Genomic DNA, 562,611 nt, shown 5'->3' with positions numbered 1-562,611 from the left:
AGGACAGATTTTACAGTCGATGTTTTAGCCTACATTTTCCTAAGTGCAGTGACTTGCATGCGTTCACTACGACGCTCGCACACCCGTGCTATTAAATTAGGAAGCTCTGCTATTTTCAGATTAATAACCTACTTAAAACACTCTGCAACCTGTACACTGCCGAACTCTTAATAACAGTGAAAAACTGAAGTTGTAAGTTAAATAAAATTACTCTTTAAGTCTAATTAATGTGTAATATTTGACATCAACATGATGCTATAAATTCGTGTACACTGCTCCACTGTCCAGGTCACGCTCGCTTCTTTTAAAATCGACATTTGACCAACTTTAGTCCATAATGCCCTCCTATTAATTTCATACTGTGAACTACTTTGATATAGCGGGCTACGAGCTTCAACAGAGGCCTAGAATAAATGTAGGCTATATTTGAGGCTATTAGGCTACTTATCAAACGCTGTCTTTGCAGCATACAGGCCTCCAAGGATGGACTCCATACCTGCGGGGCGAGACTCCAGCTCCTCGCCAAGCTCCAAACAAGAACTTTCCTACACCAGCACAAACCTCAAGCCCAACCAGGTCGGTGAGACGGTGCTGTACGGAATACCCATCGTGTCACTGGTGATAGATGGCCAGGAGAGACTTTGTCTTGCACAGATTTCCAATACCCTGTTGAAGAATTACAGCTATAACGAAATACACAACCGGCGCGTGGCACTTGGGATCACCTGCGTCCAGTGCACCCCTGTCCAGCTGGAGATCCTGCGGCGAGCCGGGGCAATGCCAATTTCCTCAAGGCGCTGTGGGATGATAACTAAACGTGAGGCCGAGAGACTTTGCAAATCATTTCTTGGAGCTCACTCGCCTCCAAAACTTCCAGAAAATTTCGCATTCGATGTGTCCCACGAATGCGCCTGGGGGAGTCGAGGTAACTTCATTCCGGCTAGATACAACAGCTCCAGGGCCAAGTGCATCAAGTGCTCCTATTGTAACATGTATTTTTCTCCAAATAAATTTATATTTCATTCGCATCGCACGCCGGAGTCGAAGTACACACAGCCAGACGCAGCTAATTTTAATTCTTGGAGGCGGCATCTCAAATTATCAGATAAAAACTCACCGGATGAGATAGCACACGCATGGGAAGATGTGAAGGCCATGTTCAATGGTGGCAGTCGCAAGAGGACGTTGCCCTCGAGTGGGTCAGAGTCCACCTCTTCGTTAAAATCACAGGGGCCCAACCTTCCCCGAGAATCACCAGAGATCCCTGCAAAAATCCTGCGCTGCGAGGATAACCGGGGAGGCATGAACATAACGAGCACACGTAGCTACCCTGTCATCCCCGTGCCTAGCAAGGGCTTTGGGATGCTTCAAAAGATCCCACCGCCGCTCTTCCCGCATCCATACGGTTTCCCAGCCTTTGGCCTGTGCCAGAAGAAAGAAGACGGCATGATGGGAGAGCAGAGCAAGCCCGGCCTGTCAGGTGTCCTCTGGCCAGGTACCAAGGACAGCGCCTATCACTCCTTCCCTATGTTTTGGCCCACAGCAGGCGGCCTGCCCATGCCCCCGTACTCCCAGTCTCAGCATAAAGCCCCTTCGGAGCTCCTGTGCCCATCTAGACAAAACGACATGGACCTATCTGAGCACAGTGACAGGAGCACTAACACCTCAAAAGACAGCTTGGTTGACAATGAGCGATGCTCCAGCACCCAGTCCACGCGTAACGATGAGGAAAAGTCAGGGGATGAAGCGAGGCCGATGGAGGGGATGAGCCTCACACCCCGGAAAATCAGCTACGTGTCTGCATTTAGACCTGTCATTAAAGACGCTGACTGTATTGCCAAGCTGTACGGCAACAGAGGCGCTTATAACGGATGTCGCACCGGCTACTTATCACCCGATTTTCTAAGTGAGAGCTCCAGCTACAGATCCATGTCTCCTTGTGTGGACAGCGAGGGCGAACCAGACGTGGATGTGGAGACAAACAAGACCCCAGAGGACGAGGACTCACGCCCTCTGTCCTCGGCATGTCCTCGGACTCCTCCGGGCCTGGCACACAGTGTTTCACCCAGTGATGCAGACTCCAAGACTATGCAGGCCAGTCTTGCTGATTCCCAGAAGATGAGCTTACATGTGGCCCAGCCTTCAGAAAGAGAACTACAAAGCAAGCAGCTATCAGAGGCCCATATGGCCGCATCTTTCACTGAAGTGAGTGGCTTACACGAGACTGTATGCACATTTGACCCCAGTCATAACAGTGATACAATGATATTACAAAAATGTTTAATTTCAACAAAAGTTTTCTGCAAGTGAAATGTATTATCCGTGCGGGAAATTTTGTTTTCGATGTAAAAACAATGCATGAAAACAACTAGGCCTATAAATAATATAAACAAATAATTTTGGATTAAAAAAAAAACTAAAGAGATCAAATTAAAATGAAAAGGAAAACAACTAGTCAGTCGAATAAAAACACACAACATGCACACATACTTATTGTTTATTTTATTTTATTAATGTTTTTTAATCAAATGTGTTGTAATTACAAGAGCTCAACGAATTAAAAATTTCATTCCTTTAGGTGTATACACCGGAGAGGGGTGAGCTGCAACAAAGGAGCACTTCGTATCAGTTCAGACCGGCAAATTACCAGAGTGGACTGCTTACATCAAATGGTTAGAGGTTTTGCTGCTCTTTTTTTAAAAAAAATTCTTTATCAATAACAATTCGAAAAGGGAAGATTACATCGATTTATTTTCTCTTAAGATGAAAGTGCAAGTAAAGAGGAGCCGTCTTCCACTGTGGAAGAGATTGAAACGAAATCTTTTATTGAGCAAGGCAACGAGGATAACCAGCGAGAGCCGGATGAGGGTAAGTCACACCGAGGTCAGCCAACAGGCCTACATTTCAAAATTAAACTCCCGATTCACTGTTTTACTAAATAGTTTCCTTTATCAGATAATGGAATATATAATGTGTTTTGTGTGTATTCAGGCGAGGAGGCGACAGCCAGGACTCCACCAGTACAAAAAGACATAGAAACCCTGGCAAAAGGTGAGACGCAAAACAGAAAATATCAACAAGCAACACCCGAGTGTAGCTTATTTTTGTTATTGTTATTGTTATTATTAGGCTGTTAATATTGACATTGTTGTATTATTTCCATTAATAAAAGCTTTTATTTTTGATTTTATTCATTCATATACTAGAATGTAAAATATTATGTATTCACACAATTTATTTACAGTTGACCTATTTTACTGAGCTACAATAACACCACGTTTTAAAAGTAAAGGCAATAGCTCTGTTTTTATCAATGCCGTTAGCATACTGAAAAGTAATCTGCTATTCTAATCCAATCTAAATTTACGTACCGAGCCAATTGAATTTTAATGAGGCCTAAATCAGGAAAGTCCAAATTCTCAACTCCGTGGATTTTTTAGGCCTTTGGGTCCAAACCCGCAACCCCACTCACTTCTTGTGAAATACACTGCGCTATTTCTTGTGTGCGTTTAGGTAGCCTGTAGTAAGGCCTAAGAAAGATTAAAGTTGTTAGTGCCACTTGGAAAAGGTGAGGCCATGCAGCCTAACAAAGATACTGAAACTTGAAGAAGACATGCAGGAGGCCATCCCCCTGTTTTCATAATCCCGATTTGAGGCAGATGGGTAATCTCTGGGATTAAGACCATTAGAGAAAAAAAAGATGACTGTAGATCAATAGGCCCAGATCAGTCTACTGATTGCTATGATACATATATTAAAAAGACATTGTCCTGCTGGTATAAGAAATTAGCTGCTATTTTAAGTGAAATTTGCCTAATAATTTTCACCTCAAATCTTCTCTGTCATTTGTCTGCTTTACAGAGGAACTGCAGAAACAGCTGTTGGAGCAAGTTGAACTGAGGAAAAAGTTGGAACGTGAGTTTCAAAATTTAAAAGGTGAGCTATTTTTGTAACATTGCTCATAATTTGGCTATCATCACTATGAGCATTTTCATTAAATTGACAAGAACACAGAAGTCTTCTCAGTGCATGAGGAGACTTTTTCTTATGTCATATGTGTCATATCAGAGCCTTATCATGACATCACCAAATCCACCTCACCGGGCCTGCAGATATTCTCGCGGGGACAGGGACAAAAAATTTGGAGAAGGGCAGCATTCCAAGTGGCTCTGGGACATGCTCCCTTGGGAAGAGGTGTTTTCAAAAACTCATTTCAAAATTACATTGAGGTGATTATTTTAGAGGATTATGATTTTTATCACTCTGTTCAAATAAAATTCTCAATATATAAGGGTTTTCTCCATCAGAAATGGACTACAGACATTTCCATCTCAATTTAAGAATGTAACAGCTAATTCATATTTTTAAATTTATTTGGGAATTGATTTTTATAGATATTGAAATGCTGAAATTTCAAAAAGGTGAATCTGAAAGAATAATTTTTAAAAGGTTCAAAATTTTATATAACAGAGGAGAATTGCAGTTTCATTAAATGGATCTGTCAGTATTGGATTTAGGTTGAGTCATTTTAACATAATGAGAGACTTCAAAAATATTTGTTAAGGTTTTGCATTCGTTTAGCATTTCTGGGTATACACGTAGCCAATATGACATCACTGAGAAAAGGCCAGGTTGGTGTTTTTGACAATGAAATTGTGTACATGCCCAAAGAGGCACAGCCGGCGATATCCAGTCAAGAGCAGGGCAAAAATCTTAAGGGGCTACTGTGCACCCAATTAAAAAATAAATAAACAAATTACTTTAAACCTCAACTTTTGCATGTGCAATTGTGCTAAAGTTTTTATCTGCATTACATGCATTAGGCTGTATGAGGGCAGGACAGGTGCTCAGTGTCAGCATGTACTTCATGAACAATAAGCCCCATTAAAAATCTCTTCCTGGTACTACCCACAGTTTAAAAACCGAGCTCTTGAAACAAGGGGGAAACATCGAGCCACTCTGTCTGCTGCTGCAGAAGTAATTAAAAGTGTTTATTAAAGTGGCTACATCATTAAATACACAACCAGCGCATATGGACCAGATCACCATCAGCCTCAGGATACTAATGGACATCGGCACCTTAAACACACCCATGCCTTTGTGTGATTGGGTTATAGGGCACATCTTCTTTAAAGGATGCCTCAGGTTTTACTTTTTGGATCATCAGAAAGAAATCTCTAGTAAAACCCATTTTTAATGTATTTATTTTGTCTCACTTATATGCAAAGTTCTCTGTTCAGTTGAAGTGAAAATGACACCCTACAAACACCTTAGAGACACCTTAGACTCTGTATTAAAAAGAATAAAACCAGAGAAATAGAGTTTGTAAAAGTGCTCACTTTTTTGTTCTTTTTGGCAAAACAAACACATGACCAAAAATTTTTCTTTAATGATGAATGTGCTCAGTGTTGTTCTAGATTAACCCATTTGTTCCAATCACTCATTTCGTTTTTATAAGACTTGAAAGTGTATGAACCGGCTGATTCAGAAGACTTGATCTGAGCATTCTTTCACTTTATTTTATGCATGTATGGATAGTATTTGAATCAAGTTATTTCTGAGGAAAACAGGTGTTTTCTCATCATAACAAAGGATGAAAATTGATAACCCCAGACAGTGGAATCCATTCCACCTTTTCCATCCTTTGTTTTGGTTATTCTGATAGATAATTAATCACATTCTAAAATGTCATTGAAATGAGATGAATGGACATGGTCTCAGCTTTGCCAGCAAACAAGACATTTAAACAAGATGCTGTTCAAAATGAACAATAAAAATGCAGGAGCATGTCTACCAGATGAAATGCAGAGATTTAGCCACTGAGGCAGTTTAGTTCAAATTTAAAAAAAAAAAAAAAAAAAAAAAGGATTTATAATATATTTTTTTTTAATATAATTTGAAACTATTTATTTCATATTTAGAGATTCAACTCCCTGACCCATGATTGATGCTGTCCTCTGTCAGTCAGCAATGAAAGTAGGTTTTGAATTTAAATCATTTCTGCCCTAAATTTTCTTTTTAAATTTAGTATCTCACACACACACACACACACATATATATATATATATATATATATATATATATATATATATATATATATATATATATTATTATTATTTTTTTTTTTTTACATGTATTTATTTTGTTCATAATTTAAAACAACACGACAAAGCACCATCAGGATCCTTGGAATTTGAGACAGCTGATGGCTGCTTTGTCGCTCTAGTTGTGAAACAGCGCCTCCTAGAGTCTCTTCAAAGCAGAGAGTAAACTCCCATAAGACAAACATCAGCGTGGGTCAACATTCATTCATTCATTCATTCATTCATTCATTCATTCATTTCCTAACCCATTTATGGACTAAATGCAGTGGAAATTAAATACATCTGTCCACTTTTTCTTTGCAGAATGGAATTTGCCCTTATATTAGACTGACATAAACACGTACCAGGCTATAGCCTATCATGGAAAATAGTGTCAAGCTGGTGTGGTCCTAAGTTCAGAAAGTGTAACATCACTGACTAAAACGCATGCTTGCCATTTGTTCTCTAGATAATTTTCAAGATCAAATGAAAAGGGAACTTTCCTACAGGGAGGAAATGGTTCAGCAGCTTCATATCGTCAGAGGTGAGAAAAATAAAGCAGAGGGAGCGGAGAGAGCAGAGCTGTAATATGCACCATGTCCTCCAATTTCTAACAACATGGACACGGAGTTGCAGCGGCATATTTGCCGACTTGATTGATGACAGCATGTGCTCAAAATTGTCCATGCTGATACCATGGATTTGTTTGGTTTATCTGCATTGTTTTGTCTTTGGTGTGGGAAACACCTCAAACTGAAACCGATTTTTCAACATTTATGGAAGTGATCAAGTACATGCTGCACATTAGTACAGACACAGGGTTAGACTGCGTCATTTAGCCTTGAGGAAACAAAAAAAGAAACACAAACTGATTTGAAAGCTCCATCGTATACTCATTTGGGTTTTTTCCGCCTGAATTGAATAGAATATCAGTGTTCAATCTGCATTTTAAACGCATCTTTATGTCTTGGATGTCCTCTCTCTCTTGCATAGACTTCATGCACCGAGTTGGACCTAGAAAGAACAATCGTCATGTAATTCAGTAGAAATAAAAAATTAATTAATTCGAAAAAAAAATGCAGGGTAACCCAGTTCTTAGTGAAACGGAGTGACGACAGGCTGTGTAGACTGAAATGAAAGACCACTCACTTGCTCGATTCTCACAACCAAATCCACAATGTAAGACGCAAAGACAGTTTTTGAGCATTGCTATGAAAACTATCTCTAATTACACACACACACACACACACACACACACACACACACACACACACACACACACACACACACACACACAGGCACACTATTCACTGTTTTGTCTCTTTCTCCCTAGAAGCTCACGACGCATTACATCATTTCTCCTGTAAGATGTTAACTCCGCGCCACTGCGCTGGGACCTGCTCCTTCAAATCTCCCCTGCTACCACCGTAAAATAAATAAAGTGTATATAAAGAAAAAAATAATAAACTACATAATTATTTATAAAGGATGAACAAAGGACAGAACGACGGAGCCCCTCGGATGGCCGAAAAAATAGAGACAGTTTGAACCAAGCTTAAGCGCTCTGATGTTGTCACGGGCCCTCTTGTAATTAATTGTAATATATTGAAATGTGTATCTTCATTTTCAGTGTATCATTTATATAACCATCTTGCATATGGTGAAATTTGTTTTACTGAAATGATACCATTGATATTTATTTGGTGGCAAAGTGCAATGACAATGTATGTATCTTGTAATAGTTGGAGGTTGTTATTTCATATTCTGTTGTCGGTAGCAGCAGCAATTAGCCAATTCCTTGCTCTTTAGTCCTCTCAGTATTGTGAATTAGCCTACTACTTTTGCTGTGTTCATCTTTGTAGGCCGATAGCTTACATATTTTTTTTTTTGATGTTATGCACTTTAAACGAATGATGGAACTTACCATATAGCCTGTGCATTGAAATATAATATGTTTATACGATGCAACAAACTATTTGTTTCGGAAACTTTGCAAACACAGAAGTTAGTAGGCTAAATTACACCCGTTAAGTTGTAAGTAGACATATCCTAATAAGAGTAGACTATTTGTTCATGTAATATTTGTTTTGAACGCTAATGAATAAAACATTTTATTTAAAGAAATTCAAGTGCGTGACTCGATGAATATAGTGTCATATCTTCACTTCATGCATTACTCTTGTCCTCTGTAGCCTGATGAACAAACCAGACGTTTTGTTATTACACCATATAGTATGATGTAGCTAAACTGAGCCAGTAGTCGGGTTATTAGCATTATTAGAGCATTATTCCACAAACTAATTAGATATGAATAAGATGCCTGTGTTAACAGTGATGATAACAGGTCCGAAGGCCTGTATGATACCCCGGCCTGGGCAGCCTGTACGCCTGCAAATCTAATCTAGCAGCTTTCGCATCCTGCTCCTGTTTTGCACTGCAACAGCGCCATCTAGTGTAAGACACGAGGCGGCAGCACGCAGACGGGTCTCCTCGCTGTCCCTTGGGGATAGCTATTGCGCCTGCGCAGCCAGAGTAACAAGATGGCGGAGAGTGCGGAACTGAAGGTAAAGCGAATCCCAACGTTACATTTGACAAATAAACGTCTCACGCCCAGGGGTTTGAATTACGAATAGAAGAAACACGTCCATTTGACGACGGTGACTTGAGAGGTGTTATCCTGAAGTAACTGTGACATGGCCAGAAAACACCAAGGCACTGGAGACCGGATCAACTGTTAGCCAGCTGGCTAGCTCGCTAGCATTAGCTTTGTTATTGTTGCCGATGTCCCGTTAGTCGGTGTTTAGGCTGTGTTGCTCATCTACAAATAAGGCCAGCTCTTGCTTGTAGGAAAACAAAACTCACACTCATGTAGGTCTGTCGGTCGCCACACCAGTGTAAAGTTATCCTGCTGACTTTATTGATAGTTTGCTAGCCGTACCACCATGTATCCTAAAATTGGGCTCTGTCTATTCCCTGGAATTGAAACGCAGTTTAGCTAACGTTATCGTCTCTTGCTGGGTACACAGTCAACGTTATGTAGTCACTACATGCACCGCCTGCTCATCATGTAGCCCAGAGAGGTGGTGATTGTGGAATCTCAAGGGATAAAATGAACGATGTGTCTTGGTATTGTTTGAATTTGAACACAGCAGCATCTTGCAGCCCAGTGAGAGGGCACTGTGGGCTAGCTAGCTAATTCATTCAGTCTTGCTCCTCCTCTCTGTCATTTTACAGCTGGTTGTCAGATGTTTCGACCGGAGTCATTTTTAAATATTGAACAGGGCTTGTCGTTGTAAAACGTTTTCATGATGATCTTATTAACCTGTTCAGCTCTTAGACTGACCTCTGCCCCTTTGAACGTCACTGCAGCCCACCTACCGAGCTGTAGCACAGGACCACTTGACACGTGATCTGCAGAGTTCACTCCAGATTCATGTTCACATTAACTCCATCAGTGGCAACACATTAAACCGATCCATTGCTGTCTCGATGACAAACCTCATCACGTTTTTGCAACAGGTCAGATGTGCCATGAGAGTGTTCGCTACTGAACAAATTCACTTGTCGCAGATCAGTGTCTGTGACAAATGTGCCACGCACTTGACAGAGATGAGCTTGAGCATTAATCAAAGTGACCAAGCATTATCTTATGGATTTGTTGATTGCACTTTTTTTGTTTTTATGCCAACATCACATCACCTCAGAGGTGTCCACCGTCATGGTTAGGGCTGAGCAATATAGACAAAATCTAATAGAGCTATTTCTTTAATCAAATACTAATTAATATTAGTTTAATGGTGATATCGTAGGGATGATTGTTTGTGCTTTCAGAAGATATTTACGCACAGGAAGTTTTTGACACCAGTCTTTAGTAACGGTGGTATGATAACCAAGCAGGTAGAGGCAGATAATAGACCAGCTACATCATTCTAATAAGCTCAAAGTTTTGCATCCTTTTATTGTAATGCAGCCTCAAGACAACACCTAAGCTATATTGCAATATTACGATATTCAAAATTTCACATATATCTAGTCTTGTGTGAAGATATTATCAGTCAGCCCTAGTTGTAGTGTGGCTTGGTTGCCGCATGGTCCGTGTAGTCATACAATGAGCAACCTGGCCATAAATTTTGCTGTATGAATTACAGTTTTGAAAAAGTTGACAGAGAATCTCTTAATAAAGCAATTGTGCAGTCTTTACCTCTTTTACAGTTTTTGGTTCTACCCTTTGTATTATCTTATGTTGTATTACATTATGTTTGTTCTGTAATGTCACTGTATAATCAAGCTGTCATTGTCAGTTTCTTCATCATGATACTATTATTGCAAGAAAAAATAGAAAATAAGGTTTTCAAATACTCTAAAACAAAAAAAAATGATAATAATTTTATGGGAAACGCATGGGAAGTGAATAGGTACCTAAATATGTCTTTTCAAGACAATGAATGATTTCTAAAAGAAAGACATCAACTAAATATTTAGGACTAATACTGTAAATCCTAATGTCAAAATGGGAGAAGTTAAAAACACGTTCTTTTACATAATCTAATGAAACAGTGCTTTCCAAGGTGTTGTACAGTAAGCCACTTTTCTCCCTCTTCATTTTTTTTTTTTTTTATCAGCAAATGGTAATGAGCCTTCGAGTTTCGGAGCTCCAGGTGTTGTTGGGGTATGCAGGGCGGAATAAGCACGGGCGGAAACACGAACTCTTGACCAAAGCTCTCCACCTCCTGAAAGCTGGTTGCAGCCCTGCAGTGCAGATGAAGATCAAAGAGCTCTATAGACGACGTTTCCCCACCAAAATGGTGTCGCCAGTGGACCTAGCCTTGCCCAGCGTCCATTCCGCCTCTAGCCTGCCTGCTGGCCTTGCCCAGCTGGGATTTGACAGCCATGGTTCCCCCTCGCCCCTGCTGCCTGTTTCTTTACTTGGACCTAAGCATGAGCTGAGTCTGCCTCACCTCCCCTCCGCCCTGCACCCTGTACACCCTGATGTCAAGCTACAGAGATTGCCGTTCTACGATATGCTGGATGAACTCATCAAGCCAACCAGCCTGGGTGAGTCCAGCGCTTCCTGCTCAGCTGTCTGTGTAGTGACACTGGACTCATGTAGCCTGCGACAGAGCACATAGATGTCTGGTCTATGTCTTGACAAAACCATGCTTGGTCCTGTTCAGTGCTAATGATTAAGCTTTGAAACAACACAAAACACAGTTCAGACGAAGGTTACAGTTCACAGAGCCGCCTGCTTGATGTAGATGTAGTCTCTTTAAAGACCTGTGATCTGTTCCATACAAGTTTGATATGAGCTGATATAGATCTGGCAGTAACACCTTTGAAGTTTCTCCTGAAATTTCCAGCTTCTCACTGTCCTTCTCTTTTTTTCTGTTTTATGTGTCTTTGTATCATTGCACATAGCTTCAGACAACAGTCAGCGGTTCCAAGAAACATGTTATGCCTTTGCATTAACACCGCAACAAGTTCAACAGATCAGCAGTTCCATGTAAGTGAGGAGACTCTACCTCGCACGTTGTCTTGTTGAGCACACGAGAAAGAAGGAAATATTACAAAAGGATTGTAATTTGTTAACTGTAGCTTATTAAGTGATGACATTAAGTGAAAAACTGAATTGTTTCTGTCACAATAACATGCATGATTACTCAGAGTTGCACTAAGTAAAGTGTTACGCTGCTCATGCACGCCAACACAACATGACCAGTTTCACCTGACATCTGTTTTCATTTGCTAGGGACATATCTGGGAACAAGTGTGACTTCGCTGTTCAAGTCCAGTTAAGGTATGTTCAGCATACTCTCCTAATATAATAGAGTAATATACATTCTCCTAATATCTGAGCGAAGAGTTGTTTTTTTTGTCTTGTTTTGTTTTAACTTTGCTTAAAGCCACTCAGTGTTATTAAACAACACCATAGAATTAAATTCAACATAAATCACTCTTGTTTTTTGGTTCAATATAGAGTTCATTAGAAAATGGTGAGGAAAAAAGAATATCAAACATATATATATTTTTTTTTTCTGTTTTCAAAGAAGGATAATAATGGTTTGAGACTGCTTTGACACTTGTCTGGAAGAACATCTGAACATAAGATACCAAGTATTTGTTGACATTTTTTGGTTGCAGAATTATAAATTCACAGTATGGATGAAAATGCCTGCAAACTTAAGCCATCCATTAAGAAGTGCCTGTCCAAATATTTTTGGTGACATCCTATATCACAGATGGAGATGGCTTTATTTGAGACATCTGAAATGGTAAAATAAGCAAGCAAACCAACCTTGTTGTGAGAGTGTCAACTTACTATGAGAAAAAATTGCGTTTGACATCCGTGGCTCAGTATTTGAATGTATCTCCAATGTAATGACTTTTGTGCTTTTCCAGATTTTGTCTATCAGAGACAAGCTGTCCCCAGGAGGATCATTTCCCCCCTAATCTGTGTGTGAAGGTGAATGGCAAGCCCTGTAATCTCCCGGTGAGTCTTGATAGTGTACTGTTAGTCTTTCTGTCTTGCAATATTTACAGTGTATTGCACCACCAGTTACTGGGAATCAGAGGCACTGATGTATGATGTGTTTCCCCCCCACAGGGATATCTTCCTCCAACCAAAAATGGAGTTGAACCAAAAAGGCCCAGTCGCCCCATCAACATAACCTCCCTCGTTCGATTATCCACCACAGTCCCCAACACAATTGTGGTGTCATGGACCTCAGAAATTGGGAGGGTAAAGAGATCCAGATCAGAGTATTTGCAAAGCCTTTATGTCATAAGTGTCATAGCAAGTCCAGGCTGAATCTGGCATGACGCTGTTTACTCATTACCGTTTTGTCTTTTGTCAGAGTTTTTCCATGGCTGTGTATTTGGTAAGACAACAGTCCTCTACAGTGTTGTTGCAAAGACTACGGGCCAAAGGAATTCGAAATCCTGACCACTCCAGAGCTCTGAGTAAGTGGCTGATTCATATTTTTTAAAATATAAACATGAAGCAAATGTTGTGTCCTTAACTGCGTACATGGTGGAGAAGAATAGCACATTCAACAGGGTTTCTATTAGGTTTTTGCCAGTAGATGATGCCATTGTCCACAGGGATGGAAACAAATGTGTCTGGGATGAACAAACATCTCCTGCAACACATTTCCAGGACAAAAGGGGATTTAGGGATTTTATTAACCTTATTTTTATTTTCCCATCACTTTGAAAATGACATATTCAGTTGATTGCGTATCTATAGCGACTACAACCAGTGTTTTCACAACATGGGGTGACTACAACTGACCATCTCTTTTCTTGTTGTCACTGTTAGTAATCAACGGCTGTCCCTAGCTTTTGTTGACTAAGGTGCAGCACTGCGAAAAAATGACTTGCAAATGTTCCTACTGTAGCAATTATTTCCCGAGTCACACCAGTGGTAATAGCCTCGCTAACATGACGGTGCATCTCACCCGAGTCAGCCTCGAAGTCAGGACAGAACAAGGATGAGGATCATAACCGGCTCCGAGTTGAAACAGGGTCACAGTTTCCTGAGACCCAGGTTTCACTGAGCTGCAACTTTATCCGCACCGCTGTTGGCTCATGGTCATTAGGTTGTATCGAGTTACATTATGAGGCATTCAAGCTCCATTAAATAAAAATGAGCTTTGGGTGAAGGTAAATCCTTATTTTATCGTGATATGGTCATGTGTTCTTGTTAAATGTAGTTTCAGTAGTTTATAATATAAAATGAAAACTTCTAATTTAAATATAAGATTTAAATAAAATCCAGTTATTTATTTCCTAATCATTTGAATAGTGTGTTTTTATGAAAATAAGCATTGTAGATGACAAGAACAAAAATACAACATTTATAATTTTGGATGGGTGACATTGATACAGCAGTTTTATGTACAGTTTTAAGTGTTTTTTTCACCACTCATGCACACATTTGCAGGACAACAAACATAGATACATCGCAAAAGTTTTCCTCCGCTGTGTATATCACTGTGCTATTTATTCTGTATGGATTAATCTCATTATTGTGTTTTTCTTGTAGATGCGTTATTTTGTCTGATGTTAGGATTTTTAGATGAAAATTTGCAGATTGCTAATTCGGGGGGAGTAAGAGTAATGAATCCATTTCTCCTGCTAAATAGCAAGCACTCATTGGACCCACTGAACAGAGACAGTTCTTGTAGTTAATGTTTACTTTTTGCTTATTTCCCTTGTCGCAGTCAAAGAGAAATTAACTGCTGATCCGGAGAGTGAGATTGCCACTACCAGTCTACGAGTCTCTCTCCTATGTCCTGTAAGTATCTTCATTTAGAACGAAAGCAATGTTGTTACAGTCATAGCCTTTACAAGCACACTTAATAGCTTATAGAATGCCTGTAAACAAACAAACAAACACACAAAGAAAAGATACACTGTTTTTGTTAAAGGGTGTTATTTACAGAACAGTTTAACCCGGGATCAGTGTTAGTTGCATTGCCACAAAAGATATATTATAGACGTTGACAGATAAATCAGAACAATGTTTTTATCTGCACAGGCGGTTCTTTTTTCTCCCAAAGAGGTCACAAGGTTGCAGGGGGTCAGTGCCTCTGTTGACCCAGGAAGAACACAGTGGCATTGTCCTATCAAATTATTGCAAAAGTTGATGTTTCAAAAGGGATGGTATTTCATGCAGTACTGAGAAATTATATTTATTTGATTGTGTTTTTTTTCCCCAGCTTGGGAAGATGAGGTTAACGATCCCATGTCGAGCACTGACATGCTCGCACCTTCAGTGCTTCGATGCCACACTTTACATCCAAATGAATGAGAAGAAGCCAACCTGGGTGTGTCCAGTCTGTGACAAGAAGGCACCTTACGAGCACCTTATTATTGACGGGTAAGTGCCCCACTGTGCCAGCTGGTGCTGGGAGAATCGTACGTTCTCCAATAAATTGTTTCATGAACAATATGAAAAAAAAAATGTTAATATGGAGAATATATTCAGTGTATTTTTCTAGGGGAACATAATCCACTAAATGTTTCTCTGTGTCTCTGTTGCTTCCCCTTTAAGGGCGGCCTCACTGATCCATAAGACAATGGACAGAATTATTGATTTCTGTCTGTTGTGCTGCATATTAACATGATGGGCTTGGCAATGTTGCAGTAAAGAGAAAACATGGCAAGAAGGCTTTACTCATAGCGTTGCCACTTAATAGAAAAAAAAAAACAGATTATAAAGTACACATAATAATCCTGTTATACAAGGCTTTCTTTGTTCATATTTTCTAATTCTTTGATGGTGGGTTCTACAACAATATGATGGTTTACGCTGCACTGACTTAGTGTTGGCTACTATTTTTCCTAAAACAAGCGTAGGAAACCTCTAATTGGCTAAATGGATGTTAATGAAAACATCTGTCAGGGTTCAACTTTGTTTGTCAAAACGGATTGAAATCTGGTGGAGGTAGACGCGTCATCGCTGCTGTCCAAACCACGGGACAGGTCTCATGAGAAATTAATTCAAGTAACAGATACAAGAGATCGTTGCTGCCCTGCCCACTTATTGCCAGACCATAACTTAGGTGTTTATGTGTGTGAGAGTGTGTGCGAGTGTGTGTAATGGACCCAGATGAGAAGCAGAATCAGGATTTATTGGCCAAGCATTATTCTACACATTTAACTCTGGTTTACAATAACTCTTATGTTTACTTAAGAAGTGACAGCATCAAATAGTAGTGCTAAACATGTATAATAGAAATATAGAATTATATGAGGTGCACATGAAGAGTTCTTTAAAAAAAAAAAAAAAATCTCTAATTATGCTAATGTCAATCAGAAAAATCATGCCGGAAGGCCTATGCATAATGCTGCATATGTGTTTGCTTTTTTAAAAAAAAAAAAAAAAAAATCAGGAATACGATTTATGTGCCTTTGCAAATTAACTCTTCATATGTACAATTACTGTACATTAAACATAAATTGTATATGTATGACTGCAGAAAAAGAGCTTGAATGATTTTAATTGCAGATGAGGATTTAGTCGCCATGAAATGTTTTATGGCCTTTGTTGTACAGACATGTTTTAGGTTCAAAGTGTCTACAGTTATTAGTCATGTTTGCCTGAGAGAAGTGGCAAAACTACAAACCTTTTGCACCGCCCCAAAATTATCTTCATTTAGTATGAAGTGTACCAGAATCCCACATGGCAGCATGCACGTTCCCTAAGAAAAGCAATGTCTTGGGAAACAAATCACTTTTGCTATATTTGGAGCTGTAGTAAGTGGAGAGACATCACAGATATTTTGAGTTTTAAAGCCCCATCACCCTGCTGTAGTTTCAGCAGAGATGTAATGTGTATGCTAAAGTATTCATATTTCTGATGTTCCCCATTTCATAATTGCAATATGTTGCTGTCCTCACAGGTTGTTCATGGAAATTTTGAATAGCTGTTCTGACTGTGATGAAATCCAATTCAAAGAAGATGGAAACTGGTCTCCCATGAGGTCAAAGAAAGAGGTGCAGGAAGTGTCTGCTTCATATAACGGGGTTGACTCTGGTATGTAGCAAACATCTCTCAAATTCTGAATGTGTGTGTGTGTGATTGTGATTTACAAACTTTGCAAACTGAGTTTCTTAACTGTTTCTCTGTAGATTCATGTAGGACAGAAACGTCTGAGCAGAAGCACAGCTCATCGAATGACAGCAGCAAGAAAGTGGATGTGATCGACCTGACACTGGAAAGCTCCTCAGAAGATGAGCTAGATGACGAGCCGCCTCCTAAAAGGGCCTGTCCCTCACTGTCTCCTGTCTCTCCGCCTGTAAATAAGGGGTAAGTCTTCAGACCACAGACTAAATAAGAATCAAGTTTCCTTTTTTGAGAGCTATAAGTTTATATTCTGTACTTTTTCCCCTCCCTCCTGTCACTGTGCCTATGTGATGTCGACTCTACTCAGAGTATTGAACCTGCACAGCCAGGCTTCACCCGTGACCAGAGCTCCCAGCATGCCTCCTGTGGAGACGAGTTACATTCCCCCTCCTCCACCTCTTATCCAGGACTACCGCCATTATTACCACACACCTAATGACCTGCCAGGTAAGGCAGCTACTTAAACACAAATGTTACTTGCATTGTAATTGATGTTTAAATGTGGCAAGTATCTTCCCAAAAATAAAGGATATGTTTTTAAAAGTAAATGGACTGAACCTTTTTTCATTTCTGTACAGATCTTAATTTCTTCTCCTTCCTCCAAGGCGACAATCAGGTATGTTTTGTCACACACAGTCAAACCTGAATACGGTGCCAATAGGCAGCATCATACTGCCATGTGTTCATTTTCTGCTGTTGTGTAATCTTCACTCTTTGTTTCCCATCAGCATTACAACATGGTGATGGCCGCCGCCGCAGCTGCATCTGCCTCAGCCTCAGCCCCAGAGGACCACGACCTGCTCCTAAACCGTTTCCTGCCCTACAGCTCCTCTCAGATGTTCCTGGAGCAGCCGGGCACCCCTGGGAGCAGCACGCTGGCAGCCACCAACGGAGGCAGCAACAGTGGCAGCACCAGTAGCTTGGTGTCTTCCAGCAGTCTGCGGGACCGTGACAAGGACAGAGAACGGGACAGAGACAGGGACAGCCACTCCATCTCAGGGTTGTCGAGGTCCTCAGCAGAAGCAGCGGCAGCGGCGGCCATTTATGGCTCCATATCTGACGTTATCTCTCTTGACTAGATCCACACAAAACTGCACAGATGCAACTCAAGGGAGAACTCGAGAAAAGGAGTTATTTGTAAATAAAGAAGAGGAAGATGAAAGAATACAGTGCTATGTACAGAGAGGAAAATCTATTTTCAATTTTACTTATCATATGTATATAAACTTAGGACGCTTCTTGTCCAGTGAGTTACTTCAGTTGATATTTTTCTGTGAATACTGAAGACTTTTTCACACCTCTTCATGTGGTCCTTTGATTATATTGTACCTTTTGTACTTGGTTTTTACAGTTTTGTTTCAATATTCCATGTCAATGGCATTATTTCTATATAATGTAAGTGCACAGAACCCTATGAGGTGACACCTTATGGATCATTATATTTAGAATATAAAGAAAATGGGCATTGATATAAGTGTGGAAGTGGCAAGCAACAGGAGAATGTTTAACACTTTCTTTATTTTCTAAATGGCATAATTCCTGTCAAAAATGTTTTGACAGCAGAACGATCTGGCCATTTTTTGCCATCACTGTAGATTTTTTTTTCTTTCAGACATTCATTCTGTGGTCATTTTATTATTTTTAAGGAATTATTTATGATGTAAGTTATGTTGGATGTATGCTGTTTAAAAAGTATTCCCTGTTCCCCTAGGAGCTGTTGCCACTAGAAATGCGAAAAGCGAATGCTAGATCCTTCTGTTGTCATAACTGCACTCTTTTCCAGCTGAATTCATCCTTGCCTCTTTCAGTCAAGTCAAATATCAAGTCTATTTCACAGTTCAGAGTGTACTTAATATACATATAAATGGGAAATTAGTCAGCATTGTAGGAACATGCTTTTTCAATGTGGGAATGATTGGCATTGGTCTAGCAAACAGCCTTCTGTCATCAAATTACGTATTTGGACCATTATGCAAATGTAGGATTGAGAAATATGAAAGTTATTTTTCTCACGTACAGCTGTTGTATATTGTGTATTACACTGTAGGATATTACAGTATCAGTTGGTGAATCTCAGACTTAATTCCAAAATGTCCACTCCAAACAAGACAAGGCTAGTTTCTGGTCCACTTACAGTAAACCTTTATTTGAACAGCACTAGATTTGGTCTGAGTGCAAGTTGATAAATGACATTTCACAGTGTCTTTGTTTGATTTTAGCACTTGCATTTTTTTTTTTTTTTTTTTTTTTTTAAAAGGCTCTTTTGACCAGTTAAGGGTTCACAGATCTAGTTAACACTTAAGGCATAATGTTCAGCTTTGCATGCCTGCTGTTGCGGCTTCTGCTAATCACCTGAAAGCTCACTCGTTTGACTCCACTATGCTGTTCCTTTGTGAGGCCATAGGAGGCATAGCCGACTTTGTTGTTCAGTGTCTTTGCAACAGCCTCAAAATACCTATAAGATAACTGTGATAGCTTAGGTATTGAGTGTATCACAATGCATTTTGGCCCAAATATGTTGTTTTAGCCCCACCCCCCATCCTTCCTTTTTTTTTTTCTTTTCATTGACTTGTGCTTACAATTAGGATTATTTATTATCATATATATTTTCTGCATTTGTTTGATTCGTGGATATGCATTGCTGTCATTGTATGTGATATTTCTTTTGTAATTATATAATTAATGCTATTTAAAGATGTCATTGTTGCTTGACATGCATTGTAACATTTTCCGTTCTGTTTTCTGTCTGTTTTGCTATCAAATGATGTCAATAACACAATAGAGGCTTTGATCATTTTGACCCGTTACAAGGTCTACTGTGCTGTTTGATATTTGTATGAATTAAACAGATACAAGAAAGTGTATCTTTGTAGTTGGTCTAAGAATAGTCCCAGTCAGCTACTTATGTCTTCCTCTTTTACAGAATGTAGTGAAATTTGTTTTGAATTTACAGAAGAAAATCCTGAACTTTACGCTGTGTTGTAAACAATTTAAACATAGCACTCATAGCCACTCATGACCTGAAATTCTGAACATTACTGCATATTTATTTTGGTACTGTTAAATTGTGAGAATACTTAAGGGTCCTCAGGTTAAATGTGCTGGATGCAGCCCAAGAGAGACAGATAATTATAAATCATTGACACTAAAATATCAACTGTTAATGCAAACAGTGCCAGCATGTCAGGCTTTACCTACTTACTTTCTTTTTTTCTGTGCCACAGGTTTCAAACAGCTTGTGGCCACCAGATAAAAAAAAAAGTGGCTGCTGAACAGGTGTGGGATGCTCTGTTTCAGGATTAATGGAGGATCTGTGTCCTTAACTACAATCCCAGTAGAGACATCTCGACCGGCCTATTGCCATCTGGCTGGTGTCCCCTAAACGGTGATTTGGGCCGAGGGTCCTGGTGTAAAGAACAATCAGCAGCTTTTTTTTTTTTTGGTTAAGCCTCAGGGAACCTCTGGTCAGGTTGCACTGGTAAGGTCCGTAGAGGACAGAATACAAATCAGAGGGAGGATCTTGAGTTCCTTAATTATTTTTTTATTTGTTATTTATTTATTTTTGACACTGTTTCACTGCTGACCTGTTACTGCTTTCTCCACTGGGCCTTAACAGCTTAACAATTAAGATACACACAGTTACTGAGCGCTGCAGGAGAATTATGAGCCTGTCTGTGGACCTTCCAGATGTGAACTGTCTCCAGATGAACACAGAAAAATACATAAACTTTTGACCAGATGAACCAGACTTTCGCAGGTCGCTGCATTCCTACCTCCTTAACAGTCTACGCTAGTGCCAAAGGTCAGAGCCTTTGTAAACAGTTCTTAGTATTCGATTTTATCAGCCAGCATGGAGCATTAAATTGGCAGCGTTCGGGACATAGAAGTCCAAAATGAAAAACAGAAACCTTGACAGATCAAAGCACTTGAACGCCAGTTGAAGTTACTTAAATGTGACTGATAACTTACCTGATACCAGCTGTGCTACTGTAATAAATTCCATAAACCTCATACTCTACGCAGTTTACAACATAAGCTAAGAATCATGGAGAATTACCGTGAGCCATGTTTGGTGCGTGTATAAGGACTTTTTCCTTAATTAGTTAAACAGAGTGGGATAGACATGGCATAGCAGCGTTTGGTAGCAATGATACTGGCACGTATGAGCTTTGGCAATGGGGAGACTGATTAAAACCTCAGGTGGAACACCTTTGGGTGCGACACTACTGTCTATGAGATACACAAAAACAAAGAGTCATACCGGCATGGATGTCACCTGGATTAACAAGGTCTGCAGATGTTAGAGAACCAGGAGAGTCTGATGATAAGGGAGCTACTGGCAGGGGCGCCACCAGGGATTTTGGGCCCCATGAAAAGAAATCTTATTGGGCCCTTGTATAGCCGGCCAATAGGCAAACCTTTTTATTTCAGGCCTTTCGAGGGCCCCCTGCCCCATTGTGGCCCTGGATAATCAGTCCTGCTTTTCCCCCCACTACGACGCCCCTGGCTACTGGAGTGAAACGTTCACAGACAAAACAGATACCCAGAGTTCAAACATAGTCAAGGAGAAACTGTTACCACAAATTAAGATGGATGTATTACAAACAACACATCAGTATGATGCCCAGGAGATGTTGGAAGTACAACCTGGAATGTGAGATGCTGAAACTCCCCAAATTATACCAAGCAGATGTAGTAACATTGCGCGCAATCCCCACTATCACCAAAACTGAAGAAGATCTAACGGAAGAAATACGGCGGGACGTCCACGAGTGAGGCCCTGGAGACCATTAAACAAAAGCTTATGGTTTTGGCAGTGAGACTAAAGAAGCAGAGGCCAAAAGGATAAACTCTCTGCTCTCTAGAGAACCATCCAAAGCGTCCTCCCAGCTGTAGAGCACTAACCCACCCACAGCAGGCCCACAGACCCAGCAAAATCTGAAACTGAACAGAGGTGGAGTCGCTAATATGGGAGAGAGAAACATCACAGAACATCAAAGCTCAGTGTCGAAAAGGACTGAAAGCCACTACAACAAAGACTTAATGCCACATTATGACTACTTGAATGCCTTGCACTATAAAAGGTCAAGAAAACAGTGAGTGAGAGCCTTCATCAAGAACTCAGTTCAACTCAAGCAAAGTGCTACCATCGTCTGTTTCCTCGATATGGATGACACCAACCTGTACACCAAACTGGACACTCAGGGCACTGCTAAGACTGCAAACGTATTAAGCATAAAACATTTTATGAGGTGTTTCATACCCTTCACAGTTGGTTCTTCATACAGCGGAAAAAGAAACAAAAGGCAACACATAAGCTGCATGGGCTGTGACCAGTCCCAGCTTATCGGAAAGAGACACAAGTGGGAGACACTGACTCACTGGTCCACCTCACCAGGATCCACAGCTGGTCTTTTGGACTGGAGACCTGCAGGCGTACCGTGAGCAGAGGAAAGAGGCTGTCTGAACTACCAGTAGGAAACACAACAGACTCCACAGGGGTGAGGAGCAACGTCCAAATGCATTTATAGACTAAGACATGTCCTCAATGGAAAGAACAAGCTCTAAGCCATGAGCACGTGCACCCTACTGGTCATTAGGTACCCAGCTGGTGTAGTGAACTGGCCAAGAGACACAAAACAGGTGGTCAGTGTAGTGATCTCCAACGACAGCAACATTAAAAACAACGAACGAGCAACTGGAGAAGCATCAGGGAATGGAAAATGAAAGCGAGGATGGAAAGAGGAATATGGAAAGTGAAGGTAGAAGTAGTCCCTTTTGGTGGTGGAGTCAGAGCCGTGACCCCCAGACCGTGAGAACGGCTCCAACAGATTCTAGACACAACAGATGAAATTTTTGGATACGCCGCAGAGCTAGGCTGGGTGTCTGGTAGGAGACTCAAAATGAAGGGAGATTCTGTGACGCTGTCAACCATTAAAGTATAAGGTGGAGCACTACAGAGGCTCTATTAGTGAGTAGCCTAAAATCTTGTGAGATTTTGCTGAGATAAATATGATTTTGTCATTACAGCTCATCATTTTGCAGAACTGGTCTTTATTGCGATGCTGTCCTCTGGAAACCACTTGAGGCCAACACACAAAAACAAACAAACAAACAAACAAAAACAACAAACTGGAGCATGGGATAATATTTATATGGTCTGTTGAGTTTTATTTCAAATTTTGTCTTGAAACATTGCTGCACGTTGCATGCAGGAGGGGTGGGAACTTACCTTCAGCCCACCTTTGACACCTAGCCTCGCCCTCCCCAATGGCATGTTTTTCCTAGGATGGCAAAGTCATGTAATTGGTCATTTTGATTGTTAGGGTTAGGTGAAAGCTAGAGTTCGGGTTACGTTAAGGTTAGGGGTTAGCCATATGGGTTATGGCTACGACTGAAGAAAGGCTGTAGAGAATGAATATAAGTCACTTAGGTGATGACTTCACCATCCCAGGGAAAAATATCACCTGGCTTGACAATAATGGGTGGAGTTTGACATGGAACTCATCCAGATACAACCAAGGACCCTCAGGCTTTCTTTAACACTCAAGACTGTGGGCAAAAAAAAAAAAAATGTGATTCCTCAAATGAGTGATAAAAAATAAAAGATATGTCTGCTCCCACTTATTTTAATCTTGTAAAAGTAGGCTACATACGGGCAAGGTAAGGTGTTAATAATTTCATAGCTGACACTGCTGTCTCAGATTTCACAGTTTTCTATAGAAACATTATATTTGGTTGCTCTGTTTATCGTAACACAGATGATCATGTGTTTTTCCTTATTAATAAAATGTTATCTCCTGCCAAATTCCACTTTCACAAATGCAAATGTACAAAAAAACTTTTTTTTTTTTTTTTTTTTTTGCATTCATGAAGGAAAGGGAACGTGTTTCTCCCTCACAAAACTAGTTTTAATGTCTTTATTTTTATTGTTGTCATTATTTTATCTTTTTTTTGTTAGTTGTGTTTTGTTTTTGCTGTATTTCTCTATTTTAACCCACATTTCTCTCAATGACTTGTAAGTAAAGTTATCTTCTTTGTTTATTGAAATAAAGATTTTCAAATGTATATGTATATATATATATATATATATATATATATATATATATATATATATATATATATATATATATATATATATATATATATATATATATTATTATTATTATTATTATTATTATTAGGTGATGCTTAACCATTTACTAAAGGTGCATTTTGAACACACACACTAGTCGCACCATTAATGCGTCAGCGGGGGACGTGACGTAAGAGTACGGCGCCGTTTCTGACTGGAATGGGAGCTGGCGATGCCTGGATTTGATTTTTCAGATATTTTGATCGTTTAATCTGTGAATGGCGCCTAAACAGGACCCTAAACCTAAATTTCAAGAAGGTAAAAAAGGAAGCTGTTTGATGCTTGATATTGTATCTGGCGGAGCCCCATGCTAGAGCCAGCGGCCAGTCATGAAGGGTAGCTAGCAGGGTCGATGCACACACACACACACACACACACACACACACACACACACACTCCCGCCCGACAGTAGCTAGCTAACGTTAGCTTTCGGTGAATTTGCTGCGAATAAAAAAGGGTCCAGTTTCAGTCAGTAAACTCACACATTGTTGCTGCGACACGTCGACACGTCGCAGCAGCGTCACACCGGCAAATTAACGCCGAGTACTTTGACTTTTCACTGCTGTGTGTGGCAGTAGGTGAACATGTTAGCTAACTTGTGGTTAAACTGTATAATTCAGCGTTAGCTCCTCGGTGATCACAGTGTCCGTGTTTAGCCGACAGCTAGCCCACGATCTCCGAGCCAGCTGGGCTCAGTGAACGCATCTTTGCTCAGTGTGTTAGGCCAGGTGTGTTTTCCTGCATGTCCCAATGTGCAAGCAGCAGGCACAGGCCCTATGTGTTGTTGCTAATACACAAGTGTACATGATATAGATGTATAGATGTAGATATGAAAGAGTAGTGAGTGTTAGGCTCCTCCAGCCATGTATGGGGACACCTAGGCATGAGCTTATCCATGTGCAAGTTCTCAACTTGGCTGCATAGCTTTTTTTTTTTCCTCTGCACTCAGACTGCTCTCATGCTGACCTTTTTGATCGACTGACTGATTAAATTTAATTCACTGACACTCTGTTCAGGTGAAAGAGTGCTGTGTTTTCATGGGCCATTACTCTACGAAGCTAAGGTAGGCCACTAGGATGTCTAGTTTAGTGTCTGTCTCTCCTGATCATGTGCTCCTCACCTGTGAATCTGTTTTGACAATTAACCGTGCTTCTCTTCACAGTGTGTAAAAATAAACATCAAGGACAAGCAAATCAAATACTTCATTCATTACAGTGGGTGGAATAAGAAGTAAGTTTTCAGTAATACAGAAAAATCAAGTAGTTTATATTTGTGTGGTTAAAAATTACACAAGTGCTTGATTCCTGTCTTGGTCTTTTGCGCTTTACAGTTGGGACGAATGGGTTCCTGAAAGCCGAGTGCTTAAGTATGTGGACAGTAACCTGCAGAAACAGAAAGAGCTTCAGAGGGCTAATCAGTAAGTCCTTTCCTTCTGTTGTGATGTTACATTTTTGCTGTGAGATTAAAGAAACCAGGCATGAAGAAGCCTCTCCTTTGTCACACTGGCACTGTTTATAGTCACCTCCAGATATTTGCTTTCTGACTGGAAACACACACACACACACACACACACACACACACACACACCCGTTTAAAGCACCATCATACACCCAGAAATTGTCTCCAGTGTCTTGCAAATGTTTCTTTGTATAATCTGACATCACATCCTTCAGGAAACAATGGCAACTTTTGCCACCCTGTCTCTAAAACCCCCCAAAATAATCCTTGAGAACAGACTGATGGTTTTGCCTTGTATAAATGTCATATTTTAAAATTATTTTCAAGGGTATAGAACTTATTTTATTGTGGTTTATGTTTTAAGAGACCATTATGTGGAAGGAAGAATGAGGGGAGTTGCACCGAATAAGAAGATCCCTGCTGCATCGCAGAAAAATGATGTGTGAGTGGAAGTCAGTCGTTTTCGTCATCCAAAAGCTCTGCAGTACACCTGCCATTTGCTGTGACAACTCACGCCATGTTGTTTTACATTACTAATATTTTTGCTTTTGTTTTGTGGAATTTAAACACATCTAAGTAATTTCCTCTCTTGTAGGAAAACCAAAAAGAACAAACAGAAGAGTAAGTATCATTGAAATTCTGTCTTTTCACATGTTGACGGTGCTTAAATGCAGGGACATTTAGGCTCCACTCTGTCAAGTGTAATCCAGTTATAGATACCATGGGAATTGTAATTGATTATTATCTGCAATTGGCAAAAAATACTGACACCACGATCATTGTGACGATTTGTATTCCTTTTATGATTATGATGATCGATTGTGTGTCTTCCTCCTGTCCTTCTGTGCCTCCAGCTCCAGGAGCAGGAGAAGGGACAAGCTCTGGGGGAGACCCTGCCCACCCTCCACGAAAGAAGAGGGCACGTGTCGACCCAACTGTTGAAAGTGTATGTTAATAAATCTGCTTCATATTTTTACTCGTGATTTTTTTTTTGTGATATGTGGCTCTGTGATTGGCCAAATAAAGGCAGTTAATGCTGAGCTGCACAGAAAGTACTTGAGTAAATTGTTCAAACGGTTAAGAATATACTCCTGTGTGTCTAGGAGGAGACCTACATAAATCGAGTGGAGGTTAAAGTAAAAATCCCTGAAGAGTTGAAACCATGGCTTGTGGACGACTGGGACCTGATCACACGGCAAAAGCAGGCTAGTGACCAATTAATCACTTTTTTGTGAATGTTTTCATGCTATAATGTTTCTAAAGTGTGTTTTTGTTTGCTTGTTTTTTGTTTTTTTTTAAACACCAGCTTTTCCACCTGCCTGCCAAAAAGAACGTTGATTCAGTTCTTGAAGATTATGCAAGCTACAAGAAATCAAGAGGAAACTCTGACAGCAAGTAAACAGCCTCTCGTTCCTTGAAAATAGCGTCTGTCTGTTTGCTGTTTTGTTTTTTTGTAAAGTCTCATCTGTGATGTATTCCATCAAAGTATCTTTCATGGAAATTAAACTTGTTTGTCTCCTCTGCCCAGGGAATTTGCTGTGAACGAGGTGGTTGCTGGCATCCGGGAATATTTCAACGTCATGCTGGGGACACAACTTCTCTACAAATTTGAGAGGCCACAGTATGCAGACATCCTGGCCAACCACCCGGACACATCCATGTCTCAAATCTACGGGGCTCCTCACCTGCTCAGACTCTTCGGTACAAACACCAGTGCAGCAGCACATTGCTGTATTATTCATTATAGGCTCGTGCAGCTTCAACAGAGCATGGCTAGAAACATCAGTGGTTACTGAGAGGAGGCAAATGTTTTTTTGTCTGAGACCCATGTGAAGTAATTATATGACATGACGTGCAAAATGAAATTGTGCAAAAAAAAAAAAAAAAAAAAAAAAAAACAAGAATCTGGTTTGAGAGCTCAACATCTTTGTCACAAACTTTTTGTTTTAGAAAATGACATACACCTGATACATAACTCCCCATCTTTCAGGAAAAAACAAACAAACAGGAAACTTATCCTTTTAGGAAACATTTTACTAACATTGTATGAACAGTGACATGACATGTTTCAGACTGTTACTGTAAAACATTTAATTTGCAACTAGACTTCTGGATTTTTAGACATGCAAAAAATTGCTTTTCCAGATGAAAACCCTCAAGCTCCATGGATATTTTTTTAAATTCATTGCAATTTCAGTGAGTAAAATTGTACAGTTTACTTAACAAATCAAATGTAATTTACATGGTGAAGTCATCTTAGTAGCAGTTCAGTCCTCACAACACCTTCCTAGCCTGATGGTATGTGGGCCTGCATTGAACACTGAAGGTGATGGAAGAGAGCTAAATTGGTGCAAATGAAATATCCGGACGTCATCTATCCAAAAACAACAGATAAACATATGTTTGAGGCTTGTTCCTAGGATTATAGGTGAAGTTGGTTTTTAGCCACAGCACCCTGAACAACATAAATCAGTCCAGGGAACATATTTAAAAGAGTATGGCGTTGGTCTAATCTGTATTTGAAGTGTTTGTAGAGCTATCAACAGCAATGCAGAAGAGGTAGTGTGTTTTATTCTATCTTGTCTTTGGTTTTGACAGTGAGAATTGGAGCCATGCTGGCATACACTCCGCTGGATGAGAAGAGCCTGGCCCTGCTGCTCAGCTATCTCCAAGACTTCCTCAAGTGAGTGGCCAAGACTTCACAAATCTGTGACTTGATTCATGTGTAACAGCATGAAATTAATTATGTTTTCTCTGCTCTAGGTACCTTGTAAAGAACTCTGCATCACTCTTCAATGCAAGTGACTATGAAGTTGCCCCTCCAGAGTACCACCGCAAGGCAGTTTAAGGTTTATTATAGTAGGAATTGAGGTTTTTTTCTGAAGTTTGGAGATGACGTTCTCGCCTATTTGGAAGGATGCAATTTTACAAAAAGCCTTTGGAGAACAGCTCATGGGAGGTCTCTGTCGATTATTAAGGATTTATAAGAATCAGTCCAAGATGTCACACTAATCCCTGGACAAAATATTTACTTTCATGTGGAAAGCTGCTGAGAACGCTGTTCCTGTATTGGTATGTTCTTGAGTACCACTTTTTAGTTTCTATGATACTGGTTTTGTCTGGTGTTTACCAAGATCTTTTGAAAAGGAATTCCATGTTTTTGTTTTTTTTTTCCTGTATGGTTCAAATGCTGGCTGAAATGGTCTCGTTGGCTGTTGTCATTTTCTAATAAAAGTTTTTCATTCTGTATCTGATATATATATTTATATATGTATGTATATTTTTTTTGTACCGACAAATGAGTTCTAGTGATCAAGTTACAGTACGCTGTTCAAGGCAAAGTATATCAGACTTTTGCTTAGTTTAATACTCTATTTCCTTTTGGTGAAAGTGCTTCATGGAAAATGCAGTTAGAGTGAACTTACAGTACTCTGGTTTCACTGATATACAGTAGGTAGACTTGAAACACTAGTGAGTAAAGAAAGACTATGGGCATAAACACTCCCTGACAGAAGTTCTTGAGGTTTACATTCTGTGTGAAAAGCAAGAAATTTCATAGCGGGCCTATGTTGGTTAGTATCTTGAGAAACTATTACGTTTATTAAGAATAGGTGGTTGATACAGTTGCACTTTTGTGATTCAAATGTGGGTTTTGAGATATTACTTGCACATGGACATGTGGTCCTAATTTAAACACTTGAAAGGGTTGTGGGCCTTGTGCAGTAGTTCTACGTCAAAGCCTTTATTCATGCTGCTAATAAAAAATTAGTTCAAGCAAAGTCGGGGATGTGGCCAAGCCCTGGAATTATATAGACACCTGTGAGCTTTTTCCTCTTACATTTATGCTGGCCGGGATGATTTTCTCTGTTGTCTTGGTGGTTTGAGCAGCATAGAGTCACCGAACAAGAGTCTCCTGCTGGTAGTGGTGGAATGTCACATCCCAGTGATGGAAATCATGTGGTGCACCCGGGGTGTTTTGTAGAGGAAAGAAACTTAATACACTATTGAAACCGTGCCAAAACCTCTCACCTCTCTGCAGTTAAATTTGCTCAATCGAAAAAACTGCTATACTTTCTTTTTTCCCATTATTGTGACGTGCTTGACATAAAAACGAGAGGCTAAATATTAGTTTCAGACTCAGTGATTTGTGGTTTCGTCAGTGTCAACTGTTCCCAGTAGTTATGGCAAGTACAATTCAGTGTGTTTCGAGAAGAATTTCCTTTAATCCTATTTCCCGGGCCGTAACCAGGACCATATGCCTGTTCACTTGCTTGCCTCAGATTACTTTGAGTATGCTTCAAGACCACAGCACCATGATGGCATTTAACAGCCCACCAGAGAGATTGACATCCAACAGCCAGAGGTCTTCTCTGGAGATTCGTTCAGGGAGATACCTAAGAGTCTGCTGCTTCCTTGGCTCCATTCACTGCTGTGATTAACACGTTACGCACAGCATTAGTGGCCATGGGTCAGCAAGAGGTCTTCCTTTGGTGTGTTTTTCAGTGGGAAGTCTTTTATATGGCCTTGGTGACACAGAGTCTTAGTGCTGTCATTGGTCCAGGGCTGGGAGACACATATGCCATGATACAACCATGGATAATGAGGTGGTTCAGGTCTGAGTGATTGCTTCAGCAGGCCCCCCACCCCCCCAATCTAAAGACACACTTGAGGCAGATCTAGAGTCGCCACTTGGAAAAGTGATCAGAAATGCCCCTCACTGTTAAGAGTTCACAGTTATTTGGGGACAGAGTTTAACAGAGAACATTCTGGATATGTTGTCTAGCCTCTCTGTACATTCAGACAATGGATGCTTTTCTTCACATACAGAGAATATAACCCAGATTTTCTATTTTATACAATAAATGAGCAAATTTGTAGTTTTATTTAATGCAGTGTGGCAGGATAGCCACCAGATGGCAGGATTTTTCACATGCCATATGCATACAATAACTTGTATTGCTATGAAGTCTCACAAAACTGGTTTGCAGTGTATGGTGTTTGAGCTGTTTTGGATGACTGATTTCTCAAGATTGCCACTGACACTGCAGGCTCCTCCGATTTTTAAGAGTCATTTTTTTCACAGCGGCAGTTTACGGACAATCACTCCAGGGAAGGATTAGGTTACTGTGGAGAGGTAATGCCAATAAAGCGACTGTCATCCAATCCTTGTCGGGCTTCCAGGTTCTTTCAGTCTAGATTGACCGTAACTGAAGACAAACCCCTGCACCAGAGAGGCCTCCTCTGATTAGACAGCAAATGTTATCAGTTTAACTGACTGATGAAAGCCATTTGTACTTTCTATATGATCCCTCCAGAGCATATCCATCTGCTTTGGGCTCTGTGAGGTGAAAAACCGTCATTGTTTAATGTGGTTGTGAATGTTTCCCCAGACTAGGAGTTTGTGGTAGACTAATTACACAGTGGGCACAGAGCCTTAGTAGCACGCTGTTGCCAGAGCGGTGTGTGACTGTATGTCATTAGTATTGGAAAATGCATTTGCCACAAAAGACTGCGGTCACTCTGAGCCATTAAAACATGAAAGAACATACCCCACTCTTCTGGAGGAGGAATTTGCAAGACATAAACAGCCTGTAAAATGGAAAACTACATCTGTGTCCATTTGTTTTCCTGAAAGGCGGCCAGATTCGGTAATTCTTACTGAAATTCTTTCCAATAACTGAAAGCAGTCCAAATAAAAGGAAAGGGCTGTTTCATCCATCTGTTTTCAGTGTGGTGCAGTAGTGGTTTTTGTGCCCTGGATCTTACGCAGTAGGAGAGTGAGAAATTGTGGAGGCTTCAGAGCATGTTGATGCCTTTACTCAATTACACATTGCGTTTTTCATCTGTGTGACATTCCTTTTTTTTCTCTGGCTGAAACAAGATCCCCTCCTGAGTGTCGGCATTTTGTTCTGATCTGAGCGTAATAGAGGAGAGTCTGGCCTGAACTGCATGAGGTCTCCTGTGCGCCGCTGTTTCATCCACACCACCTCCTCTGTCTCCTCCTCCACCCCTTTGTTTCTTATAATCTATTACACATACTGCAAACAAGCAGTGAATTAGCAGACCATGACGTTGTCTATTGTTAGAGTCAGCAACCTCCCTAGTGATCATTAAATGATATGGCACTGATAGGTTAAGGAAAGTCCACAGTTAGTTCAGTTCCAAGCTGCTGGGATACAAGTTAATTTTTTATTGGAGGCACAGTGCATATCAATGAGTGCTACGATGCTGAGACCCCACTTTAGCTAATTGGTGCCAAAGTGAGGCTGTCAATGAAATGGTAATATATTAATTAAATCTACTGAGACCACACTATAAATAGACACCTTGCTAGAAAATTGTGAGTTCTTTCTTTTGATGTGAAGGAGAGGATGTAAAAGGCTGTGAATGGGCAGCTCTGAATATCTAATAAGATAACCCCCTAAAGTGTCTCTCCCTCATTAGGCTACTGAGCTAAAACACCTTTTCATGTCACCTTAGTAAACAGCGTAATCTGTTCCTCTTTCATGTGCAATTCCCCTGTGTTTCATTACAGCTTTGATCCGCGCCTGAGTGTCTGGGTATGATTTCACCTTTGTGCTGTAGGTTTGTCTCTATGTTAATTGGGATTTCCTGATAAGCCACTTTGGTGGCCTCTTAGCAAAATAAATGCAGGGCAGAGATGTCATTTAACCTTGGACACCTTTCAAGAGTGATTGACACTTTGACCAGTAGGTTACTTCCTGGCTGAAAAACATCTGCCAACTCAGACAGCGTCATGCTTAATCACAGGTCTTTTCAAGAGTGGGTGCAATGCAAACTAAAAATGGCCATTATCCAAATAAAATGGCTTTCATGCCACATGGATGCTCCTGACTCACAATTTCTTTGTTTGTTTGAGCCTGCAGAGGGCAGACTTGTCTGAAAAATCAGCAGCTGTTTGACTGAATCTGAACTGAGAGCAGTGAGGTATTGTGCAGGAGGTGAACCCTGATGTGTTTATATTTATGTACCACCAACATTTGCTATTAATTTGCTATTCCCTACACTCTGGTTTCTTATTATGAATTCCAACTGAAAGCATCACTAGCAATGAAGAAACTAATTTTGATTATTTGCTATCACTGGGAGGATTATAAAACTTTTACATTAACCTGCCATTTCTTAATGAAGTTAATTTCCAACATGGCAGGTAGTTGCATATTTCATATGTATACTGTTGTAGTAGGAGTATCTCATTAGGAGGCCCAAACCATGGCTGTTACAACTCCTCCAACAATGCTGTTGGACAGCTCTGGGTTGAGTGACTCCTCGTGACCTTGGTGCACCACAGTTTTGCCCTCAATGTTCGAGCCATCCTTGTTGCTTGTTGACAGCAACTCCCTTCTGGGGCTGCTGGAGATTGGCCTGATGCTGACCTCCTGCCAGTCCACTGGAGGAGAGGAGAGTGGTTTGGACTCAGGGAAGATGGCTGAGGAAGAGAGAATAGAGTTGGGGAGGGGAGAGCAGTTTCTTGACAGCTTTTGCTTCAGCCTGCACACTCACACTTGGCAGAGCTAATCTGAGGTTTTGTAGGTTTTTCTCCCACGCATTTTCACGGTGCAAGTCAAAGGGCATAGAGAGTGTTCTTTAATTAAAATACTATTCTCATTTTATTTGCATTTACTTAAGATGGTAGATGGTAATTGTAGATGTCAGGTATGTAATGACAGCAGCATTATGATGCTATTCAAAACCAGTCCTCTCTTTTACTTTAAATAATAATGTGTACCTCAGCTGATATAATGGAATATAATCTCACTTTATGTGCAACATGTTTTGTTGACTACAGGAATGGAGAACAGGATATTATTGTAAATTTTGGAGGTAACTACATTAATACATAGTGTATCAACACCAAGCAGGACTGCGGAGCTAAATTAGCCCAGAATGTTGTGCTCTAGATCAAACAAAAATGGTGGAGAAGCAATTAATGATTAATATGCCATCTGTTGGTGGTGGTGTTTTGAATATCAATATGACTCCCCCAGGATGTTTAATCACTTGATACCGTTGTGTTGGAACAGAGCTATCCTGAGGAAGTGCCTCAGTGTCATTGAGCTCAAATGTTTTGATCCACCTCCAAGGATGCTCATAAGATATTCACCGCTCCGGTGGGGTAAAATGTCTACGGGGTCCCAGTGAAGTGCGCAGATATCTGCTCTGCGTCTTGGGCTGCAGAGGAGATCCCACCCTCAGCAAGGCTCCGTTCATGCTGTAGTATGGAGGATATTATGGATACTGCCTTGACAGCCTGCTCTAACCCTGGGGCCTGCAGAGGGACAGGAAACAGTTGGCCCTTAGTAGAGTGAAGTGGTGCCTGGGACTTTCCCACACGCCTTAGGATCCTCCTCATTCAGCCCGGTCTGTGGTTGGAGCGTGTGTCTGCACCACTTCACACCAGGGAGAGGGAGGGAGGGGGGCACACAGGCTTACCGTAGAAGTTGGAGCAAACTTTTCAGAGGGGATTCATTGCCCCTTAGCTGAAAGAACAGCATAAATTATTTGCGCTGGCAGATGTTCACAGACCCAAATATGCATGAATTTGTAGAGCTGGCAGGCTTCCCTCAGCCAAACGTACTGGTTTTCACGATGCGTGCAGGAGCAGTTGTTATTCTGGCTGTTTTACAGAGAGCATTAATCTGAGCTGTCAGCACCACCAACCACTTTGGTGGAAATTATTTCACTCCTTAATAAGGGAACTCTGGTGCTGTATTACATATGGCGGTAAGGGCAACATTCTTGGTGGGTCTGTCATCATGTAGCTGTTCTCCAACAGTGTGCCTTCTGTATTTGGCCTGTAGCGCACTATAACCCAGAGATGAAAAGAATATGTTAACTAGATGTTAAATGGAACCACTACCCCTAACATCCATTTTGCTGTTGGAGGAAAGTAGGCTACCTCCAGCTAGGAAGTGGAGAAATCCAGTATATTGACACTTGTCTCTGAACATGATGCCAGTTGTTTCACTTCGGCTACAAGTATTATTTTGAGAACAGACTTTGTGTCTTTCCCCATAGATCTTTTCACCTAAAGCTGGGTGGTTACCTCATGTGACAACCTGGTCAGATTATAGCTCTCTATAAAAAGGCAAACTAGAGTTGTGATAAAAATACTGCATGATTGCAGTGGAAAATAGATTATGAAAAGGCTTGAGTTAATCCTCTCTATAGTCAGTTAATCTGGCTACCGTAAGCAGTGATCATTATATGGGCTGTGACTTGCAACAAGCAGCAATTTGCAATGCATCAGCCAATGTTTGTGAAACATCATAGCTTACTAATTTTGCAGTGTAGCTATAGGTGTGCAATGATGAACTCAACTTATGTTGCACACCTGTGTGTGAAGCTCATAACATTAGACATTGTATAATAAAGCTATCATCAGTGCTCTAAGATGCAATTATAATAATAGTAGAGTCAGACAACCTGTAAGTGTCACGCTCTATCTAACTGCAGAGGGAGAAGTGACTTAGAGCCTTTCCTACAGGAGGGCTTTGGCAGACTGCCACTGAGTGTGGTCCCCCTGAGGGCTCTTACTCATGAATCAGAGAAAATGGGAATTACACATATTAAAGAGGGTAAACGTCAGTAATCACAGCACTGGGAGGATGCTGAAGGACTCATCAGGCCCGCTGCTGCTTTTAGAGACACTTGTTTCAAGAAGCCACCTTGTTTAGCAGCTGACGGCACAACTGTGATGGGCAAAATGACAATTTTCAGGCATCAACCTATGGGATTCACCTCTCTGCACACCTGTATTTATTCAGTGTCTTTCCAAACGTGTCACATCCGCACGCTAACTGACTCAGTATGTGCACTGCAAGGGCTGCGATAACTCTGCGTGACCTCCTGAACCATCAGTCATGTGGCTACCGGGCCGGGTTATAGCCTGTCATGTCCCTTATTGTCTTCTGCCAATTGATATTTCCACCGTGTTTGTCCTACACTGACTGCTTTGTGTTTCCTGACAGAGAGGGCTGGATAATTTTGACATGGAAAAGTTTGTTTGTTTGTCTGTCTGGTCAGCAGAGGTCACCCAGCGGTTTGTTTGTTTGCCGGGTCAATTGAGTCCACTCACAGAGGTGGCTAGAGAGGAGAGGTGACGGAGGAAGAAACACTCATTAGCTGCCCTTCCTCCCTGTGTGTTCCTCTTCTGTTGGGGATGGCCAGACCACCAGGCCTTTTACCCTGACTCCCAGATAAGAGGTCTGGAGTCGCTCCACATGAGTTAGTGCTGTTGGTACTTTGACAGAAAACAGCCCTCAAGGGAAACTCAGGCACCCATAAATATTTAGGCACCAAAGAGCTTTATGGAGTTTGTTGTAAAAGGATTTATAGCAGACGGGGAGGCTATAGAGCAGTGTCAGAGGGCTTGAAGCAGCCAGTGTTTAGAACATAGCGTATGAATCGTCCCACAACTGCGGGCCAAGCATGGAGGACTGAACCAAATAAGCACTTCAGTGCTAGGAATGCAAACATTACATCTTTTCCAAACAGGTTTCAAAAAACAGGTGTGAGCTAAGCTTCTAGCTGAAAAACTAAAACTGCCTGCACAAACAAAACAAGTCAAAGGCCTTATATGGACTGATTTTGAAATCTTGGTTTTATGCCTCATAGGTATTTGATACAATTATATGCTCTATACAACTGAAACTAACAACTTGCAAGGAAGCTGACAAGCTTGTAATAGATATATCCTGAGTTAGGGGGAGTGTACTGATTTACCATGAAAGAGAATCTGACAGTATATCCTTTAGAGTGTTGTTAAAGTGCACATCAGCATTTAAATGTCAGCTCAGCCTGTAACATGTTGATCTTTTATGCATAATTAATCAATTTACTGATATGTGCTCACACAGCAGTTCATATAAACAGATGTAAACAGCATTTTTCCCGGAGAGCTGATGAAATTGTTATGGCGTCTCCTATTGTTGCGCTGCTACATCTGGACCTCTTGTATCCCCTCAAAACAAATCACTTGTAACAGCAGGTCGTCTAGGCAGCGTCTCTACCACTACACCTCCCTTACCAAAGGTCTCCTCATCAATGTTGCATGAGGTGTTATCTGCATCCCTCTCATCTCTGCCTTCTACCCCAGGTTTTATCCATTCCTCCTCTTTCATCCCTGTCCTCTGGGGCAGCCGAACATCTCCCACCATCTCCATCACCCTGCCCCTGTCCTCTGCTATCTGTCCATCTTTCCTTTGCTACCCTACCTCTTCCCAGCACAGGGTCACAGCGCTGCTTTGTCCAAGATTGCTTGAGGATCAGGATTCCTCATTATCCTGTTAACTGTACATTTATCTGACAAGGCAGAGGAGACAGAGCGACCCCCAGCATCATTAAGCTTTAATGGACAGCCCAGAAATGAGGGAGAAGCCATAAAAGCAGGAGCCGAACCAGAGTCTCTCTTTAATGTCTCTGATCGCCCTGACAGGATTATTAATCAGGAACTAAAGGAATTTCAAACCTTTGCTCTCGGCTTCCTCACTTAGAGTCTTTAGCTTGCACCATTACATTGCAACCCAGGTCAGGAGGTCTGCGGCTAATTGGTTCTACAGGGTTTTGAATAACAATGAGCTGAGCCCAATTACTGAACTACAGAGAGGCGGAGATGAGAGGAGAGAGAGGGGGACCCAGTGGAACAGGCACATGGAGGATGGAGGGAGGAGGAGGGGGAGGCTGTTTCACGGCTGCTGTCTCTCTCCTCCTCAGAGTAGGGATATTAATGAGATCAGTAAATGAGTGCTGGCAGAGACGTGGATGTGCTGTAGAAAAACAGCCGCCCTGCCCCTGCAGGACAGCAGCAGCGCCTCATTCGCTATTCCATTTGACTCCCAGATTCGCACGAAATGTGTGCGCCTTATTCTTTTTGTCCCAGATTTTCCTTTTCTTTGTATCTCGTGTTCATTTATTAGTGATGTGTTTTTCTTTTTTCGCCCCCAACACGGGGATCTGTTTCTGGGGTTCTTTGATAGCAACACTGTTTTCCAGTCTGTCTCGTAGCGTCTTTAATGCTGTCTTCAGGCGTTCTTATTCAGTGGTGGCTAATACAGTTACTCCCAGCAGTCTAGAAGCAACTCAGCTATAAATCTGCACACACTCTGAGCCATTGTTACTTGATCGTTCCTTGTTTTGGTGACCCCTGGTGCTTTGGTGGACATCAAAGCTTGTTTTTCATCCCTTTGCTTATCCATCAGTACATTCTGGTGCCACATATACAGTGGATTAGGCGACACAGGATCTACACAATGTCTCTGCACTCCAGTGTGCCACACAGTGTCCCTTTGCCCTAATATTGCTGATGAAGCTGCTTTGGATGGAGGCATTATCAGATTTAGAGAGCTAATTTCCAGCAGCAAAGGGCTTTTCACTCTGTTGAAGGGATGTCTTTTTTCACTTGTTCTCGCTCAGTATTTTTTTGCCCTTGAAGCATTGCATCAATGTTGAGCTGTAGGACTTTTAAATTGATCTCTGCTTAAATAATCTCCTTCAAATTCATGAATTCACACTGAGCAATCCCTCTTCTGAGTATTCATCACTTTCAATAAACCACAGAGAAGCTGTCATTACGCCTCAACCTACTCATCCTGTTCTAAACTGCTGTTCAAGGGCTGCAAATTGGAAATGTGATTTAAATATTGCTTGAAATGGATAGTTCATATTCACCTAAGCCCCGTGCCAGGCTCTGTCAGGCGATGAAAGCCGAGGATGTTGGCTGATGATCACTGTACTTCTAGCACCATGACTAGAAGACATTAATTGCTGCTAGCAAAAGGTTTAGCTCTGACCTTTCCAGATCACGAAGCAAACAAAATTCTCTGTAGGCCCTGTGCACCGTATGCTTTTGTCACTTGTTCTTCATGGATGGATTTCTCAGAGATGAAGAGGATTCTCTTTGCTTACACTTTTAATCGGCTATAGAGCAGTGAAATACTCCAGCTGGAATGAGAAGGAGATAAATGCCTTCTTAACTCTAGACTGCAAATGGACTACAAATCCTTGAGCTGGATTGCTGTTCATTCTTCAATTATATAAGCCCCCATCTGTTTTTTTTCCCTCTCAGAATGTCAATTATGTGTATATACAAGTATCTTTTCCCGACAGGCAAGTCAGGAAGATATTATTTGCAATTTTCAAATTCCACCTTGAATCAAAATATGGGCTCATTTTTGCATAGTGTTTCTAAGTAATAAGGAAACCAGAAAAGCAGCAGCAAGTGAAGCAGTAAGTAAACCATTTACACTTAAACAGAGAATGATCTGGTGATGATCTCCTGGTAATCAATGCGGGCTTAGACTATATATCACCACTGATTGATTGGTGTTGTATGAATTTATGAAAGGCTCTCATGTAAATACACTTTTAAAATTCCTTCTCAGCAGTACACTTGGATCTGGATTACATTTTGAATCTCATCATTTTAAAATGGATGCCAGTGTCATTCATTCCAAACAATCCTTTGAGCCAATAATGTATTCTGAACTCTTGAATCTGCATATTTGCATACTGTAACAGAGTTGCAGCTGTGGTCTCAGAAGAGTTTATCATTATTTCACATTTATTTTGTCTCCCTAATTACCTAATTAATTCTGTTGTTTTGATTGTGGTGTTTACCGTTTGCTTTGTGGAGGCGTAATCCTGTTCTATTTGTCTGTTTGAAGAAGGAGCAGTCTCACTGAATTATTCATGCTGCGCTCCAGCGACAGCACGGCCGTTTAAATGATGAAGGCATTCGTGAAATCCTCTCTCTCTCTCTCTCTCTCTCTCTCTCACACACACACACACGCACACACACACATACACTCTTTCTCTCTTTCTCTCTCTCTTTCTCACTCACTTCTCTTTCTCTGTGAGTGCCTGAGGCAGTGGAAGTGGGATGTTAGGAGGGGAGAGGATTTCACGAGGCTCACAAGCGCACCTCAAATGAGGCGATGGGAAAACATGTCCCTCTAATGTGTCTGACGGAGCTCTGAGAGGGCCAGACTCAAAGCCATGTCTAATCTGACACTATAATGTGACCTTTCATCTCCACTTCTCACAGGAAACAGTGCTCCACCCTGCACATTGTGCATGCTTGCGCGCACGCGTGTGTGTGTATGTGTGTGTGTGTTCCTGCCTGGGCTCAGGGCCCACTGAGAAGGAATGTGGACACTTGAGTCGACACAGGCCCTCTGGAGTGCTGCTGATGTGTCAAAACTTTGTTCACTGATTGGATATCACTGTGTCATGTGGTAGCTGGGTGTCCACTTCACACCTTCAGCTGTGACTTTTTCCAGAGTATAGGATGTTGAGGATACTCGATAGAACACTAGTCAGCAGAACCAGTGGCTCTGTTCAAGTTGCTGGCATCTGGTTTGATTTCAAAAATGCTGCGCCTCCGCCCACAGTGTGATCTTAATGATGTTCCCTTTCCTCTCCAAAGAGCAGTTTCTCAGAGAGAGGGAGGAGCAAGAGAAGGAGGGAGGTGATGGGCCTCTCTGGGGATTGTCTGTTTGTAGTGTTTACTGCCGAACCCTTAAGGACTTACAGGCACTTTCATCAGCGCTCAGTAGTACATAGTACACACTTCCTTGTCTTTGTTCCTCTGCTTTTAATGTGCTCTTCTCCTCTCTTTGCACAGTTCTGTGCATTTTTGTTGTTTTGCATTACTATGTATGATGAGCGTGCATCTCAGGCTTCACTAACCATCACTTGTGTGGTTACAAGGACCGCTTGCCGTCTCCTAGCGGCAACTTGCCTCTATTATACACTCATTTACATGAAGAGAATCCTAGACCGACCATGTGACATCATTTGCTCACAGCTTCTTTCATGGTTTCCCCTCAGGACAGCATTGTCCTTAAACCACCCAAATCAAAACCACTCGCTTGTGTTCTCATGATGTCTGTTTCTTCTCATGATAGTGGGCTTGATGGACGTTATCAGCATCCACGACTGCGGGCTGAGACAAAGCCGCAAGCATATGTATGGTTTTATTTAAAATCTTTTTTAATGTGTTGTTGTCTCTGTAGGCTTGTGGATTCTGCATTCTATTTGATCTGCCCTAAACATACATGTTTAATCTTTGCTGCAGGCTGTGTGAGAGGGAATGTGTCACTGCCTCTCCACTGAGGCAGAAGGCTGCAGGCCTGGCTTCCACAGCACTGCACGCCCTTTGGGGGGCCTGCAGAGGGCAGCATACCAAGCCGAGCATCGCCTGCTAGCTTCTTCCACCTGCATCAACACCACTACCACCACAGCTATCTTTATTAACACACATCTTCATTAACTCACAAGAGGAAGAAGGGGAAAAAAAACAACAGGCTGAGAATGAAACCATCATGGGCCCGTGGGGTGTTCTACTGTTTGTACTGACACAGAGGACGAGTTATGCTAATTGAGAGTTCTTTGCATAATTAGGGAGAAAAAAACTTTATCATTATTATTAGTGGAGAATAGCCAGACAGAGGGTAATTTCAAGTTTCCCAGCAGGGTGCTGCCAGAGAATAGAAGAGAAAGGACACCCTCTCAGTGTTATTCCTGCTGTCGTTTGATGCAGGGAGCATAATTCATCTAAGATACTTAGCCTGAGTATGCTTTAATGATGATGACTTTTCCCAATGTGATTTTTCAAAGAGTTTTAATGTATTGTCCTCATAGTGGATGTGTTTGCTGTGGTAAATTCGAGGACTGCATATTAAGTTGTCCACCTAAATGAGTTTTTCTTTCATGTTTAATGAACCTTCACTTTTTGCCACTGTAGACATCCTCATACTGTTTTATGTGCTTTGTGATTGTGGCTCTCGTAAGGCTGGGTGTAGGAACTAGGGAGTATTGCTGTTTTGCATATGTGTGTATGTGTGTGTGTGTGTGTGTGTGTGTGTGTGTGGTGAGATCATGTATAATACCACTGAGAGATGTCTGAGAGGTGATGTGGCTGGCTGTGTTTTCTCCAGCCCCTCAGCCACACAGATCTGCGAGTAAGTGGGCCATGGCTATAACGGGCACACAAGGCAGTCACAACAGAGTGCTGAATCCATTAGTCCCTCAGCAGGGTTTCAGCAGGTCATTAAGGTTCAATAAGATCGTGTGATATCCTGTTATACACTTTTCCTCTTCAGCTAAATCTGCTGATGCTAACTCTGCTGGATGCTGTGTGCAGGAAGTTGTCTATCCCTCAGAGCAGAGAGCCAGTGCTTTAAGACTGTGAACGATAGTTTATGCCACAGTAAGTATTCCTTTCAAAGGCTTTACAAGGCACTGGGGATTAAGAGACTGTACCACACTCATCTCATTTGTGTCAGGGCTGGGAAAAGGGAGCACTCTAAATACACGCTGCACCAATAAGCCGTATGGGGTAGAGTGGAGACAAGGGCTCTCAGATGTGAGGGGAAACACGTTGCACCTGCCCCAGTTGTTCTCCACCAACATAGCCGTCTGTACTGCCTGCTTCAAGAATGCAGGGAACATTCCCTTGCTTCAAAGGTTCCCCTGCTTTTTTCATCTTTGTGCACCAGCCCACGGCCAGAACCAAGGATTAATATTTCAAAACATGTTTCTTGCTCGCCCCCCACCACCTCCCCTCCCTTCGCCTCTCCTCCTCTCTCTATATCTCCCTCCCTTTTTGCCCCCATGAATCTCCTCCCCCAACCACCATCTCTCACACAGCCCATTCCCTGTTCACCACTTATTCTCCTCTCAACCCCCCCACCACCCCTCCCACCCCTCCCCGCGCGCCTGCTTGCTCGCCGAGATGTGCGATATTTTTCCATATCTCATGTTTTGCTGCTCCACTGCTCCTTCAATCCAATCACCAGTGCAGTATGTTTTATGGATTAATAAGAAATGATCCTGGAAGGTCCAGTCAGGCAGTTGAGGAGCCAAAAGCAGCAGGATGAAGCGAGGAAACGAAGGGGGAGCGGGGCAGGGTGCCGTCTGCAGTCGAATTTTAATGAGTACCAAGGGGAATATCCTATTTTTTTTCTTGGGGTATCCTTCTGGTGCATTGCTCTAAATCACTGTCACACAAACAAGGTATTTCCCATCATGCCTCTGGTTTGGCTGGTAACTGTGTCATCCTGTGGCACAGGCGCCTCACCGGCACACCTGCTCTGCTGTCCTAATTGAACAGATGATCTGCCAATTTGTCATGTTTATCTTCAGAGGCGTTCTGGCGTCAATGCCCTGCTCTGCTCAGCCCCTCAGAACACAGTGCAGATGTTAGCTGGGATTTCTTTTTATGACAGATCTTGTAGTCATTACTGAATAATTCATTGCTGCATTAATGTCTTTAGATAGCATCTCTAGCATCTCGCTCCGCTTTTTGGCTCCCTCTCTTTTCTTCCTTCTCCATCTCCACACAAGGGAAAACTTTATTATTCTCTTCACTGACAGCAAAGTATATGGATAAAAGATAATTGCCCTGCTTGACTCAGCCATTGATATGAAAATAGGATTGAAATTATTCACTGTGGTTTAAAGGTTAGTTGAAGGTTATTACTTGGGGACAGGCGTGGAGGAGAGGAGCCTTGGCGTACTGCTTGGTGGCAGGCCTGACAAGACCATTCTGAAAGGTTAATTTGCTCCGCGCGTTGCAAAGGCCTTTCATGAATAAACTGAAAGGCTCTCCTGAGATCTTAACATGGAAGAAGTCAATTATTTATAAACACATTATGTCTGGTTTATTTTGTGCATGCACACAATACGCTGTAAATAGATGAGCACTTGATTTTCACTGAACTCAGGTTTCTTATATTTAAATGATTTTTGTTTGTCTTTTTATTCAGCCTTCCATGCATGGTGGAATGTAAAATGAGCACTATGATAAAGACAGAGAGGGCTTTCTCAACCAGTTCAGTGCATTCAAGCCATTGCATGCTTATAGGCTTGTTATAGTTCAGATGGACTTTGAACATGGGCTCAATAAATCACCTCCACTAGTAGTCATCTGATGTCTCTGGTTAAGAGCTGCTCTGATGTCTGTGGTTGGCCCATCACTTCTTACGCCAGACTCTATTACCATGGCAACTGGAGGGACGTATGCAGGTAGTGTGCTCCAAGCTGGGAGAAGTCATGGTGTGCTGTTTGATAGCAGCCATGCAGCGGTAGACAGCTCGCTCTATATGTCTGTCTATGTGCGGACTGCCCTCAGCACATCTGCTTCTGCACCAAAATGTCGAAGCCACACAGCAAACACTTCCTCAAAATTATTTGCATATTTCACCAAAGTGATTTACAGCCTTCATTTGTTTCCTTCTGTTGCCATACAATCACATTTTAATAAAACATGCTAGATTGTTTTGACTTAGTTTAATGGCAAAATCAATAAGATGGAACTAGTATTTTTTTTTTTTTTTTTTGCTAATTTCTCTCTATAACAAACCATTTCTATTTACAATGTAGTACAAATTGTAATGTGAAACTTCCCCTAGAATAGATTGCATGTTTATGTAATTATGATAAATCTATTTTATTTAGAATGTCAATTTATGGATTATATCTTGCTGGTGTAGCCATTTACCAAGCTGATTAAACCATTTTGCTGATTTTAAAACAGACGGGCCCTAGTATTTCACAGTAGTTTTCAGACATTTTGAATGTTCATTCGGAGATAGTGAAACTGAGCTGGTGATATTTTTGTGTGAATACATCAAAGCGAAGTAAGATGAGAGGCAGAAATAATCACACTCTGGGGAGGCAGCTATAGTTCACACCTCGTCTTCACCTGCTCCGCCACTCTCTTTCACTTCTGCTTTCTCTCCATTGAGGTTCACTGTCTTCATTCTCAGATGCAGGTGTGATCATTAACTCCTTCGTTGTGAGCTGGAACCATGTCTCCTGTTGCCAAAATAGACATCCGCTGTCATTTTCCATCAACAAAAACACCTAACACTACTTTACTCATTGTTAAAATAAATAAATAAATAAACTTGTCATCTCATCTTTCTTTTGCTTGGTTCAAAAGATCCATTTATATTTATCTTTTTAATAGAAATGTATATAATGCTGTGCTCACATTCACAGAGGATTCTCTCTTACTTTTTGGAAAGAGAGACCCAGATTTCCAAGAATGCAAGATTTCATTTTCCACTCGGGTTTTATTTTACCAGTAGTCTGCACCTTTCCCCTCTCTGCTCCTGTAGATGCTGCTGTAAAGTGTAAACTATACAGCCTCACAGCAGGAACAATACCCTCAGACACATCATGACACCAGGTGCCATTCATAGTCGTAACTGACTGGACCAAACCTCTGAATATCAGCGGTTTGTGAGAGGTAGCAGAAGGCTGGACGGGGTCATGTGCTGAAGGGTTCAGTGCTGATGGGATCCCACACAAGTGTTGCCAGTGGGTCATACAGGGCCAGAGCTTGGCTCCCAGAGCTGATGATAGACAGTGTGCTGTCAATATCTGTCTGCTCTTTTTCAGAGTAGTAGTAAAAATCACTGTTACCATCTCTCTCGCTCTCCTCCTCTCCCCTATTCTCTCTCACCCTCTTTTCCTCAGTCTTTGCAAAGAAATTGGATGCTGTCCTCAAAGCTAAACACTTCAGGATGAAGTTTTTCTGAAGCTCAAACTGCTTGTGTGATTACAGACAGATCGATACCTTGTGGTGTCCCCAGCCAGCTCACCCTGCTGGCACAGGAAATGATGCGATCCATGCGGCTCTGACATTGACAGGCCCCAGAGAGGCGACAGCTTCACTTACCAGAAAAATGCTCTCTATTAGCTCGGCTGGACGGCTCTGCCCTGTCATTGTTATGCCAGTAAAGCCCTGACATTTGTATTATCTGGATGGCAAATGCCTCGCTAATCATCTGTCTGCCATATGATCTGAATTTTCATCAACTTTGATGGACAGTTAAGAATTATCATGAAGAAAATCAGACCCCGCCTGACCCTAAATGCCACAGCTCCTACCTCTCACTAATGGTATCCCACTGTGCCTGTGCCAAAGGCTAAGCCCTCACACACCCTCTCCCCCTGTGCTGCTGCCCTCCACTATTGTGCTGCTGTCCAAAGGTTAAACCTCCTCGTCTCTTTCAGTTGTGGAGAGGCCGCGTCCTTTCTCGACCCTCACCGGCACTGAGAGCCTTTGCCCTTCCCTCAGCCCAGGAAGTGGTGCTTATATCCATGTCAGAGAACAGGACCACTTTAGGGCACAATGTTTTTACGGTTGAGCCAGCATCTCTAAACCCAAGCACTTGTATTGACCCCTTCTCTCTCTTTCTCTCCCTCTCTTTCTCATCCCCCACTGTTTCCTTGTTTGAAACAATATAGCCTGCCTGTTGTTATTGATTCCAGAAGATTGGGCCCTGGTAAGTGCTCCTTCGAGCCTGGTGTTATATTAAGCAATTGTTCCAGCAGCAGATGACAGGGCTGGGAAGGTTTTGGCTGACTCTAATAGGCCTGGTATTGCCTGTGTGTTAATTGATTGGGCAACAGGAGGGAGGAAGGGGCTGTGCTGAGAATTAAAGGCTAGAGAACTGAAATAAACACTCAGCTCAGTATCCGTCAGTACATTTACTTACATAATATGATAAACAAGCCCTGTTCCAAATAGCTGAATACAATAGCCTCATAGTACCAATAAGCCTGATTGCTTTATAATCATTAGCTTACAAATGAAAGCAGTAGATAACGACAAGTGTGTGACTGAGAACAATTTTGTTAAGCAATTGAGATATGAAAGTTGTGCTTTTGAATTCACATAGTTGCACACTCATAGTCTTGGGGGCAATCCATACTCTGATTTTTGTTGGCATAAAGTGTAGCCAAGCTTAATCCAATAGGCCATGCTGAGTGTATTTGTTCAGGGTTCTGGGGAGTGTCTGGGCTGCACAGTCAGTAGCCAGACATTGTCAGCAGTATGGGGGCAGTATTGCATGGAGGGCTGTTTTATGGAAGCCACCCGTAGTAAATGCTCCATTCATCCTGTCTGTCTGCACTGGCCTCCATTTCCTCCTCTGTCACACGCATGATTAAGACCAGCTTGAAGCATTTATCACAAGGCCAGAACATGAGGGGTGGGGGTGGTTGGTGTGAAAGCAAAGGGAAAGAGCCCACCTTGCTTTTTTATTTTTCTAACATCCAAACATCTCTCACTTCTCGGTAAATGTCAACACCAAATGTCCTAGTCAGCCACCTTGCGTCTTGTCATACCCTGCACAATGAGGTATCAACCCACCCAGTGTCTGTGGCACTGAAGACATTATTTTGACAGTCAGAATGCATAATGCATCTAATCCCATTAGCAGTGAGTGGTCATCACTTGTTTTCAATGAATTCAGGGTGGATTTTTTATTTTTATTTTGGTCAAGTAAATCCGATTAGATTCCATTTCCAATAACAGTATGTTTTGCAGCAGTTGCATTTCTGTGGAGAGGTAATTTGCTAATGGCATGGCCCTTATTAGAAAGCAATTATTATTAATTACCAGTGGGTGATACAGGAGCTGATTTAGTTCTCAGAGCTGACTGTTTTCTGTCAGTGTGTGTGTGTGTGTGTGTGTGTGTGTGTGTGTGTGTGTGTGTGTGTGCGTGCGTGTGCGTGTCCATGCTGTCTTTCTCAGAGATGATTGCCAGTCCCCCACCATCGTCCTCACCTCCCACTGGCCTGCTGCCAAGCAGCGACATTGTCATTATCAGTGTGCCAGAGGGCTGGGTAAATGTCATTATTGTAGCCGGTGGATTCCTCCAGGGAATCAGCAGCTACTCGTTTAATTTCTCTAACAGCCCGGGAAATATTTGTTGCATCACCAACCCAGTTCATGGCAAACATCTATCGCTGCTATGCAATTAACGACATAGATCATTTACATAGTCACAGAGCTAATTTTCATAATGTTCCCTTTATTATCAGAGGAAGAAATTAACCCAGGAATTTATTTACACACCCACTGCAAATGGTAACAGTGTGCTAATTGGCTGTTAGATGATTAATAAGCTTATAGCACATGCTAATGAATGGTGCACTCACTGTTTCAGAGGTGCTCCAGCACTGTGCTTGTGTTTTGGCAGCTTAATTAGACAGATAATTATGTACTTGTTGCTTTTGCTTTCAAGCAAATACCATCAAACATTTAAAAAGATTAAACTGGCTTGCATTGCCATGAGCTTGTGGTGGCTCTCTAAGTTCTCTTTTGTTGTAAATGGGCATGTTACATCAAGGCTATGACTTGTTAGCACCCAACTGTGTGCTGCAGAGTGTCTAAAAAGGTTGGGTATCCTGTGTGGGACTTTGAGCCATGTCTTATTGTATCAGTCAGAAAACAGGACCACTTTAGCACATTGATCAGCAGTGAATAATGGAGTTATAATGCAGTATAATCAGCAGGTGATTCATTTTTTTTTTTTTTTTTTAACAGGAGGGCTGGCCTTCTGGGAGCAATCCCTGCTCCTACACCACCAACTAACACACACACCCATGTACACCTCCCAGAGGACATTGTTGCAGGACGCCTTAATCATATATTAGGACTGCAGGATTATCATATAGGCCTGGCCTAATCTTTGATAGTACATTTTAATTTAGATTTAACAGAACTGTTACTAGACTAAATACACATTTTTTATGTAGGCCTATTCTTTTACTGGATTTGGACATGAGGCACTTTAATTATATTCTGAAGTAAATGTCACCTCATATTATGTGACGGTAGCAGCCAACATGGTGTGGTAAGGTTAATTTCCTCAGTCACATTCCACTCCCAGGTTACACCAAACAACTATATTTATAGTATATAGTTTAGAAAATATTATAGCTCTAAGACAAAACTGAAGAGGGCTGGGGCTGAGAAAAAAAAAGATGCAATTACAAATCTGGCAGCTACTTATGCACCTCGCCCTGTGCCATGGATTTATCAGTACACAGCACAGTTAGGCTGGTGATATTTCAGAGCCATGGCCGGGGCCATAGATTTTAGCTTGCACAAACCTCAGTCACATAATGAATGAGGCAGACTAGACTAACATATTCAAATAAATAACCTCTCTGCCCCTGCATTGTCTCTGCTACTCGAGGATGGGTGGGTGAGGGGTTGGACGTTAACAAGGGTGATGCATTTTGATGATTTTGCTAACAAGGGGGGAGGCATCTCCTCTCATCCCCCCTCAAATCGCCTATTGAATATATCAATAAATGGAACAGGTGTTCCTCTCATTATTGTAACATTTTTATGTGCAACTGCAAAATCATTTCACCCCCTAATAATCTCATATACCCTCACAAATTTGCTCGTAGCACATGGAGGGCTAAAAGGAGTAATTCTGGGGTCCGCCGGTGGCTCGCCATATAGAGTGCATACCTTGAAATAGTGTAGCTGAGCCACAGTGTTCTAGGTTTGAATCTGGCCCAGACCCTTTGTTGCATGTCATCCCGTCTCTCTGCCCTGTCTTTCCTGTCTCTCTCCACTGTGACTGTCTAATAAAGCAGAAATGCCCTAAAAATAATCTTAAAAATACTACTACTAATAATAATAAATTAAAAAAAAAGAGAAATCTACTGCTCTAACTCCTGTAACTTTGTTATTATTCCAGTCTGGTAATACAGTGATCATATTTTATTCATTGTGCTGTTGTCCACTCTTAAGTTATGCCTCTGTTCTTTAAAGGGAGGCATAAAGCAGAAACCAAACACTTTCTGATGACAAGGCAATACTGTGCTGAGTTTGTCTTAGGAGATTGCTTTCATTGACTTATGGGGCAATGTATAATGCTGTTGTGTAACAATGTTTAACATGTTGCTAGCTAGCCATTCTAACATGGGTTACATGGGGAGGAGGGCCAAAACACACAATTTTCATCTTCGTTTAAAGACATGTTTTCACGAAACATAAAACAGCACTTTGCAGATAACTACTGCAGTTTGCAACAAGACCCAATTTGGAACAGCTCTGTCTTTATGGAGAATTCACTTGATGGTTTTGTTTTCCATCTGCTCTGTAGAGTATAAAACTCAGTGGTTGTCTGTGGTGGCGAATCCTCTGAGAGAGATGGCTATGAATATTTGATGTAAATCCTCCTTTTTATCACTGACACGGCTCAGAGCAGGAATCCTCGTTGATCTGGTGTTATAATCACAGATTAAAGGAACTCTCCCCAAACAATTCCCTGATTAAAGCTCTGTATACGCTTCGTTCATGACCAACTGAGATTCAGACAGGCCTTGAAGCAAGACCCTGTAGGATGAACAGAGCTGCAAACACACACTATCTTTAATGTGGCTCCCACTGGCTATTGTGAACACCAAGTCTCTGGATCTGTTTCAACTCATTAGTTCCCAAACTTGGCCTGAATCTAACATGTCATGCTCATGAATCAAATCCCCAAAGAGATGGAAAAAAGAAAAAGAAAAAAGATAGAAACATTTTCCAGGATATTCAACTGATTTATTCCTTGTGAATCTACATGTTTTACAATTCAACTCATTCTTTTCCACATAGTATGCATACTGTGTATAGCCTAATGTTGCAGAGCATCACATGATTCCCAATGTTTTCTGTAAATGAGCTTATCTTTGATATGTTCAGTGCAGCACCGCAATCCTTATCTGACGGATTTGAATATGCACAGTTGCATAAAAACAATGTCATCTCATGACATCTATGGATCATGCCTCTGCTTTCAAATTAAATTATTGCACATTTTCGGCTTTTTCCCCTGATATTTTAGCATGTGACATTTACTCCAAGGTTTACTGGAATCTAAATCCTGGATGCTGATTAAGAAACTTTTAAATACTGGCTCTTCAGTTCAGCAGAGACAGATAAATACCTAAACTGCAAGCCAATGGTATTTCAATGGGCTCTTGGCCTCATGTCAAACCTCCATTTGTGAGTTTAAATGATTGGTGAATTTCATCTTAATTACAACAAAGACGGGCCAAGCCCAGAGTTCATTCTCATCTTGTTCGGTCTGCCAATTATGGATGTGGCTGGCAGTGCAGTGGCTTCCACCTCTCATTTCTCTACCCATATTGTCCCTGGAGCAGAGGAGATTGGTACGTGCCCAGCGTCCCACTGCTGTGCTCAAAATGAAGCAGATGAGATTACTCTGCGCATGAGGATGGTTTCACCGAATATCAAGTATGAGGCTGTCCTGTGCATACCAATCATACGGATATGACTAGCTCTCACCTTCATTAGAGTCTAAAATGAAACATGCTTTTTAGGAGATTGATATTCCCTAAAAGTTTACCAAGTGAGAGACAGCAGAGAGTGTTAACTGCAACAAAGCTAGACTGTGCTTTCGAGCTATCTTTTCCACTCAGGTCATTCAGTAATAATGACTAAGCTTGGTATGGAGAGCATTAATACATGAGAAATCAGGACAAAGGCTGGTATTTTTGCTTGAATTTGGTGCTGTTCGAGAGACAGTTAATTCATGTTTTCCCATATCAGATTAAATTTGCTTTCTTCATGCATGTCCCAAAGATAATCTGTTCCAGTAGTCAGAGTTATGATTATCCTGGTGGCAAGGAGAGAGAGATAGAGAGGCTATAGCAGCCTCAAGTAATTAAATTAGCCCTGAATGGCTAATTGGATCAATTTGGAAGGCAGACACTGTCAAGGATAAGAGTAATCATCTATGCAGTAGCAATCTTTTATTGCTCAGACATGTCTTGTTAAAAGACAAGGTGTGATCCAGAAGGTTAATGTAATTACTGTCCAATTCTCTCACTCACTTTGCACAATAACGCTAATTAATCTAAGATCTCTTGACTATAATGGAGCGCGACAAGCCAGGTAATGCTGAATTATAGTATTTAGGACATGACTGGATATTCTCTATGTTATTTCCTCATCCCAGGGTAGGTGACGATGCTGCTATTACTCATTTCACACAGTTTTACAAGACCATTGGCTTTTAAAGCAGATGGATATGTGATCTACTGCAAAGTGAGTATATTTCGCTCTCACCTGCACAGTGTTTTAGTATGATAGTCATGCATTTTGCCCCAATAAAGCAGTGATTTACATTTCATCCAAGGCGAGCTCTCTGGGCTCAGCGAGGTGTAAAGCAATGTAATGAGAGAGAGACTTGGCTTATGAACAGAGCATTCATATTCATTAGCAGCAGGCATTAACATATGATGCCCGTGACAGATCTGTGATGCATGTTTTATGAATGCAGTTAATGGCACGCTGACGGCACGGCAGGCCATAAAGGACCAGAGCAATCCACCAAATGAAAGCCACAGAGTAGTGGGACGATTATTGATTCTCCCCTGTGTCCTATTGATCTCTGACGTTTTCATCTGGCACAGAGCTGCTAATCTGCTGTGTATCTGAGAGACACCCACAGTGCAGCCCATTGACTCTGCTATCAATAGCCACAAAGCTGGATATCATTAAATCCTCATCACTTTGTTTCCCTCCGGCCAGCCACCACAGACGACTGAGCACTCTGCATGACCTCTGAATAACTACTGTCCACTGGCTTGTTTATGGCCCTAGCTTTTGGTGCTGACATTTACTGGCTCTTTTATAATGGGCCAATGTAACAACTATGCTGTACATAGAGCTGATATTGAACACAGCCTTAAAGTGTGTGTCTGGACACGGTTTTATCCCATCAAGTTGATCCACTGAGCACATATGGTAGGTCACCACCGTAAACGGAAAATCCACTCAAGCTTTGTCAGCAAACATTGGCGGTATCATCCTCTAAGTCATCAAGGCAAATGTTAAAAAGAGATTACAAGCTCATTTGAGGACTATTCCGCAAGAACTACATTTTTTGGGATGAATAAAACGAAGGTGGTGAGTAACTTTTTGAGATACGCGAAATGCAGTGACCCCACAACGCTTTTTCCATGGTTTCATTATTGTTAATAGACTATGATGGAGTATGAGTATGATAGAGGCCAGTGTGTGATGATGTGCTCATCATTGTTTCCAAAGGGCAGTTCCCAGGGAGGCAGCAGCTTTTAAAAGGACAGAGGAGAGAATCATCAGCAGGGCGGCACCAATGAGGAACATATTTCAGCCCTCACAGGACAGGAGGAGCCACCCTCCCCCAGAGAGTAGGGCACCAGCGGGACAAGGACGGTGACGTGGGGATCGATGGTGCTTAAGGTGTGGGGGTGACAAGGACAGGTGCGGGGGAGCGCCATACCATGGTCCATTACAGACGGAGGCTCCCTGCTGAGAGCAGACAGCATGATAAACAGCTTCAGCTCTGATAATAGTCTGGCTGATCAATAGCCTGTCCGCCTACTGCCCTTAAGGGACAAGCAGGAGCATCAGCCACGGCTGCTGACCCTCAGGTCGTGTGTGTGTGTGCGCTCATGTGTATGTGTGTCTTTGTGTGTGTATGTGTGCGGGGGTGGGCTGTGGGAGCAGTAGGGGACAACTCTCACTGAATTAGATGGAGCATCACATTGCCCTCCTGACCTTTCACCCTAACCCTATCTTCATAGTTTAATAGAATCAACCAAGCATATCCAATTAGTATCTGCATGTCCTTCACTTAAGCACTGATGGTTTATTCATAGTGGTACATGTGAGACTTTTCACATCCTCCCCTGTTGTTCTCATACACAGCACTACCCCCCCTTTTCTTGAAGTTGTCACAGTCTCTCACACCTCTTCCCTTTGAGAATTCATCACAGTGAGGCCAACTTGTCCATTTTTTTCATAGATGAGTGATTATTACTCTTACTTATCAGTGTTACTGCATGAATCTGTAAAATATAGAATTTATTAGAGTATAATGATAGTTTATCCTCTCCGTGCAGTTACGGTAAGCACTGATGACAATAAAATTAACTGTAGAGGCACTGCTGAATTATTTTCACAAATAAATGTGCACCATCCTGTAAACTATCTCTTGTGCAGTAGATATTTGTTTGATTCCAGCAGGTACAGGTCTTTGAGAATCCCTCATGCTGTGACTGTGAAGGAATCCAAGGGATTAGACCCACAGTGCTGTGATGGGGGATTACAGAGAAAATATCAGAGACTGGAAGCTGAGCAGTGGAAACAGACTGAGTGACTGACAACCTTTGGCCTCTTGAGGTTGAAATACAGCCACTCTAATCATTGAAACAGTGATTTGAGCAAAGATTTTGAAACCGTATTGAATTTCAGTTTAGCCCAGTGAAAAGTTCCCTGTCTGGTACATACAAATACAAATAAATGGCCCTTTTCTTATTCAGAATTCACTATGTTTATCTGAGTACAAATAAATCAGTATAGCTATTTTTGTAAGGACCATCTAATTAATGCATTTGTCAGAAGGTGGAGGAGTATAAAAAATGTGTTTCCGTACAAGAGGCTGGCAAGCAAATAAGTCATAAGAATAGCACATGTATTTTGAAATGAAAGAGCAAGCACCTATTTGAAAGCGGAATGAGGAGGAAGCAATGTTACTTCAGCAAGTGCTTGCAGTACAGTTCTGCATCAGTAGGCGGATGTGGAAAAACAACACAAACTGAGTATGCACACACAAACACACACACACACACACACACACACACCCAGTGGTGTTGTCACTCACTGAGTCAAGACCACATGTCTGCTCTGAAGTCCTTTCTTCTCAACGTGCCAGCGTTATCTCACCGCTACAGTTGTGGCTTCAATGGCGGTGAGACATCCTGACTTGGAAAGTGAGACTCCATATCTTGAGCAACCCCACAAGCCATAAACCACAGGCAGCAGCTTCTGCAGCCCAGCTTGCTGTGACTTCAAACACTAACAAGCTGGAATAACATTTTGCTTGGGGTGGCTTCCCTTGACGGCTCCCAGCTGCTGGCAAGCTGATGGAAGGAAGACAAGATTTATTACAGGCCTTGTTGCATTTGGATAAAACCTAACCACATCGTATAGAAACTGTGGGATCACGGAATGTGTGATTACAGCTTCTTTCTCTGTGGATCAACGCAGGATCCAGAGTGCAATCAATCCATTGGAAAATCAATTTCCATGTCTCAGCTTGCGCCCTGCTTTTCAGTGGTTCTTGAAAGCTGTGTGTGGAATTAAATTGACGTTTGAGGTTGATCGTGAATTGCTTTAAACTCACTTCTATTTGCATGATACAATATGGCCTGAATGAAACACTTCTGTGACAGCATAAAGAGTTGAAAAATGAGCCAAGGTTCAATCTTCACACCTTGAGATAAGCTTCCTTCCCACATAGCTTCCGCTCTCATGATTTGCTAAGATCTGTTTTATGCTGTGTCTGTGTTGGGTGTCATGCTATTTCATAACAGGAAATGTGAGGTGATGATGAACCAACGGACTGATCCAAAAACACCCTCTCTGTGGGACTGCGCAGTACAGATGGGATGACAAAGTGCATCTTTGCACCAAACAAAGCAAATAACAGTCAGACATGACTACCTGCCCATGGGAGTCTGGAGTTGATAAATTTACACAACACTGCATTGAAGACGACAGTGAATTCTCTCCACTGAATCACCCTCTTAGGAATGAATGATGAATACACAAAAGGCTATTTAGCTTTACTCAACAAGTCTGAGCAGAAAGGTTTGACACAGGTCGGACAGGTTACAGCTGACTAAACTGTGTCTCTTCATACCTGTGAGACAAAGAACTGAAAACGAGAATGTGCAGCGCAGTTTCACCACAACACAAAACAAAACAGGAAGTGGGCGGACGGTATATGAGGAGATTTTCAGTTGCAAGATGGGTTTTGCGAGCTGTCACCGCCATTGTGGAAAGGTCATGCGTGAGTGTGCGCATGTACTGTATGTGTACGTGTGCATTTTCATGTGTGTGCATAGTGTGTCTGCATATGGTAAGACATCCGTTCTCTTCAGCTGCAAACACTCCAGCGGAGCAAATCTATCACAGATGCACAAACAGACAACCTGCTCAGGGCTGGAAAATGATATGACGCTGTAACCCCAGCTCCATCATGCCATATTGTTTGCTAGAAGTAATCAGTTTTACCTTCTCTCACCTTGAGTTCAATGTGTAATTCAATACAGCAGAGAATCAAATTACATTAGAGGCTATCGCCGTGTATTTCTAGTTTAAATAGCCCTGTGACTTGGCTCTACTTTAATCGGTTTATAATTGAGCAATTTATGTAAAACACCACAACAGAAATTGATCGCTTTAAGATAGATGCTGTCTATCCTAAAATGTATATGAGAAGAAGTTGATGAGACCACCCACCTCGAGTTGAATGTTAGGCAGGCAGACTGCGGCCGTAAAGCAATGAACCCTCTAACCAGATAAATCTTTGCTTTCATGAACCACATAAGAAAAGACTACATCTGCAGAACATTTCAGACTACATTTGGACTTAGCGCAACTTACAATTTAAACATCAGAGAGCTCTGAAGAGGTGGAAATTAGGCATTTGACTACACATGATGGAAAAGTCATGTGGTTAAGAAAACAGGATGAGTGAAGGACAGTTATTCATCTGGGGTGGTTGGATTAAATAGAGCACCTGCCTGCATCAGCACCCGGTTCTGCATCTGTCTGTCTACCTGTCTGTCTGTGTCTCTGTACTCTGGAACATTCAGAGTGAAATTTCAGTGTGTGATTTTGGAGTTGACTGAAAGCTTGTCTTTGTCACCAGTAAGAAGGCCACAGCTCTCTCATCTACGCCTTGAGTTTGTGGTCTGTGTGTGTGTGTGTGTGTGTGTGTGTGTGTGTGTGTGTGTTTGTGTGTTTGTGTGTGCATGTGTGTGTGTGTGCGGTGAGGGTGAATCATCATCCGTATGTCTACTGGACAAGCTAAATGAAGTAAAGAAATGGGGGTTGATGTTAGTGCTTTTTTTCCTTCTTTTTTCTTTTCACATTACTTTGATTTATAACTGCAAGCCAGGCAGCATTGCACTAAAAATAACAAAGGAGCAGAAGCAGCACTCGTGGTACTGTGATTGTATTGATTTTGATAGCTGGCCCCAGTGTTTGTGTGGCTCGGGGCGTATTTTATCGAGAGCAGTAAAATAACAAAGGAGATGGGCTGGAAGTTCTCTATGTATACCAATCAGAATTTATAAATTGCTCCATTACCTTTATTTCCCTTGGTTACTCTGGGAACATTAGCAATTATTCTCTCATGGGCTTGGCTCATAAAACTAATAATCTGGTGATTTAGTGCCTCGTGGCATGGTGCACCTAGTCTAGCCTGCTCTAATCCATTCATCTTGCCACCTATTAGTTTTATTTTGGAGGGACAAATTGCTTTCCAAGAGAAAATGGGTCAATAGGTGTCCTCTATTAGAAATTGCTAACAATGTAACTGTTTTTTTCTGTGCGTCTGTGTTTGGTACAGAATAGCGCAGGCTGATTATCATTCTATTTGCATACTGGGAGGTTGCCTCAATTATCTTTCTTGCGCTGCGTGACAAATTGCAAATAGCCAAGGTTATATATGCAAGACTTGATTTATTCTGTATTTGTTTCTGTAGGTGTGTGTGCATGTTTGTCTATATGTGAGAGTGCGCAGACGTGCACACAAATGCGCGCACATATAAATATGTGCACGTGTGTGTGTGTGTGTGTGTGTGTGTGCGCGCTGCCAAATGGAGTCAACATTGTTCTATTGCTTCTTTGCTGTATGATCATGGAGATGGATGTCAGGGCCGGTGAGTGGAGAGGACTTCTATTGCATGGTGGCTCCATCCCGCTGTCCCATTAGCAGCTCCCAGGGGAGAGAAAGGCTTGGAATCTGGGCAGACAGCTCCAGATTAGCTCATAAATCACTGCCCCAGGGACCAACGCAAAACAGTGACATCATCACTGTGAGACCTTCTGTCCTGCGATCTGGCTGACTGTGCGGTCCAGCAACAGTCCCTTTCAGCTGACATGAACTGGCACCAGACTATGGTACAAATAAGTCCATCCTTTCTCCAGAGCTGCCAGGATTATTTGCTGTTATACCACATTGCTTAATAACAAAAATTAGTTGTTTCAGTGGCTTAATCGTTTCATCTGTCTATGAAGCTGTGTATTTTCAATTTAATGAAGCATGCACTGAAAGCATTACAATGCCATTTCATATCTTTGTGGTTGCTTTTGACTGATTGCTTCACAATAGCACACATTCTCATGCTGCTCTGCCATATTATAACGGTACAAATCCTGCAGTGTTGTCACTGGGACTCAGTGGCTGCTGTTAGCTGTGAAGTAGCTGTTTGTGAGGCCCAGTGTGTTGTTGGGTCTGTAATAAGGCCTGTGGATCACTCCCTCCCTCCCACATACACACACTCAGAGGTCTGTGGTCACACAGCTGGCCCAGTCTGGCCAACCGCTCCAACCTCACCACTTCCCCTCCCTGGGTGGGATGACAGGGAGAGGGAGCAAGGGGGGAAGAGGGAGGAGGGAGGGCCTTCCACTGGTCACTCCCCAGATGTGGCCTGTCTGTCTGTCTGGATGGAATGTGCTGTACATACAGTAGAAGGCTGTGTTTATGTATCCTAAAATGAACCTTTCACAGTCATGCAGTATCTATGTGGCCCCTGGACCAAAGAGGGCCTGCCCCACGTCAGCTAACTGGTTCCTTCTCCTGTCAGGACTGCAGTGGTCACCACACACCTCCACACTGCTACAACAGAGACTTTGATCCAGACATTCTGTCCACTACTATCAGTATCGCTGCACATAGCGTGCAAGTGACAATGAAAACAAATGCTGTGGGGTGAACATTTTGGTCTAAATGGAAGTTGACAGTTTTAATTTCGGTTTCTTTAGGGACTCGCTTTAAATGGCTGAGAGGAGCCATCTTCCGTGGTAGACCCAGGTCCTGCTTTGTTAGCGCATGAAGGGTGGAGGAGATGTATTTGTCACATGAGGGGAGTCATCATGGTCCCCAGGCGGCTGGCCTCTGTCCCCAGCAGGCTCTGCTGATGTAATCTGCCAGACTAAACCCTGCATTTACACAGGATCCACAGATGAGATAAGAGGCCCCAAGGCTGGCTTATCTGCTGCTATCAGAGGAGAGGAGCAGAGCCAACTTCCCTTCTCCTTCTCCCCCTGTGTCCTAGAGCCCTGTTGCTCTGTCAGACTGGAGCAGATTTGTGTAATGACATCAGAGGGAGACTGAGGCCTGGCGACAGTGGCCCAAAGGCGCCCGAATTGTAAACCTAATTGGTGGCTGTCGCAAGTTAACTACGTAGCAAATTTCCACATTCTCCCTGTGCTGCTTTATGTTTTGAATGGCTGTGAAAAGGGAATAGCCATATTAAACAACTTGTATCATTGTAAGGAGTCATAGGAGCTTCTATAAGGGAGGATGACATTCTGTGGATGGGTATTTATGCAGATTTGAGTACTTCAGCATGAGATGTTGCTATACTTTTATTTCGCCATTGTCAGTCAATGATGCAATTCATAGCTTTTGCTCAGCATGTTGCATGGTTAACTGTGCCTTGTAGTGGGGTTTGGGGAACAGGAGCATAGGTAACTAGGACATAATGAGGGAAATGATGTGCACATTTATAAAGGATCTTTGGCTTCTTTGCCTGAGGAGCCATTATAATGATGTTTAAGCTGCCTTGGTTACACAGCCATAGTCATTGCACGCAACCACAGTGCCTCTGCCGGAGGCAGCCCTTACGCCACCACATTCAAAAATACTGCATTTGGCCCAACCAATTGGCTGGCTCTATAGCCCAGGGTTAAGCGGCTTCCCGACCTCAAAGCAAGGGGTCAGCGTGGAGGAAAAACATCACACAAGAGCCACAATTGCAGCCCTCAAACATGAAAAGTCTCTTTTTATTTTTGACAGGCTTCCCACTTTTAATGGCTGGGTCTACGTGCTGCATAAACAAACAGTGAGGCTTGGTCTGTGCAGGCAGCCAGCAGCGGTGGCTTTGGTGGTGAGCTGGATTACAGGCTGTGATGGAGCTGTGGTTAAGATGGCACACACTGAGCTCCACTCAGACTCTGTGACAGTCAATTGAGCTCTCTCCCACTTTCTAACAGCTCAATGGTGACTGCAACATTTCCAGATGTCAGAGTTGTGGCTTTTAGAGCAGCTATTGCACACTGTAGGCTCAGTTAGGTGAAAGATACAGCTACTGTTTAATTCCCGTTGACTAGTTTTCATTGTGCACGTTATATGCTTTATACCATACAGCCTACATTCTCATTATAGTTCATATCATTGTTTTTACTGTAGTAGCAGATATATGAAGTATTGTTTTTCCAATAAAGCAACATTTGTTTTTGAATACAGCAGCCTTTCAAGGAGGATTAGTACCAAAGTATGAAACTGAAATGCAAGCTCAGGTATTCTGTTTATATCAAAAAACAATCCCTCACTTCACATTCAACTAGTGTGTGTGTGTGTGTGTGTGCGCGCGCGCATGCACGCACATGCACTTGAGTACATAACTGCTACTCTGTTGTATTTGCCTCTGTATCTTTGCTCCTCCCACTCTGGTTGCAGCCCCTCCCCTTTCCAGCACTGCTAATGACAGGAGCTTTAATTAGTGCCAACAGATTCTCCCACTAACTGTAACTTCATTAACTGCTGTCAACAGGCCAGCCAACACTGCACATAAACATAGCTCATTACAATTCTCTTCCTTTTTTCACCACCCTGCCGCAGAATCCCCCACTATCCATCTCATATGTACAGTGTGGTATATACTGTGTATCTGTGTATCTGTGTATCTGTATATGGGAAGGCCTGAGGTCATTTTTCATTCTTTGCAGAAACTGTGACACAGAGAGCTTATAACAAAAAAATATATAAACCCCCGTCTTTTGTTACACTCGCATTTTATACAGTGGAAAAGAGTGAATGATCTGTATTTCATAAAGAGAACCCAGCATATGTTGGTCATTATCCGAATAGTAATGTGATGGTTCATATCAAGTGAGTCTAAATCATGAGACGATACATTGTAATCAATCACGCAACTGAAAATGGGGCGGAACCCATGTGAAATCCAACACATATTGATTTATTTTCTGACCCATAAATCTGAAGCATATCACAATTAACTTTACAGCTCACATGAAAATGCATTGATTGACCCTAGCGCAATCTTTAGCAACAAGATCAATTTTCCCTAATAAGGATCCCTGATGGTCTACTCTTATGCATCTGTCCTGGTGGATCTGGCAGTGTACGAGTAACACTGTGCCAGTAAATCCAATCTTGGCTCACAGAAGAGTGATTTATGAGATTGCAGAGGGTAAGCTTTCATGACATTACTTTCCCTTCTAGGGAGCTGTGTATATCACATGTAAATGTGATCATTTGCCTGGTCAATTATCCTCCATCCTAACTCTATTTGGCTGGCATTGTGCAGCATATCACCACTGTTTGGCTGATGATAGAGAGATAACCCCAAGCCTTGTTAGATTCCTGACAGGCGCGGCTTGTCAATCTGTGGTTCTGAAACCTCCCTAATCGAAAAATCTCTTGGAGCGAGCCAGTGGATTCTGCAGGGGTAAACGTCATCAGAGCCTTTCATGTTCCCTGGCTGAAGGAAGAGGGAGAGGGAGAAAGCTTTAGCAGGTACACTGTGCTCTTTGTTTACCCTTTCTCTTACCAATCTGGTGCACAGATGGCCAACAATTATTTCTCTGTGTGCGCATTGCCGCTGGCGAGTCACCAGCTTTTCAGAGATTGGTGTAATCCTTTATTATTTATGATTGTCTGGGATTTTTGGATCAAGATTGAACACAATCTGTTGAATAACTGAGTGGAGCGGGAGGCAGTGGAGTGGAATGAAATGCAAACAAAGAGGGTGGAAATGGAGAAGTCAGGGCATCCATAATGAAGATGTGATGCTCACTGTTGGTAGAACTGCTCCTGAATCCAGCACACTTTAATCCCATTAACACAGACTAAATATACCATTTGTTTTAAGCTTGCCAGTGGTGGTGTTTATGCTAATAGCCTGGTTGCTCTAGGCGGTTTTAGAAGACTTTTGGAGGGCACCGGCTAATAATTAGATTTAATAAGGAAGTCAATTTCTATCCTCATTTGAAATAAAAATAAGAGGCTTAGCCTCTCATAGGAGAGGCATTAATTTGTTGATTTGGTCTCGCTTTCTCTCTCAGGGGTTCTTTCTCCATAATTCTTTAACCCTTTATGTCCTTGTTTAGGGAACAATTCAGGGGAAGGAATACATTTAGGCCCATATTTTGGAAAACATATAACTAGAAAAAATTTCTTGAGTTGAAATATGAATAGGCTGCTCATTCTGTATATACATTGTGGTGCAAACTCTTTTGAATATCTAGGCACAGGCAATGCACTGTCTGGGTGGATGTGTATAGGTAGTGCTATTCTGACCTGTCCTGTCCAGCAGAGCTCATCATCCCAGTCGGCTGTGCTGGGCTCTGCTCTGCCGGGCTCATGAGCAGGGGTTTCAGCTGGAAGAGCTCTCTGATCTCCTGTCAGACGGCAAGCTTACTCTCCCCAGCCCTGATAACTTCCTCTGCTCTCTATTATTCTTCTATACCCAGTCAAGCTCTTTCACATCCCCTCGCTCTGTCTCTCTTTTTCAACTTAATAATGGAATCAAGTACCCCTCCAGAGCAAGCAGCAATGCTGGCTGCTGGTGAAGGAATCATTTTCAGCGAGCATGTGTCAGTCAGCAGGTATAGGAGCACTTGTGGAGTCAATTTGGCATGGAGTAGAGCTATATTACTGTGTGCCAGGGAATATGAAATGCTCCTCAGTGAGGCAGAAGTGGTGAAATGCAGTATATGAGGAAAGAAACCTGTGGTCTCATAAGGAGAAATCTGAGATACTAGACAGCTCACATCATAATTCTGCAACTAGAATATCAGGCCAAGTCTAAAGGTGTGTGTTTACTGACTGTTCTTTATTACAAATTCAGACCAACATATAATTACACAATGCTGCTTCATCACATTGCTTATTGTGAGTTTTTACCCAGCTGTAAATCATAACATATAATGATGTTGGTGAATATAATTTACACTCATAGTCTAACAATTCAGTCATTTTGCCCTCAGTAGCAGTTGTACTTTTAGTCTGTCGGCTGTTACCTTGACAACATATTTTCCACCAGACAGTCATGTGAAGTCATTCCCATATCATGTGAATGTAATCATGAACCATAACTGAATTTAGTCCCAAAGAACTTTAATCACATTAACCATTTAGCAAACTGGATTAGAGTAACAAAATCTTTGTTGAGCAAAGATTTTGATCTCAATCAACTGGTACTGCTTGACCCTCTGATCAGTTGAATGTTGATTATTTTCATGCTATTTGTGTCCTGTATTATGGGATGCATCCGAGAAGGGACAGTTGTCCAGGAGTATTCAATATGTGGCCCAGCTGTGAGCCTCTTTAACCTGTAACCAGCTGTAATCGGTTTGTTGGCATGACACAGTTGATACAGGAATGATGCAGCTACGCAATTGCTGTGCTGAGGATCTCTCAAACAAGCTCGTACTATAGCAATTCTGATTTCTGATTATGCTGCGTAAAAGGTGTGAGTCAAAAAAGAAGTATAGGAAGGGCTACTGTGTGCCATCACAACCTCTCTAGAAGCAGGTTGGTCAAATTAAGGGGATAAGAACAGGACTGGCAGCCCTCCAGCTCTGCTGTGCATGGTGGACCTAGAACAATCACCTAGCAAGATAGCAACTTTGTGTACAAGGATGAGGCTGTGGAGGAGGAAGTGTTCATGTATCAGCTGTAAGAGCCCTGCTGCTTCAGCACTGCGACTTGTCACAGACTGAACACAGAGCAGAAATTTTGGGCTTTTTGTGTTCTAGGTGCACAGCGTATCAGCATATTTGTACTGGTACAGGCCTAGCTTGCAAACATCCACAGTATGAACTTTGTGCTGAATATAAATAAATAGATTTATATGATGAATGATTCATTGAAAGATGAGGGCCTTGTGGTTGCTGGTTATGTGCATACATCAACAGACACAGCCAATAAAGGCTCGAGACAGTTTTATAGTTACTCTGAGCCATTTTTAATTGCCATGTGGACTTGCTTGATGTTACTAACCATGTGCTGTTGATTTAATCAACTAGCTTCCTGACAATGATGTTATCACAGATGCATACACACATTTGGTTTTGGCTTCATTTAGCAATGAAAGGTTTTCCGTACATCAGACCAATGATGCTTCCTTTGAATAAATTTAAATGTGTCTGACTTTACAGAAAAACACTAAGCTAACATCATACATACTGTCACAAAAGAGAATTGTCTTTGTAAATATAAACAACAAAAACTCTTGGCAAATGAACTAAGAATACATATATAATAACCATCAGGTGAACTCATTTTAGTGCATTATAACCATTAATGTTTGCACAGGTTTGCAACTGAAAATCACTAAAGGAATATCTCTTGAAAGGGAGAAAAATCTCTATTTGGAATATTTACATATAACACACATATTTATATATATATATATATATATATATATATATATGTGTGTGTGTGTGTGTGTGTGTGTGTATTCCAAGTTTAGTGTTCTCACTTATCTTTTACCTTTACATATCATCTCAATATCCAGTAACCTGAGTAACCTGCAGCATGCCCAGTTTTGTGTAGTGCTATTAATGCCTGCACTTAAAGTTATCAGTGAGTGGCTGTTGATTGCAGAGAATATGAATTTCAGAGTAGCAATTGGCTCTGTGTCCTCTTGTGTATAAGTCTGAATACAGCTCAGGATTCCTGCCAAAGGCCTCATCTTTTTGTTTTGAGACACTGTTCATGTCTGCATTTTCCCCTTTTGATAAGGGCTTTCATCCTGTTTGCATTGATTACAGTCTGATGAGTCACCCTGATACAGTGCAGGCAATTCATCTCGCCACCACACACTAGGCCCTTTGTTGCATGGAATGTGTGTGTGTGTGTGTGTGTGTGTGTGTGTGTGTGTGTGTGTGTGTGTGTGTGTGTGTGTGCGCGCGTCCCTACATAAAAACCTTACCAATACCCTGAAGTGTGAGCCACTGCAATACAAACCTGGGCTCTGCAGAAATGGGGCCCTCATTTTCTGCTTCATGAACAGGAAACTAAGCCTGAATGTGAGAGAAAAATAGCCAAGTCATTTATTAACTGCAAGTCACATTAATGAGCCAATACTGTGTAATCTGCAAATACATCCAATATAGGTCCATGATAAATAGTTGCACTGTATCATTGATCTTTGCCTTGTTTTCTGCTGCAAAACCATGTTTTCAAACAGCATGCATCACAGAAGGCCTAACGCTATTTATTCTACAGAAATACATGCAAAGTGTGATAGCTATCGCTGCCTTTGGTTAGCATAACTAACAGGGTAATATGACCCCAAAGTCATTGTTCTCGAAAAGAAGCAAAATATTTGTTCACTCGTTGTATCAAAGCTATGTGAAAAGTGAGTTGCTACTCGGTTCAAAGTGGCAGGAGTGAGAAGGACAATCCCTGTTCTGTAAAGAATTAGAGCCACCTCTGCAAATAGGCCAGTGTGTAATGCCTGAGGGTGGGAGTTTCACTGAGGCTGGGGTTTCCGTGTAAATAAACAGTGTGGGGGTCTCAGTGGGCGGAGGCCCCCTCTCCCTGGGGTTGGGCCCAGCCTTTTGTTGCCTTTAATCCAAGCACTCTCTATTGAAAAGCATGAGGGGGTGCCTGGGTGAGATTAGCCCGCCAGCTCTTGTGTGTGCTTGAGTTTCTCACAGACTGCCTCTATGCTTTTGGAAATAACACAGTTATCCAACATCCTCAAGGTGGCTGACAAGAATGACAAGTAAGAAGACTGCTGGGCAATCTCACACCTTAACCTGGCAAAATGACCTCAACGTTCCAAAAAGATACTTTATAAAACATAATCAGATTACAGCATAGTGGGTTGTTTTTGCACTTTGAGAAGTCACCTAGAGCCATGGAGAAAATCATTGGACCAAGTGCAGCAACCCTCTATTTTTATGTCATTACATGTTGTACAATGGTAAGGCTCCACATGTCAGCATTCATCTTGCTAGTCTGTACATTTTGGAATTACATTACATATTGCAATGGGCTGGGAGCTCCACAGTATCAGTTCATGAAGCTACCACTTTTATGCGTATGGTCACTTTTATTTTCTTCACACACTTGTCCTTACAGCCATGAAATGATAACATACAGTTAATTTAAATAACTTGTTTCATATCTATTATAAAAACAAATCATTTCAAACAGATGCAGATATTTTCTCTTGGTCTGTGAATGTGATAGCAATACAGCCACGCAACATCACAATCATTTCTGTTCTCATCCATGTTTAATGTTAGAATGGGGTCGATTGCCTTTTTAATAAAGGCAAACAAGATTCTTTTGTCTGCGTTATATAGGTCCATATGTAAAGGAAAACTACAGGTTGTAATGTTACAACTGTTTGCATGCTTCCTTTCTTCCTTTGTTTAATGTAGGCTCTCATTACCACGTGGTGGTAACAGATTGTTTGAACTGGAGAGAAAAGCCATTCGAAGCTAATTAAGCAGCCATTCCAGGCACTATTCACAGGCAGAGGACCGAGGAGCACAGGCATTTGTCAGCGCTTGACCCCGCGTGGTATTGATTGACAACAGAGCTCCCTGAATGACAGGCTTGACATAACCTGACCAATAGGAGAACAGCGGGTAAGTGTACCGCGCAGCTATTGGTAGAGAAGCCTTAAAGTCACAGAGAAGTCCCACGTGGGGCAGAGTGAACCTTCAAAACAAGCGATAGGCTGTGCTCGCTCCCCGCTCTCGTGCTCAGACATGGCTGATGTTCATATCAGACAAAAGCAATCATCTCACTCCCCGCAGTTCAGCTATCACCCCGATGTTGATAGGTAGTCACATGGATGTGTTTTGTAAGACTCACGAGAAACTTAAGCAAACAATTTATGTCGCGTAGGCCCCGGAATGTGGTGGATATCGTCGATCGATTGGACATTATTGTGCCCTTCACGGTGTGTGTGCGCGCGTGCGTACGTGCGTGCGTGTCTGTGTATGTGTGTGTGTGTTGGGGGAGGAGGGTGTACACGAATATTTCTGATATTTCTGGGCGTTCCATGGGGTATTTAACAGGAATATTATTTGATATTTAATGGCAGTGTAGCACATACAAGCTACCTGCTCTGCCGTCTCCTTGTATGGGGATAATATTCAAGAATGCTTGTTGCACACTCCCATGCCATCGCATTAGTCTCACACATATTCACTGTGCACAAGCAAATGCCCCTAATGAAGTGCGAATGCAAAATTTTTGTTGGCTCTCTCTGATTTGAAAATCATCGTCGGCACATCAGTGCTGTTGTTGTACATGGGACGGATGATGCCTTGTAAATCCATGGGATGATGTCATGTATCACTGAACCCCACGTGGGGCCATCCTTCTCCGATAGGCAGATGTAGCCGTACTCCTTCGGAGTAATCCGATTGGACAGATAGGCGCTTTCACGGCAGTTCAGCCCTACTGCCTGTGTGTGGCAACGGGGGTAAGCTGGACAACGGGGGAAATGTGAGATTGTGGAGAGTACCATGTTACGCTTTTAAAGAATCTCGAACCTCTTCGAATCGGAAGGAAGATTTTGGAAACATATTTTTGGGGGATTACCCGGCCACAAAAGGCGCACATTCCTCGGAGGTCCGTGGCGGAGAATAAAGTAGTTTAATCGAGTCCGACCGCACCAAATTTCTCCCAACTGCCGAGTGAGCTGTGTAGTCATCAAGCCGAGGCTAGCTGGGTGCGCTCCGGAGAGAGGATGCTTGTCGAGGTCTGCGTTCACCATCCGTAACGTTGCATTAGCGAGGATTAAACGCATGAATTATACTCTGTTTTTCTTCGGAAAAGTCGTCCCGACGGCCAGGACACACGCACGGGTACGTATTTATCAGCGGTATTGATTTCTTTCTCAGTTTATGCGGACGCTCAACAGCGTACCGTCTCCATCTCTTTCTACGGACCGCGAGTCAAACAGTAGGTGAAAGCCAGGGACCCGCTGCTGTAAGGGCTGGCTCAAGAGGATTTCTTCTCTTTTCTTTTTGTCATGTGCCGAACGTTAGAGAAAATTAGCAGAAAAACAGGCGAATTTGGTGCAAAGATTTTAATCAACTGCAAAATATATATTTTTGTGTATTTTGTGTTTACACCAGTTTGGAGGATTTTGTTTTGAATCGACTGTGTATAATATGAATCGCTGAGCTCTGACCGAATAAGATCATCAAAAGACCGAAGCAACTGACTAGTGCTGCTTTTTGAACTGACTGTGAAATGTGTTGCTAGTTAACTGCATGACAGCGATCACTTCACCACCAACGTGTGCCACAGCTCTATTGTTTTTGTTGTAGATAAAACCGCGTCATTTTTCATGAGAGGATTTTGACGAGACCCCCACCTCCACCCCCACCCGGCCCGGTGATCTTGTCTGCTTGTTGAGAGACTGGAGTCCCCGTGAACAAATTTCAACCATTTCGCCAAAGGACCTGTTTATTGGCTAGATAAACACAGGATACATTTCAAGATGTATCCACAAGGCCGACATCCGGTAAGACGCGCTTCCTCTATAGTTACAATAGCTTACGTATTTTTTTTTTTTTTTTTCTGACAACACTGAGGTGGCGACTTCACTGTGTCCAATCCCTAAGAACCTGCTCTTTAAAGAGTTAATGTAACTTTTGTAATCATATTTTCCAATTTTGTCATATTACCATTAATTTAGTGTACAACTAAATATAATGCATTTAGTGGAACAAGGGTGCAACTGTCTGGAGGTGTTTAACATTCTCAAACCCATACCACCACCACTAAGAATAGGTGGTATTCATTTATTTGGTTTCATTTTCTGTATGAGAGCCTATTCATGTTGTAGAATAAGCATTGCTGTTCCTGTTACTGTTACTGTAAAGTAGAGCCACCTTTGTGCATTGGTTAAAATCTCTCTCCCTGCAGTGGAGATGTCACCTCAAAAGTAGTCTTCTGTGTGAACTATTGAGCTCCTCTTAACAGCATGGCACACAATGCAGGAAGTTGAAAAAAAAAAAAAAAAAAAAAAAAACGTGCTGTCCATGGACTGATCTGGTTTTACAATGCTCTTTTCAGGCTCCACATCAGCCTGGACAGCCTGGCTTCAAATTCACTGTAGCAGAGTCTTGTGACAGGATTAAAGATGAATTTCAGTTCCTGCAAGCCCAGTATCACAGGTAATGATTACAAACTGTGTCTCCAGGGAATATTAATGTCAACATTTACGTTCTTTTGAATCCTCTTAGTATAGGTTAAGGCTAATATTTGGTTGTTGACTTCTGTGGGGGAAAAAAAAACAGAGACTCCAGTTTTTATCCCCAGCACACTGTACTCAAGTGGTTAAGAGTGAGTGATTTATTGAAGGGATAGAGACGCCTGAAAATTGACACCTTGTCTTCTATTTTAGTCTTAAGGTGGAGTATGACAAACTGGCCAATGAGAAGACAGAGATGCAGCGCCACTATGTCATGGTAAGATTATGTTACAATAGGGAGCAATTATGCTTCCAAATTGTGAGGCTTGTCGAAGACCTAGTTGGGGTGGAGTGACACAGGCTATTGTGTTTACCTGTGCGGTGGTTAGGGTGGGTGAGTGTCAGGTACAGGCCTGTGAAAGCCCCCAGGGGCTTGGTGTAGTTGGTTGTTGCAGAGGAACCTTCTCTGACAGGCAGGCAGCAGTGGGCTGAGGCTCCATTATAGTGCGCCCCTGATCTCCAAGGGTCAATGACTGCAGTGTTGCCCTCTGTGTGCGCTGATCTGATTATTCTCCTAGGAGACACCGCGCTCAGACATATGCATGGCTATAAATTAGGTGTGAGCTGATGGAGGAGGGCCAGAGCAATGTGTGGGAAAATGCACCACTGCAAACAAAATGGAGGATGTGGAACGTGCTGCCATCTAGTTTGTACTAAATCGGCCTTTGCCTCAGTGTGAGCCTAAATTGTTAGCCTGTAATTTAGCAACCTTTTTAGCAAAACATAGGTGTGCCTATGACACAGGAATTTTGCTCAGACATGATGCAATCAAAAGGTTCCTCTGTGGCAGTGTATTCTGTTATCCTAGGTAAACACACAGGGGATGACTTAAACCAATACATTGAGGCTTAAGTTAAACATTCTTTTCACAGGAAAAAAACATGTCAGCCTGACAGGGAGGAGGTTAGGTAAACATGTAGGGAAGTATCCCACAGCCAGCACAAGGTGTCAGGTTACGCCATGGCTGTGGGGCTCTGATCTCAGACAGAATGGCTCTCTTGTTTGAGAGTAATTTTCGAAGAAGCTAATGGACTGAATAATGCATTGGCCTCATCAAATAGACGCTGACTGGAAAGCCATTTCTGCCCTGGCTGCCACTTGTGGGCTCCATGGATTACATTTCAGCCAGACAGACTGACCTGGCTTGAAATATCAAGAGTGTTGAGCAATGGCGTTAAGCTAAGTAAACAGACATCCCGGAGATCTGAGGGTTTAAGATGTTGATCAATAAATCTAACCCTTTCTTCCCGGTGCCCACACTACAGAAAACAAGATATCGACTCAGAGTGGCTATTCACTGTCAACTACTCCTTTTGTCACAGCCTATCATGTTTACCTGCTGAAGCTGGAATGCATTTATACTTAAATCAAATTTCTCAAAAAACTATGACAATGACGTGATTAGTGTGGTGATCAGCTATCAGAAGTCAAGTATTGGTGTGTAACTATCATTAGTATGTACGCTGAACTGAAATGATTGCAAATGCATAGCTGTAAGTATGAGCCCCGCTGAACTGTATGAGCATCTGATTGATTTAAAGTAAAAAAATAATTAACATTGAAATCCTTGTCTGTCGTTTCAGTATTATGAGATGTCCTATGGGCTGAACATAGAGATGCACAAACAGGTAGGTACTATCGTGTTCCTGATTGATTCATCTCAGTGCTTTTCCACAGTGTCAGGGGATGTCAGACCCAGGAGGAGCCACTCAAAAGCTGAGAACTGAATTGAACATTGGTAATAACCTGTAAACAGAAGGGGTTACCACACACTAACTAGGCACTACACAGGCGTACTCACACCAGTGCCTACAGTACACAACTGCTGTCACCTTCTCTTTGGAATTTGTTAAGTGGTGTAAAGCCGAGATTTTTTGTGGTGTTGTGATAAGATTAAAGGCAGACTTTGGCAAGCCTGGCCTTTGGCTTAATGATTAAAAGGTGTTGATTGCTGACTGATCAGTGTTTTTTCTTTTCTTTTCTTTTCTTTTTTTAGGGCAAGCATTAATTACAGGAGGGGTTAAAAGTCCTTCCCTCCGCTATTTGTGCTTTTATTACCATTAAAAGATCCTATCTCCATTGATACAGTTTCAAGGATCAATTGCATTGATGCTTAAAGAGATAAAGAATGTATGAATGGGTATTCCTCAGATTCCCATGCTTGCTGCTTTTAAAACCTACGCGGCTTTCCCTTGTCCAGCAGCAGCCCAGCTTGGTTAATGACAGCATTGGGGGCAAGGCGGATTGGAGTGGTAGGGTGATCCATCAGTGTCTCGGCTGTGTGTCACACTGCCACATGTCTGTCAGGGCTCAGGCTGCTCTGATAGCTTCTGTCAGGCACTTATCGCCAACCAGAGGAGAGAGGAGGGGGATGGGAGCAGGAGGATGGAGGCGAGTTGGAGAATAGAGTTGGGGGAGGGGCAACAGGCTGGCTCTGTGTAAACAGGTTAATCGACTGATCCATTTTAGCGCCTGACTTTTATCAGGAACCTCAACAGAGCTGATGGAAGCGCTTGAATAATTCATCAGCGGGGCCCTAACCTGCTGAACGGCGTATTTGTGAGCAAACAGTGTGGGCCTCATCCGTGCAGCTCCCCCACACTCCCCCAGCTTAAGGCTGAGGCGGGGGGAGGAGGAGAAGAATATGGGGAGTGGTTAACAGGCAGGGTAGGAACGGATTATTGGATGCACATAGGCATATTATTTTCCTGCCAGGAGATTTATTTTGTAGTGAGGAAATCCATTCCTCTAACTGTGCGTTTTTCATTACTGTGTGGAGACATAATGCGGATTTCAGAATGCACACCAGCCCTGCTCCGATGGACTGATGTGGCGGTGTAGTCTGATCCTCTCTATCAGGCATAACAGTATGTAGAAACATACTGCTAATTTCTGCCGCATGATGTCAGCCAGCAATTACAGTCCTCTAGTGCTTGTTTCTGCGAGCTGCTCAGGTGTTGCTGAAGCACAACCAGTTTTGGCTGTTACCTGTTGTTTTAACAGACTTTGAACCCATGGCCAACGAATCATTTGCTAAGGAGCAAACTATCTGCCGCACTCAGGGCCAAAACAAACTTAGTCAGCCAGTGGACTAAGTCTGCAGTGTTCATACAAAACAGGTGTGCCGTGAAAAGTGGAGGGGGAAATGTTGGTCCTCCCAGTCTTCATTGCTCCCATATCCCCTATCAGTCATTCGGGCTTGCTTGCAGAGTGCTGCAGTGTGATTATTTCAAAGTGGAGGGTGTCAAGTGCACACATCTAGACAGAACAGTAATCATATTTCAAGACTTGAATTATTAGTCAAAGAAGTTTATCCTTTCATGTTTTTTGTTAGACTTTTTTTTTGTTTGTGTCAAGGTTGCAGCCTTTGCTTCAGAGACTTGCCTGACTGCTGCTGATGAGGTTAAATTATAGTAATGATGCATGCAGCCATTTAGTCAGACTCTTGGCCTTAATCAGTTCAGATCGATGTAGGTAAATTCAGATGTCAGTTTACAATTTGGTGCGGACTTGCTGCACGCTAACAGAGATTGTGAAGCATTGTGCAGCATCTCAGTTTAGTGGAAACATTCATCAGCTTCTGGTTTAGATGAGACTGTGGTGAAGTACAGCCCTCGTTTTCCTGTTACTGGTGAAAACTGCAGATAGAATGCTGCCATCTTGGACAAATTGGAGGCCCTTTAAATCTGACTAGTCAAGTATTGTTTACAGATGGACCATGTGACCAGAGCCACCGGTTGTTTTTCGTGTGTATTTAATGCTCATCAGTGTCTGACTCCATTTTCCCATTGCTGATAGCAACAGACAAATAGCTTTGTGCACGCCGTTGACAGGCCAGCCTGAGAGTGCTCTTAAAGTGGTGCTACACAGGTCCGAGTACCTGTAATTGTGTAGCAGCAGCACAAAGCTGGCCTCTCAAGGGCCAGGCTGTCATCTGCTTAAAGCGACAACAGCCCCATTTTTATCTGCCAGCAGAATGAAAAATCCTCCCAGCCCTGCACTGTATCTATTTTGACAGCAGTGGCCAGCTGAGATGATGCCTGTTTCCATGTATTTGCATGTTCTGTTGTGAGTGTGTGGAGGCAGCCAGTTGTTTAGGGCACATTGGATCAGCCAACCTCCTGACCTCTCTTAGCCAGCTGTCACCATGACACTAAGCTACAGAGGAATAGACTATGCGCTTGAGACCTTTTCACAAATCCTGTCAAATGTTCGACTTCTATTGACATGGCTTATCTCAACAAACATAGATTATACAAGCTCTGTAGCTTTTCAACCATTTCTGAGGACCTTCTTGAGCTCTTGCTGGAGCACTTACCACATAACATTAATACTAATGCCTGTAAAACCTTTATCCAACCTCCTCATTGCTGCATTGGTTGTAGGTCATGCTTTTTATTTCACTGGAAACTAGAACTCTGCATATTTCTTGACTGCAGAAAGGAACAAACAGTTTTATTCAGATGACTACTGTATCTTCTGTATCACATGCTACCATATATGTGTTTCTGATCATTGCGGTCCAGGGCTTTGGTTTGTTTCATTTGATATTTAAACTTCAGCTAGTTGTTTGTCCCACTGGCCTGCTCAGCAGAGTGGCTATCACTGTTGCCGTTTGGGTCAGCAGGGCTTGTTCTGTTCAACATTATTCTCCAATCTCCCTGGCTCTGTTCAGAGGTAATACGTCTGGCTGCCAAAACTGCCTGGCATTTCTGCCATGTGTAATAAATAAGCTGGCTGTCTGCAAAGTACATTGTGTGTGCTGCTCCAAATGAAAAATCAGAGAAAATCCCTGTGATGTGTTTGTGTTCCGCAGTGGCCCTGGGTTGAACTGCAGCTCATAAATTCCATAGATGATGTAGCTTTGGCGCTGTTATTTTTCTGCTCCCAATGCAGAGCTTGAACCTGAGAGGCTGCTGTTGTCTCATCTTCCATCCCTGGATGAGGAAGGCAGGACAAGCTGGCTGTGCAATGTTTTTACAGTCAAGAGAGAGTTGGGGAGGGGGGTCCTGCACATCTCCTCCCACTGCTCTTTTTAAACACCATTCATTTGCTATGTTCGTCTGATCGACAGGCTGAAAATTCAATTTAATGACCTGCCTCCAAGCACGTAATATGATTTTAAAGCCTGTTACGGTCAAGCAGAGGTGCCATTTGCATAATGATCCCAGCAAGATAGGGCTGCAGCCGTTGCCATGGCAGTGGGTAGACAGGCAGAAGAATGAAGGCAGGGCTGTGTGGATGGATGGGAGGCTAGCAGGGTGTTGGGGGTGCGCTTGACTGCAATGAGAAATTGCCCATACTTAAGTCTTGGAAAGACCAGGCCCTAGAAGGCCACACTCTAACATTTAGAGGCTGATAGTTGTCCTCTAATGGTATTGATCATAGATTTGAGGTGTGTTGCCTTAGGGGTCATTATGAGCTGAACGCTCTTCATTTTTCAGCAATACCCTATACAGTAATTAGACTAGAGTGCCTTATGTAAATAAACAGGGAAGTCTGGTTAGTGGGGCTTGCTTCCCGGGTGTGTCTGTGTGGTTTAACTGAGGTTAACTGCAGGACAGTTGAGTCGCAGATGAGGGGAAGGAGGGCAGAGTGAGAGAGGATCCTCTCAACACAGCAGCACTCTGTCTACTCATATCCGTTTAGTGTGGAGTGCACTCTCAGCACAGCTGTGCTCCATCCCCCTGGGCTCTCCTAATGTTTTAAATATTTCAAATGTCAATATCACGCTGTTTAGAGGATGTTGAGTCAAGCAGTTCTGATTGCCGCAGTAATTGACTTAATCGGTGTAAACATTAAAGGGGGGTTATATGAAGTCACTGTCTGTTTCATACTTTACCATCTCATTTTACTCCCCTTTTGTTTTCCAGACGGAGATTGCCAAACGGCTCAACGCAATTTTAGCTCAAATTATGCCTTTCCTGTCACAAGAGGTGAGTTTTAAATGCACCCACTGTACAGTGTCACATTTTAGTACCAAAGAACAGTCAGTTGTTGTTATCATGCTTATTTAGTAAAAGAGGCCTGTATTCTAAAGATGCTCTTTTAAAATTTTAAAGTTTAGGCAATGTTTAATGATTGTCTGTAGCTATTTTTTTTTAAAAACTGCAGTAATGTTGTGAATATTAAGTGCAAAATTTACAGTTAAATGTTAGCTGTGGGGGGTTGATAGATGCTGGCATGTCCCATTAAGTATCTTTTTTTTTTCTAAATGTCTCCCTACAGCACCAACAGCAGGTTGCTCAGGCAGTCGAGCGGGCTAAGCAGGTGACTATGACTGAGCTGAATGCCATCATCGGGGTACGTGGACTTCCCAATCTGCCTCTCACCGTGTGTATACCCCCTTTTATTCCTTTATTTGACCTTGGCTAGGGGCAAACCTGCACATAAGATGATCACTATCTAAAAAGGGTTGGATGAACTGTTTAGTGACTATAATATGATACAACCCCAACTAAAATCAAAGTGCAGATTTGCCTCTCCCATTGATTATTTTATCAATTTTCTTAATACCATTTTGTTCCAGTCTAATGCTTTATTTTTGAGCAATGAGTGCTGACTGTATACACACTGAGTACAGTGCTCCAGAACTGATCTGTTGTTCCAGCTTTGGTCTCAGTGGTATCTTCACTGCCTTGTTGTGTGTTTATAAATGCGAGCCTGGGAGCTCTTGAGATCCCCTTCGCAGCCTGTATTGCTTTAATTGGCTAAGGTTTTAACGAGGAGCCTCATCCCTCACTGCTGACCTGGATAGCTGTGGGAATTAAAAGGCAGAGGGTGAGCAGAAGCACAGCCAGTGCTGTTAGCTAGCTGAGGCAGTGTACACAGCAGACAGTCGTCACAGCTCAGGTCTGCAGTCTGCTTTGCACAGCGCAGCATAGGGCAGTAATGTATGGTCTTCATCACAGCTTCAACATGCCATCTGCTCCTCATTGATCAGTTGCATCCACCCTGTCCTCCTACTAGAGAACTGATTAGTTTCAGCCCAATACAAACCTCATGCTACCAGTGATCTTATTACTAGAGCTGAATCTTTCCAGGGTCTTTAGCATGCACAAGAGGCTGGCCTGAATGGCTGACTTGATGACTGGAGTCACATATTGGAATTCAATTAATGCTCCCCTGGTGACCTTTCATTCCAGGATAATTGCTCCCTGGAATTCTTGAGGTGATGGAGAGCTATGTGTTTTTTATCTGCTGGACAGAAGCAGATATGCTATTATACTTTAGCCAAAACAGAATAGACCTGCAGCTGATTTCAAAAAAAGCAATTGGAGTTGTGGCTCCTGAGGATATGATGTTGATATTTGGAAGCATAATACTGGAATGTTGCTATACTTGTGGGATTGATACAGCTGGGATCAGTTCTCTTTTGCTATCTATTTGTCTTTGTCTACCTTTTAAGAGGGAGTAGGGAGAAAAATCCTTTTGTGTTGGAGTAGCTCATTCATAATTTGCATGTTTGGTCTAATCTGGCACTTTGCCTGTTTTTATGAAACAGTCATGCCTCCTCTCATAACCCAAGTCATCCTGGTTGCACATGTCAGTGAAGGTGGAAAGGTAGCTATGTTTTACGAATACCTTACCATTAGTTATTCATTGAGGAGAAGCTCTGTAGGCATGCCAAAGTCCTCATGCATATTGTAAAGCAAGGTGGGGTGAAAGAGCGTGCCAGGCAAGCAGGCAGACAGGCAGCATCTAGGAGCCAGCTGCATGCCTTATTGATGGGGCTGAGGGCCATTAATAGGATGCAACTAGGGCAGCTGCTAGTATTGAGATGATACTGCTGACTGGTGGTGGTACCGGTTTGATTAGGAAACACACACATAATATCGAAGTCAGCCAAGAAGTAGTTCAGCTAAGCCTGCTTTTGCCCTAGTGAGTGTACTGTACACCAGGATACAACTTTCATATGCAGGCTGTTGATAGCAATCAGATGTTAAGCAATGAGAAAAGAGAAATTTGTTTTATTCTTTTTATAATGCCATTGATTACACTATATTGTCAATTAGCATGTGGGGTGCAGGGTCATCTAGAGCAGCAGTAGTCCTGACCAGTCTCTGTCCTCCCCAGCAGCAGCAAGCTGCCTACCCAGCTTTCATGGTCAGTGGCATCCAGAGATATCTGTATGTGCTGTGCTGGAGTTAATGAATTTGGTGTGTGCACACAGAGAAAGGGCTTGAAGGGCTTGTGCATGTTGCATGACGTTAGTCCTGCCTGAGTGCTTTGTGTTACACTATAGTTAGTTTAGTTAGTTCACTAGAGACTGTGGTAGATTTGCTCAATTTTGCTTGTGTTTTTTTCTGTAGCCATACTCACTCTGAGGGAAAAAAGAGGCAAAATAGTAGGTCTTTATCTTGGAATATTAAATTAGAGGGAATAGGCCAGCCTCCCTTCTATATTTATTATTGTCTTCATTTATGGCCCTCTAATGAGGGCTCTGGCTGATCAGCCATGCATATTACCCATCAGTGCCTCATTAAACACAATGAGCAAGGATGGCTCTCCCCTGCCAATGAACTAGCTCCTTAATTTCCCTCATGGACATAATATTATAACTCTCTCTCTCCCTCTCTTTTGCTCTCCCTCTGTCTGTCTTGCTCTCTGTCTTTCTCTTGGTCCGTCCTTGTCTTTCTGCTCCGCTTTTAAGCATATTTTATAATTGGATTGACAACTGCCCTATGGAGTGGGGGCAAAGTTGCAAGTTCAAATCCCCAGTGATACACTACTGCATCATTCTCCAATCTGGTCCGCTTCACCTGCTGGGCAGATTGTGTAGAAGGCAAGGCGCAATTAAAATGCCCCTCCAGATAGGACATTATGGATATATTGTGATAGTATGGTACTTGCTGAGTATCTATATTGTATGCTGTCAGTGTGACTTTAGAGGCAGTTCCTACTGAATTAATGTATTTTTAACCGTTCTCCATGTGTTAGACATATGTGCCACAAAGTATTGTGTGCTGTGCCACCTCCCCAGCTGTTACAAAGTACCTGATATTCTGGAAATAACCATAAATGGTCACTGATTGAAGTCAGTCTTGTAAAAGAGAGGAGGTGCATGCCATAACAGCCACTGAATTATTCAGCTGGCTCGTAGACGGGTAATAAATTGCTGATGTTTTTATTGGTGTCTCAGCTAAGTATTATTTAACCTTGCTTTAAACTGCTTACTTCCATGCTGAGTGCCTTTTAACTCCCATCCATTTCCCTGTGCCTTTCAAATATTGATGGTGAATATTGGAGGGTTGACTGAGTGCCAGCATGGGACCCCTGGTCCAGGCTCCTGGAGCAGCCTTTCCAGATACACACACACACAAACACGCACATACACACACATACAGAGAAAGCGAGCCAGCTTCTGGTACTTGCTGTTCCCTTGGTCTTTCAAAAGTTTGGGTGTGCAAATGATTTGTGTTCTGTTAATCCAGTAATGTGAATATGAGAGGAGTAAATAGTGGCAGGTTGTGTTTTTGAAGTGTTTAAAAAAGCAGGTAGTTGTTTAGCCCACAGGCTGACAGATTCCTAGATCAGCTTTGGGACTCTCTTCCTCTCCCTTAAGAGGATTGCCCAACTCACTGATGGCTTAGGAGTGTTGTGATGCTGCAGTATGAAATGTGCTACTTTACGCTATGTCAAATGATTTTTTTTCCTGTATTAAGCTGCATGGAGGGATCAAACAGTGCTTTGTTGTTTGCCATTAATATAGTATGATAAATATTCCTATTGTTAAGTGTGAACTAACTCTGCTGTGATTGACTGTCTGGATCCCCGTGTCTCATGCATTAGACGTGTTGAGCAGTTGATCGTTAGTCATAACTTCTGCTTTCCTCAGCACAGATCTGGGGCTTATGCCACCCTGGCCTGGTATGGAAATAGCACCGGGAGGGATTGCTCTCTGATCCTGACAGTAATAGATGTGTGAATGTGCTAATATGTGGGGTTTAACTGATCAGGCTTGTGTTTAGTGTGTGGTGTCTTTGCCTTTTCCCTCCAACCCACTTGGTCTCTGTCTGTCTGTCTCCCTATCTACCTACAGCAGCAGCAGCTCCAGGCACAGCACCTCTCCCATGCTGCTCACGGGCCTCCTGTCCAGCTGCCCCCACACCCCTCAGGCGTGCAGCCACCTGGCATCCCCCCTGTGACGGGCTCTGGCTCAGGCCTGCTGGCACTTGGCGCCCTGGGCAGCCAGGCCCACCTCCCAGTCAAGGATGAGAAAAACCACCATGATCTTGAGCACAGAGGTGAGGGCTTTGGTGACCAAACAGGCATCAGCCACTTAACCGGTTGATTTGGAGGAACTTGATGTGTACAATCTTAATTTTAGCTCGAGTGAATAGATGTAAAACAGGGAAATGCTAATTTAGTGCCAAGTGATTCTGACTCTTTAGAGCACAGTCCTCAGGCCCTTAGGTGAGGAGCACATCCTGTCTGCTCACATTCTGTCTGGGTAATGAGCTGGTACATTCCCAGCCCATGACTACATAAGCTATTCAACAGCTCCGACACATGGTGATAAGAGGGGCCTTGTGCCCTCCAGTTGAATCTCTCACTCTCAGCCAGCAGCATCTGTTATGATAAGCTAACTGACTTGTTTTTCTCTTTGCTCCACTTGGTTTATCATCATCATCGTCTTGGCCACCCATTGTGATTCCTGCGATACAGAGAACACGGTGAGTGTCTCAACCCTCGGATGTTTTTGTCAAATGAGAGATGGCACCTTTTTTTTTTTTTTTGGTTTCATAATCCCTCATATCTCCGTCTCTGCTGCAAATTTCAAGTAAAAATTCTTGCTAACCACATGCTAAAGCTGCATTCATGCACTGCTGTAATCTGCTTTCAATAAAATGATAATGGGAAATGAGGTTTGTAATATAAGCCCTGTGCATTTAATCCAAAAGGGAAATGACTCGTATCACGCGGGAGAGATTAGAAGCCTTGTAATTTCATCACAATTAAAGAAAGACTTGGACTTCCCCTTCTTAAAGGATTTATTTGATCCCTTCTACTGTCTCCCTTGTTTACCAGCTCGGTCTTTCTCCTCCTTTTGCTTGTGATGAATATTTATGAACACAAATGCCGAATTGTTTTGTTTTCTTTTTCTCCACCCTGTCTGGCTGGACCTGCTAAAGCATTTTATTTGAATGGCTGCGATCTCTGATGGCTCGTGATGGGCCTGTGAGATTGTGTTTCTGTAGGCTGGGCCAGCTGAATGGGTGCAGTCATGTCTGAAGAAATGGAACTCCTGCGGCGATTAGCAGGCCTGTTTTGTTGCTGCGCTCTTGTCCCAGGTCATCTGATAGCAGAGTGGTGACTTTGGTTAATGAGTCACGCTAAGCATCTCTTTAAAGGTCAGCCATTATGCAGACAGTGGCCCTTTGCCCAGACTGCTAGTCCATCGGCCATTGTTCACTTCTCTGGGCCGCCGTCGACTTTGTCCATGTTGTTGCTCTGGTCCTCCGAGGAGGGGACAGAGGGAATCAGGAAAACTTGGCAGTTTACAGGCAAATGGCAAAACTCCTGTGAAAATCTGCTGGACACCTGCCTAGTTCCTCCCATTCTGCTGGCGTTTGGAGTGAGCTGTCCCAGCCTGTGTGGGCAGGCTCCGTGAAGAAGCACCAGTCAGTTCCACGCTGCTGTGCCCACTGGCAGGATATAGATTCCTCTTTCTTTATCTCAGCGCTCAAAGCCTGAACTGACATGGTGCCCAAGCGCGCCGCAGCAATCAGTGCCCACAACACTCACATACACACACAGTCTCTCTCTCTCTCTCTCTCTCTCTCACTCTCTCTCTCTCTCTCACTCTCACTCTCTCTCTCTCTCACTCTCTCTCTCCCTCTCTCACGCTTAGCCTGACTGACTCCAGAGAAAAGGGCCTCTGTTCAGCCACAACACACTGCTCATGTCCCTGTGAGGTTGTTTGTGTCCAGTTATGAGGAGGAGGGAGCCCAGCTTAGAAAACAAGCCCTCCCCCTTTCAGCGCAGATAACGGCCCATTCTGTTGTGTGGCCAGGGACAGGCTTGTGTGTGAGATGGGGCTTGGCTGGTGTCAGGGTACTGTTTGGAGCTGGCCCACAGCTGCATTTTAAGAGTCTGTCGCATCCATAGTTGTATGAATGAGGCATTTTTAGTGTGTTTTGATTGGCACAGTGCGCTCTCTGTGAATTTGCAATGGATGAATGATTCAATCTTCTGTTTTACTATGAATAAAGAAATGGTAATAAAGACTGTGTTTGTTTTTTTGCTTTGCAGAATAACTCTATATCGCCATCAGAAAGTTTACGCACAGCCAGTGAGAAACACCGCAGCTCCTCTGACTACAGTTTGGACTCTAAGAAACGCAAAGTGGAAGAGAAGGACAGCATGAGCAGATATGTGAGTCACTGTGCCCTCCCGTTATCACAGACTTTGGCATAGGTCATGGTTCATTAATACAGTAAGTGATCTATTAAGTTGACTGATTTGTCAATTATCTGTACAGGACAGTGACGGAGAAAAAAGTGACGACCTGGTTGTAGATGTGTCTAATGAGGTGAGTGCGGCCAGCATGTAGATCTAAATGGCATATTGACACTTCCTGTGATGAAGTTACATTACATAAATGCACTTCTGAATATCTATTACCGTGCTTCTCCAGGACCCTGCCACCCCTCGGGCGAGCCCGGCTCACTCACCCCCTGAAAATGGCATTGACAAGGCCCGCCCCCCAAAGAAGGACACGCCCAACAGCCCTGCATCGGTGGCGTCTTCTGGAAGCACCCCATCTTCCAAGGCCAAGGAGCTCAGTCATGTAAGACACCAAGAGAGTTATGAACAAACTGGGCCAGGAATGAGTTTAAATGAGAATTGCAGAGAGAGGAAAGGGATATGTGCAAATAAATCTAGGACATTTCTGCAATGGATTAGGAATGGCTGTCAGTGCTTTAAGTGCATGACTAAACGTTAGGGATAATGTTGTCCTGCATCAGGATCAGTCAGGTCTTCTCTGTTAATAGCTCAATGTATTTAACTATTCCAGGATTTTTTTCCCTCTGCCTCACTAAAAGATTAAAGCCAAAGCAGTAAGGGGATAAAAACGGCTCCATCTCCATTGTGGCTGTAATAGGTTTTGGAATAAATAGCAGTTTATAGCTCTGTAGGACTATGGGGGTTGTCAGAATTAGATTGGATTAAGTTCAGTTTGCTCTCAAATTGTCAGTCTGCACAGTGCCTGGTTTTGGAATTGTGAATGTGCTTACTCTCTTTCCCTCGACAGAATGACAAATCCTCCACGCCTGGCCTCAAGTCCAATACCCCCACCCCTCGCAATGATGCCCCCACCCCTGGCACCAGCTCCACCCCTGGGCTCAGGCCTATCCTGGGTAAACCACCCGGCATGGAGGCTCTTCGTTAGTACCGCTCTTTCTATCCATTTTTAGAAACCAAGATTCTGTTTTTCATATTCCCCATCTAGTTCTTGATTACATTCTGATAATTTTTCTCTCTTTCTCTCTGTCTGTAGCAGCCCCAGCTTTGCGTACCCCTCTGTCCATTGCAGGCTCCTACCCTACCCCTTTTGCCATGATGGGCCATCATGAAATGAATGGAGGCCTGACTAGTCCTGGTGTGTATGCTGGTCTGCACATCTCCCCTCAGATGAGTGCTGCAGCAGCTGCAGCCTATGGACGCTCCCCCATGGTAATGCCCCCACCCTGTAACTGTAACTGACATCACATATAGGTAATGTACATGTGTACAAATGTATTGGCCAATAAAAGTCTGTGACTCAAATGTTTCCATCTTGTCATGTTTCAGGGTTTTGATCCTCACACCCACATGAGAGCTCCTGGCCTTCCAGCCAGCCTTACATCAATCTCTGGAGGAAAACCGTAAGTATCTCACCGAACACAGAAGACTCAGCATGTTGTAATCTAAAATCAGTAGTTTTCTCAAACGCTAACTTGCGTGTGTCCTTTGTTTCAGTGCTTACTCTTTCCACGTCAGTGCAGACGGCCAGATGCAGCCTGTGCCCTTTCCGCCAGATGCCCTGATTGGTCCCGGTATTCCACGCCATGCCCGCCAAATCAACACACTGAGCCACGGTGAGGTTGTGTGTGCCGTCACCATCAGCAACCCCACACGCCACGTCTATACTGGTGGCAAAGGTTGTGTCAAAATCTGGGACATCAGTCAACCCGGCAGCAAGAGCCCCGTGTCCCAGCTGGACTGTTTGGTAAGCACTGACGATTCACACATCATCATATCAGGGTATTTTTTACTTCTAGAGTGTTTTTTCCTCTTTGCTTTGTTGATTTGGGAACATTGCAGTGGCCCTCAGACTCAAGCCAGTTTGCAGCCTTTTGGCCTCTTGGTCTTTTGATTTTGCTGGGAACACACCCAAATGTGAGAATCATTGTGCATTACTGGCTAAACAATGGAGTCTAAAATAACAGAGAAGTGAAAATGGAAAACCTTCACAGTTTAACTTGAAGCAGTGTGAGCATTTTTACAAACTGAATTGTAAAAGTGCGAAATTAAGTAAAAGATATACAGAAGTTCATTTTGTAAACAGTGGGACAATCCTTTGTTATGCATGAGGACCCCAACAAGCAGACCTCCTACAGAGAGCTTGACAGCAAATACGGCAATCCACAAATACAGCTGATGCTGTAACTCCATGTTTGTTTACACCTGAAGAAAATACTTTTAGCACCAAACTCCCAGCTAGTGAGGGAATGATTCCCACACAATATTTGTCAACGAACTGATGATTAGCTTGACTTTTTTTCCCATTTGATGCATACCTGAACTGGTATGTAAATCCAACATGCTAATACCTTGTTCCCCCATTTCAAAGCTTAACAAAGACTAAAAGTATAAAAACAGCCTTATATTGCTTTATTATGCTGGCACGATTTCCCTCCACTTTCCCTCTAGTGTGTTTTTAAATCCCTCTGCAGCTCCTTTGGCCTGAACATGTGAGTATTGATTCACTCTCTCCTCTGTGCAACAGAACAGGGATAACTACATCCGCTCCTGTAAGCTGCTGCCTGACGGCCGCACATTGATTGTTGGAGGCGAGGCCAGCACGTTGACCATCTGGGACCTGGCTTCCCAGACACCCCGCATCAAGGCTGAGCTCACCTCCTCAGCCCCGGCATGCTACGCCTTGGCCATCAGCCCCGATGCTAAAGTCTGCTTCTCCTGCTGCAGTGATGGAAACATTGCAGTCTGGGATCTCCACAACCAGACTCTGGTCAGGTGGGCAAAAACACATCTCAACAGTGTTTGCCCAGGAACAGGAATACTATTCCAATTATTTTATTAAAAGAATATTTGTTGGTAAATATACATCCCTGCTTTCTGTCATTTTCATTGCAGGCAGTTCCAAGGTCACACGGATGGTGCTAGCTGCATTGATATCTCTCATGACGGCACTAAGCTGTGGACAGGTGGTCTGGACAACACTGTCCGCTCATGGGATCTGAGGGAGGGCCGACAACTCCAGCAGCATGACTTCACCTCACAGGTACAACCCTGTAACTTACTATGGGTTGATGGATGAATTAAAAAAAACAGACACACACCGCAGTTTGAATTGGGCCAACATTTAATAATAACTGTCCTGTTTCCAGATCTTTTCTCTGGGCTACTGTCCGACCGGGGAGTGGCTGGCTGTGGGCATGGAGAGCAGCAATGTGGAGGTGCTCCACCACACAAAGCCGGACAAGTATCAGCTCCACCTGCACGAGAGCTGCGTCCTCTCCCTCAAGTTCGCCTACTGTGGTATGAACACACACACACACACAAAGAGAAAATGATGACTTTACTTGATAGCAGGATACCTTCACCCTTTATATTTTATTTGTTAGTAAAGCTGCAGTGCCATTTATAGGGTGGGGTGATATGGACAGAATCAAATATCACTGTATCTTTAATATACCTTGATATCAATGTTGTGGGGATGACTATTGGTGATGCCCAAAATACACTAACAGTTATCAGTAATGTGGATGTGATGACCAAGCAGGTAGAGGCAAATAACAGCTAGAAATGTCTAAGAAGCTCCCTTTGGGATCTTTAAGTTCCCTGTGATGCAACCTTTAAAACTGAGAGACAACACTTATCACTATCCATAGCACTATATTATAGTACCCCAAATCATAGACAATATGTAGTCTCATGTCACAACACTGATATAACATTGATCTGTCTCCCAACTTAGTCCTTTATTTGATATAAATAGCTGTTTGGTGTTCTTAAAGTACCAAAAATGGGTGTTATTTGAAGGTCTTCTTTTTCCATCACATCTTTGTCTGACTTCACGGTCCTTTTCTTTGTAGGTAAATGGTTCGTAAGCACTGGGAAGGACAATCTGTTGAATGCTTGGAGGACTCCTTATGGCGCCAGCATATTCCAGGTACGCAGATCAATACACTTTGTCTGCAGCCAGTCCAAAAGTATGCACAGTTAGTCTCTGGGAGGAAGGGCACAGCGACCGCTGTCTGACAGGACTCTCCTATCAGTGAAAACTGAACCTGAAATATTGACCTGACAAAGAAGTCTTTTTGAGAGGCATCAGGCCAGAACTTGATGTCACTGGAATCTAATCTTGCCCTGTAGTCAGCTGTTCTCCTCCACTTAACTTCAAATGTAGTTAAGTTTGTTAACTGCCTCCAAGACTAAAATGTTTGTTTTTTCATCTGAATCTTTGTGTCTCAACAGTCCAAGGAATCCTCATCTGTCCTGAGCTGTGACATCTCAGCAGACGACAAGTATATTGTGACAGGCTCTGGCGACAAGAAGGCCACTGTATATGAAGTGATCTACTAGAACGGACTGCTTTGGATCAGAGCATGTAGATGCTCAGGAGCAGTGGACTCTTCCTCCATCTACCCTCCCTCACACAGACAGCATGGATGTTGCCTGCAGCCCCTGGGTGGATGGGCAGGAGGCTGGACTGGGCAGTGCCTCTCTGTAAAGGACTTGGTGCTGTTGTGGCTCTGGGTGCTGCGTCCTTCGGCTCTGCCCTCTCTCTCTCTCTCTCTCATACAACTAACACTTGTACAGCGAGTGCAGCTCCCAAGGCACTAGAGAAGAAAATAATGTCTTGCTGTTTTTCTGTTTGTTGGATATTTCTTTTTTTATTCGTCTTTTTTAATGTGGAGATAAGGTTCCGTGACACAACTAGAAGCGGCGCTTCGCTCTGGAGATTCTCCCTGGAGGTCCTGTGAAAAGTGTACATAATGGAGTAATAAAAGGCCTTTTATAGATTTATATTTTGGTGTCCAGTTACGCTTGTGATGGTTCTTTCTTGTTCTCTCCTTGATTTTCTGTCCCCTCTGGGGATGGAAATTAGATTAGGACTTTGTAAGAGGATATTCTATTTCAGTTTTTTCCCTCTTCTGCCTTTTTTCATGTTCGTTGTCAAGGATGACCTTTGTGGAAATCTAATTTGGATTTTTTTTCTCTCTGACAACGGCCTTTTTTTCTTTGCTATTTGCTATAACACAGAACACGGACATTTGTCCCTTGGATTTTAGCAGCGGAGAATTCTGGGAATGTCCTTTTTTTTCAGAATGGGAGAAGGAGAGATTCATGGTTTCGAGTCACTTTTACCCTTTGGCCCTGGTTAACAAAAATTCAACTTTGAAAACGAGGACTTTTCCCAGAACATTGGTTCTTTCAATTACATTAAAATGGATAACTACCAGGTGGAGGACTGGCAGGCATTTTGGAGAAGCAGATGGGACTTCAGTTCAGTCTGTTGACTTGAGTATTGTATGAATCTTCGTGGCTTTACTCAACACAGTTTCACTTTTAGTTATCAGTCTGTAAGAGTTAATAATTGCCCTTCTCTTTTGACTCTCTGTGACTGATATGCAAGGCTTACACAATTACTCATAAAGGTGGCAGACAAAGCCATGACCACAGTTGACATTTTGGGTATGCTTTTTCCTTTCCTCAGTGCTTCATAATATCCCACTCCAATCTCCTCTTGTAGAGAGGAATGGTCTCCACCCAGACACACTTCAGACCATGTAGCAAACACTTGTCATCATCACTAAGGATTGTACAGTTGACAGTTGTTGATAAATCAATAAACTGTTTTTATATAAAAAATATATATATATCTTTGACTGAATTTCTAGCGTTGGTGCAGTGCTATATGATTGCATGCTTTAGAAGTACAGAAGTCAGCCCTGGATTTATAGATTCACATTAATATTTACTGTTTTGCAGTTCGTAGTGCAGTGGGGAGTGTGTGAACCAGCTAAAGCAGTGACCATTAGTGGTCGAGTTCACCTGTAACATGCAGGGTGTGTCCACAGAGCCAAATGCTTCTGCTGGGGTCTACTTTTCTCTTTTGGAAACAAGAAACTTGTCCTCTAACTCTTCAGTGCCCCCTGCGCCTCCTGGGAGCACTCTGCCCTTCATCTACATACAGACTTACTGCCTGGCACTCTTGACAGTAAATGGAAGTACATCAGTAAATGGCTGTAAATGCATCCAGATAGGAAGTGACAGCTGTCCCAAGAGAGGAAGACATTCTGGGTGCTGTTAGAGGATGCAGGGAACATCTAGCATCGGCTTTAACTCAGAAACGACTGAGCTTGCATTAATATTTGTGGGATGAACTTGATTCAGCTGTCAGTGTCACACTGTACCAGCTGACTGCAGTTACTGTTACCTACCACCTTTTTTATATGACTGTATCCATGTTAGCTGGTAGCACTGAAATTACACAATCCTTTTCTCAGAATGATACAATAAGGCTGAGTTTTTATGCAGTGCCACTTCAGAAATATGACGCAAACACAGCTCTCAAGTTCTCTTGAGTGGTCTTTTGCTAGTTGAGTACTTTCGGGCAGGATGAGGTGAATGGCCCAGTCCCTCCACTCCACAGCAAGGCTCTTAGGACTCTGTCCCTGAAGCTGTGAGCCCCTCATATGGCTGCCTCTTCAGAGATGTTGTTGTTAGATTATAAAAGCAAGGCCGGATGCTTTCAGCATGGAGCCAGCCGCCATGCTCTGCTCTCACGGGCTCATTTGTTACAGGCTATAGTCTTTCTTTTCCCACATCCCTGAAGTGTGTACTTCCTGTGTGAATTTGTAGCTCGAGCTCTTGCTCAAGGAGAATTTTCTTCCTCACTTAATCAAACAGTGGAATATATGGAGATGAAAGGTTCTACCTCTAAGGGTCTATTGCTGGACACTGAGGGGGTCATTGTCTTGCCTTCCGCTGATCTACCTCTCAATGGAGGGCTCTCAGCAGGTTCTCATGTGAAATACCATGCTGCCCTGCTCTATTTAGGGGAGAGCTACAGTGCAGAATAAGGAACTAGAGTGGTGTAAGTATTTTACAGCAGCTCTAAACATAAGAACATAGCCTATTCTGCAATTCAGTTTGGATTGTTAGAGCCTAGACTCAAATAGACTACAGAAAAACAAGGGGGGTCTGTAATTCCAATATGTGCAGTTTTTTTTTTTTTTTTTTTTTTTTTTTTTTTTTGGAGTTTTAGCTGCCAGGCATTGATCACAGTCCACCAGAATTCTGGCTTGATTCTTTTGGCTGGCTTACTGTTTTACACCCCCCCCCTATCCATCAAATGGAGAATCAGGGTTTTTCAACAGCAAGGAACTGGCACCGTGCTGAAATGCAGAATAATAATCCCCTAATCACCTGAGTATTGCCAGTCCTGGGTTTTATCTGCAATGGATGTGAAAGCCCCCAGTGCCTAGTGATTACAGCATTTGATCTGGGTAATAATGTCTTTACTGTTGCCCTGCCTAGGGCCTGAAGGCAGTGCAGCTCTAATCCACAGTGCATTCTAGTGGAATCGCATTACACAAAGACCACCGGGGTTCTCCTCTGGAGGGGAGGGGCGGGGGTTAAAGGAGGAGGTTGCCATGGAAACGAGCTTCTCTCTCTCTTTCTCTCCATCTCTCTCCTCCCTCTCTCTCTCTCTCTCTCTCTCTCACACACACACATACACACACATACACACACACACACTCTCCTGGGATAGATAAGCAGAGGACAGGTTCTATGTTTACTTTCCACAGGCCCTCCAATCCCTGAGCAGGCTGAGCCCTGATAACACGGGGCCTGTACAGCCACCGACCACTGACAGGAGATAAGCACCCCAGCAGAGCAGAGCAGTCATCACCCTCCAACCAGGATGAACAAACCTGGGAGACCCGGATTCATTTGGATTAGGCTGGATTGCTGCTGCTGCCTCCGCTGCTGGTTTTGCTGCAGCTGCTGTGCTCAGACTACTGATGTTCACAAGACCTTTTACATGAGAACTTGATGTTGCAGTTGGCCCCGTGGAGTCTCGGAGCTTAGTCAGAGGACACGGGCACAGTAATGGACTGGCTGCTATTTTAGATATTGAGGTCAAGGGATTGTCTACACTGGGCAGGTTTGTGTCACCACAAATGGCGGCCTATGAAGCTGACAAAGCTGCATTCCTCTGGATCTATCCCGAGGAGCAGGGGACCACACATTATCAGCATGTTTTTCACCACACTTCCCGTGTTTGCCCTTTTAGTAATGGCTGTTTTCCACAGAACACTCTGGAAAGGCGGACTGCTGTCAGGACATTTCTTTGTATTTGTTCCAAGTAACCACTAAAATCCAGTAATTCAATAGCAACACTAATTAGATTTGTGTGATACTTATGCCCTCAGATGGGACAGGCGTGCTCTTTGATGTTGAGATCAAGACAACTACAAGAACTCTTATTATATGCATTATGCTAACATGTTAATTATATTTCCACACACATTCTTTGATTAAGGCACAGCTGGAGGTGTATAAGCTACATGACTAATTACAGAAGGAAATGGTGGTATTGATCTAAAGTGGATGGAACCGACTCTTCCCTTGGCCCCTTCCTCTGCCCGTGTTTACCTCTAACGTTTCCTTTAATTTACGAAGCTGATTATGGAGCAAGATCTTGGATGCACATGTTCTGGTCTAAGAGTGCAGCAGATTGTCAAATGATTCCGAGAAAACATCACATTTTTACCCTTTAACCCTAGCAAGCTCGGTGTCTTCTGCTTAACACCATTTAAGGAAAAACGCAACCTTTTGCTTTCCTCCTAGTGAGTGCTCTCGATTTAATATTGTTCTAGTGCCCCACAGTCATCACTGTGCAGGTGCAGAGAGTAAGGCTGTATTCTGAAAGGTGCACACTTTGATCAAAAGATTGCCCTTTCTTGTCTCTTGGCTTGTTGGGGAGCTATTGAGCATGGAAGTGGTGGAGTGGGTGTATGATCTCTATCCTGGAGCACTCAGCCCTGTCCAAACACTCTGTTGTGAAACTCAAGTGTTATTCTCATCCACAATGTGAAATACTTTCTTTTTGGAACAGGTAGACCTATTGGGTCTCAAGGAAAAGACTTTTTGGATGAGTTTGAAGTCACTTGATAGGTCATTTGATATGAAGTCACTTGATAAGATCATTGTCATAAAATTCAGTGTTCATTAACATTTTAAAACAAAATTGCTTGTTTAAATACATATTTTTCTTCTCAAATCAGCAGTGGCACTAATCATGACCTACATGCGTCATATAGGTCCACTTTAATTAGCAAGAGGTCTGTTGGGTGCCTGTCAGGAAAAACAAATTTTAGATAACATAGGAAATGTTTGAGGCCACACTGACAAAATTCTTTGGATCAATCTAGAAACTGCACACAAAATAGGATTTTCTTTCTCCCACTTCCGGTCTCCAGTGTGATTGTTGTTGTTTTTTTTCCCTCCTTCTGGTAAAAAGCTGTATTTCTATTCCTGTTTGGTTCATTGAAGCATCTGTCATTCCCAGTGCTCCCGCTGTGCCTGACAAAAGCAGAGCCATGTTAGATTGAAAAGACAGAGGGGCAATCTTTCAAATGGATCTCTTTTCAAAAATATATTATGACATAATCATGTTTTCTCCCTAAAAGCCCAGGGGAGGCCTGTCTGTCAGATTGCAGTCCTCTCTTGGCTGCCTGGCCTGAACAGAAACAGCAGTTGTGTGTTAATAGAACCCACAGGCACTCTGAAACCTTAGCCATTCTGCTTTACGCTCTCAGCCAGGAGATTAAAGTCGGGGAAACATTACAGGAGGCTGGATAATTGCCCCTGTGTCTCCAGCAGACAAAAGGCAACGCTCCGGCAATTCCCTCGGTAAATCGTCAAGAGAGGCTCAAGGATCCTTCAAGGCTGCAGCAAATTGTACAGTGCTGTCTAACAAACTACCAATCTCTGGATATTATGAGGCTTCCATATATCCTCGGCCATAATGACAGCTTGCACTGCTATAATGGAGTGCAGGCACAAGATAGCTTTTGTGAGCACACTTCCAATAGAAAAATTACTGCCTTAGATCCCAGCCTGCGCCTTTCTTTCTTTTTTTCCCCCCCTTTTGTTCCCATTTGTATTTTGATTTATTCTGCTATCATTTTTTATTTTTGTTTTTATTCAGAGCTGAGTGCTGGCTGCTGCCACCAACAGATGATTGCAACCTTTACTCCTGAGGGCCACTTGATCCTCCGACTGGAGAAAAATCTGCAAGCAGTTAATGAGTTGCCATCCATGCCTAGTGTTAAGGGCGCCTACAAATTAACAGAGGCTTTTGTCAGGGCTCTCCCTCTCTCCCTCGCTCTTTCCTGCTCTTGCCACCACTTTCTCTGTCTTTCAGTGGCCCTCCCCCCAGCCCTCGCTCCCTCACGCTCTTCAATTTTCTCTCTCTACCTGCCTGCTTCACGCTCCAGTAGCTCTGTGGCAGGAGCAGTGGTGTCTGGCTTTGGCTCTGAGCAGCACTCATTGTCAGTGTGGTTCATGTTTTGAATTAGCCATTTAATGAGAACAAAAGAAATTAATTGGTGGTTTAAGCCTAATGAGACGTCTGTGAAATTAACGGGCCTCATCAATAGAAACAAATAAAATCCTTCAGCTTGTTGTTGAGGAGCATTACTCTGACAAAGCTTTTGACACAATGATGAATAGCAGGTCAGGAGAGACCATCTGTGCTTTTTTAAACCCCTGCAGGAGGGGGATGGAATGTGGGCTGGCTCGAAGAGATGGTGATAAAAGAGGGAGAGAGGAAAGGGGGAGGGATGGGAGAAAGAGAGGAGAGAGAGAGAGAGAGAGAGAGAGAGAGAGAGAGAGAGAGAGCGCAAAATAAGCTGAGAAAAACCCAAATTCACCCGCTTTATTCATCGCCCTTTAGCATGATACCGCTGTCTAACCATGGTTACAAAGGAAATAAAAAACAAGGGCATTAGCATGTGAAAAGCACTGGGACTCTGACTATGCGTCCAGAAAGCCAAAGAGCTCTGATTTCGAGGGATATTTAACCTCCATTCAGACAGCAACAAAGGCCTGGCTGTCGCGCTGAGAGCAGCGGTTCAGCCTGATTGGGGCTCGGGAGGGAGAGAGGGAGGGAGGGGGGAGGGGACAGGCAGGATCATAGACCTCATTTGTTCCCCCTCTTTACTTTAGCCTGTCTCTATTCCCACTGAAGAGCAGCATTTCCTCTCTATAACCCCCTCCTCTCTCAAAGTTGTAAATGTATGACCTGAGAAATAAATTGGATGGGGAGGAGGCAAGGAGGCAGCTCTGAGAGGAGTAATATGTCTCTATCATGTGCGGTGACCTTTATTTACTGTGTATCGAGCAATATCATCATCTATGTTGTGTGTATGCTTCACCCCCCACCACCACCTTTTTTTCCTAATGCCTCAATATGAAAGTTGTAGATGTGATGAAGGTGGTTATCTGCACGTCTTTAGCCCAGCCAGAGGCCCAACCCTGTCCCTGCTCTCTGGCCACCCAACAGGCCCGGCCCCAGCGCTGCCTGTTTGTGTATCATGGAGAAACTGTTTGCTTTCCTGTGCTGATCAAATAAACAGGCCATGTCTTTTGGGGGAGGGAGGTTGCAGGAGTGGTGTCTGTCTGTTGTTTAGCTCTCTGGGTGTAGATAAGGAATTGTTTGATGGGGTAGAGAGAAACGAGAGCGATTTAGGTCAGCTAATCTGATTTACACAGAGATGGTCTGGCCATTGCAGGGAGCAGTAATTACATAGAGGGATTAGAAGCCCCCCGAAGCTCCCACCCTACAGAGAGAGGAGAGAGGGGTGGAGGCTTAGGCCTGAGAACTGGTCGAGTGTATTGCTGCAACAACAACAGCTTGAGCAGTCCTGGGTGCAGATTATAAATGGCGGAAATTGTGGTAAAAAAAAAAAAAAAAAAAACAAGCAGGCATTTGGCTAAAGTAGAATTATTTAGCTTGTTTACATGCATTTACATCTGGTGCTTTGATCCAGCTATTCTCAGCATTTCCTTTCTATGGCCAAATATCACACCACAGTTGATAGCTGGCATGAATTGTGTCTTCCAGGGAATCCAACACACCAGCTGATGTCATCAGTTTAGTAGGGCTGGCCCATTAGATCAGTTTCCTCTTGGAACCCATTTACAAAGTACACATGCATACATTCACATTTTATGGTCTCCTCCCTCTGGCTCTCCCTCTGCCACTGCAGGAACAATTACATTATTCAAGTGTGTTTTATACGGTGTGGTATAAAATTTATGCAATGATCAATTTCAGCTTTGACAAACAACCTGTTCACGTTTAGCTGTTCTTCTGTGTTTTTGGTGGGCACACAGAACAGATATTTAACACTTCTCTCTTTGCCATTTGTGTTTAAAATGCACAGCTGAATAATTGCACTGCCAGAGCATCACTTCATCCACAGGAATGACTTGCATGCTTGGCTGCTGTTTCTAAAGTGTGCTTGGCTAATCCACTCATTGCTTTGTGCATTCAGTGCTGTGAACCATAGGGCACCCGCTTGGATGCCCGTGCATAAATTACTGCCATGGAACATAAAGTGCTGGGAGGATTTTCCTTAACGATCGCCAACGCTTTAAACGCTTCTGCTTCAACAGTCGATACTGCTCAGCCCATTCAATTATTCAGCGGCCCGTCCCTCATTAACAAAATCCTGACCTTGACATGTCTGCCCTATTTCTCTCCCCTGACAGACTCAGCTCTCCAAACGACTCTGTTTGCCCTGATATTGGCTAGGAAATCCATGCATATTGATAAGTTGTTTGCAGTGTAATTGAAAATGTCAGTTATGAGGCCCATGCAGACAAAGGTCGGCACCAAGAGTAAAAGCTGACAGGCTGCCATGTGTGGAGCATATATAATATAGGGGTAACGGGAGTAGGATCAGAATAAATAATGTCTTTATAGACTTCTCTACATCTCGCAATGTATACGTTCACCCTGTGCCACAAGGTAGGTAATTGCCCCAGGAGCACAACATAAGATGTTTTAGGCCTGAAGCAATTACATTACACAGCTCTTCACCGTCATATAGTTTTATGGATCGGTCGGTGGTCACTTAATTGAAATTCTAATCTGTTTCCAAAGGTCAAATTGTTCATCATTCATATCTCATGGTCTGGGTAAACAGCCATGCCTCAACCATTCGATAGGACTTATGAATATGCCCATCAAATTGGTAACCCATGACCTCTTGGGGGAAGTAGCAGGTGTCCTGTGGGTCCTGTCTTCTCTCAGGCCTCGGGAAGTGTTGCATAGCAGTGATGTGGTGTGTCAGTCAGAGCTTTCATGCTCTGCATCTCAGAGCACTACCCATTCACCAGCTGACTGTCTTAATCTGCTCCACAGGGGCGGGATCCGAGGTTAAAGTGCTCACCACTATTTCTACATAAACAAAGATTTGAACCTCAATCCCCAGGAGCCTCGGCTGGCCGACAGGCCCCCACCCCCGCCAGACCCTTCCTCCCCGCAGGCAGAGTGGTGACTGCCTGCTGGTTCTTTAATCGATTGCTAATGGGTTCAATTCCATCGTTGAGGAGCTGCTTGGAACCTGGCCCTGAGACTGAATGAAGTGGAAATACCATTTGCGGCTTTATGAGCCGTTATACTGCAGCGAGAGACCTCTATTCGGCATGCTTCATAGCGCTGCAGAGAGTTTGTGCACCACTGCTTGATGGCTTTTCTTATGCTGGGTCCCACTGCTTTCCTCTCTGTGCTTTCCATTTACACCGTGCCCTAAAGCATTTACATCTATTCAATCTACAGCAAAATAGCTTTGCTTTGCTGCATTTTTGAAAATTCTTGATGTGTAGGGTAATTACCATAGTATATCTCCATGTAGCATGCACCTATGGGTCTGTGTAACTCAGTGGCTTTTGGGATCAGTGTCTGATTACCCACATCAATGCCCTTGCAATTCAGAGTATGTGAAATATGTGAGCAGAGGAGAACAGCAGAGAAATTGCGGTCTTTACTGTAGTAACATGTTTCTACCTATGGTGGTCCACAGATGTTACAGTGAGGGAGATTGTGCCTAATATTCCAGTCTCCTTGGTTTACAGATCTGCCCAGATTTCTGCAGTCCTCTTATGAGCTTGCTCTGGCTGAAATGCAAAGCTAAGCAGCCAACACTGCTCTACATTTCACAGCCAGTCCCAGCAGACATGTACTCTTTGAAGCCTTTCTGGGCCAGGGATACAAGTCTTGTTTGTTCAGTACTTCTGCAGAAAAAAAGCAAAAAAATGTAAGCTATTTTTTTCTTTCACTACGGCGGAGAGTAACATTCTTTGACGTCTCAACAGAAAGCCTTGTATTACAGCACTCGCTGCCAGATGCCTTGATAGAATCACCCATGTCAAACAGGAAGAGAAATAAATGCTTCATTGAACTACAGCTTAGCTTAGTGCTGATAGGAGGGAGGAATGGCGCGAGGGAGAGAGGGAGGGGTAAGCGGGCTGGCATGCGGGTGTCTGTGGGTGTCAGCTCACTGAGGGTTATTCTCAACCCTCAGTATAAGCACTTTCTTAGATGTGGTGTGAATAATTAGTGTGCCTGGCCTAGATTGTCTCACCAATGGACATCTAATCTTCAAAAGAATGGGAAAAAGAAGGCTGTAATCAAGGAAACCGACAGTTTTGGTAGCCAATCCTGCACCAGTATTTGCAGCAGGGTACAAAGCAGATGTTTGTGTTTGTTCTTTCAGGCTCATCTTCCCAGCGCCAAGTAGAGTATGACAGGATTTACATGCAGGCTCCTAATCTCTGTAAGCGAACCTGTTTCGGGATGTAATTCACATGGTATGTCTTTTGATTCGGATTAGTCTGGGCAATCCTCTTACCCGTGGCTCAGTATAACTTATCACTGACAAGGCCGTCTCATGGAGCACTGCAAATCCTCATATCCTCCCCTCCCAGACTTCCAACTCTTAATTCTAATCTGTCCAAATCTGATCTGAGACTTTAACTTCCAAATACCTCTTGAAAGCCAGAGCTCAAACTGAAGTTCATACAAGGGCTTTGGATTACATAAATTGAGGTTAGGGATTTCCAGTATGGCCTTATGTTTGAGAATAAGGCACGGTTGGGATTTGCGTGTAGGTAGTGGTGGCACAATGTGCTGTATTTTATCTGTGTATCATGTTAACACTGAATAAATGGATCACAAGGCATGTTCTACTCAATATCATTTGGTAATTCATATAATTGTAATCACTATGTCAGTAGATCTAGAAATGACTAATATTTTGTGCACAGAAATATTCTCTGTATATTAGGTCTAAGCGCATCATTGCTCTCATGAAAACATGTCAACTCTTCAGGAAATTAAGAAAAACAGTCTTGTTTTCATCTTGATGATAATAACATTTTTGATGCTGTCCAATGGGATATGAAATGTTTCTTGTGACCAAGAGACTGGAGAAGTTTCGCAACCCGTAGAGGCTGAGTAAAAATGTGAAAATTGCCAAAATTACAGCTTTGACATCTTCACATGACAACAACAATAAATTCCCTTTTTAATGCAATTCGGCCAAATTTAGAATTAAATTGCTAGGTATGAAAAGTTTTATGAACAGTGCATACTTAACTTGATGCTTTGCTTTGACATGAAAATACCATAAAATATTTAAATATATGAGACACATTCCTGATCCTTTAAGGTTCTTTATAATTCAATAAACAGGATTTAAAGTAGAGCAGGCATGCTCCACTTTTTCTGTCTCAGCCGGAAGGCCACAAACGGGCTCTTATTAAACGTTGTAAGATTATGGCTTAATCTCACTGAACACATGTTGGATGGAATAAAAGCAATTTTATTTCTGAAACAGTACTCCACACAGCTCTCTCTATAATCTTATCCTAGCTTCTCCTGCAGAATGGAAGGTCCTGTTAGGGTGCCAAAGCTGGTGTGAGTTTTAAGGAGACTAGACGCAGGTCCTAAATGGAAGTTTTAACCCAGACTCTGACTAACCTACCTGTTTCCAGTTTAATCTGCACCCACAGCCCAAGGACACAAACTTGCTTTCCCGTCTGAGAGGATTTGAGTCCATGTTCTCTGGTCTTGGTGAGACAGTGGTGTGAAGATGACGATAAGCCAAAGCTCTAAATCCCAGACTCAGCTGTCTTATCTGGAGCTGCTGGGCCGTGTGGCATGCTTTAATGGAGGCGGCTCACTGTCTGGGCTTTAGCCACAATCACATTAAGATTCCCCTTCACCTCAGATGGGCTTGTTTGTTGTTTGTTTTTGATTGAATCTTGTGAATTAAAGTTTCATCTTGGATAAATGAATCCAAGTCACCCCAGTGTTTAACTCTTCTGGCCATTCTCTCGAGAATAATTCTAATTTAATCTGTAGCCATATGAGCAAAATGGCAATGACACACTAAAAAACAAAAAATTGGCAAAGGAAACAAAGTTGTAATTCTTTAATCTAGATTAAAACAAAAGAATTGCACCTTCATCGTGAATGACCTTGTAGCAATTCAGCAATCTGAATGTTGATCATTTTAATAAAGTTCTGTGTCTCATCTTTCAGGGTATGGATGCTTTCTGCAGCTTCAGCTGGCAGCCCCTGATAGCTATACAGTAGTATAGGGTCGAGACTGACCTTGTTGTGCAGTAATAGCCCTGGTCTGGCAGCACCTCTGGCATTGTTGTAGCTCTGCTATTATCTCCCTCCTATTCCCTCCACCCACCCTACATGCACACACGCACACACACACATGCACTCACATACACAGCACACCCATACCCCCAGTGAGTCCCAGTCTGTTTACTCAGGTGCCTGCTTGCTTGGTGCAGTGATGAACTCCTGTGCAGACTTTAACACTCCGCTGCCTCTCAGGCAAATGCCAAAACAAATCTTGTCATAATTAGCAGTAATCCTGCTCATTACCGTCTGCTTAATTATCCTATTAATAGCACTTCCTGGGAGAGCTTGTTTGCTACGCAGGCAAATGTTTGTTCCTAAATTAGCAGACAAGAAGACAGCTCCATTGTTCAAACAGCAGCTTTGACAAAGCAGAACAGGCAGGATTAACAGCAGACAGAGCGGGCCACAAGCTCATCTCTGCTTGGCGCTGACAGGCAGGGAGGAGGCAGCCTGGGCCAACAACAGCACTCGTATCGTGCAAGCTGCTGTATTATCACACAGTCAAGTACACACAATCAGCACAAGGAACATCATGTCATTAGATATTAGCGCTGCGGCATATTAAGACATAAGTATAGGGATGGCAAATAATGCATTAAACTACAAGTGCGCTGGGATGAAAAGTTGTTGTTTCTTTTTTGATATGACTTTATGTTTAGCCTGGCTTTTTTCTCCTGTGATGATGCCTCTGTGTTGTTCATAATAGGATCCAGTCAGATTCCTCTGACCTTGGAGCCAAGAGTATTACCAGTGCACCCCGCAGACAAGCCCCTGACTAACCTCATTACATTGCAGGTAACAAGACACTAATGTGGACTTACAAGGCTCTGTGACTTTCAAAGGGAGAGTTGTACCTACACCCAATCTTGTAAGGCGATAGGCTCGTCACAGTGAAAATGGGGAATTAGTGGATTGGATCTGTCTTACCCATCCAGCCCCCAAGTTTCCAAACAAGGCCCCAGAGGGAGGCTTTTAAAGTAAATAAAGCAAGTGCACAGAGCTGGGTGAAACCCTGCCATACACTGCGCTATGCACAGAACCTAAGCAGACCCAACACCTCACACTCCAGCAGGCCCATACATTATAAATGACCCCCTCTCCCCCCCATGCACCAGCCCCCTATACATGCACACCCTGCCATAGCTGGAGTAAGCAGAGCCTGGCCTGTGAAGCCTGCAGCACTGTCAACCCATTGATGTACAACACTCTGCCCTTTGTTCCTTGTACACAAACACTCTTTCCACATTAATATTTCACTGGAAATGTACTCCAAGCTTGTGATTTAAAGCCTTTTCTTGTTAACAATGCTGTTTCTCTATTCTGTTGCAATGAATTATGAGGGCAACTTGTCAAAAAGAAGACGTGCCCATTAGATTATAATACTACTGGAGATAAATGATTACTGGCAAGGAACATCTGACTTAATCCACCGTGCCTTACTGTGTTCTATTTCAGACATTTTCCCTGAGGTTGCACTTGCAGCTATTAGTTGAGAGCACACACTATATGTTTAATATGGTATGCATACAGTATGTGTGAGTGAACATTTATAACGTGTGTACTCATTATGCACATATACATATTATACATTGCCTTATTGTCTATTCATTTTCTCAGATCTATTTGTCGGGGTGTGAGAAAATGTACAGCCATGTGATGTCGCTTGTTTGTTCTTGTTGTCAGAGAAAAGGCAAGGATCAATGGATTTTCCTTGCAAGAGTGAAACATGACAGACATAACGAAAGCCTTTCATGAGAAATGAATGAATAATTCATAGCAGCTCTCTCGCTGTGCTTTGTTGTGTCTCATACAGATGGGATTACAGAAGGCTAGATCTTGGAAACATATGAAAGATTAATTTGTGATCTGGGACACTGCTTGCTTACAAAAGGACTAAATAATGATTTTACTGAGAGTGGCAGGGATCTGGGGATGGGTGTGATGTGCACAGGGGGCTGGCCACAAAGAGCCTGCAGAGAACAGAGTACACAGCATGCAGAATAATCTGACCTGACAGAAATTTGACAAACTTTGCACAAAAAGTGAACTCCGGTTTTCAAGGATTTTTTTTTTATTACTTAGATTGACTTATGTTATGATGCAAGACAATGAAAAAGCTGTGTTCAAAATGACAGGAAAAGGTAGGATATTGCTGGAACACTATTGTTATTAATTTTTGTGATACTAACTGTATTGATCCCTGAAAGGGAGAGTCTCTTTTTACTGCCCACTCCCCCTTCGTATTGCCCAGTTTTAATATAGTCGATACTATGTGCTGCTATATTGATAGTTGCTAAAAATGGTACGAAGGGATGCCTGAAAATAATATTACTCGGATATCACTCACATGTCTTTTCAAAAGAGCTCTCCAACAATTCCCCAGGGGAGACGGGAAGCTGTTGTCTGGTCTACCCCAGATGGCAGAGACTCTAGGGTGGCACTGCTTGTTGTTTGTGATGAGCTGTGCATATACAAAAGCAAAACATCTGGAGCCGCCATGTGGCCCCTCCATTTGGCCAGCCTCATACCTCCCTGAGCCAGATGCACCCAAACAACTGTGAGCTAAACAGCATGAATCATTCATAGAGGAGTGAGAGGCACAGCTCACACCAGGGACATGCCAGCCACTTTGATTGGAAATCTGAAAAAGCTATGAATATGCACGAGACATTAAGCCTGCTAGGGGGATGATTTGTCAAATGGTCTGTATTTCACCAATATGGAGAAGCCTCCTGTGGTTTTTCTGATTAGAAAATAAAGAAATTTAATGTCCAATTGCCATAAAATACCAGTTATTAAGGAATTCACATGGTTATCGAGGCTCTGTGGAAATGTGTTGGGGGCTTTGTGCTGAGTTGCTTCTCCTGTCAAAGATGAGCAGGCTGCATAGAAGGAGAGGGACTCACACCTGTTCCATGACTCAATTAGATCAAGCTTAATTAGAGTCCAGATTGCAGGCACTTTACATCTGATATCAAACCATTCATGCAGCAGTATATCTGTGGAAACAGAACATATAGCCACAAAGAACAGAAAGTTATGTTGAAAATACTGGCTCTTTTTTATTTTTTTATTTTTTTACTGCGGGTTTATCCTAGATAGTTGCTGGAATCTACAGGCAAGTGTACAATATATTCTGATTGTCTTATTAAAAGCGTGTGTTTTGCTCAAGTTTTCTAATTTCATGTATTTGGAACAGAAATAGTACGCTGGGGTGCGACATAATGTGGGGATCAGTTGCTCAAAACTGAGCAGGGATGCACTATATATCAAACACAGAAAGTGACTCAGAGCACCTGGATGCTAGCCCGTATTTGTAGAGGACCACTTGCCTCCTCTTCCTCCTCCTCCATCACCAAGTTATTGGACCAGGCAGTGGGCAAACTCACAGAGTGCAGAGAGTGGAGGTGAAAGAGGGAGAAGAGGCACGTGTTATCCTAGGTCATGCTTCTTTTGTCACTTTGAAAGTTGCAAAGTACCATATTTTATCTAAAAGGGGATTATTTATAACTTTATGATGATATTGTCGTTTGTAATTTGTATTTACTTTCTGCTACATGAAGCAATTTTCCAAAAAAAAAAAAAAAGGAAAAATAATAGGGTTTTGATATAAAAATACAAGAAAATAAAAATGTCAGACATCAGTCATGTTATTGTATAAATTAGGACAAACAAAATTATCTAACAAAGTCATATTTTTTCTTCACATTATTTATCTGTAATTGGCAATATGAACCTGTCCATTAATTTGGCTAAGTTGAAATTGTGTCACATGGATAGAGTTCCACATGTTTGAGCCATTCATATTCACACTTAGATTGTTAAATGCATGCACAAAGTATGTCAGGCATTCCTTTTCTTGTGAAAATGTTTGTTCAAAACCTGGGCTTCTTTGTTTTGTCCTTATAGTATGTTAGAAAATTGGGTTTCAGACTTTTCTCTATTTCATGTCTTTCTGCTTGGGCCTTTAAGTATCATGTGCCTTTACTGCACTTTTGCCTAAGATGATCTCATATGAGGACGAAATGAGAAACATGCTCAAATGACTTAAGAGGAATCATTCTGCAGTTTTCTTTCTGGCTTTTTCAAGCTGCAACATGGGCAGCAACCAAAAACTCGTACCATCAGGAGAAGAGACTGTGTTTTGTAGGAGCTCTCTGAAAGTGACACACAGAAAAGCCAAAGGACACATTTTGGGGTAGACGTGTTATGTTTTGGCCAATAATATAGCATTTTAACAGATAAACTGTAATTTGATATATAGCAATTCCTACAAAGTTTAGTCACTGTAGAAAGAAGAGGAAAGTTATTAATTCAGAACCTGTAGGCTATTTTCCAAATAATTTCCCTTCATTAAGTAAATCAGTGTAATTATATGTAAGTGTACTGCTCAGAGACATCAAAGGAAGATGCAGTTTATCAGACATACTTTTATTTAATACCAAATAAAATTGTACAATAGAGTCTGTGGTTGCGTGCAATGTATAGGTTAACTTTGTTTTTGGCCTTTTACATATTAAATAATTATCAACGTTAATTAAGGCAAAAGCAGCAGGCCAGTTAAGCTTTGAGATTAAAGTTACATATGATTTGTATTTAGGAGTCTATGACTTTGTGACTGTCAAACCAGCACTGGTCTCAAAGCCTATCTGTACTAAAAGCTCTGTTTTGATATTGTTATACTCTGTAACTGTAACAAAAAACAAAAAACAAAAAAACAAAACAAGCTGGGCAGTCAGGAGTGTGTATCTAAAGGAGTTGTGTGTTATTTGTACAGAAGTTGCACTTAGCACTCAAGCACTTCCTTCCATCTCTGAGAGGGAAGCATGTGCTCATTGAGTCAGACAGCACTGAAGGTTTCTCAAAATAACCAATCCGCCGGTTCTGCTCGGTCTCTTCAGGTGACACGAGGCCGGCCGACATGGGCAGCTCTCCCTCGCAGAGACAACTAGCTCTGTGGGTCAGGAAGTCCTGCCCTGCTTTTAGCTAGGGGGCCTTTTCTGTGCTTTTCCACCATTACTACTATATCTTACCAGCTGAGTTTATTTACTACACATGCAGAGAATTGTTTCCTATCATCTGGAATGAAGGGCCACTCTACCACGAGTGCCACTACCAGGACTTTGTGGGCAGCTTTTAGAGCGGTGCCCTCTGATGCTATATGTACTGTGGCCTCTTAGGCTTCTCCATACTCCTCATCTTTTGGATGCAGGGCTTTTACCAAGACCCTTTTCTTTGCTTCTGTGAAGCATGCACTGAGATTCCTTGAACCATGTTCATTCACAGTATGTGCACTTTTAACATTTAAACTATGAAGGAGAGCAAGCATTACAAATGAAACTGGTTCTATGAATGCTGGATGATCACCAAAGCTCTGTCACTTGCAATCTCATGAACTTGTAAGATTTTGTAAGGATGACAAGATCAGTAACTTGGCATCAGCCTACATAATTATGGGTCACAAGTGACTTTGTTGCTATAAATTCTCAACCTGTTTGTACATGAGATGTATGACATTCAGCATTATGCATTGCCTCTGGCTTTCAGAGTGCTGGCCAATTGCCAGCAGATCGCTGGGAGAGGCAGAGAGAAGTGTTGTTTTGGGCATGATTACAGTGTGATATTTCAGACTGGAGTTTGGCAGTAATGAGAATCAGAACAAAATAATTATGCTCAAGAACATTGGAGTTTACTTCATATCAGCTGACCTCCTCATCTGGGGTAGCAGGTGGTAAGACTTTGTTGGGGTGGCATTTGCCATCTTTCACCACTCTTGCTGTCCCACACTGACAGAAGATGGGCATTTACTGAAAAGAAATATAGATTTTGCTTCAAGTTCTGCACACACTTTCATGTGTTTTGATGAAAAAATACAATCTGCACAGATGAGCAGCTGTAACAAGTGTGTGTGTGTGAGGCAGACAGCCACAGAGAGAGAGAGAGAGAGAGAGAGAGAGAGAGAGAGAGAGAGAGAGAGAGAGAGAGAGAGGCCTAATAGCGTCTCAGTGATGATGAGCTGGTCACCTATAAACAGAGTAATAAACATGGAGAGCTGCTGCTGCAGCAGCTCTATAGAGGAATGTGTCATCAGAGCTCCGACGGCGTGTTGTAGAGTCAGCACTGCTGCCATTCACTGTCTAATGAGATGGGCTCTCACTGCTAATTAACCCATCCATAACTCCCTGCGCTCCATTCATCACCATACACAGCTAATTGAAAATAGATGATGGTGACAAAATTTTTTTAGACCAGATTAATGCCTCAGCAATGATTATGTGAGCATTTCCATTAAATTAGTTACAGCAAATCGAGGTGGGGTTGCAGGATGTTTACACTGTGTGGCTAATCACTGTGATGTTTATTTTAGTTAGAGTGACTTTTTGAAAGACATGTTGCCAGTTACTTTACCCTCAGTTTCCCTTCTACAGAGAAATCACAAATGTTTGCTTCTCCTGCTTCTCCTGCTCTTTTGTGTTTTTTTGTGGACAACAAATAGCTTTGCCTGTGTCAAGGATGTGGAATAGTGACTGGCCAAGCCTTGTGTTGACTCAGACTAATCTGTTTGGCAGCTTGGTGACATCCACACATAATCCAATTACAAATTAGTAAAACCCGTCAGCCCTCTGGAGCCATGACTGTTGCAAGAGTTTTATATGTCCTCAGTTAGGCACTCCTAGTGTTTTTGCCTGTCCTCTATTTCTTTCTCCTGATTATCGAGCTCAGTCACAGCCCCCCTGTTGCTACACAGAGACACCAGACTACCAAACCAGCATGACAACCATCACAGTGAGCAAACCTGCAGAAGTGCTTAGCATAGACAATAATCATGCAAGGTGCCCTCATATTAAAAGATGATGCAATGTCTCCTCAGGGCCAAACCAAGCTGTACAATAGTCTTTATCGAATGTACAAAGAAGCAGCATGGGGCAAAGAACTCAATAAAGCCAAGGGAGCCAATACAGTGATGTCACTCTCTGTGCCTTTTATGGGTTGTATCTATTGGCTGCTCACAATCTACTGAGTTTGGGAATTTGATAGTGCTGTAATGTGGAGAAGCTAGAATATATTTTTTTCAGCTTGTGAAAAAAAAATATTGCTTTGCTGTGAGGGACACAGACGAACAGCATTAATGCCCTTGTATAAGAATTAGATTCTGCCCTTCTGTGTGTATTAGATTCTGGTTTATTGCATTGATGGCAGCTTTCAATTTCCCCAGTTCCCTTTGGTTTAAGAACTAAGCTGCGTAAAAAAGGATTAAGATTACTGCTTTGAATGAGTCATCACTTTAAACTACAGATGGAGTTTACAGTTCAAAAGGGATTATAAATATTAAAGAGGGCATTTTTTTTTTCTTTTCAAATGATTGGGTTTTGCTCTAGTACATTGCTGAGTAACATGGCATACACAAATTCAAAGGATTAAACAAACACAAATCTTCAAGGTCTCTCCCATGAGTTGGACTGCATTTGAATTGCTTCTGAGAAATATCCAATTAAATAATGCATTGTTTTTTAAAACAAACGGGCATGTCACAGAGGGTGAGTGAGGGTGCAGGGGGCAGGCGCCTGCAGATGCTCTGTGCTTTGATTCGCAGTGGCCTCCAAAAACATTTGATCAGATGCCCCAGTAGTTGTTTGCTAAGTTTCGAAAAACAGTGTTATTGTCAAACCGCTCGTACTATCACATATTACACTCTCTAGGAATGATGCAAAAGCCTCTTTCAGATTGCCCATCTTTTATATTTTTACAATTACACAATGGGTTTTGAAAGACTTTCATCAACCATGGAGCTCACTCTAAACAATTTCTGCATGAAAATCAGTCAGAACCTGGGTGAGGCCGTTTTTACACCACGGCAGTGATAAGCGCGCTATGATTGTTTGATCTTCTCTCTGACTTTGATGTGAGATCATGACCTCAGACATGTTTCAGTTATATTGAATCTTCAGCAGCTCAGGCCTAGCTCCTCATGCAGAAAAAAAATACATAACAGACTCAGGGGGCCTACATGGAATAGAAACCTCATACCTCACATCTGTTTGGGAGCAAATTACTGGTCGGGTCGATGACCAGTAAGCACATGAATGGATCAATATCTTCACTCTGAGGGAACAATCTTCACTTATAATGACAATGTATTGACTTTTTAATAACCGCTCATGTTTCAGCAGCGCTAATCATTTTGCTTCCCCTGAAAATGGATCCTTAACTGTGCGTCCATTTATATGTGTGTGTAAGTGTTGGTGTGTGTGTACGTACGTGCCTGTGTGTGCATGTGTAGTTGAATGGGTGTCAGTGTATGCATGCCGTGTGTTTACATGTACGCATGTGTGTGCTTGTGTGCATGTGTATGTGTGCGTGTGTGTGTGTGTGTGTGTGTGAGGGTGGATGTGCACCTGCATGTGTCTGAGAGTGTTTGCAATCATAACTACCTCTGTGTGGTGTGTGTGCATTCTCCCCTGCATGAGGATTGTATCCATTTATGGGATTAAGCTGGACATGAGACAGCAAATTGCACCGGTCTTGCTTTCAGATATCCCACCGACTGCTAGAACTAAAACACTTTTCGCAGCTGTAACATGAAACGCTTCTGGTAATTGAGAGCCATCTGACAGGTCATTGTCATGATCCAGGTGATATAACCCTTTACACCATCTGCACCGCCCTGAGCTGGTACTGAGCTGCAGGTTTGGAGGTACAGTGGCCAACATGAGCCATCCTGTTCTGACTGACTGCCCCCTATGAATAAATTATGGGTTGTGTGTGCAGCAGTCAATGACTGGAATAGCAGAGCTGCTAACATACTACTGTATTCATCTCCAGTCTGCTCAAACAATCCCACTAAGATAAGGTAATTGGTGAGAAAATTGCATAACAATGTGAGCACTCAGTCTAGTAGTATTTATTTATAGTAGTCTGGTAATGCACATTTGTTAAGCAGGCAGGAGTGGAACTTAAGGATTTTGAATGTTAGCCCACTGGACTAGTAGTATAAAATATTTATACTTTTATAAAATATCCCCATTGTACACAGATGCTGAATATTCAATTTTAACCAGTCAGATCATATTCTAAAATGTATAAAAGTCAAAATGTGTTTTGTGTGTTTCATATTTTATTATTAGCTCAATGTAATGTTTGTAATTTTTGGATGAGCATTGTTCTTTCCTCCTCATTGTGGTTCTCATGTAACTCAGGGAACCCCGGTATACTTAAATAAATAAATACTTACATTAACAAACAAACAAATAAATTAGCAAGCCAATTTTTTTTCATTTTTTTTAAAAATAAAAGTTAGTCTATTATAATAATAATAATAATAATAAAACTTTATTTGTATAGCACCTTTCATACAAGAACTGCAGCTCAAAGTGCTTCACAATAAAAAGAAGAACATTTGAAAACACATTAAATAAAACATTAAAAAGAATAAAACACAGCACAGGGTGGAATTAAAAAGAAAAGGCTAAAAATTGAAATAAAATTTGAAATAAAAGAAAAGATGCAAATAAAACAATAAAAGACAACAGTGTGGAATAAAATAGGAGCTAGTTAAAGGCTAGAGCAAAAAGGTGGGTCTTTAATCTTCTTTTAAAGATGTCTAGTGAGCTGGCTTCCCTGATGTCTAAAGGTAGTGTGTTCCAAAGCTTGGGGGCGTAAGTAATAAAGGCGGCATCTCCAATTTTCTTTTGACTGTTGTAGGGAACCAATAAGCCAGCAGCAGACGATCGCAGTGTTCTTTGGGGTGCATAGCCGATAAGGGAGTTGGCAATGTAGCTCGGTCCCAGCCCATGAAGTGCTTTGTATACAAGTAGGAGAACCTTAAAGTCAACTCTAAATGTTACAGGGAGCCAGTGTAGGGCAGCTAAGACCGGACTAATATGCTCTCTCTTCCTGGTTCTGGTTAATAAGCGAGCAGCAGAGTTTTGGATGAGCTGAAGTCTGTCAGTAGTTTTCTTTGGGAGGCCGGTAAAAAGTACGTTACAGTAGTCAAGTCTGCTTGAGATGAAAGCATGTATTAGTTTTTCAGCATCTTTTTGATTTATAAATGGTCGCACTTTAGCGATGTTTCTAAGGTGGAAGAATGATGTCCTCGTCACCTTATTAATGTGAGACTTGAAACTAAGATCTGGATCCAATACAATGCCAAGACTTGTAACCTCAGATTTAATCCTGGCAGCCAGTTTCCCCAAGTTAATGGACAGCATCTCTCTTTTTGTTTTGGGGCCAACTAACAGGATCTCTGTTTTGTCTTCATTTAGCTTTAAGAAGTTATCGCTCATCCATTTGTTCACTGCCATGAGACAGGTAGTGATGGAATTTATCGCTGTAGCATCATTTGGTTCGGCAGAAATATACAGTTGTGTGTCGTCTGCATAACTATGAAAACATATATTGTGTTTTCTGATGATGTCACCGAGTGGCAGCATGTATAGTGAGAAAAGTAATGGACCAAGGCAGCTCCCTTGTGGAACTCCATAGCAGTTGTCCTGTTCCCCAGACACATGATCTCCCAGTCTGACATAAAACTTTCTCCCTTTGATGTAAGTTTTAAACCAGTGTAACACACAGTCAGAAAGACCAACCAGTTTTTCGAGGCGATTGATTAAGATGTCATGGTCAATCGTATCAAACGCAGCGCTAAGGTCTAAGAGGATAAGAATTGAGACCTTATTTTCATCATAGTTCAGTCTGAGGTCGCTGACGATTTTAGCAAGCGCCGTTTCAGTGCTATGATGTTTTCTAAAGCCTGATTGAAATTCCTCCAGGATGTTATTTTCTTTAAGAAAGGCATTTATTTGCACTGCAACTATTTTTTCAAGTATCTTACTAATAAATGGTATGTTTGATATTGGCCTATAGCTGCTTAGTGCATTACTATCTAGGTTGGGTTTCTTTAGTAAAGGTTTTACGACAGCTGTTTTGAACTCATCTGGGAAGATGCCAGTTTGAAGTGACATGTTTATAATTGCCAGGACGTGACTTGATATACTGTTGAACACCCGTTTAAAAAATGCTGTAGGTACTGGGTCAACACATGAGGTAGTGGAGTTGCATTCATTGACAGTCTTACAAAGCTCAGATAATGTTATGCTGGTGAATTTCCCCATGGTTGCATCGTTTTTACAGAATTTTCTGAGATCACCTGCGTTTGCATTGGTGTCTGGATTAACAGCAATAGTAGTTCTAATTGATGTTATTTTGTTATTGAAGAACAGTGCAAGCTCTTCACATCTAGATGCAGGGAACTGTTGTGAAGTGGGAGCAGTGTTGAGTAGCTGGTCAATAGTGGAGAACAATATTCTAGAGTTTCCTGAATTCTCTGTGATTATCTTGGAAAAATAGTTCGTTCTTGCCAGACGTATTTCCTTGTTATAGGTGTTCATGGCTTCTTTGTATATCTCACAGTGAACTGTGAGCTTGGTTTTCCTCCATTTTCTTTCAGCTGCCCGACATGTTCTCTTTGCTTTTTTAACACTGTTATTGTTTAACCATGGGGATATTCTGTCTGTAAACTTCTTTTTTACCTTTAGTGGGGCAACAGTATTTAAAGCAGCCGACAGGGTGTTGTTGAATTTCTTAACCATGTCATTTAGAGTGCAGTCACCACTGTGTGGCTCAAATGATCTCATGAGATTAGCAAAGTTGGCTTCGGCCTCATCATCAAGAAATCTCTTTTTAACCAGGTACTCCCTCTTAGTTTTCGTTAAGGTTAGGGTGGCATTGAAGAGCACACAGTGATGGTCAGAAATGGGCAGTTCGAGTACTGAAACATTCTCAATGTTTAGCCCTGTTGTTATTACCAGGTCTAGGGTGTTACCATGCTGGTGAGTGGCTTCAGTTACATGTTGAATGAGTGCAAAGCTGTCCAGTATGTTCATAAACTCAGTGGCATTGGAGTCATTCTTTTTGTTGATATGAATATTCAGGTCTCCATTCATTATTAACCTGTCATATCTAGTGATGGCAAATGAGACCAACTCTGTAAACTCCTGTAGGAATGCTGATGAGTATCCTGGTGGCCGATATAGTGTAACCATAAGTACTGCTTCTTCTGACTTGAGCTCAAAAGCAAGATATTCAAATGATGCATAATCACCGAGGTCAATGTCATTGCATACTAACTGTGTAGAAAAAATGGCTGCAATCCCTCCTCCTCTCCTGTTTTGTCTGACTGACTGATAGAACTGAAAATTTGGTGGACAGGCCTCTAACAGTGTTGCTGTACCAGTAACACTGTTTAGCCATGTCTCAACTAAAAATATGCAATCTAAATTCCTTTCAGTTATCAAATCCCTAATCAAGAAAGATTTATTGGCCAATGATCTGACATTAAAAAGAGCTAGTTTCAGCTGTAGGGATGATGTGACAGGAAAGGAGGATGACTGCTGTTGAACACTGACAGACTTCAGATTGTTAAGACATTTGCCATATGGTCTGTAAATACTACGATGTGTACCTATTATCACCGGGATTGAAAAGGCTATTTGACCTCCATAGGGCCCTGACTTTTCCTGGAGAACATTATTGATATCAGTATCACAGCCTGGATCCGGCACATATCAGTCGGATTCACAGTCGTGAAGGTTTATGGGGGGTGGAGGGGGCCGATGACTTTTGGTCGATAGGTGTTTCAGGCGTGGTGGAATGGGAGGGGCATGACGATGAGGGGGGTTTAGGGGAGAAAATATGGGGATTTGACGTGGCGTAAGTTGGACTCCAATGCTAACAAGGTCCTTCATCCTGTCAGTGAAATCCAGAAGTGGGGAGTCAGGACTGGAAGGAGCAAGTGGGGGGCTTGGTGGGGACTGGGGTGGTGAAGACTGGGAGTCTCCAGTTGGGGCTGGGGCAGACTCCTCTAGTTGGGGTGAGGGTGCTGATTTTGGAGCTGATTTTGGAGCTGACACCTCTCTCTGGGTCAGCTGTCCTCCATGGTCCGTTCTTATCTCAAGCACAAGCAGTTCCTCTCCACAGCGCCGACTTATCGGTTGTTTTGGGTTGTCTTGCTGCTTGTCCTTGGCAGGGGCTGCTGGTGTCTGACGCACAAAGTAGAAAATGTTGGAACCCAACAGTCGCACTCCTGACTTATTCAGGTAAAATCCATCTGGCTTAAACAGGTGCCTGCGTTCCCAAAAAATATGGAAATTGTCAATGTAGTTCACAGGTAGAGGAGCACATGTAGCTTTGAGCCATCTGCTGAGCATCATCAGCCTGCTGAATCTCTCATCCCCTCGTCGTACCATTGGTAGAGGTCCACTCAAATACACATCCATGTCTAGACTTTGAACCTTCTTCAGAAGATCAGTAAAGTCCTGTTTCAGTACCTCTGATTGTTGTTTCACAACATCAAGAGCTCCTGTGTGTATGATGAGAGTTTTAACTGTCGGATGCTCATCAGTGATCTTAAGGATTTTCTCTGAAATATCAGACACCATGCCGTTGGGAAAACACAGTACTTTGGTGTATTTCATGCTGCAAAAGCGTTTTAGGTCTTTCACAGCTCCGTCACCCACTATCAGTGTTTGGGGCCCAGTGGTCAGCTCTCTCTGCAGCCTTTTACTGATTGATTTAGTCACATACCTTTTTCCAGTGTCTGGGGAAGAGCTTTCTTTTGGGCAGTCATGGTCTTGAACAAGAGGTGTAAATCTATTTTCCAAGCAGATCTCAGAGTCCTGGTGTGGTTTGGTCTTATTTCTTTTTGTAGCCACTGTCCATGGCTGTTTTCTCATTGGCACAGGGGTTGAAGAGACACTCCTGTGTGAAGGCAATGCAGGCCAACCAGTTTCATCACTAATCTCCTGGTGCTGGGTTCTGCCTGTTAGCCGTCTTCGCATATCAGATGTGTCTTTACCTGAATTATGCTTTGGCTTTGCTCCAAGCAGGTTCCAGGGAGGACTACTGGTAGATTTACTGCCGCTTACATAGCTCTCCTTCTTGGTGGTGCTGCTAATTAGCTGTCCGTTAGCCTGCTCCTGTGTGCTGTTTTGGGTCATCGGTAGAGTTGTTTCATTCCCATATTGTACATTCACCTCCGCATTCATTTCGAGCCGTTGAATTTTAGTTTCCAGCACTGCAATCTTCTGGAGAAGTTTGAGATAGTCATCTGTGGAAAAGGGAGGCATCTTGCTGCTGATTAGCCTCAGTTAGCCGAGCTCCTCACACTCAGTTACTGTAGTGCAGGCTTGCGCCGCTGATAAGTTACACCGGCGAAATAAAACAGCTCTAAAAGTAGTGATAACCTTGAGTTTCAATAATGGCTTAAGCTCCGAGGGATGTATAGGTGTCCAGGACCCTTTTTCTAAGAAACGTGAAGTAAAAAAAAAAGAGATAAAAATGGAAAAAAAGAAAGCAAAGCAGAGAGCAAAAAGCGGAGCGTCTGCACTCAGTCAAAGCAGGAAGCACATGTCATTATCATGACATATATTATTAAATCTTTGGGCAATCAAGCCAATTCAGTTTTAGTAACTGAAAATAATAAGTATAGAAGCCTAACATCAGTATGTGTGTGTGTGTGTGTGTGTGTGTGTGTGTGTGTGTGTGTGTGTGTGTGTAGTCTGCCCAGACTCCCTTTTCTGGTGGTCTTTGCCACTCCCAAAATCTCTAGCCTTGGGCAACATGGCAAGCTTTAGTTTAGTTCAGACACTACACATGGGCATACAGGGCATTTAGGGCATGAACTAAATGCCCTGTATGCCTACAAGCTTTTTTTTAGGCCCTGTATGTCGGCATTAGAAAGGCACACAGCCTAAAGTAATACAGAAGGTGCAGATTATCTTATAAATGTGATCTGAATGACAGATGGTTTTTGTACACAGGTGAAAAGTAAATATAACCCAGACTGCAATTTTCTCTCAGCTACTTGTGTCTCTACCTCATCTAAGCATTCATAGAGAGAAGAGGAGAAGAGAAGAGAGGAGCGAGAGGCCCTGTGTTAAGTGTCTTATTAGTGGGAAATGACTGCAGTGTCAGAATAGCCTGAGCTGTCACAGTGCAGCCATCATTAGAATAAGCATGAGAAGCTCTTATCGTGGATGGAATCACATTTTAATCCCCACCACATTATCACGGTGGTGAAGAAGGTCAGCACTCAGGCACATTTAAGCAGGAATAAACCCCTTGAGAGCTTATGATAATGTCTTCCTTCAATGGGAAATATTGGTCATATTCTAGTTTCAAGCTTTTTGTAGAATACGGTACGGCTAATGAAGAGCCTAATGTAATGCAGCTGTGCGGGCCGCCATGGTAACCATGAATAATTCAGCCTACTTGTTCTTTGGTTTCCTGGTCTCAGGAGGGTTCTGCCTATATTGTCCATTATGACAGGCCATTATCCAGCCTTCAGCCTGCTAGCTCTCAGATGGTGCGCAGAGCCCATTTGTTACCCCTCTTGCCCCTGGTAACCTTCAACCAGCCGGAGAGAATGATTGAGACTATAGTGTTATATAAACATGAGAGCAAAAGGTGCAAGAGGCAAGAAAACGAAGAGACCCTTCCACACCAGGGAATTCAAGGAGGCCCTTCCATTTCATTACAAGTGCATATTACATCTGCCTCCAAAGCCATCAGTCACTCTTTGAATACAAATTGTGCAAACAGACCACTATGCTACATTACTTGAATCATGCATGTCCTTTTTTCAGCACCAGTTTTTTTTTCTCTTTTCTTTCTTTTTTTGGTAGCATTCTCAGCTAAATTTTATTCATGATAATTTAGTGACCCCCCAATGATCAAATCACATCTTACAGATAATAGCAATGCAGTCACAAGGAGCCGAGCATAAATTCAAGAGTCTAAAAGGGAATTAGTTCTATGATTGTATTTGGTCTGGAATGTAGTCAGTATTGGACCAGCCAGTTGAAGAGGTGTGATGCATTTGATCTAGTCATTAGGACAGGCAGGGTGCGCTGTGCCTGGTACCTCAGCCATTTCAAATCAATGCCTGTGGCGGGTCTTAAATCAATGAGCGTGTTGCATCTCAGAGACTCATCAGCTGACAGTCCCCAGAGAGCCAGGAGAGCAAGGAAAGAAAAAGAGGAAGAAAGGGAGGAGGAGGTGGAGGAGGGGGGGTGTTCACTCTTAGCTACTGACCTCCATAATTACCCTGTGCTACTGCCTGAATCCAAATGTGATCCGATTGAGATAATTGCCTATTGGAAACACCATTGAGCCTTACTCCAATCACAGGTGTCGGTGATCTCTGCCTGGACAATGCTGAACTGATGTAATGCTTTGGCCTATAGCTGCTCCTGTGTTTAGGCTTGATATTTAGCAAAAGAGAGAATTGAGACCGATGTTTGTGTTCTTGTGATCCCGGCACAGCCATTGTCCCAAGGGCAGGGCAGAGTAATCAGGGCCGTGATAACATCTCTAGGGTGGGGGAGGGGGATGCGGCGGGGAGGGGGGTGCAGCAGAGCCTGTGGGCTGATCCAGAGGGCAGATATATTTATCTAGGTAATGAGAGCCCAAACACTGTGGCTCTGTGGGGAGGACCAGGGACATGGCCTAGTGCGCTGAGAGACCCGCCGGTGCCATGGCAGCGCAGTCCCCGTGCTGCTCATTAAACTTCCATCAGCGTGTGGTCACCATGTTCCTGCCAGGCCTCCAAAGTGCCCGTTATTAATTCATGAAAGCACACCGCACATGTGATTGAGTCTGGTGAGCAGTGAAGCATTGAGGCACGAGAGATGGGGGAAATATTGTCTGTGTCTGAACACCCAACCCTCCACCAAACCCCTCCCACGCTTTCCCTCTGGCAGTGTGCCCTTGAAAAAAAACTGAGACAGAGACACAGATACAGTATGTTGTGAAACATTAATAGCCACTGCTGCAGTTTGCCTACAGCAGGAGAGAAAGTGCAATGCAGGTCATGTGAGTGCGTATGTATGTGTGCCTTTGTGGGGGTGTACGTGCATACGTGCACGTATATGAACCTATATGTATGCATGTTTACTTGTTGCCCGTTTAGGGTTTGTATTTTCAAAATGTGGAGGGGGTGGTGGTGTATTGTTGAGACATCCTGTGCGAATATATTACGCATGTGAATATATTATGCATATTACGCAAATGCTGTGTTGTTTTTGGACGGAATGCTTGTATATATGGTGAGCATGGTGTATGCTGCTTTTATCTCCACTCCACAGATGTGCTCTCTAAAGCTTGTGTTGGGAGGGCCGCCTTTAAAAAGGAGACAGTAAATTGGCCTGGATATGGATTGTTGCAATTGAATTTAAAACATTAGCTTCAGGATAATAAGGGCTGCTATAGAGAAAATCTAGGAAATGCATTTGGTCGTTAGAGCACGGAGGGATGGGACTAATGGCGTACGGTATGGGGGTGGGTTGGGGGTGGAGGCAAAAAAACGATGAAAACCATTTTTAGGATGAATGGGTTATTTCAGGGAGAGAGAGTGAGAGCTAGAGCAAAAGAGAGGGGGGAGAGGAGAGAGACAGCAAGAGAGAGGGGTGCTACATGATTTCAAATTAACCATTATTGTAGGCTGTGACATGTATTATGTCTCCTGAGGCTCAGAATCTTGAGCTCATTTTCACGGAGAAGAGGGGAATAAGAGTCCACTGTCACAGTTTGAACATGTACGGCTGGCTTGAGCTCCTCATCTTATGGCCAATTATAACTCCCCTTCTTCAAAATCCTTCCCCAACTCTCTAAGGCAAATCTCACCATGCATGGCTTATTGTTAGCCTCACTCGATGTCCAATTAACAGAATGTTCCTCTCACTTCCTCCCTCCCCCTGCTGTAGAAAATAAGACACTGACCAGTTAAACTGTGTTAAGTTACAGTATTCTCTAACAGCATGATGATAACATAGCAATGGGAATATTTAATTACATCAATGCAGCCTGGGCTGAAACATTGTAAATGTACAGTATAATCATTTCTTGATACTGTGTTGTTGCTATCACAAGAGGGAAATTATTAGCACTGTCCATGTTCTAGTTGCATCAACATTAAATCTAAAGACCAGAGACTATATTATATTTATGAAATTCCTTGTCACCTAAAGCAAGATGTGAATGAAACATTTCTAAAGCAATATCTTTATTATTGTGGGATCATTCGCTGCTTTTGTGACGTTGGAATCCGTATAGCAATAGAGGCGATGTCAACAGTATGCACCTCTATTTGTGTATTTACACAAGCTCATCTTGTAATTGGCATTGTGAGGCACTATGGATTAGACAGATGATGAAAATGAGTTAGTCCTAGCCTACGAGGAAGACAAAAACGCCTCTGTGCCCAGTCATGCAGGAAAGAGAACAGCAGCTGTTGAGAGAGAGGAAAGCACACTATGCTTGCTGGTGTTTACTCTCTTGTACTGTGATATGTAGTGCTATAATGTGCCACTGTAAAGCCCAGGAGCAAGTCTGTCTGATTGCATCAGTATGTAATTAATGTGACGGGCTAAAAATGCTGCTCTCTCATGTTAATAGGCACAGTAAGCTGCAGTGTTTATGATATCATTAGACCAGTATGTGGTGTCATTATCACATGGGTGGAAAATGTAGCAGTAAATTAATATGGCAAATTTTCTGTCTGGTGTGAAACAAGCCGTAATTATTGATATGAATTTTATTATAGACCTGACCGGCTAGTCTTAGCGGCTTTGGCTGTGATATTAAATGGTAAGGTGGGCTGCAGTGTGAATTTGTTCATGCTGCCCATTCACTCATGCATTTGTACATTTTATATTTTGTTTTGTCATATCAGCCTTATTAAATAGTTAACAGTTAAACAAGACGGAACAGACTGCGACACAATTCAAACTGTGAAGCTTTGCTATTCTGTCTGCTGTTTTAATTGTGTCTTGGTAAATGTGCACATGCCCCAAAGAGCTGGAAAATGTACACACAAGGCCAATCTGGTAGATACACACATTTCCCAGTTAATGTGAGTTGAAAATAGTTATGTGTACACTAATGTGCATATAGTTTATCTGCTAAATGTGCATAATTGTGCATTGTGTGCACTGTTCAAGTAAACACTGCACCTGTGGGCTGACAGGACTATGAACCTCACACTCTGGTGACTAGTATTCCTCTCACATTAAGCAGTAAATATATTTACCAGATTTTAAATTGAAAATGTGTACATTTACCCCTCAGTAAGTGTATACACCATTTTCTATCACATTACCATTTCCCCACATTTATATATTAACATATACTGTACATGTGTGCCCCTTTGGGAGCCTAGTCATGACAAGCAGGCAGTGTGGGGCTCCACTGCGTGTGGTGTTGTTTGGCCAAGTAAGGCCCAGAGCTGTCACTGCTGATACTACTGCTGCTTGCTGACGCCACAGCAAACAAACAATGGTTTGTTCCTTTGTGTAGGTAATAGGCCCAGAATGCACACTAATCACTAGGAAGCTGCAAACAGAGAAGTTTTGTGTTAGTCTCAGATTAGGCCTTGCTCTTTCTCAGTCAGCACACTGCTGTACTGCTGGTCTGACTATCCTAAAGGATATATAAATATACATGCATACATATAGATATATATAGATATATAGATATATAAAACAACACCTTCCCCTGTACACACACACACATGCACACACAACCTTCAGAGTGAAAGGCATATTAGCTGACATTTACTGCAGCTTGGAGAGGAGCGTGCTCTCTGCCAGTAGAGCAGAGATTTACCACAGCCAAGTGTGTGCCACCTGTCTGACTGAGCTGCCATCAGGGCTGCTGCCCAAGAGGAACCATTAGTGGGCCGCTCGTTCTGCCACTGTCTCAGCTCTCACTGAGCAAGTCAGTTAACATGTGCTGAGTCTCCAGCACAGTTGTAGTCAGAGAAACACACATTGTGTTCTTTATTGTGACTCGGGTAATGTTTTCCAGTATCGCGTAATCTCCCTATTTGGGCAAATATACTTTCTGCAATATTACAGTAATCAATTCTTGTAATGCTGCTGCGGAATTTTGATAGTGCACGAAAATGAGCTGACAGTGAAGCATTAGGATGCTATTTTAACATTCAAAGTCCTGGACGTAACACTCTGCTAAGTCTCCAGGACTTCCTGTACCAGAAGGACATCTGTGTTGCGTGTCAGAAATGTGTTAGTAATGTATTTGTATGGTCGCCAGGGGCGCTGTGGAGGAGCCGGTCCCATTGGGAGACAGATGGCAGTGGCCACAGAAGTACGAGGCCTGTGCTGGCTCTGCACATTCACTGTAGGGCCAGATCTCAACACCTCACCCCTTTCAATTAATCAAGGCTGCCTCAGTTATTTAAGGCCTCCAATTAATCATGCAGGATAACTGAGGTGATAGATTAAGGTTAAAGGAAAGTTTGGGGATTTGAATAGAAAAAGGTTTGTTCGAGGGGAGCGTGGCACTGTAGCCAGTGGTCATCTGGCCTACACCAAGGACTGTTATGGGTGTGATAGTTTCTTCACTCAATATTTAAGTGATGCCGTTTAAAAGCTAAGGGTCACTTAGACATGACTGAATCATTTTCCCCCAGTCATCACTGGTAATGTGATATTTTGACTTGGTCCTTACTTGAACCAATATGTCAAAGACCACAGAATAGAAATATGGTGTGGATTTATTGTCAAATTATAAACCAATAATAAAATATGCATCATCTATGCACTTCAGATCACTTTTCTACATGGGCAAAATCACAATTACAGGTGGTAATAAGGGTACCGGTCTTCTAGAATTCATTATAGACAAATTATTACAAATCTTCAGTAAATGAGCTTTTTTTCTTTCTTTCTTTCTTTCTTTAATCAGAGGTGGCATATGAGTGTTAATTCATTCTGAGGGGGGAGTAAGGGAGCAAGAGCTTGAGAGCACTGCTCTCCAGGGCTCTTCATTGGTAATTTAGCTGCTGTATGTGAGAGGATATGCATACATAAACACTCAACACCTCAATAGTCACCACTGGTAGTGATGGGGGAGGAGTGGCATCGGTGAGAGGTTTCTTCAGCTCTGCAGAACGCTGACATTAAATCTGCACAAGAAGCCATCAAAATAAGATTTCAATCCCTTACTGTGTGAAGGATTGATAATGGCAAAAGATTAGATAACCAGATTGCAATTACTCCTGTTTATAAAAATGTGTTTCATGCCTCAACTGTAATTTATTATCTGCCAATCAGAGCTTCCTTTGAGTAGACAGTCTACCAGAGTAATCAAAGCATTAGGAGGCACTGAATAAAGGACGTTTCGTTGAACAGCAGGCATTCCCTCTGTACTGTAACAACAAGTCCTTGGTTTGCTAATGAGTGTGCATAGTGAGACCGTCTGGTGTGCTGTTAAATGGCAGGGAGAGCCGTGAGGATCTTATTCTAACACTTAAAGTTGACTTGATCTCCTGTCTTTACTCCAGCCAGCTGCTCTTTGCTCTGACAGACATGAGCACATTTCTTGGAAAGAAGAATCTGGTTGAGCCATTTCCCTGCCAATCAAAGTAGATGGGGTCAACTCCCCTGGGGAAGCAAGCTCTCACACACATGGACTCAGATCTCTGTGCAGTGTGAGTCTCTGGATGAACCCTGCCGCTTGAGTGTTGATGTAAGATCATTTGAGCATGTCAGCATGTAGGCCGGCATGCGGCCAGTACACCATGTCTATAAGAGGCCACAGTTACGTTTACACTAATTAATGGGGCTGGGTTTTTCAAGGCAATGTATAGCTTTCCGAGCAACCCAATTCTATATTTAAATCCTGGATGCAGTGGGGTTATTTACAGCTGGGAACATTACCCAACACCTCATTTTGCTGAATCTAAATGAAAACTGCCACCTGAGTACAGAGAGAAGATTCGGAGAGGTTAGGTACTCTTGTAGCTGAAGTAAATATCCTAAAAGTTAATTTGTCCACAAACTATATGAATCCTGCATCTGAATTAGGGCTAGGTATTGACCTCATGATATAATACATATCACAATACGTATTGCAATATGATTTGTATCACAACACACTGCAACATTTTACAGAATTGACTGATAATGTGTAAAGAGAGCTTGAAACACATCTTTCTGCATAATAACTGGATAGATTAATAAAATACAAAGCATACTATATGAGAGGTTGGGTGATAAAATGGATCACAGCAATTTAATTCAAAATTCACATTTCAATTTATTAAAAAAAAAAAAAATCTGCACAGTGCGCTCACTTGACATTGTGCACTAAACTGTCGCTGTCATAACATCACATGAAAATTAAGCGCATAAATGATACACATTGATAAGATGAGATAGAAAATTGATACAGTATTGAGAAAAATATCATACTTAGCTGTTTCATCTGTCTATCTATCTATCTATCTATCTATCTATCTATATCCACACACACACACACACACACACACACACATATATATAGTGGATATACATAGGACATACATTTGGAAGGATACAGTGACATTTGACAATGGCAGTCTAATCTAAGCTAACACTCTTAAACAATGTAGCACCTGATTGTTGGCTTATCCAGGGGCCTGTGGTTACTAAGCCCTATCCTTCAGCTTGTGCCCAGCACTCCTGGGGCTTTAGTGAGGCGCTACAGCCAAGAAGGGGGAAGTGCACAGTGATAGGGGTGGAGTTCACAGGAATGTAGGGGTGCTGAAATTTGTACTCTCATAAGACTCTCTCCTCTCCCCTTCTCAGCGGGGCCCTGTTGCCACCTCCCTTTCAGCCTCTCTTCCCCTCCTGCTCCTCCCACATGACAGAAGAGCCGCCGGAGCAGCTGAGGTTAGGGATACTTGTCAGCAGGACGATCGTGTGTCCTCTGAGTCTGTCCCCTGCCTGTCCCAAAGCCACGTCGACTGACAGCCAGCATCAGCTGATTATCGCCAGTGTGGCAGTAAAAAGAACCCACTCTGGCAGGCTTATGACCTGCAAGACATGCTCATATTGAGTAACCAACACTTCATCCAAAGGCTCACGGTGTGCTACCTTAGCCTTGAGAACACACTACTGGGCAGATAGTCTGACACATTAGCAATCTGGTTAAGGTTAAAGGAGCAAACCGGAGCCACGGTCATAAATTGTATCTGTTACAAGATGTTTACGTATTTGTTCCCATTAATTGAAGTTTATTGCCTCTCTGATCCACAAGACAGAACACAGATATTGTGGCGGTGTAAAAGTGACTTTAATCATATTTGTAGATACATAGCCAATATATCATGAGGCCACAATGTTTGCTCATCATTAAAACGGTCCTTTGCAATGTTTAAATAAGTCATATTGCTGACTGAAGCCAAGTGTGGAAACGACGGCATATGAGCATGGCACACATAAAAGTTATTTTAATCCCCCTTGGCCAGTCGTGCTTGGTGTTTGTGTATTTTGAGAATCTCTGAGAGGTTAACACCCCCTGCGCTCAGAGGCCCAGACAGACTACTGGTGTCTGGTATCAAGCTGAATTAAAGCTATGTCAACACATTCAGCCAGCCAGGCTTACATTACAGAGCCCCCAGTCCTCTCTTATCTGTGGCACAGACATACACAGTCAGCTAGATTGCACACACACACACATAGACACACACACACAAACACACAAGCACAAAAAAATAATTCAGTGTTGCTTACGTCTCAAAATATATTTTTTTCTGTTGAAATATAAATGAGTTAGGAAAGTACAATCTTTTTTTATTGTCTGCCTTCAGAACATGTTTGCCTTGTTTTGTAATGCACAAATATTAGCAAGCACTAAATCATATTATTTATTAATAAATGGCATCAAATGAAAACCTCATAATTCTAACCAAAGCATCAGAATCAGACTGAATTATTCAAAATAACTCTGTAGGCTTGCATGCTGGCCAAAGCAGAGCGACTTCCAGAGCGGCATACATTGTAACTTTCCTTCCTAAGTGAGAGTGTTATTGTGTCACCAGCCTTGGGCCCATGCTGATACGTAACAGCCCTCGTGCTGCAGACTAACAGTAAGTGTAACTGACTTCCTCGGGCTTATGCTGTTATGTAAAGACGCCCGGTCCAATGGGAGAGGCAGTATACTGCTGCCTCCCTGCCTGGTGAAGTCAGCTTGAATGAGGTGTTGTTGATGTTGTTCTCAGACTCCTGTTGTTCTGTTGATTTGCCTTGTGTGCTGCTCGTTAGGCCGCTGAAAGCACCGTGTTTAGCCTCAGAGATGGTGGCTTCAAGGTGACATCTGTCTGGGAGGTAGAGGGGAGAGGAGAGGAGAGTGCTGCACCATGCTGCTATAAATACGCAGTGGCCGTGACAGCTCACAGAGGAAGCAGCTGAGCAGAGGAGCTTTGCTGTGCTGCATACCTCCTAGTGACCCTGTCACTTCGACAGAGGTCTTAATTATTCTGCGTTGGCAGCTCCCCTCTGCTTACTGCTAGGACTCTTGACACAGAGGGGCCTGACAGAGGAAAGGGCCGCACTGTTCTCTGTAACATACTGCACTAGCAGAACGTGTAAACAGCACTTTGATTCAGTGTATATACACAGCGCTCCCTATACAAATCTGTCATTTAAGTTTTAATTTAGTACGCACTTTCCTCCGCAGCCCGATGCCATTTATCCTCTGATTAGTACTTTGCACATACTCCCAAGACTACACAGTAAGACACAGAATTTGTCATCTCTCTGCTCACACTGACTTCAATGGTTTTATAATATTCCAGATTCACATTCTTTGTTTCCTGTCTGCATTCATGCCAAGCACACTGCATATGATTATACTTATTTTATTTAATCTCATGAGCCTTTTGTTTTACTGTGTTTTATCCTCCAGATCTCCTCACAGACGTCTCCACAGAAATGCTTCAGTTAGATGTGCAGTTTCTAATATTAACTGAGGAGGGTATGCTCACGGTTGCAGTCTATAAAACAAGCCATATTTTAACATGGTGTGAATGACCTCTATTACCTTGTGAATGACGCTAGTAGCTTTAGCGGATGGTGCTGGTATGGAGGTACATATTTATCACCTTTGCAGGCCTAATGGCAACTTATAAATGGGGCTAATGTTTCCACACTCAGGTTTCAGTATAGTCAAGGTCACAAAGTAGTTCCCTTCACACACACACACACACACACACACACACACACACACACACACACACGCACACACTACTACTACTGTGTGTGTACATGCTCTGTTCTTTAATTTTTACTGTTTCTAAACAAACACAATGTTATATTGACCAAGAGGTCAGGTTTTATGTGTTTGTAATCTGATTTGAGACATCTCATAATTACAAAGTACACAGCCCTTTGTGTCACAATATACCCGACAGCAGTTTTGCTGTATTTTCGATTTTTGCTGGCAAGATAAGTGCCCACTACTCACCTAGAAATAATTCCTCATGTTGTTCCTGCAGAGCCATAACCAGCACTCTGCCGTGACAGTGACTGATACTGTTGTGTTGCCTTTATCTAGGCCCAGTTGTGAGTGTGTGTGTGTGTGTGTGTGTGTGTGTGTGTGTGCGACACTAACTGGCACCAGTGGATAGATTACTTAATACAGTCCAAGCACGTTATTAGACCCCAGGGCGCTGGCTAAGTCACTCTGAGTTCTGTTTCTGGCCTTTTAATTATTCATCAAGGTATTGCCTGGGATGTAACCTCAATTACTGTGGGCTGCGGGGCCAGGTCACGTGTTGTTAACACTGCGCTGTGATCAGAGCCACCACAGGGAAGGCTGCCAACGGGAAGAACTGCTCTGTGGCTTGGCACTCCACCCACCACCACTGATTGGCTCACATTTAGCAGGATACTGGCTGTACTGCTCAGGTCGTGTGATTGAGCTGAGGGGAGGCGGGGATGGGGAACGAGGGGGGACCGTTCCTCAGATTCCCTGTAGCCACAACGGGGACAGGAGGACGGTGTAAATACAGTAAATCAGAGCTTGATTGGTGTGATCAGTGTGGTGTGAGCAGCCGTATGAGGCTGAGGGAGCGAGGGAGGGAAGGAGGGAGAGGAACAGCTGAAGGTTTTAATGAGCCAAGAGGAGGGTGAGATGTGAGCTCTCTCTTGGGCCCACCTGTAGTGGGCAGACAGGCTGTGCACCTGCAGGCCTGGAGCCCTCAGCAGACAGAGCAGTGGGGGAGAGGCGAGCTGGCAAACCAACAGCACTTGACAGAAGGACACAGGGACGAGAGGTCGGTCTGATTTGAATGGATGGAGGATGGCAAAACCGAGACCATTGTCCATTATACATCCCTTCCTTTTAGTCTTGTTGAAGTGAAAACAACTGAAAAATAAAATCAAAATGAGCCTTTCTGTCTCTCCTTTTACAAGATGAAAAGATGTCTGCATTTCCATTTGTAATACCCATAAAGCCGACGCCTACCGGAGAATTTCTCTACCTCCACCAGATTTGATGAAAGTGATCAGACATCCCATTTCTCGGCTGATTTGTGCCGATCATGTGTGGCTGTCCCCTGTGCCTGCCTCGCTCTGACAACCATGCCATGCATATCCAGGTAGTGATAATGAGAGCTGCTGTCATGGCGATCTATGACTAACAGCAGTTTCACGCTGTGTTAAATCAGGGCTGTTGCCTTGTTAGAGCCTTCTCCCTCAGGCCCCACCTATCCATCTCATCTGATCCTGAGGCCGCCATATCCCTTTCGAGACAAGTGAATTGGGATTTATAAAGAAGGTTATCACGAGGTTACAAATATACAGATATTTTACTCAATATTATCCACACTGCATGCTTACGCACATTCACAGAAGTAATCCACTGTCCCTGATGTGTAACCACAGTGGCCCAGTGAGAGCCTTTTAGAGGTAGTGCAGTATAGTGTAACAGCACCTGCCCATTCTGCCACTGTGCACTGGTTGAATATCTTGAATATCATATCCACATGTCTGGAGTGTGAGAGGAGACAAACTGTGGTGTCTGGGCTGAAACTGTTGTGCTGTGGGATTGTATTGCATTACACCCAGAGGAGAAGAGCAGATGTCCCAGAGAAGTGCTAGTAGCTCCAGGCAGCCTATCCTCAGGGGCCAGCAGACAGGAAGCAGCTCCAGATGGGACATCCTGTGTCATAAATATTGTGTGAATTGTACTCACTATAATGGCACATGGCTATTTCTGCTGTGCTTCCAAATAACCTTGACTGCGGATTTACAAGTAAGCACATAAATTGCCGTGAATGATTTAGAGATAACGGGAGTATTCCGTGAATCACGTGGACGATGTTAAGAATTATGCCCTGTGAATGGCATATTTTTTTTTCTCCTCCTTGTGGTGGCCGAGCTTTGCTACATAACTGTATAGAAATAGATATTAATAGATACTGCAGATGATCTTGCTTTATGACACACTGCAGCAGTTGCCAACAATTTCCCAGCAATTTTTTTTTCTTTCTGGTCTTATGATACAGAATGACCCTGTACTGACTACAGTTTTCATGATGAAACCTTGGGTCAAAAAATGCAAATATTATTTTACTTTCTATCCTATAGCTTTTATAATCCCTTCCTTATTAACTTTTTTTTTTCTGGTGGTTAATTAAGTCCTGTTTCTAAAGGTTTTGTTTAGATAATGTGCTAGGTGCTAATTAATCAGCTTGCTCTCCCATTTGTGGCTAAGGTCATGATATTGCTTTGTTCATGTTGATCCAGGGGCTAAATCATTGCTCTCTGCTTCCAGTGTTGTTTAAATCCAGAGAACACCGAAATAAACCTGCAGAATGAATTCTGGGGCCAGAAATGCAAAAGCGGTGCGGGCTGTGTGATCCAAGTGGATTATCTATAGCTGCAGTCCTGGTGCTGCTCTGAGATAGTGCCTTTTATTATGGATTGTTTTATTGCTGTCAGGAGTAAAGCTGACAGGGATGAGGCAGCTATAAAATGAAGCCTCCCATTCTTGGTATGCTGTCACCTCCTGTGAAAGCAATTCAGTCTTTATGCACATGTGTTAGTGTGTATGCGCATGCACTTTTATTAGATTGACGTGCACTTTGCATTGTGTATTTTATAAGCCATCAAGGGTAATTCTGGCCTTGGGTTGCTGTAAGCTATGTGGCCTTGATCTTGTCAGAATAGTATGAATTGTGCTGGATGTCAGTATACACTGCTGTATGGCAGCCTGTTGGACAGCGGGACACTATCCAGAGAAATATTCCGTGCGTGTTTGTGTGTGTGTGTGTGTGTGTGACCCATGTGCCTGCCATGCAGTGGGGAGCAGCAGGGATCAGTGGAAGCTGGGCGCTGACAGGTTGACCCATACCAAAGCCCTCTGTCATTACTGGGATCAAACTGTCCAAAGCCACAGACTTTCACTTTAATTCCTCTCACAGAAATATGCTGCACCCACCTAGGACATTTTTCACTTATACAGGTGCAGCTGCAGTACCACTTCAATAATGTCACCCAGAAAAGGATGAACCAGTCACATCTTTAGCACTGGTTGAAGATGTATATCTGGTGCAGGGATAGACGGAGTAAGTCACGCACGGATGTGTTTATGTTTTCTAATAGTACAGGGAAAGGGAAGGTGTCTGTGGTGAGAAAGCATGTTTTGTCTCCTCTCCCCTTCTCTGATTACTGCTGTTTTGGCAGCTGACGCCCAGTAATGGAGACCTGGCTGTCAGGGAAATTTGTAGCTGTCTGCTGTAGTGCAGCTCTTCATTCCAATCAGCAGCTGTCAGCCCAGCCTAGGCGGTTATTAATGATGGCCACTAACTGCCTCACAAATTCTCGGCACTATTTGAGAGCCAGCGTGAAATAAGGTTACGCTCTCCCAGTGTGCTGCTGTGGGTTAATGGAGAGGTCTCAAATATCAAACACTAGAAATTACTTCTAAGCCTCCTCTCGCTGCTGGAAGCTCACACATCGTACAAGAAAAAGCTTTATGTGATTATTCAGTGTAAACAATATTGACACAAGTAATAAAACTTTTGTCCTTGACAATAATTCCATGGATGCTGGGAAGGTATGCTCTTCAAACTGGTGGCATTACGCGGGTGCTTTTGTGTATTGCTAAAATAGTAGCATTGCTTGATTGACTGAGATAACTGCATCATAAAAAGTTCTTTATATCCTTGTATGGTAGAGGTTGCACTAATAGAATTGTGTGGGGCCATAACTGCAACCGTGACAGAAAAAGCATGTGTTTGTCAGCTGTTAAACATGGGGCGTGGGCACTCTGAACAGCACACTGGGGAACAGCTGCCTTATAAATCACTCACCTCTGAAATGCTGGGATGAGCTCTCCGCCCTTGCCGTCACTCTGTGGTTGAACAGAGGAGCAATTCAGGGTGGGAGGGACTGACAACGGGAACGTGACCCAGCCCCCCACCTGCCTGGCAGGCAAGGCGACACAGAATACCATTGGACACCTCCTGTCAGCCTCCCTCACCTCCAGCTGAATGAAGCCTGTCAAACCTCTGCTTCTCATCGCACTCCTGGTAAATCAGTACAGCATGGCCTCGCCCAGCACAACACAACAAAGAATTTTACCGTGAGCGATTGCTACTATATGTGGTTCTATTGACTCACACGGTTTCCCACTTATCTTTCATCTGTCAGATCACTTATCAACCCCTTTAGGTAGATGAGTTACACCACAATGAAGAATGATGCCCTTGGCTATTATGGACCTTGTAAATGAGGACAGATTCCTGTCCCATGACAGGTAGCAATTAAGTCATAAACAGATGTAACAAGGTCCTGAATTATCCTTGTCAGGGGGTGTATCAAAGAACAGCATGTCTGCCACTTGAGAATTGTGTGTTACTCTCAACGGTAAAAGTAGACGGGGTCAAGCTTTTTGGAGAACGACATTTTTCTGACCTCTGATTCACAGCCAGTCATTACCACAGGAATCTTGATGGGCAATTCCCTTGGTACAGACTCAAAGGTGTGGCTACGCCTTCGAAGATTCACAGGGCAACCATTACAGCCCTCTTTAGTCTGGAGAGAAGGGCTCACACCTGCAGCACCTCACCCAAACATAAGCTTGTTGTGAGAATTCAGCGTGCGAGCCTTCTGCTAGCACAAGCTGATCACTGCTGGGATAACAAGCTGTTGTTTTGGCAACAGGCAGACTATCTGAGAAATGATAGAGCAAAAGAAGGAATGATAATAATAATAATAATAATAGCGACTGGTATATGAGGTGCTGGCGCCCCAGAGTCCTCGGGCTGTTTGAGGTTCATTAAGACCTGTTCTCCTTCTGCCTTAATTAGTGTGGGCCACATTCCACACAGCGCGTTAACTTGTTTGTTACTGGCTGAGCTGCTGCAGCGGCGAGTGTAGAAAGAGATATCTGATGGAGTGGGTGAGTCACCACCTCTGCTGATTTACATCTGGGACAGAGGAAAGAGCTGCATGACGTACAACTAACAACTCAGCCACCAGTCAATCCACACACTATTACCGCCCTGCCCTTTAGACACGCTGCACCTAACGCTGATAAACTGATTACAGGTGAATGTGGATACTGTTTCCCTAAGAAGTGAAGTGAATAGTTCATCATTTGTTCTGCGGTATTTGACCTGCAGGTTGTCAGCTTTACGATTTAGGTACTGTTGCGTCAGATTGATGCTCCTCTGTAGAGAAATCTCCCCCCGGCTAGAGAGGGACAGGTTGGGGTCAGGAAGAGGACTCAGAGAGGGAGCCAGAATAATAAAGAGCAACTGTTGCATTTGCTTAAAAAAATAAATGATGAATACAAATACAAATATTTATATAATAATAATAATAATAATAATAATAATAAAAACATCTGGTTAACACTTCTCAGGGTTAGGGTTACCGTCACAGCAGTTATGGCAGAATAGTCACAGAAAGTTACAGGATCCCAAGGCACACCCGTCTGGTAGCAGGAAACATACATTAGTTCAGCTGGCTTATAAATGTTTTTTGTTGTCAAACTGACAGATGTGTGTGTGTGTGTGTGTGTGTGTGTGTGTGTGTGTAGCATTTAAATATTTACTGGAGAAATACGCTGTTTCTTTCTGCTTATTTGTAGCGATGTCACAGGCCTGTAACATGATCACAAGTCTGAGGAGATGAAAGGAGAGAGTGATGTGACAGAAGGTCATGGAGCCCGAGGCTGTGCCAGGCAGGAGCGGAGGGCTGACGTCAAGAAACTGTCGTGCATGTGATCCGCAATCCCAGACTCTCAGCCAGACCAGCACATGAGTTCCAGTAATGCGGTACAACATTTTCTTTTCTTTTCTGGTGTCTTCTTGACTTCTTGCCCCTCTCCTGTGTTCCAGCCAGCAGCTGTAAATTACATGTTGAAGCTTTAATTTGTGTAAAATATGTCTGGTTGTCTCTGGCAAAGAATAACCTGTTATGAATATATTGGGTTTAAATATGGGCAATGGAAAAGAGGAAAAGGATAGATAGATAGATAGATAGATAGATAGATAGATAGATAGATAGATAGATAGATAGATAGATAGATAGATAGATAGATAGATAGATAGATAGATAGATAATACATTTGAATACTTGTAGATATACTTGAGAAAAAAATTGGATCTAAAATGGAAACTAAGAGGCTGAAAAATTGCCCATAATTGTTCCTTTAGCCTCCAGTGTCAGTAAATAATAAGTTACATACAGTTTGTAAAAAGGAATAAACTAATAAACTCACTAGCTTTGTTAACTTTGTAAGCATCTGACATGGCTTTTGTGTTTCCTTCTGATGAGTTAATAGTGACTGACAAATTACCATTAGTGGTACTCCTTGTCCCGCTGATGGAATTGAATAATGTTAAGTTTTGATTTTTAGCCAGAATAATAATTTAATAAGTTATTCCACTGTTAGATAAAAAATATATATATATTAAAAAAATGTTTAATTGGCCTAATGTAGAAAGATTATGTGTTTCTTTAACTGACTCACTGAATCCTCATGAGCAAAAACAAGCACTGCTAGGATCTGGATAACCCATCAGCCTATGGGTGTGTAACCCCAGACTGTCAGAGGGAATGGTAAACCTCACTCCATACCTGTCAAACACAACATGATGAACAGCCATTAAGTCACACAGCATTAAAAGTTCATTTTCCCACATCCTGCTGCCAAAGAGCAGGGCATGGCTACAGAACCACAAGACCATAATTCATTTATGCTCTATAAACTAATCACTTCCTGGGTTTCCTCACTTTAGGACATCGCTGTGTCATCTGCATGGAGATGAATATTCCGGGCTTATGAAATTTACATTCAGCCATGTGTGAGTCTATTCTGGGACACTCAAGGCGGAATAGTGGAAAAGACTGAAAGAAGCGTTTCATAAGTGAGCAGTTAAATTCCCCCTGAGTCACTGTGCTTCTATGTATTTTCATGGCCCTATAGTTTCAAGGTTGGGCAAGACTTAGAAAGAGTTGTTTCACAAAATAGATCTGGGTCTTCGGAAAAGGTCAGGTTTTGGAAAATGTGGATACTTAGGATACTTACAAAACATGTGAATAATAACAAGAGGTCAATAAGAGGTCACTTCCTCCAAGAGACTAGATTGAGAAAGAAGAGGTGACACATCATTAACCAACTCGATTCTCAGTAGATTTCACACCCACACTTCCATATCGAAAAGGACATATTTTGAAATTCATAAGAGCTGTTGCAAGCGGGTTCTTTGGGCTGCAGATATAAAAGATTGACGTAGATGTGTCTGATGTTATCGGCCCCGTCCTTGAAACTCCAAAATGTGTCCATTTAGGGCTGCAGTAAAAGTGTGACAACAATTTTGTCAAATGTGTCACAGAGACACAGAGATGAACTGGCTCTCTTGTCGTTCTCTCACCGGGGGAGCGGTACATCATCGATTTATGGAGCAAACAGGCTGCAGCCCACGGAAGATCACACTCAGTCACACCTCTGCACAAGCTGAGATCGGAGGGCATCAAGTGGGTCATTTTGGTTTTATTAGATAATAGCTATTAAAATAAAAATGGGACTGTGCGATCCCCACAGGAGTAGTTCTCTTAGCCAAAACTGCTTTTCATTTAGAGCCGCTCAACTTTGGAAATAAACTACCGAGTGAAACAAGGAACATACCAACTACAAAACCGTCACAGAGAACCTCAAGACATGGGACTATTCATAACCCACGACACACCCTGACTGCAGCACATCACATGTCCTGTACCTGCTGCACATGCTTTTTTAAAAACACACTTTACTATATTTTTACATCTTGTTATTGCATTATTTATCTTGTTTATGTCTTTCTGCACCCAATTTGATTTTTGTATTCAGAGACTAAATTTCAGTCTAATTAACATGCAATTAATCAAAGCAGCACAGCCCTGAAGTCTGGCCACCTCAAGTTTTAAGCCTGGATCTCGACTTAGATGAGTATTTCCTGAGAATCACAGGCTACATTTGGGTTCATAAGGGGTCAAAAGGTCAGAGATGTAAGTTAGGGCTGGATCCTGTTTGAAAATTAATATGAAGCCAGAGGAAAGGAGCTTAAAAAAAAAAAAAAAAAAAAAAAAAGGGAGAAACACAGTTAAATCTCCCAGTCCTATAAAGTCTGGCTGTGATTAACCTTATTACAGCTAAGTCATTACATGGGATGTATCACATTATTACAAGCTATATTCTTTGAAATAGGTTACTAAAATTTATCCCAGTGTTAGACTTCACAGAGTACTATATACTACCTGCAGGCTTTCATTATAGCGTCCATGATGGAGTGTCATGCTGGTGCACGTTTTGAGAGGAAGTTCTCACAAATACATGGGGTGGGGTGGCGGGGCTTGTATCTGTTTCCTGGTGACAAGATTTGGAGTGAAGATAAAGCTAAGAAAAGGGACGAGCTGGTGTCCATCACACCAAGGCTGACTGCTGTGACTCTGTGATCCTGCAGCCTGACAGAAATGTTTCTCCATTTAATACTGCACACATTTACCAGCAAGAGAATACTCAAACAAGGAAGAGAAACCACGGAAATTCACAATTTTGTGGCTGAGCTATTAGTGGCTTTTTGGCTGGCAACGCTAAAGATGGATAGCTTATCTGACTTTAATAGCTGGCACAGCAGCATTAGTGCTGAGCTGGAGCGAGAAGAGGAACAATACGGCACATTAGAGGAGCAGCCAGCACACGCCAGAAACTGCTCCAGACTTCTAATTAGCATTCATTAACAGTAGGGGAAAGAGCGATTATGGTCTTTAAGTAGTGCATTAGCTAATGTTGCTTTTTCACATGTCAGCAGATTTGAATAGGAGGAGTGCGCTGCCACATCAGAGCCACTGTGTTGTGCTGACTGGGAGGTTGTGGTTGATGTTTGTGATGACCTTAAAATACAGTGCGCTGGTGTTTGTTTACACGAGTTACTACCTCTAGCAAGGCCACAGTCTCAGTCAGACATGGCTGACACTTTGCTACCATTGCAGCCGGTGCATCACTTTAGCTGAACAAGTGATAAGATTTACGCTACACTGTTTTTGTGTACTTGATATTCTATAAGATCTATGTGTTTCACAGCCCAATGAGAGAGATAAATTCATCTCCTTGCTAAGTTATTTTTGTCATATTACTGAGCATTGTAGATGCAGAAAATTGATATTTATGTTTGTTTCTTGAACATCCAATAGATTAAATTAGATTGATGCATGAATTTTTTTTAAAAAAAAAAAGAAAGAAAGAAAAAGAAACACGCCTTCAGCTGATGTGTTAATTATTTCCTCTTACTTCATAGGTGGAAACGAGCCAAAACTAAAACAATGCTCAGCTGCCCCCTGATTAAAGTTTAATTCCACTGCAATATTTTTTTTTAAGCCACACTATGAGTTATGTGGCAAATCAACAGTTACTGGCCTTACTGGGTTTCCTTTCCATTCTCTAAGCTTATCCATTCACACATCTTTCAGTGAATGGAAGAATTCGTGTTGTATTTGTACCTCTGATTGTGTGCACAGTGACAATATCATAATCAGTCTGTTGATATTGGCAGCTGCTGTGACGGGTCACTGACCTTGAACAGACTGAAACAAACTTTCTTTGAGGACTGAAACCTTCACCTGAGAACTTAAGCTGTTAGTCAGAACTGTCAACAAGTGCAGGCTAGACTTCGGTGCGCCATTGGCTCGGAGAGTGCGAAAGCAGAGAGGCCACTGAAAATGGAGGAACTTTGAGTGTAACAATAACACTCACATAAAAGACTAACGATAAAAGAAATGTCACTCTTGTCAAACACGGAAGCTCCCGAGGCAAAAGTAAGCAAGAGTTTGCTATCTCTTATCATCTTTATTATTATTGCTACACTGGGCGGTCAAGGTTCACCGGCAGAGCATACTGAGGCTCCCCTCACAGCGTCCAACCCCCCCAACCTACACACACTCACACACACACACAGACACACATAACTCTCTCTCTCTCCTACCACCAGCCCTGCTCTGTGTGCTCTGCTAATATTGACTCTCCTGACTAACACTGCCTCTATTGAGTCAAACACAGAACTGTTTGACTAGAATTAGAACATCATTGAGATAACAGCCATGGACCTGTCCAGGCTAGAGCTGAGGTGCTAATGTAAAGCAGAGCAGGAGCCTGCAGCTGATGATTGTCAGCTACAGAATGAGCTAAAGGTGCAGAGGTGCGGCCCATAATCTGTCCCTGCACAAATGTTTTCTCACTCTACCACTTTTATCACCAATGCACAATAACAGCCACTTGTGAAATGCCTTCTTGTGAAATTGCACGGCGTTGTTGCGTTTATTTGCGTGCAGTTTTCTGTCATTAAGCCAAATGAATCCTTGAGGCTGTTAAACTGGCTTGTCACTTCAGCAATGGGGCCATTGTTTCCTTTCTCCTTTGTATCTTAGTGACATAAATAAAGCACTGTAAAACTTGTTTGCAGCGCAAAATAAAAGCTTGTGTGCCAAAGCACCTTTTTTATCTGGATGCAGGTATTAAATTCTTATCTTGAGTTACACATTGCAGCTGTAATGTTAACAGCTCTACCCAACCATAAAACGCATGCAAAGAATCAACAGATAAGCAAACCAGCTCACCTACACACTGTATGCGTGCCTACTCACTCACTCTATCTCTCTTAATCTATTTCTACTTCACACACATTCACATTTCATGGGGTTGTGATTCTCGTGTGCGGCTAAATTACGTAATGGGCACTCGTAATGTTCCCCAAAACATGCTTCCATCAGTCATCATTCAACGTATTTAACTGTTATACCTTGTTGAGCCCAGCCATCTGGGTCAAGGACGGGCCATGTTTGTCAACCACATGAGAGGAAAAAGTGAATAAAAGACTCCTGCAGACGGCAGTGCAGCAGTCATTTCTGCTTATGTGGTTTCATTTTATCCCTACAGGCCCTCATGGTATTTTGAATTGCCCTAGGTTATGTATTCACTCAGTCGTGTAAGCTAAATGAACCATCCATAATGTAAATGAGAGAGAGAGAGAGAGAAAGAGAGATTGATAGAGAGCAAGGGAGAGAGCTGCAGAATCAGTAGTGCCCCTGGTGTTTGGGGGGGAATAGAATGAGATGTCAGCATTTTCCCACATTTCAATTTCAAATGAGCTACAGCTCACTGAAGAGTCAAACCTCCACACTGAATATGCCAAATTGTGCAATTACTTACCAAAAGATTCGACAACATGTGGATTTAAAAAGTCAAAACTATTTGGGATGTGTTTTCTGTAATTTACATGAAATAACTTTTTATTCTTGTCTTGGGTTTCTGTGAGAGAGAGAGAGAGAGAGAGATGACTCCACGGTCCCCGCTCCATCATTTACAAAGTTGCTGACTTACTCTGACTGGGGCATAGTTGGCAGAGCTACGTGCTGTTGCATTTATTTGGATGCCCCTCTCCCACGCACACACACACACACACACACACGCACACACACACACGTCTCCAGTACCCACTCAGCACACAGTGTCCCTAATGCACTGTTTTGCCATTTAGGAGATGGAAAGCACTTTTGTAAATAGTTAATAGCTTTCCAGGGACACGGGCCATGTTTTGGATGTGGAATAATCACTGTTGGAAATTTTTGTCGGTCCATTCAAGCAACAAGACAACACAGGGTAACCAAATGACAATAGTGACATTGCTGATCTTTACACTCCATCTCGTTTCAATCAATAATTACGCTGCATATTTGCACTTGGCACCGCGAACCACGGCGCACGTTATTCTGTGTCCTTGTTGAGAAATATTTCCTGGCACCGCTTCCAAAATGTTACAGCCAATTTAGTATTAGATAAATATTTGAGCTGGCATGTTATGAAGCATATGTCATATGAGCAAAGGCACTGGCACTACTGATGCATTTAGCTGCTCAAAGGGAGAAGAAAGACAAGGGAGAGGCCTTGTCTGTTCTCCATTAGAATCTACTCAGTTCCTCTACAAACAGTGAGGATGCAAGCCAAACAAGCTTATTCAAGGGGGTTCTGTGTGGACCGTGTTAGCTCAGCAAATCCAGCTCCACAAACATGCTTCAAAGAATCCTGCTATCTCCACAAAGCCTTTGATGTGGATATTGATCATGCAGAGGGCTGTGAGAAAGAGGGATGCAGTGTAGGTTTAGTATTCTGTTCTGGCCAAGATAGAATAGATAATAGCAAAAACATGCACTCCCACCATGCCACACTGTTCCACAGTTATGACAGCTGCACAACCATTTTATAAGTCTGAGGTAGAGGAGATTAAGGGTGAAAGAATAGGAAGAGAAAATTAGATCATTTGCCCCAGGGACAGATCACAGAGCATTATGTTTACCCGAGCCATGGTAACAAAGCAGGGAGGAGCCAGCCCAGAATCAGTATGGAGTCAAAACATACATACGGCTGACAGAGAGGAAGACCACACCCCCACCTGGGTGACAATATAATCGTTTACCTCTGAAGTCTGTCCACCTAATTCCAGAAGCATTTATAGATTCTCATTTTAAAAGGTCACCTTGCAACCAAGCGGAAACAACAGCAGAAACGCACTGTTTGATTAGGCTGTGCATGGTGTTGCAGTACAGTGGCTACATATAGCTACAGAAAAGCAAAGCAAACAAAAGCAAAGCGGGGCACTACTGGAATCACATAGCCATGTTGTATGCTATAGAAAGATAAACAAAGTCTGTTCTTCTTAGCATGGTAAAACAACCACCCACAGCCCTGCTCCTGTCTCACACTGAGACCATTAGTCACAATGATTTCTCTGCCAGCTGTCCTGGTGTTTGCTTAAGCTAGCCTTGCAGGCAGGTTGAGCCTCATTTGAATTCTCACTTCAGTTTATTAGGCATGCACTGGATCATTAGTACCCAGAAACACTGATGCAGATGTGGTCCTCAAGTAATGTTCAAATGCAGAACTGAATTGCCATTAATCATCAGAATAAACACACCGTGAACATAGCCCTAGTTTTAATGCTTCATGAATTAAATGAATGTACAGTCATCCAGTGATTTGGTTTTTGGAATGACCGTCCTGTTCACCTTGTCAACAGCAGTCACAGCCAGTGTGCTAATCTTATTTGTGCACACGGATATTGTAATCTCAGCCTTTATAGTCACACCTGGCCTTGTGTGATAAAAGTTGTAGCTTTATTAGAATGGATGAACTTTGCAACTCGGCCATACTCTATGAATTAAATAACAACTCCTTAATGCACTATTGTAAATAACCTACCATTTACAAAGTGCAGCGTGCAAGGTAGTGGATAAGAGCACAAGTGTTGCAGACTATTTTAAGATAAACAGTTGATGTGTGTGTTCAAAGGGGCCTTTTTGTTTGCTTGTGCGTGGGAGTTTGTGTGTAAGGACCTGACTGAGCTTTATGCAGATATGAAAATCATGCGGTGCTATTTCACCCTCTTCTAAATGCCACCTATGATTGTCCACAGATAAGATGATTCCAGCGTGAGTCATTTGCATGAAAGTATTGCCAGGACAAAGGTTTGAAATATCATTCTCTGTCTTTCTGTAGCAAATAAGGGCTTACGCATGTCTGTATAGCAGGTTAATAAGACATGTTTTTAACACCCATTTAATCAGTGTACGAGTAGAATATAAGTTAGGAAATTCAAGGAATGTGAGAAAGCAAGTCGGTCTATCCCCCATCCAAACAGCATTTAATCATCATACATCATGCTGCATCATGCAGTTGTCAGCACAATCATTTCTGGCATCTCCTTTCCCTTCATTTCATCAGCAAACTGCTTGGAGCCGAGCTTAAATAATCAGCCAACTGCACGCAAAGCCCAGTTATGCCACAACATTAACTAGATGAGATCAACCACTTGTAAAAAGGAGTTGGATTTTTCTGTGAGAGACACACTGTGGTTACAATGAAAGTGAGTCAACGGAAATCAGTCATGGCGTACTGTCACCACAGTAAGGACACAGCCAGTTAAAGTGCAGCCAAGCCACATACACTGGGCAAGGATAATACACTCAACTGACAGCTGCAAGCACTTAGGCCGCTGCCAAGAACAAAGACTAGGAGGAAAAAAAAACACCATTCAGCCCACTTTTTCTATAATGAGCTTACACAACAATGGCTTCCAATATTTTCAGCAAAAATCACTCATGGCTTGAATTGCCTTTGTCAGAGGTCAGCTCTGTCGATGTTGATGTGTAACCACAACAACAAGCATGAGACAAATGGATTCCTTGTTACAAATTTCACTCAAAATGACAACACACTGCGTCAGGCTGTAACACCAGATGCTGTCAGGAAATAAAATGGTCAGTGACAAACTTTTACATATTGCAGCCATTGTTTAAAATAGTTGTCATCTCCATAAACCTCGAATACAGACTTTTACTAGACGTTGTCATCGGGAGACTTAAAGACTTGTCTTAATGCAGCAGCTAAGACATGACAGCAGCCAGGACGGGACTGAAAGCAGAGCAGGAGGAGAGGGTGGAGAGGGAGGAGGCAGCAGCAGATGGGATGAGGTGTTCTGATCCACTAACCACATGCACTTAAGGGTCAGAGCAATTCACATCCAGTGTGGCTCTAAACAGCCGAAAACCAAACTTTACCTCAGGGAGCCCCTCTGTGTTTGTGACGCTGTGACCCATCTCTTCGCTGCAGACACACCAGCGGAACAGCGTTAAGGGGAACTCACCTGGCATTGAGATTCAACACAGGGCCCCGTGCTTTCACTATGCACGTTAGCATGCATTAAGGCAGAGGAGCATGAGGTGAGCAAGCAGTGAAGAGAAGCACCACAAAAAAAAAAAAAAAAAAAAAAAAAAAAAACAGACGAGTCCCGAGAGGCTGGGAGATGGGCTGAATGACAATTGACTGGCTGTCAACATTCATCTGCATTCCCATATCTTTCTGGCCTGACACATTTCGCTGGCAGGCAGTCATGGCCTTGACATATTGAGATGTAGTGAAAAGGACCCTGCTCTCCTTAGCAAAGCACTGATCTCATGCAGTATAAGTTTCCCACTAATTGGCTTTCATTGTCAGGCTGTGCTATCTTTGACGCTAAAAGAAGGCAGAAAACTTCTAATTGGTTATGGTTTATAGCAGCTGTGACTGTGATTGAAGTGCTTGCTACAACATGCCCTTCAAATCAGCAGCCATTCAGTTGTTATGATACAGCTTTGTAAGGAACTTAAACCGCCGTCATAGCTCAGATGCCCCACACAGCCAAGTATAGAATCGCACTGGATAGGATTACACTTTCATCACACCTATTTAAACTCATGCCCACTTTTCACAGCCTGACATGGGACAGTGTGTTAATGATATAAGCAGAGAGAGGTCATGAACTTGCTGCTCGAGTCAAATGTGCCACAACAAAATATCAAACATCTACTTTAAAGGATATAAAGGGTAAGTGATTCACTCAAGTAAAATGAAGTTGTGCGAGTAGAAAATGACAAACAGGTGGACCGGACAGAAAAGATCATATGGGTAACACACTGGACAGTGTCATTTTTAGCCACTGAATCATGAATGGCACTCATGCAGTACCATGGAGTTTTTGTTTGAAAATTGTTCCATCCTGCCTGTGCCAAAAGACAGCTGAAAAGACCTCTTTATCAGAGTCAGTCAACCAGAGAGTCAATAAAACACTGCAATTAGGCTTGCTCTTTTAAAAACCTAGATGGTCTAATTGACTGTGTATTCAGCTAGAACATCAGAATTCCCTCTAGCAAGTTTAATAACACTGATGAGCATTATGCATAATCAAAAGCTTAAAGTTCTCAAATGAAGAATGATCTGTTCTTAAAATACAGCTCAAAGGATGGCATTGTCTTTACGGCGTGTGCACAGATTTCCACTGGCCTTCGTATGCAACTTTAATTTATGGCTAATGAATTTATAACAATTTCCCTTCTCCATTCTTCATCAAATGTCGCCATGCAACAAGTAATTCTAATCAGTTGATGTACTGTTTTACAACATCGCCGTAATGCTCTTGCTACAAGCTTGTTGAGGGCTTGGTGTGAGGAGCAGGGGATAATAGTGTGGTGCAGCACATCAAACAGAGCCCAGTCAAAAAGCAAAGCACTCAATATCTCATAGGAGTGAATTTAATGGCCGCTGGCTGCTCTGGGCTCTTGACCCTCTCCAAGAGGCTCCATGTTAGTCACTCTCCAGTGCTTTCCAATTGAAACACAGCCAGACTGGTAGTAGATGAGATTTCAACTATCTACTCAGGCTTGGATGAATGTACCAGTAGCTACGGCTGTTCATTGGGCTGATGTCCAACTGACATGAGACAGTGAACTTAGGCACTGACACTGTAAGGTCTTGTTTTGCTGGTAAATGTTTCGAGAAAAAGGCTTTGAGAGGACTTTATTCTTCTTCCCCACTTCCGTCTGGTAGTGTTTTGAAATATAGGCCAAATCCACAAACAATTAATTAATCCCCGACTTAAATTTAATGGACTATTTGCCTATTTGCGATACTTAAAAGTAGCAATAACACAAATACCAACATTGTTCCTCCTCACTCCTTTGGCAGAGCAAAAAAGGCTGGAGAATCAACAAGCTGCCAAAGCGAGTTCACAGCAGAACCAGGACACAATTGGGCTTTTTAATGCCTGGAACCTAGCTGACTTGGCCTGAAGGCAGCCAGCCAAACTAATTTAATATGGATTTATATACAAAGTGTCTTGTTTAACATAATGAATATCTAATCAACCATGAACACAGGAAAGCAATTTCACCAAAGTAATTGAAAGCAGACTTTGTTTATATGACAAAGAATATTGCTGCACTCTTGGCACAGGATAGCCCAGAGCTCTAACTCAACATTAAATCTGTCAGTTCAAGAACCATTTGGAAATAAATGGGTAGTCTCTGCTGGGTGTGTCACCATTGTAGTTACTGCTAATTCTTATTAAGCTTTTATTTTGCTATAACACTGTCAACGTTGCATCAGATTGTGCCTGCCACCTCTAAAGGTGGTATAATTATATGGCTTTTCAGAAAATGTAAGAAATCCTGCAGAAATGCTCATTCAAAAGGTGGCATTGTTGTAACATACTGACACTCCACAAAAAGCAACACTGTTTAGTGTGAGGGGGGGCCACAAAAGTCACCTAATGCCTCTCAACCATTTTTGAGCACTGTACAACTGAATCGTTAGTTTACATTCATACTGAACTACAGTCCTTTGCCGCCATCTTGTGTTCAGGGAAGACCGCACCATCGGTCGGTGTAGTCTACCTTCTGCATTGTGTGAAAAAATTTTCAGAGGTGATATGCACAACAACAAAGGCATGCTTCAAAGGAATTTTATTCCTGAGTGAGTGTAGAGTGAAAGCAGAGGAGCTCCATTTTGTAAAGGCCAGAAGCAAATTTTATAGATTTAGAAGCAAAAAATGGCTGTTTTCCGCCCTCCCCAAAATCTGAAGATAAAGCTCAAAATTATGCAACCAACAGTATGTACTGAATAAAAACGATTATGGCATCTTATTGACAACTAAGGACTTCTTATGTGCTCATAAAATGTGACATTACATACATAATGTGCAAACAGACCATCTTCAGCAGCAGGGCCATAGTAACCAAGCATTTGCCCCATCTTTAACTGAATGTGGTTAATACTTGTTTTTGTAGTTACATCATTTGATATATTTCACAAAACAGCTTTGGTGAACAATGTGCATACACACATTTGCATATATAAAAGTACAGGAAATGTTTAAATATTAATACCAGAGCTAAATATAAAAAGTTCAGAGTATTCTCTATTGCACAACAGCCAGGTGAGAAGAAAGTGATGACTGAAGCAGCTGTCAGCATCTCCTTAGGGTTTCCTGCGCCTGTAAGACACAATGAAAGTCAGTAAACCCTGCAGTTATGTATTACCAGGAAAACAAAATGCTGTTCTCAGATGTAATCCAGGATGAAAAGGCAGCTTACTTGGGGTATCCATGATGTTCATAACCAGGGCCCATGTTTGATCCAGCCCTCATCTCCAGAGCCACGGAGCACTGGGGGAGAGGAGAGCAAGAGGGGGGTGGGGGTGTGTGAGGGTTGGTGAAATTGAGGAACAAACTGATTTTTTTTTTTAAGGGCTCTACTTATTGCTGCTGAATAAATAACTAACATGCTGAACCATGCCACACAACGGTTTAACAATGTAATAACGCAATAGGGTGGATTACCAAAATGTATTTATTTGATACACATCACAGAATTACTTGGAAAATATAAAACAAATGCATTAAATTGAAGTTGTTCCAGATGTTTTAGTTTACTCCATTTCCCAAAACAGACCACAGCAAGTCTCGTTTGAACAAGGCACACTGCATAGATCTTGATTGATGTTTTCCATTGTTTTGAACAGGATACCAGGCTGTTTTACTTCTATTAAAGAAGTACAGAGCTTCTGAACTTCTCACATTCATTTTAGTCAAAAACAAACAAAACCTTTGTAATTATGTCAATGCATGACACATAAACATAATCCTACATATATAATACGTTTTTCAGATATTTGCTTTATACAGAGAATTATTAGCTCCATGGTTTAGCCAATAGCCACTGAAGCAAAATGTCCTAAGGTGGTTGTTTCAACCAAAAATTCATATTTAAACATCAAAGGATTTCTGTTAAGTTGTGAAATCTTTGGTATGCCCATGATTTGCAAAATGGTTGGTAACAATTTAATATGTAGTATATGGGACAGCCATAAAAAAGGTGGCCAGCTTCCACATGCACATCATTTCAATAAAAATAAAATGACTATATATACACGAAATGATCTATATATATATATATATATATATATATATATATATACATACATACATACACACACACACACACACACATATAGATCTATCTATATATATACATAGCATACAAAAGTGATAGTAGGTATTGCTACAGATTAGTAAATATAATCAATGACCATGTTTTGTTTTGTTTTTTTCCCTTACCCTTGTTTCAACATCTGTCCAATCTCCATCTGTACGCTCTTTCCCCTGGTTGGGGCTGCCTTCTGAGGATCTCCTCTTTCGGCTTTACAGAAACAAAAGTGTATTGACATGATAAATAATCATCAACAACATCATGATTTCAGGCTCAGCAGCAACTAATTATATTGACTGAAGAAAGCTACCTTGGGCCAGTGGTGAGCTCCTGTTTTAGGGTCTCTACATCAGTGAACTGGACTGCTTGTCCTCCTCCTCTGGTTTTAATCACCTCACCCTGTAAAAAGACGCATCCACCACAAATTTCTTTTACTGATGTTTCCCAAAAATGTCATTTTCTAATCCTGACAAATGAAGACTGCAAAAATACATGACTTTTGGACCTATAGTGTAATCATTTGGTTTCAGAACATATGGATTATGCTCTTTGGAATAATTTTAGGGTCACTTTTGCCCTTTTAACAAGTCATAGAAAATGGCAGCCATTGAGCCCATTGTTTTAGAGAGGGCTGCTACAGCCCAGTTAAATACCGCTATGCTATGGTGCTATGTGCTGTACAGTGTGTTATGCTGACATACAAACTTCAGCAGTGTTTAAACTGACATGGGTGGGCACATTTTTATGTATTTCAGTTTATACTAGATGTCTTAACTGTATCAGTTTATTTACCTTGATAAGCTTGGTCTGGATCTCACCATCAGAGGCAACCTCCTGGTGTGTCAGCACATATTTGTCACACTTGGACAGGACCTTCTCACTGGGGACAGACACCTTGATGGCATTGGGGATGATGGGCTGCAAAACCGTATCCAGTTCCAGGCTGGAAGCAGGCTTGTGGTCTACCCATTTCTCTCCACCAGCAGAGCGGGAGCGTCGATGCAGTGGTCGTACTGGTGTTGCAGTCTACACAATCACGAGTGGATGCAAAATTAGTGAGGAGGATGAATTAGGAGTCTTTTTTTTGTCTGCAAGTATTAGGAGAGGGCCATGCCCTCCTACATCTACTCAATCACAAGGGTAGAGAGGAAACTGCACTTAAACTTTTACTGCACAGCTAGAAATCTTATTAGTGTTCTAAAATATACTGTATAGGTCCAATGATCACAGTAAAGCTCAAAAATACTATCTGTCCGGGCAATGGTTGTTAAATATACAACCAAATATGGGCAAAATAACAAAAAATCCATTATACTTAAATAAGAGCTATTTTAGTAGGAAATATCGAATGATATTTTAAACTTTGAAAGCAACTCCAGTTATTCCAAGTGATTTAAAAAAAGGCCGTTAGTAGAATACTTATGATGACACCGATAGGGGACAGCAGTTTTCTTTCTGCTCTACATCCTCATGATCTTGCTTAGAGCTGAAGCACTGACCATGTAGGTTTTCTCATCTAGGCCTGCATCAAAGGTAGAGGAGGGGGACGAGGCTTCTTCCTCCTCAACCCAACACACGTCTCTTGTCCTGACCAGTCTGGCTGGAGAGCCCAATTTAGGTGTTGTACTAGGGGAGTGATGAGCCTGCCTCCTGTCCTGGGCTGCGAGCTGCTCCCACACAGAGATGCAGGAGGCCACAGAGACAGAGCTACTGGTGCTAGGGGTGGGAGAGGAGGGCTTTCGCCTTGCCGTGCTCTCCACAACTCTAGGGGCATTTTCTGGTAGTGAGCCTGGTACTGCCCTGACAGGGAATGGATCAATAGAGCACTGGGGAATAGAGTGGAAAGACTGCACAGTTACATACTGTTAGTATGCAGACATGGTAACCATATTAAGATTAAATAAATGGAAGAATGAAGAGCATTTCCAAAGGAAGACTAAAGTAATGATCAGCCTAGTCTGGCCTGTGTTTACTTTATGCATAATACAATGTAGGTTAATACAATGGCATTTAATGTTATATTTCAAGGAATAAAAATATGTTTTAAAACAATCATTTTCATGCCACCTGGGGGTCTTTATGTCAACAGATGAAGTAAATAAATACGGATGAGATAGGAAACAGCTCTAGAGGCACATGTCACCATAACGCACAGGCGCCGGCGAGGGTGAGGCTGATCTCTTTGCAGGGACACGTTCCTCCCTTGAAGGTCGCTGAGGCTGCGTTTGACGCGGCGGAGGCTCAGGGCGACCTTGTGTCCTGCTCTCTGTTACAATGGCCTTGAGCTGCTTTAGCTTCTCATCTTTCACCCACAACTTGTTTTGCATCTCCAGCTGCTTTGCATTAACACGTCTCTCCTGCACAAATGAGAGGCATCATGTTAAAAGGATAACACCAGTGATTAAAAGGAGTTTTATGACAGTCATCAGTGGCTAGTAATTAGTTAATTAGCTAACCCTAACCCGGACAACTTTGGTTCAACCCATTGTTCAGTCAGAAACTTAACTGAAATTTCATCATAATTCCAAGTTCTGTTAAAAATACATCCCAGAGGTTTAACTTGATTGTTAACATGATTGTGACATCAGCCCTTCACACTTTGCAAACGTTAAACGCTAACCCTCAACATGTACACAACTGCCTCTATAAACCTGTGTGTGGTCGGGTTTTTTCAGTTATGAAAAAATACACACAAATGAGAGATTAGGCTATGATACACAAAGAAGCACATAACCCCTTTTCACCCCCATTTTATTTATATGAGAACTACTCACACATTCTTTCTCCCACTTGATTTGGGTGTCAGTGACCATGCCCTGCATGCGCTGCTCCATACGTCTCTTCTCACACAGCTCCCTCTGCAGCCTCTGCCCCCTGGTTTCCAGCTCCACTTGCAGCGAACGCTTATCTTCCTCATAGATATTGGTTGTTTTTTGTAGAATGTCAATCTGAGAAAGAAACAATATTCAAAATACAAAAACAGGAATCAGCAACACTAACTACAAAATCACAGATCACAGGAAGGCTGGACTCTTCAAATTCTCACCTTGTGTTCTTGCATCTTGATCTTCTTCTCCAAGCGATCAATCTCAGACTTGTAGTTGTGGATGACTTTTTCCTTCTCTCCCAGTTTACTGGTTTGTTCATGAATAAAATTGTCTTTGGAAATAAGGCTGCTGTCCAGTTCCTGAAGCATAGCCTTTACCATGTCGGCTGAAATAATATGAAGCAAAAAGAAACATGAGCTGAGATAATAAATTAAATAAATAATTAATAATAAATAAACTGACCTAGGATTGCACAAAGAGATGAAGGGAGAACTACCTGCTTTGTTGTACTCTTCAATCATCATCTGCCTAACCCTGTGTCTCTTCTCCAGAGCTTCAATCAGCCTGGGCAGGGTGACGTCATCGTGAGGGTTAGTCAGCTCACAGGGGGGCAGCGGTGGGAGGTGATTTATACCAGACGGCACATCTAGGGACCAGAACCAATTTACTATGATACATAAATATGCACTAAATGCTACATTTTTGTGAGCACTTCTAGGGACACAACATATTCCCTTCATAAAACATTTGCCCCTCTTCTGGTTGAGCAGCACAATTGATGACTCAGCCTGATCTGGTATTGTTTCCCTATTTACCTCTGTCTACTGGGCCGCCACGTTCCTCCAACTTGCGAGACAGTTCGTCTTTAAAAGCCTGGTTTCTCTGATATCGGCCGGCAGCGAAGCCACAGATGGGCCTGTCCGCTGGACGAGCCACTTCCACTTCTTGGGTCATCTCTGCAAAGCGCATTACCAGCTGTACAAACAGAGCACATTTTGCTACAGATTATTGCACAGGAGATGCCTGGTCTCTCAGATCAAAGGAACTTAGATTTCTACACAAATAAAAGTAAGAAATATAGCCTTTCTAAAAACTGACAGATGGACTTACCAAGCTTTCCTCGTAGTCCTCAGCCTTAGGATTGACACACACAACCATTCTAACTTTGCCTTCTCCGTCAAAGTAGTTTTTGAATAGATGGGTTATTTTAGAGTCTCTATAGGGGACCATCTATGAGAGAGAAATTTACATTAGTCATGTAGCTCATCAGCTATGTTCCAGTGTTCTTTACTTAAGGCTGATAAGAAAGACACACCTTGTTTGTGCCGCACATCTGGTTCTCTCGAAGTACCTCAATGCATGTTCGCAGGGTCATCAAGGACTGATTAATATTACCTGTAATGAGAAAGCATTTTAATCTCACATCAACCTCAGCAATACTTAAAACAGTACCTGATTGTTAAATAACACACCTGCTTCACGTAAACGGCTTCCCTCTGCCCTTGTCCTACTGGTGCGCTCACTTCCTGCCAAGTCCACCAGGCACAGCTGATTCACAGTCACCTGGCTCTTATCCTGAAACAAAAGTGCAAAATCACATCCACATAAAAACACACAGACATAGATGTAATTTTACAATCTGTGCTTATATGAAAATTTAACCAGCTGTAGAAATGCAACCAGCCACAGGAGCACAAATGGAATCACTCAGCTCCACACCCTCTATTTCAGCTGACCTGGAGAATGTTGTTTCCATCTGCATCCAGTGGAGCCTGAGCCAGTTTGATGATGAACACACTGTGGGAGCGGCTGGACTCTCTATTCAGCTGGGTGTTAGCAATCCTCCTCTTCTTCTGGCCTGGAGGAACATCACACCAGTTTCTTTTGAACCATGTTGACTGACATAAACCCAGTAGTGCCATACATACAATTTAAAATATAGACCATTTGAAACCTGCCCTGCTCAGAGAGAAGATTAACTGAAGTCATGTCCCGGTCAGAGCTGACCCGAAGGCCAGCAATACCAGGTCAGTTAAATTGTAGGTCATCATCACAGTGTTGTTTACATTTTACCCTATATTTGTCTTTTTTGTTTCCCATACTCTTAGCAACTGACCTCTCCAGAATACTTCAAAGGCCTCTTCAGTTGACTTGACTTCAACTTCTGTACATCCAGCCACATACATGTTGTGGTTTTGATCTTCTCTGAGAATTTTAGATTGAGGTGGTCTAGATTGAGAAAATACAAGAATCAGTCACTGAAGATATATCACACAGATTTTCGATGAGGAATAACAAACATTTATCTGGGGTAAGTTTGTTTTGCAGGATTTCAGCCATTAGAGGTGATCAGACAGATCCAATCACAAAGCAGCATACAAAGACACAGATAGCAGGTGTAAAGACATTCAGGGGATCGGCCACAGAAGGACACAAGCAGCACGGGGTAATGTAATGATTTCTGGACTACAGGAACACTCGTCATAACTTGAGACATCACCTGGAATTGCCTGCAATCACAAGTCCTAACAAACTGTCAAAATTCATTCTAGCATTTCACTCTGTTCCGTAACATGGATAGCAAAGCCTTTTAGCTGATCAGTACCAAGTAATTAGCAATATATCATACAGTGAAGAGCTACAAAGATCAAGAACTAGGAATGTCTCCAGCAGTGACGGTGTTTCATTTTTTCCAATTTACAATTAAGAATGCACACGCTTGGGCGCAGGCAGATGAATTTCGCTAAAACAGACTAGACTGATGCCAGGGGTAGGTTTGCACTGGTGACGTACATGGACTCAGTGTTCAGTCGCACTGGTGTGCCTCCACCATTCCACCTAACACACAAAAACAGAAACATTTATATCTGCCACCTATTCTTAAGGAGACAACTCTAAACATGACTACATTAACACAATCTTATCAATATCTGACTACTCTTAAACAGACTCAACAGCTTAATAAAATCATGATGCAGATTCATTATTTTGCACCACATCCATTTTTTTTATCAAAATACAGCATTCTTTTCTGTTCACCTTTCCTGAACTCACTTTGGTTTGATTGGGTCATACGGAGCTTCCTCCAGAAGATCATAGATGTAGTTGTTGTAGATTTCTATGTAGGAGACAAACACGCTGTAGCTGCTGTCCTCATCCACACCATCTGCCTTGCAAGCCTCCTCTGGCTTAATCATGTCACCAAATTCAGGCTCAGGCTTTTGTCTGCAAGTATTAAAATAGTAAATTACATGTGGTGGGATGAAGGCAGGCTGTATGATCTGACTATATCAAACATATTTCGTCAGATTACTGGCACTTTGAAGCATTTTAACTTACTTAGAGGAGGGAGTTTTGGGCACAGATGGTTGATTTTCCCGTCTTTGGCGCTCCAGCAAAGCATCAACTTCATTCTGTGTCTCCATTCCATTTTTATCGTCTGTTTTGAAAACCTAAACAAATCAGAGGAATGGCATAAAAAAGTATTGCAGATTCACAAAGCAGTGACTTACAATCATGCAACTCTGACACATTCTGAGGGATACAGAAGATGACAGTCATCAAAGCCACAGTGGCACTTTCTTACATATCGTTTGGCCTGGTAGGGGCCTACACTGTTGAAGATCATGTCGAGGGAGCGAGGCAGAAGTCCACCCTGACCTGGGCACCCAGTCATGGTAAAGGTCTTACCACTTCCTGTGACGCCATATGTAAAGAGCAGCCCTGCATCAAAGAAGCAATAATTACAAACAATGCAGAACTACAGAGAAACTGCACCACCAAAACAGCCCCAAAGCTTTTCAGAAACCTGGTGCCTTGTGGCCCTGCTTGAGACCGAATATAGTCAGAGAAGGCGGTATAAGACAATCGGGGATATGAGTATTGTTTAACAAAGCTGTTTGTTATTGAAACTCATATAAATCGGATTAATACTCTTACCATTTTTGCCATGGATGAGGTCAGCCACAAGAGGTCTGGCAACTTCTTCAAACAGCTCAATCTGAGATACTGCAACCCCAAAGACTTTTTTGAAAGAATACTGTGTCTGAAATGTAAATGAGATGGTTGTTCAGGTTTGTCACGTTAGATTAGATGAAACTAAATAGTCGTAAATTGGGTTAGATGTGCAAATAATGTCTCCACTCCATGTACGTTAGCTTTCAAATGATGTCACCTCTTTGAACTCTCCATTCCGGTTGGCTTTGAGGCCATCAGGTGCGTGCAGCTGGATGGTGCTGCCGCTGATCACTTCAATGCAGCTCTCCTTCTCATCCGCATCCAGAGGTCGCACACGGCAGTACACCTGAAGTAAAGTTACATTAGCTTCAACTTTAATGTGCCATCGGCAGAGGAGAATATATCGTTAGTTAACTTAGTTAGTTAACAGCGACTCGATCACTCGTAGCTGGAAAAATCTTCGGTGGCTAAAGCTAACTTGCCTTACTCCACAAAGAAACGTTGGTTATTTAAAATCCTGAAGTTAATGGAAACTTTACTCACCCCAACTGGGTCTTTCTGGTTGCTGGAGGGCTTCTTGGGAGGTCTCCGGGGGGTCTTACCCTTCCTGAAAAAACATTCACACCAGTAACATGAGCAAACGGACTTTGCTGGCTGCTAACGTTAGCTTTGCGTTACTCTTCATTGGGCTAATGCTTAGCCAGCTAATCAGCATACTGCTTGTTCAGGTTTTGTCGCCGGCACCGCCGTAACTAACGTTAAAAAACACTTGGCAATAGCAGAGAAATAATACATAAAAACTATTTATAACTATAACACAATACTCACGCCGGCCGTATCATTGTCGCTTGCTGCCTTTCGACTTTCTCTTGTTTTGTAGTTTCCGTTTTCAAATTCCAACCTTCAAACTTCCCTCCTGCTTCACCGACGCGAGGGATTTTTCAAAAACAGCTTCTAGCAACCAATAGAATTCAACAACACCCGAACACGTGTTTCCGCCATTACTTCCGGTACACTCGGAAAAAAAAAAAAATTATATTCTACTTCGAAAATGAGTCGTAGTTTAGATTTTTTCAGATAGGTTTTACTGTAAGATATCTGGATGTGGGTATTAAAATTCCCTAAATAAAATATGAATTAATTAGAAAATCACCAATTCTCACTGTACGAAAGATGATACTATAGTTTGGAATAGAAAAAAATGGGTCAGTCATACTTGGGTTAGAAAGTACGGCTCAGTGACAATGATACATTAAAAACAGAGTAGTCTTTTGCATATGTCATAGCTTTTTAAGGAATGATAGGAAGCATGAAATGCCAGCAAGCGCTTTATTTTTTTAAACATCCGTTTATTCGAGATTTTATCATTATTATTATTAGTACAATAATAATGCTAGAGCTTTGTTGTACTTGGGGAATTTAGTGTACGGCGTTATGAGCACCTATTTGCATTCAGGTCATGTGTACATTGAAATCTCGACTACACTGCCACCTACCGCCCACAAGTTGTAATACACATGCAAGTTACAAAACAACGGAAATTGCAGTCAGGGAAAATCTCACGTGTACGCGCGCATGCTGCAAAAATCCCGGCTCTTAGATAGTAAACAAAAACATTCTTCATTGAAAGACTGACGCATTCCGGTAAGCAATACGTCGTTATTCACTAAATTGTGCTTTTTAAAACACATGACATTGGCCAGACAGCTTTACAGGGCGTCGAGTTAAATGCCCCGTGTTTCCTTGCATAATCGCAATTGCAATCTAACTTACAGGCAGAAAAATGAAAAGTCGACCCGCACAGTCAGATGCCTCGGATTCAAAGGGCAAGGTGAAGAAAAGATCGGAGCAGAAATCCGGGCGAACTATCGCTAAAAAACTACGAGAAAAGATGGAGGGGGAGACGTCAAAATCAGGTCTGCTTTCTTAAAATTGGGCCACTGCAAAGACACTGTTGTTATACACATGTAGCGAATGAAGTTTCTGTATTTTCAGTGCCATCTCTCAAAATCAGCAAACCTTCGGGACTGCAGAAGAGAAGCGGCCAAGGAAGCATCGTGCACTACATTTACAAGAGCAGCCTAGGCCAGAGTCTGCACTCCCAGCTGAGGCAGGTAAAAGCTGGGCAATGCAATGCGTGGATCTCTAACCCGGAAGCCAGAGAATTTTAGACAGCAGGAGTCTTGTTGAAAGTGTCTTCATCATTGGGATATCATTGTGAAAGAGCAGAGACACTGGGATCAAAATATAGAAAATGCATGAGAAACAAAAAGCTGGACAAATTGTGTCTGATCATGTTCATTCCCTTTTTAAAGAATTCATGAAACTGCCCTTGTTGTCTGCACTGAGCATGTTTTTTATTATTATTATTATTATTGCATGTCTTGTGATTTACTGTAATTTTCAACCAACTTGTGAAGTCGAAGACAAATTTCCACATCGGTGGAAAATAAAGATGATCTTTTCACTGGTGAATGATTGGTGAAGGATGTGCACAATAACAAACTTTGCAATCCTGAGCATGTTCACATCTAACGCTTTTGACCCTGGCAGTGTCTCCAGGAGCCCTTCGTCCGCTCCCTGAACTCCTACCAGCTCCACCGCGCGACCAGCTCTTTTGATCGCAGGATCACCTGTCTGGAGTGGCACCCCACGCACCCGACCACACTGGCTGCTGGGTCCAAGGGCGGGGACATCATTCTGTGGGACTTTGACATACTCACCAACACAACTTTCATACAAGGGGTGAGAGAAGGAAAATGTTGGGTTGATATGTGATCTCATGTTTTACTCGACAGGTGATGCTCAACAAAGAGTATCATTTTAAAGTCTTTTCATAAATAACTCTGTAATTGCAACAGCACTGTGATGTCAGGGCCAAATTGAAGCCAAAGCCTGAATTTATTCTGAGACCATGTCATGGTGTCCTTTTATTTGTTCTCTACATAGATGGGGGCTGGAGACTCAGTTACAGGAATGAAGTTTAACCACTTAAATCCCACTCAGTTTTTCACCTCATCTATGGGGGGTACCACATCACTTCGAGATTTAAGTGGGACAACTTTAAGAGTGTTTGCCAACACAGACACACTGGAGTAAGATAAAAGTCCCTTTGTTTTCTACAAGACACAGTTAGTGTGGTTGTGGGTCAGGGAAAAAAAAAAGATGCTGTAGGTCCAGTATCAGTCCTCTTGTTGGGTGGCCCTTATCTAATTGACGCTGTCATCAGTGTGGTGGTGTCGTACCAGTAACTGCCCTGTGATAGGCCTGCATTTGTCTTTTTGTGCCCAGAAAGGAGCCGGAGACTTTATTGGAGGGATGAAGTTTAGCCCAACGGACCTTTCCAAAGTCTTTGTGGCCTCTGGTGACGGCACATTGACCATGCAGAGCTTTGAGGGCTGTACATCCACCATTCTGTCCACAACTCAAGACTGTGGCCATGATCACCACAATGTTTGGTGAGGAAACGGGGCTTCTAGTGCAAAGAAGACTGATGCTCAGTGGGGAAATGTTGTAGTGTTATTGTTTGCATGATGTTAAAGAAGAAAGGCATATTTCAGATTTATTCTCTATGGGGGGTAAAGTGATGTGTGGTCCTTTTTAAACTAAGTCATATGCATGTAATATCATATTTGAATCACTGGGATCACTAAGTTTTTTAATAAGCAGTAACTTTACTGTAAATTTCCACAACATTGGCTTTGTTTTTGGCTATGGGATGAATAACTTGATGAAAGATTTTAATCTGTTATATGTAGTAATAGTCACTTGTGCTTTTTTATACAGTCACTGGTACTGCTGTGTGGATGTGTCTGTGAGTCGACAGATGCTTGTGACAGGGGACAATGTGGGACAGCTGCTCCTCCTCAGTATGGATGGCCAAAAGGTATTCCACACTGGACTAAATATTTTGATGCACAGATATGACTTATTCTTTTAGTGAGAGAGTGAAGGTACTGAATTGTCTTTTAGGTACTAAAGAGAATTTGTATCTATCATATTAGGTAATCAGGCCCAAAGATATTTTAATAAACTGAAGAACAATGCTCCTTCAAACTGATAATAGCTTTGTTCTCTTTTACCTTTTAGATTTTCAGTGACAAGTTGCACAAGGCTAAAGTGACCCATGCAGAGTTCAACTCCCGTTGTGATTGGCTGTTGGCGACGGCCTCTGTCGACCACACCGTCAAGCTGTGGGACCTCAGGAACATTAAAGACAAGAAGAGCTACCTCCATGAATTGCCTCATGTCAAACCTGTCAACTCAGGTAACACTCACTTTTGCAAACGTATTTCTTTTCTTTTATCTTGTCTTTTCTATCGAAACAAACATTCTCAACCTTTTTCATGCAAAGTTCATGGAAACCTAAAACATAGAAATTGTGACAAAAGTGCAGAGAAATAAATCCTATAACAGTAAAATAAAACTTTTTCTGGGAGTCAACAGCTCATGTTTGAAAACCAGTATTTTACCAGTTCTTCTGCTTTATTTGATGTAAAATCTTTGAAATCCTGTATGATACAGTGGAGAATTATACCTTAATCACAGACCTGGGAGGACATAATAAAGCATATATCCTATAAGCATGTATACTTGATGTTTATCACAATTTATTTGCTAATAATAGGTGTACAGAAAATCTGACATTGTGGTCACAGTGTGACAGTGCTGTTATTGTCTTCTCTGTAAAGCCTATTTCAGTCCTGTGGACAGCTCCAAGCTGCTCACCACAGATCAGTATGACCAGATCCGGATCTACTCCTCCTCTGATTGGTCAAAACCTCAACACATCATCCAGCATCCACACAGGCAGTTTCAGCATCTCACACCCATTAAGGTTGGTTTCCTCTCTAGATGAGTATGTATCCTGTTGTTATAATGAAATGTCTCCTACTGGGTCATGACTGTATTATGTAGTGATGATGGTGATGATGATGATGATGATGATGATGATGATGATGATGATGATGATTTGTCTTATGCTGCCTGCCTGAAACTCTGTATGGACTTCTACCCACCAGTGACTGCAAAGTTATTTGTTTTGCTTGTCAGTCTTATTAGGGGTCCAAGTATTGCAGGAGCTGGAATTACGTTGTTCAGATTTTTCTGCTACTCCTCCTTTTTTTTACTGCCTTAAAGCAATCTTTATCTGAAAGACCTTGTGTCCCAGACCCACCAAGTTTTCTTAACTGCTTTGAAATATCCGCCACTACTCTGTCAAAAAAACGTTTACAACAATAAGCCAGATGGTGACGCTATAACAAACAAGTTTACCCTGTAGCCAATATGTTCTGAACATATGACATAGAATAAAACATACCTTAAGATAATTACATTGTACATAGCAGAGCGTATTCCAACAAAGATGACTAGAGCTGACTCTGTTTCTATCAATTTTTTTCTTAAAACATATCACAGCTGCCTACACCACAGCTACTGCAGAGAGTTTTTATATATGAAACCATTTTGCCAAGACACCCAAATGAAGTTGACAGTGAAGATACACTAAACTAAATGTTCAATGCTAGAGCAGTCAGACTTCACTTATCTGTTTGTGAAGGGGAATCAAAGTATGTCTTGTCAGTTTTGGTAGAGCATTTTAATGTTGCTGTGAGGACAAATTGCCAGTTTTGCAAACTGCAGTAACTCGGGCATGTGTGTGTTTGGGCCTAGATCCCATCAACAGCCACTTTTGGCGATTAATTTTACATAATGGCTGCTGTTGGTTCTTGCTGCCAAACCAATTTCTAAATGAGAAAAACAGGTTTGAACCACAACTTTGTACTTCAAATTTTCTCAATTTTGTTGCAGGCCACATGGCATCCTGTTTACGACCTTATAGTGGCTGGACGTTACCCCGACGACAGGGTTTGCACCGGTGATCACAGGACCATCGACATCTTTGACAGCAACACAGGAGAGCTTGTGTGTCAGCTGCGAGATCCCAATGCCCCGGGAATCATATCTGTGAGTTCATTTTAAGTACAGCTTTAAGACCTGTCATGTGGTGAAACTGCATTTTTTATAACGCTTGGATACTTTACTTTCAGGTCAACAAATTCAATCCGATGGGCGATATAATAGGATCTGGAATGGGTGAGTTTCTCAAAAATACAAGTCACTGAGAATTGTGGAAGTATTTCTAGTTTAAATAATCTCCATGAGAGAGGTGGAATTGCCCTGCTAAAGCTGTTTGACGTTCGATCACAGGGGTTAACATTCTAGTTTGGAAGCGGGAAGACTCACTGATCAGACACCAGAGCAAACGTCAGGAGGAAATGGGGTCAGACGTGGGCAGCTCGAGGGGCCGACGAGGGAGTCAGCAGCGCTCCAACAGGGACAGAAGAGCTCCTGCTCAGGATGCCAAGCTCAAGAAGAAGCTGGCTTCTCTGGAGGCATCAGAGATCAAAACCAAGACCAAGTCTAGGTGTACTGAAAACAGGCACGCACAAAAGGGGAAGAAGAAGTGACTTGTCTCATTTGCGGGTTTTTGACAAATGATAAATAACTGTACCATTAAGTCTATGTTGCATACTGTTCATTACATTTCTTCAGGGATCATTTGAATGTCGAAATAATGTGGTGAATGTTTGCAGAGGAAAAAAAAATATTTTGCAAATACTGTTTTATAGTTTAATCTGTAACTGGAACTTTTGTATTCATCACATTTTTATACTCTGTTGGAATAAAAAAAAAAAGTTCATTTTGCTTTAATGGAGCCAACTTTGCATGATTTTGTCCAAGTTTTACAGGACTTTGACAACATTCTGAATAACCACATGGATACACTTTTAATGATGCTCAAATCAGGTCATTTATTGTAAACTCATTTATCTCATACAGAAAGACAGTTAATATATTATGCATAAGCGATGAGATAATGTCCACGCAGATCACTGACTGTGACATTGGCCAATCGGAGGAGCACTCCACTCCAGGCCAGTTGCTCCGCTTTTCCTTCCTGCTGCTTGCTCTGATAGGCAGAGTAGACCATGCTCAGGGCAAGACTCTCAAACTCAGTTGGAGACAAGGGCGCCTTCTCCTGGCCCTCAAGCGTGTCCAGCATCTGCTCCATGGAACTCCGGGTTTTGGGAATATTGTCATTGATCTGAGACAGGAAAGCTCGCCCTTGCCTCATTGATGCCATCTCCTCATCAAGCAAGTCAACGATGTTGTCCTGGTCAATCTCCACCCCGCCCAGCAAGAACTGGGGACGGGTGGAAAAGAAATATCCATTACTTACAGTGTTGCAAGACATGTAATCAGATCTGATGTACCTGCTCCAAGATTTCTGTTAAATCCATAAGGAGGAATAGGCTGTACCTCAAACATCAGGTTTGCATCAGAGACCGAGTTGCTGATTCTGTAAGAAGCATGATTCCCGACTGCAGCCACATCTAAGCACAAAATACAGATGTTAATTTATTGAAATGAGTCATTTCAGAAGAACAAAGTGGCCTTTAAAGTGATACTCATGCTTGAGAACTTGGTATTTTACAGTGCAATTCATGCAGTATCATCATAGTAGGCATAATATTCAATGATACTCAAAATTTGAGTCCTTAATTAATGCAGCACTGTTTGCAGCCCCTGTTTCAACTCACCCTTCCACATTTGCCCAAACCAAAACCCCAAAATGATCTGGAGGCAGATCTGAAATTGCAGTTTTATGTCCATTCTTCTCTCGATAAATATCGACAGATACCACTGCATCCCTCTCACCTCTGCTCTGCCTCTGATTTTTTAGTGAATCCAGACAGGGACGACCCAGCCTGCATACCGCGCATTTTTCCAGCTTGGAAAAAGGGACCAATAGCCAACTGGCTGTGGCGTTTGCAGCAATATTTTAATTCCTGGTTCTGCATATTCGCAGCATGAAGACAATTGAGCTATAGCACAGTTTGATGAAGCTCACCTGGTTGAATTCTGTAGGTAAATATGATATATGCTGGAACAAAGACTGCACACTCTCACTTTTGTGTTTGTTAGATGCTCAGTACACTGACCTCTCGGGCCTTAAAGGACCCTGATATATTCACTGCGTTTATGCCATTTTGCCATTCTCAGTATTAGATAAAGCTTTAAAAACAATAGCCTACAAGTGCGTCTTATAAATATATATATATATATATATATATATATATATATATATATATATATATATATATATATATATATATATATATATATATATATATATATATATATATATATATATATATATATATGCCAGCTGTAGTAACACACCTCTGCCACATGGGGGCAGCAGTCGCAGGTTGTCTGACAGCAGCAGGCTGGTGAAAAAGTTTATTTACTTCCGGAGAAAAGTTCAGTTGAAGCGTCCGAATGATAAAGTAGTGAAGATAAAGGTAACCAGCCTGGTTTGCTAGTCATTTTGTAACACTATACACTTTTGTCTTCCCACTAAATAATCGTTTGCAGTTCCACCGCCACAATATCAGGATTCAGTTTACACTCCAAAAACAGTTAGCTGCAGCGAGCTAACGTTAGCCACGTATCGTTAGCCAAGTTAACAGTTAACCCTGCCTGTTACAACACAGCACAACACGTAGTATTGTCAGAAAATACTGTCATAATTTAAGTAATTTGGGTGAATGTAGAAAATGGGCGTCTTCAATTCACTGTGTATGTGTTATTATGCTACTCGGGTTTATAAACAGAGCGACGTAAAGTGAAAAGAGATGTTTGAGTCCACACAAGCATCCACCCTCATCTGCTAAAGCTAGCAGCGTTAACTCAAGGTGTTTGATCATCTGACGTTAATTTGGAGGTGGTTGTGAACTGTGACGACAAGGAGCGTTTCTTAGGAAGCTGTTGTTGTATGTTATCTAATTGAATGTTGTGTTCCTTGATGGCTGTCAGCCCAGCAGCAGAGATGGAGTCCAGTGAGGAGGGGAGCCTGAGTGTCGGGGGCTCAGTGGGAGAGGAAAACTACTTCCTGGGATACACCTTCACCGATCGCTCCCACTCCAGCCGGGTGGTGAAGAGCATCATGGACCTGTGCCTGGAGGATGGCCTGTTCGCCGATGTTACCATAACAGTGGATGGCAAGGAGTTCCACCTGCACCGCCTGGTGCTCTCAGCCCAGAGCAGCTTCTTCCGCTCCATGTTCACTTCCAACCTCAAGGAGTCCCACAACCGCATGATTGAGCTGAAGGATGTCAGTGCCCCTGTCTTTCAGCTGCTGATTGACTATATCTATCATGGTACTATTAAACTGAGAGTAGAGGACTTGCAGGATACGTATGAGATGGCTGACATGTACCAGTTGACCGCTCTGTTTGAGGAATGCTCTCGCTTCCTTTCAAGGACAGTGGAGGTCAAAAACTGCCTGCAGGTGATTTACTCTTTTGCACCCTACAAGCCTTGCAGTCTCTGTTCCTCAGGTTTAACATTTATATGCATCAGTGTGATGATAAACTCTTTTCATGTAGGTAATGTGGCTTGCAGACAGACACAGTGACCAGGAGTTATACACTGCTGCCAAACACTGTGCTAAAATCCACCTGGTTCAGCTGCATCAGACAGAAGAATTCCTCAATCTGCCTCTCTGCCTGCTCTTGGATATCATTAAAGGTACTACACTGGTATTAAATGTAAGGGCATCACACTGTTGCAGTTAGGGCTGAACAGTTTGCCTGAATATTATTGAAACTGCAATATGGCCAAGTACCATGTCTAAATTGGAGGAGCTGATTTATTTTATTTTAATAAAGAGAGCATGTGTGATAAAACCATAGAAAAGGAATGCAGTCAGTCAGATCTATTTCTATTGACAAAACACCATTTTAAATTAGGTATTGCTACGGAGATGCCCAGGCCTACAAATCCTGTTCTCCAGATGTAGGAGAGCATGTTTGTTTGGCAACAATCACATCGTCATCACTGTATTAGTTTTTTCAGTGAAAATGAAAATTATGATGCAAAAATGATCATTCCCACTAAATCACAAAACATATCTTATATAAAGTATAACTTAACCTACATCAGAATGACATTACCTGTCAGAATAACTGCAATATGATTATTATTATTATTTTTTTTTTTTAATGATGTCATTCAGCCCTAGTTGCAATTGTCTTCCCATGTACTGCAATGTATTATCCTTTGCCATGCGAAAATACATGTACTTTGCACTGCAGATGGTGTTCCAAGTTCCCAGAATCCTACAGTGGCCATCGAGTCGTGGATAAACCACAACAAGGTGGAGAGAGAAGAGTTTTCTTGCATTCTCCAGGAAAACCTTAAGGTGACTCTTACACAGAGTTGAAAGGCAATTTTGAGCGGACTGCTCTCATATAATATCATTGGTGATTACCTGTCTCTAATTCCAACTCTGTGCCTGCAGGAAATTGGCGAGAATGTCCACATTTACCTGATAGGGAAAGAGGAGACACGGACCCACTCCCTGGCTGTTTCACTACATTGTGACGAGGATGATGCCATCAGCGTGAGCGGCCAGAACAGTTTGTGCCACCAGATCACTGCGGCCTGTAAGCATGGAGGGGACCTGTATGTGGTGGGGGGCTCTATCCCCCGTCGTATGTGGAAGTGTAACATGCACACCATGGACTGGGAGCGCTGTGCTCCACTGCCCAGAGACCGCCTCCACCACACCATGGTCTCTGTCCCCACTGAAGACACCATTTACTCCCTAGGAGGTAAGACCTTGCAGGACACTCTGTCCAACGCTGTCATTTACTACACGGTGAAGGACAATATGTGGACAGAGACCAGCCAGCTGGACACAGCAGTGTCTGGGGCTGCGGGGGTTAACCTGGGAGGTACCATCTACCTGCTTGGAGGGGAGGAGAATGACATGGACTTCTTTACTAAGCCATCCCGTCTTATTCAGTGCTTTGACACAGCCTCTCAGAAGTGCCACATCAAACCTTACATGCTGCCATTTGCGGGGTGCATGCACGCCGCCGCCCACATGGACGTGATCTTCGTCGTGGCGGAGGGAGACTCCTTGGTGTGCTACAACCCTCTCTTGGAAAGCTTCACTCGTTTGCGCTTTCCTGAAGTGTGGAGCTGTGTTCCTTCACTGTGGAAGGTGGCCAGCTGCAACGGTTGCATATATGTCTTCAGGGACAAGTGCAAAAAAGGCGACGCAAACACATTAAAGTTTAACCCTGCTACATCTGTGGTGTCTGTGATCAGGGGGATAAAAATCCTCCTCACAAACTGGCAGTTTGTTTTGGCCTAAAGACACTGGTGGATGTTGACAGTGTGGCACACCAACACACCACTGGCAATCACAGAAGACTGTTGGAAAGCTGACTATTAATGAGCTATTCTGACACAGAGATTCACTCTCAGTGTATTGACTCAGCTGGTTTCTGTATTTTACACTCCATTCATATCCAACCTCAAAAGCTGTTTACTCTCATTGGCTTGTATTTAGGGCTGCAACTAATGATTTTTTTCATTGGTGATTACTCTATTGATTATGTTTTTGATGAACTGATTAATCATTGTCTGTAAGTTTTCAAAAATAATGCCATATTCATTTGAAGTTACCAAAGTGATGCCTTAAAATTGCCTCCTTTGTCTGACCAGTAGTCAAAATTCCCAGAAGTATTCATTTTTTTAACAATATAAACACAGAAAAGAAAAGTAAACAAATTGGAGCATCTTAGTGATCTTAGTGAAGCTGTAACCAGGAAATGTTTGGGATTTCTACAGCATGAAAAATTAGAATGATTAACCAGTTATCAAAATTATAATCAGTTAATTTTCTGTTGATTGAGTAATTGCTTCAGCACTATTTGTATTACAATGTGTCTTATTTTGGCTCTCTTAGGAAAGAGGCATGGTCCGTTTTTGGACCTCGCCTCTTGTATTTTGTGGTGATGTTGTAACCAACAATGAACTAATCATAAGTGTTTTCTGTGCACTGCTTGTTTACTGACACGCATGAACAGCTTCAATATGACAAAATACTCTGGACACAAAACATCCTCCTTTATATTGTAAGTGCATAAATGTATCATGATGTTGTAGACTAGAGATTGTCAGATGTCATTTACTGCGTCACTGTGCAGACACGTGATGATGAAGGGTGTTTTCTAACTTTTTAAATTGTTCAGTTTTTTTGTCCTATGATTGCATTTTTTTCTGTACAGTGTACATGTACATCAAGTTAAATTATTATCAGAAATATCAAATATATCACTGTAGCTACAAACTGTCAGCTTATGTTTTGATATTTGGGACCCTTGTCTAATGATGTAATCTGTTACTATGAATACTTTGTTTATTACAATGGATTTACCTAAGCTCTTTCATTATTGAAACTATATAGTGATGCATTTCTGGATGTAATAGTGCACTTTGTTTTACTGTGGGTATGTTGGCTATGCTACAACAAATATATGACTTCTAACCTCAGGGATATATTTTGGGATTGGTAACCCATCTTGTGAATCGCAAGGTGATAAAGGACCCTTTTGTGTCCTTGGAGGGTGAAAGGGGACTTGAGGGAGAGAAAGCTACTCCAGAGAGGCCAGAGCCCCATTGATGTGCTGCAGGAGGCTGTGCAGCTGAAACCCAAGCCCAGTAACATGTCAGACTTTGTGAACTATTCTAAGCATCAGTTGCTGACGCTGAGGTGAGGGGTGGGGGGACGTGGGGGCACATATGCGCGTCCATAAGGACCACCAATAGGAATTGCCGGGCACTTTGAGCACCATTTGCTGTGCAGTCGCTCAGTGTTGTGAAGCAACGCTGTTTATAGCCTCTGTCTCAAAGTTCACAGACTCACATGAGAGACTCCTGTCACATCCATTTCAGGATGTGGGTTTGTAATCGTTCAAAGGGGTGTGATGTGAACATTTTAAGTTGTGTTTGGTCAAGGAGTCGGGTTTTGTGTGAAGGTAGCTTGCTAGGAGCTATAGTGACCTTGGGACTTCTTACTGAGGGCAGAGCAGAATTCCTGAAGGGACACATGGTCTAGAGTGACAAGGCCATCTGCTGTAGCGCCAGCACTGGCAGGAAGGTGGAGGGGGTTGGACACTGGGGCGCTGAGAATTCCTTTCACTGGGGTGTGGAGGGAGTAGATATTCTGGGATATCACAGCTCGCTCTGCACTGGGAAACGTGTTTCTTTGGCGTTTTTCAAGCGGAAATCAGAGGGGAACTTATGAACACTTAATGGTGAGAGGGGATCATTGTGAGGTTAAATGGGGAAGATATTTTCCTGACCCTCTAACTCTCCACAAAAGTGATTGGTGATAATGGTCTCGGTGTGTTGCTCTTTTACTGCGGCGGCTCCAGTTTCCTCTCCATCTCAGCACAGCCGGAGCTGAGAGAGCTGGATCTGGCAGGCCTTCTGGCACCGGCCTCTCAGAGGATCATCTTCAGGGGGTCGTCTTTGGAGACGTATTGTGCATGGCAAGGATTTACTCTCTTGCTACCTCACCAGAGTTGCACCACCTAAACGAATGAATATTTTTATGAGGCACCTTGTACCAGAGATGGGCCAGGACCAAACCAAGCAGCAGATAGAGAAGGGTCTGAAGCTATATCAGTCCAATGAGACAGAGAAAGCCCTGCAGGTGTGGACAAAAGTGTTGGAGAAGACTTCAGATCCTGGAGGGAAGTTCCGGGTTTTGGGGTGCCTGATCACAGCTCACTCTGAAATGGGAAAATATAAAGAGATGCTCAAGGTAAGTCTCCCAAATGATAACTCAGATAATCAACATATATCACTACTCAGTGTCTTCAAGCGATTGGTGAAATTGTGCGTACCCAGCAATATACCTAACACCAATAACAATATTGCAAAATTGTCCTCTGATCACAGGGTTTTAGGGAATGTATATACAAATGTCTCTTATAATGTTCCCTGTTGTGTAATCGTTTCTTGTTAGTTGCAATCAGAATCGTGTCCAGCCATAAATAAGCTTTCACTTGGCATGTAAGTTATGCAACCAGCAGTGGAGTTGTGTACTTGGTTGCTATCTGATGAGTGAATGCTACTGAATATCCCATTAATTTTATATGTCACCAAGTCTGTGAGTGAGATACAGTTAATTCTGTAGCAGCATTTGAACAGTGTTTAAACAATTATGAAACAGGAGGAGACCTCTTGGTCTCCTGTAGTTTGATATTGAGAACATTGGGTTAATTTGTGGCTACACACATGGTGTTGGGTAAAATGAGTGCCCTGCAACCTGAGCATCAAAGAGGGATGTATTGTTGACATAATAATTCTTACTCACCCAGCACCCAATCTCTGTAAATCATAGTTCAATTAAATTTCAATTTTATTCATTTATATAGCCCAGAATCACAAATGACAAATTAGTCTCAAAGGGCTTTAGTAGTTTGATGTGAACTTCTTAAACAAGTTAGCCTCAGGTGGCGGCAATACCACTTTGAAATCCTTTGTAAGGGATTAACAGGTGTGGTAATCGATCTGTATATGATTAATGCATTGGATTATTCCCAAATTGTTGTTATGTTGTATGAATTTGAATTTCAATCTGATACCACAGATATTTTCAGTTTCTTTTCCTGCTCTCCATCTCACTCTCACCCTCTTTCTGCAGTATGCCCTAGCTCAAATTGACACAGCCAGAGAAATGGAGGACCCCGACTACCTGACAGAGGGCTACCTGAACTTGGCACGCAGCAACGAGAAACTGTGTGAATTCCATAAAACAATTTCCGACTGTAAGACCTGCCTAAACATGCAGGGTACCACGGTTAGCCTGCAACTCAATGGCCAGGTATGTCTTAGCATGGGCAACGCCTTCCTGGGCCTCAGTGTCTTCCAGAAAGCTTTGGAGAGCTATGAGAAGGCCCTCCGCTACGCACACAACAATGATGACAAGATGCTGGAGTGCAGAGTCTGCTGCAGTCTGGGAAACATCTATATCCAGCTTAAGGTACTGAGTCAAAGACCATTTGTTTTTGTTTTTGTTTTTTTTACCAGCTGTATGCTGTTGTTTATAGGAGAGATCTGATTGTTTTTAGTCCATAAGGCTCTATTTGATTGGGCTGCTAACACTCAGCATGTATTCGATATGTTCCCTAGATGCTGTGCCGAATCATGTGTAAAGACTGAATCCCCTCATCTTTAAGATTCTTTGATTGAAAAGGATCCTTGTGTGATGCATGGAGATAAGACTGATTTAGTGTCTTACATCTGATGAAAAAAGATCTGAAATACTTTACTGATTGTATACCTCTCAACTAACATCTTCAGACAAAGGATGTATTGGATTTCCAATGTGTTAGTTGATGGCACAATCAGTATTGGTGTTGCCAGGGTATTTGCACAGTATGATAACACTGCAGATTATTCAACCAAACATCATCAATGATTAGCACATGCAACACTATGTATTGCACAACAAAAGCAGAGTGAGTAGTCTGGCTGGCAAAGGCTTATGTAGTACCCTTGACATCAGAGATTTGTAAGAGTAATCCCCTGGCTTCCCAGGGAGGATTGGTTTCAATGGGATTGTGATGAAGTGGTGTTCAAAGAATGCACTCATATGTCACGTTACGTTATGAAAGAAAAAATAGAATATGCCTGTCAGTAATAGGCTTACACTCCAGCAAACACTCACTGGTTCTGATTCGGTCCGATTTGCAAGAACACAGTCTGGAGCTGGAATGCTTGTGGGAAGCTAATTACAAGTTAAGAATTTGATGCCAGTACCCTATCTAGTATCTAAATGGGACAGTGGCCCAGGGTAGTGATATTGTTATTTGCAGTAACAGCAGTTACTGCAAATAACAAGATCAGTAACAAGCAGTAACAAGACATCACAGGTCTCACTCATTAACAATGTCTACCTACAGGACTATGAGAAAGCCCTGTTCTTCCCCTGCAAAGCAGCTGAGCTGGTCAATGACTATGGTAAGAGCTGGAGCCTCAAGTACCGCGCCATGAGCCAGTACCACATGTCTGTGGCCTACAGGAAACTGGAGCGCCTGCCTGACGCCATGGAATGCTGTGAGGTATTGTTTCAGTTCCGTCCCACAGATGAAGCTAGACCTCAGAGACAAAATTCATGCCCAGAAGAATATTTCTCAGCTCATCTTACTACTGAAGAATGCACTTGTCGCAGTTTGGTTTCCTGCCCTGATGACTTTGACTGTTTTGATGTCAGAACTGAAGATAGACGGTGTGCTACTGACAGGTGCAGGTGCCAGTTGCTCTGTTGTACCAGGCCTTAGACCCTGACAAAAATATGCCCCCGGAGGTGCTGGTTTAAAGTGTTAATGAAGAGAGTGGCTTTAGTCCTAACTGTTCTGTTCTAAATACGTACCGAGGGAGAAAAATAACTTAATGTCACTGCCTTGGAGTGCAGTGAAGGTATTGGTATAGTAACAGGGCAGCAGGTTGCATTTCAGATTTATTACTTTTGCCAAACACATTTAGCCAAACAATTTACTCATCTTGTCATGCTTAGAATACCACAGTACATGCAGACCTCTAAAGGTGACACAGTGACCACAGTATACAGTACATGGGCTGTACAGTTTGTGAAGTCAGACACCGAAAACTCAAAATGACATTTCTGCATGAGATTTATAAACTGTAGCTTCACATACTAAAGCCTTTTAAGTATTTACATAAAAATCTGTTGTAAAGCTAAAAACCAAATAATCTTTGATGTCACTGCAATAGCTGTGATAAATAACATTTTATTGAGCGTATGATGTTTATCTAACCTTTTACACCTAAGTGAGTTCTACATTAGAGTAGTACTATTAGTTTTAGCCGTATAGGCCTAATGAAAACATATCTGTTATCATCCTGGACCATTTCAGGAACACATTTCCCATCATTTAAATTCATTGGAAATGATAGGATTATGAGCAGTGGTGGAGCACTGTCCTATCACAGACTGGGAGTGGGACAAACTCCCTAAATTTCTGTGTTGCAGCAATGGGAGCCCCTAGTCATTGTTACCTTACAAAGCCTGACCTGGCCTACAGCATAGGATAACCACTGAGTGATAGGATAAATTAAGACTGCAACAACCCAATTTAAGAGCTGTCCAACTAGGGTCATGGGTGAAAATTCAAATGAGGATTTTGTTGCTCAGGACTTTATGCCATTAAAAAAATACTACTTGTGTTTCCACCAGGAATCCATGAAAATTGCGCTGCAGCATGGCGACCGTCCTCTGCAGGCACTGTGCTTACTAAACTTTGCAGATATTCACCGCTGCAGGAACGACATTGAGGTAAGGTGTCATTTGTGCAAGTTTGTTGAGGTTGACCAAAGTGGCAAGTTCAGTGGCTTATATGTGTATTTGCATTCTTACATTTTGATTCTAATATTTAGGGCTTTTTTGTTGTTAAATTTAAATTTGATGTTTCTCTTCTTCCATCCAGAAAGCATTCCCTCGCTATGAGTCTGCAATGTGCATTATGACGGAGATTGGAAATCGTCTTGGACAGGCACAGATCTTCCTGGGAGTTGCAAAGTGCTGGCTTTTGCATAAAGATTATCCCAAGGTTACTGCAATTAAAATTTAAAAAACATCTTTCTTCATGCGACATAATTGGATATACAGTACTGCAAAATATTACTCCTAAAATTGAAACTTGTTTAACTGTTCCAATAAATACTAAACCATCCTTTATTTTGACTTTTCAGGCACTTGAATCTTTGCAACGAGCAGAGGAGTTGGCTGAGGGAATAGGAAACAAGGTATTTAAACTTCACTAATACAAACTTACTTGACAAAATGCTGCAGTTTTATTGGTGGCATGCAGAATAAGCACAAAGGGTTTGCACACCATGCTGACGTCTTTTTTCCTGCACACCTTATAGCTGTGCATGCTGAAGGTGCATTGTCTGAGTGAGGGGATTTTCCGAAGTCTGGGGCAGCAGGAGGAGCTTAGAGAGCAGGTGGTGAAGTTCCTGCAGTGTGTTGAGGAGCTGGAGCTCTACTGTGGCATGTGTGGAGAGTCCATCGGCGAGAAGGACCAACAGCTACAGGCCTTGCCCTGTTCACACATTTTCCACCTCAAGTGGGTGCTCTAATTCAACATATTCTTCTTACTTTTATATTTTTCTGTCGCATGCATATTTCATAAATAACAGAAACTGCTGGCAGTTTTTTTATGGTATTCATACACCCAGACTGATATTTACCTTATTCACACTGGTTGGTCAAGCATTGCCTTTCCGATATTGTTACAGAGAGATAAACAAACAGGGACAAACAGAGAGACAAACATGTATTTTGCAGTCTAATTAGTGAGAATCTAGCTTTAAATCTAGTGTGCACCTGATTTTAAAAATGTGAACAGGTTCACAGGTAAAGCCGTTTACACCCACCTGTTTAATCCTCTCAGGTGCCTGCAGACAAACGGGACAAAGGGTTGTCCCAAATGCTGTCGGTCCTCCATGAAGCCTGGATTTGTGTGATTATACGACTGCGTTCATGAGTTGGATCTGCAGAACACAGACACTCCAACCTCAGCTACATGGGCTCCTGACTGAACAAAGAGAAGCAGGTTGCCTTTGGGTGTGCTGACTCAACACGAGGAGTGCTAATTCCCTGCTCTGTGCAGAGGATGTTCAACACAGCCAAGTGGCCCAGGCTCTGAGGACAGAATCCAGACACCCATGTCTTTACTGGTGATCTACACATGTCCACCTGTAAGTGAGGCCGATCTGGCAGCATTGCATTTCGGTACAAGCTGAAGAGGAAATCCTACACTGATTCTGTTGAGTGGCCATTTATTTTAGAATACTCTTAAGAAGAAGTATGGAGCAGTCCAAAGAAAATGTATGACTTTGACTGTTTGCTCTAATATGCATTACAATTGTAGTGGAAGCGTGAAAGGGAAGTAATTTATAAAGAACTTATTGTTTAACCTTCAGTGACTCAGTGATATCTGAATATTCACAGGATTTGTTGTTGAAAGTTCATACTTGCTTTTGCCACATGTCCAATTATGACCAGATACATATTATGGATTTTCTAACACTGTACAATTTCTGAGGTTCGTTACCAAACAGTGCTCTCTGTTACTGTTTGACCACATTGTGTCATTTCATGGTAGAGAACATACATTATTACTGCTGCCATTAAGGAATTTAATTGATTTTAGACACGGTGTATTTATTATTATATTCATGTACATACTGTTTTAAAGTTAATTTGTTTAAGAGTGGCATATTTGACGTATTTTGTAAAAGCCTAAAACTAACTAAAACCTCTTAACAAATCCAAACTAGTATGTCTTTACTAAGCAGGTGTATGCAGCTCTTTTTCCTTATTCTTTGAGATTAAGGAACAGAATCAACACACATTGTGTTATTCATATTAATTCCTATTCTGTCCAGCGTTTGTTTCTGGAGATGTGTTCCTCTTAAGTTTAACATTAACAGAGGGTTTGCTGCAGTCTAAGTTGAAAGATTTCTGAGAAGGGAAACCTTGCATAATATTGGGGAAAAAACGTATTTGACCAATTATTTACATGTCAAATAATTAATTGGAAGAAAAACTCACTGCTATGTATAACTGTTTTATTTGAATATTTGTAGCATATGTAAATATGACTTGATTGGTAAAATCTCAATTGTCAAATTGAGATCTTTTTCTTTTGTGAAATGGTGGCATTGTAATTTCAATGTGACTTCAAGGGAAGTAGTAAGATTTAACAGAAAACAGTACTCAGCTACCATTTCAATTGTTTTTACATTTTTTATTTGCAAAGCTGAGCGGGTCAGCAGGATGAATACATCAATCTCTGTTGATGTTTCAAAATAACTATGAATATTTACTTATTTCAAAATAATTATGATATTTCTTAATATTCAGTGCCTTTTCCCCATTGAGATGTCCTTATTTTATTTTACTCTTGTTTTGATTGTGATCAACAAGCCTTATCAATCAAAATTAGAATTGGTAGTTGATTTGACCTTAGAAGGAGTTTGACAAATAGATTTTCCTCAAAAACTGTAGTTGCTTTTACTAAATTGCTTTTTAAGGAGCATGTGGTGTCCTTGTGTAGTATAGTGTTATACTTTAAAATGTTTCTTAGGTTGATGCGTTTTTGATGGTGAAAACAGGTTAAATGCTTGGTACTACAAGAACAAAAACATTTCAGCAGATACTGTCATGTAATTATTTCCCAGCTCAGAGAGGTGAAGTACTTATTTTATCACACACAACTGTAACACAAGTTCTTCAGGAGCATGAGGAGAGACACTGCTGCAAAATGTTTTCCTCTATCCATACATGACTATACTGAAAGGCTGACAGTATGAACAGAGAGACCAAGACATTTTTTACTGCACAAGCACTTACATTTTTCATCACTGAGTCACTTCACCTCTGAACAGCCCTTGAAAGCAAAACATTATGACTTAAATTCATGGTCTATTTACCCCCATTGTGTTCAGTGTAAAACTCACGTACTGATAACTCCTTAACTTTCATTTACGTTCTGATACAATTTACCACACCTTGCATCCTGATCTGTTTGCAGCTGCTGACAGAACCGCTCATTTGAATGGTTTAAACTACCTCTGATGTTTTTCCTCCAATCCATGCCCTCTTCAAACGATTAATGCAGCAAAAGTACAAAATTTAAGTATGCTTACTATTGCAATGTTTTTGTAGATATGTTCATTTAATTATTACTGATTTAGACGGACTGACTGAAATGCATTGTTAATATTACTTATGCATAAGTCAAGCCATTTTACCATGTGTTAAATATGAAATAATTTTGCCATATAATAAAGTGCACTGAAAGTGAGAACAAGTGGTTCTTTTTATATGTGCAGGCTTGAGACTATCTCCTGGATTATAGAGTATTCCTTTAATATTTTGGTCATACTTAAGGGCTTTATTTTGCAGACTTGTTAGGGTTAGGGTTAGGGTTAGGGTTTTTTTCTGCAATATCCTAGAAAAAGTCTGACTGCATGGATTACATAGGCTACCTTTCACATATGGTGTAAGCATGTAAGCCTGAATGCATATAGACAGTAAATAAATAAACAAACAAGTAAATAAGTAAGTAAACAAATAAATAAATAAAAGCATGCATCTATAAGGTAGGCTACTTTATTGCACTTATTTCTATTGTATTCCCATGCCACATATTGTCTTCTGACAGGGGAGGAGTCGCCTTTGGTATTGTTGCATTTTATTGTAATAATTTTTATGTTATAATTTCCGTACTGTATGCTATTTTTGGATTCTCTGGCTGCGGTTTCTCGGTATCGATGAGGCGATACATTTATGGGTAGGATGTTCTTAACCAGTTAAACTAGTCCGCCAACATTGACACAAGTTCAGCCCACAGACTCTTGGCCGCTTACTCTCAGCCTGAGGAGCACAGGTTTCCAGGAGCGCTCGGATCTGGTGGCAGCGATGGCTTCAGTCTCGGATGAGCACCTTCTTTGTCCCGTGTGCCGTGAGGTTTTCAGCCTCCCTGTGCTCCTAAAATGCGGCCACAACTCCTGCAAAGTTTGTTTACAGCAATTCTGGTTAGAGAAGGGATGTCGCGAATGCCCCGTGTGCTGTACGCCGTCCGCCTCCGACAGGCCGCCCATCAACCTGCAGCTGAAGATAGCCGCAGACTCCTTTCAGGAGCGAAGGACGTGCCAGAGTCCAGACTTCTGTACGCGGCACAATGAGAAGCTCAAGGTTTTCTGTCACAATGATGAGGAGCCCATCTGTGTCGTCTGCCAGACATCAAAGCTGCATAAAATTCACAATATCAGTCCGGTGGAGGAGGCAGCTCCAGAAAAAAAGGTAAGGTTAAGATAAAAACCGACTTTGGATAGGGGATGGGTTAAAAAAAAAAAAAAAAAACATCAGTGATGCTGCGCCAGCCATCAGAACCAGAGCTGTGCTGTTCTTAATGGCACATTCAGAGCCATTACCTAGTGGCAAAGTGGCATTTTGTTTAACCTGACATGAAATTAATGCAACCTGTCCAGTGTTTTTCACATTGTTTAACCTAAGGACTAAAGGTCATACAGTGTAATGGAAGCAGGGACACTGAAACCTGATGACATTATGGTAGGCTACTTACCTGAAACAGTAAAACAGGAAATGTTGCATGTCTAGTTTTGGTTGTGTTGTGTGTCGTCATGGAAACATCTCCCCTAATGAATCTCATAAAACATTACAGAAGGAAATTTCAATCAAGCTGGAGTCCTTACAAGATCATCTGAAAACACTGAACAAGACAATGGAGCAATGGGATGAAACCAAACATTTTATAAAGGTAAAAGCTATGATCATATTCAATAATTAATGAATAAATTGTTCACTAATTATTCATGTAATCTATTCTAGGCACCTCAACTTCCACTTTAGATAACAATAGTGAGGCCTATATGTTGTGGCTTTTTGCAAGCAGGAGAACCTCAGTGCGACTGATTTCAAATTCACCTTAAGCCCAGAAAATCAAACAGCATTCAGCACATCACATAGACAACCACTCTTTTACTTTTTCCATGTAAATATTCACTGTTCACGCATCAATTACAGACCCAAGCAAACTATAATGAGAAGGTGATTAAGGAGGAGTTTCAGAAGTTGCACCAGTTTCTTTGGGAGGAAGAAAAGACCAGACTGACAAAGCTCAAACACGAGGAGGAACTCAAGACCCAGGTGATGCAAACGAAGCTGAACTGCATCAAGGAGCAGATCAAAAAACTCTCCTCCATCATCAGTGACACTGAGGTGGCCATCAGAGCGAGGGATGTGCTGTTCTTAAAGGTCAGAGACATTTAGAGCCATTACCCACCATGTCATTTTGTTGAACTTGGCATGCAATTGATTTAATCTGTCTTCCACTCTTTTTTCCACATTCTTTCACTTAAGGACTACAAGCAGACAAAGTTCAGGTATGTATTAACTTCCTCCTGAATGCAGCGCTACTTATTTTAATGTTAAAATGTATTAATCCTGTCCTCATGTTCCAGGACCCAACACAACATCCCACAGCCAGAGTGTATCAGAGATATTCTGATAGATACTGCAAAACATCTGGGATCACTCAAGTATGACGTCTGGAAGAAGATGGTTGAACTTGTCAAGTGTGGTGAGAAACAACACTATGACTGTTAACAGTTCACAATGAACCATGGCTGTTTTCAACTCACTGAGCTTTGTTTATGCTTCCAGCTCCTGTCACCATGGATCCAAATACAGCCCAGTGCAATTTAAGGTTCTATGAGGAACTCACCCGCGTGCAGTACAGTAGTAAGCTGCTGCTTCCCGACAACCCTGAGCGCTGCAGCAGCCGCATTTCTGTTCTGGGAGCCACTGGTTTCACATCTGGAAAGCACAGCTGGACCGTGCACGTGGGCTATGGCTCTGACTGGTGCATCGGTGTGGCCCAGGAATCCATCAACAGGAAGAGCGTCATCTTCTTAAAACCGTCTGAGGGATTCTGGATCATTGGATTATGTAATGGAGACACATACTGGGCTCAGACGTACCCTCGCACCAAGCTAGTGGTGAAGAATAAACCCCACAGGATTACTGTAGAGCTGGACTATGACAAGGGAAAGGTGGTGTTCATCAACACCGCTGATTCAACACCAATGCACACTTTTAAAGATAAATTCACAGAGAGAGTATTCCCCTACTTCGCCCCTGGTATCAGTGAGAAAGGGAAAAGTTCCTGCCCACTGACTATCTGTCCAATGACGATAGCTATAGATGTGCAATAGGCTGACATGGACAAATAGCCGTGAAGCCGATGAAGACTTGTATTAGGCAGGTGTGCTATGTGTGTTACCACTTATGAAAATAATGAACAGCTTGTATGAGTGTTGTTCCACTGTGCATGTATGCAATTAAACCTGCTGTCATATCCAGCTGTATCCATGTTCATCAGGAAATACAACACTGTACATTCATGTGCCTTATATTTCATCACACAAATTTACAAACATGCCACTGTTGAAGAAATAGTGCACAGTTTGATCTAGCATCAAAAAATCAATTCAATTCTATTAAATTATACATGTTATTTTGACAGCTTTAATTGTCCTTGTCTTTGCTTTTTGTTTTCCTTTGAGATGCCATATCCTTCAGTTTGGAGTCCAGTTTCCTTTGTAGATAGGCCTTCTTATTGGGGTCCATAGATTTGTCTTTCTTCCCACTACCAGCATAGAGAACACCTTCCTTGCTTATCCTCATCCGTGCATGGGACTTGGCTTTATCCCCACAGCCGTGAACCTGAAAGCATTTACAAGACATACTGGATTTTGGAAGAACAAAAAAACCTCAAAACAATGTGCTTTGGAATGAAGGTCCCCACAGATCTGCATAGTATTTGCAAACAACTGGTACTATTTGCTTTAACTTGTCAATCGCCATCAAATCATTTTAAATTAACTTGTCAAAAACTTCCTTGTGACTGCTGAAACTTTTCAACATCTGCTGTCATATCTGGCACCTATGTAATTTAGTGCAAACCATAAAGTGTTTGTAAATACTACTGGGCTGAGGTCTGCTCATAATTTGCATTCCAACTTGTCTTACCTCAGGTATGTGGTGACTGAGACAATACTGCCTGTTGCAAAACAGGCAGAGCTGACCCAGGGTCAGCACAGAGGCTTTACACTTGACAAAACTACACACACTGTCAGCCTTCATCACAGCAGTAATAAGTGCATCAAAGTTGTCATCTGCACCAGCTGCAGCAGCAATGTCACAGGCACCAGCCTTGGTACAGTTCTTTCCTGTGAGAGAAACGATGAAGAGGTAAATTGTTGCAGACACACCACACAAGGTTTTCACACTCAAAAACTGTAGAAAAGAAGACAACAACATTTAAATACTTCTACCGACCTTTAGCTGACTTGGGTTTCTTTGAAGACTGACTTGGTGCTGTGCGAATGCTGTCCTGCTTTTTTTGAGCATTTTCTTCCCTTTTCTGCTGCTCCCTCTTCATTCGCTCCAGATGTAAACTTTTAAGGTCTAATGGAGGTTGACACAGAGGTTTTTCTTGGGGTTCTGGGACCGTTTCTTCTTCCTGGACAGCTTCTAATTGTGTCGGCTCCTCGACTGGTTTTGATTTGAGCGGTCTGGAGATGATGATACACCTGTCTTTGCCCTCCCCTTTGCTCTCATGGCTGAGGCCCAGCTCCTCAGAGATCTGGTGGACCAGCAGGCGGTCATGAGAGCTGAAGGATGATGGGAACTGTAGCTCACTCTGATTTTGGTCCTTCAGGAATCTCTCCACCTGCTCTCTGATCTCAGCACTTCTGTTTTTGGTTCGTTCCTCTTCTGTCAGTGCTGATGAGCAGGATTTTGTGTGCTTATCTGAGCGGGCAGCATCTTCCTTACCAGGTTTCTTCTGTCCTTGTTTTGCCTTGACCGGAGCCTGATTTTTCGCCTTCTGTTTGGTAGATGAGGAGCTGCTAGCTGAAGCACTGGCCTTGGTGTCTTTGTGGTCGCGAGTGTAGTTCTGCGGCACAATGTCCTGCAGATACTCAAACGCTGTTCTGACCTCTCCACACTCAGTCATATGATCGATCAGAGACTTGAGGAAGGCATGATTCTGAACAGTCTGTGTGTCGCACACTACAGCAAGGTGGCGTCTGGCACGAGTGACAGCCACATTTATCCTTCTGTCCTCAGCTAGAAATCCAACTTCACCTATAAAAAAAAACAAACAGATAAATACATATGGTCAGTACTCAAGTTGAGGGGGGATGAGGGGGGATGGCATCCCCCCTGCAATAAAATCGGTCAAAAATCATCCACCCTGTAAAACTGCCATCATGACTTTTCATCAAGTGAAAAAAATTGACCACCCCCCCTGAATTCTTTTTACAACTCAACTACTGCATATGGTATATATGTATGCCAGTGTATACATTAAGGAATGAGCAGCACTATGCAGTTCCAGGCAGGGCCTCACATCAAGAGATTACCTTTTCTGTTTGACCGAACTAACGACAACACCACGGCCTCTTTCTCTCGGCCCTGGAATCCATCCACCGACTTGATTTCTAGCTCCGGGTGCCTTGTGGAAAGTTTCTGACGCAGAAGTTCAACCTTCACAGTGATTCAAAAGAGGAACAAAGCATTGGTTTCAGAGCCCATGTTTTTTTTCTGTCAAGGCCATTTAACTTTGGAAAAACCCTCCTTGGCATAGTAGGGTAACATGAATATCTTACTTGTAAATTGTATGGGGCAATGACAGCTATGTCTCTAGCTTTTATTCCAGCTTCAGTCAATGCTTTTATGTGTAGTTCAACAATGTCGACTTCACCTGAGGATACAATAAACAGATTGTTAACATCTCACACCCCAAAAGAACCATAAAATATACTGTTTCACTGAACTGTAGGCTTTACAGTAAAAAAAAAAAAAAAAAAAAAAAAAAAGGCTAACCTTGATTGCCTTTTGACTGCTCATCAGTGACTTCCATTTCACTCAGGCCACAGCCTGCAGTGTCAATAAGAAGCAGGGGGGTGCTGGTCTCTTCAACACAGGAAACTCCCGGCAGATCTCTGTTTGGGCAGAACTCTTGATTATAAGAGTTTGACTTCTTATTTCATTGATAAATATGAGATATTTCTCATGACCAAGCTTATTCTCACTTCAACAAGTGTCTCTCCACAGAGCTATGAGCAGTCAGTCTTCCTTGGTACATCTCTTTGGAGGCCCACTCCATGATGGCACTGTTCATGCGGTACTGCACAGTGAGCATTCGCACCACAGAGTCCCCGTACTTCTGGATGAGTCTCTCCATGAGACTTACAGACAAGCCTTTTACTGCAGCCCTATGGGAGACATAAGAAAACAATCAGGTCCAAACTTTAACAAGCCTGTAATGAGTTCAAAAGTTGAGAAATATTTTATTTATATACAGAAGAACACACTAAACTGGGATATTAGTGGCAAAAGTAACAATGGAATGAATAATGACTTGTTTACAATGTTGGCTAATTTTCCTTGACATAATATACACCTACAATTTAAAAAAACAAACAAACAAAAAAAAAAAAAACTATTTCCATATCAAAATCCCAGTGCTTGTAGTTCCTGGAAGCTTTATTTAAGTAAAAATGCAAAACAATTAAACACCTGCTTTTTGCTCATCCTGTCAAATAAAACTGCTTTTCTCCCTCTAACTGATCCCTCATTGGTTGACACTTTTGAATGACACCTCCCTTGCATCATGTCCCACCCCAAGAACCTGTTTCAACAGGAAATAAGTCACATTAAAGAAGCAAAATGTTCTCAAACTGCTGTTTCACTAGAGCTGCGGGATATGGACAAAGGCAATCATCACAATATCTTTGACCTAATACTTTGATATCAATATTGTGACACAGTGAAGGGAGGAATATTAGTGTGTCAATACAAAATTAGTGATATTAGAGATACTTGATAAACAATCATTAGTAGTGTGGATATGATTGCCAAGCAGGTAAAGGAAAATAATAGAACAGCTACAACAGTCTCTTAAGTTTAGAAACTTTAAAAATCAGGAAAAGTCAACACTGATGCCATATCATGATATACAATACACAACATCCCAGACAGTATCTAGTCTCATCACAATACTGAGTTAATATCAATATATTAAAAAAAAAAAAACATGGTTCACTGCGATGTTAAATGTTCATCTGAATGCAAAAAAAAAAGAGAGAAAACCTGGTTTTACGTTTGTGATTTGATAGTGGGTGGTAGCTGCTTGTAATCTCCAGCCAAAATACATTTGCGTGCTCTCAGGAGGGCGATCCAGCAGCTGCTCTCCAGGGCCTGGGCGCATTCGTCTATCACCACCCAGTCAAAATGGTCTGCTGGCAGGTACTTCAGAGGCCCGTCATCACATGCGCCTGCGGAGACACAGACAAGCGGCCTCTAATTGCCTTTCGTCCCCGCCACAACTGAGCACCGTTTGCGTCAATGGAAACCATTACTGACCTGTGTTGGTTGCTAACACGACATCAGCACTTTTCAGGATCTGGGTGATGGCCGCTGCTTCCCTGGTTCTCAGCTCTTTTCTCAACTCCCCTACTTCCCTTTTGAAGTTGAACCGCTCCCCTTTGTCATGCACCTTCTTCATTCTCACCTTAAAGCAACAAAAAAAGAAAATATTACAAATTAAGGCTGGGCAATACGGACGATACCATGATATCTTCAATTGAATACCTACTATTGGCACTTTACAGACAAAAGATTTAATAAACAATCATTAGTCATGCAGATATGATTACCTAGCAGGTAACTTATTAGACAGCCACAACAGTGTAATAAGTTCAGATAACTGCATCCCTTTACTGTAATGCTGGCCTTAAAACCAGGGAAAAACAACACTTATACCATAATCACAATATTACAGTACCTAAAATCAATCCCAGATGATAGAGCTTCATGTCATGACATCAGTGCAATAATCAATATATTGCCAAGTCCTACTGCAAATCATTCAAAACAGAACACATCCTAGTAACAGCACACATCAAACTCACTTACAAAAGCTTTATCAATGTCTTTACGAATGTCAGCGATGATGTTTGTGTTGTCGCTGTGGGCGAGGACAGCATCCAGCGAATGTTTCTGTATTGACTCCAGCAGTCTGGCAGGATGACCCAGTCTCAGGACCTTAGCGTGGCACCTGGCTAGCCTCTCCACCAGGTTATCCACAGCCACATTAGAGGAGGCACAGCAGAGGATCTGCACAAACACAATCCAATTATCAAAACTGCAGCAACTGAACTGACATGCACTAATAACAAATAAAGCAACCAGTGACACTGACAGGACAGGATAAAAGCAGTATTCACAGGCCATCTTTCCCCTAAAAGGTCTGATAACATATGTCATATTCATATAAAAGTAAGTAACTGTGGATTTCAGACTGAACCTTTTGGCCTTGTTTGACTGCTTGGAGGATGATCTCCACCACTGTGGTAGTTTTGCCGGTGCCTGGTGGCCCATGGATCACAGCCACCTCTCTCTGAGACAGGGCAAAAGAAACAGCCTCTCTCTGGGAATCATCCAGGTCCGAGTTCAAGAATGCTACTTCAGCTGATTGAAAGTTACAGAAACAGCAAAATAAATCAATGTATTCAGAGTTTCGTAAGTCTACAAGATCATGAATAGTGTAAAAAGTACGCTGATCACTTGTCTGTCTATGAACTAGAACTGAAAGGAAACAGAAAGCAAAACCAGATGTCTGGTGTCTACCAAGAGTTGTTTTGTAAAGCGTTTCTTACCTGGCTGTGATTGAGAACCAGGTTGTGAGTATCCAAAGAGAACATTTATCAAATTGGCAGCTGGTCCATTGCTGTATCCATTCAGAGCATTCAAGGCACTATAAACAAAACACCACAGAGAACAATGTTAAGGCTACATAACTCACTTGAATCCGTTTTACATGCTCAGTGGTATGTAATATACTGCAGGTGCCACTCACTGTTTCATTCGTTTGTAGGTAACATCGTTTGCCAGCTTGAAGAGGTTGTAAAGAGAATCGCTGTCAACACCGAGGCCATCCTGAGAGTCCTCAAAGGCCACACTTATGGATGCTTGACTGACTCTTGTCACTATCCCTGTGCCAATCTGAGAGGCTGTACTGAATCCACCAGTCTCATACAAGCCAACGATGTCCCCTGTAACAAAACCCCGCAATCTCATGTTGGGTAAAGTGTGAAAATACAAGTCACATCAAACCACAGATCAGCCATTTTTATCAACTATCTTACCAGGTCCAAAGCTGTTACTTGGCAGCACTGAGATGCCGATGTGTTTTCTTGGCTCCAGGGTGACCACGGTGCGACCATACAGGCCTGTGGACTGACTTCCTATCTGTAACTTCAGCAGGCATACTCCTTTGCTTTGAAGATCCTTGAGCGCTATGTTTTCCTGCCATACCCTGAGGCATGAAATGAGAGGATAAACTGTCACTTTGTACTCAAATCAGGTAAAGAGGAAAAAAACTCTTTTTCAAGGGTCAGTGGTTATGTTTTTTTTTTTTTTGTTGTTGTTGTTGTTGTTCACTTAACTTTAACTTCCTAAGACATAGCTCCCAGCCTTTTTCCTAGTAAAAAGAGACACACCAAAGTCTGGATTCTAGTCCTTTCTAAAATAAAGAGGACAGGTCCAGTTTACATACCTGGTCTCCTCTATCTCAGCCTCTCTCTCCTCCTGCAGAAGCTCGAGTGTTTTGGACACAAACTGTTCAATTTCCATAGCTCACTGTAAACAGTACAATACAGTACAATGTGATTTCACAGATTTAACACAATTTCAGTCTCAAACGTTGTCTGTTCGCAGCTGTAGCCAACAGGGAAACAAGAACAGATCCCATTAACAAATGATAATAACATTTTCACACTCACATTCTTAATTGTGCACAATTTACCGACTTCTGTCTGTGAGGATAAAAAAAAAACAGGCTCCTGTACAGCTTTGTGTGGCTGTAAGATTTCACCACACAGCTATTCTGACTTCCACTGATGTTTACATGTTAGCATGCTAGCTTCACTTGCGTTGGCTGAAGGTCGGCACCAAACCTCCCAAAATATAATTATAATGACACTCACAGATTACCTGAGAGGAGAGCAAAGCGGCAGAGGGCAGGGCAGCAGGTGACCATGTGGTAAATATTATAAAGTGTAGTGACTAAACACCTGTGGTGGCTGTGACCATGTAAGTACTGTCTTCTTTGACAGGCTCACATGTTATTTGTAGTTTTGGAGACAGAAGAAACCGACACTGCCCCCTATAGGCTGGGATCACGTTCTTTTTCTTCTTCTTGATTTTTATGGCGGGTAGCAAACATTATTTTAGCGTATTAGCGCCACCAGCTGGAATGTAATGGAGACTGTTGAAGCGTTTGTCCGCGTCGCAACTTTTATTTTGTAAAAGAAAAAAACACACAAAGCGGAAATTGCTCTTCTTCGTTGATACTCCACAAAATAACACGTTGAGCTAACCTGTCAATCAAAAGCTGGCACTAGCTTCCTTGAATCAGTGGGGTAGGATTATCAGGCATCGTTGGGCGATCGCGTGGCTGCAGAAAAGGCTGCGTGCACTGTTTTGTCGCGTTATTCATGGAGCCGTCACTGGCCGGGTGATCGTGTGATTGTTGTGCAGCCACATCATGCCATTTCTTCTTACAAGTTAATCTGCCACATCCCAATCAGGAAGGGAGGACTTTGCCTGCACCGATCTGCACGCAGCCGTCTTATTTACCAGCTCACGGCTTCCTTTTTAACCCTCCTTTTGGGTAAAATGAGAGCGACGTTAATCCTGTTGTGCACCGTCTCATGCTGCTGGATGGTCAGTGCCACGCTTTCCAAAACTGATGCAAAGAAGGCGCAGAAAGTTGAGGCTGAGGTGAGTTAACTCATGACCCTCAGACAAGTGCTGTGTGCGCTGTGTTTGCTGGCATGTCATGCGGGTCCTCCCTGTCTTTCAAGTCTTGGGACTCACCTGCATTTGCCAGCAACAGGGAAGTGGCTGTCAGCAAGCACAGGCTGATTCAGCTAGGACGGTGGTGACATGGTGCAACACTTACAGATGAATGTGTCTCTGAAATGGGCTGATCTTTCTGCAGACATCACTGGCAGACTCGTCTGTTGTGGAGAGAGGCCTTGTGGTGTCAGACCCGCAGTGGAGAGACATAGTGAAGGAGGAAAAAAGATCCTGTGCTCATGTGAAACGCACCTTTCAAGGACCAGTGCTCGGATACATCACACCTGTAAGTCTGAAATCTTTCTGCATGCTGACTGCTTGGTGTCCAACATCCACTGTGCCTTAATCAGCTGACAGCAATGTTATTACCACAACATACAGGCAGGTGACAAATCAAAGGAACAAGCAACATGAACTGTCCAGGTGTTTGGCCACCATGAGAGTCGAGAACAGCTTCACTGCACCTTGGCATGGATTCTGCAAGTATCTGAAACTCTACCGGAGGGACTGGACGCTATAAAAACCATAGGCACTGGTGTACAGCGATATGAAAAAAAAAAATTATGTGGTCAGATGAGTCATCCTTCACCATATTCTGGACAAGTGGGCGAGTGGATGTGTGGCGTCCACCAAGAGAACACTACAAGCCTGAATAGACCCCTATAGGTTCATCGCAGGATTTGGCTCCACTTGTCCCCTTAGAGGAAAAGCTCACTGCAAATCAATACTGATGAGTGATCGCCTTCATCCTATGATACATCTCTATCCTGATGGGAGCGGTCTCTTCCAAGAAGACTGTGCCCCCATCCACATCCACCAAATGCGGGAATATCTTTTGGCAGAGTGGTGTTCATCCCTCCTGTAGAGATCCACAGACTTGCTGAATCTATGCTAATGTGCAGTGAAGTTGTTATGGCAGCTTTTGGTGGCCCAACATCGTAAAACACTTAATGTTGTCTTTTCCTCGAATATGTGACCTGTTTGTAAGTGTCCCATGTGGAGGTGTATTGACTTACATTTAGACATTATGACTGATTTTTCCTCCCTGTAGTGGAACTCCCATGGCTATGACATCGCCAAGATATTTGGCTCCAAACTGACTTCAGTGTCTCCAGTATGGCTTCAGCTTCGTCGACGAGGACCAGAAAGCTTTGACGTCACCGGCCTCCATGACCATGACCCAGGTAGAGGCTTCACATCATCACTAGCAGTCAAACACGACAGACTCTTTGTGTAAGTTTATCTTTGCCTCTTATTAAAGTGTCACAACAGTTTAATCATGTCAAGTAAACAAATCTTTGTTCCAGGCTGGGTCAAAGCTGTACGCAAGTCTAACAGAAAAATCAGGATGGGTGAGTGGATATCTTCATGGTTGCCACCATAAGCATTTAGGTGATTTTGGTCAGTTTTTATCAAGCATTCTATTCCTCCATCTCCTTACACTCCTAGTGCCTCGGCTGTTATTCGATGGCTGGTCTTACCAGGACTATGTGAGTGTGCTGGGTAGCGAAGATGAAATTGAAGAGCTGGGAAGTGAGCTGGTGGATGTTGCAAAGGTAATTAAATGCAGAGGCAACATGAGGTGCCAGAAGCAGCCACACTATTGTATCGCTTCCTCCCTAGCAACAGTGCTGTTTCTATCTGTTTGTGCTGTTTCTATCTAATTAAGCATTGGCCTTGCAGACAGAAGGCTTTGATGGTTTTACTTTGGAGCTTTGGAGCCAGCTGGGAGGTAACAAAAGGAAGTGAGTGTATAACTACATCCCTTGTTTGTTATTAGTCTTAATTGCTGCTACAGCATTTTCGCATTTCAGAGGATTCAAATACTTAAACACTATGGAATATTTCCGATGCAGGGAGCTGGTCCACTTGGTAAAGCACATTTGTGAGACTTTGAAGGCGAAAAAATTAGACTGCATCCTTGTCATCCCACCTGCTGTGACCAGGTGGGTGAAATCTGTTTAACTTTTAACAAGCGTAAATGCCAATAAATACCTGAAAACAATGCTCTTTTTTTTTTTTTTTTTTTTTGGTAATCCTCACAACATTTCTATATTTCTATGATCAGCACGGGGCAGCCGGGAATGTTTGGCAGGGAGGAGTTTGAGCAGTTGGCTCCAGCTGTCGATGCATTCAGCCTCATGACATACGACTACTCCAATGCTGGCAGGTGAGACTCCGACAAACATTTTGTCCATCTGGTCTGAAACAAAATCGCTGTAGGTGATAATGGCCTGAATGAATGAACCAGTGCAACTAGATTCCACACTTTGTCAGTGATGCAAAGCACTCACATACATTGTTGGTTGTTTTTGTTTGTTTGTTTGTTTGTTTTTTCAGACCAGGCCCAAGCTCACCCTTGCCCTGGATGAGAGACTGTGTTCTCCAGTTGTCACCGAACAGCCAGTGGAGGCAAAAGATCCTCCTTGGACTTAATTTGTATGGTCTTGATTTTGCAAGCCAAGGAACAGAGCCAGTCCTGGGCGGCAGGTGAGATAACACTGTAATAATTAATGTCCCATTGTAGTAATCAGTGATAGTTATGGTGTATTTACATGTGAGCAATTGTGCACTTTAATATATTTCACTCTTCACCTCTTTCTTTTATACCAATCTCTGCAGGTACATTGAAATTTTGCGAGAATTCAGGCCGAAACTTCTCTGGGATGAATATTCTGCAGAGCATTATTTTAGTTACAAAAGGTAGTGATTGAATGATGTTTTCTCATTTAAGTGAACAAACTGTGGCTGACATCCACTAGCATTGTCTAACATTTGTCTTTTCCCTTTCATTCTAGGAACAATGGAGTTAAGCATGTAGTGTACTACCCAACTCTAAAGGTAAAGCCCTCACATTTTTAAGGACCACTCCTGTCCTTTTTTGACTTTTTATCAACAGTCATGATCACAGCTGTCTGGTACATATGTATTGGTTGCAGAAATGTGTACAAAATATGTTATGGTGGCTAAGAAGTCAAGGCCACCTTAACCCGACTCACTCCTGTTCACGTTCAAAAGCTGCTCACTGACGTTTAGAAGTTGCTTTGCATAGATAATACCATCTTTTGAATACTTGGCTTGTGTGTGCTTACAGATACAATCACAACCATTGACAAAAATTCAAAATAGTTTGTCCTTCAGTTTAGTCTTGTAGAAGACCACAGCAGCAGCATTTTTTAATTTTCCTTAAAGACTAGTAGCCATTCACTAAAAATTTAAGTTTATTTGCTGTTTCATGGTGCGATAACCTTTTTTTTTTTTTTTTTCGGTCTAATTCTTTTGCAGTCACTCTACCTAAGGATCGCTTTGGCTACTGAACTGGGTACAGGAATTTCCATGTGGGAATTAGGACAAGGACTGGATTATTTCTATGATCTTCTATGAGAACAGGATTTGCTAGTGGATACTGTGGACCTTTTGCACATCAGCATATGGATTTCCAATCATGTTTTATTTTTTTCTAAATCCAAACATGGTATACCAAAAATACCAGTGTCACATGTGATGATTCTTTTTCTTTCTTTACTGAGTGAATCAAATGAACTCTGGAACCAGCCACTGATAGGGTTTAGTTAATACTCAACTTGGCTGCTGTTGGTTTGGGACTTGTCAGAGGGCCCTGAAAGTTTTTGAGACCTCCTACAGTCAGCATGGATGAAAAGGATTGGCAGCAAAATGTAGATTTTTTTTTTTTTTTTTAAATCTTGTTTTATCTTATGTCACATCATTGTGAAGAAACTATCAAGTAGTATATCAATGAGTAAGCAGCAATACATCTCCCTTTTACACAGAATTGGTACATGATCAAAATGCAGAAAGTTTAAATGAAGTGGTGCAGTGCTACTTCTGTAACCTCTCCTCACTGGTCCCGAATACTGAGCAACAAATCGATGTTAAGTCTTTTGGCAAGTTGCTCACACCTGCACACAAACTCTTCTGCTCTTGGATTGAGCTTTGCTTGCTGTGACCAATGCATCCTGGACTCATTTACTTTCTGTTGCATCGGATGCCATCGAGCTTCCATCTTGCATGTCTGTCTGAAGATCCTCAGACTGCATCTGCTTCTAACATCCAAAGCTTTTTTTTTTTTTTTTCTTTGGGAATCAAAATATTTATGTTTTAGTGTGTCAAATGGCTTTTTATTTGTTCTGTAATGGGACATTGACAAGTGACGAACTTGAATTTACAATGTTGCCAAACGTTTCTGACTCTGTCTTCCTTGATATTTGTGCTGGATGAATGTACATTTCATTGCATAAACATGAATTTGGAGCAAATGTGTTGTTGTGACTGGAGTGTGGCTACTACAAACATTTTATGTGGTGGTTTTACTTGCCACTACACAGCAGGATTAGATTATTCACAGCAACTGAAGTTGACTGAATATTCTGACCGGTTACTAAGTGTCTGTCTATGACTACATGCATGGCATCCTCTTGGCTTGCTGAAAAACAAAGAGATAAACACACAACAGTTTGAATTGTAAGTATGCAAATTAGGCAATGTCACAGTCTTTTTAGTATCTTATATTTTGCATTTTACATAAAGGTCAGCTCACCTGTGTATGATCCACCGCTATCTTTCACAAAGTCTTCCACTATCAACGGCAGGTTGGCAAAGTCAGGTCTCCGCACCAGCTCAAACACTGAAGGCTTTCACCAAAAATAAGTAGTTACCATACTGCGACTGGGTCAAATCAAATATCACAATATCTTTGACCAAATACCCTCAATGTCGATAGTGTGATGATGTTGTAGGGATGACTTATAGTGCTTTTGTAAGATGTTTACACACAAGACATTTTACCAAACAGTCATCAGTAATATGGATATGATAACCAAACAGGTAGACACAAACAATAAAACAGTCCAGTAAGCTCAGAAATATTACTTTCTTTTGTGTTGCAGCCTTTAAAACCAAGAAAAGTTATCACTTATGCTATATCACAATATCTGAAATCCCAGATGATACCTAGTTTCATACCATGATATTGACAAGATATTGATATATCACCCAGCCCTAACTGCAACACACACTGCACACAACTGCATAAATGTATTTGAACACACAGCTGAAAGGTCACACTAACCCCTGTTAGGCTGTAGCCGCTGAAGATCCACCTCTGTCCGTCAGTGGCGCAGCACAAACCCGACACTCCCTGGCCCACTGCACACACTGGCTCTGCTCGGAGAGAAAACACAGCTTGCACCTGTGACTGTGCACCAGGGGTGTGTGCATAATGCCTGTCCCCCAAATGAGCTGATGCAATAATTGAGGTAAACTGTCACCACGATTACAGAGTGACAGGAGCTGCACACTCACTTTGCTGGGAGATGAAGTGTGTGAGGATGCGGTGCAGAGAGCCGCTGTGTGCCAGGTCATTGAGCGCTCCGGGGCAGTCTGGGATGAGGAGCGCCTGGTACCGGGCACCTGGGATGGGTTGGTCATGGTGACATAACCTTGAGTTCAGCAGAAACCAAACAACACAGGGAGCAGCAGACAAGAAGCAGAGGAGGGCCGAGCAAACAGACATTTTAGGGAATCTCACCGTCAATAGACTCAAGTTTTGCTGGTGTTGCATAGGGTTTCACATTGAAGTCCTGCACCCATCGAGCAGTGCTTTCATCGACGTCGACAAAGTCTATAGGCTTGCCCTGAAAATCAAATAGCAATTACTGAGGCCCCATGGCAACAAATAGTATTTTGCAGCATTTTGGTACCAGAAATTGAATCTTACCCCAGGTGTCGCTGTCTGGAGGTTGAACACCGAGTTGCAGAGACTAAATGACTGGTGGAATGATTTTGCCGATACCCCTAAATTAACAAACACACCAGTGATATCAGTGTTTAGGTTACAAATGCGCGGTTGCAACAGCAGTATATTGCAGGATTTGACATGGGTCGACATGATGCAGGCGCACCGCTGATGGACGGAGGTTACCGGACCCACCTTGAGGGGAGGCGCTCGCCACGATCAGGCAAGTTGGCTTCGCCGACATTTCATCTATTTCTCTGTGCCCCTCCAGGTAAAATATATTTGTAGTAAACTGTAAATCAACAACGCTTTGCGTATGAACTGAAGGGGGAGAAAACGTGATGAGGAAGTCTTGTCAGCTGACAATAACATCCGGTGAAGGTTTTCAAAATACAAGTTCCCTCGAAGGCGTTATTATGGATCCTACTACTGTTCTGGACAAAAAGGTCCACAAGCAGTGACTGGTCATTTGTTGCCCGGTCGTTAAAACAGGCCTCTCAGTATCCGACCACAACCCTGCACCTAACCAAGTGGGCATGTAGCCCAGATCTGATAATGTTAAGTGATGCATCTGTTAAAATTATAAACACATAAATGACAACCAAACAACAGCTGTGCTTTAATAGTATTAATACAAACATACTTTTTTACATGTACTATTTAAAATTTCAAATTAGCACGTTAGTAAACATTTTTTTAAAATGTATTACACATAGGTTAATTCAACTAAATCAGCTACAAGACCAACATTTTTTGAACATGTATATTCTCTAACTAAAAAACAAAACAAAAACATGTATTTTTGCAGCTCTGTAAAATTGGTTACAGGTTCATCCACTCACCATTAGCTTTAAAATATAGAAAGCATGCACTGGAATATGCAAAACAGAGCAGTGCTGCCCAGCAGCATGACCACTTTGCCTATAAACTATGTGTCTTTTGAAAAATGTTATGTCACAGTTTTGTACTAATGACTTCATAGCACTCTTGTGTACATTAGGGATATAAAAAATATACAGTATAATCAAACATTTAGTGATGTCATGTGTGTCTCAGTATGCTTCATCTTTCAAATTTCGATAAAGGCAGCAAGTAAACATCATCCCCAAAACCTGAAAGAGAAAGAGAAGGAGCTTGTTAATCCAGCATTAACACACAAAACCACACAAAACCAACCACTGTACATGAAAACAGCTGCTGAGCTTTTGCATCACATCATGATAAATGTTGATTCAGATTCTTATGTCACTCGATGGTTCACAGGGTTTTACCTGGAGGAATGCAATCCCAATCGCCACTGCACTAAGGATATACAGCTGACTCAGGATGAACTCCTCTAATTTCATGATGCAGCCTCCCTGAGAGCACAAGAAAGGAGGAGAATTTAAAAGATGGCTATGACCCAGATGTTATCCACAGCCAAGTACACGACCATACGCACCTCCACCTTGTAGATATTAGAGGGATGGTCCCTAAGGCCACAGTTGTCAGATGGAGTTTTGCAGCAGCTGTCAGGAACCAGCCTTTTATTCCACGTCGCCTGGATCCACACACTACCTGCCCAGTCTGTGGAGCTGTTACTGCCACAACACTTAAACTGAGACACAGCATGGAGCAGAGAGAAAATAGCAAAAACATATGACAAATTGTAGTCATGACTGAACTTGATATGAATTCAGCACTGGTTATGTTCACACGCCACTTAGTGGGACTAATTTAATTGTATTCCAGATGGATCAGGTGTAAACACCTCAGCCAAACTGCAGTTATCCAACATTCTCCAGTCAAATTGAAATTTCAAAGTCATTGTGCTTTTTTTCAGACACAGAAGCAATAAAGTCAGTGTTTTATTCCCTATCTGTCAGGTTGGGTGGATAATCCAGCAGCTGCCTGTGTGTGATCTAAACCTATCCCCACCTCAGTACCTCCTGCTGAAGCCTGTCCACAGCCTGTGTGATGCTCCCCTCCCCTGGCTGCTGGTATTTCTGCTGCATGGTCTCCATCAGGTTCTGCCTGAGGTCGTTGTCCAGCTGTGAGACACAAGCACAACTTCAGTGACTGATTATGAGAAGAGTGCACTACTGATTGACATGAGTTTCCTTTGGGCACCCCCCTGTTTCGTAAATATAGCCCATGGTCAAGTTTCTTTCCTGCCCTGTAACATTCCTCAGTACCTGGCCTGTGCCCACATAACTCAGATTATATGAGAGCAAAGATCCTCTGACCCCTCTCCTGTCTGGCACGAGCATTCTTTCTAAACAGTTTTGTAAATGGAAAAGACAAGTAGTGTCGCCTGAGTGAAAAAGTGCACAGAGTGAAATCTATCCGTCTTATATCAACCAGTTAGAGAAACAGTTTGATATAAAATGGAAATGGGTGAAAGCAGATTACCTGGTAGCAGAAAGGGAAACACTGGAGCAAGAAAAAGGGGGGGAGAAAGAGAGGTGTGAGAGTGGAAAACAGACAAATGAAGAACATGCATGCAGAGAAAATTTCACAAATTTTACAGTAATTGTGCCATTCCACGTGTTTTAGGTAATAGAAAATAAACTGTAAATAGAGACAAGAACGGCAAGACATCAGTGGCAGGGCAAGAGAGGTGAGAGGTGATACAAACACATAGTTCACAATATTAGTACCAAATATAAGGAGGGAGAACCAAGTCAGATAAGTGTTTGTTGGGGTGAAATCAACAAATGGCTGTTCTTGAAAAGAACAAATAGAAGAAAAATATCTTAAGAGCAACAATAAAGAAGTCTGGTGCCATATGAGTGCAATGTCAATTTATTCAGAAACTTTACCTGTTGATAATTAATGTAGGACAGCAAACCAGCAATGACTTCCAGCAGGAAAATGCAGAACAATAAGACAAAATACTGTAGTGAAGACAGAAAAACAGAGATTACAACTAAGTGAACTAAAGGTGGACACATGAATCCCACAATATATCAGGTTATGGTGTTTCATAACATAACATACATAACATTCATAAAAAAAATCACTAATTCTGCACAGTTATGGTGATTTAATAGGCCTAAAGAAAGGTTATGCGCCAGGTAACACATGACTAAACCGTAAGAACGCTATTCATCACAAAGTTCATGTGGATTATGAAAATAGAAATTGCGAAGTGGTGCATATTATATTATCTCCCTCCGTCTGTCTGTCTCTCACACACTCTTAAGTCTTAGCAGCCGCCTGTGATGCCCCTCATTCCTCAGGGATGAGCCGCACTCTAAATCTAAACTCTTAAAGATACACTCTGCATTACTTTGTCTGTTATGACAGCCAGGCGCTCCTGACATAATGGACTGCCCTGTGTGTGCACATGCAGACAAGACAGAGGGTCACCCAGAATTAACTGTTAATACACCTAAACGCAAACAAGGCTGTGTGCATATAAACAGAAACTCTTATCAGGGATTTTAGATACTGTTATGACGCCTCTCCAAAGAAATGAGTTAATGCTTGGGTTTTATTTAGATGAAAATGATTTGTAGAGTCATTATATCAGGTGATAATGCTATTATTGTGACTTGTAATTAAATAAAATGGCCATAATAAATCACTGAATTATACTGTGACATGGCAGTGTTTGATTGGCCCCCCCTTACCACAATCAAGAGGCTCTTCATCTCCTTCAGAGTGGCACAGCATCCAATTATTCCCGTCACTATCACGATGGCCCCGGCGGCTATAAGGATATACACTGAGACTGAGAAGTAGCTGGAGTTGAGCAAACTGATGTAGTCGCTCTTCTCCACCAGAGTCCACACACCCACTACCAGCACAACTCCACCTGCCAGCTGACAGAACGCAGCGTTATCAGCCCAACTCAAACCAGATGATCAAAAATGTACCGCATAATTCAAACCAGTTCCATGTAGCTCCAAGCACCTCAAAAACACAGAGCGGTTATGCAAAAAAGCCTTGTTATTCCTTGCCTGCGAGCCTCAAGAGACCTGCAGCTAAATTAGTTTTTCATTGGGCTTGTCTGATACACACAAATTACACTTCCCCGTTTCTGAGCGCATATTGGAATTGATTCTGTTTACCATTAAGGCCCAAAGTTAACAGAAAAAATAAAAATTTCCCCTGGGCATGCAATATTTATTTCTCCACCTTAACTCCAGCATAGCCATTGTAAGACAGCCTTTTTATGTTCTGTGCTGTGCATACACTAAACTGTATTTACAGTCTGCAGAACCCATACAGAGGAGAGTAGTAAACAGTTTTTGGACATTAGCAATGACATATGGTAAAAAATAAAAGCAAGAGTGCACATTTGTCAACAGAGTGGTTATTTGCTGTCATAAATAAGAAATCACCATGGAAATATATGTACAGAATATAATGCTTCAGATAGATGTCAGTTATTAAAAGTTTTGAATAGAGCCCCATCAGTTCAATAGAAATCCAAACATATCCTTGTTAACTTACCCAGAAAAGAACATTAAAGATAAAAAGTAGATATTTCAGACAAATTGTTCCACATGTCTGTTTTTCACGCTGTTCCTCCATTCTGAAAAAGAGCAAATTGCATGTGTTTTTGCATGTTAGTGTACAGTTTTGCATGAACAAATGCCTCAGGAAAGTAGAGAAAGAGGGAGGAACCATAACTGAGCACAAAACTCTAAAAATCTGTGTCTGGAGGGCATTAAATTGCATAGAGGTTCAGCACTGAATCTCCCTCTAGAGAGTGAGAATATGATGCTGTCCCATCTGGCCATATCCCCTAACACTGCTCTCATGCTATAGCTGGGATCATGACTGCATGACTTCCTGCCTCAGGACTTGCGTGATAGTAAGTTCAGTCAGGTTAGTAAATAGGAATATCCTCTTTCATTGTAATATGTTCCAGTCTGGTTCCTCATGTTCTGTGAAAAGGTGATTCATGGGACCGAACTCCAACATACACCTACTATAGATAACATTAGATCAAAGCCAATATAAAAAAGTCGGGTAGGATTTCAAACATGGAAAGTGTTGGCGTAACAGAGTGATGAAGAGAGCCCACTGATGAAGTATGTTGTGGGGAAATATACTTAACAACTTGTCTCACATGTCAACTAGCAGACAGATATATATGTCTCTTATCCCGGTAACTCAACCTGGCCTTCTTACACCCTGTACTCAACAACATACAGCTGACTTTATCTTCTTATTTTATGATTTAGTCACGGTGTAATTGTTTTTCCTAACCCTTTGAACTTTTATCAACCTCTGTCCACAGAAAAAGTTATGACTGCCAGCATCGTTATAGATGATGGTGTTACATTTCAGGTACCAGTGAACATCTCTCTTTTCTCAACAAAGCAACAAAATAAGAGTATGAAGGGCAATAGAATCACATCAAAAATAAAATGCTTTTTCCCTGCTATTAGATAAGTACTTAAAGTGTCACTGCAATTGTTGAGAAAAACAAAATCTGCTCATGAACTCATATTCAGAGTTATTTTTAAATCACTGTGTCATGGAAAAATTCCTCTCCCTCTTCCCCGTGACTAAAATACTCCTACCTGATCTTAGACGGTGGGTCCTGAGGGATGTTGATTATTGGGGGTAACTCTTCCAGTCTCCCTCTAACTCCAGTGTCTGTGTGCTGCTCTGTGTGAAGGTTATGAGCAACAGGGAAAGTTCTCAGTTGACACTCAGACCCAAACCTACCACCCAAGCGTCTGAGCGTCTGTCCTCTTTTGGCAGAGCAGGTCAACTTGCAACGGCGTAAACCGTTTTAGGCGCATGGGTGCCACCAGCTGGTTTCTCTTGCTCATGACTACACTGCCAAAAACAATGCTGAGGGGGCTTTGCTGAGAGGGTTGAACAAATTTAAAGAAGACTGATGAAGACAGAACAGTTACCAAAAATATCCTTTATTGGATTAGTTGAAAACATAGAAAAAACAGCACAACATGAAACATAAAGTGCAGTGAACATATTCACAGAAAAATGCCCCCATTTGTGTTTGGAGATGAAAAAGGTGTAAGACCTCAATTTTTGAACAATGCCCTTGTCAGTGTAGAAATCTATATGGCACCCTTTCATCACTTCCCTGTAAATCCCTTCAGTGTCCAAACAAAGCAAATGTAAATCCACTGAACCATGACTGAAACACCAGGAATTTTTACTTTATTATTTTTTTAGGGACAGCCCTTTGTTGTTTATTTACAGCAGCCTCTTCCAGGCTGTGTGTCCTTAGTCAGTAAGAGCACATCTTCACACTGTTGATCGTGCTGGGCGGATAACATCCTGTAGATAATAAGATTTTATTTTTTACTGTTAAGTTGTGGCTGCTTTGCTTTTTTTTTCAGGTTTACATAAATGAACATCAGAAACAATGATGGCTACAGATAAAACCAGAGGAATCATAAAATCATAAAAAATCATAAAAAATGCCAACAGACATTTAAAAATATTCTGCAAGACACAGATGATATGAATGACATATTCTATAGAGTAAACAAGCATATATATGATGCCATACCTAGCCAGCTGAGTCATCAGCTCCTCCATGTTACATCCAGTTTTGGCACTGCACTCGTAGAACACAGCCTGGTGTTGCTATAGGAAACAGGAGATTCAAATAAATAAATAAATAAGGAGTTTTCATTTAAATGAAAAATGGTTCTTTCTTAGCAGTGATATAATGAGCAAATCACTTCAGAAAACAGTTTAAATATTCAAATGCCCCTTACCTGTGCCAGCCTCTGCCCCTCCCTTGTCGTCACTTCTCTCCTGTAACTGTCTGCCAGGTCCAGCTTGTTTCCCAGCAGCATTAGTACTGCTCCCTCACACTTCTTCTCCTGGGACAGATGTACGACAGGTTAGGGTACAATATTTTCAAAGTATTAGAACTACCAATCTGAATCTCCCCAAGTCCCCAACCTTTGTACTGTCTATAACAGCAGAAAACAAGATGCAAGAGTGGCCTAATTACTGTAAAACACTTATTCTTTCTAGTCAATTAAGCAACTAAAGTCAGCTCAGAACTACACAAATACTCCGGCCATTAAATTTTACTCAGATCCACAATAATACTGCCATTCCATCACTTCAACACTGACAGGAATGCGTCACTAGACCAATTTCAACTGCACTTATCTCAGTGCTGGCTTACAAAAACATCTATGGTGAGAGATCGATTTTTCCCACATACACTAAAATAATTCATTAGATCAATAACCTCTATTACACACTCCAAAGGACACACCTGTAACCACTGATTTCAGCTCACACACACAGTCTTGCTCACTCCCTCTTGGTCCTCTCCCCTGTAGTGTCTATTTGTTATGCTCTATTTTGTTTCTGAATTACTGTGTTCACAAGAATGCGCCTTCATGCATATACACATGCCACTGTGGTTCTAATGACATTAATTAAGGTTCTGGTCCATGCAGGTCTGAGCCAGGATCCTGCTGTTGTTCATGATGGCTCACTGGAAAGGCTCGGCTGCACATAAAAGGAATGGAGCCTTATTTAATGTCATGAGTAATACCTGTGTTTACCTGCCAATTCATGTCAGAATGCTTGCTGTGAAAAAGGGCTATTACAAACTTGTTGTTCGGATGTCATGATTACCTAACAGGATTTATATTGCGCTTTATAGTCTATTACCTGTGTGTGTATATTCAAAACTTGTTTTGCATGTCACCATTTGTGGCATCTCCGCCCACCCACCTGCACAGAGTCCATCCATCCTCTCACAGCGGTGAAGGAGGGGGAGTGAGTGATGTCGTACATGGTGAGGATACCGTCAGCCTTGCGATAGTACTGCTGGGTAATGCTGCGAAATCTGCAGAGGGAGTTAAGGGAGAACACAGCAGGATAAGAAAACAAAATAACACTAAAGCAAAATCAGGTTATGGGGTAACAGGAATGACTGGATACTCTTTGAAGACACACACCAGTTTTGATGACATCAAGGTGGCAGTATATGGTGTGTGTAAAGGCAGGTGGTTATTGAACATGGGAAGAAGTTGACATGTCCAACCTTTCCTGTCCTGCAGTGTCCCAGAGCTGGAGCGCAATTGTGGTGCAGCCCAGAGTCACAGTCTTCATTTGGTAATCTATACCTAGAAGCAACAAAGCCCTTTTTCTGATCTGCATGGAGAGGTATGATAACTGGTGTAGTCAAGGTTAACTGGACAAAACAAGAGAACAGCTTACCAACAGTGGCACTGGTTGTACTGGGGAAGTGTCTGGTGCAGTAGTGCTGGATGAAGGAGCTTTTACCCACTCCTGAGTTACCCAAAAATACCACTTTGAACACTCGCTGAGGACCGACAACTCTGGTCTAAAATTCAGGTGCAGGGATCAAACTTTAGATTTCAATTTAATGAAATACAACTTTTGCTTTTGAGGATTGTGGACAGAAAAAAAATTGGTCTGTGCTCGATCATGGTTGTAGACTACAAATGAACTCGCACTCTCTACCTGCAGCAAATGGTTATGAAATGAATCATCTTAATGAAGCCGTATATATTCATGTTTGCAGATTCAATATTTGCCCTACCTGAATTTGAGTCTGTTCAACACTTTCACACCTGACTTTACGTGACGGCTGGTGTCTCTTGGATGAATTTGATCTCTCTTCTGTATCCTGCTCCAACTTGCTGGATGAGTGCGGCTGTCTTCAGAATTAATGAATACACAATATTAGGTTTTTGTGTTTTCTTTTGGGCAACCCTCCACATAATTGTAAAGACCATATAATAAACACTGAACGTAACTGGTCATACAAACCTTTTCATTGGCTTGTCTTGCAGTAAGTAGTTACCTATGATTGACCCTTTCTTCTGCAAAGTCTTTCTGACATTCGGACTCTAAAATAAAGTTTTGTGGAGAGTGAGAAGAGATAAGTTGCATTAAGATTTTGGGGCTCATTATATGATCAGTTTCCAAGGAATATAAATTAAAATAATATAAACTGATATTTATACTAATGTAATCTGCTCTGTAATAACGGTTATTATTTCAAGCATGTTACAATGATTTGTTATGCATGTAAAAAAGCCAGAACTCAGTCCAGTGATGATATTTATTCTGCTGCCAAGTGGTTAAACATCAGGTTCATTAAACAGCGATACAGTGTGGAAAAATGTAATGCAAGAAAAAAGTACAAAAAATAAACATCAGGTGTTCGTTGTGCTATATATTTTCCTTGAATGAATATTGTGTGTTCTTTGTCAATTTTTTGTTCAGGAATGTGAAATATTTGTTCAAGAGAGGTTGATGTGAGTTTGAATCCAAAGAGCAAGAATGATATATAGCCACAGAATATAGCTTTCTTACAAAATAATATTTGGTATGTCTTGGTAAGTATGCCATATTTATCAATTTCCTCCAGGCAAGATGACGTTATTGTCATGGGTGATGGTGACAGACGTGCACCAGCACTCCTTCGTGAGAGGTGTGAGCAATAAAAAAACAGTGTGAAATTGTGAAAATACTGACACTAAAGTTAATCTACATAAATAACACCAAGTATAACTAACATATTACACTAACTTCCTTCAAAAATACATTAACAAAATACTATTCAACAAAATTGTTCAGTTCATTGACCTCATCTACTGCAAACAGAGTATATTTCACAGCAAAATCCACAACTGTGGCAAGGACATCATCAGCATTTCAAACAATAACCAAGCAGTGAGAGCTGCCCTCATAAATAATTGTCCAGGTGAAGCATGAAGCCAGCATGGTTAGCCTGGATAAAACTGCTGTGTCCACGGGGTACAAGGCTCTCCAGAGAGGTAATAAGTTAATGGGAGAGGAGAGAGGACAGAGCGTCTGTGACTAACCCTCTTCTGGGAGTGGTGGGCATCCTTCTCATCTCGCAGCCTTTTGTTCATATCCCTTTGATGAAAAGACAACATAGTTTAGAGCCACTGTCATACTGCCATAAATTAAGAAATATAGGGAAATCTGAATGCTGGAATTAACTTCATTGCTATTCAGGCACAAGGTTTTGACCCTGAAAGTCTTGAGAGGATACTTGTTTCATTTTAATGAATAAACCAATGGATCAGTTCAGCCAAAAAATAAATAAATATATATATATATATATATACATATATTTTTCCACTTGCCCTTAGTGCAATCTGTCCACCAAGAACTGAGGAAGCATAGGACAGTGTCAAACTACATCTAATCTGAAAACATATGTATTAGATGTGTATGTACTTTACCTCAAAAGCTCCAGCTGTCTCAAGAGACTATCCTTTTCTTTTTGCATGTTCCTGGACACCTTCATCACATTTCTAATGCAAGACAAACATAAGAATCCAAATTAATTCATAATTTCCATCGTACCACCAAGAGATTGCCTGCAGAAACACATTCCTGATGCATTATCCCCTCACCTCTGTCTGGCTATTTGTTCCTGAGCGGTGTTGATCTGAATGAGGCTGAGTTGGCCCAGAGCATCCTGCAGCTGCTCTCTGCTGCTCTCCAGCTGTTCCTGCAGCTGCATGTTGAGGCTCAGCAGCTGCTGGTTCTGCTTCTTCATGTCAGCCTGCTCACAGCTCAGCAGCTGGATTCTGCTCTCCAGCTTGGTATAAAAACGTGCCCCTTTGACTCATTCATTGAACTAAGGGACCATTCAAAAACAGTAAAAATAGCATAGTGATGCCTACCTCTCTTTGCTTGGTTAGGAAAGTCTCCAGCTCTTGTTCCCGCATTTTCAGCTCCTCCTGAAGTTGCTGCCCTCTGTCCCACTGTCTTATACTGTCCTTGATTTCACAATAATTCACAATAATGTAATGTTAATGATAATTATTCTAGTAGAAAGAGAGCAATTACGTATACATTGCAACAGGTGCAAGGCCACAAAAAACTGTGTCAGTAAATGAAAAAGAAACTCTGCTCCAAGCCACAAATTTTATTAGAGGCAACCTTTTGATCTGAACTGGATCTTCATCAGGTAAAAAATGAATGACAATGGGAACACACATAAATATTAGCATTCTAATAATAATGCAATAATACAAGAGTCATATTTCATACATCAAAATATCAAACAATGATAATTATGATAATTATTCTGAAATAGCATAAAACTGGGATTGTGTCTTCACCTGAGCGAGCCGTTTCTCTCTCTCCTCTCTGACTTGGTTTTCCATTTCTTCATACATGGATCGGACAACTTGCTCATGTTCACTCTCCCGTCTAAAACAAACAAAAAGTAAAATCGAATGAAACAGGACACGTTATGCGATCAGAGCGCTCAGAGTTGGACTTATATCAAGGAAGCTGTAGTAATGCACAACATATTGCACTCCACATGCAGAAAATGTGGTGAGGAAGGCAAGTTGGTATGAACCTGCGCAGCGCCTGCTCCAGGCTGTCTCTCTCTCTGAGGGTGTCCTGCAGCTGGGACACGGTGTGGGCCAGGATGTCCTCCAGGACACCCAGTAACTCTGGTCTCTCTCTCTGGAGTTCACACCACAGAGTGCAGAGCTCCCACTGACTGCAGCACAGCAACACAACAGATAAACTAACAGCACAACATTCATGTAACAGCTGAGAAAGGGAACCGTTCAATAAAACAACAAGCATCTTCACTTTCCTTAAGCTGCTCTTGTTTCTTCTCTTGCCCTGCTGATTTTATTATATGATATTGACTAAATACATCATGTGGCATTTACTGATTTTCATTACCTTTTCCTCTATAAATGCATTTATTTAACCTTGTTCTAACCTGTCTCACCTTCACTGTCCTTCAGCTACAACAGAATAGCATACTGCAAAATAAGTTGTGACATGTGGACACTTACATTTTCATCTCAATTGAAAATCATGAATAATAATATATAATAATAATAATGAATATCTGTGGATAACATTGCAAGTGGTTCTAGATAACAACATTAACTAAATGCATAAAATATAATCACTGATTTACAATACAAATACCACAAAAGTCTGGTACCTGAGATTTTTAAGAAAATATGTTCACCCTTCTGCCATGACCTAAATGTACAGCTGGTATAGTGAATTTGCTTTGTCAAATTCTACTGCAGAAGCCAACAAGGAAATTTCAGGACATGTTAAAGTGGTCTTACTCTCTGAAGAGTTTGTCGGTGCCAAGCTCCATCAGTATGTTTACAAATCTGATCGCACAGGGGTCCTGGGTCCAGTCTACCTGGTCCTTATCCTCCTCTGCCTCAGTGTGACTCTGCTCCGTGGTCTCCTCCAGCCCCAGCACCTCCCCTACGCCGCAGGCAGAGAGCAGCACAGAGACAGCAGCTATTTGTGAATCGCCACTACGGCTGTGTCCATGGAAATCTGTGTGCACAGTGGTCACGGTCCAAAACCGGTGCAGCATTGAATAAAATCAACACGGCCTACACTCACCAAGTCCTGTGTTAAACTCAACAGGGGTGAGGAATCCATTGCTCTCTCGGTCCAGACTCTCAAACACTTTCTCCAGCTGTTCAGGGGACAGAGGTAACTCCCCTTGTAGTCTCTAACAAAAACAAAAGAGGAGCAAAAACATGGAAAGTTAAAGACTTCCTTATCAGTCTAAATTACTGTTATTACACCATACTAGCTGCTCACCTGCATATCCCGCTTTGTGATGAATCCCTTCCCCTCTTTATCACACAGCACAAACAGCTCCCTGGCCTTGCCCATGGTCTCTGGCTGCGGGGATCCTGGCGCTGATTCCCTGGTGCTGGGTGACGCCAGCAGGCCACGTCTTCGCCCTGACCTGGGACTCCCGGCCGGGATGCCCCTCTGCCTGGGGCTAATTGCCACAGCCTCACCACTGCCCTGCCCCACCAGCACTTCACCATCATTCAGCCACTTAGACATCACTGTAAAAAGGCATTGGAGCAGAATCAGGGAACAAGCATATTTTATTATGTTCCTGTTATTTTACATCACACAGCTTACACTGATATTTCTTAAACCTTAAGAGATTCACTGCTCATTTAAAGTAATTTGAAATACAATTTGGATCTTTTCTCTTAGCACTGTGTAAGACATTCATGGGACACTAAGTCCACAGGTCCTCCCTTGTCAAACATGAGGAGGAACAAACTGACTTGTGACTGCACACATTATCTACAGCTGTTGTGATCAGGTGTTGAACACATCCAGACCCCCTGACATTTTATAACTTATTGGATGTTTGCTAACAGAGAAAATACTTGATTTGCTTATCTCCAATTCCATATATTTTGGAATGCCTTGGGTTAAAGGCATAATACAGCCTAGGGTGTGAATTATTGCCCTGTTGATTTAGACAGACAAAAGTCCAATCAATTGTTTTGCTGCTTGACACTGCACCAGGATGTATAGAGTAAAAAGAAACAGGATGAAGTCATGTGAGGAGAGTCACTGTGTACTGGGAGGGGAGGGGAGACAGTCAGCAGAGAGGAGATGCAAATAAAACATTTGCAATTGTTTGCACTGACAAAACTACTACAACTGCTAACGATTTTGCTCCAAGAACTATGGGACAAATTGGACACTGTGTCTCACTGGATGTCCATTTGTCCGCTGTCATACAGCGGCAAAAACACAATCCATCCTCCAAAGCAAGTGGTCTTTATATAGTGACACACAGGAATCACATGTCAGAAGTTACACACTATCAGATTAAAGGCTTCACTGCAATAAATCACATCAAATGTTTAAAAAAAAAAAAAAAGTGCAAATACTCAGAGTTTTCTGGTAAATAAAGTGCATGTCATTCACATATTGTATTGCTGTGGATCCAACTCAGCCTCATGAATTCTGTTGCATCAAATTCTCTCTCTCTCTCTCTCTCTATTCCTCTTACTTTCCACTGTGAACTATCTAGTGAAGCATTAAACCACTGGCTCAAAAAGTGTATTAAGATAATAAGTAAACAATGTCAATGGCTACAGCTCAGCAAGTTAATGGTGATTCTGGAATATTCAAACCTTGTAACACAGGAGACAGGCTAAGATCACAGATGAGGGAATTTTATAAACATTTGCAGGCTGTGTGTTAAGGGTTTTCTGTGTCAAGCCAGCTGCCAGAGTCCCAGATAGCCTACAGCCACACCAAAGGTCAAATAAACTTACACACCTAACACACCGCTTTACAGGCTCAGAGCGTGCTGCAAGGTGGAGCCGCTTTCACGGGAGGAAAAGTGGATTCTCGTAATATATCTACCACAGCACAGCACACAGAGCATTAGATTAAAAACTGAAGTAGCCATACAAGGTCGTCCTGACTTTCTGCGATACATTTCGAGACAATATAACGTCAGCTAATTTATATTAATGTATCCGACTTTACAGAGGTTAACAAATAACAGGCTTGAAAGCAGTATGTTAACTTTGTTGATACACCAGCAATTTTAACAAACAAGTTATGCTATAAAGATGAGATACAATATAGGCCTACGAAAGTAATAAAAGTTTGACTCAGATACAACCAGGGGAAATATAGAGAGGAAAGGAAACGACAGCCAACAGAATGAAGCGCTCCCTACTCTGTGGTACATGTGTTAGAAACAGAAGAGAGAACCATAATCCACAATTTACAGTCTACAAGTTATTAATTTGTCATTCATCAAGAGAGAAAGAGTAGGCTGACCCACGCCGTGTCGTAATTTCCAATATCTCGCATGACTCTCTCTAAGGTGGACTCACCGAAGTTGTAGAGACTTTGTGCGCTCCCCTGCAGTGGACTGGACACAGGTGGCCACTACCTTTGATCTGTTTAATTCAATCACATACTAGCTCTCTCCACTTGGTGGCAGTATGGAGTGTAATTTTTTAAGATCTACCGTAAATCCCAGTGTAGCCCACCACTGGAGACATTATCCACCTCGCCTTTTTTTTTTTTTTTTTTTTTTTTTTTTTGATTTTCACGAAGCAGCTACTCCCAGTTAGATTTAGAGACGGTTCGTATTTGAGTGACGATTAAATTTAAAATGTGACGTAGTTCTTAAACCTCGCAAAACGCTATCTTCGTTTAAGGAGGGTGATGCATTAGGAGTGGTCTGCTAGTAGAGGTTTTACGTCAAGAAGGCGCGTTGCCATGGAATTCACGGAAATGCAAAAGTTACCGCCAGCTATCCCTCACAGTGCCTTTGTTTACTGGTCAAATTGGGAATACATGCGACTTCGGGGGTACTGACACAGAAGATTTGTCTTTATTTGATTGGTCTTTTTGGCTCCAGGTAAGCTATTTTAGTATTACTGCTGTACGGTTTATTGTTCTCTTTACATTACCACCCTCGCGGTAAAAGGACGCTGGCTAAATGTTATTTTAGAAAGCTAATTTACACTACAGTTAGCATTGTCTGCGACTAGTCAATGTTGAGAATAACGCGACAAACGTGATTGGCCAGAGTGAATTCCTCGAAGTTGCAAACTGCGTCCGGCTGTGCCAAGCAACGTGATTTAACTGTGGGAGAGGATTGTCAATGTTCAATCAGAGAGGTTACGCTATCTGCCTCCAAGTACAGCTCACATCGCTAAATATCTCGCGTTAATTAGATGCTTGCAAAACAGCAACAAAAACAGTGGTGGTGGTGGTGTCTGCTTACGTGAAATTAATCTGTAATCCCCTCCTTGACCTTTCCATGCCTGCCTATGTAAGAGTCTCAGCCCAGTGACGTTACGCACTCACCCTTAACTTTATAACATTAGCTGGCTAGGTGGCTAACACACAACACACGCAAAGGTGCACATCAGTTTCTCAGGGGCAGATTCAGAGAGGAACTGACTTTGGAGGGATGGATAGTGAGTGCAGTGTAATGTATGGGCTGATACCAACACATGGCATGACCGCTGATGTGAGTACATCTCAGACACTAAAAGTAGCATCTTTTATCTTTCAAAAAAAAAAAAAAAAAAAAAACAGAATTAACGTCTTCTTCATCCTCACAGGACATACAGTAAACGAGGAGGAGGCATTACGGAGAGATGTCAGCATGGAGCATTTGGAAAGACCTGGCAAATCTCAGCTGAAATCTGGCGACTCTCAACTACAATTACCAAGATGCTGTTTCCCCGACAACAAACACAGCACATTTGACAGGCACCAACTAGAGTGAAGAACACCTCTGATGGACAGCAATGTATGCAAAGTTAGTCTCCAGCCTTTGAATTTGAGAAATGATGACTGACTAGTGTCTGTCTACAGCCTGCCACACAGTGTGGGTTCACACTGACATGTGTATGGGGTGAATCCCCACTACACAAGCTAGTGTTACCATCAAGTACCTGCACTGCAAAGAGTACAGAAGCAGCCAGAGGAGGAGAGACTGTGTTAGTTGTTTGCAGAGCTTAGTGGTTACAGGACCCACCTCTGAACATGCTGCAGACTGGCAACTACTCCCTAGTGCTGCTGATCCAGCTGACACTGTTGGCTTATGACCTCTTTGTCAACGCTTTCAGTGAACTCCTGAGGGGAGCGCCTGTCATCCAGCTTGTGCTTTTCATGTAAGTCACTCAACTCTGGGGATTTTTCAGTATTCTAGTTTATGCTGCACTATACATCTATCTGGGGCAAATTGTTTTTCATTTAAACTTGGTAGGTTCCCATGTGTTGGGTGTAAAGCAGCAAATCAAGGCAACTTATGTTTAATGTAGTAATACTTTAATTATGTAATTACATATTTGTCTTGTTAAACATTGAAAGTAGGGCAGGGCAATATGGACAAAATCTCATATTTTTGAGCAAATACTTTGATATTGATATTGATATAAGATAAGATGAACTAACAGGTAGAAGTAAATAATAGAACAGCTAGACCAGTCCATTAAGTTTTTTCCATGAAGTTTAAAAACTTCATCTTTTTACTGTAATGCAACAGTCAATATCAGGAAAAGACAACACTTATGCCATATCATGATATTAAGATATCCAAAATCCCAGACGATAGCTAGTCTTATTTATTTACAATAATGATATAGTACTGATATATTATCCAGCCCTAATTGAAAGTAGTTGCCAGAACCATATTTAATCAAGTCCTCAGGAGGATGTCTATTTTTAAAGTTAAATATTATCTTTGAAGTTGTAAATGGCAACTGACCTGCATTTTTACATTCTAAATAACTAAAAATGATCAAAACTGACTCATTTGCACCTTTCAGATTTGCTCATTTGTGGTGCCTGAGTCTCTCTAAAATGTAATTTTTGTTGTTTCATGGAAGTTCACTTCAATATTTTAAATCCCACTACTGTGTAAAATGTGCTGTGCATAGTATTGAGATAGTAGAGGGAAATTCATGAGCCTGAGGATTTCTTTTTCTCCCAACCAGAGAACAAATTCACTTTCATAAGTCCCCACTGGAGCACTTCTTTAGGACTCTCAAGTGTCTTTGTTGGAAAATGGTACCTAATATATGTTATCATCCACTCTCTGTCCATGTATTTATCTTTACACTTGAGTACTATAAAGTACACACAGCATACTCCTGACCTCTGGCTGATGTCATTCCCTTTCTTTCCCATCACACTTCATCACACTGGCCAAGAAAAGCAAGGTGTATTCCAAAATTAATCCATCCCAAATTGTGCTTCCAGCATCCAGGACATTGCCATCTTGTTCAATGTGATCATCATCCTGCTGATGATGTTCAACACCTACGTGTTCCAGGTCGGCCTGGTGTCCCTCCTGCTGGAGCGATTCAGGGCTCTGTTGATGTTCTCCGCACTCTACTTGACCCTCAGCATCTGCTTCCACTGCTGGGTCATGGTAATTCTCAGTCACACCATGCAAGATGGTTGCATTTAAAATCACACCTTTTTAGATAGATGTAAATTCAAAAGCACTACACACCAATAGATTCCTGGTGAAATCAATATCACAATGCACCTAAAAAAAAGTTATACAACAGAATAACAGTATATAATACTGGCCTTTATAAATAAACTATACCTGAAAAGTATTCATTTCTTTTTCTGTAGAACCTAAGATGGATGGAGTCGAACCGTTTTGTATGGACAGATGGCCTTCAAGCCCTCTTCGTTTTCCAGAGAACAGGTAAACTGCTTGATGAGATTACATTTACACATTCCACAATAGCATTTTTTTCTATATGGTGTCCTGTTGTGGTTGTTAAATGCCTGTTTTTGTTTGCACAGCGGCTGTTTTGTACTATTACTTCTACAAACGGACAGCAGAGTATCTGGGAGACCCCAGGCTCTATGAGGACTCTCTCTGGCTGCGGGACGCCTTTGCCAGAGCTCGTCAGTGAAGATGGGAAGGAGGATCATCATCTCTTCTTCCAAATTTGGACTCTGGAAAAATTATGCCTTTACTTCCATTTCCCCAGTCAAGTTGGACAGTGAGTCAAAGTGTCACACTGGTGAGCATGTGGAACAGCGTGAACTGGTGCTGATGCTCCCTGCTACAGGGAAGAAAGGCTGAGGAGAGGCTTTGACCACAGTTTGTGTCTACTGGCTCTGCCTGGGCTGGAGGCAGTCAGTTACATGATTTACAGTGGCAAGAGCCAGCTAAGGCATGTATAGTGTTATATTAATCAGGACTGAGTCTGTTAATCTATGTGGCCTTCGTAAATCCATTTAAGGGGAAGTTTGAATTGAACATGCTGACAGTGGGTCGAAAGTTCAAGGAAGACCTGTTGTTTAAGAGGCAGGCGTTGCCATACTTCCCCACATGTACTTGCCATGGAATGGTATATGTCTATTTTATTGTAATACACAGAATAAAATTGAGTTTTCATTTTTTCCTAAATGTTAGTGTTTGTTTGTTTTTTTTTTTTTTATCTTTTTGTTGAACCTCTTACAAGGATGAAATGTTTTACTTTGCCTTATGCAAGGCTGGGATGCACTGTTTACATGGTTAATGTTATTTTAATGGCCAGTTCCAATTTAATGTGCATCTAATTCTTTATCGTTCTGCTGGGATCTTTGAATTGTGTTCCCACTGCTTTTTATTAAATGAATAATCCTCCAGTAATCCTGATCTAATCCTTCATCTCTAGGGTATTCAGTATTAGCCTGAAGACAAGACTGTTCTATTTTTAACCGCAGGTATTAATCTGGGATTGAGGTTTAAGGCGCCACCAGTGAGATGCTCGCCCATAAATAGTTTCCAGTGTGTCTGAAATAACCTTTTGACCAGCTTACAGGATGAGTTGCTGTACACTTTAAGATCTGCTTTCTAGAAATCAAATTTCCATATAACCACTACAATCCATGACATCAGCAGTCACATAAATTAGGCTCAATCCCTTCAAGACACCACACCACAAGTTTTATAAATTCCTCTTTACTAGTGAAAAGAACCCAGTCCACATGATCCCAAAATATTGTCAGTGCAGTCCAATCAAATCCAAAATCCAGTTCCTGTCGCATGTGATGTGATCTGCTCCACTGGAATGTTTGTCTTCTTTCACATGGTCACTTGAAACTAGAAAAAACAGGAGTGGGAACAAAATTAAAATAAAATAAAATAAAATAAAATAAAAATGTTATAATAACAAATTTTTCAGTAAATGAAAATGACAGTTTTCCACTAAAGTCTGTAGACATACCTTCATACATAGATGCCAACCCAAAGCAGTAAGAATAGCACACCAAAACCCATGAAGAGTGAAGCCACAAGAGAGATCAGCAGCTCTTTGTACACGTCCCTGGTGTATTTTGTCGACGTCACCTCATAGCTGACAAAAAGTTAAGGACTTGTTCACTGTGAAGAACAAAGGTCAAATTTTCAACGATCATCATGCATCACTTCTGAGCAGGGTTGGAAATTAGTTCTATTTTTTTCCCAGAAGCAATTTTTTACCCCCTTCATCAGACTTTTGGGGTATTTTAATCCTTTTCAGCTGCAATTTCACTAAGGTATGACATTTGCATTGCATAAAGGCCAATAAACAGGGGGCAAGGGGAAATGTCACAAACCATTAGGCTCCTATTTATCATCTATGGTGGGACACAGAAGACACCAGTTGCATCCACAGGTGAATAAATGAGAAAACAAAGAAGAGTAAAATGGAGGGGGAAAGTTATTCCTAATTTTTGCAGCCTCATTTTCTAAATCTATGGCCATTTTTTGCCACAAGCCCTTGTTAATTTCTGCCCCTGCCTGAGTGTAACTTATTGTGTTTAAGTCTATTCTCATAGTGCTGGTGTATCACTAGCATCTGCCCTGCTAACGTTTCCTTGAGAAAGACACCAAATCCCTACTTATACTCCTCTTCCAGTTCCATGAGAATGCAATAAGTGGCAAAGTGGGTGTTTTTACACCGTCAACTTACAGTAAGAAGACACTGCATATGACTCTTGGCCCTGTGGTTTGCCTGGATTCCCTTAAACATCCTGAAGGAAGGTGAATCTGAAAGTCTAAACCATCCGTTGATGTGTTTCTTTGCCTTTCAACCGATGCATGCTGGGATAGAGTCCATCCCTCTGTGACCCCAAAACAGGCATAAGTAGATATGAAAAATAAGCGTGATTACATTTTACTTGAGATCTGTAAACCTGTTGCCAAAACCAAGCAAGTAATCAATCAATCATCCACTGGGTGACGTTCAGGGAGGCTGTTTTGCTCAGGTTACTTGCTCTCGTAGTTCTACAGACTGTTTCTAATGCAAATTATGGCCAGACCAGAAGGATACACAAAGAACCAGGCAGTGAAGAACATCCCAATGGCCAGCAGGACCACGGTGAGGTGAGGGAACACAGCCGGGTTCACCGGGCTGGTATACCTGGTCATGGCCTCGAGTTCCTGCAGCCAGAGGAGAGAGAGGAGGCAGGTGCAAGCCGGTTGCAAACACCATATTGTGACAAGAATCAATATGTTGGTGCCACATAAACAACATTTTTAAATGATACCAATACTAATGTTTTTAGTGTGTGCAGTATGAACAAAACTTGATACATTAGTCCATACATCATTGTTGTAAATCAAAATGTGACCATACCCATTGTATTGTTACAGCAAGATATTGCATACAGTTCCTCTAATATGAGATTAGTACTTTGCTGGGGTGTTTTGTTTCCTACCTGAAGGCTACAGGCTATAATGTTGCTCTTGTAACTCAGTGCTCTTATTCTAACGTCACCGATGTATTTATGCAATTGAAAGACATAACGGTACTTACTTGTCACTGTTTGCAGACAGTTTTTAACTAAATGAGTGTGTGGTGAACGGCATTTCTATTTTATTGCTGTGGTAATGAATGAAAAATCGTGGAATATCTAATGTAGCTAGCTAACTTAGCATAGTTTTGATAGATAAAAAACTATTTTGCACGGAACAAAAATAGTTTTCATTAAGATATTCTGAAAACGGATAAGCAAGTAAACGGCGTGTGGTGGTACATTGAATTTAAAGCCCGATAAACAACAAATAATTCAGTAACTGTACCATTTTTGTGATGAAGCGCTGCTCCTGCTCCTGTAGCTGCAAGAGGAAAAGGCCACGTACTGCCTACTGCTTCCTGGTTTAGCGGTGACGTTCTCGTGACGTCTTGACGTTGGCTGCCATCTAGCGGACGTAACGACCAGTTTGTTTTCACGTCTTTAGCACTTGCACCAGAGAATCTCTAATATGGTCGTAGACGGGCTCTGCTTGCACACAAACGCGTTCATAATTCAATCACAACTTTATTTACTGCATGCATTCATATTATTACAGCATATTCTTGACAAAAAAAAAATGACTTTGAAAATGTAATTATCACGTGGGCTAATTAAAAAACAGTCAAGCAAGGAAGACAATGGTGATGGAAGACACGAGTAAGTATAACTAGTGGGTAGTGATATTAAAATGTTCAGTGTGACTTTGTGTTTTGTCTGTCTTTATCACTTGACACATAGTAGTAAAATCAAAATGCTCAGAAAAGTGTGTGTGTGTGTGTGTGTGTGTGTGTGTGTGTGTGTGTGTGTGTGTGTGTGTGTGTGTGTGTGTGTGTGTGTGTGTGTGTGTGTATGTGTGTGTGTGTGGTGTGTGTTTCAATACAATGATACATTAATAATCTGATTGAAACTGAAATGGGCTCCATAACAAAACGTTAACATATTACTGACAATACAACAACAACAACAACAACAATAACAACAACAACAACAAAAACTGAACTGTAAAAACAATATGATAAAAACACATCAGATAAAAAGGAGTTACAAAATTAAGCTATACAGTTACATTTAATGCGGTTCTACCAGGGGGTTTGAAACCAGTTTCTAAGCACTGGACAGAGCAAAAGCAGTTCATATATACAGTGCAAAAAGTGCTACAGTGGTTTCATTATACTAGCTGGTGTATTATAAATAAGCTAAAACAGTACAAAGTACCCATTAAAGTCATAATAATCCTACTGAAAGCAATGTACAGTGTTTTCATATTTTGGTGAAGTCCATAAAATTTAGACTGAAGCCTATTTTTCCAATGTAATTCTGATTCGTGTTTGAGATTCACCATCATGGGTTTCCATTCTGAATGCAAACATCAACATCTATATGGAGCGGGAAAAAAGGACTCAACATGAAACATATTAAAATATCGCATGGTGTTTGGGTGCATGTGGAGAAGGCCAATAGCAATAAACAGCGAGACAAGACAATTGAAAAGAACAGGCTACTACACAGCTCAGGTATTGTTATATTAATCAATGTTGTTATCACTCCGCACACTCGTATTTGTGTAGGCACAGGTAAATAGTTTAAAAACACTCAAAGGAATATCAGAAACAGTCCAGTGTATTAAAATATCCATGATTCTCTTCAAAGTGTGCACAACTCTCAGCTTTGTGATCAGGTCAGTAAAAATCAAGCAATAGTTTGCGCCGCCTCTACTCTGAGATACATCACTTTAGAGAAATGATTGGGCATGCACCTGAAATGATGAGCCATTTTGCAGCGCCAGCATCTCATCCAGTTAGCAACATACAGTGTTAGCTATTCCAGTGTTCTTGAAATATTGTCAGTGTTGGACATAGTAGTTTCACTATCAGATGCTACGAGCGTTCAGTGTTTCAACAGTTTCTGTGCGTTGCTTCCAGTCATTTGATATCCAGTCTTATCTCAGGTCATCCAGTGAATCTGCTACTAAAATGATTACAAGATGCAGGGATCTTCAAAAGTACCTCTTTGTTTAGGAGTGATAGTGAGGGCTTTTGTAACTATTTTATGTCACAATTTGATTTACCGTTTGATGCAGCAGTTGCGGTACAAATCCTACACATTATTCTCTCCTCTGTACAGTGTGTAGTCAGATGCCTTATGAGGAGACAGTGAGTGATTCAGCCCAGCAGACTGCAGCGGCCTGGGACACAATGTACGACTGTGGAGCTCCAGGATTTGCCAGTGTGCACTACTGAGGTATATTCTGAATGCGGGGAGACGACCATTCACTGAGGCCTGCAGCAGAGGCCAATGATCTTCTCTCCAGTGTGTGAAACTATTGAAAAGTGTTTTCTTGTTTTCAGCTGATACTGGTTTCAGTGTGCACGCAAACTGGAAAGATAACAGAGCGAAATAAAGGCATGTGCAGCGTCATGTACACTGCAGTATCTTCCTGTCCCACACTTCTTTTGGAAACTTGAACTTCATTATTCTAAAAAGAATAAAAAGGTGATTATGTCTGGTGTTATGTAGGGAAGACATCGTGATAAGTAAGTGGGCTACAAAGTTATGGATGTTACTTGTTTTGCAATAGCGGTTAACATTTACACAATACGGTTGTCATCTATACAATGACTCTCAAACTGGCATCCTGCAAAGCGATATTCACTTACAGAGATACAAAATGAATAAAACTTAAACACAGTGTTTCATAGGCCAGTGACCACAGCAAATGGAGACATCTTAATTCATAAATGGAAAGGCATAAAGAGGGATCAGTGGTACATAGTTTGTACTGAGTCTCTTTAAAAATGAAGTTCAAGAGGGCAGGAAACACTATCCCATCACAACAGTGTACAAACTGGACCATAAAGGAGAAATATAGTGTGTTTTAAAGGCACTGGGCCACGTCGTCTTCCTTCTCACGCGCAGCTGCTTCGAATAAGAAAGTGGTAGTCAGAGTACGGCGTGGTCGGTTCAGTTGCTTCCTCAGCGGCACAGCTCACCTCGCTCTGTCAGTGGAAACGGGGAGATGATGTTAGTATTCATAAATCTTAATGTCGTAATTCAAAATGGGAGCTGAATATTATAATAAATGCTGAGTAAATTAAGTAAAACCATTTTACATGCTGAATGAATGCTTTAAGCAAGGCACCGTTCTTCCAAAACGTCTATTTTATCCCAGATTCTTTGATTCACTCGACATGTATTTTAATGTTGCCTAGTACTTGAAATGCGAGGTTTACTCACAGACAGGGAAACACGGAAGTGATAGGTGACATCCTGGAAAGATAGCACCGGCACTGACCACAGGTGATGAGTCCCCTTAGAGAAAAGTAGTCACAACAATAATAATGTGATAGGTGATATAATGGAGGAAAGGTATTGGAAAGAGCATTGGGAGAAATAATATTTTCTAAAATTACTTCAGTTGCACAATGAGAAATGTGTCTTGATGAGACAAATAACACTCTAATTGGCCTCAAATGAAAAAAAGTGTTTTATTAGTACCATGGTGTCCTGTCTGATATTATGATGAACATTATGTACCTTTGTTGATGTACTCTGTCCACCATAGAGCTCTGTCTCTGCGTGGTCAGGACACAAACGCCCCTTGGTGGCTCCACACTGTCGCACCCACACGCTGTTACTGGACCTACAAGGTATTAAATCCACTTTATTTCTCAGTGGGAAAAAAGCCGACCTTTTGATTGTTGTATGTAGATAGAGATGTTGAACTTTTGGTTTGTGGTTACAGGAGTTCAGTTACGTAGATAGCGCACTCTCTGTGTACTCACGTCATGTGCAAAGTGATTTGTGAGATGGAGGAGTTCCTGTTCCCATGGAGTGAGACTGTATAACTACAGTCAACATCGGGAAAACACAGTGTCAGCACACAAGCCCCCGACTTCAAACTCTCATCATATAAAATGGTGCACAATGTCACGTCAGGTCTTCGCACAGAGCAGTGTTCAAGAACACACATACCTGCAGCTCTCAGGTGTTTGACATCTTTGTGCTGTGATCTGTTGGTCCGTTTCCACAATATGTAGAGCAGTCAGAGAGGGGGCTAACAAAGCAAGAACAATAACAATAACCACAACATTCAGCCATGTGCAGACACACTGTAGTCAAAGAAATAGCTTTACTGTGTTTGCTGCATGTAAAGACAGTGCTGTGTACAGTGGTGTGTTTGTGGGTGTACCCTGTGTGTGTGTGCTGCGCTGTCTGCGTGGCAGTGACTGCTGCCCCCCAGGCAGACGGTTGGTGGCTCCAACCCCATCCTGGTCTGCAGGAGGCCGTTTGGATTTGGCAAAGTACAGGGGTGCTGAGGTGTGACTCAGGCGGTTTTTATTTCGTCCATCTTTGTCCATTGGTCTCGACTTGGCTTTCTTATTAATAGTGACAGGCGTGGGGACCAGGCTGCTTACATCTACAGAAGGAAGAGAGTTAACATGTATTGTACATGAAAACATAATAAGGTGAGATAAACATTTATGCTGGCTAAATATGCAAAGGGTGGCCGTCTTACCTCCTGTGGATTGGTTGTTATTCAGTGACACAACTATGGTTGATTGGTTGCTTGTAGCTGTGGTTGAACAGCAAGCTGCAAGATTAAAAAAAAAAAAAAAAAACATGGGACCAGATCTAGGTACATCACAACACAACACATATTTACTGTCCTTGCTTATTCTAGCTGGTCATGTCTGTTTTTGCTTTGGTGTTTTGTTACTAGTTTTCTTACTGTTCTACAGTCTTTGCCTTGTTATATTGCAAACTGCCTTGTTTTTACTATTGCTTGTATCTGTTTTTGCCCTTGTATGCATTTCTGATTTCACTGTAATTTACATACCTTTCACTACTGATGTCATTGTTTGAACATAGTTTAAATTGTTTCTTGGTTTTAGGTTGTGATTTTTACGCCTGGACAGGGACTTCAGATGAAAACTAGCCTTCTGGCTGATTCTGGCATATTTATAAAAGTGTTTATTAATGTGCACTGAGAGCCCCTGAGATATAAAACTAATGAAATAAAATGAAATAAAATAAAATAAGTGTTGCAAGTAAGCTGATCAACCACTGATATTTTCAAAACCACTGAACAGTAAAGATCTCCTCTCACCTGGTGCAGAGGTGGTGGACTGTGGAGTGTACGAACTTTTACGTGAGGATCCCAATGCAGCTCTGGACCTGTGCCATTCACATGACATAGTATAAAGAGGTGAATGGGGTACTACAATAAAAATAATGATGAATTTAAAACCTCTGACTCATGACCTCCTTTCAGGCAGAGTAAAAGAAACACCCAACTGAGCAATCAAAGATAAGATACAGACAGAGTGACTCAGAAAATCAAAGACAGAAACTAAAGCAAGAAAGACTGATCCTGAGGTCATACCATGGGCAGACGGGTGGACAGAAAGTGACAGTGGCAGTGAAGATGGGCATCCAAGAGATGTAGAGAACACAGGAGGAAACATAGCTACAAAAAGTGTGAACAGATGATGATAAATTGGATAGTAAAAGAGAGAAGTGGGAAATTGATTTGTTGTACTACTGAGGCTAGACATTTGTATTCCTGAAAAAGACATACCCATCTTTCTCAGTGACATCTCCTCTATGGTGAAGAGTCAGCACATAAAGAATGGACATGGAAATGACACTGGGGGGGAAAAATGAAGATCCATTACACATCTCGCTAATAAAAATATCATCATGTTATATGGTGCACAGAAGAAGCCTGTTTTTCCCCTCCCCTCTCCATCTGATAAATTTCCCCCAGTCTGACCTGAAGGCCATGACCACAACAAGTGCCAGGATCGTCCCCTGCATGAACCTCTGGCTGATGCATCCTTGATCTGGAGGCGAGCTCTGCAATATTACCACACACAGAGATTAAACAACAGCTACACTCATAGTTCATTATCAACTAGTAACACAGTTCTTCAGTACACCTGCATCGCCATATCACCTTGCTTCCAGGTTTGACTGCCTTCTTCTTGAGTGGGCCACTTCCTGTCCTGCTGAAATAACTCCCTGATTGGCTATAGGGGTGAGAACAATGCAATTCATTAATTCATTAATATTCTTCTATTCTAAATAATACTTGGAAACAAACAAAAAATAATAACAATAATAATAAAACAGGCCTCAAAAAGATACTACTACTACTACTACTACTGCGACTACTACTATTGCTACTACTTCTGCTACTACTAATAATAAATAATTGAATACCAATAAATAATAATAGTATTTTTATTTATTTAAAAAGGTGGGAAAGCTATTCACGCAAGGTTCTCCCTGTCAATGTGTAGTGTCCATACAGATGTGTTTGTTACTGTCCGTTCCTCTCACCTGACAGTGCCCCCGCTCACGGTGCTCTTCATGCTGTCAAGACGACGGAGCTTAGCCAGCTTGCGGCTCCAGCGCTCCAACTCGTCGATGCGAGTCTCCAGGTTGTCTGTGAGCTTGCACAGCTCTTTCACCGCTCCCACGTTCTCCATGAAGATACGGTCCTTAGAAAGGGAGTCAGAGCTGCCAGTGAGTCAGTGTGTATGGAACCAAAGGTGTCTGTGTGGGCGAGTGTGTTTGTGTGCACGTTACCTTGTTGACCACCAACAGGTTGGGAATGGTCTCTCCATTGGCACACACCACATCGCCTCCATCCTTCACTGCCTCAGGCAAGATCTGCTGAACCTCTTGTGCGATCACTCCTACACACGGAGGAGGGAATATATGAAGTGCTGAAGTGAAAAAAATCAACAAGAGGGCAAGCATACATACAGAAAACATTTACATAACAACAACAATGCACATGTGTAATGACATTTCAAATGAGGACATCAAGATGCTGATGTGATATATACTTTTTTTTTTATCATGGATGAATGAGATGATGGAAGCCAACACTTTATTCAAGAACAGTTATGCATGAAATTGTGCAATATGTTACCAGTCTCTGCGGTGTTCTCTATGCCCACAGTCGCAGCAAACTCTGGCTTGTAATGATAATGGACCAGCCTCATCTGAGAGATCCGTTTCAAATTGTCTGTGGTGTCCACCTACACACAGACAGAATGGCAGTGACACATGCAGATGTGGAAGATATGACTATGGGCACTCAGGTTACACATGTGGACAATGGATAAACTTAACTTTTGCTGCATAGTCAAGAAGTTATGCCTCTGGATGATTTATGAATCATGCTGACTGACACACATAACAACATACACACTGAGTCCCATTCTGACCTCCTGGACATTCTCCTTGGCCCTGATGTCAGACGGGTGCACTAGGGAGCCCATGACCTTGAGGTTGCCATGGACAACCAGGGCCTCATCAGGCCGGTCAGTATTGATGCCGACTCTCCCGTGGTGGTAGACTGAGTCTGGCAGTTGGCCGCGCTGCCACAGCACCTCACTGTCACTCTCAAACTGGCCCGGGTTTGACGCCTGTAACAGCAGGACAGGGGAGAAAGTGCACAGACACACACACACATATTCAGATATTAGATACGCTATGCTGCAAAAGATCCAAATCACTGCAATTTTTCAAGACCAGCTTAAACTATAAAGGGTTGGCTTTACATTATTAGACCTTATAGCTGGTAAGCAATTGTCTGAAATCACTGAATAAGCTATTATGCAATGGTTTGCATAGGCTTCCAGTAAGCTTTGTAGCTAATTACAAGGGAATGATTCCTTAGCTTTCCTAATACCTCTTAAGCTTACTGATTGTGCAATTAGCAATCATGTAAACAGGACTAATATAATTGTGGTGTGTACAATTCACTTTGTTTTAAGTACAAGCAGCGAGTTCACACATCAGCAACTTAAAGGTGCATTATCCAAAATTGCAAGGGTCAATTTCACTGAGGACACTGACTGACAGGATTGTGCCTGACCAATTTGGCGCCCTAGGCAACATATTTACTGACAATGCAAAAGACGACAGGTCTCACTCCCTGGTGCCCTCTGGCATGATGACACCTATAGCATTTGCCTAACCTGCCCTTTGGACCGCATGGCCCTGCTGACTGATGAAAAATGTAGAATAAGCAAGTCATTTATCAGTGAAGCAGGCCAACGATGAGAGCCATGCAGACACAAATTATACACGTTTTCCATATTTTTTGGCAGCTGAGTCTAAATGTCTCCTCTGCAATTTTACATAGTGCAATTTTAAGTTATACTTAAAACTTTTTTGGCGTATATGTGTTTGATGTTGGGGATCACAGCCAAAAAAAAAAATGTAATGTGATGTAAAAATGTATGTTAAAAATGTAATGTAATGGAAAGACAGAAAGTGATGAGGAGGGAGGGATGATGTAAAGAGGGTGGCTTTTAGCTGCCGGTGGCTCCAGGAAGCTGCACACAGTAGACCATGAGAAAGGTGTCACATTCACAAGGGGTATGACTGGTGGAGGAGGCAGACGGATACGGCCAGACTGACAGATGTTACCCTGACGATGATCCTCTCAGACACCTGAGCGGCCACAGTGTAGCTCTGACTGTGGGACTGAGCCTGCAGTGCCACCACCAGCATGAAATACCTGGGAGGACAAACAAGAGTGTGGGTGATGACTGGGGTTTGGGATGTGACCATACAGTGTTAAACATGTAGACATTGTTATACATGTGGACAGTATGCGGTTTACCTCTGGTCAGGGTTGGGTTTGCCCTTCTTCCTCATGTTATTTGCCGTGGTCTCGCTAAAGTGGAGCCGTCCCACTGTGACTTTGGTGACCTGCTCAGGGGGCAGGGTAACCCTGAGAAAAAAACATAACCGAAGATAATACATGACACTCCTGCTACAGATTTTATACAACATTTGGCTGAGCGGAAGAATGCAGACTCACAGAACTGGTTTGAAGGGTCTCTTGCTGCGGTCAGACTGGGATTGCTCCACATTGATGGACTGGTTCATGGCCTCCAGCTGGAAAGCAAAGCAAATGTAACATATTATTCATTCATTCATTCATTCATCTTCTAAACCGCTTATCCTCACTAGGGTCACGGGGGGGTGCTGGAGCCTATCCCAGCGCTCATAGGGCAAAATGTAACATATTATGTGCCATATAAATGCACTGTTTAAGATGAGGATAACAATAACAAGGTCACTCCCCTTCCTCACCTTTACTCCATTGAGTTTGAGATAGAAGCAGTCAATGGGCTGTAGGCCTTCACTCGTCTTGATGTACTTGGGATCGCCCAACATGCCAATGTACACTGTCACCTGGAAGTGGTTCTTCTTTTGACAGACAAATGCATCATCGGCTAAGGAGAAGTTGAAGCCTTTGTCAGCATCAACACGGTACGTGGGCATCGGCCTAAAGACAGGGAAAGACATTGTGGCATATCAATAACAACAAGAGGAAATGTTGCACTCTTACTGAAGCTTTCTAGCACCACATCACCTCCTATAAATCCCCACCCAAACCTCTTCTCCTCTTTCGCTCTCATATTCAGAGCCCCTTCTCTCCTGCCTTGTTTCTATCTTGTTTCTTCCTCTTTCTCTCTCCTTCCTCCTCTTCTTCCCACTTAGAGTCTGAAGGAGGGTCTACCCAGGCACTACAACGGATTCCCGACGGAAGCTTCCCCACGCGGAGTCAGTGAGCAGACGAACTACAGGGCATGTCCAAGCCCCACACAACCAATAATTATCTGACTAATAAATCGTTTACACTCCTCTTGTTTAGGGTGTGGGCATTGCTAGTGAATCCCCTGTAAATAAATGGAAAATGTAAATAAGCCACACTACTCTATAATGTGGAGATTTACTGTTTTTATCACAAGGGGGAGACTCTCACTCTACTACAGGGGCACCTAGACCTTTTCATATCAAGGCCGCGATACAGCCCCACATTGGCGCAGATTTTGCGTGATGGAAAGCATGTGTGAATATTCTGGTTGTTGTGTAAGATTTGCGACGTAACTGTATAATTTTAATAGATACTACTGGGGAGAGTGAAACCCACAATAAAAACAGACATTCCTGTATCATTCTTGTACACTGCTAACTTTAAATTAAATTATAATGCATCAAAACCTTTTGTTTGGACCCCCCTGTGGCCCACTCGTGGGGCAGTGACGGATCCCAGGCCCCACTTTGGGTACCGCTGCTTTACTACTCTTGCAGGATGAAGACCCAACAAATGGATGATGCAAATTTAAACGCAGTGAAACTGTTCTCCCCTATAAATAGCTGTGATGAGCAATAAACTGTGATGAAGAAACAGGTGGTGATGATAACATACTATTCAGATTTGTCTTATGAGTTCACTTCAGCTCTGCTTCTTATCTCTACTGCTTTCCACTTTGGCATCACATGAGCACAAGTAGGTGTTCACTAGCTTCTCCCTTTACCCCCTCCTCATGTTCCCCCTCTAAACTGAAACCATGCACTCCTTCACTCCCCCGCATAGCTCACCTCGGAGGAATTCGGAGACCTCTACAACCCTCTATTCCCTTAGCCACTCCCTCCGTATATTTTGCTGAATTATCCATTTACCCTATTATAGCTATCTCTGTTTTACTCTGTGAGGCCTTCTCTCCTTGGACAGTTTTCAATTCCTGTACTTATGCTCTTCCCCACAGTAAAAATCTCAAAATTTTACGCCAAAATTAAATTCCACCCACAGTTCTTTGCAGTTTGCGTCATACAGTGGTGTCCACTTATTCTGCTGGTGAGGCTGCCACTTAATACACTGGTAGTTAGGGTCCAAGTAGGTGTTGTCTGAGTCTTGCATCAAACCTGCAATAGTTTGAAAAATTTTACATTTAAGGTACAGTGTCATTTTAGGCTGAACTCACAAGAATGTCCATGACTACATTCCACAAAAGTTTTTGTCAAGTGAGTTTAAAGGAACAGTTCACCCAAAATACCAAACATGATGTTTTCTCACTTACCTCTAGTGCGCTCTATCCGCTCGCATAGTTTCTGTGCAGTTTGGCAACATTTGTCTGCAGCAATCTCCCCCGTCTCCCAGCACCCCAAAACAATGGGGCAGGATGAGCATTGTTATGTGCAACTTAAGCTATTAAATATTTACATGCGGCATAATCCACAGCCCTTAAAAGTGAAACCATAAAGCACTGGCAAAGTGTATCTATCTGCATCCAACCAGTAAAAATTAGAGGCGGATAGATACAGTTTGCTGGTGTTCTTTGTCAGGCAATGATTCCCCGTGAAACCCTTCACCACTAAGGACTATGGGTTATGTCAGATCTCCGTGTCATTGTATCTGGACAGAGCTGTTGCTGTTTTTGATGTGTAAATCTGTAATAGTTTGAGATCCATAAAAAAAATATCCATCAAGCTCCACTGTACTGGAGAGTGAGGAGACAGCAGAGATCACAGCAGACCGGAAACCTTGCCATATCACATAGAAAATATCTGAATAGATAAATTGCACAAGGGGTAAAATGGATTTTTTTTTTTTTTTTTTGTATTTTGGGTAAACTTCCTCTCCTTTAAGGGTAGGTGACAGAAGGTAAGAGTGAGGGAGAAGTGGTGAGGAAAGATGAGAAAAGAAAGATGCCTGCCTACCTGGTTCTTGTTTGATGATACCTGTGAGGATTTGGGAATTGAGGGTACTGTTGGGAGAGTCGGAGTGCTTCCTCTTCTTGGCCTGGTGAACAGGGATGCCGCTGTGTGAGGAAACAGAGACACAATCAACAGTTGAATACAATAGTTCATAACTCCCTCATTTCCCATATTTCCCTCTCTCTCCTATAAATCCCCATCCTTTGCTCCTCCCCTCCTCCCTCTATCCCTCCTGTATCTTGATCACTCACTCCTGGCCCTGAGGATGCTGCAGCAGCTGATGGAGCATCTGGGTCTGCTGCATGTCTCCACTTCCGCTCGTGGCTGGACCGATGGGATACTGCGATATCATGGGTTCAGGCTTCAGGTACATGTCCCGGTGCATGCTGGGATAGTGTCCGTGCGGCGGGAGGGGCGGCGGGGGAGTCATGTGACACATGTTCTCTGGTGTCATGGTCCTGATCATGTGAGGATCTAGAGGAAAAGATAAGGCAAATGCAGCAGTACTTCTACAAGCTCTGAATCATGCACAAATAATGATTAATATTCACTTTACTCACGAAAAAACATCTGGTCAGACACACAGAATTCACCTTTTACTCCTCCAGATCGATCTGCTGCTTGTCATCATGCCATATTGCAGTACATTCCACTTTCCTCCACCCTTGGCAAAAGCTGTTTTCCATTGTTTTGAGCTGGAGTAATGCCCATAAGATAACACTATTCCACACCTTTGCCACTAATGGGTAAGTCCAACACAGGTGTGTGAGCGCCAAGACCTACACAGTGACTTTGACTGCTGTTGTTGTTAAACTCGTGTAGGAATGTTGGAACAAGCAAAGACACACTGATCCGTCTACGGCGCAAGCATAGGAAAGGAAACTTATAAACCTCAGATTCAGTTTATTTGTTGACACCCGGTTTCCAAGACACATCAAGTAAACGGTAAATTAATGAATAATGGGCACACGCTGTAATAAATGTCTCAGAATATTGATTTGTTTACACATTAACTCCATTTTTTCCAGTGATGAGTAACAGATATTGATTTAAGCAGAGGAGAAGACAGAGCAGGTTGGAGGGATGAACAAATTGGAGGACACACTTACAGTACCTACCTGTGTGAGGACTCTCCATCTGTGAATCTTTCATCCAAGACATTTTCATCCGACTTTGTGCCTGTCCATGTGCTGTGACTCACATACAGCTCAGTGACTTTCTTTGACTCAGTGACTATATGAATGCCATGGAAGGCGCTGCCCCAAACCATTTACCTCTCACGCTCTCAGTTTGTTTCTCAAGGCAGAGCAAATCGATGTGTTACTCACCATTCACCTGCTGAGGGGAGTACGGCTCTGAGCTGGAGTCAGGGGGGGACTCAGGAAGTGTCCTAAGACAACAGAAAGCAATAAAAGCTGCATTCACAAAATAACAGCAAATTTTCACATTGTAGAATTTTTTCAATCAGCAGCACGCTGAAGTCGATAACCCCAACATACTGTAGTGCATTATTTTTGTTTCCTAAAGTGCCATTATATTCAAAAGAGAAAATATCCAACAGGATCAGAACTAAGTGTACAAGTTCTTTCAGAGAGATTGTGTGTGTTGGGATTTTTTTTTCTTTACAGGATGTAATTTGACTCTGTCTCTGTTACTCTGTTATCTGTCTCCCTCCCTCTCTTGACTAGCTCATGCTTTATTTGTACAAACAAAGTTTAATCAAGTGTTGATTGCATAATGGGCCTGTAGTAGGGTGTGTGCGGTGTTTCACTGCATGATTAAATTAAAAAAAAAAAAACATAACTGCTGCGTCATCCGCCAAGATTCTTGCCTCATTCCATGTTTGAAATGGACGTCACTTTACATGGAAATTGTCAGTGCTGATTTCCTTATCACACTGTCTCTAATATCTCTAAGTATCAAAATATATATTTCATTACAGTCCAAATGGAATGGCATTTCGAGAATATCCACCTTCTGTATGATGATGTATTTCAGAGTGAATCAGAATAGACAGGTGGGACGTAATGGATGATTTTGATTTGAACGTTGAAAAGTTTGAGTAAATCTTAGCTCTGTGCCACTAAAAGTAGAAGCTTGATTGACAGGTGGATGATATTATTGGATGAAATTTGTTGGTTCGTGCCTACATAAGCACGTGTCGTATTATTTTGTTTGACAGGAAGAAAACATGATTGTACTTTGATGTATGAATATAAGAAAATTGTTTTTTTTGTTGTTTGTTTGTTTTTTTTTTTTGGCATGTATCGTTAAATAAATGGGCAGCATGACGAGGGATGTGATGAAAAAAGGCCTCAAAATGGCATTTTTGATTTCACCTCGCCTTTAAGTTAAATCTTCCTCCTTGTGGAGATACAAGTGCAGAGAACCACGACAGTTTTTGGTCAGCATTATTAGAGTTGAAAATAGCTCTGAAACAAATCAGGTAAATTATTTAGACCAGGCCTAGATTTTTACATTAACCTTGATCTGAGCACACCCCTGCCCAAAATGTACCTGTCTCTAACCATGTAATAGGCATTGGTCTAAAACTGTCGGTCTAAAACTGTCAGTGGAGGCGGTCCTCTGCAGCTCGATGATATTGCTCATGTGCCGTGCTTTCCTAACCCTCCACGTCTGGGCTGCTCACCCTGGAGCGTAGTGGCCCCTGTGCTCAGGCTTGACGTGAGCCTGCTGCTGCTGCTGCTGCTGCTGTTGCTGCTGTCCCAGGCACGGGTAGTTGTGTCGGAGGAGGCCCAGCGACGGGCCTGGGGGGTAGGGGTTCTGACAGTTAGGAGGCCCAGGCGGAGGGGCTCCTTGGCGCAGCGGGATGGGGGGGCTTACACCACACACCAACCCCCCAGAGGAGGACACTCCTGCCTGGGGAGATGAGTAATTTGGTCCTGGGGTGCTGTGGACCTCTGAAAAACAGCTGGAAGAGAGAGGGGGTTAGCCTTATCAGAAAAATGAATTCCTTTGTAACGACATGATCTGATTTGGTTGCAGAATGCTGTTTTGATGTTATAATTTGGTTGGTGTGGTGTCCCTACTGACATGTCAGCGCTATCGTCCTCCTTGCTGATGTACTCCTCCAGGATACTGGTGTCGATGTTGGCTGGCTCCAGAGAACTGGTAATATCATGACCTGTGATAAAGGGAGGGCCGGGAAGATGGAGGAGAGATGGAGAGCTCTGGGAATTAGCAACAAGAATCTTTCACCAGCTATACACACTGCCACAACAGCTCCAGTTTCAACACAGGCTTATGTTGTAACACCAGAAGACGTATCTAAAAGCAGAGAGAGTGAGGACAGTTGTGTTTTTTGGATTATCCTTGTGCTTTTCTGCAAATTTCATGCTACTCACTTACTCGTACCAATATAAAGTATTATTTAGTGAACACATAAAGTAATGCATGAAGGAGAACTGTGATTCGCTTAGTGAGAATCTACAGATTGAAGTTACTGGAAACAGACTGGAGTTCTGGGGGTTTTGCCTTGAATTTCAACAGAAACCTTGACCAACAGTCTAAATATGTGTTAGTAGTCAACATTACAACATGGCCTAACAGCAATGATTCACTGCATCTTGGCACTGGAAGCTGTCCAGTTAACTCTCACTGTCATGTACCCAAGGGCGCCGCCAGGAATTTTGGGCCCCATGAAAAAAAAAAATGTATTTACTCGATGATGGTTTAATAATTTTATATTAGTTTTTACCTATTTTTTCGGGCCCTTGTCAGGCAAGGGCCCTTGGAATTCTCTTAACTTTTACCCCATATACGGCGCCCCTGCATGTACCTCTGCTTGTGTTGCCTCATTTAGAAATAAATAACATTTGTTATTGTATCATAATTACTAAACTACCAATGTATACGAATACCTACTGTATTCAATCTGTTTCACATCTTACATGAACACAAATTTTAAGGTTGTCCATCGTATTTTGGGACACATCTTTCACATTTTTATACATATAAAGATAGGCTACATTATATAATTTTTTTAACGATTTCTCCATTCTCTCCTGGCTCAACCTCCGGGCTATTTTCACCCCTCGACAGCCAAAGCTCCACAAATCCCAAACTCATGACCCCCCTAATCTCCAAAACCACCGACACATACAGCATGCACATATGCATATATTTCTAAAAGTGTAAATCGCTTTTTAAAATCATCCTTTCCTACTGACGGCAGAACAATCAACTTGAATGCCACATGAATGAAAGAGACATTTTTTTTTTTTTTAGATATTATCCATATTGCCCCAGATGGAAGCAGAGTGAGTGTGAGAGAAGAGGGGGGAGCAGGACAGAGGGGGTTATGCAGAGGGTCAGGAATCGGTATACAGCGGGTGGGCAGGCGACCCTTTCGCTCTCTCTCTCTCTCACACACACACACACACACACTTAGAGACACACATAGACACACTCACACTGATAGATTAAGCAGCTACTCACTTGGGAATGCAAAGAATTTCTGTGTTAGCATTGGGGAAAATTCACTTTTTCTCTCTCTTTGTCTTCCATTAACGCTGGCCTCTTCATCAAAAGCCCGGTTGAGATATCGGACTTCAATGTCTCTGGCATCACCCTCGCCACACACTGCTACAACACACCACAAACAATCTAACAGACCACTTCCTCACATGAATGAAATGTGTTTTGATCTCATTCTGTACCATTTAAATTTCATTTTAATCAACATGATTTTACTGTCAGCCTCCAAGTGGCAGTTTGAGAGCACATGGAAGAACATCAACCAGTGTCTAAAGACTGAGGAAAAAAAAAAAAAAAAAAAGCAACCAATTAAGTCAACAACCTGACCATCTCCATCAAAGGAATCCAAAAATCCCAATATATGTTTTTGAAAATGTAAAAATGTACCAAATGTATCCAATGAACACTGGCTTTGTTCATTGGATGCAAACAGATGTTTAATGTCTTTTAATGCGTGCCAAAGGGAAAAGAGTAGGATGGTTTCCTTTAAATAAGATCCAGATGTGCACCCCACCCAAAAAAGGGCAGTAAATTCAGGCTGGCAGGACTGATAACGAAAAATAGAGAGATGGAGGGAGAGGGGAGCGTAGATAGATGGGGGCAGGGGAGAAGGAGAAGAGGGGGCGAGGGGGGGGGCGAGAAAAAGAGCTAGTGTTGTGGAATAAGAAAATATAATTTTGATTCTCCGGATGAAATGACTGAGAATAAAGACTGAGAGTGAGAGTATGATTGTTTGTTTCTTCTCTTGTGGAGCTTGGAGCAACTTCATCACTTTTGCAACTTTCCGTTCTTTCTTGCGAAATAATCTGTTACCATTGAGGAAAGATAAAGTTTTGTTATGAAATGTTTTTGTTATGCTTTGTGGAGTCTGATAGACACAAAAACTAAGGAACTGTAACCTCTAAATCACTAAATCAAGTTGAGTTTAACTTGCTGTGGATTGGGATGTGTAAATTTCCCTGTCCTCTATGTTTTTCTCTGTCCAGCTGTGTTCGACAAGGAACAGTGCGATGATTGTCAGTCCAACTTCGATACAGACTGGCCTTTTGAGAGATTAGGGGCTGAGAGGGGAGTGTGTGTTTGTCTGTGTGCGTGCGTGTGTGTGTATATGTGTGTGAGTAAGCACGCGCGTGAGTGTATGGGTGTGTGCGCACACGCGTATATGCATGTGTATGCGTTTGATTGTGTGTGTGTGCGTGTGTGTGTGTGTGTGCGCGCGTGTGTGTGTGTTATGCCACCATTTCAATGCCTGAGTTGTCAGCGGGGTAATAATCTAAAATGAACACAAACAGAGGGAAGAGTGTGTGAGTACCCATTAAATGTGGTTTGACTTATATCATTCAATCGAATGCGCATCCTTTGCTTTTCTTTCCACTTGCCTGACAATCGCATAGAATCCCATTTTATTCGTTTGTTTAGGAAAAAATATTAAAGCTGCTGTGAGCAAGACCATGAAAACTAATAGATGAACATAAAGTTTGAACTGAAGTGAAGTTTTGACAACCAAACCAGCTTCCAGTTTATACTTATTTTTATGCTGCCTGCAGACAAACTTTTACATGCATGCACACGTGGGTATGTGTGTGTGTGTGTGTGTGTATGTGTGTGTGTGTGTGTGTGTGTGTGTGTGTGTGCGAAAGGATGTTAATAATTAATCACTCGCACAGCGCCATTCTATGCCACTTAGTGTGACAGAACAAAGTCCATTTGATTATCAAACACGATAACCCAGAATGCATTTGGCTGTGATAAATGCAGACACATACAAAAGCATGCATGCACACCCACAACACACATGCAGGCACACACATGTACACACGCACATGCACACACACACAAATACACTGTCTGTAGGGGTTTGCGGTCCACTTTACATACTCTATCAATAATATGAAAGTTTGACAGGACACATCAACACAGATATTCATATACATTTACATGTTATATAATAGACCAAAACGTCTGTGTCAGTAGCACATTTGTATATTAGGCATCAGTCTCTACTAACCCTGGATTTAACCAAATTCTTTTTTTTTTTTTAATCTGTTTTTTTCCAATACTACTGTATGTCACATTACCTTGGAAAGTCCTCACTTTACACAAAAGATGATTTTTTTTTTCTAATCATTTCAATATAATGCCAGTGTTGGCAGAGGTGCACAAGCAGGCAGTCTTTCAGCTGTTCTAGAAAATACTGCACAGCTGAGGGATTAGCACAGGGATTGTGGTAAATTGTGCACAAAAAGAAGCGCACATACAGACAGAAGCAGTAACCTACAAACACTTTGCCTGTATGCGTCAAGCCTACAATCAGTGAAACAGCTCTGACAGATCTACACTTTCTATTTGTTTTCAAGATCTGCTCCAATCAAGGCGGTTCAAACAAGCTGAGAGGAGTGAAGGTCCTCTGGATGATCAAGACAAAGAGCAAAGCTATGACACAGATATTAGAGCTGAATGCTAATAGAAAGCCACTTGTCAACTACAGACTAATAAATCACATCCAGACAGAAGCAGAGCAGACAACAGGGCAGAGTACCTGCGCGTAGCCAAAGCATGTTGATGTCCTTGAGATGAGAGCACCTGAAACGGAAGATGAAAAGCACAATATTCCTCTCTAATTTTCACATGTTTCTCTACTCTGGCTGAAAGGCTTTAACTCCGCAGACCTGAGAAAATGCAGATCAGGGTTACAAGTGTTTTGGTGTGTGCGTCTGCGCGTGCATGCCTATGTGCAAATTATAGGCTATTGTGTATGTGTGTGAGTGTGTGAGAAAGGCTGGGAGTGTGTTATAATGAGGATTATGCCCCAGTCATGAGAAAGGGCTGTACCAGGCTACCACACACAGCCCTTGTCGCACACAAGCACTGGTCGCACCGGCAGACCTGGCTCAGGAGATTATGAGAGTGACGAGGCTGGGGCCGAGACAGGAGAAACGAGGCTGGAAAACCGAAAGGCTGAGAGCGCGAGGTCGAGGGAGAGGCCGAACGAACGCAAGACTATTAAAGAGAGTGGCGAGCAAGAGAGAGAGAGAGAGAGAGTGAGAGATAGAGTAAGAGAGAGAGAGAGAGAGAGAGAGAGAGAGAGAGAGAAATTTGTACTGGTCACAATTTGGATTTGAGCACATGATGAAAATACTGTAAACAAAATAGAAATTGGAGGATCTCATTGTCAACAACTTAGAGGTGTACTATGTAAAGTTGCAAGAAGTGAGTTATGTGACTCAGCTGACAATAATATGGAATCAGCATGTAAATCATTCGTGAGTCAAACCATCAGATCGTCAAATTATGTCCTTTATTTCACGATTTTTGTCAGCTGAGTCTAAACAGCCCTCACTTATATCGACCCACTGCAATTTGCATAGTGCACCTTTAATTTTAAGCTGCTGTAGTACAAACACCAAATAACAATCCAACACTGCACATCAAATTTACTCTTTGTGTTTGCCACAAAAATAGCCTTGGAACACACATGGTAATTGGAGAAGTTTCATTTAGATGATTTACTACACTCTCTTTTTACGTTGCTATGTGCAAATGTGAACATAAACTGAAGAGTGGACCCTCAGCCCTTTGGAGTCCAGCTAAAACCACAAACAACAATTCAGCAGCCAAGGATTACTCTGTTGGCAGTGGGCACTGATGGGGTGAGGCATGATGATGAAAAATATAACCTAGTTGTAAGCATCGTAAGCCTGGCTGCTCAGAAACAATGCATTCCTGCAACAGCAATTCACAGTCAAAGCTGTAAATCAGAGGACACGGCCAGAACTTCGGTCTGCATCACTCCGGTTTTCCAAGATGGAAGACTGGCTTCCTATCTGTGATTCACAGCTGTGGGAGTACAGCGGGACATAATTTAAAATTTAAAACAATAACCTGATTATAGTAGCTATTAATCTTTTAAAGACAATTTGGAATAAAAATCCACCTGTGAACAATTAAGAAGTAAAGATCGAAAGATCAAAATCAAAATCTGTAAAGTACAGTTAACAGCCAGCTATATTTTCCATCTAAAAAAGTTTAGATACATTTTAATATTTTGGATCATATAAATCCAACGTCCTGTGGTTCAAGGCTTCACTCAAGCTGGATCCACAGTTATTAAAAGGGCAAAATTATTACTCAGAGCAATCGTCTTCAAGAAATCATACTTGAGAATTTCAAATTAATATTTTCAGGTGTTTGATCACAGTACATGGAGCAACTAAATGCAACAACAGCAATAAATGGCATTATCTTTGGTGTGTCCATGCATGAGCCTGTGTGTGTGTGTGTGTGTGTGTGTGTGTGTGTGTGTGTGTGTGTGTGTGTGTGAGGGAGAGAGAGAGATACCGTCTGTTTAAATGTGTTTAAGTGTGCCAGAGAGGAGGAGGTCAAGTTTTTGGGGGGGTGGAGAAGGGGAGCGCGGGGGGGTGGAGGGGTGGGGGTTTGCTGTGTTTCTCTCAGCAGGCCAGTCTCACCCCTCCCTGAGCCTGCACTATCTCACCTCCTCGCCCTGTCTGCTCTCTGTCATTCTAATGGAGTAAGAGAGAGAGAGCCCAGGGAAGAGAAATACCAAGGAGAAACACAGTCTCACCTCGTTGTGTCTTAACAGCCACCAGGGCTATGCCAGGAATGTACACTGTGCATTAGGGTGAACATATACATATTTCACTAATCCTATTAAAACACAGTTAACCAACACAGAAATCCATTACAGTGCTGTGTGTGTGTGTGTGTGTGTGTGTGTGTGTGTGTGTGGGTGTGGGTGGGTGGGTATCTCTTTTTGTGTGTCTGTGTATGTGCGTCTGTTTTCCAGGTAAAATGCAAGGTGAACATGGCAAGTGAATGGTTCTAATTACACAAAATATAAATGCCAGCTCTTTAGCAAGTTAATTGTTCCAGTTCAAGTTAATTATCTGAAGCACTTTATTCATATTCATATTCATGTTACCAAGTGTTTGATGACTGCGGTGTTGCTGATAACAGTTTAAAGGGAATAATAATAATAAAAAAAAAGAAGTTTGGTTGAATGACAGAATAAGCGACTTTGGCTGTGTGACATCAGTCATTTGGAGTTGCACTATTAACACTGACTCGAACCCCACAGCTCACCAGTGCAACACAACAGTGAAGTATCTAAGGGGCACCTCGTGTGTATACTCCTCATGGACAAGCTGACATCTTAGTCCAAGCAGAGTGGCTGAAATAAAGCCAAAGTAAGAACATCTCTCTCACTCCCAAACCAAGAATGTAAACACACTAAATTCCTGTCAGAGTGGCAGGGAACCTTTGACAGTCGTGGATTGCTGTGTATATTCAAGTCAACACTCGGTGAACGCCGCAATAGAGTGCTCTCAAGTCTCTTGAGTGATAATTTATTATACATAAACCACAGTTTATGTTTTTTTATGTGCACTTGACTTCTCCTCAACACTTGACATCAGGTTTCTCCAAAAACACCAAATAATAAGATGTGAATTTTATGGCACGCTGTAAATCACAGAGCACACTAAGCCTTTAAATAAATGTGACAAATCTATGTGAAACAAGCCAGAGTGTGGAATCACTTATGAGGTAATGAATAGTCTTCAATTCTGACTGATTAAACCTATAATGATGGAGCCTGCTCAGTCCAAATCTGCATCCAAGTCAACACAAACAACTGTAGTTCATTAAAAAAAAAAAAAAAGGTGATATGAACAGTCGACCAAAAGAAAAACTTAGTTCACCCACCTTCTTTTTTTAAAAAACATGTGGAATACAATTAAACCCTAAATCTTAAATAAGTCAGAGCATACAAATAAGTACCAAACTAGGAGAGGGTGAATGTGGATGGGGTCTTTACTTGGGGAGAAAAAAAAACATAAATTATGCTTTTCTGAAAATATACTTTTGTTATATTCCCTATGTAATTCATAGTTCACCAGCCTTTTAACACCACATCAGTGGTTGATATCAAATTGCCCATGTCTTTCTCTAGCACACATTGTGCCACAGCGATAGGACCCCTTACAAGACACACCATTTATCTTGACTTGAATTCCTATCTCCTCCCCCTCCACCTCGTTTTTACTCAGGATTCCCCGTTACTCGATCTGCTACCCATCACCATCACTTTTGCTCCCCGCACTCGGTAACCTTGCTGCCATCTCCCATTTTGGTTTTGAAGCCCGAAAGCAAAACGGAAACTGGTGGCCCTTAACTGCCACAACAGAGACTGTGCGCATCAATATTATTTATAAAGCAGTGCCATGAAATCATCCACACATTTAAATGAGTTAATGCTCCGATGTGACTGTTCGCACAGCCACCTGTCCTGTCCTGTCCTGTCCTGGTTGCACCACAGCAGTTTAACCCAGGCCTCCTGAGGCAAACATTTAACACCAACAAAAACATGTAACAAAACTGGAAGAATTGACAGAGAAATGATGTTAAAGCGAATTCTTTGGAGGACAGCTCCTACAGAGTAAAGCACCAGAAAATCACGCATTGCCCCGCACTGCTTTTAATTTGGTCTCCATACTGAGGTGTGAGGCGCACACAGCGGGCTTTGAAAACGAGCTTTTCCTAAACAAATAACACGATTACACTGCATATATTTCTTTAATGGTATGATTCATTTCGCGTTCTTACCTTCAAAAAATCTCTGTAACGCTTCAGTTTCATCTACCACGTCCATCCTAGCGGGTCCCACTTAAAAAATCCATGAACGTCTCCCCTTGTCCGAACGAAATAAATTCGGATCGGGGAAACTTTCACATATACATTACGAAATCCAGATAATAATTGATGTGCTTTCTGTTTTTAGCTTAATCAAATCCAACTCTTCAGGGAGCGCTTCTTTCTTCTTTTCGGCAACTTGGCAATACCCCGAATATAGCCTAATCTTAAAACTGGTCTTTTATATGTAGGCTATCCCAAAGTTTCTATTACTGTTATTAATATTATTAGAGAAGTTACCAATGTCCGTGTAAAAACTCGTTACAGAAGTAACCTTCAGGCGCACCTTGATTCACTTCACTTCCAAAAAGCAAAATGTTTTTCAAAAAAATATCTTTCAATTAGTCCCGCAAAACCAGTCCCTTCTGCAAAAAGCACAAAAATAATATAAAATAAAATAAAATAAAAACGTTTGAAAGGATGGAAAAAGAATTTAAAAACGCGTGCGTAAAAGTTGGTTAAACTTGACTCCCGAGCCCCTCAAGCTGATTCTCTTCCTCCTTCGCCTCTCCCTCCCAGACAGGATGTGAGCAGCGGAGAGTCGGAGGAGAGGAGCTGAGGCAGGACAGGTGAGAGATGTGCGCCCGTCTGCTGGGACAGTCCCGGACAAAAAGTCCCAGTAACAGCCCCATAAGGACTTGTAATGTGCCTGTGCGTCTTGATTCTCTGATGTTTACAGTTACTTTGTGGTATTTTGTACAAACATAGGATCAGTATGACCAGGCTGATTTCCTGTATAGTCTAATTAGTACATTAAAATACCGACCAGGCTAATAAGGCAGCATACCAGGCCCAGGAAGATTCTTTTAAAATAACACTACAATCCCTCCTTTTCTGTTAATGTAATTTCACCATGTCTTTAACTGATGGCGAATCCATTCATTGAAACTCTTCTGCCTGATGCATGCTGTTATGTAGCTATGTAAAAAGCTGTAAGAAAATTTTACGTCCCCTATGATTTACAGCAGTGGCTCTCAGGTGAGGTCCTGGGACCCCTATGAGCTCTCAAAGGTCTTCTAATGGGTCTTCTAATGGCAAAATTAGACAGAGTTTATGCTCACTGCAATAAAATTCACTAGAGATTATCCTTATTAGAGACCGTATCATATAACACTGACTATTCTAATGACTTCTTTAACTTGTAACACCATTATCTCGCTATGCACAGTAATCTGTGAACAGTATATCAAATCAACAGTAGCCTAGTAGTCTTTCTATATTGGGACAAAATATTGCCAAATGGGCTTCCACAGCCAAATGCATGCTGAGGGTCTGTATGTTTAAGCAATTTAAAAGACTTTTGTGTGGTCTTGATGAATCCCTCGGGTTTTAATACACATACAGTTATACGAGTGTTTTGTGTCAAGGCTTCCCTACAGGGAGGATTTGAGGGAATGATCCATTTCTCTCAACCTTATCAGCTGCATCCCAGCCCCCCCTTATAACAATGCCACTGTGTGCAGCCCCCGCAGCCTTGCCCCCTCACCTCCACCCCCTGCATGTGAGATGCTGTTGTGTTGTCTTGTCCCTCCACAGCTGGAGCATCTCTCTCTGCACACCCCCCTCCTTTTCCTCCATTCAACCCAAACAACGCCTCTGTTCTTCCAGCCACACTATGCAGATTGTTTCAGAGGACAAGCAAGAAAGAGAAAGAGATAGAGGCTGCAGGGGACAATGAAACAGCTGGCTATGTTAAAACAGTTCATTTTGGTATTTAGTGTTTTTTCATCTCATATAGGATTGGTACATTTAGCGGTGAGAAAGAGAGAGGGGGAGAGATGTGTTTTGGGGCTCTCTGGATATATTACCTCACTATAAAAAAAAATCTATAACCACGATAACTATAAATGCATTTAATAACTCAACAGAGTTACATTTGACAGCTTCAGACTTCTTACTCTGGGCTGCAAAGGAAATCTCAAGTCTCAAAGCAATATGTGCAAAGTCACATGGTTGTTATAAAACAAACAAACAAAAAAACATAAAGAAAACAAAAAACAAAAAAACACTTTTTATTTTACACTCATCAATGATCTTACTTAACTTTTTCTTGGCAGCATCCCTATACAAAGTTATTTGACTGGTGTACACGTTATAGTTCATACTCCAGCCAGTAGGTGGAGATATTTATTGATACTGTTGAGTGCTTGAGCAAAGGAAAACCAAAGAGGATATAGCTTAGAGCAAGAGGTGTAACTCGGCACAAAAGGAAGGATAGGCGATATTTTCAACAAGTTAACGTTAGTATTCATATAATTCACAGTATAAAACTTAAAATAGCCGAAATGGTAAATTCACATCACGCATTGTTATTGGCCTATGCCAAGAACACCCATGTCTTTCATACACAGTAGACAGTTTGCACCAAAACACCATCAAATCGAGCCAAGAAAGCACTGAAATCGCTTTCAACAATCTACAAAATGCCTATCCGAGTTATAAACATTATTGATCAGGCTATTTCAAATGTGTTATCCAGACAAATAAGCCTCATGTAGTTTTTTTTTTAGTAGATGGAATAACCGCAGTTCATTCAATTAAGTTCTGCTACCGAAGCGTCCGTCCCTTTCCCAGAAATGCCGACGGAAGTTTCCCGCGAGTGAACCGTCTTCCCTTTTTTCCCATCTCTGGAAAACCTGGAGCAAAACTCAAGATGGCGATGCCCAGACCAGGTTGGTAGACGCGTTGCTATAGACACGGATTTTCGTGGCTCCTCGTTGAAATTTGCGGTGTTGGCTTTAATATTCATTTCAAATCAATACGAGCAATTTATGAATTAATAATTTAAACAGACACTGAGTTATTTTCGTCTGTTGCGTCGTAGCTTTTGGAGCTTTGTGAGGGTGTCACAATCTAACACCTGTTTTCACTGTCTGTCTCTGTTTCCAGGAAGGTCTGCCAGTGTTGTATCCTTTAACTCACCTGTACAAGTGTTAACATGTTGCTCAATTGTTGCTGGCAAATTAAAGGTTTCCCATGAACAATTAAACGGTTGTTTCTTTTGGTTACTTGGCAGTGTTATAAGTGATGCCACCTTAACCCCACATCCAGCTGTCGTCTGTCCCCTTCCAGTTGCTGCTGCACTTGACAGCTTTCTACTTTGTCTTCTATTTCCTCTCCACTTTCAGCATGATCATCTACAAGAGTGAGTGCTGAGTGTCTTGCGTAGGCTAATCCCAGGATTACTCCCGTCTCCTTGGGATAAATTCCATTTGAATTAGTTATATTTGTCATAACTGAGACAAATCCTTTCCCACTGCTGTGCTGTCAGGCCGTGTGCTGAGCTACCCTGACAACAGGCTGGCCAGCGATGTGGGGCTGCTGCTCATCATGGCTGCTTTGGAGACACTGCGGCTGTTCTGTGGTGAGCCCAGCACTCATTTTTAGACTACAGTTTGACCTAGATATCGTACTGATATTGGTGTATATGTTGGCCCATATGTGAAAAGTACACATTGCAGTAAACGACACTTGATCCTTTAAAAACAGTGCTATCATTAAACAGTTTGTCCAACAGACTCCAGTTATTTACAGACCTTTGTACCGCATGTGAGTTTGTGTATCACTGCTGAGGAGATGGTGCTCAGATTGTGTTGAGAAGTTAACTGTTCAACCATAAAATGTTAATGTTAATGTTAAATATATCTTTATTGTATATAGATATATGCTTTATTATAGCTATTAGATTACCAAAGTTAGATTATCAAGTATCCTACCCCATCCTACCCCTGCAATCTAAACCTTTATGCCTCTGTTATCACCATTACAGTTAAGGCATGTGGATGGTGAAATGCTTACTTGCATAGAGATTCCCAATGTGTTGAAAGTTTGGATAGTGAGTAATCAATAAAATTGCATAATAAAAGCCATGTTCATAAGCCTGGCATAACAGTGTCATAACCATGACACTTGCCCCTCAAAATTTGTATTGGCATTGACTTGACTCACATTAAGTAGTCATGACAAACACACGTGCCAACTCTGCAGAGGACATAACAATGAATGACACTTAAAGATAACAGTCATAAATATTCATTAATGTTCATAACAGCTGTCATGCCACAGTGATATGTAAGTCTTGTCAACATTTAGTGTTTTAAAGACATCTTTTATTCTTGTACCATCAGCATAATTTCCAAAAACTAACCTGCGAGATCTGCCCTGTGGTATTCTATGTTCTGATGTTTTTATAGTATTTGCTTTTAATTATCTTGGTATTTTATAATCCTTTGTCTTTTATTAGCTGATGATGTTCTGTTGTTACTACTTGTGTTGCTCTGTGTTACGTTGATTTTATGTCTTGGTGAGTGAAAGCCAATTTTCCACTTAAACTTCAAATAATTTGTCCCCTGACCCACAAAAACTCACAAAACACCAGCAAATAGTGTATTCAAATCCACTGCCTTCCACCCGTGCCTCCATCTCTTGTGTGTGCAGGTATGAAGGGCAACCTAAAGGAGACGGAGGGCTACGTTGTGGCTAACCTCTTCCTGACTGGGGTAACGGTCCTGCTGTCGGTCTACTTCCTGACCTGGCAGTCCTACGTGCTGCGAGCGGACGTTATCATCAACAGCATCTTGCTGGTTGGCTACGGTTTGGGCGGAGTCATGGCTTTCATCACTGTGGCCCGTTTCACCAGGTTGGACTTCCACTCTCGCTAGATTGTATCACAACCAATGTTTGGTCAGCCTTGGACTAGTTGGACTGCACAGCATCTAGTGTCAAATATACAGGATATACTTCATCATAAAGAGACGGGCCTACATTCTAGGCTTATGTTTCTTTCATTTTGATTGACAAGATATTTCCATATAATTAGTAGCTCATACATGTGTTCTGAATGGCCTGACTGCGTGGAGCTTTGCTATTGTCTTCTCTTTTGTTCAGGAATGAAATAAGCCCTGGTTCTTCTGGACTTGTTTGAATTATTGATTTGGGTGTCATTCATCAAAGTGTTACTGTATACCTTGTACAATGTCGTCACGTCCTCCAATTTTCCTCCCAAGATAGCTCCAAGGAAAATATCAGATCTCTTATTCTGAAAAGATAAAATATTGTTTATGCAAGCAGCAGAGGGATGAATACATTCAGTCGACCTGAATGTAGGCATATGAATAAGAGAGACCTTATCCTTGGCAAAAGATGAATTGTGTGAATGAAAAACAGAGTTTGTGGAGGTAGGGCACTGTCATCATTTTTAATGTGACTGGTGTATTATCTGTCATCAGCCAAAGATCTTGTACAGGTTTGTTTGTCTCAACCCAGCCAAGTGATGGATGTATATTAGAACTGCAAAATGAATCAAAACGGTTGAATCTCAATATTTACTGCTGCAGTTTTCACATTGCAAGAGTGTTTTTTTTTTTTCCTTCAAGTGAAATGAGCAGCTGTGGATAAAACGTTTCACTCTGTTCAAACAACAACAACACGAAGCATGTCCACACCCCACATGCACTTTTTCTTTTTTTGCTATATTTTTTAAGCACTGGAAATAAATTAGGTCATAAAAGCTCTACATAAAATGTAAATCATTACATGCAATAAAGTGGCATTTCACAGATTTCAGCCACTGTATGTCACAGCTGAACTCTTCTGCACTTCTCCACTATATCATTTCTTAAAATAATTTAAAAGCACCATGTCATTTGTGAAAAAAGGATCTCTCAGGGAATTTATTATCATGCAGTGAGACTAAACAAATCAAATAAGGGCTACTGTATGTGTCATATTTTCCATTTAGATAATGTATTTGCGAGGTATAACGTATGTTGTTCAGCATTTTTTCTTACTTTGTTTTTTGTCTTGTTTTTTTTTTTTTTTTTTTTACACATATTAGGAATAAAACATTTTTATTTTTGTGCTACTAGTGATTTTTGTATTAAAGAAATTATGCTCCACTCTACTGAGTTCTGTGTGTTTGTCTAACTTAGAAAATCCTCTTCTCCAGTAGAGGGCAGAGGTGCTTTGGTTATGATCTCGATGACAGTGACACTGATTTTATTATGTGCAGCAGGCATTTTCCCTTTTCCCCTTTAAGTGTCTTTGAAATTAAAGCAATATATTTTTGAAGACTAAGTCCAACTCAGGCTTTTTATCCATCACACATCTCACAAGTTGTATTTAAATACACAAATATCTTTGTAATATTCTTGTTGATCTGTAAAGCGGCATCAATTATACCAAAAGCTTTTCAACAACGCCACAGATTATAAACTACCAGGCAGTGACTCAAACACCTGAAATCATTGTCATACCAATTCAAGAACCTATCTATGTCATAGTTTGGCTGTGACAACTTCAAACTGAATGTATTTCATGTCTCATCAGCAGAATTTTATCCATAACTTCATTTGGATTAGCAAATTGGGACTTTTTTCTTTTTTCAGATTTATCCACATATGATAGCATCCAGGCATTTCCTGCCCTACAGTATTCAAACAGGCCATTTTTCAGCAGTGAGAGCTGAGGTTAATGATCAAACCCAATTCCAGGGTTTCCAAAGTAACCAGCTTCAACACATCACATGTCTGTGTGTTCATGCTTGAGCAACAACTGAGCACACAGAGCAGATACATTATATTAACCACAGGTCAAGTCAGTGTGTGGACAAGCATTCATTTGTTTCCTGCTCAAAATGTTGCTTTCCACTGCTGGTATGTGTTGTCATCATTTAAAGGCTAAGATTAGACGCCCCTTCACCTTAAAAAAAAGTCATATTATTATTCATCATCATGACATAACTGAACTGTAATATGATCACAGGTTTCGGTTTAAAATATTAACCTGATCTTTTAAGCAGGAATAGAAAGGTGGTTGGACAAAGAGGGGTCAGTCTTACCTGCGGTGACACTGAAACCTGGGCAATGTTCCACACTGTTGCTCCCCTTTCACCCACCTTGTTGAATTTGCTCACTTTGCTCCAGACTCTTCTCTTGCCTTCTTGAAGAATGGCCTTCCTCTGTTTAAGTAACATTTGCTGCACTTTATCTGTCATTTTGTTACTATTGTATGTTCTGTTTGTGCTCCATACCATGGAATCATGGAGTAAATAAAGTAAAGATATATGTTTCTAGTTTTGAAAAACCTTCATGTATTATTAATGCACACATTGTTTTCTGCAGTAGTAAAACGTTCACTCAGACAGTCACCTTTGTAAAGAGTCATATGTATTGCTGATTATATTGCCTATTCTAGGACATCTTTCAAGAGGTGTTTTGGGCTCATCCATGCACGCTGATCTGATTTTAACACACAGTGGTTATTAGGTTTCAAAAGCATCAGTAACCAGCATGTGTGTTTGCATAGCAGGCTGCTTGAGTGTGGTTTCCTGCTTGCTGTCATTGCAGGATAATCGGGCATCATGACTCCGCTGAGTCATAGCTGTAACCCTAAGACAAGCTAGATTTGGAGTAAATTGAGAGTGAAAACCTCAGATCGACCCGCCTCCACTGTGAGTGTGTCTGCGCTCCTCCCCTTGCAGGTTGAGTTACCTGCACAGCCACCTGTCACTCAGCCGCTCCCGCTGCCTCCTGAGCGACTGTGTTCGTGGGAACCGGCAACAAACCCTGCTACTGAACGACAACTTTAGATTTGGCATCGTTTTCATTCGACAGTTTGCAACAGGTTTTTTCTTTTTTTTGCTTCGAAACAAAATCTCAAGTATTGCCTCTTTTTTCCCCCAGCGGAGTGTATTGATCGTGATCGGCTGCAGACGGTGATGGCTGGCTGATGCCTCAGGCGCTGTCTTGACCACGTTTGTCACCTTGAGCATCCAATCCGGAAGACAAAAACAAAACACTGTGAGTCCCTGCCCAGGGTTACAAAACAGCACTCTTTGTTTGTTTGTTTGTTTGTTTGTTTCTTTCTTTCTTTCTTTCTTTCTTTCTTTCTTTCTTTCTTTCTCTGATTGCCTGACAATGTGTAGCATTTTATAAAACAAAATTTAGAGAGTACAATTTTCAGCAGTAAAGAAAGTTACATCCAGGCCTATTTGGCAGTGATGAAACATGTAGCTATGTTTTATGTGGAAATATGAGTTTTTAGATTTTACTGTTGCCTACAATGCAGCTCTTATTTTTCTGTGGCCACTAACACAACAGTTATTGACTCAAATCGAAATCAAAACCTTAAGGCCCCTATTAGGTGATGTGCAGTAGATTCGTTCAGGTGATATCATGTGGTATTTGCTCCACATGTGCGGTTGTTTTCCTGGAGTCGAGATGGGGGTAGTGGCCTACAGCAAAAGCTTCACCAAACAACCACTAATTACAGTAGCTGATCGTGTGGGTTCAACAGCAGCTGGTTTGGGAATGGCTTTGTCACACGCTAAGTAAGAACATGTTTACAAAGCTGACCACCAAGCACTAATTTCAGAGTAACGTCTGATAAGGAAGTGCTTGGTCATCAATTGGATTTTGGGCCGACTTGAGCTTGTTGCTGTTTTCCCTGAGCTGGATGGGTTAAATGAACGCTCTGAGGACAAATTGGGACCCAGTGAAATCTGACCTGATTCCGTGCATTGCTTGTCAGGCCGCAACGCCCTGATTCCAGGAATGCACTCACACTTTCCACACTGCGCCATACACTCCAGAGAAACATGCAGCATCATCATCTGTCATGCTGATCTGATGGCACTGAAATGAATGAGTGAAATAGTCTTCACACGATGAGATAACAGGCATCAAAAATGCTTATTCAGGAAGCACAGGCCAAAGTGCAGAGAGCTCATATCAGAGCAAGCTCATCTTTTGTACTTAAACAATACAGATTACTCATAGTGTCATGCCAGTCAAGTGTGCAACGTCTTACCACTTAAGTATAGTATGGCACTGTTGAACGGCTTTTAAATACTGCCATGAGGCCGATTTGATATCATAAAGGGGTCTGTCTGCTAGAATGTGAGATTCTGAATAATCCAGTCAAATTTGAGGTTAAGTCACTATTTACTTATCTCATGTGGTTGACCATGTTTGAGAAAATAAGTTGTATTTGGGGCACAAAAACAAAAGGGTTCTGCTTCCATGGCTTGCAAAGTAGTTGCCATTCATAAACCAGAACTGACACACTGAGGTTTTGCTACCAGTAATGTTTCTCATGTTTCTTCCCATGAGTGTGCCTAGGGAGTGGCAAAAGTGTTATTGTAACGCATGTTTTTTTTTTTTTTTTTTTGATACTGTGGGAACTGTGCACAGGAAGATCTGAGGTATCTGTCTGACTGATGTATCACATGCACATTTATTTAAACATGTCCAGCCTATTACAGTGTATAGTTACACTGATTGTTGGGTCAAAGTTGGGGCATAAGGCTATCAGCAACTACATTATCAAGAAAGATCTTATCAAGGAAGATACATGTATCAGATACGCATGTCACTGTGATATACTGTCACTGATTAGTGTTCAGATTAGACTAAACCAGAGCCATTCAAGTTATGTATTATCCATAAATAGGCGGTTGACAGAACACTCACTAAGGAATCTTTTGTGTCTGGACCCACTTACTGAAGATTTCATGCTTTTAGCACATGTGTAATCCTGTTCTCCGTTACATCTATGTGAATTGAAGATGTTTATTTCTTAATTTGATCATCAAAAGTACAAAAGCTCTTTAAAAATGACTGATAGCACAACCTTAATCTATGACACTTTTTTAAAAACTAAAGATACTTTAAACAAGTATTTATATGGTAATGTGAAATTCCTGTTAGCAAAACATGAACTTTGGACAGTTTTGACATCTTGAAAGATGAACTTTAGGTGTTGCATAATTGAATGAGGATTCTGAAGTGTTCAGTGTTATTCTGCATGCACCACATGTTTTGTTGTGCCTGTCACAGATGGTAGTGTAAATACATTTGTTTAACCTCATTCTGTTCAAAATGACAATCAAAACATCCACATCTTTTCAAGATTTTTGAAAAAGGGCATGATACATCATCAAACACAGTTGGCTTTCATGAGTATAAGATAAGAAGAAGCTCAGTCTGCTCACTTATTTTCAGTAATTATTATAATATTACAAAGTAATTAACTCCTGGACCTGGTGCAGTTATCATTAAACAACATGCGCCTCAGGCTGAGGTGAGGAGGAGGTGTGCCGAGGGCCTCTTGCCATGAGGATGACACCACATGACACCCGGCCTGCATCACCTCCCCCCCTGAAACATGGCAGCCTGCCACAGCCAGGAACAATAGCAGGGAGAGAAGATGACCAGAGAGATAAGGATAGAAAGAGGAAGTCTACCTTTTGTGCAGAGTTGACTAACAGAATTAAATCCAGTTCACTTTGTGCTCCACTTCTCTTCTATTCTCATTTGTTTTTCCATTAACATGTTGTTGTGGGTTCAACTACACTGAGGAGCTTGGAGCTTGGAGCTTGAATCGCTGCAATTAGGTTGTGACGTCAAGTGACCAAACTTTGCCTGTGTTAATATATAGTGACATTAGATTTGCACCCTGCTGTGAGTGATGCCATCAGTCCTTTATTTGTATCAGAGGATCTGAGAGGATTATCCATGCAGGATGTCTATGTTTACGATCTGCTGCGAGATAAGCTTTACGGCCTGTGCATACAGCTGCTATACATAGTGTGTGTCTTGTGCATGTGTGGCGTTTTAATGCTCATTATGCAACGCCATTTTCACCCAGTGCTGCACAAAGGAAGTGAGGCGCTTCATAAGGAAATGGCTGTGTCATAAAGCTGTCATTTACCAGTGGTGGCAGTTTGGTTAGAAAATGATATTTAAATATTCCTAGCTATTGTGGGTAGCGTGGGCAGTGTCACAGAGTGTAAAGTGGTCGGTATTTTACAGGTTGGATTGTTCCCTCGGAAACACTTAATGTGCTTGCTAGTGACACAGGATCCCCAACTCACAACACCAATTAATAATACAAACTAACAGGTTGCTTAAAGAGATGTGTTCCTTGGGGTGTAAAAGTCACATAAGGTAAAAGGTGATTAGGATGGCCTGAGTTAAACAGAACGCACTTTAGCCACTTTCAAACACTTATCAGCACCTACATTTAATTTATTGATAAAATCCAGTAAATCCTAGTAAAGCAAATCAAACAGAGCCTATTGTATTGTGTAACAGCTTGTCAGGGTCCTCGAGACCTCAGGTAAAGATTGACATGCATGTGGCGTGTTTGCTGTGTGTGTTACATAACTTCGTCGGTGCATGCCTTGACAGACAAGCCTAACAGAGGCGTGAGAATTTTTTGTCCTTTCAATTCCTCCTCCTGTTAATCTCATTGATTTAGAAGGCAGTAGTCTGTTACACATCGGTCTGTTTCCTTGCTCCTTTGTGGCCACAGTAATTATCTAATAGTTAGCGTCGACACGATTAATTAAATGCAGCAGTGTAGATACAGTCATCAATAGAGTGGATCTAATTACACAGTGTATATCAGCCGGCTGTCTGCCATTGTCCTAGTCCCAGTCCCCCGACTCCCAGAAACCCAGGCCCAACACCTGGCTCTCCTCAGTGGACATGAGCGCTCTATACCTCACCTGCACATATCTGAGACCTTAATAAGGCCCCTATAAGTTCCTGGTTTTAGCCGATGAATGGTATCTGAGTGGCTACCAGAGTGGAACGGGAGAAAAGGAAATAAAGACACCCGATGCAACAGGTTCTTAAAAGGTCTTGTGAGTTGAATAATGTATGTTCGCTTTGGTGGAATCGCCTGTTTTTGTTCCACCATTCCCCTCTCTCCCTCTCTCTCCCTCTCTCTTTCTCTCTGTATCTGGCACATGCCCCCTTCTCATACTGCCCATCTCTCTTCCAGGTGGATGTCTTGAATCATGAGTGTCCTGGGACCTCAGTCGAGGCAGGCCAAGTGAGTGTCACACACATTCTCAGGCGTCCTTTTTAACCCGACCCTGTACATATTTACCTTCCTGTGTTTTACCTAATGGCCTCATCCCGAGTCACTGTCACACGGACCCAGAGCACGAGAGAGAATCACTAACCTAGTGTGTGAAAGGCGGTGTGGGTCAGGGACCTCGGGCACAACAGAGCAGCTCTGTTGAGGAATGTTTGCTTTGCCTGGGCTCCTGGCTCCAGTCACTCTCTATCCCCATGCCCCCCCCACGCCCCCTCTCTCCCTCTCCCCTCTCCACTCTCTCTCCCTGCCTGGTCCATATGCTCAGAATCTCAGGCTAATCTCATCTAGTCCTGGCCAGTCAGCTTGGAGGCTCGCTCTGAGTACCACCTTCTGCTTTGTGTGGTCTGTATTCATGAGAAGTGACAGTGCGGGGGTTGCAAAGGGTTTGTGGCAGTGAGATAAAGGGGTGCAGGAGAAGAGAAAATGAAGGGCAGGCAGCGTAACCCTGTTGCCTCTTCCTCTCATTGCAGTGGGGTGGCCAGATCGGACAGCAAGATCAGCGCCAAGGCCCTCTACGGTAAGCAGCCGCATGTGTGGAGTGTGGACAGGAGTTTGATTTGATTGTGTTTATTAGCAGAAGAATCTTTATCACTGTGTGGTTTCATGACTTTGCCTTGACATGCCCTTCACAGTATTATTCCTGTTGTGTTTCGTGAGTCACTCTAGACAATTTGCATAACATTTTACCAGGTAATGTAGTGTAATTATTAACATACTTGTCAAGGGCTGGGGTTTCAAAAAAATAATATTCATGTAATCATCTTGCTTATTGTATATTATGATTGTTGATTTTTAACCTTCACTACACTCACTTATTTTCTTTTTTAATTTCTGTTCAAACTGAGAATGGTCTACTGTATCAGCACTGTAATTGAGTCAAATCACAACAATAGTCAATTTGCTAGGCAAATGGCTGTGCCAGGAAATCCAGCACTCTCACTGTGAGGCATGTTGCTGTGGCCCGCAGCCCTGCTGGAACAGCAGAGCAGTCGTAATCCTCTCCCCGGGACACATTGATAAGAGGGGGCTAAGGTCCTAGCGAAGGGGCCCCGTCCTGCTCACACAGTTGGGCTGTGCTGTGCTCTCTGCTGACACCTCTGTTTCACACAGCGGGGCATACGAGGGAGGCTGGGCTCCTAAAGGGAACATGAGTTGGCATGTTGTGGCATGGCATGCTGTGTGTTGTTGTCAAAAATATAGTGCATCAGCTTTTTTAGTGTATATCTGCATCTTTGCATTTTTATATTTGCATCCCCTGTGTGCGCCCATGTGCACAACTGTTCTGACTTACAGTTTTGCATGCACATTGGGAATAGAAAGATGTGGTCATATTGTTGTAGGGCAGTGTTTACATCCACAGTGCCAGGCCGCATAGCATCACCACATTTTACTGATTGTTTATGATGAATCTCAGTAATGCAGTTACAGCCCAAAGACATTTGATTTTAGCTGCTACATACTTGTGCTAGGGTGTGTATTTGTGACTGGAATATGCTGTGTTACATTTAGCAGGGAGTTCAGGGTGTGCCTGTTTTTAATTTGTGGTTGAAACAGGGTGGAGATCCATGTGTTGCAGGTGAATAAAAGAAGCATTCAAAAGGGGAAAGCAAGGGGCGGGCTCTGCCTCTCCCTTGCCTCTGGTCGTCCCTGCGCTGCCTCAGACATTAGCTCACTTCCAACAGAGAGAATCATTGTACAGTGATGTCTTAGGCCCAAATATAAACCTGCACCGACGTATGACAGGACAACTCGCCTCGATGCCAGTCTGCATGGTTCCAAATTTAGAGTTGCTTGAAGTGACAGATGTTATTCTAGGGATGCACAATGTTCCGCCGCCGTCTGACTGCACACCTACAGCGCCCAAGTCGTGTGTGAAACATTTTTGTGGCGTAAGTCATCAAGAGTATCCACATGATGCACAGCGACTGAACCCACCGTTGTGATCTCTGTGAAGAATCCCGCTGCATGTGTGATGAAGTGATGCTATTTTTTTGTTGGCTTGTTCTGTGCTGTATGGCAGATGGTCATCGCTGTCTCCTCACCGCAGGATGGCTAGCCGGCAGTATGCCTAAACTGCAAAAAATCTCCATCTTGACAAGTCATTTAATCTCATATTCAGTCTTTAAAATATCTTATTTTTTCGGAAAACAACCACATTTTTTCATTCTTAGATTTCGTTTTTTACTTTTTTTTTTTGTTTTAAATGAGTGAAAAAAAATCTGCCAGTGGGATGAAATAATCCATCTTGTTTACAGTGTAGTTTCACTTGTGTCATCATTTTTCCTGGGACCAAGTAGAAATATGTCGAAATAGAGCTGAATAAGGCACATCATGTTCTTAATATCAAGAAAATGACACTTGATTAAAAAAAAATGTGTAAATAACTTGATTAGCAGTGGAAACCAATGGGATTTTCGCATCCCACTGGCATATTTTTTCATTTGCTTTAGGAAAACAAGATTCTAACGCTGAATATGAAACTAAATGACTTGTTAAAATGGTTATTATTTTTGCAGTGTACCCACCACCCCCCAACTAGAGAGACAGCAAAGTGTCTGATATTTTATATCCATGATATTTTATACCCCTATCACCCTATCATTGCTGGAGATGATGACAGAGATTGGGCTGCTGCTCGCTCTTTATTGAATAAACATGTAGAGGAACAACAGGAAAGGTCCTTGCTCAATCTCTCCTATGCAAAACTCCCATCATTCATGCAGTGTGATGGGGTCCTGTAGACAAGTGATGCAAATCCAGCTCAGGCCCTCCCACTTGTTATGTTATCAGCTGCATCAGAATGGAGAGGCAGGTAGGGAGAGGGGCCACATAAGACTCATCAGTCCTGGACTTCAGAAAAACCACCAGCTTTTTTTCGAGACTTGAAGACGGTTTCCAGTTGGGGAGCATGTCTCTGTCAGGTAAAATTTTCTTGGGCTGAGAGTTGATCTCATCATCAGGTGGAAATAGTCTGAGAAAGATCCCGACTTCTTTCTCTTCCTGCTATAATGCTCTGCTGTGATAAAACTGAGTGCTTCATGTTGGCTGCTTTTCTATTTTTTCAGTCAACTTTGTACTGTGTACTTTGTACTTAAAACAATGGGGAAAAATCTGCCAGTAGGATATTTGTTGCAAAGGCTGATCTGCTTTTCCAGAATGTTCTTCAGTCAAGCATCATTGTCTTAATGCTAATGGACTGATCTGCCTTGTTTGAACATCTCTATACTTGTATAACTGTATTGGAATCAAGGGGGATTATCTGGCAAATTTTGAAAAATATGATTTTTATTTCTTTTATTTTTAACTTGTTAAGTAGCATTTTTAGTCACTAGATTTTGTAGATTTTTGGTATGTGTTTGTTAAAATGAGCAAATGTGTGAAACCTGAATGGTAGTCTATCAATGTGAGAGCTCAGCGCTGTTCATATAGAAGCAAAATCAGCCTGTGAGATGAGTTGATGTGAGTTTTTTGGTGACATATGGACAAATCTGTGTTGACACAGCAGTGCACTTCCGTACCCAAAGGATTCCCTGCAGTTCTGTAGCTGATGTATGGACAGTGAGTCAGAAATGAAAAAAAGAGGCTTTGCTCCATAAAGCTACCAAAAGACAGACAGACATTCCTGCAAAGAAAAGCTATTCATATGATTGGACTCTTGATGTTATCAGTTTTATCATTCTTTATCTTGTTTATCGCCTTTATCTTGTTCATTGCCTTGCCTTGCCTTGTCTTACCCATCATTTGCTGTAAACTAGCTTGAACTAGTTTGGATTAACTGAAACAGCATGTTATTTGAAACTGAACGTGTGGACCGGTGACAAGGGAGCTGTGGTGCTGTTTGTGGTCTGATTGATCCGTGCTCTTTATTGCACTGATCGTCTGCCAGGCAGCCATGTTTATCACTGGTCATTGACTCTGGAGAGTCCTGAGGATCTGCCCATCTGCCTGCTAAGTGGCTCTCATTGCAAGCTGTCGCAACGCTGTGAATTGATTGGCATAAATGTCAGTCATTAATAAGACATGGGGCGAGCTCGACTTTCACAAAGGCACCTGCCGCTTGTGTTTCACCTGTGGGGTGCCAAGCAGGAAGGAATCAGCAGAAAGGAAATGGCGGAAAGAGGAAAGACACGTGTTTGCATCAGTTGGGAAGTAACAGTGGTTACACGGAAATAAAGTCATATATATACATGAAATGTAATTAGATATAAACTTTATTAAGTTTATATCTGCTGTATACTATATGTGGCTGAGCCTCTGTACTCCAACAAATGTAAAAGCATAGCGGCTCGGCCACATCTCAGTCACTGTTACACAAACGGCATAAAGCAGAGTCTGTAGAGAGAGTGAGAGCAGGAATCTGTGTGACATTAAAATGTTGACTCTATTGGGTGGGGGACAAAGAGAGACCTGATATGAGATCTGGCAGCAGAGTTGATAGGAACAAGCTCTCATTTTTCCGGAATTGTTACCTGCAGACTATTCGCCTGTAGAGCAGCTCAGTGAACGCACCGGCTCACTGATTTAACATTGGCCAGATTAAAATAACACCCCTAGCTAATGGCTCACTTGTGGATGATTGCATTTTGGAAAAGGAAGATGGTGAAAAGATGAAACAGAATGGATGTCTAAATATTTTCTTTATTTTTTAACCTCCATAACAGTTAGGTTTCCTCATGTAACAAGAGTGACTGTGTCTAGCATCTAGTCAAATTTATAGAAACCTAATATCACAACAAGCCACTTCTTGTTTCCAGTACTCTCCCCTGCCTGCGCTTCAGTTTTGTTTTCTTCAGTGTGTTTCACTCAGTCTTCATTTCCAGACTGAACAGCACTATCACTAACAAGCCTGACAACACAGTAACATTGATAAGGAAAGTAACATGCTGCTGCTGCTGCTGTGATCACTGATCTTTGCCCCTGTAGTAAATCTGTGCCTCTCCTCGGTGCCCAGGACACAGTGAACTGTGCTGCCAGCCTTGCCAAGGGGAAATAAAGTCACAAGCAAAGTCTATCCAAGTCAGGAAACGGAGACCCTTTCACTATAAAAATTTCACATTAAACATCTTCAATATTTACCTTTCCTTTTGACTGGAAACCACAAAACAGAGTGTGTGCCTGGATATGGACGTTGTTGTGTTAAACATAGGGAACAGCCCTTGTACTTGCAGTTTTATACTTGTTTTCTTCTTCATTTAAAATGTGTAAAATATATCTCAACACTTATCTTACTTAACGTCTAGTATAGCTGACTGTGTGAGATATACAGCGAAGCTCCCTGATGACTGTTCATTCATGCAGAAACATTACCGGTGCTTGTTACTTCCTTATTGCCCCAGCTGATCCTGTCAGCGCTCACATCGGCGTCTCCTGTTATTTTGCGGTTTTCTCTTCCACTACAGGCAACATGTGGGCTTTAGGTCAGTGGCACTGCGGAGTTTTTTAAACGGGGTGTGCACTCATCCCACCTTTACTGTACCTTTAAACATCTGTTTTCTCTTCTTACCGACAGAACAGCGGAAAAAATACTCCAACTCCAATATCATCATGCACGAGACGTCACAGTATCATGTCGAGGTAAGTGTTTCTGTTTCTCTGGCGAATGAATATTTCATTGAAGTTAAATGGTGACTTTGCCCCGGATGTCACTCAGATCTGTGTTCAGCATACAGCACAACAGGGCATGGGGTTCTAGTCGACAGATTGTTATAAATTGATTTTGCGTTGGAGCTGGACTGTGTGACCCATTTTGTCATTTGTTTGTTCACTCTGTCTGTTCGAGTCAGTGTGTGTTGTGTGTGTGCATTTCTGCCCTGTACGTCTTATATTTATGTGGAAAATGTATGAATTCTATGAGTCTTGGGCACATATGTTCTTTTCAATGTATATTTATTCTCATTGTTTTTTTTTTTTTTTGTTTTTTTTTGGATAAATAAATTTCATAATTAATTTAGCGGTTTCCAGGTTTTAAAAGTATAGAGAACAAAGCAAAACAAGTCAAAAATCATGTCTATCATGACTGTGGCGCTGTACTGAGGCAGTGGATCAGGCTTAATGACACTTTATTTATTTCATGAAACGCATCAGTTGAAATGTTTTTCGTTTCAGGGATTATCCAGGTACAGAATTATCTCTGTACTCACAAAAGTGAAATAAAATATGCAAACGGCATTTTACAAGTTTTTTTTTTTTTGAAAGAAATCTTCCTTACATATTATTTTACTGTATGATATAATAATTGTTTTAGTGTATTGTTCCTAATGTATGTGGCACTCCCTCATTTGCCTAGGGAATGGGGAGAGAAATTAGCCTCCACGTTTTAAATTCTATGTTGTCCCTTTCAGGGGAACTAGACCATGAAATTGACACCACATCATCAACTGTGTAAACTACAAATTGTCAAGATTAAGGTTTAGATTTTTTTTTAATTTGGGAAAGGTCAAGGAACCTCGTGTGGAGATGTGAACCGACAAAAGCAAAGCAGAGAAAGTAGGTCACACTGATGTCTGAACCCTAACCCTTGAGCTAAGAGACTAAAAGTGATAGAGCTTGATAGATACATACATAAACGTGAAAGAGCTTGTAATAAAACAATTAAGATAGTAAATTACAGCAGTTCGGAGCTAATGTCGGGAAGCCAGAATCAGTTTTCCAAGATCTGTCGTGCAGCGTTGGTGGTGAACTATGTCCTTTGTCATTTGTGGATAGGATTTCTCTAAACGCTTCCTCATTATCATGCATGGCCAGGTAATCACAGATAACATCCACGCTGGCAGCGTCCAGCCACAGAGCCACAAAGCTGGCAACAGTCCAGCTGTGATATCAGACAGAAAAAAGGATAGTAATTCACTCTTTGATACGCCTGTGTTAGTTGAATGAAGAAATGCTGCACCCTGATGCTTATTACTCTGCAAGAGAACAGGCTTAAAGCATCAATAATGAGTGAAACAGGCTATTGTCTCAGATGAAAGCACTTTTCATAATCATCCTTAGCGTCACTGTTCATCACCCTAACCCCCTGAAAACCACCTCCTCCCTCCCATCTTCTCTCCCTCAACAACACAGCATCTCTCCACCTTCATCATGGACAAGACAGAGTCCATTGCCACGGTGGACGATGCCATCAAGAAACTCGCCCTTTTGGATTCAAAAGACAAGATCTGGACTCAGGAGATGCTCCTGCAGGTCAGCGACAAGGCGGTCCGGCTGCTGGACTGTGACACACAGGTATGACCCCACACACAGACCATCTACTGAAGGTAAACACACAGTTACAGCCACTGGTGTTGTTTTTTGTTTGTTTGTTTGTTTGTTTTTTCTTTTGCAAATTGCCATCTGTATGGTGAAAAGCATTTGTTAACAGCAGGTTTGTGCACATATGATTTTTTTTTTTCACCACCATAAAAACACCATAGTCCTGTCGTCTGTGCCAGTTGCACCCTGATGCTGTGGTTAAACCAAAGCGAACATTCAGTCCAAATAAAATAATAAAGAGCTTTATTAATATGGCAGCATTTGAATGAGGTGTGCAGGAAATAAGAGTCGTACAAAAATGAAAAGGATATGAAAGTATATGAAAATGTAAGACATTAAAGGACCATGCCAGTGATTTTGTATGTTTATCACAATATCTACAGAATGTATATACTTAACATTTCTGCCACTCTTTTCCCAAAGCAAGCAGTTGCGGTGTAGAATTGCAATATCATTTTTTAATTTTTCCTACCATTCATCCCACCATTGGATTTCCATTCATTCCACTACAATATGAAAATGTTATTCCATCACCATAATAAAGTCCTTGACCATAGTTTTAGCTAAAAAAAAAAAGAAGCTTTGTTGTGTTTTGATCTCTTGAAATTGGGCAGAAACTGGGAAACACTTGCTCTACAAAGTGACTTATCAGTTCACTTATCGGTTTATTAATGGCAGCAACTTTGTAAGTCATAGAAGCAGAACGTTGTAAAGTGGGCGTTTCAACAAAAAAATCCAATTTGAAAGATCAAAGGATTTTGAATATATGTTGTGAAATCTTTAGTACCCCTACTTGATTTACAAAACGCTTTGGTGCAATGTAAAATTGGGAGTAAACTGTAGTAAATGGGCCAAACATTCAATATCATTAGTATGGCCCATTAAATATATACATAAAATTAAAAAAAAAAAATCAAATATTAATCATCCTCAGTGAAGATGTTTACAACCCAGTTTTTTTGGAGACATCAAAACCTTTCTTCTGCTATCTTGGATTACCGATTACAGAGGGCAGAAGCCATCTGAAATAGCACTGTCTCACTCTCGCTCTGCCGTTATCTCATTTCTTCAAACCACTCCTGTACTGTGCCTCCGTAGGAAGAGTTGGAGAACTTCCCTCTGGCTACGATCCACCTGTGTCAGACGGTGCTCAATCAGACACGCTATCCCTCCGTGCTGCTGCTCGTGTGTCAGGACAACGAGCAGCACAAGCCTGACATCCACTTCTTCCACTGTGACGAGGTGGAGGTGAGTCTACGTTTGGGTGATGCACTCAGCCACAGCTCTGGCTCACTGTCTTGTCATGTCATTTAATGGCAACATGATTTATGGCCATTGTGTTTCATCTCATACATAACATCTGAGGGTAATTTTGAAGTGCTAAATTATGTTGCAGTCATTGTGGCGGTGCTTTTGTGTGTAAACTGGCACTTTCTTGTCACACTGAGCACTCCCACAGGATTATTATAGGCATTGCCATAGGCTATAATAAACAGTTATAATAAAATCACTCGCTAAAAATCATTTCCCATGAACAGCAAAATATTTTGGATGCAGCCAGGTTAATCATCATCATCATTTTAACCGCGCTTGGTCTAATTTCTCATGATGTGTGCCACAAAATTAATGTCTGGTACAGTTTTTTTCCCCACAAAAATGGTGGTCCATTTATTAACAACTGCAAAACTAGAAGACCATGAACTGATTGTGAGTAGTGTGATATGTGCCATTTTCTTTCTTTCTGTTTTTCCTTCTTTTTTTCTTTCTTTCTTTCTTTCTTACTTTCTTTCTTTCTTTCTTTCTTTCTTTCTTTCTTTCTTTCTTCAAAATTTTGCAATCTGATGTGGGGAAATCAAAGGCAGAGATGTAAGAAGAGTCCTGCCATGGAGTGGATGAGTCTGTTACTCACTAAAACTCTGCTCACTCCCTCCAGGCTGAGATGGTTCATGCGGACATCGACAGCGCCCTTGGAGACAAGAAGCATGGAAAGAAAATGAGGCCTCAGACCTTGAAGTGAGAACAGCATCTCCACTGCAGAAGCAACCATGCACATAAACATACTTACACACAGGCAAAAATATTTGCATACAAAACACACACTCTCACTCACTGTCAGGATGCTGCAGGTTTTGATGTATCTTTCTCTTCCAGGGTGAACCAGGAGAAAATGAAGCGTCACAGAGAGACTATTATCCCTCCCTCTGCCCTTAAGGGCCCAGCCCCTGGTGGAAAGGGGCGAGTGGCTGCCACCAACATGCAGGGTGAGAACACAAACACACACATGGTGACAAATACACACACAGAAGCAGGCAGATTTGCATACCTTACACACAACTTTCTGCAGGATTACTTTTTCACATGTTGCATTGATGTCAGCAATGGATTTTCCAGTCCAAGAGCTTTTTTTGTGCCTTAGATGTGGAGAGACGCACCTCGGGACAGAGCGACACCGAGTCCCATGAAAAGCTGGCCCAGCGCATCGAGAAAGACGTGGTGAGTATTCAGTCCACACGTGTAGCACACATCGACAAATCCTGATATAAGCCTAAATCCGTCACGGCTTTACACAACTGCTTTCACTGTGGCGGACGCCTTGAAATTCACCCCCGTGCTAAACCTCAGGCTGTGTCTCCTTCAGCAAATCCTCAACTGTGCCCTAGACGACATAGAAATTTTTGTGGCGCAGCTGCAGAAGGCAGCAGAGGCCTTCTCCCAGCTCAACCAGCGCAACAAGAGTAAGAAGAATAAGAAGAAAGGACCAGCAGGTCTGTCTCCCTTTCTTCTGATGTGGTGGCAACAACTCAGCGGCAATATGTCCATATTGTCCACTCTGCCATGTTTGTGTCTCTGTGTATCCTTGCAAAGGATATATTACTGTTACAGTTATATTACTTTTCTTTTACAACCACAACATTGGCAATTTTATCGTACCATCAAAAAATGTGATGATTCAATCGCCTTGTCTCAATTATCATAGTTGCTAAATGGTCTTGATGTGCCATGTTCTTTTGCTCCAAAAATCAAAGGGGTGGAAATCTTTCTGGTGGAGAAAAAAATAAAGTTCTCTGCAACTGTCCATCGAGGCTTATGTGTGTTGCATAAACTGAAAGGGTGGCGACTAATTATGACAAAAATTAATCAGGGGATGGGGAAGAGATATGGTTTTTGCATAATTCAACTTCATTCTGGTATTTGGAGGAGTCGGCAAACAAAAACAAAAGCAGACTCTTTTTTTTTTTGGAAAGAGTTTTATTACCACAGAAATTGTAATAGTAATTGGTTACACTAATTATTACTGTGCAAAGTAATAATATTACTGTGACATGTTGTGATGTGTTGTGGATATCAACACAGCTCATTCCCCGTGTCTTGTGGAATATAGCTTTTTGGCCAAGTTTCCATGTAAATGTTCTTTATGGCTTCTCTCTCGCTGGAGAACTTGTTCATAACACTACCCTTATGTACTCTGCAAAACATCTCCATCTAAACAAGTCATTTAAGCTCTTATTCAGTCCTAAAATCTTGTTTTTTTTTTTTCTTGAAACAAGTGCCAGATCCCACTTGATTCCAGTACAGTGGAGAGTATTTCCTGAAACAAGTATAAATATGTTGAAACACAGGCAGAATAAGGCAGATCAGCCCATTACTGTCAAGAAAATGGCACTTGACTATAGAAAATTCTGTAAACAAGTTGATTAGCTTTGGAAACAAATGGGATTTTCTCATCCAACTTGCAAATTTTTTCACTGGTTTGAAGAAAAAGATTTTAGGACTTTTCCAGGACACAGCAGCTTTGTGATTTACCAACTTGGCCAAAAAGTGAAAACGTGCCAGTCATGTGATGTGGTGTTACTGAGCGCTGGTAACCCTGGAGGCCGTGTGTGGTCATTGTTGTCGGTCTGCTCTGGTTGTTCACAGAGGGCATGCTGACCCTGCGAGCCAAGCCCCCCTCTGAAGCAGAGTTCATTGATAGCCTGCAGAAACTGAAACTGGCCTTCAACCTCTTGGTGAGACAACAGCTCATAACTTCTCTCCCTGCCACCCACTCCCCACGACCTCCAGCTTCTCACTCTTTCTGTCGCTGCGCCCCCTGCAGGCCAAACTGAAGAAACACATACAGAATCCAAGTGCATCTGAGCTGGTTCATTTCCTCTTTGGACCTTTGGAGCTGGTAAGTAACAATCAGAGACATGGATCATGTTCGCAGTGTTTCTAATGTCACACAGTGCTAGAGGAATATGGGTCAAGACTCTCTAACAGGAGGTGCCGTCATCCTGGAACACGCAGTGATTTTCCTACGGTCCACAGTACTGTTCTTTGTGTGGCCAAACAATTTATCTGTGTTAGTGAATACCCATGATGTTGACCTAGTCCACAGCCATAATACATACTGCTATTATTACTATTGTCAATAAAGCACCATTGGTCATTCGGTTAGCCTTTTTAAATAGACAGAATGGGAACAGTTTAGGGTTTGTATTGCCGCCATCAGAAATGTTCCCTCTATTGTCTTGGCTGGCACCACACCCACTGGCAGCCTGTTGAACTCTCACCAGACTGGAGCAGCGTGGCGTTCAGCTCAAGCACAGGTGCAGCCACACTTGCATAATGTTGGGCACATTCTCCAAGCCACAGCATTCAGCCCCACCTTCGATACTGCTGGACAGAAAACACACTGCTGTGATTAGTCACTGAGGCAATATGGGGACACTTTGCCACTGTATGCTGTGGACACGCTGGGTTTGCATGATAAGGCTGAGATAAAGGAATTGTGATATTCAAAGCCTGGCGCAAGAGGCACTTGCTGTCCTGAAAACATGAGTTTGCATTAGCTTGCAGAAACAACATAAAGCCCATTTCCCCTACAGCTTGAGGTACATCTATATTCTGTTTACATTATATTATATTGTTATTATATTATATTATATTGTTATGTTAAGTTCACGTTCAGGTTTAGATAGCTGTAAGTCAAAGGGCTTTACAGGCCCACAAGCAAACAAACCCACTGACCCCTCACAGCAGGCAAGAAAAACTGACTTTATCCTCATTTAATTTCAATTGTTATTTCATCCAACATGCTCAAGGCATTTCTAGAAAATAGACTGAAAGTGAACTGATACATCAGTATGAGGTTATTTGGTTAATCCATGTTCTAATCTAAGTTCAGACATGTTTTCTGTAAACACACTGGAAGAAAACCGCCCAGCATATGTACATATTTGCAACTTCTGAGCGCATTGCAAAACTTTATGTGTGCATGTGTGTATGACCTGCAGGTGCTGCAGAGCTGCGGGAGTCCTGAACTGGTACGTTCAGTCATCTCCCCACACCTGTCCAAAGATGCCGTAGACTTCCTCAGGGGACATCTCACCCCTAAAGAGATGACTATCTTCGAGCTGCTGGGGGATGGATGGACCAAACCGAGGTACACGTGACTTGCCGTGAGCTCAGTTTGTCTGTTTGGGTGGATTTAAGATCACCTACTGACTGTCCCGCTGCTCCCCCTCCTGCAGAGCTGACTGGCCCAGGGACCAATGCGCTCCCCTTTACTACCCCAAGTTCCGTAACGGCTGGGAGCCTCCGGTCGACCTCTTCAGGCTGTCCCCGTGGGAGACAGAGGGACCATCAGGGCCGCCGATGTCCCCCACTAGCCCCAATTACAAGAAACACTCGGCTGAGGAGGTAAAGCTGTGCTGTCTAGCTCTAGTCAGTGAATGTGTCGACCGTTGACAATGAAATGACGAACTGATGTGTGTTTACATTTCCAGTTTTATGGAACTCATTCCTCAAACTCCTCAAATGGGTAAGAACTGAAATCCTTTACACAGTTTACCCTCTCTGTCAAGTGCTGTCTGCTGCTTTAATGCCGCATTTCAAACTGTATTGAGAGGAAAATATGAAACATGTTTTGACAGGTCTTATAATGGGGTGCCCTCCGCCCGCAAATATGCCAAGATTCGCTACCACTTTGTTGCCCGCAATGCCAATGAGCTGTCTGTGCTGCAGGATGAAGTGCTAGAGGTATCGACCAATGCCATTTTTTTATTGATGCCGGTAGAGAAATCTTTCCACTCACCCACATATCTTCAATGACATATATATCACATTTGGCTGAAAGGGAGGCAGGTCCCTCCAGTGTCATTACAATATATTCAGTTTGTTTACCTATTTTTATGATAATTATGACAGTGTTTCTAGATCTATCTGTGCAAAAAACAAAACTGCCTGCATAGTCAGATGTCCCCTGCTAGCAGCCCAAGAGTTCATTGCACAAGAGTGGAGGTGATTTGCAGTTTTCAGTGCTGTGGAGTGACATGTGAAATGTGTCTTGCAGGTGATAGAGGACAACAAACAGTGGTGGAAACTCCGGAATCGCAGCGGCCAGGCAGGCTACGTCCCATTCAACATCCTGGATGTGGTGAAGCTGGAGGAGCCAGATAGCACCTGCAGCCAGGTGACCCACTGCACCTTTCACATGACAACGTTACAGTCGTACTTATAAAACCACTTCTCCGGGGCTTATATTGTGTCTCAGTGGGAGAGCTTCGAGGAAAATCCACCCTTAAACATAAAACAGTCTTGCATTTCTGGGTTCATTTTGATATTTGGAAGTGTTCAAGATCAAGGTTATTTAAAGCCTTTAATTACCGTTCACAGTCTCAAAGGGTTTTGCAGACTCACAGTTTATAGAAAACCAAACCACCACCCCGACCTGAACCCTTATCACAGCCAAAAAAGAAACTCCCCCAAAAGACCCAGAGGGCAAAAATGAAAAAATGAAACTGCACATTATTGAGGAATTGGCCAGTTGCAGACAATATCAGGTTGAGATGTTTTCAAGACACTTACATTTGTTCATTACTTCTCCCTACGCCGCTGATTCAGCGTGGGCTGCATGGAACCAATCCCAGCATGCACTGGGCAGAGGGCAGTTAAGCACAACTTGCCAGTCCATCACAGGCCCTTCAAAACCAGGACCTTTTTGCTGTGTTACTGTTGTTGTCCAGTGCAGATATAACAGAGTGAAAGAGCAGCCAATTGGACTATTTGAAACATCAGTGATAAACACCAATATTCAACAGTCACACAGGGAGAAAAACACAGCTGAGAAACCAATTTTCCACCTATTCCACAGTCAACAATAGCCTCAATAAACTGTAATGCAATGCAGTCACAGGGCTTGTTGCATTTTGAGTAAAAGCTGACTGTAGTCTCATTGAGGCTTTAAGACGGGCATAGTAGAGCTCGGGCCGATATTCCTGCCTGATGCTGACCTCTAGTGTGGCGTTCGACATCATGCAGCAATTATCTTCACACCCTCACTGCAAGCATGCATTCCTGCGCGCGCACACACACACACACTCACACACAGTATGCCATCCAGACCTGCATGGTGCATGCAAGCTCACCAACGCCCTTCGTGCTGCATGCAGCTGCTTTACCAACGAAACTGTCGTGTCGTAAAATATTTTCACACTCATATTTAGGTTTTTGGCTCCTAAGCAAAAATGTGTCAGGCGGAGTGAGATGAAAGACAAACCTGTTTCAGAGTAACACTCACATTGTTTTCCCTCTCACTGTGTTTCTGTCTTTGTGTCTTTGTGTGTGTGTGTGTGTGTGTGTGTGTGTGTGTGTGTGTAGTCTGGGCAACCCTTCAGAGGGACGTCACCTTCCAGCCCTGTGGGCCACGGGGACTTCGGCATGGGTAGACAGAAAGATAAAAGTGAGTGTTGACAAAACACCCAGTTTTGTCAGGTTTGTTCAGAGCTTTAAGGATCTATAGTCTCATCATTTTGACAGCCTCAATAAATCAAGGAAGAGAAAGAGCGCTAGAAACTGTTAATCAAGTCAGAGTATTGTCACTTTTCTTATATTTTACCCAAGTAGAGGCTGAAGTACTGAAAAAATCTACTTTGTGAATGTAAAAAGTCACTGATATAAATATATTTACAGTAAAGTCCCTTGAACAGTAACATTGAATAATATCTAACTATAAATGGAGAAATCTATGCATGTAAGTCTGGCTTTCAATTTTCTCTGCAAACTTTCATCTGATTGACTGCAAACCTGGCAGGTGTATTGCTGAGGACCTAAGGGTGTGGAGTGTCAACTTTGCAGTCAGTAAGATAAACGGTTGTGAAACGGGAACTGCATCAGTCTGACTAAAATGGAAGGAATCTCCTTTGATTTTTCTCCAAAACCGTTGATCCATTCAACTTCACACTTGGTGGGTGTATCGCCGAGGGCCCAAGGACGAGCAGTGTTGAGCACGAAGTTGTTTGGATAAGCGGTTCTCCAGAGAACTGCAAGCGCAATACCGGAGGCCAAGCAGTTGGCTCATTGCAAATTGGCATATTTTGAACAGGCACCGTACTGGTCCACATAACACAGATTGAATACAAAGTTCAAACTAGATTATTTTAATTAGAAATTTGGAAATTAGAAAAAAATCCACCAACAAAGTAAGGGCAGAGTCCGCACGGTGAAAGGTGTCATGTTTGTCCAGTTTCTGATGTTGACAGAGAGCCTACAAAATTTGTACTCTTATCGATGTGATTTAAAATCTCACTCAGTACGATACTTAAGCAAAAAGGCAGTTAAATTACTGAGTACAAGTGCCCAAAACACCACTCAATTTCAGTTACGTGACTAAATGCTGCCGTCTTTATTTTGTAGTGCTGTTTCACCAGATGGATGAGGTCAACGATGAGCTTTTAAAGAGAATCACCACAAACAAGAGCCAGCCTCCTCCCAGGAACTACCGTGTGGAGCGCACAGCCGGCAGCCAAATACCACTCACCTTCGACTCCAACCCACAGCAAGTCACCACGTGGCTCAGCGCCAAGGGATTCTCAAAACCGTAAGTCACCAAAGACATTCCTCAACAAATCAAAACATCACAGCATACCTTAAAGCCGCGACTGATCAAAATGTCAGAAGATACTAACAGCTGATATTTGCCCGTGATAGAGATATCAGTATTGATGGTTGTTCTGCTGTTAAAGGAAAATACCAGCTTTGGGAAAAGATTAGCAGAAACTTGAAGTACATTTTTTAGATATTAGGCTGAACGTGCAAAATCACTGGCATGGTTGTTCAATCTGCTGATGATAGAAGTAAAACAGCTTCAGCTTTTTGATGTTATTTTCATTTTAGCTGTACCCCCACATCTTTTAGATAAGAACCAAACTCAGCATTATCTCTGTCTTTGAATCCTTGGTGACTGTTTGGTGTTGAGAGGTTATGATCAGTTATGTACAATCACAGCAATACCAGCAAATAAAGTGTTGCCAAATATATTGACTAATGTCTTCACCAGTTGTTGCCATCCATATTGGATGCAGACACATCTCTTTCGCCACACTGTAAAACATTGCAACAAGACTGCATTGGTCTTTTTTACTACTGGAATCAGTGAAAAATGAAGATTTAAGTGACTTATATTATTATGGGAATATGGAAGGAAATCTTCTATCTCTGTGCAGGACGGTAGATTGTCTGGGCATCCTGACCGGAGCCCAACTCTTTTCCCTCAACAAAGAAGAACTCAAGGCCGTGTGTGGAGACGAAGGCGCTCGCGTCTACAGTCAGATCACTGTGCAGAAAGCAGAGCTAGAGGTCAGTCACACTCCTCACGCCGTGCACGTAGACTGCCACAAAATATTGTTCTATTGCTGCAAATTTGTATAACTTTGGATTTAACAGTGCAATACAGTTGGGGCATTGATCTTCCATGAACTTACAATGTCACAGGTTCACTTCCAACTCGTGGCCTTTTTTTTTTTTTTTAACTATCTCTCTCGACTGTACACCTTCTCATAAAGGAGATTCCATAAAAATATATTCTCAATAAAAAATATATCTTCTTTGCATCACAGCACAACAGCGGGGTCTCAGAGCTCCAGGTGGTCATGAATCGGAGGCTAAAGAGTATCGACTCAAGCAGCAAGGACTGAACTCCAGCCACAGCCCTGCATGCCGACCTCCGCCTGGCCAGCACGACTTTTTCAAACAGTCTACTGCTAACTTTGGCATACAGTAGAAGATGCTGAAATGTCGTCGTATAAGTTTTTCAATTGTATATTTATTTTATATCCATGAATATGTATGTATTCAATTGTTTTCTCAGCTAATTATGTCACTTTTATCTTATTACTTTAACTGTCTTAAAGAAATGCTTGTTATGCGAACAGAGGAACATATGAATTTATGTACAGTTTTTTGTGTGTGTATGTATGTGTGCGAGTGTGTTTGCATGGCATGCATGTAACGTGTGTGTGTATATACAGTTCATATTCAGTTTCAATATTGCAGCTGTTTACTAAACGCCTTCGTAAATGACTAGACCTTTGCTTTACCTAAATGTCTGTGCCAGAATGTATGACACATTTTCTGATATGTAGCCAATTATTTTCCTATTATTCTGTTGACAGATCCTTCAATAAACATCATGGTCTCAAAATGTGCTACTCATAGCTAGTATTAGTGGAAGTCTCATTATATTTGGTAGACTGTGATCAGCCACATCAAATAATGAAGTAATTAGCTCTATCTTTTTATTAATAATCAGAATTTGCTCACTTCAGACATTCTGGCAAGCTCCCACCACAATGTAAAGAAAATAATTTTGCATGAACTCATTGTCAATAACAGTCTCACAATAATGCTGTGCTTTTAATAATGTGCTTTTTTGCAGCATGGAATCTTACAATGTAATCTGCACACAGGCATGAAGGTATACCAATACAATACCTTCTGTTCTTGGTCAGAATAAAAGTTGTGTATGTGTGTGTGTGCGTGTGTGTGTGTGTGTGTGTGTGTGTGTGTGTTATTCTAAAAGGTATGTTATTCTGAAAGATAAAGTCAGGGGTTGTAAATATTAATGGGCAAAGAGAAAATTCAAAAAGAACAACTTAATAAAAAAACATATTGTTGCTATTGTTATTTCTGTCATCAGATTAATAATATAGTCAGAGTGTCAGTCCACATGTTTTTTTTTTTTATTGTTTTTTAATGTATTAGAAGACAAGAGAGTTGGATTTAGAGGAAAAAAGAGAGTGTCTAACAGAAAATCACAACTACAATACAGTCAGACTTGAAGCTAGACAGAAAGCCCCATTTGTCAGCTTAAAAGTGATTGTCACACTTTATCCATCAAATTGATTCTCCTGATCAAACGGGCAAAAAACAATAGTAGTTTTAAATAAATCACAAGCAATTTTCACAATTCTATATAATGTACCATATTAGATCAAGGAGGGCTGGGCAATACGTAAATATCATATCCATATCACGATATGAGACTAGATATTGTCCGACATTTTGGATATAGCAGCACTGTGTTGTCCTTTCCTGGTTTTAAAGGCTGCTTTACAGTAAAGGAATGCAATTTTCTGAATAGCTGTTCTATTATCTGCCTCTACATGCTTATATCCACTTGACTAATGACTAATGTTTATCAAAAATCTCTTGGGTGTAAAAATCTTAGGAAAGCACCATTAGTCATCCTGACATTATTGTCACAATATCAGTATCGAGGTATTCGGTCAAAGATATCATGATATTTCGTTTTGTTCACATTACCCAGCGCTAGTTCAGGATACAGGCGATTTGGAAACATCCTGTCAACACTATAAAAATCCTGCATTGAATCTGAAAAGTAAACTAAGACTGGCTACAACATCAATGATGAAAGAAAATCAGTTCCCATACTACTTTATACTGAATCATAAATCCAAACATATAATTTATCAATGATAGTCATTCATGAGACTCTTTTTGGTACAGTATAGGCAACAGACTCAAGTTGTTCTCATTTATGGAGATATGCATCAAGCCACAGCTCCCCTGAGTTTTTCAGTGACCTGCAGAAAAGAGAGAGAAAACAAAAAACTGATAAATAATTATCATCAGTAGAAAATACACGTTATGAAACCCCAAAAGCTTAAGAATCATATGTTGCTAAATTTACAAAAAATGTCACTACACCATGTGTGAGCTCAATTTAAATGTGATTTTCAGAGCAGTGCACATGTACTGTAACTGACAATAGTAACTTTGGTGTCGAGGTTGTCCTACCTGGTGACTTTACATATGTTTTTCTTTGAGTTGCCAACTAATTTCTGTCAGATTGCTAACTAATTCGTCTCTGTAAAGCAAATTCTTACATCACACACTGCTACATTTAGTCCAGTTACTGTAACTGAGTGGCTTTTTCACGAATCGTTCTTAGCTACATTTTAACCAGTTGCACATGTAATTGATGTGATTAAAAGTTATGTGATGCATAATTTTGGATGATCAACTGTGGAGGCCTGTGCAGTGAACAGTCAGTCAGGAGAGGAAGACACAAACTGTCTGGTTTTCATTTGTTTTTGCACTTTATTTTATAATTTCAATTGTTTTCCCAATTAAAAGAATTTAGTTTTAACTCTGTACTCCCGTCCTTTTATAACTGCATGGAAAAGATCACATCCACTAATGTTTCATGCTGTAAAAAGTAACTCAGTAAGGTTTGCTGTGAGCAACGTGAGCAGTGGTACTTTTACTTCCGCTCAGGTAAAACATCAGCAAGGTAACACCACCTCCACCTGAGTAAGGACTGTTTTCCAGCCCTGCTCACCTGACGACATCAGTGAGACCTTGCCGCATCGTCTTCACCTGGTAAGGAATCCCATGTTTCTCGCACAGTGCACGCACGAGTGGGGCCACTAGGTGGTAGTTGTGGCGCGGCATGGTAGGAAACAGACTTTGCCAGGGAAAACAAAGAGAGGGCATGTGTCAGACATTAACATGTGTCATCCTGCATGTTTAAAACGAATATATCACCCCAAAATCAAAATTGAGCCATTATCTGTTGGATTTGTAAACAGATGACCACATCAGCTTCAGCAGCTTGGGAGAAGGTTGAGCTCCTGCAAACTTTACTTAAGTTTTGTGTAAATTATAGCTTCAATATGTCTTTCAAGAGACAAGTTACTTCATTATTGCACTTACTGGTGTTCGATTTGAAAGTTGAGGTGCCCACTGAACCAGTCGTTGAAGCATGACTGCTCAATATTACAGGTGGCGTTTAGCTGAAGATGTGGAAGGAGGAAGGAAGAAGGGTTGTCACACAATAAACAATAATAAATAATAATAATAAAAACAGCATCAATAGCGTTTTTTTAAGCATCAGGAGTATCAGCAGAACTTAATACATAATTTTTTTAAGTCAGTTTTCTTAAACGTAGCCTTAACCTGTATGTTTAACTTGAAACACTTCAGGTTGCAGTCATGCTCACTGGAGTGAAAATCAAAATTAAATTCAAAATGTATTTTTTACGAGATCTCGAGGACTAGAAGCTGGTACTATAATTCAATGATTTTATTTTATTGTAGCCTACAGTATGTGTTTAAACACTTTAAACATATAGATTTTATATACAAAACTTTTAACAGAGTATCTAAAGCCGAAATCCTCCATGAAGCCTGACCTCTGGTGGTGAAAAGTGAGGTGTCTGGTCTTTGGTGGCAGGTGACATCACCACCAGTTTTACTCCATGGTTGGTGACATCACCTGAAACCAAAGATCAAGCACCCTTCTTTTCACCATTAGAGAGAGTAGGAGATACAGAGACTTAGCTTTGGGGTTTAGTTACTCTCAAGTGTGTGTGCTGAATGAGGTCTCTGTTTTTGTTGTGGCATTGAATCTGGTTTTGACAATTGTGGAATTTCCCAGGTATTGGTGTCAACCTATTCTGGTACTCTGGTACCATGGCATCCCAATAAGCAGAGTTATATTCATCACATTTTTGGTGAGAGGTGAACTGAAAGTGTCCGTTTGCAACTAATGAATGTGAGTCGAACATCATGGAATTTGAAAAGGCTCATCAAGTTGAGGCATCTTACCAGTCTTGAGCAATATTTACAAGTGAGAGATGATCACAAGAAATCATTAACAAAGACTAAGAGCATGATAAGACCAATCTGTTTTGAGTTGGCCTGCTAGGTGACACATATATGACAATATAACCTGTGGTTCTATAGTAGTATACATTAGTTCATTTAGTCTGGAAAGTGGGCAGTGACCATTATTCGAGGCTAGTGATGAATGAGGAAGAAGAGGATCTACTGAAAAAGAATAGCTCAGAGCACAATGAATGTGAACAAGTTCATTTTTGGGGCTGTGAACTCAAAATTCAAAATTGTGAAATGTGTGAACTGAACTTTGAGCTAGTTCTTGTGAAGTGTGAACTCTTGGCTACAGAGTACCTGCATGGTCAGCCAGTCCTGGCGCTTCTCATGGTCTATGTCCATTGGCAGGTGGTTCATCTGAGTCACCCACACAAACCAGTGGCTCTCCAGAAACCTGCATTGTTCAGGACAAGAAAAAAGTAGCAACAGAACAGGTTGTTACACCATGTGCTGCAAACGAATGTTTTTGATTTAATTGAGATTGATTTTAATTAGACTGTCAACCTGACAAACGTGATGAGTGCCACTGAGCCGAAGAGGCCGTAGAAGGGGGCGTAACAGCAGAAGTAGCGAAGGTAGTAGGACATGGACCACGCCAGATCCTGCAGAAGACAAGATGCTTGATACGACTGATGGAGCTGCATTGTTTCTGAGAACATCATTTATTTAATCATAACTCACTGAAACAAATCTCTTTTTTTAATATTTATATCACAATGTCTGTTTTGTTTCGAGTAACTGTAACAGGATGCACTGTCCTAAACAGGAGCTGGCATCTTACCACCCAGTCCCGGCGGGAAAACATGGTGCGTAATATCTGGATGTGGAAGTACACAGGGATGAGCAGGGGCGGGCCAACTAAAAGAGAAAGAGATTCCAGTTATTCCTATGAAACTTTCACAGTCTAATTGATTTTTAAATGATTCTAAAATACATAAATGGAACATACTAAGAAAGAAGTACTGGTGTTGATGATGATAGGGCATGTGCTTTATCTTTTTGATGCCGTACTGCAACAGAAAGGGGCACAGAGTTAGACGAGCAGCTTATGAAAGATTTAGTGCTACAGAACATGTGTTGAGGCTGCGATAAGCCAACATTACTTACCAGTGCTGAAACAATTAGTCAGTGATTCCATTAGTCAATTGACAGAATACTAATCACTTATCATCCTGGTCACTGGTTAATTGTTTGAATAATTTATGAAGTAGATACACAAAACTGTTGTTGGTCACAGGTGGCAAAGCCTGGTTGCTTATAAAATTAATACTTTGGGTTTTTTGGCTAAGGCTATGTAAGCAATTTTAAAATACTGCTTTTCGCAATTGTGATGGGAATTTATCATTATTTGTAACATTTTATAGAGAAAATCATAATGGAAATAGCTGCTGGTTGCAAAACTTTTTGCACTTGCCTCCACTGGTTGCGAGTCTCCCACTACAAAGACATGCAACATGTTGACATCAGGGTCCTTGCTGAAGACATTTGGCTTAGCATGGTGTTGAAAGTGTCGATGATTCCACCAGTTGGCGGAGGCACCCTTAAAAAAAACAACATTGTTTTAAGCTCTATACAATACAAAGACATAGGCGATAATGCAAAATGTGATACAAGCACTAACAAAGGAAAGCATAAGCCCCACACCTTTAAATGACCGATGACAAACTTGTGCAAAATGTGATTCCAGCTAGACTTCCCGAAAACGGAGAGGTGGCCGAAGTCATGCTGCAACCACCCAGCCTGGGACTGGAAAAGAAGACAAGAGGAAGAGCATTTTTAGATTAACAATATCCCTGATCAGTGGGAGTTATAATGAGATGATACTGTTCCTGTCACCTGAGCAACAGCCAGGATGACAGCGCACAGCAGCGTCATGGTCCAGCTGGTCCCCCAAGCCCAGAGGATGAGCCAGGCCAGCGCCTCCAGCAGCAGGATGTGACCCAGGTGGAGGCAGAAGAACAGCGGCCGAGCTCGAAACAGACCCTTGCTCTGCACTTTTGCACGTAAAGTGTGGAAATCCTGAACAACTGAGGCCTGAGAGCAGAGAGGAAAGAAGAGGAGAGTGAACAGATACACTCCTGTAGCTGGAGAGGTGATGCACGTCTCTGCTCTGCCAGGGGTAAAGGTTGAAGATAGATGGATAGGCTACTGTCACTGTGCCATAGTAAATACAGAAGTTTTGGCACAATGAACAGGAAAAACAAACCACTAGGGCAGTTTGAGTTAGATAACAGGAATAGCAATATCGGGGCAGGGCAATAAAACAGGCCTTTTATGTGCATAACACTTATTAGGCCACTCTGTCATAGTGAAGCTAACAGTACGGATGCGACGCTTTATTTAAGAAAGATGAGATGGTCTTACATTTTTATTTCGGTCCTGGCTGGGTTCTGTTGCTGCCAGCTCACCGATCAGCAGGGGCTTCAGAAACTTTTGCACATATTTTAGATTGGGGTGAAACGCGGTGAAGGCCTCCTAGAACACAGAAATAATAACACCGTGATAATTTAACAGTGATGCTGCTGAGGGATACAGGATTGGAAATTATTAGGCTTTTGCCAATAATGTATTTTTAATAAAAACATGGGTGAATTTCTGATCACTCCTAGAATATCAACATAAAGTAAACAGCACTAGTGTTTTAAAATATCTATATATATCTATATATATCTCTATCTATCTATCTATCTCTATATATCTATATCTATATAGATAGATAGATAGATAGATAGATAGAGATATTATCTGTTATCTGCAACCTTTTAAAAAAATAATGAGTGAGAAAGCATAGTTACCGTGGCATCCTCTCCAGCATAGTGGCTGATGACCCGAAACCCACCTGGGTGCCTCTTTGCCCACTGGGTGACTTTGTAGACCTTCCGATCGATGACAAGCCACTGGTCGTTCCTATGGCAGTGTCTCTGAACCTCCTCCCAGGTGTAAACGCTGCCACCCTGCCTGCTGCCTGGCTCCTCCAGCTCTACCAACTGGCCTCCACCATTCATCTTCACACAGGAAGCCATCCTGTCTCTGGCCTGGATCCACCTGGACACTGAGGGCCAGTCAGCTGCAAGGGAGGTGCAAAGTGCTGAGGGTAAGTCAAACACCCAAGTGTCAAAAAATACCCTGCTCCTCTCCCTTCTCTAACAGTGAGAGAAAATCCCTGGAGTCCCAGATTTTCCAGACTCCATAGTGAGCAGCGCACGGTGCTTTCAGAGGCAGAGAGAGGCTAACCTGTTGCTCTCCATACTTTAACCACGCAGTTGATTGTAACAGGAGTGAAGTAACACAAAGAGCGTTGCAATGTCCTCACAAATAATTGATGTCTGAAAACCGAGAACCGCAACTGGTGGCTCCAATTGACTCCACATCATTTGTCTAATACAAACACTATCCATGAAGCTCAACGCCAAGTACAAATCCTCACGGCTGATATTATGGAATTAATCCATATATCGGCTGTATTACGCGTTTTAGGCAATTAATTTTCATCGCAACGCCTCCCATTAATCGTCATGTTATAATAGCAGATGCCGTTAATGTGAACAAATAACTCACAGTGGGCTGTAAGCATCACAGACCTAATCAAACCCCACACGGCACATTGAATAACGATTAACGCCGAAAAGCCTATAAATTAAATGTAATTATTAAGAACAACGGCTGGCAGGCTTGTGTCTAACGTTACAGGCCTACACAGATGAAGAAAAGCAGACTTACAGTAGGCTGCTGGAATCCATATTTTACTCTCCCTGCTTTTGAATCACATTACAGCACAACCGCACACTTTCACTCACGTTTCGCAACGATCCATTTCAAACAGTTAACATCAATTTGATCCTCTTCCCTGATGTGTTCACTGACTCATTATTTAGCCACTCATTCACTACAAATGCCGAGCCGATCATTCGAGGGTTTCTGGGCCAATCCGCGGATATCCTGGACTACTGGCATATTTGCAATTGGCTCATAGCAGCTCATCCGAATATTTTGTCGCCTGTGCGATCAGACAAGACTTGGTGCGAGTACGCTGGTGGAGCAGATTCTCAGTGAGACATTTCACGTATTATTCAAAATATGTTTAATTATATGCCAAAAAAAGATCCCCCACCCCCACAAAAAAAAGGCCAATACAGTATTTGTAGACTGTACAGTGATGATTTAATTCGCCATTTTTTCAGCCAAGCCTATGCACATATCCCACCGAAACAGGAACAAAACAAATTTCTGCTCTTTCTGAAATATATTTCATGTATATTCTTGGTCAGTTTTATCTTTCATCATTAAAAAATTAATCCATAGTAGCCTTTTGTCAGTTTGCCTTTATGATAAAACAGGCTGCATCTTATTAATCTGTCGATGTTCCTGGCTGCTGATATTTGACTCCAAATCAAATATTATTATAATGGTAAGTACACAGGCATCGTTTCACGTGTGTTTCCAGCAGGAACAGTAAGTACACTACTTCAGTACACCATTTCAATATGACAAGGTAATAACTTCTATTAATTGGTAGCACAGCTTTGTAATATGGAGTGTGACGAGCATTTGATTAAAAAGTCCGCCATTTGAAAGCGAGTCATTTGCATTGTGTCGTACACTTTTTGACAAAGTACTTTCAAACACCATTAGATGGTGCAAATGTGCTCCTTTAAACATACAGCTGCCTTATCCTCATTTGACCCCGAGGATGCTGTGCCTTCAGTGTACAGTAGATATCATTTTAATTTTGTGTTCAATTTGCCATGCCCTGCGGTGTGCTAATATTAGATAATCCAGAATTATTTAATAAATAAATGTATAAACTCAGCATCACCACAGTGGTGTATTTTATTCAGTCCCTGGTGCACAACTAATGACTGTCGATGCCAAGATTTGTTTTAGATTATTTGTTTTGGCCATATGTTTCCCATGTGGGATGGGATGGGCAGAGAGGGTGGCAATATTTCATCTGCACTCATTACATTCAGCTCAACAGTCACATTCATTTACCCCCTGAAGTCCACTGTCTGCTTGCTGCATCACAGTCCATTGTGCCATTCCAGGGTCATTTTGACGTGATGCAGAAATGTGCAAATCAGCTGTTTCGGTCCTCACCATATAAGACAGGATTATCCTCAAGCACAGTGTAGCCTGTCCCCCTGTTTGTCCTCTTCTTCTCGCACGGCTCATCAGTGTGACAGGGGTGTTGCAGATTTGACCCGGCTTTTCCTGGCTTTTCTTAAGTATCACAACCACCTAAGCACAATGTCAATCAGCTAAGTGTCTGCTGTATTGCCATATCTTGCCACCTCTTGGACATGCCTAAAGTTGTGCTCTTGCTCTTTGTATTGTGTGTATGACCCTTTTGTTTTACCTTCTCTCCTCTAATAACAACACTGGTCATTTTTGGAGAAACTGCTTTAGATTTATCCAAGTTTTGGCAAGTTTTATCTATTTGAAAATACAGTAGTTACATTATAGAAAAGACCTGATTTAACAGATACTTCTGTGCATACATAATTTTTCAAGGCATGCAAGCAACTGTTTGACCTTGTCTGTCATAATCATATTGCACAGATTTAGGCTTCATTCAGGCTTCCTTAAGATCTATCTATCTATGTATCTATCAAGGATTTAGGTTTATTACATTCTCTGTAGCACAGGGGTTTTAATCTTTTTGGTCTCTTCCTTGGGTTTGGGTTCAAGTTCAATAACACACACTAGTAGTCTTGTCATTTTGTGTACAACGCCACACATAACCCAGCAACCCACACACTCACACACTGCTGAGGGGTGGCAACAGTGCATATATTTTTGCTATTTTTGTGTCTGTTCTGTCAAAGTTCAAAGGCGAGCTGTCATCACAACTTTTTAATTGCCTGTTAAAAGCTTGTTAAAACTAATGTCTGAAGTGCCTGATACAACCCAGCGCTGGAACAGCCATCACTGGGGTTCCAGGGGACAATGCGTTATGACAAGTAAAAGACATGTTTTGCATTTGCCAGTCTCCTTGCTCGGAGGGGGACCGTGTTACAATGAAAATCAGAAAATCTGCCTAATGCCTTTGTCCAGCTCAGTGACCTGATCCTGCTCGGAAAAGTTAAACAATCTGTTAGTGGGTCATCAGAAAATGTTTGGCTCCCCTTGATAGCATATTTTGGAAAGCTCAGGTTTCCTCTCCATACAAGCAAGTGGACTTACCCCATTTGGATATCAGTAACTAACTAACTAGCCTCAGCTTGGTTGTCGTTGTTGTTGTGTGTCTTTTCTCTTTACACACATGGTCTGAGTGGAGGCTGGTATGCAAGCTATAAAAGCAAAACATTTAACTTTCAATTCATTTTATTTACTTTCATTTTCAAACTTGCAAGTAGGCCTATTTTCGAGAATAACATTTTTTTTTTTTTTTTTTTTTAAATTGTTTAAACCACAAGTTTTTGTCTCTCCTTTTCTCTTTTTCACTGTCTCTGGCTGGCACACACACACACACACACACACACACACACACACACACACACACACACACACACACACACACACACACACACACACACACCCATACTCACACATACTCACACAGACACACACGCACACACATACACACGCGCGCGCACTTGCACCATGTGATACGTCTAAATGCCCCCTATTCCGGTTGCGCGGCTACCGAGGGAGACAATGCAAAGCTGATGGAGAGAAGTGGGCAACAACAGCAGAGCGGAGCCAGTCAGCGTTGCAGTTTTCGAAATGTGCAATTTGGCAAGAACGGATTATAACATCGGGATATTTGGCCTATAACAGGCAGCGGCTGCATTAACTAGTGGACAGACTTCCATTAACTGTTTTTCTTTGCCGCCGGCCAGGTCACTGAGCTGCGCCGACACTGTGGGCTTATCCAGCGACACCGGCCAGGGAGAGGGACAATAAACTGACATCGACCTGACAGTTTAGTGTCCTAAATTGGCAGTTTCTTTTCTGTCCTGAATATCCGGGATAGGTTATCCAGATCAAGGTAACAGTTGACTTCAGAACTGCATTTCAACTTTCTCATGAAACTCTCAGACAATTCCAAGAGGAAAAGTAAGGAAAACAATTCTGAAAAGTTGCACAGGGTAAGGACTGCATAATTTTTGCCCAAAATTCACCTTCGCTTGATTGAGCTCATTAACCAGCATCACTATTACCATAATTATTACTATTATTATTACTACTATTATTACTATTACTACTACTACTATTACTACTACTATCATTACTATTACTCCGAATATTGCTAAATATTTCCCCTGGAGTTTGCTGGTCAAATGGTGCTGACTCGATGAAGAGAAGAAGAGACACCTGACAGTGGTTAGACTGCTGTTGGATGGCTGTGAAATAGTGCAGGGCAGCCAGGACCATGATGCTGTTTATAGCTGGTGGTACTGTCAGTGGATTCTACCATGAAACAACAGCGGTCAGGCTGAGGCTTAACCCGTCACAGACACTACCTCATCAAATGACTCTGCCCTGACTCATCCAGGAGTCAGGGACAGCAGGCCGCAGCATGGGCAACTCTTCCGGTAAGGGGGAGGAAGAAGAGGAGGAGATGGACGAGGATGGAGAGAAGGAAAAAATTGCAGAAAAGAAAAAGGAAGAGGAGGAGGAGGAGGAGGTAGAGCTTCCCCTGGGTGTGGAGGAGTTGCTGGAGAGTGGAGATCCGGTGTTGGACTTGAGCTACCGTAAATTCCGGCGGTTGCCATCCCGCGTTTGTGGACTGATGCACCTGGAGAAGCTCTATGTGTGCGGCAACAGCCTGCGCACTCTGCCAGACAGCATCTCCCAGCTGGAGGGTCTGCGCACACTTGCCGTGGACTTTAACAAGATGGAGGATGTTCCCTTGGCCATCTGCCAACTCAGTAACCTTACTCATCTGTACCTGGGCAGCAACCGCCTTATGAGCCTCCCGGATGAGCTGAGCAACCTCCAGAACCTACGCTGCCTGTGGATAGAGAGCAACTACTTTGAACGCTTCCCACGACTTCTGTACGACCTGCCCCACCTCCGGTCCCTCCAGTTTGGGGACAACCGGTTGAAAACACTCCCTGCTGACCTGTGGCGCATGGAGGCGTTGAGAGGGCTGTGGCTCTACGGGAACCGCTTTGAGAACTTCCCCAGAATTCTGCTGCGCATGGAGGGTTTGGAGATATTAGACCTAGACCGCAACAAGATCACCGAGTTCCCCAGCCTGAGACGCCTCCCTGCCCTGCGGCTGTTCTCCTACGACCACAACCCCGTTAAAGGCCCTCCCAAGGTGGGCGAGGAGGTGATCTTGGTTGGGGAAGGGGCCGTGGAATTCATGGAGGAGCGCGACAACAGGAAGGAGAGGCGGCGAAAGGCTGCGGAGAAAGAGGCGGAAGAGCTGGCATTGGCAGGGGAGGAGCCGGTGATTCACGGCATTCTGAAGAACAGCAGCTCCAACCCAAGCCAAGCGGCAAATGAGGCCTCAGTGAACATGGAAGAAGATGTTGCCAATGACATGGGGGAGGACGGCTCCCCGGTAAGGGACGAGGAGGGGGACCTGGAGAGGCCTGTCACAGAATACGATGGTGCTGAGCTGGAATATGATGAGGAAGGAGTCGAGTATGAGACAGAGGAGCTCATCTGTGAGGGAGAGGGGTTCGAGTACGATGGAGAGGAGCTGGAGTATGACAGGGCCCAGATGGACTATGAATATGAGGAGGGGGAGGAATTTGAGGGCATTGGAAGACGGGACTGAGAGGCCTGAAAATTCCTCACAGTTCCAGATAAATATTGTTTCGTGTATCATAGGCAAGTTGAGGCAGATGACTGATCATCCCGGCAGAGAGGAGGCTTTCTTCACGTTTGTAACGGGGCTGCGCTGCTAATTTATTAACTGTGAAAACTAATGAACTGGACATTATGAAATGATGGATTGACAGCATCTGTGACATCTCAATCAGCTGCAAATTGGCAAATCAGAGCAGGACTCAGGTTGTGTGTGTATGCGCATTTGCATACATATGTGTGTGCAGCTGTGCAGTGTGTGTGTGTTTTCTGATAGGACATACTTTATATGCATTAACTGTTGCAATGTGATACAGTTTTTTTCCAGTTCTATTCTGAGTGAGACCTACTCTTCCCTCATTAAATATTTATTTAGTTTATCAAGCCGGTGTCAATCATTTGCATAAAGATGTTTCTTGATTGGGAACCACATTAATCACCAACTACTGTTATAAAACACACACACACACACACACATACATACATAATTTACTTGACTGACACACACTGTTGTGTCACCACTGTTTCTCACACATCATGGTCAGTGTCTGTTTTATGTGCTTGCCAGAATACCTCAGCATAGACTTATTGCTATTTTTACACACCGAGACCATGTGTACATGTGTGTGTTGGAGCTTAGATTTACAAAATATTTATTACACACTAAACACAACCTCCAAACCCTTGTCAGTGTTGTGTAAGCAGTCTTGTGAGCGTCAGTGCCAAGAGAGGGAGCTGAGGCAGATTATTAAAGGGATGAATAGCTGGGGTACCTCACCATAAAAGGCAAGTCCATAGGGAGGCTTCACACATGAAATGGACTGTCAAAAGTCAAGGAGGAGATTATTACTGAAATAAAACTCTTGAGCCTCGGGTCAGGGAGCACCACATCAAGCATAGGCTGTGTCAGGCCCACGATGACCTTCGTATATTCCTTTTGTCGGTGCCTACCTTTTCTACCTCGGCGTCTAATGTAACGTAGACCCAACCCTTGTTCTCCTCTCATCTCTGTAGTCATTATTCATGTGGACCTGGTGTGAAATTCAATCCTCTTTCCCTCCACGTATCTCTTTTTTTTCCTCCTCATCTTGTTGAAAGAGTGAAATATTTATCTAACTGCTGAAATATTTATGTGTATACTCGTGTGGCAGTGTATTGAGATTCTGTTGTTTGTGTCTGCGCTTGGGAAACAACTACAAAACAGAATGACACAATGTTTTATGTCACAGGGGCTCTTCTATGTGACTGTCATGATTCCATATTTTACAATTTACAGTTTTACATGTTAAGAGTCTTTTTTCATATACATCACATTAAATGGCTGTGTATTCACAAGGGATGTCCCAATATCAAAATTTTGGACACAGATATCAATATCAATTCCCAAAACCTGACTACCCTGGCAAAACCGTAATTAAAAAAATTACACAGAAACTTTGTGTTTCATATATTTAGGAATATAGACTACACAAGATACAAGCACAGCATTGGCCTGCTGTACTAATTAATACAATGGTGTGATTATGTGCTCTCATTTTTTTTTTTTTTTTTACAGTGATGTGACAAATATTTAATTTCGTAAGAAGTGATGTAAACAAATATTTAAACACGTAGGCTAAGGCTATGTTAGAATAAGAACACTAAGTTAGAGACTTCAAGTTGTGTTGTTAAAAAAACATTTGTAGTAATATCATTTTCGAAATTTTGGTATTGACTTGGTACCTAAGTATCAATTCCTCTGACATCCCTAGTATTCATATTACATGTTAATTCTGAATGTCATATTTCCTTCTTCAAGTCTTCACCGTGAAAATGATTACCATAAAGTATTTTATTTCACTAGGCAAATGCTTTGCGGGTACAAAGTGTCTTTTCATGTATCTCAAGTTTCGACATAGTATGTTAATTTGAGTACTGCTGGTAATGTAAAGCCACGGCACATTTCGAGAGATAGCGGAGCCCACATTTGATGTATTATATGCAAGTATCTGACACACGATGTGACGCTGCTGGAATAAGATCCGCCTCAGGTTCAGCGTCCCGCTCCTCGTGCCACAGCAATGGGTGGCTAAACATTTTGACACACAGCAGAATCAGTGCTGTACTCATTTGGAGTGCAGTTATTTTGCCCATTAGTTTACACTCCTTTCATTCTCCGTGGGTCAGTGACAGTGGAGCTGTCGACTGCACAGCAAAAACAATACGTCATCTCGGTCATGACTACCTCACTTGCTCTTTTGGCTTTGGCAGCAGTTGCTTTGCACGACTGTCTGTTCTGTTAGGCTTTTCACATGTTTTATAACAAGAATATTCTATAATGTGTCCGTTCTAACTTTCAATATTATCTCTCCTATGCAAACCACTGACTTTTCTGAGAGCTAAATGCCATCATGAAGGATTCATTGAAGACATCAAAGTAGCACACACAATAATGACAATGATGAATCCAGCATTTTATTTCATTACTTTGTGTGTTGAGCAGTTACATAGCTCTTCGCCAGACATTTGGTTTGATACTGGCTCACATCACAGGTGTGGAGCTCTATGCACTGAAGTTTTGCCTGTGGAAAAACGTAATATGAGTCACAGGGAATGTATGCATGATGGAGAGCATGTGTGCATCCTCTGTTTACCTGTCCGTGGCTCGCCTAGTGAATCCGTTGCTCCTTTTATTATTGATGCCTGCCCAGGTCGAGCCAGATCTCAGCTTTTCGACTGCAGCACGATCACAAAACCTACAATAACACATCAGTTTTAAGAGGCTCCACTGGATGCTGGGATTTCTTAGGAGAAAATCTTGCAGTGTTTAAACTGGTTAGTTAGTTAGTTAGATAGTCAGCTTAAGAGTAAATACCAAAAAAAAACACTTACTTGCTCTGATAGTGTGTGAGAAAGTGCAAGCGATCAAAAGGTGTATTTGGGAAAGTTTGGTTGCCCGGTTCATTGAGAACAAACCCAGAGCTCTCCTGGGAACAAGTGAGCAGAATATAAACAAAAATAGTTTTAAGCACGGAGGGAATATATATAATAAAATGAATACGATGGATTTGTAGTCAGTGCTAACCTTTCGTCCAATAAACCTCTCAGTTGGTGCATTATTCTTTGTCTGGGATGATGGCAGCAGGGAGGCCTGACATAGAATAGGAAGGAATGATGAGGTTGTGATATTATATTTTTGATCTACTAATGGCTGAGAGGAGAGCAACTTACTGAACAGGCCAAGGGATCTGTGGTATTTCGAGTGAACCCTGTTTCTCGAGAGGTATGAGTTCCCACGTTTGGTAATGCCTCAGTGCCCTGATAAGCAGAGGGACACTATGAAACTTCACAGTTTATGCAAAATAAAAAGACTTCAGTATCAATTATTCAACATGAATGAGAAATACTGTCTGTCAACCTGAAGAAATGATAGTGGCAAGAAGTCACTTCTCATTACTGAGTCCTGTGTCTGACGAGGCTCACCCTGAGAAGTAACCAACATTAAAACAACAAAAGTAAACATTAAGGATTAGGTAGACTAAACAGCTGTACAGTCGCTGGTGTACTGTACAGTAATGTGCTTCATATTTTCCTACAATCCAGGGTGCTAGAATTCCTTTACAAGTCTGGTGATTATTATAGTAAAAAATACCAACCAAGCAGCTGTTTTTAGGGAGAAATGTGTTTGGCTCACAGGCTGTTTCTCTAATGAAACTACTCTCTCCCTTTCGACCCACAGTCACATGGTTCCTAGAAACTGGGAATTGAAACAGATTTGTCATCACCAACCACCATCATTTTTTTTTTTTTTTTTTTACACAATGATACTCTTGCATCAGTTCTGTTATTGTCTTTCTCATGTTATCTATTTGTATTACAGTATATATTTACATTGCACTTTCTTTTTGTTATGTATGTTGAGACCATGTGGTTTAATGCACTTTAATCTTCAATAAAAAATTTGGACCTTGAAACTCATCAGTTTGTTAGTGGAGTTTACCTGTTGGTGCTGGGCGATGAGGTACGAATGCTCCCTCATATTCTGTTTGAAGAAGCACACTCACTCTTTTAGGGACAGTCCCTAGCTGAAGGTAGCCGCTCTCTCTGGCCTTGTCACTGAGATTTGGGGAGGCCTCTGAACCATCAGACCTGGTGTAAGGCTGATAATCGCGTTTGGTTTGGGATATGAAGTTGTCTGATAACAAGAGCCTGTGGACGACAACACACTTCTGTGTGAGCCAACACACAATCATTTAATGTAACCATGATCAGGCTTGGCGTCTGCTCACTTCCCTTCAATTCATTTGGGCAGTCGATTACAAAAGATTACAAAAAATATAAACTGTTGTGGGTGAGTGAGTCGAGATGATAGGCTAGATAACCACTGGACAGCAGAACGGCATAAAGAGACGGAGTTTGCCATTCAGCCAAAAAGGATGCAGGTCCTAGCCTCTGTGTTGGCAAGCATGTACGCTCACCAGGTGTCCTGAATCTCCATTATGGCTGACCCTGATCTTTGGCCTTCCCATGGAGGGGGGGACTTATTTAAGCATGTTTTCTCATTTCTGGCATGGTGGCTCAGTGGCCGCCACTGTCACCTCACAGCAAGAAGGTTTTTGGTCCTTTCTGTGTTGAGTTTGCCCGTTTTCCCTGTGTTTATGTGGGTTTCCTCCCACAGTCTATGTCCCACAGTCCCACAGACATGCAGTGAATTGATTACTCTAAATTACCCATAGATGTGAATGTGTGTGTGTCTGTGTGCTAGCCCTGTGATAGACTGCCAGCCTGTCTGAAATGTTTCCCTGCCTCCTGCTTAGTGCATAGTAGGATAAACCCTCCACCCCCAACACACACACACACACACACACACACACTCCCAGACTTAACTTTCATTTTCAGAGTCAGTGCGTGCAAAGCATTAGCCCCTCTTTGCCCTAACACTCACCCCAGCCGAGGGTTGTCAGTGAGGTCCAGACTGGGTTTGTAATATATGGCTGGTCTGAGATTTGATGAGTAACCTGTTGCAGAGTGATGAGCCAAGCAAGGAGTGAAGTTCTCCCTGCCTGTGTGAAAGACAGCGGTACAAATACAGCTGGTCAGCGGAAAGCAATGTACTGGTGCCATTTGAGTCCTAATCCTTTTTGGAGATGCTCATGGTGATCAAAGCTTTTGCCTGTTTATGCTTTAACTCTTTGATTCCGTTCTCTCATGCAAAGTGTGATGCTTTCCACCTCACTGTACAATCTCACCATATGAAGCCTTATTATAGCCACTGCAGAGGCTGAGTGTGCTGCTGGTCAGTCGTCCCCTGATGCCTGTTGCTCCCACAGTCGGCGTGACTATCTTCCCCTGCTCAGCCATCTGTGACTGGTGTAATGGAAACCTTCACTGACATCGGTGATGGATGGCCAGTCCTTAGGGCATGCGGGCTGTGTTGTAACCACAAATGAAAAGCCAACAACAGTAAACAAGGTATAACTGCTTAGTTTTGGCATTATCCATCAAAGCTTTCTCAAAAGGGGATTATACAATCTATAGGGAATAATGCACAATGCCCTCCTTTTCTCAAATGCTGTTGCCACAACAATGTGTTAGTTTGCAGGAGAAAAGTTCCAGGTAAAAGTAATACCACTCTTGCTTTGTAGGTTAACCTATTTTTACTGCATATAAATACCAGAAAAAAATATCTCCCACAGTACAGTAAAGCTCAACTGAGACCCGAGGCATACCTGAATCTCCTGGTTGTCTGCTCACCTTTCTGTCTCGCAGTGTGGTTTTGTAGGACAACAAGTCTCTGTTGCTAGGAGATTCTGCACAAGGGCAGAACATTACAGCTGAAGAATGACTTCATAATTTAAGAGGTCACCTTCTTACATTCAGCACCAGCATTGTTTTTCTATTAAGCCCTATGTTTTGTTTCTTAAAGACTTTGTCCTTGCAGGTAATTTGACTGGGTCAAAGCAAGATTTAATTTTCTGTTTTACCTCCTGCTACACCGAGGTCTGTTGTGGGATTCATGATTTGTTGCCTGCAAATTGCACTTTAATCGGCTGTTCTCGGCACATTTTGTGATGGTGCTAATAACATCAATACTCTGTCTTTCAGCTGAGCAGACATTAAAGGCAAGTGCACATTTGCAGTAACAAATAGCCACACCGGCCTTCACATGACAGTTCTCAAAAATGACCACTGGATGGCAGTGTGACGCCATACAGGCAGTGACTATTTTCAGACTCCTCGCATCTCAGAATAGATGTAAGATAATGTGAGATGATGGATGACTTGAAATTGCACAAAGTTATCACCCAACGTTGTTTACCGGGGTAAATATCTCCCCACCAAATATATAATATCTACACATGCTTGATTTTTTTAATGAATATTAACTAGATGGACAGTGTGTTCTCATGCATCATTTCCCAGCTCCAGTAGGATTTCTCCACTTCAGACATAAACACACATTCACACTGGCTAGCACACCAGCAAGCAGGGATCCAGAATTAACTGGAGGGGGCAAACTATCATATAAAACTGTGTGATCTCCACGGAGTGGATGCAACACTCGCTGAGCTTTGGGCTACATCGGGGATTCCATATCCTCTTCAAACAGACAAGCATGTTTTTCTTCCTCATTTCACTGGCTGGGGATTCTGAATCACAGTATGACAGATAATCTATTCCTGTTAAGAAATGTAAGTGGGGGTTTTTCCATGACAGCCTGCTCACCCACTGGATCAGTTCATCGCCAGCACCAACAATGCATATTCACATCATGTCGACACTTTCGTTTAATTCTCACACCCCTTTCCTTCTCTTTTCATCTCATCCCCTTGGATTCACACTGCATCTCCACCTCTGTCACACCACTTTGTGTTGCCTTTCTTCTCTCCATCTGTCTGGCATTGGAAGCCGATGGTGCCTATCTTTACCAAGCTGCTGCTCGTATTGTAAATCCACAGTCTTTCTTGCCTGACAAGCTGTTGTGTAACTGTTCATTATCTTCTCCAAAACAGAAAAAAAAGAGTAACTACAGGGAAACTTCTGCATCACTGACACTGACAGTCCCATTTCCTGCTTCTTTGCTTGTAAACACAACATGCAGATTATTGGCATTTTCCAGTCATAGCTTCACAGTAATCTAATGGCCAGGAATAGCAACTATGTGTCATGGGAGGCTGAAAGTCTGTGGGTTTTCACTCCAAACCAAAAACTACACCTCCTGATGTCACTGATTAGAAAGCCTTCAATCACAAAAGCCAAGCTAATCACTGCAATAACCTAGTGTAATATTGCACACGGTTGCCTACGTCTGCCATACAGCTCACTGTGAATTATGCTTATGCTACATCTATATAATTCACATATCTGCTGTGGCCAAGCTGCAGCAGACATGAATACAAATGTTAAGGAAATTATATATATTTCCAGATAGTATCAAAAGGGCCTGCTTCTTGATAAAAAAAATCCAGAATAAATACACAGCTGAAAACAACAATTTCTGTGCCTTATGCAACAGATTGCACTCGTGATAACACCCAGAACACTGAGGAAGCTTAAGAGAAGAAAAAGGTGGGTGCAGCGGATCTAAAAATAGACCGAGGTGATGCAAGCGAGGGTCTCCCGTCGAGTGATGCGTTTGGCTTGCCTGCAGCCGTCTGTTGTAGTTCAGAGAAGGACAACACCTCAGCCCCTGTCTGCAGGAGCTTGGCTGACTGAGTGTCCGTCTGTGTGCCCGTCTGCTTTCTGCTCAACTCTGCTCTTCATACTCTACTGCTCCAGGGGGACAGGGGGAGACTCTCAATGGTTTCTCTGTCAGTTCAATAACCTGCCTCTGTGTCTACCATAGAATATCGTCAAATTAATATTTAGAGAGATATAAGAGACAGCTCAAGCTCTAAGGACCTTCTTTGTGTGGCAGGTCTCAGAGGTGCTCTCTCTGCTTCATCGCCTCACTGTTCCTAAGACTTATCTCTTCTCCTGCTTCCTTTTTGACTTCTGTACTTAATAGGCAAATCTGGCACAGACAGTTTGGAGTAAACTGCGCTGTCATCTTTTTCCATTTTGAGTTTCAGTCAGCTTTTGTGCATGTAATACTAAAGAGGCAGCGTATGATCAGCAGAATGGGATTCGGGCATAAACCAAGACATTTAAAGTCAAAGCAAATACATTTCCTGTCATGTACAAGACAAGCCATTCTGTAACTTGATGAGAAGCAGATTACATGGCAGAAAAACACCCAAGATCATCAGATTTCACTATTGTGTTGATGTCCTAAGAAGTGACATTTAATATTTATGTAATTGTATGTTTGATAGATTGAAACTGAGTAGGAGCACAACTGTTGAATTAATTGCAACGTGTCAAAAGCAAAACCAAACTGCAGAAGTTAATTAAGCTAGATAAGAAAATCTGTCACCATTCTTGGAAATACATAAAGGATTCCTTCAGAGTATAATATGTAACAGAGTGATTAATTTACCTGCATGCTGACTAATGTGTTAGTCAGAGCAGAGGCTTTCTGCCCCACAAAATTATTTGTACAAAATTGCTATCAGAAGATTAGAGCACTGAGCCTTGCAAATTGCTGTCTCTAACTATCAACAAATGGGCGTGCATGTTAAATTGAAATGGGTATCATTATGGATTGTAATGACTTATATTACAACTCATATACAGTGTGTGTGTGTGTGTGTGTGTGTGTTAGTGGTGTAACCACTCATTAATTGTCTCAATGCATTGCTTATATATTGTGCTGATGCAACTGCATTGATCTGATAAAAGATATAAATAGAAATGAACCCCTATGACATTGGCAGAAATCCATAAGAAAGGCTTTCAATGGATTCATCCATGAAACAAAAAACACCTAACATTGTGGTGATCTAATAGAATATTATAGTACTATAATATACTATGTATATACTATAATATATTGCAACTTCTTGTCAGTGTTTTTTTTTTTTTTTTTGTAAGTGTAATTGTTTTTTCACATTGTAATAGAAAATGAATAACAAGTGTTTATTAATGGATACAAATTTTGTGGCTAAAAGTACTCAATCAAATCCTTCAGTTGAATCGTGCTTTACAAACTTGAACTGAATGGAAATTGTTCCAAAAATGAAAATCTTTCTTAAATTGAATAAATTTGTGGATCATGAATCAATCTTAAGCCAAAGCTTCACACCCCTTGTGTTTATCTCTCAGACACATCTCCAGCTGAAACAGTGTAAAACATCTTAAGAGTCAGTGGTCAAATCTACAACATCACTCCCCAGTTTACCGTGCAAAACAAATTCCAAGAACAATGAATCTCTCAACACAGGTTTAGTAAAAATGATTCTTTAATATGGAACAAAATCAGAGCTCAGCTCCATAGCTCCGCCCACCCGACACACCCTGTAACACAGATGGGTGGAGGAGGACGAGAAAATCAACCAGTAAGATCACAGTCCGCTCGGCCAAAAAACAGGAGAGGCTAAAAAACATGGAACGCAAAACAAAAGTGCTACTGGGTTTGACCTCCAGACGCCCTCGTTGCTGTCCCTCCTGACCCAGGATGTGCCCACAGGGACGGCAGGCCTCTCTACCGCCTCCCCCAGGGCTCTCCCACCTCCAGCTCACCTCATTTATCTCACCCCACAGCCTCTCAGCAGGAGCCAGGAGGGGCCTGGTGATATACTGTACAGTGCACAGTGGCTCCTCAAGCCAGCCAGTGACTCAGTGACCTCTCAGAGCCAATGAGGTCAGCGTGGAGGCGGGTACGGAGGAGCAGAGAGGCACGCGTGAAGGTCCTTAAGTTGAGTGTGCTGTCAGCTGCGGGGAAGAGGCCCTCAGAGGGACATGAACACAGACAAGACGTCTTGGTTATTATCATGGCTCCAGGTGAAACGTCTGTGGTTCAGCTCTTCTGCGGGTTTTCGCCCAGCCGGTACGTGAAGTCTAATTTATCCTACATGTTGCTCACTTGGTTCGAATGGAATGTTTGAAGTTTTAAAGTTAGAGGAAATGGGAAGGTGCAGGAGGGAGAGGGGGTCTGTGGAGCCAGCCCAGTGAGAACCCATCACTATCCTAACACAGGGACATCAACAGAAGTACTACACAGATATGTACAGAGCAACCAAGCAACACATTGGAATACTGATTAATAAATTTGGCGTGGGAAAGGGAAGGTAATAATATTCCACTACAAATGTACATATCCCACTCTTATTACATTTTTACGCAGTTGGTCCAATCGTTAAGGCTATTCCCTTTAGTCTTGCTACAAATAGGCATCTGAAGGGTGGCGCAGACGACCACCAGCCACTGCGACATAGATTTGAGTCAAAAGCCTTTGCTCGGGCCTCTGTATATGGCTGCTTTGTGTTTCTGCGCGTTGTGCTGACAGCTGCCCTTCTCCTCTGCACTTGTGTTCAGGAGGAAAATGGAGCTTTGGGCTTGATCTGACACACCACCTCGAGCACATCTCATAGGTCAACCCATGAAGGCATAAACTGCTGGAGCATGACAAAGAGGGAAAGTCTGGGAACTTCCTTGTTGCACAGCTCCCTTCCCTTTCAAAGATGTTTGTGCTAATAAATCATTCTCTGGTCCACAGAGCTCTGTAGGAAATCTAAGGCCTCTCCTGCTGTACAGTAATGTACCGGGTGCATTTCCCCAGTGAGGGAGGAGGAGGGGTGAGAGCTGGAGCTGCTAATGGACAAAGAATCACAGATAGATGAGGAAGCATGGATTACTGAGGAATTAGTCGGACTCTCGCGGTGTATGCATTAACAGTTCAATGGGAGAATAAATGAACAATCGGGTCCGACGAAGTGGAAATCTATACTTGGTGGAGGATTAAAATGAGGGATTATAATGAAGGAGGCGAAGAGAGAGAGAGAGAGAGAGAAAGAGAGAGAGAGAGAGAGAGAGGGCATCTGTCAGCTTCAGCTAGCACGGTCATCCCACACCTTAACACACACTGCATTTACGTGACACAACTACACCAGCGAGAAGGGAAGAGGGGAGGCACTGCACAGAGAGCACTAGCACTACCATGGACGGACAGACACCTAACACACACTACTGCACAGGGTCCCATTCTGCGTTCCAATGCACTCTCCTGGCTGCCAGAACCTCGCTGTGTCTCATCAAGAAATAAACGACAAATAAACCGATTAACAAACAAACGGAGATGAAAAGAAGAACAACACACACTTTGGATCACTGGCTAATAAAAAAATAAACCGGAAACAAAACCTAGAATATAAAAAGAGCCAGTGGCACCAGATTTTACAGAAAGCATGTTCTCAATAACTGGCTTTTGAACAGCTCTACGCTTTTTCTTTTAGTCTACCAAGTATATACTATTAACCTTACCAGGCAGCTAAAATCTATACAGTACTGTCATTTTTCATATATTTATAGATATTTATACACTATACAAAGTTGGCAAAAATACATAAATAAATACATTAAATTAGATTGTACACATCACAATTGTGTATTTTAAGTTAGCGCACTCTTTGTTGAAGAGGTGGGCCATATGGTAAATTGAGGACGGGGGTGGAGAAAAAGGAGTGTTACCCTCTACATCCCTGATGCAAAGGAGTCACCATCAGACTAAGCCATAATGCTGCTAAGGTAAGTAATAGTTATATATTTCTGTGTTGTATGGCCTTAGATAAATTTATTGTATTGCTTATTACCTACCTGATTAAAATGTACAGGAGTTAGAGGCAGCTCTAACCGATTCGCAACTCATATTTACAACTGAACCAATTTACATTTTATTAACCAGTGTGGAGAGAAAAAATAAATATAGCCAGAGGGGTGTGCATTTAGGGAAAAGAGTCAAAATGAATTTTCAGCGCATCAGTGTGTGTGTGTGTGTGTGTGTGTGTGTGTGTGTGTTTGTGTGTGCTGTATTTGCCGGCCCTCAGAGGGATGGCATTACAAATGATGGCAGGGCTGTATCCACTGTCCTTCCTGCAGACTGCTGCTGGGAGTATCTGCTGTGCCATATCATGTCTGTGTCCTAGTCTGGTGGAGACAGAACTAAAAGTTATCTGAAACTGATAAGCTCTTTTTCCTGTACTGTACACAAGCTCAGCCAGATACATGAGGCGAAAGCATACAGAAAATATGGAAGTGGCTGCACAGGCACCTGCTGAAAAAAATGGTTGGACTAAAAAGCCCTGTGCATTCCTTTGGGTGCAGCACTGAGCTAAATATATGTCTGGCATGAAAGCATAGGGCATGTTGGAGGCAATATTGGGAACGATCAATCCTGCTCTTCTTAACTTTTTTTGGAATTACTAAAAACCCTTAAGCCCACCAAACTGCAGTTTATTTTTTTTTGGTTTTCATAATAATCCTGGTTTTGCAGACTGCACATGCTAGAGTTTAAGAAGTCTTATTACATACATCTGACTAAGCAAGAGACAAGCCTATTACTATACGGCAAGTTCAGGGGAGCAATTTTCGCTTAATCACTGGTCTGTCCAGACATGAGGGCCAAAATCGCAAGCGTGCAAGTTCTCATTACTGGGTGAAAGCGAGAGTGTGCATCCTTGCTCTGGAATCCACTCCCCTCCAAACATGCCCAGCCCCATGTTCAGCCTCGAACAGAGCAAATAATGAGTCCAAATTCAATGAGGAAGGCATCATCAGTGTCAGTACAGGGCCAATCCCCTCTAACACAATGGCATTACAGTAAATCCCCAAAGCTATAAGCAGAAAGGGGTGAGATGCAATGCCAAGCCACTAGGACAGAGCGAGTCCACAAGGAGGCAACGTGTTCTCTCCACACACAGTCTTCAGCTCCATACGCAAGGAGTGCTTTGTTGCTGACGTACATCATAAATGTAAAGAGGTTTTGCGACACAAATAACACAGGCTACAATAAATACTTGTCACAATTTTTGTCACTTAGCCTATTTCCTGGAGGAGTAGAGGTTAAAGGTCAGAATGTGGCAGTGTTGCTACAGAGGGCCCGGGATGTGTTGGGTATCACTCCTTCCCTTAGTTTCTCGTGCCCAGACCTCACTACACCTCCAACAAAAATACAGCGGACATCAAAAGCCCTTTTTCAAGAAGGGCAGGTATAATCAGCTTCAGCATCGTCAACATCACCATTGTTATCATGAATATTCTTGTTTTCTTCATCATTTCAAGTGACAAATGAAAACTCGGCATACAACAAATGTTAATTTTCACCAACAATATTTACATAAAGTTCTCAAAAACAGAATAAGGATTCTTCTTATCACATTTTTGTAAAGAAATAAACCCAACACAAGAACACCAAGCACACACATACATACACACTGACCAACAGTCAAATGTAAACAAAAAATATATTATTACTCATTAGTGTTTTTCATATTCGTTTTGTTACCATTCTAATTATTCTTACATGAACCCTGATTGTGAGAAGTCACATTGGTTTTCACCAGATGCTTAAAACAATTGAAAGGGTGAGCGAGGGGAGGCAAGGTCTGACTGGGCAGGGCTGAACTCACAAAGGTGACAAAGGAGACCCACACCGCTGAGCCGACTCAGCCTTCTTAATATGATTCTGCAGGGGGAAAAAAATACACACACACACTCCCAGCTACTGCAGTTGGTCCATGATGAGATTAATACAGGCCTACTTTAAACCATACACTCTTAGAATTTACCTCAAGACCAAAAAAGCACAGTGCATTCTTAATTCGATATGGCACAGACGACAGCAAGGCAGGCACCTCTCCAGCGCAGTGACTCATTGACACTCATCTTAAGAGGGGCATATCCATCAAAAGGGACCAGTGTCACAGAATAAGAGAGAAGCTGAAGAGGGATGAGCGCATGACAAGGACAAACAATATTGTCAGACTCAGAAGAATATGTTTCTAATCCCTTGGCAAACAGGTGTGACCCCTTCAGCCAATAAAGCTTCCGGTTATTTAGAAAGAGGTGCAGGGTGCAGCGTCAACCAGGGAGAGACGGAGGGAGAGAGGGAGGGAGGGAGGGATGGCTGCCCGTGACAATGATAAATTTGGGGGGACAAATCTATGAATAAACATCTCAGAGGAGATCTGTCCTTCTCTCTCCCTCTAAGCAGCTGTCCAAGCTAATAAAAAAACAGTTTGGCTGTGTTGAATGTTGAATAAAATCCTACAAGAAAACAGACAGCACACGAGGGGAAATGTGACACATGAAGGGTTTGAAATGGCCAGCAAAAACTAAACTTCCATTAAAATGTGGAAAACGTCCATTTGATGTAAGAGTAAAAAAGCCTGGATTCTGTGGTGAAATTGTGGCTGTCTTTGTGGATTAAATCTTAGCAATCGCAGACTAATTATCCACACCTGCACGTACCTCTTGGCTCCGACAAGGAATCAGGAGATGATGAATGATGGAGCCAAGACGGCACACAAGGAAAAGGAGTATATCGAGCTGGCTGAATATTTTGACTGGGAGCATCTGCGACACTGCCATGTTACACTCATGAGCGGCTTGGTCACTGCTCACTGTTTGGCTACCAACCTGCCATTATGATACAACTGGAATTTAGAAATGATCACCTTCTCCTTTACTTTGTTTAGCTCTAAGCCTCCCATCCATTTTCATAATCTTTCTGTTTGACTGCTGGCTGTGAACAAGCACAATGTTAGGGACTATCTGGTTATTTAATGGAGTGTGCAACATTCTGGACACTCTATGATGGATGAGTCTTATTACACTGAGTGGCCTAAAATAAATACTTTATACTCTTAAATTGCATCCTCTCAGAGTGCGGGTAATATTACTGTCAAATTTAAGTATAACTTTCTATGCTATTTGTAGTGCTAACAATTGACTTTGTGACTTTGAGTGTAAATAGCCATCTGGTGTAGATAAATCTTGATTGTTCTCCTTCCAGATTGCAAATGAAGGTGGCAAGGAGTTAGTCTCTCCTTTTTCTTGCTGCGCAAAATCTCTGCTTAAATTGCCCAGTCACAGTTCCTTATAATTTTGAGAGCGAGAGACAGGAAAGGCAGAGGAGAGAGAGGCGATGACATGCAGCAAAGAGCCAGGGACAGATTCAAACCCAGGCCACGGCGGTAAAGACCCAGCCTTAATATGTGGTAGGCACTCTACCAGGTGAGCCACCAGGATACCCAAGTTTCTTATCATTTTATGATAAGAAGTAAATGTTTCCTAGCACAGTGATTTTTTTTTTTTACATGAATGTCACTGACGCTGGACCAGACATTATAAAAACAAAACTCTAACAGCTAACAAAATAACTCTTCCCCAGTTACTTCAGTATTCTCCAGCCTATAGTCTTTACCATCTACAATCTAATTATACAGAAAAAAATGAACAAACAACAACAGCAAAAACTCTGTCTGCCTTTCACTCAGATGATAAATATAAAGAATGAACTTTTTAAACTGAGTATGCCTTGAATTCACACATGACTTTGAGCTGCTCTCAACTGGAGAGCACTCAGTGGTGCAACTTTTGAAAGCCAAGTCGCACTGCAGCCTCCTGTCTACCTTCCAGGATCAGTGGCGTCACACGCTGCCGCATGTTACTAAGAATAAAGCCATATCCCCCAATTTACACAGTCATTGATGACTAAGCTTTATAAACCCTTGCGGCATTGCAATTTATCACAGCAACATACAATTTTGGTGAAAGGAAATGGCATAAGTATTTTGTTGACTCACTACCTGCACACCTGCATAGTCAAATGTGTGAAATCACCGTTTCACAAGTGGCCTCCTACTGATTTACTTGCTTGTTTTGACTGATAATCATTCCTCCCAGTCAATGATATTCACAGTGTTGATAATGAGAGACCCCCCGTGGTTTATATTATTTTTTAGCTAGTATTACGTCCCCTAATTCTGTGACCCCACCCCACCCCCCACCCCCATCCCAAGGAAGCAGATATTGCTCCTCTCTGAACGCCTAATGGGAGTGTAATGTGCTGTGACACCCGAGGCAGTGGCTGTCAAAACAGTGGGCCCTGCTCCACGGCTGGCCAATTGTTCTGAAGGGTGCTGGACTGGATCAGCGCATCACAGCACCCAGCACCCAGTACCCAGTCTCACACGAGACATACTGCACTGAACACACTCCCGCATGTGCCACACACAGTACATCATGTACTGTCCACACTGCCATGTAGAAATACTACATGAAGACTGTCTGGCTACACATCAGGTGTTCTACAATTTACAAATCTTCCATCCGCCGCCGCTGCTGACCATGTTATCTTTGTTAAATCAAAACAACCACAAGAACATAATAGGTGGCCAAATTATTGCAAGAAGAAGCAAAACCAAATCCACTGCAGGGTAAAAATCATTTTGTACACCCATTTTGATGAGCCTGGACTTAGTACAAACAATAATGACAAAATGCTGCATATGCATAAAGAAATGTCCTAACCTGACAACAACCAGCAGTTGCACAAATTCCAAAATGATTATGCATGCTTGCTAAGCTAATCTAACTTGAGAGATGTTTAAAGGAAATAAAAACTGAGCTGCGGCAGTGAAAATCCTCAATAGCTGAACGGAGTGATGCTTTGCAGAGCATCATGAATGTGAAGACACATTTGTCGACTAGTGTTTATATTGAATTAGAGAAAATTTCCTCTTTTAATTTATAATGCAACCATGCATGACTGTGACAAGCTAATCATTTACAGCATCAAGACTAAAAGAAGCAGATTTCTCAATGGCTTTCAGTATTCATGTTGCTGCATTATGGCTATTTTATCCAGGTTACATAAATGTCCGGTTCAGCTGACGGTGCCTTGCAAGCAAAGCAGCTTTACCAGCGGACTCAAGCACTGAAGGCCAAGATGATACATAATCTATAAGCATCTATCTCACAGTCGCATCAAATCAAACCAACCATTCAGACATCTGATATCACACCTTTTGTCTGTGACATACACCCATCCATTGGCTTTCACCAACTGAAAGACAAAGCTGCTTTGTTGTCTTATTTTTTTATTCAATGACCACACCAGAATGTCTGTCTTCCTCTTTTCAGACATGCACCGGTCCCTCCACAGAGACGTTATGACAACCACATAGCAACCAGACTCTTGGCTCCTAAGCCGTGCGGGCCATACGTGCTGTTGATGGCCACGCTGTGTAATAGTGATGTGTTGGCTGGCCTCCATGTGACAAGTCGACAAGCAAATCTCTCTGTCCTGGCCTGACATTTCACACACTTGCGGCCTGCCATCAGGAATCTGTTGACTTCCAAAACACACATGCACTCGCACTCACACACACACACACACACACACACACACACACATGCATACAGGGAGGAAAATGGGTGGAACAAAGAGAGGAGGATGTGAGCCCTGCATCCATCCTCTCTGTCCTCTGTCCTACCTCAGGACCCTGAGGCCACAGAGCAGACGTCGCCTCACCCCAGCTGCTGCTCACCCTTTCAGATACTCCTCCCTTAATTGTCATCAGTACCATAATCATCATCATCAAAACTATCATCATCATTATTATTGTTATTACATTTTCAAAAAGTGCAGATAAAATTTCCCGTGCCCTCGTTTGGAGCGCTGGGTGGTAAAGGAGGATGGGGAAACAATGGCAGTAAGAAGAGCAATAAGAGCGCAAGATGAGAAAGAGAAAAGAGAAGAAGATATTTGCCGAGTCTGAACTGTGTTGATCCTGTGAACACACACGTACATGCATATACACACACACGCACATTCGTAGACACACACACAGCAACACGCGCACATGAATGCAGCCACACCATGCACAGGTTAAGTCAAAAATGGTGGGAGCTCAGAGGATTCTTGCAGGAGATCAACCCCCATTGACATATCAGGGCAACACAAGAGCACAGGGCAGCACAAGGAATTCATAGTGTACAGAACATACACACAAGTGTGTGCACACACCCAAATGCATGTGCACACACGCACACAGCATAGCCCAGAAAACTTGCTTTTTGCTTCTATTTTCATCTTAATGTTGGAAGAACATTTTAATTAGTTTCTTCAGTTGGTGATTTTGTGAAAAATGACATCATCGCATTTTGGGGGATGCTTTTCTTTTTTCTTTTTTTTTTCTTTTTTTTTCATCTTCTTTTTTCTCTCTCCATGTCAGGGCATTTGTCTGGAAAACCCAGGAGTGATCCATTTCAGAAGTTTATTGTGTTCCTGCTTTCCCAGTTCGGTAGGTTCAGTGTTTTTTTAATCTCTACTTTTGTTGGAGCTACAGCACAGCACCCACAGCACACAGACGACAAGGGGTCCAGAAAGGGGAAGGTTCACTAATGTTGTGCCAGAGGAAGAAAGGCAGAGAGAGAGAGAGAGAGAGAAAGAGAGAGAGGGAGAGAGAGACAGAGAGGGAGAGAGAGAGAGAGAGAGAGAACAACAAGAAAAGAGAGAGACAGAAAGGTATAGAGAAGAAAAGAGAGGGTGAGAGAGACAGTATCAACAATTCCTTTGAGTCCAGCTGATTTCAGGAAAGTCATTACAAACCGTACAGTGATTGCTTTCTACAACTTCAGCTGAACATTAAACCACTTTTCAGTGAAAAGAAAGAGGGCCAAAATGTGGGGGAGGACATAGTACTATCGGGACACACGACAAAGACAAGCCAACAAATGAAAAGACAGGAGAGATGGACATTGGAGGGACAATAAGGCAGGGTATGGACAAAACATATTCCTAATGTGTTTAGGGGGTCCTGCCAATCTATACGCCATATCTATATATTACGTAATTAATTTCTATTTATATTACGTACATATAGCACATACTGTATAGTATTGTTTACCTGGAATAGTCATAGAGTAGGATTACATGAGATTAGATCATTATGCCATACTTAAGATTCTCTGTGATCCCACGGGACTGGCACCTTATTTAGGTCAGGGGCTGGGGGTCTCTCAAAGAGGGAGGGTCAACAAAGAGACAAACAGAACATTAGATTTTCACAGGCGAAGTGCATAAGGACAGACAGACATACAGACAGTCAGAAACAGGGGGACCATTGGCAAAGTGGTAGACACAGAAATTAAAACAGGGCTGAATGAGAGGGAACAGAGGGAGAGGGGAGGAGAGTCGGAGGAAAATAGAGAAGATAGAGGTTTGGAGAGAAGAGAAAAGAGTTTAAAGGTTTAAGAGAGCAGATGGCTAATTGTACCCGTGTTTCGCAGCCTGGCAGCAAGTCAGTCTTGTGCATAAGGACGGGAGTAGAAGGGGAGGGGAAGGGAAAACAGGAGATGGGGAGGGGCCGTGGAGGAAGCTGGGCGGCGCGATCAGGCCTTGAGAGCGTGCCACTGGGCGACGTTAGTACGCGGCCGACCCATCATGTCTTTCCAGTGCTTCACTTCCGCTGGCCCGCTCTTCCACGATAGATAGATCTGCGAGGGTAAAGAGACGTTTGACAAATGAAAAAACCAGAAGCGACGACAATGAAGATGATCTCAACTGTTGTAACCAAATAATGCCAAGCGTTACCTTGCCGATAACGTCGTTGCGGCTGAGCCTGTCCTTGTCCATGACAGTGATGATGATGGTGGTCTCCCTCAGCACATGGGCGGGCACATCGAAGGGGAAAGACTCGTTGAAGACTGGGTTCAGACAGCGCTTCATCACCACCGTCTTTTTCTTCTCCACACGCTTGTCCTTGTGCATCAGCCACACCTTCACATAGGGATCTGCAGTATGGATGGGCAGAGGACGATGCGCACCGAATTACAGGGAGCGCATGCAGGACTAGGATGGAGTTGCCAATGGAAGCTGATTTGGGGTCAGGTTTGCAATTACCCTCTTAATTGTTAAAGTCAAGAAAGGCAGCAGGGAGGCAGATACCTAGTTAGAGCTCAAGGTCAACTTGTCCCCCGAGCTAGGAAACATTAGGAAACATACAAATGAGGAAGTATTTATGGAAATAGGGCCTGGGATTTGTAGTGCCAATTCTGGAACAACATTGACATGTACGGTAGTACAAACAGTCAAAGCTCTCACTGCTGCGGGAAGTCAGTAATGTTCTGAAAATGTACCACTGACGGGATTTCACTATGGGACCTGACACCGTACATCATAATCACCACTGAGCTGAGCTGAGATGCACATTTAGCAAGGGAAGCTAAAGATGCCATCAGATTCACAGAGAAAAGGAGAAAGAGAGAAAGAAAGAGAGAGCTCCCTGATGAAATGTCACCTTGCTGCTATAGCTACTAGAGCTGTCTGTGTTGACACCCAGCTGGTGACCAAGACTGTAAGTATAGCCAGACATGCTTGTGAAGCCACACAGGCCCCAGTGCCATAAGAAGAGTTTCAGACCAGTGAGGGGAGAGCGAGAGAGAGAGAGAGAGAGAGAGCAAACTGAGCAAACAGAGAGGGATCTGTACCTGAGGTGCCCCCGATATCCATGGCTTTGAGATTGCGTGCTTTGATGATGTTCACAGTGATGGTGTTGGCAGTGGGATTATAGCAAAGAGACACCAGCAGGTCTCCTCGTCTCCCCTGAGGAACGTGCAAACATGCAGAAACACACACACACACACACACACACACACACACACACACGCACACGCACACACACAGAAGAGTGTGAGTCATCTAGTATACTATTCAAATTTCATCAGGGAATATCAAACTCCACATTACTCACTAGCTTGTTGTGTAATCTTACACTATTACTGCTCTAACCCCTCCTCCCAAAGGCCAGGCTGTCGCAGCCAACTCGTCACTCCTAAATTACATCAATCAGGGCCAAATGCTGAAATTAGCGCTCTGAATCATAGTCCAAACACAAAGGGTCCAGGTCAGTTCCAGCTTGAATCTCAGCATTTTCTGTCAAGTCGCATTGGGATCAGTTTGTAGAGGCTTTATTTAATTTATTTAATAAGCCCTAAACATGCATAGGTTGCAATGTTATTTATAAATTGTGATTGTAGGCTATGGCTGCAAACCAGCCTTGCGGTCACAGTGCATCAAAATGAGTTCTGTGGAGGATTTGGGTAAGTAACTTCAGCTATAGGTTTCATAAATTAGAAAAAGAAGCCTCACTGAGATTTAAAAAAAAAAAAAAAAAAAAAAAAAAAACATGAAATCTGTAGAAGCCATTTTTATTTGGCGATATCAGGTTGGACACTTGCCACCTATTCAGCTGGTGAACAGCCTGTTAAGTGCACAATTTCAGGAAAATTGCAGGCCTCACATGTTCAGGAAAACACCAGATCGGTCACTCTAGGTTAAAAATGCCGTTATATTTGTTTTTCTGAGACTGTAATTACAACCACAGACTGAAAGACAGGATTCTTCATCGGTAGACCTCTGGTACCATTCATCCCTTCCCAGAGGCCTGTTTTCTCACACTATGGCCCAGTCATAGCCTCCTGGCCACTTATCACTGTGGTCCCTGCTGTCTTACACTGCCATCACTGCAGGGCTTGAGCTCCTTCCAGAACGTCTTTATCTGTCCCAGCTCCACCTTGTTAAGGGGGATTGACACCTCTCCAATGGGGTCATTCCTGCTGAAGCGGTCGTAGTCCAACACCTGAAGGTAGAGAGTGCGCTCTCTCACCTTCTCATATGGGAAACCTGAGATAGAGACAAACAGATTAACACTGAGGTGTATGCTGCAGATAAGTAAGACACTGAAACACTGAGACGGTGAGAAATGCACTCTTGACAGTGCAAAAAACAAGACCACCAGTAAGTATAATGTGGACCAGGCTCGAGGCATCAATTTGGCCAGATCCAGTATGCGCTTTCAAAAACTGCAAGGCTTGCCAACAATCTCGAAAGTGACTGAGAGGGATCATTATACAGTAGTATCTACATACCTCATTTATTTTTCAAGCAATTGTTCTAATCTTGGCTTGTGCTTGAGCCTTTCTACGTCTGTGCTGTCACCCAAGTACTGTGCTTATAATGAGGCAAATCCAGGTCAGTCAGGGTGAGAGACACTTCAGTCCTCTATTCCTGGGAGCTCTCAAACTTCTCTGTGGTTTACAGCACTTGAGAAAGTTATTTTCCACCAAACCTACCTTTTATTTACTGGACGGTATCTAAAGGTTCTATCACTGAGGAAATTTACCTTTAAAGTTAGACCTTTGCACCTTGTCTACAAACTTTCTCCCACAATCCTCTTCATATCCTCTTCATATTGAGAAAGAACTGTTCGTTATTGCCATGAATTGAGGTTACCCAATTTCATTATGGTTCTGATCATGAATGCGCCATGGATTTGTTCAAAATCAGTGCTTGTCTGGTTTTTGAGCAACCACATTCAGCCCCTGTTTGTTACCATGCATTACAGCAACAAATCATCTAGAAGCAGATGATTGGAAGCATCACAGACCCTCGAAGAGGAAGGTCTCGTTCCAGTGCGGGTTGAGGTTCTTCCTCTTGACCTTGGTCTCCAGCTTGTGCTTCTTGTCGGGCAGCAGGTAGAGTTTGACGAAGGGGTCGGAGGTGCCGGAGAAGTCCTTGGCAGGGAGGTCCTGGCCCTTGAGAACTTTGACAGTGAGGGTTGAGTCCTGGAAGCTGTAGCCTATGCTAAACTGGATCCGGCCCAGCTTCTCACTGATAGGCCCTTCACCGTCATCGTCCTCCGAACCTGGAGACAGCTGCATGGTGCAAACACAGCAGCAACACAATCAAATAAGTACGTACTTTATTTGGAGTGTCCAATGTTAATATTAAACTTAGTATCAACTTAGTATGCATGTAAGTGCTGCTTATGTAATGCTGCTTGAAACTGCTGATACTATTTAAAAGCGACTTTAAACTGTTGAACTTTGGCATATCGTTGATGCGTGACTCAAAAAACGCTCTTTACTCAGTGTTACTTAGAGGGTATGAGGATCAAAAAAAGAATAAACAAATGGTTGTGTAAATCACAAGTTCAAAGGCACGGTCAAAAACTAATTTGCGCAGTAGCTCAATAGCTTCTCTGTCTACTGATGAAAAATGTAAATGCGCAATTACCTGATGCTTCTCTGCTGACAGTAATTAGCCAATGAAGGACAAGCATTAATCTAAGGCAATATAAACTACATGTTACATATGTAAATGTTTAGTATCTGTAATGTCAACACTTAAACAATTAAACAATCTACAAGAGATACTAAATCTAAATAAGATGTATTTGAATGAGAAATGGCTTTTCACAGCATCAACTTGGAATGTAACACATTTTATTTAAAGGGGTCCAATGTTAATATTCAACACAGTATTAACTTATTAGAATCTGTTAATCTATTTAAAATAAAACCAATGAAATATAAGATTAAATAAATAAAATAAAATACAAAAACAAACCTAAATTAAAATTAGTATGAGTATTACAATTTTACACTGGAACATGAAGCATCAACACTGGCTCAAGCTGACTGGCTCAAAGCTGATGCGAAACTGATACTGCTGAATATTAACACAGGAAAGTCCAAATATGGTGTAATCTCAACGATATATGGTACAGTATATGCACAAACATATGCAGCCACAGTCACACAAACATGCACTCAAGCAAAAGGTTAAGTCCAGAAGATTAGCTCTCACTCACAACTCACACACAAATAAACACACATAAGCGCATGTCTTTGACAGAGAAAAACTGTGAGGGCACAAGAGATTTTAGAGCTGAATTTCTATCAAGACACACTCAAGGGGCTGCTCAGAGAGAGAGATCAGCCTGACATTAAGCAGACTGAGAGAGTTTAATTTCCTCACTAATGTTCTTAAGAGGCAGGAGGTGCTCAGATTGAAGATAGGGGAGCTTTAGACCACCCATTCTCTCTTGCAGCCACTCTGACTGCTTTATCATTGCTGTGCACTAAAAGGCCACTATCTGATATAGAGCAGCGGACAGAGAGAGACGGAGGGACGGAGGGAGGGAGGGAGAGCGAGCACTGCGTGAGAGGCATGTGCAGAACGGCCAAGGAAGCACAGCTCAAGGTTGATGCTCTGCACTTGCAGCTGTCTTTATCCCCGCTTTCGTTTTTCCCTGTGGCTCCACCTTCTGAAGAATGGTTTAAGGAAAAGTGAGATAACACAAGCAGCGGGGTCATAAGCCCACTTAGCCACAGATGGAGCTGGTCTTAAAACCTGCTTCCTATATCACTTTGAATAAGCTGGCGTGAGTGACGCTTTGCATGCAAACACTCATTCAGAGCATTGCTTGAACTTGCTGATTTCAGATGCTGGAAGTTTCACCTCTGCAGCTGAGCGCTACAATTTTCTAATAACAAAGACTCATAATGAGTCACTCTCGACATTTGTCAATACAGAGTTTATATCTGTCAGCCACAGCCACTGTGAAATATTCCAGTCTAATTTAACACTAGATCAAATAGAGAGTGAGTCACCTTGGCAGACTCGTCTCGCTTGATTGCTACTGTAAGCCTGCCTGTGTTATTTTCTAGCGTGGCTCTCTAGTGCACCTGTACAGCTTCAAATCAACATGGGCTGTGCAGGCAGGATGACTCAGCAACACTAGCCCTCCCTGAGGAGGGAGAGTCACCTCATGCAGCCATGGGACTTTTGAACAAACACACTGATTTATCAGCAGAGGGAGGCATGCAATGCAGGGTCTTACCATCACCATGTCTCCGGTGAGGGAGTTGGCCAGGTCAGTCACAGAGGAGTGGCCATCTGCATCAGGGGGTTGGCCCTTGGGGCTGTTTGCTGGCTTGTTGCCCCTGTAAGTAAAAAATCAGGTTGACCCGGGGAAACAAAAAAACAGCATGAGCCGCTGCCGAGAATCTAACTCATCTCCAGAAAGACAGACTGAGAATACAGGGAGTCAAACCTCCACCTGTTTGGCACTTGAAACCGCCTAACCAAAATGACCATTTGTGTCCAAGCTCGCGTTGGATGGATCTGTCATTTCAAAGTAGTTTTTGTACTTCCGCAAGCTATCATCAACAAAGCCAGTGGAATTGGCCAAATACTCCACAGATTAAAAGCAGGCACCAGAACTGAGGCTGTTTGATGTTGCGAGTCCTGTTTGATGACACTTGGAGGCTGAGATGACTATACATATGTCCACTGTGGCGAACATCCATAATGTCTCTAACAAGAAAGTTACCTCCAACAAGTAAGCAAGCACATTTTCAGACAGAAAACACGAAATAGAACTACTATTACATGACATGTCAGGGTTTAGATAAACCAAAAAAAAAAAAAAATGTCCACCCCATACAGTCCATGACCAACCCTTATTCCCTCTAAAGACAAACATGAGACACACATGTATAACAACATGTATAGTAACATAACGTCATATACAGTAGACAGACATGTATAGCAACAGGACCAGACATTTAAAAGACCAGCTAATGTCACAGGTGTTGTTTGAAAGGTAATGTATGTGAAGGTGTGTGTGTGTGTGTGGATGTTTAAATCTCTCAGTTGGTGGGAATCAGCAGGAACAACACAAGATATAAAGGGACAAGAGAGCAGAGATCTCCCATGGCAGAGCTGGTATTTAGGTACAAATGTTAATAAATGTTAAGTTCCTTCACAAGAGGATTGTTGAAAAAAAATAGTGGTAACATAATGTTAAAGGGGGATAAACATTCTGCGAGAAAAACCTCTATATTCATACATCATAAAAACAAGGAGATTCATAAAGTTGAAAGAAAAAAATAATCAGTAAAATAATCAAACTGCGAAAATATGATATGAGATTAAGGCATGAAAAAAGACGGAGAGAAAGTAAGAGCCAGTGCTAAAGTCCTGGCCAATGTTTTGTGACACACTGGACACAAACCATCCATAGATGACTGGTCAAGGCACATGGAGAGGCAGAACACTGAAACACTGTTAGGCAACAAAATGAACAGTAAATGAAGAGAGGGAAACAAGACCAGAGAGAGAAACAGAGAGAGAGAGAGAGAGGAAGAGAAAAGAAATGAGCAAACACAAAGGATGCTGAATCTGCACACACATAATGAAGGATGAATGCACACAGAAATTAAAGACTGGAAAAGATAGGAGGTCCACGAAGAAATGTAAGAATAGAGAGCAAGCTGAAGATTAAACAATTATCTGTATTAGAAGAGACAGCATATATTAATAGCATGAACAGTGAGGTTACGAAACCAAACCAAACAGAGAGTGAAACTGTTACAAACACCAGCATGTTAGAGAGAAAAACAGAGCTGCAAGAAAAGATAGGGAAGGAAGGAAGGAAGGAAAGCCTGGAAACACAAGAGAGGCTTAGTTTGGTCAGTCTGATAAGTATCAAAGAATAAAAGACAAAAATAAAGAACTATGCACACACAATATCTCAAACAGGAGACAAAGGAGCAAACATATGCTGAAAGGGAGAAAAAACAGCGAAGAGAGGAAAAGAAAAAGACAATAAATACAATTGATCACCAGGAAGAAAAAGAGAGCAAGAACAATTGTTCTTTAGGAGCAGTGCTCAAAAGAAAAGGTAGATGAGATAGAGTATGGGGAAAGAAAAAAAGGGTCAGATAAACTATACAAAATATAATAATCATTTAAAACAGAAAGAGAGACGGGTAGCAAAACCGTAGGAAGTGCACATTTAGAGTGTTACAAAAGAGGGTGTTGAGAGAGATGGAAGAGTAACTACAAATAATATAATTTATATTAACTTAATATGCTGCCACCTGATTTTCCATTCATTTAGCAACACTCTAAAAGTGTGGATTGGGGACACAATGGCCAAAGCACATACCTGGCATTGGCTACATGTGCATATATCATATATGCCAGTAGTTGTCACTCAGAGAGTGAAGGCAATGCCTTGGACAGGCAGAAAACAAGGAGCCCAAAGAACGTCTGTCTGTCTGGCCAGCATTCTCTGTTAATCTTCATACTGAGAGAATGTTTGTTTGGTAGAACTGGACTGTGCATTTTGACGGGCACTTTTGACTGAAAATTTGGATGAAAGGTAATGTTGAATGTAATAATGTGTACAATTTTTTTTTTTTTTTTTTTTTTTTGCAGAAGACAAGGACAGCACCAGGGGAAAAATATACTGACAAATAGACAGACAGAAAAAGCAAGCAAACAAGACAAGCAAACAGACAATCACTTTAACCAGCAAAGGAACCAGAGTGAGACGGGGGGAGGAGGGATGTTAACCATTTCCAGACGGGAGGGGAAAATTCATCAATTGGTGTTAGTTGTATTAGTTGCCAAGGGAGGTAATTGCACTGGCAGGGCCTGTTTGTTTGGCGCAGACTCTAAACTGCAGGCAGAGTTTGAGAGGAGAGGAAAAGGCTGGGTAAAACACTAACCCGAAATCTGAGGATTAGCTCAAAAGAGCACTAAAGCATGGAGAGAGATTGGGGTTGAAGTATAGTAAGGCACCTCCCTCCTCCTCCACCTCCCAACTGTCGATGGGGAGTGAGCATCTTCAATTATTCATTCTCCTTCATGCTACATTCAGGGGTTCGGTGCATTCTCAGGTAAGAGCTAGTGCCGCCAGGGGAATGGCCTTTCTACCAGCCCTGCTCTACAGCACCTGAGGTGGTCCTCTGACTGAGTGCTGCCTTTAGGCTGTTAGAACAAAGACGCTGGAGCTGCATATCTGTATCTGTTGTTGAAAATAATAATGTCGCTCCAGCTAGAACACTGAAACTAAGATTTGCTTTCGTTTGCTTGATTTGTAAAATAGAGGTATTAATTTGGGCACATGGAAATGCTACAGCTGCTAAATTGTTGTGCCAATGCTGTCTCTGATGCACCCCTTGAGGGTTGGTATGGAAATTGATGCTTTGAAGCCTGCAGTTGTCCACTGTAGCCAGTGGGAGGCAGAGTGGACTAAAGTTCTGATCGGTGTCTCCCACTGCTAAAGCATGGAAAGTGGGCTGTTGGCATAGCAACGGCTCTAGAAACATAGACCATACATGTGGTGGGGTTTGGGTAGAGGGGTGTGTGTGACAAGAGGGTGTTGGGAGTGGGGTAGGGAGGGGAGGGGAGGTTTGTGTTTGGAGGGGTGCAGCAAACAGGCAAACACTGAGAACAAATAAGATAAAGTAGGATATATGACAGGTACGGGTGAGAGCCTCGCAGACACACACATTCACATGAACAGACATATGGAGGCAGGCGGGGCCACTTTGGGTTTCACCGTCCTGTGATACTATCCTGTTGTTTTTTGTTACCTGACCGAGGGCCAGCAGCTCGAAGAAGGGGAATGGGGGGGGAAAGACACTCCACTTCTAGGCTGGAGAGAGACGCGAGAAAGAAAGCCACCCGCAGCCCTTTTTTTTCAGACACCCAGACTCCCCACCCCACTGAAAACATGTCACACTCACACAAACACGCTCGCCTGACTCCGTGAAGTGATGTATTTCAATGACTATGCTCCATTTCATAGCCACCTACTAGATCTATCATTTTTTTAGTGACCGCAGCAGACTGCACAGGATCAGACGCAGAGGGAACCATAATACTGAGGCAATGTGCCGCTTATATAAATCCCCCTCCACATATGCAGGAGAGCACATGTGCATCCCCACCATGGTGAGCTAGTCATCCCTGGTCCTTGACTCCTCAGTCTACAACCAAAAACCTGCTATGATATCCAAATATCCTGCTCTCACTGATAACTAATTACTTCCTGGATCTTTGTATTGGAAAAGAGTCCAAAATAGCATCATTTACTGAAATCCCATTTCAGGAAGGAGCAACAAGGGAGGCACTAACTGCTGCCTACTGTATTTGTGTTTCATTCACTGAACTCCGAATGGAAATAGAAACCACAGAGCAATTCAGTGGGTGCCAAGTGCTGTCTCTCTCCAGACCTGTGTAAGTGCTGTTTTATGACTGCATAGATATTGGAAGTAATATTCCAGTGCTTCTCCAAGATTTTTTTTTTTTTTTTTTTTTACCTACAACTAATAATAGTATTAGGTCTAATCAGAGTGACGGCTATTTTGGGCGGGTTGGCCCATCCGATCTCCTGCATTCAGTGAGACACTGTAATATATGCATGGCAATCACGATGGAGCTTACTGTCTACTCTATCTGCACTGTTACTAGCCCCCCACCCCGCTGCCGCTAATCTTTTTTATAGGCTCCCAAACCTCTCTGCAATTTAGCATTCATATCTCAGTGCTCAATTAAAATAAATAACCTATCATTCTAGGGAATTCCACCAACATAAAACCATCCAAACAATTTAAAAGTCCATTAAGCCTGCCAACACAAAGCCTACCAGATATTTTGAATCACTGTTTAATTCAAGATGGCCTCAAGAGGTGGAAGCTGCTGCAGATGTGTCACCTGTTCTCAGGCAGGACACATGGGTCCCACGTTAATGCGCCTAATAACTCGTCTCCCCAACCACCATCAGTCGATCTGGATGTTTTAGTGTGTGAGCATGTGTACCAGCATGTACCTGCTGGCAAGAGTGGTGCCCTTAGACCCACATAACGCATGGATGTGCACAGTACAATAAGTACTCCTTACTACTCTCTCGGAAGGAAGATGGATTTGCACTCTGAAACTTCCCTCCTCCTCTGCTGACATATGGATGGATAAATGTATGAATGCATTCTCCTCCCCCTCTCTTTGTGATTCCTTTTTTCTGCCTTAGTGCTATCTACTTCCCCCTCTCTTAGCATGTGGTTGAATGCATCCCTGCATTCCCCGGTGGTCTGTGGATGAGCGTTGTGGCCGCAGGGAGCCAAGGCCCAAGGGGCAATCTTAACCAGTCCCCCAAGACACAGCTGATTATTCAGGCCTATAAAGCCCCTGTCACAGGAGGAGCACTGTGTCAGACTAGCAGAGCATAATATTGTCAATTTACAGGTTTATGTACAAGCATACAGTCATAGACAATATTACATGTTGCACAATAAGAGAAGTTTTTCAATCTAAGAAACTAAGATGCTGAATTGCCACTTTAAAATTTATATACACCTATGTGAACTAATCTAGTTTGTTATAATGGCTTAGCATTATGCACTAACCTTTAACATCCCCTCCTCCGTCATATACGGCATAAATGCATTTGCTGTAAATCAATATAAATGTGTTTTCATTTAATTTCAGGGCTGTTTGTCTGTGCCCACCATCACTGAGTCATCACTGCCATCCACTGTGTTTGCCTAGTCTTTCATGTCAAGTTAAGCAATGTAATAAGCTCATAAATTATGAAACAGCATTATATAGCTCACTTGGCAATTAACAGACACTGAGAAAATCTTAAGTGAGTGCATTACATCTCTGAGGCAGAGACAAATATACATCTATGCATATCTGTGAGATGGATTCTGCAACAAGAAATAACTCCACTGGCTTACATAAAATGATGTAACATGCATGGATGAATAATTGAAAGGCCACAGGCAAGCAGATTGAATGTTAACGTGCCACAAGGATATATCCCGCCTTCTCCATCTAGAACCTCCTTCCTTACTGGACCGTTAGCTTGCTTCTCAGAGAGAGATCTACATTGAAAGCTCTCGGGGACTGTGGCTTCCCTTTATAGCAACAGTAAGGAATAACCTATGGGTTCAGTGAATCGCAGCAGATTTCTGTGAGTGAAAACCACTGAGGCATTAACAAACCGCTCTAGTACCCTAATTAAGCGTTCTGAGATCTACAACTTATGGATGCTTCGGATGTAAACATCTCAGCATGTGTGACCCAGGAGTCAAAGCAACAGAAGACATTGTTGCTGCCAGCATCCAAAGCCAGTGCTCAACTACTACTACATTACCAGACAACATTGCCTTCCTCTCCTTCCTGTTAAATTGTGTCACCTTGGCCTAAAAGTCCATTCCACCAAGTCTGGCACTGTGCAGCTCTGTCTGTCTGTTCTTACCTGTCTTCAAAAAACAAATGGCTACACAGGACCCTGTCAGCCACTGACCGCACTCACAAGGTCAATGTAGGAGCATAATGGATATCTGCGGCGCTACCCCACCTTCTCAGGGCTGGCGGGAATAATTTTGCTCTTGTTTTTGCTTACCCTCAGTTATGGCTGAAACAATATGCAGGATAAATGAGGAGCAATCTAGCAAAGTCTCGCCTTACTGCTGTCTTTTGAAGCTTTAGTACATAGGTGTTTACAAAACCAAGGTTCCCTGGCTAATTGCAGTGTGCAACCTGGGATATCACCGTATAACATCAGGCCTTAGGCAAAATGTGGGACACCACAAATCAGTTGTGTACAGCAGCTCTTTGCTATTCAACACTAGATGAGAAATTTCACTCCTGCATAAATGCACCTGAATCTGAATCCAAGGTTTTATTCATTTTTCTTTGCCGCTAATATCTGAAAACCGCACAACTTCATAACAAAAAAATGCCTGAAGAAAACCAACAAGTTTGTGCCTAATATATTCTACCTGTGACTTGTTCCTATCACTAAAATTTATTTGATCCCATTATAGGTACATATGAGGGATGTGGATATGGAGTTGAGTGATGGGCCCATGAAGGACATGTTTGATGTGGGTGCACATGTTGATGATATGGGTGTGGAGAACAAGAGACTAATGGAAGAATGGCTTTGTCTACAGCTGGAGGCAGGTTTGAGAGCCCCGTTTAGTAAAAGCAATATGCCAAGGACGTGATTGATTAAATCATGGTCAGACATCTGTGTAGTCAGCACTAACACCGCAGGGAATGGTATGCTCCCTACTAGCTCACACCTTGCATTTCTAATACACTATACACTTATGATATTTATATGAGCTGCTAAATTTAGCATCTAATTAGAGGGTGGCTAAAACATTCATGAGAAATCTGAATTTGTAATTCATCTTGAAACAAACAAAACAATAAGTGGCTCAAGCAGAATTAGTTTACAACTCAAGAGAGGGACAGACAGAGTTCGCCAAAGGACTGAGACATCCAAAGCCCTCATTACAGTTTAATTTCATTTTTTTTTTTTTTTTTTTTTTTTGATTGTTCCCCTTTCAGACACCATGCACGGCCAGCTTTTCAGTTTTGACTGAGTACAATAAAATGAACCTCAGGTTAATCTAGAAAACACTACAATGCACTCAATCACTGTTAATCGATGCGAGTGCTCTTGGCCATGTGCTGGAACAAGGAGTGTATATTGTCTGCTTGCTGTATAGTCTCTACTAGCTGTTGATTTTCACATCCCATTTAAGAAGATTCCCCAGGTGAATGCAAAAGCTGAAAAGCTAAATACAATGCACAAAGGAGATATGCAAAACAAAATAAAAAATCTGCAGCACAGTGGCTCTATGGGTCTTGCACTAATCCTGGATAGCGAATATGCTAAAATATCATTATGAATTATGGATCTTATGAACTGAGGTTCATAAAAACAGTGTTCTTAAAAAACACTTGCGTGCTTCTTTGTAACTCAGTGCAGTGTTGTGTTGACTCTAGAAAAAGGCCAGAGGACGCTTGGGGGCAAGGGACTAAAATGAGGCAGACGAACTGAGAGACAAATATCTTTCAGTTGTTGTTGACATAGCATAGCTCTCAAGGCAAGCTCTGCCTATGATAAATGAAGGTGGTTATTAGTTCCGGAAGGACAATTGGCGTTGTGCTGGAGACACCACCGACCCTGTTTGCGTTACACTTTGATTAAACCTTAATGTTTGACATATATCCACAGGAGAAGAGATTTTTAAAACGCCTCACACTGTTTCCGGCTGCATAGACTACAAAGTGAAATCTCATCCTCTAGCTGTGTAGGATAGATAAGGAAAAAAAACAGTAACCATCTGTACTGTAATAGAACCCAACTTATAAATCAGCGTCAAATTGATGAAATATTTCTGAATGGAAAATAATTGGTGTGACGGGTAAATCAGGATTTGGCCACTCTACCCGACCATTTTATTTTAAGGTGTGTGTCACATTATGTGTCTCCAAAGTGTCTCCAATTTGTCACAGAATCAAAGTGAGGTTAAAGTGGCCTAATTGGACTGCAGAGGAAATCAAGTGTGTCGTATCAGCCCGGCGCTGAACTGAATGCCGGATTTTCACTCTGCGGGTCTGTATTGTGAAACGCTGGTGCAAATAATCTAACCATCCACAGCTGAAATGAACAATGCCAAGCGCACTGTGGGTTATATTATTTGTTTCACACGACAAAGCCACTGTACCTGTTTGTTAGCTGCAAAGAGCAGCACAAAAATGGTCCGTTTTCTAGCCTGGATTTAGAAATATTCTTCTCTGAGCCACAGCATTGTATCCGTATAGATCAGTGGAGATATTTAAACATCTATGGAGTGTAAGGTAGTTGGCAAGGAAAAGGTTTATTTTTAGCAGCATGTTTATGTAAGTGACTAACATGTTGTGGAATAATGAGGAGGCTCTCTGGGCCCTCGGTGGAGCTGCAGAGACGGGACTCTCAGAGCGGCAGAGGGCGATTGAAGGAAGCTAATGAGCAGGAGGGAAAAAAAAGCTGAAGAAAGAACACAGGAGTAGAAAGGACTGGGATAATAAAAGCATGAAAATACAAAGGAAATACGACAAATACCAATGGGAGGTCTCTGGAAGACAGGAGAGAAAAGACAAATAAACAGATATGAAAATGGTGGAGGAGAATGTCATTGCAAAATGGGAGATAATTATCATGGTTGGAAAAATGGACCACTGGCATGAGACAACAGTGTTTTATTTGACTGGCCAATTTTTTATTCCTGAAAACAGATAAAAGGAGTAGAGTGCCAGTGAGGGTGCAGGTGAGCATCTCACTGCAGTGATTTATGAGCTCATTACCGCTTTACAGCTAACACCCAAATTGCTTTATCCCTTCAGTCATTTCAGCACTACAGGTATTTGCTTTTTTCGGCATTACCTTGGCTACCTTTGGTACTATCGTCAGTTCTCATTGTTTTGGTAGCATAGTGTCATATCAAGCTGCGTCTGGTGCTATTTCAGGTACAGCCGTCTGTGGCACAATACACTTGAGTGCAGTGAGTCAGTGAAAAACACTAGAAAACTACTCTACATGAATTCTAACGCCATTTTTTTCCCCCCTTCAATCTCATACCCAGATCCTTCACATCCTTCCATTTGCACCCCACTCTCTCCCACACACCATGCACTCATACTTCATCTGGTACCTCTTCTCAGGAGGGGGCTCCTGATTGGCTGGTGCTGCCTGCGCTGTTTCCTGCAGGTCAGGGATATTGGCAAAGTCATCTTGCTCGGCCAAACCAATGGCCAAAGACAGGACCACCATCTTCCCTTCACTGGCTCCCCAAATATACAACAGACAGAGACAGAAACAGAGATAGAAACAGAGGCAAGGAAAAGAACAAGAACGAGGAGCAGATGCAGGAGGAGAGAGAAACCAAACATAAAGGGATGCCAGGAGGAGTCAGTGGGCGCGGTGCAGGGGAAGAGAAGAAAAGAGAGGTCATATGTACAGATGCTTTCAAGGCGAGAGCAAGGAAAGAAAACAGACAGACAGCAGGAAAATAAGGGAAGATGTGTAAGAGCAAACCAAGGAGGCAGTCAGAGAGAAAAAAAGGTCAAAAAGAGGAAATCCACAAAGCTGCATAACATCCCAGTAGTTAGCACTTTGATCCAGGGAAGGATATTAAGGAGCAACCTTAGACTGAAAGGCCAATTCAATAATAATGTAATGATCATAATGAAGTTGCAATGTGAACAGGTGCTCACAGGTATTCACATGTCATACAGACATAAGTGAAACTGATAGCTGTTCGTTAATGATTGTTAATGGATGTGATATTCAACAGCTTGAACATCAACAGCAGACCCATTTGTATAAACACCCCGTCCCCAAAACACACACACAGACACAGAACACACACAGATACACACACTTGCATTCACACAGAGTAATTTATTCGGTTATTTAACCTGCCTTCTGCTTTCCCTCTAGACTCACCTTTCCCATCTAACATGCCTGCCTTCCTTCTCCAGAGTTAAGATTTAATTAAGCCTCATTAAGAAGATCTGGACTAATTGTTTCTATTTGAGTGTCATGGTATCTTGAGGTGCTCGGTGTGTGTCACCGTTTTCTGGGTCAGTGCTCTCTCACTCTCTGCGCTGCACTCGCTCATTCCATCTTCTCTTTTCTGCTACAATTCCTCTCCAAATCCCTTTTTCCCCATGCCTATCCCCTACTCTTAATTCTCTGCTTCCTCATCACTCCCTCCCTCCTTACTCTCTGTCACCCGGACCCTCACTTCTTTAGCTTAAGCCCCTGGCTGCATTCATAAAATACCTCCACTTAGAAAATACTGCTTGGGTGAAGACCCACCGCTACCCATTCCAACTGTCCAATACACCGTCTAATGAGTTCCTTGCCGCACCATAAAGCCATGTTTAATAATCTCTCTGTTATACCTCTATAAGATGTAATGGTGTGGTGCTCTTATTATTACTGTAAGTATAATGGTTATTGGATCCCTCCTCTCCCAGTGCCAGTAAAGTATGGGCATTTACACTCAAGAATATTGGCGAAACACTTTAATCACTACTCCTAACATTAAGGAAGCAGATGAGAGATAGGGATGGGACGTTAACGACACCGGGATAAATCATTGATTTTGAGCCAAAAAGCACAAAGACCAATCTCCCAGGAGATTCATTTGGTCAAATGGCTCCCAAGGCTAGATATCTGTGTCAATGACACCTCCAACACATTCGCTGAGCAATGATTTACCCTCAGGAGGAATCCAGCCAACACTGAAATTAACTGGCTTGAACAATGGGTCATGTCTATTACCAAGCCCCTGTGTCATCCATCATTTACAGTGTTGATGTTGCAGAAGACAAAGTCCAACAACAATGAGCTAATATTTATAATGATGGGTGCTAAGGTTTGCTATTACGCCTCCTGCCCTCAGTGACCATGGCGGTCATATCTGCTAAGCTGCTAGCGCTCCTGTCTGAGCCAACAGTGTAAGCTCAGATATCGTCTCACTCAGACATCCAGAGCAGCTGTAACATACATAAAAAGAGTCTACTGAAAGGCTATTGTGGAAAATGGATTCCATGTAAGGGGACATTAAGCACGTCACACCTTGACAGTGTCCTTCTCCTTTCCACCCCCACGCCCTCTCTTTCTCCTCTGCCCTCCCTCCCTCCTCTTCTGGCCTCAAGTAACAATCTGTTGTAGAAGTAATGGTGCTGGTGACAGAAGATCAATGTTTCAGGGTTAACATGAATCTACACATACTTGCTTAACCCTTGTTCATGCACTGATGCACAGTGACACGTGGACTCTGTGATCTACACACGCTGACACACAAGTGGACAGGCCAGCAGCAGGACCAATGGACACACAAGTACGATCATTTACACATTAGCATAAAAGTTACAGAGACATTGAAAAAAGAAGTGCCTTTTTGGTGGAAAATACTCATGAAATATGGATTAGCCCTACTGGTGTGTCTCCTAAGCAGAGTATTTAAGAGTGATTTCAGTGGATGGTTCAGTAATAACATCATGTAATTGAGTGGGATGGTGTGAATATAAAATATTTCATGACTTTTCATGATACCATCTCATGAATATTATGAACTAGCACTACCAGAGCTGTCCTGTGAAGACAATTGCAGGAGATAGGCTGAATGCCATCCAAACAGATGTTACTGTTTAGCAGAGCATACAGTGTAAACATTGAGCAATTTATCACAGAATGGGATAGAAATGGTCCACAATATGTTGCAACTTCCCTTCCATTTTTCCATTTTTCCATGCACATATTGTTCATTTTAAAATCATGAAAGAGTGCATTTTTAGCAGATTAAATCAAACAATAACAAGGGAGGAACTAAATTAATTTCAATGCATAACAAATACAGCTCTGTGCACTCATATGAACAAGTACTAAAAAGTATCATCACTCATTATGTATTCATTCATCAAAGATCCCATTTCAGTGGAGATTTAGAGGGATCATAAAATCTATCACATGAACATATCTACTCCTGCTCTCAGAGTAAAATCAAATAAACACAAACTATGACATTAGTGTGTGATCTGTGGTGTGTAGTTGCTGTGGGATGGTGATCCATGTCCTATATCACAGGGCTTAGAGATGACAGACAGCCAGTTGTGTCTAGCCTTATTTGCATTTGTAATGGGTTTTTCAAATATGGTAATTGTCCAAATTCTGTCCTCCTCATCTGCTTTCATCTTTATCATCCCACACTGGCATAATACGTTTTGACATGTATAGAATTATCTCTGCAACTATATTAGAAAATGTACGTGCACCAACACATTTATCTATAAATAAACATCCTGCACATTCCAACATACAATCAGACACACACACACACACACACACACACACACACACACACACACAAAATAATATACAGCAAATAACATGAATAACATATGTAGGATAATTCTGGATAGGATGCAATATCCTTCCCTGGATGTCAGATAGTGAGAAAGAAAACCCACCCAAGAAAAGGCACTGAACAATATTTCGTAATTAAGGTAGAAGCAGTTATTAAAGTTAAACTTATTCAACTTTACTTATCAACTTATCAAAGTTAGTTATTCATCTTTACACACTAAATGATTGATTCGTATAGTTACATTATAATGTATTCAAACAAAATAGATACAGCACATTAAGCAAATGCATGTAAGACCTGTGCAAGCATTGCAGATACTGTAAGTCACATCAGACAGAAAGAAAGGCCTAAGTAACTGCCAGTGCAAAAGTTTGTAGAAACACACAAAGAGAGAGTGGTAGAGACTCACAGGAAGGACTTGACATCCAGGCCGCGACTTCGGATCTGGCCCATCATGTAATCCCAGCTGCCAGGATTGGCACGTGAGCGCCCTCCTGGTCCGCCTCCCCTATAGCGAGAGGCACCTGCTCCTGCTGGACTGCCCCGTGCACCCCGGGGACCCCCTCGTGTGCCTGCACCCCCACCCCCACCACTGCTGCCACCTCCTCCTCCCCCCCCTGTGCCACCACCTCCCCCGGGTTGGCCAGGTGCAGTGTGCAACTGTCCCAGGCTCTGGGATGTGGTGGGGGGCTGGCCAAGACCAGGGGCTGACGGGTGGATGAGAGGCTGCTGAAGACTCTGCTGGCGCAGCAGTGTCCGAGGCCGGGCCATCCCGGTGGGGACGTGCTCCAGAGTGGACGCAGAAGACAAGCCTGGGTCCCCAAAGCTGGGAGGACAGAGGAGGAGGGAGGGCAGAGAGCGCGAGGAAGGCCGCGGCCGGCATAGAATAGGACGTTGGAGGGGGAGTAAGGATTCAGAAGCCAGAGGAGAGGGAGGAGACGGAGTGGGAGAAAAGGCCACAGTAGATGGAGGAGGGGAGCGATGGCAAGAGGAGGTGAGTTGGTCAGAGGTGGTGAGGTCAGGAGAGGCAGAAGATGGAACGGGGGAGAGAGGGGAGGAATCGTCAGAAAACAGGCAAGGCGGTACAGGGCAGTGAGGAGAGGCAGCAGAAGAAGTCAGGTTGATGTCAGGGTAGGTGCAGGAAAGTTCATCCAAACAGGAAGTTGATGATGGCGAAGGGGAGGAGGAGGGAGGAGGGGTAGAATTTGAGGAGAGGGAGGCAGGGGGAGGAGCATGGGGAGGTGGAGACAGGAGGAGGAGGAGAGAGAAAGAGAGCAACGTGAGGCAGCAGCAGTAACAGCAGTAGCAGAAATAGCAGTAGAAGGTGCAGCCTGAGTGATCGCTGTGTGCTGTGTGCTGGTCACAGTGCTGTGTCGAATAGAAATGTGCCAGCTGCGAGCTCGCCGCATGCGTCTGCGTCAGATGTGTATGCACCTTGCGTGTCTGCGCAGTCTGAGCGTGCTGTTTGCGTGAGGGTGTGGTTCGCGTCGGCAGTGGCCGAATGTGCACTGTCCGTATGGGCGTGGAGCGATTCTGTGCAACGCGACTGCGCAGAGGTGTGTGGGTCGTGGTTTTGCTGCTTCCAGGTCGTCCTGCTGAGGGTTTTTTGGCCTGATGAGAGATCCCCATTTCCTCTACTTCCTCTCACAACTTTTTCCATCTGTGTTAGCCTCTCCTCCTTTCTCTCTAAGTCTTTTTCCTCTTTTAAATAGATGCTCGACCCCTAGAGACGTCCCACCAGCCAACCAAGTTCTACAGTATGCCTCCCTCCCTCTCTCAGTCTCCCATTTTCCACTCCTCCCCTTCATAAATACTATTCATTACCTTTCTCAAATGTTTCAGTGCTTAGGCAATGCTGTCACTTCAACACAAGATGTGAAAAAGATCCAACAGCCATGGTTAGATACGATCAGATATCATTCTCCTTGTTTTTAGTTAGATGTGGGCTCTACAGTATCCTGTATCATCTTTTTGATATTTTCCAAACTCACTAAATATATCCTCCTCTCACACAGATCGCTGTGTAACCCAGGGTATCAGAATTAGGTCATGAAAGAGCTATTCACATCAGCTAGGTGCTGTTTACTCTGCTCTTGCATTACTTCATCTACTACGGTTTTACATCAGGCTACCAGTGTGCTATCTATCATACTTAACAGCCATAAAAAAGGGATAAAAAGGGCAATGCAAGGTTTTGCAGGGATGAAAACAGTCTGTGGGCACATAGAAGAGGAGAAGAAGAGGAGTGGCTTTACACAGTGACAGAAAGATGGAGAGAGATGCCAAAGATAAGGAAGAGCACAGGGTGAGGATAGAGGAGAGACAGAGAAAATGGGGTGCGAGACACAAACACAAGAGACACAGACACTTATAGCAGCCTGAAAATAGAATCCAATTATAGACAGGGGGCAAAAAGAAAGATGAGAGGAGGAGAGAAGGAGGGAATGAGGAGTGAGGGAGTGATGAGAGTAAATGTGATGTGGAGGGAGAAATCACACACACAAGGTGCCAGCGGAAGGTGCAAAAAATCCAGAAGAACTGAAAATTAACTGCCTCATTTACAGCACGCTGAATATAGACTCTAAATCATGTCATACAACATGGCTGTGGCAGAGGAGTGCACATAACACAGGCACACATTTTCATAGTTTGCACTAAATGTCAATTGAAAGGCAGGGGAGCTCATTTATGATGCATTATTTCAGTCAGAATGTAAATGGTTGTTGTGGGTACCACTGCCATTGTGTGAAAACGTGAGTGTTTCTCTATTGCATTTTTGTACTATGTAATTGCAGTCAGTGCAATTTCTCAGGCCACATAAATAGAACATACTGTATTCTCTCACAGTATAATACAGCATATTGTGCAGCTGGGCTGGCTGTGTCAGCTCAGGGTTTGAGTCAGTGTGATACAGCACAAGTAGCTATTGTTAGCTTCTCGCGAGGAGAGCTCACATGCCATTTCCCAACACACTCCCCCAGTCATCACACCTTGCTCTGTGCCCACACACTCACCTTGACACCTTAGCTCTGCTTTCCGACCTACTCAATCTCATCTGCCTGCCTGCTTTAAACGACAACTCAAAACTGTTTCATGCAATCGTAGCTGCTGCTGAAATAAAATATAGAGGAATTACATTTGCATAGCGATTAACGTATTAATGTGAATGTCGGTGCAGTGACTGAAATGCCTGTTCACTTGACTTCTGTTCGGGTCTGAACTCACTTGCTGGGCCTCAATCCTCCGGACTGCATGTGTCCCTGGACCGTCTGCCACTTTCCGGCCTTCACTCCCCCCGTCACCATGCTCTTCACACTGTCACTGCGACAAGGACCCCCCCCATCATCCCCATGCCCACCTGCTGCCCCCTTCTGACCCCCTGACACTGCCCCACTAAGAGGGAGCGAGAGGGTGGGGAGATACCACAGCAGACAGGAGGGTGCAGAGAGGGAAAAAACAGCAAGAGGCAGAGGAGAAAAAGACCAAAGAGTGTGAGAAAGACAGACAGACAGAAACAGACACACAGGAAAACAGATTGAGCAAACACATGGCTAAGGAGGTGAAGCAGATCAGTAGAGTGTGCGAAGGGGCAGGTCTACTTTTCCAGGCCAAGAGACAGGCAGGAGGATGAAAGGGTCTGGAGTCCAGTGCAGAGAGAGAGGGAGGAATGGGGGAGGAGAAAGAGGAGAAAGAGGAGGAATAGGAGGAGGAGGAGAATTCACTGGGAGCCTGTGGAGGGTGGAAGACCTGCAACAAGTCACTCCTTTGGGCCTGGAGGAGCGCTACTAGAGCTGCCAGCATTCACTAGCGGCAGCAGTGTGTGGATGCTGTTCATTTAGATCTCATTCTCTCATTCATTTAGCCATTTGGGCCTTGAAATGTCCTACTATATAAAACAACCCAGTGGTGGCATCTTAGAGCAATAGAAGGATCCCTTGTATTGGAGTGCCCCGTGAGCAAATAAATGACTCATTTAGGCAGCCATCCAAAGTGACATTCAATGAAATACAAGTGCATCTGTAGCTGTAATACATCAAATGTTGATTTCCACCATGGGTAAACACTTTTGTTCCAGTTTGAGATATAAATCTGTGGTACTTCAATCTATAAACATTTAGTTGTCACTTGATGAACACTCAGCATCAATAACAGTAAACAGAGAAACAGGTAGAATAAACTGTTGAAGGACTGCACAATTGAAAGAATAAGAAAGGCAATCGAAACATAATGACTTCCAAAAGCAGGACAAGGTACAGAAAATAACCACGGTTCATATTTGAGAGCTGCTGTCCACTCAAATTTCCTCTCAAAACTGGTTTTGGGATTCAAAATGACATGTCTGCATTGAAAGCAGTGATGTTCAAAAATAAAGCACAGTAGTGCCCTCTGGTGACATGACCACATTTCATTAATATGCAGGGAATATCAAAATACATGCATCATGGTGTTCCTGGAGCAGGACACACAGGATTTGAGGTAAAGAACACAAGAGTTTGGACTCTAGTGCGCAACAGCGAGATTGAATTGGGAGATGCACTTGCAAGTCCCTTTGAAGGTCACCTTTCACATATAATCCTGACCAATTGACCTGTCTGAACACATGGATAAGTCATCAATCACCACAACACCACGGCTAACACTGCTGGAGCAATGGTCAACGACAGAGCCATGGGCCTCATTTATTGAGGCAACTACAGAGGTTAATGTCCTTTCTCTAAAACTAAGAATATATCAATACCAGGGGCCATAAATCACAGACATGATTACATATGATGGTGCTGCATATGCACTGCACACTGCACTCAGCATTGTCACAGCACGGCTATAGAGTGTAGTCTTGACGCACTACAGAGGAGTGAAAACCATAGAGGCTATAACTGGTTTTCCTCTAAAAATGATCAGATTAATAAAACACAGCATGAGATAAATAAAAAGCACCAAAAACTTGAAAATCAAGGTGTGTAATATCAATTTAAGCATTTATGATTTTTTTAATACAGTGTCATGACTGGCAGTGACATTAATTATATAACACGTTCAATACTGAAAAATGATAGTATTGAACCCCAAAGCCAGTAAATCTGTGAATATGGAGATTGATCAGGGGGAGTAGTTAACCTGTTTGATAAATGAGGCCTCATGTCACTATAGAGATTGAAAGCTGCTGATCTCTAGAGAATCTAAGAAGGGAAATGATTTCCCCGCTGCCTGTTGGTTGTGACTTCAGGAGCATATTATTGTAGCTGGGTTGGAGTTAGGAGGTCAGCTTCTCTGCCTCTCCGAGTTAAATAAAAATCCTCAGTCTGTTCGTGTTTTAATTGAATGGCATACTTGCCACAGTATATTATTGGCTCATATTTCCGGTATTGCCCACTAATAAAACAACCCATTTCGCCATTACAGCAGTGATGGTTTATCCATTTTCCACCGCGGGACAGCAGAAACAGCTGTGAGGACAGGACCTATTGAAAAAAAGCTTTATGAACAATAAATGACAACCTCGAGGGTTTTTAAAAAAATGAACCTCACAAGACACAATCACTGGGGCCTACAGTTGGCTTCCAGAGATCAGCAGCCGTCATCTTCAGGCAGAGTTTTCAGACAGTAATCCATATATCTACCACCTTCATAAGTCCACTGCTGCCTTCTTTCTCCAGGCAATTTGACACACAATCCTCAATGGCTAGGTCTATTCAAGATGAACAGTTATTAAACAGTTTATCAGACAGATGCCTGGTAGCAGGATGTCTACTCTTAGCGCCCAGAGCGATATAGGTATGACCTTGCCAGGGCTTTATTTGATTCAAGTGCCTACTGAAATGTCCATTGCCCTGCACATTAATAAAGCACTGGTGCACTACACATCAGGTATCATGTTGATGGGGATCAGACAGGAGTCACAGATGGAGCACTGTAAACCACAGGTGAACACTGGCACCACATGGCAACCTGGCATAACGGTCAACCCTCCACAACGACAAGAACCGGCAATTTCACTTCACATAGAAAGGGGACAGGGGCACAAATAGATAGGCAAGTTGGGTTAAGGCATACGCATGTCATTTGGATAGGAAAGCTATGAGGGTTGTCCGTCTCCATGGTTACAACCCATGGGAGAGAGGTGATAGGTTAGAGGTTAGGAGTTAGTGGGGCTGGCAGGGCTGTAGAGAATGGGGGGCATCTGAACATGCGCCTTTATGTTCATTAAAAGGCGAGAGGGTCTGAGGAGTAGGAGCAGAATTAGCCTGGGGGGTTAAAGGGCCATGCAGCGTTGCTGCAGTAATCGTCAAATGTCTGTCATGGGGATGCCGTAATGCGTGCACCGCGAATGACATTTCCTACGCTCACATTTCCTGAGCAGATTATGAGTAATCATGAGCAACCATTAGTGCCCTACAGTGTGTATACATTAGATGGGTTGTTATTGTTGTTATTGCTGTTGATATTGTTATTGTTGATGGCAAACAAATTATGCAGCAACAATAAGACTAGAAACGTACAGAATATCTATTGTAACAATATGACATTTGTGGAATGAGTTTTTTCAAAAGGCCTTTGGCAAAATATCTGCTCATATTCATGCAAAGATTTTATCCTCAGGCACCTACTATCCATATGAAAAAACGCATCAGGTCTATGAAACTAGGTGGATGTAATTTAAGTTGGCAGCCATTATAACACCCATTGTTTTATATAATGCAACGTTTTTTGTCAAAATGCTTTGAAGCAGTGATTTTATGAATGGGCACTGGTAGTGACTGCACAGCTAGAGAAGGAGATCGTGAGGAAGGGAATGGAAGGGAAGGGCAGGGAAGTTAAAGGGGAAAAGGGGGAAAGGAGAGGAGAGGAGAGGAGAGAAGAGGAGAGAAGAGGAGAGGAGAAGCCCCTGCCTCATTACAGCCCTGCTCAGGGGGAAGTCTCTTACCAGCCTTGGACCAAGACTCACTTGAGTGTGAGGCGAGGATCTCCGTATGGGGCATAGGGAGAAATGTTTAGTACGAACTCCTTGGGCGGATAGGAGCTCCACCTCTGCTGCACTGTGCTGCTGTCATTGTTATTCCAAAAGTCTCTGTCTAGATCACTGTGGCCAGAGAGAGAGACAGGTCAGAGCAACACAACTATGGACAGCCTTGGCACCAACCAATCATTCACAATGGGAGAACCAGACGGCCGTTCCTCCTTTTGGAGATGATGAGAGGACTTGGTTTGAGGAAGGGGGCGGATCTTACAGCTGCATCGAATGGGACTTTGAAACAAAACAGATCCAGATTAATGTCTAGTTTTGTACCTGAAGCTGACAAAATCATCATAGCGGTTCAATTTAAAAGTAAAAAAGGGGCAGCCTTGAGAAAAAGGCATTCACCAAAGCTATTCATAAAGAAATGTGCTATAGCATAGACACAGAGATACAAGGGAGATAGGTAGAGAAAAAAAGAGGAAAAGTCATATTCTGATGAATACATACAGCACGTGATTACATTCTGTTCATCTAGCACAGCACCACAGATGACACACATTTGAGTAAACATCAAGAAGTCTGGCCTCCATCCTTGGCGTGAGTAGTGAGGAAGCATGAGAGCATGAAACACGAGGCAGAGAGATAAATCGCAGACAGTCGAAGTAGAGGAGAAAAAGGTGAGCAGAATCACTGATGTCATACGAGTCACACAGCAGTGGTCAGAGCTGTAGCACAGGGACAGAGCGGGAAGAGAAAAGGCAGTGCACAATGAGAGGAGTTGAAGCTGAAATGATGAACAGAGAGCACACCAATGCCGCTGGAGCCAGTGAGAAAGAAAATGCAAAAATTAAGGGACCGAGGGAACCAAGTCAAAAACCATTCACAGAGCCCATGCTTAGGGCTTGAACTGTCCACACAGAAAAGTTAAAAAATAGATATGTAAATACACACATTCCAAAATAGCTGAGACAACAGCAGGCTATAAAAAGAGAAGTAGCGGTGAGCAGGTTAATAGAGGCATTTTGTGGAATCAAGTATTATACTTAGCATTACAAAGCTGACATTTTCTGGTACTGACCTATAGCCTTGTTTCATTGAGAATGGAAAATACCTGTGTCTTTGTGTGCGCCCTGTAAGAAATATTAGACGGAAACTCTCCCAAACATTTATACAGGAGCAATCCCACAAAAAATTCACAATCGTTTTCTACGAAATGCCCCACCCTCTTCCTGAAATTACCTAGATCTGCACCATTGTAAGCTGTACAGAGACTTGGCTAAAGGCCTGCACTTAGGACCGCTTCCTATCTTACAACTCAGAGATAACAGAAGTGTACTGCAGATAACAGGAATGTACTCCAGCCAAAAGTTTCACTGGCACAGGTAAGATAATGCAGGTTTAATCAATACTGATTAAATCACTAACATTTCATTTAATGTCTCCCCGTGCATACTCTTTTAGAGATTGTAGCCTTCAAGATTGGGACTAATTTTCTTTTTAGTTTACTTCATACACATTGAGGGACTCGAAGCTGAACCAAATGGAGTTCATTATCACCAGACTATACTACCCCAACCAGTTACCAGGCACTTACTTGATGGCTTTCTTCTCCCCTCGCCCACGTGCCGAGTCTGGAGTGTCTGCTGTCTCCACTCCTGGCTTATTCCTCTTCCCCTTCAGCCAAGCAGAGGGAGGGGGAAAACAAAAGGTTAGCTTAGATTTGTCCTTTGAAGCTGTGTTTATGCTATACTAATTTCAAGTGTAAATGCTTCTCCCATTATCTCAGGAACACTGTGCCATCAGTCCTTTACCTGATGGTCTCCTGATTACACTCATCAAAGTCAAATCAAATCTGCTGTAGAGAGTCATTCCTGACTATGATTATCATTCGCACCACCCTAAAATTTACATGGCAATTGCCTATTTGAGGCAATCTGCTGGGTACTGGAGAGAAGCCTCTGGAAAGTCCTGCACCAGCCTGATTTCAAGCAGCTAGAGCATGACCTGCTGTAACCATGGAAATAATGGCAATTTAAAGACCTAGAAAAGTGGGCTCCGCTGGGTGCATTCTTCTGGAAAAGCTCATTATTGTTACGGGTGTTTCACGTGTGTCACAGTGCAGGTAATCTCTATTGACACTTTGCAACAAAGAATACAGGGAGGGGATCAATCTAAAGCTGCCCTCCCCTTCCAACACCATGCCTGCTTGCCTGAAAGTGATGCTCTGATACACATCTAGGATGGGCAAGGATTCCCCATCCCGGAAAAATGGATGGGAGTAATACACACTGAGCTGCAGCCTTGACTCTGCCTGTCCAATTGAATCTTTAGTTGACTGAAGGGTGATTGCCTGTGATGGGATTGCTTTTTTGGGAGTGGTGCAGGAAATTCACAAGACAGGGGACCTGAAGCTGGAGGCTGAGCTATATGGCCATGTCCACACTAAGCCAGCTCAATTCGAAAACACATCTTTTTTTATCCCACACTGGCCTTCTGTCCATACTGAGATGGTGTTTTCAACCTGTGGAAATAGGGATTTTCAAAAAAGCTCTACAATGTTGTTTAAATGTGAAAACACACGTTTGCTACTGCAGTGCAGATGGGAAAGTAGCTTTCAAAAAATGCTGCTGTACAATTGTTGGTGCCATGCCATTGGTCCGACGGTCTATTATTCCAAAAGAGTTACTCATCCCTGCCAAGAAAGGCATCCACCCCTGAGTACACTAACCTTAACCTGAGGAAATCCCTGCCTAAACTTAACCAGTGGACATTTTTCGGACAGTTGGGGTTTCACAATAATGGCCATTTGTTTTCAGGTAACAGGGTTTTGTTCCAATGGGACATTTTTAGGACAACTGGGGTTTTGGATAATTGGCCTTCGGAGCAATGGGCAGTCCCTGGATTGTTACATGATCTAGGCCTCTAGTATCAAGCATGAACAGAACATGCACATGATCTTGCACATATTCATTAGGGGTGTTTCAGTAAGGATGGTGGGCTTTTGGGACACAATCTGCAAGCACTCATGTGGTGTGGAACACCAAAAAAAAACACTTACAAATGTACCTGCGTAGTGTGGATATAGTCTGTGGATGGTTATGTACAGAGACAGGGCGCAAATAAGACCCTCTCATCACTCTCCATTGACTTTATATTGCCTGATCATATTTCGTTGCAAGTTTTCTTTAGTAACAAGCTAGAAAAAAAATACCCAAATGCTGATGTGTGGTGGGAAGCACAAAGACTAACATCAAGAATGTAGAATCAAATTTTATGAGATACACTATAAAACTTCTGTTGTGGTGGAACAAAGATAAGTCTATATTCATAAGTTCACTTGTTTACACATTCGAATGACATTAGCTTAACACTGAGCTAAGTTGCCCCAAGTCATCAGCTCATTAACATTATAAGCAGCACACAGAGTCTACGTGGCTGTATTTTGAAAAAAAAAAAAAAATTATATATTTTTTCCTCCTTGCTATGGTATGTCAACTGTCACTGGAGAGTATTGGGAAACAATGTTGAATTTAAACAGGCTATGTGATTTCAGCTAAGGTATCCTTTCTTTCTCAACAATATTGAGCTTTTCTAAATCACTCTTCCTCTCTCGGAGATACAGAATGTCAAAATATTGCTATATGTTGAAACCAGCTGGCTACAGGTATTTTGGTAGCTGCAGCACATTTTGTCCAGCATATATTGTTTTCCCCTCCAGTGGATATGTCTTTTAAAGTATGACGGATAGTGCCCTGTCTCTATATGACAATACAACTTTCCTGTTCCCGCTTTGCTCTCCTGTAGATCAGACACAGTTGGTCTACATGAACAGCAGTCTGCATGACAAGCAGTTTGATAAGCTCACTGATAAGACCTGACCAACAAGCTTATTAAACAACCTGCCAGCAAAGAAGCCCCACTCTTTCAATCAGTTCCTGGTGCCACCAGGAGCAAGGACACTTCAACAACTGCATGCAAAAACTTTTTTGACTGCATGTCCCCACTGAACAGATTGTTCGTTATGACTGTGCAACATATGGCGTGCACACACTGCTATCCGTCGTGCCCTTGTATACACAAACTGCTGGAGCCAGGCAGTTAACATGGGGAAACATGCAGAGAAAGGCATATGGCAATCATCCAGAGGGTATTCATGACTTTTCAGAGATGGAACTGATCTCAGGTGAATCTATCTGCAAGCCACACTCCAAGGCATGAATAAGAGTGCATGAGCTGATGGAAATGAAAACTGCCTACACATTCATCCAGCAGGAGAACAGAGGTAGACTGCATGAAGGCCTGAGAGCAAACTGTGAGACAATAGTTTTTATATCATATCAAACCACAGCCCACACCTTTGACATTGTGGGTTTGGATACTGCTGGACCTGTTTATACAGCCCCAGCTGACAACAGCATTGCTGAGCAAAATGATATCCATCACACTCCAAGGAAACAAAGCTGCTCATCTATTGTATAATCAGCCCTAACCTGAAATAGAAAGGTCAACAAATGAATCAACACAGAGCTGACAGGAAAGCACACACTGGACTAAGTTAAACAGCTGCATATAAAGCAGCATGTTTGTGATTTAGACACTGAATTCTAAGTGAGCACCATATTTATAAGCCAGTGGAGAGATGGCACAGTGTGAACCCTACAAAATAACATGTCGGCATATTCTCAGCCTCTTTTACCCGGTACAGACCATTCATGATCCTTGAAACTTGAAATTTCCCCTTAAGTAGGTTCAAACATGCTTAGAAAAAAAACATTTTTTCCATACTGTATGACACATTTATTGTATTTTCTGTATCTGCTGGTTGCAGCATTTCATTGAAGCTTCATCACACGTTACCGCTGTTTAATGACTAAACGATTACACCAAATAAAAAAAATATCTAGCTGTCTTATGTGCAATTTCAAACACATTTCCCTTTGACGCAGCAGGAGATATTTGTTATCTTTGGAAACCTTGGGATCTCCACTTGAATTTTAAAATAAAGTTCTGTGGATTTAAACAAAGCTCTGTGGAATAGCACTGACAAAACCACCTATAGCACTATGCTGATGATATTGGTTTTGGCATGCCAGCTGGATACACAGGTTAATGAATGGGATTTGTTAGGCGCCCTTGTTAGTTCACATCCCATCGTATAACCTCAAGGAAACACTCATACATGTCACCGAAGCACCTAATATGTCTCTCTGTCTCACCATAACAATCACGACATTCTAGTACAAAAATGACAATGAGATCATTATAAGTTGACTACATAAATACAGCACCCTTACATAGCAATTCTTGGGGAGGCAAAACAGTGTGATTTTCTTGCAGGCAAGAACAAGATATCAGGGGAAACTCATGCATCATTCAACACCATCGTAAAATTTTTAGGAAGGTGGGAAGATAGAGACGATGAGTGAGAGTCCAGTAGAGAAGAAGGGGGAAAGCCGAAAATAGAAGTCAAATATATATTTTTTTAAAAGCGGGCAGGCAGAAGAAGAGAATAACAAGGACAGTGCAGCATGGCAGGTGAGACAAAGGGCTGGGAGGGACAGACTGGTGTGAAAAGTGAAATGAGAAAAAGAATGAGTGACAGGAAGTCCCAGGTGAACTGGCTGTGAAAACGAGGAAGAGCTCAAATGCCCTGCAATGAGCATTGAGTCCCAGGATCCTCATGGCCGCAGGACTTCAGACACACAAACACACATGAATTCAGACACACACACACACACACACACACACACACACACACACACACACACACACACACGGAAACACACCTTCAAAGCATCATCTCCACACCTTTCCTCAGGCTCATTCACAAGAGTTGAGAACAAACACTTTCATCCTTTCATCTTCAAGGGAGGAGAGTGGGCTGCAGCGGGCCAGAGAGGTGAGGATGCTCACCGGGTCAAAGAAGGCAACAAACAATAAAGAAAATCAGCTCAATGCCCCATAAGAGGGTTAAAGGAAGAGTGCACGATTTCCCTCTCATCTTCAACTTGAACGCCCTCCAAACTACTTAAGTCTAATTTAAACCAAACATCTTTGCATCACACAAAGCGTTTCACGCGATTACAGTATTCACTGCTGTCTGGCTCTGAGCCACGCATTTCAAAATAGCTCCAACCAATATGATGATGAACCAATTATGAGACAAACCCAAATTGCAGCAAGTCTGGACTTGGAAAAAAAAAAAAATCCTCTAACACTTTGAACAATCACAGGCCCAGCGGAGCATGTTATGAAGTGACATTATTGCAGTCCAGCGTAGTAGATGAGGGAGACCAGGCTTCATTACAACAGAGCGGTGGACTGCCCTGGGTGATGCTGACGGTGTTGATGAAGAATGCAGAAATGAGGCGACTACCACTCCGCCTCAGTTGGCAGTGTGCTGCCTTCCAACACCCAGCTGTGTTTGTTTGCTGTGAATTAGCAGGCAGCAAGAGTCTCCATGCTCGCTCAATATTACCCACATCACACCATAATTAGTGAGGAGTGCTCCATTAAAATCGTCGTCCAACTACTAAATCATCAAGTGATCACTCCCTTTTAGCGTCTGTCAAAACAATTTCTTACCTGTATTCTTCTGCCATTCACTTTCATATAGAGGCTATCAGAGAGACTTAATCACAGAGGCATTATATTTACAAAACCCAGCCAGCATCAAAATGACCTTACTTTGACTTATACCTCACTAAATGTGATAGGTCAGAGCTTTTAATCTGCATAATATCTTGTTATTACAATATTTCCGACAATCGTGCGAATTTTCCCTATAAAAGCTATAATTATTGTCTTTCAAATCTTCTCTTTTGGCTGATCAGCATAATTACCATTATCTCTCTAACAACTATGAACACTGACTCCCACTACTAAAATGCTGGAGGTTGTTGATACAAGCCCAACAGGGACTGGAGGGATGAGCATCAGGGTGTGAATCTGATCAGGTTCAATATCCAATCCACTCACAACCGTGTCACTGATCAAACAGCACAAGGCTCATAGGAGCAGGCAGAGGGCCACAGAATGACAAGCAGCTGCTGCAGTTCAGACAGACGTTAGCAGCACCACCCTGATCGCTGAGAGTCCCACCCAACACCTACAACATGAGCCCTTGCTGACGGTCCTCAGCACAATACATGAACTTAACAACATCATATTCCATGTGCCAAAGGAGTCTGTGGCCTATTACAATTACTCGCATGGCTGATTCCTTCTTTCCTTTTTTCTCTGCCAAAAGTATCTGAGTCTCCAGGACCTTGAGACCTACAGCGACCAAACTTTCCAACTAGGTTGGAAATCTTCCCTTCTAATCGGGTAACAAAAAAGAAATAAATAAATAAAAAATAACAATTGGCCTGCTTTTTGGCCCATAACTCTTGAACCGAAAGTTTCCTGGATTCCCCTGGTCCAAAAGGTTCAAATCTCACCTTGTCCTGTTTTCAAACTGCATTAGACCTGAGTTCCAGTCTTGTTCAATGGCCTCCTCTGACTTCATTATTAGACTGCAATGTGGGTTATCTAACTTTTACTCGACACAATTTTAACACATTTTTTTTTCATGCTTTGGTATATAACGTCTGCTTGTTCTACCAGCCAAACGAATGACATAAGATTTCTGATTCTCCTCCTTTGACTCATTGTAAGCTGAACTGCACTGATGGTGCTTGCATTATTATTTTTATTTTTATTTTTACTGAAAACTTTCATTCAAGTTAAAAAAATTGCTTATTACCACTGAACCAATAATTAATAGCAGGACGCAGCAGGACTCTTCTCTCTCTCTCTCTCTCACACACACACATACATTAAAGACCTGCAAAGATAGGCAAATAGTCCATTGATAGTCCATATGATATAGTCCATATGAAACTGCGACGGATGTTTGACAGATCTTATTATTATTATTTTTTTTTTTTTTTTGTCTTGAAGCATCAGGTAATGTAACCTATTTTAATCCCCCACTCTGACTCTGTTCTGTTGACTTCCTTCACCAGTGTGTTAACCCAAAAAACGCAACACAGGTGCTGGATTTTTCACCTGTGAACAGAGCAAACACAGTAGGATAAATAGGAATAGGATAAAAAAAAACAACAACAACAACAACAACATGCGTGCTGGACAGTGAATGAAGTGAGGGAGCGGTGTAGTGACCCGGTAGCCTATGCAAAGAAAGAGAGGGACAGCAGTGATGGTCGAGCAACCTAGACAGTGAATGAGAGCGGAAATAACAAAAACAAATGTTTTGCAAAGGTTTGGAATCACCACAGTCATGAAAGGTTTGTCATCATTACAGGGGCATAACTGTGCACAAAAAATTTAGGCTGATAGACCCAATAATTTGCCAGATTAGCTGTGGATAGACACACACAGACAGAAACACAGGACAGAGACACATGATCTATGACTATGAACAAAATAAATGAAAAAATATATAGAAAACCTATCAGCAAAAATGTCAAGAGACTTACAAAGTGATTTTGCTCATGTTATCCTCCTCGATGTACAGAATCTATACCAGGCAATGGGCACCTCAGAGTTTTACCTCCATGTTAGGCAGCAGAAGGGGAGGATAACATTCAAAGCACGGCACTTCCAGGGGGCTTAGATAACAGAGAGCCAAGCAGGAGGGAGGCTTTGAGATTATTACGCATGATGACTTTTAAAATAAAACCCAATTCGCTGGTTGCCAAAACTAAAACACCGAAAGCAACACTCACCCGAAAATGTCTTGTCTATTAACCTATGAATCATAACTGAAACTGGCATGGGCCCACTCGCAACTGACACGTGAGGCTCCAGGCAAACATTTGTGTTCTTATGAAAGCTGACACTTTGAAAGAGTGCACTATGAAATATCAAAAATGAAAGTTTTAAACATGTACAAGTCTGCGGTTTGCTTAACGCAAATTGAGCAGAAAACAACTGCTAGTTAAAGACACTGAGCTCCTTTTTTTACCTACTGAGATTTGTTTGTGCACAGCAAATCAGCATGCATGAATATGTATTATGTATAGTAGGCCTCGATAGTTAGGTTCAACTATGTGTTGGAAGCATCAATGCTTATGTAAATTATACTGTATAAACATTAACTAATCATGTGTTGAGAGAATAATGTTGCCATGAAAAACAGCTGGGACAAAGAGATCAAGGGAACTCAGAGAGTAGAAGCAGATTCTGAGTTACACTGCAGAGTTTAAAGCTGTCAGGTTTTCCTGATTGTGGATTACTATATGCATAATGACTCATTCAAAGCATCAATGTGTTGTTTATAAATTCTATCAATTCAACTGAAGTGAACTGTCAAAAGAATTCAATAGAATAAATTGCTGTGACCTTGGCCTGAATCAATAAGAAATGCTTTTACTCAATTAATTCAAAATTCTTAAAAAAAAAAAAAAAAAAAAAAAAAAAAAAAAAATCTAACATTGTATTGATCTCACATAATTCAATAAATTGTATGTTTTTTAATATATTGTTTTTATAAATTATATTTAAGTGATTTTATTGTCTGTTTTTTTACATTTCAAAAAACAAATTACTGCTTAAATTACTGTACACATGTATTAACTGATATAAAGCTTGCCTAAAAAGTGCTAACTCAAATAGTTGACTGAAATCATGGATTACAAACACTGAACCATTCCCAAGGAGAAGAAAAAAAAAAAAACTCGCCAACTACTGCTAAGCAAATGATTCATACCCCTATTGGTTACATAGACTAGGGTGTGTAATATATCTTAGCAATGATTAAATGTGTGTGCTGAATCTGCATTCACTTGATATATGTGAGCAAGATTAGCAATATGATTGTGAGAGCAAAGTGAATTAACCAAAAAAAAAAAAAAAAATTCAATGGTACAGATCATCATTCTGTGCTTTAAGAAGCACTATGTTTAATGTGATTACTCACCAGCAGACGCTGACATTTTCCCCACAATAGCCATGTTTTCTAGAGACTCTAAAGGCCTTAATAACATCTGCATGTCCCTCAATGCTGCCTACAACTACCATTGCTAATGCACCATAGATACAAAATAAAAAATAAGAATGGTACAGATAGCAGCTCCACTGAAAGAGAGGTAGAGCATCTTGTGCATGAGGATGTGCCTGATAGTGTCTGGCCTTTACAGGGTCATTAGGCCAATACAATGTCACCCTATTCTAGGCAGTGGCTGCTGCAAGGCACTGTCACAGGATGGAAACAAGATCCATTTACAGCAGTGCTCCGGAGAGGACCTTTGGGACTTTCCAAGGTGCTGGCAGCAGAACAAGCTCCCTCCTCAGCAGGAAACTAGGGGTGATTCACTGCTCCATTTACTTTAATGTGGAATATCAAATGTAACTTCCAATGTTCCAATGGAGCAAACAATTAGAGACTTTGTCGTACAGTACCACCATCCCATTTCAGCACAGACCATTTCCCCCTCTTGTTCATATACTCTGTAACGGCATAAGTTAGTGATCAAAGTGCGGGACAAGTCTAACTGGTGATTGTGGCAGTGCAAACAGTGTTAAAGTAGAGAGCCTGTGCTGCACGGAGTTTGTTGGAATGAAAAATCCTGCCATCTGTGGACCAATAAGTTTCACAGCTGCACACTGGCGAGGTGAGACAAAGGAGAGTTCGGGCCAAAATATAAACCTGAATGGCTCACCTGTGTTGCAGAGTAGTACAAGCACAGGAGGAATCAGAAATCAATTAACTTTAAAGGCATGCAAATCTAAAGGAGTCAGTGAAGTGAGGGGGCACTCAGCCGTACAGCTCCGTCTGCCTAATGAGTGGTTGCCTCCCTTTAATCAATCACATTTCATACCACATAATCACATGGACATGCCCTCTAACAGAGGTCAGTCTGCTCGTTCTGCTTTCTGTTTCACTACAATGAATAAACTCGTGTTGGGGCTGTATCAGTGCAGTGTGCTGATGCTGTACCTGCTATGTTCACCTGCTGATGAATGTTAGCATGAGGCTGAACTGATGAAGCTGTTGTGGGGATCAGACACTGATGTACCAGCAGCCATTATGTCCCTGTAGTACTGTATGTCATCCTTAATCACTGTCTTGTAACTGAACCTTCTCAATACAACAAGATCGCACATAATATTTGCACACATTTTCATAATATTTGCACAAATTTTTCGTCATCATTATTTCATGGTCTATACTGAACTGACTTTTTTTTCACCAGGTCCACAGCAGACAATGTTTATTCAGGCAATCTGATCATTAAAGCCTGTTAGGATCGAAGCAAATGTGACAGGAAGTTGTGTCTTTTGGTGAATTAATGGTGACTTTTAACCGTGTGTGTGTGTGTGTGTGTGTGTGTGTGTGTATTAAACTCACCAACTTGCGTTGACACCAACCACAGACGCCACAAAGAGCCACCAGCCAAACAGCACACACTGTCACTGCTAGAGAGACCAGGAACACACTGAGGGACACTGAGCCTGTAAACACACACACACACACACACAAACACACAAACACACACATGCACACATTCACAGGGAGGCAGAAAGAGAAAGGAAAATGAGTGCTGCTTTTTTGCATACATGCATACATTTTCTGTTCATTGTGTGCACAATACCCGCGGATTTTTGTGGCAGTTTGCTAGAGCAATAACCGATTGTATGTCACAGTAAATCACACTGTCAATGGAGCCAACCCAGAAAAAAAGCTATGTTTTCTCTTTCCACATTTAATTGAATAGCTAGGGAAAGCTGCCATTTTTACATTCTGTCATAAGGAGCTGAGAAAATACAATCTCATCACTGGCCCCCTTCGTGCCGGAGCATTTCAATACCTTTCCAATAAGGGCTGCAGCCAGGCATCACTCAGCTGCACACACATCATTGTCATGGTGTCACAGCTTGTTAACTGACAGGCTGAAAGTGAAGGGAGGGGGGAGGAGAAGGGGGAGGCTGGGGAGGCTGGGCTGACAACACAAGAGAGCTCATGATTAATGGGTATCACACGATGCCCAGTGAGAAAGGTGGCTGAGGAGGAGAGTAGTGGAAAGAAAAACTTCATCCATCGGTGTGCATGTGAGCATGCACATGTGCACCTGTGCGCTTGCATCTGTGCACATGCTGTGCATGATACTGATAATAAGTGAATCCGCCCTGGTGAGCACACTGGGTTTTACATTGCACTTTTTTTCCCGCGTTTAAAAATTTCAATGGCCTTTAGAGGACGAGGAAATAAAGCTTCAGTGAGCTTTGATATTTGCACAGCGGGATGGATGCTAATGTATTCATATCCGTGATTTGCTTCTAACAATTCCCCTTCCTAAATATACAGTGATAAATGGGTGTCAGAATGCATCTTCATCACGGCTGAGTGACAAACACTGATGAACACCCATGCTTTCTTTCAAGGACTGGGCTTGTCTTCTCCCCCCACACTGCCTCTCCCCTTCCTCTGCTTGTCACAACTGGCCTTTTCATCTCACTCCCCCATCATATCTTCCTCTTTATTCTTCAACTCACCATGTCCTCTGGGAACGGAGGAGCTGAAAAGGGAGGAGCGGTGCTGGGTAGACATGTTTCATATGGGAACCCAGCCAGGATGGGATTTACAATATGCTCCATCTTCTCACAGCTTCAACTAGTGTGTTGCACTCAACCTGAAACCCCAGGCCATTTCAAAGAAAGGGAACCCTGAGTTAGCCATCTACTGCCAAGGAGACGGTCTACATAAAAGTGGTGAGACACAGATCTATGCTGTCATGTGCATGAAAGGGTTGGAGAAACACAACCAGCTCTGGCTCATGAATGACAAATCTCTCTTTTCAAACATGTTAAGAAACAGACATGAATTATATGCTCTGCTACTGTATATTCAAAGAGAAGCCAATAAAGGTGACTCCATTAGTGAGGAGGGCATTGGCAAGGGTAGCCATGAATCTTAAATAGGGAGACTGCTCTCCACCTAAGACCATCTATAGTCATGAGTATGTCATAAGTAGCTCAGTGATGGATGTTCACTCCGAGTTTTGAAGACCTTGAAGAGTAGAGTCAGGTATCCGAGTCCTAACAGACATCTGTGACACACCTCTCTCCAGAGTCGGCAGCCAATGATGGGATGATGCAACGCTATGTCCTGTGTTCATTGTGAAGGTCAGATTCAGGGTGGGCGGCTGGGTGGGGGACAAAGCATGGTTTATGATCTGTGTCAACCACAACAGCTTGGGGAGGTAAAAAGCCTCCAAATAGAACGCAGCCTCCAAAGAGGCCCTGGCACTGCATCCAGTAATTGACAGCTGGTTTCTCCTTCCCACTTCCTCATTCTATAGAAATTAATACCCTTTGATAAAGTTGCACCAAAGAACTGTGTGCATGCTACAAAGTGGAATAAAGGAGGTTTGTAAATCATAAGCATCATTGAGCATGAGAAAAGTGTGCACTACATCCATTTGACGCAGCACTCTAGTGATTTAATTTATCCTTCCTCTTGTATTTAATGCAACAGTTGATGCATTTGTGAGGTTAGAGTTGAATTAGAGTGCTTGGTAAAACTGGTGTGTACGGGGAGGCTGTTTCACATGTAATTACAATGAGTAAGAATGGCTACTGTATGTAAAAATCATGAAGATCTTGTAATGTTTACTAATAAAACTACGAAATGCATAAGAAGTTCCTCAAAATGGAGAGGGGAGAAGCACTTCTAAAATGGCACCACTCATTAAAACTGACAAGTGAGCTGAACAAACCATTGAGCCTTTTGATCAGAGGCCTTCAGAAGTCGGAGCACTCTAGAGCTTGAAAGTAGCTTGTTTGCTTTAGATTTCCACAGCTATCTCTTTTATACGTACTTCAAGAGAAAATGAATCGCAGTGTGTACCAGGGAGAGCAGTGACAGTGTAAATGAGCTTGTAATATACTCTTTCACAATAAAAGAGAAACAAAGACGGAGTGAGGCAGGAGGTTAAATATGATTGTTGCAGGTGAAGTAAGACCAAGAACTTAGGGAAGAGGTTTGAATACAGAGACGTTAGCATAGATGGCTGTGAGTGCACAGCAGCAATCAGCAACTAATGTTACCCTCACAACACAGCGCGGTTCTGTACATGTAGGTGATCTGGCCCTCATGCAGTGAGCTAAGCCAAGCAGAAAGGGACCAGTCCTCAGGGGTAGGAGAAATTGCTAATTGGACAGGCGGAACTAGAGCAGTGTCCAGTCAGCAAAGCTGCCACATCATATCTTTATACTCTGACTGAGGTGGAGAGGGCAGTGCCTCAGAAGTTCTGGGTGCAAAGCTTATAGCCTAATCACCACTTCAAAGTCCCCCTCCTTGTACCAGAGCCTGGGTTCTGCCCTCTTTACAGCTGCTGAGCGACTCTAATCCACAGATGTCACTCTGTCTTTAAACAGGGTGCCACTGTGGCAGCCAGTGTGCAACAGTGACATGTTACTTTGTTTGTATAAAGCAGAGCATTTCAAATTGCTTTTACCTTCTGACTCACTCCTACACTGTCTCACTCAGACATCTATCTAAATGACCAATGATCATGTGTCTGCCATATAATCCTATATGATATTTACTTACTTTTAATGTTTTACCATGTATGACCGATACTGTCTTTAACTTTAGTCCATATGGCTTAGATATGTGCCAGAAAGTCTATAATGTAACAAAGCAAAGGTGATGTCATTGAGTGCCTTTTCCGCATGGAACCAATGGGAGGAATGCTAACGACACAGGAATGCATGAGAAACTCACTGAGTGTAGCAACTGTGATAATTAACGGTATAAAATAATTACTGTGTGAAGGCAAAGAAAACGAGTCAAGAGGGGAGATGAGGAAGGAGAGAGATAATAGCTTGGTTCCAGGTAAATAGCCTAATTGTCAAATCTATTGACGTGGGAGTATGAAGCACTGTGACATTTCATGCAGTGAGAACATAGATGTTATTAGATAAAGGACAAGGCTTGTGGGGTTAAAGAAAGAAAAGACTGTCTTCTGCAGCCAACACAAACTAGACAGTGGAAAAGCTTGTTGCAGTGGTGACTGGAAAGACTCTGGCCATGTTTTCAGCCTTTGAAGTGAACCAGTCAGTCACCACTCTTCCACCTGCTTCATAAGGTATCAGTGTATGACCTGTAGCAAGACCCCTTAATAACATAATCATCTGCTAATCGGAGGGTTCTTGGATCAATCCTGAGAGAGCATGTCGAAGTGGCATTGAGCAAGACATTGAACCCCTAACCGCTCCTGATGGAAAGCTTGGCACCCTGCATAGTAGCCTCTTCCATCAGTGTGTGAATGTGTGTGTGAATTGGTGAATGTGAGGCAAAACATTTTAAAGCGCTTTGAGCAGCTGGTAGACTAGAAAAGCGCTATAGAAATGCAGCCCATTTACCATTTTCCTCTAACAAGTTCATCATCAAATTCCTCTTGGAAGCAAGTACCCCTAGGCTTTTGTGTTTCAGCTGCATCCCGGGAACAGCAAACTTAAAGCAAGTAAGGGGGATTTGTCTAGTCATTCTGTGTGCGACTGACAAGAGCAAAACAGTCAGCCAACAAAGAAGATGTTGAAGCTGTCGTTCCGTTCATGATGACTTAAAACTGTGTTGCAGTGATGCTGTATTTGGTTTTGGAGAAGAGATGCTTAGAGCTTGAAAATGAAATTTAGGACGGTGCAAAAGCAAGAGCTGAGAAGAGGAAACTCTTTCATAAAGTAATGGAGATGAACTGTGACAAGGCGTGCAGTCCCAAAAGGAGATGGCTAGCCAAGCAGTCTCTTGATAGAACAATATTTTAATCATCTGTTTGTGGCTGCCCACTACTGCTTTTGAAAATAACAGGAGTGTCCATTTCACACCAATTGCATCATAAATCCAACCAATCAGGGATATCCAGTGCTAAAACAACATCAAAACAGCACCCAAAGAATTTGGAGAGCACTATGTGGGCTGAAGGGACCGTTTTGGGGCCCAAGAACCGAACCCCGGGGTAAAAAGAGGGACTGGTGCCTCTAGTGGAATAAGGGTTGCTGTGTTCCTGGGAAAGTCCCTGCAGGGCTTAAGGGGTATTAGATGCTCCACTATCTCCTGTTTGGGTCCTGCCTGACTGTGGATAACAGAGAGGTAGCGGTTAGTGGGAACAGAGTGCTGTGGCATGTTTAACCACTTGGAAAACCCAGTCCAGAGGGGACACTGGAAGCCCATGTGCTCTAAATCGTGAGGGTGTGTACAGCAGCCAGTGAAGTTTTGACAGGTGGAGAGCACCTGTGGTGAGAGAGAGTGGCTCTTGCATCCCCTGTAGGCTGAAGGGAGCCGTTGCTGGTTTTCTGTCCCTGTGCTCCCTGTGGCTCAGCTGCAGCACTGCTGTACTGTCACAGAGGCTGGCTCACAGGGAGAGTGAGAAGACTGCCACCCACGTTGTGTCTGCTCTCAGATGGACACTCTGGGGGGTCAAAAGGCCTTGACAAGGGATAAGATCCATCTCAGCCCACTGACAAGCCTGGACTGGCAAGACGTCAAATGACACATGCCCGGTGTCACCTATAATGACACAATCATCTTATTAGCACTTCTGACATTGAATGGATGAATCATCCATAAATCTCAGCAAGATCTGGAGACTCCGGGTACAAAGGAGCAAAGTGAGAGCCATGTTTAAATGTAGCTACCTACAAGGGAACAAATTCAAGTCTGTTATTTTCCTGATTCCAGTTATTCAGTTGATTCTGCTGTTTTCCATTTGCAGTAAGTCGAGCAGCAACACTTAAAAACACACATATTTCAAAGGAAACTTCAAGAAGTGATTCAGAATACAGAAGGTGCCAGAGTCGAGGTTATTTTTGTCCATCATTGCTCTGTGACCTTGAGTAAACTGTAGATTGCATTACATATTTGTGAGTCCTCATTACTGCACGTATGCTTTTCTGCAGACTAAAAAGGAATATTTCAAGAGTGCAGCAAAAATGCATTTACTTAAGTGTCCTCAAACACAATACCCCCGTCTATGCCTTGGCCAATAATTTACAAATATGCTCTAATGTTTTCTTATCTATGCTAATGGTATATAGTCAGGAGCCTGTGTGAAAATAACCAGCAAGCATCTTCCCAGTATGATGCTCTCTGAATAACTGAATAACCTGCAGTCGGTAGGGCTACACAACATTGCAAAAGGACATACACCAGTGATTTTGAAGAATAATGCATTAGCAAAATTGATGCATACAGTATAGACACAGCGCTTACAAAATATCTTCCTTTTCTACATGTTTAGTAAGGCCAAAAAAGAGGCTAATAATTGGGATCTGCTCTGTACTGCACAACACCAGGTAACTACATTTAGAAAATTATCCTTTCTTAGACTCCTGTTCCCTCTAAATATGGCAGCTTCCTGGAAACTGTTCAGTAGTCTATCTGGAGATTTTCCTTTTTTAAAAAAATGTATTGCGAAGTGCTACTTAGCCTACCAGAAATTTAAATCACCTATGATTTCACTGGGAAATTAAATAATATTATCGGATCTCCCCTTTTTATCCTGATTGAAGTGATAAAGGTAACATTTTGGTTACATCTATTTCCATTATATAGTATGCATGGTCTTGATATACCATACAATCTATCAGTGTCTCGACCATATTACTCCCCCCCAGCTCTGCCTTAGAAAGAGTGAATTAACTTGCAAGATTGAAATGGATGACTTTCATATGAAAGCCACAGGAAGACTCCACACATTACCAAGGACACTCTTCCCTGCAATCTAACAGGCAGACCTGTTTTCCAATTTGTAAGTGCCCCAGCCTCCCATCAAACCTAGATTAATAATATATTACAGGCATATATCACTGGGTGATCCCAAAAAGCTAGTACTTTACAAGAGGCAAACTCATCTGTCTGCTTGCACATCTTTTCAGCTATGCACCTTACTATACAGGTTATTAGCAGGACTGTTTATTGACAACTTGAAGTCTAAGTCACTGGTTTTCAATCCAGGGACCGTCCCCACAAATCTATTCATTTTATTACCTTTTATGTCATTCCAGACATCGTCCTGAATTCAACACAAATGTACACCCAATAACAATCACCTCTGTATCATGTGACATGAACACTGAGAACACTTTTGGTAGCTTTGACTCGCTAGGAACAGCTACCATTAACCTTATGAAATCACGGGTGCATGGTGGAAAAAGTATGAACATCCTTCACTAGCTAACAGCAGTTAGTCGACCAGTTAAGGTTCAAAGCAAGATTGCAAGCTGTGTTTTCTTGTGAACTTGCCTGGACATTATTTTATTGTTAAGCCTAACGTGTTGGCATAAAATCATATACTGCAAGTCTACATGTTGAATTCAAAGTATTGTGTTGTTTAAATTCATTATAAGCACCTTTATGGTAGCTGCTGTTGGCTCAGCATTTCATCAAGCTAACATTAGCTACAGGCTAATGTTAAAGTTAGTCCCATATTTTCAAACCCTGAAAAAAGGACCCTTAAGTGTACCGCACATTTATACATGTGCACTGTATGCATATGCCATAGGCGTTTTCATCAGGAGAGGGGTCAGTTATTTCAGCACCATGGACAGCACCTCAACAGGCCACCCTCTTCACAATTGTTTTTTTCTCCCAAAATTCACCAAAATTTAGTTTATTTGAAAACTGTATAATAACACTAGTAAACACATAACATGAATTAATATAACATATTTTTACATATGCTCAATTTCTTATTTCTGTAGAGGAATAAAATATTTCTGATTTCTGATTGGTTGTAATTGTCAGGCACCTCTTAAAACAAAAGTGTGCAGAAGCGCAAAATGGCTGACTGTAGCACACTCTGTGAGCTATTTTTACTGCTGTTTTGCCACTGGCATCATTAGATTCAGCAGAAAATGCTGAACATTTTGATGTTTGAACATGTTTATGTTTGTTTAAAAATATGGGAACAAAACATCAATAAAATGCTTGTAGAGCAAGACGTTTCTGTGGGGATCTGCTAGCAAAATCTGTGTCAGACATGACGTTGCCAGTTTCTGAGGGTTGTAGCATCACAAGTAGAGGTCAGATTGCTTCCATTAGATTCAGCAGAAAACGCTGACTGTTTGGTATATAATGTGTGTATGTTTGTTTCAAATTGCAGGTGTAAATAAAACAATTTAGTGTTTTACAGATATTTGTCTGAATTTGGCAGACCCAGCTTTACACCGAGACAATCCCTGACAAAGCGGGATGCCTGGTGTTTGCACTTGGCAAAATCTCTATGATTGGTGACCATGGTCTTCTGTGCATATCATGATGGTCCTTGACATGTGTGAGAGTGTGAACCCCTTCACTGTGATTGTGGCAGACTAGAAAAAACAAAAGGTCTCATGATTTTAGAATAGTGTCACGGTTGAGAGAAGTGATTGCTGGCTTAATTTCTCATAGAAGTGTAGCTCCTGACCTGTAGTGCTCCATCCCTAATGCCAGAGTGTTCTTCTCACCCTCTTCACAATCGTTCCACTCTGTGTTAAAAACTTATTCTTCTCTGAAACAAACAGAAACTTCCTCAGAGACAAATGACTGTGAGATATGCCAGAGTCATGATGGAGCTGAATGAGCCTCTCCTGCTTAAGCAGCCCCAGAGCCTTAGGATGTTGTGGTTGATTCACAGTTACAAACAACCCATTACTCATGGCTCCCACTGATGCCCTCGCCTTTATTGACTTAAGACCACATGGTGTCTGTTGATACAGCTGGATGTAGACTGGAAACCACCTCAGTAATGAGCTCCATTTTAACTGAGCTAACCTTAGCTAAACAGCAGGAAAAGTTAAGAGGCAGCAACCTGTTTGAATATGGTTTATTTGTCATGAGCAAATAATGCAGCAGCACTAGGCCTATAGGGAAGGATTTTACTCCAGTTGCTCCTTCTTTCCTTTATAATCGGTATGCCCGTTAGCACTCCAATTACTGAAGGCTGCAAAGGTCACATTTCTTCCACTCTCTATCCTTAGATTTGTCAAGACCCAGAAATGGCAACAGTCTTATGTTTTTCCAAAGATTTCATCTGAGTTCTCTTTCCCTCTGCAGCCTCTCAATCTTTACTCTGCTCCTCTCCTCTAAACTCTACTGTATAACTTATCTGATTCAACACGAGGTTGGATATTTTGCTTCAGCTGCTGCTTCCCACAACAGCCCACATACAAGCACACACGCACACGCACGCGCACGCACACACACACACACACACACACACACACACACATATTTCCACTTGACACAGATTAAGCACTATGACATGTATATGTGGGATCACATGTGCTTCAGGGATGGGAAGGAACTGAGAGCAAGGAGTCAGAACAGTAGTGAAAAAACGGAGTGGGAGTTGGGAAGAGCGACTCAACTGTAATGCTATTGAGAAGCAATTTGTGAAGCTTGTGCATATGCATGCAGGCCTACAGTCCCCATCTGCCCACATCATCAGCTCAGTGCTGGTGACATCAGCAAAGACAAAGATGTCTCGGATGCTCCAGATGTATTATGTGGGTGGCACACAAAATAAAATCTAATACAAGTCAAAGTCAATTGTATTTTCCTAAGGATACAGGGCAGAGTTCAGGGAAGTTTCTGTGTGTGTGTGTGTGTGTGTGTGTGTGCGCGCGCACGTGCACACGTATATGTGCATGCATGATCACATTCTTCTGTATCGCTGTCTGTATCTGTGTTTAATTTCCAGTGCTGCTCTTTGCATATGAATTGCATCCAGGAATGTTAGCCTAAATACTCTCCCTCCCTCAAAAACGGGAAAACAATTATTGAGAATATAATTAAAGTATTGGAAGGACAAGTGCAAGTTTAATTGAATGACACTTAAATGACAGTCAAATAATGTTGTAGCCTCCTGCCAGTCTCTGTTATGAGATACATAAATTCTCTCAATGAGCTTGGCTTAAGATAGTTTATACGATTATGCACAAACCAACTGCCGAAACCTACACACACATACATCTACTGAGCAAGAGTTCACATGAAAGCCAGACAGACTCCACTTGTCATAAATGAATTAATTCAGATTCATGACTACCTGGCCACTACCTCTGCCCTCTTCATTCAATTAAAGACTCCTTGTAAAAAGCACTTTATTACCTGTCTGGACAGGCCAGGCAGTAAAACCCCAGGATGCAGTTCACCCTGGCCTCCAGCTAGGGGTTACATCATTGATGGCGACAACCCAGCAAAACTGGTCTCCTTTTAGACTTTATAAAGAAGCCAGTAAAAGACAGACCATTTGATGTTATTTCTCTGTCTGTCTGTCTGTCTGTCTGTCTGTCTGTCTGTCTGTCTGTCTGTCTGTCTTTCTCCTTGTCCAGCTCCTCAGACTGACTTGCACTGGTGATGTGACTGATCACTCCACAATGACTGTAATCACAACGTACTCACAGCTCCGGTGTCAGCAGTGGTGATGAGGAAGGGATATACACGTGTGGTAACTATGCAAAGGACACCGAAAAGGTTTATTTGGATGAAATAACAGGTCTAGGGCCAGTGTCTTTGTATGTGCAACAGGCAAACAAACTGTAATTTACTCTGACATAGCAGTGCAGAGAGAGAACAGAGTAACTCTGCTACAGGGTGCATTATATTTGTTCACCGGCCGGCGCTTTCATCAGATGGAACGGAGCGGTCCCATCTCTCCGCTGACCACCTCTCTCCCCAGGTGACCTTTCTCGTCAGCGGATGTGCATTAATGATAAAACCCCACTATGGTTGAAGTGATCCTCTCCTCTTCAGTGCTGTGGACAGAGTGGAGGCCCCAGGGACAACACCACACAGGATCCGTGTCAGGGGGAGATTTAAATACCCCTTCCTTTTCAGCCTCCAGCAGAACAGACTCCACAGAAAATAGGCCTCATTTGAATCAGCCAATGTCACCGGAAGGACAAATCAAGGTAGCAATATACATGTATTGTGTCATCTCTGTTTAAATATATCCCCATGCTCTGACTAAAGCTTCTGTTTTTACAATTATACATATTTAATAGAAGGTGAATATAAAATGCTGGATTTTCCCCAAAATGAAGTTTTGCTTTTTGTAGACAGCCAGCTGTATCTAAACATAGTTTGTTCTTCACACGCACAGGGTCATTTTGGATGAGGCCTTCAGCACTGCTGTCTATTGCTTGACTGCCCATTGATGTGTTTGCTTGTAGAACTGTCAACAATTTACAGCTGGGTAGTACCCAGCAGACTGAGACTTATTGAGGATGCCATGCAGCTGCTCACTCGCAGCAGCATACAGTAAAGGACTCATGGGAGCTGGGTGGAAATAGTTTTCCGTAACTACTGGTTCCCTAGGTCCACACTTCTGCAGAGAGCGGCATGTAATTTTCCTTCCACATTAACTCATTTACACAGCACCTAAGGACATTTTAGCCTGGCTCCATATTGTAATAGCTTGTCTTAATTCCTACATGCATATTAATAGTAACTGTTGTGGAGGCACTCATGCACTGGAGTTGTTGCTGTAATCGATATCATCTCTGGGTACAGGAGTAGTCATAATACCTGCAGTATCATGCAGGATGTCACTGTTTGTCACATCAACCAATACAGCAAAGTATTCCATCTGGCTGGCAGGGAGGCAGAGAGTAAGTGGCAGGCTTGGCCACTGCCATTAAGCAGAGTGACACACATAGAGCCCTCACACCTACTTGACATTCTCACCCCAACATCCTGACAGGGATGTCATTTGACTAACTATTGAGGGCATAGCTGAAGGGGGAAAATAAAGGAAGATGTAGTGGTTCGTTCTGGAGAGGAACTAAGAGCGAGAAAGAGGATAGATTGAAGTATTATCCATCACCTAAGCTGTCTATTTGACAATGTAATTACAAGCAACAATGTATTTCAGCCACAAAAAGAGTGGTGTGTTATTTTCCATCATTTTCTAATTTCCTTATGCGTCTTGATGCACAGCTGACAGCACTGCACACACTGGACAGCACATGACCCAGGGATATGCAAACTAACTTGTCACAATCTAACTGACATTATGAGCATTATTTATTGTGATTGGAGTGGAAAACAAAGAGGTGGGGCGAAGTTGATTCATGGTTGATTTATGAACTCTCTCCAAGAGAGCTATAACTGTCGTCATGCGTAATGGGCCAAATGGAATCGGAGAATAATAACAGGTTCGACTCAGGCGGTCTCTCAGCCCTGTGGCTCTATGGGGTCTGTTAAATTACTAGGAGGACAAATGGGGCAGCTGTGTGATTTGTATTCAACCTGACCTTTAAGCCTATTGAAGGGCTCTTAAGAACATGAAGCTATCTGGGAATCGTCTTCCAACAGAGGTTTCTGTGGGATCGCCATCACACAACATTCAGGTGTAGTCTCTTTTCTAGGCACTGTGTCCTGGCTCTGCTTGCCACAGAACTCCTGTTCATTTCAGTCCCATTCAGTTCAGCAAAACAGAGTTGGGTCAGTTCAGTTTAAAGTCACTCAGTTCATTTTAGTGAAACCAAGTTCAACTACAGAGGGAATTCTAAAAAATACATTCTTCATATATTTTTGTATATGTACCCTTTTGTATCCATTTTCATCAATGTTAGTCTAATTTGCATAAGCAAAAGAAGCATTTTCTCAGAGCTGTTGCTAAAAAAAAAAAAAAAAAAAAAAGGAGGTTTCCCAGACAAGGATAAAGCCTAGTCACAGTCTAGACTCCCCTTTTAAAACTGAAATAACTTTAACTCTTCACTTCTGGGTCATGGATTGAAATATTTATACTACTCTAGATTCAAATGATCCAAATGATTCAATTTCTAGGTCAACAATTAGTGTTAGTCCTGAGGTAAAGCAGGTGTAACCTAGGATTACAGCTGTTTGTCAGAGAGAGAAACATCTGTCCATCCATTGCCTCTCCTCCAATTGCACAAAATCCTTTCTTTTCTAAATTCAGTCCAGGTTTTATGACCATCATCAGTTTTTGAAATTAGAGTAGTAATCTACAACCCTACATATAAATAAATGTCTCTTCTGATTCCCTCTATCGCCAATACAACACAATTGTGAATAAACCTATAGGCAGATCATGAAAGCTTTAAGTTTTGTGATTCTAAATTCCTGTGAGGGTTGGGTTTTTTTTCCCGAGAGAAATTAAGTGCAAGTGATGTGTTTTATGTTTATGGAACAACATATGGAGCATGGAGCAACAACAGTGGGTTGTGTGTACTAAGTGTTAGACAGTAGGAGAGATAAGAGACAACAATAGTCTTTCTGTTGTGTAGCGCTTGCAAAACACCAAAGCAATGACCACTTTTCACCAAAGATGTCACCCAAACCAAGAAAAAACATGGATCTTGTAGATTTTCACTTTAAATTTAATGAAGGACTCCATGTGTTTTAGAAAGTGACTTTTTAGGCCATGATTAGTTATTCTGGATTAAGGCCTAGTCCTGTCTTATTTAAATCCCTATCAGGGAAACTGCCCCATTTTTTTTTTTTTTTTTTTTTTTTGAAAGTCAGTATATTTCTTTTTTTTTAAACTGTATATGAGCCTCAGAGATGGCAAATAAGTAACAGCCATACAACTAGAGTGTTTTTTTTTTTTTTTTTTTTTTATCAATTCTAGTCAAAGGTGAAACAAAGCAATTTGTGATAGATGTAGATTTACTTGCAGGGGTAAAATAAGCTTTATTTCAGTCCTGTTCAGTCCACCGCAATTAGGCATATTTCACATTTCCAGGACTTTTGAAAAAGAAATGATAAAATTCTAATTTTCCAGGACATTTCAACGGCAATTGTATTTTCAAGTTTACTGGCTTTTCCAGGTTTTTCATGACCGTATAAAGCCTTGTTCTCTGTGTGGGTAACATGGTATCATATCACAAGCGCTGCTGTTAAGTAAACAACTGTGATGAATGTCAAATCATGCACAGTCAGAGGAGGACAAAAAATTAGGTCAAACATTCCACAGTGCTTTGTGGAAATTTTGTGACTCAACACCCCTTGTATTAGAAAATCTGTGCCTATTTATGAGGTAATGAGTTTGCCAAAATCTCTGACTCTTATCTAACTGTAACTTGTAAAGTGGCTAAGTCTATTAATTTCAAAACACTAATTGATATGCAGACAAAATGGAACGTGCATGCAAGTCAGACAGTGTGTGAGAGAGAGAGAGAGAGAGAGAGAGAGAGAGACAGAGAGAGAGAGACAGAGAGAGAGAGAGAGAGAGAGAGAGTGGGTGTGTGTCTATGCCGATCTGTGTAATTGTTATCAATGCATGCTATGTTTAGCCTATGGATGCAGGGCAATTCACCAGGCTGCTCTGGGGGGCACTGTGTGGGCTGGTGGTGTGGTGGATTATGGGGCATGGGAAGACAACAGGACAGAGGCACAGGACAGAGAGCGGAACACAGTGTACCACACAGAAATTTGTTTGTCCCTTCATCTCAAAACAACTGGTGAAATGACAAGTGCCACTTCCACAGTTTTCCTGGATGTTGTATGGTCGAATGGATGAGTGGTAGCACACAGATGATGTAACAACGTGCGGAGCGGGGGAGGGACTCGCTCAGCTAGGGACTAAAGTGTCTCTCCTATTTCTGCATCTGGGCTTGGGTGATTGTGCAAACCTTAGCTCAAAGAGCAGCACCCAAAATAGGATTAGTCTGGAGCAGTAAAAAATCAAACGCAAAGGACTGCCAGTGTGCCCTACCTCCAGGCTGTGCTAGTTGGGGTCTGGCAGGTTGGAGGCTGGGAAGGCGGAGAGGGAGGCTATGCGCATGGTTGGCTGTGTCCACGCTGCCTGGCTGGGGGGAGACAGTGAGTGAGCATGGGCACGCAGTCCTACAGATGCTCTGGGCTTTCATTAGCCTGCTTTCCACTGCAAGGCCAAAAAGGACTAGGCAGGGCCTCCTCATTATTCATATCACTAGTTTCCCCCCTAAAACAACTGTGGCTCTTTGTGCACTTTGTTACTGACAGCCAAGCGGGTTCATGCTTCATGACAACAAATGATGCTTTGCATGCTTTATTGTTGGCCCCGGCTCTGATTAGCACTGCTCAGCCTTACTGAGGAAAAAGTGGCTGGTGACCCATAATCCTGCGTGATAGCAGCTCCTACGTGGGGTGGCTCAATGAGGAGGGCCAGTCACAATAGGACAGCCAGACACTGTGGCCCTGACTTTGGGCACATTCCCATCTCTCTGTGGCTTCACTTGCTTCTCATTCACACCAGACAATCCTCCCTCCATTCATTTGCCAGTTTCCTTCTCCTGTGCCATCATGATCTCTAGCATATATTACAGTCTGACTCCAGGCGACAATAGGTTATCCATAGAAAAATGCATAGGGAGTGGGCTGTGTTGAGGACTTTACTTTAAAGAGGAAAGTGGGAAAGCCAATGGGAAGCTGGCAGCCTTCCAGTCACCTTCCATCCTCCCGTCCACCTTCATCCTCCCACCCCCAAACCATCCTCTCTAGGCCCATCTACCTCCATCCCAGTTTTAAAATTTTAAAAGGTAAGAGGGAGTAATACTGACCAGGGCTTTATGAAATGCAAATATGACACAAAATTAAATATTTAATATAAATAGCCTATTACATTATATTAATATTTCAGAGCAGTAAAAGAGAGGGGGGAGAAAGTGTCTCTGGGATTTGGACTGCAACAGTAGTGTGTGCATGTGTGTGTAATACCCATCTGCTCTGAATGATAATATCCCCACTCACATTAAAGAGGAACCCTTACCCTATCAGATATGTACATATGTGATGTGTAGCACAACACATGGGAATAGACTGTATGCATGAATAACATACATCACATAGGTAACTGTGTTTACAGTATAGGTGAAAGCATGTATGCTTCAAAGTGTTATATACATTTTTTTATATATGCACATCTATACATTGCTGAGCCTGAACCTTCAGAGATTAATGTTTTATACATGACCCACTCTCAGCCTGTCTCATGTCAATACAGCCTGTGCAGAGAGCTTATGCGAAACAGCCTTTAATGAGGTTTGTCAGGCACTTTAAAAAGAAGGAAGGTTGTCTGAAGAAGCTGGGAGCCACATGCCTGTCAATCCACAGCCATGTCTGATGTGCAGCCATTGTGTGTCTGCCCCTGAGTCATAGCCTATTCTGTGGGGGCTCTCCGAGTGCAGCCATCATCAAATATTAACTATAATTCTAAGACATGCTACTTCTGAGGACAATCCTAATTATAAACATTCCCCCATCTCCAACATTACTTTCTCACAGCTGTTCTCATACGCCATTTTACCTCCACTGGCTACACCATCACGTGCTCAGAACCTCCCTGACTATTTTTGTGGCTTTTGCTAATTTCTCCCACTTTGTCCTCGCCTCCTCCCTCTGTTGCTCTGTAATTAAGCAGAGTATTTGAGAGGGCAATGGACTCAGAGACTAGGGAGGAACAGATATACCCCAGGGAGAGATGGTGAGAAAGACAGATACTGTGACCTCTGACCTTCCGTGCTTGCATTGTAGTTCTATCATAGCTCCATTAACAATGGAAGGTCTCCCTCATCTCGTTAAGGGTGTGCTGGTGGTGACACTGGTGGGCAAACAGTAAGGTGTCCTTTTCCAGGGGATAATCACATATAACAGAACATCGCTTAACACAAAGACATTAAACCAGTGATTATAATACACCAACACACACACATTATCACCCAAGAAGGAATAGCACCGCAGGCAGGATGCACAGCAGAGCCAATGCTTGGAAGATAGCATGACAATTATCATTTAGTGTGGGGGGTTTTTTGGTATTCTGACTTCTCTCTTTCTGATTATGTAATCAGCGCACTTATTTTGGTGGTGAGTGAGCTGAGCTGAAACAAAATGCATTCTGGAAGCTCTGTATTTGGCGTGTGTGTTTGTTTTTCCAGGCTGTGCAGCAGGATCCTTCCCGTACCCAAATATCCTGAGCCCATGGAACACACCACGGGACTGGAAAGTCAAGTTTTGTCTGTTTACTTGTGCAAATGTGTGTTCGAGGGCACTTGAGCATGCGCCAACTCTCTGGGCAAATACACTCCAAGAGTGAATGACCAAATATTGAAATATCACCCAATGTCAAGACTGTCGGAGTGTATAATTCTTCGCCTTTCATGATTCATTAAGGGTATCAGTGGCTGCTCCCAAGTCTAACAGCCATAATCACTAAGAAGGGTCTCAGCGTGGTTGGCAATAATCAATGACTGGAGCTTACATGAAATCTGATCTGTGGAATGTAAAACCATTTCGAGCACTGCTGTACATTAGGGTTGAGAGAGAGAGACAGAGAGAGAGAGGGAGAGAGAGCGAGAGTGTGACTTCTACATGTCAGATGTGTGGACCGGTGGCACAAAAGGCACGTTTCAGCTTTGTAGCCCAGACCAATCAGAAATGTACTGCTTGGATGAGCCAGCCCAATCTGGTGCGTCTCAGCTCTACTGAGTCCGGGGCTGAGCTCTCTCAGCTCATTCCCATGCATGCACAATTGCTTGCATCCAATTCATTGTGCTCTTCCAGCTGCACCAAGTCACACTGCTGCCAAAGCAAACGTCAGATGATAAGCGCACAACTGCAAAAGTGAGACGACTAGTGGGGAATCGAGAGGAGTAACAAAAACAGTAATCCAGATCATTGTCCGAGATGGAGAGAGAGGAGATACAACTGTAATGAGTGTCTCTGTGCTGCTGGTACCACTTATCTGATCTGTCCATTCTGGACGAAGATTTCATGTTTTCTTCAGAGATACTCTGCTGAGCTATATGCTATCTGCATGACTCTCTCACTCCTCACTGTTTCTTGTCATTGTTTTAAGAAACTATATAGCAGGCTAGCTCAGTGGATCTTTTCTGAGTATGAAATGAGGAGTTTGCATTTTCTTTATTTTCTGATAATTCTACACACACACTCACACACACACACACACACACACACATACATACATACATACATACATACATATATATCTATATATAGATATAGATATATAGCTATATATCTGGTAAAGTGTACTATTTAATGAAAAGCAAAGTCAGTGTGGAGAGGAAAGACACACTCCCAGTTTTGTAAACGGTGCATATGGTTCAACAATTGGTGTTGTCAGTCAACACTGTGTAATATGGAAATGTAGGTACTGCATTATGCAATAAATAAATCATATTAACTCTCTCTCTCTTTGTGATCAGTTTGTTTGAAGTCTTTAATACTAAACCAAAAAATATTAAACACTGAAATCTAAAATCTTCAACAACCTGCCACATCCGTTTCAAACAATGTTACTGTGTGTGTGTATACAGTCTTATCTGCCAAAAGACATTCTCCATGCCTTGTTCCAGCCCTGAGAAAAAAATCTAAGGGAAACCATGAACTTGTTACATATGTGTTTAAGCTCACTGACCATAGGGAATGTGGCCAAGATTGCTTTTCCTGAACCAGCTGTTCAGTTGATGAATCCCACAACCCCCCCTAAACCCTGTTACTGCTTTTGTTTCCACCCAGCTTTTCAATACCCCACACCTACTCAGTCATGTGGATCCATGTCTGGGTTTGAACGTGTGTGACTGTGCATTTTTTTGTTTTTGTCAGATCTTCCCACATCATCTGTCCCTCCTGCTTAGGCTCATTTACTCCCTGTTCAGCCTGCTCTTCCTCCTGCTCCTCCTTCTCTCCCTTTGCTCCCTCCATCCACGTCTCCACCTGGAACTCTACTGGGGCACCACAAGCCTGAAAGAGTGCCAGCAGCCAATAGCTAAAACTCCTTATTTGCCCAAATGGCTATAAACACCTAAAGCATATGCAATAACTGTCCAAAACTGTAATGAAAAATGTGGGCACTAAAATGTTGCAAATGTTAAATATTTTCAGGAGCTGAACTAAAACAGCAAGTGACTAAGGCAAAATGAGGACATACTGATATCTCTGGTGGGAAATGAATATCCTTCCATCACTGTCACACTTCTAGTCAAAGCAAAGAGTGTGAAAACAGTCTGTCTGAACCCTTCCCGCACATAATCACTCTCTTGAATCATATCCATGATCCCCCACGCCCTCTTCTCAATTCTAATGAAAAACACATCTTTTCTACCCTTGCTCTCTTTTTCTTCATCTAGCCTCCTCTGTTTTCAAGACGGTTGTGAAAAAAAAAAAAGCAAGAACCGCTCTAATGGGAGAAAGTAATGCATGGACACACAGCACTGGGCTGCCATCTCTTGGCATTTTTAACCTCATACTGTCAGGAGCTCCGTTCCTGGCTCACAAGTCCCACTGAAGCACAGAAGAGACAGGCCTGGACAGCTGATCCATCAGGTATTGTAGCCAGAGCTATGGAACGGTGAGTGGACTTAATCAAGGGAGAGAGCCTACCTATACTGCTAGTTAGATAAGGCAATGAAGGAAAATGTCCTCTGCCCTACTGATCACCACTGAAGCAGAGTAATAGGAAGATGAAACAGAGGGAGGAAGGAGAGAGGAAGGAGGAATGAGGGAGAAATGCACAGGCAGCCAAGCTGAGGAGATGGCATTTACACAGCCCAATCTGTCAGTCTCACTACCTTGCCAGATACAGGGTGGCTCACACAAAATCACACACTTTTTGCTAAATACCAAGAGACAGTGTTGCCACACAAACACACACACACACACACACACTCACCAAGTCCTGGAACGTGCCGTACTGAGGCAGTATGATGGCTTGTCTGTGTAAACATTCACATTTTAAGGAGAATACCTGCATTTTGCCTATTTTTTTTTCCTGCACCTCATCATTTTTACAGCCTCAGCTGGCAGTTTCCAGTCTGTTGGCATTCTTTTAAAGGATAATTCCAGTTATTTTCAGCCCAGTTATGCCATCAGGATGGCTGTGTTGAAAATTTCATACCTCCAGGTCAGCAGAAGTGCCGCTGTCCAGTACACAATTCACACATCAGTCTGCAGTATTAGCTTATTACAGTATTTTAACTAGAGTGAGCTCACTGGCAAGTAGAGCGTAGATGCTGTGTTCAAGGGATATTCTGTAAATACAAACTGCCAACTGTGAAAAACTGCTCACGTCAACCTCCTGGTGGCAATAACAAGTAGGATATGTGGGAATTTTTGGAAGGCTGTGATATCTCCCACCGGGCATCACAAATTGTGGAAGTGTGTCAACACAAGCAGTAAACATAGCAGCACATCCACCAGTTTTGGCAGTCCAAGGTATGAAAAATCACAACAATCAGTTATATTCACACTAATAAAATCAAGCTCACCAATCACAAAAGATCAAAAAGTATCTGATGTCGCTCACTTAAATTAAATTCATGACTACAGATGATTTTGGATATGGACATTCCATATCCAAAGTCATTAGAAGAAAACTCTACCTGGAGCAACAAAATCCCAATTTTTCACTTCTTCCAACCTGACTTGAACATGGTAGAGGGCCATCAGTAAGCAAAGGAAACATGGAAGTGTATGAGCAATGCTGGAGAAAAAAAAAAGTATCGGCTAATTAACTAAAAGAGTATGGACTAAAAGACTAAAATGGACTATTATTACTGACAAGCCATGATAATTGTTCAATCACAATGATTTAAAGAGGTAAGTAACAACAGTGTGACTGTTATTGTGTTGAAAGGACATGTTTTAATCACTTCTTGGATTCAGCTGTTAGAGATTACCCATTGGCCTTGTGTGTGCCACCGTCCGTGTGCGTGTGATTGTGTGTGTGTATTGGACAGCATCCCTCCCGGCCAGCTGGAGATATGAAAGGCCTACAGTGAAGAAAGCAATGCAAATTTCAACATTTGTAATCATCCTGATGGCAGAAACTAGGAAAATTAGGATTATAATACCCAGGCTGAAAACAGCTGGAAATAGCCTTTACTGACTGAGGCCAGTCTTCTTTCAGGTGAAGGGTCATTTTGTAGCTGATATCACAGGTCAGCTCTCCAGTGTCTGTTTGAGATGTGTTACAGCTAGAGTACAGTTTTGCACTCAATTACCTATTTAATTAATTTATTTTAATTAAGAGAAAGGGGTAAAGTGTTTCAAACAAGAGGGTGATCCACACACTCCAAGTATCAGGAAATGTAACGAGGAATGAAATATTAAAAAAGACTTTATTTTATTGGCTAAATCGTTAAAAAGGCGAAATGCTTCCACCACTGTAGGTCTTCAGCAGAGCTTTGGAGGAAAGGGAAAGTGTTTCTCTGGATCTGCCCAACATGACAGTGCAGAATGATTGGCATGGTAATGATGTCTTTTATATTTGGTGAGGTTTTGTTTGGACTCTTCAACTGAATACAATTCTATGACCAGTGGAGGATTAGTGTGACTTTAAATCTGAACCCTTACAGCACAATATGTGAACTGAATAACAGACTGGCAGCGGGTGCATTTTAAGAGGGGGAAAAGGAAAAATGATGATAAATGAAGCACATTCTGAGAAAGCAGAATAAATTTACCGCTACAGACAGACAGAGTGGAGATAGATCTTGAATACATGATGACAAAACCCCATAAAAACATAAAATAATCGCCAAAGCCCAACATCCGGGAATGACCTTAAATGACCACCCACTGGGTGAACCCTTGACCCCCTGCAAACAGAGATATCATATGTTATCAGTACTCCACACACCATTGCTCTGGAGAGATAACGTCTCACAGCACCACAGCCAACCCAAATCTTTCACATCAGCACCCTGCTGCTCCACATACAAACACTATGGCAACTGCTCGCACACCTAACCTTTCCTGTTAGAGAGTGTGATATGCAAACAGAGCTAATACATTAGAGAAGACAACACTGATCACATTTCCAAGTGACTCCTTGCGTCTGGCAAGGCCAACTGAATCATGGATGTTTTCTGCAAACCACAATCCCAACATTCAAAGCTCTTGATCCTAAGATGATAGGCACAGCCCAATCCATTATGCACCATTATGCATTACCCTCTCTATCACTAATCGAAAGTGGGGAATAAAGTTGATATTTCTGCTTGATTGTCTTCAGCACATAGAACAATTTGGTAGGATGCACCTGCATAACCATTGCATTTAATTTTCAAAACACATGCTCCCCACAGAATGCATTACTAAGCTGCAACGAGACAGCAGAGGTCATTGAGTTGTGGGGGGAAAAAAGCCAACTAAGTTAATAAGAGAAAGAGGCACAACAGAGCGGGATGGTTATGCAATAGTATACATGGCAAAATTCATCACATAAACAGAAATGCGCACATATGCAGACCATGATGTGACCATCCAAAATGACTCTGACCCTTACAGTAATTCAATCAAAGTCAAGCATGCTCAAACTGACAAATATATTAAGCTGTTGCTGTCATAAATACAGGATTGAAGAGAATATCAAGTATTATGACACTGTTGTGTGGCCATATTACAAGCTCTTTTTAATCTCTCTATTTCTCTCCCTCCTCTCTTGCCTTCCCTCTTTCCTCCCCCATAAATCCCATCCCGAAACCAATCAGCTGTCACACACCCTTCATTCTTTACTATGTAGGCCTCCCTTCCCCACTGTTTTTCCTCTCCCTCTATCACACGCACACAAACACACACATACATACACACAGGGCCTCCTCTCCTCTGTGTGACCTTGACAGGCTAGCGCTCCGGGGCTCGTTTTTTGCTTCTCCCTTTCCCTCTGTCTCTCTTGCTCTCTCTCTCTCTTTTTTTTAACACTCCCTTCCACTCCATTGTCTGCCTCTCTACCTCTTCCTTTCCATCACTCTTCCCTCCCCTGCTGGTTAACCAGCGCAATCCTTGCCTGTTTCCCACAAGACACAGAGGAGAAAGGGACAGAAGATGGCAGAGAAAGGAGAAGTGAGAGACCTCCCCCTCCCCTGCAAGCCATTTAGCAGAGAGGGAGTCCACTATAAAAATAACTCGGGCCCTGTGGTGTTGTATCAACAAGTCAGGCTATGGCTCCTGTCTTATGATTAATAGTAATGGGAAAACAAGATTCCTGTGCAACAAGCACGATTACCCTCATTTACTAAATACGAGGTCAAATTAGCAATTATGGCAGATGAAGATGTTTTCAGCTACATGTTCATACATACATCTTTTAAATGCTATATTGCCACATAGCCTAACATTATGTAAGCATGGTATTACATAATGTGTGTGCAATGGCTCATGTAGGCCACAGGTTGATCAATGAAAATGCCTTCAAGTGTGTCTATATTTCTACCCCTTATGAGTGTGATTTCACTTCCTCCCAGCAAAATTACTTTATGAGTCGAGGTGCGATTAGGCTTTCATCAAATCTGCTGATATGGCCTCTTCCTCCACCAGGGATCATGACTCGTTCACCCAGGGGAACAGTGGAACAGCAGGTCCAAATCCTTGTTTCAGTGCAGGTGCTGCTACAAAAGCATCTAATTGCCTCCACTGCAGCGTTGTAGCCTAATCCTCTGACTCCAGTGATCCTTGAGATTTTCCCCACATCTTACAGCATCAATCTGTATAATAAATTGCGGCAGTTAACCATTTGATTATCCATTGAAAGCTAAATAAACTTAAGCTCAAGTGATGGAGTGATCTATTAAATGTCAAATGCAGGCTGATTAAGTACACTTTACAATTAAGCTAGTCCTGTACCAATTACCAGCGTCTAAAGACCTCTGTCATGATTGTGCTTTACAAATCTGATGCCCAGAAACAAAACTGTATGTTTCATTCAGGCCTCGCTGTAAAATATGACATTTTTCATCTAGATCTGATAGCAGTGTAGCAAACTGACAGGATGACAGAACCGCTCGCGGGGGCTTTATGCTTCAAACAATATTAGGTGCAAGGACACAAAATAGAGGACTTCATGAATGGGTATCTTTAGTCATTATATTCTTGAAAACAGAAATGTAGACTTGTTGAATAGAGCTGCAAAGCCCATGGTAATAGCATTACCATCTCTAGCCACATCCAACCCTTTTGAATTCATGTTGCTCTAAGAGACATGGACATTAGAGGGCTGCCGCAGCAATTCCCCAAAATAATTTCCCATCCCACATTAGTGCAACAGCCATGAAGTCGAGGGACATCATCAATTTCTACAGGGCAATAATAACAAAGAGGTTAAGAACTCAGTGTCTTCTGCTGACACTACACTTCACACCATGTTAAAGCTTCCCCACAAATTCCAACAATTTTCCATTTCATGTCTGCAACAGGAAAAAAAAGCCTTTCACGCATTGCCAGTGTACCAAGAATTGTCATAACCCAAATGTTGGCCTTTTCATGCACAGTTTAGCGACTGAATTACTCCTTTAAATCCGTAGCAGGGGAGGTTGTTCTGCAGCTGACCCACTGAGCTCACCTCACTTAGGAAATCCATATAGGTAAGGGTGTATGTGTGTCTATCAAGACCAAGGGGGGGGAGATGTCCATAAATGTCCATAAATTACAAGGGGTATGTGTGTGTGAATGCCAAATGTCCATAAGCATGTGTATGTGTGTGTGTGTTTGTGTGTGTACATGCGCATGCATTAAGTTTTATCTTTCTTCTACCCTCACACTACTCCTGCTCTCTTAATCACTGGAATCCATCTGCTAGTTGCATAACCCTTTTAGCTGTAAATCTATCTACAGGCAGAAAAATAAGCCCTACCTGAGGAGCTCCCACTTACGACCGGCTCTACATGCCAAACTGTACTCATTTAGATTGGTAGCCGGGGCTAGAGGCTTGGATCCAAGCCTAAATCCAAGGCCAGCATCAACTTAAATCAATACTGAACCTGACCTTCTTATCACATATCATACTCAAGTGGTAGGTGGTGCTGGGTGCCAGGCAAGGTACAGAACCACACATCAAATAAATTTAGGACAGTTCATCCCTGATCCGCAAACTCTGCCTCCACAGTTAGCAACACAGAAGGAAAGGAGGGGAAGCAAAGAAATGTGGACACAGTACAATACATTACGCTGCCAAAAATACAAGTGAAGCCTTTCTTCATTATGTTAGGACATAATGATGAGAACTGCTCTGACTAGCTCTGGACTACACTGGCTTGTACGATGTAAGACAAAAGAACAGGCCCTTATCTGATATTGCTCCACCTAGAGTGGTTGTAAAACTGTATTACTGACCCACCTCTTGATGACACCGGGTAAAGCCTTGTCACCCATACAGATCAGGGTGATTACATGCATAATACATGAAGTCAACCACAGGTCCCATCCCTTAACATCTCTCCCCCAAATGTACTCCGTACCTGTCCCACTCTCCCTCACTGGAATCAATCAATAAAGGAATCAACTCCTGTCCAACAAATCTATTACAGTCAGCTGAAAACCTGCCATCAACAGATGAAGCTGGAATAGTCTTCATTTACTGGTCCCCTGCTGTTTGACAAGCTGCTGTTTCAGTGAAAAGAAACCCTTAAATATCTGGCTGAGCTTGATAGCTTCAACCAAAATGCCTGCTGAAGTGATCTCACTGGGAGTAAAAGCGTTCCTCCCCATTCTGCACCCTGCAGACGTTTCACAAGTAGGCACAATCTTCCACTTCAGCATAAGCTACTGCTGCCGCCTGCCAGACAGATTTTCATAATTGTCGGTGATGTTCAGAAAAAAGGAGAACCTTTGGGAAAACGCACATGCCATCACTTGTAACAGACATCCAAACTGCATCAACTGACATTCAAGGTGTAATGTGATTTTAGGATTCTGGTAAGTGATAAAAGCAAGAATGTGGCCACAGTTTGACTATGGATGCTTTCAGAAGAGATTTTGGTAAACAATAACCAGCAATGTGGATATGGCCAAGCAGGTAGAGACAAATAAAAGAACAACAAGAACAGTCCATTAAGTTCAGAAAAATGCATCCCTTCACTGTAATGCAGCCTTGAAAACCAGGGAAAGACACTTATGCCATATCACAATATTGCGATACCCAAAATCACAGACGATATCAAGCCTGCTATCACAATTATAAAACAAATGTTTCCTGCACAACCAATCTTTTACTTGCTTTCTTTGGGTGCTGGTCAAGCACAGGAACTCAGGTCAGGTCAGTGGTCAGGTCAAAAAATCTTGCAGCACATGAACAAGCCTGATGAGGTGACACGTGAAACATGTTGCTTGGTGTGTTTTTTACTGGCAAAAGATGCAGAAATAAATAGCATATTGATTAAGGGGGTCTAGAGCTTTATTTGTGTGTGTGGTACGATTTTTTGACATGAGCATATCTTATATAATAACATTGATATAATATTGATATATCACCCAGCTCTACTTGTATTAGAACCATAAATGGCCCATCTCAACCTGTGATGGTTCCACATAAAACCTTTAATGATCGTTCTTTGTCCAATGGTATGGTTCCTAAGGATAACATAACTTTCCAGCTTATCATTATTATCCCTGTTTCTATACCCTATGAAAATTCAGTCTCAAACAGTAAACACTGATTACATCTGTACCCAGAATCACAGTGTCTGCCACACCCAATCACAGACAAGAATCTGTCTGTTATTTCTGTCTTTGCAAGAGAGCTGTTTTTGATCTGAACTGTCATCAAAAATATTAATATCGATCTTATCTTACACTGAGTAGTATTCTCATTAATTCCTTTAAATTACAAGAAGTTGCAAGCCACGTTGGGTGAACAGTCTGAACATCTGACGTAACCAGGCTGTCCGATGATGACCTATAATCAAGCCCTGCTGGAGCTCACACTGCTGCATTTTGACCCTCAGCAAGTAGTCTAGTCTAAATACTCACTGAATGCTTTCCAGTAGGTATAAATAGCGCCATTTAGTTGTCAGAGTGAAATCACAATAATATGCGGCAATACTATTCACAGAATCAACCCCTCCTACGATGCCACATACTATTTTTTCTTAGGTTCTGTATTGACTGGAGCCCTCATCCAATCTCATTTCAGATGTTTACTTGACAGTAGCCAGCAGTTTTCTGTGATTGTCGGGCTCACATATGATCAACCTGTTTGTCCTCATCCCCCTCTAATCCTCTGGGGCCATAATCGATACGCCCCGGGTACACCACTCTCTCTCTCTCTCTCTCTTTCTCTCTCCTACTCCACCTTGAGACGCGTTGTGAATTTAAAGGGCAGAGCAGTGCGGCCAGGGAAACACCTGCTGGAAAGGATCACCCAGTCACCTAAATCAATTAACAGGGTGTCAATCAAGTGGTGGGCTCCTTACTCAAAAGCAGTGGGCCTAAAATTGGCAGTTGCATCCTCTCTCGCTCAGGTCCAGGGCGTTACCTGCCGTGGCTTACCTCTTAGCCTGGACCACACTATTAACACCCCTGCCTACTATAACACCGAGCTCTCTAGTAGTAGCCAGGCTCACAGGGTAATAGGCTTGCAGTGCAGCTTATACTCTGGGCCAGAGCTGCATCCCTCAAAAATGGGATGATTGAGTCACTGCTTTCTAACTCATCCATGTTTCCTGTTAATGAGCAGGGCATATGAGTTGACTCGTTATGAGGAAAACCAATCAACTCATAGGGTGATTAAGTCCTTTTTTTTCAAATCCAGCTTCATTTGGACATTTAAAGCATTGGTAACAAAGGAACAGCATATGTTTTGGTTTTGGGGTTTTTTGTATTTTTTCAATTATAAAACTGAAGTAGTAGCCACACCCACCTCCAGGAATGCCTGCAGTTTGCTGTGGTTAAGGTTAGGTTAGGATGAGGGGGGCGTTCCCGGAGCTCTGCATCTCTTCATGTCCGCAGCCAGATCCCTTTCAATAGTATCAAGGCCTACATATGTTCCAAAGCCCTATGTTCTCTCAAAAATATTCCCTCAAGGTATCTTTTTCTAACTGGAACAGCCCCGTATTCCCTCAACATAAAAAGAGGAACAATTTCCATCCCTCTGTTATGCTATATTAAAATAAAATGCACAATCTAACAGTATGTGTTCATAAATAATATTCAAAACGGTGTTAAAGGTCAAGCTGCTTCCAGAGATACCCTCTTATTCAAACACTCTCTTAATAAACAATAACAAAGTTGGCATTAACGCTGGGATAAACATTAGTCACATACATAACATTTAAAATTTGCAACATACACAATCCTGCGTCCCCTCCAAGGTCTATGTCTTCTTGTATACTCACAAACATACATAATCTGATAGTACATGTAGAGTAAATAATATCTGAAATGGTGTTTGGAAATGGGTTTGGGGGGCGAATACACTGAGGGAATACAAGGCCTTAGGAAAGCAGGATCATGGGAACATATAGGACCCTGGGAACATATATGCTCCATATTATCCTGTCGCATTGCCTGCAAGTGAAGCTTTATCACCCAGTGTTGAACAGGCAGGTTCAACTAAACTGATAGCTACAGGGTGAAAAATGCATTTGTTGCATATCGAGCAAAAAGTCTATTAAGCAATCAAAAAAGTCTATGACATCTCTGTATAAACCTATATTACTATGTTAATCATATAGTGAAAATTGACCTTATCGCGGGCTTTGTTATTTTTGTTCCTCTTATGGCATCACAATAATATCCCTTTGATAACTTTTGCCTATTTGTAACATTTGTGGCACAGCAGTACTCTTATTGCCAGCATGACCCTGCTGTCATGCGGATGTGTGCATTGAGCGGGCGAGCGTCCCTTTTCCCTTTGTCATACCAGCCCCACGTTTGCTCGCATACACCTTACTACGGTATCATGTTGTCGGTGTGTGTGAGATCACATTATCTCACATCAGAGTGAAATGAACAAAAATGGCTCCTCCCACTCTGCCTTTTGCCCCCCTCTCTCCTACCCCCCTCGTCCTCGGTAGCAGCAGGTGTTATTCTCGTATAACATGAAGATTTAGATGGTAATTACCATTAACAATTGGCCCCAGAGTGGATTCACGCTACACGGCAGCAGCAGGGGACACTAGTCGCGTATGTTCCCGGGTGCCCGGAGAAAGAAGAAATCACGCCTCAAAAACACGTGGGAGAGATTACTCAAATATGCCTCCTTCTTCCCCTCTTACCCCTCTCGCTGTGCCGTGCGGCTACATGTACCCCGGTTATCTCTCCCCCCATTAAGGAAATCAGCCCATTCTGCAATAGGCTGCTCTGATTTAATGTCGGAAGCAGGAGAGCATCATGTATAGCCTACACACTTGGTTATCATTGTAGAGGCTTTGACCTTGTGTTATGTTGCCCTTAAGTGACTATTCTAAATGTCAAAACATCTGACAACACAGACCAATGCATTCTGGCCAATTTGCCTGTCAAGAAGTAGCTCTGCAAAAAAAAATAAAAAATAAAAAATATGAATAATAATAATAATCGGTCACGGGGTTTTAAAAGAAACGCAGAATTAGGCTATATGATAAACATCCTCCTAGGAGGTAATTAATTGCACTGATATTACATAATGACAACCCACACTTTCATCAACAGCATTGGTCCATGACAAGATTAGGCTGTTAAGGTAGTGTTAACGGCGGATGCATGGGAGTAAATGACCCTGACAAATAATTTGCGGATCACCTCAAAGAGGAACAGCGGGTCAAAAATTGAAACACCTTGAAACTGTCAGGATGCTCTTCGCAAAGAGTGGCAATTCTTGAAAGGATCTTACCTTTGCTATTGTCCTCTTCCCTGTTCAGATACATGGCTGTTACTTCACTCCGAGGCAATATGATGGCGTTGTCTCAATAATTTGTTGTTACTCCTCTTGCGTGTCGTGAACTCCGCTGATTTGGTTTGTAGTAGTGGCTGTTTATTGTCTTGTTGCTCCTCAACAGCCTCTCCTCTCCTCCTAGTGGATAGGTAGGCTATCCAGTTTGAGACTCTCTCTCTCTCTCTCTCTCTCTCTCTCTCTCTCTCTCCATAATAACCAGGCGTGCACGCTGCTCAGAGGACAAAACGCTATAAATGGGGGGTGGAGGGGGGGTCAGACTTTTGCAGCAGTTTACTCTTTACCGCCTGTTTGCTCTCCTTTCATCGTGAATCAGTTTGCATAATTATTGACCAATCAATCTGTCCACTTATAATGAGCTGCTTAAAATGCATGCATACTTTATTGATCTATTAAAGACGACACCCCCCCCCCCACACACCCACCCACCCACCCACACACACACACACACACACACACACACACACACACACACACACACACACACACACACACACACATAACGAACACACATGCACACACATAGTCACCACCCCGAGTGAGTTGAAGGAGAGTCTCTTGAACCAGTTGGTCACTTCATTGGCTATAGCATCAACAAAATATGCATGATACATTTTAATTGATCACTTTGTAAAATCCCTACAAATAGCTTATGAAGCTTCTGTTCCTGAACACAGGGGAATGCAGGGAGGGAGACATGAGCCAGGTGGCCCTCTCACCTTAACCATGTGCCACTTCCTCCCTGCGTTTTCCTATCCTCTCTAAATGCAAATGATGGTTAGATGGCGAGGTATTCAAGACAGTGAGACCTCCTAATCCCTGGTGTGTGGCTAATAATGTGCACCATAAGCCCACATATAGGACTGTGGGACTACCTGGTTGCTTCTTCTTCTGCCAGTTGTTTATGCAGGGCGAAGTGACCGCAGGTTGATGTGACTGCAATGCGAATTAGACTTACTCCTCAATTAGATGCAAAAATTACATTTAGATAATTTTACCATTCAGTATTCAGTCAGTCTTACATCAAACACAGGCAGCCTTATGAGTTGAGAAGGAGCTATTTGCCTATGACCTTGACTCAGTCCTAGAGAAAGCCAATCAAAAGGCAATTTAATACCATTTTTACAATTATTTTTCTTCTTGCCCCGGGGGCAATTCTCCAATTTCTGCTTGAACTTCTTGTTACATGAAGCATATAGACTGAGACATGGGACATTATAACATAAATGGAATAAGGCTTGAGGGGTTCTATGATAATAAAACAACAGAACAAAGTCACCGTATTGCCATTTAGTACAAAAATAGGGGCTGTGACTTAATGTCTGACATCCACATGGGAATTATTATTGGGCATGCTCATCCTCCAATAACCTCTGACCTGAGATCTATGCCATGCACTCATCAATTAGCTTTTCTGTTTTAAGCAGCTTTCAATGCGTCTCAGTATACCTGGGTAGTAACAAACATGGAGGCTCCCCCTACAAGCCTGCAAAAATATGAAGCTAATATTTAATTCAATCATTTGCCTGTCTGATCGCAGATTACAATTCAATAAGATGTGAGCAGAGCTGTACTGTAGATGCAAATGCTGGGAGCGTTTGCAATATCGCACTCAAACTAACAGTTTGCCTGCATTTTGTCAATATAACTGGGAAGGTCATTTGCTCAAAGCATCCTGCAGTGATTTCCATTTGATTATATTTGGGTTTGCACTGCGCTTCATGCTATTTGTTCATCTTTGAGAATCCTTTGCCATTTGTTATCGGAATTCTCTGCAGACTAATTTGGCCAGAGTCTATTCCCAGATTTCTCCTCCTGTACTCCCTGCATCATTGTGCCTGTCACAGATGTATCTGTCTCCACTATCTATAAATACCCCCTTCTCTCCCCTTCAAAAACCTGATTCCCATTGATTTAGTGACCTATATACACATCACCACCCTCCCCTCCGTCTCTCCGTCTCTCTGCTCCTTCTATCGATGGTCCCTTACTGTCGCCACCTCTTGATTTCCATTCCTGCCATCATTTCCTCTGTTTCAGCTCCACTTAGCCAGACTACCTTGCCTCCACCCTTCTCCTTCACTTGCTAGAAAGCATGAAAGGCTAATAATAGTTCAGGGTTGGAAGCTTAAGTCATGACACATGAAAGGGATTTGAATGAGCATTAGAACACTAGCTGGTGCTCATTTCTATATTTCAAAGTCTTGTCATTGTGGTAAACTGAGCCCGTGGCTAATCTCCAGTGTGTATAAACAGTAGAGTAGATAGTCTGATGAAAGGAGTCCCTCAAAGAGCCTGAAAATTCAATATGAAATCTGACTCTGACTGAAATAAGAGCAGCCAAAGAAGCAGACAGATCGAACAACAGAAGTTTGTGTACATGTGTGTGTGTGTGTTTGTTTGTGTGTGCACAAGGTTATACGAGGCGGGTATGATGTCATTTTCTTTTTAACAATTCAAGCTGTTGGTTGGCAAAAAAGCAACCTAGAAACTAATGCTGTAAACAGTAACGTTGAATACATATTGTAGCAAACAGCAGCTGATTAATAATGAATATATCCTTGTCAGAGCAGCAGTGCTACTAACACATGCAGAGTGATGCATGGTTTGTTGGCCCTGGACATTACTGTGAATTCACAGTAGGCTTCACGCTTTTCAATACTTTCATCATGCAAGTTGTTATAAGACATATTGATCAAGTAGAACCAAAAGGAAGGCAAGAACAGCATGACTACATATAAACAGTGTCTCGACCGCACGTGCTAGCCAATAGCATGACTGAGAACAAGGTATCTAGACAGAGAGTGAGAGCTTGTGCGTGATTTAGTGCCATACCACCAGGGCTCAGCACGCACCTGTTGTGTAAAACCACTGACCCTCTTCCCACTCACACAGTGGAAGATTTACAGCTGTCTTGCAGCCCTGCAGCGACACCTGGTGGCTGGTGAAAGCATCAAATGATCAGATGGCAACTCATGCAAGAGCCCCAATAATCCTCCTTCTTTTTTAAAAAATGCTTTTTTTCCTTCTTTTTTTTCTTTCACCACACAGAACATTATTGAGCCTTAACAGCAGATACAAAGACAGTAAAAGCATAACCTGTGGCACAGAAAACTACTTCAGGCAAGTCAAGGACAGTCATTTTATTGAACAGCAAACTGTGACAAGGAACACAATATTATATGTGTTTTTTTTTTTCATTGCATTGTAAACAATGACTACAACTGTGTCATTTACCACACATATTCATAAACACCCTCTATGTCATAGAGAGATACCTTGTAGGTGGACTGTGAGGTGGGGGCCCAAGTTTTAAAGTGCTGTAATGCACAATTCCTCTTGGAGGAAGAGAACAGAGGCGTTGTAAAGATATCAGCTCTCCAAAAGCCTCCAAGGCCCCCAGAGAGAGTTGCATTTCTCATACATTGCGTGATGTTGTGACTGACAGGCTGTGTTGATTTTTTTTTTCTTCTAGTGTGTATGTGTGTGGCTTCTGCTTATTGCATATCAGTAAGCTGGTTCATGAATTATTCAGTGGATGTGTTACAGACATATTTTTTTTTAACTATAATCTAATAAACTCCTCTTCACTATAATTATATCTCATAATATCTAAGTTACATTCTTATATCTGACTTCTTTAGAATATGTAGGCAATATACATGAATAACTGCAGATGGGTAAAGTAGTGGACACCATTAAATGGGTCTCTTATAATGATCTTACATTTCTCAGCCCTGTGGAACACGTTTCACAAAGGAACATCAAAATTATTACCAGCCTAAAAGATTTATTTCAGTGGACATCTCCACTGAAATAAATTTCTGACTTAAACTTCACTTTCATCCACATCTGCAAAAGCAGCACATAGTTTTCATTGTCATTATGTATATCCAAGGACTTTATCTGACTATAATCAATAAAGTGGATAGTGTGGTCTCTTGTGCCTAATAATCCTTTGTGCTTTCTTTGATTGTATACACTCTAAGATATATATTTGGTGTTTTAAACCTCTTCAATACCCCAGTTATAAGTGTTGGAGTAGGGTTGGTGGCAGAAGAGTGACACACAGAAGGAAGGGGGGGTGGTGTGGGACTGACAATGAAAGAGAAAAATACCACAGTGTCACACTACAACTACATATCAACTACTGCACTACACAGTCACACACACGCACACACACACACACCCATACACACACACATACCTACACAACTGAATGCACAAGGTCAGTGAGAATTCACAGCTGAGTAAAACAAAACGACTTGCACAACATTTTCAAGATTGAACTGAAAAACAGCAATTACAACATCCCAAAAAAGAATCAGAAAAGAAAGGTTAAAAGAAAAGTTCAAAAATCATACCAATAATTTCAACAACAAAAAAATAGGTAGTATGATCACCATAATAGCATTCACGAGATGAGCTGGCAACTGGAATGTTGAGGGGAAAAGAAATAGCGACACCAACGGTAATTAGTAAGGATGAAATCACATAAGTAGGCAGGTCTTTGCCATGTTTCCTGTGGTTCGGCTGTCATCATGGCTGGAGGTGCCAGCTGATGTCTAGCAGTTCTGCTCTCCCTTCCCGAGGCTCTGATTAAGCTAGACCTATGGCTTTGAGTTAAGACACTGATAACGCTGAGATTCACTAGCATGCGATTCAGTCGATACAGCCTTGGTCATTAGTGCTGCCGCTGTCATGCTGCAGCTCATTTGTGAAAAGAGCACCAATTAAAAACCATTACAATTCCAGTCTGTTTCCAACAGGTTCATGCTAGCATTGCCAATGGTGCATTTCATTTCATTTACAGAATGGTCTAAATTGTGTCATTTTCAAAGTATCAGTGAAAAGAAGATCATCAACTTTGTCTAGATGAATTGAAGGCTATTATAATGCTCCATTTTGGTCCTAGTTGATAAAGCAGGAGACAGCACAATAAACGATCCCACAGACTCAACCAATAAGCCTGAGAGCCATGGCACCTCCAAACAACCATCCAGGAGGTTCCACATGACTGTTCCTCTTTGCATACAGTAAAAAAAAACTAAAACCTCACCATTCTTCTGAGTTAGCGTTCAAAAGATATCTTTGTTGCATTAAAATAACTCATTCCTTCATTTGATATGTCCACTTCATCATAACATAAAATCACAACAATATGGATCAAGAGGGGAGCTGGAGAGGTAGGTGTGCAAATAAGCCATCATGTAGAAAACAAATGATAAAACCTAAGACATAAAGTTCATATCTTCTGCATATGTACAATATAGTAAGGTGGACACTTTGACACAGAAAAACAACACATACAAATATATAGTGCTATACTGGCTATAGAAATGAATATTGATAAATAGATCTCACTCCCACAAATGATAATACACTGGATAGTTGCTTTGCACATCTACAGTGCAACAGTACAATTGAAGAGCTGCTTGAACAGTGGGAGCAAGGAAGGAATGTGATTGGATATTACACATATAAAGTCACCTTGATCTCCGGCAAGATAAACCAATGGCAGGGCCGTGGTGATGCAATGCATACAAAAAATACACCATGAATGCTTTCCCAAGCAGCTTAAAGCAAATAAGACCTCTAAAACAAACAAGCCGAAATGTTTGGTAAAATCATAGCATGTCGTAATAATTTAGCATGACGCAGAAATCACATTGGATAAAGAAATGTTAGTGATTCGTTCTTTGGGTACTGCCACTGAATACATGCTGGGCCAAGTTTCATGTATTTTAATTCATTTGAGTATGAACTCATCTGTAAAAAATGTCTAAAACTATGGGGTATGAACTAATGTGGCTAAGGTCTTTCTGACTCCACAATGAGTAACAGTACTCATATTGCCTCAGCAGGTTATTTCTGGTCATTTGTCAGCATCACTATTGCATACCTACTTTTCATAATCTTGAATTCTATTAAAATGATTATCAGGCCATTAAGTGTTTAGTTTATTCACTTGCCTAATTTGCTGGGCTCTCAAAATTCTTATATCATATGTGTTCCAATGTGTGCAAGTAGTTTGGTAGTTTGGTAGCACACATTGCTTCAGTGGAGCAGATTCTATCTAGATTTTGGTGTGTGACTATGGAACAGAGCTATCCTTCAGGGAGGCAACACAGTCAAGCTATTGTAGTACCTCTGGATATCAGATGGAACCTAATCTACCTAAACAGCCAAGGCAATCAAAGTCAGCCCAGTGCTAGGCTGAATGGCTGGGTTCATTACAACCACTTACAGGCAGGGATGTGGCTTCTCAGGAAAGATCATACGGGGCGTGTTGCTATCACATCAGCACATCCCCTAAGTCTTTGTCTGAAGAAGAGGCAAATATTTTGCTCTAATTCATAGTGTACTATCTTTAAAGACTTAAGGTCTGGGGCGATTCTTTAAGAAGCATGCTTGGTGAAATAGTCTGACAGATATCTTGTTCTCTGTGGAACTTAAATTTCTTTGTAAGTTAAACTTGTGCGTGTAATTTGTGGTAGTTTTGTTGTTTACAAATCTTCAAAAGATCACTACTGTCTTCATTGTCATTCGGGAGCTAATGCTGATTGGGGGAAAAAATAGGTACTCTAGAGCTAGAAGGACTGCAGCAACCTAGGGCAGTACATCTACTTCGTAATTCAACAATCATATCCAAAAACAGAATAACATGTCATGTTTATAAGCAATATCCTTTGAAATTTGAAACGGTATGTGTGGCTTTAATTCCAGAGAGCTAGCTGTGCCTGCCAACTGGAATTTTGTGTGCCACCGTAGGCAGCTTGGCAAACAAAGACTCCCTCCTTATAAACTATGCTAAAATCTCAACATTCAACATAACAAAGTAAAATAAAATGTTGTGGTTGGTCATGCTTTGACCTAAATACGGGCAAAACCTTCTTTCAGAATGAGATGAGTCCTGAAGCAGGTGGTGCAATGCATTATGGGAGGGAAAGGCAGAAAGGAGGGGCTTCTCAGTTGTCCTTTTTGGGCAAGAAGCTGAGGAGGAATTCACCCACGCCCAGGAAATAGACCACCTGGGCAATGCCAAAGAGAGGCGCTATGACCAAGGCTCGACAGTAGGCTCCTTTCAGGAAGGCTGATGGACCCTCGTTACGCATGATTTTGCTAAAGGGCAAATAAGAACTTATTATATAAACTGAAAAATACAACTAACACCAGTGATGTGTTACTGCTTGAGACAGAGCATCACATATGCATCAGCTGTAAGGATATACTGAAGTTACCTGATACAGTCGGTCACTCCGCTGTACGTGTCTTCTGTACTCCCTCGATTTAGGGACTGCAGCCTAGTCTTTATGACTGCAATATACAGGGCTCACGTTACCACATAACATCTACTTTCACTATCCACAGTGCTGCAGACAATATTCATTGCTCAACTGCTCACCATCAACGGGGTTGACTGCAACAGCCGCTGTGCTCCCAGCAGCACAGCCTGATATAAATGACACATAAAAGGGAGCAGGTCCATCCGCTCCCCTTTTACCCAGGTGGTTCAGGTTGGCAAAAAGGGGAAAGTAGATGATAGAGAAAGGAACATCCCTACAATAGGAAGAAAAGAGGTAAGAAAGCTGACCATAATACGTCTTCAACAGCACAATGCACTGATACATAATACTACCACTTGGCTGCCAGATTGGGTTCACCTGAGCAACGTGGCGCCCAGGCCTTTATACAGCCCAGCGATGCCCTTCTCCCTCAGCAGCTGGCGGGTTAACTGCATGGCTGTTGGGGACTTGGTCTCCACGGTGCCCGCTGCCACTGTCTCTGGCATCAACTTCCTCTGAGCCGCTGAGGAGCACAAGCAGCACAACATCAGTACATCCTCAGTGCAGAGAATGAGACAGTTCATCTTCAGATATTGGCAAGGAAAGGATTACAAAAGGCAAAGAAGAAAATGTAACTATGTGCAGATATTTTGGATTTAGAAAAGTAAGAATAGGCAAAATACATAATAAAGCTGTTGTAATCTAGAATTTGACCACATGAGGCCAGCATTTCTCCAATTTATGGCAATGCTTCTTCATTCTTTGCTGAGCTGCCATCTGTGTTGATTTGCTCTTACCAATTCGTCCAGCATCTTGGAGCTGGATTTTCAACATCTCCATAGGAGTTGTGACAATGACCTGCAACAATAAATGATTAAGGTGTTAATTAAAATGTAAAATTTATCACTCTAGCAACGCACTGATACTTTGACCCAAGCAGCTGGTCTCACCTCAGTGTGAATGCAAGTCGGCTGAAAGTCTGACTTGCAGATTTATTAATATAGCCACAAAGATATGAGTGTACCAGTCACAAAACCTGGCCAGTTTGTATCTGCTAGTGTCCATTTGCTAAATGTCAACTCTTGTTTTCCTCCGTAATCCATGCAGTAGTAACTAGTTAACTGGATTAAGGGTGAGATGGCCGTGTTCTAAGTAACAATCTTAATCCAAGGACTGCTACTCTTAATCTAATCATGTTCCCTGTAGATGCCTTTGCCCTCATTGACAACAGGCATTCCCCTGTGACTCACTCAGGTCTTATCTGATCACTCACGTCCAGCTATCTAACGGGGCAACAACTAAGTGATTGGAAATAATCACAGAAGTCAAACCATAATACAAAAATCAAATGCAGCTGTTACATGCCACATTCAGATCACAAATAATAATAACTTCAAAAAGAAAATGTGAGCATATTTCCCTATCTGCTGACTTTCATGGTGGTGGGGGTTATTCTGGCTGCGGGCAGACAGAGACAAATGAGGCAATGGCTGAGGCCCAGCAGTCTGTGTGTGAGTTGATGGTGAGGGCAGCAGGTCCAGATGGAGAACAGGAGGATGCAATTAAAGCAGCACCTCACTCACTCACCTGGCATGTACCTGCCCCACACCCAGCCAGCATCTCTTTGAACAGTGTGAGCTTTCTGAGGATAAAGAAAAAAAAAAAGAAAGAGAGATTGACAAAGAGTGAGAGCAGATTAAAGCATTCATTTAACAGATAGTGGGTGAAATAGGAAATTTTATTTCCACAACCTCCTAAAAGTGAGATGTCACTGCCTGTCCTGGCGATGTTAATCTTTGTCTCCCATTTCGACACATGCCAGGCACTGGGGCAGATTAATAATTCACAAGCCGAGCGCCTGAGCCAAACAAGTCAATCATTCATCAACTCGTATGTTTGTCACCATGGAGATGGAGATATAAGCCCCAGAAACCTTCAGGGTTATCCATGCAGACAGAGCACAAGGGGGACAATGGGTGTCTGCCTTCAGCAACACCAGATGTTGACTACTGATAGTTGACACGTGATACCTTTGTACACTACTTTTAACTTGGGAACATTGATTTTAAATAGGACTGCTATAACAATAAGATGTGCTGCTGGTGTATTTTTACACCAAACAAAAATAAGTAACAAACACCGATGAACTCTTGATGCCTGGGAGGAGATGACAGCATGGTGGATTAACTTAAGCCTCGGTGTGAATATAGACAGCTAATGAGTCAGGTTGCATGTTAGTAAACACACTAGTCAATCACAGTGTTGAATGAAGGGAGTGTGTGTATGTGTGTGCGCGCGCGCGCGCGCGTGTGTGTGTGTGTGTGTGTGTGTGTGTGTGTGTCAATCAGCCTCTCAATGCTTCTATTCCTCACCCATCTTTAGAGAGGTGATGCCTGAAGAAGTCATTTGCAGCCAATTTAATGGCTTTCTCTGGAGTAACTAGAGTTAAGTTCACCGCAGCTCCTAGGAGGATGGGAGGGAGAGAGACCAGAAACATAGGGGCAGAAAGAGAGAGAGAGGAGGGGGTAAAGAGGAGAGAAAAATCAAGCAGTGCACAGTGGCAGGACTTTCCAGCTAATTGCCTATAGCAGTCACAAGCCTGTGGCTGAAAGGAAAGAGCCCTCAGCTACCAGACAGATTTAACACCCTCAGCGTGTCAGCAGTCATTCACAGCTCTCAGTGAGCTCACCATCAAATAACTGCTTTTTGCATGCACTAGATATTGTATGATAGGCAATGTGATGTGTTCTGAGGCACAGGTGCGTGTGCTGCACAGACAAATTTCATGCACAAGAATCACCTGTCAAAATTCAAAACCTACCTCTGTACATCCCAAAATATCCCTCTGAACGGATGGTCTTGATAAGGCAATCAGACCTGAAGCACAAACACGAGCATCATCATGTCATGGTGTTATGCAACTGTGGCATATCCCTCAAAATATTCCGCAAGTCAAGGCAAATCTGATGACAAGTCAGGTGATTCAAAAGAATGACACTACAGCTAGGTAACAATGTCAGACTGAGTTAGAGATGATTTGTTTTTGTCGACAGTAAAAAGGCACCGCTTACGTACATGCTGGTGTAAAGGCGAGATCCATTTTGCTGGTTTTGCAGGCGGGTTTTGGCCAGGTCAATGGGAAACACACAGGTCACTCCGATTAGGCCAGCGATCCCCCCATTGATCAATTTGGCAGGCAAACTGGACGGAGATGACCAAACAGAAAGAGACAGAAATTTGAATCGAAAGAGGTCACCGCAGTGGCACAAGCCCAAAATTGTTGCTCTGACATTTTTTTTCTAACACAGTATACTAGATCCACCATACCTGATCTGCTTGTCAGCCATTTATCTCAGGCCCTGGCAGATGGTTGAGTGTCAATCTGTCTATTAGCTGGCCACTCGGTTGCTGTCCTTGTCTTTTGTTGTCTGCTACAGTAGTGTGTCGCTGCCTGAGTGCAGTGGGATCATGCAGGCTTATGTTTCGTCCGTTCAGTTCCTTGTAGTTCTTGCTAGCTCAGGTTTTAGGGGGGTATCTATAAAGACACACAGAGACATACAGACATACAGGGCCAGTTCACATCAAATACTCAAAAGTCACTGTCCACAGAAACAGTGCAGCAAATAAACAATAATAATAATGATAATAAACTGATTTGTATATCACCTTTCATACAAGAATTGCAGCTCAAAGTGCAAAATAAAGGTAGAGTCCATTTCATAAGTTGAGATGAAGCAATGCTGCATCTAACATTGCTCGGACATGGACTTGCTTTGCAAACAGGCTGCTACACCACCATGAATATACTGCATTACACTAAATGGTGGTCTCATTCCAGCATCTCAGTGGATTATCATGAACTTGTTCATTTAGAACTTTTACAACTTTATAGCTCTGTCATTCACTAGACCTACTCCCTTTCTCTTTTATTTAAAAGATACACCAGGTCTAAAATAGGGACAACGGCTCGGCAAATGGGAATCTTTCCAGAGTCCATTTTGGAAGTGAACCACCGTGTAAGCATAATTTGGCCACACTGCTGAAAGCCTGCCCTAAATAGAGCTTCAGTTATCACAGAAGAGGGATTGCACTCTGTTAAACAAATCTATCACCACTGAAACATCTGTGCTTCATGCATGTCCTTGAACATTCAAGACCAAGTAAAATGCGTCATCGTGTTATTGGCAGTCGAGAGCTGTTCTGGTGACGCTCCGCATGCTCTACGCTGTGAATTCTTAGCAAAAAGATGAAAAAACAAAAAAATAAACAAACAAAAAAAAAGTGGATTGTATGCAGCTATGATGCTCCCTATATTTGGTGCAGAATGCCCTCGAAGTGAAGAGATGTTTCCCGTTTCCCCCTTCGTTCTCTCCACCCCCTTCATCCACCAATCACAACCTGCCTCTGAGTGCAACCTGCCTCCTCCTCTCTCCTCCAGCACAGCCCCCTCCCCTCCTTCTCCCCCTCAGTCACGACTCTCAAACACAGCTTTCCATTTCAATTCTTTGCTGATTTGTCTGTTTCTTTGTGAGAAGCACGTGCACACATACTCCTACACACACACACACACACACATACATGCCTAAGACACCTATGACCCCATTATTCCTGATCCCTTTCAGCCAGTTACACAGCATGAATATTTAGCCAGTGGATAACTGTAACTTAGCATGAATGCAGCTGTGGCCCAGTGTGTTTAGTTTGGATGAGGATTTGAGGCCCTTCCTGGTTGAGCAGTACTCCAGTGCTGTGTGTGTGTGTGTGTGTGTGTGTACGTGTGTGTAAGGGGGTCACAGCAGGTCAGTGAGCTGCCTCTCTGGTCTCTGTTGGCTGGGTGTTGTCCTCTCTGCTCCCTGGAGCTTCACACAGCCGACTTCATAACCCGTCTTCGTCGCTTATCTTGTTGTCCTCCATCTTGTCCTACAACTTTCTCTGTATTTTCTCCCCCAACAGGATGACCTTGGGCCTCTGTCTTCTCTTTTTTAGTCTTTGTTAGTCTGCACACTACTTTGTTCTGACGTTTCCTGTCACTTACTTCCTCCAGCACATAAAAATGTGTAGCTAACTCCAAAGTCAGCACTCTCATCTCAATGGTTTCCTCATTATGTTGTAGTGATGTTTGTATAGGGCTTGTGGATAAAATGTATGGGTTGTGAAGAGCACTGCAGTCTCCCTTGAACCAAACATCAATGTGACATCTCTCTCCTTCTCTCATAGCCCCGCGGCTTGACTTGGACACTTCAACCCGTCCACACCGTGCAGCTATATCTGCATCAAGACATTTCTTTGACCCTTGGATATGTCATAGCTGGACTGTCTTGTCATGACAATTGGAGTCTGTGTGGAAACAACTAGCTTCAGTGTGCAAGGGTGCACAGCACAGAGCACATCTCTCAACCACCAAACCACACTGCCAATGAATTCCTTTCTCTCTCAAAGCACAAGAGAAAAAATGGCAAATAAGCAGGAAACTGATGTGTAGTTAGTGTTTTTCATCTTCCCAGACGCTACATAATGACATACCTGCAGATCAGTCAGAGTAGTTTCATATTTTATGTTTAGGCTATGGTGCTTTGGGTTATACTTCTGTCCCATATCTGTTGCTGTTTTGGTATAAGTTAGGTTTCAAGCTGAGGTTTTGGTGCTAACCATGTTTTTTCATTCCTTTTAAAACATTTGGATAGCACTTATTTTTGTTTTAGATATTACCAAGAGTAAATTACAATGTTGATTTTAGTTTCACATTTGCTCTAGCAGTGGTGATAATATTTTTGCTGGTGAGCTACTGCAAATGAATACAGAGGAAACCCTGGATCAGATCTGCTGTATTCATTTTTTAAGACAACAGAGCAAAGGATCTGCATCACCAAAACACTGAGGAACAATGTTAAAATTGGCTAGACAAAATACTAAATATCCAAAACTGATTCAAGCTGAATGAAAAACTTCTTTCTCAACTTGGCATGCCACAAGTTAAGAGAAATGTCATTCTCTCTCTCTCTCTTTCTCTCTCTCTCTCTCTCACACACACACACACACACACACACACACACACACACACAAACACTCACACACACAGAGGTCATATTTTGTGTTCGTACCTCTACAACAGATAAGCACTGATGAGTAAACAATAGATGAGGTAAATGTGCAACTTGCCTTCCATACAGAACCTTGAACCCATGAAAATCTCAGTCCCCAGTACCAGTTACTGAATGTACAGTCAATTGTGAAACCAGATGAGAACCAGTTATAGACAGTATAGGTATCACTGGAATAGATCAGCTTGTCCCTGACCCTTGTTCATCATTGCAACACAGCCTTTAACTGACAAGGATTGGCCCGGGTCAGTACAATCCCTGCTATCAGGCCACCTACAAAAACACTCTGACGAGCAGAATGCAGACGCTTTTTTGAACTGAGGCCTGTAATCCTTCAGCACTACAAAAGTTTAGGTATTTAATTCATCTAAGGATTCTTATTAACTGATCACCATCCTGCCTAAAGAAATTTTTACACCCTCTCAAGCCTAGAGTTTATGGACCAGGGTCAAAGCTTAAATGTCCAGACATGTAACCTTTACTGCAGCCATGTAGTCCTTACAAGGTATTACAGAAGGCATCAAAATTAGCACATACTCCATTTGAAACCATATATTAACACGTATGCAATGCAATATGTTAAAAGAACAGAGTAACAAACACTGGCACTGAGACTGAGATCATTTCTATGATGATTTTAACCATACCTTTTCACTATAGTTTGTCTGTCTCATACGATCTCTTATGAACAATAAATATTAGATATCAGGTCAGCGCCACTACACTATAATTTAATTTCATATTTAGAAAAATAAGATGAATACCGTGTTCTGCATACTTGTTCTCCAGCATTTTTGGAAATGGTTTCAATATCAATATGTGTGATATGCAACTGCAATGTGAATTTAATAATTGTGCTCATCCCTTAAACCATGTAATGACTAAAATTAAAAAAAAAAAAAAAAAAAAAAGTCATATATAATTTCCTGCTTTCTAAACAATCTTAAAACTTTCAACTGACCTTGGACAGTCTGCAGTTCAACCATTATTAATCCTGGTAATGTAGGATTTTGTGGCACTGAAAATTAAATTTGGTGAAACTGTAATGTCACTGAAGGCTCCACAACACTTCCTCCTTGACATGTAACTACATTGTTACTAGATGTGTCACATCTGTGACACCACCAGTGGTCACAGTAAATGCAGAAATATAGCCTAAAATATGTAGTCAGATATAATGTCAGAATATATAGTTAAGGCAAGAATGGACAAGATAAAATTGCTTCACAGGGCTCCAGCGATCCTGACAGATGCATCAATAATTTGAGAGATGCATTAAAAAGATGAGAATTTGCCTTTCCAACAATATCAAAGATATGCATATTGCATGTGCATTAGCATAAGAATAAGATTAAGATGTGGCTAGTTGCTGTCGATTCATCTAGTCTAATCTCTGATGTCTCAATCAGAGATGAAATTGAGAGCATTGTTGATAGCCCTGTATGGAATGAAAGTGGAAAACCAGACTGTCACAGATCATTTATTATGCAAAAAATAATGTAAATTTCATTTTTATGCAAATGAAAAGGCAAGATTTACTATTACTTTAGCCCATCAAACATATTGGTTGCTTCCCTGTATTCTAGTGCCACACACAAGTGAATTTTTGTTGACAAAATGAGGCACTTTAGTGCATGACAGGAGGAAGTGGATGGTAGTGGAAGTGGATGACAGAGCACTGTGGCAGTCAGCAAGTCAGCTCATGTGAGTGCAACTAGTCGAAACACAGAGAAGAAATGAAAATCACATGGTCCTTCCTCATAATCTGAGAGCAGGCTGTTGTTCTGTGTCCATCTGTCTAGCCTCAACTTGTGATGCACTGTGAGGTTTATAAACCATGCAAAACAGATAGGAATTGCATTGAAGATTGTTTAACACAAGCATACTGTTACAATGCATTACTGGTTTAAAACTGTTTCTCTTGACTGGGAAAAGCAGGTCTCAGACTAAATGTATATTTCAATAAATCTACTTCCTGAAGCTATCAACCATGACTTTTCTACTTCACTATCTGTTCAAACATTACTGAGATCTAATATTAAATTAAGTACATCTAATCTGCTATAGATTGGCACCTTTCATATCATATAATGCATAAAACTCAATGCCTTGACAGTGGCATACCTTATGTTCTACTTATAGGACTCAGTAAAGAAAACAGCTGCTGTGATACTTTTATTACGCTTTTTTCAATGGTTTATAAGTCAGAGACTATTTATAGGCATCTAGTGCAGTGCGGATACAAGGGATGAAATTTTGTGGTGTCACAGATAAATCTGATTACTATTCCCTCTTCCTTCTAGCATTGGGATTACTAACCTAATACCTACTTATGGAAGCTCATTCTCCATTACAACCAGTGGACTGAGAGATATGATCTGGACATGGTGGTGCATTTCCATTACAGGTCCTCTGAGTTAATGTTACAGCCATTAAGCTTGCACAATTATGAATTCTTTTAGTCGGTGTGAGTGAAAGCACCACAAAATTCAAACCTCTGTGCAAAGGAGAGGGTGATAGCAGTGAATACTGTCAGTGTTCAAGCCACGTACAGCATATCTCGGGTGGCCAAATTTCTCATTTCACAAGGGGCCTCTCTTGTTTCTCCCCTTGTCTGCCTCACTCTCAGCTTCTGAAAGGGGTAATGGACTTTTGTCTACATAAAATAAAGCACAGGTAGCACTGAGTCATTTGGATGGAGCATGCCAGGTATGGGTATGGAGAGGCCTTGAATGTCTGGATGATCATCCAGTATCATAAGATCAACCCACAGGCACTGCTAGATGTAATTTCCATTCTGTGCACACACACAGCTGACATTTAGTAACCTGCACCTCGCCACTGGGAATTTAACACCGTTTTAGGAATACGTGGCATAATAAGGCAGTACATATGTAGGCAATGTGAATATTAAACACAACAGCATGACATAAGTATAAGGTTGCCGTTTTATTTCCATTACAAACCATTGGAATGTCACCCTACACCCAAGGACAGCTCAGCTCATCAATTATTTCCAAGTTGCAGGAATACCTTACTACACTGCTTGGTTTATCACATCCTTACTAACATAGCAGCCATTGTGGGAAAGAGTGTTTAATGTGAATGTGTATCCACCTGACACCTCCTTCAGCCGTCCAACTCACCTTTATGTGTGAGTTTGAGGCCTTGCGTGTGGTAGTCAATGCAATGGCACACAGTCGGTGATTTTAACAACGCACTCCAATGCACCAGAAACGTCAAGAAAAGGCGTTAGCATCTTCTGGCAGCACTGTTTTGAAATACGCGGTTTTATATCACACTGGAGCGACTTACTATAGTACGAATTTGTGTCACAGAGATTTATGACATCCTAATAAAGGTGGGTGGCAGTCTCTGTGCCGGTGAAAAGGTGGGTAACATCACGGTTTAGGTGCGGTTGCTCTCCACTCCATCCCTGCCGGTACTACGACGTTCACTCACTACTGAACGGAAGCCGGTGGAGGGCGACTGTTACGCCCACACTCCCCCCATCTAGCTCCGGGAGAGAAGGAAACCGGTCCAGATAATCCGTGATAACATCCAGCACCTAGCAAGCTAACATTTCCACTTTCAAATTGCAATTAAAAGATTTTGAAATGGCACGTTTCTCTCTGGTAAGATGTAGTAAACCTATGCACAACGGCCTGTGGTTACTGTCACTGTAGGGAAAAACGTTGCTAGCGGTTTATTGGAAAGGTAACGTACAACACCGACTTACACAGTCGTGACGCGCAAACAGGACATAATCAATTCATTACAACCGTCAGCAATCTCACAATGCACGTATAAATATATGCATTTATTTATAATTCCTGTGGTATCATTGCTGGACATCAAGTCTTGCCACATAACGGGAAATGATCCGCTCTTCCCGTCGAGGTAGCAACCTCCTATCCTATCAGACTCAATTACTACCTTCTCATGTCTCACCATGTCCTCTTTTTAATCACGAAATCTAGGCTGATATCTCACGTCCACTTTGTTCCCACGCATTATTTCCTTGAGCCGTTAGAAAAAAAATAATGTCAAGAAATCACAGGCACCCGTTATTTCATTTATATGCCATGCCAGAATCTCAACAAAGCTATTCTGCATCAGATAAATAAACATACCTTATGGATCCGTGCCCGTTATCCGATACGGAGAGGCTATTATTTGAAATCAAAGCTTCTGCACTCTGTGTTTTGGCTGACAGACCGACAAATAGCTACCCTACCGGTGTTACTAGCATTTGAGTCCCTTGAAGGAAGGTACACAGGGTGGGAGGGAGGGGGAGTATCCTGGTGATGGAGTAGGACTCATAAAAAAAGGAAAAATGTCCTCTAGTGGTATGTGGTAGAAAATGCACGCACATTTTTCATTTACAGGGACTGTAAAGGTGTCGGGGTGGGGGGATGGGGATGGGCATGGGGTCTACGTCATCATGACGATTTCTGTCAACCCGATGACCTTGAGCACCAAAATAGAAAAATGGGAGATTATATGTTGGGGGATGCTTGCACGAATAAAAGGATTTACAACCAATGGATGACTACAGACTTCTCAGCAGTCTAAAATTGGCACAAATTTCTTTGTATAAACACACAAATAAAGTAGTATATTTATTCATTTGCACATTAAATAAAACTACTTTTTCACAGTATCTCAGTGAAATAGTGCTGCAGCTAAATTGGCTAAAAGAATGAAGGCACAAGACAGAATGAAATTAAGACAGTCAACGAACCATAAAGATGGCCTCCTTGTGCAATGGCATTTTTTTGCCTCTTATCCTCTGGTTTGAATTGCCAAGAGTGAAATGTCAATATATGAATGCATTAAATATGTCTAAATATATCTTGTTGTTGTCATCTTTGTGCACTTGGTCCTATTCAGCTGTGCAGCGAGGCACGTGAGAGGTGCCATGAGCTGGCACACCTGAACTGGTGGTGAGGTGCTGGCTTCCTGTGCAGGCATCAGAAGGACAAGAGGGAAGCGGCACACTCATAACTCCAATGCAATAGTCTTTATTGGGTTTGAGAGGAGCTATGTGCGGCGGCTCCCTGCTTGTAGCTGCCTACCATGATTGTGACAAGAGATGTTTTTCTAGTTCCGGACATGGTTCTGTTTGGACAGCCCGATGAGGTGATGCTGGCACATTAGGTTACTCAAGTGCAATGCAGCCATCTGCACCCAGCATGGGCTTGTCTACTGCTGAGACTCTGTGTGCATGGAGGAGGTCTCTGCTTCCAGGCCCACTCTCCTCAGCGACTCTCTGTACTTGCTCCTGCCTAGACTCACTATATCTTCAATCTCATCTGCCAGGTCTTTCCTGCCACTCTCCACCATGGCCTTCACCAGCCTCGACACTGTCCCTGGCCCCGCACCCTTCTGCCCTCGGGCCCAGTGGAACAGCATGTCCAGCACCATAGCTCCTAGGTTGTCCCTAGTGGAGAGAGAGGTGGCACATATACATGACATTTTACGCTTGACATACAATTTTCGAGACATTAGGGCTGAACAATTACTTGAAATATTACTGAAACTGCAATACAAGATTCTGATTCTAATCCAGTCTAGTGCAATATCCATAGTAAAGCTAAAAAGGCTGACAAAATACCATTATAAATGAAGTATTGCGGTGCTGAAGACATGCTGGTGCTACAGAGATATCATTTTAATCGTTTCTTCACTGACAATGAAAATTTGATGCAACTAAAATCAAATACACTAAAATCATGAATGATATCTCAGTCAAAAAAAATCTGTTAAAATAGTTGCAATAAGGTCTTTTTTTTTTTTTTTTTTTACACTATTGTTTCTTCCTTCCAGCCATAATAACCCTTTTTGCACTTGGTATAAGAATCTCAACGCAGCTGACAGACAGATTTATATCACCTCTTTTCTGGGGAAAACGTTTATTGGGCATCTTCCCTCATGTAACCAAATCATTAAAACTAAGGCTGTCTTTGATTACAAGCGCATAGATTCATCATGAAAACCCCTCACAGGAAACTGTCGATTCAATATGCAGAGTATCACATGATCTGGCTCCTCTCTTCTCCATCTACAGGATGCGCTGTGAAAGCCTTTCTGAGTGAAAGGAGTAGGGGGAGGGCCACATGAGCATCAGTCTATGTGTAATCTCCTGCAGTGACCCAGATGGTTCGGTGATGGCTGACAGAGGAGATTAAAACAATCAAAATTCTCTACCAGTTCTCTCCTACTGCAGCCCTCCTTCTGTCACGTAACATCTCACTCTATCTTTGTCCCCCTAGAGGCTTTGGCTGTGCTGATACATGTGTGCACACACACACACTGCATCATACATTCATCTGCAGATGCACAGAACAGAAAGAGCACATTTGCCTCTAAATTTGTCAGGTCACAACGCCACAAGCTTGGATGCTCTATTAGCCCTCTATTTAGCATTTCATTTTATAATCCTAGAGCTCCTCTTTAATATTCATGCTTAGGCAAAATTTAAAGTTCAGCCTGAAAATCAGATATGATGCACTGCCTCATTACCTGAAACTAGTCTGCAGCTTGCCTCACGAGCACATCACTGCACAGAATTCAAATCAGGAAGGCAAACGTGAAGGCATTTAAAAAATGACTTCTGAGTGAGAAAGACCTAAGAATTTCTCATATTTTTGGATTCAATGTGGCAATTTTGACAATAAACAGCCAAGTTTATTGTGTTTATTGTGCCCACCTGTACTTGTATTGGATGCGGTCCAAATCCTGGTAGCTCAAACCAAGATTGATGCCAATGGTGCGCCAGTCCTGTCCTATCTGGAGGGAGATGGACAGCAGGTTGGCTTCTGTCAGATAGCCACTCTCAGGGTCACCCAGGTTCAGAGGAGGGCACTGGAACTCTTCCATGATATAATTATTCTCTGAACCAAGAGCCTTAAAAAGAAAACAGAGTGGTTTCAAAATGATATTACTGATATCACTGATGGATAGTGCAAACGATTTTAGGGTAGAAAAGTACAAAATGTTTATAATATCCATAAAATTTTCAGAAAATCTAACATGTTCTCATTTAGTGAAAAATATCTGTGGCATAATATTAATGGAAAAAACCAAGCACTGCTACTCCCACTAACAGGAAGTCTCAGAGGGAGTGTTGCTAGCCACTGGCTATCGTGTCCTTTCCTCCTTCTTGCCACTTCCTCTGGCAGGTCGCTGGGCACCTCTCCTCTATAGAAAGATATCTGTAATAGAGGCACCAAATATATGCTCATCAATATTTGCAGCATGATTTACAAGCATACATACACCACTAGCTGGCACTGAGGTAGGCAGCCACAGTGAACTGGTGCACTGTTGTTTTTTTTATACGTATAGTCCACAGCTTATCATTTAGCTATATGATAAGCATACAATAATCTGTTTGAACTGTATGTAAGGTCCTTTTGTCCTTCAACCAGGTCTGCCAGTATATAATGTTGAACTGTACATTTTGATTTTGGGTGAATTTGACTCCTGTTTGTCAATATTTTATGCACAAATATTGCCTTGCAGAAAATATAATTCATTTCTGCCACTTGGTTGATGAGTATGAGTGTCTCTCTTACTTGTCCCCTCACTGGCCCCCTCTGACCTTCAGCGGGACAGACGTACACTTCCTTCAGATTCTTCAGGCTGGAGTAGAACACAAAAGACAGTCTTCCTCCCACACAGTCTGGTCTGTCTGGAGAATACAGGATTATATCAATTTTAGACTTCTTATAATCTGGCATTTTGAGGAAGTTATTGCAAAACAGTGCATCATAAGACCTTGGAGGGGAGGAAGAGAACAAATGTTTGTTTAAGATAAAGCCTCAAAGAGGACTTCAGACCTGCGCTGATATCTAAGCCCCTCTCAAAGCCAGCGAAGAACTGCTCCCCTTCCAGCAAGTCACACAGCTCTGAGGGCTGGGGTCCATCATATTGCTCCGACAAAGACTGCACTCTGCTCTCCACCTAGGCAACAACCACCCCCATCACTATTAGCATTTTATACATAAACTTCACACACGTGACAATCATTTGCACTCACAAATCAGTCTGACTCCCAACACTATATGCCAATATTGAGGAAAGATGACTGACACATAGTAGGCTTGGGTGATCTGATCTGCGATATTTGCAGCTATATAATATATTTCCTGCAAGATCAACCCCCAAACGTGTTGAAAGTTTCAAATCAATGCTTGCATCAGCAGGTGAAATTCTTAAACACCCAGAACTAGGACAACTATGTGATTTTTTCAATCTATACATTCAAGTGCTTATTTGATATTAACTTTTATTTATGATGGTTATATGTTCTGTTGCTTATCTTCTATTTCATTAAAAAATGTTTTATTAAATTCTTGGCACTGCAGCTAGTGGTGAATTACCTACATAACAGAAGCACAGAGTAACAGTATCATTATAGCTGTGCAAAGCTGTGATTTTGATTACACATAACATCTGATTAATATACAATTCATGATTAACATGTCCTTGGTGCTTGCAGTTGTAAAAGGCTGTGATGAAAGACAAAAGGCGGGGAAGATTGACAAACCTTGTTAGCAGGTAGACATTGTAGGAGAACTTGTGCAGGATCAACCTTCCTTTGGAGAACCAGGAACTGGACTTTAAACTGTTTCAGCTTTTGATAGACCCTCCTGACCACTCCACTAACATAACGCTCAGTGGTGTACCACAGCCAGTACCTACGACAGAGTACACAATGAAAACTCGCAAGGTAATGCAAATGAAGAAAACAAAAACAAAATCAAACATATATCATCAAAATATTGAGATAGAAACTCACCAGGAGAAATGAGTAATGTAGAAAATGGCATAGGAATGGGTGACATAGAGAGACACTTGTGATGTAATGTCTGTCCAGGTTTGGGAGTTGGAGTCTCCATGTAGCAGATGAAGACAGGACATATCAACTGTGTGGCCTGCAGGAGCAAAAAGCATATAAATAACCTTTGATAATAATAATAACTACTTTTATTTTGTGCAGTGCTTTTCACCCACAAAATGCAACTCAAAACACAGAGCAAAAAAAATACAAACAATGGATTCAATTAAAAAAGTCCTAATTAAAACTGCTAAAATAAATAAGACAAAGTGTACCAGTAAAAACTGCACAGTTCAGATAAACGCATCTTTATAAACAATACACATCATGAATGAACAATAAATAAAAAACACTTTAAAGATAAAAACCATTCATTCATTTACATACATTCTGGAAGAAACATGTATGAAAGTACAGACAGGCAGCATGTTATACTGTACCTGTGACTCCAGATGGCAGAGGGACCTGAACTTTGATAGGCTGCAGGAAATGCAAGCTGGGAGTTTGGGAGAGGCAGACTAGCGGGCTGGCGCTGGACTGAGGGTCCCCACACAGTGCCTGGACCTCTGACACAGACACCTGCAACACCTACACAGAAAAAAAAAACAAAAAAACTTACAGACCACACTGATATACCGTAATGGTAAGCTTGTTTTTTATTTCCACATGATCTAGCTCTTTGTGTTTACCTGTAAAGTTATTGTGCGGGCTTGCAGAGTGCAGTCTGGAGGGAAATGAAGTTTAATGCCAGGGTCAGAGCTGGACACCAGCAGGGCCCCGTCTGCTGTAACAGAGCAGCTGTCCCTTATTGGACGAGACACTGCCATAAACCAAGAGAACTGGCCCACAGAGCAGCAGGCCAGCTAAATGGAGACCGAGAAAACATAAGATGGAGAGGTTCATAATTTTTTATGACAAACATTAACTCCCACCATAACCATTTGGACTACAAAGACACAGCATATTATTACACTGTGAGCTATTGTTTTTATAATAACATGTTTTGACGTGGGAGGTTTCATGCATTACCCTGGCTGGACGTCCTCCAGGGTGGCTGCTATGGCTCTGGCTTCCTCTCTTCAAAACAGTGGGCAGAGTGCTCCATAACTGTCCATCAAACCTCCGCACAACCACCTCCCCCCTTTTTGTCCGATGATATGGCACGCACACCTCCACTGGCTGAAAGGATTTGAAAAATACATGCACCATGTACAAATGTGAGAGAGAAAAATGTATTTTCACTGCAACCTCTTGATTTCAAAGAAGTGAAGGAGCTAATTAGAAACAGCCCTCGTAAACAGGCAAAGTGAGGTCAGTGAAAGCTCTTCTCGTACCTTTAAAAATGTAATTCCATGAGGACAAAGTTCCAGAGGACGACTCAGTAGGACATCATGCTCCTCTAGCCACACCCACTTCCTGTCTGGCCTCTTCTCAACCCACTTCAGTCTTGTGGTTGTCTTCACGCACCCTGGGGGGAACAAGAGCTCAGCCCCCCCTGGGAGAAACACATGACACCCAGCAGACGAAACACAGAAACTGAGGAGCAAAGGGAGCAAGGCACCTTTAATTTTGATCTAGTCAATTGATATTGATATTATTACCTCAGAATTGATATTGTTACCTCAGAAAATCAGAGAAATGTGCCTATGACAGAGGGACAGTTTACCTGTGTTGACTGAATCCAAGGTGCAACTCTGGAATTTTTGTTTCCAGTCGAGCTGAGAAGAAAAGCAGAGCTGCAACTGAGGGAACACATGCTAATAGCTACAGAAAATACCTGGTAACAATACAGATGTTAAGTGACTGACAATTAGAAGGCATGTCTTTTTCCAGGCTCACCAGGTGGAGGAGGGAGAGGGGGAGGCGTTGGCGGTCGTCCCAAAGGATTGTTTCGCACATCCATTTTCAGCAGAGGCAGTTTGTTCAGACACTGTGGGATGAGGCGAAGGTCATTGCTATGGATGGAAAGTTCCCTGAGGGAGACAAGCTCACCTGAGGGGGATATAAAGGACAGTTTTACACTTTTGCTTGCTGGATTAATTAATTTCATTCACTTTAAATAACAGAAACATTCCAGTATGTTACCCTAGTGCTCTTCGAGAAAGTGTCCGACGTCTTATGCATGATCTACACTTTGTATAAAGGGGCAGTGAACTTGCTTTCCACTCACCCTTGCACCCTTACCCATGGTCTCTGGCAGCTGCTTCAGCTTGTTGTGGGACAAATCCAGCTTAACAAGCTCTTCCAAAGCACCAATTTCCTCAGGTAGATTCTGAATGAGGTTGTATGAGACGTCCAGAGTCTGAAGGGCTTTCAGATGGCCCAGACTTGGCGGGAGAGAGACCAGCTGGTTTCCAAGGAGGGAGAGGTAGCTGAGGGAGGACAGGTGGCCAATATCAGGGGGAAGAGCTGAGATGCGGTTGTGACAGAGCAGCAACGAGGTCAGCACAGGTAGGCTGAGCAGGCAGGGTGGCAAACAGTCAAGCTGGTTAAAGGAAAGATCCAGGTGCACCAGGAGAGAAAGGGAGGAAACTGAGCTCGGGAAAGTAGTGAGCAGACCAGGAAGAGGGTCACCTCGCGAGTCATAAAAACAGTGTCCTTCAGTTAAAAAGAACAGTGCAGTAAGATGCACAAAGAAGAAATGTGCAAGCAGATTGGAACAGAGCAAGGGGAGAAAAGAGAATGACATGCAGATTATAATCTATCACTATTACATGGTAATGATTTTCACAAGACCATTAAAAAATAAATGCAATAAAACCATTTGAACTGAGCTAATGAACATGGACAAGCAAGGCACATTTTTATAGCACTTACAATGGCTGAGGTCAAAGTATAAACAATGCTGAACAAGTAAGTGGGGAATACCTCGAATAGCCAGTGAGCGCAGCTGTGTGAGATGGGGTAGGACCTCCAGTGCTCCATCCACCCCTGGTTTGTCCTCAGAGCCCAGTCTCAGGTACTGGAGCTCCCTCAGCTGCCCTGGGATGGACTGCCACAGCACTGGCAGAGCAGCAGCCCCCCCCTGATATACATCCAGAGTCAGCCGAGTATCAGTCAACACAGCAGAGAGCTCCACAGTGGGGGGTAAAGGGGGACTCAGAGCCAAAACTGAGCAAGAAGAAGATGAGGATGAGGATGAATATGGAGCATCATGGGTGGTGGAAGAGGCAGAAGAGAGGCTTGATATGGAAGGAGCCCATGTGTCCATGAGGCTGACGGATGGGGACACAGGAGGTTCAACTGTGCTTGGACTCTCATCTCTCTCCGGCTGGTTTGCTACAGCTTTTGTCTGACCAGCAGACATCACACAACCTGCACTGAACAGTCTTGAGGCGCTGTCACCTATGCCTTTCATAGCTGCCTCAGGTTTAACCTCCTCCTCTGATTTATTTTGATCCTGGTAGGGAGATCCTTCCATGAATTTTAGGGCCATCAAGTCCACGCAAGGGTTTGATGCACTGCTTATGGATGTTGCCCCAAATGAATCAAATGCAGGTGTAGTTTCCACCGCCTCATCTTCCAGCCTCATCCAGTCAGCTGCTTGGTTTTCATCCTCTTCATCTGGAGTCCCCTCCTGGCTGGTTTTCTCCATTGAAGCCACCCTTTAGACTAGTTACCTACCAGCCCAGTGCTGTGCCACAGTTCTCCTCCTGCATAATGCGTGTGTACTCAGGACACAATTAGGTTCGTTCACAGTCATTACAGAAAGGAATGAATGAGATAAAATGACCAAAATATGTTTAGGTTACAAACTGTCTCTTAGCTAGGTTACATTAATGTAGTAAGCTAACAACTTAGTCACTAGTGGCTAACTGCTAACACGCTACACATCCTCGTGTTATAGATTTAACAATACGTGTGGTGACTTCAGTGCCCTTTTAGCTTCCGTCACTAACTTTACTTGTTTTAATAATGGCAGCACAAAAAGGTCTTTGAGTTGACCTGCTCCCCCGAGCCGTCTTTTATCTTGTTGTATGTCTCAAGCCCAGTGTGTGTTGTTTGTGTGTGTGTACTTCCTACATCGAGTGTTTTGAAAGAAAGGTTTGCGTCATCGTTTGCTCGCTCGACTTCTTTTACGGGCTCCACCGGTGGGCGGAGTCTATCAGCCTTTCTCTGGTCAAAAACGTGAAGCCTAGCCTGCCCGGTCTGTTCTGGGACATAAAACGTTCGCCTCTGTCCTGTCGCCGCCAAAGTTTCAATTCAAGGCGGGACCTTGTTGATGTGCAACGTGTGTACTCACTTGTCGGCCCCTGCTCCGCCACTGGGCGGCGCACTATAAACAAGATTTGGCCCATGGTCACTCACTTTCAAGAACAAAATCATTTTGTTTTCTAGCTCACTGTGGACAAAGTATTCATTTTTACATTGTTGACAAAATGCAGACACTGCAAACAGTGAAAGGAGAAAAGCAAATTACCAAAAAAAAAATAATTTGGTACTGGCTTACCCTGTAGGCTAAACAAGGTGAGTCTCGACAGAACTTTTAAATGATTATTTATAGTAATATCTGTATTTAAAGATGGTGTGTCAGTTGTGTTCAGTGAGGCTATTTTGTTTTTCTCTATGTTTTCTATGCTATAGCCTAACTGTTACACTGTAATATCCTATAATAACAGGCTCCTATAAAATTATAAAGTAAAAGGGAAAAAAAATTATGGAGAAAAGGATAGGCATTAGGCTACTTTATTTTAAAACAAGAAGCCTAATAGGTCAATTACCTTGAACATTTGAACTGCAATATACCTGTGGTAAAGGAGAATTGTGCCAGAGGTTCATTACTTCTGCGGCAACCTGAATTCAGAAAACCTTAATTCAGAAAAGAGGGAAAACAAATTCGTTTAAAAAAAAAAAAAAAAAAAAAAAAAAAACTCACATATGCTGTTCCAAAGGCCGACAACAATCAATATTTGTGAACATAAACAACTCTCGCCTTGGAAAACCTCCCAGTGTTCTCTGGTGCCGGTCATGGACTTTTCTCTGTTTTCTGAGTCACTCTCGGCTGGAGCCAGGATGACATCACAGGTTTTGAAGCGGGACAGCATCCCAGATCCTGCAGCAGAATACACTCATACATCTTCAAGTGAGTCCTTGGGCACAGGACAACATTTGAGCTGCTTACTGAATTTCACTGTTTTACATTAAGCCCACTTAGTGTCAAACAGCAGCAGAATGTCTCAATTGAAAACACTGTCACAGAAGTGGCCGCTCACTCCATGATCTCTCTCTCTCTCTCTCTCTTTTTTTTTTTTTTTTTTTTTTGGTTAAACAAAGTTGCAGCTCACGTTTGCTGTTGGGCCATCATCAGGCCACTGTAGCTACCAGTGGCCAGTGGTTTCACAATAGGATATCCTAAGCGCATCATGTCCTAAACAGAAACGGGAACATTGCCAGCTGATGGTGTTGACAGCAGAATATTTCTACGAAGAGCTTTTGAAGAGAATGTACCAGAACAACACGTTGAATTGCCATGTTTCTGTTGCTGCATGTGCTTGACTCCTACGAGATCTGTCATTTTAGAAACTTTTTTTTTTTTTTTTTTTTTACGAGATATCATATTTTACTGTTTTGTAACAACTATTTGGTCAACGTGCCAACTTTGTACATCCTTTATTGACTAAACTATTATGACACATAGGCCTATCTATTTTTGTTAACTGAACAAAGTTCCTCTTAGATAATAATAAGATTGAGTTAGGACCTTTAGGCAATAGCCCACACTGAAATTTGGCTTGTCAGTGCAGGAGATGGGTAGTAAAGAAAAAGTAAAAATAAAAAACAAACAAAAAAAAAAAACTTTGTTTTTGAAAATATATGTGTGGAAATCAAAAGATTATACTGCCAACAGACAAATAAGAACAGACCTACTCACATCCGCAGTTTGCTCTAATGTAAACAATCTAATTTGTACATTCGGAAATCAATACACATTCCTATACTGATAGTGTATATTTCGAAGGAAAAAGAAAGAAAGAAAGAAAGAAAGAAAGAAAGAAAGAAAGAAAGAAAGAAAGAAAGAAAGAAAGAAAGCCGCATGAAGTTTGGGAATTCAGGAATTCCCAAAAACAAAACATGCAAGATAAATATAGACAGGACAAAACATGGTGTGTTCTTCACACATCTAGGAAGACATATCCTCCTGAGAAACAAAACAAAACAAAAACAAAAAAGAAATACATTTGATTGACAGGGTGATAAAGAGGTCAGTGAAGTAGCCGCTCACTGACATATGACGGGTGTTTCAGCGATGCGGATTGTGATTGGACGCGTTGTTAACAGCTTCGACTGTGATTGGACATTGAGCTTTACGGTGTCGACTGTGATTGGACGCGTCGTTTTACATCGGCACCCGAGCGCCCACCTCACAGTATTTGCAAACAAATTGGCAGCAGGTACAGACAAAGTATTGAAGAGTTAACACCGACTCGTCCTCTCTGAGCGGCTCACAGCGTATACCGAACCAGCATATTAGATAAATTAGATGTTTCCAATCGGTTTGGATTCGAATAAAATTTAAAGAAGAATTTTAAAGTGACGTGAACAAGTGTAGCCTACCAGCGACCGCGGAAAGTGACTTGTTTAGCTAACTTTAGCCGGCTGACCACATCTAGTCCTCTGGTTACAACACATTAACAGGCAGCGACAATGACAAAGGACGAGTGGACCGTGGAGCTCCAGGGAGAAGACTTTTAGATCATTTAGTTAGTTCATGTATTTAGTCTAACTAGTTAATGTTTGTGTGAACTTTGCCGCATCAGCGAGTAACCTAAGCCCCAGTTGACAAGGTGAAGGACGGTCACCGGCAGTATGTTTCCGCTAGACTCGCCGTGGAACATCTCCTTTGCAGGTTGTGGCTTCTTGGGTATCTACCACGTCGGCGTTGCCAGCTGTCTGCTGGAGCAGGCTCCTTTTCTTGTGGCCAACGCTAGGCACATCTATGGGGCGTCTGCCGGAGCTCTCACTGCCACTGCTTTGGTCAGTGGAGTGTGTCTTGGTACGTATCTTTTTGGGTAAGCACTTTCCCTCTCACTGATCTCACACACATCTCACACTCACACTTAGTTTTGGTTTCACAGGAGAAGCTGGTGCAAATATTATCGGGGTGGCCAAAGAGGCGAGAAAGCGCTTCCTCGGACCCATGCATCCCTCTTTTAACCTGGTCAAGATCGTGCGCCACATGCTGCATCACACCCTGCCACCTGATGCCCACCACCGGGCCACGGGGCGGCTAGGAATCTCCCTAACCCGCGTGACAGACGGAGAAAATGTCCTGGTGTCAAACTTCAGCAGCAAGGACGAGATAGTCCAGGTGAGCATATGCCCAACTAGTTTGTGTCTCAGTGTGTCTCAGAGTGTCATTCTCAAGACTTGGCACCACATTTGTGATGTTGATTATTCAGTGTTATGTCATTCCACTTTTGTCAGTGCTAATTAAAAAGCTTTTGTCGTTGAAGTTTCTTTTGTTAACTTTTGTTTTTTTGTTCTTATTCTAGGCATGTGTATGCAGCACCTTCATTCCTGTGTATTGCGGCTTTATTCCTCCTGTATTGCAGGGTGTGGTGAGTAGATCACCTATAGTTCACCATGTGTGTGCTGCCTTTTTGTAGCCAGTTTCTTAATTTTACACCTACACCATTAATGATAAGACATAACCTCCCATGATCTGAAATGTGGATAGTTCTCAAGTTCAAATGGCACATGGATATCTCATACATACATATATTGTTGCTGGAGCTATATAACGGTCTAGCACTGCTGTTGTTGCTTGGATCTTGTAATTCTATCAATTGTGTTTTGTTGTTTTTCCTTCTGGCACATTTGTTTCCACCAGCAACCAGATTTGCCCTCCCCTTCTCAAGAATGTGTTTGTTCTGAATGGGTAGTGTGTGGTAACACTGATTATAAATTCCTTAGGAGTTAGTGTTTTGCTAGATATCCCACAGTGCAAGGGAAAGCTAGAACTTGTATTTTCACAGGACATGTTTCTGGCATAAAGCTTTTCTGGGAACTACCATTGAGCAATACTAATGCTTCCACCCTGTGTCTGTGACCTTTGTGATGAGATTGAGAGCACACACACACGTGCTTATGTGTGTGGAGGGCTTGTGACCAAAATTTTAAGAGTGGCAGATCCAGATGTGACCGTTGGCAAGGGCTTCAAGGTTGTTCCGTCCTCTGCTACCCTCAGTGGGTTAAATATAAAATGTGATGTCACTGAGATCTCTCATGCCCCCCAGCTGTAAGCTGTGTTTAAAAACATAGCAGTTGATTCAAAACCCCCTAACACTAATCCTAACCCAGATTCTCTGTGACCTACTCCCATCAAGGCCCTAAGACATATTAGCATCACAGGATTCACAGGAAGTCTTGTGAACAAAATGAGCTATTATTGATTTGCTCTAATTTTATCTCGTACTACCTTACAGCGATACGTTGATGGGGGAATCTCTGACAACCTGCCTCAGTACGAGCTGAAAAATACTATCACTGTGTCACCATTCTCTGGAGAAAGCGACATCTGTCCCCGAGACACTTCAACCAACATGCATGAGCTGCGTTTCACCAACACCAGCATCCAGTTCACCCTCACCAACCTCTACAGGGTGTCCAGGGCACTTTTCCCCCCAGACCCAATGGTAGGCTTACACCCTCACATATCCGAACACACACACCTACAGGTTAATTTCCTGGTAAACCTGCATGAACTCAGTGGAGCTCTCTGACTAATGAGAGATGAATGTGTGTGTTTGTTGTGAGTGCAGGTAATGAAGGCCATGTGTAAACAGGGGTATAAAGATGCTCTTCACTTTTTAAAGAAGAATGGTAAGAAACATTGGTTGTGCTACTTCTCTGACTTTCTCCAAAGCATGTTATGCTCCGCTGATGACAAAATCTGGACAGAAATGAAAAGATTAACTGATGTTTGGCACACTAACTGAGGAAAAAGTGGCTCTGAATTTTTAGACATGTAGTCACATACTGCTGGGCAGCTGGAATCTGTACTTCATGTCACAGCATGTCATCAAATCAATAAATGCATTAAAAGTTTTGCTCATGGTCACACTTTGGCTTCCTGCTGTAGCTTATAAGGTTTTGTTCACGCAATCTTTTAATTTATAGCTAAATTAATAAAAACTTTTTTTTCTTTTTTCAGGATTGCTTAATTTCTATGGACCTCAAAGACACAGAGCTCTGCTGGCCAATGCGGCAGAAAATGATGATTATGATGATGATGAGGAGGAGGAGGAGGAGGATGTTATAAATGCACATGAAGAAGAGGAAAAGCCAAATGTAGAGGACGGAGCTGTGCTGGTTCAATCCAGTTCCTCAGTGGAGGAACATAATATCTTTGAACACCTTCCACCCACTCTACACAGAGGTAACATAACTTTATTAAGGACGCACAAAAAGAACGAACAGCTGTTTGCTTAGATGTTGGTAGACTGGTTTACATCCCTGTCAGTTATATTGTGAATTGTTGTGGGTAGCTTTTTGACTCACTTCTTACTGGAGAGGGCACGTTTCCCTTGTCCAACATGGATTTTGACATGAGTGTGTTTTAAAATATAGTAATAACGGCTAAAAATTTGGTTATTAAAAAAATACTTTGAACTTTAGCATACTGAAAAATCATGATACATATATCAGGGCATATTGTTGCTGTCAGGTGAAAACTTTGTGTCTCCAGAATGTCACCTATTTGGAAGTCAAGAAAAACAGCCTCTTTTTCTCTGTAAACTATTTAATTTCAAGCTCATCCAGTGTGTTTCTTAAGACCAAAGGTTGCAGAATTTCACCCAAACAAAAGGTTTTTTTCACACTGTAACAATGGTATGTCACATGGTTAGGTTATGAAACACATATAGCTGGGTAACTCTGGACAAGTTGTCAGACATGGTCATTCTGTTCACTTTGCCTCCCTCTGCAGCTCTAGCGGAGGCTTGCAAGGAGAGGAGGAGCCTGGCACAGTCGCTAAGCAACCTGCTCCCTGTCAGGATGGCCTCAACTCTGATGCTCCCCTATACTCTTCCTGTGGAGTCTGCCATGTCCATAAGTGTCAGGTACCATTAAATTACTCTTGTATGCATCCATTCCCTCCTTTTAATGTCTTTTTCTAATGACAAAAGTACTATTGACCACCCAAAAAATATTAAAAAGAATCGTGCCATTCAGAGCTTCCCGTAACAAATACCGATTAATTTGTGATTTCTCTAGCGTGAAAGGGGTACTGGCCGGGCTAGACACAAATTATGAATGTTATTAATAGCAATGGAAATCTACGCTTTAGGCTAATTTAAGAATTTAAGAAATAACACCAACTTTTAACTTAATATAACACTGATAGTTGGGAATTTGGATAAAACAGGTTTTAATTTTGAAAAAAAAAAAAAGTGAGTTAAATTACAAAATCTGAAGGTATATTATTATAGGCCAAGGTCTTGGCTGTTCAGCAATGTACCGGTGCAATCTCAACATTTTGCATTTTTTTCATAAAATAGGCGTTTTTCCAGTTATTACTTTGTTGTCAACATCGTCACCGTAATGGGTTTTTTTTTTAATTTGAAAAACATATTTTTGTATTAAAACAGACTATTATTTTAATAACTCAGCAGCAGCACAGAAACATATTGTACGTATATTCATTTAAAACAAATATAACTGCCTCTGACGGTGGTGACACTAATCTGACGGTGGTGACAGTTGCCTCATTAAAACATACATTTCCAAAATTTATACCACTCAAGTCAATGGCTTCTTGCTTAACAACTTTATTTAACTATTTGGTACAAAAAATAACAATCCTGAGCACTGTTATAAGCATTTTTCAGACTTCAGTCATCACCGTCAGACAGAAAACCTGACAGTGGTGACATCTGACGGTGGTGACAAAAACCTACTCTTTCACATGATAAGCATGAGTTGTTCACATTAGCTATCTTGTTTCCCCCCTGTTGCTACCTGCATCAGACCTCTTCTTAAAAAGTATACATTTATTCCATAATCTAATCTAATATTTTTTATACAGAAGTGACGGTGTTGACATGTTATGGTTGTGACAGTAGCAGTGTCCAAAAATATGGAGAGATTTAAGAGAAAATAGCAAACTTACAGGAGCCTGAGCAGTCTTGAAGCATGCAGTAGAGCTGAAGGTTTGAAAAGGGGTCCTCAGGAATGTAACTGACCTTGTATTTGTAGAGTTTTTTTTGTTTGTTTTTTTAAATAAATATCTGAAGGTAGTGACAAATATGTGGGACACATTTTGAGCAACCACAAAATAATAGTAAATATTTTTCAAAACACATTGTTTGTAGTTTCTAATACATATTATGATGTACTCCTTCATGTGGTAAATATATTATTCAATGAAATTATTACTTTTTGTTTTTTTAATCAAGTTGAAATGATCATCTCCTATCCGAGGACAACTGGTTTTGTAGGCCATGGGCCAGCATATAATCATTAAATTAATAAAAATTAAAAATAAACCTATAAAAGAACCTTACAAATGTGCAAAGGACCCCCTGATTATACCATTGATTCTTTTTATTCATTAAAATGTTGTTAATTTCCAACAGAAATAGAATTTTTCTTAGTGGGACATGATTTTGCCAAAGTTTCAAGAATCAGTGATAAGTGAAACCTCAGCAACAGTTTAGAAGTAGACCACATGGAAACGTCTTATGTTAAAAATTCCCCATCGTGATTCCATAGTTAAATTTTTCTCCAAGCCCAGAAAAATAACATTTAGCAACGAATGATGCACACTGAGTTCATCAAGTGCAAGGTCAGAGGAACATTATGTCATCAACTTAGTTATCACAGTCTATTTTTATGCATTAGATTAGCATATTCTCCTGGTAATGAGTTTAAGTCTGACATAGGTCTGGGTGATATCAATAAAATCATAGATGTGAATATGTATCAGCGGCAGACACAACTAACATGCCGCAGTTATAAAAAGACACACCCACAATTCAGGCCAAGGTATTTTTTCCCAGTATAGCCATACACTCATCATAGCGTCTCTCATCTCCAGACTTCTGGAATGGCTGCCAGACGTGCAGGAAGATATGATTTGGATTCGAGAGCAGATGGGCAAAATGCTAAATCATGTTCTACGTCAAGCCTCCAAAAGCATAACCCATGTATCTGCTCGGTGGGTAACTATGTAGTGCCTGACACACATACACATACACACACACACACGCACATTGCTGCATTATTTTCAAAGATGCGCTTGTCCGCTGTGTTCATAAAGATGGCTCTGTATGCTGGTGATGTTTTCTGTAGGTTTTCCTGTCAGCTGGAGCTACACCACTATCAGTCCCTCCCATCTCAGCTCAGTTCTGCCAACCTTTTTCCCACATGGGTGAATGAAAGCAGCTCCTCCTTCCTGGATGTGATCATGCGTCTGGACCAGTACCAGAGGCAGCTGCTGCCTGGGGTCTTGTGTATCAATATGGACCTGCAAGGCTCCTTCAAAACTGGACCACTGACACCAGACAAGAGTCCTGCGTCTGTTCTGTCCACAGAGGGCGCGACATTGCAAGGACACTGCCTTAACACTCCACCTGGCCCTGACTCTGGAGAGGCCGTCAACTTTTATTAGGAGCTGATGATGGTTGTCTGCTGCAGATGCTGCAGCACTTGAATATCAGAGGTACTGACCGTAGACTCAGGCACATTTTAAAAGAACTTCAATCAATTTATGACATCTCTTTACATCCTTACATTTTTGTCTTTTTGAAGCTGCCTGAAAGACATTTGTATTTTAGTCAACCGCTCCATACTACACATGATGTGTAAATGGTAATAATTTACCTTTTTTATTTCTTTTTCTGAAATATTTTTCTTGGCCAATGCACAGTGACAAAATAAGTGTTTTGACACAGTCAGGCTGTGTAGCAAGCCCTTAATCACAACACAGTATGAATGTGTTGATCACAGTCACAAATAGAGGCAGACTTGCCACTCAAAATTATCACATGTACACAAACAGCTGTGTACAGACTTGAAATACATGACATTACAGACAAAAATGTGCACTTGAACTGGCAGGTTTTGAAAAGGCAAGTGTTTATAGATTTGTGGAATGTAGTCAGACCAGTGGTTAAGCAGAGTGTCTCTGCTGCATCCAGTTATGAGGTCAAAGCCATTTCTGCTGCGAGCCTCTGCTAGTCAGGCAGTGAAGGACTGAGAGGGAGAAGAGAGGAGAGCTAGACAAGATGAATTTAAAGTATGTGTTAATGCAGGTAGATTACTCCATTTGTTTATACAAGTGTCAGTGCAGTATTACAGACATACACTGTCTATATATTCTGTATTTGTATTTCAATTTATCTAGGGTCTTCACATTTATTTATATAAAAAAAAACTCAAAAGTGCTTTGCTCTGTCTTTCAGATGATATGGATTTGGTCCTATCATCTTTCTTTATTTAAGTTAAAACTCCTTAGACTTTAAGTCTTCCTGTAATGATGATAATGGAAATAGAAATTGACATTACAATGCATTTTGGCATTCTTGAAATTTGTTTTGTTGACCAGTGATTTGCTTGTTATATTTAAGCTGTCACTTTTTTTTTTAAGGAACGATAAATCAAAACAGTAAATTTGATTTTGATTAATCAAAACATCGATTTTATCTGATGGACAAAATGGTGCAGTTTGCGTCATATTTTGTTATTGCTTATCCTCATTATCACCCAGGTAAAAACCTGATTATTTAAACATTTTATTTTCTCTTGTACAATGTACTACATGACATTCTCACTGAATGATTTGAGTCCTTTATTGTACTTGATGAGACATTTTATTATACTTGATATGACAGCTTTCTACTTGAATCAGTTTCAATAAACATAAATTCCCTTGAGTAAAGCCATCAGTATTTAGACTCCTTAAAATCATGTTCATGTGGTGCCTAATTTCAGTGCATTGAAAGAATTGCCAAGTGACTTCAGAATGCTGTCAAAATGTTGCAGGGAATAATGTTTGGCATGATCATTAAATAAATGTTATTGTTTAACATTAACAAGTGCTGCTTCATCCGAGTCTGTGTTCTCTCACTGCTGTAAACACTCATTGATCAATTAAACAACAATGATCCCCACATTACCTAGAAAAGCTGTGACTTTATGGGGAAAGTACACACAGGATAGAGAACTCAGAGTGCATGCGCAGGCTATAAATGGTATCCGGTAAAATAAGGAATACTCATCATCACCTCACTCCCAACACCTTAGTTCAATGAAATAATGTATATATAATTTTTCCCGATTGGTACACATATAATAACTGTTGAACTTATGTGTTGCCCCTACTGACAGAGTCATGCAGACTAAGTACTTTCATATAGGTTACAATTTTATTGATAATGGCCAGGCCTCAGAGTGTAATATAACCTGTAACATAACCAGGTTATTTTACACATGTATGTCCATGACCAGATTATATTACACTCTAAATTATGGGAATGAGCGCATTATAGGCCTACGCGTTTTGTTAAGCGCAAGCATCCATCCACCCGATGATGCCTTCAAGTGATGTCGGAAATTCTGCCATTAGGGATGTAGCTCACATGAGCGGAAACCACGTCAAACAGTAGAGCCGAAACCATGAACTCATGTCAGTGGAGGATTTCTACAACATCATAGCTTTTTTAAAGGTCCTTTAAAAACAACATAATCACTTGGATGATTCTTGAGAAAATATACAGGCTTGTAACATAATGTATAATAAATACAATATTAATAGCAATAGTAATAATGATACTTACACTAATACATACCCATTTCAGAGCCCCCCCACCCCCCCATGTCATATGTAATTGCAACACACTTCGTCCACTTAGAGTTGATTAATTGTAATGCAAGGAAAGATGCAATACATTTATCGCATGATACAATATGTCATCATTGTCAGTAGGTGGGCATGTAATGTATGATATCCATAGATGTGGATACTGAGTTAAAAGGTGCATTATGCAAATTTGCACTGAAGTGAGGATCCTTAGACTTAACTGACAAAAAACGTGTAGCAGGCACACAGTTTCAAGGTTTGGTCTACATGATATTGACCTGATGATTTATGTTTCTATTACACGTGTTTTGTCAGTCGTGTCACACTTCATTTTGGCATAGTGCACCTCTAATTCAACCACTTTTACAACTTGCGTCTGCGATCTATAGTTAACGAGGAGCATGTGAATGCAGCACTAGATTGCCACTCAGTCAGGAGTTTGTCCTGAAGTTCATGGCTCAGTTTTCTGTGTTTTCTCACCAGGGGGCGCAGCCTGAGGAAAGGCCAGACTCAAGCGATCCACAGAGTCTCTCCCCCGTACCATGAACTGAATCTGTCCGGGACAGACCAGGGAAGATGGCGGCGACTGACCGTTCCCGGTCCGAAGCTGCTAAACAGCGACGGCAGGATCAGCTGCAGCGATGGCTGGGCTCCGAGACGGATCGGACGGGACCGGATGGTCGGGAAACTTCCAGCGGCTCCGGGACGCGGCGGGCCAAAGTCCGGTTCGCCCAGGGCGCCGTGTTTATGGCCGCCTGCTCCGCCGGGGACCGGGAGGAGGTGGCAGCGCTGCTCAGGCAGGGAGCTGACATCAACCACGCCAACATAGACGGACTGACAGCGCTTCATCAGGTATAAAGTTCATCCTCTGATTTTTATCACCGTGTTTGTGTGTGTGTGAGTGTGTGTGTGAGCCGCCCTGTGGCTTCACACTGTCACACAGCCAGCACCGCAGCGGCAACAATACTCCGCTATGAAAACAAAGTGATCTCTGCATCAAAGAAGCGTTACTTTTAGTATATGTAAGAGGAAAGTTAAAATGTATGACTTAATCTAACCTTCTCGCCACGTTTCACGCCCCAGCGCCAATACTGATAAACCCTACTATCATCTGGAATTGTTTTGAAAACTTTTTTGGCCTTTCTGGACAGTTTTATTGGCCTGATGGTAGCCTGTGTTGTCCACACTGTTGCATAGTGGTGGCTATGACTTTCTTTTTCCTCGGATTGGCAGCTCCATACACACGGAAATGGGACAGCAAATGGGCAGTAACAGTCAAACTGGTCACCTTGGAGCTTGCAAGAACTTTTTTCGACACTGACTGACGATTTATAATATACACTCCCTGGTGTAGTCTCTGAAAATGAATAGGACATAGAACTCATCTAGCCCTCTGATCAGTGCGGACAGTCCCATAATATCTCTCCGGGAGGTGGAGAGAAAGCCAACATTGTAAACCAGCTGATTAAAACACACCAGCTTGTTCAGAAAAAAAAAAAAAAAAATCATTATTTCATCATTTCACCCAGCCTATCACCCAGGAAACTGTGGCAGGATCTCACAGGATGGTGTTAAAACATCATTTTCAACTTAAAGTGTTAATTTGCTTAACACACGCTCTTGAGTGTGTATGGTTGGACCAAAATGCACTTGCATGTCCCAAATAGGCTGCGCTTCACTTGAGCACGTTCCAGCCTAATGCAGCTCTGCCTATGCTGCTGCTCCCTCCTCCTCGGCCTCAGTCATAACACAGAGGAGCAGCACCCGTCTGGACAACATCACTGTCATACGAGCCCTTGGTGATGCAGTATTTCCTCTGCTTTTATGATACCGCGTGTCATAAACACATTGCTATCTCCTCACGTACAGTAAATGCACAGCTTGACTGGATGTTAACTGTCAGATTGTGATGTCTAGTCAACATAGAAAGAAAAAAGATATTCTGCTTCTAATTTTCTTTTCAGTGGAAGTGTAAACGTTGTAGTTGGACTGTGCAAGTTAGTTCCACACAGCAACACGGTGATCTCATATTTTGACGACTGGGTTTTCCCCCTAAATTAAGTTCATACCATATGTCTGAAGAGCCTTTCCCTGACCTGTTCTGATGAGTGAAGGACTGTGTGCCTGCATGTTCTGTAAACATGCCTTCTTTTGGTCTGTCTATACATCGGCACCTTGTCACCCAGTGTGGTCCTTCTCCTGCTGTCCATCCCTTTCTCCCCTGTTGCTCACGGGTTGCCTGGCAACTAGAATTAAATATAGGCCCACACTCTACAAAACTTTCCATCCCTTCCATCCAAAGCCTCTCTGTCCTCTCCCTATCTCACTGCTCACCCATCTCCCGCTCTCTGTTACGCCCCCCCTCCCCTTCTGTTTCTCCTCTGTCCCTCGTTCTCATTGCCAAATCCCCATGGTGGGGACTTTAGGGATTTCAGATGAAGAAATGGAAAACATTCCTCAAACTGCACAAGCTGCTGTTGTCAAAGGCGATTTCCACAATGACTCACTTGATGACCCAGTGAAGGACCGTGGTGCACCCTCGAAACACAGCGGGTGGAAGAAGTGCCCTCTGTTCATTCCGATGAGAGCACCCACTTGTTAACAGGGTTCCCCCTTCCGCTGCAAATCAGCTCCGCCTTTTTACGAGTTTCTGGCTCCTGGGAGTGCCAACTTCACTGCGGGGTCTGTGAAATGAGCATGCTTTTGTTTTACCCGCTGTGCTACCTGAGTTGACTAATTATCTCATGTTATGGAGGAGTGTGGGGGACCTAAATAGCTTTGTGATTAGTTGATTTAGTCCAAAAGGAAAGCCTCTTAGGTGGCTTAAGGCAGGCCTAATGGATGAGGCTCTCTGTGGCTACAGACACTAGCTGCTGTCACATTTTTACTACATAAATATAGTAATAGTGAATATCTACAAGAGCAGTGACATTTGACAGTATGACCTCGCTCTGGGCAGTTGCCATTTCATCAGCTGATGGTGTAAACACCATAAATCAGGGACTCATCTCTTTTTGGAGCAATAAAATACAAAAAATAAGGAATCACAAAGTTTTGAGTGGTATATCTATAATAACTAAATAAATAAATAAATGAATTAATAAATACATAAATAGAAATGGATAATAATATTAGTAGGTCAGTTGCTTGCTTCTCTCTCACACCCAAGATGAATGGTTATTAAATTTAGTAAAAATAATGAAAAAAAAAAAAAAAAACACTTAAAATTTTATATTGTTCTTGTGGTGGAGGCATAGACAATTCAGCCTTTTTAAAAATCCGTTTCTATCTGTGTTTGCTAAAATTAACTCAACATATCGTATCGTAACACCATGGGGTCATCATGGGATGCATCTTGGGACTCGGGTTGGGTCGCGTTCAAATCTCGGCAGTAACTAGCCCCAGGAAGAGCAGCTCAATAGATATGCTGTTTCCCCACCGCTGCAGAATGAGTTTTTCGGAAAGGTCATTTCGACAAGTAGACACAGAAGCCATTGTTTCATCCCAGTGCTTTTACTTAAAGTCAGTAGATTTTATAACTCGTGGGATGTTTTTACAAGTAAACCAAAGTCAAGGAAGTATGGAAGTCAAAAAAAGACAACAAAAAATGTAAAACTGGCGAGATAGTTTACAGTCTCACCCACAAAGTATGCAGCTGTCCTCACTGTGTATGTAGGAAATTCAGATTGGCATGTGTCGTGACTCTTGTCCATTGTTGATGTGTCTCCCTAATCAGACACTTGTATTCATAATGTGTATGTATGTGTGTGTGTGTGTGTGTGTGTGTGTGTGTGTGTGTGTGTGTGTCTGTGTGTGTGTCCTCTGGCAGGCCTGTATTGATGAAAATGCTGAGATGGTGCAGTTTCTGGTGGAGAGCGGGAGCGATGTTAACCGAGGGGACAACGAGGGCTGGACTCCGCTCCACGCCGCAGCTTCCTGTGGCTTCATCCAGATCTCCAAGTGAGTGCCGGCCGTCACCACACCGTCACATCAGCTTCCAAGAGACTGGACATTTACTCATGACCAAACACGCACTGAACTGTGACCAGTGCACAAACAGTTAAAATAATGGAAAGATCATGTGACTTTATGTGAAGCATGACAGGATAATACACTGGCAATCGTGATGTCAACTTGTATACATCCATGCACACTATCTAATCCATCTTCAGTCTTCTTTTTATAAAATCTTTTTTTTTAAACAAGTAAAAAAATCTGTCTGTGGGATGAGATAATCCCACTTGTTTCCAATTCATTTCACTTGTTTCAAGGATTTTTCAGGGAACAAGTATAAATATGTTGAAACAAGGCAGAATAAGCCAGATCAGCCCACTAGTGTAAATAAAATTAGTTTAATAAGTTGATTAGCCTTGGAAACAAATGGGATTATCTCATCCCACTGGCAGATTTTTTCACTTATTTGGAGAAAACACTGAATATAAGCCTAAATGACATGTTAAGATTAGACCTTGGCTGATATATTGGTCGCCCGATATTATTAGCCGATATTGGCTTGTCACATATACTCAACATATATTGGTACTGGCGTATGTATAATGTGATATGTGCCAATATAAAAACTTTTTTTTTATAGAACATGATGAAGAAAAAGATGCTTTGGGTAAAGAATATTTGATCATTTTTCTTAATATTTGTTAAATTTGTGTTTTTTAGAAATTTGTAATTATTAATTTCCCAGTTAAGTTTATTTAACATCAATGCACTGATGTTATCTTGGACAATGAGGTTTATTGTAAAACTGTAAAATCTCCATTACATATCTTGGTCACAAGTGTTTGATAAACACATTTGAGGGATTACTGCCAAAAATGTGTGTTTATGTATAATATATGGACCGACATATTGATATCAGAATTAGTATCAATATCGGCATCCCTGAAAAATCCAGTATTGGTTGGGCTCCAGTGAAAATAGAGATTTTTTCCATCAAGTATACATATTAGAATCAGCATTATCTGTGAGAGTTGAGTTAGCCACTGTATATTTCCTGAATGAGTCTGTATGTTTGTGAAAGGTACCTGATCGAGCACGGTGCACATGTTGGAGCAGTGAACAGTGAAGGTCAGCTCCCTCTGGACGTGGCCACTGAGGACGCCATGGAGAGACTCCTCAAGGGGGAAATCAAGAAACAAGGTCAGGAAGGACTGTTTACTGGCGTGAACACGCATGATGCATCTTGTGCCGTCTTCATGGGAATTAGCCATACAAGCAGTCTAAACAATACATCCTTGTCTGGCACAAATATGCGACGGGCGAAAATATCGTCATTGCAGTCATGCAAATGGAGTTGACCTAAAGTGATTTTGTTTTAAGTTCTCCTCCAGCCATCGAGTAACCCCCTAAAAAATCATCTCTGTCCAAGAATATTATATATTCAGAATTTTTTTTTTCTTCCTGCCTTAAAATAGCTTAGATATAACTCTACATCTTGGGCTCATTAAATATGCGCAAATCTATGAATATGCAAATAGACGCCACCCAGGTGTGCACAGTCACCTCCACCTTCACTAGAGGATTGCTCTGTAGTGAAAAACTTTGCACAGATACAGTCAAGGTCAGACATTTTAGGGGACTTAAGCCATAAGGGACATAAGGAAGACACATTTTTGAGTGGGAGAGATCCTTGAGAGATCCTGGTTGTGTAACATTTCTTTTAGGACTTAATGATTGTGGCTTTGACTAGTAATTATGACTGTTAATCATAGTTACTGGTCTCATGATGTGTGACAAATAAAATTACTTAACTGCACTTCACTGTCATTTCACACCAGCATTTTGACTGGCTCTTTTGAAAAAAACTTTGTACATGAAATATGATCATTACATTGCGATCGTCAGATGTTTGTGGAAAGATGGTGTTGAGGCTGTGGAGTGAAATCAACAGGGTGTAGATTATTAAATGGGTTTAGACAAGTGTACTGCACAGTCATATGGTTTGCATGAGTTGTTCTTAACAGGTTTGGCAGCAAAGATTTTCTTTTGGCACCAGATCATTTGGGAAATCATATAGGACTTAGCATAATAGGAGGGAAAAAGTGAGAATGCAAATCTCCAAAATTATATTCATAGATTCAACGCATCAAAATGCTTTGCTTGCTTTGAACGTTTTTTTTTTTTTCCCTCATGTCCTTCTGGGCAGTGACATCTGAGGCATGTGTTTGGTACAGCGCAGGCGAAAATAGTCAAGGAAATGAGGACAGCGTCCAACCTCATTCCAAAAGTTTTTTGTGACCTCCATTGTACTGAGCTGTAATGAGGCTCTCAGCTTATGTCTTTCTCTATGTAATATAAACATCACAGATCATTTTAGCTCAGGTAGCAGTGCCTATAAATGTTGATGTTGTTGTTTTAACATCTGTGACCTTCAGAGCATTGCTTCAGCTTTACAGTATTATAGCTCTGCTAGTCAAATGTATTTAGTTAATGTTTCTTCTGTTACCTGGCTGTTATCTTTTAGGTCTGACTTTGGCTTTTGTTGTGTGTGTACCTGTATTTGCATTTGCCATGGTGCATTTGTGTGTGTGTGTGTGTGTGTGTGTGTGTGTGTGTGTGTGTGTGTGTGTGTGTGTGTGTGTGTGTGTGTGTGTGTGTGTGTGTGTTAGGCATTGACGTGGACAAGGCTCGTAAGGAGGAGGAGAGGATCATGCTCCAGGATGCCATGGCGGTTTTGGCAGGGAGTGGCACTCTCACACCTCACCCAAACACCAAGGCAACCGCTCTGCATGTCGCTGCTGCCAAGGGCTACATTGAAGTCCTGAAGTGAGCATCAGCCCACACACATAGGAACACTGACAGCTCGTTAGCTTTGGGCCTATTTTGGTATTGTATCAAGTCAAACAGGTCGCCTGCTTTTATTCACAGCCTCGTCCTTTTTTCTCCTGGTTGTTCTCCATTTTTCTTTCATCCCCACCCTCCCCTTTCTTCTTCCACCCGTCTCCTTGCCTCTTCCAGGGTGCTGTTGCAGTGCGGGATAGATGTGGACAGTAGGGACATTGACGGGTGGACAGCCCTGCACGCAGCAGCTCACTGGGGGCAGGAGGAGGTGTGCACCCTGCTGGCTGACCACATGTGCGATATGAGTGCCGTCAACAATGTGGTGAGGGGGGAAACACACATAAACAACCCTTCGTTTGCACACACACACACACTCTGTAATTAAAGCTTTTGCCACAGCGGTGACCATGTGCTCACCTCATGTCAGCTCATGCGCTTTGAATGTCCTTGTAGGGCCAAACCCCTCTGGATGTCGCTGATGAGAACCTAGTAGACACTCTGGAAGAGCTACAGAAGAAACAAAACGCTGTGAGTCTGCATTCAAAACAGGCTGCATTATCTTGCGTGGTTAGATAAACCTGATATGATTGATAGTGTTGCAGCACTGAATGTTCTCAGTGTTTATGTATGTTTATATTCGTCTTTAGTTACGAACTGAGAAGGAGAAACAGGCTCCTGTTATTGAGACCAACCCGCAAATCTCCATGGTACCAGTCCGCACACGCAGGTTAGTGCCAGTGCATTTGTGTGTGTGCATGTGTTTGTGTGTGCGTGTATGTGTGTGTGAGTGGGCACGCTCTAGGCTGCTCCTAAGCTGAATCCCAGACATCACAACGTACCAGCAAGTTTGCATGCAGGTTTGGATTCTTGATGCTTGAACTCTTTTGCACAAGAGTTACTTCTGTCCGCTGATTCTGCAGTGAAATATGGACGTCTAAAAAAAAAATGCATTAATAATACTGGGCTGTTATCTGCCTGGATGGTTTGTTGCTTCAGAAAACGCAAAACATTTGATTCTTGTAGCCAAACTGGATGTAGATGTGTGTCATATCAACAGAAGGTTACAAGAAGCATGAAAGAAGCAATTAAATCAATATCTGGTGTGTGTTACGTTACATACGGCTAAACAGTGATCGAGGGTTAAATCAGATTATACACATTGTACCACAGAGTGACCCACTGTTCCCACCCACCGATTTGTTGATTGGCGCATGCTCGCTCTAATTGGCTGCACATGGAATGACCGCCCTCACTGATCAGCTCCTGCATGCCACCTGTTGTTCCACTCCACCCTGGCCCCGCCCCTGCAGGACCTCTATTTCTCGTATGAGCAGCAAGGAGAAGATCTGCCTGCATGAGCGGGAGAAGCACCCCCCTCCAGCTCTGCAGAGCAGCCCGGCTGAGGAAGAGGAGGAGGAAGGCCAGACGGGCCAGAGCCAGTCCCAGACTCAGGCTAAGGCGTCCAGCAGCTCCAGCTCAGAGGAGGAGAGTGAGTCTGAGAGCGACGCAGAGTCAGGTGAGAGAAGCTCCTGCTGCCTTTATCATGCGCTGTCATCATTAAAGAAAACTTCAGAGAGAAGATCATGTTTTGAAAAGTCTCTCTGGACAGTTTTATTGGCCTGGTGGTAGGCTGTGTCGTCCACACGGTTGAATGCAAGTGGCTATGACTGTCTTTTTCCTCGGATGGGAAGCTCCATACAGACGGAAATGGGATAGCAGTGGGAGTTGACAGTCAAACTGGTCACCTTGGAGCTTGCAGGAACGTTTCCTTGACATTCACAGACACTGACGGACACGCTTATGAGATACGCTTCCTGATGCAGTCTGAGAGTGTCACTAATTGCCCTCTCCACCTTTGCAGAGAAAGCTAAAAACCGAGAGATCATTAACAACTTGAACAACAAACGCAACACCACCGCCCTCCTTGCTACCTCCATGTCAGCCAGTACTGCAGCAAACCAAGTGAAGAAGGTAAGTTTAAACTTCGACACATTTGCGGTGTGTTTTCGATTCCCCTGTCTCCTGCTGTGACTGTAGTGATGGACAGATGAGATGGTGATTTGTCTATTTAATGGTATTTAGCAGGAACCAAGCAAGCCAGCGGTCACCGAGGCCCCTGGCTCCTGGAGGACATCTCTGCGGAAAGCGGGCAGCTCGGTGACTCTGGGTTCGGCTGGGGTGTGTGACTCAAGCCAGGACTCCATTAGACCTGCAGAGTCTGTTCTGGGCATGCCCCGCTCTGCCTCTAGCCCCCGCCTCAGCTCCGAGGCCGACAGCAAGGTACGCGCCGCAATTACTCAAAGCAATGCCTAAACTTACCCACAGCTGTTTTTTTTATAAATCTCCAACTACAGGCCCAATAAACGTTGCTTCGCCAGCTCTCATTCATACTGTAAAATTTTCATCAAAGAGAATTTAATAACTGGAGTCTCAACTCATTCAGGAGCCAAGGCTTGCTCGGGTCCCGCCTACTCCGACACGTCGACTTTTCAGTATTTCGGACAGCAACCCTGACAACTCCAACAGGTGGGCCCACGCTCTCATGTGTTGACACGCGTGTGAAATGAGAATCTGTTTTTCCGAGTCGCTGCATATGTGCCCTTGTCACCCTGTCTCTCTCTCTCTCAGCTGGCTAAGCCGTAGCTCTTCTTACACCCGGCGCCTTTATAGTCAGTCAGGGAGTGATCTCACTAGCTCCAACCCCGCTTTGCCTCGCAGGTCAGTCACGCAGCCCACCGCTCCTCCTGCATTTGTTCACGTTACAGTGTGTGATTGTATGTGCAGTGTTGTCCAGCTTACTGTGTTGCCCCAGCAATAAATTGTGACGGGTGTGTGACTGTGAAATATGGGTTTATGTTTGCAGTTTATAGTGGGTTGTCTCTTATTTCCAGCTCATCTTATGGAAGGAGACTGGATGACCCCACGGTGACCTCAGCTAGCACAGGAACAGGCTTTGCTGGACTCAGTCGCCTCAATAATCTAGTGACCCAGAGGTTTGTGTTGCTTACAAGTAGGGATAGAGCAATTTATTGGTTTACTAATATATCAAGCTGATATCTGCCTTTTTTGAATATTGGATATCAGTATGTCCATGTTTTCCCTCTACAGTATGAAAAACGTTATCCTCAGGCTGATTTTCTATATTTTTTTGACAGTATATTACATCTTTTTATTTTGCAATGTTCTCTTTTGTTTATTCCCACGCTCCGTTTATTTTTTGCATTGTAATTTTCAAATTAAACGACTGTAATGTCAGCACAAAATATCAAACTAAGCTCTCAGCCGCTTCAAAAAAAAAAAAATCATGTCATAGCGAAACATTTTCCTCACACGTCTCAAAGGTGTGACAGCCGCCTCTGTCTCTCTCCTCCCTCAGACTCGCTCAGGAACAGACGGAGAAGAAGGACCAGCCCGCCGTCACCACCTTCACCTCTGGGATCACGACCGCAGGCGAGTCGGAGACGAAGCAGAGGCGCAAGTGAGTTCAAGCAGCTGATTCTGCTCCAACATTTACTGCGTCTGTCTGTGTTATGGATGATGGCGGGCTGATCTTTAAACAGTGGGCCCAGTGTTGCTGCTCTGTAGCTGAGTGTTATCTCTGCTTTGTGCAGATCCTATCTGACACCAGTGCGGGATGAGGAGGCAGAGGCGCAGAGGAAGGCTCGCTCCAGACATGCCCGGCAGTCCCGCCGCTCCACTCAGGTATAAACACTGTGGATTAGGCTTTGACTGATATTGGTATTTTTTTAAGACCGATACTGACTCCAACATTTATAAAAACCCCATGAGAACACTTCCATCCTTGATTTAATGTATTTTCTGTTATAACAGCATATTGTAATGGGACATAACATCATCATAACATCAACGGCATATCAGTTGTGGAGAGAAACAAAGTTTTATTTGACGTGATGGATGAGATTGTTTAAAAGTTTGAAGTTTTTATTGGTTGAAAAATGTATTTACACCTGCTGCTGCAGCATGAGATTACCATTAAAAATACACTGTTTTTCCAGGAAGTAAACGTAATTTGGTATCTGATATTTTGTGCTGATGTTTAATATCTTTAAGTTTGATCATGTCTATACAAAAAAAAAAAACTGAAGATGAGAGAAATACTGTCAAATAATATTATCAATCATAAAAAAACAGCTTGAATAAATACCAGAGAGTGAAGACATGGACACGCTGATACCCAAAACAGGCAAATATCGGCTTTATATATCAGTAAACTGATATCAGTGTAACCCTACTGCAAATCAGGAGGAACCTCCTACTGTGTGTTTGTGTGTTAGCCTGACACGTGAAAGATGTTTTTGTCTTTTTTTAACAAGGGGGTCACACTAACAGACCTGCAGGAGGCAGAGAAAACCATGAAAACGGACAACAAAGGGAGGGAGAAGAAGGAGGAGGAAGAGAAGGAAAAAGAAAAGGAGGTGAAGCAGAGGAAGGGAGAGGAAGGGGTGAGAACCAAATTTCAAGGGCCTGTGGTGAATGCCCTGTTAAACACTGCACATTCAACTTCTCTGTAATCCCATGTGATGCGAGATGGCGGGGCACGCTGTGTGTTCACAGGAAGTGAGCTGGAGGTCTCGCATTGCCAGCCTGCAGAAGTCGGACCTGCTGGGTCTCACGCAGCCGGCAGGCACTCCTCGGCCACACAGCTCCGACAGGAGAGGTACGCAGCGCTGTCTCCCTCTCTAATGCTGGTGTTTGAAAAGGTCTAACTTGACAATGTGCCTGTTTTAAAGTACTCGATCGGCTCTTAAGTGACTGCTGGTTTTGTCCCAGATGCTGAGGCCAACACAGGGGAGAGTGAGACGGAGCGGTGGGCCAGGGAGAGCAGGGAGAGGAGACGAGCTCGGGCCAGGAGGAAGGCGCTGAGGGCCGGGGAGGTGAGCGCGCCACTTTGTAATAATACACCTTCATAATGCTTCATATTACTTTTCCTCTGTTACCTCCATCCAGCATGGGTGACAAAATGGTTTCTGGGGGGCAAAAAAAAAAATGGAAAAGTGCTTTACAAGAAAAGAACAGACAAGTTGAATGAGACAAATAGCAAGTTGAAGGAGACAGATGAAGTGAGCAGCAGTGGAAAATAAAACAAACAATAGGCACTGTTGAACGACGCCTGGCTTTTATAATGACATGATGCTCTCTCACTGTCGCCTGCAGAGTGATGACAATGATCCCAGTGGAGAGGAGGAGTTCGCAGGCAGTGGACTGGATCCGCAGGTGTGTATATGTGTGTGTGTGTGTGTGAGAGTGAGTGAGTGCACACGCCTAACTGTGTTTCTGTGTCCGTAATTATATTTGGTCTCAGTGGACTGTAACCCGAGATGCTGACCAGAACTCTGTTGCTCGTTTTCTCTATTTACAGACCGACCGACACTTGAGTTCCAGGTATGGATTTGCCCTTTGACCAGTTTGATCTGTCCCGTTTCCTCATTCTGTCAGCACGGTGGCTGTGATAGCACTATCTCTGACCTCTGCTCCCCTGCTCCGCTCAGGTCTGACATATCCTGTAACGACTGTATTCAGGGAGGAGGCTCTGAGACCAAGGATTACAAGAAGGTAAACCAGACTGAACTGACATTCAGGTCTGCAAACATCAGGCCAGATGCCGCAACATTTTTAAGTTTCTCTTATTTTTCTGTTAATAAAAAAAAGAGAAGTCAACTCCAGATTCATCAAATGTTCTTAGCCATCCAAATATGTCGTTATGCAGGTGTGTTGAATGATGAATGTCACCCGTTGGTAAACTGGAGGATTGTGTCTGAGCATTTGTTGTTAGCATCGGGGAAACTCCAACCAAACACTGTATAAGGGCAGCTGTTGTGCTGTGTGGAAAATACACTGGCACGAGCCCAAGAATTGGAGATGCCACCAAACAAGGCTGTAGGAGGAAAAACAACTTCAACAGCTGAAATCTGTTAACTGTAAAAAAAGGAAATACGATTTTCCACAGTGTCAGTTGTGGCGTTGAAGACAAAAAGTCGAGGCTTCATTTGCCTTTTTGCTGTTACTTCATCAAATTCTCAAATGCTATGATAATCTAATCCTTATAAATTACTCTAAAACATAAAACAGTCTATATCTGATTATGCATTGATGTTCATTTAATGCTTTTTTTATGTTCTTCTATTTAAAAATGTATGTCTCCATGTGTTGGACAATTGATTTGTGGACTGTAAATATTAGAAAATTCTTTTATCTTGGTAAGAGTGTTCTCGACCTCTAGTAAAATTTTCCATTGCCAAGAGAAAAGCAAAAATAAGAAGGCATTGGTGAATCCCAGAAAGCAGTTAGTACTAACAAAATGAGAACAGGTTGAACAAAAATAAGAAGACAGTTGTTTGTATATCATTTTCTGCATCTGGCCCAATGCCTCTTGCATCTGAATTTTTCCTGTGTGTGTGTGTGTGTGTGTGTCTCTCAGCTGTTTGAGGAAGTGTCCAGAGAGAACAGCCAGCTCCAGTCGCAGCTGCAGGACACCCAGAGGATTGTCAGCCAGACCAGACTGGACCTGGAAAAGGCAACACAGGTGACACACACCAGAGGGTTGAACACAAACTCTTGATTCCGTGATCGAAGCCAAAACGGAGCGTCTTAAAGGCGTCGAAGACCTCATTAAACGCTCCTCTTATTTCCTTGATTTTATGTATTTCCTTGTTGTAACAGGATGTTGGGGTGGAACAGAAGGTGTGGGGATTTTTCAGAAGTGTACACCAGCGGGAAATCAGTTCAGGAGAGGACAGTTGTATCTGACGGGATGGGCGGAGGGGCAGGATTGTTCAAAAATGTATGAATTACATGCATGGTACAGCATGAGGTCGCTATGAAATATATATACTGTTATCCAGGAAGTACTAGGATTTCATTTCATGGGGACTTTAGAGTGGTTCTGTGTTCTTTGTTTATTGAATTTTTCACCTCTTTGGCGCTAAACACTCATTCATGGCTGGTGTTGTGGCTCTTTGTTTTCCAAGCCGTTTTCCAAACATTCAAGTTAATTTCAAGCCAATAATTAAATGCAGCAAAATAATCATGCAAATTAACATAACATCTGTTTAAGCAAATGAAACAAAGCTTCCTGTGTCGTCATCATCAGGCAGCCAGTTCGTTTGCCAGCCACAGGTTTTTGCCCAGTTTTGCAAAGATGGACAGAATCTATCAGCTCAGTAAAAAGCAGTGTTGCATTACATTGCATCGAGCTTAACTTTTAGTCACATTTGAGGGATTTTATTTGCCGTTTCCGTTAAGCTTTTTTTTTTTTTTTTTTTAATCTGTGCAGTCAAATGCACATAAAGTAGGGCTGATGGAAACACAGTGTGGCTTGTGGTGTGATGTCTTTGTCTGTGGGTTTCCTGTTGATGTTTGAGCTTCTGTTGGCACCAATCATGGTGGTTATCACTTCTCCTGCTAATTACCAACTTCTTCTTTCATTTATCCCAAACAAGCTACTTTCACAAGCCCCAGATAAGAGTAGCAGGACAAACTGTGTCTGGCAGTTGAGTACAAGACTTAGATTTGACCAGCCAACTTTTAGTTTCCTCATGCACGTGTGCATCTACACGTATGTGTACTGTTCTGATGCTGATTTTGTTCGTCCCACAGAGACAGGAGCGCTTCAGTGATTGTTCGGCCCTGCTGGAGCTGGAGAAAAAGGTATGAGTCACGGCCTGTGGGGATTTCCTTAGTAATTGCTCGAACTGCCACACTCCTGCCACCACTGCTGTCTGTTGACACTCTCTCTCCTCCTCTCTCACTCCACATTCCCCCTCTCACCCATCTCCACCCCAACTTTTCTCTGATCCCACCTCTTTTTTTTTTTTTTTACCCCCTCCTTTTATCGCTTCCTCTCTTTCTTCGTTACGTGCCCCCCCCCTCCGCCTCCCCCCACCCTGATCACCTCCCCCTCCCCTCACTTCCTCACATGTGTCCCTGGCATCAGGAGCGGAGGATGTTGGAGCGGCGTATGGCAGAGCTGGAGGAGGAGCTAAAGGTGAGGAGAGGAGAAAGAAAACCCTTTCATAGCCACAAACACTTTGCATGCTCCTGCTTGATTAGCTTGCTTTAGCTTGTGCAGATCACCGGTGGTGTGGATGTACACTGTAGGAGAAGATGAGGAGCCAATTCCTTCCTGGAGCTGTGTTAATGCCATTGTTAATGCATGTTAGTTTACTTGAACGAATTTCACAATAGTCGTTCTCCCATGTCCTGTTGAATGACTCCCTCATAAGGGTATTTTACCCACGTTACATCTGAGTCCTATTTTGTGTCAACCATTGAGGTGATTGATTGTCTGGGAGTGTTTTGTATATGCAGAGGCACATTGTTTGAGGTTTCAACTCTGTGTTGTTAATGCTGGATGTGAAATGACACAATGACTCTGGGACATTACTGCTTCAATTTGAAGGTATTTTTAGCCACACTGAATGAACAAGTAAAGAGTGATAGCTCCCTTTTCCATGTGGTCTGATTTCAAGATGTGAGAAGTATTTGGATGAGTAAACATCCAGTGAAGCAGCCCTTTTTTGATTTGAGTAAAACTGTTCCCTGTGCCATCAGTTTTTTTTTTTTTTTTTTTTTCTAAAACACAAAGACCACCAGGCTGCTTTTTTTTGTCAGGTTCTCTATGAAGCCTTTTACACTTGAGTGTAAATGATTCAGATTCAACATCTCAGCTCTAATTTACCCTATGCAGTAAATACTTTGAATATATGACAGCAAGTACATAAGGGTCCGATTTACCAGTCCAGCCTCATGTCTTGATAAAGCTGAAGTCCTGATGTTTTGTAGTAGGCTGATGATGAAAAGCTGAAGTGGTCACCCGGGGCCTTACATTATCCTCATTTTCACCAGCCCTGTTTTCACTCAACTGTGTTTAGCACCACATGCAAGAAGAGGTCCTCCTCCATCAACTTTGAGAAACTCAAAATAAACAGTTTTGTGGACACTTAACCATGCTGAGAGATATGTCTGATCGCCTGTGTGATAAATCAGCTTTGTTTTTTGTTGAAGTGCCCCTTTAGTGTGTTTACCAGTCCCTTCACTCCAATATTCTAACCTCCCTTTTGATCATTAAAAAATGGATGTGAATTTCACACAAATTTAATCTGCATTGCAGTTTTATTTTCACTTTTTTTTTTTTTTTATAACAAGTTTCATTTTGCCATCAGGTTCTGGGTGACCTGAGAGCGGACAACCAGCGCCTTAAAGATGAAAATGGAGCACTGATCCGTGTCATCAGCAAGCTCTCCAAATAGATGGGGGGAGAGAGAGAGAGACGTGAGAAGTTAGCAGGGAACCCCCCCTCCCTCCATCCCTTCCCACACTCCTCTCAGTGCCAAAGAGTGAGAGCCGAGGAGGGGGGCAGAGAAGCAACAGAATGTCCTACGTAAATGAGCACCGTAACTTGACTTGGATTGTGATGCCTCTTTATAGTCCTGAACAGTTGGGAGTGGATTTTGTGTGCCTTTTTTTTTTTTAATGTGCGTTTCTCCAGGAAGACCTATGGCATGAAGGCCTGTGGCTCTTGGTCAGAGGCTCCCACAGCAGCTACATGAGACTTGACAACGGCCAAAATGTCCATGGCTTGTGCAACACAGAAAAAAAAAAACACACTATCTACCACTGAGCATCAGGGAACTCTAATATGCACACACATTCCTATGCGTGCATCACAAACATCCTCGATGCACATTCCACAAGCACCCGAGGAAACTTGGCCCTTATAGCTCCCACTTCGTATTTAATTTTTTTGTGAACACAGTCACACAGCATATTCATGAGTTGACCCCACAATTTACTAATAATCCTAGCCCTGTTCTAATGTATCCACAAAAGGCACTAAACATTTTGATGTAGTTTACTTGAGCAACACAAGCTCCACAGTTTTCTGGGCTGAAAACTCATTTCAGGCTCCTATTTTTTTTTTACATTCAACAGTGTCCTGATTAAAGGGGAAGTCCGTGAAGCTCTGTTGGGTAGCTTCATTCCACATGCAAGTGTTTGAACCCACCTACCTCTCCACCTATGCACTTCCCCACATAAATATATATATTTTTTTGTGACCACAGATACACTCCATGCTCTTAAATGACCACAGATCCAGGTCAGCCGACCACAGCACTTTACTATCTACAAAGCAATAACAGCTCTGTGAGGCTTTGCCCATTCTCCAGATAAATAATTTTGTTCAGGGCAGCACCTTCTCACTACAACCTGTGATGAAGCAAGTAGAGGGAGAAGTCGTGTTACCCGTAGCTGAAGGTCATCGGTCATTGCACAATATAGAAATTGCTGTTCTGTAAAAGCCTATTATGCTATGCATTGTTTTAATTACCATTGATAAAAGATATTTTCATAGTTTTTTCCATTGTCAATTCCTCTCTTTTGCAAGGGAGCATGGTTATGTATATTGTATGTGTATAAATATTAGTCTTGAATAATAACCTTTTAAAATAAAGTCTCATGTAGCCTTATCCCTTCACATGTTGTTGTTTTTTTAATATATTAAATGGATGCCTGCACCCTAATAAAGAAAGTGTTTGTACAAACTGCTTGGTTATTATGTGCACACAAGTATCACCTCAGCCACATTGTCTAGATTCAGTTAGTCAGTAAATATATCAGTTCAAGCAAAATATTAAGTCTTTTATCCCCACAAACATGCATCATGTAACTGTACTCATCCCAAAACTGAATTGTTATTCAAATCCCTGATTTCCTAGTAACATGCCATGGATGATGGAGTCATCAGTCTGCTCACATTTGTAATATATGATCACCTGGAGGTTTGCTTATTCTTGCTCCAACCCACTCTTGTTACCCCTGCTTACAGTGTATAGTCTACTGTTTCTGGTAGCCAGATGTTGTACATCACTGGGGGTGGGGGTGGCAGAACAGCTGCAACTGTCTGCAACAAACAGAATGAAGTAGAAGTTAAACGAGGAATGTGGGCAACACAATGTGCTATATTGATCCCTTGTTACTAGTAGGTGCACTTGCATGACTGACTTAACTCTCTAGCTAGGAATGTGTGTGGTTAAATTCTCTGGACAAACATCCAGGAATGGGTCAGTAGACTGTTGGGTAAAGTTAACAGAGTCCTGGTGTGTTTGCAACTCCTACTCTACATGCAGCAAAGTGTAACAACACCAGCCATCCATCTGCTTGGCTCATCTGTGTGAGGAGAGATGGACCACTGTCCTGTAGGCAGAGTACCGCTGACAACAAGCTGAGCTCCTAATAAGGTAGGCCAAGCTGGCCGAGGCTTTCTCTGTAAATATCCCTTAGGTCTGAGAAAGACAGAGAGGAAGGGAGCTGGGGAGGAAGAGGGAAGCGGATGGATTGCAGCCTTATATGGGCAAAGCGCTGCTTTTCCCAGGGTTTGTGGTTCTGACCCCCGGCATGCTGCCAGATGCAGCACAAACAGCTCCTCAGCACCACCAACAGGCAGAGACCAGACGGTGCTACAAAACATTACACACTACAGGCCTCCATGCTGCTGCTCTTATAGTGAGCACAGAAGCAGAATAGCCTATATACAGTGCATTCATAAAGTATTCAGACCCCCTTCACTTTTTTGACTTTTGTTATGTTGCAGCCTGATGCTACAATCTTTTAAATTAATTTTTTTCTGTCATTAATCTACATTCAGTACCCCATAATGACAAAGTGAAAACATCATTTTACAATTTTTTGCAAATTTATTAAAAAAAATAAAAAATAAAAATAAAAATCACATTGACATAAGTATTCAGACCCTTTGCAACAACACTTGAAATTTAGCTCAGGTGCTTCCCATTTCTCTTGATCGTTACTGAGATCTTTCTACACCTTGATTAGCGGCCACCTGTGGTAAATTAAATTGATTGGACATGATTTGGAAAGGCACACACCTCTCTATAGAAGGCCTCACAGCTGACGATGCATATCAGAGCAAAAACCAAGCCATGAGGTCAAAGATTGAACTGTTTGGCTTCAATTCCAAACATTATGACAGGAAGAAACCAGGCACCGCTCATCACCTGCCCAATACCATCCCAACAGTGAAGCATGGTGGTGGCAGCATCAGGTTGTGGGGCTGTTTTTCAGCAGCAGGGACTGGGAGACTGGTCAGGGTTGAGGGAAAGCTGAAGAGAGCAAACTATAGAGATATCCTCAATGAAAACCTGTTCCACAGCGCTCAGGACCTCAGACTGGGCCGAAGGTTCACCTTCCAACATGACAATGACCTTAAGCACACAGCCAAGATAACACAGGAGTGGCTTAGGGACAACTCTGTGAATGTCCCAGAGTGGCCCAGCCAGAGCCCAGACTTGAACCTTATCCAACATCTCTGGAGAGAACTGAAAATGGCTGTCCACTGACGGCCCCCATCTAACCTGACCAAGCTTGAGAGGATTTGCAAAGAAGAATGGCAGAAAATCCCCCAATTCAGGTGTGCAAAGCTTGTTGCATCACACCCAAAAAGACTCGAGGCTGTAGTTGCTGCCAAAGGTGCTTCAACTAAGTACTGAGTACAGCACAGGTGTCAAACTCGTGCCATGGAGGGCCTAGAGGCTGCAGGCTTTCATTCCAACCAACAACTCCACCAGGTGATTTCACTGATTAGTCCCGCCTCTCTGTTTGGAGGTAGGGTGATCAGGGAAATCACCTGGTGGAGTTTTTGGTTGGAATGAAAACCTGCAGCCTCTTGGCCCTCCATGGCACAAGTTTGACACCCTTGGAGTAAAGGGTCTGAATGCTTATGTCAGGGGTCACCAATCATGTGCCATGGAGGGCCGAGAGGCTGCAGGTTTTCATTCCAACCAAGACCTCCACCAGGTGATTTCACTGATTAGCTCCTCCTTTCTGATACAAGGTGAGGTGATCAGTGAAGTCACCTGGTGGAGGTCTTGGTTGGAATGAAAACCTGCAGCCTCTCGGCCCTCCATGGCACATGATTGGTGACCCCTGGCTTATGTCAATGTGATATTTCAGTTTTTTTTCTTTTTAATAAATGAATAAACATTTCTACAATTCTGTTTTCACTTTGTCATTATGGGGTACTGAGTGTAGATTAGTGAGAGAAAAAAAAGAATTTAAATGCCTGTAGCCTCAGGGTGCAACATAACAAAAGTGAAAAGTGAAGGGGGTCTGAATACTTTCTGAATGCACCGTAAGTATACCAGTCTTCGATCACCAAAATTACAACCCACAGTAAGGAGTGCAAGAGTGCAAGAGTGCATTAGTTTCCATTGACTAATTGCTTGTTTTTGGTAATACTAATTTTTGTTATTATTAATTGCCACTCTTTTCCACCATGTGTGCATGAATAGACATGATGATTCTTATTATACAAATAGAGATACTGATTCTTATTATGCAAATAATACATAAAAAAATAAATAATTGATTGATTGATTGATTGATTGATTGATTGATTGATTGATTGGAGACAGAACTCCAGGGCCTTGACATTCATGGGGACCCAATAAGACCCATATATAGAGAAATAGCAATATAGGTTTAAAATAAAAGCTAAGAAGAGGTATAACATTTCTTTTAGCAGCTAGAGACAGTAGACAAGAGGGATCATGAATTAGTTTGGAAAGACTGATGTGACAGATACTGAAAAAATAACAAAAATATAAACAACTTCTTCATTAGGAATGTAAAATGTTTATTTCCTCAACCCTGTGGGTCTGCTCCCATACGTGTACTCTGGCCTATATGTAAGTATAAACTGTAATTTACTTAAAGCTGTTTATTAATGAGCACGCGTGTTGCACTGGACACCTGAGTGACAGCCGCTCACATAAACCATGCTCCATGCCGTGTTTTCCCACAGACCGAGGATCCAGTCCACGTCCCGGCACCTCCGGCCCAGGTCTGCGGGGCCGCCCGGCTCCTCTCCCGGCGTCCACACTGCCTCAATTACAGAAGAAGAAGAAGAAGACTGTCTGCTCGACCTCGTCTAACTTGGAGACACTTGTACTTTTTGCGCTCATTGCCTTGACTTGAGACATGCATTGTAATTGGAAGTTGAAGAAATAAGTTTTGTTTAGTTTAACTTGTAAAGACAAAGCAGTTTGAGGACTTCTCCGTGGCTCACCTTGGTGTTTTCCAGCACTCTTTTGTTGCAGACAGATGCCTCTTCCTCCTTACGTGAGAGCGAAACATAACCATCTTCATAGTTTACCACTGTAAATAACTGTCTGTTACTTAGAAGTGACTTGGTTTAGACATTTTGATCTCACAGTTTTTTTTTTTTCCCCCACACCAATGGATGCCACTAAAGCACTGATTAATCTTTTCAGAAGCGCTTAATTAATAAGGAGAAAATACTTGTCCCATATTTGCTTCTTTCTGCGCTGTGGTGAGCGGATCAAAATTTACTTTTTATTAAAAGCTTGATAAGTTAAGATGTATGCATGACTGTCTTGTGACAAAAGTGTCAAAGTCTACAAACAGTGAAAAGGGAGCTGTGGAATTAGTGTGTGTTCTTCAGCAGTCATCCTGTGAACTGGAAATACTGACAAAAGGAAAATACTGATTTACTGATGCTGATTTTGTTTGTGTTTATGTGTGTGAAACTACTTTGACCTGAATTAATGTTTTTGTTGATGTGTTACAGAACTAAATGACAATAGTTTATAATGTAGGGGTAAAACAGTAGGTACAAAGAGAAAACTATGATCAAAACATTACCTTTCTAACTTAAAGACCTTTGGAACTGTAAACAATGACTAACAAGGATAAATGAACTTGATCCTTTCAAATTGTGCTAACTGTATTAAACCTAACTACTAATGACTAGTGAGTGAATGAAAAAAAAAATAGCGGATTCCAGTGGGATCGTCCCATGGAGCTCTGACTGCACTGTGTCAGCTCTTCTTCTTGGTATAACTCATGCAGCATTTAATCTTTCCAAGTGGTGATCACCTCACCATGGCCGATGAATCAGATCCCTACACCTTCACCACCGACACTCTGCCCACTGACCCCCGCTTCCTCCCTCCACTGGCCAACGGCAAGCTGGGCTGGAGGGTTTACAATAACATCATGCACATGGACGGTGTGTATAATGGGGAGGGAGGACTCTGTCACCGGGCGGACGTCCCCTCTCCTCTCGCTGTGAGCCTTGAGATGGAGGAGCCGGCCCAACACACATACAGCCTGGACACCCACCAAGGTAGCCTTTCTTGTGCTCACTATGTTTGACCTGTTGGCCGGCATAAGCAGCTGTACTCATCACTTTTTGCATTGTTGTCTCCTTTTCTTTAGGCATTTTTACACATACTCTCAGCACTGCCAACGTAACTGCGTCACAGTCTTTGTACGCACACCGGTACTACTCCAACATGATGGTCATGGAGATTTTGCTGGTGCGTCAAGTGACGTCAGAAGAGCCAATCACTGTGAAGCTGGTCAGTTCTTTCACACCTGAGAGCAAAGACATTGTTTTCCAGCCTGCTCCTGATTACAGAGGTGGAAGGTGAGCTGAACAGACACACGTGCTAAAGACAGATAACTTAGCCACCACTGATGATGTGCTCCCGTGTCATCACTCTGGTCATGTTCCTCGCTCCCACAGGCACATCCAGGGACAGACGACTACCGCCGAGGTCCCAGGAGGTTCCTGCACCAGTGTGCACCTTATTTGGACCCCCATAACCTCCAGTTTGACTTTGTTAGCAGAACAAAGCCAGTCTCGCTGGGGCTTCATACTGGTTGCGACCAACAGTGCACAGAGCGCGAAGGCCAGTTTTGACGAGGGCTTGGGTCTGATGGCTTCTGGTAACCTGCGTCCTTCTCACCAGCAGGCCTGGAGGGAGCTGTGGATTGAGAGCACGGTGGAGCTGGCTGGGAATGAGACCCTCAGCAAGGCTGTGATTGGCTGCATGTTCTACCTCCTCAGTGCTTTCCCTTCCTTGCATGACACCTCCAACCTTTTCGGTGGAGTCAGTCCAGGGGGGCTGTCAAATGGTGGGGATGGTCAGGACTACTGGGGCCATGTTTTCTGGGACCAGGTATGTTGTTTGCATTGTATTGCTTTGTTGATGGTATAATTAGTGCAATTCACATGGACCCTGCTTTCTTCTTACAGGACATTTGGATGTATCCTGGCATAGCTCTTTTCTACCCCAAGCTAGCTCAGGCTGTGCTGGAGTACAGGGTGCGAACCATTGACGGTGCTAAGGATAACGCTGAAAAGCAGGGCTACAAGGTATGAGCACCAGTGGGATTATAGCAGGGAAGGAGAAAATATGGGGCTCATATTACTAGTCTTTGTTTTGCTTTTGTTGCTACTGTTTTGCACTGAACTATAAAACTGTGTCAGAGTTTTCTGAAGAGAAGATGCTGTCTGCACAGGGCCTAAAATTCCCATGGGAGAGTGCTGTGACAGGGAGGGAGGTGTGTCCGGAGGACATTTACGGCGAACAGGAAATTCACATCAATGGAGATGTCACTCTGGCCTTTCAACATTACCTCTACCTTACTCAGGTGTGCTCTTTTATCCCCATTCACTGTTGTATCGTGTGAATGTGGAAAGATCTTTAACAGTTGTGCTGTTTGACCGTCCCAGGATCTGTCCATGTTCACCAAAGGACGAGGCAGTGAAGTGATTTGGGGTGTCGCTGACTACTGGGTGTCCAGAGTAACCTGGAGCCCCGAGGAACAGAGCTACCACCTCTTAGGTAAACATGCACCGTTCAGTCATTGTTCAGAAATTTTCATCAAACCATCAGTAACACTAACAAGAAGTCAATTGAACTGCTGTAGTATGACATTAACAAGCTAAGGCCATATCCGCACTAAGCCAGGTAAATCCGAAAGCAGTGTTCAGCCTTTCTATCCACAGTGCACAACTTTAGCTTTTTCACACTTTCTCCTCTTCTGCTAGTTCAGCTTCATCAGTTTCTCCCTAAATCCTGAGAGTTAAAAAAATAAAAACCTGTTCATGCTCTTGGCAAATATTTGAGTTTCTCAGTTTAACATTTCTGCCAAATAATTTCAATGTTAGGTTTTTTTTTTTTTTTTTTTTTTTTTTAACTCAGGTTTTAGGATAGACCAGTGGAGCTGAACTAGCAGAGGAATAGAAGAGAACGTGTGAAAACACTAATGTGGTGTAGTGTAGATGGAAAGGCTAACAAGCCAGATTTTTTACTATATCAATTAAATATGGAAACATAATGATATTCAAGCTTTTAGTCATTCCAAAAACATAGCTAATGTTCTGATGAAATTTTTGTTGTAACGAAAAAAACAATCAAAAAACTCACCTTTGAAAATTATTGAAGGTATTTGCTTACCCCAAGGCCTTGCAAGATGGTTACATTGAAAGGATAATCTGAGCCTATTCATATTCAGTGGCAAGTATCTACTGGTACCCAGGCCGCTGTGTAGTCTTTTGTAATTTTTTTAGTTATTTTTCTTCCAAAGCATTTCCCTTTTGTGCCATTCAGGTGTCATGCCACCTGATGAGTACTACTACAATGTCAACAACTCTGTGTACACAAACACTGTGGCCAAATTCAGGTACTGGTATTAGTATTTATAGGTTCTCCTCCATATTGCAGTATGAATCTGAGTAATACAAAGAAGCGCGTTTTATTTGTCAGTCTCCAGTTTGCTGTCGAGTTGGCTGAACTCCTCCAGTACCCTGCGCCTAAAGAGTGGCAAGAAGTGGCTGAACAAATTAAAATACCTTTTGATGAAGAATCAAACTACCATCCTGAGTATGATGGCTACGTAAAAGGTCAATCTTTGTACATTTCTAACATTGAACTACTTGAGGAGATGGAGTGTCTGTAACGTGATAGCAGAGTGTGTTGATTTGGTCTCTCACAGGCTACCCGGTGAAGCAGGCAGACACAGTGATGCTGGGCTATCCTCTTGGCTTGCCAATGTCCCCCGAGGTCAGAAAAAATGACCTTGAGCTATATGAGCCAGTGACAGACCCTCATGGTCCAGCCATGACTTGGGTAAAGCATAGTACAAACTATAGTACATTTCATTTTTGGCACAGAACTGATGCTACAGTTATCTCCACCCTCCAATGGGGTATGACATCAGTGTAACGATAATTGTATGTTGTATGTAAAATGAAAATGTAATTATTTAGGTAAGGAATTGGTTCTTTATCACAGCATAGAAATGGATAAAAATGAGATTAAAACAAATAGAAAATCCTGAAGATCAAAGATGATGCTAATACAGATTGATTATTGGCATGATGGAGGTGCTATGCATTCAGGATTTCATATCTTGCAGAATCCTCTTGCACTTTATATGAGATGTTGTTGACACTGTTATTAGGTGGCAGTGTGTTTGCAGCAATGCCATCCACACAACTTCCTAAAGGAATGTGGTGTTTATTGTATTTACCTTTCCCACTGTAAGGGCATGTATGCTGTGGGCTGGCTGGAGCTGGGGGAGGCTGAGAAAGCTCAGCAGCTACTGGAAAGGTGCTTCAATAACATCCAGGGGCCATTCCAGGTGAGAGAGAGCGACTGGCCCTGTTTACACCTGGCATCAGTATGCATCTTGGTTGATCTGATCATAAGTGGACAGCTCTAAGTATGTCCATTCAGACCTGACATCACAATGTGTCTCCACATGTGTCTCGAGTAATCATTTGTGATTGGATCTCACTTTCCCGCTCTATATGTAAATAAGCATGCACATTTTTGTTTTCAAAGACCAAATGCGTTGTTGTTTTAAACTGGCTGGAAGCTGCAATGCACTTCTGTTGCCTGGTCTGCCGGAAAATTAAAAGAAGACAAAGAAATTTGCAAAGACCTTGGTGAGTGGGCAAAATCCATCCATCCACGAAAACTTTGCTTCTTGTTGTAGCTTCTCCTTGTTTTGCACTTTAATATGATGCTGTTGGCGCACAGATGAGTACGTACTTCTCGCTTACGCAAAGGATATTAGTTGAGTAGGTTGTCTTTCAGTGTAGCCCAGGACACATTCGCATACACACTGTTAAAAGGATGAGGTGATATTCATCACAGACCACCTCTCAATGTGGACTGAGCAATCAGATATCAATGCATTTTAGGTGTCCACTTGTGATTTGATCAGCCAAGGCACATTTTAGTGCCAGGTGTGAACAGCGCCATTAATTGTGCCTTTCTGACTCACACACCCACATCTAAGCACACATTCCTGTATGTTTGTACCCTGAAGGTGTGGAGTGAATCATCAGACGGTTCTGGTGCAGTCAACTTTCTCACTGGCATGGGGGGATTTCTGCAGGCTGTGCTGTTTGGTTACTCTGGCTTCAGGTCAGTCATCACCCCTCTCGCCATGCAGCAAAATGAATAACCTTTCAGATGTACACCACTCATATACACAATGATACATATATTGTCTCATTGTGTTGTTTTCTTCCAGAATTAGGAAGGAATGCCTCTCCTTTTCCCCAATTCTCCCTACTGACATTTCTGAGCTTCGCATTCGTGGTGTGAGTTACCTGGGTAATAAGATGGACTGGATGTTGAGGGGAGATGAAGTTTGTATCATACTGAGGAAACAAGTCACCAAGTCCAAGAATGCCAAGCGCTGTGATCTACAGGTTGTCCTGAAGGCATCAGGAACTAAAATCCCCCTCATACCAGGTAACTTACAAGGAGAGATAGCAGTCAGTTTCCTTTTTGTAGCACTGGGCTTGTACTGGTGCTAAAAAAAACAAAAAACAAAACAAAACAACAAAAAAAAAAAAAAAAAACCCAGAGCAGTAAACATGCACACACTGCCCCATCTCCCGCATTACAGTCCAAGTATGTCCACATGAGCATAAAAACAAAGGAAAGCGTCAAACGAGGTCAAACATGTGCCACATCTTAATGACATAATCAGCAGGGTTTAATCTATCAACATAACAGAGGAAAGGCTGCCATATTGAGGTGAAATCATTTCTAAACTCATTATCTCTGACTGCATACCTAATCTTCTCTAATGTCGGAAACTGCAGCTTCTGTCTCATCCATGGAGGATTTTCTACAAGATCATGCTCCCTCAATCCAGTGAGCATTAGCTGTCTAGTTCCTAGTGTGGCAAAAGACAGAAAATTACAAATGTCTTCATTAAGACCTATATCCTGTGTCACGGCTCCAAATAAAGTGACTTAAACCGAGGGCTCCAGGAGTTCGTGACTGACTGAGAAAGTGTATAAAATATTTCTTGCCAAAACCTCAAAAGCCTGGGGCAGGGCTGAAACATTAAAGAATACCAAGCAGGTTTGCAGCAGTCAAACTCAATCAACACAAATTCATCTTAGACCCAAGTACAGATTGAATATGTGTGAATGCTCTCTGATATGTAATAGCACATGTAATTCAAAATATCAACCTTCAAACCCTCTTTAAAACTGTCTTGTAAATAGGTTCGAATAGCTGCTTCTAGAAGAATTCAGACACAGTTACGAGAAGCCAGAGTTGCCCAGATCACAAATATTTATTTCAGTATTAGTTTCTAGGTGTGAACCTGGGAACTGCACAGCTCGCTGGGTTATACTGGTAGGATTGAAAACTGCAGATTAAATATGTAAACACCTGAGACCCAGGGGTATTACATTTCTCAAAAGAGCCAAAGATATGTCAATAAACACTGCTGAATGAAGGATACCCCCATTAAACCAAACTGCTAAATCCTCCATCATCCATGTAATCTATTTACCCCTATACTAGAGGAAAACGGATGGCTGCAGTCTGTTAAAAAGTGCTTGCTGTGTTTAAGTTCATGAAATCTTCCTGTGAATCACTGCGTTGGACCAAGTCTCATCTTGTAACATGAAGAACAATATCAGTGCAGTGTGGTAACCTTGTTATTTACTTAGTAACACATCTCATATTGCTTAGCATGGCAGCGTTTATGACGATTTTAATAAGCATATGATTACAGATTTGACTTGTGTATTTATTTGTTCTTAGATCAGCCAGTAACTTTTCACCGAGAGGCCGGCCACATCTGTGAACTGGACTCGGCAAATTCCTGCTGGCCCATGTAAGACTGGAAGGAGGACCCTCATCCAGGGCTGGGCCATATGGACCAAATCTGATATCACAATACTTTGGACCAAATACCTCAATATCGATATTGTGATGATATTGTAGGGATGACTATTGGTGCTTTCATATTTACACACACAAGACATTTTTTTTTATAAACACTCATTACTAAGGAAGACAACACTTTACCATATCACAACATCCAAAATCCCAGCTTTTTTTTTTTTTATCGCAATATCAATATATCACCCAACTTTACCCTCATCTGACATTAAATATTCCATATAGTAGCATTTAACAGATTAAGAGATGTTGCATAAATAGCATTACATAATGTACTATCCTGCACTGTATGTTGCTAGTCACTTGAATGGCCATGGACAAAATGAGCAATATGATTCAAATGTGAGGCCAAGACTGGAATAAAGGAAAAAAAAAACAAAAAAAGTGTCATTGTTTTTTTGTTTTGTTTTTTTCATGTATCTGCCTCATATAGCAGAGCCATAAAATAGTGAGAAATTCTCAATCAAGGAGGTAAAAACGGTTTATCCACAAGAAAGCAGTTGGCTGCTACTTGTTATTAATGATTTAAGAAACACAGAACTGTTTTGTTAAATGTTTAAAACAAAAGGGCAATTTAAGTCTTGCAAGTTGTTAGATTAATCCTCTTGAAATTAAGCCTCTGACAGTAGGCTACAAGTTCTGTTCCAATTGTTTGTTGTTTACACCTCTTGTAGCTATGTCACCACTTCTTCATTGAAACTACTTTATTGAATTTGTTTCATCAAACTGGTGAAAAATGTCTGTACAAGCCTCCTACAAGCCTCCTCCACACACACACACACACACACACACACACACACACACATATATATATATATATATATATATATATATATATATATATATATATATATATATATATATATATATTTAGATACACATATAGAGTCAGGGATCAGTTCTTTAAAAAGCACTGCCAGCCACATCTGCCTGTATTCTTGAATAGCATGGGCGGAGCCAAGCAAATCCTGTTAGATTTCTATTGGTTGATTCAAGTCTGAGTAAACCGGTAACCCCGCCTTCTGAATTCCATTGGTTGGCACGATTTGTATTCCTTTGTGGGCGTTTGTTGACAGCCAGACCATTGTTTGCACTCTGTGTCCGATGGAGGTCCGCCCTCCCAGAAAACAGATATGAGCAAATCAAACACCGCCGCTGGAGCGTTTCACCACGGAGCCTCACGATTGGCCGATGGAGTTTTGAACCGTTTAAACGGTTTCAGCGGGTCAGAGAAGACGAGGAAGCGGACGGGCAGCGGAGCGAGTTTGAGCTCTGTAAAGAGGGAGATTATTTTCATTAATTTAGTACGCCTTTTTTATAAAGTCAGCATGCAATAGAGTTGTTTAACGCCGGCGGAGCAGCGAACGTTGGATTCTATTTTCAAAATCGTGGAAATAAAAGGTATTTAACGAGTAAATATTGTGAACGTTAGCTGGCTAACATTGAAAGACTTACCAACCTAACGTTAGCTGACATTAAAACTAGCGAAAGAGCAGCGAGTAAAAACAAAATCGCTAACCTGAATATTTCACCACAAATCTTAGGATTCTAACTTCTAGCTTTTATATTCTTTTGTTTTGCATGGGTGATAGACGTCAACACATTTGACTAGCTATGCACATGGATCTGTTAAGAAGATCAGTCGTTTGTTTTTCGTAACATAGCCTACTTGTGTTATCTAGCTAATGTATTCCCTGTTTAATTACATACTGTTCCAGTGCACTAGTTTTACAAGATGCTTAAGGGAAAAATCACCATGAAAAGATATTCCAGTCATTGAAAACGTCCGGGAATCTTAAAGAAGCTTCTTGATTTTTTTTTTTTTTTTTTTTTTTTTTTTTTTTTGTTACGGCGGATGGCATAGACCAGCGGTGTCGGGCCATGTGCCATAGAGTTGTTGGCTGCCAAAAACTACAACAAGTGATTTCACAGATTAGTCCTTTCTTTCTGCTTGAAGGTAAGGTCATCAGTGAAATCACCTGGTGTAGTCGACACCCCTTACCACCGTGTGGATCGGAAATTTAACTATACATTCACTAATTCTAATAATTAAATGAGAGACGAGAAAATGGAAAGAAAACATTAAGAAAATAAAGTTATATCTCTGTGTCAAGTTCGTTTTCCTGATATTGAAACAATAGAAGTTCTTTGTAGAAGGTCACGTAAATCGAAGCATCATATTTTGGACAGTAAAACAACCTGTTCTTTCCTCTTGATCACAAAAAACACACCTTCATGTCCTGCTGTACTGTGCACATGCGCAGATTAGGATGCAACAAAATTAGACAATTACATTAAGTGTGTTGCAACTGATGATAAATGTGATCTCAAGTAGGCTAGCTGGCCAGTAAACAGTGAAATGACATAGCTTACTGACATGACATCTTTAGCTCTATGATGTAGTGTCAAAAGCAAATGACGAAATCTTGCAGTTGTTTTTGTGAAAATTAGATATGACGTAGCACAACGTTTTGTTTATAGTGTCTGCCCTTAAGCACTTGGGAGAAAGAAATTGCTAAGTGTGATGTATCTGGATTTTCTGGAGTCATGTTTTTGTTTGGTGCATTTTCAGAGAACTGAAAATGTGTTGTTGCATTTACACTATCTGATTAGCTTTTGTTTACTGAAGTTGTCCAATAAGTATTTGATTGGTTTCAGTCTAGGTTTTAATAGGTTTTTAAATCCCTGACAGAGGACAAGACATTTGTTTTCGGAATAAGTGCCTCAGAAGCCAAAGACTGAAAATACATTTTTTAACATTGACCTCCCTTGATGTTATTCCTTTTGTCTAGTCAAATCCTTCCCTCCCCTCTGACTTTGTTCCAGCCAGTAGAAAGGAGCGTCTCACACACACACACAAATAAATACACATCAAATGTGATAAGTAATCAATTTCTAGCTTACTTGTATGTTGAGTCCAACTTAATCTGTCTTGATTTAACAGTGCTGTTTTTTCCCCTAGGCTGTCACCATGAACTCCGTATTTTCATCGGTTCGGTCCCTCATGCAAATGTTCGATGGCAAAATACAAGAATTCATCAGTGATGTTGATAATGTCCACATGGTTTGGCTCGAGGAGATCCAGCAAGAGGCCAACCGCATGTTCTCAAGGTACGCTTGAAATAACTATGAATTTAACTGAATACTTTTCTGTTTTTAGAAGAGGTTTTACCGTCAACTGAGTTATCTGTGATACATGAATTTGGATTTTTGCTGACAAGTTTTTTGTCCCCCAAAAAACTTGTCAGCATTGATTTGTCTTAAGCTGCTTGTTGATGTAACTGTTTCTTCTTTCTTTCAGTGATAGCACCGAGCCGGAATTAATGCCAAAAACTCCATCCCAGAAAAAGAACAGTCGCAGGAAGCGTGTATCTTTGGGGCGTCAAGAAGAAAATCAAACTAAGCGACGGTTTGTTTCTTTAGTTACAGTTTCTGTAAATGTACAGTTTCTTAAAAACCTGCACAATATTGAACATTGTAATATTTTACACAGTAAAAGAACTTTCCATTCTTGTCCAGATTTTCAAAGGGAAAGCGCAGCAATCTTCGCGGCTCAGCTGTGAACGCACTGAACCTCATCTCTGAAGAAGCATCAGAGGCTTCCACCTCTGAGGCCACCACCACAAAGTCCACACGGAGCACCCGCAGAAACAAGCAAACTCAGCCCGAGGTTGCAGTGGATCCTGGCCAGTCTTCTTTTGACGGCTGTAAATCTGACAAGGGTTTGGTGCCAGACAAAGAGCCAGCAGTGGTAGAAGAGGGGGATGCCGACAAACAGAGCCAGGAGAACATTTCAGTGACAGAGAAAGAGACAGACAAGTCATCAGACACAGTCCCATCTCCGCCTAAACTGCCTTTACCTGAGGTTGCCGTGAGCATCTCTGAAGCAGATCGTTTGTCTGCTGAGATGGCTAAGAAGCCAGAGGCCTCTCCTGGCCGTACAGCTACTAAAATTGCAATAGCTGGTGCACACAAGGGGTCACGGCGGAGCTCTGTGCGCCATTCCCTCAAACTTCGACACTCTCTGGCAGGGCTGCGGCACAGCATGACACAAGAGTCGGTTCGCCGGGCCTCCAGGCGTTCCATACTGAAGAAGAAAACTCGTCTGGGCAACTCGACTTGTAACAGTAATGTAAGCGGTGAGTAGAGAGCTGCTTTTGGCATAATATACCCTTAAATATGATTCATACGTAGGGAGTTTGCCTCACCAGGTTTGTACTTTCAGTTTTGGGAAGCAATATTTTGTAATTTTGGCTAATATATTCTTAAAACTTTCATTGTAGAGGACTCTTCAATGGAAACTGAGGTGGAAGAGGACGCAAAAGAGTGAGTTATTTAGTAAAACATTTTTCATAAGCATGGATGGAATGCACGATCACTGTGTCAAAGATGAATCCAATATTTTGGATCTAGAGCTATTATGGTAAACCAGACCATGTCAAGATCATTTTTGTTAGAGGTGCTGACTGGATCGGACATTAAAAAAATGCTGTTAGGCTAAATCATTTTGTTTACGACTTAACTTAATCTGTTCCTGATGTATTCAAAAATCTTGAATAATGGTAAAACATTTAAAAATGGCACACAAATTTGGTGTTGTACCAGCCACTATGGACAGATAATAACATGATCATGACATGTAATTTATTTATTCTTTATCTTATATAGATTTATTCATTTTATTTATTCTTTACTGTAGAGTGTTGGCAGTGTCAGATGAAGAGGTTAATGCTGGAGGAGCTGAACAATCTGAGGATATTCCCAAGGTATGAATAATAACATTTTTGTCTACAACAGTGCGAAGCTTTACAAATTGAATTTATCACCTCGGCTTTTCAATTTCTGATCTCATCATCTTTTTTTCCTGTCATTTTAATCAAATGTAGAAACTGACTGCCCAGAACACAGAGCGCTTAAGTGGGCGCATTACTCGCTCTATGGCTGTAAATTCTCCCACAGTGGCACGCTCCGCTCTGCTGACCAGCAGCCATTTTGCTGGCACACCAAACAAAAGCTCAGGTACCAGGAAACTCAATTTCATTATGTACTGTGCATGTTTGACTGTACACATGACTTTGTAACTGATAGGTGAAGTCTGTACTGATATACAGCTCTTAAGTGTTGAGTACTAATGTGCGGTATTTGTGTTTATAGTTGGCAGTCAAAAGAAACCAGACTCCCAGTCAAGTCTGTGGTAAGTGTGTGTGGCAGGCGGGCCAGGCACAAAACAAATGTTTGCTTCTAGTTCTAATCGTAATATGGCACCCCTGATCAAACACAGTTCCTGACTTTTAATTAAATGCTTATGTATTTGATTTCAAACATGTTCAAATGGTGTAATCGATGTGAACTTTCTCTATGGTGTACCAGCAGGGGACAATTTATTTTTAAAAGTATTTTGTGTCTATAAAAGGGTTATTTACGTTTGTAAATTTGCCAACACTGCAGTTCAGTGAAACAATATTTTGAATTATGATAAGGCTATGATAGTTCTAAACAGATGATTCCCACCTTTATTTGATCTCTTTAGTAGTAAATGTCAGTAATATACCTATAATTTTAGATGGTCAATTAAATCCTTTGATGTACATTTTAATCAAACTTGTCTGTCTCTAGGTCCCGCCAAAGTGGCAAACGCAAGGCACCAGACACGACAGAGGAAAGCCCCACAAAGAGGCCCTCTCCACCAAAGAAGAGTCAAAGTGTAAGATGAAAATGTCCTGCTGGGTGTTGAGGTTAAGAATGTGGGCATTTTTTTAGGATGATGTTTAGTTTTAGAAGAATTATTAAATGAACAGATTTCTTAATGACAGAACCATTATTGTTATGTAATTGAAGCTTCTGGGTGTTTTTTTTTTTTTTTTTTTTTTTTTTTCCATTTGTTTAGGCAATCAAGCCCCATATGAAATCTTTTCATCACACTGTGCAGAAGAATCAGATGCTGATGATGACTCCGACCTCCCTGGGCCGCACCGCTGTTATCAAATCCTTTATCAAATACACCACTCCTGTGAAGGCTGATCCCAAGGTTAGTCATAACCTCAGTGTCACACCTGTCACTATCTCATAGCTGAAAATTCTTCACATTTCTGGGAAATCTCAAAATTTTGAGCTAAGAAAAGAAAGATCAGTGATACATATAGTGCAATAGCCAGGCCAGGTCTTGCTTGATGGTTCATGGTTCTGTGGGAACAAGGTGTACCGCAGAGTCACTGAGGCAATGAGATAATGAGTTAAGCCTTATGGTGCCAAAAGAGAACATCCCCTCCAGATCTTTATTTAGCTCAGGACAAATAAGGGAAAATGTAAATTCTTAAATGATAGAAATCCTCCCGTGTAGTCACACAGTTTTACACCAGGTCCAAATGGTAGCAGTGGGTACTGTGTTGTCAGCACTGTTTTAGTTCCATGAAAATCCTTGCATTTTTTTTTTGTTTGTTTTCTTACGTGGATTTTTGTCCCTCCTTCCCACTCCCAGTCCAGCGGTGGTGTAGTGGTAAGTGTAAGGTTAAGGCTCTGACTGTAATATGTGGGTATTTTTTGGTTCTGGCACCATTGGGCTCTCATTCACTACTAAACTTCTCATGCAACCGAGTCTGAAAGTGTGGTTCACTTCATGGGTCACTAATGGTCACTGTTTAATAGTGTTTGATGTAACAACTCTTGAATAGCTACTGTAACATCACCAGTTGTTGTGTGAAAATCTTGTGGTCTGAAGTAGAAACTCAAGGGAAAATCCAGCTGAAAACAGAAGCCATTGTACTATAATCTGAAGAGTTCAGTTCAAGTTAAAATTTTGCCAAAGCTCCAGAGTACTGTAACATGGGTCAGCCAGTGAGTACAGTTTGAGGTATAGCCGGGTGATGTACTAATATATCTTTATTGTGATGTGAGATGACATACTGTTTAGGATTTTGGACATCATGGCATAAGAATTGTCTTTTTAGTGGTATTAAAGCCAATTTTCTGCATTTAATAGAGGAGAGTTATCATCATTTGTTATCATAGTCCTGAGGGGTGGTGGATCCCTCTGGTGCTGAGGCGTTAACACAAACCTTGACTGAACTCTGTAAGAGCATGGCCATGCCACAAATTCTGTCAGGGTGGATTTTCACTTCCACTAACAGTCCCAAGGTTATAGTGTATTTTATTTTGGGAAATCATCAGTTTCCACATTAATACCTTCCACCTGCCACTTTGGAATGATTTAACTTTCAACAACTATTGTTAGACAACAACCGATACGATAGTATAATATCAATCTTCCCCCCAGATGAAAGAACGGCTGAAACTGGAAGCACTCAAAAAGAAGCAGGAGCAAGAAGAAGAAAGAATGAAGAAAATGGAGGAGGAGAAGCGAAAGAAACAGGAGGAAATCAAAAGGTTGGCATTTGGTGTAGAAATTCATTCTGACTGGGCATATGACTCTGTAATAGATCTACATTTGCTTGGTGTGAATTCATTGTTTGTTTCATTTATGTTTAGGAAGAGGGATGAGAGACTAAGAAAAGTGGTAGAGGCCAGAGTGAAGGAGGAACAGAAAGAAGAGGAAAAGAAAAAGAAGATTGAGCAGAAAATGGCCCAGATTGATGAGAAAAACGATAAGGTATGTAATTAATTTGATTACTTGATGAATCTGCAGTACCTCAGTGAGAATTGACACTCGTCTGATCTTGACCATTGTGTCTGTTTCATCTCAGCTTCGTGTTGAGCGCCTGGCAGAAGAGAAGGCCAAGAAGAAGGTGGCCATGAAACGTCAAGAGGAGCTGGAGCAGAGGCGGAAACTGGAAGAAGAGGCTAGAAAGAAGAAGATTCAGCAAGCGGTGAGACCACTGCACATTTTTGTGTTGTAGCTTCACTTGGGCTCTTGGTTTCAAATTGAGATTTCATCAGATAGAATTGCCTTGGCACTGAAAACAAACAAACAAAAAACTCCATCACATTGCCCTCACAGAATTTTAGGTTTCTTGTGTATAAAATGTGTGTGTATCTTGTGTCATGTTTGGTTAATGTACATTTTAATATTGATTCTTAAAAAAAAAAAAAAAAAAAAGCTAACCTGATAATCTTACAACTTAATTTTGTTATCAGTCTTTAATTGTTAACTGTCTTTTAAAACCAAAGGAAGAGGAGAAGCGGCAGCAGGAGCTGCTGGCCAAGCGTAAGGCGGAGGAAGAGGAGCAGCAGCGAGCTCGCAAGCTGGTTGAAGCACGCCGAGCCTTGGAGCTGAAGAGGGAGCAGGAGCTTGAGAGAGAGAGACAAGCAGCAGCTGAAAGGTTATCCCTTGTCTTAAATGTTGTAACTTAGATATTTAACATACTGATGCCAGTAAAATGAAATGTGCATTGTAGAGGATAGTAGTAATTTTTGAACAGTTAGTGATTGTATTTGTTTTAATACAATCTGTTTTTTGCTGACGGCATTCCTGTTTTTCAGGGAGCGTGCAGAAAAGGAAAAGGCTCTGGCTCTGCAGCGGGAACTGGAGAGAGCAGCAAGAGAGAAAGAGAGGAGGGAGTTGGAGGAGAGAAGAAAGCTTGAGGAAAGGAAAAAGCAGGTAAACATCTGAAATTTAAGAAATGAAATATCTTAAATATGTACTTCAAGGGGTAACTATTATTAGTCCACCGGGATATTGGTTTTACTGTATAGACATCAGATAAGAACCACAATACAACACTAAAGAATGACTTTATACTTCATTTAACACAAGCATTAAAACGTTTAATATATTCACTTTAAATGTGAATATATTATCTTTATCAGTGTCACTGGATTTGCACACTTTGTTACCTGTGTGTTTGGTCACTGCATTCTTGTTTCTGCTTTAGGAGGAGCAGCAGAGATTGGCTGCAGAAGAGAGGGCTGCTAGAGAGAGGGAAGTGGCGAAGCAGAGAGAGGCTGCTGCCAAGAATGCTTTGACTACTAATATTCAGGTAAGTTTTGACCATGTGTCCACGTGTCATGGCTGATGGAAAAAGATTTTGCTTGAAAATGACCATAATTTTATAAAATTGTGAATTGATAAGTGAACTAATGAAAATAATGCAATACAACAGCACATACAGTTGTAAATGTTCACCAAAACATTGAACTTTTCTTATTCATGGGTAAAAACATATCCTTAGCAAGCTTTTATTTTTTAAAGATTTTTCATAAAGATCTGGAGGACTCTAATTGATGGAAAAACTAAATGTGCCACTTTTTTTTTTTCTTTGCCCCCCCCACTCTGCAATGAAGACCCATGCAGGCAAGGGTGCTGAAATGAACGTAACTATGGACATCGAGGTAAGGGGAGAGGGACTGTGTAGAAGTCTAATTTGAGCCTTGTGAAAATGGCAGGACTAAGTTTTTATATGTACCTGTGTTACAAACAGTTCTCATTTTAAGCCTAGATGAAAATATATACATAACAAAAATGTGAAATTGAACATTTTGAAAATGCTCACTGCCTGTGCCACTAATAACAAAACGCTTGCTGTGTGTATAAAGAAGTGTACATTCACTATAGTTTTAACAGTCATTTAAGCATTAACATACTCGCATAGTTTTAGTTTGTTTATAATCTGTGCGCATATTTAAAAGACTCTTATCGTCTCTCCCAGTATAAGCAGTGATTGAATGACTAATAAACAGCTTTTTTTTTTTTTTTTTTTTTAAATTAACCCCAGCGTACTGTAATGAAGACGCCTGCAGGCAAGGGTGGTGGCTTAAACGTGACTATGGATATTGAGGTAAAGGTGTTCATTTTATTTTTTTCTGTTTGACTACATTTCCATTTCTGCCTTTAACACAGGTAGAAATCATAAATAGAACTCAAATAAAACTTTTATTTTTTTTTATTTGACCCCCCCCCTTCCTCCCTGCAGCAATCTCCTCAGTCATACAGCATCACTCCAAAAGGAGGAAACAAACCTGTTGTTGTGAGCCAAAATCCTGAAGATTATGGAATGGACCAAAACAGTGACGACTCCACTGATGATGAGTCTGCTCCAAGGAAACCGATACCATCGTGGGCAGAAGGTATGCATGAATTACTGTAGTTGTGATTTATGTTGATGATGATGATGATGATACATGTCTGTTCACACTTGATAGTGTATCTGATCTGCTGTGATGTTGTGAATTATGAATCCATTGTATTTTGTAATGTATGATCTCAGATTCTTTATCTCCAAAATTTTGTCGTTAACATTCTTGATTTTGAAATGTTACTTTGTTGGTGTCGTGCTTTTTTGACAACCTCACATTTATTCTTTTAAGAACCTAATATTAAAAAAGAATAGAAAATGTTTTGAAAGACCACATGCTGTCTCAGAACACCACTTACCGCAGATACAAACTTCCATGATACTTCAGCAGTGTTTTCTGTGTGTTAGTTTTATCCAGCCAACATAGTTACATGTGCTTTTTTCTCATCTTCAAGGTCAAAATCTGCAGAAGGCCATCATAAAACAGTACTTCAGCCCATTCGATTTACACTCATACTGCGGAGGGATCGAACCACCGAGGCTGGAGAATATCTTTTATAAGAGCAAGCCCCGCTATTTCAAACGCACCAGCTCAGCGGTCTGGCACTCACCACCTCGGATTGGAAACCATTTGTAAACACTGGGAACTGGGTTGGGTTTTTATTGTAATGTCCTTTTTTTTCTCTCTCTTTTAATTGATCTTGTTTAAGTTTGTCAGTCTTGAAGAAGTTCTAATGTCTGCCTTCAATAAAGTGTTCTAGGGAATGGATTTCGTTAATATTTTGTGAGATTTTCAGCTTTTGGAAAGTTGGTAATATGCTGTTTTGTCGATTGATGTTTTACTTTTGTATTGAGGTAAACTTGAGAAAACAACTTGCCTGTATTACAGTGAGAAAAGATTTTACCCATTCCAGTTATCAGTCAAGAAATCCTCAAATTCTTAGACCTATAAGGGACATACAGCCAAAGTGCCACAGTAGCGATTTAATACAAATCAATACTTTAAGTCAACATGTCCCCCACCAATGGTGCAACCTACATAGCCTAAGACAAACCTGAGGGCAAAGTTTGGTGGTGTTACACTAATTTGTTGTGGAAGTTAGGTGACTATGTGGTATGCCACGCCCCCTTTTGAATGAACAGCCTAAAAAAAAAAAAAATATGTGATGATATGCCACACCCACAGAAACCGAATTTCTATGGCTATGCCCCTTTTTGGCCAAGGTGTTAAACAGCTTAGCTTGGTCTTCCTTTGCCCCTGACCAACCTTCACAACACATGGTGGAAACCCAGCAGCATCTGTTCCAGTTATGACAGATGATAGATGATAGACAAACAGATGCGTCTACACCAAAAAGAAAAAAAAAAAAAAAAAGGTAATGAAGGAGCAGTGAAGTGCCTCAAATCAAAGGTCATATCAGTGGTCTCAAAACAAGATTATGACTACAAGTGATGGTTAAGTATCAAACCTTTTCAAAGAAACGTTAATGGTGACAGAAGTGTAGATGAAAAGGTAGGACTTGTAGCTAAAAATGCAGCAATTTGCAATTTTCCAAATAAAACCCCAATGCAAAATACAGCCCAAGTCTCAGACATCTTGAACTATGTAATAGATAGCATAGGTATAAACTCAAAAGTATAAGATACTATTTATAAATCACACCCTCAAAGTTGTCATTTTAACATCTGTGGGCTTTGGGGACAGCATACATTTGTCTTACCTTTAAATGTAGTAAGTTATGAAAAATGTTTAAAATGTATTTGCATTAACATATTGAAATGTAGCAATCAGTTGCAAATGAGCAATGCTCATTTGCAACTGATCTCGAGTGATATCACAATCAGGTATCATTGACGCCAATTAAGCACTGAACATAGCATCCATAACAATGGGCTGGAGTAATGCATTTTACAGCAATAACTCATTCTTAACCTATGCAACACCTCATGTGAAATGTATATTATTAAATATATTTAAGGAAAAATATGTGTTGTACTATTATGATCTAAAACTCAGTGCAATCTTGATTCAGAAAGCTACACTGCAATGCATTCTGAACTTGAAACACTGCAGTATGGTAGCGGCATGACACCAAGCGTGTTTAATGTTTTGCTTTGAGATGCCATTCAGTTTTGAGCACAAGTCTCCACCTTCATGCCATGCACTTAATCAATATGCATACTGCTGACCAATCAGACTCGTCTTAAAGTGTATGACATCACACCAGGAAGTAAATGCAAAATTTAAATCTCATTGCTTTAACGATCAGCGGGAGAGTTTTTCTGACTTCCATAATACATTTAGTAAAAGTCTTTTGGCTAACAGGACATCACGCCGTGCTCCGTGCGGTGCCGTGAAGCGGACATGTTTGGCCGCACTGGACCTTTAATTTGGCGGCGCAGTACGCAGCGACGTTACCCTCCCGCCCGCCCGCCCGCCGCCCCGCACACTGCTCCGCACACGGCTAGCTGCTGAGCGTCCTGAGCTTCACACCACCTGACTGGAAGGCTGCAAAACCTTGAAGACAGGTTAGCGAGCTGACTGCATAGTTTTGGTGCAAGGAAAAGTGTTAAATCGGAAAAAAACAGGTACGTTTGCACAGTAAATCAGGTCTTAGCCATGTTATGTAATGACACGACGCATTTACGGAGCTTACTGCCTGTTTACTGAGCGTCAACACAGCCTCTTGTATAGTCGCTGTTTGTATCTAATGTTACCTGTATTAACTAGGGTTAGCTCAATATCCAACCATACGGCCATTAGTTCATTAGCGCCAACCTTTATTAATGTAATTAGTTAATTTTGTGTTTAGCATGCGGTTAGCTCGCTAGCCTGTGTGTTTGAGAGTGTTGTTGCTTAAGTGCAACCTTGACCTACTTTGCCTAACAGAGCTAACGTTGTCTTTGTCGTCTGTAAGTTTAAATACAATCCCACTTACTCATTCAGATGTTTAATTAGCCGTGTCAGTTTTATATTTGTGGGTTTGATCAATGTAAATACATTTGTTTGACACATTTTGTATCGGCTTTCTGTTTGTGGTGGCTTAACCTTACTTAGCTATTTAATGTTCAGGTGTTTTTTTGTTTTTTTGTTTTTTTTTCAACAGCCATGGTTTGTGATCGTATCTAAAATTATCTCTTAGCCAACCTTACGTTATGGTTTTGTAGCTATATTTCTTAACTATTAATGTTGCCATGAGTAACCCTCATATTATCTTTGGGGTTAATATGACTCCATTCAGTGTTTAATGTCTCTACATACATACATCTAAATGTATGTGTATGCAGTTTTTTTTTTTTTTTTTTACTTCATATTTAATGACTTTTCTTAATTTAGCCTAATGGGGACAAATTGGTAAACATCAAATTAACATGATATTAGATTTTAGATATTAGATTTTCAATGTCTTGGAAACATTTGGTACACATAGTTTTTTCTCTGGGATCAATTTGACAACTGGCTGTATAAAACATAAAAGAAATATCAGTATTTTACACAAATTTCCTCTGCTGTAGGGCCCTCACCCTAACATAACCACACCTGTAGTAGTGCCAGAAGCAGTGCAGTTCCTGTGACATCTAACCAGCGTTGTAAAGCCTTACCATTTCAGCGTGAGAAAACTGCTTCACAAAATGCTTGGCCGCTTTTATTTCCACAGAAACATGAGCTCACAAATCCGGCAGAACTTCCACCAGGACTGTGAGGCTGCCATTAATCGTCAGATCAACCTTGAACTGTACGCGTCCTATGTGTATCTGTCCATGGTAAGAAATGGTTTCAAACGAGCCGTGCTGTCAGTGCTTTTTAGGGAGCGACAGTGATATTTTCTAAACCCGGTCTTACATTTCAAAGCTAAAACAGCTGATGACCCCCTTACCCTGTATTTTTTCCCCTTTGTGTCGTTAGGCATACTATTTTGACAGGGATGATAAGTCTCTGCCAAATTTTGTGAAGTTCTTTCACAAACAATCCGGAGAGGAGCATGAACATGCAGAGAAGCTGATGAGCCTGCAGAACCAGCGAGGAGGAAAGATCTTCCTGCAAGACATCAGGGTATGACGACACTTCTACCACTGAGAAATATCCCTTTTTCTTACAACAAGTCATCTTAGTGACAATTAATTATAGTAATGTGTATTTTTTAACTGATTGGAAACGATTTAGAAAGATATCGTGTGCAAGATAGAGTGGCTTTTCTAGCAGCTGAGGGCAGCCCGGCTCCACCCACTCCATCCTTTTACTTCCTGCACATATTCTGCCCCCAGAATGCAACGCACAGAGCTGGAATTGTGTAGAGGAATTGTTATTGACGTTATTGACTCCATCGCCACAAAACAAGTTATTAAAAATATTTGTAGTGGAGGATAACTTCACTGGTGATTCGAACAAAGGTACAAACAAAGGTCTGATTTTGTCCACAAGATGTCATTGTGGCTCAGGCTGCAGATGTCGCATGGTTGTGATCGGCAGCCGTTTAGAGATCCTGTTACTGAACCAAAACTGCAGCAGAGGGTAGGGCTGCATGATATATTGTTTCAGTGATGTGCGCATGTGCAGCAGTCGCACTGCAGGATCAGTAATGAAAACGAACTCAACACATCATGCTACAACTTTTTTTGCTGCATGATACCAAAGGAAAACTCACAAGGTTCTCATTTTTCATGGCTAATCTACCAGAAGAGTCCATCTAATAGGACATAATTCAGTCAGATGTCAGGGCTTTTGGATTCATGGAGTTTGATAGTGACACACAAGTTCTGCATGCACATCGACCTGTTCACTAGGCCTGTGTGCTCTGGTGACAGGGAGCACTTGCTCAGTTTATAAAACAACCAAAGCCCCACCAGCCACGACCACAGCTTGAAAATGAACGCTGCTTGTTTTGATGATTGTGATTGGTGGTTTGCTGTGCATGCAGATGAATGCAGATAAATGTGTTGTAATGTCACCTAGATGCTTGAGGCAGGTGTTCAGTGACGCAGGGCAGCTTATGAGCGTGTGTTTTACCGTTATACATACGAGGCACATGCCATTAGAAAATTCCTACTTCCTGGGTTTCAAACTAGCGAGTTTGTGGGCGACCTCACAGTCACTGTATTTTCTGAATTGTATGGAGAAGGGACTGCTTCAGCCGCATTTTGTGTCATAGAGAGCTGCTGTGAGCTTTGTTTCCATAGCAATGTCAGATTTTCTATTTAGTTGGTGATTATACAGAATGTTTACATGTAGCACCTGTTTCTTAAAAAGTGTATGTGTGTGTGTGTAGTTTGTTTGATCATGATAAAAGAACGCAGAAGAACGGTGGGTGTGTGGTCACATCGTCAGCTGCCTATGTAGGCACTGCACGGACAAGGTCATGTTAAAGGCATCGACAAAAGTAACTACAAAGTTTAACCCCCATATTGCAAAGATATCCTTACTTTTTGACAAGAAGCACAGCGCCGTTCTTTTCATCCAGTTTGCAGCTGCTACCACTGATCTTAAAATAAAATGGTGTGGTGCCTTGAAAGAAACACAACAGTGTAAACACATTCTTAGCAGGGCTACTCAGATTGTTTCAGTGAGTGGCCTAGTTATATGTCTATATTTAATTGCTAAGGTTCTCTGTTGTTTTATTTCCTTTCTCAGAATTTCAGTATCAACAAACACTAAATCAGTGTTCCCCATATCTTTGTGGTCTGTGATTTCAGTGGTTTTAGCCTATGTCATCTCTCTCTAGAGAGAAAAAGGAAAAATAAGATGTAAACTCTTTACAAGACCTACCTAGTGTTTGGAGATGGTTTTATTTGTGGTTTTATTTGTGGTTTAATGAATCAATATGAATGAACTTTTTTCCTCGTATTTTAATAATAGAGCAGTGATATTTACAGTAATTTTTGATTTCATGTAGAAGTTGGACGCAGTACTTAAATTTCTGTTTTGCAAAATAATTTTATACGTTGTTCAAGTATCATAAAATATTTATATGTATCGCAGAAACCTGAGAGAGACGAGTGGGGGAGTGGCCTGGAGGCCTTGGAGTGTGCCCTGCAGCTGGAGAAGAGTGTAAACCAATCCCTGCTGGACCTGCAGAAACTGGCCACCGAGCACAATGATCCTCATGTAAGCAGCACACACAGAGAACATATCTGCCATGTGCAAAAACTGGTAATCTAATGATAATTTAATAAAACGTTCCCGCCTTTTCCACAGTTGTGCGACTTCATAGAGACACATTACCTGGACGAGCAGGTCAAATCAATCAAAGAGCTCGCAGACTGGGTCTCCAACCTGCGCCGCATGGGGGCGCCTCAGAACGGCATGGCGGAGTATCTCTTCGACAAACACACCATGGGTGGAGCAAGCAGTTAAACAAGCACATTTCTGCGACACAGATGGTCGTCCCTGTCAGCTTGGCATGCCTGCTGGTTCCCGTTCTGGTTATTTAGCCTACATGTTGCATATAATACATTTCCTCTGCATTATTGTGAATAAACAGTATACAAGCTAGCAACCAAAATGCAGAACGCACAAAAGCCATAGACGGCTCCATGAACAGGAGTACTGCTGACATCTCTTCCCATGTCCTCCGTTAAATCCCAGAATACAAATTATCTGGGAGATTATTTTGCAAAAATAATGACAAATTGGTCGGAATTATTTATATTTATATTTTGTGTTTGCACAACAACAGTTTTTTTTTTTTCTATCTGGTCTCTGTGTATTTTTAAGTGTTTGGTAAAACACCAGAATCAAATGTGTTTATGTTGAAGTTTAAAAACTTTTAAAAACATTTGCACATGCTAAAATAATGTATATAATGGGGGAAAAAATCCGGCAAATTTTCAACCACCTGCCAGGAAATCCATGAAATACTGAATGGTTCCTTCCAGTTGGCCTGTGTTTTAATTTGAAGGTGATGTGTTAAAAGTGAACTACAAATATGTACACACACCTTTTGTATTTCCTGGGTGGGCAGGATCCCTTTTTTCACTGTATAGCTGCAGTTGCTGTGTTTTATGAATATAGGTGTGTAATTGTGAAATTAAGTTGTACATACCTCTTGTGCGATAATTAAAGTAACAATAAACCTATATTAACACACGTCAGTGTTTACATTTTATTGTGGTCTTTTGAGCGTCCACGGGGAAGGGTTCCCGGATTGTCAGAGTTAACCCTTTCATGCATGAATTATGAAAGCCTGAGTCAAGATTTTTTTCTTATGTGTTTTTACTCTTCTTAGGACATGAACATTTTTCTGAATCTCCATGCTTTAAGGATTCAGGACTGGTATTACCATGTCATGATACTAGTATTAATATGTTTTCAGCAACAAGAATTAACAGTCTCTGCATAAAACTCAATGGAGGGGAGCAGCAGAGAGCATTCTTACAGCTGATATGCAATTCCACCATAGAAACCTTTGCATTTACGAGAAAATGACTTTAAACAGCTGTCCACTGTAGTGACTGCTATGCATGAAAGTGTTAAAGTCCCCCTCTGTGCATTGATTAAATCCCTAAAAATTCATCTGTGTTCATCAATATTACCTGTATATTACCTATAATACTGGTGGGTTGGTGGAAATGAAAATAAACAGAAGCAATAACATGATACTTGACATTTATTAAAGGCAAATGTACCTTGATGGAAACAACACAAAAAAGGCAATGAGTGCTGGAGTATAGACATTTTGGCTATTTGCTGCAGCATTTTGAGAGAACCACACCATTTCTGTTTTCCCCTTCAGATGTTGACGTTTTAAATCCCATAAGGTGCTTTTTGCATTATTAGTAGGTTAACTGTTCTGCAAGAGCATACCAGGAAGCAGAGATCAAGTGGTGACATTGAGTTTAATTGTGTGTAGAGCTCCATGAGAAATGGGCCTTGTGACTAGATACATTTCAAGTAGAAGATATTTCATTCTCAAATACCTTGACAATGTAAAAGATTTTCAACAAATAGACATACGATTTGTGGTAGATTAAAAAAAAAAAAAAAAAAAAAAAAAAAAAAACAGTACATGGCACCCTCCTTTCTCAGTCTTGCTCCTTTCCTCCAGCAGCCTTGTTCACCCTGTTATCCACTAAAGCTGCCAGCAGGTCCCCGTCACCCAGAGAGATTCCTGAATCATTGGGTGAGTGCTGCTGACTGGCCTCTAGCTGAGATGAACCCGAAGTGGAAACTGTGTTCATGTTATTGCTTAGCCCTCCGTTGGTACCCCCGTTGCTTGCCCGCATGCTGGTGCTGAAATTCCCATGGTTACTAAAGTTGCTGTGACTTGTTCCATTGCATAGGCTGCTCGTAATATTAGTGCTAGCGGTGCTTGTTGCGTTTATGCTGGTAGAGCTGTTACTGGGATTAGAGGTATTTGCTGCTCCAGCGCGAGAGGGAGGAGTAAATGAGAACACCCTTTCCCCTCCATTTCCCAGCCCCCGAGCACTTGGGGGTCCATGCTGGCTGTCAGCTGATGGCAGGTTGTCCAGAGTGAGGCGGGGAAGTGGAGGGCGGCGGGACAGCAGGCCGTGCCCGGGTCTGAGTTTCGATATCGGGCAGAGCTCAGGAGAAGGGTCAGGGAAGGAGAAAGCAGGGGCGCTTGGCACCTCACTGTCTCCACACAGCCAGGGGAAAGCAGAGGATGGCGGTGGAGGAATGTGGCTCGGGGTGTCTGGAGGCAGCAACTGAGAGCCCACTGTTGGTGCAGCTAGGGAGCTGCAGCTGCGGTCCAAGTCATTCTGTGGCCGACGGGTGGGCCGAGGGCGGGGCACCGCAGGGGGCACACAGTGGATTGGTGTTTGTGGGCAGCTGTAGAAGCCAGGTCTCTCATACAAGGGCATGGAGGCGAAGGCATAGTCTGGATCTTGCTCGTGACTAAGGGGCTGGCGGATTTGGCTTGGGGTTGACGGAGCCTCTGGATGCAGGTAAAGTGGAAAGCGGTTTAATGGAGCCCCGGGGCGGCGGCGCAGGAGAGACACCCGGGATGAGCGAGGGAAGCTCGGCGACTGGACACCCAGAAGCCGACCCAGCCCTCCAAGCAGCGGGGTGGAGTAGTTGGCCTCTTCATGCTCCTTAATCTGCTCCAGATTGGACTGAAACTCCATCTCCTCTTTTGGCACACTGGTTTAAATAAGTGACAACTGTAAGCGAGTGTTAGTGAGCACCTCTATAGAAACCGTATGTGCAGAAAAAACAGTGATCAAACCTAATATCCAGAGCCGAACCCATGAAGGAAGGTTTGCGATGCTCAGCACTGGCTGCTGTATAGGGAGGCTGGGGCTCAGATTCATTCCAGTACTTATCCTTCTCAAGCACTGGCAGGTTGTCATACATCTCATCCACAGACAGTAAGGACACCTAAGAGACAATGTAAAGCACAGCAAGTACAAGGCGGCCACGATTTACACTGGATGAAGCAGTTAGTGGCAAAAAAATTAGCTTGGATCCAAACCTGCAAATTGCGATCAACTAGCCAGTTGGTTTCAAAGTCATCATCATCTTCACCAAATGGATTTATGAGTTGCTCAGCTACCTGAGACCATCAAGAGAAAATGCCAACACTATCAGGCAAATGTCTTGAACATCACTAAGCACTAAACTGTTAGGTACTCAGTGTGCTTTGTCTCACCTTGAGCCATCCAACATAGAAGAAGAACTGCAAGAGGGTGAAAACAGGCAGGTAGAAGTCCAGGTCGTGACCCGGGTAACCTTGAGCTGGATCCAAGAACTGACGGCCAATCAGACAAGCCAGGAAGAAACTGTAGACCGCCACTGTCACCACCTATGGGGAAAATACTATTCAGGTCTGATAGTGGTTTACAGTTCACTCTACTGCTACTTGTGCTGCAAAATAGAGATTTAGTTTTATTGTATTGTTGCTGATTGGTTGTTCATCTGCAGGTCCAATTGCACATTGTGATCAAGTTCGGTTAATTATTTTGGTTACATGGAGAATGCTGGAGGACATAAAATTAGATATTTTGTCATTGTAAATATGTGAGTGAAGCCAAGTAAAATTATCACAGGATTGTTATCATCAGAAGTGTTAACGTTTATTTAATGTGTAATCATTTTTTTTTTTAATTTTAGCACTACCTAAAAAGCTTTTTAAATCTACTACAAAACTATCTAATACTTTCTTTACAAAATACATCAACAAAACCTGAGTATAGACAAGAGGCAGGCTGATCCAGTCATAACCATACAGCTTCAAACACTTTGTTCGCAAACTATTCAACTCCTAAACAGAGAAGAAAAAGTAGAACACACAACACTGATGAGAAATGGTGCCCGTTTAAAATTGTGTGTTCATCCCCACATAGCCTGGAAACAGACATGCACACATGTAGACATACAGTGAGAATGGCCGTGAGCGCCACGTCATTGTTGATGCGGCCCTCAGTCCGAGCTCTTAGAGCGAGGCTGACGAACCACATGCAGGGAACCCAGAACTTGTTATGAGGGGAGGGCAAGTCCTCCAGGTGTCTCAGCTCCTCTGGTGTCATTAAACCTGAAGGGGAGAGATTCAACAAGGAAAATGGGATCCAAAAGAGACAAAGAACTCCTGTTTGTGAACTTGAGGTGTTTCTTGAGGTGTATACAGTTCTGGTGAGCTGCCACAGCAGGTTAAGAAACACTCAGTTTTGTAATCCTAGCTATTGCATCACCACGTCACACCATGGACAAAGAGTCAGAGCTCACCACGCCACATGGAAACATATTCAGTCAAAACCTGTGTCATGCTGGTTTTGAGACAGTGCTGTGATGCAGTCAGTGAGCCTATTGGCCAGAAGCACCAGACTGTCTGTACACTTTTGGAGCCTTTGCAATCAGATTGGTAAGGACTGAGAGCCTTGAGTTCTGCTGAACAAGGTGCCACACATGTACCGTACCTGCTTGAACAAGATGCTCCATGGTGGGGAACCTCTTGTAGACCGCTGTGCTAACAGAGCGGTAGATGAGCACACCAGAGAGGTTGGCATATCGCATGAGAGTCCGACGGGTCAACCTGGCAGTCTCATCAGCACCACGGACGTGCCCGCCCACCAGTGCTGCCAACCGGTCTGGCCAGGGCACACTCTCAAACTGGCCCCACCAACGGGACACCACTAAGGTCACGTAGAAACCTGGCGAGGAATGAAAATGTAAAGAGTGAGACATAAACCCAAGAAAGGTTCTAGATTTGATTTAACAATGTGTATCAATAACTAACCCGGAAATTATCTGGGTGAAAAAAAAATCCGACACATTTATTATGGGCTTCATTGAGAAGATGGTGAAAAAGGAGCTGAGTAACTTATTAGGAGGGGAACAATCACATCCAACTCACCCAGCACAAATGACACAGGGATGAGCTCTGCATAGCGGTCACAATATAAGGACAGCTTCTCAAACAGCCTCTTCTGATCATGATTTAACACAAACCTGGTGAAGGGAACATAATGAGTCCATGGCAACTGAAAACAATGAGACTATAAAACATACTGATGGACATGAAAGATTTCTATTGGAGTTTACATTGCCGTTTCTAATGAAGTACCTATAAACAATACTGAAGAAGCAGTAGAGAACAGTGAAGATGATCAGTTCTCTGTAGAGCAGCTTGTAGATGCTGCCCTTCCAGCGCAGAAGCAGGTGGGAGAAGGTGCCCAGACCTGCATCAGCGACCCTGCGGGAGTAGGTAATTGTCATCGCTGCTGCTTGCTGGCCAAGCCGGCTGACTGTGGCCTGACATGAAGAAACCTCTCTGGTGTTGTTATCAGTGCAGCTCCAAAGTCACCGGCTTTGTCTGCACTCAAAGTCAGCAATCAGTCTGGATCTCGCAAAATCAATTTGGTCACATATCTAAAATTAAAAAGCAAAGCAGAACAAAGCAAAACAAATAAAAAGAATGTTACTTGTATGTAAAATGTACATACATGTAAAATGTTCAAGTTCAACTTTACTACATTTGAGGTATGGACTTGGGATTTCACATCCCAATATAACAATATAATGCCAGAATTTGTCATTTTCTACCCACTTTGTTAAACATGTTCAAAAATCTAACCTCAACAAAGCTACAAAAGACGTATGTGGAGCTACCTTAACTGAACTGTTTGTAGGACCAAAATACTAGATATATTAGAATCATAAACTTATCATTTGTTTTACTCAAACACAAGAATGTTAAGTTGTGTTACTTACCACTAAAAATTAAAACAGAGTGACCAGGCGTCATACTTCAGTGCGGCTTTTGAAATGTGCAGCGACAGCCTCCATGGGGAATGCTGGAGAAAGGGAAGCAGGAAAGAAAAAGAGAGCAAAGGGACTCCTACACCTCCGGTCACTTGATGTGTTAATCTGTTCCAGCAACAAAGCTGCATTGTGAGGCCAGGTCCTGTTAATCTGAACAAATCTGAGGGCGATGTAGCACCCACACTGAAACAAATAGGTTGGTTAAGACACAAGGTCCATGTAGATGTATTTATATCATGGCTTTATCGATCCATATCATTTTAGCAATTTCTCTTTTTTCCTCTCCTTCTCCATCTCTCTCTCTCTCCCTCTCTCTCACACACACACAGATTTTCTAATTCACTCACACACATATATCCACAGATACACAAACACACACACACTCACACATCTTCTCTTCTCTGGGTTTCATTGAACTTACTGATGCTTTTTGCTTTCTGACTTGCTTTTTGCATCAAATGTCATGGAAAACTCTTACCAGGTGGGACTTCAAGCAGGACCCTCCCTGCTGGAAGAAATGTGTATTGCTCAGCAACTGGCCCGAAGGTGTTAGTGATTAACCTCTCATGTCTAACCAAGTTCCCAGCAGCAGGGTGAAGTTCAGACAGAGAGTTCAACCTGCTCAACTCTCAACCTGGATATATTTTTTTAAACAGGAATTAAGGACAAATTCAGTTGCTCTTGCATGGTTGTGATAAACTGGCATAAACTGGGAATCGGGGTTTGACCAACTTGGTAAGTGCAATCTTTGCATTTTGTGATTCAGCAGCATGTACTATACCTGGAATGGAGATTATAGGGTTTATAGTTTTTTTCAATTTGCAAACTGAAGATGTGTGTTGAGACAAACGGGCAACAATCATAAGATGTCTTGAAGAAACAACTTATCGGCAATGCAAATCCCCTCAGTGTGACTGCCTGCAAAGACATGAGCCTGACTTCCTCCAGCTCTGCTGTGATTAGAGAGGAAGGAAATGTGTAACTTATCGCTTATGGGCTAAGAGGGGCTATAGAGGTCATGGCTTGTCCTTTGACTGCTGGCAAACTTTTACTATGAATGCCCTGCAAGGGATTTTGTGTGACTGGTGCAGCTGAACTTTCATGTGACATTTTATGTTACAAAATATAATTTAAAACTCTCCCTACATTTCTAGGTACACCTTTTTTTCCACACATGCTTCAAGGACCTTATATATCATTCAAAGCATTTAACGGACTGTTAGCTCAGGGGCAACTCCACAACTTATAGGCTACTGTTGTGATCCAGCAGAAAGCAGCAACAGGAGCTGCTGATGGGTCTTTGCACTGCCTGAGACATGGATGCTTTTGAGGGAATTCACAGAGTCCAGCTTTCCTCCTCACCACCATCTGCAGCATTATCCAGCCCAGGATATGAAATCCTGAAGGCAGGCAGATCTGGAATAGCAGTGTATTCCTCTGCAACCTTCTTCGGCAAGCCAGGCATCCCGGGACAGCCAGCAGCGCGACACAAGTCCAGCAACAAAACTGAAGATGGGTGCGCTGTTGGGAAGTGAGTTGTTATATCCTCAGGCACTGGGATAACAAAGATGGCATGTTATTACTTGCATGGGCAGAAAAAAGAAAAAAAAATCTGGAAGTGGTTAAAATGGTCACGTATTCATGTCAAGGACCACACCCCCACCCACAAGGAGTCCTTGCAGGAATTTCATGGTTTCCCAGAAAAAATTGCAATTGTTTAATTTCACCACCATTTCACTCAGTGGGATGCAGCTCAGTGGGATTACATATGAAGATGACAATTTTGATAATGGGTTTCACTCTCCACTTTGTTAGGGATAGGGTTAACAGACAAAATCTATTAACTGGGGTGCTCGGTCTAATATGGCTCTGTTTACAGGTCCTTGATGTGAAGAAAGTATGGAAACGACTGGTTTAGGAAATCTGTTTTCACAACATCATGCTCTGACAAGTCCAGTGAATCATTTGTTTTGCTGCAAACATAGATAGCCTTTTGAAGATGAAACATCAGTCACAGATCATTTCTCCCAGACAGACATTCTGCAGGCAGATAATCAAATTCTAACATAAAATAACACAACTCCTCACTCCGGCTACAACTTAGTGTTGGCTTGTAGGTCTTCAACCCATGTCTGTAGATCTGGGATATTTTTTTTTTAGAAGAAGAAATTATAGCTAATAATATATTTATGTTACACCAAATGTTACAAAAAAATTAGAAATATATAGGATAGGTCTACAATGATGATACAGACTACTGGCACTATGGTAAGGTCACTATACTCCTGGTAGTCCTGGTAGGAAAAGGATAGGAAAGCCTATAAAAGCAACACTGTAACAGATAAACAGTCTGTCATGTGTTGTGGCATTGTTAAAACATAAAAAAGAGACAGCCCTAGTTATATGGCATCTATAGCCTGGGTTTACTGGGAGATGAGGACATGCCAGTGTGGCCCCAGTCAGTTCCTGGGCCGGTCCGGACTGCGTGCCGGGCGCTGGGAGGGGATGAGCTGTCATGTGACTCCTGAGAGGGGGCAAGACCGACAAAAAAAAAAAAAAAAAAAAAAAAAAAAAAACCTCGTCTCTTTTGCCCACTGGGATGAAAAATTAGATAAGGTGAGGGGGAAAAATCATTGTATAATATTGCAGCAAGGTAGAGCCGAAACGAAGTCGCGGACATAATAACATTAGTCAACTTTGGTGGCTCCGTCCTGGCTGCTGCTGCTGCCGACGTCAGCGTCCGCATTCCTCCTCTTACACTGTAGCGCTGCTTTAAAACTAGTCTGATTAGCTTCCCCGAAACCAGCCAGCTCGATACAAACAAAACAATATCTGCTTCATGTAACAGCAGCTACAACTGGAAGGAAACTGAGGGGAAGCCCAGCCGGACCTGATGTTACATCGCGGTCACTGACAGGAGAGATAGGAGGTAGGCTAAATAAATCTGTTCTGCAAACAGAGAGAGAGAGAGAGAGAGAGAGAGAGAGAGAGACAGCGACAGAGGACAAGGGCGGATACAGATGGAAATCTCGGTTATGAAAAACTACATTAAAAACGTCGAACAGGATACTGCCTGTTCTGCCTGCGGTTTAAAGTCAGTTTCAACACGAACTTGGTAGTTTGGAGAGAGGAGTGTGTGTAGTGTCTGTGGCTGCAATGAAAATGAATTGTTGAGAATGCTAATGCAGCTAAACCAGGGGGGGTCCCAAACTGGGGTCCCGGGTCCCTCCAGGAGCCCCCCACAAGTTAAATAGGGTTGGCTCAAACTATTAAATCAGTTGAGTTATTTCAATCACTGCTCTAAGCCTGAGGTTTCACACTCCTGATGGGCACACCTGATAAACTACAGGTTTCTTATGAGATATGGGTCTTGTGATGTGAGCTGCTTGACATTGTTTGGGAACCTGTATTACATCGTATACTCACATTAACCTACAGTACAGCGACACGTCATTATCTGGTGTAAACTCAATGTAAATCAACCACAGAATTAAAGGAACATGAATGCTAAATGTACTGTTATTGTGCATGTTGTTTGTATGTACTTATGTATTTTTTTGCGTGTGGTCTTGTGAAGGTTGGTAGATCTGGATCCAGATCCAGAGCCCAGAGTGGAGGGTGCAGGCCAGGCCGGGCCCGTGCCTCAGGGAGGGGGCAGCTCCACCTCAGGCAGGGGCCATGATGGCATCTCCCGGCTTCGCAGCTCCTCGCTGGAAATCAGAGAAAAGGAAATCAGGGAGAAGGGCTCTGAAATCCTTAGGGAACAGCTGGATGCCGCTAAAAAGGTGTTGCAGCCTGTTTTATGTTAACACACACACACACACACAAATGCGTGTGCACACACAAAACAATGTGTGACCTGAAAAATAGCAAGACAATGCAGTGTCCTTCCCAACGCTTAATTCCAGTTGAATTCACCCAGTGGTCCTTTGTTGTCCCAGGAGTTGAAGCTGAAAGATAAGGAGTGTGAGCGTCTGTCGCAGGTCAGGGATCAGCTGGAGCAGGAGCTGGAGGAGCTGACTGCCAGTCTGTTTGAGGTAAGCAGTAATGATAAACTCTGCACGCAGCCACAAACTCTGCTGAGTGCACCGTCATTTTGACACATTAACGCCCCGACGGTGAGACAAGCTGTGCTATCAGATGTGATGAGATGATGACCTGCATTAGGGTGCCACTCCTTTAAAAAATAACATTAGATCTATTGTAAATTTAAATCTGGAGTGTTATCATCTTCCAGACTGGAGTCCTCTGCAATATGCTGACTTTTGTCTGAGTGTGTGAATGTGCTCCACAACAGGAAGCTCACAAGATGGTACGTGAAGCTAATGTCAAACAAGCAGCAGCGGAGAAACAACTAAAGGAGGCTCAGGGGAAGGTGTGTTTGATGTCATTCCTTTTATATTCCAGTTAAAACTTAAGGCGATACTTAATTCTCATGACCCTACGACCCACGAAACCCATCTTCAGACCACAATATCTTTTTAAATATGCATGAAGGTTTATCTGAAAATAAGTCTGCTATTTTAAATCATACAAAGTTTCTTTTTTAGATACAAGGTCAGAGGTACTTAATGACTCAAACTGTCTCTCTATAAGGTTATCATTTGTCAGCAGCAATGAAACATCACTGGATTTCTCTCATTACTGTTATTTATTTGTTATTTGTGATGTCTTTTCTCTGTCTGGCTCCTAGATTGATGTCCTGCAAGCGGAAGTGACAGCGCTCAAGACTCTGGTGTTGACCTCAACTCCGTCCTCACCAAACCGCCAACTCCATCCGCAGCTGCAGTCTCCAAGTACCAGGGGGTCGCACAAACATGGCGGGGGCCACATCCGCAACAAGAGCGCCAGTGGTGCTCTTCCACCCACGCCTGCGAGGCTCGAGCAATCCTCCGTCAACAGTCAGCCAGTGGCCAAAGAGGATCGAGAGGTAAACCGGTGTCTTCCATTGACAGAAAAACAAAAATGTCGCCAAAGAATCATATACACTGGACTCTCCTTTACTTCTCTTTTGCTTCCATTAATGCCTGTATATTTCTATTCCTAACCCTCAGCCCTGTTTCCAGCCTTTCATATAACCCGTGCCATGTTCCTAATTTTCTCTTCTCTGTGCTTTTTGGCCTCTCTTTCCCTCACTTGTAATCTCTCCCGTGTCTTCCTCTCTCTCTCTCTCCCTTGTCTCTCTTCCTCTCTCAGCCTGCTGTTCCTGCTCTCCTCTCTCTGATTCTGTGCCTGGTTTCTGGACACTCTGTCAATGTGACCTCTGACCCTTACTGGCAGGAGCAGGGAGAGGGGCTAGGGACTCACCTCAGACAGGTAACTACATGCCTTAGACCAGGTAGCTGTGTGCTAGTCTTGCAGGGGTAGCTACTGCTTGGTAACTGGACACAGAACTTCTCTTGGTTGTTTCTGCTCTTTGTCTTCACACAGGGGGCGATTGCGATTGCCTACGTCACTCTGCCAAAGCCCCTAAACTGCATAAGAGCTAACTGATGGATTGAAAGTTGGACAGTAGCAGTTGTCAGCTTACAGTTGAGTGAGTCATAGCGAATGTCTCCTCTTTACAGATGGACACAGTTCTCTATGCAGAATTTTTGATGTGGAAGGAGCAGCCGAGTCTGGACCGCACCTCGGCCTTCCTGAGCCGCATCTACAGGGAGGACATCGGGCCCTGCCTCTCCTTCACAAGATCTGAGGCCAGCGCTGCTTCTTTGTAGATATATGCTATGCTATGTTGTATTTGCCATATGTTCATGTGTGAAGGTATGCTAACATGATGATTCTTGCGCTCCCACAGCTGTCCCAGTCGGTGCAGAGTGCAGTGGAGAAGAACTCTCTGACCATCGAGCCTGTGGCCATGTCGGCATTACCCATGGTCAAAGCCTCAGCTGTAGAGTGTGGAGGCCCTAAGTGAGTCACCCTACTCGTTTCACATCTAAAAAATAATAATAACCATCACTCTGTCCTGTCTTTCACTGTTCACGGCTAAATAGTAGTCAAGTCAACACTGCAGCTTCTGTCTAATTTGGTTGTGGGTTCTTACCTCTTCTGTTTTGAGCAAATAAAAGATTCTCACTGTCTCACCAAGTATCTCAGAGGGGTTAAATCAGAGAGCACATATTTCTAATCACTGTCTGATTTTTAAAAAATCTTTTTTTTCCAGTGGTTTAAGAGCAGCAATAGAGACGTAAGTCCTTCCAGGAATGAATCACCTTAATCTTTTCACTAACAGAAATCAGCATCATTTAAAGACTCCCCATCCAGGCTTCTGAAAAGCTGACTATTAAAATCGCTTTCTTAGTTGTTTATTTACCCTGTTGCTATTTGATGCAAATGTGCAGCCATGACCAAAACTAAATACATGGAGAGGATGGGGTTCTGCATGTCTCTTCAGATATGAATGTAAGCTACAGCATTTTCCCCTGCCAGTGACTAACACACTCTGATCATGCATCGCCTCTTTTCAGCTGTTGCTACTCTGAAACATGTCAGCTCTTTCCGCACTCAGAAACTTTAATGTATTCTCATTTTTTGTCTCATTGAGCAGCTTTTAAAGTTAAATGTCCTAATGCTGATATTAGATGACTGGATGTAACTCATCTGCGGTGTTGGCAGAGATATAAAGTAACGACAGCGAGTCTCCAGTTCTTTTAACTCTAACTTTTTAACAGCTGATCTCTCTCTGCCTCACAGAAAGTGTGCATTAAGCGGCATGTCCCGGCTCTGCCGTCATCGCATTAAACTCGGTGACAAGGGGAGCTACTATTACATCTCTCCTTCCAGCCGAGCGCGGGTAACTATCACTTTATCTGTGTGACCTTCATTAGATACAGTGCTGTTGCTACTGTTTGGTGTTACATGTGATGGCGTGACCTTGTGCTTGTTTCACCCCACCAGATCACTGCTGTTTGCAATTTTTTTACTTATATCCGCTACATCCAGCAGGGCCTGGTGAGACATGATGGTAAGTCATCTATTTGAATTTCAGTTGATATGTGATTTTTATTGTATACTGGCATTTTTATTACTATTATAACCTTTATTATAACAGGGAGGGCTATTTAGAGCAAGCTTTCTTTTACAAGCACGCACTGATTATAGTGTATATATAAAAGCAAGTAAAGCACACAAAACAAACAGGCCCAAGACGTCAACAATTTTAAATGAGAGAATTTACTTCACTACTGCCTTTGACAGCAACACACTGACATGCACTCCTCTTCCTCTGGCCCTTGACCAGCGGAGCAGATGTTCTGGGAGGTGATGCGTCTCCGCAGGGAGATGACGGTGGCCAAGTTGGGCTTCTACCTCACTGACCAGGGCTAGAGGAGCGGACCTGACAATCCACACAAGCACCCAGAGCACCAACATGTCCCCATGACCCCACAAACTTGATCATTTGGACAAGTGTGGGTTTAACTGTGGTAACATACAGGTCTTGGATCCAGGACTGCTTTTTTTGGATATACTGCATCACTGCTGTAGTAGAGGTCGGCTAACAAGGGAAACAGAAAATGCGATTTGTGCCATTTTTGGCTATGCAGTAAGACAATTAGAGTTTATCCAGCCACTCCTAGAAAGAAGTAAAAATATCTTATTTTGGAGGACAGATTGTTAACCCTGAGTACATGAGGTATGTTTTTGCATATCATGCAGGGCACGGAGCAAACTACAGTCCTCCAGTCATTCCCACAGCAAGCATGCAGGATTATATTATTCTTTATGTCGACTGACAGAATAGATTCCTCGTATCTTAAGGCAGGCCTTAGTCTATAAAAATGCTGAGCACAGCACAAGGATAGTTGATCTCTTACCTCAAGTATTGCATGCTTCCATAATTATGTATGTGACAGAAGTTTACTGGGTTGGTTGTTTGGTTGTATCCATGTGGTATCCACAGAGCAGTGATTTGGGAAGATTTTTCTTTTCTTTTTAGATGAACAACATATTTGCCAGTATCATTAAATTACTTGCAAGTGTTTTCACCTCATGAGCACTATAGCCAAGAAGTTTAGTCTGCATGGCCTTCATTTTGTTGATACACTCTTGTATTACATATTCTAGATGCCTTACATGGTCCACACAACTGAAGCACCTGCATTTGGGTATGGAAATAGCTTCCACATTCTTACATCTTGGAAAAAAAAAAAAAAAAAAAAACAGCTTCATGATAGACTGGTCTGTACTATCTAATCGAATACATTGTTAATCAAGTAGGCATTGCAGTCCCACACTTAAAATAGTGAATGTTTTGCTATATAGTTGGAATTTGAACAAGCTTTAATACAAGTGAAACGATTGCAATATGCACAACTGTTACAACTGTAGCTTTGCACCTCTGCAATCCACAGTATGTACATATAAGCCATAAATGACTTTGCATGAATGCAGTACATAGCCATAATATGCAATGTATATTCCTTGTTTTACCTCATAGTATAGTTTTGATAGTAGCTAATTTTTACACACACGGTCTTCGAAGGTAAAAATGAAGAATATTGAGTGATAAAAAAGTGCAATAACTGCTTCTTAGCCTTACGGGTTTGGAAGTTCCTAATCTCAGTGTACTGATATACAATTGCCGTCTAGTGTATACACTCCATTAAAGACAAGGAATTGTAGCTAAACCACCTTTTCTGTGTCTGAACAAATTAAATTAAATGGATTAACTAGTTTGACTGTAAAGCTGTCTCTGCTGTTCTTAAGAACTCTCATAAGGAAGGTTTAGCTCAAGTTTGGGAATGATGAGTCAGCACCCTAATCCACATCAGCCTGCAGAACCGGATGACACAGAGACCTATTTCATCTGGGGCGAGTCACTGATGTGGCGCTAGATTGAGGTCATCACCGAGAACTGCCTGGCTGCCCCAAGACTAAAAGCACACCCACGGTTGCCTAACAGGTTTATGCGGGGAAATATGGCACAGGGATCCGACATGCTGCGTGTGTGTCCCGCTCAGAACAGCATTATGGTATGAAAATCTGTTGTTGGAGCCGGCATTCCAGTAAGTCTTTGTTTTGTGGATTCAAAAGACCTTTGTGAGCCTGTTGTTCTGTTTCTATGGGCTTGTCATACTAAATTACAATGGAACCTGAACAAACAGAGCTTGACATGTAATGAATGAGCTGAGTCACAGAGCTCAGGGTGACATAACCAGAGGACTAAGTGTAACATCACTCCCAGGGAGGCACTCATGCTTTAAAGCACAGCTACTTATCTTAGAAAACACATTTTCATCTGTTCAGGTGCAGTATGATAAAGATTTGTTATAAACTGACTTTAATGAGACATGAAATACAGTCTACTTTAGACAATGAAATACACAACGGTCGTTAATAGTCCACAGGAAGTCATTTTAAGATTTGACTTTGAAGAAATGAGTTCATATGTCAGGTGGACAAAGTGGCTGGTTAACTGTTCTCCTTGCAAGATCCACCACAAGAAGAGCCGGCCAGCTCTTCTTTCTTTGGGAAATATCTGCAAGAAAAACAGACTGAAGGAGGGCTGGGCAGTATATTGATATATTGATATCATGATATAAGACTAAATATCATCTGGAATTTTGGATGTCATAATACCGTCATTTGGTGTAAGACTTGTCTTTTCCTGCTTTTCCTGTTGCATCATGGCAAAGGAATGCAATTTTCTGGACTTATTAGTTTTGTAAGTTTTCAATTATTTGCTTCCACCTGCTTTGTCATCATATACACGTTTTACATAATTTCCTTGACTTGAGGTGGACTGTATTTGGATATCGCTGGTATGTGTGAAATTGTTTTTTGCTTTTTTTAAAATGTGAAACTAATGGTGCTGCTGTCTTAAACCAAATTTTATGGGACCTTCCTGGCTACATAAAGGATGAATAAAAATAAAATAGACAAATTTCTAAGGATTGTTCATCAAAAATCTCATTGTGGAAGTGCTTTAAGAAAGTATCAACAGTCATTAAAAATTCATCACAATATTGTTATTGTGGTATTTGGTTTTGTCCTTATTGCCCAGCCCTAGATTGAAACATTCATGTTTCAAGCAATGTCATTGCAAAAAGAAAAACTGGCATGGTCTAATCAAAACCTCAAACTATGATAATCGGTAGCACTTACAGATAAAATATATAAACTTTTTAATTTACACAGCAGCACACAAAACGCACACAAAATGTTTCAGCACTTGGCCTTCCTCAGCATTTCTTCCTGAGTTAAATGTGTGTTGACCAAATGCCTTGATATAGATATTGTGGCAGTATAGCGGTATTGATAACTATTGATACTTTGATGTATTTACACAGAGGATATTTGATAAACACTCATCAGCAATGCGGATATAATGACTCTACAAAGAGAGGCGAATAACAGAACAGCAAGGTTCATAAGTTCTGGAAACTGCATTCCTTTACTTTAATGCCCCTTTTAAAACCAGGAGGGCTTAAACTGACTTACCACAGATAATATCTAGTCTCATATCATGGTACTGATATCGATATCTTGCCTAGCTCTACATTATAATATACTGAATGTGTAAAGCTTTAGCAATGGTTGAAAGTAAATTTCTCTGATGTCTTGATTGGAGCCAAGCATGGCACTGAAACCTAGACAGTAATTCTATGATATGTTTATGAAATGGTGAAATCTTGGCTAGATCCTGTCACTTAAACAGGCCATGATTTTGACTTGCAGCGTCAGTGGCCTTACCTTTGACAACAAATCATGATGACAACCAGCAGGGCGGCTCCACCAATCACTGCTACAACTGCAGTGACAACAGAGACAGCCGACAGCGAAGAAGGCTTCACGTCTGGATCGCAGAGCAATTACAAGAAGGATCGATCAGAATCATAGAGTTGATGAAGTGATGACTGGTAGATGTTAATATGTTATGAATGTTGAAATAGCTCCTGCATGAATAATAAGATGAACTGACCTGAACAAATATAGGAACCTGGTATGTTGAGACAATCCATATCCGGGGGGCAAGGGGACGTCGGCTCTTGGCATTCATTAATATCTGCAGTGATCAGTAAAGAGCATGCTGTAGATTTCAGCAATTAACACGTTTTCTACACACTTGAGTCGACTCAGTTGAGGTTCAGTACCGTGGCAGGTTGGCGGTGCGGGGCTCCACTGTTGGCTGCCTGGATCACAGCTGACCGAGGAAGAGCCTAAGAGCTTGAAGCCGGATTGACACTGATAGAGAATCATGGAGTCACAGAGCAGTGAGTAGCCAGACTGGATTCTGGGTATTGGACCACAGCCGGGGTCTGGGGTAGAGGTCAGTCCGGGAAGTGAGAAGAGAAAACAGAAGAGAAAACCTGACTGCATCATATCATCATCTATCGCCATTTTTATCATTTTGGCTCTTCCCTACCTGTGTCTGGTTCTTTCCAGGCGCTGAGGTCCAGGTGGGGGATGAGGGGGTGGGAGCAGGCCAGCATGTCCTCCAGGCTCTCAGTGCGTGTGAACGGATCAGCAGGGACGTGGGTGATGTGGCTGTTGTCACATATGATGCGGGATAGAGAGACGGTGCGGAGGTGTTTCCTCTGGCTGCTGGTGAACACCCCTTCCCTCTCCCACCAAAACCTTACAGACAAACACAGATTTGGGCTTAACATGTTTGGCCACTGTCTCTTGACTAAGTTTAGTTTAAAGGGTTTTTATCTTACCTGTCCCCGTCTCTCAGGGCTCTGAACTGTCTCGCCAGCAGGCAGGCCAGAAGCGGCCCGACTCGGCCGCCTGGCAGAGCCGGCTCAGAGATGGCCCCCACCCACACATCTATGTTGTGAGGCGTCCCGTACAAGACTACGAACTTGTGGGCCAGAGTGACGTTCCCCAGGATGTCAGCCAGCTCTGATGCGTTGTTTGGGACAGAGAGACCGCAGAACCTTCGCCATGAGCTGTATCCTGGTGGGACAGGATAGGACAAATGAAATGCCAGATTGACGGATGAGTGAAGGCTGGTGCTGGAATGATTAGTCGAATCACTTATCAAGTAAAAAATACCAAACACTTGATGGTTACAGCTTCACAAATGCTAAGATCTGCTTTCTTTTGTCCCTTCATATCCAAAATTAAGGTGTTTTTTAGCTGCTGGTCAGACTGCAAAAGCAATCTGAAGACACTGTGGGCTTGGCTAATGTCCCATTAGCATTTTTAATTCTTATTCTTATGTATTTTCCAAACTAGATGATTAGTGGATTTATTGAAAAAATAACAGACAGACTAGCCCACAATTACAATAATCCTTAGTTGCAGCTTGGGTTTGACCAGTATGGGTTTTTAAGACTGCCATTTATTCCAAATTTGGGGCTGATAGCTGATATTCAATATCTTTACATTTGAATTACTATGCAAAAAAAGATAACTATTACAAGAGTAAATCTCTTTTAAATGAACTGTTTGAATAAACAAAATGAACACAGAATATTGCAAAGGCAAATTAAAAACATGGGAATGATACTGTCAAACAATAGCAAAAATAAAATACAGAGCAAGAGCACTTTTCATATCAGAGAGGGAAGACATGGACATGACTGCAGCCCTAGTGAAGATGGCAAACAAGTAGAGAGAGATCCATTGGTGCTTTATCGTGAGTATCATGAGTATTCATGACTGTGCCCAGAAGTGAGTGAGCTGGTACCAGGCAGGCCGTGGTCCCGACCCCTCTGCAGGTTCAGGGCACCGAGATCAAGCGGCATCCCTCCCTGTGCCTGAAACAGCCTCTCTGTCAGCTCCTCCACCATCATCTGACCCGGTGTCTGAAGCTTGGCCGGAGACAGCAACAAACCCCGCAGCACAGGATCTATACCACCTGATACACAGAGCAAACAGAAACAGAAGACACAGAAAGAAAACCTGAGTGAATGACATGTTACTTGAGTACGTTTGACTACAGCGTCATTCTTTACCTTCCTGCACAATCCTCCAGGAAGCAAACAGTGAATGATGTAAAGGCAGAGGAGGGTGCTGGGGGCTGATGGTGTATCCGGGCCCCAGGCGGGACACCACTGGCTGCACGGTGACGTGTGCAAAACGAAATGCAGCAGCTGCAAAGACGTTAGCGATGCTGGGGTCCACCTCAGGGTTATAACCTTCATAGGGAGGCATCAGATGCGAGATGGCACTTTCCCCCAGGACACGTGGGAGGTACTGTTCCCATGTTAGAATCTGGAGTGGTCAAGATTAAATCAAATCAGTGCACTGTAGGTGTTCATACAGAGTTAAAGGCATAACCAGTTGAGGTAGAAAAAGCTGTTGGTGATACCTGGTGAATGGCTCCCATGATTTTGCGGGCCTCCTGGTAAAGAGTGTCAGGGCCCCACTGAGGGTTGAGCAGGTGTAGCTCTTTAACCAGCCGGTTGTGCTCCCTCAGAAAGAGCGTGTGCAGCACTATCATCCCCAAATGCTCATTGGCCCGTGAATCACCTACAAAACAATTGCAAACAAATTCCAGTGACGCGTTTACACACTGGATGAGTCATTACATTTACTTGTTGCTGCTTACCAGCTTGAAAACAGGACGTGGTGTTCTCCTGGTGTGTTGATCTATCTGATGCCTCCGAGGCACTGGTGTTATCCCCCCTGCGAGGACCGCAGGGGTCCAGGTGGGTTTGCAGGCGGAGCAGGAATGGCATGTAGGCGAGGTCCTGGTCTGAGTGCTGGGAGTTGAGGGCCATCGAGCCCAGAGGACACGAGTGGTTACGCAGAGCCGAGGCCAGACTGGTGGAGCTGCCGTACACCATACTGGCATCCACAAATGAGGTGATGGCGTTGAGCTGCTCTCGGTGGCGATGGGGCTGCGGTCTGCCAATGCAGCTCGGGGCAGAGCGGAAGAAAGGCATGCAGCTCTGGATCCCAGTTCGAGGATCTGATAATGGGATCTGGGAGGACAAGTTACATGTTGTTGCTGTCGAGGTGAAAACCTCTCAAACTTTGATAACTGTCATGTTCACCCAAAGCATTCTCCTATATGCACTATATAAATATACTTGACTTTAGTTTATGAAAAGCTTTTAGATACACAATTCTATTTACGATTATATGTTTTGATGATGTAACTCATTTGTTTTAACTGTAATTTGAATTTTTATGTTTTAGCTCTGATACATTTTAATTTTGTTTTATGAAATACACACTGACTTTATTGCTGTATGAAATGTGCTAAAAAAAACAACAACGTTTACATTAGATTCACTAAAAACTGCATGAAACCGAGCCTGTTTTTCTATTTCCTGAATAGGTGGCATCTTGGAGATTTAAGTTCCTCAACCTGACAACAGACAACTGACAGAGAAATTATTTTAACCCAGAATGCAATGAGAACATTTAACACAGTTTGAAGAAACAATAGTAGTAGATACACTGGAATCATTTCACCTATAAACCTTTGGCTGGAGCATCCATACAGCATCATGCAAAACCATTAAGATTAATTCACCCTCAAAAATGCTAATTCCTACTCAGGATATTAAAAAAAAAAAAAAAAAAAAAAAAAAACCTGAATAGGAAAGCAGGGTGTGTCCTGGCTGCAGGTGCGGGTGCAGTCCGCTCCTGTCCTGAAGGCGGCTGTGCTGGGACTCTGCGGGGTCTGGACCACATCGTGGTCTATCCACTGGCCCCACTCCACCAGCAGATGGGACAGAGTGGAGTCCAGAGAGATGTTGTCGTTGTGGGTGTACAGAACCTCCTGGGACACCAGCCGCACCTGCAGGACAGACCCGGTTACTGCCGGTGGAGGTATTACCGCTGACAGGAGCGTGAGAAAGCCAGGGATGCAGAGGGCAGCTTACAGGAGGCAGGGTGAAGTTGTGGTAGGCGTGCTCTGGGTCCCAGCCTCTTGGCGTCCCCCACACATCCTCGTACTCTGGAGGCAGCCAGCGGGAATACTGAATGTTTGCAGCGCCCCATCTGGGATATTGCCTGATCAGAACAGCAACACAAGCAGTACCTTCTCAACACAAAGTGACTCAGGATATTTAAAAAAAGAAAGAAAAAAAAAAGGCATCCCATCACTGTGTTTTTTTTTTTTTTTTGGGATGGCACTGACCTGTTGTTGCACTCCCCTGTGATGGATCTGTATCGCTCGGACAGACAGTCGGTGTGACAGCGGGGCCTCTGCAGCTCAGAGGAGCAGCCCGTCACCTGCAGCAGAGTGTCCATGTCTCCTCCACTCAGCAGCTCTTTGGAAAACATGGACACAACAGTAAGAAGGGTCAAATAATATTAATAATATTAAGATCATATTTGCAAATATTCAGTTGCTTTTAAAGTGTTTGGAGCAAATCAGTGAGTGTGCCACAGGACAAAACAACAGACAGCCTAACTTATTTGTATGAATAATAAAATATAAATGTGATAATTTGTTCAAGCAGGGAGTGAAATTATCTTTTCAATTGCGGTTTGGGGTTCACTGTGTTTGTACAATTACTGTATAGCTTACTTTTCTGTCATTGACAATTAATCGATCTAGTGAAGATCAAAACAACTGCTGGGAATTATTTGCAAATAACTCGAGGTGTTATAATTCAATTATTTCACTGATGCATCAGTCATAAATCCTGCCAATTCAACAGCACACATCTGCTAAAAAATACACACACACAAAAAAAAACAATGAATCACTCTGGCTTCAGCATGAATAAAAAATATAATTTAGTGCAACTTTTTTCTATTACAAGAACAAATCTTTTTCACAGCAGCTGTTTTGACATGAAGTGGCAGGTGATCACATTTCTAACTAATAACATATATTAATTCCATTTCAACATCCCAGAGCCTCTCCAGCATGTGCAATAGCAGCAGCCTGGCTCTGCTACAACTAAATGGAACAGAACCTAAATTAATATACTTGGCAACGCCTGCTGTTCAAAACCGGCTGCTGTGGAAAGAGTCTACACTGTATGCCTGTCAGAGTTCAGCACCATCAGGGCCGGGCTGAGCCATGGTGTGAGTGTACACCATCTCCCTGATCAGCTCCACCGTGTTGTCCAGCAGCTCCGCGGCCCGGATGTGCGTCCTGGTTCTGGGTCCAGTCTGTTTGAACTGGGCCAGGAGGTCACTGGGCCTCAGAGCGCCCTCCGACAGAGACTTCTTCACTCTAGACACACAAGAGCATGGAGAGCTTTGTTCACACTTCCAGTATTGTGTTTCAGAGAAGTTAAACACTTCACATTTTGCAATATTGTTATTAGATGAAAAGAGAGTGGGGGTTAGAACTGAACCGAGTAAACATATGTGCAGTACGGGCAATGTAGCACACAGGGCACAGGTGCAATAACAGACAATGACATGAGCAGGTGCAATATATGGGCAATGTGCAGCAAGTAGGTTTTTATCATTCAGTTTGGTGTTTTATTATTTTTACTCCCCAGAATGGCTTTTAGACCTAATCTATCTATATGTATGTGTGTATGTATGGAAGTGTAGAGGTGCGTATATTTATATGCAGGTCATTTATATTAGTTATGGCATTGACTTAGTTTGTCACAAGTACAAATTCATTGTCCATGTACAAAGACAATAAAGGTATTGCCCTGACTTGATAATGATAATCAAATTCCTCAACAGATTTACCTTTCACTTGTGCGAGCGTAAGCAGCATCGGTCAGCTCAACTGCTCTTTGAAGAGCCTCCTCTACAAACATGGAGCCCAAATACACAGTTCCTGAAATCAACATGAAAATCTAGTCTGCTCTCCAGTATGAACAGGGAAAAAAAAACTATACTGCAGTCAGATAGGGGCGACTCAGTTGTTCTTGCCAGTAATAATCAAATCCTACCTGAGCTGTTGTGAAACACACTGCTCAGTGAAACACGGTCAGGGAGAGACAGCAGGGCGAGAGCCAATCCAAGCAGAGAGAGGGACACCTGAAACAAAAAGACACCAAACTGAGTGCTGGTGTGTTATTCTGGAAGATGGGTTGAAATAATCCAAGTTAAAAACAGAAACTCACCATGAGTGCTGAGTCCATCTGGATCTCTAGACTCTCCAATCTGCGTGAAGAGGATTCAGGATTTCTATCACTAACTTAAGGCACTTAAACATGGCAATTCACATCGTACTCCTGTGTTGGTGAACTGCAAAGACTGCAACCCGTTTTGAGATCCAGCAGAGGCACATGTGTGTGGGTGTGTGCGTGTTTTGCTTGGAGCATCAAGCTTGCCATTTATACACTGGCAGCAGAGTCAACAGGTATGTGCAGAATCCCCTTATCTGTCCTTCTGGTGACAGGAGCGCAACATCAAACAGTGGACTCACTGCTGCGACCTAATAACCTTTAAAATCAAATTTACTTCTGTCTTCTTGCTCATGATGAAAAAAACCCTGTCAAATTCACAGGATGTCAAAGAAGTTAGCCACATTCTACCTGTCTATTCAAAGAACAGGCAAAACGCCTCATGGAAACACTTTGTTAAATGTGTAATTTTTTTAAATAATACATTTTGAACATATACATAAACGCAAACACAACAAACATGCAGCACTTTACAACTATTTCCTAATTTCGCCAACAACTTCACCAACTTCAGTTGAGAAAGGTTGTTGTAACAAAAATAAAAATGACATTCAGAAAAGTTCACCATCCACACAGCGATGTGCATTAATGGCAGACGTTTCCAAAAAGCAGTAGTTTGATAAGCAGCCTAATGAAATTTCAAAATGACAACATTTAAAATTCAGTTTTTTCGATGTTGGATGTTTTTCCTCACAAGTGAGTCAGTGTCCTCGCCACATGCCAAAATCTTCAATCTGATTGTCACCGTGCCAGCGCTTCCAATGACACAGGCAGGTGGGCTAAGGTGGGAGGGACGGGAGATAGGAGGGTGAGGGAAGAGCGGATTATGGGAAATTCTGATATGGTAATGATGAGGCTGAAAATAATGAAGCATTGAAGAGTTGGATAAAAAGGTTGAGATGACGGCAGCTTTGTTAATACAATACAGAACATGACTCATAAAGAAGGCTCATGTATGATATAAAACCCTTGAAAACACAAGTGTTCGCCTCTGAAGCCGCCCTCTGCGCGCTTCTTCCCTTTGATGTCCCAGGTGTGTGATACCATCATGTGAGTCATCAGCCTCATTTCAGTACGGTGTCATTAATATTATCTCTTCTGACCTACAACCAGTTCATTACACAACGTCAACGTGTTGTAGGAAGAGCCGCGGTTATTTACAAGAAGGAAAAAATTAAAATATTGCTTTTATTATCAATAGTGCATTATGAGCAAAACATGAAGGACAATCAGACTTGACTATTTGTGTTGACTGTAACCTTTTGTTCTGCAAAAATGTAAGGACAGAAATAACACTTTGGTTCATATATATTTTATTCACAGAAATATTAATAGGTTAGAGCATTTCAACATAATTATTTGTGCATTGTATTCACAGTTAACTTTTTTTTTTTTTTGCCATAACAGCACACTGATTTTGGCCTTTTGCATATATTAAGGGATCCGATATTTGATTGACTGTACATGCAAAAAAGCATTAAAAAAATTCAGCAAGGTGATTGACATCGTATACATGAATCTGGATTAATCTTGAACATGCGGTCCAGTTTCACAGTGATAGTAGTGAGTAAAAAGAAAACACTGTTTTTACTGATTTAGCTTGTTTGGCTTAGCAAAGCTGATCTCCACACAGGGTCGATGGTTTGTGGTTGGAGTTAGGCGTGCTGAGACCACAGGAACCGATCGCAGCGCTCAAGCATGGTCTGGATGATCGCCCTGAAACAGAAGACAAGACACGTAGGAATACACAGTCCACAAAATAAATAACACACTAATCACTATTTATGTTGGTTATGGTGAACTTGCCCTGTCCACTCAGTAACTGCAACCCTGATTCTGTTTCACCCTGTAGGCCCTTCATCTTTGTGACTCCAATGTAAAAACAATTCCTCAACAGCTCCTGCTTACCGAAAAGGCCTTGTGGAACCACTAGATAAATAGATAGATATTCTTCATTGTCCACAGATATGTAAATTTGCCTTTGACTTCACAAGTTGGTTAAAACACATCACAGTAAATTAAAATACATACAACAGAAAAAAAAAAAAAAAAAAAAACACAACATGCAGGCTATGTCCCATTATTCAGAAATGTCAGTTTGTTGTGTTTAATCTATTCCTAGCCTTTGAGGGATAAACCAAACCAACCCACATCAGAAAATGCACTCCACATCAGTCAAGGAAATCAGAACTCTAGATGAGGACTTCTGTGTTTGCTTTAGTACAACTACACTTTGCATCGAAAAACATCAGAAAAGAAGTGTGGGCACTGCAGCTCTCTCTTAAAACAATACTCCTCACCCCAAAACTATACATTTTGTATCATTCACTCACCCAGAAGTGGTTTTATTCATCAACTGTCTTGGCAAAAGTACGCTGGTTTGGGACCTGAGAGTGAAGACTTGTACTATGTTGTCCGAAGAATTTGATCTGGATGTAATCATATCTGGTGTTTGTCAAAGTTGCTGGGACCTTTGTTCTCCATGAGCCATACAGAGACAAAGCTTTTTGTTGGCCATTGAAGACAACTCAGGGTGAGTGAATGATACAAAATATACATTTTTAGGGTAAAGTTTTGTGACAGCTCGTTTGTAAGCACCCTGTCCCACCTCTGCCTCTTCTCAGCGACTCTCAGCAGCTCGCAGACCAGTGTGGAGTGAGGCGTCAGGACCAGCTGCACCCCACACTCCTCCAGGACCATCAGGGCGCGGTCAGGCCCTACGGTCCGAGCCAGTCTCAGGGTCAGATTCTCTGGGCTGATCTGTCGGCCGCAGTCTGCTGAGCCATTGGCCAGGCTGCTCCCGTTCAAACCAGCGGCTGGCTCTGCCATGCCGCTGCACTGCTGAGACAGCTGGATCAAAAGCTTCCACTCATCCAGGGTCTGGGGCACAACACCTGGAAAATAAAACAGGTGAGGAGGCAAATTAGGTGAATATAGTGATATATCTGGATTTGGGGTTTGGATCTTTTCTAGCGAACCTGCCATCAGGAATGTTACTACATGGGAATATGAGACAGACCTGGACAATGCACTCCAATTCCACTGCACTTAGACAACAAGGTGGATCAGTGGTTAGCACTGTCACTGTCACCTCATAGTAAGAAGGTCCTGGATTTGAATCCTTGCCTGAGCAGGGCCTCCCTTTGCCGAGACTGCATGTTCTCCCTGTGTTTGCATGGGTTTCTAGAATTGGACCTGGTCCCCAGACGCTGCACAGTGGCTGCCCAGTGCTACTAGTAATTAGGATGGCTCAAATGCAGAGAATTTCCCCACAAGGATTAATTAACAATAAATTAACTCAATCACTCTTTGAACACTCAGTACTATCCCTTTCCCTCATGATTGAGGATCCGGAAGGCACTTTTTCTTTTCTGATCCTCTGCAGGTCTGATTTGGACAAAACCTGAGGGAACGATGGATTTTGACACCAGGGTTCAACATTTTGAATATAACCCAGACTGTCCTGCCACAGCGCCACCGCCAGAAAAACAGGGCTCTAAGATTCATGTTCAGTATCGCAGACACCTCTGGGTCAAATTTGAGGAACCTTTACAGAATGATGTATTTTTACATCAATATCCGCTATCCACAAAATAAAAGTGATTGGCCAACCACAGCGCCATCAAGGGATAAAAGGTCTAAAAGCTTCAAAGGGCAATGTTTCAGACACAGCACATCACACAAAGAAAACCAAACCCAAAGTGACTTGCAGCAGTCATGGAGAATGTCATGGCCACTGCTGACTTGTTTTACAGATATGCCCCCCAAAACACGTAAACATGCACACATGCAAACACACAATTATGATTTATATTTCCAATCCTGTGTGGGAGTCAAAAAAAAAAAAAAAAAAAAAGAGAAACGGATTCTGGGAAGTGGTTATTACCATGTGGTTCCTCAAGCAGACTGATGTCGTCCAGCTGGCAGATGGTAGAGAAAGCCTCTGAGCGACGCTGCAGCTCACAGCAGAGGTAGAGGTAGCCACTCCAATATCTGCACAGAGCACAATATAACACACATTATTAAAACACGTTACACATTATAACAAACTAAACACATCCATAAATGCCACAAAAAACACACTGTTGTCACTAATTTCATTATTATTATTGTTAATGTTGAGGCCTAGACAAAAACATGTCAGGCACCCATGACTGCGGCAGGCCTCTGCCATCCACTGCTTGGAGGTCAGGTCAGCAGGGAGACGAATCAGGAGAGACAGGAGGCGTCCGTACCCCCAGCTGAAATGATGGGAGTGCCACCTACAACAACAGAAGTCACATATTCAAGGATGGAAATACAAAATTCCAATTACTTTTATTACTGTAACTAAACAGCTTTGTGTTTCTGTTTGTTGTGGTGTGTTTTTATGAGCATTTTTAGCCTGTAATTCTACTCTTGCTCAAGTATGCGTGAAGTATTATATTTTTAAAACTGTATTCAGTGCTCAAATGTAGTGATGTCAGTGGTTAATGTTCATCCGGTTACAGTATTGTAGGATTATGTTTGTTTGATTGATTGGTCAGATAGATCAGTAGGCGTGTTGGTTAGTTACTTATTTAGTAAAAAGCAAAACAAACATTATTGTAGTGATATCACTGAAAAAGCAGGATGAGCTTTACCAGCTTTTTTAACTATGGATGAATGAATCTCAAAATCTTGTTTTGGGACTGGGAAGTTTGGGAAGATTTAGAATGAACTTTTGGAGTCACAATTACATAAAATATTATATGGATACGATGGACATGATGTGTTAAGCTGAGCTGACTTGTTCAGATATAGCATCAGCCAAACCCAGGATTATTATTTATTATTTATTTTGTGCTGTTTTATTATTAGGACTCCATGTTTTCAGGTACTCAATAAACAGTGATATATTTCCCCTCCTTTTCCCTTGAAACCTTGAACAATATAAACTTTTACACAGAGCAGCAGTTTACATGGCCTGCTATACATTTATAAATGGTCTGTACAGAAACCACCACTAACATCCTAAAATTATTGCTTCAAAGTGGAACTATATACATTTCATGATGTACAGAAGATATGCAACAATGTCTGCTATTTAGTAACCTTAGGTTATTTCCTAATGTAGTTAATGTAGTAGTTTTATGTAACTTAGTAATATTTACTCCACGTACAGTGGCGCTGCAATGAGCTGCCCTTACTTTTACTCAAATTAGTTTTAAAGACAAGAAATTTGATTTCTATTTAAGTGAAGTTTGTTCAGCAAAGTAAACATACTTTCCTTTAAGCAGAATATTTTGGTATTCCTTCCACACCTGAACACACTGTTATTAGAATAACACAACAAAATGAATTAAATATCATTTCAAATTCTTCACATATTAACAGTATCAGACCTGGGCTTTCCATCCGGCGTTCGGGTGTCTGAAAGTTGAGGAGCATCATGGGTAAGTGCCAGCTCCAGCCAATCCTGTCGCAGTGATTCTGGTTGAAGAAGGGACCCCAAAAATGACAACCTATGGTGAAAAATCAAAGCAAGTTTTAGTAGCAAATATGGATATAATACAGCCGCTTCTCCTTTTTTAGCTTTTGTCTAAGGAGAAATTTAAAGATGTACCTTTGCTCCTCAGTCCGTGATTGGACAAGATTGTCCAAGTATGCCAGGAAGTGGCTTTGCTGGGCCATGGCCATCACATCAGCAGGGGGGATTGTGGGATAGAACTGGGAGAATGAGCGTACGGCCACCTCCCCGTGCTTCTCATACAGCCTTGATAATAACAAAGTAACTTACTGCCAAAGGATGTCACAATGTTTTTTGTATTTATTTAAAGAGTGTTGGAGGGAGGTGACTGCACTGACCTGTGTAAGTGAGCGAGGAGCGGAGGAGCACTCCAGGGCTGCAGCTCCCTCAGGCTGCGCAGAGATTTCAGCAAATCCCCTTTATGAATAACCTCTACCACCTTACTAGACTGAGTGAGATCTGTGCAGAAAGATAGACATTTCCTTTTTCAAATCATTTAGGTTTATAGAAAGTGGCCATGATTTTGGGTCAGGTGATGTAAGACTTAATGTCTGACCTAGCATGGCCTTGATGAAGGAGCTCTGCACCTCAGGCTGCTCCTGGTAACACAGCAGACACATTCTCCTCACACGTTCTTGGTCCAGCAGGAAGAAGTATTGGCGTAGGAAAGTTGTGCACCCTACAGCTCCATCACCTCTCTGATCGTCCTGGTTTCCAAAGCAGCTCAGCTCCAGATATAATGTGGCCAGCTGGGTGAGATCTGCCAGGAGATCTGATGGTAGAGGTCTTGGGGACACCACTCGTAGAGGCTGTGGAGGAGTCCCATTTGAAACTACAGGCACCTTCTCACTGGACTGACATAACAGGTGATTCTCACTCAGGTCGTCTTTCTCTCTGAGATCTTCTGTCTTTTCCTCTGTGACACTTTCCATCGGTTCTTCTGACAAACAGGAGGATTCTTGTAATTGCTCTGAACAGGCACTTGCATTGTCCTTCTCCCACTTCTCCTCTCCTTGCCCATCCATATTCGAATGATCCCTGTCGGCTGATCCCAGCTCTTCAGGACCGAGAATTCGCTCCAGCACTGGCAGCCACTCCAGCAGAGTTTCTCTCAGGCAAGCTGGCTCCAACAGCACCAAAGGATCCTGTATCTGGGAGCTAATGTTGGTGAAATGCAAGATTGAAATACCAGGGTAAAAGTCAGCTTCCTTGACAAAACTGGAAAAATGCACATCACTTTTTGCAGGCTGCATTCTAACAAAGTGTTGCCCGTACTTACATAGCTCGTTCTGTTGCTGATCGAAGTTCCTGCATGTCAGTTTCAGTGTTCAGCATTTCCACGTAAAGCCTGTGTGATAAACCACAAGTCAATGTCAGGTGTTGTAAGATAAATATGATTCAGTGCAATTATTTGTTTTTGGTGTTCAATAGTAGTGGTGTAGTGTTCAATAGTAGACTTAAAGCCAGCAAAATGGAGAAATTAGTATGAACTCACATCTATTTGATGTCACTGAAATGATGAATGAATGAATGAATACTTTATTTTCGGTCATACATTATAAGGAACGATACTTAACACTTTGTGTGAAAATACAACAAAATATTATCCTACCTGTTCACACTGATCTAATTCACCTTACAAATTTACCCACCAATAACCGAAAAAAGGAATAAGCTGAAGCCCAAGGCTTATTTTTGCCTATCCTTTACAATCCATAAAATAAGCCAGAGTACCAGTATCACAACAGAAAGAAATATGAAAAAAAGTACTCTAAATTATAATCCTTAATTATTTTACATGTTTTTTTGAAACTCAGCGGAGAACTACGCATCTTCAACTCATCACTGAGGCCATTCCATAATTTAACTCCCAAAACTTAAAACAGATTTGTGTTTTACATTAGTTCTCACTTTACATGTTTAAAAACAGGAAGGCTTTTATTCCTAACTCGATGATTCTGACCAACAAAATTGTACAGCAAGGTGTTTCCCAAGATGAAAATCCCTGCTTACAAAGTCCGTGAAAGGTAGCAGTCTGTATGAGAATAATTTTTCTGAAGCATGACGTAGTTAGCGAAAATAGTGAATTTCAAAACTCTTAATCTCACCTTGTCTACCCTTAATGCTATTGTAATACTCTAATTACTACTAACACCTACATGTCTGAAAATGTCTGAATTGTGTTTAGTCTACCATGGACCTTTAGTCCAACTGTGTACTTACTCGTTTTCCATTTCCTCTGGCGTTGGTGCTGTGGTGGCTGACACTTCGACTTGTCCCCCCTCTCTGGGGTCAGGCCGCGGCCAGAGGTCAGAATTCATCTGGAGGGTGTTAATCTTCTCTGTTGTCTTCTTAACAAAACTAGAGACACTGTGAGGAAGAAACCGAAATCAAACAACCTTTTGCCATGAAGACAGAATAATTAAATCATCTCACCACTGAAAATGCGAGCTGTTACGCCAAAAAAGGGGGAGTATGATCAGCATACCATTTCATGGAGCAAATCAACGACTGTGATGCACTGAAATGAATGTGTGTCTACACAGATGGTAAAAGTAAACGGAAAAAAAAAAAAACAGACTGCATGTAGGTTTTCAATGGAAAAGGGAAGTAAGCCATGAAAAACACAGCTGCTCATTGAATGTAAGTTAGTGTAGTAGTGTCGCTCTGCTTAAGAAAAAAGGAGAAAAAAGTAGTTTCATCAATACTGAAAATAGCTCTGTGTCTCAAAGCCACACACTACCGCTGGATCCTCTCAGGCCTGTATGGCACGGAGGCTGTGTCACATTCCTCTGTGCAGCACTACTATGGTATTTGTAAGTCACTTCTCTAGATGCTTCACCTGTCTTTGACAGCCTGCAGTGCGATGCGGGGGGGTTTGGGACGGAATGAGAGGGGGAGGTGGAACTGCAGGCCGAGCTCAGATCGCTCACTCTCCAAACGCTCACTGCCCTGCGGATCTGAATAAAGATGGGGGCAAGAGCCAGAGGAAAAACAGAGATGGACGGAGCAGAAGGAGGGGGGGTGATGAGGAGAGGACAAAATGCAAGCAGATGGAGCAAAGGTGCCACACACCACTATAGAGAGAACATAAATGAAATACTGCACAATAAAAAACAAAATGGTGATATGTACAGAATACAATGAAACAGACAAGAAAGAGACATTAACAGTGCACAAAAACGAAGATTATGTTCATAGAGCACGTCAGCCTTCATATTTATCATTCAGTCCTTACAGCCTGAGATGCAGTACGCCAAGGTGTGTTACTACTCCAATGGAACAGTGACAAACATAAAAGGGTGGGTCGATATGGCAAAGGAGATTTAATCATTTAAGTGAAAAAATATTGTCCCTCACATGATTCAATTTATAAAATTTCTGGGTAACATGTAAAACATAATCATAAGCTGTAAAAAATGTGGTGTGAGAAACATCCAGAACATTCTGGGTTGGAGTTTATCTTAAGGTTGATAAATGATGATAAATTCATATAATTCAAAAAAGTAAATGATAGGACTTGATTATGTTACATTTAATTATGGAAGCATTCTTTTTTTTTTCTTTTTCTTTTTCATTTTCAGCCTAGGTTTGCAGCTGATGTTCAAAAGCACGACCTGCTCCTTACCATGGTCCACCTGATCCTCTTCCTGCCCAAAGCTAAATTCCTTGAGCCGCTCCTCCTCTGACATTGATTGGTTGATGAGGGAGCTGGTGTCTTCATCTGACTGGCTTCCTCGGCGGCTGATGACACGATAAATACCACAGTCCAGGACATTGAAGCTCTCCTGGATCATAATGATGCGAGTATCAGCACACTTGCATGTGTGAACAGATTCACAGAAGCTGTCTAGTAAGCAGACTTCAGCGAGGTTGGGGTAAAACACTGAAAACTGTTTATAGAGAGGAGTCATCTACAGCAGATTAAGGGCACTCAAACCTACGTGTGAAGAGATGCTGCTTCTACGGCTGCTTGAGGCGGAGTCCAAAGGTTCTAGCTTAGCGATTACTTCCTCCAACTGGCCAATTAGCTCCAGGTGTGTGCTGGAACTGAACTGGGATCTCAGGTGTTCAAGGCGGTCAATCGGAATTGATTTCCTGGCCTGAATTAAACATGAACAAGGCTTTCATTTAAGGATATTTCCAATGAACCAGTGTAAAAATCTGTAGCTATGTGTACATCCAGAACTCAACTCTTGACCCCAATACTAGAGCAACCTAGCTTTTTGTGAACAAATGTAAATGTCATCATTTGGTTAGAAAAACCCAGGTAACCTCATGCTCTGACTGTGAGAAACCTGGTCAAGATGCCTGACATTGCTCTGATATTAAATGGGTGACAGTGGCAAGTCAACACTCCTTTCAACAGAGACTGCTGAAAAGCGACATGGCCCAGTTACGCTTCATTTCCCGTATTATGTCACATGGGTTCAATACTGCTGCCCCACTACCACTATTATTCTTGTGTCTCATGGTCACTAAACTAAATACTGAATCTGATTTTCAGACGACACAGATCTTCCCCATATTTTTACATAAAATTTGTATTTTTTAGAAGAACAAATTGGGTGAAAAGTGAGGTTGTTTGAGACCTAATCTGCTTCAGCTGTTGGTTCTCCCTGCCACAGAGCAGGGAGCACCAACTTTTTTCATCTGCATCATCTTCCATTAATGGACTATCTTTGTTTTCAATTTTGGTCTTTGACACAGATTACTATTAAGGTTATTGTTGTTTCCCATGCAACAGGACTAACCTTCTCTAAGAGAGAGTAGTGGCTGCACCTTTTCTTTTTGTGTGTTGTCTGTTCAGGTGGGAGGATTATAGGATGCTAAACAAAAGCGGTATCAAAGGTTCATGTGAACAGATTAAAATCCAAACTGGAGTACGACTGATGGCCGGGTTACTCTGTGCATGTAGCCAGTGTGAGTGTTTCATCCGTCTCACCCTGCTGGGGATGATCATGTGCTGGAACATGCAGCAGACAGTAGCGGCCAGAGGCCAGGACTCCCTCCGCAGCAGCCGCTCAACACAGCGCTCTGCAGACAGCAGCGACAGGTGGGACAGATGTCCGTTTCCATGGAGACAGAACAGCTCACTGCGGTAGACTGCAATGTCAACCACATCTGCAGGACAAAAATGAATTAATAATAATAATAAAAAGGGTTCAATAATCGAGGGTCACAATAATCCAAACAGGAACAAAAGGACTTCCTAATTGTCATAAACTGAAATGATAGTTCAAATGATTTTGCGAGTCACAATTACTGTCTTCATGATATCATGAACAAAATTACTTCACTGCACATTTGGATTTGGTCTAACATCTTGATGACTTTCAGCAAATTTTTTAAAGAAAGTAATTATTTCAGGGATGCCAGTATGACAGTATTTTTGCATATCAATTGTGGTACGACACGCACCTTTTATTTCAGCCCACAGAAGTACCTGGCCGCTCTGAGGTGTGAAGATGTAAATAGCCGAGTCTGTCCAGGTCAGCAAGTGTTGCTCTCTGTGTCAGTAAATAAAATGTATAATTATTGACTTGTACACTGATTGTTTGCTTTTTTAAAAAAAAAAAAACAGCTTTACTGTTTTTGTCTCCAAAGTCATAGTTTGGATACTTAATTTAATATTGTGAAGCCTTGCACTGAATAAAGCGCATGTTAGAAAAATTAGTTGACAGACAAAACAGTCCCGATGATGAGGTATATAACAGATATGCAACGTTACCCCAAGTAGAGCAGTTTTGGGAAAGCGATTGACTGGGGGCTCTTCTGTGCTGGGTTATACTGTGGCTCACTTCTGCAGGTGACAGAGGAACAAAACATAAATTAAGCGAAATTAAGTGTCAAAGAAAAGAGGATCTAAAAACAAGAACTTGCCTGTAACTGATGAGAGGCACTGGTGGACAAGCCAGCAGCTGTTTGAACTGATGGGTGCTCAGGACCTCTCCATTAAAAGTGGCCTCCCATATTCGAGACCCTGGCCGGGCACAGTACAGCAGAGGGGGCTGACCCACTGTTGCTCCCCTGCTTTGTGGGAAAAAGCAAGCTCCATACTCGCCATCACGCTCCTTGTTTCCAACACGCCAGAACTTTTCCCTGGTGGCAGGTAAACAAACACAAAGACAGGTGCTCAACAAAAAACAACAGGAGCAGTGTCATGTACCAATGCCAAATTATCAGCATTTATAAACACATAGAGACACTTAAGACAGAAATGTTCAAGGATCCTCATTACAAAAAAATTACTTTTTTCTGCATTCCGCCATTTTAACACTAAAATACATTTTACAAACTATTATAGAGATGTAAATGAAAATCATGATAAAAATTACTTTCATAAGCTTTGGCTTGAATTCAATTGAAAGCACAAAATTTGTGCTGAACAACCCTTTATATATCCACACAATTCCATCATGTCTAATGTATAAACAGAGATTCGGTGTCTTGCTCAGAGCGGATACTTGCCTCCACGGGGCAGCTGCCCTGCAGTCACATTAGAGCTTCATCGTACCAGAGACAGACTCACCTCTCCGTGTCACACAGGTAGCACCGGCTCAGAGAGGACACCAGCAGGCGGCCATCTAGGTACCCAAGCTGAACTACACGTGAGTCCACAGTGGTGATGGTCTGAACGGGGAAAATGACAAACGCTGACCCCTAGGATTTAATGAAAGGTTACTGAATGAATAAAAAAAAAAATAAAACATGGCATTAAAATGGATATGGATGTGGCAAAGAATGATTAATATAAAGGGCTGGCACACAAATGGTACAAAAGAAAAAGTCAATTTTGTTGTCAATTTAAAATATATAGATGTTTAAGAAACATAAGAAACAAAAAGTCTCAAGTGATTATGGTGATTTTGACAATTCTCACATTAAATTGTGTATTGTCAGGGTGTTATGGAGGAAAGAAACAATGTCCAACAAAACAAATACCTTGCCCAGCTTGGAGGATCCTGCACGCAGAAAGGACACCTTCCCTCCTGAGTCGCCTACAAAAACTCGGAGAGTGCTGCTGTCCCAGCAGAGAGAGGTGATGGCCTGTCCCCTGTGCTCCCACGACACGCTGACTCTCTCTGGACGGCCCCGCCGCTCCAGCTGCAGCTCCCACACCACCACCAGGCCCTGACTGCACCAGAGACCAGCAGGCAATCAGACAGGAAACAGATCCAGGGACAAGGACAAATAGGAGGTGAGAGAGCTGGAGCCATCGTGGCATCAGATGACACGGGTTCAATTTTTCTATGAGTGTAAATGAATATAAAACATTTATTTGCATCATAGATATTCTCTATAACCTTGTTGCAACAGCAATGAAGTCTTCATCGTGAGGGCAGCATGCCACCTGAGTGATAGATCCCTCCTAGGGAAAAAAAAAAAGAGCCCGTGTTGGATATCATATAAAATTATTGATAGGACTTGTACCACCAACAGCCATGATAATATTTCAGTACAAAATGCACAGTCATGCAGTACCTTGTGAGTTAGGATGAGTCGCTGTTTCCAGCCCTCTCTTTGAATGAGGTGCAACCCCCCTGCTGACGTTCCCAACGCGAGCCACTTTCTTGACACTGCTAGGCAGGTACACTGTGACATAAGAGATGTTCACCTTTTAATAGACTGGCCTAGCCTGTTAAATGAAACTTATGTTACATGTTTTGTGAAAAAAATGCACCCTTATATACTCTTGCACTGGCAGACATCATAATTTTGTGACGTTCAATGTGTCCAAGGACTTACTTTGTATTTTACATTTTCACTGTCCCCACTTTGCCTCACCGTGCCTTGCGTACTATTAATTCAGTCTGTGATTTCCTACATTTCCCAGAAAGACGTTCTACAACCCCGGAGAATGGCGCAAACTTTCTGCTTTTAATCAAAGGTGAGTGAAAAGGTAAGAAAATAGTGATGTTTTAGAAAGCTGAGAATTTTTTGTTTCACCAGCTGCACAAAAATCTTATTAGTGAACTTGCTGGGTGGATTTTTATCTTGAGAAAAAAAAAAACCTACCCCCCACAGTTTAAAAGTCTAAACATTATTTACTAATACCAGACAGTAAAATAATAATAATAATAAAAAAATCTGTGTAAGATTTTATGATGAATTACTGACGTTGTGTCATGTGATGTGACATGAAACCTACCTTGAGCCTGCCAGAGTCTAAGCGGAGAGCAGACAAAAGAGGATCAAGGCAGTCAAACTCGGCCAGTACATGGCTGCAGTTCTCAGGCACGACGGTTAGCAGAGGCATTTTAACCGGTGACACTCCACGACTGAGAGAAAACGAGAGTCAGTGAAAAAATGTGAGGGACTTCAGAGGAACTACAAAACTGGCCTTTTCCTGCCGCCCTCCTGACAAATATTTCCTAGCATACCACAGCCCTCAGCTGTCTGGCATCATATGACTTTCAGTGTACCTACCCTCTAAAATTGAACAGCCATGACTCCACTTTACACCAGTGGTTGGTTAGTCAAATACAATAGCCTTGTAAAACTCCTGCACAATTTGATCCTCCTCTAAATGTTGTATTAAATGTAGCATCACTTAAGGGATCTTTTAATTGGTTGTAATTTACTTATGTGTAATGTGTAAGTCTTTACTATGTGTAAAGGTTAACGGTTGGAGAGCTGAGTTACAATATTACACATAACATCAAAGATTAGACATTAGATCAGTTTCACTACTAAGCTGAACAGAGAAAAGGGTGTGACTTTAATTTGGTTGTGTTTTAGTTATGAATTACTGCACATTATCTCATGCAATGCTCTCTGTGCTGAATCATGCAAAATGGAGAAATGGCAGAGGAGAACTAACAGATCCTTGATCCTTAAAAAGTTGACCACTGTGAGTGAAAGCGGAACTCAGTGTGGCTCATCACAAGAACCAACAGGTAAAAAACTTTGTGAACTTGCATAAACAAAAATCAAAAGTAGTGTAAAGGAAAATATTCCTCAAAAAACACTTAACCTCAGGAGTGGGTGAAAAGTAGCGGTCAGCTCTGACCTTTTGTTTATTTGTTTGCACTAATGACATCAGGAATGGGTTAAAGATCATATTAACCAGCCATATAAACAGTCTAGCCATAAGGAATTCATATTTGTGCACACTGTAGTAACACCAAATTGATGTTAAGTTATATAAAGATGAGAAAAAGAAGAAGAGGATCAAATGCTTTTAACTTAATATCAATAGACTTTGGATGTGTGCAATATTGTGGTCGCCGACAGCAGGCAGGGGCAGTACATACACCATAGATAATTTTATTTACCAATATTCTTTTAATATCTACAATCCGTCTTGGTGAGAGACTCTCTTGCCACCCGATGCAAGCAAGCAAACAAACAAACAAACAAAAACAAAAACATGAGATTCATTAGGCTGTGGGTGGCCGGGCTGGTCCCGTGCTGCCTGATAACAGTAAAGTGTATCGATTAAAGTGATTGATCAGAAGCTGCAGGCTGAAGCTGTGGGAGGAGCGCGCACCAAAACAACGATTCACTGCACTGAGCATCACGAGACCCCCGTCTGCTGATACTGATGCTAACGTTCATGTGAAAACAAACACTAACTTAACATGTCTGGCAGCTAATAAACGTTGAAATCCAGGCGAACCAGCGTGAACAAGAACAATAAGGCGTTATGTTGAATTTACGTGGTTAAATATTTAGTTTAATGTGGCGAGTGACCGGTCATTCAGCTGATTCGTGATTGCGCTAAGTTAGCAAACAGGCTAGCTAACTTGGACTGTGATGTTAGCGCTCCGGCACTATTTTGAAGTTCAACTCACCAGACAAAGAGAGAAACCCGCTGTTTACAACTCCACGTCAAGCTGCTGTCCTACATCCCAGGCTTTATCCATTTTTTTTTATACACGCTCTGAGGATACGGTGTCATCCGGCAGCCGACCTGTCGCCGCTCCATCTGTGCGGCCACTTCCTGAAAGCGCCGTCACGGCTCCTCTGTCGCGTTTCATCACCAAACATTAACCCCAGATAAAGCCAAGTGCATTGTCCAGTGTTACACGCTATTAGAAAGCATAAGCAGCTCTTAAAATTTTCCTCACAAAAAAAAACAGGCTTGTGCACGACTCTTAGGAAATACAACCTGAAATGACTGTCAGTTAATTGTAAGTTAATTTCAAGAGACATCGACATGAACAAAAAGCATTATGCTTCACTTTAATTCAGAGAAACATTGTCTTCAGTGCAGACAGAAGGTGCAGACATAAAACTAGTGCCATGTTCGTGTGACTGGGGAGGGGGGGGGGGGGGGGGTGTCACTCACTCACACACACGCGCACACACACGCACACAGACTAATGCACTAGAGTGTGAAACGTCTTTACAGTATTGCTATAGTCACTCCCCTATTTTGCCCCAGATTTCCTAGAACGATGCTCCCTGAATCAGCATAGCACTCAGAAGGGCTTGTTGCATTTGCAAGCTCTGTCGCAAGTCTTTGTCTGTGCATTGATGGAAACATCTCACAATGCCAGCTGTCCTTGCATCTGACACCCCAGCCTCTTTTCCTGAGTATCCGTCTGATTTCCATCTCAAATTTGGTCATATTAAACCATTTAAAAGTCTTGGTCAACCATTATAGGAACCCTGGCATTCCCTCAATCAGAGAAAATGCAAACAGAAGAGAAAGAAACAAATTACAGTTATTTGTGACTGAGATGCAGTTAGTCTCTGTTGAACATTTGGGGATGTAGCAGCATCCGTCTGTGTCCTCATCATGAGCCCATGTGAACCGTGTCCCGTCAGGCTGTGTTTTTCGTGTTCTCTCACAGCAGTCTGGTGGGCCTACTCTGGCCATTTGTCCACGTTTTGATCGCTTCCTTATCCTCGCTTTGATGAATTGTCAAACTTCAGGTTTTCCTCAACATTCGACGGGTTTGCCAGGCATGGAACTTGCTATAAGCCATCTGCAACATCTCCTCCAAGTGCCCTGTAAGCTGCGGGATTGTTTCAGATATTTAATATTGGTGTGTAACATCCTACCAGTCAAGCTGTTATTTTAAAAAGAATTAGACAGAAAACACATAGGACTTACATTGGCACTTAAATACTGACGCTGGATCTTTTCTTGAAAAGGACAAAGCTTGGTCATCTGAAATCTCTCTAGATTTGACCTCATTTTCACCACCTGTGTGGAAAAAATAAGGAATCATGAGGAAAAACTTAGTTCCAAGTATTGATATTCTTCAATAAGAAAACAGTTGTAAAACAGATATATTGAAAGCCTGGTGATTAATAAACAAACTGTCCAATCAGGAAAAGACAAACCAAATAAATAAATAAATAAATAAAAATAAAAAACGAAAGTGACATGTCTCTTAGCAACAGGGACCAGTGATGTGCATGAGGACACACTTCTGTTTACTGAACACTGTGTAAGCTCTGTCTAGTCCATACAACCCAGAGAACAATAAAGCGTTCCTAGATATATTTTGACAATCAAATTCCATGGCATTTCCATAACCAATATTTTTCAGCATCATTCATCATTCCTGAAATGGTGCCTGCAAATTTCAATACAGACTTTTAATATAGCTCCGCAAAATACAATCGTTATTATTGTAGAAATCAGTGTTAAGCATGGCTGGATAGAGGAGTACTTTCTTATAAAACGTCCAAGCTGGGAATGATAGTTACTTAAGCTAGCAGAAATTTGTCTGCAAATCCTTCACAATTTTTTTGGACCCACAGTTAAAGGACACTAAATTTGTCAGATGAAAGGTTTAATAATTCATATTCTGTGTATGCATTGTTTGTGTTACAGGGCGTCTTTTTCGGTTCTATTTAAAATTGTGTACTTTCCCCACTAAAACAAGAGGATATCTCTGCACATCTGTGTTAATAGAAAGGGAATACTTACAGTGCATTCAGAATGCCATCAACCCTAACAATTCACCGCAAGTCCTTTCTACAGCATCTCGACTGAGCCTATCAACGTGACAAACTGCAGATATCACAGCTGTCACCACCTTGTCCCCTGAGAAAAGTTGATCAAAGCTGAACTTCTGGCAGCCATCAACAGTCAAACAGATTTCTGTACCTGTTTTTCCTACAGATGTCAGTTCTGTCAAGTTAACGTCAAGTTGCACCAGTCATTCTCATACAGCAAAACAAAATGTAGCTATTCATTATTAAATTAAAATGATAGTTAATTATACTTGTCTAATTTTTTTCTTTTGCTGCCTAAGACCTTTATCAGAAACCCCTGTATTGCTCACAATATGTCCAAAGTCGTCAACCCACCAACAACAGTATGTCGATGGCAGTGTGAATGCAGTGCTAATCTGACAAGACTTTCAACCTCTTTGCAGTTAGCATAATGATAGTCACCTTCTCCTCCAAGAAAGGTGTGTTTACTGGAAAACATGACCAGAAGTGTCTCAACAACTCTCCAGCAGCTGTGTAAAGATGTTTCAACTCTCCTTGAACCTCACTGGGTACCATCTCTGAAAAAAAAAAAAAGCAATAACAAGCAAATCACTAAAATTAATCATGACCAGGAAAAGTACTGCAGTATTTTGAAATATTGGATTAAACAATAATTAGGACTTCAGTGAGTTGGATAAAGAAAAAAAATGTTCAAATCAACAGAAATAATCCCTCCATCTACTACACAGCTCCTATACATACAGTGGGGCAGTCTTGAAGGAGCAGCCAGAGGTTCAGTGTGCTGTTAAGGGCATTTCAGCTGTCCTGTGCACTATGGACTACAGCCACCCTCTGGTTACCACACGTTCACAATTAATTCACCTTTTCAATGAGCAGTTGCACAAACACACTTACGATTTATGGCTTGCTGTGCTCCTGCCTGCATGAGGACACCGCCTGGAGAGAGTGCTGCTATGGCAGAACTAGCTGTGCTGTTAGACAAAACCTGTGGGGAATATTATCAGGGTGAAACACTATACAAGCACAATCCATTACCCAAAATGCAATCTATATTATGGACTCTTGGCGATAACCAAAACTCAAGATTAATTTTTAAATTGCCTGGTAAAAGCTTTGAGCTGTAACTATTACCTACATTCAACAATAACGTACAGGGACAACTACGAAGCAAGTAGCCAGGGACACCTACTGCATCTATAGTGCTACTGGGAGACAAACACATACTGGCCACAAGTGTCAAAACTAAAGGGGTGCGATTGCATCATCCTTTCTAACCTGAACCTGAGTAGTGTGTTGTTACAGGATTTCTGTGCTAGTTATGGATTGATGGAAAAAAAAAAAAAAAAAAAAAAAAAACCAAAGTAAAGTTTCCTCTGTACCCTGAAAGAGGCTGGTGATGTAGAGTCAGAATGAGGTGGTTGGTGCCTGTCAAATACCTTGATCACACTTTGCATACAGAATTTGTCCTGAATAATCACACAGCTTATGTCTAACCACATAAAAATCCAAGTGTAAATACACCCAAGAAGTATTTGGAATTGGACTGCTCACACTTTTCTTGAGTGTGTCTACACTTGGGCTTCAATATACCTGGACATTATCAGATCTGATTACTCGAGATGCATTTTGTATGCAAAGTGTAAACACGGTAAAAATAGCCAATCAAGAAACCCACTACTGGACACAAACATTGACGAGGGCTATTAAGCTGAACATGGACTTCAATTTGAGGCTGTAGGCTCCAAACACAAGACTGCAGCTCCTGCTGATGTTGTTGCTACAAGAGAAGGTCTGACCGGGGAAGAGTTCAAAGAAGAACTTTTGGAAAGACTCAAATAGGTTCTCACAAATCGTTTGATGATTGAGGAGTTAAGGGCAGACTCATGCTGTTCTCAGCAGGGTATAGGAAATACTCAACACACATTAAGATACTGCTGCCGGGTGGAAGGGATACTTTGAGGAACACATATCCCCTTTTTCAGAAAGCAAAGATGAAGGATTCTGGAGGACCGAGCTGACTTCTTTGGAAGAAGGAAAAGGTGGCCAGTCCCTTTCCTGAAGTGAGTGAGCAGCTGCCCCAAATAGAGGGGCTCAGGTTTCTCAGTGGCATAATTATGAGAAAGGGTAACTGTATTCATGAGATGGACTGCCATGTAGCTGAAGCAGCTAAAGCAAGACAGGCATTGTTATCAGCCTACAGCAGTAAGGAGACAGCTTAATTTACAAGTCAATCTTTGTTAAACCCTCACCCTGTGGTCACAAGCTTTGGGTAGTGACTCAAAGTATAAGACAGCAGATTCAAGTGGCTGAATTAAGTTCCTTTGCAAGAAGTCTAAATTGCAAGATCCTATTTTGGGGTAACTAAAAATGCAACAGTACATTATAATTTTATAAAAAATAAGGTAGAGGAATTAACCTGAGTGAGGTTGGGTTTGTAGTTGGCCATCTCATGTCGGATGCAGTTAACAGAGTTGATGATGTCCTGGCTGGTTGTATACTGCTGGGACTGGAGGGGCACGGGACCATGAGCATACCTTAAAACACAAAGAGTGTTGAGAGGCATGACATTAAAACACTTCACTGTGATACGAATGAGAAACTGTGCTGAGAGTTCATTACAAAACAAATAGCTGCACTTGCAAATATTTTAAAATATAAAAACACGTCTTATTAGCACAGAGTTGGGCCTCAATAGAGAAGTGTATCATAGTAATTTGGATATTATGACCAAGAAGCTAGAGACAAATATTAAAACAGCAATAAGAGTCTGATTAAGCTCAGAAAACTGCATCCCTTTAGTGTAATACAGCCTTTGAAAACAGGAAAAGGCAACCATTTCTGCCATTTCGTGATATTACAATATCTAAAATCCCAGACAATATCTAGTCTCAAATGACAGAAACATTTGAGACTAGATATTGGGGGTGCAGTACGCGTATAGGTGTCTGGTCTGCCGGAAATACAGAAGAAGAAGTCTTCTTCTTCTTCTGTCGCTATTTCTGTGTTTTCTCCCATCGATATACTCCAGGATATTTAAGTTTTTCATTAGCTGAAGGCAGACTGCCATCTGCTGGCCCTTGCTGCTGTTCGCCATGTCGTTTTCCCTGCTTGCAGTAACCATAGCAACAAAGACGCCCCAGGATTCACTGTGAATCACGCATGCGCAGATGTGACTGAATATTCCGGTACGGGGCATTTTCGGATTAAGGTGTTTACATAGTACAATAATCCGGTTGGAACAGGCATATGCCAGGGGCCTTTTCGGAATTCTCTCCAACCGGAATATGACCTTAATCGGGTTCGGTGCGTGTTCATATGACGTGCGCAACCGGAATATTGCGGATATTCTGAATAATACAGGAAAATGGTGTGCATGTAAACGTACTCAATGTGAGGACTCAATGCAGAGAAAGTTGGAGTCTCCCCACAATGGCTGTACCGCTTTACCACCTCCACACCCATCTGCCACTATGCAGAAATTCCTCTTGAAGTGACCTACACTTCACTGCTGTCATGTCACACCATTGCTGGGTAGTGAAGCCACAAAACTCAAAAAAATTAGCCTTTTCTGCCATTTGGGGTTACCAATACGATAGTCTAGTAATCTAAAACCATAAACTAACAAACAAACTTTGGACCCACTTTACCTGTCAGATTTCTTGAGGTTCAAAGCAACTGTTTTCGGTCCATTTTCCCTTTGCAGATCCTCATATTCTATGGATTCTTGTAATTTGACCTGAGAATTTTTCGCAGCAGAAAAAAAGTGACTGCAGCATCATACATAAAAATGTGGGAGGAACTCTTCAAATATCCAGAGCCACCTTACCTTCTTAACAGGAGGCTGGAAGAAGTCAGAATCTCTCGAGTTTCCATCTGTACTGCTCGTCTCACTGGCTTGGTCCGTTGGTGTGTCCCTTTAAAAGCAAGGTGCAGTTAGTACAAATATGAACACACCGAGCACTAAGCAGTTCATCATGTTTTTTTTTTTTTTCCAAAATGTCCTTTGCTTACCCCTTTCGTGAGCCTGCTGCCAGCACCATGGCACTATGATGGTTGAAACGCTTTATAATAGCCGAATTGCTGTTCTCTTTCACCGTCTTGTTGGAATTGGAAGTTGAGGGTGCTGTGCTAACTCCATAGCCCTGTGTGAAAAATCAACACACGGGGTCAAAAACCAAAAAAAAAAAAAAAAAGAGGGACCAATAATTGCAAACAGAATGTCATACATCTCATGAAATCTCACCTCATCTAATGTTTTATCCTCCAGCGAAAGGAGATCGACCATAGGATTCTTTACTCCTTGAACCACCATGGATTTCAAGCCTGTATGAAACAGATATGAAGCCTTTATAACTGACAACAGAAACAGACTTATGCTTCAGTGGTTTAGTAAACAGCAATGAAATGTGGATATATTATATTCCTACCAACAAGTGTGGAAAATACACTTCTTGCCAATTAAAGAGGTTCGCAGCAGAATAAGTTTCAATAATCTTACCCTTTTCATCCTGCTTGGCACACTCTGAGAATATATCCTGTGTTCCTGTGTTGATGCGGTCTCTGTGGAAATAATGGGATTGGAAAAAGCGGGTCCAGAACTCCTTCTCAGTCAGGTTATGAGGAACGTTTTCACCATACTTCTGTTTCACTGCAAATACAACACATATTGACAAAAAGATAGTTAGCCCAGTCTTATCTTGTATCTTTCAAGGGAGACCAATTTGCACTGTGAATGGTCTATCATAGGAACAGGCAGTCGTGTGCTACTGAGCGCCAAGAGGATGTAGGTTTCCACGCCAACCAAAGACTCAAACCTCAACGACTACATAAGGTAATTTCAGTACGAATGAAAACCTGTGTACTTTCAGCATTTCATGGTGGATGGTTGCCTGTCTGTCATTTATCAGTACTGTTTGCGTCCCCCGAAATAACAGAAGGTGGAGATGTTGTCGTTTACCTGTAGGGTATGTTCTGAAGATGGATTCAATAATATCGGCAGTCAGATTGTACCTCAAGCCATTGCAGCCATCTGTCTGCGGTCGTATGTCTGCCTGTAATGCACAAATATGTGGCTGGTTAAATGAGAACCGCTAAGCGAAGTGAATTTAATTTACACATAAATTTGAGAATGAAATACACTGAGGGACATTACTTTTGGGTTTTACTGTGTTGCCGTATCATGCACTTCTTTTAAAGATTTATGTACTCACCAGAAAGGCTGCAGAGATACCAACTTCCTGTTTGTTGTTGGATAATGAGTGGTCTGTGTTGTTTATGCTTAACCGGTTGGCCCAGAATTCTTCAGCACTGATCACCTGGCTCACCACCAGGTCTTTATATAGCTGGAAAAGCACTGGATCTTCTTGCAACATCCTAAAATACAGAAAAAGAAAATATAACTGACTTATTGTTGTGGTTTGTGAGGTTATGTCTGCTAGTGGAGGCAGAGTTGACTCATGGAAAGCAGTGTGACCGCCACACAACAAATGTATAATAGTAAGGCTGGGATGATATGTTGATCTGCTGATTTGATGCTACCACAATACCTGGTTTCCCATTTGATATGCATTGCGATTCTTAACTACTGCAATTCTGCAAGCATTGAGATTTGATATTACAATTTAGTGTGTTTGTTTGTTTTTTTAAATCATCCTCTAGTTTGTGGATGTAAAGTGTCATGAGGCTGTGATTACCCTTAAGGTCACAATAGGTTTAAAGTTTCAAAAAATGGTCTCATTACAATGAAATGGCTACTGTAGGAGCTAACATCATCACATATCCGTAAAATTGGAATCATCAAATCCGCAAGAGTCTCGGCTTTCCCGTCACATTAAATTTATGCGACTCCAAGACTGTGTAGGCCGCAGTCTGCAGAAATACACTGTTTTACAATAGGCCAAAAGAACACATTTGGACCGCATGGTTTATGCCCAAACCTGCATGGGATTAACATGAGGTGGGCATATCTGCAAAAGGCAGACAAGTGGGTGCCCACAGAACCCATTTTCATTCAGATATCTTGAGGTCAAAGGTCAAGGGATGTTTCTAAGTATGGCAATACCAGTTTTTACACTGCCAAAATTTAACCTAATTTTGGAGTGATATTTAGTCCTCTTGGTAACAACCAAGCATCACATGCTTGGTACTAATGGATTCCTTAGATTGTCTAATATCATTTTTATTCCAGTCATTTAAAAAACAGTAATATGATTCAGTAATTTAAAAATCATGACACTTGAGTGAGTCGATTTTTTTCCCCACCCCTGTCTAATAATGCTACCTTCCGAAACCCTGAAATAAGACACATAATCTAATCTGGAAGAGAATGATTAAATCTCACCTATTTTTCTCTTCCAACTCTTTGTTAGCCTTCTTCTTGAACTTGGGAAGAAGTTGCTGCAGGAGCTCCTTGGCAGCTTCACGGTCTTTAAGCGCGCTGCTCTCGTTGGCAAAATGAAATGTAGTGCTCTCACCGGTGTGAAGGACCAACTGTAGCTGGATCTTGGCTTTACCATCTGGGCTGATCTTCTGACCTGCACACCACAATGGAAAAAACACAAAAACAAAGCACAGCTAGAGACCATCCATGATGACAAAAACAAAGAAATAATGAAAAAACAGGACTATCTCTGCTCTAGTTTGAAATTTCAGATGCTGTACTCACAACGAATATCTGCATACAAGTGGCTGACAGTGAAGCGGTCTTTGCCTTCTGGGCCCCAGGCGATACGCTCGGCCATCAGGTAAAGTGTGCCATCCTGTTTCTTTTGGCGAACCTTCTTCACCACCAAAAGCACCTCTTCTGACAATGATGCCATGGCTACAAACACACAACAAAGAAGGAGCAAAAATGTCAACAGCCATCATTTTTTTATCGATTGATATCCCCCAATGCATTTATGGAAACATTTTTCAGAGACAAACGCGGTTATAAAGGCGTTTAAAACCACCATACCATGCTCCGTTTCTCGTTACTTGAGCTGCAGTAGCAAAACTTTAGCAACGTTAGCAACAAGCAAACGCCGGGCACCTTAAGCCTGACGTAGTAACAAAAATAAGCGATTAGTGCGAAATATGAGCATGAGCGATTTCAGCTGACTGTACGAAAGCATCCGAAAGTAATACCTACACTGCCACTATCATTAGCCAGCTAACGCTACGCAAGTGCGAGCGAGCCTCAGTCGAGTTGGTGGGTTATCGGTTTGTCATACCAACTTAGCTAGCCTTACGTTAGCTACCAGGCAAGAGAAAATACTTTGGGGGAAGTCGGTAAAAAACTTCCTTTACCTCAAATTCAACCGATATTAGACCTAATACCTCGGTTTCTCTCAGAACTCAAGATTCAACTATTGTGATCTTTTCCCCCTTAAATCACAGAAGGAGTTATTTAAAACAAAATGCAGACTACTCAAGCAGTGGACACCTAAGACTCCATCACTGACATGACTGCCAAGCGGTGTTACAGTGAAAGCGCTCCGGCGGACGACGAGGCAGCTGCAATGTTCCTGTCTACAAATATTCCGGGGGAAGTGGGTTTAAAAGGCAAGCCACAAATAGGCTTATTTTTCATCTTTGTTTTGCGTCTTTGTTATTATTTTAATTTTAAATTACATCATTAGTTTTAAAATGAATACTTAAATGGGTGGGTTTAAAAAGCAAGCCACAAATAGGCTTACTTTTCATCTTTGTTTTGCATCTTTGTTATTAATTTTAACTTTAAATTCGATTATGAGTTTTAAATAAATACTTAAATAAATAAATAGGTATCTATATATTTGTGAATGAATCTATAGCAATTCTGGGGTGGTGGTAATGTTCTTAATCATTTAAATGAGTCCACCTGCTCCCCCAGCTTCCATAGGAAAGACCCCAAAAGAGTAAAATACGGTAAGCCTATATGCTTTTATGCTTTTTTCCCCCAACTCCTGTCTGTCAGAATGCCGTTATATGACAGTGCTTTTTGGTGATTCTAAAATCTGTTCGTTCTGTTTGTTGCCTAATTTAATTCACACCCTACCTGCATTGCAAGATTACATTTTCCAAATACACTATATTACCAAAAGTATTCGCTCACCCATTCAAATGATCAGAATCAGGTGTCCTAATCACATGGCCTGGCCACAGGTGTATAAAATCAAGCACTCAGGCATGCAGACTGTGAAACAAGACATTTGTGAAAGAATGGGCCGCTCTCAGGAGCTCAGTGAATTCCAGCGTGGAACTGTCATAGGATGCCACCTGTGCAACAAATCCAGTCGTGAAATTTCCTCGCTCCTAAATATTCCACAGTCAACTGTCAGCTCTATTATAACAAAATGGAAGCGTTTAGGAACAACAGCAACTCAGCCACGAAGTGGTAGGCCACGTAAAGTGACGGAGAGGGGTCAGCGGATGCTGAAGCGCATAGTGCAAAGAGGTCGCCGACTTTCTGCACAGTCAATTGCTACAGAGCTACAAACTTCATGTGACCTTCAGATTAGCCCAAGTACAGTACGCAGAGAGCTTCATGGAATGGGTTTCCATGGCCGAGCAGCTGCAGCCAAGCCACACATCACCAAGTGCAATGCAAAGCGTCGGATGCAATGGTGTAAAGCACGCCGCCACTGGCCTCTAGAGCAGTGGAGACGCGTTCTCTGGAGTGATGAATCACGCTTTTCCATCTGGCAATCTGATGGACGAGTCTGGGTTTGGAGGTTGCCAGGAGAACGGTACATTTCAGACTGCATTGTGCCGACTGTGAAATTTGGTGGAGGAGGAATTATGGTGTGGGGTTGTTTTTCAGGAGCTGGGCTTGGCCCCTTAGTTCCAGTGAAAGGAACTTTGAATGCTTCAGGATACCAAAACATTTTGGACAATTCCATGCTCCCAACCTTGTGGGAACAGTTTGGAGCGGGCCCCTTCCTCTTCCAACATGACTGTGCACCAGTGCACAAAGCAAGGTCCATAAAGACATGGATGACAGAGTCTGGTGTGGATGAACTTGACTGGCCTGCACAGAGTCCTGACCTGAACCCGATAGAACACCTTTGGGATGAATTAGAGCGGAGACTGAGAGCCAGGCCTTCTCGACCAACATCAGTGTGTGACCTCACCAATGCGCTTTTGGAAGAATGGTCAAAAATACTTTTGGTAATATAGTGTAAATGGACAGGCAGCAGAGCTGCTGGGCCCTGCTTGTGCTAATCAGCGCCCCCTTTTGGCCATGCAGTTGTCATAAGGACAGTCTCCTTGCAGCCAGGCAGTGGGGAAAGTTGCTCAGTGCCACATTGACCTATGACCCACCTCCGCACCAGGTTTTGTGACCTTATGCAGATGGATTTTGAAAAGTATGACCATGTTTCTGCCAAGCACTCTTCTTACCAGAGCTATAATGTGCAATACAGAATTAACCCTAACCCTAACCCTAACCCTAACTCTAAACACAGTATCAAAGATCACAGGCACTGGCAAAGATTCAGGATGTCTATTCCACCCAGCACATACTCTGCTCCCATCTGGAAAACTCTACTCTATTGTTTTCAAGGTGGAGAGAGCCATTGCGAACACTGAATTTAGATGGTGATTTCTGAATGTTTATGACAATAAATTATGAATGCATAGGAGCAAAAATGAAATCAGCAAGATAATTTCAGTCTGAAAAACCACATATGTTGGAGAAAGATAATTTGGATACCCTTTACATGTTTGTCTTTGTCCATGGCGACAATCAGATGATGATGAAGAATCTGGGAACAACGCTGGGAATGGTGGCCAGCAAACAATCAAAGACCAAATCCATGTTTTTATTATCATTTTTTTCTTTATTTATTTCAGGTTTGACATTAATTGCATGCATAATGTGCATTGAAAAAGAAAGTTATTGTACTATATATTTTTTCTCCCATATCTCTTACAGTAACATGAAGAGAAAAAAAAAATAGAGCACACGAAATGATGAAAATTACGATATGTTTTTGAAACATCAAGTCTACATTTTAGGACAAAAAAACCATCTTCCCAAAAGCAAAAAGAGTGCCATGACACCAATATGTGTCTCCATCAAAAGGCAGATTTGGGAGCTGAGCCTGGAAGTGGAACGGGAAAATGATTTTGGCTGATGTGAAAATACCTAGGTCCATTTTCCAGAGGTGTGTGAAACATTTTTATCAACAACAGTTAGCATTCCTGTAAGATCAACAATCTTGGAAATCGGGACTTTTGGCCATGAGTCTTGATGACGTTTGAACAGCACGACAGCTTCCAGATTTAGTTCAGATTTTATGAAATGATGAACATTTCTAATACAGTTTGCCAAGCCAAATGCGTTATTTTGCCAGCTAGTACTCAAACGTGTGCCTTTTGGTGGTCAACATATATGGGAGTCTTGGAGTTTAGTGGATTTGTTAAAACTTCAGAAAAGCAGATTAAAGATATTTGTTGTTTATGAAGCAAAAACATTTAAGTTAGTGCTCGCCGTTCTTCTCACACTCAGTGACATGGCAGCCACACTTCTCAATTGAAATGTAGGAGTGTTTCTTCGTCTTGCCATCAGAGCAGACCATCTCCACCTTCCTCTCTCTGGTGGACAGTTCTCGACAACAAGTACATGAATGCATGAAGTGTTTCTTCTCTGCAGAGTACCTATGAGTAACGACAAACCAAAAGCAGCATTAACACACTCGGTGTGGAACAGCGGCAGCAAACATAATCCACTACTGAAAGAGACATTCCTTTATGCGTGAAAACTTAACAGGCAATTTCAGCGTGAATGAGAAGGTCATGTAACACTCAGAATGCTTGTTCAAAGTGGTTGTGAGTCTCACATTGAGGATGTTGGACAGGCTCCTTCACAGGCTGTGATTTCCACCGGCTCAACTGACTTGCAGTCCTCTATCTGAAGATAGGTGGTGTTCTTGGTGATTTCACAGCTGTAACGGGGTGTACCTGTAGATGATAAAAGTAAATATATAAAAATAATCTTTTTTTTTTTAGATTTTTTTTTTTTTTTGGCATTTCTACTTTATTTGACAGTCATAGTGGAGATAGACAGGAAAGGCAGGGGAGACAGAGGGAATGACAAGCAGCAAGAGACCTGAGGTCAGATTCGAACCCTGGTCGCTGCGATCGGGACTAAGCCCTGGTACATGGTGTGTGCTCTTGGCCAGTGAGCCACCGGGGTGCCCCATATGTATATATATTTTTTAAAGAAAACAAAGTCATTAAGGTTTCATGTGTCATGATAATATAGCCCTGTTGGTGACCATAGAGAATCTGAATAACTAATCTGGGGGCTGTTAAGGTACTTTGAACACGAGTTTCCTGAGCACAATTCACCAACGTGAAACTTTTTCCTTTATCCTTGAACCCTTTTTCTAACGTAAACATGTTTGTGGTGGAAAGGAGCAAAGTTCTGGTCAAGTCTCAGAGTGAAGGAGATCTCAGGAAACTGCGATGTCTTATGGGTTGCTCACTGACACGCCTTATCTAAAGGAGGTATCTTCACCTAAGTATGTTAGAGGTCAGCAGATCTGTGCTCATGAAAGACGTCAATCTGTCTGGTCTTGTCTCACTGTATATGGCATGTCTCAGACTTACAGCCTTGGTGGCATGGTGACAGAATGTCTTATCAATACAGCTCAACAGGGCCTAATGTGACCTACAGCTTTCCTCACAATGTTGTTGGAAAATATTTGCATTGAAGTCCAAAATTCATCTTCATGGGGCTCGACCAGACCTGTTTACCAGCACAACGATCAAAGATAGCAATTTTTCTTCTTTGCCTACTCCTAGCTTGTTTTGTAGCTTTGCACAGGGAAAGGGCTCAAAAGAGGAAAAAGTGCTGTCGTTCACCGTTGCACTGAACCCATATTTACACCAGCTCTGACTATGGGAATCTGACCCAAGTGGAAATCAACACTGGCCCATCATTGGGGCATTTCTTTTTTGCTTAGATATTGTTAAACTATTAAGAATGGCAATGCATAAACTGCACAATAATACAATTTTTCATTCAGGTAATTTATACTTACATGTTTTGCAACAGCCATTTTTATGACTTCTTTCAGTTCCCTGTATTATAGACAACATGGACAATAAAATTAATATGTACATCGATATTAAGTTGCATATTAGTTACTGTTGTTAAAAAAGATTTTAAAATGGTATCGGAAAACAAGCTATAAATAAAGCAGTTACAATCCTTTTGACCTCATATTTGAATATCCTAGAGAATAAATATACTTTTGAGCCATTTAACATTCCTCATATTTGGTTTACTCAATTCATTTACCACCACTTTTGCTGCTCCCATTTTGTCTCTTGCAGGCTACAAGTCTAAACTGCTTTAAAACATTTAGAAAAGGTACGTTTTAAATTGACAGCTTAATGCTACAAGTGCAAAACTGAAACAGCACATTGCATTGGCAGACAGGACAAAAATGATCACCAATCATCATTTGGAGACAGTTTGATTTATATCTGGCAGATACAAACTGTAACTCTGAAAACTGTTTTAAATACCGCCCTGATGCATCGTGAACTCTATGTTAGGCCAATATCAGTTCAAAGTTTGTTCAAGTGCCATAAATACTCACAGGAAAGCAGTTCTGTGGATCATAATCAGGGCATTCAACAACCAATTCAGTGATTTTCGGCTTGCCATTAACCATTTTGCAGTCATACGTGGTGCAGTTGTCGTTTGGAGGAGACCAAGACTGTGACGGCTATCAGATGTGTAGAAGACGGTAATGAGTCAACATGAAACAACTTTGACCTTTGACTTTATCAGGACTATTAACATATGCCACATTTATAAAAATGTGAATGTCATTTTCATTATACTGAACTCACCTCGATAATGTGAGTTGTATTGTCTGGGAGCACAACAACACAGCTGGTCTCTACACACTTCCCACAACATTGTCCAGGGCTAATTTTATATTCGTAGCCCTTTTTAGAGGAATGGCACAAATTAAAATGCTGCACAACTTCACATATCAATTCAGTCAGTAATACTTAGTGAAAATGGAGAGAAAGTTACTTTCCTCCTGAGTAAAACATGTTCACACTTAAGCACTTACATCTTCTTGTGAGTTTAACAAGACTGAACAGCTGAAATAAACTTGGAATATTTATTTATATACTAAAGTCTGAGTTTGATTTACAGTCTGTAATAAACTCTGAATAATACTAAAACGTTTTCAAGCACAAGTACCTGTGGACAGTCGGTGGAGCACGGTTTCGGGGTACATACAATGAGATTCAGCTTGGTGATATTATCCTTGGTATTACCACAGTTGCAGTTTTGACATGGGTCTTTGGGTACATCCACACCAGGCTGTAAAAGAATATAAAAGCCATCCCATTGGTGTACTTCAAAGATATAAAACACCCTGTATATGATTATCGCCACTGTGACTATGGCCTGAGCAACAGTCTAGAGGTCAGCATGCCTCTTTGCCGTACCTCGCAGGCTACAAACACCCCCAAAAGCCAAAGAATGGCGAGTGATTTATTCTTACACAACCATCCAAACCACTACTACCCGCTTTTAAACAAAGCAGCAGGAACGAGGGACAGAATGATTTGACACTGAGGCATTGGTTTACATGTCGTTCAGCCAACCACATTTTTTGTACTGTTTCGAGAAAATTAAACAGATTGTTGTGTGTGGATGGGTACTCGGAGATGAAAGGCTGCGAAGGCATGATTAGCTAATAGGTTTTCTGTTTTGTTTTTTAATGGGAAGAATGTGATGCCTCTCCTATTTTGAGTTTTACAAGGAGTGTCTGAAATAAGGGATCAAGACTCAGGGGATTTTAATGTACTGATTGTAGTTTTCTAAAAGACATTATTATTATTATTATTATTATTATTATTATACAACTGCAAAATGACAGCTTTATTGAAAATAGTCTATCCAAATACTCATGGTACACTCAACTATGGCAGACTGTGTAAAGGCTGTAGTGTCCATCTGATATGCCTGGAAATACTGTAAAGGTTATACTGAACATTTTATCATAGTCATTTCATTTAGTCATAACATTTGAAGTAAGGACCTGGGGCCAAAACATCCTTCTGACACTGTTCAAATACTTCATTCTGTACCACATTCCACCTCTAAATTACCAAAACCTTTTTTTTCCGCAATATCTTTTTTTTTTTTTTCATTAAATGCAATATTCATACTTCATGTAGAGAATTTCTCGGAGTGCCTCAAGTGCTTACCTTGTACTCAGTACCATTGAAAACACAGACATCTTTGGGTTCTACATAGAAAAAGAATGAGCAATTTTGAATGCAGTAAAGGTCTATGCATGTGTTAGTCCCAGATGAAGAAAGTGTTATTTTACAGATGAAGAATTGGACTAAATGTAACTGAAACCCATTGAAATGCGTACCACAGGTATGGGAACTGCAGCAACTTCCATTTGATTTATGCGTCACCGACTTAAATCCCAGCTCGCACTCGCTTGGCTCTGGACAGCGTTCTTTATCACATTCTGTTGGATGGGTGGCAAAAGAGTTGGTGAGTATAACATGAAGTAAAAAGTTGTTCCCAAAAATTATTAGCTAGCCAGGAATTTGTTACTTACAGTCACTAAATGGTTTCAGATCACAAGTATGCTTGGAAAAGAGGTATTTACCTGTTGGATAACTCATTAATGTTTGAAAAGAAAAGGATCTCTGTTAAGTCAAATAACTGAAACAAACACCATTTTTCATTAATGGCTGCAGGTCAAGACTTTAGTCCTAGTGCTAGTTCATTTAAAGTACCCTTGCACTCAATAACAGGTTTTACTTATGTTTGTGTCCCCTAAAATGTCTGATTTTGAATATGCTGACTTGTATCTGTGCAAAGTTTGTCACTACAGCGGTGTTTTTACATTCCTCCTCGGAGGTGTCTGTGTACGCCCTTGTGGGCCTTTGCATATCAGCAGCCCTGCCGGTCACCGGCCATCGTCAGTACAGTCAGAGCTTTCCCACATCAGTGTTTTATTTTCCAAAAAAACACAAGACCAATATGAAATGGCTGTTGAACAAGAACTAAGAGACTCACTGAAATGTTTTTTTTTTTTTTTTTTTTTTCATGGTTAGATTTTCAAATATTGCACGATTTTCACGACTATCATGGGTGACACTTCTGCAATCTCTGAATAGATTTCTGGTTACGGTCCGGTGTGCCAGTGGGCAGGGAAGTGGATGGAGACTGTTGCCAGATTCATTTATTTGTATTTTTTATGGCCTTAATAAATGGCTGGAGGGAGACTTCATCTTTATTTTCTAAGCATTTTGCAAGCTATTCCAGCCATATTTAGAATATAAAACTAACTGAAAATATTTTAAAAGCAATCTGTTTGCATTATTTGGGTGGTTGCTACCTACATCAACCTTAAATTGTAGATTTGTAATCAGTAATGTTTACACTTTTACATTTATGCTCCCAATTTATAAGTCAGGCACATGGAAGTGTCTTCTGAACATATTTCCCAAGAATATTAAAATGAATGGGAGCAATATAATTATCTTTTCAAGTCCAAAGCCAATTTAGTACACCTCCCTGTTTTAAGAGTGGCAATGGATGTGGGTGTGGTACCCAAGATCACTCACTGCATTTGGCTCTCTCACAGCAGTCCTCTGTGTATGTCTCCAGCACCTCACCTTCCTTGTCGCATGTTATGGGCTCTTGAGTTGGGCATGTTATGGGCTTACACTTAACCTCGCGCTTGACTTCATCACAAACACACCAATTACAGTCACTTTGCCATTTGCTGCCAATCTGTTTTGTAGGTAAAACAAAGAATTAATGGCAAAGAAAGACCTAACACCAGTGAATAATGAAAAAATGAATCATTTTTACCTTTCTGGGTGTACCATCGGGTCCAATGCAACCTTTAACAATAAAAAGAAAAGTAGGTGCCTGGCCTTAATTTACTTGTAAGTTAAATTAAAATAGTTGTCTTTTTCTTCACGAAAAGAAAATATTCTTACAGGAGTGAACGCAGAGGTCAGAGTCTGTACTGAACTGGAACATCCCGTCTGGGCAGAAGCATCCTTCCTTAAATGACTGTGAGGGAGTGTTCTGCTCGCTTTGTACGTATCTAACCATGAGGAAAATTGGTAGACCAATGAATAACATCAATTGTGAAATATGTTGGGTACTGATGTAACTTTTTCATGAATAAAATCTTACATAGTACTGTGTAATGTACTAAAGGACAGACTACTAGTGTAATACATATAGTGAAAGAGTTATAATTCTCACAAACTATTTACATTGTTTCCACGGCAACTACTGAAATGAAAGCAGAACCAACTTCTTACCTTTCATTACAAATAGGTGAAACAGTTGTGGCACATGGTTTGTAGACTTTGTTTTCTGGACAAACATATTCTAGAGCAAGAGAGGGTGGGAAAAAAAATCAAAATGATGAAGCCATGAAGTGTACTAGTGTGAAAAGTAATTTGTGTGCACTAATTTTCAACAGCTTGTTCAAAAACCTAAAAAACCCTCATACCACATTGTCCATCTGTTGAATTCCTCCAGTTCACACAGATTCCAGCATCATCACACTTCGAGGCATATGCCGCCAAACTGGAGCAACCCATTGTGGTGTTTGGCATGTGGCAAACATCAAATTTACAGGCCTCATAGTAGTGTTCTGGTTTGATTTTTTTGTTGCATTCCTCAAACACCCTTAACGTACAAATCAAAGCAAAATTATTAACAGAATGAACTAAATTAATTGTTACCATTTCATATTATTTGTAACACTGTTACACTCTTACTTGCTTGTGATAATGTCACAAATAGCAGGTATGCAAGGGGTTGGTGGGGATATGGTTGTAATTGGGGAAGAGGTGGGCCCAGGTGGGGAAGGTGTGGGCCTTTCACAATATGTCTTGTTCTCATCTCGTACATGCCAATCATGTGCCATCTCAGCACATGAGTGATGAATCTGGCCATTTGGTAATCTGCAGTCATTTTTCTTGTTATTGTCACAGGTACCTAGTGAAGGTAAACGGCAACATAATGGTTGTTAGAATCCTTGTGCTGCGAACGTGTGACATCCATTCAGTTATACTAAGTGAAATGCCTTTTGGAATTTTTCATTTAACAAGTTCAGCATTTGGCTTTTTGTTTACTGTAAAATGTTGGAACAGCAAATCAATTATCAACTTACCACACTGCCCCTCTGTGTTGTTGTGAAAAAGGGAGTATGGAACGTCAACGCTGAATTGAAGCCCTTTGAACGTCACAGTTGCTTTAATCTCTGGGATTTTCAAGATCAGCTCAATTTGAGTACTTGTGATGGTAAAGTCATCATTAGAGAAAGTTGGGAACACCTGTTTGCCATTGATGTACACCTAAAGAATTGCAACATCAGTGTTATTCCTAACCAGTCATCAGTTTGCTCACATGAAGAGAGAAGAGAGGAAAGTTTTTAAAGCTAAGTTAATTTTGGTTTAAAGATTAGGAACACTGTCCATACCCCTTAAACGAGTAGTAATGTACATGAAACTACTTTTCCATCTTCATAAAAGTGAGAAGAAAGATAGCCTAGTTATAACTACTAATTACTTCATACAACTGTTGCAGAAAGTTAATATAACTTATGTTTAGAGAGGGTCGTGGTGAAGATAGTTACCTTGTTCTCGGTCTTTGGGGTCACCTCCTGTATTAGTCTAACTTTATAGTTTTTATAATACACAATCAAGGCATGAACACAAGTTACAGTTCCAGAGGCATCGCAGTTCTCATTGTCAATGTGAACAGTGAAATTGTGTCGAGGAATGATCTCTTTCACCAAGACATATGTGCAGTTTTCCTGAAAACTGTAATATGTCCCATCAAATGTCAAATAGTGAGGATCTCCCCAGCCACTGCATACACCTGCAAAGATGAAATAATGGCATTGAGCATCATATCAAATGATGAAACATTGTTTTTTTTAATCTATTCTTTGTTATTATATTTTGTTGAAATCTGAAATATTGTATTCATTTAAACTTACATCTACACTCGTAGTGAAAACAACAGCCTGCTTCGTCATACACCTTAACCGGTGAATAAGTATTTTCACAAGCAGGTATGGTCACCTTCTTACAGTCCACAGTTTTTTCTGTTATTGTACCATTCTCACATGTTGCAGTGGTACAGTTACCTGTCTTCCAAGAGTCGCCATTCTATCAAAAAGAAAATCGCATTTTTAATGACATTTTGTGGTAAATACAGTATATCCAACTGCAAGTCAGTATTACACGGCATTTTTTAAATTTATGGTGCAATTGCAGTATGTGCAGCACAGTCTGCTCCATCAGTCTCCTAATAGATGAAACTACCTGCATAACTACACGTTTTGCATAGCACTTAAGTATTTCTAGATTTTAATAGTGGTGAACTGCCTTTTGGAAGGAAAGCAAGAAGACACCATCTTCTGACCACTCATCAACCCAACTGGCTTCACAACCATAATGGGTAAGTTAAGTCTACTTAATGTTAAACGTTACAGAGTATAAAATATCACCTCATTATTATTCTGTGACTGTGGTTTGGACACTGCATCAAGTCACTGTCTAGTTATAAACTAGAAAACTAAAAACTAAACTAAAATCTAAGCTAAATACACAGCACACTTGATATAAAATGAACTATCTGTAGTTTAAACACAACCGAGGTTACTGCCCTGCAAAGTAAGCATAGTAGGATAAACAAAGAGTGAGAGAAACAATGGGTCAATTTGATGAAAGGTTTGACACACGTCAAAACAAAACATACAATTGCAAACAATGGATTTGAAAGGAAAGTAATTTTGATGCATATCAAAATTACTCTCAATGTGCTCTGGCCTACAGTGAGTTACATCTCTGCCTTTTACCATGCAGCTGAAATGCAAGGAGCCTGGTTGTTCAGAGTGACAGCCTAACCCTAACTCCCAGTCAATAAAGTGCATGTGTCAGCCCGCCTGTTGTGGGAATTACCCTGACAAGAGTGGCAGATGTGTTTTTCTTGTTTCCTTATATTTTCATCAGATGCAAGTTGACATAAAATTGTTACGCATTCTTCAGTGAATGTAGAACGGAAAGTTTTTAGTCTCCTGAGAATTGTACAGTGAGTGTGTTTATTATGTTTATTGTGTCAGTTTCCTTATTCCTTATGTTCTCTTTCTTTGCACATGCACAATCATAAAAAGCCATCTAGAAATCCGAATAAAGGTATACATGGTCCAATAATGAGGTTCCTCCAGGAGAAATGTAGCTACCATAGCTGGATCTCTTAATTCTTTACCGTTATTATAGAAACTGGCTTTTTTTGTTTACAAATTATTTGACAAATCATTTAATTTCCTGTACATGGAAAATAACCTGATTACTAAAATGCATGTAAACGCAGTGAGCATAACAGTTTGTCTATAAAACATACTAGAATAAACATGAATAAACATACTAGAATGGTGGAGCAGTGGCCATTTATATTGTGTAATGCTGACATGGTAACAAGGCTAGCATCCAATTAAACCACTGAAATTGAACAGGAGTAGAATGAGCATTGAATTATTTGCTGTGGTCATTTGACTAGTTCAAAAGAAAATGGTGATTGTAATTGTTAACATGACAGCACACGTCAGTAAGGCCATTCAGTTTCTATGACCTGACTTAAATTGACTATGAACTGACTGTGCCTAAGGCAGGTTGCTGAATTGTTGAGGTGAGAGATTTTGCTGCAATAATGTTTGCTAACCTTGTTGCTGATGTCAGATAACAGTTTTGAAGTTATCTAAGTACCTGTGTGACACACCAGGACACTCAGAGTTCAAATGTTCACAACTCTTTAAGGCTATGTTTACACATACACGGGTATTTTTAAAAACGGAGAGTGGAGATTTAGGAAAACTCCTGTTTCGCGATTGCATGTAAACTGAGAAAAACGGAGAAATACAGAGTTTCAGGCAGCTGACGTCACATTATGCACCAAAAGTGCGTGCAATGTTTACATTTGGCTATGGTGATCATAGACATGATATACGTATATTATGTCTATAATGGTGATGATCATGGATGCATTCACAGTAGCAGTCGCATTTCTGTCCATATGTTTGCATTTTCAAATACAGCAGCTTTTTTTATATAGAGGAGCAGAGATGAATGAGGGCTCGGAGGTCAGTCTCCTCCCTCCTACACCAAGAGCCAGTCAGCGGCACCGCCAGCATCGCTTGGGTCCGACCTGGGTGGACTGCTGTCGGGTTTGGCTTCTGATTGGCTTACATGGCTTTCTCCTTCTTCCTACACCGCCGCCCATAGGCTTGGTGTAGTTATGATGGCGCTTGACGGTGTATTTATGAGGGTTGATGTAAACGGAAACTTTTTTGAAAACGATGCCGTGTGCATGATGTTATTTTGGAAAACGGAGGGAGGGAAATATTCGTTTCTCAAAATACCCGACTACGTGTAAACGTAGCCTTAGTAATTTCTGTTTTCAGGCTACAGCCACAGTACAACGCATCTGCACAAATCTCAAGTGTTTTTCAACCCTGCTGACTTATCACTAAAACAAAGAATTACACTCACCATATTACTGTTTTTTATGCACTTTCAAGAAACGGTAGTAATAACTAACAGAACAAACTGTTTTAAAATGAGAAAATGAACAATAACTTAAAACAACCACGCCCCACTAAAGGCAGTCATCACTGTGTGCTTGGTACAAATTTCAGTGACGTTTCAACTGACATGGGGTAGAAGAGATTTTCATTTAAAGTACATTTTTTAATTTAGCTAATTTTAGCTAAATTTACATACCTTTCTAGGTGGGGTGAGATATGTGCAGTCAACAGGAGGAGTCATGGTTGCACTAGTTGTTGTTGAGCCACCATGTGTTGTAGTAGTTGTGGTAGAGGAAAATGGTGGACGAGTGGTAGAGTGACATGGTCTTGCATGCTTCTCAACATTACATGTTGCATTGCAAAAAGAGGTGAAACACCAGCCTGCTCCATCAGTTTCATTATAGATGAAACTACCTAATATGAGGATAAAATCAACACAAATTGCCAAGTAATGTGTTTTATCAGTGAACACAAATATTAGGAAAGAAAAAATGGCACTTACTGATATCAAATGCATATTGCTTACCAGCATGGAAAAGCTTATCCATGTACTTGCAGAAACATAAAGTTGTACTGCCCGGATATGCTGACGATGTTGAAGGCTGGAGAGTTGAAGGTGTTGGTGAGACTGTGGATGCCACTGATGTAGTGGGCTTTTCTGTACTTGTTATAACTGTTACTGTGGTCAATTTGGTTGTCGTTGCAGTTGTGGTGGTGAATGAGGATGATGGTGCTGCTGTAGTAGTTGTAGGCTTTAGTGTGGTTGTGGCAATGGTTGTCGTTTCTGTTGTTGTGGGATTCTCTGTAGTTGTTGTAGTTGGGTTTGTTGTGGTTGGTGCCGCAGTAGTGGAAGTTTCTGTAGTTGTTGTGGTGGGCTTTTCTGTAGTTGTTGTTGGTGTAGTGGTATTTACACAAGAATCAGCGTACCTGCAACATCTGACTCGTATTTCATAGTCAGAACAAATAGGTGGTATGCCCTGATCTTGGTTGCGACAGATCAGCCCATCTGATAGGTCACATGTAACCTTTTCTCCTACCTGAGAGAAATGTAAATCCTTGCTCTTACTTGCTCTACATTCTATTTCAGAAATTTTGATGCAAGCACTCAACTCTGGGTTCTTAGTTGTGTCTATGGTTTCAAAATCTCCACCATTTGAGATATTCGGGTAATGATTGTTAATCCAGTCTGACCATTCACAAACAAAGCAGGAAGTGGTTGTAGTTGGAGTAGTGGTGGAAGTTTCTGTAGTTGTTGTGGTAGGCTTTTCTGTGGTCACTGTGGTTGTGGTTGTAGTCGCAGTTGTTGTGGTGGGCTTTTCTGTAGTTGTTGTTGGTGTAGTGGTATTTACACAAGAATCAGCATACCTGCAACATCTGACTCGTATTTCATAGTCAGAACAAATAGGTGGTATGCCTTGATCTTGGTTGCGACAGATCAGCCCATCTGATAGGTCACATGTAACCTTTTTTCCTACCTGAGAGAAATGTAAATCCTTGCTCTTACTTGCTCTACATTCTATTTCAGAAATTTTGATGCAAGCACTCAACTCTGGGTTCTTAGTTGTGTCTATGGTTTCAAAATCTCCACCATTTGAGATATTCGGGTAATGATTGTTAATCCAGTCTGACCATTCACAAACAAAGCAGGAAGTGGTTGTAGTTGGAGTAGTGGTGGAAGTTTCTGTAGTTGTTGTGGTAGGCTTTTCTGTGGTCACTGTGGTTGTGGTTGTACTTGCAGTTGTGGTGGTAGAGATGGTTGAAGTTGTTGTAGGTTTTTCTGTGGTTTGTGTTGTTGTTGTGGCCTGTCCTGTGGTACTTGTAGGCTTCTCTGTTGTTGTTGTTGTTGTTGTTGTTGTTGTTGTTGTGGGCTTTTCCGTAGTGGTTGTAGTAGGTTTTGTTGTGGTTGGTGCCGCAGTAGTGGAAGTTTCTGTAGTTGTTGTGGTGGGCTTTTCTGTGGTCACTGTGGTTGTGGTTGTAGTCGCAGTTGTTGTGGTGGGCTTTTCTGTAGTTGTTGTTGGTGTAGTGGTATTTACACAAGAATCAGCATACCTGCAACATCTGACTCGTATTTCATAGTCAGAACAAATAGGTGGTATGCCTTGATCTTGGTTGCGACAGATCAGCCCATCTGATAGGTCACATGTAACCTTTTTCCTACCTGAGAGAAATGTAAATCCTTGCTCTTACTTGCTCTACATTCTATTTCAGAAATTTTGATGCAAGCACTCAACTCTGGGTTCTTAGTTGTGTCTATGGTTTCAAAATCTCCACCATTTGAGATATTCGGGTAATGATTGTTAATCCAGTCTGACCATTCACAAACAAAGCAGGAAGTGGTTGTAGTTGGAGTAGTGGTGGAAGTTTCTGTAGTTGTTGTGGTAGGCTTTTCTGTGGTCACTGTGGTTGTGGTTGTAGTCGCAGTTGTTGTGGTGGGCTTTTCTGTAGTTGTTGTTGGTGTAGTGGTATTTACACAAGAATCAGCATACCTGCAACATCTGACTCGTATTTCATAGTCAGAACAAATAGGTGGTATGCCTTGATCTTGGTTGCGACAGATCAGCCCATCTGATAGGTCACATGTAACCTTTTTTCCTACCTGAGAGAAATGTAAATCCTTGCTCTTACTTGCTCTACATTCTATTTCAGAAATTTTGATGCAAGCACTCAACTCTGGGTTCTTAGTTGTGTCTATGGTTTCAAAATCTCCACCATTAGAGATATTCGGGTAATGATTGTTAATCCAGTCTGACCATTCACAAACAAAGCAGGAAGTGGTTGTAGTTGGAGTAGTGGTGGAAGTTTCTGTAGTTGTTGTGGTAGGCTTTTCTGTGGTCACTGTGGTTGCGGTTGTACTTGCAGTTGTGGTGGTAGAGATGGTTGAAGTTGTTGTAGGTTTTTCTGTGGTTTGTGTTGTTGTTGTGGCCTGTCCTGTGGTACTTGTAGGCTTCTCTGTTGTTGTTGTTCTTGTTGTTGTTGTTGTGGGCTTTTCCGTAGTGGTTGTAGTAGGTTTTGTTGTGGTTGGTGCCGCAGTAGTGGAAGTTTCTGTAGTTGTTGTGGTGGGCTTTTCTGTAGTTGTTGTTGGTGTAGTGGTATTTACACAAGAATCAGCGTACCTGCAACATCTGACTCGTATTTCATAGTCAGAACAAATAGGTGGTATGCCCTGATCTTGGTTGCGACAGATCAGCCCATCTGATAGGTCACATGTAACCTTTTCTCCTACCTGAGAGAAATGTAAATCCTTGCTCTTACTTGCTCTACATTCTATTTCAGAAATTTTGATGCAAGCACTCAACTCTGGGTTCTTAGTTGTGTCTATGGTTTCAAAATCTCCACCATTTGAGATATTCGGGTAATGATTGTTAATCCAGTCTGACCATTCACAAACAAAGCAGGAAGTGGTTGTAGTTGGAGTAGTGGTGGAAGTTTCTGTAGTTGTTGTGGTAGGCTTTTCTGTGGTCACTGTGGTTGCGGTTGTACTTGCAGTTGTGGTGGTAGAGATGGTTGAAGTTGTTGTAGGTTTTTCTGTGGTTTGTGTTGTTGTTGTGACCTGTCCTGTGGTACTTGTAGGCTTCTCTGTTGTTGTTGTTGTTGTTGTTGTTGTTGTTGTGGGCTTTTCCGTAGTGGTTGTAGTAGGTTTTGTTGTGGTTGGTGCCGCAGTAGTGGAAGTTTCTGTAGTTGTTGTGGTGGGCTTTTCTGTGGTCACTGTGGTTGTGGTTGTAGTCGTAGTTGTTGTGGTGGGCTTTTCTGTAGTTGTTGTTGGTGTAGTGGTATTTACACAAGAATCAGCATACCTGCAACATCTGACTCGTATTTCATAGTCAGAACAAATAGGTGGTATGCCCTGATCTTGGTTGCGACAGATCAGCCCATCTGATAGGTCACATGTAACCTTTTTTCCTACCTGAGAGAAATGTAAATCCTTGCTCTTACTTGCTCTACATTCTATTTCAGAAATTTTGATGCAAGCACTCAACTCTGGGTTCTTAGTTGTGTCTATGGTTTCAAAATCTCCACCATTTGAGATATTCGGGTAATGATTGTTAATCCAGTCTGACCATTCACAAACAAAGCAGGAAGTGGTTGTAGTTGGAGTAGTGGTGGAAGTTTCTGTAGTTGTTGTGGTAGGCTTTTCTGTGGTCACTGTGGTTGTGGTTGTAGTCGCAGTTGTTGTGGTGGGCTTTTCTGTAGTTGTTGTTGGTGTAGTGGTATTTACACAAGAATCAGCATACCTGCAACATCTGACTCGTATTTCATAGTCAGAACAAATAGGTGGTATGCCTTGATCTTGGTTGCGACAGATCAGCCCATCTGATAGGTCACATGTAACCTTTTTTCCTACCTGAGAGAAATGTAAATCCTTGCTCTTACTTGCTCTACATTCTATTTCAGAAATTTTGATGCAAGCACTCAACTCTGGGTTCTTAGTTGTGTCTATGGTTTCAAAATCTCCACCATTTGAGATATTCGGGTAATGATTGTTAATCCAGTCTGACCATTCACAAACAAAGCAGGAAGTGGTTGTAGTTGGAGTAGTGGTGGAAGTTTCTGTAGTTGTTGTGGTAGGCTTTTCTGTGGTCACTGTGGTTGCGGTTGTACTTGCAGTTGTGGTGGTAGAGATGGTTGAAGTTGTTGTAGGTTTTTCTGTGGTTTGTGTTGTTGTTGTGGCCTGTCCTGTGGTACTTGTAGGCTTCTCTGTTGTTGTTGGTGTTGTTGTTGTTGTTGTTGTTGTTGTTGTGGGCTTTTCCGTAGTGGTTGTAGTAGGTTTTGTTGTGGTTGGTGCCGCAGTAGTGGAAGTTTCTGTAGTTGTTGTGGTGGGCTTTTCTGTGGTCACTGTGGTTGTGGTTGTAGTCGCAGTTGTTGTGGTGGGCTTTTCTGTAGTTGTTGTTGGTGTAGTGGTATTTACACAAGAATCAGCATACCTGCAACATCTGACTCGTATTTCATAGTCAGAACAAATAGGTGGTATGCCTTGATCTTGGTTGCGACAGATCAGCCCATCTGATAGGTCACATGTAACCTTTTTTCCTACCTGAGAGAAATGTAAATCCTTGCTCTTACTTGCTCTACATTCTATTTCAGAAATTTTGATGCAAGCACTCAACTCTGGGTTCTTAGTTGTGTCTATGGTTTCAAAATCTCCACCATTTGAGATATTCGGGTAATGATTGTTAATCCAGTCTGACCATTCACAAACAAAGCAGGAAGTGGTTGTAGTTGGAGTAGTGGTGGAAGTTTCTGTAGTTGTTGTGGTAGGCTTTTCTGTGGTCACTGTGGTTGCGGTTGTACTTGCAGTTGTGGTGGTAGAGATGGTTGAAGTTGTTGTAGGTTTTTCTGTGGTTTGTGTTGTTGTTGTGGCCTGTCCTGTGGTACTTGTAGGCTTCTCTGTTGTTGTTGTTGTTGTTGTTGTTGTTGTTGTTGTGGGCTTTTCCGTAGTGGTTGTAGTAGGTTTTGTTGTGGTTGGTGCCGCAGTAGTGGAAGTTTCTGTAGTTGTTGTGGTGGGCTTTTCTGTAGTTGTTGTTGGTGTAGTGGTATTTACACAAGAATCAGCGTACCTGCAACATCTGACTCGTATTTCATAGTCAGAACAAATAGGTGGTATGCCCTGATCTTGGTTGCGACAGATCAGCCCATCTGATAGGTCACATGTAACCTTTTCTCCTACCTGAGAGAAATGTAAATCCTTGCTCTTACTTGCTCTACATTCTATTTCAGAAATTTTGATGCAAGCACTCAACTCTGGGTTCTTAGTTGTGTCTATGGTTTCAAAATCTCCACCATTTGAGATATTCGGGTAATGATTGTTAATCCAGTCTGACCATTCACAAACAAAGCAGGAAGTGGTTGTAGTTGGAGTAGTGGTGGAAGTTTCTGTAGTTGTTGTGGTAGGCTTTTCTGTGGTCACTGTGGTTGCGGTTGTACTTGCAGTTGTGGTGGTAGAGATGGTTGAAGTTGTTGTAGGTTTTTCTGTGGTTTGTGTTGTTGTTGTGACCTGTCCTGTGGTACTTGTAGGCTTCTCTGTTGTTGTTGTTGTTGTTGTTGTTGTTGTTGTTGTTGTGGGCTTTTCCGTAGTGGTTGTAGTAGGTTTTGTTGTGGTTGGTGCCGCAGTAGTGGAAGTTTCTGTAGTTGTTGTGGTGGGCTTTTCTGTGGTCACTGTGGTTGTGGTTGTAGTCGTAGTTGTTGTGGTGGGCTTTTCTGTAGTTGTTGTTGGTGTAGTGGTATTTACACAAGAATCAGCATACCTGCAACATCTGACTCGTATTTCATAGTCAGAACAAATAGGTGGTATGCCTTGATCTTGGTTGCGACAGATCAGCCCATCTGATAGGTCACATGTAACCTTTTTTCCTACCTGAGAGAAATGTAAATCCTTGCTCTTACTTGCTCTACATTCTATTTCAGAAATTTTGATGCAAGCACTCAACTCTGGGTTCTTAGTTGTGTCTATGGTTTCAAAATCTCCACCATTTGAGATATTCGGGTAATGATTGTTAATCCAGTCTGACCATTCACAAACAAAGCAGGAAGTGGTTGTAGTTGGAGTAGTGGTGGAAGTTTCTGTAGTTGTTGTGGTGGGCTTTTCTGTGGTCACTGTGGTTGCGGTTGTACTTGCAGTTGTGGTGGTGGAGATGGTTGAAGTTGTTGTAGGTTTTTCTGTGGTTTGTGTTGTTGTTGTGGCCTGTCCTGTGGTACTTGTAGGCTTCTCTGTTGTTGTTGTTGTTGTTGTTGTTGTTGTTGTTGTTGTGGGCTTTTCCGTAGTGGTTGTAGTAGGTTTTGTTGTGGTTGGTGCCGCAGTAGTGGAAGTTTCTGTAGTTGTTGTGGTGGGCTTTTCTGTAGTTGTAGTAGGTTTTGTTGTGCTTGTTGCTGTAGTGGTGGAGGTCTCTGTAGTTGTTGTGGTAGGCTTTTCTGTGGTCTCTGTGGTTGTGGTTGCACTTGTGGTGGTGGAGATGGCTGAAGTTGTTGTTTGACTTAATGTGGTTGTCTCTGACAAAGTAGTATTTTTGACCTGGGGCTGTGCTGGTGCCGATGTTGTGTTAGCTACTGTATTTGTAATAATTTTTTCGGTTGTTTCTGTAGTTGTTGTGGTGGGCTTTTCTGTGGTCACTGTGGTTGTGGTTGTAGTTGCAGTTGTGGTGGTAGAGATGGTTGAAGTTGTTGTAGGTTTTTCTGTGGTTTGTGTTGTTGTTGTGGCCTGTCCTGTGGTACTTGTAGGCTTCTCTGTTGTTGTTGTTGTTGTTGTTGTTGTTGTTGTTGTGGGCTTTTCTGTAGTTGTTGATGTAGTGGTATTTACACAAGAATCAGCATACCTGCAACATCTGACTCGTATTTCATAGTCAGAACAAATAGGTGGTATGCCTTGATCTTGGTTGCGACAGATCAGCCCATCTGATAGGTCACATGTAACCTTTTTTCCTACCTGAGAGAAATGTAAATCCTTGCTCTTACTTGCTCTACATTCTATTTCAGAAATTTTGATGCAAGCACTCAACTCTGGGTTCTTAGTTGTGTCTATGGTTTCAAAATCTCCACCATTTGAGATATTCGGGTAATGATTGTTAATCCAGTCTGACCATTCACAAACAAAGCAGGAAGTGGTTGTAGTTGGAGTAGTGGTGGAAGTTTCTGTAGTTGTTGTGGTAGGCTTTTCTGTGGTCACTGTGGTTGCGGTTGTACTTGCAGTTGTGGTGGTAGAGATGGTTGAAGTTGTTGTAGGTTTTTCTGTGGTTTGTGTTGTTGTTGTGGCCTGTCCTGTGGTACTTGTAGGCTTCTCTGTTGTTGTTGTTCTTGTTGTTGTTGTTGTGGGCTTTTCCGTAGTGGTTGTAGTAGGTTTTGTTGTGGTTGGTGCCGCAGTAGTGGAAGTTTCTGTAGTTGTTGTGGTGGGCTTTTCTGTGGTCACTGTGGTTGTGGTTGTAGTCGCAGTTGTTGTGGTGGGCTTTTCTGTAGTTGTTGTTGGTGTAGTGGTATTTACACAAGAATCAGCATACCTGCAACATCTGACTCGTATTTCATAGTCAGAACAAATAGGTGGTATGCCTTGATCTTGGTTGCGACAGATCAGCCCATCTGATAGGTCACATGTAACCTTTTTTCCTACCTGAGAGAAATGTAAATCCTTGCTCTTACTTGCTCTACATTCTATTTCAGAAATTTTGATGCAAGCACTCAACTCTGGGTTCTTAGTTGTGTCTATGGTTTCAAAATCTCCACCATTTGAGATATTCGGGTAATGATTGTTAATCCAGTCTGACCATTCACAAACAAAGCAGGAAGTGGTTGTAGTTGGAGTAGTGGTGGAAGTTTCTGTAGTTGTTGTGGTAGGCTTTTCTGTGGTCACTGTGGTTGTGGTTGTAGTCGCAGTTGTTGTGGTGGGCTTTTCTGTAGTTGTTGTTGGTGTAGTGGTATTTACACAAGAATCAGCATACCTGCAACATCTGACTCGTATTTCATAGTCAGAACAAATAGGTGGTATGCCTTGATCTTGGTTGCGACAGATCAGCCCATCTGATAGGTCACATGTAACCTTTTCTCCTACCTGAGAGAAATATAAATCCTTGCTCTTACTTGCTCTACATTCTATTTCAGAAATTTTGATGCAAGCACTCAACTCTGGGTTCTTAGTTGTGTCTATGGTTTCAAAATCTCCACCATTTGAGATATTCGGGTAATGATTGTTAATCCAGTCTGACCATTCACAAACAAAGCAGGAAGTGGTTGTAGTTGGAGTAGTGGTGGAAGTTTCTGTAGTTGTTGTGGTAGGCTTTTCTGTGGTCACTGTGGTTGCGGTTGTACTTGCAGTTGTGGTGGTAGAGATGGTTGAAGTTGTTGTAGGTTTTTCTGTGGTTTGTGTTGTTGTTGTGGCCTGTCCTGTGGTACTTGTAGGCTTCTCTGTTGTTGTTGTTGTTGTTGTTGTTGTTGTTGTTGTTGTTGTTGTTGTTGTGGGCTTTTCCGTAGTGGTTGTAGTAGGTTTTGTTGTGGTTGGTGCCGCAGTAGTGGAAGTTTCTGTAGTTGTTGTGGTGGGCTTTTCTGTGGTCACTGTGGTTGTGGTTGTAGTCGCAGTTGTTGTGGTGGTCTTTTCTGTAGTTGTTGTTGGTGTAGTGGTATTTACACAAGAATCAGCATACCTGCAACATCTGACTCGTATTTCATAGTCAGAACAAATAGGTGGTATGCCTTGATCTTGGTTGCGACAGATCAGCCCATCTGATAGGTCACATGTAACCTTTTTTCCTACCTGAGAGAAATGTAAATCCTTGCTCTTACTTGCTCTACATTCTATTTCAGAAATTTTGATGCAAGCACTCAACTCTGGGTTCTTAGTTGTGTCTATGGTTTCAAAATCTCCACCATTTGAGATATTCGGGTAATGATTGTTAATCCAGTCTGACCATTCACAAACAAAGCAGGAAGTGGTTGTAGTTGGAGTAGTGGTGGAAGTTTCTGTAGTTGTTGTGGTAGGCTTTTCTGTGGTCACTGTGGTTGCGGTTGTAGTTGCAGTTGTGGTGGTAGAGATGGTTGAAGTTGTAGGTTTTTCTGTGGTTTGTGTTGTTGTTGTGGCCTGTCCTGTGGTACTTGTAGGTTTCTCTGTTGTTGTTGTTGTTGTTGTTGTTGTTGTTGTTGTTGTTGTTGTTGTTGCTGTTGTTGTTGTCGTGGGCTTTTCTGTAGTTGTTGTAACAGGTTTTGTTGTGGTTGGTGCCGCAGTAGTGGAAGTTTCTGTAGTTGTTGTGGTAGGCTTTTCTGTGGTCACTGTGGTTGTGGTTGTACTTGCAGTTGTGGTGGTAGAGATGGTTGAAGTTGTTGTAGGTTTTTCTGTGGTTTGTGTTGTTGTTGTGGCCTGTCCTGTGGTACTTGTAGGCTTCTCTGTTGTTGTTGTTGTTGTTGTTGTTGTTGTTGTTGTTGTTGTGGGCTTTGTTGTGGTTGGTGCCGCAGTAGTGGAAGTTTCTGTAGTTGTTGTGGTGGGCTTTTCTGTGGTCACTGTGGTTGTGGTTGTAGTCGCAGTTGTTGTGGTGGGCTTTTCTGTAGTTGTTGTTGGTGTAGTGGTATTTACACAAGAATCAGCATACCTGCAACATCTGACTCGTATTTCATAGTCAGAACAAATAGGTGGTATGCCTTGATCTTGGTTGCGACAGATCAGCCCATCTGATAGGTCACATGTAACCTTTTTTCCTACCTGAGAGAAATGTAAATCCTTGCTCTTACTTGCTCTACATTCTATTTCAGAAATTTTGATGCAAGCACTCAACTCTGGGTTCTTAGTTGTGTCTATGGTTTCAAAATCTCCACCATTTGAGATATTCGGGTAATGATTGTTAATCCAGTCTGACCATTCACAAACAAAGCAAGAAGTGGTTGTAGTTGGAGTAGTGGTGGAAGTTTCTGTAGTTGTTGTGGTAGGCGTTTCTGTGGTCACTGTGGTTGCGGTTGTACTTGCAGTTGTGGTGGTAGAGATGGTTGAAGTTGTTGTAGGTTTTTCTGTGGTTTGTGTTGTTGTTGCTGTGGCCTGTCCTGTGGTACTTGTAGGCTTCTCTGTTGTTGTTGTTGTTGTTGTTGTTGTTGTGGGCTTTTCTGTAGTTGTTGTTGATGTAGTGGTATTTACACAAGAATCAGCATACCTGCAACATCTGACTCGTATTTCATAGTCAGAACAAATAGGTGGTATGCCTTGATCTTGGTTGCGACAGATCAGCCCATCCGATAGGTCACATGTAACCTTTTTTCCTACCTGAGAGAAATGTAAATCCTTGCTCTTACTTGCTCTACATTCTATTTCAGAAATTTTGATGCAAGCACTCAACTCTGGGTTCTTAGTTGTGTCTATGGTTTCAAAATCTCCACCATTTGAGATATTCGGGTAATGATTGTTAATCCAGTCTGACCATTCACAAACAAAGCAGGAAGTGGTTGTAGTTGGAGTAGTGGTGGAAGTTTCTGTAGTTGTTGTGGTAGGCTTTTCTGTGGTCACTGTGGTTGCGGTTGTACTTGCAGTTGTGGTGGTAGAGATGGTTGAAGTTGTTGTAGGTTTTTCTGTGGTTTGTGTTGTTGTTGTGGCCTGTCCTGTGGTACTTGTAGGCTTCTCTGTTGTTGTTGTTGTTATTGTTGTTGTTGTTGTTGTGGGCTTTTCCGTAGTGGTTGTAGTAGGTTTTGTTGTGGTTGGTGCCGCAGTAGTGGAAGTTTCTGTAGTTGTTGTGGTGGGCTTTTCTGTGGTCACTGTGGTTGTGGTTGTAGTCGTAGTTGTTGTGGTGGGCTTTTCTGTAGTTGTTGTTGGTGTAGTGGTATTTACACAAGAATCAGCATACCTGCAACATCTGACTCGTATTTCATAGTCAGAACAAATAGGTGGTATGCCTTGATCTTGGTTGTGACAGATCAGCCCATCTGATAGGTCACATGTAACCTTTTCTCCTACCTGAGAGAAATGTAAATCCTTGCTCTTACTTGCTCTACATTCTATTTCAGAAATTTTGATGCAAGCACTCAACTCTGGGTTCTTAGTTGTGTCTATGGTTTCAAAATCTCCACCATTTGAGATATTCGGGTAATGACTGTTAATCCAGTCTGACCATTCACAAACAAAGCAGTCACGGACAGTGGTGCTTGATTGGGTTGAGTATGTAGTGGGTACTGTTGTCGGTGTTGCTGTGGTAGCAGTAGTGGTGGTGATGGTGGTTGTGGTGGTGGTTGTTGAAAGTGTTGAAGGGGTTGACGAAGGTGTTGTTATGATCACTGTAGAACCTGTAAAAAGCACATTAGAAGTTGTCTTCTTGTTTCTGATATGTTTTCATTTAATTGACAGTGAGGGATGGAATAGTTCCTGCAATGCTTGCTCATTCAAAAATGAAAAGACTGAATTATCAAAGTGAGTGAAAAATCGGCACACCGATGCTAGAGTTTTCACATCTACATTGTGCATGTCAAACGTTTCTCATTCTTACCTGATGATGTGAAAGTAAAGGGTGTTGTAGTTGGCTGGGTGGTTGTGGTTGTGCAATCTGGGAGCCTTTCAATAATTCCATTTTCTTTGCAAACAGCAGTGAAACAGGTTCCATCTCCATCATGTGTGCTGTAGATAATGGCCCCAGGAAGGTATTTGTGTCCTTCATATATGCAGTAGCAAGCTACAAAAGAAGATTAGTGTATAATCTTTTGGTTGAATAACAGTAACATAAATACTGTTGGTATTGTAGTTGCAATAGTAATAGCTATCCTTCTCACCTTGAGCATCATAAGTGCAGTCCACCTTTGTTGATGAGCAAATACTGAAAAAAGGAAAAGTTTACTACTCTTCAGAAAAATTCTATCTATAAATTTAACTTCTATCTTGATTATCTATATCCATAGCTTCATATTAGAGTCATACATTTTTATATAACATGCTAGTAACAAGTCAATTTCTTTTGATCTGCATTTAAAATGCCAATGAATATTAACTTTTGCATCATCTGCTCAAGATGAGGAGACATACCATGTTTGACAATTTTCCTGTGATGGTACTTTCTGCCCTTCCTTATAATGATTCCCCTCTTTATCTTCACAGCCACACTCCATAATTGTCACACACTTCATGGTAGTTTCTTCTAAATAAGGTCGTTCTGGAGGGCATCTTGGATAACATCCTAAGAAAATTAAAATTAATTTAAAGCATAGTCAGAGAGGAATCTCAACCTTGATTATCTGTGAAGTTGAAGGTTGAGAAAATGACCTTCAGCAACAACATTTAAGGTGTCCTTGAGCAAGGCACTTTACCCCTAACTGCCAAAGTGCTAAATGCCTAGTAGAAGACTGTGGTTGTGCTTGTCAGGTGCAACTGTACTTAATATTATGAATATGAAGTGTGCAGTGTCAGCCTTTTCACAGATAAACCAAGGTTTAAAGATCTTCTGCAGTCTGTTATACCTTCTAATGCTGGAATTTCACTGGAGCATATTCCGGAAGGATTCCTGCATGTCTCCATACATGGCTTTCCACAAGGCTCATAGTGCCATTCGCACTCTCCCGAAGGGTTATAAAAGTCACAGAACAGAGCTAGGAAGAAAAAAATGTTAACAAGAAGTATGTCTGTGGAGATTCTCAGTCATCCAGGTCATGATATGCAAGTAAGGATAAACACATGGCTAAGTTTATAATTGCTCTAATAATATAGTCAAAATGCCTGTTCATACAAAGTTCAAATACGTTGTATTTCTGGATTAATGTCTTCCAACAAAAGTGAGAGACTCACGGCAGATTTTAGGTGTCCTCCATTTCACACAGACACCAGCCTTACTACAAGCAGCTGCATAGGCGGCTACAGCTGAGCAAAAGCACTCACAATCTCCTCCAGAGTTGCAGGCGCATGTGTCGCTCACACAAGCATCATAATAATTTTGGGCAGCCACCTTTTTGAAAAAAGCAGATGTAATTTCAGGTATAAACTGCTTTGTATTTCTCAACTTAATTATACAGCCAGTCACTGTATAAACTGTCATAAACTATTTACTATAGAGCTTGGCTTGATATTTCATGCCTTACAAAGTTGCTTAGTATATTTTACCTTCAAATGGCAGTCAGCAAATACTTTGCTGTTGATAATGCTGCAGTGTTTCAATGCCCATGCCTGCCTATGTGAGTATAATCTGCAGGGGCTTTTCGGCACATTAGTATTAGGGCATTCGGGTGAGTCTTTCCAGCTGTTACCAAACTCAACAGGTTCTACCACAACTTCTTTGTTTCTGGTGGTGAAGTCATTCTTGATATTTCCATCATAATTCCCACAAAGACCACAAACTTTTCCCTGTAGGAAAATGAGATCTCATTGAATAGTGAAGTGTCAACCACAGGGATATTTTTAAATAAATTTTTAACTGAGGCCTGCACACTTACTTTGAAGTCAGAGCTGAGTTTGATCATTAGCGTTGTCTTCTTATTCCAGATGAGAATCAGACCATTGCTGGCCTCAATGACCAGATATATGCCAATCGTGTGAACCTTATAGGATATATCCTCTCCTTTGCTTTGTTTAATTACTTTGATATTTTCCTCGGACAGGAAAATTTCTTTGTCCTAAAATAGACAAATCATGTTCATTTGTAAACAACACTGATGCTTGCTTAAAGTGTTTCTCAGTATTCTTTATTTCTGTTGTAGTGACATGTACCCCTAGGAAGAGCTTGATAACAGTGGAGCAGATGCTGTCAGAAGTTCCACAAGGAATGCTCTCAGTTAGAACTTTGAAGGTTCCATCCGTGTGGTTCCCACAGTTATCCTGCAAGAGATTACTGCCAACATTACAAGACTGTGAGAGCACAAATCGCAGACAACGACTGAACACAAACATGTACCATACCTGAGCAAAGACGTAGCCACAGACACCACTAAAAGAGAACTTTTTGTCATCAAAAGTGATGTAATGCCCTTCTCCATATATGGTACAGGTCCCGTCACACTCATGAGTGGTACAATTCCATTTTCTCCTTGAGCAAGTGCTGTGATAATAAAGGAATAAAGTTGCCCTTCAGCACAATTAAGAAACACAGCAACACAGCAGCACCAAATCATAGTAGAATAACATTCCTTACCAGTTATTACAGTCCACTTTGATAGTGTCTCCCGGCTGGTAGGAATCACCATTGTGTAGACAGGGACAGTCGTCCTCCGTAACACAGCCTCCTTTACCATCTAACAGCAAGCCAGCAGGACATACACAGCCAGAGACACACACTGTGTTGCTCTGTCAAACACAGCAGGGACATACTTTACATATGATTCTACCACTTCAGAATATATAACATTGGTACAATATTCATCAATAGTTATCATCCAATGTCAAGTTACACAGTCTGGGTCCAGAGTCTGGCAACTCCTCTGGCATTCAGATCCCTTGGCACCTGGTTTTGCACTTGAGCAATTGAAGAAAACCATTGGAGCAGTGCATGCTGAAGGCAACAAAAGGATGTTAAAAAAAGACACCACTGTATGCTAAATGTTTTTCATATTATGACACAAAAATTACAGTGTACTGAGTGCTCCATAATGTTACCCACATTCAGTGACAGGGTGTCCAGAACAGCTTAATTTTCCACTTTTGCAAGAGCTAGAATGCAGAGGCAGAGAGATGAGGATGAGACACAAGCATCAATCAATCAAACCATGCCCCTAAATGGGCATGGTCCTGTTACGGGGCTAGGGTTCCACCGCCGAGGTCATTATTTTTCAATTATTATTCATTATTTTTGAGCACGGGCGGTTCCATCCCATGATTCAATACTGCCATGACAGGCAGGCAGCTAGCTTGGAGAACTGCTGTTGCATGGACTATCTTGTTCCACTTTTCCCTGTCTGCATTAGTTGGAGGCAGAGATTAACACTCACAATGTGTTTTTGAGCCATGTAATAACCGAATTTAAGTAACAGTTTGCCACAATCTTATTGTTGACAGTGAAATCCTCACCAAGTTTTTCCATTGATCTTGGCGACCTGTCCAGAATGCATAATCAAGTCTCCTGCATAGCAAGGGCAATGTGAGGCTGTCACACACTCCCCTTTTTCGTTAAGGTAAGTTCCTTCATCACAGTCACAACCATCAACCGAGGTAAAGTTAATCTGACATGTTATGTCCAATGGGTTGCGAGAGCGACATGTGCGGCCACAGCCAGTCATTCTGTCGCGATACACCATCTTAGCAGGGCAGTCAGTGGAGTATTTGCCTGTTAAAACAAGTCAGATGCATGCCTCACTTGTATGCCTTCATGTTTTGCCTAAATTAATTCTGACATTTAATCCTTTAGGTATAGAACTTACTGCAAGTGACGTTTCTCCATCCTTTGAGCATGACACCTGCAGCAGCACATGCATGGACATAGGAGGATATGGCAGCACACATGCAGTCTTCACTCCTTTCACAGGCACAGGTGTCATAAATGCAAGACTGGGAGGGGGGTGGAGAGTAGTCACAAGCAAAATAGTTATTGTTAAACACAGGACACAAGTGCATGAACACACACACACACACACACACACACACACACACACTGCTTGAATCATTTGTTTGGTTGATTCTGAAATCTTACAGTGTAATAGACATCTGGGTGTATTTCAGCATGGCACTGGGAAAAAATCCCTTTTTGGTCTGTCAACAAGGAGCACCAGTGACTGGCATGTTTATCTGCGAAAAGAAACAAAAATGATTGTCAAAGAATAGTGTGTAATGCTCAATTTAATGATACAGTATTTAGATAGTGTACATGATATCTGTGACATTTGTCTGTGAAAAGATGCCAGTTGCTTACCCTTTTCTATATTCAAACTACAAGGATCCCCAAATGTGTTTGTCACATCCGGGCAGTTTGTTTTGGCCTTCAAACTGTTGGCAAATGTCACAGCTGTTCCCTCAATCAGTCCATTAATGGTTTTGAAGTCATCAGATTCCACATCATTAAAATCTCCACACAATCCTGGAGGAGGATGTAAGCACAATTCACTGAAATGCTCAGTTTTTCAAGAGTTATTTTTAAAAAAGGACTCTTAAAAAATTATAGTCAAAGAGCCCAAGAATGCAAACATACCGTAAATTCTTCTTTTATGAGAAGAACTGAGTCTGATAAAGACCTGCATTATGGGTTTGAGCTGTATCTCAACAGTTAGTCCATAGGTGGTGTGGATAATAATGTAGAATGTTAATGGTTTGAGGACTGTTACATCATCTGTGAAACAAAAACGCATATTCAATCGCTTACAAATAACTTGCAAACAACTTGGAAACTCATCTCCAATAGGCTATAACAAGCCTGTTTCTACACAGGGGTAAACAAGAGGTGAATTTACAACAGGAGAAACTATGGAGAAACAAACAGGAGAAACAAAGTCTAAAAGAAATTGTCACTCACCTATAATAAGTGGCAACTGCGAAATCTGTTTATTATAAAGGACCCTTTCACTAGCTTCAACTACAATCACCTGTAAGTGGAAAAATAACAACACAACTGTGACTGCTCAAACACCAATCCATACATCCACACCTTTTCCAACATGTATGACTTGGAGAATATCGTGGTGAATATCTTTCTTAGGAGACAAAATAATTTACCACATGCTTGGGAAGTGATAGAGTAATTGCTTCCAGGCAAGTCTCTTTATCAGTTTTTCCACATTTTACCAGGTCACCAGTGACTGTGAAAGTCCCATGAATTTCCTGCAATCAAAGTGGAACGCATGGACAAGAAATGCATGTTTAATTACATCGTATTATTGCTCCCAATAACAACTATAACTGTTTTCAGGTTCAATTGCTCACCTTGGATAGGGTGTAAGAGCAATCTCCATGGAAGGTGTATGTTTTGTCATCAAAGGTTGAGATGTGAGAGCCACCTAGTATGGAGCAGGTCCCAGGGCAGTCCTTATCATCACAGCTCCATTTACCCTGGTTACAAGTACTGACAACAGAGCTCAGTCACTTCAATGGCCAGTTCACCTTAAAGACATATGCTGAGACTGCAAGCAGTTATCTACATAAGTAAGTACATTATTACCAATTCTGGCATGCCCTTGAGTATGTTTCCCCGGGTTTGTATGACTCCCCATTGTGCAGGCAGTGGCACTGTTCAACAGGAACACACCCATTCTGTGTAATATCATCAAAGACAGTTCCTTGGGAGAAGAGAGAAAAAAATAGTCAGCCCATAATAAAATGCCTTAATGACAACACTGTAATCACCAAGGCCTCTAGTCACTTATACCACAGTCTGGGGGAATACTCTTTTCTTATTGGCCAGCAGGTGTGAGTTAAAACTGTGTCTAGCACATGCAGCTTGGGTCATGGTAGAAGTGGGATACCCAACTCGTAGGTGTCCAATAAATGGTTTTGAGGCACAATATGGAGGCAAAGAGGGTGGTTCTTTGCCCCTACATTGTGCCTTAAAACCATTTGACACAAACCTTCTCATTTATTATCCATTACTTATACAACAGTTAGTTCCAGTGGTGCGATGTGATTGGACAAGAGGTGGTCCAGGAGTGCTGATATAGGGTCTGACAGGACTCTGGCTTTTTACTATTATGTTTGTGTACCACTCCACTTTAGTGCTCAGTAATAACTGTGAATTGCATTAATCTACATTGTAATGTTAACAAACTTCACACTGCATTGGCACAAAGATGGACACGTTTCAAAAAATAAATTATGTTAAATGAATGGTGACCAGAGCACGACATGTGGGAGTACATAAGTGCGGATATCAGTGCAGGGCTCCACAGTGTGAGTACTGTATTTCACTCGCATTTGCCTTTTAAAATAGGTAACTGGAAAAGTTTACATAAAAGCCACTAACACTGACCACTGCTACACAAACAGAAAAAAAAAATCTGTTTTTTTTAAAGCTACCCATTTTGACTCATATGCAAACACATAGTATTTCCTGTAGAAGTATATCAGTACTCCCTCTTGTGTGATACTGGTAAAGTCTACCACCTCTGGCAGGTCTTGCTATAATGATTTTCTTTTGTTTTGTCTGTTTCACCATGTGTTAGCATCCTTAGGTCCCTTCAATATATATAAATATATAAATTTAAGTTACTATTAGAGATCAGTTGATGAAATGTTTCTCTGTAGTGTGACTACGACCTGTTTAGAAGAGAACTTACCAGATGGGCAGAAGCAGCCTTCTGTACAGTGATCTTCACACAACTCGCTTCTCTCCGAGTTGCTACAGGTGTCTGTGCAGGGATTCCCGCACTCATTGTACTCCATAGTTTTTGGACATGTTTTTGCTATTCACCAAAAACAAATGTTTAAATTCAAAATGCTGCAATCTTGTTAAATAACAACATTTAAAACACCAGAGTACAGTATAGTCTCGCCCGCCAGCTCTTACCACACAGTTGATCAGTCCTCCAGTTCTGTGGTTTCCCACCCGCGTGGGCGCACTGACGGGAATACTCTGAAATGGTGGGACACAGGCATGACATACTGGTGTTTCCACAGTGGCACAGGTCCTTCACACAAGCCCTGATGAAGGCATGAGTATCAACCAGGTCTTTACAGCTGAGGAATGCTGGTCCTGACAGGATGGTCTCGCAGAGGCTTGCCTGCTTGTCAAAGTAAATGTTTTATTTAGTTTCAAACACAGACTTCTGCATCTACACTGCTTTAAAGTGAATCCATCCTGACCTGTTCTTGACAGTCTGGCTGAGTTGAGATGTCTTCACAGTCACTGTTGACTTTCCATTTTTCTCCATATTCTTCGACACCCACGCGATCCCCTGTTGGTTGAGGAAATGCAGTTTTCAGCACATGTGGAAACTGTATTGAACAGCTGTTGTACAATTTTTATCGGCATTACTGAGTGTTTACCCATGTCAATGAACTCATCATATATCTGGACTCCATTGAAGTCCCCGCACAAGCCACATGTCTGATTCCTGAGTTTTGTATCCATCTCAACCTTGAAACAAAGTGAAATTAGATTAGAATAAAACACAGACTGAGGTTAGATGTACATTTTACAGTCTATGAGCTGCATGCACAATTACAAAGTAGCTATAGAAACTCAAACTTCATCAACAGAAAATACAAGGAAAAAGACTTCACATTGTTTGTGAAGTGATCTCTGGGAAATGCAGTTTCAAAAATACAGCAGATATGATTGCTTAGCAACAAAGACGTCACCCCATCGTATATGCCATTCTGTTCTGAATACAATAAAATATGCTGTTTATGGTAAGACTTTGTAGTCCTGTAGCTCCTTGTCCTTATATTTTTTTACAGAGTGAAAATGCTCCTTTGAAAATGCTCTATCATCAGAAAAAATATTGTGTTGAGTGAATAATATGCAGAATGAAAGTTTGTTGTGCTGACAGCTGACGACCTTTTCCACTTGGCATTTTACCCCTAGAAAAATAAATATATGTATTTTTTAATTTGAATGAAATGTAGCATCTTTGTGAAGTAATTATTAAGAAACCTTTAACTGATCACTTGTGCTTAGGTAACAGCTTATGGTTTCCCCTGCCTATATTATTGGAGGCTTTATCAAGACAGTATACAGTACCACCCATGTTCATGAGTAGTTTGCTCTGTGTTGTCATCACTGATCCTTGTTTAAATTTATCCTTCTCTTCCTTGTGTAAACTGATATTCAGGCATGGAGCAGTTGTTTAATAAAGCTAAATCAACCGTAGCATAAAGATGTATTGTAAATGTACATAAAGAAGTCCAAATATTGAAACTGCCTGTCACTGCTGTCTTGTTTCAGTAACAATGTGTAATAACAAGGACATTAATCCATGCGCAATGTTACACTTGACTAGGTGTAGCAACAAGCACACAATTTGTGACAAACTGCAAACTGTTTAGTTCTATGATACAAAATACAAAATGAAACAATATGATTATGTATTTACATAATCATTAATTGTATCACATCTGACCAGCAATGTACAGGACACAGTCTGGAGCCAAAGCCTAAATTTTGCAGAGGAAAATCTGTCCATTTTTTTCCTTTAGTTTGCACGAGATAATGTAAACCCTATGCAGAATCTTCATTTGAATAACTTGATACCATACTGATACTGAGGATAATGTTGAATTTCTGTAGCTGTTGTTTCATTGAGCCATGTGACCAAGTTGTTGTTCAGAGAGTGTCTTACAGAAACTCCCATTCCATCAACAGACTCTTTGTTGTTAATCAAAAACTCTACTGGCCCTTATCTACCTTATCTTTATACTTTAATAGACTTCAAAATATGATGATTTAAATTGAATATAAGTCAGGGAAAGAGTAACCAAAGCAATATTTTTCCTTTAATACATTAAATGATAATACTTCTTGATATAACTGCTATATCATGAATGCCAAGGCCAGAACAATTACAATTTTATAGCATCACACCCAAATATAAAGTTGCTTAATGATGGTCAGCTGGCTTTAACCCTCTGAACCCCAAGCAGTTTTGGGGTGTTTTCTGCTCCCCTCACATTTTGGCTCACTGTGGGCTTGTTTTTCGCTACAATTACAAGTGCTGCACCTCTATGGAAACAGCACAGCTGTGGCTATCTCCATTCAAAAATGTCTTTCACTCAGTATGAAAGAGTTATAGTGCCATAAATAATAATAATAATAAAAAAAAAAAACGGCAAACTGATTTTTTTTTTTTTTTTTTTTTTTTTTTTTTGGATAATTTATTTTACAAAAATCGAGAAACACTGGAATAAATGTACAGAACATTTTTTTCAGGTGCCCACAAGTGTCACTGATCCAGGAAAAAAAAAAAAAAAAAAAAAAAGTAGGGCTTCACATGATTTATTTCCTGAAATATTAACATTTTTCCAAGCTGTATAAACTTAGGCGTTTTTACTGCCTTGTACCCCTCCATGTTACTACTGTTGCCTACACACTGAAATTCAGTGAATTTTTGTCACGCGACTGTTGGGCTCACCTGAATCAATCAAGATGTCTCCGATCCGCTGAAGACCTCAGAATTTTCTGTTTTTTGAATGATCTGGATTGAGTAAACGACTATTTTTTGGCGAATTGTTGAATGAAGCATGAATAATAAAATGGTTCGAATGAAAAATAACCTTTTAGGCTTAGTTTGGTCCTTTTTTCTACCGCTAAACTGAAGTCGGACATGTTGCATTCAGGGACCGTCGGAAAATTCATATTCCGACGAAAAAATAGGTTTTTAAAGCTTCCAGCTATGATAAACGATTGGGATTTGTCATGCAGGGCAGCCCGAGACACCCTGAAGTTTTGGAGCTTTTGCCGACTGGTGTGACAGCTTCAGTGGTGTGTGTACCTGACCGCCATCCTGTTGATTTCTTCATCCATCTTTTTTCGCACTACACTGTGAATGATCATATGCATGTGTTGATCAGTTGGTGTTAAACACATCCTCTGTGATGTACCCCCCTTAGTTCAGGCAGATAGCAAACATATATCATGTGTATGAAATGCAAGCAAGCCAATAAGATAAGATATGAAAAGAAATACTTTATTAATCCCTTCATTTTCCATCTGGATTAATAAAGTACTTCTTATCTTATCTTATCTTATCTTATCGGCTTGCTGCCGTTTCATACACATATGTTTGCTGGTTGCCTTAAATAAGGGGGTACATCATAGAGGATGTTGGAGAAGGTTCTCCCATCTATTCCTGACTTTGTGTGAGATGGTTTTACAAATTTGCGTAAAATTCATGGGTTACTGATATTTGGACGAGGTTTCTTATAAAGCAGGTGTGAAAATCCCAGCTGCCCCACTAATGGCGCTTTTCCACTAGTACCTACTCGGCTCGACTCGGCTTAACTCTACTCGGTTTGTAAGCTTTTCCATTACCTGGTACCAGGTACTATTTTAGTACCTACTCTGCCGAAGTTCCAAGCGAGCTGAGTCGAGCCGAAATGTGACGTAAACAGCGTGCAGGCCACTGATTGGACAGGGAGTGACGACACGAGAGCGACTCCTTCACGAAAACCAAACCTGGCATTTTTAAAAGAAAATGGCAACAGTGACTGTGCGCATTGATCATTGCTGAAGTTGAAAAAGTTGGAAAATGGCACGCAAACCGGTACCGTGGTCAAATGAAGAGGTGGAGACTTTTCTGTGCTTGGCGCTGTGGCTGCCTTGCTATGACGACTCCACCGATGGCAAGGTGGTACTCAATTGTAATGGAAAACCAGTGAAACTGAGGCGAGCCGAGTAGGTACTAGTGGAAAAGTGCCATAAGTGAGTTGAAGCACCAGCATAGCAGTTTCAGAAATCTCTAGACATATTTCTGCAATGCATAGCTGTACCGCAAATGCACTGAAATTTTCAAATTTAAGTGATTGTATGACCACCAGTTTGAGGGTAGCTGCTGCTTGCAGATAAAAAAAAAAAAAGAAAAGGCAGCGGAATGACTGTTTTTTACAGGCAGTGTGTCCACTACCAACAATGTGTCATGCTGAAGTGTTCTTGAGCCACTCTAGGTAGTAGTCACCTAAATGCAGTTCCGAAATCTCTTGTTTGAGTGTTAAACTGAAGATACATTTTTTCACAGCTCATTTGCCTCTGTCTGTCAGCTGCTTGGTAATACCCTTCATGATCAGTTTGAATCTGAAGTACAATAGGGCCAATATGACAACGTAGCATTCTGAAATTTCATACCGAGAAGGAGTCATCTTCATTCCATATGGCAACCAAGCCCACATCGGTTTTAACCTTGATATAGGAGATACCCCTTTCAATCACAACGCCATAATTGTTGAATGGTACTGTTTCCCTGGGAGAAAGGAAATCACATCCCTGTCAGTCAAATGATCTAACAAAAAAAAAATTACTGTAAACAGTGTGAGAGAGGGTAGAGAAATGTCAAATTATCAGAATACTTAGGCAACAATTCTGTTTTTCTATGAACAACTTAACTATTGACTCACGGTTTATCATTGACAGTGATGGAAGAGTTGGATAACTCCACCCAGGTCCCATCCAGCTTCATAGTGACCTTCTTAATGGTGGTGACCCCATTTATCTCCTGGCGCTGGAGCTGAATATTGAAATCCTCATAACTGTCCTTACAGTTGGAAGTAAGGATGTAGTTACAAGTGGAGGGAAGCTGGAAGAAATCTCCATCGAATGTCTTGAAATGGTAGTTTCCCCATGTACTGCAGTACTGCTCATTGTGAGCGACTGTCATTTCTAGATTAGGTGAAAAGACAGACATCGTTATATTTCAAATTTTATTATCATTCATGTTATATATTATGTTTTACTTGGAATGAAAAAAAAAACAAAAAAACATTACCTGTGATCAATGGTTTTTTGGCCACTGACTGTACCATCACTTGAAAACAAACAAACAAACAAACATATACACTGGAGGTTAACATTTTTACTGTCATCAGACAAGAGCAGGGCACTTTTATAACTGTATGACATCGCCTTGAAAAGAATCACCATCATAATACATGAATGAGAAGATATTTTAGCAAAAGTCTTCTTTGTCCTTCATTTCTGATATGGTTTAAACCCACAACAGGCTCCTTTCAGCAAAGTTCAACTGAAAGGTGTCCCTAAGGTTTCATCTTTTCATTGAAAAGGCCTTCAATATATCCATCTTACTGTCCTGGAGAATGTACATACCAGTGATTGCTGATGATAGTCCAGTGCAGAGGGCGAACCATGGCATCACCCATGTAAGCAGCATCCTCGTCTTTCTCATGTCCTGAGAGTAGGTGCTGCTTTGAACAGAAGAGTGCACCACCTGTCCCAACACTTGCAGTGCCACATGATATACTTCTTAGTATGTTTGTAATTAAGGAGGGGTTGGCAAGATACATTTTGGGTGGGTCACTGGTTGTGGTTTAGTTTCCGTGATAAAGTCAGCCCATGAAGTGGCTGCTCATGATTACATCTGCGGTAAGATGCTTGTTGATACAGTATATTAGTTCAAACTTTGTAATGAAGCATCCAAGTAATCATTCTCCGCCCTTATACAGACTCTATGACAAAAGTATTCTCGATTAAAGCACTGGCAAACTTCAACATTCATTCTCCTAAGTAAGAGAAATCTTGTAATACAGTCCCATTTGTGGTTTATCATATATGCGTTTCTTAAAATTAAGTAAACACTGTTTTTTTAGTCTGGGTTCTTTGTGAGAGCAAAATGAATGTGAGTATATTCTTGTGTACCTTTCTCGCTGAAGCATTGCATGTGAAGCTCCAGGATGTCCCTACATATCTGTTAACCATTGAGGAAATGTTTTGACATGAATTCTTTGGCTTTACACAGTCATTTGTCTTGAGAAGCACTGGGCCATATGTTGATCAAACATTTGCAAAAGATGAAGATTAGTGAAACAGACAGATTAAATGTCGGTTGGTATAGCTTCATAAAAGCTTTTAAACAAGGGCGAGATGCTATATACACCTGGATTAGATATTTGAGGTAAGTGGGGTGTGTGACAGGGAGTATGTCATTGTAACTCTGGGGACAACATACACTGTTAACTAGTGGTGGACAGTGACAAAGTACATTTACTTGAGTACTTTTTTGACCAGGAGTAGCTATACTTTGACTCAAGTAATGGGGTTGTGTATTTTGTCCACCTCTGCCGTTAACATGTCAGCGCATCCGAGAACATAATGGAAGACCGAGGCTACCTTAGTGATTGTTGAGATGTATGTCAACCTAAACCACCATAAAGTAACTAAGGTGAGAGACAACTTTGTCATAAAGACAGTCTACCCTCTGAACAATGATCTATTTCAACTTGTAGTTACTGTCAACTCTCAACCTCAGTCAGAATGGGGAACACAGAAAATTTTGACAAGTTTGTCTATAGGCTACACACCTTAGTAGGCACACGAGTGTTATTAGAGGGTTACGTCTCCCCTGGCTTACCTGGTGTTTGCATTTCATCATTCTAATCTATGGCTGATTGTTGATTAGCTAGCTGTATGCCTGTTAATTTTGTAATTATAATAATGTATGTAATAATGTATATTTTTCATTTTTTTTAAAACAAAAACTTCATCATATTATTGCACTTATGTCATCAATCTATGATGTTCAGCACATTCAGTGGTCATTGACTGAGGCATTCTAATTGATATTTTTGGTTTACCTATTTTACTTCTATCTGTGTCTTCAATCTGTCCATAAATTCATAAGTTCATAAGTTGGCCACATTAGCAAGCTACATTAGATCCTGTCAACAGACCTTCTCTTGAATCATCTCTATTATATTGTATTGTATTGTATTGTATTTAAATACAACATTGTTCAACTTGCCAATGTTTGGCAAGTTGGTTTGCTTGACATAGTTTGACAGTACAAGCATAGCAGTTGGCTACAAAATTTTCAAATCTATGAGACCCTGAGACCCTGAGATCCATGGGTGATCATCTGTATCAAATAATTTCAAAAACATTTCTAATGGTGTGAATATGTCACAGTCAAGTTCTGAACCCACACAACCAAACCCTAATGATATCTCAAAATCCAACCCGATATATACATCTCCAGTGGTGTATTTGACTGAGGGATAAGTGATCATTGTCCCATAGCCTGCATCAGAAATTTAAGTACTGAAAAGAGCCATACCACTCATCTCCCCTTATCCCCTTTGTTGAGATGCACCTGCCTATTCTCACCTGAGCTCACTCTCTACCGATTCCAATGTGTCAAAATGAGTGATGTTCATTCTGATATTTTAAATACCAATTACTAAAGGGCTGATATTGTTATCAATTTACATAAATGACATTGTCCTCTTTTCGGAGTCCTGTAAATTTCAGCTGACAGGTTTAAATTGTACTGCAATGTTTATACAGTCAGCCAGCATGTTTAGCCTATATTTTAACTTTTAGCTAGTATTAATCGTTGTTTTTATTATGTTATATTCTACTAATATATTAGGGAAAATAACCAGCAGTAAATAAAATCTCAATCAGTGTAAAGAAAAAAACTACCACAACACAAGGGAGATCGTTGCATTTTTAATATGATAAATATTTTCTCTACATTGATAACTAACTATAATGAGCAGGAGTAACAGAATAGCAGTGAGGGAATTGTGGAAAGCAAGCGTCATCTATTCTCCACGCATCCATTAATGTGATGACGGGGAGATTCATTTAGACCAGTGTGAAGCTGCGTCTCTTGCGGGTGAGTCGTCCAGCAGGGTGGGTGCAGGCTGTCTTGGCACAGCTACACTCCTCCACATGGACGTATGTGTAGGGCACCATGTCTCCGTTCAGACACTTCAAGTCAACAGTGCGATTGCTTGAGCGTGACTCCTGGCAGCAAGAGCAAGACTGCTGCATAGTAGAGGCCTTCTCAGAGTATCTGAAGAGAGCAATAGACAAGGGTAGACTTAATCTGCAGACTGGAAATGTTCACAATAACAAAGTATAAAGTTTCCACTTTTGGAAATATTAATGGATACTGTGACTTTCCTGAAAAATATATTAGTAATACTATAACTCTTACTTGGTGTAAGTGTTACAGGACCCTTCACAGTATGGCATGTCGACCTCCCTGGTAGAGCGGCAGCCCTTGTGGAGAATGTGGATTCTCATGGATCCTATCTTACAGGCCTTCTCCTTCTCCACACCTTTTTGGAAGAGACATAGCATTAGCTTGTTTTCAGGCGAACTGCCTTCAATGCAAAGGAAAAAATGTGTCATACTCACAAATTTGACAGCATCCATTTGCTGCAGTCTGAATTGTACCCTAAGGAGGGCAAACACATACCATTTCAAAACCACATTCACAAGAGAGGGAAGTTTTTTTGCTTTAATGACAGTAATGTTATGATTAAATTTCATTCCACGGATATGCATTCTAGTGAAATCCAGATTTTTATATTTTAAGCAATACTTACAGGCTGGCAGTTGTTCTGCTGGAAAGGTGGGCAGAGAATGCTTGAACTTGTGGTCATGAAAGTCTCACCGTTCTTAACACAGGTAAAATGCTCACACTTATTCTCAGGTGGTGACCAGGTTTCTCCTTCCTAGATGGGAAGACAGATGAACACACACACACACACACACACACACACACCGGAAACAGTGAGGTATGACAAGAACAACAATGTGGAGAGTACAGTATAGTACAGATGTTGTCCAACCTACCATCAACAGCTGCTTGGTCCCATTGATATTGAGGACACATTGGGTCTGTACACATTTCCCACAGCATTCATCTGACTCAGTTTCAACATACTCATATCCCTGAGAGAAAGGGAAGAGGTGAATTACTGTATTCTCACTCATACAAGAATCCAGTATTGCAATTTTACCCTCACAGTATGCACAGAATGAAGAAAATGGTACAGTATGTGGTTTTATTGACTATAGGAGCAATAATTGACTTCACTTACCATCTCACAGTTCTCATCACATTGCTGAAACTCACAGGATATTTTGAACAGACCATTGTTGGAGTCCACCTCCCTGGTGCAGGTGCAGTCCTGGCACGCTATCACAGGAACTGAAGCTCCAGGCTAGCAAGTAATTGGGGAAAAAAAATGTTCATACTGTTGCTTGTAATCATAGTGGTGTACTTATATCATTAAATGACAGAAGTGATGGATTTAAATAATTTTGTCATTCACATCATTTATTTACCTGGTATTCAACATTTTTGTGGACACAAACTCTTTTAGGTTCTAGGAAACAGACATGAACCAGGTCAGTGAAAATCCAGTGAGAGATATAAACTGCAAATATCAAATCTTAAGCTTACCACATGTATGCTCTGGGCAGCACTCTCCCTCAGGAACATTGACAACTGGTACATATCCAATTGGACAGTTCATGTTGATGACCGGGCAATTGTTGCTGTTACATTCTGGGGAGATGAGTACGCTTTTAAAATTGATAGTAATAGCATTCCATTGTATTCAAAACATTAAACATAAAAGAAATGTTTCTTACGGCAAACATAAGCAAAACAGCAAGGGTCCGATGGATTCGTTTGATTGACAAGGATGAACCCTGGACCGGTACAGTTCTGCACTGGCGGTGCCGGGCACACCTTAGGTTTGCAAGTCACAGCCTTTGTAGACTCCTCACAGATGCAGTTTTGGCAGTTCTGCTCAAATATCTCATTAAACTGAAAGAGGGAATTATAATATCCACTTAATCCTCCCAATGTAAATATTGCAGCAAGCAAATTGCACAGATGGGTACTGAAAGATTGTACATACAGCAGAAGACTTAACTCACCTCACGTGGGATGCCCTCCGAATCAAGACATCCTAAATAAATACAAACACTGTTTTAGGGCTTTGACATCTCATCTTAATAATAAGAATGACTTGAGGGAAAAAGTCATACTTACCACACTTATCAACACATATGCTGGACTCTTTGTTGAAGAGCATCAAGCCATCAGGACAGAAGCAGCCCTCAGTAGTAAAGTTCAGGATGGATTCATTAGGACTGCAATATTCAATTATCAAGAAGAACACTTGGTTTAGCATTGCTCAATTCTCTCTCTGTTCTCTTTAAAACAGTCTATCAGTCAGTGCACTTTGCTGAACAACATTTTTAGTGTTTTATTAGATGCAGTGTTCTTAGGATAAAACTTAACATTGATTGCCATAACGCATTTTTACTGTTGTCACAAAGAATACTGACATGCAGTATATATACCCTATAGTTAATACATTTCTGTACCATATAGTTAATACACGTTGAAACCTACTTGTCTTCACAGGTTGGCTGCTCTGCAGGACCACACGGCTTGTAAACTTTGTCTGACGGGCAGTCACTAGCTGTTAAAGAAGAATAGAACTTAATTTGACCCTGATAACGTATAAAGAAAGCATTAACTGTATAATAAAACCTACAACATGTGTAATAATTGCCAATTACAGCTGATCTAAACACATGAAAGCCCTTCCTGATCCCAGTTATTACAGTAAAATAATGACAGGTGTCTTACTACACAGTTGGGTGTGGTTCCTCCAGTGCAGGCAAACCCCAGCCTGAGCGCAGGCAGCAGCATAAGCCTGCAAGCTTGTGCACTCCACTGTAGGGTTTAGTACATGGCAACTATCAAAAACACAACCTTCGTAGAATTTGTCAGGTTGGACAAATGGATGGCATGCATCAAATATACTGTGGAAACAAAAACCCACATCAAATAAATTCAGTTGCTTATAAAAAGGTACCACAAATAATACTTTGCATTTTTTGATAGTGGAAAAATTATTAAAATTGTTATACAATAAGTTGCTAAAGTTATGCAGATGTAAGTGAACTAGCACTGTGGATAAGGAAATACCTACCTGCTCTTGAGCAGATCACAGATGGAGTCTGGCCTACATGGTACTTGTGTTGGTGGAGGTAGAGGTGTATTGGTGGGGAGCACAGATGGTGTGTAACAGTTGGGCTGGTAAATGTGTTTTGCAGGCCAGTAGTCGGCCATTATAGCACAGCTTTCCACCAGCATACCTCCAGGCAACATGCAGTCATCAGCCTGGTTGTTAGTGCAGGTTCCTAACAATGTATATAAATAGGAACTGACATTAATCACAGTTTTTACTTAAATTATTTTAAAAAATGTGCACTGGGATGAGAATTTCTTACCACAGTGGCCCTGTGTGTTTTTTCCAAAGTATTTAAACGGAAGAGTTACACTAAAGCCAGTTACACCAAATGTAACTACCACTTCTAGGCGAGGAATCTCAAAAACCATTGTAATGCCAGAGGTTAAGATCTTTATACCATGTTCTGAATAGGGTAATTTCAAGCTCACTCCATCTTTGAGAGCCTAAATAAAAGAAAGAATATATCACAAACGGCAAAATATCAATAATTGCTAGTCCATTGAAATGTGATAAATGTGTTCTACATTGACAGCATATTTTACCTCCAACTGAGCTGCTCCAATAAGATTATGATTCTTGAGCGTAATTACTTCTGATTCATATGATACAATGATAGATCGAGGACAGGACACGTCTTCATTGGGATCACAGATGACGTTGTCAATATACATCTTTAAGTTGTGTTTTGGAGAAATCTCTTCCATTAATGTATAAGTACAGTTTCCTTGATAACTGTAGAATAGTCCATCAAATGTTATATAATGGGGATCTCCCCATCCCTCACAAACACCTATAAAAAAAAACAAAAAAACAAAAAGTCATAAGCTGACAATTAATTAATGTGTTAGATTGACTAACTGAAAGTGAATAATTGGGCATTGTCATCTATGACATCTCTTCAGCACAGAATAACTCACAGTCACAAACGTAATGCTGGCAGCAGTAGTTCTCATCATATACAAGTACTGGTTTCTTTCCATTGAGGCAAGTGATGTTCTCAAGAGGTGGACATTCATAGGGAATTATTTCAATGGTATTGTTTTCAATGCATCTGGCCATAGTGCAGTTGCACAGCAAGAATGTTTCATTTTGCTGATATGAAAGAAAAAAGAAGTGTGTCAGCACCGGTGTTAAATATTTCCACAAGAATGCAATGCAAAGCTTTAAACACATGAACTGTAACATATATCTAGGTGTATGTGTAACAATTCATATTTCTGAAGGCTAGAGATGAATCTTACCACTTTATCCCACTCAGGGCAGGTGGGTATATAGGTTGGGGTTGTGGTTTCCCCTGTGGTTGTAGTAGGAGGTGCAGTTGTTGTGATTGTTGTAGTGCTGCCTGTTGATGTTACAGTAGATGGTATGGTGGTTGTTGAGGCAGTTGTGGTTGTGGTTTTCCCTGTAGTTGTAGTAGGAGGTGCAGTTGTTGTGGTACTTATTGTAGTGCTACTTGTTGATGTTATAGTAGTTGGTAGAGTGCTTGTTGTCACAGTTGTGGTTGTGGTTTCCCCTGTAGTTGTAGTAGGAGGTGCAGTTGTTTTGGTGGTTGTTGTGCTGGCTGTTGATGTTGTGGTAGGTGGTGGAGTGGTGGTTGTGGCAGTTGTGGTTGTGGTTTCCCCTGTAGTTGTAGTAGGAGGTGCAGTTGTTGTTGTGGTGGTGGTTGTAGTGCTGCCTGTTGATGTTGTAGTAGGTGGTGGAGTGGTTGTTGTGGCAGTTGTGGTTGTGGTTTCCCCTGTAGTTGTAGTAGGAGTTGCAGTTGTTGTGGTGGTGGTTGTAGTGCTACCAGTTGATGTTGTCGTAGGTGGTGGAGTGGTTGTTGTGGCAGTTGTGGTTGTGGTTTCCCCTGTAGTTGTAGTAGGAGGTGCAGTTGTGGTGGTGGTTGTAGTGCTGGCCGTTGATGTTGTAGTAGGTGGTGGAGTGGTTGTTGTGGCAGTTGTGGTTGTGGTTTCCCCTGTAGTTGTAGTAGGAGGTGCAGTTGTTGTGGTTGTTGTTGTAGTGCTGGCCGTTGATGTTGTTGTAGGTGATGAAGTGGTTGTTGTGGTTGTGGTTTCTCCTGTAGTTGTAGTAGGAGGTGCAGTTGTTGTGGTAGTGGTTGTAGTGCTACCTGTTGATGTTGTTGTAGGTGGTGAAGTGGTTGTTGTGGTTGTGGTTTCTCCTGTAGTTGTAGTAGGAGGAGTAGTTGTTGTGGTGGTGGTTGTAGTGCTACCTGTTGATGTTGTAGTAGGTGGTGGAGTGGTTGTTGTTACAATTGTGGTTGTGGTTTCCCCTGTAGTTGTAGAAGGAGGTTCAGGTGTTGTGGTGGTTGTAGTGCTGCCTGTTGACGTTGTAGTAGGTGGTGGAGTAGTTGTTGTCCCAATTGTGGTTGTGGTTTTCCCTGTAGTTGTAGTAGGAGGTGCAGTTGTTGTGGTACTTATTGTAGTGCTGGCTGTTGATGTTGTAGTAGTTGGTGGAGTGGTTGTTGTGGTTTCTCCTGTAGTTGTAGTAGGAGGAGCAGTTGTTGTGGTGGTGGTTGTAGTGCTACCTGTTGATGTTGTAGTAGGTGGTGGAGTGGTTGTTGTTACAATCGTGGTTGTGGTTTCCCCTGTAGTTGTAGAAGGAGGTTCAGGTGTTGTGGTGGTTGTAGTGCTGCCTGTTGACGTTGTAGTAGGTGGTGGAGTAGTTGTTGTCCCAGTTGTGGTTGTGGTTTCCCCTGTAGTTGTAGTAGGAGGTGCAGTTGTTGTGGTGGTGGTGGTGGTTGTAGTGCTGGCTGTTGATGTTGTAGTAGTTGGTGGAGTGGTTGTTGTGGTTTCTCCTGTAGTTGTAGTAGGAGGAGCAGTTGTGGTGGTGGTTGTAGTGCTACCTGTTGATGTTGTAGTAGGTGGTGGAGTGGTTGTTGTTACAATTGTGGTTGTGGTTTCCCCTGTAGTTGTAGAAGGAGGTTCAGGTGTTGTGGTGGTTGTAGTGCTGCCTGTTGACGTTGTAGTAGGTGGTGGAGTAGTTGTTGTCCCAATTGTGGTTGTGGTTTTCCCTGTAGTTGTAGTAGGAGGTGCAGTTGTTGTGGTACTTATTGTAGTGCTGGCTGTTGATGTTGTAGTAGTTGGTGGAGTGGTTGTTGTGGTTTCTCCTGTAGTTGTAGTAGGAGGAGCAGTTGTTGTGGTGGTGGTTGTAGTGCTACCTGTTGATGTTGTAGTAGGTGGTGGAGTGGTTGTTGTTACAATTGTGGTTGTGGTTTCCCCGGTAGTTGTAGAAGGAGGTTCAGGTGTTGTGGTGGTTGTAGTGCTGCCTGTTGACGTTGTAGTAGGTGGTGGAGTAGTTGTTGTCCCAGTTGTGGTTGTGGTTTCCCCTGTAGTTGTAGTAGGAGGTGCAGTTGTTGTGGTACTTATTGTAGTGCTACTTGTTGATGTTATAGTAGTTGGTAGAGTGCTTGTTGTCACAGTTGTGGTTGTAGTTTCCCCTGTAGTTGTAGTAGGAGGTGCAGTTGTTGTGGTGGTGGTGGTGGTTGTAGTGCTGGCTGTTGATGTTGTAGTAGTTGGTGGAGTGGTTGTTGTGGTTTCTCCTGTAGTTGTAGTAGGAGGAGCAGTTGTGGTGGTGGTTGTAGTGCTACCTGTTGATGTTGTAGTAGGTGGTGGAGTGGTTGTTGTTACAATTGTGGTTGTGGTTTCCCCTGTAGTTGTAGAAGGAGGTTCAGGTGTTGTGGTGGTTGTAGTGCTGCCTGTTGACGTTGTAGTAGGTGGTGGAGTAGTTGTTGTCCCAATTGTGGTTGTGGTTTTCCCTGTAGTTGTAGTAGGAGGTGCAGTTGTTGTGGTACTTATTGTAGTGCTGGCTGTTGATGTTGTAGTAGTTGGTGGAGTGGTTGTTGTGGTTTCTCCTGTAGTTGTAGTAGGAGGAGCAGTTGTGGTGGTGGTTGTAGTGCTACCTGTTGATGTTGTAGTAGGTGGTGGAGTGGTTGTTGTTACAATTGTGGTTGTGGTTTCCCCTGTAGTTGTAGAAGGAGGTTCAGGTGTTGTGGTGGTTGTAGTGCTGCCTGTTGATGTTGTAGTAGGTGGTGGAGTAGTTGTTGTCCCAGTTGTGGTTGTGGTTTCCCCTGTAGTTGTAGTAGGAGGTGCAGTTGTTGTGGTACTTATTGTAGTGCTACTTGTTGATGTTATAGTAGTTGGTAGAGTGCTTGTTGTCACAGTTGTGGTTGTGGTTTCCCCTGTAGTTGTAGTAGGAGGTGCAGTTGTTGTGGTGGTGGTTGTAGTGCTGGCTGTTGATGTTGTAGTAGTTGGTGGAGTGGTTGTTGTGGTTTCTCCTGTAGTTGTAGTAGTAGGAGGAGCAGTTGTTGTGGTGGTGGTTGTAGTGCTACCAGTTGATGTTGTAGTAGGTGGTGGAGTAGTTGTTGTTACAATTGTGGTTGTGGTTTCCCCTGTAGTTGTAGTCGTAGGTGCAGTTGTAGTAGTGGTAGATACTGTTGTAGTGGATACTGTAGTTGGAAAACACTCATGACAACATTCCACTCTAAACATATAGTTGAAACATTTCCGTGGTGGTCTAAGCTGATCCTCTTTTTTACATATCAAACCATATTTTTTATCACAACTGACAACTTGCTTAGTCTCACTCACGAAGTCATCGAAGTCCATATTGGGATCGACTGTACTTCTACATTCAATATCCCTTGGATTTTCACAGATATGTTTACCACTGTTTGTGATGTTCTCATAAGTTTCCCAGTCACTTCCATCTACTGTAGCATTATGCACATCATACCATTCTGACCACTCACAAATTGTAATGCAAGGAGTAGTTGTTTTGGCAGTTGTGGTTGTGGTTTCCCCTGTAGTTGAACTAGGAGGTACAGTTGTTGTGGTGGTGGTTGTAGTGCTGGCCGTTGATGTTGTAGTAGGTGGTGAAGTGGTTGTTGTGGCAGTTGTGGTTGTGGTTTCCCCTGTAGTTGTAGTAGGAGGTTCAGTTGTTGTGGTACTTATTGTAGTGCTACTTGTTGATGTTATAGTAGTTGGTAGAGTGGATGTTGTCACAGTTGTGGTTGTGGTTTCCACTGTAGTTGTAGTAGGAGGTGCAGTTGTTGTGGTGGTGGTTGTAGTGCTGGCTGTTGATGTTGTAGTAGAGGGTGGAGTGGTTGTTGTGGTTGTGGTTTCCCCTGTAGTTGTAGTAGGAGGTGCAGTTGTTGTGGTAGTGGTTGTAGTGCTAGCTGTTGATGTTGTTGTAGGTGATGAAGTGGTTGTTGTGGTTGTGGTTTCTCCTGTAGTTGTAGTAGGAGGTGCAGCTGTTGTGGTAGTGGTTGTAGTGCTACCTGTTGATGTTGTTGTAGGTGGTGAAGTGGTTGTTGTGGTTGTGGTTTCTCCTGTAGTTGTAGTAGGAGGTGCAGTTGTTGTGGTGGTGGTTGTAGTGCTACCCGTTGATGTTGTAGTAGGTGGTGGAGTGGTTGTAGTCACAATTGTGGTTGTGGTTTCCCCTGTAGTTGTAGTGGGAGGTGCAGTTGTTGTGGTGGTTGTTGTTGTACTTGGCGATGTTGTATATGGTGGTGTTGTGGTTGTTGTAACATTACACTCTTCAACACATATCTGGTTCTCCTCATCAAATATGGGCTTATCCTCTGGGCAAACTGGGTAGCAGCCTGAAACAATCCCAACATTATCAGTTTAATTTGTAATAGATTTAGTGACTGTAGCATCATTTAATTACTTACAGTAATTTCTAACTTTAAACACTGATACTGGGTGTGTGATCTTTGGATTACTTTTTAATTCTGTTACGCTGCAAAGTAAGACAAGTTGTAGTTGGGCTGTTCTGTATAAGCTCAGCATTTTAGACATTAACTTTATGCTACAGTAACTACCCAGAGACAAGTCGGAACAACATGTTGTCAGTTTGCCTCTTACCTTCCAGGAGGGGTACAGAGTTATTGCATATTCCCTGGGGGTTCAAACAGGTCTTGTAGCAAGGTGTGTGACAAGGGTTGTAGTGCCACTTGCATTCATGCGGGTCATTGTAGTAATCACAAAAGACAGCTAAGTGGAAATGATGCAAGTTAATTTTCAACCAAAAAAATCAACAAACAACAATGGAAAATTGATTTTTGAACAGACAAAAAGCTAATTTAAGGGCAATATTATCTTCCTCCTCCTCTTCTTCCATTATTTTAATTGTATTTCTTGTATTTATTTCTTGCCAGACAAGCCCTGCTGTCTGAAGCCTAACTTCCTTGTTGAAATGTCAGTGAATCCCAAGTAGTTATTATTACTTTATCCTGAGTTGTATTCTTGGATGTAGCTGGCTTGTACTTAGAATAGCTAGTGTTCTCCAAAGGGGTCTTGAAGGTAGAGCCAGGCAAAGTAAACACTCATTAATAGTAATGTTACTACAGTCCAAATTGGAAAGCTCCTATAAAAGTCCAGTCCTGGCAGTCAATCACTCATGGGCTCGCCTGCAAGTAGGTGACCAAATTCCAGAAAGGCTGTTTAGTGTGTTAAAGTGATCACACTGACAGATAGTAGGGAATGTCGCCTTTGTCCCATGCCTCTTGAACTATTAATCACTTTGTCTTAGAGAGAAGGTAAAATTATTGTTTACTTACGACACATTTCTGGTGTTCTCCATGCAACACATTCACCAGCTTCGCTGCAAGCTTGAGCATAAGCCGCTACAGCTGTACAGAAACACTCACAGTCTCCTCCAGTGTCACAGGCACATGAATCTTTCACACAGTTTTCATAAAATGGAGCAGGATCTACCTGTAGATTCATTCAGAAATCATAATGAAATTGTTTTCCAAAGATGGTTCAATCATTAAGTATAAGAATGATAAATCAGAAAACTATGCAGTTTACCTTTTTGTGGCAATTTTTGAAAGTATCTCCCTTAATGATACTACACTGTATTTTAGCCCAGTTATGTCGAGAGGGTCTTGCTCCACAGGGGTCAACATTTGCCTCCACATCTGGGCAACTGCTAGATGTTTTCCAGCTGTTTGCAAACTCCAAGGGACTGCTCACTGCCAGCTGACCCTGAGTGGTGAAGTCATTCTGTCCATCGCCATCAAAATTTCCACACAGGCCACACATCTCTCCCTTTACAGCAAAAAAAATAAAAAATAAAAAAAAAGAGAGGACACAATGAGTTTATTTACCTGTGCATAGCAACAAATTAGGATGCTATTCAAACAAATTTGCAGCTGGTTTTCTTGAAATACTGAAAGGGACCATACCAGTGATTTCGCATGGTAAGCATAATATCTAACTTCACATTTCTGCAAGTCATTTTGCTCAGGAAACAGTCAAATTTTTGAAGTCCAGTATAATTTTTCTTACGTTTTATCCAGCCATTTGTTTCCAGTCATTCCACTACAATATGAAAATTAACTTTCAACTTTCAGAGACTTCAAACTTTCTTCATACTAGTATTCCATCACCATACTTAAGTTGTTCACTGCTGTAGACAACTTTATTATGCTGATTATTAGGGTTTCTTTCTTATTATTATTACATGTCATTGACCCTTAATTTTAATCCTTTTCTAAAATTAGCAGCACTGCTCTGTCTTGATGCATTGACATTAGGTGGAGTGAAACAGTCTCTCCACCGGAAAAATAGTCCCAGGAGAAATGTTTGCTTTACACAACAAATTAAAATTTCTGTGTTTTTTGAATGGTGGCGACTTTATTAGCAACAGAAGTAGAACACTGTAAAGCTGGAGAGATACTTCTAACCATGTGCTCATGTTCACGTTTGTGTCCAGCTACGTACTCGACCAACGCTCCAAATGGATGCAGCATACGCATGTACTGGCCCTTCATACGCATGTGAAAATGCAGTTAAAGGCAATTATCAGGGTTCCCGCGGGGTCTTAAAAAGTCTTAAAAGCATTGAATTTACGAATTTGGAAATAATACCCTAAAAAGACTTGAAAAAGTCTTTTGTTAAATTTTGATATCTAGGTCTTAAAATTTGTTCTGTATGTCACTTCTCCGTATCACATTTCTTGTCAAACATTTCATTTGCCAACCACGATTATTTTGATAAAATAACGTAAACAAAGAGCGGTAATAATTTCGAACGGAATTCAGCCCCGGGAAAATGCTATGAATATGTCACTGAAGATCTTGCGCTACAGCAGACACAAGACTACGAACGACAAGACAAGTAGTTGTTATTTTAATGCTAGATAGTTAATTCACGCTTGGAAAATGGGGAAATGCAAATTCAGCGAAGCGTGGATGGATAATATTTCTTTCCGTCATTGTGTAGATAACGTTTTTGAAGCCTACTGCACCTTGCGCAGAAAGAGGATTCAGCTTGGAACAATGGAGGTGAAGGCGTTGGACTCGCACGCCAAATCGGCCAGGCACATTAAATACGCCAGAAGAAAGGAACAAACTCCTTCAATCACCGCCAGGTTCCCACCAGCTAACGCTAGCCAGCTAGCTGCTAGTGCTCCTTCAGCCCCTCCTGCTACGACCGCAGCTAACATTATGGCGTGTTCAGACAGGACGCGATAACGCAAATTCGTGTGTCAAGTTTACATCTATGCGCGTCTTTTGGGTCCACGCCAACGCTGAAAGCAGAGGTGTTGTGGACTCTTCACACCATCGCCAAACACCAGTCCTACAATGGAAACGAGGGTATTTCACATCTTTTCAAGTGCATGTTCCCTGACTCTGACATTCAAGGAGTTCATTTTTCTTTGCCGGTAGGGCTGTGAAATAGGCTGAGAAATAGGTATTAATTTTTGATATAAATGGTCTTAAAAAGGTCTTAAAAAGACTTGAATTTAACTTGAAGAAACCTGTAGGAACCCTGAATTATATCACAAGCTTAAGGTGGATATTTCAACCAAAAGCAAAATTTTAAAATTGGAGGATTTTGATTATTTTTTGCCAACTCTTTAGCAACCAGAATGATTTGAAAAATGGTTTATTGCAATGTAAAATGTGGGTAAACTGTAGCAAATGGGCAAATCATTCAAAATCCCTGGTAGGGTCCATTAAATCTTAAAAACTTTGTAATCGTACATATAATTTACATAGAATGTGACTTACCCTGAGTTGTGGTTCAAGGATGATGCGGACAGTGGTTTTGCGATCCCATAAAACTGACAGACCAATGGAAGATTCCACAACCAGATACAAGCCAACACTCCGTATTTTGTACGTAATCTCAGTACCTTTGCCCAGATCCACCTCCGTATATTTTCCCTTTGATAGTTCGATTTCTCTCCTCTGTAATGTTAAGGACGTTTCAGTTACTTTCAAATGGTATTGTAATAATTGCAGTTTGATGAACCACTTTATTAACTTCATTCAATTCAGTTTGTTTTCAAATGTAAAACTATATATAAAATTGCCATAAGGTCTTACCCCCAGTTGAATTCGGACAGATTTGGAGCAAGTGGTGCCAGTCGATCCACACGGTATATTTTCTGTGATAACTCGGAGGTTGTCCTGCACTGTCTTGTTACCGCATTTGTTCTTAAACACAAAAAACAGTCGTTTAAAATTTGTTTCATGCTGTCCCTCTGCATATTATTGTTGAATGAGTGAACATTTAATTAATATTTATAATTACGAATAAGCATTCCTCTTAAAATAAATGAAACAACAAGAAAGAAACATAGCTTAAATTTGACAAAAGTCCATTTGTAGCTTTTCAAGTAATAATCATTCCCTCATCGGATTTCTGTCACATAAAGCATTAAGATTAAATTTGCATTGCTTACCGTGGCAGCAATATAGGAGCAGCTTCCATGAAACCCATATGTCTGCTGGTCAAAGGTATTGAAATGACCACTGCCATAAATGATGCAGGTTCCTGGGCATTCTTTGTCTGTGCACTCCCACCTCCCACTCTTGCAGGTACTAGATATAAATGAAAGGAGATTAAAAATGTGAATGTTGTGTGAGTATTTACTATTGTAATAACGAATTATTAACTATTCAGGCAGATATGGTAGGAGGTTTATGATGGTACATGTCTTATCAGTGTATGATCATACCAGGTATTGCACTGATTTGGGATTCGTGTCCCAGTAACATAGAGAAAACCATCATGTTGGCATGGACATTCGTGCTCTTTCACACAGGAACCTTTGCCATCATCAATGAGGCCACTTGGACACTGGCAGCCGGATTCACACTCTGTGAACTGGGAGTGCAGAAGGATCACAACAACAAAAAGTTCTGATTTGTTTATGTGCTGATGAAACACTGAATGAGCTAGAGACAGTAGGTTTTATCATAAAACTACACCATCAATATGTAAATTCAGCATGACTGAACCTTAGACCTCATTGTGAGGTCAACTTGGACGCATCAGAGAAGTCAACTCACACAATTGTCATTGTCCAAATTTTTGCAAGTTGGAGCACACTGCACTCCCAGCTCCCCTGTGCGTGCAGTGGAGCAGTTGAAGAATACTTTCGGAGATGGACATGCTGTAACAGAAGTATTCATTAGATTTCACTGAAAGAAATGCTAAATCAACTAAAATAATACCGTCTAAAATGCTCATGTAACACTGCAAACATAAATAATAAATGCAAAAACACAAGAATAAATGAATACATTAATACACAATTAAAATAACAATAAGAAATAAATCCTCACTTGATGAGCGGAGTCTCCAAGAATGACAATGAAGCTTGCCATTGGTGCAAACACTAGAAAGAAAAAAACAAAGAACTCAGTTTCTGTGCATCTATCTATCTATCTGTAAATACAGATACACTGTAAATCCTGCTCAAGAAAACTTGATTCTATAACTACATGAGGCAGGTCTGTATTGGAAATTACAATTTTAAACATTTTCAAAGTCATATGTCACTAAAATAACAGCAGTAACTGACCAGTGCTCCTCTTTGACATTGATGGACTTTCCTGGCTTGATGTGGGCTCCATTATAATAGCAAGGGCATTTAGCCATAGGCACACAGATGCCATTGTCATCTTGGTAGAGACCCTCAGGGCAGGAGCAGCCATCCACAGGCACAAAGTCAGAAGTGCAGCTCTGCTGCTCTGAGCTTAGGGATCTGCATGTCATCTGGCATTTCTGGAGCTTGTAGGAGAAGGTCTGAGATGGTGGGCAACTTGTGGTGTATTGATCTGTTTTGTGCAAAATGTGGAAATGCTGATTAAATACGAGTTTGATGACACAGGTGAAAAGGCAGATTTTAACAAAAGCTTAGAAAATACTGTGATCCATGTACTATACTGCTGCATATTATCATAAAATCCTTACCACACACGTCCTTTCTCCAGTCTGTCAAGAACACTCCCTTTGCTGCACAAGCTCGTGCATAGGAGGAGAAGACTGCACACAGGCAGGCCTCGCTCTTCTCACAGTTACAGCTGGCATAAGTGCATCTCTAAGATAGAAGAAAGCAACCCTTTTTTAAAGCATTACACTCCCAAGAGAATTTAAAACAACAGGATACCAGCAGAAAAATTGCACTGTACCTTGTAGTACGTTTCTGGATCAACCATTGCATGGCACTGGGCAAAAGTACTTTCTGGACTTCTTAGCAGGGAGCACCAGTGTTCAGCATACTTCTCTGAGGGCAGAGGAACTGTATTTTATATGCATGTCTACAGCTGTGCTGGACCATATGAAGGGCCAGCACATGAGAGACTTGTGGACTTGAAATATCAATTTCAAGCAGAGAATCACAGTAGAAGACAAACACACCACCATTGAAAACTGAATGAGCTGTCAGTGAATCATGAGTGCGGTTTACCATTTTCCACACTGAAAGAGCAGGGGTCATCTAGTCTCTCCTCTCTGTCTTGGCACATGTGGCTAGCCTTCCAGGAGTTACCAAAAGAAGATGCTGTTCCCTCCACCATTCCCTGAGGGGTCTTCATGTCATCAGATAGGACCATGTTGTAGTTCCCACATAAACCTAATGCAAACAAAAAATAGGATGTTGCTCATTTATGTCTGCTTGTTCAGCATTACTGATGAAACAATGTTGTGATTGCTGTGCAAGCAAACTCTACTTCGTTGTAGCCTTTTTAACATTATCCAATGAAATGAATTCTGACACTGTTGGTGGTGTGTAAAATATTTTTTTGGTACATTGTTTTATTAATCTGACAGCTGGATGCCAAAAAAAAAAAAACTAAACATTGTTATTAAAATGATCATCTGTCAGACAGATGAAACATACTGATGCATTATGTAATGCCTACCTTTTTGTGTGTAAACTGTATTTGATAATTTTTTTTAACGGACACAGCAAATACCAACTCTTCATGACAAAACAAATACAGAACATACCACGTGTCTTCATCTTGTAGCTCTGTTCCAGTGTGACATAGACTTGCATGATAGGCACATGCTGGATCTGAATTTGCAACCCAAAACTGGTCTGGAGCAAGATGTGAAAAGATGAAGCCTCAAATATGTTCATGTCACCTAAGGATAAAGACAAATGCAAAATGATACTCAAAGTTGCTGACAATGTCACTGTATAAATGACAGATGAAAACATCAGATACATTTTGCAGCTTATGAAAGTACCACCTTGTTTCATACAGAATTCATAATATTAGTTTCCCACTGTATTGTGGAGCTTTATATCCCACCTGTGCGGTAGGGCAGACTGATGGCCTGCATATTGTGTCTTACTGTCCCATCAGCAGTAAACACCAACACCTGCACATAAACCGAGATGCTCATTAGAAAGTTGCATGTAGCATCAGTGTAAAAGATGATATAACTAGTATATTTTCACATGACAGTCTACAACTTACGTTGTTTCTGTCATTGTTCAGCAGGACTGTCATGGTCTTAAGACAAGTGTCAAACTCCTGGCTCATGCATGGCACCAGCTGGACCAGGATGGTGAACTTTGGGCTCAAATCATCCTGAAACATGCCGAGTTAAATAGCTTATATTCTCATGACTAATGATACATTTGCTGATCACAACAAACTAAAATCATTTGCTCACCTTGCTTTCCACCTTAGCTAGGGTGTAATAACAATCTCCATGAAAGGTGTAGGCTTTCCCATCAAAGGTGGTTACGTGTGAACCCTCTTCAACTCCACATGTAGCAGGACTTGAAAGGCTCTTACAAGACCATCTGCCCTCATAACACGTACTGAAAATGCCAAATGATTTGAGTTAATTAAAAATCACATAATTAAGCAACACAGAGAGTGTATATAATTTATGCTGATTTACTTATGCTAATTTATGATGAAACATCCGACATACCATTCCTCTCTGTCCTGCTGGTAAACCTCTCCACTGTTGTAGACTTTATTGTGCTTGCATTGACATTCAGATTGAGGGATACATCCTCGCAAGGAAATATCATCAAACACTGTTCCTAAAGTGGACAAATGGGACATGGAGATTTTTAAGGTATATTAAAGTGTGATAAAGGGAAAATAGCAAATACTTTGCTGTACAACAAGAGATGTGTGTGCATGTGAACAGGACTAACCAGCAGGACAGAAGCAGCCGTCCATTTTGTGGTCCTTACACAGTGAACTGGTGTCTGAGTGTGTACAAGTGTCCACGCAAGGGGAGCCGCTCTCTTCGTACACCATGTTGAATGGACACTGCTTAGCTGTAAGAGGGAGGGTTCAGCTGAGTGAAGAGTGAGGACGTGGTATAATTAAATGAAATAGTAAGATGTGGGGATTCATCTGTATTAATGTGATTATACATACATATCAAAGCATATAGATGTAGACAGGATCACAGAAAGAAAACACTTTTGAAGGAAAGATAAATGCACAACAGTGTCTTAGTGAGGTGCTGGTAGTGAGAAAATAACTGTAGAAAAGAAACAAGAAATATAATACCTTACACTCAAAACACAGCAACATGAACACAGATTGAATGCTCTGACTCATGATTTGTCCATGTTGCCTTTGTAACCGCCAAAAACACAAACAAGCAAAAAATATGTTTACCACAAAACTGAGGTGTCCTCCAGTTGGGGGGCTGCCCTCCAGCGTGGGAGCACTGACGAGAGTACTCGGACAGGGTGCTGCAGACACAGAGGTCGTCTGTACTGTTGCTGCAGCCGCACTTGTCCTGAATGCAGGCCTGGATGTAGCGCTCAGGGTTCAGCACTGTGTTGCAGGAGCTCCAAGAGTCTGAACGCAGCATCTGCTCGCAGGTGGCTCGCTAGACAGAATAAATGGATGAAAACCAGGGACAATAAAGAGAGGCAAAGTTACTGCACCCAAGCAAGTCATCTTCGGTGTAAACTCGCCTGCAGTTCAGCATTTCTACTGGTCACACTGGATGGATACTGCAAACTCACAAACTGTTGGCATGCGTCCAGCTCAGCTGAAGCATCTAGTGGCTCATCTTCCTCTTCATAAGGGTCCTCACAGTCATCATTAGGACGATGCACTTTTTGTCTGTTGCCAAACTCAATGGGGCTCATTTGCCGATCTGCACAATTGAAAGAAACAGACTGAATGTAAAAACAGAGTGTAAAGTGTAGAGTAGAGTGAGCCGGCGTAGCTGGGAGGCGGTGACTACATCCAAGGTACTGTTTGTCAGTGTAATTACTGTAACCAACATGTATACAGATGTTGACAAATGGTAACACATTCCTTTTCCCCCACAGAGCGGAGATTGCCACTGCTGCTTTGCCTGCTTTATTTTAGAATTTGAACAGTTTTATATTCACTTACACTTTATTTATTTACTTGTTTTTATTTGTTTTATTGTTTCAATAGACTGTACCTGCTTTTATCAAGATGGCCTGTGGTGCGGGATTGCAGTAAGCTGGACCTAGGGATGCGTGCGTGTGGCAAGTAACCTCCTATTCCCTTGATACACTTGTGGTTTGCATACATTGCGTGCCCAATATTGGTTGTTTAGGCTGTGTGTGCTTTATTGCTTTATTTATTTATTTATTTATTTTCGTTTGTGGTGGGTTTTGATGCTATTGCCCTATAGTCCCTCTGGGTTACAGTTTAGCTGATCCCTTTTGTCGAGCGACTCATAGGTAATTCTGTATCATTGTTGCCTTTGATTCACGCCATTTATTATTAGCAGGCATAAGTGTCTTTTGATTTATTTAATTTATTTTTAAATGGTTGTTTTCTCCGAGATTTGTTTTTATACGTCTTGTTGCATAATGAATTTTATTTGATACCCAATGCATGTCTCTGCACCCATTTTTGGATCTACCTGCATGGTGGAAACAAGTTAGTTTCTTAGCTGACTCTATTGTATTGATTATGGCGTTGTCATTTTTTCCCAACATTATATCATTGAGCTTGGCCGTAGTTTGACCTGGTTACATAATGATATTAACAAACCATTATGAATGAACTCATTGTAGACAGGAACACCATTGAAGTCTCCACAAAGTCCACAAGTACGATTGGTATAGTCGGAGTCCAGTTCAACCTGAAACAGACAGCAATACGTAAAAAGTCTTTCAGCATGATTTTGTTAATTTGTTGCTTCACGTAAAACAGTATAAGGCATAAAACATGGGTGGATTGTAACTGTATCATGAAATGATATGACTTTGTAATGTATTATGAATAAACTGTAAGTGTGATTTTAAAGTGAATGTACTGACTGGTGCTATGGAGGTCAAGAGGGAATTTTGAATTAATTTTTCTCCAAAACATTAGGAATTCATTCAAATGCTGTGTATACTTAAAGCATGCTTTAAGGAGTTTTGTAGTTCAAGATCAAGTTTACTTACAGACCTTTTAATCACTGTTTACTGTCTCAAAGGACTTAAAGGTTTTTCATTAGGTTTGTTATGGTTTGATTTGAGCAAGCTTTCTGAGTTACATTTGCAATTAATACCCTCACATGTATTTCTGGAACGTCTGGTCAACTTTGATAAAAGAAATGTGCCAATCCTGGTTAAATAATTCCACATAAATGCTGCACAAAAGCATGTACAAGGGTGCAATATTTTTAAATACTGCGAGAGTAATTATTAAAAATTCTGTCTGTCTCAGAACAACATGAACAATATTAATGTACTACTCTTAAGTTTTTACCATGACTGCATCATCACGATTCCACATGACCACGATGCCGACTTTGGCTTGGAGCTTGATGTAAACAGCATTTTGTTCCAGTTGTACCCCTGCCTTGTAGTATGGCAGATTGATGCTGGGACAGAGAAAATGTTATCTTAATGAATGAACTTCCATGACATGGGAGATGCAGTTGCTTGCACACTTTTGTCTATGAACCAAAGAAATCTCTGTAGAGTATGGTTTTTACTTACGATTGGCCATTCACAGTGGTGAGGTTCTTAGTGAGGTGGAAGGAGAGGTCACTGATGGTGACCACTACGTAACTGACCGTGGGGTTTCCACCAGCCATCTTCCTCTTCATGTGCACAGAGAACTCTTGGTAAGACCCATGGCAGTCTGAGGCCAGGTTGTATTCACACAAACCAGGGAACTGGTACACGTCACCATCGAAGGTCTTGAAGTGCTCTCTGCCCCATGTGCTGCAGATGCTGTTGACATGGTTGAGAACTGTGGAAGCAAAATAAGAGAAATTTGTGAGTGGTGTTCTCAGCACCTTCTCATACAGCCTGCTCCACAAGCATTATTCAAATGTTAAATCATAATCACTGACTGCACTGCTGCACAATATACATTTACATAAAGAAGCGGGGGAAATCATTGAGCCAGTTGTGAAAATCACTGCAGAAATCTTAAAATGACCCTGGTCTTACCCTCTCTGGCTTGGATGTTGGTGACACTGGTAAATGACAAAGCCAGGAAGCACAGCCACAGACATCTCCACCCCATGGCTGCTACTGTGGGCTCACTGTTACCAAAGCAGGTGATAGTGGGACTGCTCCTTCAGAGCCCCTTATATTGAGATTGCTCAATTTCTGCACACACCCATTTAAAGTAGATCTCATAAATAGGCGTTGAATGTTTACCAATTGACGCCTTTTTATGAGTTCCATTTTGTATTACCTACTTTCTATATACGTCTTATCACTTGATTGACACAAGTATTTGCAGATGAATTTGGCCTTTGCATTTCTAAAGGAATGGACAGGAAGGTTATAATGTTTTTTTTTGTTTGTTTGTTTGTGTTTGTGTTTGTGTTTGTGTTTTTTTTTGTTTTTTTTTTTTGCATTTTTTTCCTATGCTGCAGGTTGTTTGTTTTACCAACTTTAGTATGAGAATTCATGCAGGGTACCAAAGTGATTACAGTAAGATGAACCATCTGAAGTGGAGATGTATGTCAAGACGAAAATGAGAGTGTTTTACATATTGTAAGTGGCTTACGTACTCAACTTGAAATAGCCAACACAGAACAATTAAACAATAATAATAATAATAAAAAAACTACTGCTACTGCTAATACTAATATCTCTAGTATAGTTCAAATATTCTCATGTTGATGACGGCCTTTAATGTCCTATCAAAGTTGTTTTATTGGAGGTGAGGACACTATGTCCTTAAAACACCAGCCAGCCAATAATAACCTCCAATGACTGTCTGTGCCAAAGCAGTGGATGAATGTCACGACTGCGTCACCTTTGAGTATCTGCCATCTGCTTTACATTTGATAGGCAGGTAGATCATTAACAATCGTCAACAGCTACACCCTATAATGCTGAAAGTGTTCGCCAACCTCCTGTTCTGCTTTCAAAATAAAAGCCTAAAGACCCAAGGATCATAATTTTGGCTAACTGACGAGCAGTCCTGATACGACTGTCATACTGTAAATTAATAGTTCACATAAGTAAATTAAAAATTCAGTTGAAATAATTTGTCATCATGCAAAATCATGCGCCAGTATTTTTGCATTGGCAGATATTCAGTGTCTTTACACGTTTTCATTTTCATGTGAAACAACAATGAGGATTGAGAATCTTACAGTGTTTCGACACCTGGTCCACTGTGCCTCCTCAAGTGGACTGACCACTGACTCGCTTGGTGGTTCACCTGATTCATGCACTGTCCCGTAATAAATTAATACATGAATTGAAACTAGAGAATTTTCTGTTGTGCTCCTTTGGTAAAACAGAGGTTTAGATAATGACTTTGAGCTGTGTTATGCATGTCATGTCCCTGTCCTTGCTTGACATATGTAGCTTTTGGTGTGGCTCTTATCAAAGCTGTTTTCTTTTTGTTCTTGGCAATGCTGCCTTTATTTATTTAAATATTGCTGTTTACATACAGTGAATGATTCAGGTTAACAAGATGCTGACTGCCCAGGACTTGTGTTAGTGTTTTATTCTGACCCCAAAAAGGCCTAACATCAGTTAAAAAGATAATGTTAGCACCCATTAACACTTGGACTTTCCTGACACAAGGCCTAAAAACGTTCTACTCAGTTAAGGTGCCATAAGCGTCATACATCAGTGTGTGGTAATACCCCTACAGTAAACACAGCAAAACCTGCTTAAATACAAAAACAAAACAAAACATCCAATCATCCAAAACATTTGCCCAATATCCAAGGTAGTTTGCTAGTCAAGACTATATGGAGTTCTTTTAATTTTTTTCCCCATCGAATGGGGGGAAATTCCAGCTTTGAGGGCACTACAGCTCAACGAGAGTATAAAAAAAAAATGCAACAGCACATTTTCTGTTATTATTACAGGTACAATTCTATGGCAAACTGTGTGTTTTAGTCTTTTCTTGAAACCATCTTTTTTAGTAGGAAGTGATGAGAAATGTTTGATATTAAACAGGCTAATGTCAACAATGATGGTCTGCAATACTCCTGCCACTAATCAAACTACATTGGTAATTTGGCTTGGCTAACATCCTCCCTGAGCCAACACAGTGCGTGAGAATAGCTATGATCATCTCTCGAGAAACAGGTGTCTCTATCTGGCTGTGGCCCAAAAATCTGTTTACCCTTGGAGGGACATGCGGAGCAGCATGAAAAATAAACATCCAAGTGGAATGTGAGATACGGATGGCGCCTCGAGTTCACCGAAATATAGACAGTATTTCCGTGAAGGATGAACATGCATGACGACAGAGCTGGTTTCACACGGAGAGATTAAACACCTCTTGTATAACTGTAACTATTTTTCAGCACTGAGTACCTGTTAAAGCATCTGTTTATGTGAACGAGTAAATTCTGTGTTGATGTCCCAAAACAGTTCATCATGGCATTAACCACTGACTGATGCTGGGGTAACATTGTGCCTTTAGTTTTTTTGTTTTGTTTTGTTTTGTTTTTTTCTTTTCAATTTTCTGAGTCTTGAAAAGACATCTCAATTTTTATTTCCTCTTTGACAATGGGGGTTAAAAACTGTGTCAGTGTAGGCTTACTGTTAACAACAGTGTCCCTATTACTTAGGTGGACTGGAAATCGGGCGGTCTGATTTGGTTGGGAAGTTTCCTTTATTTTAAGGTCCACTCAAAGGTACCATAATGCATCTCACAATACTGTTGTGAGAAATCTGTTATTACATGGATATATCTAACTGAAATACATGTTGCAGTAGTAAAAATCAATGATGAATATTATCATGGCGCTTTATTATTTCACATTTGCATGTCAGTCTTCACCACCTATCAGTTTTTATTAGAAGGAAATGCAGTCAGTTTACAAAAACAGAAATGTGAGTTGATTTCATGTTTATATAATCATACAAGCAAGTGTCGTTTGGTAATATTTGCTGATGATACAGTCTGATAATCAGTGAACTCTTTCAATGTGGCTTCTCTAAACATAGTACAGTTCAAGAGAAACTTAGGGTATTACTCCAGGTCGTTACGCCAGGGCCATCCTGTTCAATTAGTGATTAAGACACAGATCAAACACTGACATGTTTTCTCTTACCAAAGCAAATATCAGCTTCACTTCACAGGAACCAGTGACATCCAATGCATGAGATGGAATTTCCCTTTGGAAAAATTGTATCTTTATTCTATCTTTGTTTAGGATGTAGCTAAACCCTAATGCTGAATATTGCAAAACAGCACAAACAAATGGTTGGAGGTTTCACTATATTCACAAGAACAGCTTGCAAACAGATAATAAAACATTGAAAACATAACAGACTGCATTTTAAGATGTTAGAACATTTGCAGTTATCCAGAGATTATAATTAACCACAACCAATTTTGCATTAAAGAGCTACCAAAAGAATTTTAATTAGTGTGCATTTTATTGCCCCATGGTCTAACCGCAGTTCCAGAAACTTTTCTGTTTCTAGAAGGATTAAGGATAAGAAGGATTATTATTTTCACATATATTTCTTTTCAAACAAACCAAACTCAGTCCTTTTTAAGTGAACCAGCAGCACGTGAATGCAGTCCACTTTGTTAGAGGACTTTAAAGAGGACTCAGTTCTCAGACCCCAGAAAGAAATCAGGTCTAAGGTGGACATTGCATTTTTTTTTTTTTTTTTTTTTTTTTTAATTTCGATGTTACAAGTATGTTACAAGAAGCTTATGAGAAACAAAGAGAAGTGTGTGAAACAAATGAACGCCGCAGTACACACAACCATGTAGACACTCTCCATGCCTTGCAGTTTTTTTTTTTTTTTTTTTTTTTTTTTTTTTTGGTGTGTGTTTGATTATCTACCATGGTTGCTATGTTTAAACCTTGAGGGTGAAACAAAATCCAAAGTGGACCGGGGCTCAATTGAGTTTACATGTAGCATCTTCTTGTGTAACTTTGCTCTCCCACCAGAGGGTGCTCCTGTCCACTTGTTCTCAGAGACAGAATCAACTATGAATGCACATACAAGGATTTTGACATTGGCCACTTCTGTTGCTCTCATGTACTTACAGAGACTTGGACATACAAGAATGGTAACAAACATTTCACTGCTATGTACAGATCAAAAAAATAAATATATACCTCTATGAGAAAAAAAGGAAACAAACAAACCAAAAAACTGTAGTGCCTCCCAGAGGGAAGAAGTTGGGACAGGTTGTGTCCAGGGTGTACACTACACTACTTTGTAGCTTAGTTTTCAATTTGCCACATGGTATTAGCTTTCAATTAAAACTGTGTTGTAATTCTGTTGATTTATTTATGTATAACTCATATTGTTTTTTATATACACGTGTGTGTGCGTGTGTATAAAAGACAGTGAGACAGAGATAGAGGGACTAACACAGAGGGGGAGAGGGAGACAGCACAGTGAACAAAAAAGGCATGTAGGGTGTGCGGTTGGAGCTTTCTGATTACACAAATTGCCATTATTTTTAAATACTGTGGAGCATTATTGTATTGAAAATTTTGTCATTTTTCTTATGTATGTCTCTGTAAGACAGAGAGAGAGAGAGAGAGAGAGAGAGAGAGGATGACAGAGTGTGCAGGAAACTTCTAAAAAGGTAGGTAGTGTGTGTGTGTGTGTGCATCTATGTTTTGTTTGTCTTTTCCTACAGGGCGATGAAATGCATAGTGTGAATAAGAGAAAGGCGAAGGCAGCCATTATTGCCATGCTGCGCTCTGTTGAGGTCATGTGTATGCTTTTGTGTGTATGCATACACAGCTCACGCCCTACATATGCAATTAAAATGTCGATGAAATGCATATGAGAATTCCCTGGTGGAGTGCTGTTTATACTCCGCCAGTCATGGGTCTTCCCTGATAAAGTCAGAGGTACAAGCCCACACTCTGGCAACAATCAGCTACCACCACCCCAAAACCAGGAGCCGTGTTATCAGCCGCATGTAGTGGGTCAACTTCCATGAGAGGCATCACCACAGCCTCAGAGTGAACACCATCGACCACGGGAGGGCAGCTGCGGCAAGGAGGGGTCCCACTGAGGAATATTTTAGTCCTCTCACTAGCACCTAGGAGGAGCATGGGCTGAGGGAGAAACCGTGTCAAATCCAAAACTGTGACGAGACAGGGCTTCAACTGGACAGCAGCCACCACACAGTGGTTGTGCATAAACATCCATACAGGCAGGCCCAGGGGACACGGGACATTGGACCACATCACTGTCCTGGACCCTTGAAGAGAAATTTCTCAGGGCTTGTGTGAGATCTGTCGGCGGTGGTTAGCCACTCCTTTTTGGTTTACAAAAGCAGCTCTGTGGTCGGTCTTCATCCTGTGTGTGGCTGCTGCCATAGACCGCAGCTTATAGAAGTCTTTGGCGACAACGAGGCCCGTGTACTGTAGGTGGCGGTGTAGCCTGTGGCTTAACCCGCTAGTCTTCACCAGAAGAAGACTGTGTGCACCGCGCTTGCGCACTCCTGAAATCGCTGAATGGAGGTTGTTTGAAATTCATCGGAGTACTTAAGTGTGATAAGTTACATGCGATGAAATACTGCTCTTTTAACTAGCGTGATACATTGCCGAGAGTGCTTCTCACTATGGGTGAGTTGATCATTTCGCACTGAGAGCTCGCCTTTGATTTGCATCCGTTTCAGGCTAATGTTAGCCAAACACTTTTTGACAGGCTAGGCAGGATGCGCTAACTTGTAAGCAGTAAATAAAAACCAACTAGCTTTGTTTCGAGGAATTACACGGTTAGAATAGGACTTATTTTAAACGTAACATCCATAAGCAGTGGCGGTATCGAGTCCACTGTGTTAATGGTTGCTACCAGGCTCCTCTAACATTACAGCAGAAATGTTAATGCCAACTTTAACTTGCTAACCTGAGTTACATGGTGCTGTCGTCCAGCTGTGTCCATGCCTGTGTTTTGTCCGCCAGAGCGCACTGATGGCGGGGATGAGACGTCTTCATCTCCAGAGAAGCGCTCTCCTGTGCTGGACCGCAACCCGTCACCGCCTCCGGACACAGCAGATGGACAGGAGGAGGAGGACTTGGACGCGATTGGAGAAACTGTTTACAGCAAGCACTGGGTTTTCAGCACTCTGACCCGACTCATCCAGGTGACTGTTGTTTGGAGAAGGTAGCCCATTCTGTTGTGATCCAATGCTCCTGTTCACTTGGGACATAAACAAAATGACAACATTGTTCTAAATACATATAGTGTTTATTATTATTATTATTATTATTATTATTCACTAACACTCATGATTTGATGTTGAAATACACTATATTGCCAAAAGTATTCGCTCGGGTGCCTTCACACACATATGAACATGAATGACATCCCATTCTTAAACCATAGGATTTAATATGATGTGGGCCCATCCTTTGCAGCTATAACAGCTTCAACTCTTCTAGGAAGGCTTTCCACAAGGTTTAGGAGTGTGTTTATGGGAATTTTTGACCATTCTTCCAGAAGTGCATTTGTGAGGTCAAACACTGATGTTGGACAAGAAGGCCTGGCTCGCAGTCTCCGCTCTACTTCATCCCAAAGGTGTTCTCTCGGGTTGAGGTCAGGACTCTGTGCAGGCCAGTCAAGTTCTTCCACACCAAACTCGCTTATCCATGTCTTTATGGACCTTGCTTTGTGCACTGGTGCGCAGTCGTGTTGGAACAGGAAGGGCCATCTCCAAACTGTTCCCACAAAGTTGGGAGCATGAAATTGTCCAAAATGTCTTTGTATGCTGAAGCATTAAGAGTTACTTTCACTGGAACTAAGGGGCCGAGCCCAACGTCCGAAAAACAACCCCACACCATAATCCCCCCTCCACCAAACTTTACACTTGGCACAATGCAGTCAGACAAGTACCGTTCTCTTGGCAACCACCAAACCCAGACTCGTCCATCAGATTGCCAGACGGAGAAGCGTGACTCGTCACTGCAGAGAACACGTGTCCACTACTCTAGAGTCCAGTGGTGGTGTGCTTTACACCGCTGCATCCGATGCTTTGCATTGTGCTTGGTGATGTAAGGCTTGGATGCAGCTGCTCGGCCATGGAAACCCATTCCATGAAGCTCTCTACGCACTGCTCTTGAGCTAATCTGAAGATCACATGAAGTTTAAAGGTCTCAAGCTATTGACTCTGCAGAAAGTTGGCATCCTCTGCGCACTATGCGTCTCAGCATCCGCTGACCCCGCTCTGTGATTTTATGTGGCCTACCACTCCGTGGCTGAGTTGCTGTCGTTCCCAATCGCTTCTACTTTGTTATAGTACCACTAACAGTTGATTGTGGAATATTTAGTAGCGAGGAAGTTTCACAACTGGACTTACTGCACAGGTGGCATCCTATTACATTACTATTACAGCACCATGCTGGAATTCACTGAGCTCCTGAGAGCGACCCATTCTTTCACAAATGTTTGTAGAAGTAGTCTGCATGCCTAGGTGCTTGATTTTATACACCTGTGGTCATGGAAGTGATTGGAACACCTGAATTCAATGATTTGGATAGATGAGCGAATACTTTTGGCAATATAGTGTATATGTTCCATAAATCAGAGTCACATTCACACAGGAGTGCAATTCAGATGTCAAACGAATGATGTACCAACTCCCAGCATGTCGTTAGTATTTCAGTCGGGAAAAAAAGCCAGTGGCATGCCATGCATACATGATGCAAAATGTTGCATCTTTTGTTTAACAAATGTGCACCAATACCTTGCCCTAACGGTAGCTCTTCCAGGTAGGGATGCTAACCGGTGGCCGTTTGACCGGATGTTGGATGTTGTCGTTTGAACTTTAACCGAATAATCTTGTTGGTTAATTTTAAGGCCGAACGTGTCGTCACCGACCAGGGTTGCCAGATCTGTGAGACAAAAGCAGCCAAACAGCAACTCAAAACCAGCCCAAAACCCGCCCAACCTGGTATAAAAACGGCCCCAAAATCAGCCCAATACCAGAACTCAAAATATGCCCATAAAAATCCATATATGTCCATCAGCATTGCTATAATTGCAAAATGCACTATAATATCTATAAAATAACATCATAAACATTAAAGGCAATTTCCTAGGCAAAGGCAATTGAAAATCATTTCATCTCACCTGTTAAACTGCTGGTTGTCTCCAACATAAAAAAAGAACGGGAAAAAACTCCATGAACTTGAACTATTTACAGCGCTGTCCAGTTTCTTTTTAGACATGTTGAGATCCCTCGCCCTGGTCCCCTGTCATACAGAACTGTATGACAACTGCATCTCTCTGGTGGGCTCAAACTCGTGGCAGCAGATTTCATTAGTCATTCAAAATATGAATCTTTATTCATAGGCATTATTCATCATCTGTATGCCACAGGTCTGCCCAAGCCCAACCCGCGGACAAAATTTGTTACCCGCGGCAACACTTAAAAAGTAGCCCAATTTGGCGGAAAAAACGCGGACTTGGCAACCCTGTCGCCGACACAAAATGCGCATGTCATATTGTAAATACCGTAACTTGCTCTATCGAAAAAATTCCAACTGTTCCTGAAGTTGCTCATGAACCACATACAGTTTAATCAGAGAATCTCTAATATGGGGAGAAGTGGCACTCTCGTCTAACTTCCGGGTCTCGGAAATACGTCTCTGTCCATGTGAGGGCGCTCGCGGGCGAGTGCAGAATGAATGGGAGTCTATGGGGCTACACCCCTAAAAATCCACTTTTCTCTGGAAATAATTTTTTGTCAAGTAATTTGAATACTGTTTTCAAAAGTTGGGGCTAAAAAAATACACTCAGCTGAATATTGGATTTTTTAGTTCACCTATATGTTCTAAAAAGCCGTTCAAAAAGTGTGATGACGTCACACATTGAGAGGTGCTGCTTTACGGCGATTTCCAGAGCCCGTCTCCGGAGAGCAGACAGAGACACTCGAGAGAGCCTGCCTGTGCTATATTAGACATTCTCTCTACACACAACTATCAACTTTGATGGAAAAGTCCTACTTAAGAGTGGTGTTTCTCGTTTCTCTTGGTCTTCGGGTGCCATCAAGTGGGATCCCTCGTCGTAAACAGCCGCAAGTCCGTCACTGACCAATCAGCATTCATTAGCAAATGCTAGCATGTTATGGCCAACAACAGCCCAAACTGTAGGAAACTGAAAGGATATAAGTCCTCGCTAATTTCACTTTTAAACTATAATCCATACTGGACTTTCAGAAACTACAACAGGATTTGCGATTTTTCAAGCATAAACAGGAGTAATAGACAAATTTAGCCGTTTAGCTCCATAGAGCCCCATTCATTCTGCACTCGCCCGCGATCACCCCCAGTGGAATTACTGTGGAACTGCAATCAAGTTTGATACAATGGGAGTGGCAAGGCTCGTCGTAGACGAGGAGCATGTGTCTGCAGACCCAGAGACTGCAGATTCAGGCCCGCAGTTTTGGGACCCGCAGTTCTAGGCCCCTCGCAGCGACACCTACTGGACTGGACCCGCAGTACAGGACCCGCAGTTCTACGCCCCTCGTTTTTCCGCGACAGCGACACCTACTGGTCTGGACGACTGTAAAACTGCACCGCGGTCCTGGACCTGCAATTCTAGGCCCCTCGTTTTTCCGCGACAGCGCCACCTATTTAATCGGAGACAAGTAATGACAGACGATCGGAGTGCAAGGATTCAACGTGGAGCCAAGTTATGGAATGGCCTTAGTGATGTTTTAAAATTGTGTAGCTCTCTGTTGAGGTTCAAAAAAATATTGAAAAGTAGAATAATAAAGCATTACAATGTAAACTGACTGCAGTGTGAAATTAACCCTTGTTTACCCAAAGGAAAAGTTCCGAATCCCACCCTTTGACCAAAAAAATGGTCAAGCATCTACCCTTTCATAAAATTATGATTTTTTAAAATCATTTTTTCCAGGGTTTTTCGTTCCATTCTATTTATTAAAATGTTGTTAATTATTTTAAATCATTACTTAATCAAATATTAACCCTTTACATGCCTGTTTGTATCATATACTACTAATTACAATTTGTGGAAAAAAACATATACTGAAACTTTGTCAACATACTAACAGGTAATAAGATTATTTTACTATTATTATCCCAGTGTGACATGGGTTGCCCATCACCCACAATATTAACTCTGGTGCATTATTTATTTATTTATTGCAAGAAATGAAGTGGCGACTGTGAAACAAACTCTGTGGTCTGTTCGCTGCTTTCAGAGCTGGTGTGAGGAGAACAAAAAGATTTTCACCCGATCTCAGCGTCTGTGTTGCTTGGCAACCATTCTGCCCACTTTCTTGCTGGATTGCACGCTATTGCTTGGTGGAAGAGTAAATTCTTCTCAATTTAAGCAATAAGCCCTGAGAAGCAGTGGGTTACAGTGATTTCACAACGGCTGAGGAGCGTTTTGCCGTTGTAAAATCACTGTAACCCACTGCTTCAAGGGACTTATTGCTTTTATAAAACGGTTACCCTCCATATAGCCCATAAAATAATCACACAAGAAAAAAAAAAAATCAATAATTTATTGGTAATAATGCCACAATAAAATTGAGAACTACTCATTCTTCCACCAAGCAAGATAGAGTGGACAGAACGGTTGCCAAGCAACACAGACGCTAAGATAGCTTGAAAAAGCGGCATATATACCAGCAGTTAAATTATCAACAACGAACGTCAAATTGATTTTGCCAGGCCTAGGCCTACAACATAATGTTTATCTGGTGCGTGTGCATATCTCCGAGACGGCTCTGATTCCAATGAACAAGCCAATAATGACATCCATATCCTTATTTATGCTGTTTAATTGGCATTGTAGTAAACTGTCAAACAACTCCGTACAGTTGTATAGCAACTACAAAGCAACTGCAGAGAAAAATGTCTGGCTATGCCCATGAAAAAAAACCGTTAGAATCACCAGATCCCTGGCCTGTTTCCCAGGCTTGTCCATGCGCGTGCACGCAAGACAGTGCATGCACGCATATGTGCGTGCACGCACGGCTTTGCATAAGTGTGCCTGTACACATAAGAGCAATGAAAAAAAGTCAGGGGAATCACACAGGCTCCTGTTCCTGCTCCTGTTGTGCATATGCGTGCATGCGAAAACATATTGAGGTGTAACAAACCTTTAATCATTTGTTAGTATGTAGTATTTTGGTGTGATAAACGTTAAACCAGTGCAGTATTGGGGTACAATAAACATTTAAACTGTTAGAATTGAAGGTGGAATAAACCTTCAAAGCTTCTCCTTTACTGATCCCCGAGGGAAATTCTTGCAGTTTTGCAGTCATCCAGTAGGTGGCGCTGTCGCGGAAAAACGAGGGGCCTAGAACTGCGGGTCCTGTACTGCGGGTCCAGTCCAGTAGGTGGCACTCTCCTTTACTGATCCCCGAGGGAAATTCTTGCAGTTTTGCAGTCATCCAGTAGGTGGCGCTGTCGCGGAAAAACGAGGGGCCTAGAACTGCGGGTCCTGTACTGCGGGTCCAGTCCAGTAGGTGGCGCTGCGAGGGGCCTAGAACTGCGGGTCCTGTACTGTGGGTCCAGTCCAGTAGGTGTCGCTGTGAGGGGCCTAGAACTGCGGGTCTCAAAACTGCGGGCCTGAATCTGCAGTCTCCGGGTCTGCAGACATATACTATTGTCGTAGACGGGCTCTGGTTTAATATTAAACATGGTGACGTGACGCTCTGCCGGGCTTGGATTACGTCACTACGCACAGAGCTCAGCTCGGTAGAGACAAACCGTAGAAGCGAGCCAAGCTTATGGTGATCACGTATAGTTTTGAACAAAGTATGTCATGCAAGTCTGCAAGAGTCATAAAACCACCAAGCAGACCCATCGAGGAATCTGGAGACAATATTTTTCACGAGGAGAGAGGGATTTCTTCTACACCACGGTAAGCAACATGCGTAAATTACATAATGGTTGTAGGATATCATGTAGGCTGTGTACAATATTTGACTTCGGGATGAATAGTGTTCCACATTATCTTATGTCTGAATTGGTTTTGGGCCTGCTGAGGGGACATCCGTGGTACAGAACGGACACGGTCGCGTTCTTGACTGTCTGTAAACTTTACAGACAGTCAAGTAATATTCTCGGTTAACCGAAATAAACCGATTAATGAGGCCCGGTGGTCGACCAAGAAAATGTTCCATTTTCGCCATCCCTACTTCCAGGTATATACATATTTACTGAAATGAAATAAAAAAAAATATATATATATGCATGTAAGTTTGAATGATGTTACAACTTGAGACTAAAAGACTAATTCATGCAGTGTCATGAGTCCAAACCATGACTTGTGACACAAATTATTCTTCACCAGTTATCGCACCACGGCGCTCTCCACAGCACGCCGTTCATCATCCACTAAAGCAGAAATGTCATCATCGTGTCTTTCAGATGGTCTCAGAGCATACAGAAGAGGATGCAGATGGTCAGATGCAGCTCGCTGATGATGAGGAGGAGGATCTGTGTAGAGTTTGGGATATGGCAATGGACAAGGTGCTCTGCTTTCTCTGTCTGTCTTAACAATAGGCCTGTCTTTGGTTTGCCACACCGTTCTGCTGCGCTGTTGTTGTTAAAGGACAGATCCTGTTTATTTTCTGTGATGTTCAAATTGCTCCTTTTGGTGTGAGAGTAGTTATAAGAACCGGATCTAATGGGAATGTATTGTTGACTTTCTGGTCTGTTATGAAAAAACATGTTTGCCATGTAATGAAAGGTGTTCAGAATGGTAACGCAATCCATTTCTGATTTTGATCAAAAGCCTCGTTTATTTATCTTTGATTTAGCATACATAATCTCATGTTTTTTTTCCTATTAGTATACAAGCAAATAAGAGGCAAACAAAGTAGTAAATCTAGGGATGTACAGGGGAGCGTTTAAACTATAAATATAAAATGTGCATCAGGTACATAGTACTTTTTGTTGATTAGCTACTGATAAACCTGTACAAAATTGTTTAATTGAGAAATATGTACAGCCAAATAATAGTAACTACCAGATAACCGAAATACTTATCTGGTAGTCCCTATTATTGTGTGAATTGAATGGATGATGATATAAAGAATAATGATGAAACTAACCAGTCAAGAAGAACAAGAGCTTTGTGGTTGACATGGTTTGGACTTCGTGGTTTTTGAGCTCACTGCTAAACTGATTGAGCTTTTGTAGCACACTTAACATTAAGTAGGCATTGCGGAGTGCTGTCTGTAAATTCTGAGAATGAAGTTTTGGACATAACCAAGGATTTTTTTTTGGTCCATAGTTAACCTTGTATTGAACCGGGCAAGCCTCATTGAGATTTGAAATCTCTTTTGCAAGAGAGAACTCTTTCACTATTCCTGCTTTCATGTCCCTCATTCATTCAGCAGAACTAGAGAACCAAACTATGTGGCAGTGGCAGCAACTTTTTCTGGATGACTTGTTTTTCTGTGGTGTATGAATAGATCTGTTTATTTCCTAACTGTGTACAGGACGTGGCTGGTTTCCTGCAGGAGTTCAAAGCCGCAGATATCCTTCTTGGAGTCATAGCCAAATCTCGTTGCCCTCGTCTCACAGTGAGTGAACTATTTTAACTTTGTAGTCTGTGCCCAGTCTACTCTTCGCAAAATTGTTTGTCATGCTTTTTTAATGTTTTTATTTCTGGACAGGAAGTTTTTAGATTTCTGAATCATTTCTAAACATGACTTTGAACTTATTCAGTTAATCTTTATCCTGCACCTGCACTAATGTAGTATGTAGCATGTAATCTTTCTTTATTGAATCATTTCATAGATTTCTCTCTTCTTGCCCTCACTAGGAGATTTGTGTGGGAATTCTTGGGAACATTGCCTGTTTCCCTGAAACGTGCTTGACTCTCAGCCAAAATGAAAACCTAGGGTGGGTAAGAGTGACTGATCAATTGTTAATTGTTAATTAAATAGACCTCAGTACAGTCTCATGATTCATGTGCCTAAGATGCATTTCTGTTTTTGTCCACAGAGCTGTGCTGTTGCTTCTTCTTGGAGACACTGATCCTCCTACCCTTTTGGAGACGAGCAGGTGATACTTGTATTTTGTGTGTGTGTGTGTGTGTGTGTGTATGTGTGTGTGTGTGTGTGTGTGTGTGTGTGTGTGTGTGTGTGTGTGTGTGTGTGTGTGTGTGTTTATGTGAAAGACAACATGATATTTATCTTTGTCCTAATGGTGCTTGCAGATTACTGCTTACCTGTGTCTCTCAGAAAGATGTCTGCTCCCTGTGGCTGCAGCGAATCCGACAGCAGACTTCTTTACGCTACAACCTCTGTTTCATCATGTGCAGCTCGACAAACCGTACGCTGCTTTTACGCTTTATCTTTTATATAAGCTGTGTCATGCATATATTTTCAAACTTGTTTGATATGGGCAGTTGACATGTTGATATATGTAAACACATAATCTTTTCAAACTGTTTAAACCAATGCATTTGCACTATTTATAACTTCTTTTGTGTGTTTTTTAAATGGTTATTATAAATAGCTTGTTTGTGTGTGTGTGTGTGTGTGTGTGTGTGTGTGTGTGTGTGTGTGTGTGTGTGTGTGTGTGTGCGCGCGCATGTGTGCGCATGTGTGTGTGTGTGTGTGTCTGTGTGTGTGTGTGTGTGTATGTGTGTTTCCTACAGTGGACCTGCTGGTGAAGGTTGGAGAGCTCGTTGACAAGTTGTTTGACCTAGATGAGGAGCTGATGAAGAGTTGGATTACAGCTCAGCCAAGTGAGGAGGATGATGGTGAGAGCCGTCTGGATGTGGCTTCATCCCTGCTTGAAGCTGCCAAGCAGCTTAGGTGCGAATCTGTTGGCGAGAGCCATGTACCTTCTGTATAATGCTTTACAGCTGGCAAAGTTTAAATGATTAAATTCTGATGATTTTTTTTACTGCAGTGTTTTATGAAGAAAGTGCCTCTGATTAGATGTCAGCCAATTAATCAGTTCAGTCATTAACATAGATTTTATAAGCAGTTGGTTATTTGTGAATTTGAATACTAATTCTCTAATGATCTTATCCCACTGTATTCAGACCACATATTATCATGCAGTTTGCATACATTTTGAACAATTAGAGCATTTTTCATTCTTTTTTTTTAATGACCCTGCATTTACTGTTGCAATGATATACAACAAAACACAAATTAAACATACGCTAAACTGCTAAACTTTACAGATCAGACAGTCAAGATGGTTTAGAGGTGTACGTGCATGCCCTCCAGCTCCTCACCACCATAGATGAGGGGATTCAGACTTTGGGTGAGAACCATCAATTTGACACAATTTCACCTGAAGCTCAGCAGCTGGTAAATGATTACTGTGGTAAAAGATGTTCACTGTAGCTTCTTATATGTCTAAAACTAAATTATAACACAAAATCAAAGAAACTCTTTTATTCTGTTTGTCTTCCAGCTGCCCCTGATGGGTCAGGCAAAGCGGTGTGGGACTTCCTGTGTGAGGTTGTGTGTGAGGACCTCTGCCAGCCAGACGACCCCCCACTTGTCTTACAAGAGCAGAAAGTCCTTTTGGTCCAGGCATTTGCAGTGCTGTCAGCTCTTTATCAATGCCAGGAGCAGTGGCACAGCAGAAGTGACACATGTAAGACTCCTGACAGCTCCAGTTTTACTTTTACGACGCAGGTGACTAGGGTTGGCTTCCTAGTATGACAGTGCTGTCCGCCCCCACAATACAGAAAGCATTCAAAATTTCGGAAACAATCAGAAGTACTGGGTGCTCCAGATTTCCCCTGAAAATTTTGTACACCCGGTCCATAGTTCTACGTAATAATTACGTGTTTTGTCCAAATATATTTTGTATCTAGATCTGCCCCTTATTGGAACTGTCCTGCGGGTGCTGCAGTACCACAGCGAGTACCAAAGCGATAAGACTGAAGGCTGTGACGGCAAAGGAGACACCCAGAGCGAAGAGACAAAAGATGAGCAGCTCCAGGCACTGGTAGAAACCACAGCCGAGTTCCTAGCTGACATCTTTTTTCAGATCCCCAAGGTAATGCCATAGGAATGTGTTACTCGCATCCCATTGATTCAGAGTTTTCATAAGATACTGAAATGTGGAAAGTGCTTGTTTTCCCCCTCGTAGCAACTGATTATGGATTGTTGAAAATATGTACCTGTTTTTTTGTCCAACAAAGACCGGTCAAGTTTTCTCTCTGTGCCTTATTTGTTCTCTGTAGGACTCAGTGGCAGAATTGGTACGGAAAGGTTACTTGACAGAGAAGACCTGTTTTTCAGCAGCGGTCGGTTTGCTTCCCCAGTTTAAGTCTGCAGTAAGTGCCCTCTATCTCTCTCCCTCCCTATATATATGGGGTGAGAGAGGCATGGTTGATGTATAAATTGCTGATATGGATTTCATTCATTTGTGGAGCACAGTGGGAAGTAAATGTATGCACATCCAAGCCGTTTTTTGGGCGAGGTGCAGGAGAGACATATGAAAATGGAAGACCTGATGAAGATCCTGTTGGACTGAAACATTGTGTAGGTAGTCCAGCAAAGTCTTGGGAGCTGTAATCCAGTGTGTGGATATTTTTCATGTGAACATACCTACGATCAGATGACCAGTGCTCTTAGTGGAGCTCATGAGAATGATCCTTCATTCATTTCCCTCATGTCTCTTCATCTGTTCTTGCCTAAGCCACATCACCTCTCTCATTTATGAGGATGTCAGGGAATGTCTCAGCCAAACAGATTATTCACATGGTGCAACAAAACCAGGTTCCAAGGTGATACAAACTCATCTTTACAAATTCTGAGAGTTTGTAAAGATGACTGAATCATCATCGTCCTTTTTTGAAGAAACAATAGCTGTCAGGAGAAGGTGATAATGCTGAATGTTTAAGTTCTTCAGACATGGGGGGGGGGTCAGTCCGGCAAACTGATTCACATCAAAATTTTACTATGTAATTCCCAAAATCTTAAAACAGCACAATCTATTTTTTTTGTTTTTTTGTTTTCCCACAAACTCAGTGTGGGCTCTCTTTGTAAATTGTGGTCCACATGACCTTCATTATGGGTTACAAATTTGTTGTGTGCACTGGATGTATAGTGGAAGGGCACCCATGACATGGCACATGATGCCATTGTTCCACATAGGTGGTCAGGATTTATTCGAGAGATTGTGTCAAATTTGGACCTGTGCTGGACTGCCACTGACTCCTGTGGAAAAATAACATTGTGTTTCCACTGCATCCTTCCTCCTCTTGTGTAGTTCCAGCACCTGGAGTCCATGTTGTCAGAGATTGATCCCCAGTTGGCAGACATGCTGAGGAAACAGCTTCCTGCCTGAGGCACCCAGCAGACCAGTGTTGAGGACTCATCCAGACTGTGGCAGCCGCCCTTTGTAGTGTCGTCTTTTTTCTCCTCCTGCCTTCAGTTGGACTATTTGGATTTCCGTTGGAAAGACTCTGGAGGTGAGGCGGTCACATCTTCACAATTGGAGGACAGACAATGGACATTATTACTGAAGCTGTAATTCACATCGTGAGCTAAACGTTTTGAGAATTTACATTTACATTTTTGTATTAAGGTGTTAATAGCTTTTATTAAAAGATTTTTCTTCTCCAAAACATGAGAAGTTTCTCTCTATAAATTAATTGGGCTTGTCATATATATATATATATATATATATGTGTGTGTGTGTGTGTGTGTGTGTGTGTGTGTGTGTATAATTAGGGTGTTTAGACAGGTGCACTTCTCAGTTTTTGGCTTGGTGCTTCCTTTGAAAAAATCCCTTGACAGAAGAAATAGACAGCACACCAGTGATTTAAACGATCACATCACATCAAATCTTTCATACACTTAAATTTTATTTCCATTTTTAAGAATCTGGTCACAACATGTGTCACTAAACATTTCAGCTGACACCTGGGAGCCTTCATCAGCACATTGAGCTGCACTCCACTGATCAAAAATTGAACCTCCATCATGCCCTGATGGAGGCTTCTAGGGGCCAGCCAACATGCATTTGCATGTTGCACCTGGATTCTAGGGCTGGGCGATATGGCCTAAAATGTCATCACAATGAAATTATTGTGTCAGTTCATCAGAAATATATATATAT

At 41.9% G+C, this 562,611-nt stretch overlaps 43 protein-coding genes, 1 long non-coding RNA gene and 1 other non-coding gene across 87 annotated transcripts; 20 read left to right on the top strand and 25 right to left on the bottom strand.

Annotated features, from left to right (window-relative positions):
• Positions 1-483: 483 nt before the first annotated feature.
• On the top strand, positions 484-7,514 carry skor1b (SKI family transcriptional corepressor 1b). The gene is made up of 7 exons (XM_030054099.1): positions 484-2,205; positions 2,579-2,672; positions 2,764-2,868; positions 2,992-3,051; positions 3,862-3,936; positions 6,553-6,627; positions 7,417-7,514. The coding sequence occupies exons 1-7, from the start codon at positions 484-486 to the stop codon at positions 7,512-7,514; spliced, it is 2,229 nt and encodes a 742-aa protein (XP_029909959.1).
• A 1,044-nt stretch (positions 7,515-8,558) lies between these two features.
• On the top strand, positions 8,559-19,572 carry pias1b (protein inhibitor of activated STAT, 1b). The gene is made up of 14 exons (XM_030053555.1): positions 8,559-8,647; positions 10,706-11,138; positions 11,499-11,583; positions 11,830-11,877; positions 12,480-12,570; positions 12,685-12,819; positions 12,935-13,040; positions 14,303-14,376; positions 14,801-14,961; positions 16,487-16,620; positions 16,716-16,893; positions 17,018-17,157; positions 17,289-17,326; positions 17,439-19,572. The coding sequence occupies exons 1-14, from the start codon at positions 8,624-8,626 to the stop codon at positions 17,787-17,789; spliced, it is 1,998 nt and encodes a 665-aa protein (XP_029909415.1). The 5' UTR covers positions 8,559-8,623; the 3' UTR covers positions 17,790-19,572.
• A 4,383-nt stretch (positions 19,573-23,955) lies between these two features.
• Positions 23,956-28,557, top strand: morf4l1 (mortality factor 4 like 1). Of its 2 annotated transcripts, XM_030053556.1 has the most exons (12): positions 23,956-24,103; positions 24,862-24,908; positions 25,008-25,075; positions 25,176-25,262; positions 25,668-25,745; positions 25,899-25,924; positions 26,158-26,249; positions 26,407-26,508; positions 26,610-26,698; positions 26,832-27,004; positions 27,902-27,986; positions 28,067-28,557. In XM_030053556.1, the coding sequence occupies exons 1-12, from the start codon at positions 24,064-24,066 to the stop codon at positions 28,149-28,151; spliced, it is 972 nt and encodes a 323-aa protein (XP_029909416.1). In that variant the 5' UTR covers positions 23,956-24,063; the 3' UTR covers positions 28,152-28,557. The 2 variants fall into 2 exon arrangements, with proteins under 2 accessions (XP_029909416.1, XP_029909417.1); XM_030053557.1 differs by lacking the exon at positions 24,862-24,908 and having other exon boundaries at positions 23,975-24,103.
• Positions 28,558-66,670: 38,113 nt separating this feature from the next.
• Positions 66,671-86,581, top strand: tle3a (TLE family member 3, transcriptional corepressor a). 4 transcript variants are annotated; one of them, XM_030053410.1, is made up of 21 exons: positions 66,671-67,079; positions 67,548-67,744; positions 68,299-68,399; positions 68,630-68,693; positions 70,060-70,104; positions 74,350-74,412; positions 74,705-74,779; positions 78,519-78,723; positions 79,145-79,152; positions 80,732-80,854; positions 80,961-81,011; positions 81,117-81,269; positions 81,735-81,867; positions 81,984-82,156; positions 82,274-82,347; positions 82,442-82,691; positions 83,472-83,719; positions 83,840-83,987; positions 84,094-84,244; positions 84,802-84,878; positions 85,184-86,581. In XM_030053410.1, the coding sequence occupies exons 2-21, from the start codon at positions 67,721-67,723 to the stop codon at positions 85,289-85,291; spliced, it is 2,274 nt and encodes a 757-aa protein (XP_029909270.1). In that variant the 5' UTR covers positions 66,671-67,079; positions 67,548-67,720; the 3' UTR covers positions 85,292-86,581. The 4 variants fall into 4 exon arrangements, with proteins under 4 accessions (XP_029909270.1, XP_029909268.1, XP_029909267.1 ...); XM_030053408.1 differs by having other exon boundaries at positions 81,981-82,156; XM_030053407.1 differs by having other exon boundaries at positions 74,705-74,809.
• A 53,515-nt stretch (positions 86,582-140,096) lies between these two features.
• On the bottom strand, positions 140,097-149,388 carry kif23 (kinesin family member 23). 2 transcript variants are annotated; one of them, XM_030054220.1, is made up of 23 exons: positions 149,251-149,388; positions 148,966-149,029; positions 148,640-148,768; positions 148,405-148,510; positions 148,052-148,188; positions 147,805-147,917; positions 147,520-147,690; positions 147,259-147,303; positions 146,582-146,694; positions 146,202-146,323; positions 145,938-146,040; positions 145,781-145,860; positions 145,576-145,695; positions 145,281-145,440; positions 144,962-145,111; positions 144,684-144,850; positions 144,412-144,585; positions 143,791-143,994; positions 142,430-142,663; positions 141,948-142,036; positions 141,766-141,847; positions 140,744-140,814; positions 140,097-140,643 (listed from the first exon to the last, which is right to left on the bottom strand). In XM_030054220.1, the coding sequence occupies exons 1-23, from the start codon at positions 149,262-149,264 to the stop codon at positions 140,628-140,630; spliced, it is 2,664 nt and encodes an 887-aa protein (XP_029910080.1). In that variant the 5' UTR covers positions 149,265-149,388; the 3' UTR covers positions 140,097-140,627. The 2 variants fall into 2 exon arrangements, with proteins under 2 accessions (XP_029910080.1, XP_029910081.1); XM_030054221.1 differs by lacking the exon at positions 147,259-147,303 and having other exon boundaries at positions 149,251-149,387.
• On the bottom strand, positions 146,425-146,521 carry LOC115361340 (Z30 small nucleolar RNA). Its single transcript, XR_003928412.1, has one exon. It is a non-coding gene; the product is annotated as a Z30 small nucleolar RNA (small nucleolar RNA).
• Positions 149,389-149,914: 526 nt separating the features above from the next.
• On the top strand, positions 149,915-155,140 carry ddb2 (damage-specific DNA binding protein 2). 2 transcript variants are annotated; one of them, XM_030054222.1, is made up of 11 exons: positions 149,915-150,066; positions 150,198-150,338; positions 150,418-150,536; positions 150,976-151,167; positions 151,714-151,880; positions 152,209-152,308; positions 152,512-152,689; positions 153,114-153,259; positions 154,234-154,389; positions 154,473-154,518; positions 154,633-155,140. In XM_030054222.1, the coding sequence occupies exons 2-11, from the start codon at positions 150,206-150,208 to the stop codon at positions 154,890-154,892; spliced, it is 1,497 nt and encodes a 498-aa protein (XP_029910082.1). In that variant the 5' UTR covers positions 149,915-150,066; positions 150,198-150,205; the 3' UTR covers positions 154,893-155,140. The 2 variants fall into 2 exon arrangements, with proteins under 2 accessions (XP_029910082.1, XP_029910083.1); XM_030054223.1 differs by lacking the exon at positions 151,714-151,880 and adding an exon at positions 151,372-151,517.
• A 141-nt stretch (positions 155,141-155,281) lies between these two features.
• LOC115360556 (protein FAM180A) lies at positions 155,282-156,134 on the bottom strand. The gene is made up of 3 exons (XM_030053532.1): positions 156,027-156,134; positions 155,746-155,819; positions 155,282-155,629 (listed from the first exon to the last, which is right to left on the bottom strand). Exons 1-3 carry the CDS (start codon positions 156,097-156,099, stop codon positions 155,282-155,284), a joined length of 495 nt encoding a protein of 164 aa, XP_029909392.1. The 5' UTR covers positions 156,100-156,134.
• Positions 156,135-156,677: 543 nt separating this feature from the next.
• On the top strand, positions 156,678-160,836 carry kbtbd4 (kelch repeat and BTB (POZ) domain containing 4). The gene is made up of 5 exons (XM_030052848.1): positions 156,678-156,791; positions 157,306-157,780; positions 157,878-158,019; positions 158,586-158,692; positions 158,792-160,836. The coding sequence occupies exons 2-5, from the start codon at positions 157,319-157,321 to the stop codon at positions 159,650-159,652; spliced, it is 1,572 nt and encodes a 523-aa protein (XP_029908708.1). The 5' UTR covers positions 156,678-156,791; positions 157,306-157,318; the 3' UTR covers positions 159,653-160,836.
• Positions 160,837-161,125: 289 nt separating this feature from the next.
• rapsn (receptor-associated protein of the synapse, 43kD) lies at positions 161,126-169,185 on the top strand. Its single transcript, XM_030052850.1, has 8 exons — positions 161,126-162,112; positions 162,998-163,336; positions 164,259-164,417; positions 165,554-165,652; positions 165,804-165,926; positions 166,069-166,122; positions 166,246-166,445; positions 166,773-169,185. The coding sequence occupies exons 1-8, from the start codon at positions 161,888-161,890 to the stop codon at positions 166,843-166,845; spliced, it is 1,272 nt and encodes a 423-aa protein (XP_029908710.1). The 5' UTR covers positions 161,126-161,887; the 3' UTR covers positions 166,846-169,185.
• Positions 169,186-169,754: 569 nt separating this feature from the next.
• Positions 169,755-172,219, top strand: LOC115360168 (zinc-binding protein A33-like). Its single transcript, XM_030052849.1, has 6 exons — positions 169,755-170,191; positions 170,574-170,669; positions 170,936-171,166; positions 171,272-171,294; positions 171,373-171,491; positions 171,575-172,219. The coding sequence occupies exons 1-6, from the start codon at positions 169,808-169,810 to the stop codon at positions 172,123-172,125; spliced, it is 1,404 nt and encodes a 467-aa protein (XP_029908709.1). The 5' UTR covers positions 169,755-169,807; the 3' UTR covers positions 172,126-172,219.
• Positions 172,220-172,306: 87 nt separating this feature from the next.
• Positions 172,307-179,110, bottom strand: ighmbp2 (immunoglobulin mu DNA binding protein 2). Of its 3 annotated transcripts, none has more exons than XM_030052845.1 (16): positions 178,976-179,110; positions 178,539-178,621; positions 178,129-178,298; positions 177,840-178,035; positions 177,640-177,737; positions 177,288-177,451; positions 176,897-177,097; positions 176,345-176,492; positions 176,082-176,256; positions 175,012-175,194; positions 174,803-174,921; positions 174,586-174,680; positions 174,340-174,463; positions 173,252-174,061; positions 172,943-173,142; positions 172,307-172,636 (listed from the first exon to the last, which is right to left on the bottom strand). In XM_030052845.1, exons 2-16 carry the CDS (start codon positions 178,613-178,615, stop codon positions 172,439-172,441), a joined length of 2,958 nt encoding a protein of 985 aa, XP_029908705.1. In that variant the 5' UTR covers positions 178,616-178,621; positions 178,976-179,110; the 3' UTR covers positions 172,307-172,438. The 3 variants fall into 3 exon arrangements, with proteins under 3 accessions (XP_029908705.1, XP_029908706.1, XP_029908707.1); XM_030052846.1 differs by having other exon boundaries at positions 178,969-179,096; XM_030052847.1 differs by lacking the exon at positions 178,976-179,110 and adding an exon at positions 178,765-178,783.
• Positions 179,111-179,248: 138 nt separating this feature from the next.
• On the top strand, positions 179,249-184,119 carry chid1 (chitinase domain containing 1). Its single transcript, XM_030052842.1, has 12 exons — positions 179,249-179,764; positions 179,985-180,128; positions 180,894-181,026; positions 181,150-181,194; positions 181,292-181,398; positions 181,526-181,587; positions 181,699-181,788; positions 181,911-182,012; positions 182,183-182,332; positions 182,465-182,545; positions 182,641-182,683; positions 183,128-184,119. Exons 1-12 carry the CDS (start codon positions 179,660-179,662, stop codon positions 183,224-183,226), a joined length of 1,161 nt encoding a protein of 386 aa, XP_029908702.1. The 5' UTR covers positions 179,249-179,659; the 3' UTR covers positions 183,227-184,119.
• On the bottom strand, positions 183,908-185,974 carry gatd1 (glutamine amidotransferase class 1 domain containing 1). Its single transcript, XM_030052844.1, has 7 exons — positions 185,793-185,974; positions 185,580-185,656; positions 185,391-185,496; positions 185,165-185,272; positions 184,932-185,023; positions 184,401-184,494; positions 183,908-184,286 (listed from the first exon to the last, which is right to left on the bottom strand). The coding sequence occupies exons 1-7, from the start codon at positions 185,839-185,841 to the stop codon at positions 184,171-184,173; spliced, it is 642 nt and encodes a 213-aa protein (XP_029908704.1). The 5' UTR covers positions 185,842-185,974; the 3' UTR covers positions 183,908-184,170.
• A 439-nt stretch (positions 185,975-186,413) lies between these two features.
• cd151 (CD151 molecule) lies at positions 186,414-191,164 on the bottom strand. The gene is made up of 8 exons (XM_030053986.1): positions 191,117-191,164; positions 190,038-190,119; positions 189,212-189,403; positions 188,399-188,473; positions 187,523-187,627; positions 187,039-187,194; positions 186,869-186,955; positions 186,414-186,709 (listed from the first exon to the last, which is right to left on the bottom strand). The coding sequence occupies exons 2-8, from the start codon at positions 190,116-190,118 to the stop codon at positions 186,650-186,652; spliced, it is 756 nt and encodes a 251-aa protein (XP_029909846.1). The 5' UTR covers position 190,119; positions 191,117-191,164; the 3' UTR covers positions 186,414-186,649.
• A 473-nt stretch (positions 191,165-191,637) lies between these two features.
• Positions 191,638-194,394, bottom strand: LOC115361151 (ras-related protein Rab-13). Its single transcript, XM_030054471.1, has 8 exons — positions 194,340-194,394; positions 194,110-194,227; positions 193,764-193,890; positions 193,588-193,669; positions 193,275-193,389; positions 192,293-192,400; positions 192,082-192,158; positions 191,638-191,846 (listed from the first exon to the last, which is right to left on the bottom strand). Exons 1-8 carry the CDS (start codon positions 194,345-194,347, stop codon positions 191,759-191,761), a joined length of 723 nt encoding a protein of 240 aa, XP_029910331.1. The 5' UTR covers positions 194,348-194,394; the 3' UTR covers positions 191,638-191,758.
• A 232-nt stretch (positions 194,395-194,626) lies between these two features.
• Positions 194,627-201,178, bottom strand: cracr2b (calcium release activated channel regulator 2B). 2 transcript variants are annotated; one of them, XM_030054396.1, is made up of 10 exons: positions 201,130-201,178; positions 198,159-198,415; positions 197,955-198,066; positions 197,663-197,810; positions 196,921-197,067; positions 196,676-196,766; positions 196,235-196,330; positions 195,962-196,149; positions 195,788-195,859; positions 194,627-195,455 (listed from the first exon to the last, which is right to left on the bottom strand). In XM_030054396.1, the coding sequence occupies exons 2-10, from the start codon at positions 198,411-198,413 to the stop codon at positions 195,302-195,304; spliced, it is 1,263 nt and encodes a 420-aa protein (XP_029910256.1). In that variant the 5' UTR covers positions 198,414-198,415; positions 201,130-201,178; the 3' UTR covers positions 194,627-195,301. The 2 variants fall into 2 exon arrangements, with proteins under 2 accessions (XP_029910256.1, XP_029910257.1); XM_030054397.1 differs by lacking the exon at positions 201,130-201,178 and adding an exon at positions 200,228-200,332.
• Positions 200,614-204,516, top strand: tmem138 (transmembrane protein 138). 3 transcript variants are annotated; one of them, XM_030054400.1, is made up of 6 exons: positions 200,614-200,760; positions 201,473-201,672; positions 201,983-202,027; positions 203,118-203,289; positions 203,502-203,577; positions 203,679-204,516. In XM_030054400.1, the coding sequence occupies exons 2-6, from the start codon at positions 201,662-201,664 to the stop codon at positions 203,789-203,791; spliced, it is 417 nt and encodes a 138-aa protein (XP_029910260.1). In that variant the 5' UTR covers positions 200,614-200,760; positions 201,473-201,661; the 3' UTR covers positions 203,792-204,516. The 3 variants fall into 3 exon arrangements, with proteins under 3 accessions (XP_029910260.1, XP_029910258.1, XP_029910259.1); XM_030054398.1 differs by having other exon boundaries at positions 201,473-202,027; XM_030054399.1 differs by lacking the exon at positions 200,614-200,760 and adding an exon at positions 200,970-201,378 and having other exon boundaries at positions 201,473-202,027.
• Positions 204,517-204,812: 296 nt separating this feature from the next.
• On the bottom strand, positions 204,813-207,069 carry tmem258 (transmembrane protein 258). The gene is made up of 4 exons (XM_030054402.1): positions 206,932-207,069; positions 206,180-206,289; positions 205,094-205,222; positions 204,813-204,969 (listed from the first exon to the last, which is right to left on the bottom strand). The coding sequence occupies exons 1-3, from the start codon at positions 206,932-206,934 to the stop codon at positions 205,096-205,098; spliced, it is 240 nt and encodes a 79-aa protein (XP_029910262.1). The 5' UTR covers positions 206,935-207,069; the 3' UTR covers positions 204,813-204,969; positions 205,094-205,095.
• Positions 207,070-207,150: 81 nt separating this feature from the next.
• Positions 207,151-232,388, bottom strand: myrf (myelin regulatory factor). 6 transcript variants are annotated; one of them, XM_030053647.1, is made up of 28 exons: positions 232,305-232,388; positions 225,214-225,257; positions 221,232-221,322; positions 220,828-221,109; positions 219,506-219,567; positions 218,429-218,651; positions 218,181-218,281; positions 217,271-217,385; positions 215,766-215,961; positions 215,491-215,567; positions 215,290-215,400; positions 215,085-215,184; positions 213,884-214,084; positions 213,586-213,694; positions 213,237-213,346; positions 212,988-213,148; positions 212,602-212,674; positions 212,419-212,501; positions 212,224-212,292; positions 212,029-212,112; positions 211,753-211,820; positions 211,162-211,236; positions 210,835-211,062; positions 210,618-210,699; positions 210,428-210,490; positions 210,180-210,285; positions 209,880-209,954; positions 207,151-209,641 (listed from the first exon to the last, which is right to left on the bottom strand). In XM_030053647.1, exons 2-28 carry the CDS (start codon positions 225,230-225,232, stop codon positions 209,552-209,554), a joined length of 3,054 nt encoding a protein of 1,017 aa, XP_029909507.1. In that variant the 5' UTR covers positions 225,233-225,257; positions 232,305-232,388; the 3' UTR covers positions 207,151-209,551. The 6 variants fall into 6 exon arrangements, with proteins under 6 accessions (XP_029909507.1, XP_029909503.1, XP_029909504.1 ...); XM_030053643.1 differs by lacking the exons at positions 225,214-225,257; positions 232,305-232,388 and adding an exon at positions 229,296-229,941; XM_030053644.1 differs by lacking the exons at positions 225,214-225,257; positions 232,305-232,388 and adding an exon at positions 229,296-229,941 and having other exon boundaries at positions 215,094-215,184.
• Positions 232,006-235,272, top strand: LOC115360628 (transmembrane protein 80-like). Its single transcript, XM_030053649.1, has 5 exons — positions 232,006-232,054; positions 232,272-232,288; positions 232,434-232,527; positions 232,654-232,746; positions 233,820-235,272. Exons 1-5 carry the CDS (start codon positions 232,036-232,038, stop codon positions 234,041-234,043), a joined length of 447 nt encoding a protein of 148 aa, XP_029909509.1. The 5' UTR covers positions 232,006-232,035; the 3' UTR covers positions 234,044-235,272.
• A 1,639-nt stretch (positions 235,273-236,911) lies between these two features.
• On the top strand, positions 236,912-259,421 carry eps8l2 (EPS8 signaling adaptor L2). Of its 3 annotated transcripts, XM_030053954.1 has the most exons (21): positions 236,912-237,181; positions 241,170-241,220; positions 241,739-241,785; positions 246,778-246,842; positions 248,331-248,492; positions 249,618-249,767; positions 250,453-250,532; positions 250,671-250,780; positions 250,936-251,012; positions 251,158-251,284; positions 252,438-252,526; positions 252,616-252,690; positions 253,796-253,944; positions 254,033-254,201; positions 254,288-254,322; positions 254,435-254,540; positions 254,854-254,973; positions 256,161-256,242; positions 257,196-257,379; positions 258,005-258,137; positions 258,398-259,421. In XM_030053954.1, the coding sequence occupies exons 2-21, from the start codon at positions 241,186-241,188 to the stop codon at positions 258,473-258,475; spliced, it is 2,073 nt and encodes a 690-aa protein (XP_029909814.1). In that variant the 5' UTR covers positions 236,912-237,181; positions 241,170-241,185; the 3' UTR covers positions 258,476-259,421. The 3 variants fall into 3 exon arrangements, with proteins under 3 accessions (XP_029909814.1, XP_029909813.1, XP_029909815.1); XM_030053953.1 differs by lacking the exons at positions 236,912-237,181; positions 241,170-241,220 and having other exon boundaries at positions 241,692-241,785; XM_030053955.1 differs by lacking the exons at positions 236,912-237,181; positions 241,170-241,220; positions 241,739-241,785 and adding an exon at positions 246,594-246,685.
• A 133-nt stretch (positions 259,422-259,554) lies between these two features.
• fads2 (fatty acid desaturase 2) lies at positions 259,555-266,354 on the bottom strand. Its single transcript, XM_030053956.1, has 13 exons — positions 266,273-266,354; positions 265,271-265,542; positions 264,840-264,950; positions 264,312-264,509; positions 264,120-264,221; positions 263,890-264,015; positions 263,425-263,485; positions 263,257-263,333; positions 262,980-263,077; positions 262,773-262,869; positions 261,516-261,595; positions 261,142-261,267; positions 259,555-260,383 (listed from the first exon to the last, which is right to left on the bottom strand). Exons 2-13 carry the CDS (start codon positions 265,496-265,498, stop codon positions 260,332-260,334), a joined length of 1,356 nt encoding a protein of 451 aa, XP_029909816.1. The 5' UTR covers positions 265,499-265,542; positions 266,273-266,354; the 3' UTR covers positions 259,555-260,331.
• Positions 266,355-269,960: 3,606 nt separating this feature from the next.
• lrrc10b (leucine rich repeat containing 10B) lies at positions 269,961-271,505 on the top strand. Its single transcript, XM_030054189.1, has one exon. It carries the CDS (start codon positions 269,998-270,000, stop codon positions 271,207-271,209), a length of 1,212 nt encoding a protein of 403 aa, XP_029910049.1. The 5' UTR covers positions 269,961-269,997; the 3' UTR covers positions 271,210-271,505.
• Positions 271,506-273,610: 2,105 nt separating this feature from the next.
• Positions 273,611-276,578, bottom strand: saxo4 (stabilizer of axonemal microtubules 4). Its single transcript, XM_030053531.1, has 10 exons — positions 276,467-276,578; positions 276,163-276,280; positions 275,218-275,426; positions 274,874-274,974; positions 274,636-274,701; positions 274,449-274,535; positions 274,303-274,368; positions 274,110-274,204; positions 273,872-273,973; positions 273,611-273,799 (listed from the first exon to the last, which is right to left on the bottom strand). Exons 1-10 carry the CDS (start codon positions 276,576-276,578, stop codon positions 273,781-273,783), a joined length of 975 nt encoding a protein of 324 aa, XP_029909391.1. The 3' UTR covers positions 273,611-273,780.
• Positions 276,579-289,278: 12,700 nt separating this feature from the next.
• On the bottom strand, positions 289,279-356,132 carry syt7a (synaptotagmin VIIa). 2 transcript variants are annotated; one of them, XM_030053735.1, is made up of 9 exons: positions 355,962-356,132; positions 326,774-326,877; positions 317,015-317,094; positions 295,787-295,889; positions 293,549-293,816; positions 292,616-292,785; positions 291,591-291,705; positions 290,695-290,894; positions 289,279-290,597 (listed from the first exon to the last, which is right to left on the bottom strand). In XM_030053735.1, exons 1-9 carry the CDS (start codon positions 355,993-355,995, stop codon positions 290,493-290,495), a joined length of 1,179 nt encoding a protein of 392 aa, XP_029909595.1. In that variant the 5' UTR covers positions 355,996-356,132; the 3' UTR covers positions 289,279-290,492. The 2 variants fall into 2 exon arrangements, with proteins under 2 accessions (XP_029909595.1, XP_029909593.1); XM_030053733.1 differs by lacking the exons at positions 317,015-317,094; positions 326,774-326,877; positions 355,962-356,132 and adding exons at positions 305,238-305,366; positions 308,872-310,091.
• Positions 356,133-359,149: 3,017 nt separating this feature from the next.
• On the bottom strand, positions 359,150-374,604 carry slc25a22a (solute carrier family 25 member 22a). Its single transcript, XM_030053310.1, has 11 exons — positions 373,542-374,604; positions 366,635-366,842; positions 366,383-366,508; positions 366,129-366,184; positions 365,680-365,770; positions 364,895-364,949; positions 364,105-364,165; positions 363,686-363,830; positions 363,427-363,581; positions 363,263-363,338; positions 359,150-363,143 (listed from the first exon to the last, which is right to left on the bottom strand). Exons 2-11 carry the CDS (start codon positions 366,652-366,654, stop codon positions 362,990-362,992), a joined length of 939 nt encoding a protein of 312 aa, XP_029909170.1. The 5' UTR covers positions 366,655-366,842; positions 373,542-374,604; the 3' UTR covers positions 359,150-362,989.
• Positions 374,605-376,175: 1,571 nt separating this feature from the next.
• pidd1 (p53-induced death domain protein 1) lies at positions 376,176-382,276 on the bottom strand. Its single transcript, XM_030053309.1, has 14 exons — positions 381,122-382,276; positions 380,438-380,851; positions 380,093-380,245; positions 379,920-379,971; positions 379,588-379,789; positions 379,283-379,432; positions 378,943-379,116; positions 378,694-378,841; positions 378,215-378,350; positions 377,963-378,113; positions 377,253-377,376; positions 377,015-377,104; positions 376,518-376,625; positions 376,176-376,317 (listed from the first exon to the last, which is right to left on the bottom strand). The coding sequence occupies exons 1-13, from the start codon at positions 381,846-381,848 to the stop codon at positions 376,612-376,614; spliced, it is 2,535 nt and encodes an 844-aa protein (XP_029909169.1). The 5' UTR covers positions 381,849-382,276; the 3' UTR covers positions 376,176-376,317; positions 376,518-376,611.
• Positions 382,277-384,600: 2,324 nt separating this feature from the next.
• pnpla2 (patatin-like phospholipase domain containing 2) lies at positions 384,601-392,286 on the top strand. The gene is made up of 9 exons (XM_030054550.1): positions 384,601-385,247; positions 385,330-385,562; positions 385,747-385,812; positions 386,680-386,889; positions 387,016-387,076; positions 387,408-387,632; positions 388,182-388,314; positions 390,291-390,410; positions 390,545-392,286. Exons 1-9 carry the CDS (start codon positions 385,061-385,063, stop codon positions 390,861-390,863), a joined length of 1,554 nt encoding a protein of 517 aa, XP_029910410.1. The 5' UTR covers positions 384,601-385,060; the 3' UTR covers positions 390,864-392,286.
• Positions 392,287-393,569: 1,283 nt separating this feature from the next.
• Positions 393,570-410,406, top strand: LOC115360629 (protein phosphatase 1 regulatory subunit 12A). Of its 6 annotated transcripts, none has more exons than XM_030053655.1 (25): positions 393,570-393,905; positions 396,883-397,013; positions 398,089-398,207; positions 399,677-399,833; positions 400,026-400,170; positions 400,302-400,376; positions 400,496-400,575; positions 401,183-401,364; positions 401,710-401,819; positions 401,931-402,128; positions 402,292-402,374; positions 402,477-402,566; positions 402,740-402,841; positions 403,225-403,326; positions 403,460-403,550; positions 404,183-404,311; positions 404,424-404,526; positions 404,640-404,743; positions 405,024-405,083; positions 405,229-405,251; positions 405,359-405,422; positions 406,288-406,392; positions 407,466-407,516; positions 407,803-407,853; positions 408,714-408,966. In XM_030053655.1, the coding sequence occupies exons 1-25, from the start codon at positions 393,630-393,632 to the stop codon at positions 408,810-408,812; spliced, it is 2,730 nt and encodes a 909-aa protein (XP_029909515.1). In that variant the 5' UTR covers positions 393,570-393,629; the 3' UTR covers positions 408,813-408,966. The 6 variants fall into 6 exon arrangements, with proteins under 6 accessions (XP_029909515.1, XP_029909510.1, XP_029909514.1 ...); XM_030053650.1 differs by having other exon boundaries at positions 401,159-401,364; XM_030053654.1 differs by lacking the exon at positions 408,714-408,966 and adding an exon at positions 409,031-410,406 and having other exon boundaries at positions 393,630-393,905; positions 401,159-401,364; positions 401,934-402,128.
• Positions 396,773-401,020, bottom strand: LOC115360632 (uncharacterized). 4 transcript variants are annotated; one of them, XR_003928359.1, is made up of 5 exons: positions 400,969-401,020; positions 400,688-400,782; positions 400,266-400,355; positions 398,093-398,182; positions 396,773-397,092 (listed from the first exon to the last, which is right to left on the bottom strand). It is a non-coding gene; the product is annotated as an uncharacterized LOC115360632 (long non-coding RNA). The 4 variants fall into 4 exon arrangements; XR_003928356.1 differs by having other exon boundaries at positions 400,688-401,001; XR_003928357.1 differs by having other exon boundaries at positions 396,773-397,058; positions 400,688-401,001.
• Positions 410,407-413,764: 3,358 nt separating the features above from the next.
• On the top strand, positions 413,765-421,277 carry pgghg (protein-glucosylgalactosylhydroxylysine glucosidase). 6 transcript variants are annotated; one of them, XM_030053657.1, is made up of 15 exons: positions 413,765-414,005; positions 414,158-414,216; positions 414,773-415,032; positions 415,125-415,335; positions 415,435-415,870; positions 415,948-416,067; positions 416,214-416,345; positions 416,428-416,539; positions 417,308-417,380; positions 417,464-417,600; positions 417,693-417,826; positions 418,245-418,340; positions 419,034-419,131; positions 419,241-419,464; positions 420,779-421,277. In XM_030053657.1, exons 1-15 carry the CDS (start codon positions 413,988-413,990, stop codon positions 420,853-420,855), a joined length of 2,187 nt encoding a protein of 728 aa, XP_029909517.1. In that variant the 5' UTR covers positions 413,765-413,987; the 3' UTR covers positions 420,856-421,277. The 6 variants fall into 6 exon arrangements, with proteins under 6 accessions (XP_029909517.1, XP_029909522.1, XP_029909519.1 ...); XM_030053662.1 differs by having other exon boundaries at positions 414,756-415,032; XM_030053659.1 differs by having other exon boundaries at positions 413,765-414,043.
• An 854-nt stretch (positions 421,278-422,131) lies between these two features.
• Positions 422,132-431,656, top strand: incenp (inner centromere protein). 2 transcript variants are annotated; one of them, XM_030054654.1, is made up of 21 exons: positions 422,133-422,320; positions 423,882-424,030; positions 424,221-424,328; positions 424,439-425,058; positions 425,203-425,245; positions 425,619-425,685; positions 425,806-425,938; positions 426,074-426,113; positions 426,536-426,623; positions 426,807-426,947; positions 427,398-427,415; positions 428,193-428,302; positions 428,405-428,525; positions 428,620-428,742; positions 429,044-429,195; positions 429,356-429,473; positions 429,748-429,852; positions 430,157-430,204; positions 430,588-430,650; positions 430,786-430,939; positions 431,343-431,656. In XM_030054654.1, exons 2-21 carry the CDS (start codon positions 423,891-423,893, stop codon positions 431,522-431,524), a joined length of 2,574 nt encoding a protein of 857 aa, XP_029910514.1. In that variant the 5' UTR covers positions 422,133-422,320; positions 423,882-423,890; the 3' UTR covers positions 431,525-431,656. The 2 variants fall into 2 exon arrangements, with proteins under 2 accessions (XP_029910515.1, XP_029910514.1); XM_030054655.1 differs by lacking the exon at positions 427,398-427,415 and having other exon boundaries at positions 422,132-422,320.
• Positions 431,657-433,151: 1,495 nt separating this feature from the next.
• Positions 433,152-437,988, top strand: fth1b (ferritin, heavy polypeptide 1b). 3 transcript variants are annotated; one of them, XM_030053604.1, is made up of 5 exons: positions 433,152-433,416; positions 434,547-434,652; positions 434,795-434,941; positions 436,865-436,990; positions 437,081-437,988. In XM_030053604.1, the coding sequence occupies exons 2-5, from the start codon at positions 434,551-434,553 to the stop codon at positions 437,237-437,239; spliced, it is 534 nt and encodes a 177-aa protein (XP_029909464.1). In that variant the 5' UTR covers positions 433,152-433,416; positions 434,547-434,550; the 3' UTR covers positions 437,240-437,988. The 3 variants fall into 3 exon arrangements, with proteins under 3 accessions (XP_029909464.1, XP_029909463.1, XP_029909462.1); XM_030053603.1 differs by having other exon boundaries at positions 433,152-433,471; positions 434,543-434,652; XM_030053602.1 differs by having other exon boundaries at positions 433,153-433,476.
• A 482-nt stretch (positions 437,989-438,470) lies between these two features.
• Positions 438,471-443,160, bottom strand: best1 (bestrophin 1). Its single transcript, XM_030053600.1, has 10 exons — positions 443,051-443,160; positions 442,404-442,708; positions 442,194-442,288; positions 441,757-441,990; positions 441,220-441,374; positions 441,027-441,104; positions 440,493-440,645; positions 440,316-440,396; positions 440,070-440,221; positions 438,471-439,984 (listed from the first exon to the last, which is right to left on the bottom strand). Exons 2-10 carry the CDS (start codon positions 442,553-442,555, stop codon positions 438,907-438,909), a joined length of 2,178 nt encoding a protein of 725 aa, XP_029909460.1. The 5' UTR covers positions 442,556-442,708; positions 443,051-443,160; the 3' UTR covers positions 438,471-438,906.
• Positions 443,161-446,679: 3,519 nt separating this feature from the next.
• Positions 446,680-451,607, top strand: rab3il1 (RAB3A interacting protein (rabin3)-like 1). The gene is made up of 9 exons (XM_030054519.1): positions 446,680-446,886; positions 447,043-447,138; positions 447,399-447,476; positions 447,795-448,031; positions 448,669-448,797; positions 448,899-449,011; positions 449,795-449,894; positions 449,999-450,065; positions 450,342-451,607. Exons 3-9 carry the CDS (start codon positions 447,411-447,413, stop codon positions 450,425-450,427), a joined length of 798 nt encoding a protein of 265 aa, XP_029910379.1. The 5' UTR covers positions 446,680-446,886; positions 447,043-447,138; positions 447,399-447,410; the 3' UTR covers positions 450,428-451,607.
• Positions 451,608-452,512: 905 nt separating this feature from the next.
• epx (eosinophil peroxidase) lies at positions 452,513-459,055 on the bottom strand. The gene is made up of 14 exons (XM_030053529.1): positions 459,016-459,055; positions 458,142-458,274; positions 457,885-458,014; positions 457,593-457,799; positions 456,600-456,975; positions 456,360-456,520; positions 456,004-456,262; positions 455,736-455,906; positions 454,762-454,999; positions 454,467-454,678; positions 454,195-454,359; positions 454,023-454,106; positions 453,794-453,896; positions 452,513-452,579 (listed from the first exon to the last, which is right to left on the bottom strand). Exons 1-14 carry the CDS (start codon positions 459,053-459,055, stop codon positions 452,513-452,515), a joined length of 2,346 nt encoding a protein of 781 aa, XP_029909389.1.
• A 2,362-nt stretch (positions 459,056-461,417) lies between these two features.
• On the bottom strand, positions 461,418-475,717 carry hps5 (HPS5 biogenesis of lysosomal organelles complex 2 subunit 2). Its single transcript, XM_030053794.1, has 23 exons — positions 475,396-475,717; positions 473,751-473,880; positions 473,084-473,194; positions 472,906-472,970; positions 472,544-472,736; positions 472,131-472,261; positions 471,482-471,700; positions 471,330-471,401; positions 471,020-471,108; positions 470,544-470,722; positions 469,543-469,701; positions 469,227-469,386; positions 468,441-468,558; positions 467,822-467,968; positions 466,878-466,946; positions 466,155-466,756; positions 465,937-466,057; positions 465,695-465,844; positions 465,474-465,593; positions 464,259-464,372; positions 463,997-464,103; positions 462,719-463,004; positions 461,418-461,826 (listed from the first exon to the last, which is right to left on the bottom strand). Exons 2-23 carry the CDS (start codon positions 473,856-473,858, stop codon positions 461,766-461,768), a joined length of 3,381 nt encoding a protein of 1,126 aa, XP_029909654.1. The 5' UTR covers positions 473,859-473,880; positions 475,396-475,717; the 3' UTR covers positions 461,418-461,765.
• A 52-nt stretch (positions 475,718-475,769) lies between these two features.
• gtf2h1 (general transcription factor IIH, polypeptide 1) lies at positions 475,770-485,033 on the bottom strand. Of its 7 annotated transcripts, none has more exons than XM_030053821.1 (16): positions 484,647-484,997; positions 484,473-484,554; positions 484,182-484,337; positions 483,858-484,050; positions 482,728-482,890; positions 482,475-482,568; positions 482,016-482,165; positions 481,761-481,840; positions 481,529-481,659; positions 481,344-481,431; positions 481,165-481,253; positions 479,934-480,051; positions 478,412-478,502; positions 477,959-478,074; positions 476,664-476,756; positions 475,770-476,565 (listed from the first exon to the last, which is right to left on the bottom strand). In XM_030053821.1, exons 3-16 carry the CDS (start codon positions 484,333-484,335, stop codon positions 476,479-476,481), a joined length of 1,647 nt encoding a protein of 548 aa, XP_029909681.1. In that variant the 5' UTR covers positions 484,336-484,337; positions 484,473-484,554; positions 484,647-484,997; the 3' UTR covers positions 475,770-476,478. The 7 variants fall into 7 exon arrangements, with proteins under 7 accessions (XP_029909681.1, XP_029909683.1, XP_029909687.1 ...); XM_030053823.1 differs by having other exon boundaries at positions 484,805-484,997; XM_030053827.1 differs by lacking the exon at positions 484,473-484,554 and having other exon boundaries at positions 484,960-485,033.
• A 2,316-nt stretch (positions 485,034-487,349) lies between these two features.
• LOC115360710 (intestinal mucin-like protein) lies at positions 487,350-505,061 on the bottom strand. The gene is made up of 20 exons (XM_030053798.1): positions 504,995-505,061; positions 498,629-498,776; positions 498,299-498,516; positions 495,514-495,685; positions 495,148-495,392; positions 494,683-494,866; positions 494,288-494,507; positions 494,017-494,195; positions 493,823-493,892; positions 493,490-493,599; positions 493,359-493,390; positions 493,109-493,277; positions 491,899-492,000; positions 491,726-491,766; positions 490,710-490,832; positions 490,346-490,444; positions 490,090-490,218; positions 489,526-489,565; positions 488,320-488,440; positions 487,350-488,137 (listed from the first exon to the last, which is right to left on the bottom strand). The coding sequence occupies exons 2-20, from the start codon at positions 498,648-498,650 to the stop codon at positions 487,960-487,962; spliced, it is 2,454 nt and encodes an 817-aa protein (XP_029909658.1). The 5' UTR covers positions 498,651-498,776; positions 504,995-505,061; the 3' UTR covers positions 487,350-487,959.
• Positions 498,788-522,300, bottom strand: LOC115360553 (mucin-5B-like). Its single transcript, XM_030053528.1, has 33 exons — positions 522,195-522,300; positions 521,857-521,895; positions 521,489-521,750; positions 521,220-521,334; positions 517,427-517,517; positions 517,244-517,335; positions 516,948-517,161; positions 516,718-516,843; positions 515,607-515,724; positions 515,372-515,510; positions 515,165-515,269; positions 514,965-515,034; positions 514,644-514,781; positions 514,368-514,532; positions 514,149-514,243; positions 513,880-514,006; positions 513,530-513,785; positions 513,123-513,172; positions 512,914-513,014; positions 512,658-512,809; positions 512,426-512,564; positions 512,237-512,344; positions 511,963-512,142; positions 511,634-511,873; positions 511,322-511,478; positions 510,997-511,125; positions 510,566-510,716; positions 510,316-510,359; positions 510,036-510,218; positions 507,664-509,835; positions 500,728-507,552; positions 498,942-500,284; positions 498,788-498,838 (listed from the first exon to the last, which is right to left on the bottom strand). Exons 1-33 carry the CDS (start codon positions 522,271-522,273, stop codon positions 498,788-498,790), a joined length of 14,256 nt encoding a protein of 4,751 aa, XP_029909388.1. The 5' UTR covers positions 522,274-522,300.
• Positions 522,301-524,604: 2,304 nt separating this feature from the next.
• Positions 524,605-528,980, bottom strand: LOC115360736 (intestinal mucin-like protein). The gene is made up of 17 exons (XM_030053853.1): positions 528,811-528,980; positions 528,436-528,683; positions 528,153-528,336; positions 527,852-528,062; positions 527,506-527,681; positions 527,266-527,335; positions 526,900-527,000; positions 526,785-526,816; positions 526,494-526,671; positions 526,303-526,407; positions 526,185-526,225; positions 525,938-526,060; positions 525,690-525,788; positions 525,440-525,568; positions 525,249-525,288; positions 525,046-525,169; positions 524,605-524,901 (listed from the first exon to the last, which is right to left on the bottom strand). The coding sequence occupies exons 1-17, from the start codon at positions 528,950-528,952 to the stop codon at positions 524,691-524,693; spliced, it is 2,214 nt and encodes a 737-aa protein (XP_029909713.1). The 5' UTR covers positions 528,953-528,980; the 3' UTR covers positions 524,605-524,690.
• A 1,202-nt stretch (positions 528,981-530,182) lies between these two features.
• LOC115360552 (cell wall protein DAN4-like) lies at positions 530,183-532,497 on the bottom strand. The gene is made up of 4 exons (XM_030053527.1): positions 532,476-532,497; positions 531,317-531,743; positions 530,852-531,079; positions 530,183-530,366 (listed from the first exon to the last, which is right to left on the bottom strand). The coding sequence occupies exons 1-4, from the start codon at positions 532,495-532,497 to the stop codon at positions 530,183-530,185; spliced, it is 861 nt and encodes a 286-aa protein (XP_029909387.1).
• A 5,447-nt stretch (positions 532,498-537,944) lies between these two features.
• Positions 537,945-544,634, bottom strand: LOC115360551 (mucin-2). Its single transcript, XM_030053526.1, has 17 exons — positions 544,559-544,634; positions 544,100-544,355; positions 543,867-543,981; positions 543,162-543,252; positions 542,150-542,283; positions 541,794-542,010; positions 541,319-541,444; positions 541,087-541,201; positions 540,820-540,970; positions 540,621-540,734; positions 540,453-540,522; positions 540,145-540,282; positions 539,603-539,767; positions 539,325-539,419; positions 539,107-539,233; positions 538,715-538,970; positions 537,945-538,014 (listed from the first exon to the last, which is right to left on the bottom strand). Exons 1-17 carry the CDS (start codon positions 544,632-544,634, stop codon positions 537,945-537,947), a joined length of 2,316 nt encoding a protein of 771 aa, XP_029909386.1.
• A 5,359-nt stretch (positions 544,635-549,993) lies between these two features.
• Positions 549,994-562,122, top strand: saal1 (serum amyloid A-like 1). Of its 2 annotated transcripts, none has more exons than XM_030053832.1 (13): positions 549,994-550,146; positions 550,486-550,667; positions 556,933-557,034; positions 558,009-558,092; positions 558,335-558,414; positions 558,517-558,576; positions 558,731-558,846; positions 559,175-559,334; positions 559,712-559,794; positions 559,948-560,133; positions 560,357-560,541; positions 560,729-560,821; positions 561,760-562,122. In XM_030053832.1, exons 1-13 carry the CDS (start codon positions 550,143-550,145, stop codon positions 561,835-561,837), a joined length of 1,413 nt encoding a protein of 470 aa, XP_029909692.1. In that variant the 5' UTR covers positions 549,994-550,142; the 3' UTR covers positions 561,838-562,122. The 2 variants fall into 2 exon arrangements, with proteins under 2 accessions (XP_029909692.1, XP_029909691.1); XM_030053831.1 differs by having other exon boundaries at positions 559,712-559,841; positions 559,920-560,133.
• Positions 562,123-562,611: the final 489 nt, after the last annotated feature.

The sequence above is a fragment of the Myripristis murdjan genome, chromosome 6 (assembly GCF_902150065.1).
Source record: "Myripristis murdjan chromosome 6, fMyrMur1.1, whole genome shotgun sequence".
NCBI classification, from domain to species: domain Eukaryota; kingdom Metazoa; phylum Chordata; class Actinopteri; order Holocentriformes; family Holocentridae; genus Myripristis; species Myripristis murdjan.
Note: the sequence above shows the minus strand (reverse complement) of the source record. Positions and strands in the feature narration are given on the sequence as shown.

What these genes read in the sequence shown, in the direction of transcription:
- eps8l2 (XM_030053953.1), top strand. Translation starts at nt 241,692, where the DNA reads ATGAAGGGCAGGCAGCGTAACCCTGTTGCCTCTTCCTCTCATTGCAGT. An exon ending in AGCGCATCGAGAAAGACGTG is followed by an intron (nt 251,013 to 251,157) that starts GTGAGTATTCAG and finishes TGTCTCCTTCAG; the next exon opens with CAAATCCTCAACTGTGCCCT. An exon ending in AACTGGCCTTCAACCTCTTG is followed by an intron (nt 252,527 to 252,615) that starts GTGAGACAACAG and finishes CGCCCCCTGCAG; the next exon opens with GCCAAACTGAAGAAACACAT.
- fads2 (XM_030053956.1), bottom strand. Translation starts at nt 265,498, where the DNA reads ATGGCTTCCTGTGTGAAGATGAATGGTGGAGGCCAGTTGGTAGAGCTG. An exon ending in GCCAGGACCGAAATAAAAAT is followed by an intron (nt 264,510 to 264,839) that starts GTAAGACCATCT and finishes CTCTGCTCTCAG; the next exon opens with GCCTCAGTTGTTCAGGATTT. An exon ending in AGGACTGGCTGACCATGCAG is followed by an intron (nt 261,596 to 262,772) that starts GTACTCTGTAGC and finishes CCACATCTTCAG; the next exon opens with CTAAACGCCACCTGTAATAT.
- incenp (XM_030054654.1), top strand. Translation starts at nt 423,891, where the DNA reads ATGAACTCCGTATTTTCATCGGTTCGGTCCCTCATGCAAATGTTCGAT. An exon ending in GAAAATCAAACTAAGCGACG is followed by an intron (nt 424,329 to 424,438) that starts GTTTGTTTCTTT and finishes ATTCTTGTCCAG; the next exon opens with ATTTTCAAAGGGAAAGCGCA. An exon ending in TTGATGAGAAAAACGATAAG is followed by an intron (nt 428,526 to 428,619) that starts GTATGTAATTAA and finishes GTTTCATCTCAG; the next exon opens with CTTCGTGTTGAGCGCCTGGC.
- pgghg (XM_030053657.1), top strand. An exon ending in GTATGATGGCTACGTAAAAG is followed by an intron (nt 417,601 to 417,692) that starts GTCAATCTTTGT and finishes GGTCTCTCACAG; the next exon opens with GCTACCCGGTGAAGCAGGCA. An exon ending in ATGGTCCAGCCATGACTTGG is followed by an intron (nt 417,827 to 418,244) that starts GTAAAGCATAGT and finishes TCCCACTGTAAG; the next exon opens with GGCATGTATGCTGTGGGCTG.
- LOC115361151 (XM_030054471.1), bottom strand. An exon ending in TTGAACAGACTCAAATTCAG is followed by an intron (nt 193,891 to 194,109) that starts GTAGGGCAAATA and finishes CCTGAATTTTAG; the next exon opens with ACCAGAGTTGTCGGTCCTCA. An exon ending in CTGATGACTCAGCTGGCTAG is followed by an intron (nt 191,847 to 192,081) that starts GTATGGCATCAT and finishes TATTATCTACAG; the next exon opens with GATGTTATCCGCCCAGCACG.
- cd151 (XM_030053986.1), bottom strand. Translation starts at nt 190,118, where the DNA reads ATGGAGGAACAGCGTGAAAAACAGACATGTGGAACAATTTGTCTGAAA. An exon ending in TCTTTAATGTTCTTTTCTGG is followed by an intron (nt 189,404 to 190,037) that starts GTAAGTTAACAA and finishes GCGTTCTGTCAG; the next exon opens with CTGGCAGGTGGAGTTGTGCT. An exon ending in CCTACATTAATTATCAACAG is followed by an intron (nt 187,628 to 188,398) that starts GTAAAGTTTCTG and finishes TGTGTCTCACAG; the next exon opens with CTGGACAACGACCTCAGGCA.
- hps5 (XM_030053794.1), bottom strand. Translation starts at nt 473,858, where the DNA reads ATGCCTCTGCTAACCGTCGTGCCTGAGAACTGCAGCCATGTACTGGCC. An exon ending in GAGGCCTGCCGCAGTCATGG is followed by an intron (nt 464,104 to 464,258) that starts GTGCCTGACATG and finishes TGCTCTGTGCAG; the next exon opens with ATATTGGAGTGGCTACCTCT. An exon ending in GTCGCTGAGAAGAGGCAGAG is followed by an intron (nt 461,827 to 462,718) that starts GTGGGACAGGGT and finishes CTTCTGTTTCAG; the next exon opens with GGCGATCATCCAGACCATGC.
- ighmbp2 (XM_030052845.1), bottom strand. Translation starts at nt 178,615, where the DNA reads ATGGAAATTGAACAGTTTGTGTCCAAAACACTCGAGCTTCTGCAGGAG. An exon ending in CCCACTATCAAATCACAAAC is followed by an intron (nt 175,195 to 176,081) that starts GTAAAACCAGGT and finishes TGTCTCCCATAG; the next exon opens with GGCTGCAGTAAAAGGCTTGT. An exon ending in TCAGTCACCACATACCTGAG is followed by an intron (nt 172,637 to 172,942) that starts GTAAGACAAGTT and finishes AAATGCTTTCAG; the next exon opens with GTTCACGGCTGTGGGGATAA.
- LOC115360629 (XM_030053650.1), top strand. Translation starts at nt 393,630, where the DNA reads ATGGCGGCGACTGACCGTTCCCGGTCCGAAGCTGCTAAACAGCGACGG. An exon ending in GGCTTCATCCAGATCTCCAA is followed by an intron (nt 397,014 to 398,088) that starts GTGAGTGCCGGC and finishes TGTTTGTGAAAG; the next exon opens with GTACCTGATCGAGCACGGTG. An exon ending in GTACCAGTCCGCACACGCAG is followed by an intron (nt 400,576 to 401,158) that starts GTTAGTGCCAGT and finishes CCGCCCCTGCAG; the next exon opens with GACCTCTATTTCTCGTATGA.
- LOC115360556 (XM_030053532.1), bottom strand. Translation starts at nt 156,099, where the DNA reads ATGGACATAAAACTGCAATTTCAGATCTGCCTCCAGATCATTTTGGGG. An exon ending in GTTTGGGCAAATGTGGAAGG is followed by an intron (nt 155,820 to 156,026) that starts GTGAGTTGAAAC and finishes TTTTGTGCTTAG; the next exon opens with ATGTGGCTGCAGTCGGGAAT. An exon ending in ATGCAAACCTGATGTTTGAG is followed by an intron (nt 155,630 to 155,745) that starts GTACAGCCTATT and finishes ACCCGTCCCCAG; the next exon opens with TTCTTGCTGGGCGGGGTGGA.
- myrf (XM_030053643.1), bottom strand. Translation starts at nt 229,341, where the DNA reads ATGGACGTGGTAGATGAAACTGAAGCGTTACAGAGATTTTTTGAAG. An exon ending in TGTCCACCCGTCTGCCCATG is followed by an intron (nt 211,821 to 212,028) that starts GTATGACCTCAG and finishes TGAATGGCACAG; the next exon opens with GTCCAGAGCTGCATTGGGAT. An exon ending in TAACAACCAATCCACAGGAG is followed by an intron (nt 211,063 to 211,161) that starts GTAAGACGGCCA and finishes TTCCTTCTGTAG; the next exon opens with ATGTAAGCAGCCTGGTCCCC.
- rab3il1 (XM_030054519.1), top strand. Translation starts at nt 447,411, where the DNA reads ATGGTACGTGAAGCTAATGTCAAACAAGCAGCAGCGGAGAAACAACTA. An exon ending in CTCCTTCCAGCCGAGCGCGG is followed by an intron (nt 449,895 to 449,998) that starts GTAACTATCACT and finishes TCACCCCACCAG; the next exon opens with ATCACTGCTGTTTGCAATTT. An exon ending in GGGCCTGGTGAGACATGATG is followed by an intron (nt 450,066 to 450,341) that starts GTAAGTCATCTA and finishes GCCCTTGACCAG; the next exon opens with CGGAGCAGATGTTCTGGGAG.
- pnpla2 (XM_030054550.1), top strand. Translation starts at nt 385,061, where the DNA reads ATGTTTCCGCTAGACTCGCCGTGGAACATCTCCTTTGCAGGTTGTGGC. An exon ending in GGTCAGTGGAGTGTGTCTTG is followed by an intron (nt 385,248 to 385,329) that starts GTACGTATCTTT and finishes TTGGTTTCACAG; the next exon opens with GAGAAGCTGGTGCAAATATT. An exon ending in TCACTTTTTAAAGAAGAATG is followed by an intron (nt 387,077 to 387,407) that starts GTAAGAAACATT and finishes TTCTTTTTTCAG; the next exon opens with GATTGCTTAATTTCTATGGA.
- kif23 (XM_030054220.1), bottom strand. An exon ending in TATGACCCAATCAAACCAAA is followed by an intron (nt 147,304 to 147,519) that starts GTGAGTTCAGGA and finishes TTTGTGTGTTAG; the next exon opens with GTGGAATGGTGGAGGCACAC. An exon ending in AGGACTACGAGGAAAGCTTG is followed by an intron (nt 145,441 to 145,575) that starts GTAAGTCCATCT and finishes CTGTTTGTACAG; the next exon opens with CTGGTAATGCGCTTTGCAGA.
- kbtbd4 (XM_030052848.1), top strand. Translation starts at nt 157,319, where the DNA reads ATGGAGTCCAGTGAGGAGGGGAGCCTGAGTGTCGGGGGCTCAGTGGGA. An exon ending in AGGTCAAAAACTGCCTGCAG is followed by an intron (nt 157,781 to 157,877) that starts GTGATTTACTCT and finishes CTTTTCATGTAG; the next exon opens with GTAATGTGGCTTGCAGACAG. An exon ending in GCTCTTGGATATCATTAAAG is followed by an intron (nt 158,020 to 158,585) that starts GTACTACACTGG and finishes TTTGCACTGCAG; the next exon opens with ATGGTGTTCCAAGTTCCCAG.
- pidd1 (XM_030053309.1), bottom strand. Translation starts at nt 381,848, where the DNA reads ATGGAGAAAACCAGCCAGGAGGGGACTCCAGATGAAGAGGATGAAAAC. An exon ending in TCTGCCATCTGGAGTCACAG is followed by an intron (nt 378,351 to 378,693) that starts GTACAGTATAAC and finishes TTGCTCCTGCAG; the next exon opens with GCCACACAGTTGATATGTCC. An exon ending in AATGTCTACCTGCTAACAAG is followed by an intron (nt 377,377 to 377,962) that starts GTTTGTCAATCT and finishes GTTGTTGCCTAG; the next exon opens with GTGGAGAGCAGAGTGCAGTC.
- tle3a (XM_030053406.1), top strand. Translation starts at nt 67,721, where the DNA reads ATGTATCCACAAGGCCGACATCCG. An exon ending in ATCCACAAGGCCGACATCCG is followed by an intron (nt 67,745 to 68,298) that starts GTAAGACGCGCT and finishes TGCTCTTTTCAG; the next exon opens with GCTCCACATCAGCCTGGACA. An exon ending in TGCCTTTCCTGTCACAAGAG is followed by an intron (nt 74,413 to 74,704) that starts GTGAGTTTTAAA and finishes GTCTCCCTACAG; the next exon opens with CACCAACAGCAGGTTGCTCA.
- saxo4 (XM_030053531.1), bottom strand. Translation starts at nt 276,578, where the DNA reads ATGGCTGAGCAGGGGAAGATAGTCACGCCGACTGTGGGAGCAACAGGC. An exon ending in TCATCGCCCAGCACCAACAG is followed by an intron (nt 274,975 to 275,217) that starts GTAAACTCCACT and finishes TTCAATTCCCAG; the next exon opens with TTTCTAGGAACCATGTGACT. An exon ending in TCCCTAAAAACAGCTGCTTG is followed by an intron (nt 274,702 to 274,873) that starts GTTGGTATTTTT and finishes GTTACTTCTCAG; the next exon opens with GGTGAGCCTCGTCAGACACA.
- LOC115360552 (XM_030053527.1), bottom strand. Translation starts at nt 532,497, where the DNA reads ATGGACTTCGATGACTTCGTGA. An exon ending in GGACTTCGATGACTTCGTGA is followed by an intron (nt 531,744 to 532,475) that starts GTGAGACTAAGC and finishes CTACAACTACAG; the next exon opens with GAGAAACCACAACAACCACT. An exon ending in ACTACAGGGGAAACTACAAC is followed by an intron (nt 531,080 to 531,316) that starts CACAACTGTGAC and finishes TGTAACAACAAC; the next exon opens with CACTCCACCACCTACTACAA.
- LOC115360551 (XM_030053526.1), bottom strand. Translation starts at nt 544,634, where the DNA reads ATGGGGTGGAGATGTCTGTGGCTGTGCTTCCTGGCTTTGTCATTTACC. An exon ending in TAGCTAAGGTGGAAAGCAAG is followed by an intron (nt 540,735 to 540,819) that starts GTGAGCAAATGA and finishes GGCATGTTTCAG; the next exon opens with GATGATTTGAGCCCAAAGTT. An exon ending in CAGTCTGCCCTACCGCACAG is followed by an intron (nt 540,283 to 540,452) that starts GTGGGATATAAA and finishes CTTTATCCTTAG; the next exon opens with GTGACATGAACATATTTGAG.
- lrrc10b (XM_030054189.1), top strand. Translation starts at nt 269,998, where the DNA reads ATGGGCAACTCTTCCGGTAAGGGGGAGGAAGAAGAGGAGGAGATGGAC.
- gtf2h1 (XM_030053827.1), bottom strand. Translation starts at nt 484,335, where the DNA reads ATGGCATCATTGTCAGAAGAGGTGCTTTTGGTGGTGAAGAAGGTTCGC. An exon ending in GTATCTCTGCAGCCTTTCTG is followed by an intron (nt 482,569 to 482,727) that starts GTGAGTACATAA and finishes TGTGCATTACAG; the next exon opens with GCAGACATACGACCGCAGAC. An exon ending in GCAGCAGGCTCACGAAAGGG is followed by an intron (nt 481,432 to 481,528) that starts GTAAGCAAAGGA and finishes TTGCTTTTAAAG; the next exon opens with GGACACACCAACGGACCAAG.
- slc25a22a (XM_030053310.1), bottom strand. Translation starts at nt 366,654, where the DNA reads ATGGCTGACAAGCAGATCAG. An exon ending in GTGGGGCAGGTACATGCCAG is followed by an intron (nt 364,166 to 364,894) that starts GTGAGTGAGTGA and finishes TTATTGTTGCAG; the next exon opens with GTCATTGTCACAACTCCTAT. An exon ending in CTGGGCGCCACGTTGCTCAG is followed by an intron (nt 363,582 to 363,685) that starts GTGAACCCAATC and finishes TTCCTATTGTAG; the next exon opens with GGATGTTCCTTTCTCTATCA.
- LOC115360168 (XM_030052849.1), top strand. Translation starts at nt 169,808, where the DNA reads ATGGCTTCAGTCTCGGATGAGCACCTTCTTTGTCCCGTGTGCCGTGAG. An exon ending in GGGATGTGCTGTTCTTAAAG is followed by an intron (nt 171,167 to 171,271) that starts GTCAGAGACATT and finishes CTTTCACTTAAG; the next exon opens with GACTACAAGCAGACAAAGTT. An exon ending in TACAAGCAGACAAAGTTCAG is followed by an intron (nt 171,295 to 171,372) that starts GTATGTATTAAC and finishes CTCATGTTCCAG; the next exon opens with GACCCAACACAACATCCCAC.
- ddb2 (XM_030054222.1), top strand. Translation starts at nt 150,206, where the DNA reads ATGAAAAGTCGACCCGCACAGTCAGATGCCTCGGATTCAAAGGGCAAG. An exon ending in TGTCAAACCTGTCAACTCAG is followed by an intron (nt 152,690 to 153,113) that starts GTAACACTCACT and finishes TTCTCTGTAAAG; the next exon opens with CCTATTTCAGTCCTGTGGAC. An exon ending in ATGCCCCGGGAATCATATCT is followed by an intron (nt 154,390 to 154,472) that starts GTGAGTTCATTT and finishes CTTTACTTTCAG; the next exon opens with GTCAACAAATTCAATCCGAT.
- rapsn (XM_030052850.1), top strand. Translation starts at nt 161,888, where the DNA reads ATGAATATTTTTATGAGGCACCTTGTACCAGAGATGGGCCAGGACCAA. An exon ending in ACATCTATATCCAGCTTAAG is followed by an intron (nt 163,337 to 164,258) that starts GTACTGAGTCAA and finishes GTCTACCTACAG; the next exon opens with GACTATGAGAAAGCCCTGTT. An exon ending in TGCATAAAGATTATCCCAAG is followed by an intron (nt 165,927 to 166,068) that starts GTTACTGCAATT and finishes TTGACTTTTCAG; the next exon opens with GCACTTGAATCTTTGCAACG.
- LOC115360710 (XM_030053798.1), bottom strand. Translation starts at nt 498,650, where the DNA reads ATGGATAAGCTTTTCCATGCTG. An exon ending in CAACACAGAGGGGCAGTGTG is followed by an intron (nt 494,508 to 494,682) that starts GTAAGTTGATAA and finishes TACCTTCACTAG; the next exon opens with GTACCTGTGACAATAACAAG. An exon ending in GCTCCACCGACTGTCCACAG is followed by an intron (nt 490,445 to 490,709) that starts GTACTTGTGCTT and finishes TCCTCTAAAAAG; the next exon opens with GGCTACGAATATAAAATTAG.
- gatd1 (XM_030052844.1), bottom strand. Translation starts at nt 185,841, where the DNA reads ATGTCGGCGAAGCCAACTTGCCTGATCGTGGCGAGCGCCTCCCCTCAA. An exon ending in ACACTTCATCTCCCAGCAAA is followed by an intron (nt 185,024 to 185,164) that starts GTGAGTGTGCAG and finishes CTCTCCGAGCAG; the next exon opens with AGCCAGTGTGTGCAGTGGGC. An exon ending in GCGGCTACAGCCTAACAGGG is followed by an intron (nt 184,495 to 184,931) that starts GTTAGTGTGACC and finishes TTTTGGTGAAAG; the next exon opens with CCTTCAGTGTTTGAGCTGGT.
- pias1b (XM_030053555.1), top strand. Translation starts at nt 8,624, where the DNA reads ATGGCGGAGAGTGCGGAACTGAAG. An exon ending in GCAAGCCCTGTAATCTCCCG is followed by an intron (nt 12,571 to 12,684) that starts GTGAGTCTTGAT and finishes TCCCCCCCACAG; the next exon opens with GGATATCTTCCTCCAACCAA. An exon ending in CACACCTAATGACCTGCCAG is followed by an intron (nt 17,158 to 17,288) that starts GTAAGGCAGCTA and finishes ATTTCTGTACAG; the next exon opens with ATCTTAATTTCTTCTCCTTC.
- fth1b (XM_030053604.1), top strand. Translation starts at nt 434,551, where the DNA reads ATGAGCTCACAAATCCGGCAGAACTTCCACCAGGACTGTGAGGCTGCC. An exon ending in CCTATGTGTATCTGTCCATG is followed by an intron (nt 434,653 to 434,794) that starts GTAAGAAATGGT and finishes TTGTGTCGTTAG; the next exon opens with GCATACTATTTTGACAGGGA. An exon ending in CCGAGCACAATGATCCTCAT is followed by an intron (nt 436,991 to 437,080) that starts GTAAGCAGCACA and finishes CCTTTTCCACAG; the next exon opens with TTGTGCGACTTCATAGAGAC.
- cracr2b (XM_030054396.1), bottom strand. Translation starts at nt 198,413, where the DNA reads ATGTCTAAGTGGCTGAATGATGGTGAAGTGCTGGTGGGGCAGGGCAGT. An exon ending in TCACAAAGCGGGATATGCAG is followed by an intron (nt 198,067 to 198,158) that starts GTGAGCAGCTAG and finishes TGTTTTTGTTAG; the next exon opens with AGACTACAAGGGGAGTTACC. An exon ending in TCCTAACCAAGCAAAGAGAG is followed by an intron (nt 196,150 to 196,234) that starts GTAGGCATCACT and finishes TTTTATACCAAG; the next exon opens with CTGGAGAGCAGAATCCAGCT.
- LOC115360736 (XM_030053853.1), bottom strand. Translation starts at nt 528,952, where the DNA reads ATGGCCAGATGCATTGAAAACAATACCATTGAAATAATTCCCTATGAA. An exon ending in CTGCCCAGAGCATACATGTG is followed by an intron (nt 526,226 to 526,302) that starts GTAAGCTTAAGA and finishes TCTGTTTCCTAG; the next exon opens with AACCTAAAAGAGTTTGTGTC. An exon ending in GTGATGAGAACTGTGAGATG is followed by an intron (nt 525,789 to 525,937) that starts GTAAGTGAAGTC and finishes CCTTTCTCTCAG; the next exon opens with GGATATGAGTATGTTGAAAC.
- best1 (XM_030053600.1), bottom strand. Translation starts at nt 442,555, where the DNA reads ATGACAATTACCTACTCCCGCAGGGTCGCTGATGCAGGTCTGGGCACC. An exon ending in TAGTTGATCGCAATTTGCAG is followed by an intron (nt 440,222 to 440,315) that starts GTTTGGATCCAA and finishes ATTGTCTCTTAG; the next exon opens with GTGTCCTTACTGTCTGTGGA. An exon ending in GGTTCGGCTCTGGATATTAG is followed by an intron (nt 439,985 to 440,069) that starts GTTTGATCACTG and finishes TATTTAAACCAG; the next exon opens with TGTGCCAAAAGAGGAGATGG.
- saal1 (XM_030053831.1), top strand. An exon ending in GGGATATGGCAATGGACAAG is followed by an intron (nt 557,035 to 558,008) that starts GTGCTCTGCTTT and finishes AACTGTGTACAG; the next exon opens with GACGTGGCTGGTTTCCTGCA. An exon ending in CACCTGAAGCTCAGCAGCTG is followed by an intron (nt 559,842 to 559,919) that starts GTAAATGATTAC and finishes ACAAAATCAAAG; the next exon opens with AAACTCTTTTATTCTGTTTG.
- LOC115360628 (XM_030053649.1), top strand. An exon ending in CAGCATGATCATCTACAAGA is followed by an intron (nt 232,528 to 232,653) that starts GTGAGTGCTGAG and finishes CTGTGCTGTCAG; the next exon opens with GCCGTGTGCTGAGCTACCCT. An exon ending in GACACTGCGGCTGTTCTGTG is followed by an intron (nt 232,747 to 233,819) that starts GTGAGCCCAGCA and finishes TTGTGTGTGCAG; the next exon opens with GTATGAAGGGCAACCTAAAG.
- tmem258 (XM_030054402.1), bottom strand. An exon ending in TTCACTGCCTGGTTCTTTGT is followed by an intron (nt 205,223 to 206,179) that starts GTATCCTTCTGG and finishes ACTTTTTGTCAG; the next exon opens with CTATGAGGTGACGTCGACAA.
- chid1 (XM_030052842.1), top strand. Translation starts at nt 179,660, where the DNA reads ATGAGAGCGACGTTAATCCTGTTGTGCACCGTCTCATGCTGCTGGATG. An exon ending in CTGGGAGGTAACAAAAGGAA is followed by an intron (nt 181,588 to 181,698) that starts GTGAGTGTATAA and finishes TTTCCGATGCAG; the next exon opens with GGAGCTGGTCCACTTGGTAA. An exon ending in CATTATTTTAGTTACAAAAG is followed by an intron (nt 182,546 to 182,640) that starts GTAGTGATTGAA and finishes CTTTCATTCTAG; the next exon opens with GAACAATGGAGTTAAGCATG.
- tmem138 (XM_030054398.1), top strand. Translation starts at nt 201,900, where the DNA reads ATGCTGCAGACTGGCAACTACTCCCTAGTGCTGCTGATCCAGCTGACA. An exon ending in ATCCAGCTTGTGCTTTTCAT is followed by an intron (nt 202,028 to 203,117) that starts GTAAGTCACTCA and finishes TTGTGCTTCCAG; the next exon opens with CATCCAGGACATTGCCATCT. An exon ending in CTTCGTTTTCCAGAGAACAG is followed by an intron (nt 203,578 to 203,678) that starts GTAAACTGCTTG and finishes TTGTTTGCACAG; the next exon opens with CGGCTGTTTTGTACTATTAC.
- skor1b (XM_030054099.1), top strand. Translation starts at nt 484, where the DNA reads ATGGACTCCATACCTGCGGGGCGAGACTCCAGCTCCTCGCCAAGCTCC. An exon ending in TGGCCGCATCTTTCACTGAA is followed by an intron (nt 2,206 to 2,578) that starts GTGAGTGGCTTA and finishes TCATTCCTTTAG; the next exon opens with GTGTATACACCGGAGAGGGG. An exon ending in GCAGCTTCATATCGTCAGAG is followed by an intron (nt 6,628 to 7,416) that starts GTGAGAAAAATA and finishes CTTTCTCCCTAG; the next exon opens with AAGCTCACGACGCATTACAT.
- epx (XM_030053529.1), bottom strand. Translation starts at nt 459,055, where the DNA reads ATGGTGTACACTCACACCATGGCTCAGCCCGGCCCTGATG. An exon ending in CACGTCCTGTTTTCAAGCTG is followed by an intron (nt 456,521 to 456,599) that starts GTAAGCAGCAAC and finishes ATTGTTTTGTAG; the next exon opens with GTGATTCACGGGCCAATGAG. An exon ending in AGGTTCCTATATTTGTTCAG is followed by an intron (nt 453,897 to 454,022) that starts GTCAGTTCATCT and finishes TCTGCGATCCAG; the next exon opens with ACGTGAAGCCTTCTTCGCTG.
- morf4l1 (XM_030053556.1), top strand. Translation starts at nt 24,064, where the DNA reads ATGGCGCCTAAACAGGACCCTAAACCTAAATTTCAAGAAG. An exon ending in TGATCACACGGCAAAAGCAG is followed by an intron (nt 26,509 to 26,609) that starts GCTAGTGACCAA and finishes TTTAAACACCAG; the next exon opens with CTTTTCCACCTGCCTGCCAA. An exon ending in AGAGGAAACTCTGACAGCAA is followed by an intron (nt 26,699 to 26,831) that starts GTAAACAGCCTC and finishes TCCTCTGCCCAG; the next exon opens with GGAATTTGCTGTGAACGAGG.
- syt7a (XM_030053733.1), bottom strand. Translation starts at nt 310,091, where the DNA reads ATGGGGATCTCTCATCAGGCCAAAAAACCCTCAGCAGGACGACCTGGA. An exon ending in GAGCCCCCTCCTGAGAAGAG is followed by an intron (nt 295,890 to 305,237) that starts GTACCAGATGAA and finishes TTTTACTTACAG; the next exon opens with GGGCAACAAGCCAGCAAACA. An exon ending in AGCCCTGCAGTGATGGCAGT is followed by an intron (nt 291,706 to 292,615) that starts GTAAGACAGCAG and finishes CACGTTCCTCAG; the next exon opens with GGGAGACGAGGAGACCTGCT.
- LOC115360553 (XM_030053528.1), bottom strand. Translation starts at nt 522,273, where the DNA reads ATGAGAAAGACGAGGATGCTGCTTACATGGGTGATGCCATGGTTCGCC. An exon ending in ATGAAGATGACTCCTTCTCG is followed by an intron (nt 517,518 to 521,219) that starts GTATGAAATTTC and finishes CTTTGTTTCAAG; the next exon opens with GTTGAGATGGATACAAAACT. An exon ending in TAGTTTGAATATAGAAAAGG is followed by an intron (nt 514,244 to 514,367) that starts GTAAGCAACTGG and finishes TTCTTTTCGCAG; the next exon opens with ATAAACATGCCAGTCACTGG.